Source organism: Zalophus californianus, chromosome 1 (assembly GCF_009762305.2).
Source record: "Zalophus californianus isolate mZalCal1 chromosome 1, mZalCal1.pri.v2, whole genome shotgun sequence".
NCBI classification, from domain to species: Eukaryota; Metazoa; Chordata; class Mammalia; order Carnivora; family Otariidae; genus Zalophus; species Zalophus californianus.
Genome location: NC_045595.1, coordinates 16,304,784 through 16,867,660, shown reverse-complemented (window position 1 = coordinate 16,867,660; position 562,877 = coordinate 16,304,784). Strand labels below are relative to the sequence as shown.

Genomic DNA, 562,877 nt, shown 5'->3' with positions numbered 1-562,877 from the left:
CAGAAGCTCATCTGTTTCATAAAGCGCTGAACAAACTCTTACCATGTGACAGCCACCTTCTAGGAATCTACGCCAGAGGAATGAAGATCTATGTCCACAAAGACTTGTACATCACAGCAGTGTTATTTGTAACAGCCACAAACTGGAAACAATCTAAATATTCATCAATTAGTGAAAAAAACGGATGAAGAAAATGTGGCATATCCATGCAGTGGAATATTATTCAGGAACCATAAAGAAAGAACTGATACATGCTGCAGCCTAGATAAACCTCAAAAACATTCTAAAGAAGCCAGACACAAAAGACCACATTTTATATAATTCCATTTATAGGAAATGTCCAGAATAGGCAAATCTATAGAGACAGAATGCATTTGCCTGAGGATGAGGGTGAGAGTGGGGATTAACTGCACACGGGCATGAGGGAATTTGCAAAATGATGAAAATATTCTAAGATGGGACAGTGGTCATGGCTGCACAATTCCATTTACCAAAAATCTTTGAGCACTTAAAATGGGTGAATGTTAAGGTGCATCATGCAAATTATGCCTCAGAAAAACTATTAAAAAATCGGCAATGCAAACTGGAGGAAGAGTAGAGAAGCACGATTAGGCAACCTTTGCATCTGATATACCCAAGTGTCCTCAGGTTTAAGTAACATAGTTCTTACACCTCCTCTATGTGCCCAGTGATGGGTACACGACAAAAGACACTATCTACCAGGTTAAGACAGGTAAACAGGCCGTTCCCTGGTGGGATACAGTGAGGACATGCATACAGATGGGGCACCAGGCTGACCAGAGATGCTTTTCCTGCAGGAGTAACATCTACACTGACACCCGGAAGGACCATTTCAGAGAGGCCAAGTGGGGACAAATGCCAGGTCACAGTGGCCTTCTATGCCATGCTACAGAGTTTGGGTTTTTATTCTGAACTGCAAAGCTCGGAAAAGAGAACAGGGAACCGGAGCTCAGCTCCGTTAGAGACAAAAACATCTGTGTACCACTAGAGATGAAACTGGGAACAGCAAGTCTGGGCTAATCACTGTGAGAACAGTTTTCAGTTGTACAATGTTACGTCATCATGAGCAGGAGTAGAGAATAGTAGTGTTCACCTTTGGGGTGAAGAGGAGTGGGCTCTGCTGTTGGTTGTGAAGGGAGAGGAATCCATGGAACCACAACAAAAGGATATGGGAAGCCAAGCAGGTGTGTCTAGCTGAATAAAGCTCACAGTCCACTCTCCATGCATGGGCTCTTTGGTTCTGAGCAAGAGGGTGTAGGTTACAAGGAAAGAGCTGTTCTTACTTTAGAGGCAAGTGACCCTTCTCCCACAGCACAAAGCCCACAGATAATCTGGCTTCCTCTGCTTTGGCACAAAGGGGCTTGCTTCTATAATGCAAGGTCTGTCACAGTACCGGGCAGTGGCCCCGCACACACCGGGCACGAGGCTGGATGGACCAGACACTGCTCCTGTCCAGCGAGCTGGACTGAGTGTGGAAATCTGGTCTCAATTCTTGACAACACTACCAGTTAGCTGATGAATCAAGTCAGCTGGCCCTTCTGAGGCTGTTTCCTTGTACTAACATGAACCATGCTAACTACCCGGTGGGGAGTCCTGAGAGGCCCTGGTGAGAATCAACAGTGTTTATGTGTGAAACATGTGCTGGTGGATGTTATGTGGGAGAGACATACCCTTCCAAAGACTTGAAAAATAAAGCTGTCATTCAGGTAAAATCATCACCCGGTGGATAAGACTGACCATAGCTGACTTTGGAAAAGTGTGAATGAAGAGTTTCCTGACATCCCAAACCACAGTAACCAGGGTGTAATCTCAGGAAGGCAGCTCTGGAATGTGGCTGTATTTGGAGAAGTAGAAACTAAACACAAGAGTCGGGTTCTCTCACATTTTGAGGAGCAGACAAACCACCATGGGAATTTGCCTGCACTGGAGTGCCTGCGCTGCACCCCAGCCATAGGTCCCCAAGGAGGGATCTATGAATGAATGTGTGTGGTTTAAGAATTTTCTAGTGACTTTCATGTGCACCGAAGTTAAGCACCTCTGGCCCAGAGTTTTAGAAAGGAGCTGGACGTTTTGTTTCTAGACGGTCAACAGGCCAGCCGCATTCCATCAGGGAACTGGTGTTCTACGCACTGAGTGAAGAAAAGGGGAAATCTAGGAGGAGTGATTTGGAAAGCAGCAAGTACGTAACATGCGTGTTTTTCACCCGAACCCGTTCTTATAAAATACACACACGTCTCTCCAAAGACTGCTTTTGCTATTCATCTGGCTCCTCTCTTATTTTCACAGGAATATTTTACTTTGTCCAATGTATTTTTTCACTGGAAGGCAATAAAAAGAAAAAATAAAACAAGAAAGGATAAGAAGATATTAGGAGTGTACTCTTTATTTCTCTTTGGTTTCTTAACACAAAAGACATGCGTTCTATAAATAAAAGGAAGATTTGCTGGGGGACAATGACTTGGGGGGGTGGGAAGAGCAGATTTTCTACCTACTCCCAGCTCTGTAGCCGAGTCAAAAGGCTGGTCTTCAGCTCCCATCCTGGCTTTGATCTCAGGTGAAACCCGGAAGACAAGGCTGTGTGTGTTATCTGGGAAGGGGAATGGCCTAGGACAGCAGTCCTGTGCTCAGAGCTGGTCCACTGAGCACATCTCCCCCACCCGCTGGTTATACCCTTTTCACAGTATCCTTGGGTGAGAACTCTCCTTTTCACAGGGCTCCTGGAAAGGCCTGAACACCAAAGAGCCAGCCCAGCCATTTGCAAACTCCCCCTCAGACTGAGGCGCTGACTGTTGAAGAGTGTGATAATGTTGGTGTTGGCTCGCTTGTGCTGAGCCCACCCAGATCAAAACACTGGCCTCAGGTGCAGCGGTGTTAACTTCCACACCAGGAGGTGGGAGCGGACTTAGGAAGTTACTACGAGAGCAGCAGATCGTGAGGGAAATGATCTATCAGCCTCAATGGCAAAATCTGTGCCACCGTCCTGAGGACCCGCGAGGCCCACTTGTTAGCCCACTGACTGATCCTTAACCCCTCCACGACCTGGGCTGGCCAGGACTGTTTCTAGTTCACAGAAGGGCTTATAACAAGACAGGCATGGACACACTTCTCTCCAACAGGAAACACAGACCCCACTGCCTTCCGAGTCTACCTCTGTAGGCAAACCGAGAGGGAGTGAGAAATGCTGGGGCTCCACTATAAGCCCAGGCTCAACTGTATCAGACTGTTGAGTCTTTTAAAATAAAACATAATTTTCAAGTGCTTGTAGCAGAGGCCCAGCTCCTAAGTGGCAGCTAACAAAGGTACTTCCCTCTGGATACATGGCGATTGCACACACTCGTAAACCTTGTGGTACTGGGGTGGGAAAGACATCTCAGGCTCCACACTGTGCCTTTCTGAACACGCTTCCAGGACACCCCAGGCAGGCAGCAAGGGACAGGAGACCAGTCAGGTGGAGAAGGGGGCCCTAAGACCCAGTCTTGCATGAAAGGAACTGTATCCTCTTTGAGTCTGTACTGGAAGCATTTTAGAAAACCAGATTTTGGCAGCAGCAGTTGAAGGACAGCCCCACTGCCCAGTGCACTGGTAACAGAAGTGTCCTCCTGTTCGGGTCCTGCTGTGCAACATTGAGGTCCCGTACAGGGAGGAGGAAGGAGCATGGAGTCTCTTCAAGAGGTCATTTGCTAATATCAGAGGAAGAAATATAAAATCTGTTCTTTGCAGCAGCAAGAGATTCTTTCGGCCTCTAGTTCTCTGCCATAAAGTCAGCTTTGCTCGAATGTAAAGGCCCACCTTGCTGGTCGTTCTACTGAGGGCTGGAGGGAGGCCAGGCCCCTGGAATTGGCGAGGGGATGGAGAAGCAGTGGACTGGCAGGGTAGACGAGGTTACTGGACCAAGCCAGCCATGGCTGGTGGAAGGACCATGTCCCTGGTTAGGTTCTAGAGGTACCAACGGTCAATGTACCCTAGAAGCATCACAATGAAGAAAACGATCCAAGAATGACAGATGGGCGAGAATCTGGCCGGACCTGCTGTTTCCTTGCTGGTCAGGTGAGGAATGAAAGTGGGGGGTAGGGAATTTGAGTGAGCGCCATGGTGGCCGTGGGAGGTAACCACAGGGGCACCCGGAGCCTCCGGTGACCGACTGGGAACTCCCACCTGGAAGAGTGGCCAGCCGTAATTCAGCCCACTCGCTAAGCCTACGGTTAAAAAAAGTCCTCTGATGGCGGGTGTGAATACAAACCCCGTGAGCACCTTGCTAGAGGACCAGTCAAGAGCGCACTGATCCCGGACACGCGAGGGCTCAGAGGCGACCCCGAGTGCCGTGCGAGGCCTCAGGACCCTGGGACCCGAATGTGAGAGTGGACGTCACCTTTCTCATGGTGGGCGGTTTTCCACTGAAACACGTATTTACCTTTAGTGTCTTTGAACATTTTCTTCTCCCAAAGAATGTTCACTTAAAAAAAAGGTACTTTTCTTTCCAGTTTCTTTCAAGTGTTTCTTTGTTTCAATTTCCTTCGGATTCTTTCAAGTATCTTTCTTCTTTTCCTTCTTCTTCTTCTTCTTCTTCTGTTACTCCTCAACAAGATGAAAAGACCTCACTGAAATCCCAAAACTCGACACAGGAAGAGCTTCTGTTCTCCCTGGTTACCCAGCAATGAGGACCAAGTCCTCTGTGCCCTCGGATGGAAGAGGGAGGTGCTCGTGTGCAAGCAGCACGGTGCTGTGATGGCACCACCACAGGCAACGAGGACACCCCGAGCGCGTCCTTCCTCCCCCAGCCGCACCCCGGCTGCCAACAGGCTGGGTGGGTCACTGCAGCCACCCCACTGCATATTGGCCACACCATGGCTGGAGAGCAGCAGGCGAGGAGGAGCGTCAGATGGCAGACCTTCTGCAAGTGGCAGGTGGGAGCTGGGCTTGGATGGAGCCTGTGTACGTGTGGACCAGCAAAGCAGTCCTGTGTCACCAGCTGCGGAACACAGCGGGGCTCTGCCCCACGCGGTACACCTTGGTGACCTAGGCTTGAAGGTCCCGAGCGCAGCGCGGTGAGGGAGGATGTAAGCACCTGGAAAAGCTGTACCTCCAGCGAGCTCACATTCACCCCATCTTCTGGTCTCCCACCTCTCCCAAGATGGCCTGTCCCTGGAAGGGAGTGCCTATATTTGTACCAGATCCCTACCCCACCACATCCCCCGCTCTGCCTTAGATGGTGAGGAGAGGGATGCAGCCCACACCAACCCCGCCCTCATGACATGCCATGGGGGCCATAAACGTCCAGCGGTCTGTCTCTGGGTCATACATCTCCACTGAGCTGAGGTTTGACTGTCCGTCATAGCCCCCCACGGCGTAGAGGCGCCCACAGCTGGCCACCAGGGAAACCCGGCTCCGGCGTGTGTGCATGGGGACGATCAGGCACCACTGGTCGGCCACGGAGCTGTACATCTCCGCGATGCTGAGGAAGCCAGAGCCGTCGTAGCCCCCACAGACGAACATCTTGCTTCCCAGGGAGGCGGCTCCGTGCCGACAGCGCTTGTTGAGCATGCCGGCGGCTGGGTGCCAGGTGGCCGTGTGGTGGTTGTAGTGCTCCACCTGCAGCAGGGAGAGAGGCACGGGTCCAGCAGTCGGAGCCAAAGCTCGGGCCACACGGGGGCTCGCGGCCACAGTGGCCCACGCGAGTCAGACTCCAGCGAGAGGCCCGCTTTCCGCAGCGGCACACCTGCTCTCGGGCTGATTGAGGGACCCCGCCTACTCTGACCCCTCCTGTTCTTCGTCCCAGGAGACAAAGGCGTTGCCCGAGGATGCACTGCTATAGTGGCAGAGGCGCGAGGAGAGCAGGATCTCCTGAAATCTGTCCAGAGTGCTGCACTGACTGACGCCACGGATCTACCACTAGATGGCGGTTGAGGTTTTTGTTTTTGTTTTTTTTAAAGAATAAATGCAATTTCCAACAAATTATCCAGAATACAACTATTGGCAAATCTGCACCGTCTATAGCTGAGCTTACTCTGGGCAGGGATTTTGCCAGCTCTCATGCAGCGTTCAGCGGAGAACTGAGCAGGGTGGGGTGAGGGTGGCATGGCCATACCTACCCCTCCTCTGTGCCCCCTGGCTCCAGTCTCAGAAGAATCTCCGAGCATGTGGCAGATGGCCTGAAACCTCTTTAGATGACGCGTTGCCCAGTTATGGCAAGGCTGAAGTTTCTTCCAAAGAACTGCCTTTCAAAATTATTCTCAAAGGTGGGGGGGGGGGGCGCCTGAGTGGCTCAGTTGGTTAAGTGTCTGACTGTTGATTTCGGCTTAGGTCATGATCTTAGGGTTGTGAGACTGAGCCTTGTGTTGGGCTCCACACTCAGTGGGGTGTCTGCTTCTCTCCTTCTCCCTCTCCCCCTGCCCCTCACCCCACTTGTGCTCTCTCTCTCCAAAATAAATACATCTTTCTTTAACAACAAAATTATTCTCCAAGATGAAGGGAGTGAGTGCCCTTAGCCCCGGGGGAGCCCAGACTCACGCTGCTGAAGATCTGCAGACCATCGTGGCCACCTGACACATATATCCTGCCCTCAAACACCGTCACCCCAGCAGCACTGCGACTTGAGCTCATCGGGGTCACCACTGTCCACCTGCAGGAAAGAGCCAGAGGAGGGAGCCATGAGATGCAGAGCTGCCGTCCTCCCAGGACAGCTCAGGAGGGGCGGGGCAAACTGTGCAGTGTTCCTTCTCATCCTGGACAATCTCCCCACCTCTGTAGGCACTCAAAATTAGCATGTCCTAAATAAGGCCCCTCTCTCTTACAGACGTGCTCCTACCCGGTCCTGTGGATGGGACCACCGGCCATCTAGTTGTCCTACTCAGATTCAGTGTTTTTATGGCCTCTCTTTTCCCTCATCTTCAACATTCCTGTGGTCACCAAGTCCGCCTGGCCTGCCTTCTAGTCACTGCCTGCTCCAATCCCACTACCGCTGGCCTAGCTTGGGCCTCCCCCCGGGACAGCCTGCCGCAGCCTCTGCACAGGTCACCTGGCTTTCAGACCCTGCCCATCCCGACCCCGTGCAGCACACCCCTCAGGGGGCTCTTCACCGTTTCCTCCAAGGCAGAGTCCGAGTTCCCTATGCAGTTCTTTATCTCTCAGGCCTCATCTCTTTCCACTTTCACCTCCTGCCGTGTGCCACCCACACTGGCTCCTCACGAGCACTTTCCTTCTTCTGGGCCTCTCCTCGTGCTGTCTCCCTGCCTACGATGCACATCTCCCACTATCTGTGATGGGTCACCTCTCAGAAGTCATCCCTGCCACCCTGCCTCTCCCCGCCAGCCGTGGTAAAGATGAAGGTGCTCCCCACCCTGCACCCAAGAGCTCCAGACAGACGCCCCCAGGGTAGGAAAATCACGATGTACCCGTGGCCCCAGCGGACCGGCTGCTCCTTAAGCATCTCAGACACCCAGCTTGATACACAGTCAGTTGGTTAAGTGAATGGAATGTGGGCTGAAAAGCATTCTGATGAATCCATTCAATGAACTGGCTTATGAGAAGATTCAAATACTGAAATGAAAAAGTTGGGCTAACCTTGCCAGCTGTTTTCCAAAGAGTATTCCACAAAATAAGATGGTGACAGGCATTATATCACCGGAGAATTTTTCAGTCTTTAAAATGTTACTATGTTTGATGGAAATTAAGAACTCTGGCAGTACGGACATCAATGTCTTCCAAGCTTACCCGACCACGTAACATTTCTTGCCCCTCTAAATCACATCCTACCCAAATCATACCTCTCTTAACTTTGGAAAGTGTTGTTCATTTATTTCTCATCCCTTTCCACCTGCATATCCATTAAAGCGGACTGATTTAACAAAGAGGTACAGAGCATTAAATAAACATCTCAAACTACCTAGGTAGACTACTATTTATTTTTAAAATTTATTCAATCCTTCATCCATTGAACCAAAAGTTACTAAATACCTATTACACGCAAGGTACGAAAGGGGCTGAAACGGTGAGTAAGATGCTCTCTATCCTTGAGAAGCTTAAATAAAACACTGCCGTTCTCATTCTCATACTGTCTGTTTAACCAGTTCCAGTTTTCCCAGGGGAGCTGGAGTCCTTACTTGTCTGTCTCGGGTGAGTAGGTCTCCACAGAGCTGAGAGAAGAGTTGCCATCATAGCCCCCACAGACGTAGATCTGTCCATCCAGCACGACCGTCCCCATGGCGCTAAAAAAGACAGAGCTGTCATGCAGACGGGCCTCAGACCTCCTAGGCCAGCCTTGCACGCTCCCTAGGAGATCCACCTGACCACGCTGCCTCTTTCTAGAGCAGACCCAAGCCCCACGTGTGAGACTAAGTGTAAAAGTGAGGAGAAAGCAGCTGCCCTTCAGTGCCCCCTGCCGGGCTTCCCTTGGGGGGGGACCCCTCTCCGCCCTGGCTGTGTCTGAAATGCTCACCTTCCACCTGGCTGTGCTCAAGGTGTCATTATGTCAGAGTTCTCTCTCTCCTGCTCACAAAGCCGTCCTGCACCCCGCAGCAAGAATCAGTCCCTCCCGGCCCCACGCTGCCAGAGCAGCTTCTTTACCCCAGTGCTCGTCGCCGTCGTCGTGGTCACTCATTCACCCCTCGGATCCCATGCGGCACTCAGGAGGAGGCGTGCCGTCCTGGGCCCTAGATCCACAGTGCCGAGCGAGCCGAAGCTCTTGCCCACGGGGGCTTGTTCTGGCGCCTGGGGGTGTTGGGAAGCCACCTGTCACCTCGTAACAAGTGGGGACCTCCCGGAAGACAGGGGTCTTCCCCCATGTGACTCTGACCATGCTTCGTGTCGTGCTTTGTACGGATCTGTTGTGTTAGCCTGATTTCCCTCTTTAATTCACTGTGAAGTTTGACAGATGTCTTTTCATGACAGATGTGGCTCGAGGGCCCCTACTTTGCTCTGTGGGTGACGCTATGTTCCCGCTGTGCACTGATGGAGGTCCTCTGCGCTTGCCATTTGCCCCCCTCACCCCACCCACCAAGGAAGCAGCACCATCTTCATGGCACAGATGAGCAGCTGAGGCTGGGGAGGTTGGGTCCTTCTCCGGGCTGCCCAAGAGGCAGGCCTTGGATTTAAATGAGACGAGCCCACTCCCATGCTGCCCACCGTGCCCCCCTCTCCTCAGATCAAAGACCCCACGGTCTGGCGTAATCATATAATCTGTTCTATACCACGCCTCATGAGAAATTAAAAATGCCTGCCAAGTCTGCCCAATTCACTGTTCTCAAATCTGGTGCTGAAGATTCAAAATGAATCTGGGTGGCTGACAAACAGGAAAATAAAATACACCAGGCTTACTGCCACCTTTCAAATGTACACAGCAAACCAAACTGATCTGCGCAATGTCCCTTTGAGGGACACCATAACAGATCCCCTCAACTGGCCCAGAAGAGGAAAAGGACTCTGGCCTCAGGCAAGGACTGTGGGAAGACCACAAATTCACCAGACACTGTCACTATCCTTCCAGAACTGGACAGAAGTAACAACACAGGGGTTCAACAACAATACGAGCCAGAAGAGATGCCACAAAACTGAGTGAGGTTAACTATCAACCAAGCGGTAAAGGCCAGGGTGAAGAGGGGAGGGGCCTGGCATGGAACACGGCAGGCGAGGGGAAGGATGATGGCAGGAAGGAGTTTGTCACCACAGGCATGACAGAGAGCCATGTGGGACAGCAGGAGAGAAGTGACTCAGAACATTGTTCGGCAGCCTATAATTTCAAAGGGATGAAATGGAGCTGGGTCCATGCTACTAATAACAGGGCATTAACCACAGTGAGGGAAGGGGGTGCCCAGAGGACTTTCCTCCCAGACAACACTCCAAACTCTGTGACATCAAAGCAAGGAAGTTGCCCAGAGCAGACACCCCAGGAAGAACAACGGGTTGCAGTGAAAGCAAAAAGGGCACTCATGGCTGGAGAAATGGAGTAATGAGTCATCCGAGGCCACAGAAGGCTGCAAGGCGCCCAAGGAGCAGAAAAGGGAAGCTCTGAGGTAGGGAGAGGGGGAGGAAGGAACCACAGACCGTTAGCTCAGGGAAGAGCAGATCATGTATACAAATTTTTTTCTTCCCAAACGAACCTACTGTGACCCTTTGTGAATCTGGTCTTATTGGTACATACAAAGGCAGACTCCTCCCGGCCCGAGGCCACACGCTAACACTGCAGAACGTGGTACGTGTGCCTCCTGGCCTGACACTTCTTCTTGCTCGCCACACAGGCAGTCGCTTGATCTTACACACAGAAAACCCAGAGCAGGGCCAGACAAAGGGGCCTATCAGGCAAACGCTTGGGCCACAGAATTTACAAAGCAGAAAGGCCCTCGAAGAGCATCTGCCCCAGTGGTTTTCAAACTGCCCCTTTCAAAAACAACTCATGTAACTTTTCCCCTAAAGTTGGGCATCTGTCAAGGAAGCTCAATTCGTGAGAGAGAAATGCAGAACTGTTTTGGTTATAGGGGTACGGACCACTTCCTCTCCTCTGTCAGCCCCGGAAGAGAAAGCTGAGCGCCACTTGAAACTGGTGATCCAGGGTGGCCCTACTGAGGGCAGAAGAAGAGAAAACCCTGTCCAGTGACCCCCCCCACCCACCGCTCCAGAGCCCAGCCGTGCACATGCTCCACATGTCTGACGGAAGGGAAGAGGCCGCCTGCCCCTTCGGCACTGAGAAGGCTGAATGGAGGTGTCATTCAGATGCCCTCTAACTCTTCTTCAGGAAATCTGAGCAGGCAAGGGATGGAGGAGACTAGTATCTGAGTGTATTAAGAGACATAAACTTGGTCCACCTATGTGCTCACACCTGGCAGGGGGAGGGGGGGTGACTGAAGTGAAGCATGTTGCTATGGCTCACATACTCCCAGGGTGGCAGAAGCACGTGTGTGGCAGAGATCCGGGGGGTGGGGTGGGGGTGGGGAAGAGAGTATAAAGGACAACACTTCTCATGTCCTTTCATCACTAATAAAGTTAAATCCTCCTTATTCTTCAAGTTTCAACTTTAATCCCACCTCTTCCCTGAAATCTTCCAGACGTTTCCATCCAGTTTCTTTCCCTTCTAGAATCTTCCATAACATACATTTTCCATTCTTATCTGATACTTAAATAACAATACAACTTCCACATGTCCATGTCTCATCTCCCTAAGCTCCTCAAAGGACAAGGCAAGGACTTTACTTTTGAGCAGACGGGGCTGAGCTCCCGGGAGTGGCAGTGGCTGGCCTGGCTGCAGGAAATTCCCAGGCTGGCTTGTGTTTTATATTATTATGTGCCCCTGCCTGTCTAGCATGGCGCTCCCCAGATGCTCAGTGTGTATGCTCAGGCTGCACAAGTGGCTTCCAGAATACCTTCTCTTGCTATTCATGCTCCGCACTCTGGTCCACGTGTCCGTCTCTGGGTTGTAGACCTCCACAGTGCTCAGCCGTAGCTGGCCGTCATACCCCCCAATGGCATAGAGAAGCCCGTTCACCACAGCCACACCGACGCGGCTGCGGGCTGTTGTCATGGGATGGCACTTCTCCCAGCGATTGGCGATGGGGTCGAACACTTCCACCACATTCAGGGAATCACCTGCATAAAAATTTGCTACTCAAATTAAAACAAATGAGACCATGTGTTTAGATCACAGCTGTTGGGCATTGATTACATGGAATGTTCGACTTGACTCTATCAGTTCTTCCCACAGAAATACTCAAGCCAGATGGGCCCACTAAGACGTTTCAGCCGTGCTAACCTCAAACTGAATTCTTCAAGGAAAATCAGATCAGACAGGAGGCATTCACTTTCTAGAGGGCAGTTTTAAACTGCAATGAGGTATGCCACCTGCTTAAGGCCAAAGCCGAAGGGAGATGGACACACTGTTTCCCCAGTGCAGGAGGCATGCCCACAAGGAAGGGCATGGGTCCCCCCGCCGACTTTCACTTACTAGTGTGTGACCCTGGGCAAGGTGCTTTGTATCCCCATCTTCTGTTCTCACATGTGACATGGAGATAATCTCTATGGCAGAGTTATCGTCAGGATTAAATGACAGAATAGGCAAAGCACCTAGCATAGTTCTAGAACACACTAAGTGCTCAATAAATAGTAGTTATAGTAGCCAGGAATGATGATTCCAACCCTACCATTTACAACAGGGTTTTTTTTTTTTTAGATCAAATAAAATAATCCCCCCTCCCTGTTTTATTCTATTGTGGGGCACTTCGCACCTACCACACTTCAGTGTTTACTAGCTGAGGACACCCCCTTTCCAGGACACATGGTTAACAAGTATATGGTAAACCGACTGGTAAACTGACCCATCTCTCATTAAGCTTCAGTTAAAAATGAAACTGCCCAGGACTGCCCACCACCTGCCCCCCTCCATGAGCCTGGACTGACCCAGAGAAAAGGGCGGCCTTCACGTGGGAGGTGACTCCGCCCTTTGCCACTATGCCACCAAGATTCAGGAGGCCACATTGCCCTCCCCATGAAATCTCCACTGCCCTGCAGTGGTGCCTGGGTGGGCAGGAGGGCAGAGGGCCTCATGAGCCTGCCTGAAAACTTGGCTGGGTAAGAGCTGCCGAGAACATGCTGACTCCAAAGCATGTGTGCACCGCGTGGGAGGCAGCAGGTGGAGAGAAAGCGGTATTATGGATAGTGGTGACCGTGTATTTGGAGAATTTTCCTTCTTATGGTGACAGACATAGAGTCTAACCCCAGAGATCCATATGACCAAATGTGATTAGCCTGGTAACAGCTGGGTCCTGGACTGCATTCTACCCAGGGATGGTATTTAGCTCTGGTATTCTGACTTGATGGTATTCATACCTGACATGCTTTCACTGCATAGCATAATAGCTGTATCAAATCAAGAGGGACCAGGGTGTGACACACAAAGGAGGGGACCAGAGGACCAGACTAGGTTGTTTGGTGCCTTTTTATCCACAAAGTCCCAGACAGCGCCCTGCAAAGGGGAGCTGCAAGATACCTGCTGAGTTGAGGCCCCCCACGGCATAGATAAGGCCCGTGATGGACGTGCAGCAGCGAGGCCGAGTTCTGAAAGCCGGCAGGTGGGGCCGGCGCTCCGGCATGAGGTGATAGTCCTTTGCTTCGTCTACCAGGTCCCTGGAAGAAGGTGTCGCATGTTAGGACAGGAGGTATTTCTCCACGTGGTCTACATTTGTATTTCCGAGTCTGGTTGCCCCACCCCCAACTGGAAGGGAAACATGGGAGGAGAAGCCTTCTGGAAGGTTTGGTCTTGAACCCAAGTGAGTCCAGGGGGGAACCACACACAGCTACTGAAACATGCTCAGAATCAGAGGGGCAGATGAGCAGAGCCCACCTCAGCGAGAGTAATCAGAATGAGTACCTTCTAATAGGCACACACGTAGCAGGAGGAGAACAGGGTGGTGGTACAACAGCTGGTGTTAGGGAGGTTCGACAAGCAGCCTGCACCCTGTCACCACTGAGACCCAGCTCTTCCTTCCTATCCGTCTGGCCCACACCCTGCAATGCACCATTCCTCACCCAGACTGTGGCAGCAGAAGCTGACTGCTGCTGACGGATGGCCCTGCCTCCAGTCCTGCCTCTCCAGTCCTCCAATCCACCCTCCACACTACAGCCCAAGCTGTCTAAGAACCTTTGATAGCTACCCATTGCCTACAGAATGAAGTTCAAACTCCAAAAGCCCCCTTGAGACTGCTTGTCACGGGGTCCCCCTACCTGCAGCCACACCTCCACCCCCTCCTGCCACACACCTTCATACGGCTCACACACAGCCACTGACTTCCTCTGACCCTGCTGTGAATATGGCAAGCTGTGTGGAGGAAGGTGAACATTTTCCTTTGCTATTCTACTTTTATAATGATCCTCCTATATGGCTACCGCCTTCTGAGCTGTTTTGGGAGCTCCGCTGTGCCACGTCATCACCGATTTACCCTGGGTAAAAGTTTTCCATGCTGGTAAACATGTCCCCCCTTGCCCATCACTGTGGACGGGCCCAAACCCACCTGAGGCCAGTGCACTGACTAATGTTTACTGGAGAGGACAAGGAGCCCCAGGGAGTCACCACTAAGTCAGCTCCTGGAGATGCTAGGAAATCCTCAGGGAGTGTAGGGGAGGAAGCCCCTTCTGCCTCAATGCTCCCTCATGGCACATTTCTTTGCCCAAGGGGTCAGACTCGGGCTCTTTCAGGCTCTAGACACAAGGCAGATCAATCCGCGTGCCGTGAATTAGGACTGACCACTCCAAATCCTTCTACCCCTGAGCTGGAACACAAACAGCCTAAGTGGCCAAGTTCTCTTCTCTGCCTGCTCCCCCACCCCGCCCCCCACAGCATCCTGTGCAGGCTGGCCCTCGCTCACCTGCATTTGTGGCAGGAACGCACCAGGTCATCCTGCTGCACGCGGTCTGACAGGAACTGGGGCCGGCAGAGGGGCAGGCGGATATTGGACAACAGCTCGGGCAGGCAGGGCCCCCTCTGCTCCCGGTCATATCTGACCCAGGCCAACGCAGCTTCAAAGACCTGCCATGGCAGAGAGTGCAAGCCGTGTAGTTACTCCTCGCTCCCAGGGGCCACGTCCCCAGGCCCTCCAGTCTCGATGCCTCCACTCCCTATACTGAGGCAGTCCCTCAGGCCCATACATCTTTCCTCCTACTTGTCTCCTGAAGTCACTGTCTTCTGCTTCCCCAAGCCGCCCCATTTGGCCCAGCCTCTTGAAAGGCAAGCCTCAGTGACTGTAACAGCTTCCTGGCTTTCATCACATCCTCCTAGTGAAAAGCTGCACATGGTTCCTTACTCCTTTGTGCATCTCCCCACACTGTTCGCTTGTCTTCCCTCCTCGACCCCTCCACCCTCTGTTCTCACAGGCTGGCCAGTTCTCTGTGCACACTGTCCCTTTCACCTCGAAGGCCCCTCATATCCTCCTCTTCATCTAAACCCACCCCCACTTTCCTTAAGGCCTGGTTCCAGATTGATGTTCTCTGGAGCTTTCCCTAAAGGCTCCAGCCACGAGGGTACTTCCCTTTAAAACCTGGGATCCAATGTATAACCGGTAAACGAGCTGCCCCAGGTCATATTCATTAGTGGGAGAGCTTGGGACACGGCTTGCTCTTGGGACGGGGCTCTTCCCTGCACCTACAGCGCCCGCACGGCCACACTCAGGGCCCCCTTTACTACTGCTCTTCGGACATTAGGGAAATGAGCCGAGTTGGGACTAACCTCCCAACAGCTTGCCTCCTAGAGCCTGGGGTTCCTCCTGCAGAAGCAGAGCTTCACGGCAGGCCAGGACTCCACACTGCAAGCATCCCAAGCTGCTCTGCCTGGGGCCTTGGACAGGTTTCCCAGCGACTGGACCAGTGGAGGCCTTGCCGCAGAGGAGCTCCCGGCGTCTGCAGGGCCAGGTCCGAGCGTCTCACCCCGGCACCGGAGCCCTTCACTGTCCAGCCCTGGCCACCCTCTACTCCAAGTAATGTCTCCTCACGGTCCTCTTCATGTGTCTGTGCCACACCTCTGCTGATCAAAGGGATCGCCCTTTGCTCCTCCCTGACTGCTAACACCCTGCACTCTCATTTATTCACGCTCTTCTTGGCCACCCCTGGGAAGAGGTCTTCTTTGTCCTTCGAGGACCCTAGTCATTCAAAGGCTTCGCCTCTTCCATCAGTTTCAGTCTGCCGGTGCTAACCACCACCTCCAGTCCTTTCCCCTCAGTAACTGATGCCAACGGGCCTTTGACGCTGCTCCCTCTCTCCCAACCTCGCGCTCAGGGCCCCTCTGGCCCGCCTGCTCCCTGCCGTCTCACCCAGCATGGGCTCCGCGGATTCTGAGGTGGGTGCCCTCAGCGCCCATGCTGTGCACCTTCCTCCCTTAATCACGCCCACCTTGAAAAGTCTCTACCCTGGTGAGGTCCAGCTCTGTAAGTTCACCCCCACCTGCACTCTGCACCTGTGCCAGCATATGCAGCTGACAGAGCTGGCTGGTCCTTTCTTCTTTTTAGTAATTTCTACACCCAACATGGGGCTCAGACTCACAACCCCAAGATCGAGTCACATGCTCCTCCGACTGAGCCAGCCAGGCATCCCCTGGTGGGTCCATTCCAACTTTGTGGTCGGTAATCTCATCAGGCCCTGCTTCCCACCAAGCCCCTCTTCGTTTCCCTGGTATCATCCATTTCCTCTCCCGCTCCCAGAGGCCTGGCTCACGACTTTTCATCTCTCCTCACATTTCTCACCCTCCTCCCGATCCTCATTCTCAGGTAAGAAAATAGACACATGGCAGAAGAGAACGTCAGTAGAATCTGCCAGCATGTCCCTTCCCACCCTGCGCCTCCCCGTGCCCCTGGCTGCGGGGGTTCTCCCTCCTGTGGGGACGGACACGAGTGGCTGGTGCTCCCAGCAGGGACACCCCGTGCCCTCAAGCCGGCCTCTCACTTCCTCCAGGACGTCATGTCAGCAGCCATTCTCCCCTTCCTCCTGCATCACTGACTCTTCCCTCTCTTCTGGAAAATTCCCACCAGTAGTCAAATGTACTGCCATTTTTCTCACCTTAAAAAACAAACCAGCCAACCCCTTCCAACTTCATATTCCTCCCCAGTGATTGCCCCAGTGCTCTGCTCTCCTTTAGAATAAGACTCTTTGAAAGCGTTATCTATGCTAATTTCCAGTTCGAGGCAGCATTACTTCTAATAGTAAATACTGGAAATTGCCTGACATCTAAGAATAAGGGGTGCAATGTTGATAAAATCCACTGAATGTAAGACACTGAAATGGATACAAAGTTCTCATGAAACATGCACATAGTGTAATGAAACAAACCCATAATAAACAAGCTGCACACACATGGTCTTCATGGAAAAAAAAAAAGAAAACAAAGATTAAAAAGAACAGGAGCCCCCGAGTCCCATGCAGACGGCTACTGTGCTCTACAGACCTGCTCCTCTGACTTTACATTCAGCTCATCCCGAGACACCAGCTCGAGCACATCTTCCAAGGGCAGGGCCAGGAATTCTTCCGACATGGACACCTCCACAAAGTGCTGGTGGATGAAGCTGTTGGCTGCGTCGTACAGCACAGCGCACATCATGGTCTCAGCAAACTGGCGGACACCCAGGCAATTTTTGGGGTGGAGACTTTTGGCATAAGAAAAGATGAAAAGAAAAAATGTAGAGGAAGAATGGTATGTTTGGTCATTCTCAGAGCTACAGAATGGAGAAAACCCTGCTTTGCTCTCAGCTTGGCTGCAAACTCCGTGCATGATCCCAGGTGTGCTGCTCAGGACTCAATTGTGAAGGTTTAAAATGAAGACACTGCCTGTTGGACCTAGTGTTCACTGTGTCTAGATGGGATGAGTTCTCTGGCAAGTCTGGGAAGCAGCTCTGAGGACAGAAGAATAGGAGAACACATACTGTTTGCTTTCCTTCAGCCGTTGACATTCTTGGTCAAATATCTACCTGTTCCCCACACGGGCACTGAAGTTGTAGAATGAGAGTTTAAACCATGCGGAGAGATGACTTCTCTAACACCAGGACCCTTACGCTTCATCTTCTGTAAACAGGAAGAAGTGCGGTTAGACTCTATGGTCTAACTGGACCCCCAGGAACACCAGCGGTAGCTACCACTCACTCAGCACCATCAGCGCGTCCGGTACTTTGCCAGCGAGAATCTTTTCAACAGCACTGCAGAGTAGTCATTACTTCCGTTTTTAGATGGAAAACTGAGGCTCAGAGAAACTAAGACACGTGCTCCCAGCCCTCTACAAGCCAAGTGGTGGTGTGGAGACTGAACCCCGTGTGCGTTTCCATGACCTGGAAGCAGACCTGCCCTCCTTGGGGCCGTCTGGGTAAATCCGGGCCCTGCGTCATACCAGGTGACATGGGAGGGTTCCTCAAGTGTCCGTAACAGCCTCACTTGGAAAAAGGTGAGGACAAGAGCTAGCCAGCTCCTACAGCTGTGGCCACGATTAAGCAAGAATGTGGCAAAAGCACTCAGCATGGTGCCTGGCGTGAAGTCAGCTGCTGTCTTAATTTTCATCGTGGTCGTTTTTCTTACTACTATTGCATGTGACAAAATCTCAAATGCACCCAACGTGGTTCTGAAATCTTGGTGACAGCAAGAGATTCTGGGGTTGGGGCTTTTCTGCTTTTCTTATTTTGACTTTGTGACTGATAATCTGTGGAGGGAGAAGGTGTTTATCAGATGGAAATTGCCCAGGTTTTCTTTATTAGACTGCTTGCTTTCCTTCCCTGCCATGTTGTTTAAAGTTATAGGCAGAGTTATACTCGCTAGCCAACAATCACCACTGTCCCCCAGCAGCAGACCTGAAGGGCAGAGTCTCTCAGGAGCCTGCCTTTGGGATAATCTAAATTCCACAAGCTGTTGCTTCCCTTCCAGCCTGAAGAGGCTCTGTCCATGGCTTTGGAAATCTCTGTGCATTTCCACAAAGGCCAGGGAAGCATGAGCACTGACTAACACTTAGGCAAGGCCGCATGGCCAGTCAGGAACACAGCGCTCAAGGTCAGAATGTCGGCTCAGTCATCAAATACCACCTTTCTCCTGGAGCACTTACAGGGACTGAATGAGATTTGTTTATAGGCCTTTACACACATATGGCAGATATGAGGCTCAACCTTCCCTGGGCCTCTATACCATGTGATTCACTGATTCCAACTGCAACGACATCAACTCAAGATGCCACGGACTGGGAAATGGATAGAGTCCAAAGACGTGGGAAAGGATGGTCAATATACTGCCTGGAGCACATTCCCATCTGCTGGCTCTCAGGTAAGGACTCCTGTACCTTGCCTTTGGCTGTCTTTGACTGGCATGGCATAATAAGGAGAGCAAAACACACCTTCAACTGAACTGGGCTTCTGCGTCGAAGAGGATGGGATGTGGGAAGCCTGCTTGTGAGGCAGCTGGTGGGGAAGGAGGAGGGAGGTCTACCATGCAGGAGAGGGCACCGTTCAGCAGATGAGCCAGAGGAAGATAAGAGGGAAGATGAACCCAAAGGGCAGAGGTAGACCCATATCTTCCATTAGCCACCTCACAACTGGCAACCACCTTCTTGACTTTGTCAGCAGGGAGGCCACAATAAGATGTAATGCTTTATCAGACGCAGGAGGCAGTGACCTGAAGTCAGTCAGTCACTGGCTTGGTTCACTGATTTATCTGATGTTCTGATTCAATTCTGAGAAAAGAGTTTTGGAAAATACATAGCTCCAGTGCTCACCTAAAAACAAGGAGGCCCATACATCTGAAGGCTTGGAAAGGGGCCACAAGAAAAATATCAACCCCAACCTCATGGAAAACTCTGAGAGCTTTACAGCTTCTCTGTGCTGAAAAGACAGAAGTCCTGTCTTTTCCACTAACGCTCAGAATGGTTTCTCTCAAGTCATTAGTAATCACAGCTTGACAACAAAGGGCCCACGTGCTTGTCTTTGAATACAGGCACATGGGAAGGGGGCAGGAGGGACCCCCTAACACACTCCGCAGCCAGGCTCAGGGAGAACCACTCCAAGGAAGAGAGGCAGTGATGGTAACTACTGGAAAGAAAACAGAAAGCAGGTCAAGCCTCTGGGGCCTGTGGGAAGGAATAAAGACAGGAATAAGGTGTGAAGTGAGGCTCAGAAGGGATCTTGCAGGGCTGAAAGGGAGAATGTCAAGGACAGACTCATAATGTCAGGCTTTGTGCTTAAGTGCGTCTTCCCAAAATATCACTGATGCATGTAAAAACTCCACTGGTCTAAAAATCACTTTTCTAAGCATCTTTTGCGTGACACTCCTTTGTAAGAGGCTAGGTCCAGTATTGAGAGTGATGACCTCAAAAGCCCCTAGGTGGAGCTGTTGTCCCCTTGTGAGAGTGGCCAACTTAATCCTTTCCAGAATGCCTACTTAATCATTCTGAGCTCTGTGGAGACAGAGATAAACCAAGTCTGGCCTGTATCCTTAAGCAGCTCACAAGTGAGTAGGATAGCCAGTGTGTGCCTCACATCCCCCCGCATGCATCCCTCCAGCCTGACCCAGAAGGCATCCCAGCAGAGGGTCAAGCCAGGCTCTGGGGCTACATTGTCCTTATGTGGTCTCATCTGTAAAACCTGAAATAGGACCTACGATGAAACCACTCACCCTGCACCCAGCAGCGTGCCCTGCGTGCTAAGCATCATTACCATGGTTATTAAGACTAGCTGCACACACAGCAGTGCTCAGTGATGTCCATGAGCACCACGGGGGCAGGATGGGGACAGCAGGTGGGGTCCACAGAGCTGCTGAATGAGTTGGATTTGTGGAGCCGGAATGGGAGAGGGAGAGGTCAGCTCTAAGAGGAAATGAGGTTCAGGAGGGCAGATCTGAGACAGAGAGAATGCTGGTCTTCAGGCCAGGGACCTTGTGATCGCAGTAGCTCAGATGGAGACCAGGTCTCGTAGAGCACCACAGACGCTGTGTGGAGCCCAGCACTAACGTGCACCCCCAAGTCTCTAGTGCTTAAGAGGCAGCTTTGATCTTATGGCTAAGAGCTCCCCTTCTTGAGGGGGAGAAAGAGCCTTCTTATCAGCTCGGTCATCAAAGGGGCATTGCTGAACGCTGGACCTAGGTAGGGATATACTCCATGGTCCGTACCCTAAGAGAGCACACAGTGATTGCTTCCAGGGGACTGAGGGGGGACACAGAGTTCCAGGAGGTGAAATTTGGGTGGGCCCCTAAAGAGTGGAAGGAAAAAGAAGTCAAGACATTCAAGGAGGGGAAAGGATCTACACAAAGATGGAGACAGGTTATGGAACAGAGAGGCAGTATGGAATCCGTCGGTTTGGTGGTAACAGTCAGCTAAGTTAGCACTGGTCAAACTGGGGGACCAGAAGAGGTGCGTGTCAGGCCAGGAGAGAGCACAGGCAGAGGTCTGTAAATCTGTTCCTCAAAGGTTCACCCCAAAGAACTGGGCACCACTCGACAGCGATTTGAAGAGTCAGCTCCCTGGCTCACTCCCTTCATAAAATTCTGTATGCCCAGACTGAGCGAATCGGCAGGGGGTTCCAGGAACGACCTGGGCGCGCTCCCCGCCATGGCCGAGTCCATGGCCTCACCGTTCTCGAAGGAATGTGCAGCAGGCGTCCTTGATGCTCTGCAGCTGCAGGAAGCTCGCCCCCATCAGCAACGACTGCACGTTCTGCTGGTCAATGGCAAGGTGGCCGTTGTAGGCAAAGTTGATCAGAGCCTCCAGGGCGCTAGAGAAAGGAGAGAAAAGATCCGCTTCAGAGACTCTGGCCCTCACTGAGCTGACATGCCTACCTGGGGAATGCGTGGGCCCTGCTCTAAAACCCATTTAGCCCATGCCCTTCGAGAATCTGCATGACAGGAATAATGACTTCACCAGAGTTGAAGAGTCATTCTACTTCGTAAGCTGTCTTTATTGCCCAAATAATCTTATTACAGAAAATTTTAAAAAGAGAAAGCAAGTACCCACAATCTCACTACTAAATGAGTCAAAAGTGGTTACTTTTTTGGGTTCATTTTTAGTCCCTATTCGCCTGCATGCGTAAATGGATACGGAGATAATCACATAATACTTACTGAGTCCTTTCCCATGTTGCTACACTGTCTTCATGTTTATCATTTTTAGTGGCTGCTATATAGTATTTCAACAGGCAAGCATGCCATAATTTATTTCCTTTATTGGTAGGCCTCATAGCTAATAACATCTTATTGCCATCATAAATAGCGTTTTTATTATTTCTTTGGGATACATTTCCAGAATGAGATGCCGACAAATTTTTCTGCCTTTCAATTCCCACTGGGAAAGAACTCCAAGTTCTGTCTCAGGGCTGCATGTGGTCTGGCCCCTCTCCGGCTCTCTGACCTCATCACCTTCCACTCTTAGCCCTCATTCTGTCCCAACATGCCGAACACACCCTCACCGCAGGGCCTTTTTGTACTGTCGGCTCCGCTTGGATGGCTCTGTCACCAGACGGCTCACTCCCTCACTTCGATTAAGGTCTCAGCTCAAATGTCACCTCATCACAGAGGCCTTCCCTGATCACCCTGGAATGACACAGACCCCCCACCATCGCTCACTTTACTGTTCTCGCCTCGCTTTCACTTGCCAACCCTATCATGCAAGTGTGTGGTTATGGTCATGGCCAGATCCCCACAGCTAGAAAGTTGGCACAAGAGGCGCTGTTTTCTTAGTGCTACAGCTCAGTGCCTCCAGCAGCACACATGACAGGTGCTGTCTACCTCTGTTAAATGAAGCACTTTGACTGTGCATGGCAATGGGCACAGCTCCTTCAGAGATACAGACCTCAGAGAAGAGAGTGTACAAGTGCCCTTGCAGACCCACTTCTGTGTCTTTCAAGTAGCTGGCCTGAGATTTCTGCCTTGCAGTGGGTATATAAATCCTCTCCACGTGCTGGGGCAGATCACTCTCAATCATCCAGAGGGTACTACGGTTTCCTGGCTCCTTTACCCCTCGTTTCCACCACTCTAAGATTAAGAAGGTAGGCAACAAATGACAGGTTACTGGGTGAGGTTGCCAACTCACTGCTTTGTTTACTGTTTCCCCTCCAACAAGAACGTCATTGCCCCGAGTCACCCTGTGTGTCTCATTTGCTACTGCATTCCCAGCCCTCAGAACAGTGCCACACACATAGCAGGGGCACAGTGGACCCTTGGATACAGCCTAGGTTATAAACATGCAGCCTCAGTTCACAGACTTGTAGCAAAATCAAACAAAGAATCTTTCACATAAACATCCTTCTCCCTTTCAAGGCCCAAAAAGGCACACTATGGAATATGTTTATACAAAGTCTTCATATAGTCATTAGGAAGGTATTTCCACGAAGAGGGTCCAGTAGTAAGTGACTTTACATGTCAGGACAACGTTAAGGAAATGCCTGAATGACATGATTTCAGCAGTTATGGTACTGCCTCCTGCGCCTAAAATTCATCTAGGGCAGAATTTTGCAGCCTCGGCAGGACTGACATTTGAGACCAGTAACTGCTAGGGAGGGCTGTCCTGGACACTGAAAGGCATTTAGATGGGATAACTTTTGGGCTTACCCTCTTTGGGCTTCAATTTTCTCAACCATCCAATAACCATGATTTTGCCCATCTTCTGAATCTGTGTTGTCTCATGTAGTAGCTACCAGCCACACATGGCTATTTAAAATTATGTTAAAATTAATTAAAATTAAGTAAAATGTAGAATTCAGTTCCTTAATCCCACCAGTTAAAATTCAAGTGCTCAGTAGCTACATATGGCTAGTGGCTACCTTTCTGGAGAGTACAAACACAACATTCCCATCAGTGCAGAAGTTCGAACGGATGACTCTGTTCTAGACTGTCAGGGAGAGTACGGAATGAAGACACTTATTGGGAAAACTATTTTGCCGGCTATAATGGTTAGCACAGAAAAGTGCAGAGGATACCATTTTACCACCTTTGTACCCAGTCCTCATAAAAAAATAGCTTGGACGCTGGTCCCTATTAAATGTGTTACTTTAATAGTGCTGTGTCCCGCCACGGGCCTGCCAACAGCACCATGCATGGGGCTGAAGCTGCGCCTGGAAACCTGCAGACTGAGAGACCCAGTGGAGGAATTGAGTACCTGGGGTCCATTCCTTGCATTACAATCTCATCCTGCTTGCACTCCATCATGTCATTTGTAAACATAGCGTGGAAGTACGGGATTGAAGCTGCTAAGACGATCCGGTGGGCACTGAATTTGTGGTCCCCAATCTGTGGGCAAAGTGAGATACAAAGAGAGATACTGAGGAAGGCAAATACAAAACCCAACCGGCCCCTTCCCCGGCTTAAGCTTCTGCCCGTTGAAATGGTACTGGAGGCATCCCGGTACATGACAGATTTTATCATGGAGACCCCGAGAGCTTCAATTCCACATACTCCGCTGCAGTGGAAGAGCGCAAACAACACAGTTTCATGAGGCATTAAAATGGTTAAAAAAAAATGGAAGCCCGAATGCTTCCAGCGGTAGTTTTTACTTCTACGGCAGTCGCACTGCCCTGTTCCCGACTCCCCGCCAACTCAGAGACCTGACTCTCTAACACATTATCCTGATCCCAGTTTTACTGAAGGCAGATGGAGGAGACAAACTGTCCAAGAACCCTAGAGCTCCTGACAGGAGGCTCCTCAAGAAGAGTAGATACACATACAGGAAGAGATGAGGAGAAACAAAACCAGACTTGAATAGGAGAACACGTGGGGATGAAGGACAGAGCAGGCATGGTGGGCATGTGTGCTGGGGGGCCTGGGGGCAACAACCGGGCTATGGTAGGCCTTGTGGAGCCCAGAGCTCCTCTTAGGAAAATGACCCCGGCAGCAAGTAGCTCAAGAGACTGGTACTGTGTACTGCTAGTGCTCTGCATGGCCCACAGGGCTCAGGTCACACAGGGACGGAGGCAGACTCTCTCCAACTTGTATCGAACCCTCCTGACAGACACATCCTTAGCCTGGGGAGTCCTATAACGTGCTTTCCAACTATCTGCCAAAAGGATAGTCCTTTTAACAAGCTTTGCCATTTATAGCTTCTAGCCACATAAACATTTCCACTTAAGAACTTCCTAGGCTTCAGAAAGAACAAAACAGTCTCCCCCCACCCTGCAAGTTCCACATTAGTGAAATGCCAGAGCATCTCACTACCTGATGCTCTTCTTGGTCACATTTACTCAAGGATTCTAGTTCAGGTTCTGTCACTAAGGCCTCTTTTTCACCACTTCAGGTTTATTGTCTGTAAGCTGTCCTTCAAGATCATAGAATCTTCCAAATACCAAAGGATCAATGAGGATCGACTCAGATTCTAGGAGTTCCTCACATAATCCATGTGTGGCTCTTCTACTGGTGTTGGGGACATTAAATGGCTGTGTGCTTTGGAGGTTTTCATAATTGAAAAAAAAATCACAGTAAAACATGGAACTATTTCTTAAGTTGTTTTACAAAGTTTTTAAAACCAGCAGTTCCTGGTTCCCCCATTCCTGCTCTCAGGGGCCGCCTCTTTCTTCTGGTATTTATCTCCATTCCTTTTCTTTTTTTAAAAGATTTATTTATTTATTTTAGAGAGAAGTGAGCATGTGTGAGCGGGGGTGGGGGGGGAGGGAGGAAGGAAGGCAAAGGGGCAGAGGGAGAGGGAAAGAATCCTCGAGCAGACTCCCTGCTGATTGCAGAGCCTGATCCCATGACCCTGAGATCATGATTTGAGCCAAAATCAAGAGTTTGGATGCTTAACCAACTGGCCACTCACATATCCCTATCTCCACCTTTCTAAGCAATGTGCCTATAATAGTTCTTGAATTTTCACTTTTAGTTATTACTCGTGGTAGCACATCTCCAAACAACCCCCAATGATCCCTGCCTCCTGGCATTCACCCCCTTGCACAGTCCTCTCCCACACTGTCTCAGGGTTGGTCTGTGTGGCTGACAGAATACAACAGAAGTGATGGTGTTACTTGAATGTATGTCACATTCACGGCTGGGTCATAAAAGGTACTGCACACTCCTTTTACTGTCTCTCCCAGATCACTCACTCTTGGGAGAGCCAGATAACAACATATCCCGAGGAGAGGTGTATGAAAAGGAACCGAGGCTTCTTCCTACCACTATCTGAATGAGCCTGGAAGAGGGCCCTCAGCTCCAGTCAAGCCTTCAGATGAACGCAGCTCAAGGTGGCACTGGACTGCAACCTCATGACAGATCTCGAAGCGACTTTTTTAAGATTTTATTTATTTATTTGACAGAGAGAGACACAACAAGAGAGGGAACACAAGCAGGGGGAGTGGCAGAGGGAGAAGCAGACTTCCCGCGGAGCAGGGAGCCTAATGCGGGGCTCGATCCCAGGACCCTGGGATCATGACCTGAGCCGAAGGCAGACGCGTAATGACTGAGCCACCCAGGCGCCCTCTCTAAGCTACTTCTGCATTCCGAAGCTGTGAGATAATAAATATTTATTATTTTGAGTCACTAAGTTTTGGGGTAATTTGTTAGACAGCAAAAGATAACTATTATATTACCTACTTAATTCCTGTGATGGAAGATCAGGATTTTGTTCTGACACTCTCTTCACATACAACTCCACTTACTTTCTCCATCCTTCCATTATAATTATGTCCACTCTCGGTTAAATTAAGAGTTGCATTATTAGGTCTATGTGAATATTACATGTAGCCAAGCCATGATGTATGCTATGATTACATTTCCTTTCTTGTGTAATTCCCCCCCCCCCCCCGGAGATAACAATAAAGTGTAAAACTCCTTTTAATATGTTCAGTCAGGTACCCTAGCAGTATGTTCCTGCTTGTTCTGGAGGCATCCCTACTGGAATTTTGTCCTTGTAGGAATCTCACTTCACCTACATTGGAATCCATTTCCCAATGTCCATTTAGTCTTCTTCCCGATTTATTCCCTTGTTCTGATGAAAAGCATCTTCTAGCAGAGTTGCCTAAGAAAGGGTATCCTATAAACTTTTTACTCACAGCACTCTGACACCAAATGTGTGGGTTTTATTTTTCCCCTCACACAAACCAATTTTCCAACTCGCCAGAAACCAACTGGTATCCTGTAATATAATTCAAATCTGGCATGAACTGCCTAGGGTCAGTGCAGGTTAAGGGCTCAGTCCCACAAGACTGCCCCTGCTTCTGATGCCAACTGCAAGTCTGGGCCACTTGTGCTTCTCAGCAATTGGCTATAAAGTCAGGGAGGGGTGAGGGTAGGAGGTGTGAGTGTTCCCCACAACTCCCTCCTCAGGTGTGATAATTTGCTAAAATGGCTCACTGAACTCAGGGAAAAGTTTGCTTACTGTTACTGGTTTATCACAAAGGATACAAAAGAACAACAGCCAGCTGAAGAGGTACATAGCATAAGGTCTAGAAGGGTCCTGAGCACAGAGCTTCTGTCCCTGTGGAACTGGGGTATACCACCTTCCCCACACGTGCCTATGTTCACCAACCTGGAAGCTCCCCAGCAGTCAAAGGGTCAAGTTGGAACTGAAAAGTTCAACCCCCTAATCACATGGTTGCCCCATCTGGCAACCAGGCCCATGTTGAAAGCTATCCAGGGGTCCAGAGTCATCTTATTAGCATAAACTCGGGTGTGGTTGAAAGAGGTTTCTTATGAATAACAAAGGACACTCCTCTCAGGAAATTCCAAGGTTTTAGAAGCTCTTGTGTCAGGAACTGGGAACAAAGACTAAATATTATAATAAAAGATGCTCTTATCACCCCTACCACTCAGGAAATTTCAAGGGTTTTAGAAGCTCTGTGCCAGGAACAAGGGAAAAAGATCAAATACATATTTTTTTTTTAAAGATTTTATTTATTTATTGGAGAGGGAGAGGGAGAGAGAGCACAAGCAGGGGGAGGGGCAGAGGCAGACGGAGAGGCAGACTCCCTGCTGAGCTGGAAGCCCGACACAGGGCTCAATCCCACAACCCTGGGACTGTGACCTGAGCTAAAGGCAGGAGTTTCACTGATTAAGCCACCCAGGTGCCCTCCAAATACACATTCTCATTATATCACACCATCATAGGGCATATGCGCAGTATGTCTGAATATGTCTTTGTTAGCCTTCAACTTGGGTGATAGTTTAGCTGCCTATAAAATTCTAAGTTGGGAATATTTTTTTCTATCAGAATTCTGAAGGTATTGCTCCATTGTCTTCTACTTTGTTGCTTCTGAGAAATTTAATGCCCTTCTGAACACTAACCCTTAGTATATGACTATTCACTCTAGAAGCTTTTAGTGCTTTCTCTTTATCCTCAGAGTTCTGAATTCTCACAGGGTTATACCTTGGTGTTGGTGTCCTTTCATGCATCATGCTGTCTCAATCTACAGACTTTATTTCTGTTCTGGGACTACCTTTCCATCCTATTTCTTTGATAATTTCCTCCTCTCTATTGTCTATTTTTTCTCTTCTGAAATTTCCATGAGTCAGGTGTTAGGCCTCTTAGAATGATCTTGCATTTTTTCACCTGTTCCCCATTTCCCACCTCTTTCATTTGGTCTATCTCCTGGGAATCTTCTTAAAACTTTATCTTTCAAAATTTCTGTGTTGTAGCTTTTTATAAGGCTATGGTATTTCAATTTCCAAGAGGTATTGTTTTTTGAAGGTCCCCCACCACATTTTTTTTTTTAAGATTTTATTTATTTATTTGAGAGAGAGAGAATGAGAGAGAGAGCATGAGAGGGAAGAGGGTCAGAGGGAGAAGCAGGCTCCCCGCCGAGCAGGGAGCCCGATGTGGGACTTGATCCCGGAACTCCAGGATCATGACCTGAGCCAAAGGCAGTCACCTAACCAACTGAGCCACCCAGGCACCCCACCACCACACTTTTTATTGAAAGAATCGTATTCATCTTTCATGAATGCTGTATTTTCTCTAACCTCTCTCAAGATATTATAGTTAATTTTTTTCTTTTTCTCCTCCTCCTCCCTGCTTTTACTATTTCCTCTGAGTTCTTTTTTCCCTCATTGCTTTGGTCTCTGTCTTTTATGCTAGAGGCTTGCTTTAAATGTTTTGTGAGGGGCGCCTGGGTGGTTCAGTCGCTTAAGCGTCTGCCTTGGGCTTGGGTCATGATCTCAGGCTCCTGGGATCGAGCCCCGCATCGGGCTCTCTGCTCAGCAGGGAGTCTGCTCTCCCTCTCCTGCTCCTGCTTGTGTTCTCTCTCTGTCAAATAAATAAATAAAATCTTTAAAAAAAATAAAAATAAATGCCTTATGACACTTGGCTATCTGCTTATATTTTTAGATCTAAAGTTTTATGTGGGGGTGGCTAGGCTCATCAACTGGTGGACTTCACATCAGGGTGATCAAGCAAGAACCTGCCATTTTATTGAGGACTGCTAAAGGTAGTATCTTTAGGACATTTTCTCTGAGGCAAACTTTATCAGAGACAGATCTTCCAATCTCTTGCATGGGAGTGTCTGCCTGTAGGTATTCTGGAAACTGGGTGAGAGAGGGGGATAATCCTACCATTCACTATTTAGACCTTTGTCTTAAAGCCCTTATTTTCAGTTTTGCTCCATATTCCATCCCCTCTTCTATGTTTGGTATGCCCCTGGTTCAATGTGGAAGACTAAAACTCCTGTCTCCTGGGAAAGTGGGGGAGGAGCTGTAGGCAACTAATTGCTTTTCACACAGACTTTCAACTAATCTTCCTGTTTTCAGTATTTTGCTTCTCCAATTTTGGAGCTATTCCAGGGTTCTGCATTACAAATCCTCTCTCTTCTTTATTTCTCCCCCAGCAGGCACTTTCAGTTCCTCTGGCTCTCTAAGTTCATCACACTTCAGACTTTCTGGCTGCAACATTCCATTGATCTCCCATTTGCTAATATCTCTTCTCCCTCTTACTATCATTTTAATGGTATTACAGCCGGGCACAAGGGTTCAATTAGTTGTGTTAAATTGCCATGCATTTATTTTTCATCTGGAAAGTAAACAGAAGACAAAAGAACAAACTGTAAGTGCATAAACTAGGTGACCTGGTTTCCCCAAAAAGCTCAGCTAAAAAGACAGGCCTATCTTGGGATATGCTAGCCAGATTACAACTGGATTCTGTGTTCTGTTAAAAGGAAGGACAAATCTGTCTTTATCTACAAGAGGGAGACCAAGATGGGAAAAGGTCTGGAAGCTACATCTTATGAGGAATGGTTAAGGATAGCTCATTTGTAAAACATAATTTTGGGGGGGGGACACAGTAGCTGTCCTCAAACCCTAGAAGGGCCATTACATGGACAAGGGCAGATCTAGAAGTGACGGGGGGCAGACTTTAGTTTTATTATAAGGAATAAGAGCCTATCATCACCTAAGAATGGTTAGGGGAGTCCTTCACCAGTTCCAAAATTTTAAGGGAACTTCCAATTCTACAATCGTAGGATACCACATTTTTGTGAAAAGCTTTAAAAAACCCAAATACTCTCATTTATAATCTGTTTAAAAAGTCACTTAAAAAAAGAGATGTTCATTTATTGAGTTCCTTTTTGCTAAGTACCTTTTACACATTCTTTTCCCATTTTAGTCCTCATGGCAACCTTCTATATTAAGTAGCTGCTGCGAATTTCATTTTGTAGAAGAGGAAACCAAGATTAAAAGTTAGTAACTTGCCTTTTATGTAAAAGAGAAGGCATTCTGCTTAAGCTGTTTACTAGTGGACCTTGAGAGGGACCCAGTAAATAACACACCTCCTCCCAGCTTAAGTTCTCAGCCAAGTGGGAAATTTTTAATAATAAAAAACCTACACATGATAAACATTATACAGAATTAAACACACACAGACACACCAGTGAATAAAAGTAAAGCTGGGGAAATCTGAGTAAGAGTGGCGGATTAAATCAAGATCAATATCCTAGTTGTGATGCTGTACTACAGTTTTGTAAGCTATTACCATAGGGGAAACTGGGCAAAGGGTACAAAGGATCTCACTGCTACTATTTCAAATAACTATATGCGAATCTACAATTATCTCAAAATTAAAAGTTCACTTAAAAAAAGGGACAGAGGCCCCTGGGTGGCTCAGTTGGTTGAGTACCTGACTCTTGGTTTCGGCCCAGGCCGGGATTTCAGGGTTATGAGATTAAGCCCCATAATCAGCGCAAGACTCTGCTTGAGATTCTCTCTCTCTCTCTCTCCTTCTGCCCCTCCCACTTGTGTGCTCTCTAAAAAAATAAATCTTTAAAAACATAAATACAAAGCAAATGGGTAATAAAAACATTCTTTTATTACTGATAAGTCTAACACTGTAAATTAAGGCCTACATAGGAGGACAAGCGTGTTCCCTATTTTGACATCTTGAATTACACAGACCCACGCAAAGGCCACTTTCTCCACTGATCTGCAATTATACTGTTACCTCAAATCTCCCCACTTCTCCATTCCTAAGGTGGCAAAGAAATGTGAAACTGTGCAACAGAATTTACAAAAAAATAATCAGCAACATATAACTGGTTGGTCAGAAAGGCAATACTATTTGGCATACATCCCTACCTTTAATCACATTTTGCTATGCCCACTTTCAGACAATACTTGTTTAAAAGTATTACCAATAGGGGCGCCTGGGGGGCTCAGTCAGTTAAGCGGCTGCCTTGGGCTCAGGTCATGATCCCAGCCCCATGTCGGGCTCCCTGCTTAGCGGGCACCCTGGTTCTCCCTCTTGCTCTGCCTCCGTATGTGCTCTCTCTCTCTCTAATAAATAATTTTTTTTTTAAGTATTACCAATAGAATGGAATCAGACTGTAAATTTAAAGTACCGGAAAGAGTCAGGTTCCTCTTTTAAAAAAAAAGGGGCAGGGGGCGGCGCCTGGGTGTCTCATTCATTAAGCGTCTGCCTTTGGCTCAGGTCATAATCCCAGGGTCCTGGGATCCAGCCCCGCATTGAGCTCCCTGCTTCTCCCTCTCCCACTCCCCCTGCTTGTGCTCCCTCTCTCGCTGTGTCTCTCTGTGTCAAATAAATAAATAAAATCTTAAAAAAAAAAAAGTCAGGTTCCAAGTCCAAGCTAGGGCAGAAGGAAAGAAGTCAATCTGTGGTGTAATGAAACACTCTGAGCTAAAAGAGTTAAACTCATGACCACATATGGAAGCTGCCTGGGCTGGATCAGTATATCAGGTCTCTGTGCACACAGCACACACCTAGCGCCTGTGCTCACACTACCACTTAACAAGCATGTGTATCGGCACCAGCCACATAACCAATGTGGGATGATATGCAATGACTAGCATCTACAAAGTAAATTAGGGGCAATCACAGGACTTCCTGGGTACATAAACACCTCCAAAATTGCTTCTAAGGAAAAAAAAATCAATTCCAACTGAGAGCCCAAACAACTTCCACTTAAAACTGCAGCAAAGACTCAGCACTCGTGCCACTTGGCTTCTACAAAGAGTGGATGCAGAACCTCTTTTTAAGCAGGGCTCTGCACAATAGGATCTGGAGAGGAGACTGAAGCATTCCTGCTCACCTATAGGATTCCTCCATATATTTTTTAAATTATGAAGCCCCTGTAGCTTAATGCCTCTTAACAGCTTTGTTTGGAAAATTAAGAGCTAATGGAGTTATACAAAGGGGAGGAAGATAAGGTTTTAAAGTCAATGGGTGGCTTAAATCTGCATGTGCTGCAACTCCTCTATACTTGGTTTTAAAAATCATGGAACACACTATTCCTCCAATGAATGTTAAAAATCAAAGTGGCATCCAGGATGTAAGGAAAGATATGAAAAGGAAAGTAATGTGATGTGAAGCTGGAAAAGTAGATACGGTATTCAGGAATTCTACATTTTACTTTAAGATTATTAGGAAACCAGGCAAAAGTACTAAGGAAGGGTCTCTAAAGCGATGGGGTCACTCTCTGCAGGGAGAACATTAACTGGGAGTTGCCATTCACTTAGATCAGAAATGACAGAAAGGGGCTGTTGGGGGTAGAAGATCGAGTCAAGTTTTCGACAAGATGCCACCGACTGCCTGGGAGGCATCCAAACAGAGATACTGTGTAGGAAGTGGATAGGTACGTCTGGAACACAGAGAAATGGAGTCTAGGCTCAAATGACACTTTTGGGAGTCATCAGTGTAGAGACAAGAAGAGGTCACTGAGGGAGAGAGCTCAGAGCCCGAAGAGGGTGTAAGACAGCCTTGAGGAACTCTAACATTTAAAGCTCATCTAGAAGAAGATGCTTCTGCAATGCAACAGAAGGAAAGGACAGAAAGGAAGAGCAAATGAGAAGAGAAGCAAGGATGCCTGGAGGAAGGGAAGAGCGTGGGAGCCGTGGCGGTGAACACGGAAGCTAGAAGGTCCACATGAGCAAGCACCAGCAAGGTCACCTTTTACAGGCCTCCTTCCTCCTTGGCTTCCCAACTTATGAGATCATTCCTATTCCTCTGACTTCTCAAGAGTTTTTGAGAAGATCACACATGAAGGAGTATGAAAATGGTTGATATGAATGTCATTTGACCAAATCACCACAGTCACCCCAAATTTCTGAAGTTCCAGTGGAAAAAAAGTATGGTCCTGTGCAGACCACGCTGATGTTGCTGCCAATCCTGGGTCTTGTTTGGAGGGATGGATCTGTGATTTGTCCCAGCTTGGCCACCAATGGGATAGGACTCAAGGACACATTTACAAACCTGAGGTGCTCCACAATGGTACACAGACGAATAAATAACCGGATGGATGGGCTCTAGAGAAGACTGAAGCTACTTAGCTTTTTCTGAGTGGGGCCTCCTAACTGCAATGTTGGGCTTATTAAATTAAGTGATATATAATACACGTGAAAATACCCTAGCACAGTGTCAGGCACTTAGCAGAGATTTAACAAAAGTTATTGTTTTGCATCCAGCTGAGAGCCACAGCCCTATTTAGTCTCCTATGAGACTAAGATATAAATAACTGAAATCCTCACGAGTTCAGATTCACAGAGATTAAAACTCTGAGTTTCAGAGCCAGCTCTACTACAGATATAAGGGAGCTGCCCAATTACTATGCTTTGTTTCCAGGTTGGACTGGATTTCCAGGTAGGATTACTACTTATGGTGGTATAGCACGGAATATAGTAAAAAAAAATTTAAGATTCTCAAGAGAAGCACTATAAATACTGGTAAACGGTACTGTGATCAACCATGCTATCAGACAATACTAGAAAGCACAGCATTAAACGTCAAAACATGTGCCCATCTCTTTTATCTGCTCATCCCAGGGGAGACAGACAGCACAAGCCATACGGTACATACATATTGCGCCAGCTTCCAGGCCAGCTGTTCTTTCTGTAATAATCCAGGCAAATCTCTTCCCTCCACCCCTGAACCTCAGTTTCTTCATCTGTAAATAAGGGGCTCTAACTGGATCAGGTTTCTCGACAGTTAGTCATTGTATTAATAACAGTAGTCTAACACGAATTCAGTAAAGCTTTTCTTTTTGATCATGATGGCATCTACATACATATGAAAAGTAATTATACACACATCTTAAAGGCATCATTTCTCTGGCCAACAGACTGCAGCACGTGTGGATATGAGGGCCCTTAGCAATAACTCTACAGAAGCCCTGGGGCACAGAAACCTCTGTAGGTTCTCCAAGGCTCCTCCTGGTTAGTAGAGTTTGAGACTATAAGCAAAAGGAACCAGAAATCCCGAGCACCTCATCATCCACCTAAGTTTTGACTTGCCTTAACACACACATACACGCGTGTGCGCACGCATGCACACACACCTAGCTTCCACGTTCTTCCTTGGAAAGACTGGGAAATTTTCCATTCACAGCCCTGCTTTGGTGGTATCTTTAGATCAACAGGGATAGTATAGCATGACACCACAAATTCTGTACCCTATCAACAGGCAGGTGGGGCTCAAGATTCAACCAGCTGCTTATTCAAGCAGGAAAAGCAGCAGGGCAAAATCTGAGTTGGGAGTAATCTGAGACAGGTGTTCCCAAAGAAAGCAAAAGATATGCCCAGAACAGATTTCCCTTTGATGGAAAACAATTTGATACTATTGCTCCTACCTTCAAGCATCTCACAATGAACATAGATAAAACACTAAGTGAACAGTTAAGTGCCCAGCCTGTACAGACAGATTACCCGTGGGGTAAGTGGGATATAAGACTAAGCTTCCAGGCAGTCACAAGAGATGCTGAAAGTGCATAATGGTAATCCATAATTTTACTGAGACACAAATTTGAATCACAAAGGCTATGAAGCTGGTGTGAGAATGTGTCTATGAAATGGAGATGTAGTACGGATGGATTAATCTCTAAAATTCCTTTAGCCTAGAAAATCAATAATTATAAATCTTTTAAGACAGACAGCATACCATTGTAGATAAGAATAAGTACTCTGGGGGCACCTGGGTGGCTCAATCGGTTAAGCGTCTGCCTTTGGCTCAGGTCATGATCTCGGGGTTCTGAGATGGAGACCAGCATCAAGCTCCCTGCTGAGTAGGGAGCCTGTTCTCCCTCTGCCTACCACTTCCCCTGCTTATGTTCTCTCTCTCTCTCTGTCAAATAAATAAATAAAATCTTACCAAAAAAAAAAAAAAAAAAAGAACAAGTACGGCTGGAGCTAGATGCCCTGGGTTCAAATCTAGATTCTGCTGTTTGCTAGCTGTGTGACTATGGGCCAGTTATTCAACCTCTCCGAGCCTCAATTCACACATCTGCAAAATGGGGTTAAACAGTACCTCTCTCATGGGGTTATTGTGAGGATTAAGTTAGCTAACATCCATAAGGCATTTAAAACAGTGCACAGCACATATTGAGTGCAATATAACTGCTTGTTAAATAAATAAAATGTTCTCAAATTTAAAATTTTATGAAGTTATTTTTAAGACCTTTAGAGAAGGGGTCAGCAAATACAGTCTATGGGCCCAAATACGGCTTGCCTCTGTTTTTGTGTGGCCCATGAGCTAAGTGTAGTTTTCACATTTTTATATATATTTTTGGGGGGGGAAAAGTCAAAAGACGACTGATAGACTAATACTTCATGACATGTAAAAATCAAATGAAATCCAAATTTTGGTGTCCACATACAAAATTTTATTGGAACACAGACATGTCCATACCATGGCAACTCTAAGTAGCTCTGACAGTGATCAATGGCCTGCAAAGCCAAAAATATTTACCACCTGCTGACCTCTGCTCTAGAGTCACAGGGAACATATTATGAAGAGGGATGTGAATACATTCTCTATCAGAATGTATTCAGAAGATGCTGATCACTTATTTAAGACCCCCTCAACCCACTTCACACCTGATCTGCTGGTATTCACGACTCCTCCTGCTGAACTAGTATGAACTGTCGGCACTTTGTGGAATCCACCACCGAGATAAACAGTGTCTTCTACAAAATGCTCCTTTTATTTATTTTTATTTTTTATTTTTTAAAGATTTTATTTATTCATTTGACAGAGAGAGAGAGAACAAGTAGGCAGAGAGGCAGGCAGAGGGAGAGGGAGGAGCAGGCTCCCTGCTGGGGCTCGATTCCAGGACCCCGGGACCATGACCTGAGCCGAAGGCAGCAGCTTAACCAACTGAGCCACCCAGGTGCCCCAAAATGCTCCTTTTAAAAAGGAAATGAGCTAAGCCTGAAATAGAGGCATTCACACTCGAGCCATTAATGGCCTGTATGGGCCCTGCCCACCGCCAATGTGTCTTTTTTTTAAACTTCAGTTTCTTAACCATAGTTACACAATTATTCTCTCTTTCTGCCCCCCCCCCCCGACCCCTACACCCACGGAGTTTCACTGCTAATTAGGCTCAGCAATAAAGCAGCCTTGTCCATCCGAAATGTCAGAGGTAGACTGCATGGAGATGCCTGAAAGCACCTGCTTTCCTACCTCAGGTATCAACCAACACCTTATTCAGCAAGCGCCAAGCACAAAGCCAGCTCAAGCCAGCACTCCACCCCCCAAAGAAAATCTTACTCAGATGTTAGACGAGTAGGGCTATCCCATGCTAGAGATGTCAAGCCACAGTCACACGCACTACATTTTTCTGTTCTTACCCACTCCGGTGGACTTCAGACTCCCTGAGGGGAATAAGGGTCTTATACATCCCTTATATAGCTCAGTAAATAGTCACTGAAATTAAAATACCAACTCTACCCTCAATTCAGCCCAGAAAGTCAACAATTCCCTGTGAAAATAAATTCACCCTGAAGAAGAATGGCAGTTTCACTGAAGGTTACAGTCAGAATGGACAGCAGCTCTCTTGGTTAAATTTAGAAAAGCATATTGAAGATTAAGCAGGGGGCCTTATGATTTCCTACCCATGTCCTTCAAATTTTTCTTACATACATAAATAGGTACAGTAAATCTTCAAATAACCGTAACACTTGAGGGCTACTACCATGACATTCTATCACTTACCATTAACTAGATATAGCTCTCTAAATTGCTATATAATATAAAGCTATTAACTATATATTAACAATGCATAGTGCATTAACTATCAATTATCTATAATGTAATGATGATGATCCATTACTGAACTATTTTAGGTTACTTGAAGGTTAACAGAAAACACTTGTGGTTCAATACATGCCACTAAAAACCTCCCAAAAATGCGACTAGCTATAGACTCCATCTCATGTCAGCTCTGTCTAGTGCTCCTTACCTTCTTCTGGGATCTTCTATCTTCATTCCAACCACACTACATAACACACGACCTAAAAGCCCTACCAATAAGACCCTTCCTCATGACTTTTGAAATGAGAAAGAAGGACAATCCCCCCAGAATAGCAAGGAACCATCAGATGCTCCACCACCACCATGTATGAAAAACCAGTCTGCAGTGGGAGGAGGGTGTTGACCATGGAGGGAAAGTGTCTTAGCAGCATTTCAGTCCCTGGCCCATCATCAACACTGTCTTTTCTCCAGTTTGATTACATGAACCAATAAATGGTTGGTCTTGCTGAAGGTAGTTCTGCTATTAAGAGCCAGAGTTCTGAGCACCGTGGTCCAGAGAAAGCCCTGGGGGAAATCAGAAAAGAGGGACCTTCCTTCCTGGCTTTAGTAGATAGGCTACATCTAAAGGTGGCTTTAGGGGCGCCTGGGTGGCTCAGTCGGTTGGGCGGCTGCCTTCAGCTCAGGTCATGATCCCAGAATCCTGGGATCGAGGCCCACATCGGGCTCCCCGCTCAGTGGAGAGCCTGCTTCTCCCTCTCCCTCTGCCTGCCTCTCTGCCTACTTGTGCGCTCTCTCTGTCAAATAAATAAATAAAATCTTAAAAAAAAAAAAGGTGGCTTTAGCTCTGAATGGGCTCTTGTGGTGCCTCAAGGCCCCCATTCTGCTCACCAGTCAGGTCTTAAAGGATTATAACACAGGAAACAGTGAAGAGGTCATTTCTCCCCAAACTGATGGGCAGATTTGATGCAACTCCTATCAAAACCACAGCAAGGTTATTTTTATAGATACAGTCAAGATTCTTCGGGCAAAGGAACTAAAATAGCTGAAATAATTTTGAGTAATAAAGTACAAATGGCCAATAAGCACATGAAAAGATGTTTAATATCATTAGTCATCAGGGAAATGCAAATCAAAACTACAGTAAGATACTACTTTACACAGACCCTAGCTATTAGCAAAAAAAACAAACCAAAACAACAACAAAAAAACCCAGAAAAAAACAAGTGTTGGTGAAGATGGGGAGAAACTAGAAGCTTTGTGCATTGCTTGCACTGCCGGTGGGAATAAAAAATTGTGCAGCCACTGCAGAAAAGTTTGGAGGTTCCTCAAAAAGTTAAACATAGGTAATATGACACAGCAATTCTGCTCCTAGGTATATACCCAAAAGAATTGAAAGCAGAGTCTTGAAGAGATATTTGTGTGTTCACATGTTCACAGCAGCATTATTCACAGTAGCTAAAAGGTGAAAACAACCCAGGTGCCCATCAAAAGATGAATGGATATACAAAATGTGATATATGCATACAGTAGAATACTATGTAGCCTTAAAAAGAAATGAAATCAAGAGAATGAGAAGATAAGCCACAGACGGGGAGGAAATATTTGCAAAAGACATATCTGATAAAGGGCTGTTACTTAAAACATACAAAGAACTCTTAAAACCTAATAAGAAGACAAGTGAATTTTGTTTTTTTAAAAAAGATTTTATTTATTTGACAGAGAGAGACACAGCGAGAGAGGGAACACAAGCAGGGCCAGTGGGAGAGGGAGAAGCAGGCTTCCTGCCGAGCAGGGAGCCCGATGTGGGGCTCGATCCCAGGACCCTGGGATCATGACCTGAGCTGAAGGCAGACGCTTAACGACTGAGCCACCCAGGTGCCCCGACAAGTGAATTTTAAAAATGGGCAAAAAACTAATAGATAATCTCAGCAAAGAAGATACACAAATGGTAAATAAGTATATGAAAAAATGTTCCATACCATGTCATGGGGAAATGCAAATTAAAACAAGATATCTCCATGCATCTATTAGAATGGCCAAAATCCAAAACACTGACAACACCAAATGCTGACAAAGTTGTGGAGTCAGGAACTCTCACTGATTGCTGGTTGGGAATGCAAAATGGTACAGCCACTCTGGAAAACAGTTTGGCATTTTCTTACAAAAGTAAACATAATCTTACCATACAACCTAGCAATCACACTCCCTGAGATTTTCCCAAAGGAGTTAAAAACCTATGTCCACACAAAAACCTGCACATGAATGTTTATAGCAGCTCTATCCATAACTGCCAAAAGTTAAAAGCAACCAAGATGCCCTTCAGGACTTGAATGGGTAAATAAGCTGTGGTCCATCCAGACAATGGAATATTATTCAGCACAAAAAGAAATGAGCTATCAAGCCATGAAAAGACATGGAGGAACCTTAAATGTATATTACTAAGTGAAAGAGGCCAATCTGAAAAGGCTACATACTGCATGATTCCAACATTCAGGAAAAGGCAAACTATGGAGACAACGAAAGGATCGGTGGTTGCCAGGGGTTGTAGGGAGGGAAGGATGAATAGGTGGAGCACAGATGAGTTTTAAGGCAGTGGAACTATTTTGTATGATACAATAATAGTGCTTACATGTCACCATACATGCCAAAAACCACAGAACATATGACACTAAGAGTGAACCCTAATGTAAACTATAAGCTTCAGGTGATAATGATGTGTTCATGTGAGTTTGATTATAACAAATGTACCACTCTGGTGCAGGCACTGATAGTGGTGTTAAGGGGATTATGGGAAATCTCTGCATCTTCTGCTCAATTTTACTGTAAACCTAAAACTACTCTAAAACATAAAGGCTTTTTTTCTTTTAATTTCAGGAAATTCCACCCCCAACGTGGGGGTGAGTTTGATTATAACAAATGTACCACTCTGGTGCAGGCACTGATAGTGGTGTTAAGGGGATTATGGGAAATCTCTGCATCTTCTGCTCAATTTTACTGTAAACCTAAAACTACTCTAAAACATAAAGGCTTTTTTTCTTTTAATTTCAGGAAATTCCACCCCCAACGTGGGGCTCGAACTCACGACCCCAAGATCAAGAGTCACATGCTCTACCAACTGAGCCAGCCTGGCGCCCTAAGCCTTTTTTTTTTTTTCTTTTCAAAAGGAATGAAATTCTAATACATACTACAATGTGGATGAACCTTGAAAACATTATAGTAAGTGAAATCAACCAGACACAAAAGACCAATACTGTATATGATTCTTCTTATAGGAAAGGTCTAGAATAGGCAAAATCAGAGATAGGAAGGAGGCTACAAGGGGCCAGGGGAGGGGGCAATGGAGAATTATTGCTCAATGGTTATAGGGTTCTGCTTTGGGTGATGGAAAAGTTTTGTAATAGATTTTGTGGGTGATGGTTACACAACACTGTAAATGCATTTAATTCAGCCAGGGAGACTAAAGGACTCCATAAAAATCTGCTTTTTGCTCCTTTTCCTGCTTCTATTCCTTTTTTTTTTTTCCCCTGCTTCTATTCTTGCTAGTACCCGCACCCCCACCCCACTTTACACAATGCCTCATAATGGAAATAGTGTATGTCCTCCATGTAATTAAAGGACAAGGAATTAACGATTTTTTTAGAATAGATAATATTTAAGGAAGGACCAGGTGAGAATGACCAGAAGCCATCATATGCGCATTTCAGACCACCTTGCCTCTGGATATCTAGATGCCCCGGCCGTATGGCTGCAAGGAACAGCACTTGGGCCGTCATCCTTGTTCCAAACAGTTCCTGGATGCCTGAGGGGACACATACACCAGACCACCTTCTTCAATAAAAACTCCCAGACCCAAAACAAAGACGAGTCTCCCAGACACTCTATTTGTACCTGCACTCTCTCTATACCTGCAATAAATTCCGCTTTTACCTCCTGCTGGCCTGTGTGTGATCTCCATTCATCCTCTGGGTCCCCGGGCCCAGCTTGCTGGCATCATAATGACAACTGAATTATACACTTAAAAATGGTTTAAAAGGAAAATAATAATAATAATAATAATAATTTAAATAGTGTAATGGAAAAATAAAGTGGGAGGAATCGGTCTCCCCATTTCAAGATTTACATATAGCCAGAATAAGCAAAACTGCATGGTACTGGTACAGGGATAGGGACCTCAACCAAAGGAACACAACCAAGAGTCCAGAAGGAACCCCACACAAGTATAGCCAACTGATTTTTGACAAAGGTGCAAAAGCATCTGTACCTCAAATGGAGGAAAGGGAAGTCTTTTCAGCAAATAGGGTTGTAGCAACTGCATATCGACAGGTAAAACAAAAGAACTTCAACTTATACCTCAGTTTATATAAACATTAACTCAATATGGATCACAGATTTTTTAAATGTAAAACTTTAAAAATATAGAGTTTTTAAGGGCACCTGGGTGGCTCAGTAGGTTGAGCATCCAACTCTTGGTTTTGGCTCAAGTCATGATCTCAGGGTTGTGGAATCAGGCCCTGCCTCAGGCTCAAGCCTCAGTGTGGAGTCTGCTGGACGATTCTCTCCCTCTGTCCCTCCCCCGACCCATGCAGGTACGCACACTCTCTCTCTCATAATAAATAAATCTTGAAAAAAAAAATATAGAACTTTTAGAAGAAAACATAGGAGAAAATCTTCAAGTTCAGGGCTTGGTAAAGAGTTCTCAGATACGAGACCAAAACTACAATCCATAAAGAAAAGATTTGATTAATTAGACTAAATCACAATTTAAAACTTTTGCTTGGTGAAAGACCCTGTTAAGGAAATTAAAAGACAATTCACAGACTGGGAGAAATATTTGCAAACTTGCAATATAAATAATTAAATTTTATTTTCAAATTAAATACTGGCCTGGTTTCCTTGGGCTTCAACTTTGTCTGCTGTGAAATGGGGAGAATTATACTGACCTTAAGAAAATCTTTATTTCAGGGGCACCTGGGTGGTTCAGTTGGTTAAGCGACTGCCTTCGGCTCAGGTCATGATCCTGGAGTCCCGGGATCGAGTCCCGCATCCGGCTCCCTGCTCAGCAGGGAGTCTGCTTCTCCCTCTGACGCTCCTCCCTCTCATGCTCTCTCTCTATCATTCTCTCTCTCCCTCTCTCTCAATAAATAAAAATCTTAAAAAAAAAAAGAAAACCTTTATTTCAAAAGAAAATCCTTTTTTCAAGATTAAATGATACAAAAGAAATGAAAAGGTATTTTAAATTAAAAAGACACTCAGCAGGATCTCAAGACCTCAGATCCTGGATCTTGTCCTTTCTCTTCAGGAATCTAAGGACAGGGGATCAGCAAAGAGTATGTTTTCTGTATGGTAGGAACAGGCTTCCCCAGAACCGAATAAGCAAGCAGCAGATTCCCAGATTCATCACCATGGTAGACCAGGCTAGTGTAGAAATCCTCCCAGTACACACTCTGAGAGATGTGTGATGGAATAAAAACGGAAGTATTATTTGCAAATTATACTTGTAAATTTGCACTATTACTTGCAAATAATACTATTTAATAATAGGACTTGATACTATTTAGTACTATATTTTTGACATATTTGCCAAATATGAGTCCATCTAACAAAGGACTCCTATCTATAATATACAAAGAACTCTGAAAACTCAATAGTAAACAAACAAAAACAATCCAATGAGAAAATGGGCAAAAGACATGAAAAGACATTTCATCAAAAAGGATATACAGATGGCAAATAACACACACGGGATGTTCAACAACACTACCCAAGAGGGAAATCCAACTTAAAATCATAATTAGAGGGCACCTGGGTGGCTCAGTCGTTAAGCGTCTGCCTTCGGCTCGGGTCATGATCCCGGAGTCCTGGGATCGAGCCCCACATCGGGCTCCCTGCTCCGCGGGAAGCCTGCTTCTCCCTCTCCCATTCCCCCTGCTTATGTTCCTGCTCTCGCTCTCTCTCTCTCTGTCAAATAAATAAATAAAATCTTAAAAAAAAAAAGTCTAAAATCACAATTAGATATCACTATACATTTAACAAAATGGCTACAATAAAAAAGCAGTGGTGATAGCAATTGCTGGTGAGGATGCAGAACATTATGTTAGTCAGGGTTCTCCAGAGAAACAGAAGTCGTGTGGGTGTGTGGGTGTGGGTGTGCGTATGTGTGTGTGTGTGCACATATGGAGAGGGAGTGAGAGAAAGAAGGAGGGAAGGAGGGAGTGGAAGGGAGATTGATTTTAAGGAATAGGCTCACACAATTATGGGGGCTGGCAAGTCTGAAATCTATAGGGTGGGCTGACAGGATGGAGATTCAGATAAGATTTGATGTTGTATTCTAGAGCCTGAAATCTGCAGGGCAGGCCCCCCAGGTGGGAAAATCAGACAGGGTGTCTATGTTAGAATCTCGAAGAAGTGTTTCTTCTTCAGGAAACCTCAATTTTTGCGGGTAAGGCCTTCAACAATTATACGAGGCCTACCACATTATGGAAGGTAATCTACTTTATTCAAAGTATACTAATTTAAACGTTAACCACATCTAAAAAATACCTTCACAAGCAACATCTAGACTGGTGTTTGACCAAGCAACTGGGCACCATTGCCTAGTCAACTTGATCCATAAACTTAACCATAATCACTGTATTCATACATGCTGGTAGGAATGTAAAATGGTACAGCCACTGTGAAAACCAGTTTGGCAATGTTTGCTAAAACTAAAAATCAGAGGTGCCTGGGTGATGCAGCTGGTTAAGTCTCCGACTCTTGGTTTCAGCTCAGGTCACGATCTCATGGTCATGGGCTCCAGACCCATGTCGGGCTCTGTGCTCAGGGTGGAGTCTGCCTGAGATTCTCTCTCTCCCTCTCCCTCGGTCCCTCCCACTCGTGCTCTCTCTCTCTCAAATAAATAAATAAAATCTTAAAAACAAAAACAAAAACAACTAAAAATCAAATTACTGGATGACCCAGCAATTGTGCTCTTGGGCAACTGTGATCTTGGGCAGAGAAATGAAAACCTATCTGCATGCAAAATCCAATAAATGAATGTTCATAGCAGTCTTATTTGTAGCCCCAGACTGGAAGGAACCTAAATGTCTTTCAATGAGTAAATGGTTAAACAAAATCCATACCCTGGCATACTACTTGGATATATTAAGGAAAAAACTATCAATACATTTAACAACTTGGATGGCTCTCAAAGGCATTCTGCTGAGTAGAGAAAGCCAATCTCGAAAGGTCACATACTTTATGATTCCATTTATATAGCATTCTTGAGAGATGGAGAACAAATTGATGGCTGCCAGAGACGAGGGATGGAGGGTGGAAGGGGGATGGGTGTGACTATAATGGGGTAGCACAAGGGAAATCTTCGTGGTTATGGCATAGTTCTATACTGTGGAGATCATTCTGAATGTGGAGGTCACGGGTAACCTTGACAAGTGCAAATGGTGGTGGCCTGACGTAACTAACTTACCTATCTTACTAAAACATGCGTCCCACCAAGGGAGCAATCTTTGTATGTTTCCTGGAATAGTCTAGCAAAGAACATGCAGTATTTGTTGAATGACTCAAATTTCTGAATGAATCAATCCAAAATATAATTGTCATGTTAGTCCCCATTTTGTTGGGCTCCCCACTGCTTACAAGTCAGATCCAAATCCTAAACCAGCTTCCATCTACCCCAACCAGTTTTATCCCCCATCATGCCTTTTTTCTTGGTTGTTGGTAATTCCCCTAAATCACCTTATTTCCTCTACTTGGATCCTCATCCAGGAAAATCCAGCTCAAACGCTCCATCTTCTGAGGGGCTTCCCAGACTCCCAGGCAGTCTGCTCTCCGTCCTGTAGCACCTGGTATAAGCCTCCAGCATACACTGTAGCATATATTTTATTGTTCCTAATGAATGTCTCCCCCTCCAGGATGTATGTTTTCCCCACAGAAAGGAAAGCCTACGCCCTAGCACTTAACACAGTGCCTCATTGCCAAGGGTACTTAATGAATCCTAGAGCCCATTTCATCTAAGAGATAGCTCTTAGTCTTTCATCTGAGATACAAACGCGTAACAAAACTTCTGATGTTTCATCTCTTCTTTTTAACCTTTATCTTCTGGCTCAGGACTGACAGAGCTGGTGGGCGGAAGACACTGAAGCATCAAGAGGGTTACTATCTAATCTTATCTGGAAATTCAGTTAGCTGAAGTAGGGGGCTCAAGAAAAAGATGGTAAGGTTTAGGGACGACTTGAGGAGGACTTGGCGTCTGGGCTGACAGTGCATTCCCCACAGCAGAAGAAATAAACAAGCCACAATATGGTTGCCTTGTTCAGGTGCATTTCCATCAAGGTGGCATATAAGGAAAGAGGAGCGTCCTTTCATCCGAATGCTGGATGGCCTGCCCACAGCCCACAATATGGGCAAAGGGAAGCTAGTTCAGTCCCCCACCAAAAGCAGAAATGATTAGTCTCACAGACCCATGGGGTCGAGAAGCAGACAGCAAGTATAATAAAACACAGTGGGTTCAGTCTGGAGTTTTGATGGCATTTTAAAGCACACTGTGTGGAACCCTCTATTGATGGAGCTTTAGATCTCTCTGCTTTAGGGGGCCCCACTGAGTAAGTGACTCCGGAAGGGGGTGAGGGAGGAAGTGGCTGACCAGCTAGGACTAAAAAAAGAAGTGGGCCATGGTCTCATACAGAGCGAGTGACGAGCCAGGTAAAACATTCAGGCCTGTCCCACCCCTCCCAAGCCCTTCCCCTGCCTCCCACCCATGTCCAGCAAGGTAGAATGTGAAAAGGGAGGGAGACAGGAGGGCAGAGTCCATAGAAACCACTGAACAGCTAACTGTCCTAGCAGCATGTGATTTACAGATGTTCCTTACCAGTCCAGACTCCACACTACAAGAATTCAAGTTCAGGGGCGCCTGAGGGGCTCAGTCGTTAAGCGTCTGCCTTCAGCTCAGGTCATGGCCCCAGGGTCCTGGGATCGAGCCCCGCACTGGGCTCCCTGTTCAGCAGAAGCCTGCTTCTCCCTCCCCCACTCCTCCTGCTTGTGTTCCCTCTCTCTCTGTGTCTCTCTCTGTCAAATAAATAAATAAAATCTTAAAAAAAAAAAAGAATTCAAGTTCAGTCTACACTCACCCACCTCCCCAATCACACCTTCCACCTCAATCTCTTACTTGTTCAAGAAACATCCTGTGTGTGCACTTTCATGCCTGAGCCCTTGAACTGGCTCTCCCCAGCCTGGAATGCCTCCTCCCACAGTGTCTATTTGTCAAAGTCCTATTCATCCTCCAAGGCACCAATCAGACACCATCCTCTGCACAAAACCATCACAAATCCTGTGAACTGGAAATAACTGCCATTCCTTTGGTGTTCCCTTAGGCCTCCGGTAATAGCTGTGCAGTTACAGAACGTGTCAAACCCTGCCCATCTCATAATTAATTACGGGCATCCCTCTCCCTCATCGATTGATCTTTAAATGCCAAAGACAGGGGCCGATGCCCACTCCACAGCAGGGTGCCTCATGCACCTAGCAAAGCTCCATGCAGTTATGCACTTCATTAACAGGCTGACTGAAGAAGCATCTCAAACATAATACCAGGGGCCCTTTCGGGTTATACAGCCAACACTTTTGAGCACCTGAAACATGCCAAGAACTGTGCTGGATAATGGATGCCTCACAGGCCACAGGAGCTCGACATCTGGACAGGAAAAGTGATCACGCAGGCACATCTACACTGTGTTCAGTACAGTAAGGGGAGTAGGGGCAAAGTGTGAAAGCAATGCTTCTCAAATCTTTGTGTGCACAGGGTGGAAGAGTCACCAGATTCTGGTTCGGTAGGTCTGATGTGAGGCCAGAGAGTCTGCATTCCAAACAGGCTCTCAGGCGACACGGATGCAAGGACAATACTAAGTAACGAGGGGTTAAGGTCCAAAGGAAGAGGGAAAGATTGAGTGCACCTGAAAGGATATGAGAAGATTCCCAGGAGATAGGATTTCACACCAGCCCCCCCATAAGAGGGCAGGGCCAAAGAAAGATGGCTCGGGTCTGTGCTTCCCAGAAACAGACAGGCATGTGGTGTGTGACCACAAGACAATGCTGAACAGACACAATGCAAAGTGCCTCAGGAGAACAGAGGAAGGAGTGTCTGGCCACTTCTTTCCCCCTGAGAAAAAAAGTAGATGTGAAAGGAGCCTTGGAACACAGGTAAGATTGCTGGCACAGGGGCGCCTGGGTGGCTCAGTCGTTAAGCGTCTGCGTTCGGCTCAGGTCATGATCCCAGGGTCCTGGGATCGAGCCCCGCATCGGGCTCTCTGCTCGGCAGGAAGCCTGCTTCTCCCTCTCCCACTCCCCCTGCTTGTGTTCCCTCTCTCGCTGTCTCTCTGTCAAATAAAGAAATCTTAAAAAAAAAAAAAAAGAAAAGAAAAGATCGCTGGCACAGGTGAGCGATGCTCCAAGTCAGAGCAATGCTAGAGCCACGGCTCAGAAGTTGGAGACGACAGGTCATGAAGGCACAGCCAGCAGGAGGAGCCTGCGGGAACTAGGGAAGAACGGAGAGGGGGCTCGGTCTGGAAGATCCTGAATATCAAGAACACGGCCCGCGGTCCTAGAAAAGTCAACCAGGAGTGGCGGTCAGCACCAACAGGACATGCTTAAGCTTCTCTCTTACGTCTCACAGATGCAGTGACGCAGTGACGGATTTCTGTGAGCAGCTTAGAATAATCAGAGATGCGGTTAAATCAGCAGCCTTTCCTTTAATCCTTCAGAAAACCAGCCCCCACCTGCTGCTCTGGCACTCCAGCCACCTACCACCCCGCGGCTCTCCCCAGACGTCCTGACCACTTAAAGGGGCAGCCTATGGGCAGGGGAAACATGACAAGCTATCCCGAACATGAGTAGGAGCACCTTTTAAACCACCAAGAGTTGAGCAGCCCTGGTCTATTTCCTGCTCCCCTGGCAAGTCTCTCACCTCTGATTTTCTCTGTGGTACAAATAGAAGTGACTTCAAGAACAAGCCAGAACTGGTCTCTCTAGCTCTGGCCATTAGCACCATGTCTCCTGTGAAGAGTCCAGGTGAAACTCTGTGTTCTCTTCACGAACACCAGAAAATGCACCCTACCTTTCTTATGTTATGCCTCAAGCACCCTGCTCTGATTTTTCACTCATAAACAAATAAATGAGTAATGACTGTCTAGCTTCATTCGTTCATTCACTTATTAAATTCAACAAGTATTCACTGAGCCACGTGAGGAACTGTGCTGGGCCTAGTGGTCTACCTCTCCAACCTCACATCCTTCCACTTTTCTCCCAGGTCACTTGGCTCCTATCACACCAGCTGCCTGATGCTTCCCAAAACACCAAGTATGCTCCTGCCTCAGGGTTCTGTGCTCACTATTACCTCCACCTACAACACTTTCCCTCAGATATGCTCATGGGTCGTTCCCTCATTTCATTCAGATCTCTACTGAGAGAGGCTGGTGCTGCTCCCTCTAACAAAAATAACACTCTCAGTCTCCTTATCCTGCTTTATTTTTCTTCATGGCACTAATCATCACTGGACATTTTATCCGTATTTGTTTATTGTCTGCCACTCTATCCCCCACCACAATGGAAGCTCACGCTCAGAGGCGTTGCCTACCCTGCTCACAGCCATGTGCCCAGCATGTGGAACAGTGCTTGGCACATGGAAGGTGCTGACCTATCTGCTGAGTACCCTGGGGAATGAGAATGAAATGGGAAGCCATTCAGAGCCGGAGAACTACAGGATCGGACCAGAGCCTGGGGAAAAACAGTCCGGTAGCTGCACGAGGACCATCCCCTAAAGTGTCTGTAAGAATTCTCTCAATACGCTACTTAAGAAATCCTGGGTTAGGGGGCGCCTGGGTGGCTCAGTCGTTAAGCGTCTGCCTTCGGCTCAGGTCATGATCCCAGGGTCCTGGGATCGAGTCCCACATCGGGCTCCCTGCTCCGTGGGAAGCCTGCTTCTCCCTCTCCCACTCCCCCTGCTTGTGTTCCTGCTCTCACTGTCTCTCCCTGTCAAATAAATAAATAAAATCTTAAAAAAAAAATTAAAAAAAAAAAAGAAATCCTGGGTTAGGGAAAAGATGAAGAGGATCTGAATTGGAACACTGGTTTACTAAGGGCCTGTTATATAGACATGTCAATTCAGTCACAGCCCCTGCTCTCATGGAGTTATGATACTCTAAATAATTGTGTCATTGTCATTGTGATTAATGCCACAAACACACAGAAAAGACACAGGATGAGCCAAAGCCGATTCCAGAGTTTCAATCCTGACTACATGGATGGTGTGCCATCCATACACAAATTGAACAAAAGCAGCCATGGCTTAGGAGGGAAAGAGCCTTCATTCGAGACATAAATTAGCATGAGGATCAACAGGACAAATGAAATGCAGGTCTAGTATTTAGGAGCAAAATAAGCAAAACAAACATAGATTTGAAAGCCATTTGTAATTTATAGAGTATGCCAACAAACCTTTACTTGGAAGACATGTCAGCAGTGTTTTGCTGGTCCTCAGGATAGCTCTGTCAAGGTTATGGGACACTTAAGACTTTACAAATCAGCACAGGAAAAATAAGCTTACGACATGTGTGCATGTGTGCATCACTTAAATATGTATCTCTTAGAAATCGATTCCTTTTAAGTGACCGTTGAAGTGTGGCTACAGGGCTGAGCTGATAAAATCTGGCTCTCAAGAGCTGAGGCAGCACACTACAAAAGCGAAAGAACAGGAACGATTACTCCTTAGCATCCCATGTTTCTCATCAGTGGGTTTGGACACAGAGCCAGCTTCTGTTTTTAGGGTCTCTGCAATGACAGCACTATAAGAAATCTCACTTGCCCATCTTGAGATTAGCTTTTTAAAAAATTGTGGTAACACATACATAACATAAAATTTACCATTTTAACCATTTTCCAGCATATAGTTCAGTGGCATCAAGTACATTCACACTGTTGTGCAACCATCCCCACCATCTGTCTCCAGAACTTTTTCATCTTCACAAACCAAAACTCTGTCCCCATTAAACACTAACTCTCCATTCCCTCCTCCTCCCAGTCCCTGAGCAACCACCATTCTACTTTCTTTGTGTACTCTGGTTACTTCTTTTGAGTGGAATCATAGAGTGTCTGTCCCTTTATGACTGGCTTATTTCACTCAGCATAAAGTCTTTAAGGTTCGTCCATGTTGTAGCAGGTGTCAGAATTTCTTTCTTTTTTTTTTTCAATCAAGTGGGCTCCACACCCAACATGTGGTTTGAACTCATGATCCTGAGATCAAGGCCGGTGCCCCTCTACTCACTGAGCCAGCGAGGCACCTCAAATTTCATTTTTAAGGCTGCATAATATTCCACTGTATGCATTTCAACAAAATGGGAGTACATTTTGTTTATCCAGTCAACTGTCGGTAGTCGGTACAGCTTGGGTTACTTCTACCTTTTGGCTATTGTGAGTAATTCTGCTATGAATATATACAAATACCTATTCTTGAGCTCATTTTTTGAAAAGCATTTTTGTGTTCTGATCAGATATGCAGCACACTGCCCAGACATACTGGTCCATATGTGAACTCTCTACTTTGCCTGCCAGAAGCCCCAACTCTGGCCCTTACCTTCACGGCCCTGAACACAGCCGGTCAGGTCCACTGGAACACAGGAGCCAACACGGTCTCCTCTGGCCTGCCATTCTGCAAGCAGCTAAGCATCCTCAGCTTCAACTGAGACAGAAAGGGAGCATGGTGTCTTTAGTTAATGCTTTGGAAACAGTCTGCTTCAAGCTCCAGCAGAGCTACAAGACTTTTAAAGATGAGATGCAAAATTTAGCAGTAACTTCTCCTATGTCAGTTATTCATAGTCACCAACCAGGATAGTCCCATGATCACCTGCAGTGAGCTGGAAAAAGTTCTTCACTTCTGGTTCATCTGTACTCTTTAACAAGAGATGCTTCCAACTGCTAGATATTGTGCTGGAATGACAGAAGCGTATGCTGGGGCCATAAAGCAAGTGTAACCTACTTCAAAAGCCTTAAACTTGACAGAGGCCATATCACTATACAACAGGGGTCTGCCAGCCAGAGCCAACGGGTTTGGCCTACACCTGTTTTTGTAGATCAAGTTTTAATGGGACAAAGCCATACCCATTCATGTATGTGTTATGCATGGCTGCTTTGGTGCCACAACATCAGAGCTGAGCAGTTGCACCTGAAACTGTATGACCCACAAATCCTAAAATATTTACTACCTGGCTCTTTACAGAAAATGCTTGCCAACTCCTGGTTCACACATCTTGGTACATTCTCTTCTCCCCAGCTGGAAACGAGTGCTGATGTGGTCAGCTGTTCATGTGGAAGAGGCCTTCCTAAACTGTGGGGAAACTGGCTGGCTCTATACCAAAGAGGCCAACAGGAATGCCAACACTCAACAAATCAAAAGTAGGACAGGAGATGCCAGGCTTGCAATGTAGAAGGGGCTAGGAACATACCTTTAGAAAAATGTGATCTCATTTTCCATCAACCAGCCTCTAAGTTGAACCAGGTGTGGCCAAGGGGCAAACAATGGAGTCTCATGTACAAAACAATAAAGGAACCGCCTGCCGTGAGAAACATCCCTGAATACAGGCTTCTTAAATTCACGCAGAAACCTCAGGGTGAACCCCATGAATGCTGCTTGGGTGGTAACTGATTTTCCAGGATGCCTCCAACTCCCTTTCCCTACCCACACATCAGGCAGCAGCAAGCTCTCTCATCTTCTGATTGGTGTCCAAATGTAACAGCATGACCCACAACATAACTTGAGAAAGAGCAAAACTGACTTTTCGATGAATATGAATTCATATCCTAAGTGCTCCTGTCAAGGAGCACATTCTTCTTCTCGGTTCTAACTGTTCACAAAAAGACGCAAGGCTGCAAATGAACACAAATGCCTGGGAAGAGTCAGTAGAAAACACCAGGGAATGAACACTACTCAGAAGCACAAGTTTTCCAATGCGGTGCCATTTCAAAATCAAGAGAGTCCAGAATTCAATTGTGCAAAAGACTAGCCAATTAAGTCTGCATCTCTCTTCTCTCCTGAAATAGAGCAATGGTGTTGCACCTGGACATACACATCGCTGTCCTCCATGCTCGAAAATGACACTGCAGATGGCTTGTGTTCCCTGCTCTGCTTCATAAAATCAGCAGGGCAGGTGAGTAATCGGACAGAGGATGCAAAAGCATTCCTTCCACCAACAAACAGCTATGCTGGATCCCAGATAATACAGCTTTGTGCCTTGGGCAATCCCTTAATATCTCTAAGCCTCAGGGTTTTTTAATCTTTTAAAATGAATGGCTTTGATAGAGGACCTCTGTGGCTCCTTTTCACAGGAGTCTCCCAGCTCTCTAATTATACCTGTGTAACTCACTACACCACACAGAACATAAAAAGGGCATGCACCAACAAGTCCTTACTTCACTTCCTGATATCCTTTTCCACATACTCTTTCATCACCAAACCAGTGTGAGAGCAAATGAGGCAAGATTCTAGACTCAAATGTGTGGCTCTTAAAGCCAGTTTCAATGCGAACTGTGTACCTGGATTTAGTGGGTCAAAAGGAAATATTCTAACACTGTGCCTTTTACACATGGAAAAGACATTTCCTTCTGGAGGATAAATTCTCAGATCTGGGTTCAAAATCTTAGCAGGGGCCTTGGGAAAATGCTAGAAGACCGATGCCAGCAAATCAATGAAGTTCATTAGTAGTTGCAAAACAGAGAGAGAGAGAGAGAGAGTAGGAAGCTCCTCTGCTAAGCTTATGGGTCAGTGAATAATACGCAGGTTTGGTGACCCCATTCTTCTCTCACAAATAAAGAAAAAGGAGAATGTGAGGTGAGGGGAGAATAGAAAAATGTCAAAGTGGTGGGTCTAGATCTTATAAATAACAAACTGTGGTGAACACTTATTGAATCTGGGGAGCCTGCCTAACTTGCTGGACCCCGTGAATCTGATAGATGCGGCCTGAGCACTGGGCAACTGGTAGCCCAGAGGAAAGGAAAGGAAACCGGCTGATGGGAAGAGGGGATGAGAACCACAAAGGATGCAAACCTCTCTGCCCAGACCAAGCCGGATGCTATAGGTTGCCAAGAAGTCTTGCACTGCTATCCTCCTAACTTTTAAGATAAAATGATTTGTCATGTAGACGGACCATGGGCTTTTTCTGATAGGAAAACAATACTCAGCTGGATTCATTAACCCATGAGCCAGAGACAGGCCTTAGGAATTGCTCTTAAGACTGAACACAAAATTTTGCATGTATGTTAAGTATGTGCATTTTTCTGGGGAGAGGGTTCATTTTCAGTTTTTAAAAAAAGGTTCAAGTCAACATAGACATAGAATGTGATTTTTAAAATCCAGTATTATTACCCTTTCTGTTCTGCCTCTTCTTAATTATCCAACAGGTGCCCAAGGAATTTAAATTTCAAATATTTCCAAAAACAAAATTAAGTAAGGTTTGAGAGTTGGCAGTGAATTTTGAGAATGCGTCATACCTGCTAATGCTAACTTTCACACACTCCCTAAAGCTTGGGAAGACAGAAAAGACGGATCAGTTGTTGAGTACAACTGACCGGAGATAGATTAATTCACATGGTAGCAGATGGAATCAGTTCCGTCACTCCCAGTGCTAGAAGAGGCCACAGGAGAGCATGAAAGAACATTTGAGCAGGAGAACAGAGACCAGGATTCCGGTCTCTAGTCCTAGCTCCACCGAACTCCATCTGTGACTTTGAACGAGTCCCTTCCTCTGGGCTTGGGTTCTCATCTGTAAAATGCAGTTTACTGAAGCAGAGCAGTGGTCTGCAAACTCTTTTAAGACAATGAACATTATGTTTAGATAAAATCATCCAGAATTCATCAGAAGCTAAAACAAATTCAAAATGGCAGGTTGAACATACCCATTTATTTCTTCTCTCTCTAGAAACCCCATCGTTATTATTCATAAAATTGTCATTACTCATAAATACCTGCTGCGACTGAGCATTTACTACATGACTGTTTTAAGTGTATTAACTAATGGAATCCCTAACACTCTTATTAGGGAGGCGATGATGCCCATTTTACAGGTGAAGGAACTGAGTCCCCAGCGTTTAAGGAACTTGCCCAAGTTTCCACAGCTAGTAAGTGGCAGAGCCAGGATTCCAACCCAGGCAGTCTGGCTTGAGTCTATGCTATACCACCTCTCAGACTGACAATTAAGGAACAGCAAAGCTCCCAAGGAAAAAGAAGCAGAAACAAAGAGAGCAGATCAAAAATATCACCAAACTTTGGAAGATGAGTAGTGACTGACTTTGATGCAGAACACTGAGTGCTGCACATGACAAGCCACTTCGGAGTCCCTTCCAAACCTCAACTGTTGGAGACTCAGGTTTCCTCTGAAGGTGTGAGCATAAGGGAGGCTGAAGTCAGGCAGTACTAGTACTACCCCAGCAAAAGACTGGAGGTTTATCATCTGGAGTAGCATTACTGGGGAATTTGTCAGAAATGTAAATTCTCAGGCCCATGCCAGACGTACTGAATAAAAAATTCTGGAGTGAGGTCCAACAACCAATGTGCGAACAGGCCACCAGGTGATTCTAATACTTGGTAAAGACTGAGAAGCACTGCCCTAGCCCACTAGTCAATAAATCCATCCCACACCAAAAAGCTTCCAACTGACCTTTCAGTACCTATTTATTTGGAAGACAGTCCGGAAACATCAGAAGTTTCAGGAAAGACTCTATCCTGAGAGAAAGAGAGAGAGAGAGAGAGACCAAAACAGATTTCACAAGAGCAGCTCTAGTGAAAGGGGGTGAAATGAAGGAGAGCCTGGTTTGTTTGGCCTCTCCCTGGCCCCCACCATCACACTGCCGTGAGCTACTCCTCCGGCTGTACAGAAGAGTTAGAAAACCAATGAAGCAAACGCTCTCTAGGTCCTGCCCAGCTCCACCTGTCCCTTTATACTAGTCCTTATGTCCCAGATGCTTAAAACACAGCAATTTAGACAGACACTCTCAGCTGCAACTACCTCTGATAATTTTCTTGTCCCTTTGAATGAACAAAAAGCAGTGTAATGGGGAAAAAAAATCACACAAGCATTCCTATGCTAAAGGGTTGTTATATTCCGTATTTGCATTAAATGCAGAGGCAAAACACACTGCTTCACTCTATGTAGCAAATGTCTGTAACCATCCCCCTCTAACATACCCTTTTTGCTTCCCTGTCTCACAAGCTTTCGCTGGCTCACCCTTACAGCCTAAATCTTAACCCCCAAATTCTCCCCTATTACTGCTTTTCACCAGTCTCTACTCACTCCAAGTGTTACTGCCACAGCCAGATCATTCTTCTGCTTACAAACCTTTAGGAGCCGCGACATCTTCTACCACGTTATCACCATGGACAAAAATCTCTCATTTATATTTACTTCCTCTGCCTCCTTTAGTCCAGCTCATTTTTCTCAAACCCCTTGGTTCCCCGCTAAAGATCCTTTTCCCTCTCACACCACTTCACTCCTCTCCTAGAAAACCAACTTCCTTTGGAGAATGAAAAACTTAAGGCAGGCATCATGCAAAGAATACTACAAATTTTCTCACTGAATCCTCACACTAATACTGAGAATTAGAAATCATCCCGGTTTTTAAATTTGGAAACCTGAAGCTTAGAGAGATTAAGAAACTTGCCCAAGGTTATCACTAGGATTTTAATCCAAATCCTTCCATCTCCACACTCTTAAGCATTCTACTCTCCTGTCTCCAGAGGTCTGACTCAAATACGGGAAAAAGAAAAGTTTCCTTAATTCTGTAGAAAACAAGCAGGGTGAAAAGATCGCTGCATGTGTATATATATTTCATGTGGTCCTCCACAGATGCTGAGAGCCTTCCAGCCAAAGCCCAACAGGGAACACAGTTCACAGCAGCACCTTCCCACGTGGAGGGCTCCAGAGGACTCAGGAGTGAGGCCAAGGAGCAGCACAGCATGCCTCTCCAGATGCAAAGCACGGGAGGAAGCCTGGCTCTTGGGCCCAGGATGCCAGTAGGGAACAGGTGGTTAAGGAATCCCTCCCCCCCACCCCCCGACGCAGACCCAATCCATCCTCCGAGACCTTTGTGGAGGTAGTGGTGGTGGTGCACCTTCCAGTGGGGGGCAGAGTAAATGCCCACCTCAAAAGATGTCCAGATCCGATTTTAAAAGCTCTTAAGAAACAAGGAGTAATCTAACAATCAAGGGCAAGCAATGACTCCGAAGGAGAAGCCTGCGCCTTACAACGGCACAGCTAACTTCGAGGGGCACAAAGAAATGTCTACGGTGACAAGAGAGGGTGCTTCACTGGTGCCCATCAGAATGTAGAGGCGGCCACCGCCCCCTCCTCTCCAGAGGGGTTGCAAGTCCATTTTCTCCCGTCTGTGTGACAGAAAAGGGAGGCGGGCACCCCAATGTCTCCCACCCCGAGGGCCTCAGCCGCGCTCCTCTCAGCCTGTCCTTCTAAGGGCTGAGAAGCTGTCCCTGTCCGTCTCCCCACTCAGCCCCAATTCCTCTCTCCCACTCCGCAACTCTCTGTCCCCTACTCGATCTCCCTCCAACCCCCTTGCCCCACCGCTCTGTCCGCTAGACCTCTCTTCCCCTACCCCCGCCCCTCTTTCCTCCCCACTCGGCTCCTTATCCCTCAGTTCCACGCTGCCCAGCCCTCGGTACCTTCAGCGTCACGTCGCACAGTTTGCCTTGCCGCCGGATCTCCTCCATGACGCCGTAGCCGCGACTAGGCAACTCGGACACGGAGAAGTGCACCAGGTCCTCCAGCTCCTCCGCGCCGTCCTCCACCATCTTCCCCGGCCGCCGCGACTGCGCAGGCCTGGCCGGCCGGCTCGATATTAAACGGGGCGTGGCTAGGGCCCGCGCCGTCCGCCGCCCGGAGCGCGGGGCTGGAAGCACGCGGGCCTGCGCGGCTGCCGTAGTCTCAGGAGGCTCTGCGCCGGAAGCCCCGCTGCCCCGTTTCCGGGTGCGAGCCTAGCTTTCGTTCCCTCGCTGTCCAGACCGTGCTTTCGCGCCTGCAGCTGCCGCAGTCTTTCTAGATTAACCGGTCCCATCTCCCGTCTTCCCGATTCGGCCCTGGCCTTAATCGTATCTCGACCCAGGCCGCGGACTTCATTTCCGCCACTACCCCGATACTTCCGGGATCTGCGGAAACGGCCCGTTGCCATGGCGGCTGTGTACACAGTTCTGCAGCGGCGAGTGCGGGCCTGCAGTCACTGCACAGGCAGCGGGAGGGCGGCGGGAGGGCCAGTGCCTCCGGGGCGGAGAACAGGGGCCACGCGCCGCCAGGGTGGGGAGAAGCAAGGCTCGAGAGGTGCGGGCAGCGACTGGGATCCGAACACCGCTCCACCCGGGAGTCCCCCGGCTTAGCTCTCTGATCTGTGAAACCCGAGCGGAGGAGAGGGCGCGGCATCGTTGGGGGCCCTTTCCGGCTGGCTGCGACTTAGGGTCTCTGAATCAAACGTTCCCTGGCCGCACGAGGGCTCTGCGTCGCTGCCTAGGTTGAGAGGGCGCGAAGTGGGGGCCCAGAGGTCTGGACAGTTTTCGAACTGGAGGGGGCTTCAGGATCGCCAGGTCGACCCGCTCGCTTTACAGATGAGGAAAACGCTCCACAGAGGGACAGGAATGGTCCCAAGGCCAACTGCCTCCCACAATCCACGCAGGGGTCCGGTATGTTGGGTGAGGAAAAGGGAGAAAGCCAGTTCTGCCTGGAATCGAGGCCTGGTGCGTTTGGACCCTGTTTTGGGGTTCAGATGCTGCCGCCGCTCTTGATAACTATGAGAGTTCCGTATGAGAGCGCCTGGTCTGGGCAGGAGCGCTGGAAGCTAGGGACTCGTCCCAGCAGACGCTCCCTCTCCTTTTATCTAGCCTTCAGGGGTGCTTCAGCAGTTCTTTTCATTTCCACCCTTAAAATAAATAAGGAAATCACGTGCCTTTCAGAGAGGTCTCCTGGTGACCACTCAGAGGTTCACTTATTTACACCAGAACTAAGGGCGGTGCCCATGAGAGAGGAGAATTCCCCACACGGTAGTGACGGGGAAAAAACACTACTAAGAAAGAGGGCATGATGAGGGGCTGAATATGGCTTCTTGCAAATGGTGCCTGGAAACTAGGTGTCCTCCTGGAAGGGCTGTGGGCTCAGGGATTGGAGGTGGTGTGGGAGGGGAGTGACATATGCCCCTTGGGACTCTCTCAGTAGTGACGGAAGATGGACCCACATGTGGAGATTCAGCTGTCCTCTGACTTCCAGCCATGACCATCACTACCAACCACCATTTCTTGAGTTCCTGCTCTGTGCTGGGCACTGTTCTGGACACTGAGGGGGGATTCAAAAGAGATAAAGCACAGTTCTGTCCCTCAAGCAACTTGTAATTTAATTTGGGAGCGGAAACCCACTCAAATGATGCGGCGTAAGAATGGTAACAAGCGTTATTTCAGTAAGTGCAAGATGGCATGGGGTCTCTAAATATCTGGGTGTTGAGTGCCTGCTGAATAGCGCCTTACAAGAGGAGTTAAAGAGAGAAGGCTTGCGGGGGGGGGGGGGGGGCGGGGTGCAGGGGGAGAGGGAGGCCTGGCTGGCTCAGTCCTTTGAGCATGCGACTCTTGATCTTGGGGTTGGGAGTTTAAGCCCCATGTTGGGTGTAGAGATTACTTTAAAAAATAAAATCTTAAATTAAAAAAAAAATAGAGAAGGCTTGCCTTAGGTGGGTATAGCTCCTGGCATACTTGGAGCGGTGGATGTGAGTATGGGGCGGACCTTGGGAAGATAGGGGGACTGCATGCGCATGTGCATGTTGGCAAGTTGCAGGCCCCAGTCTGAGGGGAGGGCATGCTTTGGCTTTCCTATGCTGTTCTTGTGCTGGGTGGGTGGGGGCTTCCAGGAGGGAGGTCTGAGCACCTGCCACCTGGGCTGGTTCCATTCAGAGGGCACCCAGGGCAGGAGGCTGAGCCCTCAGACTGGTGTGAGCAATGGTTCCCAGAGCTTTAGAGATTGAGGGTAAGTTTGCTTGTGTCAAAACACACCTTCCTCCACTCTCAACTTCCCAATAGCCTAGATCAAAGTGAACTTGAAGTTGAGATTTTTCTCTTCAGTTTCCTCAATTTGGGATCCATGTTAGAGCCATTTGTGGCTTTGTATCTCTTGAGCTCAATTTTGCAGACAAAACTTTTAGGACCGAAATTGGATAAGCCATTACCCCGATCACCTTTCAGATCCATTTTCTAAAAATTAAAAGGTCTGAATTGTCCCCTGGTGGCTGGGAAAAGACTTCCATGAAATAATTACTTGAGGAATGTAGCAAGTGGACACAGGTCTGCAGTAGGCAAATATGAAAGTGACATGTTTGCTTATTTGATTTGACATCTGAAGGCCTTGTAACAGGTTAGAGTTTCATTTGTTGACATCATTGAAATTGTAAACAAAGGGCAGGGCCCATCTATTTATTTTGCTTCTGTAGCAATACTTAATGCCATTGATGACAGTTAATATAATTGTAATAGGAAATCATTGCAAGTTGTATTTAGAAATGTAGAGAGACATTAATATTTTCAAAATCTGTAATCTTTTTTATCAGGTAACATTCAATGAACCTCTCTTAGATAATACATGTAAAAGGTTAATATTCTTTATTTAATGTGCTTTTTTAAAAAAAGTGAAATAATTAGGGGCACCTGGGTGACTCGGCTGGGCGTCTGCCTTCGGTTCAGGTCAGGATCTTGGGGTCCTGGGATCAAGCCCCACGTCAGGCTCTCTGCTGGGTGGGGAGTCTGCTTCTCCCTCTCGCTCTTCCCTCAGTGCTCTCTCTCAAATAAATAAATGAAAGTCTTTAAAAAAAAAAAGTGAAATAATTAACTGTAATTCAGAGAAGAAATCCCTGTCATGCATGACTTTTTCTTTACAGTAAAGGTCTTAACAATTAGTTTTTAAAAGATAATAAGCATCGTATCAGTTTATTTGTTAGAGTTCTTCACAATTGCTCAAGCAAGCTATTTTTTCCTTAACCACCATGCTGTTGCTATTTGCCAATTTGAATATGAAATTGAATCAGCTCCCTATGTGTCTCATGTTTCCCTAACTCCTCATAAATTGAACAAATTCCTTTGCTGGTTGTTTTTTTGTGTTTTTGTTTGTTTGTTTGTTTTGTTTTTCAAAAATACCTAGAAGATTTCTTTGGCTTCAACTCCTCTTTCCTGCCCCATGAAGGTACAGGTAATTTTAGTGGCAAATGCCTCGTTTCTTATTGAACTGGTTTAACCCTGAGAGGGAGGTCAGAAGAGAAGCATACCATGCAGCACACATCCAGACCCTTGGGCCTTGTCTCTATTCCAAGTGTGTTTTGTACATTTGGAGCATGAACTCTATAAATGAGTTTTTAACATTCTTTATATGCATAGTTCCATAAAAGTGAAATTATCGAAATGTGAAAGCCCAGTGTTAGGAGTACACGACCATAGACTACTTGATGATATTGTTCCCATTATTTGAAAAAGAAAGAAAGAAAAAATATTCAATCAATATTAGGAAACCTTATATGTAAAATTAGAAACGTTTCCTCTTTGAACAACTTAAAATTGTATCATGTTAATTTCCCTAATAGTTTCAAACAATGAAGTTTAATATATTTTCATAGACTTTCGTCTTGTTTTCTAGTATTAACTAGGTTTAATGTAATTGATGATGATTAGAGATTGATTTTTCCTTAGCTTTCCTTAGAGCTCTTGACATTTTCTCTCAATATTTAATCCTTTGTCATCAGTATATAAGAGGCACGTGAAGAGCTAAGTTTTAAGTTCCCCTCAAAGCAATAAAAATAGCACAATCATTCCTTCTGCTTAAAAGCCCTCTTTGGTTCTCTATGTCAGTGCTGGAACCAAAATTTTCTGTCTAATTAGTATTAAATATTTTTACATAGTCATTCTCAGGAGAGGACCTCGTGTGGTTTCGCCAATGAGACTGATATCCAATGAAATAGGAGATTTATTAGTTATCGTTTGGTTGTGTAATTCAATTTTTAAAAAAATTTAAAGATTTTATTTATTTGGGAAAGAGAGAGAGCATGCGAGTGGGGGGAGGAGCAGAGGGAGAGGAAAAGAATTCCAAGCAAACTCCTTGCTGAGGATGGAGCCCGACACAGGGCTGGATCTCACAACCCTGAGATCATGACCTGAGCCAAAACCAAGAGTTGGACCCTTAACCAACTGAGCCACCCAGGTGCCCTTGATTTTTAAAAATTTTTATAAAATACTTCAGTTAGACAGGATCTAAGAGATTAATTAACTCTCCCCTCAATGCAACAGTCCCTTTGGTAGCATCCCTGCTAGGTGGCATCTTGAATTTGCTTGAGTTTTTAACATTATAGGACAGCTCTACATAGTAGGAAGGCCACTTACCCAAATCTCCCTTCCTAATCCTTACATCTGTAAGCTTACATCCTATTCCATGAAGCTACCCCAAGCATTTATTTTAACATTTTGTTACACATGGTAGTTATTCATGATAGTATATTAAAGAAATACAAATTTAAGTATGTCTACCTGAAAGAAAATATAGTTAGGTTTGAGAGAGGAAGAGGAAGTAGAGGACTGTCTACTTTTTCTCTCAATGGACTGCCAGAGAAGAAAGAATATTTGATGCATGGGCTAGATTAAATATACTTCTAGGGAATCATTTTTCTGGTGTGTCAAATGGAGGTAGAGGAGGAGGTGCTGCATCTGAAGTAATGTATGTTGGTGAAGAAAAGAAAATTAATTTAAATGCATTTCCTAAGTATTTTAGAGGAAAATATAATGAATGAGGCAAAGCACAAGTGGACTCCGTTACAGAACATTTTTAGGAAACATATCTAAGATTAGGCCCCTCAAGGGAGCATTCTTTTTGCCTTGTATATCTGTCTCTTAGGGGACCATTGGTGGAAAATGATGAGTCAGCCCCTGTACTTGTTGAGCCGTGTCCTGTGGGTAAAGCCCTGACATGCTAGGGGTAAAAAGGAAGACTGGCTCTCAGTGGAATAGGAAAACACAGACTCCGTGTCACTCTGTTCTGATCTCCTTCATGAATGACACCTCCCCACTAATTGTCATCTGATGACAACTACTGAAAGCTGCACTATTTTCTTCTTTTTAGCTAGAATGGGCACTAGGAAAAAAGTTCATGCATTTGTCCGTGTCAAACCCACCGATGACTTTGCTCACGAAATGATCAAATATGGAGATGACAATAAAGTAAGTGCAACGTGCTTGCCCTCACCGGCCTGGTGCTCTCTGTCCCCCCTTGCTACAGCGTGACCCTGTTTCTAAATAGCCTTTAAGGACCGAGACAGAATTGACGAAAGTTCAGATGGACTCCAGAGTCCAACAAGTCCAAACCCCTCCCCCTGAATCGCTTTCGATGAGGAAACTCTCGAAACTCCCATTTTTAATTATATTTTTGGTTAATACATTTAACCTCCAGCCTTGTATCTGATACAGAAAAGCTGATGTTTGTCCACACCCATAAAACTTTCTGGTGATCAGGTCTGTTACATAATCTCCCCAGGGGTCCAGGTAGAATGTCTTAACTTGATAACTGTTAAACTTACCAAACCAGTGGGAAGAACTCCCCGAGAGAACTGGAAAGGTTTATCCATCCCCATGCCTTTACCACTGTCCTCACAGTCTTTCTGAAGCCCATGACAGGCTTGGGACAGGTTGAGAGAGTCCTGTGTTTTCACTCAGCAAACAACTGTGAATCCACTGTGGGTGGCACTGAGACGTTCCTTAAGGGAAGAATTCAAGAGCAAACTCCCCAAGCTTTGCAAGTTTTGGCAGTCAGAAAAGAGCTCAAATGGGGCATGGTTTCAACAAACATAGAAGCGCAGATCATTTAATGTATGAATGCACCAAGCCCCTCTTGATCTTACTTTTTCTGCATGTGGCTGTGTCTTGGCTCCTGGATTAGGGCAGCCAGGATAAAAATCCAGTAAGAGGCTCTTTACATCAGAAGTCCCCATAGTGAAGATTGGAATCTACCATTGACCTAACACAACAGGTTCCTAACCCAGCTGCTGCCATAGTGTTTTGCTGTGGAGGGATGTAAAAATCTAACTTTTTTTTTTTTTTTGGAAATCTGTGCATCTAAAAATATGCTGATTACAAATGGGTAGGCACCCATGATTTGCTGTAATACCAGTGAGGAACGATGAGAAGTCAAGAGGAGCCTTTTCTGTGGCTATTCATCATTACTCACAATGGCCCATAGCATGTAAGAGATGTGGCTCAAGCCCAGGCCTCTGTCAGGAAGCCCACTGTTTTCCCTGGCCTAATCCAAGGCCTTACTGTGCTTAGTGAATGTGTCTAAAGCTTATTTAATAGAAACATAATAAATATGCTTGACCCCATATCATAGATGGGGGAACCAAGACAAACAGCACCCTGTAACCTAGGGTAACAAATTCTGAAACTAGTAAGTGCTCCAGTTTCCTGATCCTTCCACCTGAAGAGTTGTGTGGCCTCCCTGCAGGAGCTTCCTTCTCCCATCCCAAAGAATTCATTGGAATATTGGCCCATTGGTGGGAGTCCCTGTTCTTCCTAAAGTTCACTTCCTCTATTTTCTCCAGGTCAGGCCTCAGCTAGTAGTGAGTTTTTCATACCAGTTTTCTAAACACTAACTCTCTCTCTTCCTAGAGCATTGATATTCACTTAAAAAAGGATCTTCAGAGAGGAGTTGTCAATAACAAGCAGACAGACTGGTCGTTCAAGCTGGATGGAGTTCTCCACAATGCCTCCCAGGACTTGGTTTATGAGACAGTTGCAAAGGACGTGGTTGCTCAAGCCCTCAATGGATACAATGGTAATTTAGTTAATTGTCAGTTGTTTTACATAAGAACCCTCAGAACCCTTCAAAAGAGTTGCATTTTATGGTGAATGAAAGAAAAGATAACCTCTCATGCTAACTTCTGTTTGCTTATTTGTCTGTCTCTGCATTCTTACGGTGGAAAACCGATTATTTGCTTGGTGATATTGTGGGCATGACTTGATCCAAAGTTCTGGGATCCTACCTTCATAGGAAGATTCAATGGCTGTCACTCTAGGTCCTGGGGATGAACTATTATCCTGTTTCACATATCTCAGAAATTAGCTTGGAAGATAATGTCCTTATGAATTTGACTGAGTCCAAATACTTTTCTCTTGGCTACCTGCTAGGAGCTACTTCCGTTCATTCTACCAGCAAAATCAGTCTACTCTTCCTATTCTAGTATAGGGTTGTTTACATATAGCATGAAAAAATGGAGTGGAGTTTGATTGTCTTAACAAATTAAAAGCAGCTTTATTGGGAAAGTTTTAGAAACTAGTTCAGTCTAAGATTGCTTGAAAATCTTAAGATTTGAAAATCTGAGCCTTCGGCTCAGGTCATGATCCTGGAGTCCCGGGATCGAGTCCCACATTGGGCTTCCTGCTCAGCAGGGAGTCGGCTTCTCCCTCTGACCCTCTTCCCTCTCGTGCTTTCTATCTCTCATTCTCTCTCTCTGTCAAATAAATAAATAAAAATCTTAAAAAAAAGTACCCAACATATTAAAAAAAATAATAAATAAAAGTCTGTTTAGTGTTGACACCCACACATTGTAATGTATCCTGCTTGTGATACATAGGCGTGGTCCTCATTGACCCTGAGGGGATGTGGCCTTGAAGAGGTAGAAGACGAGGAACTAAGAAGGCCTGGGAGGTTAAGAGTCTTGGGCCCTGGGTGCTGTGGAATCACATATGGGCCCCAAGGGCCAGCTGCCGTGACTCCTTCCTGCACACTTGTGTTAGTAGACACTGTTTCTGACCTCAGCTCACTTCCTGAATTAGAGCCCCTTGTGTAAAATCTACCAATCCCGGGAACTAGAGCATTGGTGTGGTGAAGGCAAACACTGATTTTCACGGCCCAGCGTTGCCCTGAAGCAGCGTTTGGGATGGGTCTGGCTCAGGCTGGCCAAGCCAGGAGGAAGGGCGGATGGGAACCAGAGCTCAAGAGCCTGGTGGTGATGGTAGACCTCATAGACGTGACAGGTGCAAATGAAGTCTTCCTGGAGAGGGTGGTGGGACCAGATCAGGACCTGTCATGGCGGTGTTTCTCAAAGTGACATGGGACCAACTAGCCGCCCTGTTTGATCCTGTGGGAACTTGCAGTCTACAGAGAATTCTCACCATTAACAGGAAATGCCCTTTCCACGCCCATTTCTTCCTGGGGATTTTGAAAGCTCTTCTTGCCTCTTGCCTGGCCAGCTCCAGGGAAACCTACGCCTGAGCCTGGCAGTTCATGGCTTTGCTAAAGAAGGACTGTTCAACCAGTGGTGCCGGATTCTGAATGTCTTAATTTTTCACTTCAGGGCACCTGGGTGGCTCTGTCGTTAAGCGTCTGCCTTCAGCTCAGGTCATGATCCCAGGGTCCTGGGATCGGGCTCCTTGCTCAGCAGGGAGTCTGCTTCTCCCTCTGCCCCTCCCCCCTGCTTGTGTTCCTGCTCTCTCTCTGACAAATAAAATAAAATCTTTAAAAAAAGAAGGGCTGGAGTTCAGTGTTTCTGTCTTCCTCCTCACTTGTCTAGGAAAATTCCCAGTTTCTCTGTTCCCTGATATTCCCTGCTCTGCTCAGAAGCCCGAGGGTGAGATCCTCTCTTGGCACAGGGATCAAATAGAGCACTACATGGGCCAGATTCAGAGCGGCGGTCTGTGTTTAGACCATTTATGTCCCTGTTTCCCTGCCCACCCATCACCCGCCCCCCCCCCAAGGCAGGAATTCCTCATGTCCACAGCTGCTCTGATGGCCACCTCCACACCAGGATCCAGACTGGCACCAGGCATGCTGGGGGATAAGAGAGCTATCCTCGGAGCTCTTTTCCTGGACATCACCAAGACGTGTTTCCAAATATTTGCAGGTACCATCATGTGTTACGGGCAGACAGGAGCCGGCAAGACATACACCATGACAGGGGCAACTGAGAATTACAAGCACCGGGGGATCCTTCCTCGTGCCCTACAGCAGGTAGAGAGTGGGCCCACAGGTGGGGTGCCTCACAGTTCCCCGCCCCTTACCACAGCTGCTGCTGACCCCAGGCCTGCTACCGGATACAGGATATACGTTGAGGGGGTGGGGGTACAGAGGCCTCAGGAAACTGGGAGTTTGGGTTGCAGAGTCTGACCCAAGCCCGTGCAGAGCCAGTTTCATTTGTGAGGACGTGCCAACTGGCTTCTTGCTGCTGTGCTGGTCGGTGATCCTGTAATTGAGGATTTGGAGGTCCTAATCATTATGTTCCTTCCTCGTTTTAATGAGGGGGGTATGGACTCTTAGAGAGCTTCCTTACTGGCCTGCTCTGGCTTCTTCCACCACCACAGCCCCAGAAAGAGCAAAGGGAAAAAGCAGGCACAACATGAGCGTTCAGGACTGAGTCAGCCCTGGAGGGTCTGGGAACTCTGACTGAAGATAGGACAGAGGGCCCTTCCTTCGGAGTTCTGTGAGGATCCTCTGTTGGGAGGTAGGAGGTAAAGGGCTTTTACCCCAAAAGCGTCTTGAGGTTTTATAGCCCTGTCCTGTAAGAAATGGAGAGGACCCTCTAGTGTATAAACCACCCATGCTCTAACTGGTGAAGCAATCTCCTTCATGCCCCGCTGTCAAAAGCTTTAGGAGCTCAGCATCTTCGACTTCAGTAGTGGAGTCCAGCACTGCCTGGTAGAAATAAAATGGAAGCCACACATGCAATTTTGAGTTTTCTAGTAACCACAGTTTGAAAAGTAAAACAGGCGAAGTTGATTTTAATGATATATTTTATGTCAGTATATGCAAAATATAATGTCCGCATATAGTCAGTAGGAAAATTCTTGAGATATTTTGCATTATTTTTGTCACACCAAGTCTTTGCAGTGTGTATTTTACACTTACGGGCCATTTCAAAATTTAGACACTAAATACTCATCAGGAAAACTTGATCTGTGTTGAGATTTCATAAAATTTACAGTTGGAAAAGTAGATTTATAAACCCAAGTTGTTCCAAACATACTGAAAAGTTTACCAGTAACTGAACTTAGGACTGCTTTGAAATTTAAATTCAAATTAATTACAATTTTAAAAAAATTTTCAAATTCCGCCCCTCATATTTGTGTCAGCCACATTTCAAGTGCTCAGCAGCCCCCTGTGGCTAGTGTCTACCATGTTGGACAGCACCCACCTAGACTGTTAGAGCAAGGTGGGGAAAGTGCTCAGCAGCCCCCTGTGGCTAGTGTCTACCATGTTGGACAGCACCCACCTAGACTGTTAGAGCAAGGTGGGGAAAGTGCTCAGCAGCCCCCTGTGGCTAGTGTCTACCATGTTGGACAGCACCCACCTAGACTGTTAGAGCAAGGTGGGGATCTCAGGGATCATCCAGCCCAACCCCCACCGCCCATTTGACAATTAAGAAAGTTAAGGTCAAGAGAGGGGAAAAGACCAGTCCAAAGTCACCTGCCCATAAGTACCAGGGAGGGTATTAGGAGCTGGGAAGGCTGAGTTTGGGCTTGGCTTCTCTCTGTAACTGAGTGATCATAGACAAATACTTTCACTGCATGGAGCTTTCCACAGGTGGGCATTGCCCCTGCCTTGCTTCAATCACAGAGGAGTTGTGAGAATGGAATTAAATAATGGCTGTGAAAGAGGCATCTATATGGTGAGACCCCATAAAATAAGGGATCTTCACTCCAGAGTCTTTTCCATTTATCATGTCATGGAGCTGTTCAATCTGTTAAGTCAGGCCTCAGAAAACTACATGATAATAATTATCACTCAGTGGACTAATAATTGTGATTGTTGATGATGATGACCATCATGCCAGCTAGACTGTAAATTCTTTTAGGACAAATATTTTAAAGATTTTATTTATTCATTTGAGACACAGAGAGAGAGAGAGAGAGAGAGCATGAGCAGGGGGAGAAGCAGAGGGAGAGGGAGAAGCAGGCTCCCCGCTGAGCCAGGAGCCCGATGCGGGGCTTGATCCCAGGACTCTGGGATCATGACCTGAGCTGAAGGCAGACGCTTAACCATATGAGCCACCCAGGCGCCCCAGGACAAATATTTTTTTACTGTACTTCTTGATATTCCCCGCTGAGGTCAGAACCCTCCTAACACTGGCTGGTCATTGGAGTTTTCTCTTCGTGACTACGTCCAATCCCTCATCCAGGTTTTTAGGATGATCGCAGAACGCCCCACACATGCCATCACTGTGCGTGTTTCCTACCTGGAAATCTACAACGAGAGTCTCTTTGATCTCCTGTCCACTCTGCCCTATGTCGGACCGTCAGTCACACCAATGACCATTGTGGAAAACCCTCAAGGGGTCTTCGTTAAGGGCTTGTCAGTCCACCTTACAAGTCAGGAGGAGGATGCCTTCAGCCTCCTTTTTGAGGTGAGATGACCAAGTCTAAGGGACCTTTCCTTCCTTCCTTCTCTCCTTCCACCCTTCCTCCCTCCTTCCTCCCTTTCTTCCCTTTTTTCTTTTCCTCCCTCCCTCCCTAGTTTTTTTACTTACTTTGATAATCAGAATGAATATTTATATATGCTCATTAGCAAGTTCAGATAGTAAAGAAAAAAATACAGGAACAAAAAAAGAATTCACTCATCTGTTTCCTACATACAGCAACAATAATGTATGTTTTGGCTAATTTCCGTCTTTTTTTCCCATGCAATTTTTTCTTAACATAGTTGAAATTGTCCTTTTTTTTCAGTCAACATGAAATCATGGGCATTTGCAGTATAGAAAAAAATAAGGATTAGCATCCTTAGTATATAAGAGCTCTTACAAAACTGTAAATTCCCCAGTGTATGCTATTCTTTTAAAAGTCATATAGGTTGGAGCTCTTTTTTTTTTTTTAAGATTTTATTTATTTATTTGTTTATTTATTTATTTATTTGAGAGATAGCGAGCATGAAGGGGAGGAGGGGCAGAGGGAGAGGGAGAAGCAGGGCTCTCCGCTGAGCAGGGAGCTGGATGTGGGGCTCGATCCCAGGACCCTGGGATCATGACCTGAGCTGAAAGCAGATGCTTAACCGACTGAGCCACCCAGGCGCCCCTAGGTTAGAACTCTTAAACATTGTTGCTGAAATGTGAAATGGTGCAGCCATTTTGGCAGTTTCCTAAAAAGTTAAACACTAATTTTATCATCAGATCTAGCAATTCTATTCCCAGGTATCTTCCCAAGAGAAACGAAAGCATGTGTTCACACAAAGACTTGTAGGCAAATGTTGTAGCAGCATTATTCATAATAGCCAAAGACTGGAAATAACCAAAATATCCATCACATGGTGAATGGATCAACAAAATGTGGTACATCCATATGATGGAGAACTATTCAGCAATAAAAAGAAATGGACTACTGTTATATGCTACAAGATGGATGAGTCTCAAAAAAATGCTCAGTAAAAGAAACACAAAAGATCCATACTGTATGATTCCACTCATTTGAAATGTCCCAATAGACACCATCTTTAGAGATAGAAAGCAGATTAGCGGTTGCCCAGAGGAAAGAGTGGGAAATGGTTGCACATGGGCCCAGGGAACTTTTTGGAGTTACACAACATTTCTAAAACAGGATTGTGGTGATGGTTGCATAACTCTGTAAATTTGCTAAAAAACAATCACTGCATCGTATGCTTAAAACAGAGAATTTTATGCTATTTAAATTATGTGTCCATAAAACTTTTTTTTAAAAGTCACCTAGGTGTCCTCAGGGGTGCTTTACACCTGGAGCCCTTGCATCTACAGGGAAGAGAGCGTCCCAGGAGGCAGCTGTAGGGCATTCTTGTCTTCTTGTTGCTCCTAACATTTCACCGTGACTAATGATGTTTGCTGGAGGATTTTGGTGGCTTCAGGTTAAAGAAGGTCCAAGTTTGGGAAGAGTTTTTTTTTTTTTTTATCATGAATAAGTATTTATTCATACCCTTAGTAATAACCACCCTCCTGACCTGTGATCATTTCATTGGTCTTTGTAGCTTTATCACCCATGTTTCCTCCAACAGCAAGTGTAGTTTAATTTTTTTGAAATTTTTTATATGAAAGGAATCACGCAGGATGAATTCTGTCTGATTACTTTTCCCTTTTATCTACTTTTTATGTGAAATGCATCTGCATTCTTGCTGTATATTTTTCATTGTCATTATCATTGTATTACATTGGGTGAATATACTACAAGCTAGTTATCCACTCTTCTACTAATGGACGTTTGGGTTTTCCTAATTCGGGGGATATTTCAGACAATGCCACTGGGACCATTCTTGTATATCTGTTGGTGCACGTAGCATGAATTTTTCTAGGACTGCCAATATGGGTCATTGAGTATGTGTGTCTTAAGTTTTCTTAGGCAGTGCCAACTCTTTTCCATAATGGTACACTCCCACAGCAGGTTATCAGAATCCTGAGTGTTCTGACCTTAAAATTTTGACCAATCTGGCTGGTGTGTGGTGTTTCCCACCGTGGTCTTCCCTTTTCATCTTTCATTACTAATGAAATTAAGGACCTTTTCATGTGTTTATTGACCATGTGGATTTCCCTTTTCCTGTCTTTTGGTTTTTTGTTTGTTTGTTTTTACAGATGTCCTTTCTTCTTTCTCTTACTGATCTGCATGAATTCTTTATATACTCGGAAAACTAATTCTTTTTCAATTATACGTATTGCAAATATCTTATGTTTCCTGTGGCTTCTTTTTTTCTTTCTCTTTTTTTGTGTTATTTAATGAAAAAAATTCCTGATTTTAGGTTAAGTGAATTGTGTGTGAATTTTTTGTTTGGCTTTTTGTGTAAAGAGCATATAAAAGGATTTTCTTTAAAAAATATCCAGGGGTAGAGGGGCACCTGGGTGGCTCAGTTGGCTAAGTGTCTGCCTTCAGCTCAGGTCATGATCCCAGGGTCCTGGGATCGAGTCCTGCATGGGGCCCCCTGCTCAGTGGGGAGCCTGCTTCTCCCTCTCCCTCTGCTCCTCCCCGGCACTTGTGCACTTCTCTCTTTACTCTCTCTCTCTCTTTCTCAAATAAATAAATAAAATCTTTTTTTTTAAAGATTTTATTTATTTATTTGCCAGAGAGGGAGGGAGGGAGAGAGAGAGAGCACAAGCATGGGGAGCAGAGGCTGAGAGAGAAGCAGGCTCTCTCCCGGGCAGGGAGCCTGATGCGGGACTCGATCTCAAGACCCTGGGATTATGACCTGAGCCGAAGGCAGACGATTAACGGACTGAGCCACCCAGGCGCCCCAAACAAATAAAATTAAAAAAAAAAAATCCAGGGGTAGAATTCACCAGTGAAGTCATCTGATCCTGGACTTTTATTTGTTGGGAGGTTTTTGATTACTGAATCAGTCTCCCTAATAGTAATTGGTCTGTTCATATTTTCTGTTTCATCATAACTCAGTCTTGGTGGTGCGACAGTCTTTGTCTTTTAACTGAAGCATTTCATTCCACTTGCACTTAATGTAAATTACGCCTATAGCTGGTTTACATCTGTCGTGTTACTGTGTGGTTTCTCTTTGTTCCATTTGTTCTACATTTATTTTTCTTAACCTGTTTTGCCCTCTTTTATTTATTTATTTAAAGATTTTATTTATTTGAGACAGAGAGAGAGAGCGAGCACGAGTGGAGGGGAAGGGGCAGAAGGAGAGGGAGAAGCAGGCCCCCCCCACTGAGCAGGGAGCCCCATGTGGGGCTCGATCCCAGGACCCCGGGATCATGACCAGACGCCTAACCGACTGAGCCACCCAGGCGCCCCTGCCCTCTTTTTAATTGAATATTTAATTTTTTATTGTCCTGTTGCCCTCTTTACTAATTTAGAGGTTATATGTTCACTCATATTTATATTCCCTCGCTCTCTCAGTTTATCCTAGAAATAACAACTTGCACATTTAGTTAATACACATACATGCACACCCAAATGAGCATATCTGCCTGGTAAAATCTGAATAATCTCTGTGGGTTATACCTGTGTCAGCTTCTTTTTTTTTAAAATTTTTTATTGTTACGTTAATCACCATACATTACATCATTAGTTTTTGATGTAGTGTTCCATGATTCATTGTCTGCACATAACACCCAGTGCTCCACGCAGAACGTGCCCTCTTTAATACCCATCACTGGGCTAACCCATCCCCCCACCCCCCTCCCCTCTAGAACCCTCAGTTTGTTTTTCAGAGTCCATCATCTCTCATGGTTCCGTGTCAGCTTCTTGACTTTGATACTGTGCTGTGGTTTTGCAAGCTCTTATCACGGGGAGAGGCTGAGTGAAGGGTACAGAGGACTTGCCTGTCCATTTCTTTGAAACTTCCTGTGGTGGATCAAAATAAAATGTCATTTTATCATAATGTTATGTCTTACTATAACATTACCATTTTATTCATGTTATAATTACTTTAAAATCACACCTTTCAAAATCTAAAGTTCATAAAAACCTCCCCCTCCTCCTGGATTCTGTAAGAACCTTAGGATCATCGCCTTGTCTTTTACGTTTTTGTTTTTTGACTCTGCAGGGGCATCATTATTAACATCTTATATAGTCTGCATTCTTTCACAGTTACCCTCATATTACCACTTTCATTGCTTTTCCTTTCTTTTCTCCATAACCTTCCCCTGGAGAATGTTTTCCTTCTTTCTGTTCTACATCCTTTACGGTGAGCATGCTGGTGACAAAGAGTTTCTTGTTTTTTGAAATGTCCTTATTTTATCCTCAATCTCGAAAGATATTTTTGCTGGGCGTAATATTCTATTTTGGCATTTTTTCCACTTCTACCATATTAAAGACATCATTGCAAAGTTATGGTTTCCATCATTAGTAGTGAGAAGTCAACTGTCAGTCTATTCAGCAGTCTTTTCAAAGTATGTTAGTCTGGGCTCTCTGAGAAGCAGATGCCAAGATGGGATTAAATGTGCATAGGTTTTATGAGAGGAGAGGTTCCCGTGTCAAGGAAGCAGGAAGGGAACTGGGTAAGGCTGGACAGCTGTCAGGCCACGATGCAAGTCCTACCTCAGGTGAAGGGAGGGAAGGTCAGGTGGAGTTTCCTAGACTGCCATGCCGCGTAAGGAAGGCTCGGGGGCAGTTAGCAAAGGACTCTTCACGGAGGGAAGCGCACTTCTCAGGTCATCAGAGGTTGTCTAGTGGAAGCCAGAAAGACAAGGGCAGAGGGCACTTCACAAAGGGGACTGAAGGATGAAGGTGACGTGACCCCTTACGCTCTTGGTGAATGTCACTGAATTTGTAGGACAGGCGACAGTGAGAAGCTGTTGGAGATATGGCCATGGGGGTCAGCCAGGGGGTCAGCCAGGTCTGCTCCGCAGCTCAGGGCTTCCCCTCCCCTCCCCTGGGGGCCCTGTCATCACTGCTTTGGGACTTGTTCAGAGCATTTCTCTGGGGCCTTTAAGGGGACTGTGGAGTCCCTCCCACAAGGATCTTTTCCTCCTAAGAACAGCCATTTCCACCACATCTTTAAGTGTATTCTGGTCATAGGTCCCAATCCTGTGAATTAGAAACAAGGGCCTGCTGTGCCTTTAAAAATACAAATTAATTCATTTCTCATAATTTTTAAAAGTAATTTTTCAAAATGTTTTCTATGTTCCCCCTCCTCTTCAGGGAGAGACCAATAGGATTATCGCCTCCCACACAATGAACAAAAACTCATCCCGGTCACACTGCATTTTCACCATCTACGTGGAGGTGAGTGCGAGCTCCTTAAATAGCCTGGGAGGGGCGGCCGAGTCTCGCGGGCCCCGGCTCTGTCAGAAGCTTCTCCCTGTGACGTCTCACCTCTGTTTGGATGTTTCATAGGCCCATTCACGGACTTTATCAGACGAAAAGTACATCACTTCCAAAATTAACTTGGTGGATCTAGCGGGCTCGGAAAGGCTGGGGAAGTCTGGGGTAAGTGGGTAGCGGGAGGTTCCTTCCCAACAAACCACAGCCCTGTTTCCGGCATAGCGGCTGTGCACATAGGCCGTCCCTCAGGGGGCATTTGTGAGCCCAGTCCTCAGCTAGGCACACTAGAGCACGTGGGCTTGACCACGTGTTGCTGGGGGGACGGAATTAGTAGAGGTGTTGCTAGGGGGACGGAATTAGTAGAGGTGAACCAGCAGCAACATAGTTGCAGTTCCCACCTAATGGCATTTTTGTAAACATTGAATGAGATGATGGCCCCTAAATTCTTAGCAAGGTGTTCGGCTGTCAGTAAGTGCTCAGTAAATGCTTTGTGCTAGTGTTAGCATTTCTGTGTATGAGGGTGAGTGTTCACATGAGTCTTTCATCTCAGATATTCATATGAACGTGAATAGCAGCAGAAGTATTCACAGGAGTATGCAGTGAGCATTTCTATGTGCCTTTTTTTTTAAAAAAGATTTTATTTATTTTAGAGGTAGAGAAAGAAGGAGAGAGAGAGCTTGTGCGCAGGGAGGGGAGGAGCAGAGGGAGAGGGACAAGCAGACTCCACGCTGAGCACAGAGCCCGACACCAGGCTCAATCCCACGACCCTGAGATCATGACCTGAGCCGAAATCAAGAGTCAGACACTTAACTGACTGAGCCACCCAGGTGCCCCTCCTATGTGCATTTGTATAAGCGTTTTTATGTGTATGATAGCCTCAGGATGATTTCCTCAAGTATCTACACAAATACTCCTGTGCATATTCATGCTGGTGTGACTGTTGAGTGAGTATTCATATGAATATTCACGTAAGTATTCATATTCACGTGAACGCTGCCATGAATGTTTGCATGAGCATTCCTGGGAGTATTAGTATTCGCCTGAGATGGGATACAATCCCAGGACACTGAGAGGAGAGCTGGCTCGGGGAAGGAGGCTCTGCCCTGGCCACCCACCTGCAGCATTCTCCGCGGGGCAGCCTCCCTATTTGGTGTGAAGTGGACTTGACCTTTGCTTTGTAGTCAGAGGGCCGTGTGCTGAAGGAAGCCACCTACATCAACAAGTCGCTATCATTCCTGGAGCAGGCCATCATTGCCCTCGGGGATCAGAAGCGGGACCACATCCCCTTCCGGCAGTGCAAGCTCACCCACGCCCTGAAGGACTCATTAGGTGAGGGTGCAGTTGGTATCCGGGGAGGAGGGACAGGCCCTGCCTAGCTGCTGCTGGCGATCATGGACTTGCTCCCTTCCGCTGGCCTGCACTTCCCTGCAGCCTTTTCTCAGTGACCCTAGACACAGACACAGCATGTGGGGTACCCTCTCATGTCACCCACGGTGTGCACTGCTGTTCCCTCAGAACCTTGGCTGGAGCTTTTGCCTCTGCTGGGAATACCTTCTCCTTTCCCCTCCCTAAACCTGGCAGAATCCTTCATGGCCTTGTGTCTCCAGGCTTTCGTGTTGGGCCTGATGGCACAGTCACGGGTGTGTGATTATTCATGGAGTGCCGCCGGTAGCAAAGCCCTGGCCCACAGCCCTCTCCCCTGCCCCTCCCTGCCCCATTGCCATCTCTCCTCTGCTGTCTCCCCTCCCTTTTAGGTACATCCAGTGGCCTCTCCCCTTCCGTTCCCTCCTCCAGCCTCATACATGCTTGGATGTGTCCCTTGTGACCCTGCCTGTGTCAGCTCGGGTGGCCCTAACAAAACACCACAGACCTCGGGGGCTTACACAATAGACATTTATCTCTTAAGGCTCTGAAGGCTGCAAGTCCCAGATCAAGGTTCAGCATGGATGGTTTCTGGTGAGGACTCTCTTTCTGGCTTGTAGACGCCTGCTTTCTTGCCGTGCCTTCACATGGTCAAGAGAAAGAAAGAAACGAGAGAGGGACCAGAAAGGGAGACAGAGTTCTGGTATCTCTCTCTCTTATAGGGGCACTAATCCCATTATGGGGGCTCCGCCCTCAGCACCTCATCTAAACCTGATTACCTCCCATAAACCCCATCTCCAGGTGCGATCACATTGGGGGATAGGACTTCAACATAGGAGTTTTGACAGGACACAAACACTCAATCCATAACAGACCCCCACCGGCCTTAAAGGACTCTCTTGGCAGAAAACCCACATGGTTCATGGCCCTTCTGTGTCCTGCTTTCTGCAGGGGGAAATTGCAATATGGTCCTCTTGACGAACATCTATGGAGAAGCTGCCCAGTTAGAAGAGACGGTACGTAAAGACAGCCCATGCGGCCTAGTTGGAATCCTTCTCACGGGTTCCAGGGCTGGGTAGGGCTGGCTCTGGGCTGGCTAAGCTGGCATACTTAGCCATAGACGTTGTCAAGAGGGAAGGGATCCAAGGGATGAATCAGCCAAAATTGCTGTGGGAGACCCAGGCAGGATCCACATACCAAGTACCAAGAGGCAGAGGCTGTATTGAGGAGGAGACAAGGCAAGAAACAGGCGCAGTGTGGGGGCCTGTGTGAGAGAGTTTCGCAGGGGGCAAGGACCATGCTGCCTGGGGTGCTGCTCCTGTGAATTGGGATCTAGGACAGTGGATTTCTTGTTCTTCATAATTATACACTTAAAAATCTTAGAAGTACCATGTGGTTATAAGGCCTGTGTGAGCTGACAGGTGATAAGCATGTGCTGTGTGTAGGGTGGTGGGGGGTAGAGGTGAGTTATCTGTGGCCCGAGGCCTCAGAGTTCCTTGCTATGGCCCTCAGGAACGTGAGAGGCCCAGATGAAGGAGCCCGTCAGAGGAAGCGGGACTTTTCCTGAAACTGGGGTGAGGAGGGTGGGCACTGAGCCGGCTGGGGTTAAAGGATGGGTGGTACAGAAAGCAGAGATGCTCCTGGCAGAGGGGACTGTGGGCCGGAAGGTGTGGGCCTTGCAAGGAATATCTGGCCACTGCAGGGGAGGGCCTGGGAAGGAGAGGGGGAGAAAAAATGGTAGAGGCCTCGTGGGCGCAGGTGGCCAGGCTGACGCCTTGGGTATTCTGCCAGTTGCTGGGGTGTCATGGGATTTGAGTAGGGGAGGGCTGTGGCCTGAGTTGTGATGCAGGGAGATTAACCAGGCTGCAGGACCCTGGTGACCTGGGAGGGGACAAGCTTATGAGAATCAGAGGCAGTCATATGAGCCCTAATGGCTGAGGCGGTGACATAGGTGAGCTCACACAGCTGGGCCCCTCGGTGGGGGCTCCCTTCTTCCTCTGAAGGGCCACTCACCATAAATAAGGCAGATTTGGAAAGCTCTCCATAGGCATTTTGTTTTGTCAAGTGTGGGTATTTATGGCAGGCTTCAGTCATCTGGAGAATCCACTTGGGCGAAACAGGTCCTTTCGAGGCACACTGCAGGGCCTCCCAGTTTCTTGCATTAGGAACCAGCCCTGCGCGTCCAGAGAGGGTGCCCTGGGACTCGGGAGGCCGGGAGGGAGCTCCTGCTGACGTGCAGGCAGCATCCCCGGAGGAAGTCTTCAGGATCCTCCCAGTCTCATAGCTTGACAAAGCACGGGTGAACCCCAAGAGGACCCATATGAAAATTGGGCCTCCTGACTGCCTTGTTGAGAAATGCCCTCCAGGACAGTGGAAGGCCCCTCTCTCTCCTTATCCCCACCCCTGAGATGGTCACTGCAGGAAGCAGCTCTCCTGGTACCTGCCATCCCCAGAGCTTTGTGACCCAGGGCGGCGCCCACAGAGCCCAGAGCTGCTGTTCGAGGGGCCTCAAGGGTTTGGGACAAAGGCCGATTGGGGTGTGGAAGCTAATGGTTCTCTTTTTCAAAGGCTTTAAAACGTTCACACAGTTCCTGTCAAGGATCATGTTGCTTTATTCAGTGGCACTGCTTGTGATATGTGTGGGAGTAGATGCAGCGAGGGAGTCCTGGCTGAACTTGCTGCTGTGCTCGGAGCAGGAGAGCCTGATTCTGGCCCACACAGAAGCCGCTCCAGCAGCGGTGACAGGGGACTCCTCCTGAGGGCTCGCTGTGGGCCAGTTCTGTAGAGAACACATTACATACCTCTTCACTAAGCCTCCCAGGCTCTGGGAGGCAGCTCTCCCCAACTTTACAGAGAAGTTCCAAAACCTGTCTGAGGTTGCGCGGTTGGTCAGCGGCAGAGTTCTTAACCACTAGACCAGACTGCTTGAAGGAAGAGCCCTTTCAGGCCTTCTTCTGGGTCACTCCTGGGTGACCACCCCCCCGCCCCCCTTGCCGCCCAAGCCCCTCTGTTTCAGGGCCCTGAGTCAGCCGGCATGGTGTGAGGTTGGGATCTCAGGGCCCGCCTTGTGCTATCACTGGCTGTTCCCCCCTGCCAGGGAGCAGCCCTCTGCCTCGCACGCAACAGCAATGCAGTGGGGCATGGTGTCGGGGCTCTTTCTCAAGGGCCTGCTTATGTGGCTGCCTCATGGCCTCCAGCCATAATTACCCCTGCCTGGCTGCCCCTGCGGAGGGACTTGGGTGGAACCCCGAAGAAGGAGACCCCCTGCGTCACTTTGGAATATGTCTGTGTGCAGAGATTCATCTTTCCTGGTGGACTCCTTTGATCTGCTTTGCAAATATCTCCACTCACAAGCAATTGGCCAGAGACATTGAGGTCTGTCTGATCTGTTTTTCAGCTTTCTTCCCTGCGGTTTGCCAGCCGGATGAAGCTGGTCACCACAGAGCCTGCCATCAACGAAAAGTATGATGCTGAGGTACTAAGGGGCTTGTGGGCAGGTGTGTCACTGTGGAGAAGGTGTGTGGGTGTGCTGCCTGGGTCACACAAGCCTGACTTCCCTTCCTGCCTCAACTAAAGATACCCATGCAATCTTGGGTCAGTCCTTTTACACGCTGGGACAGGCCAGAGTCTTCAGAGTCACTGGAGACACCCCAGGGGTGCTGACACAGGTGAAAGGCTCAGGTTACCACCCAGTTCATATGCGAGGCTTCAGGGCCTCTGACTACCCGGGGCTTCTATATGAGAGTTCCTTTGAGCTATTTCAGAGTTAAGTAAGTGTGGACCGACTGTTAGACTCATCTGGTTATGTCACTACAAAACCTCTTTCCTCCCAGCCTGTATGATCCCTCTAAGCAAGCACAGCTGACCAACCAGAAGGCATGCTCAGCATCACCATTAACCAGGGAAATGCAGGTTGAAAGCTTAGTGGAATTCCACCCTCACACTAGCCAAAACTAGAATTGTTTCAATCATGGAGAATGACGGTGAGGATGTGCAGAGACAGGAGCGCTTGTCTGTTTCTGGCCAGTGTCATCCATATAGCTGCTTTGGAGAGCATTTTGGCAACAGCTGGCAAAATCAAAACTCATTTACCAATAATTTGGCTTTCCTTTGGGATGCTTGTAGAATCATGGTTACCAGAGACCGGAGCATATGCGTGCCCTAAGCTCATGACAAAGCAGTTAATTAAACCTTCCAGATTCTAAATCCTGACGGAAAATAACGGTCTCTGTGGTTTTTTGGAGCTAACCCATGGCTTGGAGGCTGAGGAGGGGAGTGGCTTAGAGCCGTGGGCTCTCAAACATGTGCAGGTATCTGAACCCCAGGCAGGCTTCTGGAATAGCTCACTGGACCCATTCTCAGAGTTCTGATTCCATTGGTGGAGGGGTGAGGCTTAGGGATTCACATTTCTAGTAAGTCCCCCGCTGCTGTTCTGGGGCCACACTTGAGAACCACTGGCACAGCAGTCAAGAGCTGTGGCCCCCACATCAGGCTGTCCTGGTGCGGCCACTTGCTCTTTCCTTCCATCAGCTGCCTAACCTCTGCGAGATGCTTCTCCGTTCTAAGCCTCAGGGTCTTTGATTATAAATTGGAGAAGTAGCAGAATCCACTCTCAAAGAGACGTTGTGAAGAATAAGATAATAGGGAGAAACCCCTTAACACAGTGCTGTCATGGAGTAAATGCTCAGTAAATATTTTAGCTAGTCCTCTACTCACTCACTCGTACAGGTCAGCAGTGTCCCTTTCTGGGTGGATAGTCTAGAAGCATTCTTTGCATATGTGTGTGAACAACCTTGGAGCAGAACAGAGCTCATGCTGCTCATTGTATAGTGAGAAGCTGGGGCTGTGATCAGTAGCCTTTAATAAACAGGAGAGTAGCTAAGTGAGTCACGGAGGGAGGGAGCTGGGGCTCGAGCTGCAAGCATAGATAATCTCAAGTGGGATTGCAGCGGGCAAAACGATAGCCTCTTTCATTTCCACCGAATCTAAAAATGTGCAAAGCAAAGCTGAATATCGTTAATGGATAGATGCAAGTGCAGTGAAAGAAAAAAGCATGGGGGGGGGGGGGGGAGAGACCAAACCGAGGCTGAGGAGGGGAGTGGCTTAGAGCCATGGGCTCTCAAACATGTGCAGGTATCTGAACCCCAGGCAGGCAGGGGTTGGGGTGTCAGGGGGGATAGAGTGAGGTTCATAGGGGCTTCATTTTTATCTGCCATGTTTTATCTCTTAAAATGAAAAACAAAAAAACTGAAGCCAATAGGGCAGCATGCTGTTCAAGTCAGGTTTTGGGGTGGTCTTCCCAGGTTTCATGGCATTATTTACTATGCTTTTCTGTAGCTTGGAGGTTTTATTTATTTTCGTCCGGTGTTCTCTGAGCTCGGGACCCCCGCATCGCCGCGTACAAACCTGGCTGGGTTGTAGGCGTTGTGCGGGAACTTCTATGCCCTTCCATGTAATTTTCTGAAATTGGCATTGTTGGTCCTGGCCAACCAAGTCTCCATGACATCCAACGTGACCGTGTCTATAATCTTTATGATCAGCATTTATGAGCATGAGCTCTTGAGAGAGACCTGAGAAATTACTTTGGTGGCCCCCTTCCCTGGACTACAGCCAGTCTGCCTGTGTTATTTCTAGTGCCATTCTCAGTATCGATGCCTGTTTTCAAGGCGGTGGGGGAGCTTCCACAGAATTTCCTTGGCGGTGGGGCTGGTTGTAAGGCGGGAGACTGGATTCCTGATCTGCCTCTGCCACAGTTGTCTCTGAGCCTCGGAGTTTTCACCCTTGAACTAGGGGTTGGACTGATGAACTCCAGTGACCCTCCCGCTCTGGGAGTCTGTGATTCTGTGAGGGGGTGTAAAAGTTGCGAGCCTCGGGCATAAACAAGCAACAGAGAGACACTTGGTATTCTGCTCTGCTGAGAGAAGAGAGGGCCTGCAGGCCGCAGGGAGCGGGAGGTCAATGAGGGAAGCTTCCTGGGCAGAAAGCCACTCCTAGCTTGGCGTGCTACTTAAACAGAACTTTCTGAATTATCCTCATTACGTTTATGCTGAAAACCCCTGACCATCAGGAAACTTATGTGAGTCTGTGCTGATTCCATCCAGAAAATGTCCCTGATCTTTAAAGGAGTTGGTCAGGTGTTGTGTTCTACCTGGGGTACCAAAAAAAAAAAAAGGAGTCAGTCAGCGAGGAGGTGCTGCCAGGTCCTGTTCTGTGGGGACTGCTGCTCTAGCCCTGTGTTTCTGAGCAGCTTCTCCAATCAGTATAGGGGGGCCAGGTGGAGGCCACTAAGTCTGCCAGGCATTAGGGGGAGCAGCTCCTATGCTCTCAGGTTGCGACGTGGAAGCTGGTTACCCTGGGAGCCTATGGCCCATTTCCCCACATCACCTGACTGGCCCAGAGATCTAAGCCCGGCTCCCTGTGCCACACTGGACAGTTATCCCGCCGGGGACCCTCAACGGTGCAACCAGACTTTCCCTAACTGGGCATGATGTCTCTTCCAGAGTGGAGATCCCTCAGCTGAGAGGGGCTGGCCACCAAGCCTCTCCCATTGACCTCATAGGAAGTCTACCTGAAAGAGACCATCTTGGGGCTTCCCAGAGGGGCAGAGCCAGGATTTGGACCCTGGCCATGTGCTTTGAGTCCCAGGCTTTGTGCCCTGAATTGCCACAGAGCCACCAGGATGCCAGGGTTCTGTCACCCCTTGCTGCAGACTGGTCACAGCTTTGGTCACCAGTCCCAGGATCCAGTTGTCAGGAGCTCCCTCCAGTGGCCATTTTTTGACAACTGAAGCCCTCTTAACAGTGAAGATTCTCAGCTTAAAATCCCTTGTGGCTCTCATCTGAAAGACTCTAGGGCAGTATCTATCAACTGTAAAATGACTCAGCAATTCTGTTTCTAGAAATATCATTTATCCGTTACTTGAAATCTACAGAGCACTTACCATGTACCAGACACTTTTGAAGCACTTGGAGTGTTGGTATACAAATAAACACACATGTCTGTTCTCAAAGAGCTGATGGTCTGCTGGGGGTGGGAGAGAGAGAGATAATAAATATAAGAAATAAGGGAGTCTAGGGGTGCCTGACTGGCTCAGTTGGGAGAGCATGTGATTCTTGATCTTCGGGTTGTGAGTTCGAGCCCCATGTTGGGTATAGAGATTACTTAAAGAAATAAGCTATAAAAAAAAAAAAAGTGAGTCTAGATCTTGCTATTTGCAACAACACGGGTGGACCTGGAGGACATTACGCCAAGTGAAATAAACCAGACATAGAAAGAAAAATATGGCATGATCTCACTTATATGTAAACCTAAAAGGTCAGATTAATAGAAGCAGGGAGTAGAGCAGTGGTTACAAAGAGTAGGGGCAGGGACTGAGGAGAGGGGAGATGTTGGTCAAAGGGCACAAATTCTCATTTATGGAATGGATAAGTCCTGGGGATCTAATGTGTAGCATGGTGACCATAGTTAATAGTATTGTATTGTGGGCGCCTGGGTGGCTCAGTCGGTTAAGCGACTGCCTTCGGCTCAGGTCATGATCCTGGAGTCCCGGGATTGAGTCCCGCATCGGGCTCCCTGCTCAGCAGGGAGTCTGCTTCTCCCTCTGACCCTTCCCGCTCTCATGTGCTCTTTCTCTCTCTCACTCTCGCTCTCTCAAATAAATAAATAAATAAAATCTTTAAAAAAAAAATAGTATTGTATTGTATACTGGAAATTTGCTAAGAGAGTAGACCTCAGAAGCTCTTACCACCAGTCACTAGGTGAGGAGATAGATATGTTAATTAACTCGACTGTAGTAATCACTTCAATCACTTCATGTTGTACACCTTAAATATTCATACCTCCAGAGATATCATGGGTTCAGTTCCAGACAACTATAATATACTGACTGTCACAATTAAGTGAGTTAAATGAATTTTGTGGTTTCCCAGTGCCTATAAAAGTTATGTTTACACTGTTCTGTAGTCTATTAAGTGTGCAGTAGCATTGTGTCCAAAAAAAAAATGTACATACCTTAATTTAAAAAATGCTCTTTCGATGGGGCACTTGGGTGGCTCAGTCAGTTGAGCATCCAACTCTTGCTCTCAGCTCCGGTCTTGATCTCAGGAGCATGAGTTCAAACCCCATGTTGGGCTCCATGCTGGGCGGGGAGCCTATGCAAAAAAATAATAATAATAATGATAAGTAAATAATTGTTAAAAAAATACTTTATTGCTAAAAAATGCTAATCATCATCTGAGCTTTCAGCAAGTCGTAATCACTGATCACAGATCACATAACAAATATAGTAAAAATGAAAAGGTTTGAAATATTATGAGAATCACCAAAATGTGATACAGACATGAGGTGAGCAAATGCTGTTGGAAAAATAGACTTGCCTGACATGGGGTTGCCACAAACCTTCAATTTATAAAAAAAAAATGCAGTATCTGGGAAGTTCAGTAAAGCAAAATGCAATGAAATCAGGTATGCCTGCATACAGTTCTCTTTAAAGATTTCTTTAAATGTAAAAAAAAAAAAGAGAGAGAGAGATATAGGTAAGTTCTAGCGCTCCACCATCCAGTACAGTAGCTGCTACTTGCTTGGGGCTACTTACATTAGTTAAATCAAATTAAAAGTTCACTTCCTGGGTCACACTAGTGACATTCAAGTGTTCAGTAGCTACATGTAGCTCACGGCACAGATACAGACCATTTCCATCATTACAGAAAGTTCTGTTAAACAGCACTGCTCTAGGGTATGTTGGTGATAGGTGCTATGAAAAAAAATTAGAGCAAGATTTGCAAAAAAGAGTGGTGTGGGGGTGGGGAGGGGATTGCAGTTTTCCGTGGGGTGATTGACGTATGCCTAATTTAGAAGCTTTTGAACAAAGGCTTGAAGGAGGTGTGGGGGTGAGCCAGGGCAATACTTGGGGGAAGAGTGTCCTTGGGCAGAGGGGACAGGCAAGGCAGAGGCGGAAGTGTGCCAATTTGGTAGGACTGGAAGGAACTGGGAGGGGGGCAACAGTAGGGAAGAAGTAATGGGGGCAGGTCACAAAGAGCCTGCATGATCCTACAAAAACCTAGAAAGACACAAAGATAGAAGGACAAAAATGCTGTGCAGCGTTGTTTGTAGTGGCAAAAATATTAGAGGTGATGTACCTGATCGTCAGCAGGGAACCGTGACATATCTGTGCAGTGGTTGGGAAGGATGAGGGTAGAAGGTACGGCTGTACTTGGAAAGCATCCTGGCGGCAGTGGGCTGCACTGAGAGGGCCATCACCCTGGTAGACTGGAAATCTGAAGCTCCCAGGAGTTGGGGTGTGAGGATGCCCTGTGGGTGCCTATACTCACTCTGTTCTGTCTCCGCTGCTGTAAAAGCAGAGGCCAGGGGACTGCTGAGGCCCCCGAAGACCTTAAACTCACCACAGTTGGGGAAAAGTCACCAGCGGGGAGGGAATTGTCCAGATGCTGACATCAACACCCCATGGGTTTACAGGAGGGGCCGAGATGTCCAGGCATAGGTTAGGGAATTGTGGGCTTGATGTGGAAGAGGCAGGGTGGCCTCTGTGACTGTCCTCCCTGCCCCTCCCCAAACTGTTTCCTGGCAGCGAATGGTCAAGAACCTGGAGAAGGAGCTGGTGCTGCTCAAGCAGGAGCTGGCCATCCATGACAGCCTGGTAAGGGGCTAGAGGCAGGGGTCTGGAGTGGGGGCTGGCCGGACTGCTAGAGGGGCTGGGGTCAGGGTACTGGGTGGACAGGAGCCAGATGGGTGGGAGGGCCAACTAGGCAGGGAGACTTGGCCGGGGGGGTGGGGTGCTGGGGAACAGGAATGCCTGAAGGGCAGGGATCCTGGAAGAGCAGGAGGATGTGGGCATGGGTGTCAGATATCAGGGAGCGGAGTCAGACGGTTGACAGGAGAACGAGGGGCAGGGGGCCAGGTCCCAGGCAGCTAGGGCAGGGGCAGACAGCATGATGGTCAGGGTCAGGGGAAGTGGGGCAGATTGGGCAGTGGGGGAGGGGGCGGCAGCAGAGGGCCCTGAGGGCAGAGGGTGGGAACGGGAGACCCCTGGTGGCTTGCCTGGGCCTGCTCACGGTCCAGGGGGGCTCTTAAGGCAGAGGCAGCCACCCCCCTCCCATGGCCCTCATGCTACAGAGTCTGCTGAGACTCAGCCAGCAGAGTCCCCTTGCTTGGAGTGGCAAGCCCGTGTCAGGCGGCTCTCGAGACCCAGTTGTCCCTCTGTGACCCGAGCACCTGGCCAGGACCCAGTGGTCCTGCCCTGTGTCCAGCCTCCCCTGATTGGTTCTCAGAATGACCCCTGCGGCCCCTGTTGGGCTCAGATGTTTGGAGCTTGTTGACATGTTCTTCATCCTCCTCCAAGGCCAACCGTACCCTTGTGAACTATGATCCCATGGATGAAATCCAGATTGCTGAGATCAACTCCCAGGTGCGGAGGTACCTGGAGGGGACGCTGGACGAGATCGACGTAAGGAGCCTCTCCTCGGGACCATGGCCTTCCTATCCTGGGCTTCCACCCTTGGGCTGGGCTGGCCTTGGAACCTCACACCAAGTGGGTGCAGGGGGTATGGGGTGGGTGGTGCTGGACCCCTGGCCTCGGGCCCTACAGCCTACCGAGGCCTCAGCATCCATGTTGAGGGTTACAAGGATGGGTGTGCCCCTCAGAGTGGCCAGCGGCCTTGAACAGATTTGACCACACGGGGGGGGGGGGGGGGGGGGGGGGTCCATCACCCCAGGCACAGGTGCGGTCCCTGGAGCCGGGCTGCCCTGGATCCCAGCTCAGCTCAGTTGTCTCCTTGCTGAGTGACTTCAGCAAAACGCTCAATCTCGTGTACTTGGAGTGAGGAGGGAAACCAAAGTGGAACTAACTGAGCTGCAGCAGCTCAGGTGCTCAGCTGTGCTGGGCGGAGTGAGGTCATTCAAGGATGATGGTCATGTGGGCTGACAGGGCAGACATTCAGGGCCTGTGTTGGAGTAGGCCAAGGAGGAGGAGACTGCAGCCACACAGGGAAGGGTCCTCAGAGGGAAGGATGCATTCTGCTTTTACAGTGCAGGCCAGCAAACCCCTCATCAGGGAGCTACATGGCAGATCACCACCCCCCGCCCCGCCGGCCTGTTACTGTGGCAGCTATAACTGGCAAGCCTGGGACAACAGGGGCGGCTCCTCTGGCCTTGGAGCAGGGTTAGTCCCAGAATGACCCTCCGTCAAGGATAATGCTTGTGGTCTGTAGGGCCAAGAGGGAAGCCATTGGCCTTCCTCTAGCCACAGATGTGTATGTGCCACACAGAAAGTTCATAACAGAACCTTGTAGAAACAGGAGAGAGCTGAAGACCATAAATGTTATTAAAATTTTTTTCTTAGTATGTTCAAGAACTAGAGTCATTTTAATTTTATGGAGACCTTCACTTAGAAAAGGTAATTTTTAAAGATTCATTTATTTGAGAGAGAGAGCGTGAGCATGCAAGTGTGGCAAAGGGAGAGGGAGAAAGAGAATCTCAAGCAGACTCCCTGCTGAGCATGGAGCCTGATACGGGGCTGGATCTCACGACCCTGAGATCACAACTTGAGCCGAAACAAAGAGTCAGCTGCTTAACTGATTGCACCACTCAGGAGCTCCAGGGGAGGTCAGTTTTATAACCTCAGTAAATACTTAGTTTGAAAACTATGAATCAATTGTTTCTCTGTTCTTTTTTTTTTTTTTTTTAAGATTTTATTTATTCATTTGAGAGAGAGAGACAGAGCCAAGCAGGGGGAGAAGCAGAGGGAGAGGGAGAAGCAGACTCCCCGCTGAGCTGGGAGCCCGACACAGGGCTTGATCCCAGGACCTGGAAATCATGACCTGAGTTGAAGGCAGATGCCCAATTACTGAGCCACCCAGGCGCCCCTGTTTCTCTGTTCTTGAGATTTCTGATGTTCCATTAAGACAGATAATCAAAGGGTTAGCCAAAGAGTCCTGGTTTCTCTACTAACCATAGACACACCCTCAGTCCTTTGCTGCCTTGCTGCCTTCCCTCCAGATCATCAACCTCAGACAGATCCAGGAGGTGTTCAACCAGTTCCGGGTGGTGCTGAGGTAAGGGACCCCCCCACCCACCCACCTGACTCCTACATCAGGCTGCCATTTTTGTTTCCCACAGTCAAGGTGTGGCCTCTAAGCACACTGCTGTGTTTCTCATGGGTGAGAAGCCAGCTCAGAGTCCTTGGGCTGTGCCCAGGCCCCTGAGCTCTCAGATCCTCCAGCCCTCCCTATCCCCTGGGGGGAAGCAGGGAGGAGAGCCCTCCAATCAAGGACAGCTCAGAGAGGAAGTGGTTCCTGGTGGGTGTTTCCCGAGTTCATTAATTAGACGGGAGGTCCTTCTGGAGTACCAGCCCTGAGCGTGGCCAGAGCAGGGCATCGTGAAGACTCCCTGTGTCCAACGCCCACTTCAGGAGTCATTTGCAGTTTATTTGGGTGCAGACACACCTGTAGACTGAGCAGCTCATGCTGGGTAGTAGCACAGACATGGGTCACATGATTCCCAAGGGCCTTTTAAAGATAGAACCTAGGTGGGAAAGCATGGTCCTGAGGCAGGCTTACAGTCCTTGTTAAAGTTTTGGAGCAGAAGTTCCTGGCACACAAGGGTGGCCACTGCGGATTTTAGGGCTGGACAGTGGGTGTGTGCACTGAGGAATCGGGGTGTGGAATGGGCTTGTTTTCTAGCCTGGTTCATGATGAGGGTATGGTTCCATCCCAAGGGGCCACACCCAAATGACTTCTAATTCCCATACTTGGTTCTTGCTCTGGAAGTTTCAGCCTAGCGCCAAGGTGCGAGGTGTTCTCTCATTCTCTCTCAAGCCAACAGGAACAGGAAGTGGAGGCCACTTTGCGCAGGAAATACACCCTCATAGACAAGAATGACTTTGCCGCCATCTCTGCAGTCCAGAAGGTATGCATGGTTGCTTCTTGTTGACAGTATTCATGTCAGATTTTTTCCATCCCCAGACCTTTCCAGGAAGAGCAGGTGTTCCGCATTAGAGCAGATCTGGGGTTGCAACAGATAAAGATAGCACCAGGATGAGTGGGACCCAGGCAAGAGTAAACTGTATATGAATTCAAAATGATCTACAATATTGGGGACATGACCATAAACATGACCATAAACAAGACCAATTCCTGGAGTTAGGTTGGAAACAGGCCTTAAGATCCTCAAGGAGACACCAGACCATTGAGTGGATTTGATGTGGAACGTGTACATTGGTAGGGTGGTCAGAGATAGTGCTGTTGGAGACGGCCTGAAGCCAGCAGCCTAGGCCTGCTCTCTTGGCATGTGGGGTGAACATGCCCACCTGAGTACATGTATACTTGGGTCCCCCACAGGCCAAAACCCTTAATCTAACCCTCGGCCCTGTGGCTGGCCTCTATCCAGGCAGGGCTTGTGGACGTTGATGGCCACCTAGTGGGTGAGCCTGATGGACAAGGCTTCGGACTCGGGGTCACCCCTTACTCTACCAAACCTGGGAAGAAATCCAAGTCCAAGAAGATGTTCAAAGAACAGCTCGGGTGAGGAACCTTCCTGTTGCTTTACCTGCTCGGCACCTGGCCCTCCGTGGCTGGTGAAAGAGAGGACACAAGCTAGTGTCTTCGCTACTGGGTGGTCCCAGTTGCTCATATTGCTGCCAATACTATAGCAACACCTGTGGAGCCCAGGCTGTGCTGGCTGCCTCTTGTCCACACAGCAACCCCAAGAGGTAGGAGTTCATGTCTCCATTTTACTGATGTAGATACCGAAGCTCGGAGAGGCGAAATCACTTCCAAGGTCACACCACTGAGGAGTGATAGAGTAGAAGAGAGAAGCCCCACCCCCAGTACTACATGCGGAAACCACCCCTAACCGGAGTCCTTTTGTGACCCAGCTCCCTGCTACTCATGTCACCTAAAAACCCCAGTTCGCCATCCAGACAAGAATCATTTGTGTGTGCCAGGTGGGAGGAGTGTCTAGGCTCACTTCATGAGATGCCGTCCCTGGAAGATGCTGGTAGTGGTGGACGTGAACACAGGCTCTAGGAGGCTCCTCTCGCTGAAGGGGTCACCTCATGGGAGGCATGACAGCCTCTCTGTGCTTCCGTTTCCTTCTCCCTAAATTGGGAATCCTAATAGTAGCTTCAAAGTCAGGGGGTTGTTGGGAAGATAAATGGGTGAAGGCAGTCCCTGTACCTAGAAAGTAGGCAATGCGAATGTGGTGTTGCTGTTATTACCATCTGCTAAAGGACACAGGCCAGAGCTGACTGTAGAAAACTGTTCCATGCGGAACAGGAGTCGGGTAGCAGGGGTTGCCGAGGCCCCTGGCCTCCTCCTGATGGCTCAGGCTGGCTCAGATGTGCCTCTCTGAGGAGGAAGACCCTGGGTGCCATCACTTGGAGAGCGAGGGCAGCTACTTTCCTGGGGGTGGGTGTGGGCACTAGTGGAGGCGAGAGAGCAGGTCATGGACTGGTCAGGGCAGCAGGGCAGACATGTCTTGCTTTACCTTTGGTCCGCAGACAGACTTACCCTGGGTGGGAGCTCTACCACCCCTTCCCCAGGAGGCCTGTGTGATCAAGACCTCAGCAGCCCAGATGCTCCAGAAGCCTGTGGCCCGCCCCACAGGTCCAGCCGCTTTCAGACCTGGAGCCTGCCTAGTTTTCCCAGGTGTCTCCTGGCTGGGATGGGACTTCTGATGTCTGAGGGTTTGGAAATGTCACTCCCTTAAGTACCAGAGACACCTTACTGCCCATGACTGAGCCCTGGGGCCTCCCTGCCTTCTCCTTCCAGCTCTTTAGCAAGAAAGGAAGGTGCCGGCAGCCCTGTGAGTGGCAAGGATTTGGAGGTCTCTACCTCCAAGACCCAGCTGACCCCGTCCTCCAAGGAGGGGGATGTCAAAGAGCTGCCTCTGCGGGACCGGGAGACCTCCAGCATTGAGCCTCTTCCCTCAGACTCCCCGAAGGAGGAATCACGCCCACCCAGGTAACACCTCATGCAAGTTCACCAGATCATTCAAAACCAGACTGTGATCCTCAGCATGTCAAGAGCACCTGCAGATAGATGAGAAATAAAATAGGGGATAATAGGCAAAGACTAGGAGCACAGTCCAGAAAGAAGCAACATGATGGCTTATCCACAGGTGAAATGGTCACACCTCGGGAGTCCTCCAATATACGCAGTTATTCATGGAATCATTTTAGGCCCTTCAAATAGCAGTTATTTAAATAATTACATTTACATTAAAAAAAATAACTAATGCGTTCAAAAGGCCCCAAATTCTCAAGGTATGAGACCCCTTCCTCTAGATACGCAGTTCCTCTCCCTGGTGAGCCAGTAACTGAGTGCCCAGTAATGTATCCTGTGGAAATAGAGATGTGGACAGAGATTTATGCAAATGGATATTCATTGCATCATTCGTTTAAAAAGCCAAAAACGATTTTGGGAAACACCTTCAGTAGCTAACATTACGGAAAAGGTACTAAGTGAATTATCATCTCTGCCCTTGGGATGTACAAGGATGTGCATGAAGAACTTTTTCCCCAGCAGGTGAACATTCCCAAGAACTCTGAGAAGTTGAAAGTACTGTACAGCAAACACCCACTTGATTCTACATTTAACACATTACTGACTTCATCATGCACCTGTCTTTCTCTCCATCCCTCGTATTTTTTGGATGCATTTCTTTTTTTTTTTTAACTTTTTAAAATTTTTTTATTATTTTTTAAAGGTTTTATTTATTTTTCTGAGAGAGAACTCGAGAGAGAGAGCACACACACAAGCGGCGGGGAGGGGCAGAGGCAGAGGGAGAAGCAGACTCCCCGCTGAGCAAGGAGCCTGATATGGGACTCGATCCCGGGGCCCTGGGATCATGACCTGAGCTGAAGGTGATGCTTACCCGACTGAGCCACCCCGGCGCCCCTAACTTTTTTTTTTTTTTTAAGATTCATTGATTTGAGAGAGAGAGAGAGTGAGTGAGTGAGCAGGGGAAGGGACAGAGAGAGAGAATCCTGAAGCAGATTCCCTGCTGAGCAGGGAGCCCGACGTGGGGCTCGATCCTGGGACCCCAAGATCACGACCTGAGCCAAAACCAAGAGCCGGCCATTCAACTGACTGAGCCCCCCAGGCACCTCTTGATGCGTTTCAAAGGAAGTTGCAGACAGTCCACATCCCCTGGCCCCCAGCACTTCACCTTACATCTCATTAACCAGAGTTCTCAGAGTGCTTTAGAGCATGAAGGAATGCCTCTGTGAAAAACGTAAGATGTAAAATTATATCTATTGCATGACCTCAAACATTAAAAAATGTATCAAAGAAATCCCTGAAGGAGATACACCAAGGTGTAGTTGCCAGTAGGTAGTGCCTGGTTTTTTGCTTTGTTTTCTGTTCCCTACACTTTTCCTTGCTGTCCTCACTTTCTGCTGTGGTCACGTGCCCTTGTGTGCGGGGAGAGACAGAGACCGGGGCGTGGTTCCTGCACAGGGTGCCTGGGAGTTCTGGCCTCCGGCCCACAGAAGCCCCCCTTCCTCCCCCGGGAAGAGAGGCGAGGTGCTGGGCTCTGGCTCCCCTTCCCCTCCCCTTCTGTCTTCAGGCCCAGTACCCCACCCCCCAAACCTGTGGCCTTTGAGGACTTTAAGAACGAGCGGGGCAGTGAGATCAACCGCATCTTCAAAGAGAACAAATCCATCTTGAATGAGCGGAGGAAAAGGGCCAGTGAGACCACACAGCGCATCAATGCCATCAAGCGGGAGATGGACGTGACCAAGGAGGCACTAAATTTTCAGAAGTCACTCCGGGAGAAGCAAGGTGAATGTGGTGGGAAGGTGGCCGGGGGCTGTGGGAGTTGAGTCATCCTGCTCTAAACGGGGCTGTCTTGGGCACAGGAGGACTGAAGTGGGTGGGGGCCGGCAGAGCATGTGGAAGTGTGGTCTTCACGCCTGGGTCATCATGTGGCTCTCGTCAGCCCCAGGGAGCCTTAGGCTCCTTCCCTGTCAGTCAGCCTTCGCCTGTGGGTCTCCCATTATTTTGTTATCTCAGACCTAAGTGCTGGGCCTTCTCCCTGATATGTGCTGCTCCCAGTGGAGAAGCAGGCCTTTGGTTTTATAGGGGCTTCCCCAGGGAGATGGGCAGCTGGTGACCCCCACAAGGGCCCTAGGTCCTTGTGTGGTCTCCTCACTACCCAGGGTAGTCTGATTGGCGTGGGGTTGCCGGTTAAGACAAAAGAAACTGAGGAGGGAAAGAGAATATGGGTACCAGAGGGCCTAGGGAGTCATTGTCACTGAGATCATTCCTCATGCCAAACCCTCAACACGGCCTGGGAATGTCTAGTCTCCTAAGGCAGGTGGTGTGGGGGGGGGGGCGTCCTCAGGCTCAGAGAACAGGGACCTCAGTGTGAGGAGGGTGCTCACTGGTTACCCTGACCCTGGTGCCCTTGTCCCAATGGTGGACAGCGCTCAGCCCTGCCCTGAGGTGCCCTCACACCTTGAGTGTGCAGAGGATGCGTCGGGGAGGGCTGATCAAACACGGACTCCTAGGCCCTGACTGTTGGTTCTAACTCAGGAGATCTGGAGCAAGGCCCAGAACCTGCATTTTAATGAGTAACCACCCCGACTCTGGGGCCAAGGTTCAGAAGCCACATTCTTGTTCACGTTCCTAGTTCCATTGTCCTTCTAACAGGGCACATTGGAGGTTACTGGGCTTTCCCTGACTAACTCACAGCCCTGTTCCAGGCAGGCTTCCCGGGTGACAATCCGTCAGGGCATCTCCAGATGTCATTTGTTTTATTTCTGCAGGCTAGGTGCATCATCTCACAGTGAGATGTGCACCTTACTCATTTACATCTCAGGGCAACTCCAAATTTGTGAGGCCACTTTGCTCATACTCTACACACCAACCGTGACACACTATTCCAGAGGGCTAAGCCTCCTTGGGTCTGGGCATGGGGGAGGGCTGGTCATGGTGGCTCCAGATATGCCCCAACCCAGAACCTCCAGGGTGAAGATCTTACAGGACCAAGGACTTCCTTGTCCCTTCTGCCCACACCTTCTTCGACTGTGCAACTTCTTATTACCTATTTACATATCTTAAGTAATATATATTCATGCTATGCTGACATATCATTTATGCCTAAACATACCTGAAAACAGATATTTTTAAGGAATGAGATGAAGATTCAACAAACAATATTTTAAAATAGTTAAAATTTGGGGGCGCCTGGCTGGCTCAGTCGTAAGAGCATGTGACTTGATCCCAGGGTCGTGAGTTCGAGCCCCATGCTGGGTGTAGAGATTACTCAAATAAATAAAAACTTAAAATGAAATAAAATATTTAAAATTTTATCTATCAGTATAAAAACTTTTTTTAAAGATTTTGAGAGAGAGTGAGAGCGAGCACAAGTGGGGGGCAGAGGGAGAGGGAGAAGCAGGCTCCCCGCTAAGCAGGGAGCCTGATGTGGGGATCAATCCCAGGACTCTGGGATCATGGTCTGAGCCGAAGGCAGACGCTTAACTGACTGAGCCACCCAGGTGCCCCAAAACACACATTTTTGCTCTTTCCCCCCAACATGAGTTGTTTTCCCATTGGTTGTTAAAATACTAAATAAAATACTTTTATTTTGAGGGAATAGATCAAGTAAATTTGTTTTTTGATTCATTTTGATTGATAGCCACTTATTGGCCCAGCAAGGTCAGCAAATTTGGCATGTTAATTAGTGTTTTGTGAAAGAAAAATGAAAAATCATTTTAGGTTCAACTCTTTGAAGTTTTTTCTTTGGCAATAATCCAAGAACCCCCCAGTGGGACACAAGGTGTTTACGGTCCCTCCCCATGTCATCAGAATACTGTAAAGACTTTACTCTGTACAGAACTTGTGTCTGTCACAGTGACCACACTGGGGACTGCCCACAGCACACAGACCAGGCCTCTCTGCACTGAAGGGGAGGGACCTGGGGGGGGCCACTCTGTACCCTCCCTCTCTAGACTTCCTGAATTGGGACCAATTCAAGATTCCTAGTTGCCTCTCCATAAATGGTGTGACAGTGTACCTTAATTTCCCCCACTGAATATCAGTGGAAGGACACCTGGAGACTGCCTTATGCACCCCCCTCCTCACTCTCCAGGGTTCCCCGGGGTGGAAGCCCCACGGCCCTGGTGCAGTTGACATGATGCCTGTGGTGAGCTTTCTAGGTCCCGTGGGCAGTGGCTGGCTGAGTGAATGGCTCCACAGACCATGTCATTTTGTCTCAACTCAGCATCCCTCATCTGACAGACCTTAAAAGTTCATGCCAAGACCATGAGTTGACAGATAGCACAACTGACCCCTCTCCTCCTGGAGCCTCTGACAGCCTCTTGACATAATACAGATTTACACGCTCTGTTCTTAATAACCTTGCCCAGGTGCCTTGTGGTACTAGCCCGTGGGGGCAGTTCATGTATATGACTCACAAAAAAGGTAGACATTCACTTAATTGAGGTGACTCCTGAGCTATCTTTGGCCAATAAGGTTTAAGATCAAAATAAGTGTGAAGCATGCGCCATCTCTACCCTCTCCCCTGCTCAGCCCTCCTGTTCTTAAAGTTGCCCGTGTGGCCCCCTCTGAGTTGAACTCCCTCTTCCGGTGAGACGTGGCCTGGTGGCCTGGCCTCCTTGTGCTTTGCCCACACCGGCCCCACAGCCCAGCCCTTCCTCTGGTGTCTGGTCTTCGTGTTTTGCCAGCACTTTGTTCCCTCTTTCCAGAATTCCTCCCTCTCCACGCCCCAAGTGCACAGCTCGTTCTCTGACCTCCTCTGTCCCTGCAGGCGAGTACGAGAACAAGGGGCTGATGATCATTGACGAGGAGGAATTCCTGCTGATCCTGAAGCTCAAAGACCTCAAGAAGCAGTACCGGGCTGAGTATCAGGACCTGCGTGACCTCAGGGCTGAGGTCCAGTACTGCCAGCACTTGGTGGATCAGTGTCGCCACCGCCTGCTCACGGGTGTGCCATTTGGGAAGGTCGGCCGGCCGCCTAATCTCCCGGGAGTCAGAGGGCAAGGCCACCACCCGGGTTCTTGAAGCGGCTTCAGAGCTTCTCTCTGACAGCTGGGGCTGGACAGGGGCTTCCGAAGTGTTTCCAGGACTCTGAGAGCTGGAGAGGGAGACAGGAAAGGGTGATACCCTAGAGCAGGAAGCGAAGAAGAGGGTGAGCCTGTGACAGGCACACACTCAGGCTTTACCTGCTTCCTCAGGGCCTTCCCAACACCTCACAGTGCTGTCTTCCTGCCTCCTTGCAGAATTTGATATCTGGTACAACGAGTCCTTCTTCATCCCCGAGGACATGCAAGTGTCACTGAAGCCAGCTAGTGGCATCCGGCCAGGCATGGTGCCTATCAGCAGGCTCGTGGCTCTGGTGAGTGGCACAGGGGCCGGCGTGGGGACAGTGGATGAGCACAGTGTGGTGGGCAGTACCCTTTATCCTCTGTTTTCTCCGCAAACATGGCTGTGTATGGGCTGCTCCCAGCCTCTCCCATGGCTGGCCCAGGCAGATGGACAGGTCCAGGTCTCTCCCTAGTTATGGAGGATGGGGACACAGAAAACATCACTTGCTGCTGCCACCTTTCCGGGGTGGCTCATCCTGCCCAGGTGGCAGCTACAGGATATCTGGCAAATATGCGACCAGGGGGTGTGAGCTGCCCTGCGTGGGGATTTATAGACCCTACAAGGGGCTGCCCTGATGCCCCCCCCCGCCCCGCCCCAGGCCCTGTCAGGGTAGTTCCTAACAATGGCAGGCTGAAGGGACTGTGCTGAGTTGAGCCTCCCCTAGGGAGAAGATGACCAGGACAAGTTCAGCCAGCTGCAGCAGATGATGCTGCCGGAGGGCCCTGACTCCATCTCCTTCTACAATGCCAAAGTCAAGACAGAACAGAAGGTAACTGGGGGAGGAGGGGGGTCATGTCTCCAGGAAGGTGGGGCCTCAGGGACCACATTATTAGGACACCCAAAATCACACTCCCCACTTTGGAGAGGCAAAGAAGGAATATGCCAGCCAAGGGAAATACAGAGTCACCCAGAGTCAGTGGGTATCTTCTGCCAACTCTACAGAGTCCTAGATTGGGTTACATCCAGCAGGGGTCCCACAGACCTGGAGATGGTTATTGGGAGCTAAGCTGGCTCATGTGTGGTTCACAGCCCAGGGCAGGGTCTGGGAATCTCCTGAGACTACTGCCTGTTGGGGACCGCCTCTCCAGTGGGGGCCACCACAAATAGGAGGCAGGGGACAGAGGATCACATGCAGCTGAGGCAAAGCTAGACAGGGTGTTGGCCACAGGCTGGGCCTGCACTCTCCTCCCTAAGCAGGTTGGGCCAGAGCAGAGGGGCTTGCTCTGCTGAGGCTCAGTCTGGAGCCAGAACACAGAGGGCCCGTGGTGTGCCCATAGGCTATTCTTTTTATTTTATTTTTTTTTTAAGATTTTATTTATTTATTTGAGAGAGAGAGCATGAGCGGGGGTGGAGGGGGAGGGACAGAGAGAGAGGGAGAAGCAGACTCCCCACTGAGCAGGGAGCCCAGCAGGGCTCTATCCCAGGACCCTGGGATCATGACCTGAGCCTAAGGCAGATGCTTAACCAACTGAGCCACCCAGGCGCCCCCAACAGACCGTTCTTATACAGCAGGTAGCAGGTGCACATGGGGAGATTGCCAAAGAGAGCACATCATTTAAAAAATATAAATACAAAATGTAAATATAAATACAAATACCCAGTCCCCCATCCTCTCTGACACGGAACCCCTGTCACTTGTTTCTTGTGTTCCCATTGCGCATTGTGCTGTATCTTGCCTTTCCCACTAAATAGTGTATTCTGAAGATCATTCCATTTCTTTTTTTTCTTAAAGCTGTATACTAGTACTCCATTGTGAGGATGTATCAAAATGTACTTAATCCGTCTCGTATTGAGGAACATTTGGGCGGTTCCATTTGTTTACAATACCAATATTGTGATAACCTTGTACAAGTGCAAATTCACATATAAGTGAATATATGTGAAAGTTTTGTAGAAGTGAATTTTTTGGTCACAAGGACATATGTACTTTTTTTTAAGATTTTATTTATTTTTTGACAGAGAGAGACACAGTGAGAGAGGGAACACAAGCAGGGGGAGTGGGAGAGGGAGAAGCAGGCTTCCCACGGAGCAGGGAGCCCGATGCGGGGCTCGATCCCAGGACCCTGGGATCATGACCTGAGCCGAAGGCAGACACTTAACGCCTGAGCCACCCAGGCGCCCCGGACATGTGTACTTTTAATGGATGGTGCCAAATCACCTGCTTAGAGCTGGACCCGTCTGTACCTCCACAGCTTCACCACAAGATATATTATCCTGCTTTTTGGTTTTTTCCAATCTGAAAGGAGAAAATGGCCTCTCAGGGGAGCTTTAATTTGTATTTCTGTTATTATAAATGAAGTTGAGCTTCTCATATGTTTAAGTGCCATTTTAATTTCTTTTCCTGTAAATTGCCTATCTGTATTTTTGCCTATTTTTCTATCGTTTTTTGGTCTTTATTCTTATTAATTTGTAGGAAGTCTTGATATACTGGGAAGATTGGCTCTTTATGATATGAGCTGCAAATATTTTCCTGTTTGTCATTTCTCTTTTGTGTTTACCTCTGGTTTGTTGTAGTTATTCTGTTGGGTTTTTTTAAGATTTTATTTTTTTTGAGAGAAAGAGAGAGCATGCATGAGCGGGGGGAGGGGCAGAGGGAGAGGGAGAAGCAGACTCCTTGCTGAGCAGGGAGCCCAACGCAGGGCTGTATGTCTGTCTTTATGCCAGTACTATAATGTCTTGGTTACTGTAGATTTGTAGTTAGTTTTGAAATTGCAAAGTATGAATTCTCCATCTTTGTTCTTTTTTTTCCAAGATTGTTTTGACTATTCTGGGTTCCTTGTATTTCCATACAAATTTTCAGACCAGCTTGTCAGTTTATGCAAAGAAGCCAGCTGGGACCGGGGTTGTGTTGAATTTATAGATTACTTTGGGGAATATTGCCATCCTAACAATATTAAGTCTTCAAATCCATGAACATAGGCTATCTTTCTATTTGCTTAAGTCTTCAATTTCCTTCAGTGCAGTTTTGTACTTTTCAGAGTTTAAGTTTTGAACTTAAAAAATTGTTTTATTCCCAAGTATTTTATTATTTTTGATGCTATTATGAATGGAGTTGTATTTTAAATTTCATTCTTGGATTGTTCATTGTATTTCTATAGAAATACAGTTGGTTTTTGTATAATGATGTGGTATTCCATCACCTTGCTAAACTCATTTATTTATTTATTTATTTATTTTTTTTTGCTGAACTCATTTATTAATTCTAATAGTTTTTTAGTGGATTCCTTAGGACTTTATGCATATAAGATCATGTCATCTACAAATACAAATAGTTTTACTTCTTCCTCTCCGATCCAATGCCTTTTATATCTTTTTCTTGCCTAATTTGCCTGGCTAGAACCTCTGGTACAAAGTTGAAATAAGAGGTGAAAGTCGCCATCTTTGTCTTGTTTCTGACCTTAGGGGGAAGGTATTCATTCTTTCACTCTTAAGTATGATGTTAGCTGTGGGGTTTCCTAGAAAAGAAGAGTCTTAGAGCAGCACTTCTCACTCTGCCGTGCACATGACTCACCAGGCTCTTAGAAGACAGAGTCTGACGCAGCAGCCCTGGGGTGGAGCCTGAGATTCTGCTTTTCTGATAAGCTCCTAGATGATGCCTATGTGGCTAGTCCAGGGAACACCCTCTGAGCAACACACTTTGAAGTTCATTATTAGGGGGCACCTGGCTGGCTCAGAAGAGCATGCAACTCTTGATCTCGGGGTTGTGAGTTTGAGCCCTGCATGAGGTGTAGAGATTACTTAAATAAATAAAATTTTAAAAAATGAAGTTCCTTTTTAGAACCTTTCTTTTATCAGGGTGAAAAAATTCTCTTCTGTACCTAGTTCATTGAGTATTTTTATCAGAAAGGGATATTGGAGCCTTATCTTTTTGAATACTGTCTTTTTATTTTTATTCCCTCTTCTAGGATTCTGATTAGATGCACATTAGACTTTCTCATTATGTCCTCTGTATCTCTTAAAATCAGTCATTTCTTCCAGCTCCTCATCTCTATACTGTAATTTGGGTAATTTCTTTACATTCCTGTTTCAGTTTTTTAATGCCCTCTTCAGCTATGTCTAATCAGCCATATCTAAAAATTCTATTTGGTTCTTCTTCAAATTTACTTGGTCATTTTTTATAAACTCTTATTTCATTCTTTTTTTAAAAAATAACTTTGAGATAGGGGCGCCCGGGTGGCTCAGTCATTAAGCGTCTGCCTTCGGCTTAGGTCATGATCCCAGGGTCCTGGGATCGAACCCATATTGGGCTCCCTGCTCGGCGGGAAGTCTGCTTCTCCCTCTCTCTCTCACTGTGTTCTCTCTCTGTCAAATAAATAAATAAAATATTAAAAAAATAACTTTGAGATATAATTTATATACCATACAATTCACCCATTTAAAGTGTACAACTCAGTGGTTTTTCATATATCCACAGTTAAATGCAACCATAACCACAGTGAATTTTAGAACATTTTATTCTCTGGATTTTTACTCCTAAATATTTCAGTGTTTATTTTTTAAGAACGAGTACATTCTCTTACATAATCATGATATAGTACTTGAAATCAGGAAAATTAACAATGATGCAACTATATTATTTAATCCGAAGTCCATATTTAGCTTTTGCAGTTGTCCTAATGATGTCCTTTATGATTATTCTCCCTTCCCACCCTGTCCAGGGTCCAGTCTAGAATCATGCATTACATTTAGTTGCCATGTCTCCTTTAATCTAGAACAATTCCTCAGTCTTTCTTTGTGTATGATTTTTATATTTCTGAAGAGTCCAGGCCAATTTTTTTGGTTGGATGTCCCCAGTTTAGGTTTGTGTGATATCGTCTTGTGATTTAAATTCGAGTTATGCATTTTGGGCAGGAATACCACAGAAATGATGTTACATTCTTCATGGTACATCATATCAGGAGGTGCCTTAGTCAGTTTGGGATGCTATAACAACATACCATAGGCTGGGATCTTAAACAATAGACATTTCTTTCTCATGGTTCTAGAGGCTGAGAAGTCCAAGATCAAGGTGCTGGCAGATTTGCTTCTTGGTGAAGGCCTTGTTCCTGGCTCGTAAACAGCCATCTTCTTGCTGTGTGCTCACATGGCTTTCCTAGGCATGTGTTCTTCCTTTCTTTATAAGGACACTAAACCATCATGAGGAGCTCCACCCTCATGGCTTCATCTAAATCTTATTACCTCCCCAAAATTTCCCACCTCTTAATACCATTACAGTGGGGATTAAGGCTTCAACAATTGTGTTTTGAGGGAATAGAAACAGTCTGTAACAGGAGGCACAAGATGTTGCTTTGTCCTATTATTGGTGAGGTTAATTTTGATCAGTTGGTTAAAGTCACTGTGTATATTGAATAAGAGGACCACAAGGTCTTTTAGTGATAAAATTTTATTCCTTATTGTAAATTGTTGTAAACTTGTTTTGACTGGCATAAATTATTTCAAGATCATAGAAAAGGTGAACCAAAGTGATTTGCGTGGTTGCCACCATGAATCTCTCTTGATATTCCAGACAGACCTTGTGTTTTCTTTCATTACTTTCAAAGTCTCAGATAAACATTTAAATTCTAAATCATTCAACAGAGGAATCCTGCATTTCTGTAGTCAGTGTTATATTCTCCCACCCTCCCTGAGTCTCTAGGAGAACTCTCTGCATTGGACATTTCTTCTGTTTAAGACATGCCAATGCACGCGCTTTATATGCAGATGTTGCACTTGAGCCATTCCATCTTATATTTATTTAAACCTTTTCACATGTATTTTTACACACAAAATAGGATCAGATTTTTCAAGGTCAAAACGTTTTCCATTTTGCTGAATTTCTCTCATGGTAGCTTTTATTCGTGTGTGTGTTTAAATCATAAGTTCACATTTGATTGACCTGCAGCTGTCGGAGTCCCGAGTCCATAAGTGCATTCTCTCCCCCCGACAGTGTTTGCACTGCTTTTGCAGTTAGCCATGGGGCATTGCCAACGCAGGACCATTTTAACCTCCTCCAAAAATTCCAAAGTGAGGGGCACCTGGCTGGCTTAGTTGGTAGAGCACGAAACTCTTGATCTTGGGGTCATGAGTTCGAGCCCCATGTGTGGTGTAGTTTACTTAAAAAAAAAAATTACAACTTGAGAAGGGATTAATATCCAGAATATATAGAGAACTTTTAAAACTCAAAAATGGGCAAAGAATAGACATTTCTCAAAAGAAAACATATAGATGGACAGTACACACATGAAAAGATGCTCAAGGTCACAAATCGTTAGGGAAAGGCAAATCGAAACTACAAGATAACCACCTCATACCCATTAGGATGGCAACTATCTGAAAGCCAGAGAATAACAAGTGTTGGTAAGGACGTGGAGACATTGGAGCCCTGGTGTGTGTGCTGTGGGTGGGAATGTAAAATGGTACAGCCATTAAGTGAAACACGCCAGTCACCAAAAGGCAAACACTATAGGATTCCACTCACGTGAGGTATTTGGAGTCGCCAAAATCAGAGACAGGAAAGAGAATGGCAGTTCCAAGGGCTGGGGGAGGGAGGGAATGGGGAGTTAGTGCTTAATGGTTATGGAGTTTCAGCGTTGCAAGATGAAAAGAGTCAGGGGGATGGATGCTGGTGATGGTTGCACATTAGGAATGTATTTAATACCACTGAGCTGTACACTTAAAATGGCTCCGATGGTAAATTTTATGTAGTGTGTATTTTACCACAATAAAAACACTTGGGGGGGGGCGCAAAAGAATTCCAGTTTAATGTAGGAGCTTCAGTTCCAGTCCCCCACGCTGTGGGGGTTCTGGATTCATACCCACATTTCCAGTTGGGTTTCCCATTCGTTTGCTTAACTGCCCAGTGTTTCTATTTCCACGCCTGCTTTCTGAGAGCCCAGCAGTGCATTAATAGGGAAGAATTTGTGAACATTTAGTTGGTTTGGGGAGGGAGGGCCCTCCAGAGTACATGTGTGCCCACGCCTCTGCAGATAGAAACCTCTTCTTTTCTTTTTGAACCTAATTCTTGACAGAAACTTTCAAGTGGGCCCTTGGAACATACATGTTTCCTTTTAAACCTGCCTGCCACACCATTTTTTGGGGTGCCTGGATGGCTCAGTCGGTTAAGCATCTGCCTTCAGCTCAGGTCATGATCCCAGGGTCCTGGGATCGAGCCCTGCATCGGGCTCCCTGCTCAGTGGAGAGTCTGCTTCCCCCTCTCCCTCTGCCCCTCCCCCACCCCTGCTCATTCTTTCTCTTCTCTCTCTCAAATAAATAATATCTTTTTTAAAAAATATGCCTACCACACCATTTTAAAACAGTTTTACACACTTTCTTTTTTTTTTTTAAGTTTTTTTTTTTTTTTTGACAGAGAGAGACACAGCGAGAGAGGGAACACAAGCAGGGGAAGTGGGAGAGGGAGAAGCAGACTCCCCGCGGAGCAGGGAGCCCGACGCGGGCCTCGATCCCAGGACCCCGGGACCATGACCTGCGCCGAAGGCAGACACTTAATGACTGAGCCACCCAGGCGCCCCAGTTTTACACACTTTCTTTAGGACAAAAGAATGAAAGGGGATGAATGGAACCTATTTCTCACAGAATTGGGACTGGTCAGAGGGCATCCTTGTTCCCAAACTGTGATGTTTGCAGGAAGAATGATGGGGTGGCTGTAAATGGCATGGCTTCTGAGCCTTAGGTCCATACCTCCTAATCAATGCCTGTTTTCTCCTCTTTTCTGTGTCCAGCGCAATTACTTGAAAACCATGATGGGCCTCCAGCAGGGACACAGGAAATAGAGACTGCTCGCCAATACTTTAAGGGACAAGACTCCCAGGAGCCCCCGGCTGCTCCGTGTGGGCTGCTAAACCACCTGCCCGGAGCTCCAGACGCTCTGCTCCGAGGCTGGGGCCCAGCGCAGAGAACTCACGAGGGCTTGCCTGCCTCCCAACGCGAACATCCTTCACAGGACACCCTTGCTCACCTTCACAGACACTTTTGGTTTCAGTTCACTGCCTTATACGCAGGGACAGGATAAACTAACTTTCTAGTCTGGACTTTTGATGCTCACTCAAGAACTTGCTTTTATTTCCCGTCCAGGAGGATGTCTTCCCTGTGTACACGTGGGGTCAGAACTGAGTCTCCAGTGAGAAGGTGAAAAAGTAGCGCAGCCACCCTCCTCCTGGCACGGCTTTGTCCCACTGGCCGGCCCCTTTCCTTCCCTGGATAGACATCCTGGGGGTGAGCTGCGTCTGAGGAGCCCCACTTCCCACAGCTCCTTCAGGTCATAGGCTCATCAGGTGCTCCTGAGCCAGTGAAGGCAGGAGGCCCTCCTTCCTCAGCTACCAGAAGACGAATGGGTTTAGGTGGAAATGGCTGAAGGGCAGATTTTTTTTATCTCACAATAAGAAGAGGCTTAAAATGAGAGCAGTGTTACCATGACATTAGCAGGAAGAGCCCCACCGTAGGAGGCTCTCTGGCAAGGAGGTTACAGAACATGAACCGGATGGAAGGTTGAACTGGATGGCATTGGTCCAAAGACCCCGTGATTCTGACTTCAGCCCCTCAGTGAGCAGATGGATGGGGGTTTGTGGAAGACAGAAAGTAGAAAGGCATCCTTAGGGTCTCTGCCCTCTTCCTGTTCAGCCCCTTTCTCTTTCACTGACTGATACACAATGATCCTAAAAGAGCTTTCAGAGACTTCTACTACACCAAGGCTTCGCAGAGCAACTTTGAAGTACCCCAACTTCATCCCCCTGGGTGACACACACGGGGACTGTCCCTGACCATCACTAATGGTGTGCACACAGCCATGTTGATCAGTCCTGTTTCCTTTGATTGTGGCCAAATAGACAAGTCTGCCCAGGCTGTGCCTACCCTCCCAGCTAATGGAGGCCTTAGGCAGAGAGTTCTGATTCTTTCCCTTTCTTGGCTGCCCCTACTCTTACCAGGACTTATTGGGGGTTCCCGGGTCTTTGGGGCATCTCAGGAAAGAGGACATAGCAAACAGGTCACATCATCTTGTTGGGGCCACAGGAAGCATTTGTCTGTGGCATCACCAACCCCCTTTCCTTCATTCCAGCAGGGCCACAGGCCGGAATGGCATGGCCCTGCTGGACATCGCTCCCTAGGATTCCTAGATGGCCAGTCTCGGGCCTGCTGGCCAGGGCGAGCTGGGCTTCTGTCACGGCAGTTGGGCACGTTTGTCTTTAGCTCATTCATTACTACACAGGCCTCTTTGGCACATGTGAAACAGGTAGTGGTCAGCGCGGGCAGAGCCACAGGAATAAGCCAGGATGGTGCTCGGTAGATCACCCTTCGCACAAACTCCTCACAGGAGCAGATGCTTCCAACATGACAGGGAGCTAGGGGGCATCATGTCCACTCAGATGGGCCTGTTGTTCTAGAAACTAGTTCCAAAATCACCCCTGAGGGGACTTCCAGTTCCATCGTGTGACAGATAAGATAACCTGACAACTCTTGATACAAACAGAAATGCTGGCTCAGGTAGAAATTTTTATTTTTTATTATTTTTTAAAGATTTTATTTATTGGGTGCCTCCTTCCCTGCTCAGTGGGAAGCCTGCTTCTCCCTCTCCCACTCCCTCTGCTTGTGCTCTCTCTCTGTCAAATAAATAAATGAAATCATAAAATCTTAAAAAAAAAGAATGCTTAAAAAAAAAAAGATTTTATGTATTTATTTGAGAGAGAGAGCGCACAAGCATGGGGAGGGAGAAGCAGGCTCAGGGAGCCTGATGTGGGGCTCGATCCCAGGACACTGGGATTGTGACCTGAGCCGAAGGCAGATGCTTAAACGACTGAGCCACCCAGGCGCCTCTAGAAATTCTTTTAAATGCAAAGCTAAATTTGCAGGAAAGAAAGGGAACTGCCAGGCGCTGGAGAATTGAAAACCCAGAGTGGTCAGCATGTGACCTGGCTGTGGCCGCGGGGGATAGGAAGGTGTGTGAGCGTGTTGGTGCCCGTGAGTGTTAATGTCCACATAAGTGTGAAAAATAAGACCTCAGCCCATGCTCCCTAGGAAGTTGGAAGTGGGACCCTCTGCATAAAGCTGGCACTTTGAAGGCTTCATCCTTGAAGAGGTAAGCTAGAAAAAGTTTCCCTGCTTTTGGGGGAAAAGTTCCCAGGGATCAGGGGAACAGGTCCTATGAGAATTTGCAACCATGCACAGGTTTGGGATTCAGATTTACATGGTGTGGTCCAGGAACCACTAGGCTGAGGAATTAGCCTAAAAATTAGCCCAAGGCTGAAACACCTAGTAGGATCAAAAAAAAAAAAAAAAAAAAAAAAAAATCTGCACCTGCCCTTTACTGAGCCATACAGCATTCCCACAAAACCCTAGTAAACAGGAGCTCCAAAGATTAAACACACATGCGTGCCCATGTGGAAACAAGCTATCATAGTGGAGGCACAATGAGAGCATGATCAGATAAATTATTGAATAAAGATTATACAACATATATGTATGTTTTAAATAAGGACAAAAGTAGGAATATGATAAAGGCCATCCAAATAGATCACAGATTTTTATTTTTTTTTTAAAGATTTTATTTGAGAGAGAAAGCAAGAGCGAGAGAGAGCACAGAAGGAGAGGGAGAAGCAGACTCCCCACTGAGCAGGGAGACTGATGTGGGGCTTGATCCCAGGACCTGAGATCATGACCTGAGCAGAAGGCAGACGCTTAACCGACTGAGCCACTCAGGCACCCTGATCACAGATTTTTTAAAAAAGCAGAACTTCTAGGAATGAAAATATGTTCTAAAAGTTAAAATGACAGACTAGAAACAGCAAAAGAGAGAATCGATGACCTGGATGTTGGATCTGAAGAAGCTGCCTGGAATAGAGCATAGAGGGATGGCAAGACAGAAAACTGAAAGTGTGGCTAAGAGACATGGCGGGCAGAATGAGAAGCGCCAGGACACATGTAATCACAGATCCAGAGGCAGCCCCAGGGAGATCTTGTGCGCTCGTCCAGTCTCCTGGCTTTAAGTGTCTGTTCATATGCCAATTCTCAATCTTACACATCTAGCCTAGACTGCTCTCCTGAACTCCAAACCTGTAATAGCCACAGCTAACTTGGCATCTCCATTTGAATGTCTATTAAGACATCTACAAATCAGGGGCACCTGGGTGGCTCAGTTAAGTCTTTGCCTTCGGCTCTGGTCATGATCTCAGGGTCCTGGGATTGAGCCCTACATTGGGCTCCCTGCTCATTGGGGAGTCTGCTTCTCCCTCTGACTCTCCTCCCTGCTTGTGCTCACTCTCATTCTCTCTCTCTCTGTGTGTGTCTCAAAATCTTAAAAAAAAATGACATCTACAAATCAGCATGTTTAAAACTAAATAAAACTTAATTGTCCTCCAAATATGCCCCTCCCACAGTCTCCCTTATCTCCCTTATCCCCTTATTTAGCTCAGGCTAAATCCTTAGTTTAATACTAAACTCCTTTTTTCTTCTCACACCCCATTATCAGATCTGTCCAATTCAGTGGACTTCACCTTCCTACTGCATTAAAAATCTGACCACTCCTCCCCACTTCTATTGCCCTGATTCTGATCCAAGCCACTGTTCCGTCTTGTCTGGATATTGCAGCAACTTCCTGTGTCCGCGTTTCCTCCCCTGCTTTTCTATAGTCCATTTCCAGAGCAGCTGGTTGGTTGATCTTTTTGAGATGTAAGTTTGACCACATCACACATCTTTGCGTTCTTCAAATGGTTCCTGTTTTCTCAGAGTGAAACCCAATTCCTTAAAACAGCTCAAAGGCCCTACGTGATCTTGCCTCTTGTGACTTGACTCTTTTCTGCCCCCTTGCTCACTCTGTTCCAGCCATGTGGGCCTCCCCCCTGTTCCTTAGACATGCCAAGCAGCTCCTGCCTCAGGACCTTCATACCGGCTGTTTCTTCTGCCTGAAATCTTCTCCCAGATGTCCTCATAGCTCACTCTGACTTCCTTCAAGTCTATTCTGCTACTTCTGTAGCAGACACCGTCAGGCCTTCATCATAGACCATTGCCCTTGCCATTCCTGCTAGTGGGTTTTCCTACTGAAAGCATCTGCGACTTTCTACACAAAAGCTTTCTCAACTGTAGGGACTTACTTGCTGCAAAGGGGGCCCAAATGCCAGGGAGTTAACACATTGAGGAGCAACCCTCAACCAATGAGTTGGATGAGTATCCTAACCTCTCCCTTGGATGGGACTTCTCTGAGGCATGTTCACTACTTCCTGGGACTTCCCAATAAAAGTACAAATTCACACACAGATGAACCAAAGGAACAAAAGATGGTTGCTATATTTAGTGGAATTATCAGTGAAATAACACCACAAAATATTTAAAGTAGTTAATGATACAATTTTTAATGATAGAGTATAATGAAAAGGATAAGATTGGACCAATACAGCACCCAAGGTTTCTTTCTGAAGTTTGGAGATTCAACATAGGACAAAGAACTCAGAGTAGTCCTCCCTGTCCTCCATGATCTTTAATCTGGAGGGTTCAGACACCTCTATTACTGTTTCCTCTGGCATCGAATGGAGATTCCAATCCACTTGCCCCCCTACCAGCTGGCCCTGGGGAGTCTCACTTTGGACATAACTCTTGATAATGGGCTGCATTTTTCTGAGGCAATACAATATAGTGGTAGAGCACAGGCTTTGGGCCAAGACCTATGAGTTTAAATTGGGACTCCATATCTTGGGCAAGTTGTCCAATTTCCCAGCCTTTGTTTATGTGTAAAACCAATGATTAATGACCCTGGGGCCGTGTATGTCTAGTGCACAGCAGGGCCTCAACCAACTGAAACAGCCAGGACATTAACAATAACAATAATAAGTGCCCAGCATTATGTCTTATAGATGGTAAACACACACACACACACCTCAGTGTTAGGCTCCCTTTCCACTCCCCAAAATGGATTTTGAATTTGAAAAGGCAGCATTCAGACTGGCATTATCTTTCTCTAATTAATCCTGACTGTGATGGCTTTTAAAGACCACAAGCTGAAGTACAGAGAAGTAGCTGCTAAAAATACACCCAGTGTCATCCTGGGCGGTGTTACTGGAGGTCAAGTGTCTTGGTCAGGGAAGTCGTAGTCCCACTGTATACCCCAGCTGCCAGGCTGCGTTGGAACTTCATGTTGGGGGCTGGAGGCAGCGTTTTCGCTGGACAGACTCCCCAGGGGAGGGTGACCAGCATCATGAGAGGCTCTGAAAAAACTGTCAAGCAAGGAATAGTCCCAGAAATTAGAGACATTTAATCTGAGAAGTGAAGGCCAAGGCGGGGTGGGGTGGGGTGGGGCAGTGGTGGTGGCAGATTTTCTGTCATTTCAGGAGGAAAAAACAGGACGAGTTTTCCAAACCTGGAAAATTGTTGCAAATTGGGCCCCCAGTCCCTGGAGGACACATGCATTGTCCTGGCAGCCCCAGTTAAGGTCCATGTGAAAGAAATCCTCAAACCAGGAAGTGAGGACTTGGAGGCTTCTTGGTTCCCTCTAAATCTAAATTCTGTGATTCTATAAAAGCAGCTGTGGAGTTATTTAATGTATCAATTGAAAATCACATCATATACGTAGGCACACTTATATTTGAATAAAGACTAAAATGTCAAAAGGTCTATGGTGGTTTCTGGATGAAACGAGGATTTTTTTTCCCCCTTTAGAATTTTTAATTTATTAAATATTGTTTTTATTAACAAAAATATCAAATTTAGAAAATATTTTAATAAGAAAAACAGTCTTTCTAATGAGCAGCTCAGCTTTACAACAATAAAGGGAGAGGCACTCCATTTGCAGAAATGTATCCACAAACCCTGGAAGGAAAACAGGGGTCTTACATGTAGGGAAGGGGTTTACCTCGAGGCTGGCCATGATTGTGTGATTGTGGCTTGTTAAGAAATGGACTTCCAAAAAATAAAAAAAAAAAAGAAAAATGGATTTCTGAACGCAGGTGGGATTTTTCTGTTACAAGTCCCTTGAAGAAGAATCTGCTCTGTCCAGAAAAGTTGTAAAAAGCATTATGAGGCTGGGGTTTTGCGTGTGTGGAGTAGACAACTGCTATTCTTACACTTGGGGATGATGTGCTATGGGGCTGTGCCCTGGCCTTCTGCAGAAGGTGTGAAGGCTGAAGGAGGGACCTGGAAGGCTCCCAGAGAGGCTGAGAGGGTGGAGAACACAGCCACATATGTGGTCAGGTATATGAGAAAGAAACACAGGATCTGGGAACTCCCAAGTCCAGATGCTGCCACTCAGAATCCAGACCTTGGGTGCTCTTCCTTCTCTGAGTCTCAATCTCTGCATCTGTAAAATGGACACAGCAGATATCACTGCCCTCTCCCGCTGCAAGGATGCTAAAAGGATTGCAGGAGATAATGTCTATGAAGACCTTACAATGTCTAAAGCCTTCCATAAATATCTGTTATTATTCCTGTTCCCTCTGAATGGCAGGAAGCTATATTAAGTAAGAATCCCTTCTGTTGGGGTGAGAGCCTCAGAAAGGAGTGGGAGTTTTGACACCTAGTAAGAGCATTAAAAAGTCCCAGAGCTATAGAAAAATGTGGTGTGGTGGTGGTGGTGGTGGTGTCCAAATCTAAGAAAGATTTTGGACATGAAATGTGAGTTTATTCAAACCGGACAAGAAACCAGGATCTCATGAAGCACGGATGGCTGACTGGATATTAGTGAGAGGAACATCTAATGGTATTTAGGTGTTTCCATTCCTTTAAGTCTTTTCATCTAAATTCTGTTACCATCTGTTTGAATATTCTAATATTAGTCAAGATGTATAATTAGCTCCTGTAACAAGCCTCGTGGTCTTCTGCCAATGCCACTTTCTTGAAAAGCTCCAGAGGCAGAAGATGGATTACGAGCTCTTCCCTTGATGGTTGGCAATCCTGCGATCCTGGGGGCCTGGGATTCTAGGTCAATCCCACACACACACACAATAAATAAAGCAAACCAAGAATCCAAGGGCAAAAAAAAATGCAGATTATTACCTCAAACATTATTTTAAGATTGGACTCTAAACTGAAAAAGAAAAAAAAACATGCTATGTACATGCAAAAAAAATTAGCCAATAAAGAAAAAGAGAAGTGCATTTTTTTGAGTTTGTCACAGCTGTTCTTATCCCTGGCTGCATATTATAATCACCTAGGGTGCTTTTATAAAATCCTGAGGCCTAGGCCACATCCTAGACCGATTACATCAGAGCCTCTGGGATCTGGGCATCAGTATTCTTTAAAAGCTTCCCAGTGACTCCAATGTGTAGACTGAGTTGAGACCGCCCTGATAAGAGACATGGACATTTATTTTTCACTTTTGGTATGCTCTTATTTACCTAATATGGTGATGAATTGTTGATTAATCTTAATTAGCTATTATTTAATATCATATATTGTCTTAGAAACAAGCACAGAAACTTCTCTGCTGATTAACTTTCAATTCACAAACTTCCATAGATTCTGATTACAAAAAGCCGAGTACTCAAAGGTAATACCTTGGCACTTGTATGTTTCATATGCTGAACAGGTGATTCTGATTTGCAGTCAAGATTGAGAGACATTGGGGCGCCTGGGTGGCTCAGTCGTTAAGCGTCTGTCTTCAACTCAGGTCATGAAACTGAGGTCCTGGGATCGAGCCCCACATCGGGCTCCCTGCTCGGCGGGAAGCCTGCTTCTCCCTCTCCCACTCCCCCTGCTTGTGTTCCCTCTCTCGCTGTGTCTCTCTCTGTCAAATAAATAAATAAATAAATCTTAAAAAAAAAAAAAGATTGAGAGACATTGTTGCAGGTGCTCCATAAACATTTAAATAGATGGGTGTGGTTGAATGGAAGGGTGTATGAATGGGTGGGTGGTTGGATGGGGATGGAGAAGGGATTTTCAACCTTGGCACTATTGACATTTTAGGCCAGATAATTATTTTTTGGGAGTGATCCTGTGTGTTGTAGGATGTTTAGCAGCATCTCTGGCCTTTACTCACAAGATGCCAGAAGCATCCCCCAGTTATACAGCCAAAAATGTCTCCAGACATTTCCAAATGTTCTCTGGGGACAGAATCACCTGGGTTAAGAACCACTGGAGTAGATGAATGGATGGGTGGATAGATGGAAGTATGGACAGATGGCTGGGTAGGAGGATGGATTATATTCTCCTTGAACTAGCTGTAACATGTTAGTGGTGTCCTCGTTAATTAATGAATTAAAAAAATCTTTGGCACATGTTCATTTTATATCTGTATGATAATCATGATTATAACTTCTTTGAAAAATTCTCCTCTAACAACAGATAAATGGGCATTCTTCTTCAGTGTTGGAGAGAGAATCAATTGGCTCATGTTTTCTGGAGGACTATTAGGCAGTGTATCTCCAGAGCCTTAAAATATACATATTGGTACATACAGCATGTTTACATTAGTACCTACATTTTGTATAAAAATTTGGCAATACCCTAAAACTTAATTGCGTCTACCAGAGTTATACCACAAACACATTTTTCTCGAATGCAAATGTTATTTTATTTTAAAATAATTATATAATTTATTATTATAATTACATGTTATATAATATATAATTGTATATTATAATGCATATTATATAAGATATAATACATAACATGAAATTATATATTATATAATTTAATTGTATAATTATTTTAATTATATAATAATTATAACTATTTTATTTTAGTAGCCAAGTTTTAAAAATTTAACATTTTCATACTTACGGGCACCATAATTTCCAAGCACCTTTGGCTGCTCAACTGCTATGTGTACTTCCGAGATACTAAAAAGACAGTGACTTTGTTCAAAAAGGAACAACAGACACAGACGGAGTCACTTGCCCCCCCAACAGCAAACCAAGACTGAATTGCAGTTTCAGCCACTCCCAGAATGTGACCTTTAACCAGTCCATCTGGGATTACCTGGTCAGCACCAGTGAGGCCATCTGCATGAGAGGACCAACCCCCCCAAAGAAACCTCGTCTGAGACAATCCACTCTTTGTTATAAACTTCCTTTCCAGCCCCTCTGTCAACAAAAGCCTTCCATTTTGCATAGCTCCTTGGAGTTCCTTTCTACTAGCTGAATGCACTGCTGCCTGATTCATGAATCAATGAATAAAGCCAATGAGATACTCAAATTTACTCAGCCGAATTTTTTTTTTAAAGATTTTGTTTATTTAATTGACAGAGAGAGAGAGCGCGAGAGAGCATGAGAGGGAACACAAACAGGGGCAGTGGGAGAGGGAGAAGCAGGCTTCCCTCTAAGCAGGGAGCCCAATATAGGACTCATCCCAGGACCCTGGGGGACCATGACCGGAGCCGAAGACAGATACTTAATGACTGAGCCACCCAGACGCCCCCGAATTTTGTGTTTTTTTCACAGCTTTCAGCAAAGGTGAGTGGAGGAGCCAGATTTATTTGCAATGGTTCTGCAGGAAAGGGTTCAGCTGACAGTGATGTCACCAAGTTTCTAAAGTTTCCTTCCTCTGCAATAGTATTTGGGTAAAGATTTATCTCCTCTATAATTCCTGCACTTGAGGTTAGGGTGAGGATACAATGTCCTTGAAGCAAACACAGAAACTTCAGAGTTCTGCGTTACTTGGAGAAGTCCCGTACTGAATATTAGGTGCAACATTGCTACTTCTGCTTACGTTTTTTTTATTTCTAATAGTTGCCTATTATACCATCCTTTGACCTTGGACCTCGAACTGTGGCTGTGGAGCAGTGTAAGTCGTTTTTAAGGGAAGAAGATTGTCCTTGAGTATCCATGTGGTAGTCAGCTTCCATTGCACACACACCAATTTTAGCATCTTCCCTGGAGTGGGCATTTGGAGAATCTCTACAGCAGGTTTCAGAGGAGACATACTAGCGCTCTCAAGGTTATTTCTATTGAGTGTAGACTCTCCAAAAGACTGCCTGAAAAGCTATTTATCAAGTAGAGCTAAATTTATTAAACTTATTGCATTAAGAATGCCAACTTGAGAAAGTCGTAATAATTTCTCAGAAGGGGAAATTCAGAGGAGGATATTTATAGGGTGTTAGGGCCTAAAGTGGGTGATTTTAAGGAGGGTCTTGCAAGGCAAGAAACTGAGATTAGGCAGAGTTTATAACAATTTTGGATTGGTAGGCACAGCAAGGCAACAATCTTTTTTTTTTTAATTTAAATTCCAGTTAATTAACATACAGTGTAATATATTAGTTTTAGGTGTAGAATTTAGTGATTCAGCACTTCCATACAACACCCGGTAGGGCAACAATCTTTAAGCAAGTGTTGATGAGTAAAATGCTAGTTTCAGTAAGTAATCTCATTTTGTTAGTTCATAGTTTTCTGGGATCAACTATTTGTTGGAGCAAATAGCTATTTTGCTTGTTCCCAATATTATTTAATATAAGGACAGGAAAGTATGCCTGGTATTTTTTAACCCAGAGACAGGAAATTAAGTTGGTTTTAGTTCTCTTTATCAGGCTCCTGCAAACTACTTTTGTTGTAAGCAACCACTGGTTGCTAGTAAGTCCTATGCTGGTATTGTTATTAAAAAAATAGTGACAAGTCTCCTTGTACTTAGCACCTAATGGCCGCTATTTCATGATGAAGATGACAGGGAAGAATCCGTTTCCTTGCCTTTTCCAGATTCTACAGGGTGCCTACATTCCTTGGCTTATGGCCCTGTTAACCGTAAAAATGAAACTGCCAGTTATTTTACTGGCAAAAATGAATTTAAGAAAAGCAGAAAATTTCAATCTGGCTCAGGGAGGCTGTCGGCAAAACCCTAGGCACCTCCTGCAGAACAAAGGAGGGGAACCCTCTTTTATCCATTGAGGAAAGAGGGAAGCTGGGAAAGCTGTTAGAAACAGAAAGTCCACTGGACTAAAGTAGGAGTCCAAAGTAAAGTGGCTTCTTGTTGGTTGGGCTGTGACATTCTCTCATTGGCTGGACTGTGCCACTCTCTCATTGGCTGGGCTGTTGCCAAGAGAGGAGGAAAGCCCTTCTTCCCCTGCTGGGGTAGTTAAGCAGTAGCTCTAGCTCTAGTAGTAGGTACTTGCAAGGTGCATCTCTTCCTGTTGGGTCTGCAATTGACAACGAGTGACTCGCATGAAAGCTCCCCCTGCTGGCCTCCCGACTCCATTCTAAAGGAAGTTTACACTTCATTCATTTCACAGACCCCCTTCCTTCCATCTCCAAAGCCATCTCTCTGAAAATTCTTCCATTGTCATGTCTCCCTCTAACTATTCTTTTCATCTTCCACTTTTAAGGACTTGTTATTACATTGTCCCCATCTGGATAATCTAGGATAATTTATTTAAAACCAGCCGAGGGGGGCGCCTCGGTGGCTCAGTGGATTAAGCGTCTGCCTTCAGCTCAGGTCATGATCCCAGGGTCCTGGGATTGAGCCCCGCATCAGGCTCCCTGCTCTGCCGGAAGCCTGCTTCTCCCTCTCCCACTCCCCCTGCTTGTGTTCCCTCTCTCGCTGTGTCTCTCTCTGTCAAATAAATAAGTAAAATCTTTAAAAAAAAATAAAATAAAAATAAACCAGCCAAGGGGTGCCTAGGTGGCTCTGCTGGAAGCCTGCTTCTCCCTCTCCCTCTACCCCTGCTTGTGTTCCCTCTCTGTCTCGCTGTCAAATAAATAAATAAAATCTTTAAAAAATAAATAAAACCAGCCAATTAGCAAACTTGGTTCTTTTTTTTTTTAAAGATTTTATTTATTCATTCATGAGAGACAGAGGGATAGAGAGAGAGAGAAGCAGAGGGAGAAGCAGGCTCCCAAGGAGCAGGGAGCCCGATGCGGGACTCAGTCCCAGGACCCTGGGATTATGACCTGAGCCGAAGGCAGACACTTAACCATCTGAGCCACCCAGGCGCCCAGCAAACTTGGTTCTATCTGCAACCTTAATTCACCTTTGCCATGTAATCTAACATCTACATAGGTTCCACGGATTAGGATTTAGGATACAGACATCTTTGGACAGAGGGGCATTATTCTACCTAGCACAGTTATCACGTGAAGGAGGAGCTTCGCTGACTAGATGGACTTGCTGATGTCCAGGGCTACCGTGTGTTCACTGGCAACAAGGTCAGGGAAGTCAGCAGTGATTATGAAGTAGACATTTTGCTATTAGGGTAAAGCCAACCTCAAATATCAGATTTTGGTAGGATGCCAAGGCTGAGGCTGAATTTCAGTACATTCCTAACACCCTTTGACCCAGCAATTCACTTCTAGAAATTTATCCTACCAGGTTACTCATACAACTGTGCAAATTTATACAAACAAGAATATTTGCTGCCACATGATTTCCAGGAGAGAGAAGCTATAGACAACTAAGTGTCTGTCCATAATGGAAAGGTTCGTGAAAAATAGCACACTTTTGTTCTGGAATACTTTGCAACTTACATAAAATGAGGTAAAATTACAGTTGCCGACTAAGAGGATGTTCATGATGTGTTGTAGTTTTTTTTTTTTTTTTTAAAGAGCAAGCTGTGGAATAAAAGGCATAGTATGAAACCATTTTACCTTTTATAAAAGTGTGTCCATATGTGCACAAATGTGAATGAACATGCAGAGAAAAAGGCCTGGAAGGATATACACCTGTTAGCAATATAAACTACGGTGTTGTCTAGATTTTTAGGATGAACATGCATCACTTTTGTTTATCCCTTGACATAGAAATTCTAATTCTAGGAATTTACTAAGGAAAATATCATGGCGATGAACAGAGATTTATCTGCAAAGATATGTACCATTGTTTAAGAGTGAACAACTGTTAGCACCCAAAATGAAGAGGGGATTGATCAAATGAGTTGTACGTTTATACTCTGGAAGAGTACACATTAAAAATAAGGTAAACAGGGATGCCTTTGGCTCAGTCGTTGGGCATCTGCCTTTGGCTCAGGTCATGATCCCAGGGTCCTGGGTTGAGCCCCATATCAGGCTCCCTGTTTGGCGGGAGGCCTGCTTCTCCCTCTTCCACTCCCCTTGCTTGTGTTCCCTCTCTTGCTGTGTCTCTGTCAAATAAATAAAATCTTTAAAAAAATAAAAATAAGGTAAACAAATATGCTATTGAATGAAAATATTATAAAACATATAATGTGTTTCATTTCAAATACACATGCACATACAAATAAAAATATTATGCGAATATCATCAGTAGGTATTTCTGTATGGTGGGGTAATGGGTGACTTTTACTTTCTTATGATTTTTTGGAAGAGAGGGAAAAGAAGAAAAGAAGTCCGAGGTGAGACTCTACTTCTACACTTTTCTCAGGGTTGAACTTGAGAGGACAACGTGCATTAAGGACCCAAGAGTTCTGGGTTTGGGTGAGAAATCCCACAGTGGGCAGCTGGTCCTGGGTTCTCTAGAGCGGCTATTTAGAAAGCCTGAGCAGCACCCAGTAGTCATGCTGGAAGCCTGGTGGTGACTGGGCTTTGCAGGCAGGGGCTAACAGTAGGAGAGGGAGAGCAGGCACAAATCCCACAGGCCCAAACACCAAAGTCTCCGGAGTGGAGCAGAAAAGTACCTCCTCCTAGGCTTTCCCTGGGGGCTGAGCTTACAACAGGGCAGCATCAGGACAATTTTAGGCTATCATTACGTGGCTGGTAGGAGTATCCAAAGGTCATAACCAGTCTCAGACTAAGACTCCATTGTAAGAATCAGAATTTTTCTGATGATTCCTATGCTTTTTTATGAGGTCAATGTATCAATTGTCTTCTGTTCAATTATGAAATGAGGAAGGCAACGCTGAACACTAAATCACAACTGCCACTTGAAGTTGATGGACTAGGAAGCAACTCAGAGACCCTGTGATTTTTTTTTTTTTTTTTACTTAGACCATCCAGCCCCTGAACACACAGGCCAGAGGTGAAAGTTCTAGCTTAGAGCCTCCTTGCACCGCGTGGCCTCTTTGTGCCCAGTCTGTCTCCAGAGCCAGAATGTCAGCTGCTCTGGCCTGTTCCAATTCTGCTCTTTGAGCTCTACCTGCTGCGCAATGCTGGACGCTTGTCTGACCCACTGCCTGCAGGCTGGACCTCTTTCTCTCTAGTGGATTCTGGGGGGCTCTATTCCATTCCCTCTTCAGAGCTGATGCACCCACCCCTCCACTGCTGGACATGATATTAGCTGACAGTTCCTAGCTACACTCCTCACCAGAAACTGGCCTCAGCTATAGGGAACGGCCTTGTGCTGGCTATTCCCCCTTCCAGGCTGATGGCCAACGGCTGGTAGATGTGGAGAATTTAAAAGCCTGCTCCTCAGCTCACAATTTGAGTCAACTCTGAGGGACTTCCCCAGCTCCAGATCTGCTTGTAGGATTATCTGAGGCCCCATCTGCAACCTCACTGGGAGTCAGCTTCTCCCTTTGCCCAGTTCAGCCTCCCTTATATTCTTAAAGTTTTGTCTACTGAGTATGTTCTCTAGCAAACTGGCTGTACAAGTTTGCTGAACAAATGCTCTGGAGCTCAGAGTCTGTCAAGGGAAGCCAAGCTAAGATGGCTTCCTACTGGGAGTCAGGCCCGCGTTAGCTGTAGAATCACAGGAAACAAGCAAACCCATCAGAGGGTAGAGAGGTCTGTGTTCAGCCCGGCCTGTGTCCATCACTAATAGTGTGATCTTGGGAGTGTTCCTTGACCTTTTGGGTTCCCAATTAGTACATGAGGAAAGAAGACAGGCCGGCTCTGCTAGTCATGGAGGTGATGGAAAATCCAATCCTACCATATATACATATACATAATATAGACTAATATAGTATGTACATATGTATGTATTCACATGCAAATATCCCCTAGCTCTGGGCACAGAGAGGGCCTTGGAGCAGTAACACCTTCAAAGGCAGTGTACCAGATCTAATACCAAGTACCAAGATCTTGGCTTCTAAATACCATTCACCATGAAAAAACCAGAATTCCTTGGCTGTGACAAGAAAAGTTATGAGATGAGCTTGGAATAATTTATGCCAGACAAGGAAGTGCTGAAAGAATGATATGGTTTTTATCAAAGGGACATAGAAGACAGTCAAAGAGGCTTTCACTAGTTAAATCTGAGACAATTTGAGATTAATTTTTAAAAATGACCTCCTAATATGACCTGCAAATTTAACACAATTACTATCAAAATCCAGCAGGATTTTGTTTTTGTTTTTCTGCAAAAATTGACAAGCCGATCCTAAAATTTATATGGAAATGCAAAGAAGCCAGGATAGCCAAAACAATCTGCAAAAAGAACAAAGTTGGAGGACACACACTTCCCAATCTAAAACTTAGTATAAGGGAGTGATTCGCAAACTTTTCTGTAAAGGGCTAGACAGTAAGTATGTTAGGCTTTGTGGATTGTAACTCTCTGTCACAACTATCAACTCCATTTTTAGTATATTCAGTGTTATGCAATCATCCCCACAATCTAATTTTAGAACATTTTGTCACCCCTTAAAAAAACCTTGTACCTATTAGCAGTCACTCTTCATTTCCTCATGCCACCTTCCCAGCCATAGACAACCACCAATCTATATTCTGTCTACAGATTTGCCTGTTTGGGACATTTCAAATAAATGGGATCACACAATATATGAGTGGCTTCTTTCACTTAGCATTATGTCTTCAAGGTTAATCTATGTTGTAGCATGTGTCAGCATTCCATTCCTTTTTATAGCTGAATTATAGTCCATTGTATGGACATACCACAATTGTTTAATCCACTCATCAGCTGATGGATATCTGGGTTATTTACATTTTGGGGCTATTATGAATAGTGCTGTTATGAACCAAGTACAAGTTTTTGTGTAGACATACGTTTTCATTTCTTTTAGGTGTATACCTGGGAGTGGAATTGCTGGGTCATATTGTAGCTCTGTGTTTAACCTTTTGAGTAGACTTTTTCAAAGTGGCTGTACCATTTTATCTTCCCCCAGCAGTGTTGAAGGGTTCCAATTTCTCCACATGTTCAACAACACTTGTTATTATCTGTCTTTTTTATTATAGCCATCCCAGTGGGTGTGAAGTGCTATCTCATTGTGGTTTTGATTTACATCTCAATGACTAATGATGTTGAGCATCTTTTCATGTGCTTATTGCCATTTGTATGTATTTGGAGAAATATCTATCTCATCCTTTTCCATTTTTAATGGCTAATTTAATGTTTTATTATTAAGAGTTCTTTATACAGTCTGATACATGTTCCTTGTCAGATACATAATTTGCAAATATTTTCTCCCATATGTGGGCTCCCTTTCTTCATGGTGTCCTTTAAAGTACAAAAGTTTTTGATTTTGATGAAGTCCAATTCACCTGCTTTTTCTTTTGTTACTTGTGCTTTTGTTATCATATCTAAGAAACCATTGCCACATCCATAGTCATGAAGATTTACCCCTATGCTGTCTTCTAAGAGTTTTATAGTTTTTGTTCTTTTGAGTTGATTTTGTGAGGAGGTAGACCAGATTCATTCTTTTGCATGTAGATATGTGACTGTCCCATTATCAACTGCCAGAGTTAACAGTCTATATCCTTCTTTTTGTTGGTATAGTTAACAAGGTTTTGTGATTTTTTTTAATCAAAATTGTTAAAGCTAAATTTAGTCAAGCTAAGTTTCAACATGATATCATAAATTTCCCACCAATCGTACAAAATATCCCCTTGGGTCAGTTCTAAATTAGGCTCATGCAACAAAACGCACATTTCATTTGAAAGCTTTTGTGCAGGTGTGCCCAAGCTGTCAAATCCAATTTAATAGGACCAAATACCTAATAGTTGAAGACTTAGTTTTTCATCAGGCTGTCTCTAGAGAGGTTCCAAGCAAATAAAATAGTGAAATCCCATGAAACCTTTTTTCTTTATTTTATACCAGCCAAGAACGATTGGTACGAAGTAATTTGGAATAGTGTCAAGGGGGATTCAATTCATTACCACACTGATTCTGAGGGGGAGCAGGGAGGAGTGGTACCTTGACCTCTGACAATGAACCACAGGGTTGATAGGAGGGTGGGAGGTAGTTCTGACATAGGTGACTATGGGAAAGGTGTAGAGGGAAGATGGACTTATAAAGGCATGCTGGGATGGATGAGTGGCTGAGAGAGGGCTCAGATCCTTGGCTGAAGATATATGAAGATGTTAAGAAAAATTACTTGGGAAAAAGGCAAAAAGATAGTTGACATGTACTTTCAACGTCATTAGGGAATTAAGGGGGATGATGGTTTCATCCAAGAGTTATTCAATTACCTATCTTAAAGGAATGTGCCTTTGTTATTTACTATCAATTACTCTAAAGTTATATGCTAAATATTATCCAGTGGAAAAGATAACCCCAAAGGTTACAGTTTGATTGCTCTGCTCGACACGAACCAGTTTTACCTCTTACCCAACATTTTAATACTAACGTTCCTTTTTTTCTTCCAATATTCCTTTATAAATGTCTGTGAATACCCATTTTCTCAACATGCTCTTTGAACCAGCTTTAACATCTTAATAGCTCCCTTATATCTGTATAAGTCATGTTTTCAATTTTTTTAAACATTTTTAAAAAAAGATTTTTATTTATTTATTTGACAGAGAGAGAGAGAGAGAGCACAAGCAGGGGGAGTGGCAGGCAGAGGGAGAAGCAGGCTCCCACTGAGCAGGCAGCCCCATGCGGGACTCTATCCCAGGACCCTGGGATCATGACCTGAGCCAAAGGCAGTTGCTTAACTGACTGAGCCACCGAGGTGTCCTGCTGTTTTCAGTTTTGAAATCCTTTGCCATGATTCAGCTGTGATGACCCACTGACCAAGAGTTGTTAAGTGTCCTCTGAGGAAAGAAAAATCAGCCCTCACTGCAACAAGGAGCTCAACTCTAGATTGCCATTGGAGTCCTCATTCTTCATGGATTTGTAAAAAATTAAATGAAAAAGCTGTGAAAAATGTATTCCAACCGAGTGGGAGGCTCTTTCCTGATGGCTGTAATATTACACCATAGTACGAACTATGTACTTTGGGGGCCAGGCATGCCAGGTAAGCCAGACATTCTCACATGTGCATGTGTTTAAGAATGATTTTAGTCAATACTGCATCTCAGCCCCTGCCTGGGCTACCTGCTGCCGCATTGTTGAAAGTCCATGTTAAGACATTCAGATGCTCCTAACTTAGCACATAAAGCTGACTACTGCTTTGGTTCTCTGTAGGAAATGAGAGACCAACCCTCTTGGCTTCAAGTATGGTCTAAAGTTATTAACAAACTCACTGGGGCTAACGTTCACTGCCTGGAAATGTTAACTGTTTAGAAGTGCTTCCTGGTTAGCTTGAGAGCTTCCCAAAGGCAGAGATGATCTCATTTATCTCCATATCCTCTATTTCTACCCACAGGAGTTGGCAGATAGAAAGCATTCAATAGATTGCTGTGAGAGAACACTTTTTTGGAAAAGTTCTACTGGCCTATGTTCCCTCTCTCACTGTCTCTCTGTCAAGTAAATAAATAAAATCTTAAAAAAAAATAAAGATTTATTTATTTGAAAGAGAGAGAGAAAGAGAGAGCATGAGCAGGGGAGGGGGAGGAGCAGAGGGAGAGGGAGAAGCAGACTCCCCGCTGAGCAGGGAGCCTGATGTGGGGCTCAATCCCAGTACCCTGAGATCATGACCTGAGCTGAAGGCAGACGCTTAACCAACTGAGCCACCCAGACATCCCTAGGTTGTGCTTTTATTGCCTAAGTGAAGGTCACAAGGTCACTATACCTGGCAAACCAAAAAATAAAAATAAAAGATGTTCACAGAGAGAAGCAGAAATCTACTAATTTATTGCTCCAAGCTTGGGATTAATTTTGACTTGCTTGGGTTTCTCATGGTTGGGGCGAAATAGCTTGGGTTAGATAAAACAATAAAAAAAAAAAAGGTAACATTTGTGTAACTCAATAGAAATTACTTTTTCAGTAAGATCTGAGCACAATTTATCAGACAAACCAATTTCTCAATTAAAAAAAGAAGTGTAGGACGTTACTGTACTTCCTTAGAGTATACATATCATTTTTCTTTCTGAGACACAAATAGTTGTGAGTACTGTATAGGGAGGCAGAAATTAGAGTATCAGAGGGATAAAATGACACAAAATTGTTTCTACCATATGAGGCACTTGGGTGAATTATGTTCAGTCATATGCTAGGGTTACATGATGTGAACTAAACAGACCAAAGCTGTGCATATTACAATAGTGTTCAAAGGTAGCATTTATAGTATATGTGCTGCCGAAGCGAGCACCAAAGGTAGCATTTATAAATACTAAACATATCTCTAATTTCAAAAACAGTTCACATTTATTTGGGATGGACAACAGTACATTTACAGTTTGGCCCAAAGCTATCTTAACTCCCTTGACTTCTGTCAAATTATAAAATGGAGAGATCTAAACAATCTGGACATCTGTCAGAATATCACATTGGTCCACCATATTGATGACATCATGCTAATTGAACAAAATAGGCAATAAATGGATAGCACTGGAAAGTCCTTGGTGAGACTCATGTGCTACAATGGCTGGGAGATGAATCTTATGAAGATTCAGGGGTCCATCACATTCAGTAAAATTTTTAGGAGTCTAGTAGTCTGGGGTATCACCTCCAGAATGAAAGACAAATTGCATCCTGTACCTCCTATCACCAAGAAGAAAGCACGATATATCCTTGCCAATATTTGGTATGGTCAGTCTCTTTAACTTCAGCTATTCTAAGTTGTGTAGTAGTTTCTTGCTCCATTTTTAATTTGCATAATTCATTTGCATGACATTGAACATCTTTTCATGTTCTTACCTACCATTTGGATATCTTCTTTGATGAAGTGCCCGTTAAATCTTTTAATGATTAAAATTGTGTTGTTTTCTTACTGTTGATTTTTGAGAGTTCTTTACATATTCTGGATTCAAGTCCTTTATCATATATATGCCTTGCAAAGATTTTCTCCTAGTTTATGTTTTGTCTTTTCATTTCCTTATTTTTTAAAGGTTTATTTATTTGTGGGGCACCTGGGTGGCTCAGTCATTAAGCGTCTGCCCTCGGCTCAGGTTATGATCCCAGGGTCCTGGGATCAAGCGCCGCATTGGGCTCCCTGCTCAGTGGAGAGCCTGCTTCTCCCTCTCCCCCTCCCCCTGCTTATGTTCCCTCTCTCTCTCTCTCTGTCAAGTAAATAAAATCTTTTTTTTTAAAGATTTTATTTATTTATTTGAGAGAGAGAGAATGAGAGATAGAGAGCACGAGAGGGAAGAGGGTTAGAGGGAGAAGCAGACTCCCCGCTGAGCAGGGAGCCTGATGCGGGACTCGATCCCGGGACTCCAGGATCATGACCTGAGCTGAAGGCAGTTGCTTAACCAACTGAGCCACCCAGGCGCCCTCAAGTAAATAAAATCTTTAAAAAAAAAAAGATTTGAGAGAGAAAGAGAGAGTATGAGCGGGGAAGGGGGAGGAGCAGAGGGAGAGGGAGAAGCAGACTCCCCGCTGAGCACAGAGCCTGATGTGGCGCTTGATCCCAGTACCCTGAGATCATGACCTGAGCTGAAGGCAGACGCTTAACCAACTGAGCCACCCAGGCATCCCTGGGTTGTGCTTTTATTGCCTAAGTGACGGTCACAAGGGTTTCTTCCATTTTCTTTTAAAAGTTTTATAATTAAGGTTTCACATTTAGGTCTATGATTCACTTAGAGTTAATTGCTGTATGTGGTGTGAGATATGGATCCAAGCTTGTTTATTTTTTTGCATATGGAAGTCCAGTTGTTCAAGTACCACTTGTTAAAAAGTGTATTCTCTCTCCACTAAATTGCCTTTATGCCTTCATTAAAAATAGTTGTCCATACATGTGTAGGTTTGTTTTGGGACTCTCTTCTATTCCTTTGATACATATGTTCCTAGCTTTATGTTAAAACCAAACTGTTTTGATGACTGTAGCTTTATAATAACTATTGTGATTATATAGTATTCACCTTCCAACATTGTTTTTTTTCTTTTTCTGAGTTATTTTGGCTGTTCTGTTTCTTTGAATTTCCATGTGAATTTTAGAATCAGTAAGTCAATGTTTTCAAAAAAGCTTGCTGGGATTTTGATTGGTATTGCACTGAATCTATAGATAAGTTTGGGGAGAATTGACATCTTAACAATATTGAGTCTTTTTTTTAAAAAGATTTATTTATTTATTTTTTGAGAGAGTGAGAATGAGAGAGAGAGAGAGAGAGAGTACATGAGAGGGGGAGGATTAGAGGGAGAAGCAGGCTCCTCGCTGAGCAGGGAGTCCAACGCGGGACTCGATCCCCGGACTCCAGGATCATGACCTGGGCCGAAGGCAGTCGCTTAACCAACTGAGCCACCCAGGCGCCCAATATTGAGTCTTTTAACCATAAAGGAGGTCTATCTTTCCATTTATAAGGTTTTAATTTTTCTCAGCAGTATTTTATAGTTTTCAGTATACAGATCTTTCATATCCTTTGTAAGTGTATCCCTAAGTACTTCCTATTATTAATGATATTGTTTTTTTAAATTTCAATATCCAATTATTCATTGCTAGTATATAAAAATATAATTGACTTTTTTTCCTGTGGCTTCTTCTATAAAAAGATTTATTACAATATAATTCACACACAAAAATCACCCATTTAAAGAATGTAATTCAATGGACTTTAGTATATCCACAGACCATCGCAATCTGAGAACATTTATTTGTCACCCCCCAAAAGCCTCATGTCTATTACCAGTCACTCCCCATTTCTTCACTCCACCTCTGTCAGCCATAGGCAACCACTACTCTATGTTCTGTCTCTATGAATTTGCCTATTTGCACATTTCACATGAATATGATCATATAATATGTAGCCTTTTGCAGTGGGATTCCCTCACTTAAAACAATGATTTTAAGGCTCATCTATGTTGTGGCATATTATCAGACTTCATTCCTTTTTTACTTCCAAATATTATTCCCATTGTATGGATATCACATATTTTGTTTATCCATTCATCAATTAATGTACTTATTTGAGATGTTTCTACCTTTAGTTATTATAAGTAATGCTTCTATGAATATTCATGTGCAAGTTTTGTGTAGATGCATGTTTTTAATACTCGAGTGGAATTGCTGGGTAATATATTAACTCTATGTTTAATATTTTGAGGAACTGCCCAGACTATTTTCCAAGGGCTTCACAATTTTATATTCCTACTGGCAATGTATGAGTTCCAATTTCTCCACATCCTTGTCAACACTTATTGTAGTCTGCCTTTTTAATTCTAGCCATCCTGGTGGATGTAAATCAGTATTTCATTAATGCGTTTGCCTAATGAGTAATGATGTTGGGCATTTTCTTCATATGCCTATTAGGGATTTGTATATCTTCTTTGGGGAAATGTCTACTCAGATCCTTTGCCCATTTTATTTTTAATAATTAATTAATTAATTAATTTTTGCACAGAAGAGATTACTCGAAGTCTATTTAATTTCTAGGGGCGCCTGGCTGGCTCAGTCAGCATATCATATCTGGATCATACCACTCTGGATCTTGTCGTTGTGAGCTCAAGTTCCATGTTGGGTGTGGTGATTACTTAAAAATAAAAAAAAAAATCTTTTAAAAAAAGTTTATTTAGTTTCTAAAATTAATATTTGATACATTACAGTTACAAAGTTAAAACCATGGTTCTTCCTGTGCTTTTAAATTCTGCATATACATTTTCTTATTCTCTTAGCAATTTTTTTATTGATGTATAGGTGACACACAATGTTACATTAGTTTCAAGTATGCAACACAGCAATTTGACAACTCTATATGTTATGTCATGCTCACCACAAATGTAGGTACCATCTGTCACCATACAACTTCTTTGCATATTTTTAAAAACGGGGTTACTGATCTTTTTCTTATTATTATTAATTTACTCTCCTAATCTCTGTCTTTTAATTACTATATTTAGAGAATTTATATTTAATGTAATCACTGAAATGCTGGAGCTTAAATCTGCCATTTTCTTTTTTGTTTATTCCTTCTCTTTTCCATTTCTCTTTTTCTTTTTCTTGCCTTTCTGTGAGTTAGTTGATTTTTTTTAAGAATTCCATTTTGGTGGGGCACCTGGGTGGCTCAGTTGGTTAAGGTGTCTTCAGCTCAGGTCATGATCCCAGGGTCCTGGGATCATGTCCGGCATTAGGCTCCTTGCTCAGCGGGGAGCCTGCTTCTCCCTCTGCCTCTGCCTGCCACTCTGCCTACTTGTGCTCTGTCACTCTGACAAATAAATAAATACAATCTTAAAAATTTTTTTTTAAAAAGCATTCGACTCTTGATCTCAGATTGGGTCTTGATCTCAGGGTTGTGAGTTCAAGCCCTGCATTAAAAAAAAAAAAAAAGAATTCCATTTTGATTTAACTATAGTGTTTTTGGTGTGTCTCTTTGTATAGATTTTTTTGGTGTTGCTCTAAATATTACATTATACATACATTATTTATCACACTTTACTGGTTTTAATATTTTACTAAGTTCAAATGAAGTATAAAAACCTTACTTCCCTTTAAGTCATTTTACCCTCCCCTATTTATAATTGTCTTAAATGTTTCTCCCACATACACTGAGAACCACATCAGACAATATTATATTTTTTGCTTCAACTGTCAAACATAATTTTAAAAACTTGAGAGAAGGAAGGTATTTGCCAACAATTTCATGACTGCAATTGTGCTTTAATTCTTCCTGATATTGTTTTCATCTTTTATCATCTTCCTTATATTTTAAGAACATTCTTTAGCAATTTTTAGAGTAGGTTTAGTGGTGACAAATTCTTAGTTCTTCTAAGTTTTCTGTAGCTTCCCTTCATTCTTGAAGGATGATTTCACTAGATGTAGAATTTGGGGTTGACAGTTCTTTTCCTTGAGTACTTGGAAAACAGGCCACTTTCTTTTGACCTCCATGGTTTCTCATGAGAAATCTGATGTCATTAAAAAAAAAAAGTTCCCCTATATAAGTGTTATTTCTCTGTCAATGTTTTCAAGATTTTTTGTCTTTAGTTTTAAGAAGTTTATTTTTAAAAAGATTTTATTTATTTATTTGGGGGAGAGAGAGCGTGAGTGAGCATGAGTGGGGGGAGGGGCAAAGGGAGAGGGAGAAACAGACTCCCCGCTGAGCAGGGAACCTGATTTGGGGCTCAATCCCAGGACCCTGGGATCACAACCTGAGCCAAAGGCAGATGCTTAACTGACTGAGCCACCCAGGCACCTCAGATTTAAGAAGTTTAAGTATGATGTACCTTGGGGTGATATCTTTGGATCTGACCTGTTTATGATTTGTCCAGCTTCTTGAAACTATAGGTTTATGTATTTTGACAAATTTGGAAAATTTCAGTCATCATTTCTTTGAATACTTTTTCTGCCCCACCCTCTTTCGCTTCTTTTGGGACTCTGATTTCACAAATGTGTATCTTTTGTTATAGTTCCACTGGTTCCTGAGGACCAGTTCATTTTTTTTTTTTTTTCAGTTTCTTTTCTCTTTGTGGTTTAGATTGGGTATCTTTGTCTTATCTTCAAGTTCCTTTCCTCTGTCTTCTCCATTCAGATGTTGAGCTCACCCACTGAATTGAACATTTCCATTTAGTTCTACTTTATATTCTATTTCTTTGCTGAGACTTTTTTTTTTTTAAGATTTTATTTATTTGACAGAGAGAGACACAGCGAGAGAGGGAACACAAGCAGGGGGAGTGGGAGAGGGAGAAGCAGGCTTCCCGTGGAGTAGGGAGCCTGGTGCAGGGCTCGATCCCAGGACCCTGGGATCATGACTTGAGCCGAAGGGAGCCGCTCGACTAACTGAGCCACCCAGGTGCCCCTCTTTGCTGAGAATTTTCAAATGTATTTGTTTTAAATGGATTCATAAATGTTTGATGAAGCAGTTTTATGATGGTTGTTTTAAAATCCTTGTCAGATAATTCAGGCATCTGATTCATTTTGGTGTCAGTATTTTTAAAATTATATTTTGTCATTCAAGTTGAAATTTTCCTGGTTCTTGGTATGATGAGTGATTTTTTTTTTTTAACTGTATCCTGGACAGGGGCGCCTGGGTGGCTGAGTCAGTTAAGTGTCTGACTCTTGATTTCAGCTCAGGTTATGATCTCGGGGTCCTGAGATCAAAGCGCTGCATCAGGCTCCATGCTCAGTGCAGAGTCTGCTTGTCCTTCTTCCTCCCCCTGCTTGCTCTCGTGCTCTCTCTCTCAAATAAATAAAATCCTTAAAAAAATAAATTGTATCCTGGACATTTAGAGACATGAGACTCTGGATCTTATATAAATCTATTTTAGCAGGTTCTTTCTGACACCATCCTAGAGAGGAATGGGGAACCCACCTCCTTTCTGCCAGATGAGGGTGAAATTCCGGACTTCCCATTTGACCTTCTTGGCATCTCAGAGGGAAGTGATACCTTGGTGCCTTGTTCCTTTGTATGGAAATTGGATATCTTGCCTCCCACTATGCCTGACACCACCTTGGTTGGGAAGGTGGGGGTGACTTGTTAGGTCCTGCAATATTGTGATAGGGGAGGCCTCATTATTGCTGGGTGTTGCTGAAAGTTCCATCTTCACACTCAGCCTCCTCTGATACTGAAAGGTAAAGGGAAGGGTACCTTTATACAGTTGGTGGGGAGAAGTCCAGAATCCCCATGTAGCCTCCATTGATAATATAAAGGGGCCTCAATACTACCAAGCAGGGATGAAAAACCCTAAGTTCCCACTCAGTCTTCTCTGATACCACCCACATTACAGCTGGGACAGAGTGGAACTCTAGGCTCCCCATTCCCAAGGTATTGCTGACAGGAGTAAAGAGAGACCATAGTTTTGTTCCATGTTTGGTAGGGTAGGAAAGTATTGTCTTTTTCTTTCTTGGTAGGTTGCACATTTCTTGGGCCATTAGCTAGAGAAGCAGCTTGGGGAGCATTTTTGTGTATTCCTGTTGGCCTTTCTCAGTTGCCAGCTACTCTAGCACCCAGTCTAGGGTATAGGAGACAAAAAGAGAAAACCCAGGTATCTCATCACTGTGTCATTTTGTGATCCCAAGGTCCCAAGCCACTAAGATTCCAGAGTCATTTTGGTTTATGTATAATGTCTAGGTTTTTGTTTATTTTTTTTAGCTGCTGTTTGTAAAGGAACAGGATGTGTGTTTATTCCCTCTTTATCCAGAATCAGAAGTCAATGTTGTCTTTCTTTCTAGGTACAACATATATTTCCCTGTTTCTTAAAACTCTACTTTTCAAGTTTTCTTAATATAGGGTGCACTTATTTCTCATTGTTTATAACTTTTGTTGCCATTATGGATGGGATTCTCTTTTTCTTTCTTACATTTTAAAATTGGCTAATACTGTTAATTTTTATGAAGAAAAGAGTTAATACAGTTAATACTCTTGTGAAGACAAGAGTTAATGGTTGCCTGTCTTTGGGAAGCCTAGAACCCTGTCAACCCTTGGCTAACCCCTGAGAATATGGCCTTCAGAATGCTCTTTATGTTTCTGATGACATTCTGTATGCTCAGGGCAATGGATGATGCTGTACCAGTTTATTAGGATTGTTTTGCACAAGCATGACAATTGATGATGTGCCTCATTTCGCTGTTGGGGTCCTGAGTTTTAGTTACCACGGATGGTCATATAGCCAGAACAGTTGCCTATATGCCCCCAACCTTTGATAAAAGCTTCAAACCCTTGGACCAGAGTGAACTTCTTTTGGCAGACATTTCACACTGTCCTTCCAGTTTGCTGCTAGAAAGACTGTATCTTGTGTGGTCCCACGAGGGGAATGACTTGGAAGCCTATGTGTGATTTCTCTGGACTTTACCCAATGTATACTTTTGTTCTGTTGCTCTTACTCTGTATCTTTTGCTGTAATAAGCCTTGGCTGTGAGTATAACCCGCTAGTAAGTCTTTTTTTTTTTAATTTTTAAAATTTATTTTATTTTTTTATAGATTTATTTATTTGACAGAGACACAGTGAGAGAGGGAACACAAACAGGGGGAGTGGGAGAAGCAGGCTTCTGGCGGAACAGGGAGCCGGATGCGGGGCTTGATCACAGGACCCTGGGATCATGACCTGAGCTGAAGGCAGACGCTTAATGACTGAGCCACCCAGGCGCCCCAAACCTGCTAGTAAGTCTTGTGAATCATTCTAGTAAACCACCTAACTTGAGAATGATCATGGGACTCCTAAACTTTAAAAAATTAGACTAATTTCATATACAACCACATTGATAGTAAATTTTTATGAGAGCTACTAGTTTACCAGTTGATTTTTTTTTTTTAATTTATTTGAGAGAGAGAGAATGAGAGATAGAGAGCACGAGAGGGAAGAGGGTCAGAGGGAGAAGCAGACTCCCTACTGAGCAGGGAGCCCGACGCGGGACTCAGTCCCGGGACTCCAGGATCATGACCTGAGCCGAAGGCAGTCGCTTAACCAACCGAGCCACCCAGGCACCCTACCAGTTGATTTTCTTAAGTGGTCTAGATCACATTGTCTGCAGAAAATGTGTAGTATTTTTCTCTTCTTCTTTATAGGCTTTAATTAATCTTAGGCCCTTTATATGAGTCTATCAGTATACTTATGTTTCTTTTTTTTTAAGATTTTTAAATTTATTCATTTGACAGAGACAGAGCGAGTAAGAGCACGAGCAGGGGGTAGGGTCAGAGGGAGAGGGAGAAGCCGACTCCACACTGAGCAGGGCACCCGACACGGGGCCTGATTCCAGGACCCCGGGAACATGACCTGAGCCAAAGGTAGATGCTTAACCAACTGAGCCATCCAGCCCCTTATGTTTCTAGTTTTTAAAAAAATATTTGGGGGGGAGGGGCAGAGGGAGAGGGAGAGAGAGAACCTCAAGCAGACTCCCTGCTGAGTGGGGAATCCGACACAGGGCTCGATCTCACAACCCTGAGATCGTGACCTGAGCCGAAATCAAGAGTTGGATGCTTAACCAACTGAGCCACCCAGGCACCCATTATGTTTCTAGTTTTTTTTTTTTTTAAAGATTTTATTTATTTGAAAGAGAGACAGTGAGAGACAGCATGAGAGGGGAGAAGGTCAGAGGGAGAAGCAGACCCCCCACCGAGCCGGGAGTCCGACACAGGACTCGATCCCGGGATTCCAGGATCATGACTGGAGCTGAAGGCAGTCGCTCAACCAACTGAGCCATCCAGGTGCTCTATGTTTCTAGTTTTAATGGGAAAGTTCTCAATGTTCTACATTAACTATAATGTTTTTATACTTTTCCAGTAAACATTTTCATATTAAATTTTCTTCTGCTTCTAGTTGATTGACTGAAGGTACTTATCAGTAATGAATGTTAAACTTCATTAATATTTTTTTGTTTATTGAGATAATCATATAATTTTTTCTTTAATGAAGCAGTCTGCATCTCTTTTAGGTATAGATATTCGATTATCCTTTTTTTTTTTAAAGATTTATATATTTGAGAGAGAGAGAGAAAGAGTGTGTTTGTGTGTGTTGTGGGTGTGTGTGAGAGCAGGGGGAGGGGCAGAGGGAGAGGGAGAGGGAGAGAGAGAATCTCAAGCATACTCCTGGCTGAGTATGGAGCCCAGTGTGGGGCTTGATCTCACAACCCTGAGATCATGACCGGAGCCGAAATCAAGATTCGGATGCTAAACCGACTGAGCCACCCAACTGCCCCAGCCCTTTATTTCTTCTGTGGTTATTCTTGCTTTCTGATTTTTCTTGACTCAAGTTTGGGAATTTTCATTTTTCCAAGAATATCATCCATTGTCTACTTTTTATTTCGTTAAAAATTTTTTTAAATGAAATAACCAAGAACTGGTAATACTAAGCCTGATTTTTCAAAAAAGATTTTTATATGGACATACTAAATTTAAATAATAATTGTTAATATTAATAATGTTGTGGTCATTGTCACTTAACATTAAACAAGTATCTGCTTAATCTATGCTTCCTCTTATACCCCGGCTTTCCCTCTTTGATTAGGAAGTATATATTGCACAGAACTCTTAGAGGTACTACATTAAATGTGATTCTTATACACTTGGTTGCAATATTTCTAACATAGTCTGTCAATACATTTGGTACCCATCTGTGCAGATATCTCTAGGCTTTGCTTTTTAGCTATCATGTGTGACCCGGTTTGGGTAGATATTTTGCCCGAATGGTAACAACAGTTTCCCTTCCAAAGTGCTCTTCCAAAACTTTGCCACTCCCCCATTAAGAGGTGGAGTTATGCTCCTTCCCCTTGAACTTGGGTGGGCCTTGTGATTGCTTCAACTAACAGAGTACAGTGGAAGTAAATGCTATGTGACTTCTAAGGCTAGGTCATAAAAGGTAAGGCAGTTTTCACTTGGCTCTTCTTAGGAGGCTCACTGTTAGAAACGGCCACTATACTAATGAAAAAGCTAAGGCCACATGAAGAGGTCTAACAGGAAGAACTAAGGACCTTAGTCCTCAGCCCTGGCTGAGCTGCCAGCCAACAGTCTGTTACCAACTTGCCAGCAACATGTGTGAGCCACCTTGGAAACTAATCTGCTAGCTCTCAGTAGAGCTGTCCCAGCTGATCCGATGTGGAACAGAGACTAACCCTCCCTGAGTCCTGACCAGATTGAAAATTTGTGAGCACAATCAATGACTATTTTTGTTTTATTTTTTTAAGATATTATTTATTTGAGAGGAGAGACAGTGAGCATGAGCAGGGGTGGGGGAAGGGCAGAGGGAGAGGGAGAAGCAGACTCCCCACTGAGCAAGGAGCCTGACGCAGGGCTCAAACACAGGACCCTGGGATCATGACCTGAGCCAAAGGCAGCCCCTTAACTGACTGAGCCACCCAGGCACCCCACTATTTTTGTTTTAAATCACTGTTTTGTTATACAGCAATTGACAACTGATAAAAAGATAAATCCAAAAAGTAGTTGAGAGTGGGAAGCATACTGCTTCTGAATTTCTGTCCATTCATCTAAAAGCTTTCTTTTCATGGCTTCCACGAGACCACACTCTCCTGTTTGTTTTCAACTTCACCTTTGTCCCTTTGCTGGCTTATCATTCTTTATGACCTGTAAATACTAATGTTCCCAAATGCTTAATCCTGGGCCCTGTCCTTGTATCTACCCTTTTCTCTAGCTGTATTTTCTCCCGGGACCCTGGGATCATGACCTGAGCCGAAGGCAGACGCTTAACGACTGAGCCACCCAGGAGCCCCAGAATCACTTTTTAAAAAGAGTTACTTATTTTGAGAGAGAGGGAGAGAGAGGGTGTGCGCCTGTGTGGGGGGGAGGGGCGGAGCAGAGGCAGAAGGAGAGAGAATCTCGAGCAGACTCCCTGCTGAGCACAGACACCAGTGCGGGGCTCCATCTCACAATCCTGAGGTCATGACCTGAGCTGGAATCAAGAGCTGGACGCTTAATCAACTGAGCCACCCAGATGCCCCTCAAGCAGAATTATTAATCCCACATCCCCAGACCTCTTTGTCCCCCAGTCTCCATTAGTCTCCACCAATCACCCAGTTGCTGAGGTAAAAAATTTAGAATTTATCTTTGATTGCTTTCTTTCTCTCACTCCCTGCATTCAAGCCATCAGCAATATTAAGACTGGTGTGTAATCATCTGCATCTCTCACAGCTCAGATATACTTATACAAGCACTTACATAAATATGCATATATATGGCTTTTGGCTTTACTGAAATAGACTCCAAACACATATTACTCTGGAACTTACTTTTTTCAGTTGACATCCCCATATCAGTAAATACAGATTCAACTGTTTTTTTCTCCCAATTTCTTTTTTTTTATAAAGATTTTTATTTTTATTTATTTGAGAGAGAGAGAATGAGAGATAGAGAGCACGAGAGGGAAGAGGGTCAGAGGGAGAAGCAGACTCCCTGCTGAGCAGGGAGCCCGATGTGGGACTCGATCCCGGGACTCCAGGATCATGACCCGAGCCGAAGGCAGTCGCTTAACCAACTGAGCCACCCAGGCGCCCCTTTTTCTCCCAATTTCTTAATGGATTTCTAGATACATACAAACACCTGTAGTTTATATATATATACACAGGACCACAATATTTTCAATATTTACTGGGGTATGGTGGTTATTTTCCCTTTTTCTTTTCTTTCTTTTTTTTTTTTTAATGATTTTATTTATTTGAGAGAGCACGCATGAGTGGGGGGGAGAGGCAGAGGGAGAGGTAGAGGGTGAGAAGCAGACTCCCCACTGAGTGCTGATCCTGACATGGGGCTCAATCCCAGGACGCTGAGATCATGACCTGAACCAATGTTAGATAGATCCTTGACCGACTGAGCCACCCAGGCACCCCAGCTTTTTCTTTTTTTCTGTCACTTCCTCCTTCCTTCATTTCTCCCCACTCTTAAATCAAGATAACTCAACTAAACAGCATATATCCACTCGTATCTTTCCCCATACTCATAAAATCAAACAAATATATGCATGTATATATAAGTTTAGGTGTCTTGCTTTTCCCATTCAACAAACCCCAAAACCTCATGGAAACTCCTCCAGAATTATCTAGTATAGTGAAAATTCATTCTTTTAAATGACAGTGTAATAGTTCTTAGTATGGATATTGTAAAATGTATTCCTCCATTCCCTTATTTATGAGCATTCTCTTTATTTCCCCCAACACAAGTAATGATATAATTAATATCTTTGTACATTTTTTTTTTTTAAGATTTTATTGATTTATTTGACAGAGACAGACAGCGAGAGCAGGAACACAAGAAGGGGGAGTGGGAGAGGGAGAGCAGGCTTCCCGCTGAGCAGGGAGCCCGATGTGGGACTCGATCCCAGGACTCTGGGATCATGACCTGAGCTGAAGGCAGCCGCTTAATGACTGAGCCACCCAGGCGCCCTGTACATTTATTCTTTGTACTAGTACTTTTATTTCTATAAACTAGAATTTCTGATAGAATTTGCTGGTCAAAGGATACATACAAGCTTTTATTAAACAGTAAATAGATACATTTATTAATCAAGCAGAGGGTAGACAAAATAACAGTAAAACAAGTATCTGTGGACTTACCACCTAGTTTAAGAAATAGAGCTTTAGTGATTCTCTGAAGCCTCCTTGGTGCTCCAATGATTCCTTTTCCCCCTTTAGAAAAAAAAAAAAATCCTGAATTTTTTTTACTTTTCCTTATCATGCTTAATTCCCTGCATAATCTGTTCTTTAATTTTGACTTGTAAAACTTCATATAAATGAAAACAAAATTATATATTCTTTTATGTCCTTTTTTTGCCTGGTCATATTCCTGAGATTTAACTATTTTGATGGGTAGAGCTGAAAAGTTCATTCATGTTCAATGCTGTTTAATCATTCATTATATAAATGCACTGTGTTGTACGGACATTTGCCAATACTGCTATGGACGTTTCTGAACATGGCCTTTTTGGTGTACACATGCAAGTTTCTGTAGTTTGCATATCTAAGATATATGCAATTGGTTGTGGGGTATGCCCATATTTAACTTTACAAGGTAATGCTAAATTGTTTTCTAAAGCCATTATACCAATTAACATTCCCACTAACACTGCACTATGCCTGATTTCCCTGAAGCATCTTTTCGAATGTTTCTTAGCTATTAATTTTTCCTCTTTTGTGGTATTTGCCAGTTTAAAAAATTGGGTTGCCTTTTTCTGATTTGCATGAATTCTTTGTATATCCTAGATCAGTGGTGTCCAAAAGAAATAAAATGCAAGTCACAGATGTAATTTAAAATGTTCTAGTAGCCACAGTTAAAAAAGTGATAAGAAACAGGAAAAATTAATTTAATTTTATTTTTTAAAGATTTACTTATTTTAGAAAGTGGGGAAGGGGCAGAGGGAGAGATTGCTGAAGCAATCTCCCCACTGACTGGGGAGCCTGACGTGGGGCTCTATCCCAGGACCCTGAAGATCATCACCAGAATTGAAATCAATAGTCTGCCACTTAACTGACTAAGCCATCCAGGTATCCCTGGGCAAAATTAATTTTAATAGTTTTTTTACTTAATAATACAATCTACTTACCAAAATATTATCATTCCAAGATGTTAATACATACAAAAATTTTTTTTGTACTAACTTTTTGAAATCTGGAATCTATTTCATACTTACAGCACATCTTAATTTGGCCTACCTACATTTTAAGTACTCAAGAGCCACACGTAGTTAGTACCTACTGTACTGGGGTATAGCTCTAGATACTTTTGTTGTTCTTATAGGTGTTGCAGACCTTTCCTTCTAGTTTATGATTTTTCCTTTCACATTTTGTCTTTTGAGGACAAAGTTTCAAGGGAGCTGAATTTTGACTTCTTTGGTTTGTACTCTGAATTTTAAGAACATTTTTTCTATCACATGGGCATGTCCCAAAGATATTGTATTATTCTATATTTTATTCTAAATCTTTTCATGTTTTGCCTTTTATATTGAAGTCTTCAATCCATCTGGAACTGACTTTTGGGTTAAATATGAAATAAGGATCCATTTTTACTTTCTCTTCAGATGGATAGTCAGTAAGATAACCTAGCTCTAATAGTCTGGTGTTGATGTTGTTTTTGTAAATGGTATGTTTTATTTGCTTGTGCTTTCCATTTGCTGGATTATAGAAATGCAGTTGATTTTTTTATCTGAAAAACTTGAAGAATTGTCATTAGTTCTAAGTATTATTCTGTAAATTATTTTGCGTTTTCTAAGTAGACAATCATACCACCTGTAAATAACCACTGTCCTTTTCATTCCTTACATGTTTTATTTCTTTTTAAAAAAAGATTTTATTATTTGAGAGAGAGAGAGGGAGAGGGAGGAGCAGAGGGAGAGGGAGATAATCTCCAGCAGACTCTGACTCTGAACTGAGTGCAGAGCCCTATGCGGGATTGATCCCATGACCCTGAGGTCATGACCTGAGCAAACCAAGAGTTGGAGGTTTAACCAACTGAGCCACCCAGGAGCCCCTTACATATTTTATTTCTTTTATTGTTTTATTTTGCTGGCTAGGACTCAAATACAATGTTGAATAGAAATGGTGACAGCAAACATTCTGTTTTATTTTCAATTTCAAAAGAAATGCTTTCTTCCACAATTACGAATAATGTTTGCTCTAGGTCTTTATCAGGTTAAGGAAGTTTTCTTCTATTCCTGATTTGTTAAAGGTTTTTTTGTTCCTCTTTCTTTTCTTTTTTTAAAATTAAGAATGGGGGCACCTTGGTGGCTCAGTTGGTTAAGCATCTGCCTTTGGCTCAGGTCATGATCCCAGGGTCCTGGGATCAAGTCCTGCATCAAGGGTCCTTGCTCAGTGGGCCTGACAAGCCTGCTTCTCCCTCTGCCTGCTGAAATCCCCCTGCTTGTGCTCTTCTCTCTCTCAAATAAATATATAAAATCTTTTAAATAAAATAAAATTAAGAATGCTTACTGAATTTTAACAAATATTTTTGCCTGCATCTAAAAAAAATAAATAGGGCACCTGGGTGGCTCAGTCGTTAAGCGTCTGCCTTCAGCTCAGGTCATGATCCCAGGGTCCTGGGATCGAGCCCCACATCGGGCTCCCTGCTCCGCGGGAAGCCTGCTTCTCCCTCTCCCACTCCCCCTGCTTGTGTTCCTGCTCTCGCTATCTCTCTCTCTCTCAAATAAATAAAATCTTAATAAATAAATAAATAAATAAATAAATAAATAAATAAAAGTATTTGGATGTACCATCTTTATTAGCTTTCAAATGTGGCTCTAACAAAGTATTACAACCTTAGAAGCTTAAGACAGCCCCACACATTTATTTTTTTTACAGTTCTGCACACCAGAAGTCCAGTATGGGTCTAACTGAATTAAAAACAGTGTTGGCAGGCTACATCCATTCTCGAGGTTCTGGGAGAAAATCTAGTTCCTGCTCATTTGGGTTATTGGCAGAATTCAGTTCCCAGAGGTTGTAGGGCCACAGTCCCTGTTTTCCTGCTCCCTGTAAAATGAGCGAGGGTCATTCTCATCTTGCAGAGGCTGCCACATTTCTTGGCTCATGGCCCTTTTCCTCCATTTTCAGAGCCAGCAACAGGCAGGTTGAGTGCTTGTCCTTTTCATCTCTCTGACCAACACTTTTGCCTTCCTCTTCCATTTTTAAGGATTTGTGATTAGATTGGGACCAGATAATCCAAGATAACCTCTCCATCCCAAGGTCTGGCACTCGATCACATCAAAGTCCCTATTGCCACACAAAGAAACATAGTCACAGGTTCCAGGGATTAGGAAGCGGACATCTCTGGGGAGCTATTCTGCCTACCACACCATCATAATTTGTTAATATGTGAATTACTTTAACAAGTTTGCATAACTGAACACTAACTTTCACTCCTGAAATAAATTCAACTTGATCCTGATTTTTATCTTTTTAACAAATTGCTGGATTTGCTTTAATGTTTTGTTCACGATTATTCCATCTTTGTTCAAGAATGAGAATAGCTTGGGCGCCTGGGTGGCTCAGTCGTTAAGTGTCTGCCTTTGGCTCAGGTCATGAGCCCAGGGTCCTGGGATCGAGCCCCACATCGGGCTCCCTGCTCCGCGGGGAGCCTGCTTCTCCCTCTCCCACTCCCCCTGCTTATGTTCCTGCTCTCACTGTCTCTCTCTGTCAAATAAATAAATAAAATCTTTAAAAAAAAAAAAAAGAATGAGAATAGCTTGTAACTTCTCCTTTCTTGTCCTATCTTTGCCTGTCTGGGTCTGCCCGTCCATCTATTCATCCATCCCTTCCTTTCTTTTTGAGAGAAAATTGACTACTGACTCATTTTTAATGGTTTTAGGACCAGATAGGTTTTCCATTTCTCACTGAGTCAGTTTTGCCAGTTTTTTTTTTTTTTTAAGATTTTATTTACTTATTTGACAGAGAGAGACACAGCGAGAGAGGGAACACAAGCAGGGGGAGTGGAAGAGGGAGAAGCAGGCCTCCCGTGAGCAGGGAGCCTGATGAGGGGCTCGATCCCAGGTGACCTGAGCTGAAAGCAGATGCTTAACGACTGAGTCACCCAGGCGCCCCAGTGATTTCTTTCTAAAAAAATTTTTTTTCTAATGCAATATATGTTAAGAAAAAAAAAAGAAGAAGAAGATAGCAGGAGGGGAAGAATGAAGGGGAGTAAGTTGGAGGGGGAGAAGAACCATGAGAGATGATGGACTCTGAAAAACAAACTGAGGGTTCTAGAGGGGAGGGAGGTGGGGGGATGGGTTAGCCTGGTGATGGGTATTAAAGAGGGCACATTCCGTGTGGAGCACTGGGTGTTATGCACAAACAATGAATCATGGAACACTACATCAAAAACTAATGATGTAATGTATGGTGATTAACATAACAATAAAAAATAAAAAAAAATGCACCCTTAAAAAATTTTTTTTTTAGATTTTATTCTTTTATTTGACAGAGAGAAAGAGAACGAGCCAAAAAGCACAAGCTGGGGGAATGGCAGAGGGAGAGGGAGAAGGAGAAGCAGGCTCTCCGCCAAGCAGGGAGCCCGATGTGGGGCTCAATCCCAGGATCCTGGGATCATACCTGAGCTGAGGGCAGACATTGAACCAACTGAGCCACCCAGGTGCCCCGCCCCCTTAGTTAGTGATTTCTAACTTAATTTCAAATTTGTCAGAGAACATGGCTTATGCAACACCAATCATATGAATTTGTTGAGAATTACTACATGGACTTACATGTATGTGGTCAATTTTCATAAACATTCCACACATGCATATTAGGATATGAGTGTTCTGTTGAGTGCAACAGTTTATATATATCTATAAATTCAATCTTTTTAATTATGTTGTTTATATCTTCTGATTCTTGTCTATAAGATCTATCCATTATTTTGAGGTGTGTTAAAATCTCCACTATACTGGGATATTCATTTTTCTTGTAGTTCTGTCGAATTTTGCTTTTTGTATCTTAAGGACATGTAATATGCAGGCATATTTAGAAGTCTTAAGTCCTGGGGTGCTTGGTGGCTCAGTCGGTTAAGCACCTACCCTCAGCTCAGGTCATGATCCTGGAGTCCTGGGATCGAGCCCCACGTCCGGCTCCCTGATCAGCGTGGAGCCTGCTTCTCCCTCTGCCTCCCCCTGCTCCTCTCTCTCTCTCAAATAAATAAAATCTTTAAAAAAAAAAAAGGAATTCTGAAGTCCTAGTGAACTTCATTTAGTAATTTTCATTTATTCTTAGTCTGATGTTGTCAGCTTTCTACTGATATATTAGCCTGACATGTTTTTCCATTCTTTTACATTTTTCTATGTTCTTGGTTTTAAGAATGTCTCAAAAATAGCATATGGTTGGATTTTGTTTCCTTGTCTATTTTACATTCTTTTTTTTAAAACTGGAGACTTTATTCAATTTACATTTACTGTAGTTATTGAAATATTTGCATTTATTTTTTACCATATTATTTGTGATTTCAATTTGTTTCACTATTGCTTTTTTTTCTATTTCCATATGATGCTTTTTTTGTAATTTTGTTCTCTTTCCTCTATTAACTTAGAAATTGGAACTCTTAGTAGTTACTTGAGATACCTTGAGTACTTAAAAGAATAAAGCTTAATCCATATTTTTACCCTCTTCCCAAACAATACAAGGACTTTGGAAAACTTCAACTCCAATCATCACTCCACCCTTCTCACTTCCAAATTTTGATTTTGTTCTCCTGGATATTAGTTCTATCTTGCCTTACTTTATTAACCACACAAATTATGTATTATTACTTTGTTACGTTTTTAGTTTTAAGCACTTATTTACCAATTTCTTTGCTCATTGTTCCTTCTTGTATCAGCGAGTATCTTCTGTTGGTGGTAAACTCCAGATTTTTTTTGTCTGAAAATGTCTTTAATCAGATAGCCAGATTCAAATCCTGGCTCTCCCTTTCCTTAGTCATGTGACCCTAGATAAGTACCTTAACCTCTGGGATCTTTGGTTTACTAATTTGTAAAACTGAGTTTCATCCTTTGCTGGGACAGACAAGGCTGGGAAGGAAGATGCAATGAACAGCTCCTGAGATGAATTCTTTGAAAGGGTGTCAAGATCCAAAACACAACAAAACAAACACTATAATCACTTCCCTTCGTGTCTGATACTCTCGTAGGGAAGACAAAATTAACACACATTGAAAAGGAATTAATAATATTCCTGTGTACTTGAGGGTTAAGTGTATGGTTCTTTCAAGTCAGCACTTTCAAGCCCAATGAAATGGTTGGCTCCTAGGAGCTTATGAAGGAGTCTTAACAGAAGACAGTGCTTACCTGGATGCCAATAGCTTATCAGCTGCTCAATAATCTAGTCTGGACAGGAAAATAAAATGTGAACACTTTAGAGTTTCTAAAAGAAAAAGAGTAAAAAAAAAAGTAAGGCTTTCAAAAGAGTAGCAAATTAAGTATTCATTAAACACCTGGCATATACAGAGCCAAACACTATAAAATATTAAAGACAATAATGCTTCTGCCTTCAGTGAACTTTTAAGAGTTGGGAAGGGCGCCTGGGTGGCTCAGATGGTTAAGCATCTGCCTTCGGCTCAGGTCATGATCCCAGGGTCCTGGGATCGAGTCCCGCATCGGGTTTCCTGCTCCTTGGGAGCCTGCTTCTCCCTCTGCTTGCTTCTCTCTCTCTCTCATGAATAAATAAATAAAATCTTAAAAAAAAAAAAAGAGTTGGGAAGATAGACTTATGTAATGAAAATCAGTTAACAAAGAAATACAGAAGAGAAAAAGACAACTACAGAGTACAATGCTACTATATAGGAAGGTGCTAACTTGATACAAATAATGTATGTGATAGGGTTCAATATAGGTTGCGTATTGCTTTCTAGATTCCTCTTGTGTTGAGATCTGCAGATTGAACATGATTAAAAATCAATTGTAATTATACTTTTTTTCTCTAAGGAATTCCAGAGCCAATGAGTGTGATAGATTTGTGCAGAACAGTTAAAATAACCATCATTCTAAATTATGCTACCATTCTTTTGTACATTGATTAAATCTAAAATAACTTTCAAGTATGTTGAGCCTTAAATTTGTAAGGTAGCTAATTTTTTAGTGCATGGCTATTAGTTTACATGTACTAGGTACTTTCTCAGTCGTACTGGGTGGCTCAGTCGAATAAGCGCCTGCCTTCAGCTCAGGTCATGATCCCAGGGTCCTGGGATTGAGTGCCACATCTGGCTCCTTGCTTATCGGGGAGCCTGCTTCTCCCTCTGCCTGCCGCTTCCCCTGCTTGTGCGCTTGCTCTAACAAATAAAAATCTTAAAATTTTTTTTTTTTTTTTTACAAATAGTAATTTGGAGACTGTGCTTAAGAGATCAATTGTCCAACTTGGGCCAAAAGGCTCTCCTAAGGCAAGAGATGTCTAAGTCAACTTTGTTTCGGGATCACTAAAGGCTACCCTAGGGTCCCCTGGGATGGGGTGGTCTGGTCAACAGGAAGCAGTAATGGCAGGAGCAATTATAAAGATTTTTATGGTTTTCAGCACTCCATGAATGAATACCTCTTAGGTTTCGCCTTAAGACTTTTTGACATTTTTCCTTCAAACACATTTGCAGAAGGCTTTATGTAACAAACTAGGAGACAGTCAATATCTAATAATGCTAAAGACAAAATTATTCCACAGCTTTGATCAAGAGGCCAGGCCCAAGAATATGTTCTGAGGATGCATTCTCTTGAATTTAAAATACATGCCCAGTGGGGCGCCTGGGTGGCTCAGTTGGTTAAGCGGCTGCCGTCAGCTTAGGTCATGATCCTGGAGTCCCGGGATCAAGCCCCACATCTGGCTCCCTGCTCAGCAGGGAGTCTACTTCTCCCTCTGACCCTCCCCCCTCTTGTTCTCTCTTTCTCTCTCTCAAATAAATGAATAAAATCTTTTAAAAAAAATATGTGCACAAAAACCCCTGGTACAATAACAGATGAGGGCATTTAACAGTATTCAGTATTCTAGTAATCTTGCATGAAAAGTAACCAAGCCCAGTGACACATACTGGAAAGTGGCAGGGCTGGTATACGATGCAAAGCAGAGTTAGCTCTTAACCACTGCACTAAAATAAAATGTCTGATTAACTGTTGACATTTACTGGAAGTTTAGAGCTTTACAAATATTCTCTCCTTTGATCCTTGCAACAGTGACAGGACCTATCCACATTAACATTCTCATCTCACAATGAGAAAAAAAGCACAGAGAAATTATGTAACATTCTGTAAAGAAGTGGTCATGAGAGACTTGAACTTAGGGAATCAGATGGGCGCTATACCTGGATCCTATGTCTAAAGGCAACAGAAAAAAAATTCTAAAATAATCCCCAAGTGAAAAATGGTGATAAAAAGATAGTAGACACTGCCGGCCTATGCATATGCGCATCCACACATACTTTCAGGATATAAAAAAGAGCCAGTAAAGGATGTCTGTTCACTTAGATCACATTTCAGTAATTAGGACACAACTGTCTTGATTTAGGCTGCTGTAACAGAATACCATATAGACTGGGTGGCTATAAACAGCCGAAATTTAGTTCTGACAGTTCTGGCGGCTGGAAATCCCGGAGCAGGGTGCAGGCATGGCTGAGATCTGGTGGGAGAACTCTTCTTGGCTGTAGCCTGCCCTTTTCTTCTGCTATCTTCCCTCACAAGGCAGACAGGGAAGAGAGCTCAATGGGGGGTCTCTTTTATAAGGACACTAATCCCATTCAGGAGGGCTCCACCCTTACGATTTAATCACCCTAAGGCCCCACCTCCTAAAACCTGGGAGGTTAGGATTTTTAACATATAAACTAGGTGGGTCGAGGCACACAGTCAGTCCACAACACATACTTCCATGCCACTGTTTGCTGGTAGAATCCTATTTAAAATTATAGTAACCCCCCCCAAAGCTGGTCGATCCTATGAACTCCCAATTTCAAAATGATCAATTATCATAACTCTTCAACGTCCTGAGCGTTTAGCTAAAGGCTTTATGCATTGTTTCTCCTTCCAAAAATAACTAAAAACGTAGCCCTTTCAAGCTGTCCTATTTACTCTCACCTCGTCATTTTCGCAGGAAAGTGATCGACAGCCTTCGACAAGGACGTCTGCTCCGAGGCCTTAAGAACCCCGCGGAAGACCGGCGCTGTGGCGTTGCAGAGTTGGGGTGGGGGCAGAAGACCCAGAGGGAGGCGGGAAGGAGGAGGGGGCATCCCGGGAGCTCGGCCTCCGGGCGAATCCCGGGCCTGGCTCCGTTTCCGTAGCTGCTGAGGGGTGAGATGAAGAGGCAAGGGGGAGAGAAAGCGAGGAGGAGAAATAAAGAGAAGGGCGAGAGGCTCGGGAGGCGCGGCGACCGCGGTACCTCAGACCTCGGAGGCCCGGGGGAGGGGCCCTCGGCGCCGCCGCCGCGGACTCCTCTGCTCCGGGCGGTCAGGTCTTCCCTGGCGGCGGGGTAGGAAGGGTAGAGTGCCGGCGGGCTCGGGCCGTTCCCCCGACGTCGCCAGCCAACAGCCTGGGACTAGGCCGGGTCACGCCTCAGCCCCCAGCCGCCTTGGTGGACCCGAGGGAGGGGTCGCGGCGGCGCCGCCACTCGGGGTCCGGTGCTTATTGTTCCGGGAAGCCGCGGGCAGGATCGGGCCGGCCGACCCGCCCCCGCCTGGGGTCGCAGGGCAGCTGCGGGAGCGCCGACTGGCGGCGGACGCGCGGCCGGTGCGTGTCCCTTTAAGGGGCCGGGCCTGGGAGGCGAAGGGGCTGGCGGGGTGCGCGTCGCTCCCCGTGTGAGTGTGTGGGGGAGAGAGCGGCGGGCGGGCGCCGGAGGGAGGGAGGGAACGAGCGAGCAAGCGACGCGGGCCGCCCCTGCCGCCGCCGCCGCGGTCGGACCAGCGGCCTCCTCCCCTCCCCTCCCGCGCGTCGCCTTGCCGCGGGGAGGGGGCTCGCGTCGCCGCCTCCAGCCGCTCCCGATGAAGCAGCTGCCGCCGCAGCCGCCTCCGAAGATGGGGGATTTCTACGACCCCGAGCACCCGACCCCTGAGTAAGTATCTGCTCCGCTGCCCCCCGCGGCCGCCCTCGGCCAGAACCCCGAGGGCGGCGCGTCCTGACGGGCGGCGGCGCGGGCCGGCTCGAGGAGTAACGGGCCCGCGGTGGACTCGCGCGGGCGGCGTGGGGAGCAGGCCCGCGCCGCCGCCGCCGCCGCCGCCTCGCCCGGGCCGCGGCGGGTCGGCGGTTGGGCCCGGCGTTGGCGCGGCTGCTCGCGTCGCAGCGGCGGTTGGGCCGGGCCGGTGGGGGAGGGGCGGCCGCGGACACGGCCTCTGCCGCCGCCGCGTCCGCACCGACCCGGCCGCTGGAGGCTCGGCGGTCTCTTCCGGCTCCCCGCGGTCCGCGCAGGCCGCGCCGCAGGCGAAGGGGCGGAGGCGGAGGAGCTGCCGGTGTCGGGAGTCAGCGAGAGGGCACCGGCGAGGGTAGGCCGCGAATCCCCGGGCTCGGGTGGAAGCCCGGCCCGTCGCCCGGCCTGTCGCCCGGCCTCCCGGCGACCGCGGCTCGGACCGGAAGGGCCTAGCGTGCCTCTCTCGGCCCGGGGCCGCGGAGGGTCCGCTCTGCCCTCTCGGGTTTGATTTTTTTCTCCTGGAACTCGATCTTGGCCTCGTAGTGCTTCCGGCTTCAGATTCTGCACCTTTGGCACTTCGGTTTTGTAATGGTGGCGAGGTTTGTGTGGCCCCGATGTTGAGGTGACACCGGGTTTGTTTTTCCGCCTGAAAATGAAATCCTCCGGAGAGGCAAACGTTCTCCTCCAGATTGTGGGATTTGCACACTTTCGGACACAACTTCCTTGGTAACAGGACCCTTGTACCCTAAATGGATGACTTTCTACTTCTCGTAAAGACTTACTTAAAAACCAAGGATCGTTTGAGGATTCTCTAAAGAGACAGCATTCTAGAAAACTGAAATCGAGTTTTGCCCGAAAGTATTTTTTCAGCCTTGGACTTTTTTTTTTTTTTTTTTCTGTGGAGGGCTGTATCTGCTACTGTATCTGATTGATACCTCCGAGAGCTTCCACTCCAGAGCCTGGATTCACTTCTTTCCCTACGCCCTCACAAGACTATTGTTTTAACATGCTATCTGAAACTCCATTTGCTGGTGTTGGTTGAAGTCTAGACCTACGAATGAATATACGACTCATTTCCAAACTTAACCGTTGGTAGGGATTTCAGATGAAACTGTCACTTTATGAGCGGAAGGATTCCAGGAGATTTGTTCTTTTGACACATTTTACCTTAGCTCTGCTATCGCTTTTTTTTTTTCTTTGAACCCTTTGCCAAAGCTTTTCAACTTGGTCCGTAATGTCTGGATCTTCCTTGATAGTTCTTAGATTCATTTGCAACACAGAAGCATTATGTTGGGATATTGATGGTTGTTTCTGCACACAGAGAAATAATTACACTACCTTTCTAGATAAACCCAACTCTTATTTTTGATAGTAAGTTGTCTCAGCATGGCTTTATCCTTTCATGGGTTCTTTGCTTTTAGGTTAACATTACCTTGATTAGATTGTTTTAATTTACTGCACAATCATCAGTCCAGTTACAAAGGTCATGTTGTATAGGCTTTTGGTGTGAGACTTGGAGAACCTCAAACCGTTCTGTATCATGATCCAATAAACACTTATTGAACAGTTGTCCTGTACAAAATAACATGCTAGCCCCCTGATTGGACTAAGTGCCTGCTTACCGTTCTTTTTACCAGGCTGTGTGGTGAAGTCCAGAACCCTTAAGGATCACATCCTTACACTTCTTGGGGAAAACATAATTTTTCGTAATGTGGGAAAATGAACTCAGAAGTGCATCTTTGATGGACATGAGTAGGGAGGAATCAAGAATGTTTATTTTTTGACACAAGGTCTTGGAGTTATTTCCTCTGCTTTTATGTCGCCACTGCTTTGCATTTTTAAGTTCCAAGGTGTGTGTGTGTAGGTATTAACCTGCATGGAGTATAAAAATAATTATAAAATGTTTTCTGTTATAATACTGTAAGAACTAGAAGGGATCTTAGTAGGCATCCTGAACAACACCTGTTTTTCAGATGGAAAAACTGAAACCTAGAGAAATGAAGTGACAGGAGATCCTCTGAGGTAGTATGTAGAAGCTAGTTAGTCATTATGCCACTGGAGGGGGAAAAGCAGTACAGTGTAGGGTTAAAGAACTTGGATTTCAGAGTCAGACATCCCTGGGTTTGAACACTAGTTGAACCTTGGACAAGTGTCTTCATCTCTCTAAGCTTGGGTTTTCTCATCTTCAAAGTAGGAATTGTGATGGTAGCAACCTCATAGGGCTTTGGGGAGGATTGGATGAGAATAATGTATGAAAAGCCCTTGGCACAGAGTGTGGCGTGTATAAATGCTTCTAGCTGGGATCATCAGGGAATACTTAAGAGGTAGGATTTTAAGTCAAGCTTGGAAAGATTAGGTGGGCTTGAGGGGGTAACGTTCCCCGGGGGAAGGAATGACTGAGTGCCCCTTTTAGACTTCGGGTAGTTTGAAATGGTTCTTAGACACATGAAGAAATTGAGGCACGAAACATAAATTCAGTTTGATTGAAGTAACTGTTGGAACCTGATGTTCTGTGTTTGTCTTGTACTCACTCTTTAATCAGTTACAGCTGTGAGACCTGGCTTTTCTTCCCGTGGCATATAGGATTGTGTTTCAGGTGAAAATGGCTGTAATCGCCTGAGTATCTGTGCATTAGGTGTCTGCTGTTGGGGCCAGGTGTTGAGGACACTGCAAATTAGATCCAGTTAAAGTCTTTAAGGAACTCTTCTAATGAGAGAGGCAAGTACTTAACAGCCATGGAAGTGCTGTTCTTTGAACATGTGCATGTCTATTTTGTGCCAAACATAGGCGCACTAGAGGTGAGTGGTGTACAAAACAAAATTTGCCCTTGTGGGCACCCCTCCTAGGGATGGGTAGTAATGAATAATACAGAATATTCAAAGGTAAGTGCTTTGAAAAATGGAGCAGGGTAAGGGGGAATCCAGAATTTCGGGGAAAGGTGATTTTTTTTTTTAAGATGTGATAATTTAAAATGAGGTAGACTGGGTGTACCTGCTTGAGAATGATGTTTAGGCAAATACTTAAAAGGGAGGGAGAGCCATGTTAATATCTGGGGTGAAAGCATTCCAAATGGAATAATTCCAAGGTGCCAAAGCAGAAGTAGTGAATTCTGCCTGGTATGGCTAAAACAGAATAAACAAAAAAGAGCAATAAATAGTAACTTGGGTCAGGGTGGGATGCAGATTCATAGTGCTTTGTAGAGTCATTATAAGGACTTTGCCCAGAGTCTTCAACAGAGGAGTTACATGGTCTGCTTTCAGCTTCAGAAGGATCACCCCCTTTGCAGGGGAGAACAGAAGCAGCAGGGAGACTTGTAATGAAGTTAGCAATCTGGAAGAGAGCTGCTGATGACTTGTAAAGGTGGTAACCAGGAGATGGTGAGAAATGATTGGATTCTGGATATACATTGAAGAATAAACCAATATGATTCATTGATAGATCAGATGTGGCATGTGAGAGAGGAGCCAAGGATGATTCCAAGGTTTTTCATCTGAGTAGTTAGAAAGATGGAGTTGCCATCAACCATGAGAGTAGGTATGACTGTGACAAGAGCAAGTTTGGGAAATAGATTAGGAGTTCAGTTTTAGACATGGTTAAGTTTGAGATGCCTGTTAGACATTCAGGTTGAATTGATAACCAGGTCAGTCTCCTGGAGTTCAGGGGAAAGGTCTGGACTGGAGATACATTTTGTGGTCATCAGCTTAGTATTAGAACCACAACACTGGACGACATTACCAAGGGAACATGTGAAGAAAGAGACAAGGACCCGGGAGTGGTCCCTTTAAATTGCAGTATTAAGAGGCTTTTATTATATAGGGTCTTAAGATGGATGGCACCTTTAAACTTAGGGGGAAAAATTACCTCTTCACTAACCTCTGACTAGAAGTTAGCATTTCTTTTAATTGCCAGTATAAAGAGCAAACTACAGTACTACCAACAGTACTTGTGATTTTACTACTAGTACAAGTCAAATATTTTTTATGATATGCTGTGGTTGTAGGTATCTCAAAATGTTTATCATTACGTCAAAACATTGATGTAAGGTAATGTAAACATTACATTATGTATATCATTACATCTCTGCATTATAGTAGAGATCTACCACTACATTGTTAAGAAGCATGTGTATTACTGTGTCACACATTTGGGGTTTTTGTTCTCAACATAATTGGTCTCATTTGTAATCCTTGTATTTTATTTTATGCATTTAAAAATATTAAGCTGAGAAGAAATCCACAGGTTTCGTTAGACTACCAAAATTTTTTTGTCCAAAGCACACAAAAAAAGTTAAACTCTGGGCTTTGGAGCTAGCTTTTAGAATCTCACCTCTTTTTTACTTAATAGCTTTATGAAACTGAGCAGGTTTCATAATTACTCTGTGCTTTGGTGTCATTATTTGTAAAGTGGGGATCATAATAGTATTTTCTGCAAAGGGTTTTATGAGGATTTAAGAATTAGGACAGTGTTAGCTCTTTTATTGTAGGTATTGGATAGAAAGAAGAGTACAGGGCATCATGATAAGAAAAGCATGGTGAATTTGGCCACAATAAAGTTTATTAACTGGGAAAAAATATTTCTACATGTTCTAAAAAATATAAAGGAGTGAGATTAGTGAAGTTCTCACAGAATTCTCGTAATTCATCTTAGTTACGGTGGGAATGGAGATGCCATAGGAAGCCAACTAAGAGAAGATACTGCTGGGAGGGTTTCCTGGTGAGACAGCCTGATGAACTATCCTAGTATTTAGAAGAAAGTATACCTCTCCAGTATTCATGTTCCTCTTTGCTCTTTTCTAGATTTCAGGCTGACCATTCTTAAACTGACACATTATGTCTTTAGAAAGGTATCAAGCAACTGTTGATACAGTTGTGTTTTACTAAGAAATACAAACTGCCAAGACATACTTTATATCCATCAGTCCATCATGCTTTCCTAGTTTCCTCAGTGGAACTTTGATATTCCCAAATTTTTTCTGCCACTTTTCACTGTACTGACTGATTTAATCTGTTCCCTTTTAAAAAATTGAAATGTATTATAATTTACTCTTTGACAGATAACAATTTTTCTTGACTTGATAACTGGTGGTGGTCCGTGAGTCTTGTCAGTTTTTGCAGAGAAGCTAGAATAGTCATATGCTGGATGGCAAAGAATGACTAGCCTGGGTTACAGAATCCAAAGTTGACCAGCTCCGTTTCTGTTAATTCTTCCAGAGTAGTGTAGAGTACCTTATTTTGTCATGCACTAAGAGCTATTATTATAAGGCTCTGAGAGACCATTCATATTAGAAACTGAACCATTACATCTGGAGTCACCAAACATCAGGTTTAGAATCCTTCCTTCCTTTGAGAGAGATCCAGGGCATAGGGGTAGGATGGGAGGGGGGCGGGAGCCAGAGTGGGACTGGGGAGGCATTTTATTTTGAAAAAATATCAAATTTGCAGAGAAGTTGCAGGAATAGCATAATGAATTTCCACATACTGTTTATCTGCATTAACCAGTAATTGAAATTTTGTCACATTTGGTTTATCTTTCTGTATAAAAGAATATACATGTTTTTATTTTTGGCTGAATCAGGTTGCAGACCTCACGATCCTTCACCCCTAAATATTTCATAGTATTACCTAAGAAAAAAACATTCTCTTGGATAACCAATAACCAGGCAATTTAATATTTGTAATGATACTGTTAACTCTTAGACTGTTCATATTTAAATTTTGCCAGTTGTCTCAACAGTGTCCTCTCTTTTCAGTCTAGGGTTACACATTGCATTTATTTATTTATTTAATTTATTTATTAAAGATTTTATTTGAGAGAGAGAGAGAATGAGAGAGAGCACGAGAGGGAAGAGGGTCAGATGGAGAAGCCGACTCCCTGCTGAGCAGGGAGCCCGATGTGGGACTCGATCCCGGGACTCCAGGATCATGACCTGAGCCGAAGGCAGTCGCTTAACCAACTGAGCCACCCAGGCGCCCACACATTGCATTTAATTGTGATGTCTCTTAGTCCTCTTTAATCTCTGAGGATAGAGCTTTAAAATTCAAGCTTTGGAGGTACTTTACTGTTGTCTTTGGATTTACCGTAATTGTGATATTTTAAGAACAATAACAGTGTCTGCTAGTACGTTTTAAATGGTTTCTTTTTTTAATTACCAGAACAATAAATGCTTATTGCAGAAGGGTAAGATAACACAGATATTAATAGAGGAAAAAGTAAAAATCCACCCTTAACATCTCTTCATTGCTCCATCTCTCCAAATCCCACATCCAAGAGGGTAGCTACTACTAACAATTTAGTGTATACCTTTCCAGATCTTTTCCCTTTTTTTTTTTTAATATAAGCAGAGTCCTACTACATATATCATTCTACCTTTTTTTTACATACTGTATCCTCTGCATATTTACATTAACATATAAGATGTACTCATTTTTAACAGGCAGTATTGAGTTGCTTTATTACGGTGTCTGGTTGTAATGTTAAGCAGTTTAAAAAGGCCTTAGGACATACTGTGCTGTGTGGAAGGCGTCTCCTTGCAAATATGTTTCCCCACTGGGTGAGTATATCTGGTAATTTTATGATAGCGTTTCAATGATTTTGTTTAGACTTTGACTTCTATACTTTTTTTTTTCTTTTTAAAAATATATTGTATATATATTTATTTCTATTCGCCCTGTCTGGTGCTGATGGATTAAGTTTTTTTTTTGTTCTGTTTTGTTTGTTTTTTTAAAGATTTTCTTTTTAAGTAATTTCTGCGCCTAACGTGGGGCTTGAGCTTATAACCCAGAGATCAAGAGTCACATGCTCCATCGACTGAGCCAGCAGATACCCCGGATTAAGTAGTTTTTATTCCTGCCCTACTTTGATTAGTTGCTTGGTTATTTTAAAAAGAAAACTCAAGGCATTTAAGTACAGTTTTTTGAAAATAGTTGGTTTGAAGCTGGCCAACTGAAAATTCAATAGGTTTGTTGTTTTTCATAATGGGGTCTATATTTGGAAGTCTACTTTCATGGATTCAAATGAGAGGCAGATTACCTTGTATAATTTTTGGTTATCGTATGCTAGTGAAATGTTGTATTTGAGTCCCTTAGGTTTGGGATTCAAGTATAATGTGTTTTAGTTTGATAGTCTTTTTTTTTTTTTAAATCAAACTAGTGTCTTTTCCAGCTAAGCAAATACATTGGTCATTGAGATGGAAGTTTAAAGTTGGTATAAATTTTTATAGATGCTTTTTATTTTAGAGTGCTTTTTCTGTCAGATGCTAACATCTCACAAGTGAAAATATCCTTGGGATCGTGTGGGTGTTGATAGGAGTGTGATCATGCTGGCAGGCTGCTGGGAGGTCTGTTTACTGGGAGCACCGCTTGTGGGCTTGCAAGAACCTGGAGCAAGTGGTGGTTTCTGACTATAGCTCTTCCCGCTGTCCGCTTCCTGCCATATGCAGTTAGATCCTCTCTTGGGGGAGGGTTGGTTGTATAGTAATCACCAATATTTGTCTCATGATTAGCTCTTTGTGGAGACCTATGGGCTAACTTGTACTTTGAGTCTTTTGTCTGATATTTGGCCTCTTAGTGAAGAGTTTTTACTGTAGTAGGCAGATGCTGCCAAGGTGAAAATTTTTATGAATTTTGTATGACTGTAAAGTAGAGCTACCATTATTTTTCATAAAGTACATAGATGGCTGCAGACCCTTTCTATGGAAATCCACTAATTCTAGTTTGGAGCACATACAGACTTTCTAAAATTACTTGGGTAAAAACATACCTCGGGGCGCTTGGGTGGCTCAGTCAGTTAAGCATCTGCCTTGGGCTGGGGTCATGATCCCAGGGTCCTGGGATCGAGCCCCACATCGGGCTCCCTGCTCGGCGGGAAGCCTGCTTCTCCCTCTCCCACTTCCCTTGCTTGTGTTCCTGCTCTCGCTCTTTCTCTGTCAAATAAATAAAATCTTAAAACAAAAACATACCTCTTCCATTATTTTATCAATTCTAGACCGGAGTATCTCTGTGAACTCTAAATCATAAGCTACACGTTTTACGATACTGCTTCTGTGCTGAAAATTATCTGTAGTAAAGAGATGAATTTTGTTGAGGTATGATAAAACATTCTGTTAGAAGTAGGTGACAGTATACCACTGAAGTTTTCCCGAAGAGAACCTTAATAGGTATGCTCTTTAGCTTAAGTTTACCATGTCCATTAGAAAATTGTTTATTGTAATTATTCAGGAAACCACTTACTGCAATCATGAAAAGTATGATGTAGTTTTTCTGGCCGATTAATAGCAGTTTGTATAAGAAAATAATGTTAATAGCTGAATATTAACACATTGAAACAGTGGTAGTTAAATATAAAACCAATGTTTCCTCAGTTATATTGCTTGTGTTCATTAGACAGTGAGACTACCAAGAAATACTTGATATCCATCTATCTTTGACTACCCTTATTAGAGAAGGTAATAATAGTGTTAGAAGATAAAAAATTGGGGCAAGAGTTGGAGCCTGGCATTTTTTTCAGTTGTGCATATGATAGCTGCAAAATTTGTTAGCTGTGTGCTTTTTGTGAAATGTACCTGTTGCTTAAGTACTTTTATTTCCATCATTACTGTTTTTCCACATTAATATTTTAAAAGATATATTTGCATGTGTGTTTTTATAATTCTCCAACTTTTAAGCTCCTTTAGGTGGTTACTAATAATGAAGCATCAAGAAAGGCTAACCATTTCATTGGAGCCTGTCTATATAAGCATTCATCCATTCTGTTGCATCATATAGACTTGTTTGGTTCTGTCTATTGCTAGGACCTACAGGATTTTGTCCCATGTACTAGCAAATCCAAGGAACATGACAAATATGTTATAGAGACTTACTCTTTTAGATGGAGGAATCCCAGTAACTAGCAGTTGGGTACATAAGTAGTATGTGCTTAGTAAATGTTTGAGTTGACCTGATTCTTCATAACTGTCATTCTAATTTTCTGATAGAGTGAATAGCAGCATTAATAATTACTGGCATCTGTCCTAAGACATTCTTAAATAACTATTGCATTAGGACAGAGAAAGTCAGGGAATTGAGTGGTATGAGTTGGGCTATGGAATGTGATTGGTGCTGAGAGAAGTTTTTATTCTTCTATTGGTCCTTGTGGAGACAAACTGATGAAAATTGGAGATCTCATGATGGTGGTCTGAGAGAGAACATGAGTGCTTCCTAAGGTAGGATAGCCTATTGTGTTTTGTGCTAGACCAGTTCCCCCCCCCCAAGCCTTTTTAGTTGTTGTTTTGTATTTGTGTTTTTTCCAGGATGCATAATCTATTTAAATTATAGCCCTTTACCCTTGCTTAGTTGTCTTTCTGTTCAAATCCTTCAATCAATAGTCTCATTTATCTCTTTATGATTAGGGGCCAAAAGGAAGTGAGGCAACTACAGTTGCAGTGATAAATCAAGGGATGTTTTGGGGTATACCATAAGGCTGTGACACTGAAAAATGGTAGAAAACTTGATAACTCTGTAATTGAGGCTTTTGTTCTCTAGGATGGCTAATGCTCTTTATATCTAGAAAACTGAAAAATTATATGCTAAGCCTTAAACTTTATGAAGCAATTATAAAGTTATAAAGTTTTTTTTCATTATAATCGAACCTTTTATTTTTAATTTTTTTTAAGATTTTATTTATTTATTTGACAGAGAGAGAGAGCGAAAGCAGGAACACAGGCAGGGAGAGTGGGAGAAGGAGAAGCAGCCTTCTCGCGGAGCAGGGAGCCCGATGTGGGGCTTGATCCCAGGACCCTGGGATCATGACCTGAGCTGAAGGCAGACGCTTAACGACTGAGCCACCCAGGCGCCCCTAATTGCACCTTTTAAAACCTGACTGATGTTAAGAAAAACTAGCTGAATTGAACTTTTGATGAATTCCTACCTTGTGATAAGGATACAGCAGTAAGTACAGTGAGCTATAGCAGGGACACCTAACCCAGACTGGTGGAAGAGGGGTGGGTAGTCAGGGAGGGCTGCCCAGAGGATGTATACTTGGCCTGAAAGAATGGGAATTAAGCAAAAAGGATGGATGGAGGGTGCTCAAGGGCCATACTGAAGGATAGGGTACATAGGGAAAATTGTCCCTATGTCCGTTTCCAGTTAGACTCCTCTGCATTTTCCCCAGTGTAAATTGCTGAGCAGCATAAGCAGTACTCATGGAGGGAGGCTTTATTACCTTACCTAATGACTTCTCATTACTGTGGCTTCCCACTTTTTTTCCCCTTAACTTGTTACCATGGTTTACCATGGCTGTGATTTTAAAGGGCATGGAAGATAGTACCTCTGATTTTATGAATTAAGGTAGGAAAAGAAGGCCCAAAGAAGTTCAAGCTATGCTCACTAGCTAGTGACTCCACCACAGCTTGAGCAAGGGTCTTTTCATTTACCAATTTGTCAAAGACTGCCTTTTTTTTAAGGGTGGGTTGGGGGGGGTGCCTGGGTGGCTCAGTCGTTAAGCGTCTGCCTTCAGCTCAGGTCATGATCCCAGGGTCCTGGGATTGAGCCCCACATCAGTCTCCCTGCTCAGCAGGAAGCCTGCTTCTCCCTCTCCCACTCCCCCTGCTTGTGTTCCCTCTCTCACTGTCTCTCTCTCTCTGTCAAATAAATAAATAAAATCTTAAAAAAAAAAAAAGTGGGTGGGGAGGCAGGGGGAGAGGGAGAATCTCAAGCAGGCTCCATGCCCAGCTTGGAGCCCAAGGAGGGGCTCTGTCCCATGGCCCTGAGATCGTGACCTGAGCCAAAATCAAGAGTCAGTTGCTTAACCAACTGAGCCACCCGGCTGCCCCAAGACTAACTTTTTAATGATACTAAGGAATAACATAGTAGCGGCCATTTATAATCAACTGGTTTCCTGTATTCTGAGTTAACTTGTTTTCCTAGGGATCTTCTGGATTAGTCTTGAGGTGCTTATAATAGTTCAATTTGGAGGGTGTGGGGGATTTACTCCTTGAGTTATTTCTTTTCTTTGACTTTGCATATATGTATACTAGAGGATTAGATGGCTGAACATCATTGCAGCAGAAGGTACACTGGATATGTGGACCATCCAGATCTGCTCCTTTGGCCAAGTGCCTTAAATAGTCTGAAATCTTCATTGGAAATGAGCTTCTAGGAACTTGTACTAAAGTGAAACTCCAGCCTTGGTTTGTTGTCATTCCATATATTAAGGAAAACCAGGAGAAGTACATGGGTAGATAACTTGCCTTTTGTTAAGAGGGCTAATGTGTATTTTTGCCTTTCTTCATGTCCTGCATAAAACCTCACTGCTGCTTGTGCTCTTTTTGTTTTACTAGTTCCTGCTCTGTCCACGTGATGAGGTAGTTCTAATTCAAGGGTTCTCTTAGGACTTTAACTCATGGTTTTTGGACAAATGGACAGAGCTCACAGGTAGTAATAATAAACATATTTGTGAGAGCATAAGATGCCAGAGACATCATTCCTCGATGCTGATCAGAGTAGTTATAGATTAATAGGAGAGGCTATGTAATCATGGTTACTTTGAAATAAACTTGTACCTAACTTGCTTGGATGTCTGTGGATACTTTTTCTATTTGAATTGTTTGGGAAATGAGACCATATTGCTCTAACTTAACTTGTTCTAAGTTGAACATCAAGACCCTAACTTAATGATTCCCTGGTTCAGAAATTTGCATTATTCAAGGTTAATTTAAAAACCAATGCTTGGGGGTACCTAGGTGGCTCATTTGCTTGAGGGTCTGACTCTTGATTTCAGCACAGGTCATAATCTCAGGGTTGTGATATCGAGCCCTATGTGGGGGGCTCGCTCTGGGCGTGGAGCCTGCTTAAAATTCTCCCTCTCCTTCTATGTCTGCCCCCCCCCAAAAAAAAACAACAAACACACACAAAAAAAACAGTGCTTAAGTCATGGAGATGATGGGGCTCCTGCGTGGCTCAGTCGGTTAAGCGGCTGCCTTCGGCTCAGGTCATGATCCCAGGGTCCTGGGATCGAGCCCCATGTCCGGCTCCCTGCTCAGCAGAGAGCCTGCTTCTCCCTCTCCCTCTGCCTGCCACTCTGCCTACTTGTGCTCTCTATCTCTCTGTCAAATAAATAAATAAAATCTTTAAAAAAAAAAAGTCATGGAGATGAAAGGTAAAAAAAATAAAAATAAAACAGGGGTTAGTAAAGTATGGCCCACAGGCCAAATCTGGTTGACCACCTGTGCTGTACCTATGAGCTAAGAGTGGTTTTTACATTTTTAATGGTGGGGGATAAAATAAAAAAAATACTTTGTGCTGTATGAAAATTATATGAAATTCAAATTTCACTACTCATAAGCGAAGTTTTATTGGAACACAGCCACATACACCCACAAACCAAACAAAATAAAAGCCAGTGCTTATTTTTATGGTATTATACAAGGGGAAAGAAGATATAAAAGATTGGTGAATGCTTAAATTGAGCCTGGATAATACTTCAAAATTTCCTGGTTAGTAAATTTTCTAATCTTTTGTATTCATCAAAAGAAAGTTTGGGGCACCTGAGTGGCTCAGTCAGTTAAGCGTCTGCCTTAGGCTCGGGTCATGATCCTGCAGTCCTGGGATCGAGTCCTGCATTGGGCTCCCTGCTCAGCGGGGTGTCTGCTTCTTCTCCATCTGCCTGTCCGCCCTGCTTGTGCTTTTTCTCTCTCCCTCAAATAAAATCTTAAAAAAAAAAAAAAAAAAGTTTGAAGAGCGTAATTAGCATTGTTTTGTTTCCGTGAAGTTTCAGGTTAGTTATGGCTTAAGCCTAGGTTTATTTATTTCTTTATTTTTTTAAAGATTTTATTTATTTGACAGAGAGAGTGATAGCGAGAGCAGGAACACAAGCAGGGGGAGTGGGAGAGGGAGAAGCAGGCTTCCCCCTGAGCAGGGAGACCGATGCGGGGCTTGATTCCAGGACCCTGGGATCGTGACCTGAGTTGAAGGCAGACGATTAACGACTGAGCCACCCAGGCGCCCCAAGCCTAGTTTTAAACTAAATTTTTTTTGAGCCCATCAATGAATATCGAATTTTGATTTTTGTAATAGGTACAGTCTAGAACAGGGGTTGGCAAATTGGCCAGTGGGCCAGATCCAGCCTGCCTGGATGTTTCAATATAGCCTATGAATTAAGAATGATTTTATATCTTTTAAATGGTTAAAAAAAACTGAAAGAATGGTATTTTGTGACATGTGAAAATGATCTGACAATGAAGTTTTTGTGTCAGTAAATAGTTATTGGAGCACAGCCATGCTCATTCATTTATTGTATATGGCCACTTTCCCACAAAAATGTCAGAGTTGAGTAGTTCTGACAGAGACTCATGGCCTGTGAAGCCTGAAATATTTACTTTCTAGGTCTTTATAGAAAATTTGCCTACGCTTGCTCTAGCACTGGTGAAAAATATATTGAGTGTCTAATTTGCAAGATTGCTTATGTACAGTTTTAAAATACGTTAAATTTTCAGGAAGGCATGGCCCGTCCTAGTTTCATGCTTTTTAGAGTGGCTTGGTAAGAAGTTCACTGTACTGCAATGTGGCATTAGTGATGAATCTCACAGTTATGTTAGAATAATTACTTCTATTTTATTATAAACTTTTAAGAAAGGAGCTTAAGCTTTCAGGCTGCTTTTCTCTATTAGTCAGAAGGTAGAATTTAATGTAAGGAATTGGTTGAAAGGGCTGCTGGAGAACTGAGAAAATGAAAAGGGGACACTGAAGGTAACAGCAACAGAAAGGCAGGAAGTAGCTGCCTATCCTAGGGCTGGAGGGAAAAGGGAAGAGGGTGTGGTTCTCAGAACCCAGAAGCTTGGAGTAGGTAGGGCCCCCTGGAGCTGAGACCTCTGAGGAAGGGTTACCTGACAACTGGTGCTGGCGTCTGAAGGGTTGTAGTCAAGCTAGTCTGGGATTGTGAAAAAAAGGTAGAAACTGGAATCAAAGCCAGGATGAAATGTATTAGTGGGTCAGTACGTGTAGGAACTGTGACCAACAGGAAGGAGCACATTCCCTCTTATTCTTCCAGTCTTTCAGTCTTCCTCTAGCACATGCTATTTGTGCCAGAGGAAAAATGTAGTTTACAGGGTCCTGATCATACTGTCACAAACAAGCGTGTAAAAGTGTCAAATAAATAAAATAAAAAGAAAGTGTGCTAGGAGCTAAAAGAAAGTATCTTAATAAAGGAGAGGTGGTCTAAACATATCAGAACATTTCTCCAAGGGGCGCCTGGGTGGCTCAGATGGTTAAGCATCTGCCTTCGGCTCAGGTCATGATCTCCAGGTCCTGGGAATTGAGCCCCACATCAGGCTCCCTGATCAGAGGGGAGCCTGCTTCTACCTCTGCCTCTCCCCACTGCTCCTGCTCGCTCTCGCTCTCTCTCTCTCTCTCTCTCTCTCTCTATATATATATATATATCTATCTCTATCTCTATCTCTCTGTCTCAAATGAATCAATAAAATCTTTAAAAAAAAAAGATTTCTCCAAGCTCCAGGTAAGAAATGATTCTAGTGTATTGGAATCTGGGAAGGTAAAAAAGAAATCCAAAGGGAAGATTTTTGGATGAGCGTTGTGAAGCATCTGGAGTTTTCTTTTTTTTAGGTCATGATGTCTATTCCCCACACGTTGCATTCTTTTTTTTTTAAACAGATTTTTTTTTTTTTTTTTTTTTTGAGAGAAAGAGTGGAGAGAGAGCATGAGTAGGGGGGAGGAGCGGAGGGAGAGGGAGAAGCAAATTCCTTGCTGAACAGGGAGCCTGAGAAGGGACTCAGTCCTGGAACTCCCGGGATCCTGAGCCGAGCCGAAGGCAGATGCTTAACCAACTGAGCCACCCAGGTGCCCCACACATTGCATTCTTTTGGAGGAATTGTTTTAAGGTGAAATCCTGGCTTTTGTTTACCTTGGTCTGTTGGGTACAATAGGAGGAAAAGACTGAAGAATGAAGACTATCTGAACTTTGTTAGATAGCAGTAAAACCCCCGATATATGAAAAGTGGGGACTTTCTCTATATGTTTCAATTTTGGATTGTCTGCTACCCAACAGGAGAAAAATAAATCCAGTTATCAATTATTTAGGAAATAAGGGGTTCCAAATAGTATAAAGCCAATTTGTACATCTTCTAGTTAGTGTTTCTCAAACTATTAGTCTGTCATGGATTGGTATATTTTATTTTAAGATTTTATTTATTTGCCAGAGAGAGAGAGAGAGTGAGAGCACAAGCAGGGGGAGCAGCAGGCAGAGGGAGAAGCAGGCCTCCCGTTGAGCAGGAAGCCCGATGTGGGACTCGATCCCAGGATCCTGGGATCATGACCTGAGCCGAAGGCAGACGCTTAACTGACTAAGCCACCCAGGCGCCCCTGAAGTGAAAAATTAAGACATTCAGAATCCAGCACCACTGGTTGAACAGTTATGTATCTTCATTGTGGTGGTGGTTACATGAATCTATGTATGGAATAATTGTGCATAGAACTGTATGCACACACACATGAATATGAATGCAGATTGAGAAGAATGGTGAAAAGTGAATTAGGTCTAGTCTGGGTAACAGTAATGTACCAATGTGAATTTCCTGGTTTTGATATTGGACTCCAGCTACATAAGATGTTACCAAGGGAGGGGGCTGGGTGAAGTGTACAGAGACTCTTTGTACTATTTTTGCAACTTCCTGTCAATCTGTAGTTATTTCAAAATAAAAAGCTTAAAAAAGTATAAGCCTACTGATCACTGGTCAAGGTAAAATTGCTATAAAAGTTTGCAGACTCTAGTCTCAATTTCTGTACTTATGGATGTGTAACAAACTTAGCCAGTTGACACTGGCGAAAAGACTACAGTTAAGTGTTAACTCCCCTTTCCTTCTGCAGCTACTTTGTATTTTTACCATTCTCTTCAATCTCTTTCATCTTCTACTTCTACTTCTCTACTCATTTGTTCAAAATTATTTACTGTGCACCTTTTTAGTGCCAAGACCTGGGGATATAAAAATGAGCAAGGTCCTTACTATTTATGCTTATTTTCTAAAAGTGGAGACTTTAAAATTGAAGGAAGTATAATTAATATGCAATATCTTACTGGTTTCAGGTGTATTTCATAGTGATTCATATTTTTATACATTATGAGTAAAGACTGTTGCTAATGAAAGAATCTTACAAATATGTAATTCAAATTGCTAAAGGTTCCCATTTATTGAGTACTAACTATATGCCAGGCACTATATGGAGGATTTTAAATAGATATTCTCCTTTGATCCTCTCTTTGAAGTAAATATAGTACTACTATTTCAGTTTTATAAACTCTTTGGCCACCATTTTTCTTAGTAAGTGTTAAAAAGTACTGGAGTTGGTATTCAAATTCGGGTTGACTGACTTTCAGGGTTTTGCTTTAACCTCTTAAACTGTAATGCCTCCCCATCAACACATAATGGAGGAGAAAAGGAATTGGGACATACCTTCTGGTAGGAAGGCACTAGAAAGGCCCTAGAGTGGAAAACTTATGCTGAACTGTATAGGTCTTTTTTTTTTTTTTTTTAAGATTTTATTTATTTGAGAGAGAGTGAGCAAGCAGGAGGAGGAGCAGAGGGGGAGGAAGAGGGACAAGCCGACTCTGTGCTGACCATGGAGCCCAATGCGGGTTTCCATCACAGGACCCTGAAATTATGACCTGAGCCAAAACCAAGAGTCAGATGCTCAATGGACTGAGCTGCTCAGGCATTACTTCGTCTTTTTCATCATACTCGTTAATGGTGTTTACAGTTGTCCATTTTGGTTTTCCTTGCTCTCATCAGTATAGATGTAGATATGAAAACCAGCTGCCTACTTTGACTTTTGTATATGATATTAGCTACTGCCTACTAAAAAAGAAAAGAAAAAAAGATACTGGCTAGTGTTGTTAATTCCAGGTCCAAGTCCTTCTGTCATTTTACCCTTGGTTGTTTCTATGAGGTGTACATCTACCTTGTCAGTTGGTAATATTTCTCTCATAGAGAATAAGATTTGACCTCTTCTAGTGAGCTTTTGATGGCACTTAACATCTCTCTGTGATTAGTGGAATATTTTTAAGTGGCTAGGGACTTGGTGGCTAGGGCTGTGGACCAACTGCATTTTCTTAAATTCTTGTGTAGTATAACTTGACATTTGAGACCTAAAACCCCCATGGGATAGAAGTTGTGATACAGTTGTTTTATAGATGAACCAAACCAACTTTATATTCTACATTATTTTATAAATCTTATGTATCTGGAATTTGGTATCTAGAAGTAGAAATTGTAATCAGATTTCTAATTTGCCAAATGATGTACAAAATACTCTATTGTTTTTTAATGTTTACCTTGAGAACTCAAAAAGATTTTTCTCAGGAGATGGAAATACAGCACTGTGGTGACTTATCCTAAAGATTGGCAAATGGGTGGAAAAGAGATTTAAATATTCAGAATATTAATATTTTCCTTTGAGTTAAATGGTTTTATATCTACTGTTGCCAAATTTTTGCTTTTTTAAAATTTTTTCTCAACTGCGAGTCTTTGCAAATTAAATGACCCCTAAAATAGAACTATGTGTTGATGCTATTTATCAAAAGTTAATTTATAGAAAATATTTTCCATCATAGCATAATGTTCACTGTGGTTACATATTTATGACATATATTTTATTGTTGGGTAATGAAATTCTATGCAACCATAGAAATAAAGTCTGAATCAGATGGGTAAATCCTGGATTATTTCTGCTTGGGTAAAGGGATTAATGCTCAGCCACAACCAGGTGAATGGGTCCTGATTGTGGGTAGGTGGATGATTGGATGGTAACAGGAATATATAAGTTTTGCCAGCACATTTTTTTTTTTTTTTTTAAGCATATGTGCTGGTGAAGTGAGTACTTGCTAGTATGCTTCTAACCATCCACCCTTACTTGGTACATGTGGACGCATGGTCCCTTGAGGTTTACTTATTTGGGGATTAGTTATCCTCTCTTGTATTACAATTAAACATTAACATTTTTTTATTATAGAAAATTTCAAAACATTCATACGAGAGAGAATATATAGTACAATGAATACTCCGCCTGCCCCTGCCCAGTATACTCACCCAGCTTCAATAGTTACTAACACTTCGCCATTTAGGTTTCATTTATCCCCATTTTTTGTTGTTGTTGTTGTTGTTACTGGAATATTTTGAAGCACCCCAGATATTCTTTCATGCTTTTATATTTCTAAGAGATAAAGGCTTTTTATTTTTACTTTTTTTTTAAGATTTAATTTATTTGAGAGAGAGAGAGAGAGAATGTGAGTGAGTGTGAGAGAGAATCTGAGGCAGACTCTGCTCTGAGTGCAGAGCCTGACGTGGGGCTTGATCACACAACTGCAAGATCATGACCTAAGCTGAAACCAAGAGTCGGGTGGTTCAGTTGGTTGGGCACCTGACTCTTGATTTCAGCTCAGGTCATGATCTTAGGGTCTTGGGATCGAGTCCCACATTGGGCTCCCTGCTTAGTGGGGAGCCTGCTTCTCCCTCTCCCTCTGCCTGTCCCCTCACTAGTGCTTGTGTGTATGCTCTCCTCTCTCTCAAGTAAATAAAATCTTAAAAAAAAAAAATAACCACAATAGCATTATCATGCCTCGTGCAATGGCAGTAATTCTTTACTGTTACTTAATTTCATTTTTTTTTAAGTTAGGATCTAAATCATGTGATTACCAGATTTCAAATCTCTTAGTCTATAATAGTACCCTTATTACATTTATTGGCCCTGTGCATCCTTATGGTGTCCTTTAACATGTTTTTCTGTTACCCATATTTCTTGGAGACTGGTAGTTACATTAGACTCCAACTCCAGCTTTTTATTGATTACCTATTGCATCATGTCAGGGGATACATATCAGGTTGTCTTATTTTAGTGATAGCAAAATTAACCAGTGGATTATGGTGTAGTCATTCTGATCCATCTGTTACAAAGTTCCCCATCAACCTTTCACCTACTGATTTTAGTTACCATTGATGATTGTTGAATTTATTAGAATCCTACTGATTGTGCTGAAATACAGTTCATATGAGAAAGGAAAAATACTGAGTTCTTTTCCTTTGTCAGTTTTCAGATGAGTGGATGTCTATTGGCAATCTAACCTCCAAAGGTGATCAATGGGGACTTATTTTTTTTATGAGTTTATCTTTATATGTTTGTTGTACTTTGATACATCGCACTCTTTTTGTTCTTAGTGTTGCTTAAATTGCCTCATTTTTGTCCAGTAGAAATCTTTTCAGATTGGTTTCTATGACCTTTTACATGATCATGGTAATCTTTGATAAATTCCTTGGCCCTAGCTCATTTATACACTTTTTTACCTCAGTCCTGGAGTCAACCATTTCTTCTGTGAGCCTTGGTTCCTTTTAGTGAAAATGGTATTTAGAGACCATAATCTAAATACTAGTCATGCTACTTACGGCTACTGGGTTGTCAATGCTTAGGCCTTTTCATTGGACAGTTAAGATACATGTATTTTTTAGGAAAAAAAAAACTTTACAGTTCATACGGATTTTTCTTCCTTTTTTTTTTTAAAGATTTTTATTTATTTATTTGACAGAGAGAGATACAGTGAGAGAGGGAACACAAGCAGGGGGACTGGGAGAGGGAGAAGCAGGCTCCCTGCTGAGCAGGGAGCCCAATGCGGGGCTCCATCCTGGGACCCTGGGATCATGAACTGAAGGCAGATGCTTAACGACAGCCACCCAGGTGCCCCACATACAGATTTTTCCAATTCATATTGAAGAGTTTTTATTTTAAAACTTATATTACTTTTACGTTGAAAATCTTAGTTCCTAATGACATTAATGGAATAATTTGCTTTATTTATATATGACAGGGTTTTTTTTTAAGATTTTTTTTTAAAGATTTTATTTATTTATTTGAGAGAGAATGGGAGATAGCACGAGAGGGAAGAGGGTCAGAGGGAGAAGCAGACTCCCTGCTGAGCAGGGAGCCCGATGTGGGACTCGATCCCGGGACTCCAGGATCATGACCTGAGCCCAAGGCAGTGGCTTAACCAACTGAGCCACCCAGGTGCCCTAAGATTTTTTTTTTTTTTTTTTTTTTTTATCTATTTGACAGAGAGAGAGATAGTGAGAGCAGGAACACAGCAGGGGGAGTGGTAGACGGAGAGGCAGGCTTCCTGCCAAGCAGGGAGCCCAATGTGGGACTGGATCCCAGGACCCCGGGATCATGACTTGAGCCGAAGGCAGATGCTTAACAACCTAGCCACCCAGGTGCCCCACATACAGATCTTTCCAATTCATATTGAAGAGTTTTTATTTTAAAACTTATATTACTTTTATGTTGAAAGTCTTAGTTCCTAATGACATTAATGGAATAACTTATTTGCTTTATCTATTTATAGATGACAGGTTTTTTTTAAGATTTTTTTTTTTAATTTATCTATTTGACAGAGATAGAGATAGTGAGAGCAGGAATACAGCAGAGGGAGTGGGAGACGGAGAAGCAGGCTTCTTGCCGAGCAGGGAGCCCAATGTGGGACTGGATCCCAGGACTCTGGGATCATGACCTGAGCCGAAGGCAGATGCTCTAACGACTGAGCCACCCAGGCGCCCCTGTATATGACAGTTTTGATAAGACTACTAACAGCTTAAGATTTGTTTTTTTACCCTCAGGATGTATTTCAGTAAGGTGTTTGTAGTCAGAATAGTTTAGTTTAGCTTTTCTTTGTGTTTATGCCAATCACCAATTTGGTATAGTTTTTTATAGTTTGAGTTTCTAGAAATTATTATTTTTTTTACTTTCTCATTTTAAAAAAAATGCAAGGTTTTACATGTTTCCAAAGTTACTGCAATAAAAGAATGTTCAAAGAGGAATAACTTTCATCCCTGTTTTCCTTTCACCATTTACTTTAATACGTAATCATTATGTTTAATTATTGTTGAGTCTTCCATTTTCCATTTTGAAAATAGAAGCATACAAAACATACTGTTTTGTGTCTTGCTGTTTCATTTAACAATATATTCTGGAGATCATACCAGAGCAGTATACAGAGCTCTTCATCATTGCTTTGTCTGCTATATACTGCTTCACTGAATGGATGTACCAGAGTTATTCAGCCACTCTTGGTGAACGTTTAGGCTAGTTCCAGTCTTTTGCTCTCACATGGATAACCTTTGCATTTTATTTTAACCTTCATTTTCTATGCATGAAATGGTGAGAGACGGTGTAATCAGTGCATTGTAATCCACAATGATCTTACTTTAGCATTGGGGCTTTGCCTTGTAAGAGTAAGTGTTTCAGCACTTGTTTGTTTTGAGGCATGGGTATCTTTGTCATACTTGTGCCTGTGTTAGTTGACTACCTTTCTCTTTCACACCTCGAACATTAATTTGCTATTTTTGGGAAAATGCTTAAACTTGACAACAATCAGAAAATAAATGATGGCTGTTTTATTGTGTTTAAACTGTTGTTCCTGAAGAAGACTGAGTTTCTCTCTCTCTTTTTTTTAAACTGAGTTTCATTCCTCTTCAGTGTGTTTTGATTTTGGTGTGGAGGTAATTTATTCTAGGAACTTTCCGAGTTGCTGTATTCATTGTTTTATCAAAATAAAATCCAGCCCATGTAGATTTTTTTATAGTTATAACAAAAAAACTTGCTTGGGGCGCCTGGGTGGCTCAGTCGTTGAGCGTCTGCCTTCGGCTCGGGTCATGATCCCAGGGTCCTGCAATCCAGCCCCACATCGGGCTCCCTGCTCAGCGGGAAGGCTGCTTCTCCCTCTCCCCCTGCTTGTGTTCCCTCTCTCGCTCTGTCTGTCTCTGTCAAATAAATAAATAAAATCTTAAAAAAAAAAAAAGAAAAAACTTGCTTGTGAAACATGAAAGAATAAAATTATTTTCAGAATCATTTTTAATATTAACACCAAAGAAAGCAGGTATTTATGGAAGAGAAAGATCCTGAATTATTATCTTTGTGTATAAAAAGAGAAACGTGTTCTATCTCATGTGTGTAGGTTTAATCACATCACGTTTTACTTTTTTTTTTTAAGATTTATTTATTTGAGAGAGAGAATGAGACAGAGACCATGAGAGGGGGGAGGGTCAGAGGGAGAAGCAGACTCCCCACTGAACAGGGAGCCCAATACGGGACTTGATCCCGGGACTCCAGGATCATGACCTGAGCCGAAGGCAGTCACCTAACCAACTGAGCCACCCAGGCGCCCACATGTTTTACTTTCATTGTTTTAACTTTGAAGGTGGGTTTTAAAGAGCTAATTTGCATCAGAGTCTATAACCACATGAAGGAACTGACCATCTATTTTCATGTTTCTGTTTAATGTGGTTAAGCAAAAGTAGGACTAGAAGGCTGGCATAAGTATTCAGTCTGGTAAAATACAGGGTAGGTACAGCTTTTTAATACTTTATATCCTACAGTCTGTCTGTAGGTAGCCATCTCCCTAGACTCTTGGAAGTCCACATTGCTTTCAGTAGAGTATTTCCTCATAGAAGAATCTAGTTTGAAGTTTGTGGGGGAAAAAAACTCACAAACCTAGTGATTTCTTGCATACAGTTTGGGAGTTTCTTTAGACACAAGATCATCAGGACTGTTAGTCTTTATTTCATGATACAGCCCCCCTTCTGTTGCTAGGCAGAAAATTTATTAGTACACTGAATCAGAATATGTTTCTCTGAAACTTTTTGCCCTTTGCTCCCAGTTCTGTGTAATAGCTAATAAATACTTGATTTAAAGAGCAAGGGCTCTGCAGTTAAAAAGCCTGCATACTTGGCTCTGTCACTTTGCTAGCCATGACTTTAGGTTTCTTCATTTGCAAAATGGGAATACCCTTCATAGGTTTGAGGATTGCAGATGAACTAGATGAATGTAAGACATTTAACCTAGTATCCCCCAAATAGAAAATATTCTGTTAGCTGCTGTTAGTGGTGATGGTGGTCTAGTAATGGGGGCTATAAGACAATAGTACAATGTAATGTGACCAGCTCACTAAGAACTTACCCTCAACTCTTTCTGTTGTGATTCATTGGCTGGTACTAAAACTGAATTTCAGCATTTACACATTTCTGTCTTTTGAAGGTTATTTGGTAATGGGTATCCCCTTCCCACATCTACCCAATGAGGAAAATAAAACAGGTAATTTAAAAGATTTAACTCCCAATAGTAAATAAAAATAGTGAAACTCATTTGTATATAATAGGCCCTAAAATGTTCAAATTAGATAACCACACATCCTAATTTATGGGTTTTAGAAAAAGCAGATTGCTTGAAGGGGAGAACATAATTCACTTTATGCAGGTGTTCATGCAAACCGATTTGGAAGACAAATTTAGAAACATTTCAGGTAAATATGTAATTTTTAACATTTGGGATGATATTTTTTACCTTTCCTCACTGATTGTGGAACTCCACAAGGACACATTTGAGATCATCTGTGTTTGTTTACAAAGTGATTGCTTGTTTAAAGAAAATAAATTATTACCTTTACTCACTATCATATGTAGACACTATATGAAAATAAAGTTTCAACTCTTGGGGTATGTTATTGAATGGTTAATGGGTATGACACTGGGGGAGAGAGCTGTTATTTTGACCTATATATATCAGAGATAGTGTTTGGGTCAAATTATTTCCTCTGAGAATATTCTTGCCTGTATTTTTAATAACATTTCATTAATTTTTTTTTTCTGGATTTAATCTGTATATATGAGCCTCTCTCAGGAGCTCTCTGTATGTTTGAGATACTATGCTAGTTGAAGATGTGGACTTAAAGCAAGTGAGAAATAGTGCTTCTGTTTTTCAGGTCCATTGGTACTGCGTCAGGTTAGTGTATTCATCCCAAAGTGCTTTGCCTAAAGTTTCCAGGCCTTTCATAAAAAGCAGGGTGGTATTCATGGCTTTATTGTCTATATAAATCACATATATTTCTCATGGATGTTTAATTCACTTGTTCTCTTGGGTCCTATGTTTTGGATGAGAGAGTATGGCAGATGTTATAAATTAATTTATGGCCTGTATGGCTTGTTTTTTCCTACAGGTCACTTTTTAGGTGTTTCCTTCTTTTCCTTTGAGAATTGCTTGAAATGAGAAAGTTAAAACATGGTACTATTGTTAAGGAATTTTTTTAATTCAAAAAGTAATGAGAATTTATGCCAGGAATGGGAATGGTCAACCCATGGAGATTACACAATAAGGGCAAGATAATTGCCTTTGTCTCTTTGTTATTTAAACCTTAGTTGGGAAGGCAGAAACAGTAAATAGAAGTCAAGGTTGTATGTGATTGTCACTCTGCAAAGTACATGGTGTAGGGGTTGAGGTTAGTAGTAGTGTCTGGAATGGTAAGGAAAGGGATGGCAATAGGCAGTACAGTGCTGAGTACATACTAGGTAATTGCCAAGTAAATGAAAGTGAGACCGAAGTGGCTGAGGCGATTAAGATGGGTTTGGGGTGGGGGGTGATATATGTGTATGGAGGCTGGGAGAGAGGGAGGAGGATGGTAAATGAAGAGCAGTATGAAAAATTACTTGAAGTCAAGACTGATTTATGTTTGAATTTGGAGGAGACCATCTTAACCATTGAAATTCCTTCTGGGGATTAGTGTAAAGCAAGCTTAAGCTAGATAGGAAAGTGGGAATGATGTCAGATATTGAGTACTTCCTCTGTTCTGAGTAGTGTTCTTGGCATTTAAATGCCACTGTCAGGGCGCCTGGGTGGCTCAGTCAGTTAAACGCCTGCCTTTGACTCAGGTCATGATCCCAGGTCCTGGGATTGAGTCCCTTTGGGCTCCCTGCTCAGCTGGAAGTCTGTTCCTCCCTCTCCCTCTGCCCACCCCCACTTGTGCTCTCTCATGCACATGCTCTCTCCCAAATAAATAAAATCTTTTAAAAAATAAAATAAAATAAATGCTGCTGTCAACAAGATAGACCAAGCAAGCACCTGCCCCAAAGGAGCTTATTTCTAGTGGAAGGGAACAGGCACTAGATTAAAAGAAAAGAGGGACGCCTGCGTGGCTCAGTCGATTAAGCAGCTGCCTTCAGCTCAGGTCATGATCCCAGGGTCCTGGGATCAAGTTCCACATTGGGCTTCTTGCTCAGTGGGGAGCCTGCTTCTCCCTCTGCCTGCTCTGCCTGCCGCTCCCCCTGCTTGTGCTCTCTTCTCTGACAAATAAAATCTTTAAAAAGAAAAAAAAAATCCCATATTGATAAATGCTAGGAATAAAATAAGGAATAAAATGAGATAGAGTGATGGGGGAATCTTGGAGATAATATTTGAGCTGTCATCCTGTTATTGAGAGGGAGCAATCTGTTGAAGATCTAGGGGAGTGGTATTCTAAGAAGGCACCTTCAGGTGAAAAGGCCAGAAATTAGTTTGGAATGTTTGAGGTACAGAAAGAGGGCTTATATGGCTAGAACCTAGGGAATGAGGAAGGATTGTGAAAAGAGTTAAGGTCAGAAAGAGAGAGTAAGCAGGTATGTGCCATGATCTGATTTATGCTTTTAAAAGAACATCTGGCTGTTACGTAAATTTATGATGTGTGTAAGAATCATTATAATTGGTGTGTACACGTGTGGAATAATCATCATTAGCTCCATTTTGACCGTGTTACATTTGAGATACATGTGAGATATTCAAATAGAGATGTCCAGTGAGCACTTGGGTAAATAAATGCAGAGTGGTTGGATTTGGAGATGGGGGAGTCACCAGTCTATAGATGATACTGAAAGTCATGAATCTAGATGAGATGAGATAAGAGGGAGAAGAGTAGATGGAAAAGAAGGAAGGCCAAGGAGGGATCAAGTTTTGGGGTACTCCAACTTGAAGACGTCTGGCAGGGTAGGAAGAGCCAGCAAATAAGATTAGGGAAGGATTAGCCAGTGAGGGTAGGAGGAAAACAGGAGAATGTGGTCTCCAAAAAGAAACTGACCATTGGCTTTTAAGATGTTGGTCCTTAGTGAGAACCCCACCTATACCCCTGCTTTTTTTTTAAGGTAAGGTATCTCTAAAGCTGTTTGACTAATGAGAATGAAGAAAAAGAGAAACAGACACTGATGATAGAGGAAAGGAAAGAAATAGGAAATGGGAGTCTTTGAGAAGGCAGAAGGCAAGGGGATGGGGCACTGAGTAAAGTAATGAGATCATCAATTGAGAGTGGTCAGGGTGATGGTAGTGATGGAGATTTGGGGTAGGGGGGTGTGTGAAACAGGCATCTACGAGAATAAGAAAGGGAATGGAGTGGCACAAGTCATAGAGTGTGTAAATGGTAGAGACAGGCAGGATTTCAACCTAGGAGTCATCAAAGTTTGATCTTTTTGCTCTGTTACATTGCCATCCTAATAAAGTATTAAATACTAAAGAAGGTGTGCTTTCATGAAGGACAATCAGGAAAGTGAGATGAGGTTGAACCGAAAAAAGGAAAATTAAAAAGAAAGCCCCTCATTAGCCTTCTCATATATGGCAATTATTACTTATTACCTTGTATTGTGGTTATTTGGTATACCTCTGTGCCATATTATTTCAAGTAAAGGATGAAATTCTGTGAACTTGACATCTTGCCCTAACAGTAACACTGCCTTCAGAAGGATACATCCTTAAATAATTGTTGAACAAATAGTCTTGTGATTGATGTGTGTTCTAATATTTGTAGTTAATAGTGTTTCCTTTCTAAAATAAGTCATTGGGCAATCCATCAGTGTGGTTGTGTGCTGTTGAAAAACATGTTGTGATGTAGTCTCCACATTTGCCTTAAGCTTACCTAACTCATGGTAGTTAGGACATCTCTTTCCTACAAAAACCTTGGCCTACAGAAGGATTAACACAGTTTGTTGAGAAGAGGTTTACAAATGTGTATGACCATAGGTCAAGCTTTGAACTAGGTAGATCTGATCTTTTGTAATAAAAGTTTTTTTTTTAATAAAAGTTTTATTTATGAAGACTTTCTCCCTGATGTATTACTTTTCCGTATCATTGAATATCTGAGGCATTTAAAGTTTTAAATGTATGACACTCTAAGTACCTAAAAGTGTTAAAACATGCATGACTTCAGTGCATTCATTTTGACTTCTTTTTCCACAACAGATGTTTTTGTTTGTACTTGTTGGGGAGCAGGTCACAGACGTAGAAACCTAAAATGGAAACAAATGGGGGGGGGAGGAGAAGGACTAAAGCTATGAAATTCCATTTCTTTCCTAATGGTGTAGATAATCACTTAAGTACTTGAGAAGGTCTCTCTGCCAGTATTTCTCCATGACCCTTCCTTGAGACTGGGTACACACAGCAAGTTACCTTTCTTCCAGACAGCTTAGAGTACTACTTGAGTGTACCGCTGGGCAAGGATATGTTACAAGCAATGTTGGGAAACACTCTTCAGGTTGTCATTGGTGGCTTCCTTCCTTTTGTTATAACAGTTCTCTTGTCTTATCTCTTGAGTTTTCAGTTCTTCACAATACCCTGTGTCCAAAACATCAGTCTAGTATAGAGTCTAGTTTTTATGTAGCTTATTCCCATCACTGCCTTCCATAATACGATTTTGGAAAATTTAGAGGTAGTGTTTCTCTAGCTGAGGCTCTAGGATCTCTGAGTCCACATAGCCTTTTTCTTAACAAATTCTTAAGGGGTGGAGATTTTGTGAGGGTATTTAAAAGTTTTTCATGTTTGGGACGCCTGGGTGGCTCAGTCGGTTAAGCGTCTGCCTTCGGCTCAGGTCATGATCTCAGGGTCCTGGGATCGAGTCCCACATCGGGCTCCTTGCTGAGCAAGGAGCCTGCTTCTCCCTCTGCCTGCCTCTGTCTGTCTCTCTCTCTCATAAATAAATAAAAATCTTTAAAAAAAATAAAAATAAAAGTTTTTGATGTTTGATTATCTTAGGTTGAAAAAACAATTTTTAGCTTTGAAATAATTTCAGACTTACTGAATGGTCAAAAATAATACAGAGATTTCCCTATATACCTACTTCACCCCAGTGTGAACATTTTACTATTTATCATTCTTTCTATACACACACACACACACACACACACACACACACACACACACACATGCACACATTACTTTTTTTTCCTGAAATGTTTGATAGTTATAGTCATGATGCCTTTTATCCCCGTATCTTCCAATGTGTATTTTCTAAAAACAAAGGTATCCTCTTATATAATCACTGTAGTTACCAATTTTGAGAAATTAACATTGATACAATACTACTTTCTAACCCACACACCTTAAAAATTTTGACCAGTTTGAAGTTCTAAAATTTGTTTCACTTGAAAACTACCATTTGTCGGTGGTAATTTTCAAGTAAAATAAATTTTAATATACTAATTTTAGATTCCTAAGTCAGTGTTCTTAAATTGAGATCTAGCCTTTGATATCTGACAATTTTTTGTCTCTTTAAAAAAGGCCCATGTATCACTTAAATGTGAGGAACACTGATCTTGAGCATTTGAGGAATATATGAGTTTTAGTAAGAAATCTTTAAAGATTCATTTCCACCTCATCTTTAAAGTCTTAATAAAATCAAGATAAAGTAATAAATGCTGCTTCTGATTTGTGTTCAGGAGATTCAGTAAACTGAAGGCCTGGAATGAGACCTTCTAGGACCTCACTTTTAGCTTTATATCTAGGACAGGAATTCTGTCTCATTTGAGGTAAGTTCTCATCCAGGTTCTTCTTAAACATTTCTGATGACAAGGAAACTTCAGTGTCCCATACAGTGACACATTCCAGTTGCAGATGCCTCACATCTGATTTTTATAAATCAGTAAGAAAGACCAACAACTCAGTTGATTGGCAAAGGACCTGAAAAAGACTTCCCAACAAAAAGAAAATGCCAATGACTTATAAATATGAAAAGCTATTACGATGGTAGAACTAAAAATGAAGCTACGTGTATATATATATTGATATATAATATCTAAGGCTTTAAATGGAGAAAAACAAGGTATGAAAAGTATGTTTTCTTTTGTGTATGTGTTTTCTCCTTAAAAAGAGATACATATGCTCGTATATGCACACAATTTCTGGAAGGATGTACAGAACTTAATAGTAGTTGCCACTAGAGAAAAAGACCTAATTTGAGTTGTGTATCCCTATATTATGAATTTTCCCCGAGTGCATGTATTTTTCAAATAAAATTTAAAATGTTCAGACTTAAAATCTGTCATTCTATACTTCTGTTGGTCACAGGTCCAACTTCTGGAGTTGTGCAAAATAAGATTATTTTATCTTCTTAGTTTTCTGATATTTCAAAATAAATCACTATGGTCTTGTAAGTGGTCTTTTTTTCCAGTGTAAATAAAAATACTTCTGTTTGGGACTCCTGGGTGGCTCAGTCAGTTGAGTGTCTGCTTTCGGTTCGGGTCATGATCCCGGGGTCCTGGGGTCCTGGGATCGATCTAGTCCTGAGACAGGCTTCTTGCTCAGTGGGGAGCCTGCTCCTCCCTCTGCTTGCAGCTCCCCCTGCTTGTGCTCTCTCTCTGTCTCTGACAAATAAATAAAATCTTAAAAAAAAATACTTCTGTTTAATTTTATCATTTCTTGTGTGACTTGGTATCCAGAATAGATTCCCTTACTATCTGTTTATATTTGTGAATATCCTTGATAGGGCCAAATCTCTGATACCAGGCTTCCCTTTGGAAACTTTAGTTTTTTGTTTTTTTAAAGATTTTATTTATCTGACAGAGAGAGACACAGCGAGAGGGGGAAATACAAGCAGGGGGAGTGGGAGAGGGAGAAGCAGGCTTCCGGCTGAGCAGGGAGCCCGATGTGGGGCTCGATCCCAGGACCCCGGGATCATGACCTGAGCCGAATGCAGATGCTTAACGACTGAGCCACCCAGGTGCCCTTGGAAACTTTAGTTTTTACTAGTGTCCTAACCAGAGAGATCAGGTAGTCAGTTGATTGATTTTAATAATCATGTCTTTCTTTGGTTCTTTGTACTTGCTATGCCTGTATCTCTTGATTCATTTTCCACATGTGCCCTGTGACCTAGTGGAGATTTATCACCATGCTGACATGGATTAATCGACATTCTTTAAATACAGTTCTTCAGCAAGCTGTAGATATTTATACTGTACATTTTTGATAGACAGCTGGCTTCAGTCTTCCTGTTTTTTCTTCTGTATTAGCTTTTCAAAAGAAGAAATAAGGCCATTCTAGCACGATCTTATGCTAGAGAATTAAATGGCTGTTTTTGCATGCCTCATTATTTTTTATGGCAGGGATACTGGGGACTCTGTCTTCCTAGCTCTGGCTTCCATAGCCTTGTTCCGTCAACCTTCAACATTATTTTATACTATTTACCAAAACAAGTGTTCTTTTATTAAAAAACATTTGTGACCGATTCTTGCTATTAATTGTGGCCTTACAATTTTGTTTCTTCAAAAAAGGCAATCTGCTTCCAAAAATGGCAGTCTGCTTCCATGGCCACAGCTGGGTGTTGTCATTTCCTGGAAATGTACCCCAACTCTGGTGCTCTGACCATAATTTCCAGTTCTTTCACCTTACCCTTCTACCTCTCTTTCTGGTTTCCAGCAGATTTATGCTTTGAAGCTTGTAGTGTCTTGCCCCTACCCTGTTCTTTCAGTTTATCAGCTTTTATTTATTTTTTTAAAAGATTTTATTTATTTGAGAGAGAATGAGAGATATCACGAGAGGGAAGAGGGTCAGAGGGAGAAGCAGACTCCCTGCTGAGCAGGGAGCCCGATGTGGGACTCGATCCCGGGACTCCAGGATCATGACCTGAGCCGAAGGCAGTCGATTAACCAACTGAGCCACCCAGGCATCCTATCAGCTTCTTTTAGATTTCACTCTCTTCTGTTATCTGTGGATTACTAGGTCAGTCATTTACGTATTCTTGGGAATGCCTTCAGTTCTCATCTCCTTGCCTTCTACCTCTCTTGTCCCACCCAACTTACTGGAGTAACTTACCAGTTGTTTCCTTCAGTTGCTTCTAGATAGTTTAATGCTTCCAGCAAAAGTAGAATAAGTGTACTGACAAGCTGTATTATAAATTAGTAATGTCCAACTTTGGGCAGCAACATTGAGGATTATAGTCCGCTTCCATTTCTGTTCCTTACACTTGAATTTTGTTTAAGTATTCTGCCCTGTTCCTTCTCTCAATGTTCAAATGAGGATGTGAGAGAGAAGTAGAAGCCAAAAGGTTGTTTGCTTTGTTTTAAAATTTAACCATGTCTTCACTCATCTATATCCCCTTCTTTCAAGATCATTCCCTTTAACAATGGACTCTGAAAAACAAACTGAGGGTTCTAGAGGGGAGGGGGGTAGGGGGATGGGTTAGCCTGGTGATGGGTATTAAAGAGGGCACGTTCTGTGTGGAGCACTGGGTGTTATGCACAAACAATGAATCGTGGAACACTACATCCAAAACTAATGATGTCATGTATGGTGATTAACATAAAAAATTTAAAAAAAAGATCATTCCCTTTAATCTGTTGTAGTGATTCCATATTTTTTCTGTGATCTAAACACCTTGTTTGCTCACCTGCTCTATTTATGATGAGGGAGGGAAGGAAGATACAGAATGGCTTGTATGCTATGACTGCTATACTTAAAAAGGAAGATCTGTGTTTATCCCTCTCCTCCCCACCACCACCATGTACACAGAAGAAGCATTGGAAGGCTGTTTACACCAAGGTGTTAATAGCAGTTGTTTCTGGTTGTTGGATTGTGGACTTTTCCTTTTGCTTGTTTGTAATTTGATCGTTCTCTATTAACATGACATGCCTTTACAATGAGAAAATTTTATATTGTCCCCCATATTTTCTGTACATATGTCTATATTCTTATTATAAACATTTTATTATCACATTCTGGGAAATGTCTTGCTATGTCTGTCAAGCAGTTCTCTGATTTCTGAAGTGGACCATTATTTTCTCCCCACCTCTGAATCCCACATTTATAATGTTTCATCAGCTTTTTGATCATGTGATGACCTTGATTATAGTTTGTCAGGATTATCCTGTTCATTTGATTGTCCAAAGTAGAACTGCTGAGGCTTAGGAAAGAGTTCTGGTCACCCCAGTATTTCCAGCACTTCTGTATGGATATAGATGGGTACCATGCATATAAGCATGAATGTTCTTAAATGTACACTGGAAAGGAGAGTACAAATATGAATGACATTCTAAATGCTTGGATGTGTACAGGTACCTTTTATATTCTTGAAAAAATTCCACGTGGTACTAATTTAAATCAAATTTAGTATGTCATAGGTTGCAAGACACAACTATCTTATGAACCATTAAGAAAGGAAAAAATGCTGCCAAACTATGATGTTATTAATGGTGTGATACAGAGGTGTTATATGTGGGGAAAAATGTACATCACAGAATTAGTGAAATACAGTTGTTCTAAGTTTGCATCTGTGAAGTTTTTAGTGGTTTTGGAGCAGAAAAAAGTGTTTAACCTTGACCTTGATTCACATCTCATCCATATATTGCCAACTTTCCCCCCCGCTTCATTACTTGGTTTTTGTATGGCTACGTAGACGTTGGTGAATGGACTGAATTATGATGGTCAGGCCTACATTTAGAGACAGGGTTTTTGTACGTTTCTTTTAAGCGGCATTTAAAACAGATTATTATATTCCAGTCTTGCCATATAGCCCATAGAGTGGTCTGCTTAAAATACTAATCTGGCTATCATAACCTAACGCCCTTTTGCAGCTTCCCTTTCCCCAGTATGCCTTGGTGCACTGGTATACACCAGAGTTTTGGCTTTTGATTCCTCAGTCTCAGGACACAGTGTGGTTGGCTTTGTTAGGCCATAACTATGCGCTCAGAGAGCCACATGGCGTGATGTGGAACAGAGTGTATACCTTGTACTCAGCAAAGGGACTGTTGAATGGACACCACAAAGGACTGAGAACACCTAATTCCTAAGATAAAATATATTTCTCCTCATGAGAATCTGGCCTTTGGACCTGGCTACTGCCCCCTACTTCACCTAATTATTGGCTTCTTTCTGCCTTCATACTCAGGTAATGTTGAACTGTTTATAGTTTTCTTGCACATGTTGTTCTATGTTTTAATCTCTGTGCCTTTGTGGAGAGTCTTCCTCCACAAAGGAGAGGAGAGGATCTCCCCATAGGTATATTCTTCAGAAACTACTCTTCTTTTAGGAAGGATTCTTTGCTTTCCTATCTTTCTACTAAACTGAGTTATCTCCCTCTTTGCTGTTACACTGTGCATATTTCTATCCTTGTATGTATTTTATTATGTTGGAATTAACTTTTGTAACAAAAGTATATTTTGTATTTACAGGACACTGTAAGCTTCTTAAGGGCAGGGATTCTGCTTTATTCACCTTTTATTTCACAGTACAGGGTGCTATATTCAGTAAATATTTGCTATACTAAATGTAATTGAAACTTTGAAGGAGTGGACAGCCCGTAATTGAATACCATGTCGAATAGGTTGTAGGTATCCTAGGTTTTAATAAAAAGCAACTTTGGTTTCAATTGGTTTTAAGTATTTATGATTTCTGTTTATTCTTTTGCATGCTTTCTTGGCTGGATGACAATAGAGAAGAAGAAAATGAGGTAAGTATAATTTAACTAGTTATTCAGTAGTTATTGGATTAAAAACTCAAAATCGATGGGGCGCCTGGGTGGCTCAGTTGGTTAAGTATCTGACTCTTGATTTTGGCTCAGGTCATGATCTCAGGGCTGTGAGGTCGAGCCCCGTGTTGGGCTCCGAGCTCGGCATGGACCCTGCTTAAGATTCTCTCTCCCTCTCCCTGCTTTCGCATGTGCGTTCTCACTCTCTCAAACAAAAAAACAAAAAACCCCCACAATAACTCAAAATTTAGCTATTTTTCTTTTAAGCTTTTATTTTTTAAGTAATCTCTACACTCAATGTGGGGCTCAAATTCAACAACCCTGAGACCAAGAGTTGCACACTCCACCGACTGCGCCAGCCAGGCACCCCAGCTATCATTTTGAATGTGAAATGAAGTAATAGTTTTTGCTGAATTTTTGGATCTGTAGTAACTCATTCCAGTGAGGAACGTTTTATATCTCAAGAAAATGGTTTTTAAACTTTGGAGCTTCAAAAGCTTTAGGCAAGGTAGAGGAAACTGGCAGCTCTGGAGACAGTATTTTACTTGTTTTTATGTATTGAGCTACCATGGAAGATTTCATTTGACAGGTGGATTCTGTTTCTTAAAAGTATTTGAAGACCACTGTTCTGTGATAATGTGTGAGAACACATTTACTTTCCCACTTGAATTGTTACTGTATAATGTTGAAAACTGATTTCAGATTTTACCTTATTGAAGGGGAAAACTGTTCTCTTAAACAGCCAAAGTTGATTAAAGAACATCAATTAGAAAAATGTTGCAGATGGCCAGTGTACCATCTTTAATTTAGGCTTGAGTGTGTTGCTGTGGATTTTTCTGATGTTCTGTCTACCACCTAGGTTATGCCTTTAACTTCTAAAGCCCACTATTTCCTTTGGTGGTTTGGCAAATGATGGAGGGAAAAATCTTCTTAAATGTATACTTTGTGGTTCATACTCATACAGTAGGGTTGGACTGTAAATTAGCATGGCCTGAGTATGTGGGGCCCAGGCAGAAACAGTGGTAGTGTGCTAGGATGGAGTAATTTACAGGAAGGCAGGAAAGTCTGGTCCTCATTTGCTGACCTCATCTATAAAATAAGATGGGAGACTGCTCTATACCAGTGGTTTTCAAATCTGGAAAGTCCATTGGAATTGCCTCAAATGCTTATTTCCCAAAACCAAAAAAAAACATACATTCTTGCCTTCCCTTAGATCTAGTGAATTTCTATTCCTTAGAGTTTTGTTGCAGATCCATATTTTACCAAGCACCTAAGTGATGCTATGTGATGCCAGGATGACTTCTGCTGTTTCTTCTCAGAACAGAGGAACAAACTATTCTCCTCATTGAGTTGCTAGCCATTGCTCTCTAGCTACTTGTCTTTTTGTGTTGTATCTTGAAGTATATAGGATTTTTTTTTTCTTGTTAATTCTGCCTGGAAAAAAAATTATAAAAATGGATAAATTCTTTGTGTAACAGACAAGAATAGAAAAATATGGGTAATTGTTCAAACTGGGAGTGGGTACTTAAGGGATTTATTATACTGTCCTCTATACTTTTGAGTATGTTTGAAATTTTCTATAATAAAGAAGCGCTTATCTAGCTTAGTGAAATTCATACTGTCCTTAAAAAGGACTTTTCATTTTCCTGACATTTTAAACTGTAATGCTGGTCATTTGAAAGTAACTTTATTGTTGTAGTAACTGCATGTTTGTTCATTTGTAGGCAAAGATTGAAAATGTGCAGAAAACAGGTTTCATCAAAGGACCAATGTTCAAAGGTGTTGCTTCTAGTCGATTTTTACCCAAAGGCACCAAGACAAAAGTTAATTTGGAGGAACAGGGACGACAGAAGGTGTCTTTCAGCTTCAGCCTTACAAAGAAAACTTTGCAGAACAGGTTTCTGACTGCACTTGGCAATGAAAAGCAAAATGATACTCCAAACTCCCCAGCTGGACCTCTTCAAGTAGACTTGACCTCTAAAATTAAAATGGACATTGGAGATACCTTATCTACTACAGAAGAATCTTCCCCACCAAAATCAAGGGTAGAACTGGGCAAAATTCATTTTAAGAAACATCTGCTTCATGTGACATCCAGGCCCCTGCTGACGACTGCTACAGCAGTGGCCTCTCCACCTCCTCCCATAGTACCGTTACCAGCAGTCATACCAGAGTCAACAACTGTAGACTCGCCACCCTCATCTCCCCCTCCACCACCGCCACCTCCCCAGGCCACAGCACCCTCACCACCAGCACCAGTAACAGAGCCAGTGGCCTTGCCACACACACCAGTCCCAGTTCTGATGACAGCACCAGTAGATGTAGCAGTTAGAGCACTGAAGGAACCACCAGTTACAACTGTACCAGAATCTTCAGAAGTGGACACTAAGCAGGATGCTGCTGTATCTAATAGTTCAGAAGAACACATAACTCAACATTTGAATGAGCAAGTAGATATTCCCTCACAGAAAGAAGATTCCCATATTGGGAAGGAAGAAGAAATTCCAGATAGTTCTAAGAGTAATCTGGGCTCCAAAAAAACAGGTTCTAAGAAGAAATCCTCACAATCTGAAGGCACCTTTCTTGCTTCAGAATCTGATGAAGATTCTGTACGGACTTCCTCAAGTCAAAGATCACATGATTTAAAATTTTCAACAAGCATTGAAAAGGAAAGAGATTCAAAAAAGAACTTAGCACCTTTAAAAAGTGAGGATTTAGGGAAATCTTCACGATCTAAAACAGAGAGAGATGATAAATATTTTAGCTACTCAAAACTTGAAAGAGATACTCGGTATATATCTTCTCGATGTAGATCAGAGAGAGAGCGAAGGCGGAGCAGATCTCGTTCTAGATCTGACAGAAGCTCTAGAACTAGTTTATCCTATTCCCGGTCGGAACGATCCCATTATTATGACTCTGATCGTCGCTACCATCGGAGTTCCCCTTATCGAGAGAGGGCACGCTATTCTCGCCCATATACAGATAACAGAGCTCGAGAGAGCTCTGACTCAGAAGAGGAGTATAAGAAGACTTACTCAAGGCGCACCTCCTCTCATTCCTTCTCTTACAGAGACCTAAGGACATCATCATCCTATTCTAAATCCGATCGGGACTGCAAAACTGAGTCCTCTTACTTAGAGATGGAGAAGAGAGGAAAGTATTCTTCAAAACTAGAAAGAGAATCCAAAAGGACTTCAGAAAATGAAGCAGTGAAAAGATGTTGTTCTCCCCCTAATGAACTGGGATTCCGACGGGGGTCATCCTATTCCAAGCATGATAACAGTGCTTCCCGTTATAAATCTGCCCTTTCAAAATCTGTATCCAAGTCTGATAAATTTAAAAATTCTTTCTGTTGTACAGAATTAAATGAGGAAATCAAACCGTCTCATTCTTTTAACTTACAGGCTCCTTGTTCAAAAGGTAGTGAATTAAGAATGATTAGTAAAATTCCTGAAAGAGAAAAGACTGGGTCTCCATCTCCATCAAGTCGATTAAATGATTCACCTACTTTTAAAAAGCTAGATGAATCACTTATTTTTAAATCTGAATTTATAGGACATGATAGTATTAAGGAATTAGACTCTTTATCTAAAGTGAAGAATGATCAATTAAGAAGTTATTGTCCCATAGAATTAAATATAAATGGATCTCCTGGAGCAGAATCTGATTTGGCAACATTTTGCACTTCTAAAACTGACACTCTTTTGATGTCTTCTGATGATAGTGTGACTGGATCGGAGGTATCCCCTTTGGTCAAAGCATGGAAGCTTCCATCAAATGGATTTCAGAATATTAATAGATGTAAAGAGAAAGACTCAGATGATACTTGCATGCTGCATAGTAAGTCAGGAAGCCCATTTAGAGAAGCAGAACCTCCGGTGTCGCCACACCAAGATAAACTCATGTCTTTGCCAGTTATGACTATAGATTATTCTAAAACTGTAATTAAAGAACCAGTTGATATGACAGTTTCTTGCTGTAAAACCAAAGATTCAGATATATACTGTACTTCAAATGACAGCCTTTCTTTGCATCATTCTGAAGCTGAAAAGATTGAGCCTTCAGTTACGAAGATTTCTTCAAATAGCTTTATGAATGTGCATTTGAAATCAAAAACAGTTATATGTGATAATAGAAATCTGACAGATCACTCAAAATTTGCATGTGAAGAATATAAGCAGAGTGTTGGTAGCACTAGCTCAGCTTCTGTTAATCATCTTGATGATTTATATCAGCCTATAGAGAGTTCAGGCATTGCTTCCTCTCTTCCAAGTCTTCCACCAGGAATAAAAGTGGACAGTTTAACTCTCTTCCAGTGTGGAGAGAACACATCTCCAGTTTTGGATGCTGTGCTGAAGAGTAAAAGCACAGAGTTTTTAAAGCATGCAGAGAAAGAAACAATAGTAGAAGTAGGTAGCGGCCTGCCTGATTCAGGAAGGGGATTTGCTTCTTGGGAAAATAGGCATAATAATGGGTTACCTGGGAAATGTGTGCAAGAGGCTCAAGAAGAAGGGAATTCCATATTGCCTGATAGAAGAGGAAGAGCAGAAATCTCTTTAGATGAAGAAGGAGGAAGAGGACATGCGCATACTTCTGATGACTCAGAAGTTGTATTTTCTTCTTGTGACTTGAATTTAACCATGGAAGACAGTGATGGTGTAACATACACCTTAAAATGTGACAGTAGTGGGCATGCCTCAGAGATTGTATCTACTGTCCATGAAGATTATTCTGGTTCTTCTGAAAGTTCAAGTGATGAAAGTGACTCTGAAGATACAGATTCTGATGATAGCAGTATTCCAAGAAACCGTCTTCAGTCTGTTGTGGTAGTGCCAAAGAATTCTACTTTGCCCATGGAAGAAATGAGTCCTTGTTCTTCTCGGAGCAGTCAGAGTTACAGACACTATTCTGACCACTGGGAAGATGAGAGATTGGAGTCAAGGAGACATTCATATGAGGAAAAATTTGAGAGTGTAGCAAGCAAACCCTGTTCTCAAACCGAGAAGTTCTTCCATCATAAAGGGACAGAGAAGAATCTGGAAATTTCTTTCACACAGCCCAGCAGAAAACAAATAGATAACCACCTGTCTGAAATTGCTCATCCTCAGAGTGATGGGGTTGATAGTACAAGTCATACAGATGTGAAATCTGACTTTCTAGGTCATCCAAATTCTGAGGAAACCACAAAAGCCAAAATAGCTTCTAGGCAGCAAGAAGAGCTGCCAGTTTATTCTTCTGATGATTTTGAAGATGTCCCAAATAAGTCTCGGCAACAGATCACTTTCCCTAACAGGCCAGATAGTAGACTGGGAAAAACAGAGTTGAGTTTTTCTTCCTCTTGTGAGATCTCCCGAGTGGATGGTTTCCGCTCATCAGAAGAGCTCCGAAACCTAGGGTGGGAATTCTCTCAACAAGAAAAGCCTACCACCACATATCAGCAGCCTGACAGCAGCTATGGAGCCTGTGGTGGACACAAGTATCAGCAAAGTGCAGAACATTATGGTGGGGCACGTAATTACTGGCAAGGCAACGGCTACTGGGATCCAAGATCAGCAGGTAGACCTCCTGGAACTGGGGTTGTATATGATCGAATTCAAGGGCAGGTACCAGATTCCTTAACAGATGACCGTGAAGAGGAGGAGAATTGGGATCAACGTGGAGGATCTCATTTTTCAAGCCAGTCCAGTAAGTTTTTTCTGTCCCTTCAGAAGGACAAGGGGTCAGTGCAAGCACATGAAATAAGCAGCAATTCCATTAAGGACTCTTTAGCTGTGAATGAAAAGAAAGATCTTTCAAAAAACTTAGAAAAAAATGATATGAAAGATAGAGGGCCTCCTAAAAAAAGGAGACAGGAATTGGAGAGTGATTCTGAAAGTGATGGTGAACTTCAGGACAGAAAGAAAGTTCGAGTGGCGGTAGAGCGGGGGGAAACAGCAATGCCCCCAGGCTCAGCACTGGTTGGGCCTTCTTGTGTCATGGAGGACTTCAGGGACCCACAGCGATGGAAGGAATATGCCAAGCAAGGGAAGATGCCCTGTTACTTTGATCTGATTGAAGAAAATGTTTATTTAACAGAAAGGTAAGCTTGCTTAATACTTGTCCAACAAATTTTAACCTCTTTTTGTTAAAAAAATGAGCTTTCAACAGTTCAGAATATGTGAGGTCAATCATATGAAATATAGTAAAATTGAAAAAGTATTTAGATTTGATGTCATAGGGTCCTTCCCTCAGTATCCCTTTTCTCACACCCCACCCCCGGAAGGGGATGTCTAAATTATTTTTTATTTGGGGGGGGGGGGTCTCATTATCTCTTTGGTTCTGAAAGTATGATTTAGGCCAGCCCTATTTTTCTTAAATTCCTTTTACATATTTAACTGTGATGAAAAATGAAACAAAATCTCAGCAAAATAGTCTGCTCTTAGAGAAGAAAAAAGTAGTGCTGGATTTTTTTTCCTTTTCAAAAATGCTCAGAATGAAGTGTCTTTGAAAGATACTTTATAAAGCTGGAACTAGACTAGAACTGTTTTCTGCCTGGTTTTTTAGTCTATTGCTAATAGATTAAATTTGGCAATAGCATAACCACTATTTTAGAATTAAATGGTGAAATGGTTTACTACAGATCCCTAACATGAAATAGGTATAATGAGAATAGGAGTAGTGAAAACATATTCCTCCAGAGCAGAGCTTCACAGCCTCCTTTCTTACACCCTTCCTCAACTGTCTTCTTGTTTTCCCAATAAAAATGTGTGTTGAATGTGCCTTTTTAAAAAAATCTGTAGTCTTCCAGCTTTTCACCTTCTCCTTTTGGAAATTTCTCCTCTATTTAAGAATCTACCTAGCCATCATCCCTTTAAGTGTTAAACATTTTTTTTTAATAATGAAATTTTTTTCACGGTGGTTAAGGTAAAGTTAAAATTAGGTCTCATGAGAAGTTTTTCATATTTAAACAAAAAAACTGTTTTGGGGTGCCTGGGTTCAGTTGGTTGAGCATCCGACTCTTGGTTTTGACTCAGGTCATGATCTCAGGGTTGTGAGATCGAGCCCCATGTCAGGCCCCATGATGGGCGTGGAGTCTGTTTGAGATTCTCTCTCTCTCCCTCTGCCCCTCCCTCTGCACACGTGTTCTCGCTCTCTCTCTCTCTGAATAAATCTTTAAAAAATAAAATAAAAATCTTTTTATGATATAGAGAGCCTCTTAGAGTTATATTCATTTACATCTAGTAAATTAGGTTTGATTTTAAAATACTGAATATTTTAGGGTGCCTGGGTGGCTCAGTTGGTTAAGCGACTGCCTTCGGCTCAGGTCATGATCCTGGAGTCCCGGGATCGAGTCCCACATCGGGTTCCCTGCCTGGCGGGGAGTCGGCTTCTCCCTCTGACCCTCTTCCCATTCGTGCTCTCTCTCTCTCATTCTCTCTCTCTCTCAAATAAATAAAATCTTTAAAAAAAATAAAATAAAATACTGAATATTTTAAGTAGTAGTTTTTAGGAATTGGGTGAGTACATTGATGAAATCTCCAGGGTCTTTGTAAAAGACTAGAAGTAAAACTGATCAACCCAGTCCTCTGGAATTTACTCCGCAGTGAGATCCAGGTACATATAAGACCATACATAGAGATCTGGTTGGTGGGAACATTGGAGAGCCTTTTTGGAGTGGGAAGCATTTATATATATTCAACATTTTTTTTTTTAAGATTTTATTTATTTTTTGACAGAGAGAGTGAGAGAGGGAACACAAGCAGGGGGAGTGGAAGAGGGAGAAGCAGGCTTCCCACGGAGCAGGGAGCCCGATTCGAGGCTCGATTCCAGGACTCTGGGATCATGACCTGAGCGGAAGGCAGACACTTACATGACTGAGCCACCCAGGCGCCCCCTATATTCAACATTTTTAAAGTGCCTGTTGTTGTATGCTGGGCCTTTAGGGGCCACCAGGAACACAGATTATTATAAAATGGTGTTGAGTATAGTGAAAAAATTTTATGTTTAATGAAAATAGGGTTACCTGAATCTTTGCCCATTAGTCCTTACAGAGCAATACAAAATCAGGCTACTGCTAATTTTTCAAAATTACAGTTCTTAAAGTACTTGTGAATAGATACTTGGTTTATCTTTAGTTCTGTTTCTTCAAGCTAAGAATAATTATACACTCATTAATGAATGATACCTTGAATTGATCCAGATGAGTCATTCTTGATACTCAAACTTAGTTGAAGCTATCAGGACACTCTTCAGGTACTTTATAAATTGGGACTCTAATAGAACATATGTTGACGATGAAAGCAGATTAGTTAGGAGATTAAGACAGCCACATAGAGCAGCTGTGCTCTTCACTGTCTGATAGTTGGAGGGTCAGACTGTCCTAATCTTTTTTTTTTAAATTTTTTCAGTTAACATATAGTATATTATTTGTTTCAGGGGTACATGTCTGTGATTCATCAGTCTTTTTTTTTTTAAGATTTTATTTATTTATTTGAGAGAGAGAGAATGAGAGAGAGCACGAGAGGGAAGAGGGTCAGAGGGAGAAGCAGACTCCCCGCTGAGCAGGGAGCCCGATGTGGGACTCGATCCCGGGACTCCAGGATCATGACCTGAGCCGAAGGCAGACGCTCAACCAACTGAGCCACCCAGGCGCCCTGTGATTCATCAGTCTTAACACAATTCACAGCGCTCACCGTAGTACATACCCTCCCCAGTGTCCATCAGGCAGCCAACCCATCCCTCCCACCCCCCTCCACTCCAGCAACCCTCAGTTTGTTTCCTGAGATTAAGAGTCTCTTATGGTTTGTCTCCCTCTCTGGTTTCATCTTGTTTCATTTTTCCCTCCCTTCCCCTATGATCCTATCTTGTTTCTCAAATTCCTCATATCCGTGAGATCATATGATACTTGTCTTTCTCTGGTTGACTTATTTCAGACTGCCCTGATCTCAAGATCTTCTTCAACCATCTTAGACTTTTTTTTTCTTTTTCTTTTTGACAAGGGTCAGAAAGAGTTCATAAAGGCCAGGAAATAATCATATTTTCACTTTTTCTTTGCATACTCTGGCATAAGTATTTATGAACCCAATTTTGAACCATTTCTCTTTTACCCCCAAATCAGTTAGTCTGTGTTGAGAAAGTTTAGTCCTCTGATTATTCTGTAATATCTGATTATTCTGTAAATTATACTTCATTCTTTTTTTAATCATTCAATTTTCTTTTAAATAAGATTTTTAGAATTGTGGTGTTACTGAAAGATTCTCTAAAAGATTGAGTTAAACTCTTAATTAAAAGTCTTATTTTTTAGGGGTGCCTCGGTGGCTCAGTCTGTTAATTGTCTGACTCTTGATATCGGCTCACATCATGATCTCAGGGTTGTGAGATCGAGCCCTGCGTCGAGCTCTGAGCTGGGCATGGAGCCTGCTTAAGATTCTCTCCCTCTCCTGCTTCTCCCCCATTGCTTGTGTGTGCATGTGCTTGCTCGCTCGCTCTCTCTAAAAGAAAAAAAAAACCTCTTACTTTTTAATTTATTTTTTTAGCAACTTCTTTCATTCCTCAGTCTCTATTTATATTTTATAAATTAAATAAATACATCTTTTCTTCCTCAGCCATTATTTGCTCATCCAGGAGGACTGATTCTTAAACTTCACTTTAATCAGCTATGTCACTTTTTGATTCTCACAAGTTTTCCTTATTTTCTTCTGAGACAAATATGACAGTTAACACTTGAAACTGCTCAGAATTTGAGGCTTAGCTGAAATGGACTAGGAAATGAGGGCTGAGTCCAAAATGATAGACTTGAACTTACCCTTTCTTCCCATTTGCCAGGGCTAAAGATCGCCTCTCATTCTCTTTGCAACATAACTCTTAGTGTTTTCAGTCTCACAGATGCTAGTGAGGAGATGTTGAATGTTTTGAATGTTTGACTTTTTTGAATGTTTGACTTAACCAGAATCATTAAATGTGAAACTAAGGAGATTTTGCACATATTTGATTGTGTATGTTGTATCATTGCTGGGAGATTTCTTAAACCAATTCTTATGAAATTTTACTTAATAGAAAGAAGAATAAATCCCATCGAGATATTAAGCGAATGCAGTGTGAGTGTACACCTCTTTCTAAAGATGAAAGAGCTCAAGGTGAAATAGCATGTGGAGAAGATTGTCTTAATCGTCTCCTCATGATTGAATGGTAAGTAAATTAAAATGCTCTGATTTTGTTCAATCATTCTATTAAATGTCTCAAAATAGTAGAAAGAATTAGTAATGAGTCAGATTTAACCTTTCTTCTTCTACCTCTTGTCGAGTATTGATAAGCAATGAAATCTCCAACGTATAATAGTGTTTATAAGGAGATAAATTTCCCTTGTGTTGTACATTATAGTATACATCATCAGTGCTCTGTAAAGTAGCTCTAATACTAACAGTAACCTTTTATCTCTTATAACGTTCACGTCCTGAGAGGTAAGTGTTGGTATTTTTTAGCTTTTACTATAAAATGAGATAAAACCCTAGCATTTCAAAAGTGCATAAAGTTAAATGTCTTCCAAACCCCAATCCCTCTATTTCTGATCTTTCCAGGTACTTTTTATGCCTATACCAACATTCATAGATATTTCCACATTTTATGTATAGAAATGAAATCTTTACCATGTGTACTTTTTTGAATTTTACCCCCTCACCCCAGCCCAAACATACATGAACACACAAATATGTTTTGGAGACCTGTTCAGAGCTACACATACAGACCTACCTAAATCTTCCCTAGGCTGCTTTATATGTCTATTTATAGTTAACTCATAATTATTCATCTTCTATTGTGAGGCATTTGCTTCTATATTTTTCTTATAAACCATAAGCATCTTTACATTAAAAATGTGATTAATTTTTTTTTACCACTTGATGAAAAATTGTATCATTTTTAACATGGAGAGAATATGAAGGTGATTTATAGTATAGATACCTTGTTTTTAGTGTTAATAAAGTATTTTCTTTCAAACTCAGTTTTTGGTTTTGCTCATGTTGTAATGTTATGCGCATAAAACCATACCTCAGAAAAATAAAGAGAAAGCACATTGGTATTCCTTTATCTAAACTAAAAGTAGAGATGACAAGAAGAGGAGAGACAAGAGTTAGCACTATTCTCCAAACTTGACATTGTTGCTGTGGCCTTTGTGTTTTTCTGACTTTTCTTTCCAACCTTGCTAAAGAGATAGGAAGTATAAGATACCTTTCCTCATGTGTTTCCCACAGTCAAACTTAGAGTAGTTATCAGGATCAGGTTCAGATTTAAGCTGGTGTTCAGAGCTCTTCATGGATCAACAACCTGGCCTTCCATCTTCCAGCAGCCCGTTTTTCTTACTGCTCATCTTCTGCTGTTTTGTTCTCCATTCCTCAAGTGGGCCTTGTTTCCTGTTTCTGCACCCAGGCAGGCACCCTTGTATCTCTTGGTTGTTGTTGTTATTTGTTTGTTTTTATCCACATCCTGTGTGTCATTAGAGATTCTGCTTTGAAGAATTAATTTTCTCTTCTGATTTCAGTTCTTCTCGGTGTCCAAATGGGGATTATTGTTCCAATAGACGGTTTCAGAGAAAACAGCACGCAGATGTGGAAGTCATACTCACAGAAAAGAAAGGCTGGGGCTTGAGAGCTGCCAAAGACCTTCCTTCGTAAGTTATGTTTTAATCCTCTTTCACTTCATTTTTGTGTTGTTGAAGTTGGTTAGCTACTTTGTAGGAAAATAATGCGCCTGTTACACTGAGTTTAATAATGATTACTGGGGGCACCTGGGTGGCTCAGTTGGTTAAGCATCTGCCTTCGGCTCAGGTCATGATTCTGGGGTCCTGGGATGGAGCCCCCTGTTGGGCTGCTTGCTCAGTGGGGAGCCTGCTTCTCCCTCTGCCTGCAGTGTCCCCAGCTTGTGCTTGCTCGCTCGCTCGCTCTCTGACAAGTAAATAAATAAAAATTTTTTAAAAAAGAAAGTATTTTAAATATTTACAACTGTTTCCTAAAGCTTTTTAGCTTTTCTAAGCTTCTCACAAAGAACCCTATTTTGGTAAAATACACTACGACTGAATATTTCCAGGTTTCCCACATTTTCCTACTTGTATAACTTCCATATGCTCATGGTAGTGTCAGTTTCATGTTTTAGTTCCAAACTATTTAGATGTTCACTGGTAGAGCATTCCCATTGAACAGGACATATTGTCACATATGCACAGGATGAGGACTTTGGAGCTAATCTGCTAGTTAGCGTTAAATATCATGACATTCTCTGTATATATTATACCTATTTCTTCTCTACTGACGATGCTGAATAAGCAAGGAAAGACCAGTCACGGGTGGAGGGTAACTGAAGACGCCAAGGAGAGAGATTAATCATAATTATTGTTAAATACTAGAGAAAACTCACAGAGAATGCAGTGAGAGAAAAGGTCTATTTGACCTTTAACATCAGCAGAGACCTTTGAGTAAAGGCAGTAGAAGGGCTGCTATATTTAAATTGCCATCTTTTCTCTTAGAACATAAAGCATCTAATATTTCAGTGCCTTCTGATTTCTTCAGTGCTGTTTCTTGGCTGTAAATCACTGTTTTCATGATAATAAACCAGACTTGAGTGTTTGTTTTAATATCTAGTTAGATCAGGGATACATATTTTGGTAGTATGTATAAATGTAAAAGTGTCTTAGAATCAACATTTTTTAAAAAGTATTAGGAAGGAGAAAACCTCAGTTAGATGCTAGGTACTTTACATATATTTTAATTATATCTTGTATAATATCAAATTTATCCACTTTGCAATATTTCGTTAAATCCATTATTTTTTATGTGGATGCATGTTTTCCATATACCTCCTAGGCAGGAAGTGCTATTGTTTCCCTTTTGTTTTGCCAGGAACACCTTTGTCCTAGAATATTGTGGAGAAGTACTTGATCATAAAGAGTTTAAAGCCCGGGTAAAGGAGTATGCACGAAACAAAAACATCCACTACTATTTCATGGCTCTGAAGAATGATGAGGTGAGCAACATGAATGTGTTTGCTTTGAAACAGATCTGGAAATTATTGAGTTTGAAAGGGTCATTGATATGGACAGATCTTTAAAAGACATTAAGTGACAAAAAAGAGGGGCAGAATAGTATATATAGTTTCTGTTTACAAAAAGTGGGAGAGGGAGATATTTACATATATATGTAAATGTAAACATACATGCTTCATATTACAACTCTTAAAAATTACTGATACCCCCAAAGAGTATTTTTGATGTGGGTTATATTTGTCAATACTTACATAAAAATTAAAGCTGAGAAATTGAAAAATATTTATTAAACCACTGAAAAGTAATAAGCCCATTTTATGTTGACATTAGTGTTTTTATGACAATCAAACATTTTCAAATAGTTTTTGTTTTAAACAGGAGTGCCATTGTTTTACATTTTTATACATTTTTAATGTCTGGTGTAATAAAATTTAGCTAGATTCTCATATCTGTCACTGTATTCAGTCCTGGAAAATATAATTCTAGGTCCTACCCCAGGACCTGCTGAATCTAACTCTGGGGGTGGGTCCAGCAGGAGTTTTAATGAGTTCTCCAGGGAATACAGATATACACTCTAGTTTGAGAGCTACTGCACTGTGGTATAACGTGCACTTTAAAATGGAGTTTTATACTCATGAAGTGAGTTTGGAATATAAGAGGATGTAAGAAGTAACTAAAAGTAAATGGAAGAGCCGTTGATAGATATGGAGATAATTTTGCTTATAAGTAAGATGTTTATAAGTTAGCAGATCTCCCAGAGAAAGCAGTTGGATATTTGTCACTTGGATGTGTCTGTACATGAAAGAGGGAGGAGGGGTTGGGAATGCAGGTCATACATTTGCCTAATGCCTTTCCTTTGCAAAATATACATGTATTTTAAGGTCTCATTTCTAATTCTTAAAATGATCCTTTTCCCTAGATAATAGATGCCACTCAGAAAGGAAACTGCTCTCGTTTCATGAATCACAGCTGTGAGCCAAACTGTGAAACTCAAAAAGTAAGTTGAGGTAGATTTAGAGTTTGGGATATTTGTTCCAAGATTGCTGTTCTCAATTTTAGATTCTATATCAAGTACATCAAGGGTACCTGTGGATTTTATTTTTTTAATCATTTTAATTGTTTTTTCCTACTCTATTGTTAAAAATCTTACTTTGAAATAAGTTTAGATTTATAAAATAGTGCAGAAACAATACAGAGTTCCATATACTTTACCTGCCTTCCCAGATGCTCACATTGTACATAACCATTATACAATTACTCAATCCAAGAAATACTGTTAACTGTTAACTAAAGTCTTTATTCAGATTTTGCCATCTGTCATTTTTCTGGACTAGGATCCAATCTAGGAACTCCCATTGCATTTAACTGTCACCTCTCTTTGCCCATAAATTTTAGCTATTATTTCAAAGGTACCAAAATATAAAACTGAAATTTTATTTTGATGAAGTCCATCATGTACTATTATATTCAGATTTTTATCAGCTCTTATCCAGGTGCCAAATTTGGCTGTTTTAATAACAGAAGGGGCTGAATAGCCACAGATGAGAGGGATTACATGTGATGTACATGTGGTTATACTGCTTCTCAACGAGGCTAGGCTCTGGGTCTTGCTTATCTCTGTGTCCCTGTGCCTGGTACATAGCTGACACTTTGTAAATTCATTTTTTGAATTTGAGAAAACATTTTGAGATAATGATTTTAGTACTCTCTGATTTGTGTTTTGAGCTTAGATGAAACAATATATATATATGTTAGAACATTGGTTCTTTTTTAGGCTAAGAAGGCTATGGACCCACTCCATAGAGAAGTAATAACAATGTTTCCCTCTCATATTAAAATAGTGTTTTAAACTCCTGGGTATTTTTTGTCCTTTGATCTGTGTACTAATAGACCTTAGATATGGCTCTTCTAAGAGTAGGAGAACCCAGTCCATAATCATTTAACCTAAGTTCTGGTTCAGTTTTGCCTGCAGCTGGTGGCCATATGTCTAACTGTGAGACTCCAATTGTACTGTGTCCCTTCATCCCCTAAAGTCTGGGTTTTTTCATCAGTAACATGTTAACATGGTCTGGACAGGAGCTCGACAGTTGACTTACATCTTACATGTTCTGGAGCTACAAGTTCTAACCCCTGTCTGTTTACTCCCATTTTAATTCTTGAGTTTCATGCAGCTGTTCTCATGCTTTCCTTTCCTTTCACTACACTCATATGACATATGACTACCACTTCATGAAATTAAACATTTGGCATCATTGTTGACATGGTTCCTTGCTCCATCTTATCTTAGAATACATTTACTTTTTTTTTTTTTAGAATACATTTACTTATAAGGCAATACCAATTTGCCTATAGTCAATGACACCAAGCATTCCCTATTTGTCTATTTTTAGTACAAGTGAATATTTACTGTGTGGAAATGTATATTAGACAAGTTAAAGTAGCAGTTTTATTAGAGACAAATTCTAGATGATACCCAATCTGGTGGTATTAAATTAAGAGTAACACTTAAATATGTTAGTTTATTTAAAGAAAAAAGTTCCTGTCACCCTGTTACACCCTCCCCCACCCCCCCTTCGTCTCACCTCAGTTCGTTTCCCAGCGTCTATAGTTTCTCATGGTTCATCTCTCTCTCTGATTTCTTCATGTGCACTGGGTGTTATATGTAACTAATGAATCATTGAACACTACATCAAAATCTAATGATGTACTGGGGCGTCTCGGTGGCTCAGATGGTTAAGCGTCTGCCTTCGGCTCAGGTCATGATCCCAGGGTCCTGGGATCGAGCCCCACATCGGGCTCCCTCTCCTTCTCCTGCTCCCTCTGCTTGTGCTCTCTCGCTCTCTCTGTCAAATAAATAAATAAAATCTTTAAAAAAAAAAAAAACTAATGATGTACTATACAGTGGCTAACTGAACATAATAAAAAAAAGAAAGAAAAAAGTTCCCTATTATTTGGAAAAGCTTTTATTGTCTAAAGGCACATACATAATTAAAGCAGATGATCTTTAAAGAAAAACACAGATTAATTAGTTACTAATTTCTTTTCTTTTAAAAACAATATCTCAGTGGACTGTGAACGGACAGCTGAGGGTCGGGTTTTTTACCACCAAACTGGTTCCTTCAGGCTCAGAGTTAACATTTGACTATCAGTTCCAAAGATATGGGTGAGTATTGTTTTTATTCTGTTTTGCTGCTTCTGATGGGGAAATGGACTATTCAGATATAGAGATAAAAACTTTGAGGTGAATTTTAAAAAGTTATATGTACCACCAGGTCTTTACTCTTTCAGAAAGTTTTGTGTGTTTTTCCTACTGTATGACACTTGCAGCCATTAAGGGATTTGTACAGGAACTACATAATCTTCCTCTGAATTTCATGCTGTCTTATTTATATAATTGTTTTGTATGTAATTAGAAAAAACCTTTTTATTATGGAAATATTTACTGTGTGTGTGTGCGCATGTAAAGAGAATAGTATAGGGGCGCCTGGGTGGCTCAGTCATTAAGTGTCTGCCTTTGGCTCAGGTCATGATCCCAGGGTTCTGGGATCGAGCCCCACGTCGGGCTCCCCGCTCAGCAGGAAGCCTGCTTCTCCCTCTCCCACTCCCCCTGTTTGTGTTCCCTTTCTCGCTGTGTCTCTCTCTCTGTCAAATAAATAAATAAATAAATCTTTAAAAAAAAAAAAGAATAGTATAATAAGTCCCTGTGTATCCATCATTTATCAGTTAGTTACCAGCTCATGGCTGATCTTTTCTGATCTGTACCACATTGTACTGTGAAAGATAATTTTCTTGTTCTCTCTAACCAAACTAATAACTGATGCAATGAATACCCCTAGCATCTATATTGTGGTTTCATAGGACCCCACTAAAAGGAACAGGGTTCCTTGGAGAAGTGTCTGATGTCAAGTTAAGACAGAAATTGAACAAGGTGATCTTGGATTATTTTTTTGTGTCAGAAAACCAGTTATAAAAGATGAGAGTCATGTCAAAGGGACTTGGAGATAGCTTGAATAGGCTCTCATAATAGAGAGTTCTTATTAACACTGAAGCATCAATGAGGATAATAACTACAGTGGTTTGAAACCTATTATGTAAAACCCATGAGATTTAATGATACTTTAAAAATAAAACTGCATTAGTTGTAATAGAAGGGAACTGATTCATGATTTTTATTTTTTTCATGTTGCTATTTTTTATTGTGGAAAATGTCACATAACATAAAATTCACCTTTTTAACCATTTTTAAAGTATGCAGTTTAGTGGCATTTAGTACAGTCACATTTTGTACAACTATCACCACTATCTAGTTCCAGAACATTTTCATCACCCCAAAAGCAGACCCCATATGTATTAAGCAGTCATGCCTCATTTCCCCCTTTTCTTTGCCCTGGCAAACACTAAGCTACTTTCTATATTGATGGATTTTTCTGGATGTTTCACATAAATGGAATCATACAAATGTGGTCCTTTGTGACTTCATTTAGAAAACATTCAGTGTGGGGCGCCTGGGTGGCTCAGTTGGTTAAGCAACTGCCTTCGGCTCAGGTCATGATCCTGGAGTCCCGGGATCGAGTCCCACATCGGGCTCCCCGCTCATCAGGGAGTCTGCTTCTCCCTCTGACCCTCCTCTCTCTCATTCTCTCTCTCAAATAAATAAATAAAATCCAAAAAAAAAAAAAACACATTCAGTGTTTTCAAGGTTCATTCATGTTGTAGCATGTACCAGTATTTCATTCCTTTTTTATGGCTAACTAATATTCCACCGCACGTATATACCATATTTTGTTTATCCATTCATCTGTCAATGGGCATTTGGGTTGTTTCCACTTTTTTGCTGTTGTGGGTAATGCTGCAGTGAACATTGGTGAATAATCAATTCATGATTTTTAAAAAGGTAAAGTTAAAAAAGGAAAAAAAAAAGTCAAGCATTTATCCTGTCTTTCCCAAGTGAATTCTACTTTAGGTTAAACCCAGTAGTTGATGAGAGGAAGTTCTTTTGGAGATCATTTCAGCTAATAAATGAAGTAGTAATGGTATCACCCTTTTGCAGCACCTCGTGAACTAATGGATCTAGGCAGTCAGTGGTGTAGCAGTCAGGGGATGAGTGCAGACCACGTTGTATGTAGAGCTCCATATTTTTTCGTCTTATGTTTGCACTGTCCTCTTTGAAGGAAGGGGTACTAGAAATCAAGTGCTGTTTGTGATGTCCTGCTCTATTTATGGACTAATTTATTAATATTTATTATATATATTAATAATTTATTTTTATAAATAAACTAAATCTACCAGTTTACTTTGGTACAGTTTTTCATGCTTTTCTCAGGTCACAGAATAAATGAATGGCCATGATGGTTTGTACCCAGGCTTGTAGACTTAGGTCTGTGTTCTTTCCACCACTTTTCCTTGACTCCATGGTTATATTTACTTATTACTATGTTTCTTATTAGTATCTCATCCTTATGTGGTAACTTTTAATAATCATGTGCTTCCTTTTAAGTATCTTGGACATAATTGAATTTTATATCTGTGTATATGTATTTCTAACAATACATTTTGTTCTGTGTGCCAGTTAAATATTTACATATAAGAGATGTTGAACTAATTAAGCAGTTTTGTTCTCAGCTCAAATAATACGATCTTTTATTTTTATACATTAGTAGGTACTCATAAAATGAAGAAATTACTCATTAACTTCTTGGCTGATTTTAATAAAGGAAGATTGGAAAAATTTTTTAAGAGCAGTTTTCAGGCATTTCTTTTAAATAGTGTCAGGTTTATTGGAGTCTCTTAATTACTTGTTTTAGGCTGAATTGACTTCTCTTTCGTATGTGATTGTTATATTGTTGACATTTTTGTATGGTTTACTTTCACATAACTGACATCTTTTCTATGCTCTTTAAATAGAAAAGAAGCTCAGAAATGTTTCTGTGGGTCGGCTAATTGCCGAGGTTACCTGGGAGGAGAGAACAGAGTCAGTATCAGAGCAGCAGGAGGAAAAATGAAGAAGGAGCGATCCCGTAAGAAGGATTCAGTAAGTGTTTTATCCTTTCTTTCAGCTTTTATTACCATATATGTTTTAAGGAGGGAGGTCGCTTTTCTGATTGAAATTTGGAAAGTCAAACTACAACCAGAGAAAGGATCAGATGAGATAATCAGGAAAAGAAGTATGGTTGCTATTTTTATTTCAGGTTCATAGAGATTAGAATTAGGTACTAAGAACTATTGAAGTCATCTTGTAAACACATGGGCTAATAGTTTTTTTGGAGCCTGTAAAACTCCTAATCCTAAGTACAAATAAAATGTTTATCTACTAGCTTACTTAGCATAGTAATTGATAGCCTTTTTTCTTCCCCAGCTCACCCCAGTTACTACTGGAGGAAAGAGCTATCTTGTTAATAAAGGGACTCTTACCTGGGACAAGGACTTTGTGTTGTTTTTTAAAATCCCCCCTCCCTTTTTCTGAGGATTCCTTCACCAGAACAGTATTTTTCAGCCTCAGAACCACTTGGCAGGGCCCATATGTGAAAATGCACATTTCCGGGTCCATCCCCAGACCTATGAATCTTAGTGGAGGGCTAGGAGCAGGGACTAGGGGACCGAGGGGATTAGTCAGCAAATTCCCCTATGATTCTTTAGCAGTTAGCTCATGCCTGGGCTTTTTAGGAACCAATACAGTAAGAATTATAAATGGCTGCATAAATTAAGTATAAATTACTGTTTAGATGAGGAGATAGAAGACGTATTGGGGCAAGGGGATAAAAATGTAATGGTTAAAAGGTGATGTCAGTAAGCCCAAATTAATTGGAGAGAATTAATTATGGAACATCTGAATTCTGTAAGAAGATAGAGATAGCAAAAAGCATTGGAAAGGGCAATTGAAAAATTAAAAGTCCATTTAAAAAGTGCCAAAAAGGAAAATTTCAACAAATACCCATGTTTTCAGACCACCCAAGATGAACACATGTTCTTTAGAGTATTGTGGGTGCTTCAGCTGTCTTCTTGGAAAGCATATATACCGTAATGGTCTGCCAGGCACTCTGCTAAGCACTTGACACGTTAACTCATGTAATTCTCACAATAAGCCCTGAGATTGGGTACAAGGATTTTTCCTTTTTTACAGATGAGAACACTAAGGCATCACCCAGTAGGTAATGGAAATGAACTAGTTCTTTGCTCTTTTCTTTATTTTTAAAGATTTTATTTATTTATTTGACAGAGAGAGAGAGACAGCTAGAAAGGGAACACAAGCAGGGAGAGTGGGAGAGGGAGAAGCAGGCTTCCTGCTGAGCAGGGAGCCCGATGTGGGGCTCAATCCCAGGACCCTGGGATCATGACCTGAGCCAAAGGCAGACGCTTAATGACTGAGCCACCCAGGCGGCCCTTGTCTTTGCTCTTAACCATTATGTTGCACTGCAAGTTGTAGAGATCATTCCATTCTCTCCCAACTCAGACAGTTGTGGTCCTAACAGCCAGTGTTTCTGTGTGCCAGAAAATAAATTTTAAAACTTATTAAGCTGTTTTGTATAGAGTTTTAGAAATGGTGTAATATGTTTATTTCTGCAATTTGTTTTTTTACTCTTATTTTAAAATTTGATCCACATTGATAAATATGTAAACATATTTTAACTGCTATAAAGTTTTTCATATAAGCTTATATATAGTCTTACTAATGAACACTAATGTTTTTAAGCTTTTGCTATTAATGTCACAGTATCTGTACATGTCTCTTCTGCACGTTTTTTTTTTTTTTTTTAAGATTTTTTATTTATTTATTTGAGAGAGAGAGAATGAGAGATAGAGAGCATGAGAGGGAAGAGGGTCAGAGGGAGAAGCAGACTCCCTGCTGAGCAGGGAGCCCGATGTGGGACTCGATCCCGGGACTCCAGGATCATGACCTGAGCCGAAGGCAGTCGCTTAACCAACTGAGCCACCCAGGCGCCCCTGCACATGTTTCTTTTAAGGTGTATCCAGGGAAGTGGGGTCACTGGGTCATAGCCTGTTAGCCTTCTTGACTTGACTGTTGCAGGAAATTTTTCTCTAAGCTCCATTAAGATTGCTTTTATTTTTAACTCTCATTTTCCTGTAATGGATAGTTTATCAGAACAGCCACAAAATAGTCATTAAACATGTTGACCTATGCTAAAATCTCCATAAAAACTTCCCTTTGGCTCTCTCCTGTTCTCAAAACTTACAGAATAAGCATTTTTTAAAAAAAACTATTATTGGTGGGGAGTATCCTTGTAATATGGTTTCTTAGGCAGTGTTATACCTCCATCATACCATTATCAGATGGCTTTCTATCTGATGAGATGCAAGAACAATCCCAAGGCACCAAAGTATAGGCATTCCTTTGTTTGCTTTTGTTTATTCTGATAATGGTGTGTTGGTATCAGTATAGGCTTTGGCATTATAGACTGAATTAGGTGTAACATGAATCCAGTCATCATGGGTTGCTCCAGGTATGAATTTGAAGTTATTCTGGAATTAGAATGCTTTGGATAAAACTTTGCCCAGATAGAGGAATGACCCAGAATGATTCTAGGTTCCTAGGAGGGTTATTTGCCCTGACTGTAATGAAGAGTTGAATTCTAGTTTAGTTTTACTTGGATTGTCTCCTACTGAAATTCCCTTCTGCATGCCTAGATTCTGAATTCTAGTCAACTATAGTTGAGAGTCTTGGGAATTCTTTGGGTAGAGGATGCCATGGAGAGGACAAGATAGCACAGGTTAAAATGTAGTTTTGCATATTTTAACTATTAAGAAGAATATGTTAATAGTACTATAGCCTGTACCCCCCCATATCAGCCTTTGATTGGTAAACATTTTTTTATTTCTTGCTCTTATGATTGCGTCTATATATAGTCTTCTCCCTAACAAAGCTATAAGTTCCTCCAATCGAAGGTGGTTGTCTTTTTTGGGGATGCCACAAACCAGGTAATGTTTTACCTGATGTAATTACTAGGTAACTAAATACTTAGCTGATGGAGGTATATTAAGTCCCTAATACCTGATGATATTTGTAGTTTATAAAGTACAAACAGGAAATAGTCTGAAACTTCTCTTAGTTTCCTTTGAGTTTGTGAAACTAATGGTAACTAATTTACACAGTAAAGTAGGTGAAAAGGTACCTACTTGTTTTCAACACAGAACAAGTATTAATATCCAGAATATATAGAGAACTCCTACTGATTAATAAGAAAATAGCCAATACAAAAGAAAAATAAACAGACAACATCCAGACACTTCACTAATCCAAATAGCCAATAAATACAGAAAGATGTTCAACCTCATTAGTAATCAGGGGAGTGTCAATTAAAACTATGAGATGTCATTTACGGGCTTATCAGATTGGTAAAAAGTCTGATGACTCATAAAAACAGGATCTCCTACACTGCTGGTGGGGATATAAATGGGTACAATCACTTTTTTTACTTTCTTTGTCAGAGAGAGAGAGAGAGAGAGAGGGAGGGAGCACACAAGCAGGGAGAGTGGTAGGCAGAGGGAGAAGCAGGCTCCCCATTGAGCAAGGAGCCTGATGTGGACTCCATCCCAGGGCTCATCACTTGAGCCCAAGGCAGACGCTTAACTGACTGAGCCACCCAGGTGTCCCTGGGTACAATCACTTTTGAAAACACTTTGGAATTATTTACTGAAAGTGAATGGGTGTGTATCTGGAGTCACAGCAGCATTGCTTATATTAGAAAAAGTAGAAACAACTCAAATATCCATTAACACTAATAGAGACAAATTATAATGTAATCCTAGACTGAAAAATTAGTCATGAAAGTGTAGGACTATGGCTGCATGCAACAGTGTGGAGGACTAAAATGTAAGGATGAATGAAACACAAACATGACACAAGTTTTGTCCAGAAAGAGAAAAAAAATAGACAAAATTAAATTATAATATTTTATACACAGATGGTAAACCTATTTTAAAAATCAGAGAATGATTTTCTAAAAAAGGAGATGTTATGTCAAGAGCAAAGAGGAGGTATTATAACAAGGGGAGGGCACATGGAGCACTTCAGGGATGCTGGCAATGTTGTCATCCCCCGGCCATCTTTTCACCTGCATGGTGGTTGCATGGATATTGCACACCTGTTTATTAACTTCTTTACGAATTCTTTATATACTTTTCTTTATACTGTATTTCATCAGAAAGTATTAAAAATACCGCTTAGAGCCATTAAAGATAGTTCATGGCCAAAGTACTAAAATACTAAAAAAGAGTAAATAGGGACACCTGCGTGGCTCAGTCCCTTAAGCGTCTGCCTTTGGCTCAGGTCATGATCCCAGGGTGCTGGGATCAAGTCCCACATCGGGCTCCTTGCTCAGGGGGGAACCTCATTCTCCCTCTCCTTCTGCCTGCCACTTCCCCTGCTCGTGCTCTCTTTCTGACAAATAAAAAAATCTTTAAAAAGAAAAGTAAATAATTTCTTGGACTGATTAAGTACTTAACAGAATAAATGTTTAATTGCTATAGAATTTTGCATATATGTATAAATGTTCACTTACCAATAATTTATTAAAATATACCTTAATCATTTCTTACATTTATTTTGATTTTTTAGTTACTTCAGATCCTTTCTAGAAGGTGGTGACCCATAAATTAAAAATAAATACTTATAGTAAATGTAAATTAATGAAAGCAATCAGTTGGTCTCCTGGGTCCCTTCCTCCCAGATATCCTAAGAGTTATTAATCCCCCAGTTCACAATTGATTGTCCACTTGAGTACCCAGAATCATGGAAGCTGTATCATACACGGAATTGGCATGATAACTTTTATGTATGTCAGTGCAGCCATTAAGCTTATAATTGTAGTAGGAATGTTCAGCGGTTGTTCACCTTCTGTATTTTGTTTGCAAAATTTTGTTATTTTTACCTCAGTTTCTACATTTTTACTGTTTATTGCCTTAAGAGAAGAATGCTGCTGTTTTTATTTACCAGTGGAGCTTTATATACTGTAGTATTCAATAAATGTTTATTAAATGAAAAAGAACTCATTTTTATCTCTTAAATGTTTAGAGTTAGAGAATCCTTTCCTGCCTAATTATGAAAAGAAAACCCCACCTCTCTCTTTTTTTAAAAAGATTTATTTTTGCGGGGGGGGGGGGGGACAGGGACAAGCAGACTCTGCCCTGAGTGCAGAGCCCCATGTGGGGCTCAATCTCATGACCTAAGATCATGACCTAAGCTGAAATCAAGAGTCAGAGGCTGTTAAGCTACCCAGGCGCCCCAGAAAACCCCATCTCTTAGCCCAGTAGTATTTGCATCTCAAAACTCTGTCCAAAGTGAGGCTGTTGCATTTGGGGGGAAAGTGGAATTTTAAAGCCCTTGGTCTTTCCTATTCTAATCCTCTAGAATTTGAGACACAGGAAGTTTTACATTTAGGATATGCAGGGATAAAACATCTTTAAGGAACTTGTCTTGGATTAATATTTAACCATAGTTGGTTTTTCTGTGTATGTCCTTACTCTCTTCAAAACATAAGAAATGAGGGGTGCCTGGGTGGCTTCGGCTCAGGTGGTGATCCCAGGGTCTTGGGATTGAGCCCCATGTCAGGCTCCCTGCTTGGCGGGAAGCCTGCTTCTCCCTCTCCCACTCCCCCTGCTTGTGTTCCCTCTCTCGCTAACTCTCTGTCAAATAAATAAAATCTTTAAAAAAACAGAAATGATACTAGAAATGAAAAAGAAATGAGCCTTAAGTGTACATTTTAGAAGGAAAAAATGAGTTTACATTTCTTCAGCTTCTTGCAGGTAGCATTTCATGTTTTCTTATTTTTGTTCCTTAGAGTTATGTGAGTTTTGTGGTATAATATAAAATAAAAATGTTCAGTGCCTTGCCCAAAATTATATTGAGATGATAAAAAGTTAAGTAACAAAAAATTTCCTTAAGATTCTTGTCTTTCAGATTTGCTTTCTTCTAATTTATTATCAGCCCGTTCTAGACTTTTATCATTTCAGGCCGTGTTGGTTTAATGCGGTCTTTATATCTCTTCTGCGTTGGTTACTGTCTTGTGGAGATTTTATTCTGTTATTGCCACACTAATTATTCTCAAATTCCATTTTGATCAGATTATTCCCCTTTTTTGGATTCAGTAATAGAGCTCTCTTGCTCAGTCACATCAAATACAGGTTCTTTTACGTATCACCTTCAAGATATTCTGATCTAACACCAGCCTTCCTTTTGGTGAGGTTTTGCTCACTTCCTTTTTTTTTGTTTTGTTTTTTTAAAGATTTTATTTATTTATTTGAGAAAGAGAGAAAGCGAGCACATGATGGGGGGAGGGTCAGAGGGAGAAGCAGACTCCCTGCTGAGCAGGGAGCCCAATGTGGGACTGATCCTGGGACTCCAGAATCATGACCTGAGCCGAAGGCAAACGCTTAACCAGCTGAGCCACCCAGGCACCCCTTTTTCTCACTTCCTCACCACACCTTATCCGCTCCAGCCAGGCCACACTAGGCACTATCATAATTCTCCATTTCCCTGTGTTTGAGATTTTCCCTCTGCTTCGCTCCTTTATCTTACCTCTTGCTAACCCTGCTTCTGGTGACTCTCATTCTAACCACTCCCTTCCTTTGTAGTTTTTTTTTTTTTTTTTTTTTTTTAACATTTTACAGTTAATGCTTCATTGTTTGTTTTCATATGAATTAATTTTATCTCCCCAATAGTAAGTTCTGTAAGGCATCTTTATATATTTTCTAACACAGCTGGAAAACAACCATTGGTGGGCTTTTTGTTGTTGTTTCCCCATTATTTAAATGTACTATTTGAGGGCTGCTTGGGTGGCTCAGTCGGTTAAGCGTCTGCCTTCGGCTCAGGTCATGATCCCAGGGTTCTGGGATCGAGCCCCACTTTGAGCTCCCTGCTCCGCGGGAAGCCTGCTTCTCCCTCTCCCACTCCCCCTGCTTGTGTTCCCTCTCTTGCTGTGTCTCTGTCAAATAAATAAATAAAATCTAAAACAAACAAACAAATAAATGTAATATTTGAAACATCCAGAGAATAGATGTATGTTATAAGGCATAATTATAGAAGAACCACTTGTGAGCACCTCTCTCCTTCCTGCTCCCTGCTTAGCCCCTAGAGGATACCACTGTTTTGAATTTTGTGTCTTACCTCCATGCCTTTTTAAAATCAATTTTTTAGACATGCATCTCTGAAAATTTTGTTTTTGAGGTTTATAAAAACAGTCATACAGCATGTAATCTTCTGGAACTTTTTTCATGTGACATTATGTTTCTAAGATTGATGAATCTTGTTGCATTTGGCTGCACTTGATTCATTTTACTGTGCTATAATAATCCATTTTATGAAAATGCTAATTTATACAACCTGGCCACAGAAATTTGTTAGTAGTTTTTTGCTGTTATAATGGTCATTCAGTGAGCTTGGTATAATTCTGTGAATACGTACGTCTAGAAGTTTCTCTAGGATTTATTCTTAGGTGTGCAATCCTAGGCATAGGGGATACAAATATTTTATTTTTGAAGCCAGTGCTTTATTTTTTCTGGCATACTTTTCACCTAACATTAATTTGTTCTTTGTCTCCTTTAAGGGCAGATTTCTGTTTGTTTTCGTTCATTGCAGTGACTTTAGCACCTAGGATTATACTTGACATATAATAAATACTTGGTAAATATTTGATGAGTGAATGAAATGCTTTTCAAATCGATCATACCAATTTCTACTTTCATCAACAGTATATAAAATTCCTTTTGATCCACATCTTTGCCTAGACTTGATATTATCAGACTTAATTTTTCCCCCAGAGTAATCTAGTAAATATGACATGATTTCTCACTGTGGGTCTAATTGTGTTTTCCTTATTACTGGCAAGGTTGAGCATCTTTTTAGGTTGTTTGATTCTTAGATTAGTGGTGCATTTGTTTTTATAACCAGATACTTTTCTTTGCTATGGCAGGTGGATGGAGAGCTAGAAGCTCTGATGGAGAATGGTGAGGGTCTCTCTGATAAAAACCAGGTGCTCAGCTTATCCCGGCTAATGGTTAGAATTGAAACTTTGGAGCAGAAACTCACCTGTCTTGAGCTTATACAGGTGAGTTCCTTGATATTGGTTTATTTTTTATTTCTGAATTTGAGGTGGGGCATCTAAACTATAATCTAGAATGATGACAGGAGAAGGGATAACTCTGAGAAGAGTTACTCTTATTTTTAAAATGGCTTGTGAATTCTGTATGACTTTGAAAATTTGTAGTCTTAAAAATGGCTTAAGAGTTCAGCATCATTTAGTTTTTTAATAGATCTTGTTTGCATTCTCTCTCTCTAGTCAAAGAACATGGTGGGATTTTTTTTTGTAACAATTCATGACATTTGATACAGCCCCCCCCCCCCCCATGATTATTAGTATGCCAAGGCCATTTTTACCACAGGATTTTGAAGCAAGGAATTTTAACGGCAATCTCATTTCCTCCAGTTTATTGAGTATGCCACAAGAAGTTGAACAGTAAAAAATGGATGATTTAAAAGAAAACTAAGAGAAAAAAGCCTTTTGAACAAGCATCTGAAAAGAAGAGAGAAATGAAAATGATTTAGACTATTATAGTTTTAGGTTTTTCAATAAAAATGGTGAATGTAATTTGCTTCTTAGTCCTTCAGAATTGAATTTCATTGTAAATGACATATTGATATTTATATGTTTTTCTGTAAAGTCTGTTTATATAAATTCCAAGTTGACTGGATGCAATTTAGGTATCAAAAAAGATTACAATCTCTTACTTTAAAACATTTATTATTTGTACACTTTTAGTTGCATTAATCACAATAGTTTTTAGGTGTCTTGTGAATATAAGCAAACTTTTTATTCCTCTTTGTGGACCCTTCTTAATGTTCTGTCTGATATTGCCCACCCCACCCCACCCCACCCATCTCCACCCCAATACCCTGCATCCTGCTTCCCTTCCCTCATGGAAGAACACACATTCACAGTCTTGCCTGAAGTCTTTTCTGGAACGTCACGGGCTGTCTTTGTTATGGATCTGGATGGCAGAACTAGGTGATGGCCGGGAAAGTAACCAGAAACTTCAGGAAGAGGTCAGTTCACATTCAACTTGCTTATTTCTTAAAACCGCTATATAGATTGCTTAGGTTGAATGATAATATCAGTGATAATGAATTTAGCATTATATTTACCACTGGTATTAAATAAATATTATCATCTCAGTATCATTCCTGTAACTATAACCTTTTACACATAAACCTTGCTAGTAGTGAGTTTGCCCCCTGGTTTTTCCTAGAGTATCCCTATAATTGATACTGCATAGTTGGGAGTTGCAAGAGCAAGATATCATATCATAGTTAAGGGAAAGATCCAGTTTGTTGCTAAAGCCATAGTTTCAAACAGATAGGAAACCATGTGAAACTTAAATTCTGGGGCTCTAAAAAAGTAAAGAGCCAAATTCTAGAATGGCAAGAGTAAGAATATTTTGAGGAGTCAATAAGTGTTTTAAAGATCTAAATAAATGTTCCTTGGCAGTGTCATTAGTGGAGATATGATACTTAAACCTTCCGAAGAAATAGTATTTTTAACCTAGTTTAAATGTAGTTCTATTTAATCATGGTCTCTAATATAATACCAAGGTCATTTAATAATGCACTTTAAAAACAAAAACAGGAATGAGCAAATAAGTGGTTGTCTTGCCTCTATTCTTCTCCCAGGAGATTTGGCAATAAATAGAAGTTGAGGAAGACTTGGAATTTCTTCCTCCCTTCCTCCCTTCGTCCCACCACCCCTTTCCTTTTTGTAAAGATCTAGTTGACTTTAGTAAATGATTCTATGATTAATGATTAAATGAATTCAGCATCCCATCTAGAAAGTAGAGGGGAACAACTTACCTTGGGATTTCTGTAGAACTACGTTGGGGAGTACTTTGGAATAAATGCTTGGATTTCAGAGTGGAGGGGATGGTTATCTCTGAAGAGAGTCTTTCTTTCTTAGTTATCAGAGGCTAAAAGAGGTAAGCAATAGCTACATATGTTGTTGCATAGTTCCCAAGCCTATATCGCAGTCACTTGGAAAACTTTTCAGAAAAACATAGCCAGGATGAGGTCCGCTAGTATATATATTTTAAAAAATCTACACAGGTTTGAGAACTACTGGTAGAGGATATTAATCGGTCCTGTTTGATATTGTGAGTAGTTACCTGCTCCACATTTTATTCTTGCTGGTCAGTCTTTAAAAACTTTTCCTTCCTTTCTAGAGGAAAATAATATTATGACATTTAATCCTTCTATAGTTAGACTTCAGTCTTAATAAGACAGTAAAGAAAACCCACAGCTGTTTCAGAAATGATCTGAGTCGCAAAGCGATGTGATTTTTTTTTTTATTGTGTTTGATCAGATTATAAAGACTTTGGAACACTTACCCATTCCTACTAAAAATATGTTGGAGGAAAGCAAAGTACTTCCAATTATTCAACGCTGGTCTCAGACCAAAACTGTCATTCCTCAGTTGAGTGAAGGAGATGGGTATTCAAGTGAGAATACGTCACGGGCTCACACACCACTCAACACACCTGATCCTTCTGCCAAGCTGAGCACAGAAGCTGACACAGACACCCCCAAGAAGCTCATGTTTCGCAGACTTAAAATTATAAGTGAAAATAGCATGGACAGTGCTATCTCTGATGCTACCAGTGAGCTGGAAGGCAAGGATGGCAAAGAGGACCTTGACCAGTTAGAAAACGTCCCTATAGAAGAAGAGGAAGAGTTACAGTCACAACAGCTACTCACACAACAGCTACCTGAATCTAAAGTTGAGAGTGAAATCACTATGGAAGCCAGTAAGCTACCCACATCTGAACCAGAGGCTGACCCTGAAATAGAGCCCAAAGAGGGCAATGGCACAAAACTGGAAGAAACCATTGCTGAGGAAACCCCGTCCCAAGATGAAGAGGAGGGTGTGTCTGATGTGGAGAGTGAGAGGAGCCAGGAACAGCCAGATAAAACAGTAGATATAAGTGATTTGGCCACCAAGCTCCTGGATAGTTGGAAAGACCTAAAGGTAAGAAAACATTTTTGTTTATTTTAACCTGAATTACTCAGGTCTAGAGTTCCACAAATCTTAAGTTGAATTGCCTACTTCTTAAGCTATACATGTATTTGAAAAATGGAATACCATGTCTCTTACTGACAGCTGGTTATAAATGTCTCAAACATCTTTTAAACCTTAGCGAGATATACAACAGCCAAACTAATATACACATGTCCCTTTTCTTCATTTAGAAAAGCATATCGCAGCAGCGAATTCAGTTATTCAAGTGCTCTTTACATTAAAAACAAAACCAGAAATCCTTTGAGTAACAAAGATATTCTATGTTTGAAAATTCTTTGTAAGAGTCTAGGTAAGAAAAAAAAAATGAATGTTTAAATTGATTGGAAATTAATGTATTGAATTAACTAGAAATTAAAAAATTAATTGGAAAACCAAGGTGATTTAGCAACTTCTCCTCAAAAATGATTGAACGTAAATTTCTGTTCCAGTAAAACAACTTTATATGGAGCTAGTTGGTATTCAGTTCCTTTATTGTTTCTGAAATAGGCCTGCCTTTAAATTCCTAGTTCTTTGGACAAAAGATGTTATCTAGAGGAAAAATAGAGAGGTCTGGAACTCTTATACTTAATACATACATAATCTCTTGTTAAAGAATTTAGCAAGATGTGTAGGGTTTGCTTTGTAGAAAACCCAGTCTGGGTCTTGCATAAACACAGAAGTGAGTAACAGGATGAGCCTAGGAGAGAGGTGTTACATTTTGATTGTAAGGGATCTGGAACTGGGATTCAGGTCTTGAGGACCCTGTGGGAACAGGTTACTTGCTAGCTTCTATTTTTCTGTTCCTCTCTTCTGCCAGAAGTGAAGCAACCAGATAAACCAGCAGTACAGGTTTATTTGCAGCGAGATGGACATATGAATCCTCTGTCCCCAATTATGACTACAAAGCTCACCCACTAGATCCTGCGATTTGACCCATACAGAATTGGCCTTACACTGAGCAAAATGAGTAGTTGGTTGGTTGTGCACTGTGCTTACTTTTGGCATTTGTAATTTGCTGTGTTGAGACCCTTCTTTAAGTATTGTGTGGTTTCAGCTCTCATTGACCTATTTGAACTCCTGCTCATGCTACTCTTTCACCACTTACAGTTTATCATTAACTCAACCTTATTAAACCTTATGAAATCCTTCCTTTTTATAAACTTTAGTAAAAGGAAGGATTCACAGTAAATCTGGACATGATATGACATGTGAACTGCAGGAACCAAAATTGCAGTTAAATTGAAAGAGATGCTGGGACGGTCACTTGGGTGGACCTTTATTTAAGGCCTGCTTTGTGAGGGCACAGAGTCTGGAAGAAGTCCCTCTTGTGTTCCTAGACTGCTAGTAGAGCCTCTGGCAAGACTGGCTTTGTAAGGAAGGTGGGAATGGAAACATACATGAGTGGGCATAGAAAAGGCCTTACAGAGATGGTTTTATAGAGCAAGAGTGGGGGGGCAGACCCAGTAGTTCACTTTTGCCTGCTAAGTCTCTGGTTGACGTAATTTTTAAAAACGAGACATAATCATCATTTCTTAAAAACCTGTCTCTTAAAATCTAGAAAAAGTAAATGCTTCTGTTTCTCTATATGGTAATTTTTTATTGTCATGGTAGTGGTATGAATTTACTCTCTGGGATATCCTTAACTCAGTTAGCTATAACTGGTCATTTAAACTCACACTCTAGACATTTTTGAGTCCTACAAAATTATTTCTTCCCCTGCTTGTTGTCCTCCCTCCTATCTGAAAGATCAAAGCAGTTGCATAGTACTATGTGGCTTGATGATCCTCTTGACTTGAGGTTTAAAATTTTATTCATACTTAAAATATATCCTTCTTAACCTTCGTACTTTGGATTTCTCTTGATTCTTACCATCAAGGAAGCCATTAAATAAGATTTTCCTTCTTCAGACTTCTAGTTTGCTCTGGAATCATTACCCATCTAGAATTGCAATACTGAAAGAGGTTGTCACTTGACTGAACTGTGATGTTTTGTTACACATTGGTCCTGGGGCTCTTAATTCATCTATCATTCTAATTAACATTTACCATGGTTCTAATTCCAAAACTCTGATTGTGGTTGTCCTTAAATAAAATATTTTAGCTAGCATCTAACCAGAACATTGAAATCAGAAACCCATAAAATGAACATATCTTAGATAAATACATGGACTTGATGTGATTACTATATACCCATACTATCCCGGCATTGAAAGAGTTAACTACTTCTGTCTGACTTCCACCTATGTGTTCAAGTAGACGTTGGCAGAAAAGAAAATGTCTTACTCAACCAACTTTTGTTAAGCACCTGTTGCCAAGCACTGTGTTAGTTGCTGATGTTAATTCCAAGATCATACTAAAAAGCATTGATCTAAGATTGTGGTTAGCCACTCCAAGCTTCCCTGACCTTCTGGGGCCACTGTAACATTGTTGGACATGTGTTCCACTTGGCCTTCTACACACTGGATGGAGTGAAGAGCTGAAAGAGGTTGCTTCAGATCCTTAATCTTGATTTTGCTGTGAAGGCAGACCATAGGGATCATCAGTAAATGAGAGAGGGTGGGAGGGAAGGGAATGAAGCTTCATGAATTACTCTTTGTCCTCCCAGATCTGATGATGATCCCCCTTGTAACTTGAACCATTTCCATCTAGCTTCTCAGGGCAGCAAGGAGCTTGTTAACATCACCAGCTGACCATGTGTCTCCTTTTCTCAACTCCATTTTCAACTTCGTGCTGAAGAAAAACAAGAACCTAGCGTGCATTCTGTGAAGAAACAGGAAGATGGTTGGGAAGTTGGATGATGCATGAAAAATATAATAGGTGAAAAGAGGACAGAGGTGGTTAACTCACTGGCGCCGGCGTTATTTTGGTGCGTCCATTGCCGACAATGGATGTCGTTCTGGGAAAATCCCGACTCCTGGCGAGAAAGGATTAAGTGAGCTACTTTTTCTATACCTCTATACACAGGACTGCTGCCTTGGCTTCACAGGGCATACACATTTTGACTCCTAAAGTAGACCTCAACAAGAAACATCACCTAACACATTGCTACACATAACATGGATTCATTTTCACATGCAAATTTACCAGGCTACATTTTCAGCAGGGACATGTGCATATATTTCTGTTTGCGAAAGGAATTATTGTACATCACCCCTCATGCTGAAAATCTACCCTAGACTTCACAGGGCAAAACAGCTGTTTGTAAATGGTGATTAATTATAATTTGGCTGGAAAAGTCTTCATTCATTTGGATCATGAGAAGAAGAGGTAAGGTTCCCATAAAATTTGGCAGTTTTCGTTTCAGTTAAATGCCCAGTAGATGATGATGGCTAGTGATTCCAGAGCCTCTCTTGTAAATACTTAGATTACAGGATGTGCATCTCTCCTTATAAAGAGATCTGGGTAGTTATAGTTACACCTGGATTAGGTGATTTAGAGGCAACATTCTGTATATGTGATAAGTTGGACTATTTTTTTTTTAAATTTATTTGACAGCACAAGCAGGCAGAGGGAGAGGGAGAAGCAGGCTCCCTGCTGAGCAGAGAGCCTGAGCTGAGCAGAGAACCTGAAGCGAGGCTTGATCTCAGGACCCTGGGATCATGACCTGAGCTGAAGGTAGATGCCACTCAGGCGCCCCAAGTTGGACTATTCTTGATGATACTTTTTTAAAAAAAGAATTAGCATGAGAGAGAGCGAGAGGTCACGAGCAGGGGGCAGGGGTTGAGGGAGAATCAGACTCCCTGCTGAGCAGGGAGCCTGATGCGGGACTTGATCCCAGGACCCTGGGATCATGACCTGAGCCAAAGGCAGATGCTTAACCAACTGAGCCACCCAGGCGCCCTTATGATATTCTTATTCTTATTTTATTCATGTTTATCTCAAGACATCATCTTTAATTCAACAAACATATTATTTGTCTGGAAAATTAAGCATTAAACTCTTTGTAGAAAGTTTAAATAAAATACAGAGTTACCCAGCTGAAAAGTTTTGAGTCACTACTTGGAATTTTGGTCTGTAACAGATATTGTATGTGGAATCTGCTTTGCAACATTTCAAAATGAAATTATGTGTCCTGGATTTCTGTAATAAATTTCAGAATCCTTCATTGAGATTATTCTCTATCCATAAGGATCAATATTATCCTTTTCTTTAAAATTCAGAATTGCCCCTAAAGAACACAGTCTTGGATACTACTGCATTGAAATTTTTTTTATAAGTATCAGACTTGGTAAAAGACAAACCTGGTCTAAAACTTACTAGTAGTCCCTTTTGTTATTACCAGATAAATCCTTTCATCTAAATCAGGGGTTGGCCACATCTGCCCCACTGCTTGTTTTTATAAAATTTTTTGGGAACAGAGCCATACTCATTCATTTACATATTATCTATGGCTGCTTTTGCACTGTGGGAGTTGAGTAGTTGCTTCAGACTGGATGGCCAACAAAGCCTGATATATTTACTGTCTTGTCCTTTACAGAAAAAGTTTGCCAGTAAGTGATCTAAATGGTAAAGTTCAGAGCCTGGCTGTTTGAAACATTCTGATTTTTTTTTTTTAAGATTTTATTTATTTATTTGACAGAGAGTGAGAGAGCACACAAGAAGGGGGAGTGGCAGGCTCCCCGCTGAGCAGGGGCTCCATCCCAGGACCCTGGAATCATGACCTGAGCCAAAGGCAGATGCTTAACTCACTGAGCCACCCAGGTGCCCTGAAACATTCTCATTTTAAGTGAAGTCATTTTGACACTTTATTCTTTTAGATGAGCTCTTAATTCTGTTTCTCCAAAGACATAATGATCATGTTTCTATAGCTCATGAAGTTAAAAAAAAAAGTCTTGACTCTGTTTAGGAAAAGTTAACTTTAAATGATTTGGATGTAAGACTGAGAAATGGGAGAGGGTATATATGATAGAACTACTGGCCCAAGAGACCTTTAAGGAATATTGTTTTTCCCGCAGGACCATGATCACGTTAGTTGGAAACTTAAGGGACTTTTCGAGTATAGATAAGTTGGTGTAATATAGTCTTATGTGTAACCATAATAAAAATATATAGATCTTCCTTGTTAATATTGTTAACTTTTACTTCTGATGTAATTTCAGACTTACAGGAAAACTACAAGAATACTATTCGGTGTATTCTTCATGTGATACATTCTAGGGACAAATGCAGAAAAAAGTCAGCTGAAAATTCCTCTTATCCCTTCACCCAGATTCCCCAGTGTTAACATTTTACTTAGTCATTTTCTCTTTTTCTTTTAACTTTTAAGGAATAAGTTACAGATATGATGCCCATTGCCCCTAGATATTTTAGTGTATATTTTGTAAAAACAAGGACATTCTTCTGTATGATTGCAATATATTTATCAAAACCAGCAAAATACAGTGACTTAATACTATTATCTGACCAGCAGATCTCATTCAGGTTTTTGCCAGTTCTATATATAATGTCCTCAATGGCCAAAAAAAGAAAAACAAACAATTCTGATCCAGAATCTGAGTTAAAGTGTTACATTGAGTTGTATCTCTTTAGTAGCCTTTAATCTGGAATAGTTCCTCAGTCTTTCTTTGCCTTTTATAAACTTCAAATTTTTAAAATACTTTTGAATTTTTTAGAATATTCCTCAGTTTGGGTTTGTCTGAAGTTTTCCTTTGGATTCAGGTCATACATTTTGTCAGGAATATTAAATAGTGTCCACATGATGTTGATTTGTCCTATTATTGGCATGTCAGCTTTGATCACTTGGTTAAGGTGGTGTCTCCCAGGTTTTTCCAGTGTAAAATTACTGTTTTCTCCTTATAATTAAAAAGTATCATAGAGGAGCACCTTTGGAAGTATGTAAATATTCTGTTTTTTATCAAATTTATTCATTAGTTTCAACATCTGGTGAATTTGCCTTAATCGCTTACAGCTGTGATGGTTGCCAAGTGGTGATTTTTCTAACCCATCATTCCTTTCACTTCTGTATGTTTTGGTTGACCTTCTTGTAAGCAAGAGCTTTCCATGCTGTCCCATGTAGTTCTGTATTCATTGATTAATATGAGTTTAGACTCTTGGAGTTTTGGTTTTTTGTTTGTGTGTGTGTGTGTGTGTGTGTGTGTGTGGTTTTTATTTTTTTTGCTATTTTAATTTTCTATTAAACATTCTTCCAAAAGCATTATTTTACCCTGTATTCTTACTGAATTACAAGAAACCACAGTAGCATTAGAAAAACTAGGAAGAAAGATAAATATGGATAATTAAACTAAACTTATACGAAGAAGGAAAATTATAACAAAGGACTGAGAGCTTTACACATTTAATTAAATGTGAGATAATTTGAAAAGTGTATCTCAGAGCAAACTTTATTTGTTCAGTTAATTTGGGGGGCGGGCTTGAACTCACAACCCTGAGATCAAGACCTCAGCTAAGATCAAGAGTTGGATGCTTAACCAGGTGAGCTGCCCAGGTGTCCCTGTTCATTTATTTTTAACAACAAAACTACACTGATTTTTCAAGAAGGAAATCCATTTTAAAAATATTTTTATTTTAAAAATAGGCCTGCATTCAGCTATGGATTTTTTTCCCCAAACTCCAATCAGATTTATTTTGATTTGGGAAGAAAATACTATCTGATGGCATGAAATGCAAAATTTAGAAGTTTTCTTTTTTTTTTTAAATTTAAAAAAAAAATCTAAAAAAAATTTTAGATTTTTTAAATTTATTTGACAGCGAGCACAGGTAGGCAGAGGGGCAGGCAGAGGGAAAGGGAGAAGCAGGCTTTCTGCTGAGCAGGGAGCCCCATGCGGGGCTCGATCCCAGGATTCTGGGATCATGACCCGAGCCGAAGGCAGTCGCCTAACCGACTGAGCCACCCAGGCGCCTCTAGGAGTTTTCTTTTAAACATCTTAATACAGGGGCACCTGGGTGGTTCTCCCTCTCCCACTCCCCCTGCTTGTGTTCCCTCTCTCGCTGTGTCTCTCTTGTCAAATAAATAAATAAAATCTTAAAAAAAAAAACCCCAAACTTTTAAATGGTTCCTCATTACACTGTTCTAATGAAATCCGTTTTTCTTATGAGGCTTGCATACCATGGCGTAGTCTGGTCCTTATTCATTTATGCTGTATCACCTCCAGCTGTTCTGGCCCACCAGTGGGTCTGTGCTACTAATGTTCATACACACACAAACATTCACTCAGGTGTGAAAAACACTGTCTTTTGTTTAGATGTCTCTTCTCGTTAAAGTTTCATCCTTTCCCCAGGAAAGCCATTCCCATTCCTCTAAGAGTATTCTGCCCTTTCTGTATGCTCTCATAACATCCTTTCCAGCCATAGCACATAACGTTTCATACTTGTACAGAGTGTGAGGGCAGAGAACACTTCTGTCTTGGTCACTCAAGTCTCCCCAGGGTACTGAGAGAGCCAGGTATGTCCTTTGGCACTTCATAAATCTTTGAAGATGTGAAGAAGGTCCATCTTTTTCCATGGTATCATGCTGCTTATTGAATCTGTGGTATGTGTATTTTATTTGATAGGTGATCAGAAAACATTTGAATGAGTGTCATATAATCTTTACAAACCTATGAAGTCAGTAGTGGTGTTTTTATCCCCTGTAAATGGAAACAAACAGGCCTGTGAGGTTGTGACTTAGCTTTTAAGTGACAGAGCTGAAAATTGACTCCGGTCTTCTGATTTAAATCCCATATTCTTACCATTTCTTTTTCTATTCCAGTTAATAGTGGATATATCCTTGCTAGGCAGTTCACATAATTATGTATCTTCGGTGAATACTTCAGATTTCTCTTAATCTGCTTCTGATTTAGAAACTGTAGTAAGTCCAAATTCATTCTGAAATCATAGAAACTACCATTTTAGTGTTTTATTCAAGTATTGTTTTTTCCCTTAATCCTGCAGAGATTTTCAACCTGTGATCTATGATTGAAATCATATGCAAAACTGGGGTTTTGTGGGGCAAGGGTTCATAAATATGAGCAGCTTCTCAAACAGGAATGTGTATATGTGTGAGTTGGGAAAGGAATGAACTGTGGTCCAAAAAGTATTTTCTAGATGATTTGGACACCAGGGGGGTTCCTACTCTTAACTGCAGTGCTGGGTTGACAACCTACTCTTTTTTTAATTTTTTTTTAAGTTTTTAATTTTAACTCCAGTATTGTTAACATACAGTGTTACATTAGTTTCAGGTGTACAATATGGTGACTCAGCACTTCCATACTCAGGGCTCATCATGATAAATATACTCTTCAATCCCCATGACCTGTTTCACCCAATCTCCTCCCTATTTCCCTTCTGATATCCATCAGTTTGTCCTCTATAGTTAAGAGTCTGTTTCTTGGTTTGTTTGTTTCTCTCTTTCCCTCTTTTTTTTTCTCCTTTGCTCATTTGTTTTGTTTCTTAAATTCCACGTATGAGTGAAATCATATGGTATTTATCTTCTCTGACTAGCTTATTTTGCTTAGCATTATACTCTCTAGCTCTATCCATGTTGTTGCAAATGGCAAGATTTCATTTTTTTAATGGCTGAATGACGTTCTTTTATATATATATATATATTATCTTCTTTATCCATTCATCTATTGTTGGACACTTGGGCTGCTTCCATAATTCGGCTATTGTAAATAATGCTACAATAAACATAGGGGTGATGAATCCCTTTGAACTAGTGTTTTTGTATTCTTTGGGTAATACCCAACAGTGCAATTGCTGGATTCTAGGGTAGTTTCATTTTTAACTTTCTGAGGAACGTCCAAGCTTTCTTCACAGTAGCTGTTAACAGTTTGCATTCTTACCAACAGTGCAGGAGTGTTCCTATTTTCCCATATCCTCACCAACACTCATTTCTTTCTTTCTTTTTTTTTTTTCTTTTAAAGATTTTATTTATTTGAGAGAGAGAGCATGAGTGGGAGGGAGAGGGAGAAGCAGACTCCCTGCTGAGCAAAGAACCCCACGTAGGGCTCAATCCTAGTACCCTGAGATCATGACCTGAGCCGAAGGCAGACCCTTAACCAACTGAGCCACCAAGGCGCTCCACCAACACTCATTTCTTGTGTTTTTGATTTTAGCCATTCTGACAGGTGTGAGGTGATATCTCATTGTGGTTTTGATTTGCATTTCCTTAATGATGAGTGATGTCTTTGGAGAAATACCTGTTCATGTATTCTGCCCATTTTTAAACTTTTTTTTAAAAGATTTTATTTATCTGACACACAGAGAGAGCACAAGTAGGCAGAGCGGCAGGCAGAGGGAGAGGGAGAAGCAGCCTCCCCGCTGAGCAGAGAGCCTGACATGGGGCTTGATCCCAGGACCCTGAGCCAACGGCATTTGCTTAACCGGCTGAGCCACCCATTTAAAAATGCCCCTGCCTATTTTTAAACTTGATTATTTGTTTTTGTGGTGTTGAGTTGTGTAAGTCCTTTTTTTTTTTTAAGTTTTTTTTTATTTATTTGACAGAGACAGCAAGAGAGGGAACACAAGCGGGGGAGTGGGAGAGGGAGAAGCAGGCTTCCCCCTGAGCAGGGAGCCCGACACGGGGCTGGATCCCAGGACCCTGGGATCATGACCCGAGCCAAAGGCAGACGCTTAATGACTGAGCCACCCAGGCGCACCGAGTTGTATAACTTCTTAATATATTTTGGATACTAACCCTTTAATGGATATGTCATTTGCAAATATCTTCTTCCATTCTGTAGGTTGCCTTTTACTCTTGTTGATTGTTTCCTTCACTGTGCAGAAGCTTTTTATTTTGATGAAGCCCCAGTAGTTTATTTTTGCTTTTGTTTCCCTTGCCTCAGGAGACATATTTAGAAAAGTACAGCTATGGCTGGTGTCAGAGAAATTACTGCCTGTGTTCTCTTCTAGAATTTTTATGGTTTCAGGTCTCACATTTAGGTCCTTAATCCATTTGGAATTTATCTTTGTGTATGGTGTAAGCCAGTGGTCCAAGTTTGAATATTTTGCATTTAGCTGTCCAGTTCTCTTGATACCATTTGCTGAAGAGGCTTTTTCCCATTGTGTATTCATTCCTCCCTTGTCAAAGATTAATCGACATATAAACATGGGTTTATTTCTGGGATTTCTGTCTGTTTCATTGATCTATGTGCCTATTTTTGTGCCAATACCATACTTTTTTGATTACTACAGCCTTGTAATGTAACTTGAAATCTGGAATTGTGATACCTCCAGCTTTGTTGTTGTTGTTGTTGTTTTTTCCCCAAGATTGTTTTGGCTATTCGGGGTCTTCTCTGGTTCCATACAAATTTTAGGATTGTTTGTTCTAGTTCTTTGAAAAATGTTGGTGGTGTTTTGATAAGGATTGCATTAAATCTATAGATTGCTTTTGGTAGTATGGACATTTTAACAGTATTCTTCCAGTCCACGAGCATGAAATATCTACTTGTTTGTGTTGTCTTCAATATCTCTCATTGATGTTTTACAGTTTTCAGAGTACAGGCCTTTTACCTCCTTGGTTATTAAATTTATTCCTGGGTGTTATCTTTGGTACGATTATAAATGGGATTGCTTGCTTAATTTCTCTTTCTGTTGCTTCATTATTGGTATATAAAAATGCCATGGATTTCTGTACGTTGATTTTGTGTCCTGCAACCTTACCAAATTAATTTATCATTCTAGTAGTTTTTCGGTGGAGTCTTCTGAGTTTTCTATATTATAGTACCATGTCATCTATAAATAGTGAAGGTTTTATATCTTCCTTACCAATTTGGATGCATTTTATTCCTTACTCTTGTCAGATTGTTGTGGCTAGGACTTCCAGTGCTATGTTAAATAATGACCACCTACTCTTAACTGCAGCGTTGGATTGACCAGTGCAACATACTAACTTCAGTGCAATCACTTGGAGAGCTGTGGTGATTTTTAAGTTTTAGTTAGAAAAATTACTTGAAAGGTGTAAGGAAAAATCTTAGATTTGGAATTAATTTGCCTAGAAAACAGAACTCTGAAATTGAGAAACATTTAATCATCATGACTTTGATTATTCTTCAGTGATTATCAGCATGAAAACACTTATTTTTCTTTTCTTTTTTTTTAAGATTTTTTAAAATTTATTTGACAGACACAGCGAGAGAGGGAACACAAGCAGGGGGAGTGGGAGAGGGAGAAGCAGGCTTCCTGCCAAGCAGGGAGCCCGATGTGGGGCTCGATCCCAGGACCCTGAGACCATGACCTGAGCTGAAGGCAGACACTTAAAGACTGAGCCACCCAGCTGCCCTGAAAACACTATTTTTCTACACACATATTTACTATTGGGCTAGAGAGGCCTTGAAAGCAGGGACTGGTGTCCACTGTTCACTTTGTGCTTTAGTACTTAGCGTATGTAAATCCAGCACATTTAGGTGTGCGTTGAATAAAACTGAGCATTGTTAAGATAGAGTCTTTGAATTAGAGTCAAGCTGGGTAAGGCTGGAGAAGAAGGAGGGGCCGGGGGGACAAGTTTAAAGTGAACGGCAGTGTCCTAGGAGGGCTTTTAAGGTATGGCACTTGCTGAAGAGCAGCATTTAGAAGTTGTTTTGACAATGTCCAGTTCCTTAGGCCTCTCTGCCGGAGACCTCACAACCCTCAGGTGGTGGTCTTTACCATGAATACAGCCATAATGCCCAAAAAGTCTTCTGGTACTTTGTTGAGGCCTTCTTCTGAGGCACATTATCTTTTTCTCTTCTTTTCATTTTAATTTTTAAATAGGCCATTCCTGTACATGATACAAAGTTCAGTATGCACACAAGTGAAATGTTTTGCTCCTACTCCTGCCCCCCTGTCTTGTTCCCTGAAGGCAGCCAGCACAACCGACTTCTTGTGTATCCTTCCAGAGATAATTTGTGCATAGTGGATGCATGTATTTGGTCTTTTTTATAAAACTGGGAGCACTATTTAGCTCCTTACTTTTTATTTAACACATTATGAAGCTTGTTTTACACCAAGTTTTAAAGAATTTAGTTTTCATACTGGTGTGATATTTTATTGTAAAGATATGCCATCATCAGTCTCCTGTTAGTCATATTAATCAGTCCCCTATTTTGATAGCCACTGTGATTGATTCCTTTCTTTAGCTTAGCATGGAACTTTTATGTAAGTCATTTCAAACACATTCGCATATACCTGTTTGGAATATACATGTTGGATAAATTACTAAAAGTAGTATATCTGAGTCCTGGTCTGTGTTATCTGTAATTAATAGGTCTTGCCAAAATTGATCTTTATAGTTATACCAATTTCACTCTCATCAGTAATGTATATGCATAAGGGTGCCTATTTCACTACACCCTGGCCAACACAAATATTGTCTAACTTTATCTTGGTTGGACTGATAGGCAAAAATAGACTATTATTGTAGTTTTAATTTGCATGTCTCTTATGCATGAAGTATTGAGTATCTTTACATTTGTATTTCCTATTTTAAGAACTGTGACCATATGTTTTACCCATTTGAGTGGCTGAAAACTGAAATTCAATCTTACTATCTTCCATTTCATGAGAGCCCAGTTGTCTGAAGTTAGAAGAGTATCTTCAGGGGTTTAAAAAAATAAATAAAATTATTCTCTGCTTTTTCTTCAATCTCCCTTCTTCTGCCCCTCTCATGTGTGTGATTTTATGAAATCTCCAGACATTTATGCTCTCCTCTAAATTTTCTTTGTAGTCAGATCTCAAGACCTCTGTGACCTAATGGAGATCCCTCTACTCCCACCATTCGTAATACAGTTTGTGAGGTAAAACCGCAGACTCTTATGCTCTACAAGGACATGATGATAGGAGTTAACAATTCTTCCTTCTGTAAAAGAAGCTAAATCCTGCTTATAGAGCCCTTACCACTGAAGGTGTTTATTCCCAGGAGCTAGGGTACATAGCAGTATTTGTCCAGTAATTTTTTTTCTTTGATTAGGTCTTGGGGTGGTGTAAGGCCATAGACATTGCAGTTATATGTTGTATGTTCATTTTTTTATTTTGTTAATTGAGAAAATGGATTTTTAATCTTTATTTTTAATTTATTTGAGAGAGCTTGCACAAGCTGGGGGAGGGGCAGAGGGGGAGACAGAATCCCAAGCAGACTGCCTGCTGAGCACGGAGCCCGATGCAGGGCTCGATCCCACAACTCCAAGATCTCGACCTGAGCCAAAACCAAGAGTCCTTAACTGACTGAGCCACCCAGGCGCCCCAATTTTTAATCTTTAAACTAGTGTATAGAATTTTGAATTAGGTTCCATGACGTGGTCATATCTTACCCAAAGTTGTTGTATGTTTCTCTAAGTTCTTACCTCTTTTTCTAGATTTTCAGCATGGGGTAAATCCAGATAAATATTTGGTATGTTTGCTTTTGACACTACAACTTCACAAAGGCCTAAAAATCCTGGGATGTGGTGGGGTTTTTTGAAATCATTTTCAAACATTCAATTACCTTGGAAAAGCTTCTTTCTCACATGTAATTAAATAGGTAAGTCCACATTCACGTATACATACAGATACACAAATATAGGGTGTTCTCAGTATCTTAATCTTCAGTTTCAAGATTGCTTAGAGAAGCAAACATTATGCAAAAAACATTTAATTGATGAGCTGAACACTAAAAAATTGTCATCTAAACATCCCATCTCTGTTAACATTAGCATCTGTCTTTGTCTAAAGGGTTGTTGTCTTTCTTAGCTAAAGTCTCACCGTTATAAAAATTGGGCAATGCAGTACAAATACAATGTAGACCTGTTACAAAATAAAAATGCATTGATTTCATAAAGTCAATGAAAATGATATTAAAGAAGTTGGAAAGAAAATATACAAGGGTATGAGTATACTAGAAGCATTTTCAAAAAGAGTACTGAAAGGATTCTGAGAGACTGGGGAATAGTGTTGCATCATGTTATTAGTCCATTATTTGGAAAAAGTATACCAAAAAACATCAGTGGTAGTCTTGACTTCTTGGGGAAGAATTAGTGACATTTTTTCTAACTTACTGATTTGAGGATTACAAAGAAATTTTAGTGCATTGGTGAATTTGCACAATCTGTGAACAAGGATAAATGGAATCCTGTAATGGCCTTTTGTATTTGGTTTTTACTTAGCGTAACGTTTTCAGGATTCGTCTGTGTTGTAGCATTGATCAGTACTTAATTCCATTTTATAGCTGAATAATATTCCCTTGTATGGATATTTTTTAACCCATTTTATCCATTTATCAGCTGATGGACATTGTGTTGTTTCTACTTTTTTGACTGTTAGGAATACAGTTACTATGAATTTTTATGTACAAACTTGTGTGTGAATACTGGCTTTCATTTCTCTTGGGTATGTATCTAGGAGTGGGGTTTTTGAGTCATGGTAACTCCATATTTAACTTTTGAGGAACTGCCAGACATTTTTCCATGATAGCTGTTCGATTTTACATTCCTACCAGTAGTGTGTAAAGTTTTCAATTTTCTGCATCCTCACTATTTCACTTAGCATAATATCCTCAGGGTTCATCCATGTTGTCACAAATGGCAAGATTTCTTTTTTTCTCATGACTAAATAGTGTCGCATCATGTAATTGTACACTGCATCTTCTCCATTCGTCTGTTAACGGACACTTAGGTTGTTTCCATATCTTGGCTAGTGTGAGTGATGCTGCCGTGAGTATGGGAGTGCAGCTCTCTTGGAGATCCCATTTTCTTTCTTTTTTTTTGGAGATCCCCTTTTCATTCTCTTTGGATATATGCTCAGAAGTGGGATGGCTGGGAAGTATTTATTAAAAAATAGAAAACGTACTGTGTGAATTAAGTGTAAAGACCTTCAACCCTTAAATTTTATTTTCTTTCAAGTCAGCCTATTTTTCTTTATGTACTTTCTCTCTTGGCAATCTCCTAAGTACCATAATCATATTAAGTTATCATCTTTTGAGATTTTCCCAAAATGTGGATCTCTTTCCTTAGCCTGTTTCCTAAATTTCAGATCTGTATTTCAGCTTCCTGTTGACTCTTCCACTTGCCTTTCAGATGCAAGTTCATAGTCTTCTCTTACAAGCTGGTTCATCATTCTCTGATGTACATTTTTATTAATAGCATCATTTTCTTAGTAATCCATATTCAAAACATCCATCTCCTTTTTTAAATTAAAAAATTGCTTGGGGTGCCTGGGTGGCTCAGTCAGTTGGGCATCAGACTCTTGATTTCAGCTTAAGTCATGGTCTCCGGGTGGGGTGGTGGGGTCGAGCCCCCATGTTGGGCTTCAAGCTCAATGCAGAGTCCGCTTGTCCCTCTCCCTCTGCCCTTCCCCTACTCCCCGCCGCCCCCCCGCCCACGCTTGGGTGTGTGAGCCTGTCAGCGCACGTAAGCCCACACGCCCTCTCAAATAAAATCTTTTAAAAAAAATTGCTATTGCTAATTGTAGCAGTCACTCTAAAGGTGCAGTTTCTAGATAACTAAGATTTTCTGTTAGGGACAGTATTGTTGAAAGATAACTTTTTTCAAAGTTATGACAGATTTGAATGACATCTTTAGATCTTTTGCAGGTGTTATTTTTAAGTAGCCACCACTTCCTGGTTATTTGCTCAAAGATAGAGCTTGGATAATTGATCTGTATTGAATGCCCAGTTGTTGAATTTATATACAAATATGTATATGTCTGTGTCATATTCTAAATGCTAAGTAATTGATTTACATTAACTTTCCACTGTTTTTCCATTGTTCTCTCAGGAATTGTTTAGTTGTTTGTTTTTTTTAAGTATCTAGTATGGTACTTTTTACACTGTAGATAATTTATGAAATGTGTGACACAGAATTGAGAATCTTGAATTTTAGACCCTCCACAGTCTTGGTTTTCAACATTCTCTTCTGGTAGATAAAATCTTGAGACCCTATAAATCTAATATTTTATTCTTTTTTGTTTGGCAGATCATGTAATTATCATTTGGGAATAAATTTTTCTTTAAAATGTTCAAGACAGGGCGCCTGGGTGGCTCAGTTGGTTGGGCGACTGCCTTCGGCTCAGATCATGATCCTGGAGTCCTGGGATCAAGTCCCGCATCGGGCTCCCGGCTCGGCAGGGAGCCTGCTTCTCCCTCTGACCTTCTCCCCTCTCATGCTGTTTCTCTCTCTCTCTCTCTCTCTCTCTCTCTCAGATGAATAAATAATCTTTTAAAAAAATGTTCAAGACATTGAATCATTTTCTAGCTTACAGCGTTGCTGTCTATTGAAGTCTGATGCCATTTCAATTCCTTTGTAGGTGCTCTGACTCCATCTGGTGACTCATGTCTTTAAGTTCTAAAAAATTTTCTTTTTTAAAAAAAACTTTTATACTTCTTCAGTCTTCTCTCTCCTTGCTTTTTGGCATACCTGCTATTAGATGTAAGTCATCTATCACCTATCCTCTAATTTTATTTTATTTTTAATTTTTTTATTGTATGTTAATCACCATACATTACATCATTAGTTTTTGATGTAGTGTTCCATGATTCATTGTTTGTGCATAACTCCCAGTGCTCCACGCAGAACGTGCCCTCCTTAATACCCATCACCAGGCTAACCCATCCCCCACCCCCACCCCCTCTAGAACCCTCACTTTGTTTCTCAGAGTCCATCGTCTCTCATGGTTCGTCTCCCCCTGCGATTTACCCCCCTTCATTCTTCCCCTCCTGCTATCTTCTTCTTTTTTTTTTCTTAACATATATTGCATTATTTGTTTCAGAGGTATAGATCTGTGATTCAACAGTCTTGCACAATTCACAGTGCTCACCATAGCACATACCCTCCCCAATGTCTATCACCCAGCCACCCCATCCCTCCCACCCCCCACCACTCCAGCAACCCTCAGTTTGTTTCCTGAGATTAAGAATTCCTCATATTAGTGAGGTCATAGGATACATGTCTTTCTCTGATTGACTTATTTCACTCAGCATAACACTGTCCAGTTCCTTCCACGTCGTTGCAAATGGCAAGATCTCATTCCTTTTGATGGCTGCATAATATTCCATTGTGTATATATACCACCTCTTTATCCATTCATCTGTCGATGGACATCTTGGCTCTTTCCACAGTTTGGCTATTGTGGACTCTAATTTTATTTTTTGATCTCCCATTTTCTTTCTTGACTTTTTGTTCTGCTTTCTGGGTGACCTTCAGCTCTTTTTTCTATCCTAGTTCTTCCTAGTTCTTATTCTTATTTTTGCTGTCTTTTTTTTTTTTTTTTTTTTAAGATTTCACTTATTCACCTGACAGAGAGACAGGGGGAACACAAGCAGGGGGAGTGGGAGAGGGAGAAGCAGGCTTCCCGCTGAGCAGGGAGCCTGAGGTGGGACTCCATCCCAGGACCCTGGGACCATGACCCGAGCCGAAGGCAGATGCCCAACAACTGAGCTACCCAGGCGCTCCTTTGCTGTCTTTTATTTAAAGCGCATCTTATTTCATGGATACAGTATTTTTTTTCTTTGTGAATCATCCAATGAAAGAACATGAAAGAGAATGCATAGAATAAAAGAAATTTAAGTATACATGTACATTCAGTATTCATTTCCTGGAAAGAAAAGATAATATGGATGGGTCTATACTTTCTTGTTCTTTCATTGTCATTTTATAGGACTTCAGGATAGAGTTGTAATAAACACATGTGTTCAGTCTACCATATTTTTATTTTCGGCCTCTTTTTTTCTATGTACAACTCCTAGTCATCCTTCAATATAATTCAAATGTTTATTTCCTTCAGAATGCTTTTTCCAGTCCTCTCTCCTAAGGCCAGTTTTAGTATAAGATAGTGTATGTCTACTTTCTCTTTTCCTTGAGTGTTCAAGAGGTAGTAGAGGTGGCTAAAAGTGTATGCTTTGGACAGAGACAAACCTAGGCTTAGATCCTGGATCCAATCTATAGCTCACTGTGGCACCGTATGACCCTAGTATAGTTATTTAACCTCTCTGAGCCTGTTTTCTATGTACTGTAGATAGAGCAAAGGTACTTTTCATGGCAGCGTAAGAGTATATGAGAATGCAGTTAAAAGACATGGCACACAGTAAGAATTGTCAGCCACATTGTTAGCCTGTGAACCTCTTGCTGGCGGCTACTATGTATCTCCAGTGTCCTTTAAAAATAGGAGACCCTTGATATGTGCTTTTAACACCTAATTTCTACCTAAATACTTGTTATATAAATGAGCATACCAGATTTCCACAAATAGCCATCAAAGAACTTGTTCTTTGTGTCTACAAATTAAAAACAACTCCACACATATTTATATACTTTTATAAAGGGATGCTGGATGCATTGCTTGTGCATGAACTTATCAGTGATTTAGTGTTTATGAAACAATTTCTGAAGATTGATTTTGAGCCTTTGAAGAGGAATGATTAATTGCCCAAGGGTGGGCAGTTCTAAGCATTGATAAGAGTTCAAAATGTTGCGGAGGCACACTTACTAATCTGACCCTGGAAATACAACTCCACAAACATGTTCGTGGTTATATGTGAGGCCTGTAAACAGCATTCTTACCAGGGATGAAAGAGAATGAAGGTATAGATTTAGTGAGTTTTAAAAAATGAGCTGTGTAATACTTTGAAGTTTTTTAGCACTGTGGTGATTTCTGTAAATTATGAGTAGTATTTCACTTACTGGTCCATTCAACAAGTAGTTGAGTGTTGTCTATGTGCCAGGCATTTTCTTTTTGCTAGAGATACAGCAAAGAGTAAGACAATCTTGGCCCTTAAGAATTATAGCTACAAGGGACACCTGGGTGGCTCAGTCAGTTGAGTGTCTGCCTTCGGCTCTGGTCATGATCCCAGAGTCCTGGGATCGAGTCCCACATTGGGTTCCTTGCTTGGCAGGGAGCCTGCTTCTCCCTCTGCTTCTGCCTCTGCTTCTGCCACTCCTCCTGCTCGTGCGCTCACTTGCTCTCTCTCTCTGATGAATAAATAAATAAAATCTTTTTTAAAAAACCACTTAAAAAAATAAGAATTATAGCTTTGAGTGCATGCGAGTGTGTGTTAATTAGGAGCAGCACCTAGATACTAAAGAAGTAAAACAGGGTGTTAGGTAAAGAATATTGGGGGGAGTGGGCAACCAGATTCTTTTAGGCCTCTCTCAGGGCAGGGATAATCCCAAAACCCAGGCCTCCTGACTCACAATTGAGTGTTCTTTCATAACATGCCAGTCTCTTGAGTAGAATTTTTAACAGAGGAAAATGATTTTACATGGAGTGTTAATGTGAGTGAAGCCAACTCAGATAAACATTTTTCTGCAATGGCCTGCAGGTGTATGACGTTATTCCAGTGTTCCATATCATGTAAGCTAACCTTATTGCTATTTATCCACAAGATAGAATAATTTTAAAAAATATAGTAATCTTCATATGACTGCTTCCTTCTCAGATTGCATTACTGTGGAACTTTGGAAAAATTCAGGGCCTCGAAGTAGATAATCTGAGTTTCCAGTTTAAATTTTATATACAGCTTTTTTTTCCTAAGATTTTATTTATTTATTTGACAGAGAGAGAGACAGCGAGAGAGGGAACACAAGCAGGGGGAGTAGGAGAGGGAGAAGCAGGCTTCCCGCCGAGCAGGGAGCCCGATGCGGGGCTCGATCCCAGGATCACCTGAGCCGAAGGCAGACGCTTAACGACTGAGCCACCCAGGTGCCCCAAAATTTTATATACAGCTTTAACTATATGAAGAGGAGGATCAAGTTAGTAGCTCCTTAGCGCTTGGGTGCATGTTGATGGAATTTGTTCCCCATAGTATTAGGTACAGAATAAAAGTCAATAGCTCTTGGTCACAAGTCAGTAATAATCATCCCTTTTGTGAATATCGGAATACGTTTTCTACTTAGCATTTGCTCTAAATTTTTTTTTTTTTTTTTTAGACAGGGGGTGAGGGAAGAGGTAGAGGGAGAGAGAGAATCTCAGGCTCTGGCAGGCTCCATGATCCCACGACCCTGAGATCATGACCTGAGCTGAAATCAGGAGTTGGATGCTTAACCAACTGAGCCACCCAATAGCCCCCAGTTGCTCTAAACTTTTGATAGAGTTAATATATTTTTGAGAAACATTTCCTCTGGTACGTTAATTGCCACCATAGAATGGGTCCCAGCTTGAGGTGTGTGTGATAAATTACTATAAATGCTTGTAATGAACACTTGTAATGCCCAAGACCTTAGGCAAAAGAAACTAAACAGGTAAAAATTACATAATCCTTAGTTGACACAGACCCGCATATCTGTATGTTCTAAGCAGACTTTATGATGAACATTTACCTTTTGGAGTGCCTAGATTTACAGAGTACCAAATGCAACAGTCATTTCCAAGCCTATTAATTTTTAAAATTAATAGAATACCTGTTTTTTCTTACAGTGTGAGTAGGTGCTGATAAGTGGCATTCTTACTTTTTCCCCAAGTTTGGTAACCCCGTGGGGGGTGGACAGAGGAGTCAGAGCTAGGAATGTCAGCTTTGTCCTTACTGTATAAATACAGTACCCTGTATACTGTGTAAATACTGTAAAATACAATACCCCGATTCACTATTACCCACAGTTAGACACTGACAGCTTGACAACTCCAGACATTTCCTCGGAGGAGCCACCCCCAAGTGGCTTTGAGCTGAGGACAGGCATACACAGTTTGTTCTCTCAAATTCTCCCTTGTGAGGAGGAATGAGTGAAGGCTGCTAAGAGAAGATAGTAGTTCAGTGGTTCCCAACCTTCTACAGGTAGGCAACAGAATCATGTGGAGAGCTTAAAAAAAAAAAAAAAAAAAATACAGATGCGTGGGACTCATGCCCGGAATTTTAGATTTTATTTGTCTGGCATAGTATTTCTATGAAAGTGTCCTGGAGTGGTCTAATTGTGTAGCCAGAGTTGACAATCACAGCTCTAGTGGAAGTCCTACATATGAAAGAGGGGCTGGGGGAATAGAGGATGCCACCTACATTTATGCTTACGTTCCTCAAGTGGTACTCCTTCCCAGATAATGCCTACTGTTAACCATATCCTGGGTCATATAGTACAGAAGATAAAATTGCTGTGGAGTCATGCTGTCCGATAGCATCATAACCTTGGTCAGTTGCTAAGATTTTTAAGTAGATTTTCTCATTTGTAAAATGGAGATAATAGTACTTAACCTCATAGAGATGTTTTGAAGCTCAAAAAAGGTAATGCATTTGAAATGCTTAATATGATAACCTGACACACAGGATAAATACACATCTAATGACAGTCATCAGCTTTATTAGGTAATTTATCAGCATGCATGAAGTGTTGAAGGATTTTTTTCTAAAAAATCTACATTCATATAGATTGCCCAGTATCTGTTTGGTCTGTATTTATCATCTTTAATTGCAACTGAATATTAAATCTTGACCCTTCCCCAGTTGTATGGCATGCGGATTATCTCTTACTTTCCGCAAATACTGCTAGAACCAATAATCATGTGGAAAGAGGAGTTCTTTGATTTTCTTGGAGTACAATTGCTAAAAAAAATGAAATTACCAAATCATATAGGTATGGTCAATATTACGAGATTACTCTAAATGGAGAGTAGCATGTGATATTCCATTGAGAATGTGTGGATTTACCATTTGCCCACTTACCAAGGTGACTGGATAAGGAAATGTTGAGCTACTTGATGACTGAAACAGCAAGGGATTGTCAGGGGACAACATGTTCTAAGCCTTAGATTCCTACATCAAGAAAAGGTATTCAGGGCTTATGTATGTAACTATGTAAACATAGTTTACATTTGTCAAGAACAATTTTGGTACACTATTAGATGCTGTTTCAAGAGCAACAATGATCTAATGTTTATCTTTTCTTTTTAAAATAATATGAAAGGAAATACTACATTTGGCCATTAGCCAAGTTAGTTTTTCATTTATAGAAAAATAAGAACAAAGGGCATTATCTTCACACATACAGTTTTTCTGAGGTGTTTTTATATAGCTAAGTAATTACTAACGCTTCTTCCCTTAAGAGGGATGGCAAGTGAGAGGTTAGAATTGTTCTTATGAGAGTGTTCTGATGAATACTCTCAGTAAAGGAACTATAGATGACTTCATTTTATATGCAGAAAGCATATGGAAAGAAGATTATCAGGAAGTATCTTCCTTCCAGAAATATAATTAGTTTGCTACTTGGCTAATGAGATCATATAAGCCTATTGGTAGATGTTTAAAAAACAAAATGAAACAAATATACATAATAAATGTGTGTGTGTGTGTGTGTGTGTGTGTGTGTATGTAGCTTATATGCTACACATTTTTGCTTGTTTTTAAGGGACCAGCATCTATTCTTATTTAAAGCTAGATGTAAATCAGATTTTGGAGAATAATTAAATACCAGCCCATTCCTATTTCTTTGTCACCATGTGAAATCAGTCAGTTTAAACACAATCACTTCCACTCCATACTAATAACCCTTCTCTTGGTTTATTTTTACAGGAGGTATATCGAATTCCAAAGAAAAGTCAAACTGAAAAGGAGAACACAAGTAGGTATTCAGAGGTACTCTGTGTGTATGGCTTTACAAATACTCTTTTGGAAATATGCAGAGGTAAATGATAAGAACTTCAGCTATTTTGTTTTTGAAACCGGACAGTATGTAATTAGGTAAATGAAATATTTGGTGTAAAAGTTTGGAAACTTGCCTTTTGATTCTTTCTTAGTGAATTTTTGTCAAAGGAGATGTCCCTTTATACTGCCTATGTTGTTGCTTTCCTTGAAGTCATGGCTTTTAGAAGCTTTTCTTCCATTTATTCCTCTAGAGCAGGCATTGTTAAACCTGTATTCCTAAGTATCTGTGTAAGTCTTTACCTGTAGATGTTTATATGCAAAATCCTTTATTTACATGAATTTTTCTGGAGAAAATTCAAAACTTTCATCAGATTCTCAGGAAGCCAGTGATCCCTTACAAGGTTAAGAATCATTATTTCAGGGGTGCCTGACTGGCTAGGTCAGTAGAACGTGTGACTCTTGATCTCAGGGTTGTAGGTTTGAGCCCCACGTTGGGTTACTTAAAAATTACTTAAAAATCTTGGGGGGAAAAATCATTATTACAGAAAAGATAATAGGGAGGCCATGGTAGTCTGGTTTCTGGATTTTACCACTTGGTTTTTTTCCAATATGCTTCTTTAAAGATGAAAGCAATAGATGAGTTATCGTGGCTATTGTCAATCTCTTGAGCCCTCCAGTATTGACCCAACATAAATAGAGGGAAGGAGCCAGTGTGATATTTTTGGCGTTTTTCCTTTTTGTTTTCTTTTGTTTTGTTTTTGGTCTTTTTCTATATTTTTGGCATGAAGAGCTTTTATAATCTTAAGTCTTATTGGTTAAATAATCTTATAGGTTAAAGCCCTGTGAGGTGTACTTTGCATCATTGTTGGGGTTTTATTTTTGTTTTGAATATTTTTAACTCTATTGGTTTAGTTTCTTCATAGCCAAACATCCTACTTACGGCTACAGAGAATTTCTCCCATAAGAAAGAAGGCAGGGTTGAGTAGTGCTGGTTGGCAAAACCAGTGGCACTGTAACCTTGGCCAGGTGAGCCTAGCTTCTCTGGGTTCAGTGAGTTGAAATCATTAACAAGATGGGCAATACTTAAATATCTATGAGGGTTTCCCCCCAATATCTTGCCAATATCTAGTCTGATGTGCCCTCTGAGAGATGCCTTCTGAAAATTGTCTATAATGGATGACTGTAATCTTTTCAGGAAGCCACCTTTTTGTGTGCCAGCTTTAGTCTCTCCTTCACATACGTGCCCCCCCCCATCAGTCTCAGGCTTTTTATAAGAAATACGTATAATTAAAGCCTGGCTTCTGTGTTACCCCTCAATGTCAAGCAATTAAAGAGCCTAACACTTTTAAAATTCCTATGAACTGTAAAATATTTTGGGAAATATGTAGTCTAGCTTTACTTTCATTTTATAATATAATATAATATAAAATCAGCCAGAATAAATGGAACAGCTTCTCTACCTCATATATTCTAAGATGCAGAGTCATAATATGAACTGTTAGTATGATTCCTTTTCTTACTTTACCAGGATATAATGAAGAAATAGCTACATTTTAAGGAAGTTAACACCAGCACAAGGAACCTTATTTTAAGAAGGAAATAGGGTGGTCATGGGCAGACCCAGATGAAACTAGATAGTAGTACTTCCCAAAAGAATGATGTGTTCTACTACCCTGTGAGCTGGAACAATTGTTTTAATTGTATAGCATTTTCTACCAACGTGTGGTAGAGATGAGTTCAGTTCTCACTGGCAAGTGCTCATACATGGCTATCGATTAACCGTTTTTGCAAATAAATGGAGTTTTGGGCCCACCAGCAGGAGAACTACAAGAACGGCATATGTAAACCTAACCCTGCCACTAGGGAAGAAAACAAGTAATAGCATGTTTTTCTGAGATGAGAAAAAGAAAAAGCCGTTAGTGTTTATTGTGAGTCTGCTCTGTGCTATGAGAGATATAAGAAATTCTCTTAAGAAGAGAGCAATCTGATTAATCAGGGTAGCCGTGCTAACAAAGCAGCAGCATGTAGTACCAGTTAATTTATATTGAAATATTCAGTGGTGGGATTTAGGCTTCTTAGGGGGGTGAGAAAGTAGGAAGTGAGGTCAGTGAAAAGTAATACCTTGCACAGCTTTTGGGAGCAGTGACAGTGGAGTTGGGTGAGGACCATTCTAGGTAAAGAAACTGAGTAGAAAATGTTAATAGTATTATCTTTCAGTAGGAAAATGGCATTCTTTTTTTGAAGATGTAGCTCTCTGGTTTTGATAACTTCCTGAGTTATTACCTATCATCATCTGTGTTTGTAATGTTTTCCTTTTGAAATGGTAGTTGTTAAAAATTTGTCTAATTCCACCCCCTCCTTTTTTTTTAATTGAAGAGACTTTTTCCCTTTGAGGTTTTTATGTTTAGCATGCCAGACTGCTCTTCTGTAAACTGTAAATGTGCAGAACTACAGAGGCAGTTGAAGGCTTTTACATTTTGAACTGCAAGCAGACTTCCCTGTTAAAGGTAATGGGAATATTTTGCATGAGTGTGTTCTACAGAACTTGTTAGAAATGTTGAAGGCTTGGACTCAGTTTGGTTGGGGAAGGTGGAAAAGAGAATTCATGGCAGAGACTTTCAGGAAGTAGAGTGCACACACACACACACACACACCACACCACCTTGTGTCTCATCCGAATTCTGGATGGGCCTGTGAGGGAAGAGTCCATAGACCCATTTGTTGGATAGAAATTGTATTATACAGTTGACATGCTATCATGATGGAGAAGAGTCTGCCAAGTAAATTTTTAAAAACGCTTTTCCCTTAGTAACTGAACGAGGAAGGGATGCTGTTGGCTTCAGAGATCAAACAGCTGCCCCAAAGACTCCTAACAGGTCAAGAGAGAGAGACCCAGACAAGCAAACTCAAAATAAAGAGAAAAGGAAACGAAGGGGCTCTCTCTCACCACCTTCTTCTGCCTATGAGCGGGGAACAAAAAGGCCAGATGACAGGTAAGTGGCCTGTGTGAGTTACTCTCTTTTCTGAGCCAGTCAAAAAGTTCCCAAGTCAGTACTTCTGATTTTGGGCACCAAGGGGTTTTGGAGTAAGTATATTCTCTTAATGAGTGAGTATAAAACTTGACTGGTAAATATTGAGTTAGAGTCTCTTTTGACAGTGAAGACTAGGTTTCTACTTGATAACATTTAACTGCTATTAGAGGAGCCAAAGATTTGTTCCTTAAAGGGAAGTGGAAATTGGTGGGAGATAACTCTTCAAAGATAATGGTAAATTTTCTAAAGCCAGAACTGTGTTTTCTAGTGAATCTTGTGCCATACCAGTCAAAATGCTGATTGATCCCTGTGTCAGAGGCTGTCTTTGTCATGCTTGTAGAAAAACAAGCCACATGATGACCCACTGGGTGCTAGAAAACATTTATTCCAGAGAAGCTTTTTTAAAATTAAATTTATTTTTGGGGGTGCCTGGGTGGCTCAGTCGGTTAAGCATGTGCTTTCAGCTCAGGTCATGGTTCCGGGGTCCTGGGATCCTGGGATCGAGTCCCTAACCCTGCTCAGCAGGGAGTCTGCTTCTCCCTCTTCCTCTGCCCCTCCCCCACCCATGTGCTCCCTCTCTCTCTCTCAAATAAATAATCTTTTAAAAATAAAATTTATTTTTTGAAAAAATGATATATTGCATTCATATAATGCAGTTGCCAGAATTTTTAATTTGGGATTGTCAGGGTTTGTAATAGTAAATTCATCATGATTTTAATTTGCATTACCCTAATTGCTAAATAGATTGAACATTTTGTCATGTATTTATTGGCCATTCCTGTTTCCTCTTCTGTGAAGTGTCTTTTTATAGGTACTATTCGTTTAGTATTTATCATTTTGAGTTTAGGATTTATTTTTTAGAGATTCTTTATATTCTAAATATTCTGCCTTGGTAATAATTTTTCGAGTATTTTTTTCCCAGTTTGTGGCTTGTATTTTGACTCTTTTGTGTCTTTTGATATATAGAATTTATTAATTATGGTGTAATTGAATATGTCACATGTATATTTCCTTCATGGTTAGTGCTGTGTTTTAAGAAATTCTTCCCTAGGGCGCCTGGGTGGCTCAGATGGTTAAGTGTCTGCTTTCGGCTCAGGTCATGATCCCAGGGTCCTGGGATCGAGTCCCGCATCGGGCTCCCTGCTCCTTGGGAGCCTGCTTCTCTCTCTGCCTCTCTCTCTCTCTCTCTCTCTCTCTCTCTCTCTGTCTCTCATGAATAAATAAACAAAATCTTAAAAAAAAAAAAAAAAGAAATTCTTCCCTATCCTTGAGGTGATGATGCTCTTTTCTTGTGCTTAATTTATTGGGAATTAATTTTTGTATATGTTGTGAGGTAGGAATATGGTTTCATTTTTTTCTAAGTGAATACCCAGTTGTCTCTGCACCATTCACTTGAAAGCCCATCCTTTCTCCTTGATCTGTAGCACTGTCTCTAATAAGTTTTTATATGTGGGAGGATCTGTTTTGGGGCTAATAATGTGACTGTAGCTTATATTAAGTCTTGATAGCAAGTAGAGCAAACCCCTACTTGATCTTCTGGGGTGTCATCTCTTTTCTGAGACTTGTTCTTCTTAGAATCTGCTTGTCACATTTCTCCTACTTCCTCCACACCCCCACCCCCCACCAAGATGATTCTGAGGAGACTTGACATCTTTATAATTTAGAGTATTCCTGTTCCTATATTCAAATTGAGTATTCAGATATGCTCTGTCTAGTTAGGTCTTTAATATTTTAAATATTAAGTTTTTCATTAATCTCCTTAATTGTTTATAGTTTCTTCCAGAAAAACTTAGGTATCTTGGTATATTCATTTCTGAGAACCTTAATTTCTGGTTATATCTTCAGTTTGTTGCTGGTGTGTAGATGCGCAATTGACTTTTGTATATTGATCTCATTTGGTGACCATATAGAACTCTCACTGATATTTCAGAAGTATAGGGGGTTTTGCCTTTTTTTTTTTGTCTTTGTCAACAGGCCCCATCATGTAAATTTTTGTTTTTCCTTTCTAGTCCTTTTTCTTTGCTCTTGCTATTTTGCTAGCAGTACCTGATTCAGTACAAGTCACAGAATAGCAGTGTTTTTTTATTTTGGTAATTGACTTCTAGTCTTTTCTTTTTTCCACTTTTTTGGGCTTATTATATATTTTTTAAAAATTTTAATTGGAATAATTGGGATTTTTATCTCATTAATTTTCAGTATTTTTCTCTTCAAAGTAAAGTATTTAAGGATTTAAATTTCTCCATAAGTACTATTTGAACTACTCTTTTGATAGTGCAGTTTTATCATAACCTAGTTCTAGATACTATTATGGTTTGCAGTGTGTTTAAATTTCTTTTTGTTAAATTTCAGATATAATTGCCATTAATCGCTTTGTATTATACCAGTTCTTAGAATTTTATTGAGACTTGGCTTTAGAGTCTATTTCATTTGATGTTAATAGAAGTATGCTATTTCCTGTTGGTAGGATTTTACTGACTTTTCTGTGTCTGATAGATTAATAGCTTTATGGCAGATTGATTTGTTTTTTTTTTTTTTTTAATTCTTTGTGTCATTTAACCGGTATGTTTCACTTAAATAAAATCTAAAGCTAATCAGTATCTTGAACAACATTACTACTTGAGGATACTCTGATCATTCAGCCTTCCCAATTTATATTCTGTTTTTGTCCAGCATTATAATTTCTTGTTGCTTCTTCTTCCCATCAGTTTGGTTTTTTTTTAAGATTTTATTTATTTGATAGAGACATAGAGAGGGAGAAGCAGGCTTCCCGCTAAGCAGGGAGCCTGATGTGGGGCTCGATCCCAGAACCCTGGGACCATGACCTGAGCCAAAGGCAGACGCTTAATGACTGAGCCACCCAGGCGCCCCTTCCCATCAGTTATTGTCAATTTTATATATGTACACAAACTGACTTACTAATTTGTTTACATTTATCAGTTTCTTTGTTCTCCTTTCTCCTCAGACCTAAATCCTTTAAAAGATTTTGTTTAGTGACTTTTTGTTCATCGTATTTTTCAGTTTTTGTCTAAAGAATCTTCTTTGTTTGCATTGCTCACCCTGTTTTAAAAATCAGCTTTATTTAGTCAGTAGATATAAATTTCTTATAGAAATATTTAATTATAAGTACATAATTCAGTGTGTTTTGTCAAATGCATGCAGTTAAGTAACCACTGACGGTCATCATATAGACATTTCTGTCATCTCAGAAAATTCTCTTGAGCTCTTTGTGAGTGGTCCCCTTCTTCTACCCCTAGTTACTGGCAGCCAGCCACTGCTTTCTGACCCTCTGTTTTTGTCTTTTCCAGAATGTCATGTATATATGGTGTCATACTCTAGATAGTATTTGATGTGTCTTTCACCTAGCAGATTGCATTTGAGATCCATTTATGTTATGTGTCTCAGTAGTTCCTTTTTATTAATGAGTGGTAGTCCATTGGGTAGGTATTACCAGAGTTTGTTTATAAAATCGTTAGTTGATAGGCATTTGGATTGTTTCCAGATGGCTGTTGTGAATATTACAAGTGTAAGACTTGTGTATGTATGTCTTTATGTGAACATGGACTCTCATTTTTAAAGGAAGTTTTGCTGAGTTAAAAGTTTTTCTCAACACTTGGAAGCTGTTATTCTTTAGTCTTCTGGCTTCCCCTACTTCTCTTGTGAAACTTCTTGGTCTGATTGTTCTTTAAGTAGTCTGGCTTTTCTCTTGGTCTGCTTTTAAGATGCTCTCTTTGTATTTGGTGTACCGAAGTATCACTACCCTGTGTTTATATGAGGATTTCTTTTTCTTTTCTCTGGTTGAAATTCATTGGGCTTTTTGAATTTGAAGATTGTTTTCTATGTAACTAATTCTCTTCAGATCTCATCTCTTAACCATAACATGGATCTTAGGGACATTGAATTGAATGTTGGATTATTTCTTGGTTCATGACACTTAACCATTTCTGTACATCAACTTCTCCATATATTATAATGCTTTTGTGCTGTGATCTTAACCATCATGTAAATCTAGCTAAGCCATTTCTTTCTATACTATCCCCTGCCTTTACTACTTGAGATGACACCATCTTGCATCCTGTGTTTATTATACCCTGGCTTTCCTTGTTTAAAATACCATTTTATGTCCTCTAATATATAGTTTAAAATAATACATTAGTTTTTAACTTTATGAAAAGGCTGCTCTTTTGTGTTTAATTTGAGTCTGCTTTGTTTTCAACTTGATATTGTATTGCTAGAATTTATCCACGGTTGTATGTGTCAGTTTATTCATTTTCATTGCTGTGTGTAACATTTTGTTACAGAGTTTTTTCTATTATGTATAGTGCTATTACCTAATTTTGATGTACATGATGTACATGTGCAACAGGGTCTCCTGGGTATGTGAGTAGAATTGTTGAATTGTCAGGTATGTGCATGCTCAATTTTATATGATAATTGAGTTTTAATTTCTACTCTTTTTCCTTTCTGGATGTTTCGTGGGGTTCTTTTTCATATCTACCTGATAGTTTTTTATGGTCCCATTCCTTAGTAATATTTTTAATAGCCTCTTATTTCATTAAACATATTAAATGTCTCTTATAGTCTGTATTGGATAATTCCAGTGCCAGTAGTTTTTGTGGGTTTCTTCCTCTCATTTGTTTATATAGATGTATGTATAAATATTTTTATAATTTTATTTTCTAATGAACTCATCATGTTCCTTAGAATTTGATCTGTGGGAATTCACTGAAGCCTGGATTTAAGGGGCTTTCTTCTATAACTACTTGCATTTGTTTCTGCCAGGCAGCTAAGGGTACTACCATCCCATTAACACTTTAAAGGAAATTTTCAGTTTCGAGTTTTTTAGACCATATGTTTTTTGTTGTTTGGATAAATGTTATGTCCTTGTCCGTGAAGCTGTTGTTAGAGGTTTCTTTGCAATGAAACCTCTTGAAATTAGTTGTTGTTTTTAAATTTTTGCCAAGAGAACTTTCTCAAAAGTTTGATTCACTCCATAGAACTTCACAACAGACTCTTTTAAGCCCTCAGTTCTCTTCTTGTGAATGTTAGAGCTGATGGTTTCCAGGAGGCCTTGTCAAAACCATCATAGGGCATTAGGCTTAGCAGTAAAATATTATATTTGGTATTGCACAGAGAAGAGGAGGTGAATATAACTGTGTGCATTCTCATCCTTCACTTAACTGCCGTCTGTTGAATTTATCGTAAATATTTGTGGTCAGACAGACGTCAAATTCTTTAGCTTTTATTAGCGTATTTTAATTTCAGAATTTGTAGACTGTATAGAGGACTATACAACTATAAAGAAGAATCTGTTTAGAATATTATATATATCTTTAATTTGAAGTTCAAGAATCTGAGAATAAAGTTATTATTTTTTTCTAAATGTTTTCTTGGGATTCTCTTCTATCAGCAGGATTCCTTAAGTAATTTTGACCGATTTTTAACCAATGCCAAATTGGAGTTGGTGTGATTAATGGTTTAGTATTGAGTGACATAACCTTTATTAATGCTTTGATTATGTCCTTGATTTAGGGAAAACCGTTTGTGATGCTCTTACATTTTCTTTCTAGATATGATACACCAACTTCTAAAAAGAAAGTACGAATTAAAGACCGCAATAAACTTTCTACAGAGGAGCGTCGGAAGTTGTTCGAGCAAGAGGTGGCTCAGCGGGAGGCTCAGAAACAACAGCAGCAGATGCAGACCCTGGGAATGACGTCTCCACTGCCGTATGACTCTCTTGGTTACAATGCCCCTCATCACCCCTTCGCCGGCTACCCACCAGGTTATCCCATGCAGGCCTATGTGGATCCCAGCAACCCTAATGCTGGAAAGGTGCTCCTTCCCACACCCAGCATGGACCCCGTGTGTTCTCCTTCCCCTTACGATCATTCTCAGCCCTTGGTGGGACATTCTACAGAACCCCTTGCTGCCCCTGCACCCGTGCCAGTGGTGCCCCATGTGGCAGCCCCTGTGGAAGTTTCCAGTTCACAATATGTGGCCCAAAGTGATGGTGTGGTACACCAAGACTCAAGCGTCACCGTCTTGCCAGTGCCAGCCCCAGGCCCAGTCCAAGGACAGAATTATGGTGTTTGGGATTCAAATCAACAGTCAGTCAGTGTCCAGCAGCAATATTCTCCTGCACAGTCTCAAGCAACCATATATTATCAAGGACAGACTTGTCCAACTGTCTATGGTGTGACATCACCCTATTCACAGACAACTCCACCAATTGTACAGGTAACTAATTTTGGAACCGCTCTTGTGTGTCTTGATGTTTATGGGATGTTAAATCTGATGTGAAACTGAAGTCCTGCCATTGATTACTTTTATATCAATCAATTGTATTAGCTATTTACTGTTGTGTAACAAATTACACCAGAACTTAGCAGCTTAAGACAACTAGTAATTATTATCTCATTGTTGTGGGTCAGGAATTCAAAAGTAGCTTGTCTGGATGGATGGTTCAAGCTCAGGGTCTTTATGAAATTACGGTAGTTAGGCAGAGGATGGAAGATTCACTTTCAAGCTCACTCACATGATTGTTAACTCTGTTTTCTATCTTCACGTGGACCTCTCAGTAGGGCTTCTTACAATGTTCCAGCTGACTTCCCCAAAGCAAGTGATCAGAGAGAGGCTTTTGGATGCTTCTCTCTTTTTTGCTTATAGGCAGTGAATAATATACAGTGTATTCTTTCATATCCCTACAATGGGAGAACTCTTTGTCATGGTAATTGAGTCAGGAGATGGCTTGCCCTTTTCTTCTTAGACCCACCCAGTGTGTATATTATTTTTTTATCCCCTACATGTTTATCATCATGAAGTTTGTCAAGAGTGTCTCTGATGCACTGAGCCTGAGGGTATCACTGTGGTAGGAAATAGTAAAGCTGAGTGTACTGATTTTATATTTCAAGGTGTATTTTTGTGCTTTTGAATCAGGTTTCTTTTCTGTAGAATACAGCAGTACATTTTAAGCTTAAAAAAACAAAAAGAAGAATGTATAAAGCATCCTCACCACATTCGTACATCTCTCACATCACTCTTTAAAGGTGAATTATTGTGGATGGGGGAGACTCGGAGGGATACTTCCTGCACACATTACTTAGCACTAACTGGTAATATTATTTCTGTTAGTATTTTTGTGATGAAGCTGCATCAAGATTTAGTTTGTAAGGCCATGACAAAGTATCCAGTTTTAATTCCTGAAATTTTAACTGTGTTAACTACTTTCATTTTGTATTCTCTCTCTCTCTTTGAAGACTTGAAACTATCCTATTGTTTCTACTTAACATGATTCTTAACCATTTCCCCAAATTACTCTGTATTTTTATATATGTGTGTGAATATACATACGGGTACACATTTTAATGGCTATATTATTTCCCATTGGTTATCAAATCATTGCTTATCCATTTTCCTGGGGATAGTCATTTAAAAGTTCTTTTTGTAATTATAAATAGCACTGCACTGAACATTCTTAGGTTTTTTTTTTTTTTTCCTTTCATGTTTGGCTTAAAATGACTGTTACAGTGCTAAATAAGGCTAGTAAGAATATGGGTGTTGGGGTGCGTGGCTGGCTCAGTCTGTAGAGCATGCGACTCTTGATCTCAGGGTTGTGAGTGCAAGCCCCATGTTGGGTGTAGAAGTTATTTAAAAATAAATTTTTTTTTTTTTTAAGATTCATTTATTTGAGAGAGATAGTGAGAGCATGGGCAGGGGGTGGGGAGAGGGAGAAGCAGGCTCCCCACTGAGCAGGGACCTCCACCCAGGGTTTGATCCCAGGACCCCGGAATCATGACCTGAGGCGAAGGCAGACGCTTAACCTACTGAGCCACCCAGGCGCCCCTTATAAATAAAAATCTTAAAAAAAAAAAGAAAGAAAGAAAATCGGTGTTATTCGCCATCGGGTGTCGATTTTTTTAAGTATTGTTTTTCTTTTTGTATGTTTAATTTTGCCTCCTACAGAATGTTTTAAGTGTCTTTTTTTTTTTTTTTTAAGATTTTATTTATTTGACAGAGAGAGACACAGCGAGAGAGGGAACACAAGCAGGGGGAGTGGGAGAGGGAGAAGCAGGCTTCCCACGGAGCAGGGAGCCCGACGTGGGGCTCGATCCCAGGACCCTGGGACCATGACCTGAGCCGAAGGCAAATGCTTAATGACTGAGCCACACAGGCGCCCCTGTTTTAAGTGTCTTAAAGAAATTTCTTAGATTCTAACTTCTCCTGCTGTCTTGCCATATTCTTTCTAGGACCAAGCCATTCATTTGAGTTTTTCCCTGAGGATGTATATCAGATATAAGAAATATGGTCTACTTCTGTCCCATTTCTATTCCTGAAGCATGTCCTTAACCTAGGTTTTAGAGCATAAGCAAAAGCCGTGGAGGACACTTATTATAAGACTCCCCAGGAGAGAGGTGACCTCCTGGTCATTTGGCCATTCTTATAAAATGGAGTCTATTTTTTCCATCCCACTGAGCAAAAGGTTTAGTCTCAGCCTTAAGACTCAAGCATCACAATTTTGCTTGCTTACAGTTTTCCATTCTGTTCCTACCAAGAGTCATTTGTTGGCTCCCTAATCTGTTTTGTGTGTGCCAGAGTGGAGATAAATGGATTTGGATGGTTCAGACTGTCCTCTCCTTCTCTGTGAGATTAGTTATCAGAGAGAATGCTGGGCTGTGGGTGATGAGAAACATAGAACATGTTATGAGTGGCTATGTGTTTCGAGTCCCTGTCCATCATTTAATGTATGTCTTGGAGAGAAGTGCTTAGGTTTATATTCTTCAGTTTTAGTTTATTATTTATGAAATGAGCTGAATGCCTCAGAGTGGTTGAGGTTTGTATGAGATAATGGATACTAATAATGATAGATTTAAAACACCATGTACCTTGAAGGTTTAATTATAGTTATTATTCAGTTACCTTAATGATACTGAGAGAGTATTAACATTAGTGGGGTGTGAAATGGGGTCATCTCTCTGGTGTCTGGTCTAAAGATCTAACCTCCAGGAGGAGGCCTTGAGATTTGTGTTTGAGCGTAGTATTGACTGTACCAACATGAGCTACTGAGAGTTTGCAAGATATGATAACTTTGACAGTGAAGGTAGTATGTGATATAATACAAATTTGTGTGTGTACGTATGCAGTATCTTTGACGTTTGGAGCAGATGTGCAATCAGAGGTGACTTTCATTTTTTGCCATAATTGCTTATTAAACATAAAAGCCCAATTTCAACTGAGGCCACATGATTTATAGTGGTTCTGTGACATTACTAAGTGACCTATTCTTACAAAGTCATACTAAATCACATCTCAAAAAATGCAGTGGTAAGGACTATAATTTTTCACATTATGAAGTGAAGTGACTCAGATATCAAGTAATAGTGATTTTTTTCCCCTCTCTAGAAGTAGGGGCAGAATAATTATGTTTTCCCTTTTATAACATTTTAGACCTTCTTGGGTTTCTCTTGTAATTTCCATGGAAAGTCCTATTTTAAAGATATTTGTAGACTGGATTTTATGTTTCAGAAATTAGCTTTTGTGTAATTTCACGTCTCTTGAAGGGGAGAGCCAGTCTCCTACAGATTTCCCCCCAGCAGATAGAGAAACTTGATAGGCATATGCTATTTATGTCTCACAAGTGTGTACATCTTTCATATGAACCTCAGTGGAACTGCAAACCCATTTTCCCTTTTCATTGCTATTTTTAGTTTTGGCATTGGTATGTGATTGTCAGCTGGTTTGGACAGATTCTATAGAACCCTGAAGAATGTTCATTTTCCTCTTTCTTTTTGACAGTTTGGGCTTTAAACACTGTACCTCTAAATGATTATTGCTATCTTGGGTGACTTTTTTTTTTTTTTTAAGTCTAGCAAGGCTGATACCGTTCAGATATTTTTGGCATTTCGTTTGGAAGTTATTTCCAGCATATGTTACATTCTTTCCTGATGATAAATTATTATCCTTTAAATATATGTTTGCATTTTAGAAACAGGTGAAATTTGTCTGGAGCCTCATCTGGTAAATACAGGGAATGATCAAGCTAGATAAAGCCATTTCAGTTCAGAAGTCACTGCGCAGCCAGCATTTGGAGTCAGTCTTCATGCTAAAGAAACCATAGCTTTACTTCACATTAATCAGGTCCTTTAAAGTGTCTCCATTGATGAGCCTTACTTATTAACTCTCATCTTGTTAGACAAATTCTCTAGGAGCAAAGAATTACTGAAGGTCAAAGGAATTTTTAACCTCCAAAATACTAGCATTTTTCTGTTGTAGATTTGGGTGCTTAAGCTCTTGATCACTCTGGAGATAACATGTTTATCAGTTTACTGCCTTCTTCAACCTCCCAGAAACTTTTTTTTTTTTAAGATTTATTTATTTATTTGAGAGAGAGAGCGTGCGCTTGCACGTGTGTGTGCATGAGTGTGGGGAGGGGTAAGGGGAGAGAATTCTGAGCAAACTCCCACTGAGCACAGAGCCCAGTGCAGGGCTTGGTCTCACCACCCATGAGATCATGACCTGAGCCAAAACCAAGAGTCAGACCCTTAACCTACTGAGCTGCCCAGGCGTCCCCCAGAAACTGTTTTTACTCAGAATCAGATTTACCAGCACATATATATTAACCCCCTGTATGCACAGTAACTTGCCTCTTGTATCCACTCTTCAGGATGCTTCCTACTGGGCATCAGGGCCCTTGGAAGTTCACTTGCCAGATAAATTGGTGATGATAGACTAGAACCCAGGTAGATATGTTTTGTTTTATGGCTTATTTTTAGCAAAGTTGAAATTAAACTTAAAGAATTACACGTGCTTTTGAGATTATACTTTCACATTTCTTGAACAGTGTTCGATCATCTTTTTTGCTGATATCCTTTTGTACTGAACTCTGATTGTATTGTGTGGGTATGCATCAGCGATGAAAAGTCTTTTTGGGGGGCTCCTGGGTGGCTCAGTCATTGGGCGTCTGCCTTTGGCTCAGGTCATTATCCCGGGGTCCTGGGATCGAGCCCCACATCAGGCTCCCTGCTCAGTGGGAGGCCTGCTTCTCCCACTCTCACTCCCCCTGCTTGTGTTCCCTCTCTTGCTGTGTCTCTCTCTGTCAAATAAATAAATAAAATCTTAAAAAAAAATGTTGTATTCTTTTTCTCTTTTTCTCGGTGCCCTCTCAGTCAGTACTTACTCATCCAGAAATCTTGTTAGCTCCATTGGCTTATTCAGACTCCTTGGTTATTTACTGGTATCATTTGGAATGGTTATATTTTATATTTTGGGTACTTATCAATATATGCCTCTGAAATCATTTTATGTGGTAGAGTCTCAGTTTGAGGATCAAAATCTGTCTTTAAGTACAGGATACCTGTTCATTTCCTTGGGTAGTCATTACCCCTTAAGACAACAGGGTTATTTTTTAGGGTTATCACCTCTTCTTTTTTTTTTTTTTTTAAGATTTATTTATTTGACAGAGAGAGAGGAGAGCACAAGTAGGCAGAGTGGCAGGCAGATGGAGAGGGAGAAGCAGGCTCTCCGCTGAGCAGGGAGCCGGATGTGGGGCTTGATCCCAAGATCCCAGGATCATGACCTGAGCCGAAGGCAGCCGCTTAACCGACTGAGCCACCCAGGTGCCCCTGTTGTCACCTCTTCTTTAAGCAGTTTTTCTTTCGATGAGAACTAATTCCGGAGTAGGTGTAAGTTGCAGCCATGGCACTTTCTTAGGTAACTCCAGGTGTGGGAGATACCAACCTTTGACGGTGGTTGGGACTAAATGAGACAATGTATATGAAAGGGCTTTCTAAGCTTCATAAAGCATGGTATGAATCCGTGCGTGGTAAGAATTTTGGATGGAATGAATTCTGCCGTCTTCCTTGGAAGGAGCTGTATTATCGAAGACTACAGAAAGCTAAAAGACAAGTTTAAAAATTTGATCACCATCTTATTTCCTCTGCTATAAATCCCTCACTGTCTTTGACATTTTCTGGTCAGAACAACCTGGTAGTTTTTAGTTGGTGGTATAAAGGCTCTCTGCAAAGAGCCCTGGGTAGCGGTCTCTTGGATATCCTAAGTGCCGCACTCCAGTACTGTGGCCTCGGACAGCTCCTAGGAGCCCCCTACCCCTGCCACTGTCCCCCAGTTGTTTTTTTTTTTCTGGGTTTCTTTTTTTTAATGATAAAACCAAGGTAAGTAAATGACTAGAGAATTTAAAAAAAAAAAAACTTCTGTTTGCAACGAAAGAGTTTTACACATTTGTATCCAAATATTCTTTACTAAAAGTTTTTAAAAATTAATGGATTCCAGTAAGATGATGCCAACTTTGAAATTAATTACTGCTGTATTAGAGCTAGAAACATCTAAATTGTGGATTTCTTCATTTTATCTTTTAGAGTTATGCCCAGCCAAGTCTTCAGTATATCCAGGGACAACAGATTTTCACAGCTCACCCGCAAGGAGTGGTGGTCCAGCCAGCTGCGGCCGTGACGACAATAGTCGCCCCAGGGCAGCCTCAGCCCTTACAGCCAGTAAGAAATATTTCAGTTGATAAAATGCTCATTGGCTGCGTACCTCATCTTTAGAAGGTTTACTTTTGTTTTTTTGTTTTTGTTTTACTCTGTTTTTTGTTTTTAACTTTTGTAGTCCCCAGTTTGACTCAAGTGCTTGTGTCCCTGAGGAAGCATTACTCAACCATTTTTTTAAAAATTCTGTAGAATTAACGGCAGTGTTGATAGATACATATTTTGCTTCTGGTATCCCTTTTATTTGTAATTTTAACTGACCTTATATTTTTATACTTTGCTATGAATTTCTAACGTAACAGTTTTCTTGAGTAGCTGTTTTTATTTTATGGAGCACTAGAATATGATACTACACTAGACACCATGGACTAGGGGTAAAAAAATGAGTGATATACTTCACTATACTTGTTATACAATATGGTATTCTGCCACATATGGAGAAGGATATGGTGAAATCTTGATGAAGTTGGAAATAGGAGGCTGGCATTGGAAGCAATTGAGCAGCCAAACAGAATAACTTACCCATTAGCACTTTGGAATTCTGATAGTCGGAGAAGCCTCCTGCAGCATCATCTGAGTGATAGTGGCTTTTGACAGGTAGGAGAGTGAGTGGGGATGGAGTATAAAGACAGCGCGTGAAGACAGTTGGGGGCTAAGACTGTTTGCACTTCCAGCAGGTATTTGAGGGCTTGCTATGAGTTGGGCCCTTCTGGGAACTCTGAATACAAACCTAAGCTTGCATTCCTATCCTTAGAAGCTGACATTCCACTAAGAGAGTTGAGGATCACAGTGAATAATCCTAAAAGTAGAGATGAGTGTCACAAAAGGTGCAGATAGTTTGAGGAGGGAAAGAATCATTCCCAAGTGTGGGAAGGATTAGTATTGTGGTAAGTTCTGAATGATTTGAAGTATTCCTTTTTTTTTTTTTTTGGAATTGGAAGTATTAAGTGACACAGAAGCTTAGGGAAAAGGGGTCACTTTATAGGCTAGAGGACTACAGGAATGAAGCAGAACTGAGCAGGACACCAAAAAATACCAGCTACCTCAAATAGGGATTAGTGGTATACACAAAGCAGTGATGCTCAAAGACCTAGGTTTGCTTAAAAGTGGGGCATTTTGGGGCACCCAGGTGGCTCAGTCGTTAAGCGTCTGCCTTTGGCTCGGGTCATGATCCCAGGGTCCCGGGATCGAGCCCCGCATTGGGCTCCCTGCTCAGCGGGAAGCCTGCTTCTCCCTCTCCCACTCCCCCTGCTTGTGTTCCCTCCCTCGCTGTGTCTCTCTCTGTCAAATAAATAAATAAAATCTTAAAAAAAAAAAAAGTCACATTTTATCTGAGCCTGGGATCTCGGGTTCCTCTTTGCCCAAGCAAAGGTAAAGCTGGAAGAATGATTCTATGTTAACTGGCTTACATAGAATGAAAAATTAAGGGCATATATTCTTATAGCAACTTACTATGAGTCTGCTAGAGCTACTATAACAAAATGCCACAAACCGAGTGGCTTAAACAACAGAAATTTATTTTCTTACCGTTCTAGAGGCTAGAGGTCTGTAAGATCAGACGTTGGCAGGCTTCGTGTCTCCCGGGCCTCTCCTTGCTTTGCAGACAGCTGTCTTCTCACTGGGTCTTCCCCTGGCCTTTTCTCTGCCCACATTCCCTGATGTCCCTTCCTCTTATGAGCGTACCAGTCCTGTTGGATTAGGGTGTTATTCTTATGACCTCATTTAACTTTAATTCCCTCTTTAAAGGTGCTCTCTCCAAATAGTCACATTGGGAGTTAGGTCTCCAGCATATGAATTTGGGGGAAACAATTCAGTCCCTAATAGTAATTGTGAAATTTTTATGTTTTTCAAAATGTGACATTACATTTTTTTAATATAAATATGAAGTTTCAAACATACAGAAAAATCGATAATGGATAAATGTTAACATTCTGTCATACTTGCTTTTCAGATTTTTTCTTTAAAAAAAAAAAGAGAGAGAGAGAGAGTGCTATATAAAGCTAATTCAGCTCATCAGTATCCTGAAGTTGGTATATGCCATTTAGCATTGGTTTTATTAAGGTTGCAAGATACTGCTCTATATATTGAGCTGCTGAATATTTTCAAATGTGATCTCTTGGATGGTGAACTTGGAGCCAACTGTCAGTTTTCTCATAGATCCCTAAAGCTATTCATATATGCCGTCTCTGATCATTTCCCAGATTGGCCCTTGCTTTATCTTTTTTTTTAAAAGAAGAGGTGGATGTATGTTTTTACATATTGCTTAAGTAGGCTACGTTGTCCTTTTCAGATAGATCAGAAGAGATGTCACTGATCAAGAATTTATTGCTTAAGTAGGCTATGTTGTCCTTTTCAGCTAGATTAGAAGAGATGTCACTGATCAAGAATTTGTGTGTTTCTTTTTAGCCTGAAATGGTAGTGACAAATAATCTTCTGGATCTGCCACCCCCTTCTCCTCCCAAACCAAAAACCATTGTCTTACCTCCCAACTGGAAGACAGCCCGAGATCCAGAAGGGAAGATTTATTACTACCATGTGATCACAAGGTAAGAAGGGATTTTGGGGGGGCTCGTGGGTGGCTCAGTTGGTTAAGCAACTGCCTTTGGCTCAGATCATGATCCCGGGGTCCTGGGATTGAGTCCCACATCGGACTTCCCCTGTTCTACAGGGAGCCTGCTTCTCTCTCTGCCTCTGCCTGCCACTCACCCTGCTTGTGCTCTCTCTCTCTCTCTGTCAAATAAATAAATAAAATCTTAAAAAAAAAAAAAAAAGGGCTGTTGGGCATCCCAGATCAGCTTTCATTTGTTCAAAGGAGCTGCCATCATAAGCGGAGGTTTATGGATATTGGCTTGATGTCATTTTCTGTTCATTGTGCTTGAGGGCTGCTAGATTTCCAGAATCACATCTTAAATGTTATGTCATACCTTAGACTTTAGTCCTTTTTAGATAGATATATTTTGGTGTATTTTTAATCTGCAAGACTCTTGGAGAAAACTAATGTTAAAAAGGTAATGACTTCATCTAACATTGTGTAGGTACCAGGGGTCATGAGCAAACCTTTTCTGTAAAAGGCCAGATATAATGAATATTTTAGGCTTTGCCGGTCAGTCTCTGTCACAACTACTCAATTCTGCCATTGTTGTGCAAATAGCCCATAGACCATATATAAGTGAATGGTCATGTCTGTGTCCAAAAAACTTCATTTACAAAATAGGAGGCCAGATTTGGTCCGTGAGCCATAGTTTGATGACCCCTACTGTATGTAAAAAGCCCAATTTATCTTTTACCTAGAAGTTTAAAAAATGCATACATCTTTTAGATAGCTTTATGTGAATATATGTGCTTTCTGTGTGTTTGTGTGTGTGTGTGTGTATACACTCATTGGTATATAATCTTCAGTGAGTTGTTGGGATACATGTTTTATAATCTTTTTACCAATCTGTATAGAACTTTATCAGTTGTAGATATATAGAACTACATTATTTTTAGTGCATGCTTATACTTTGTTTCAGGGGTCAGCAAATTATGCCCATATGCCACTTGTATTTGCCAATAAAGTTTTTGGGGGAACACAGCCACCCCCGTTTATTTAGGAGTTATTTATGGCTGCTTTCACACTATAATGGCAGAATAGAGTAGTTGTGACAGAGACCATATGGCCCACAAAGTCAAAGATATTTACTCTTTGATCATTTATAGAAAAAAAGTTTGCCAACTCCTGCTCTCTTGTATGGCTGTACAAAAATAACCCACCCTCATTGTTGGATTTTCACTGTTTTATATATAACTCCCAACCCTGGACATCCTTACAGACACTAATCTTACTACCTTCTTTGGGTTGATTTCTAGAGGTGGAATTGTTGGTTAAAAGAGATTGACATTTTAAATTGATAATTATTGTCAGCTTACCATTAAAAAAAAATTGTACCAATGTAGCCTCCCACAAAAAGTATACAATAGTGCCTTTTTCTTCATGTAGTCTCTTCTAATCTTGTAAATCTAATAGGTGAGAAATCTTACTTTCATTTTTAATTATTGTTGAAATGGACCATCTTCAGTAAATTATTAGCCACTTGTATCTTTTGTGAATTGCTTGTTTGGGACATCTACCCATTTTCTGTCATTATTGTTAGATCTTTTTATCAAGAGTATTGCAGATGTCTTTGGAATGTCTTACGAGTTTAAAAATTTCATACAGTCAAATATTTTCCTTTATGCTTTATCAAGTGTCTGTGATGTTGCGGACTAAAGATGCTGCGGTAGGAGAGCAGAAGACCGCAGTGGCAGGACTGGCCAGCCAGATCGGCTGCTAGTTCTCTGAGGCTTTTGACATTTTAAGTGATTTTCCTTATAGCATTCCCTGTGGCAGCTGACTTCAGACTCCTGAACAGGTTTTCTTACTTCCAGTTGTTATCTCACAGATCTAGCTTAAAAAAAAAAATCTATGCTTGCATATTTTCAAAGCAACTAATAAACATGCAGTGAGTTAACATGGTAGAACCCTTCTTCTTGCAGTCAAGAATATTTTGAGCCGAGGGCACAAGTTTTTAACCTGAAGTCTTTTCCATGCTATCAGTCCTTAAAGCAAAGGGGCACAACCACATACGAGAAGGCTCCTAAAGCAAGGAACAATTTTCTCACATGGCCAAGGATTGTGAGGAGTGTGTTGTGATTCATTTTATTTTGCTCCAAGTACATGCTAGGTACAGTCACTATTGGTCTCTTCACCTGCAGAGGGGAGGCAGAGGCAAGCACTGACTCCATGTACTTCTTAGGGTTTGCTGAATCCTCTTCCAGAACATTAAGAGCCAGGTGAGAAATAGGATGTTTGGTTTTACTGCTCCTTTGACACCCAGTAAACATTGCCACCTCATTGGCTAGAGAAATACAGTGGGCTAGATGATATATGTCTCTGGGATAGAATCGTGCTGCTGGGAAGATAGCAAAAGAATGTCTCTATCTTAAGAAGCTGACTTATTCTATGCCTCATTATATATGTTGTATTTTATGTGTATATGAGCAGAGATGCCTGTGCCAGAGTTCTCTGCTTTCTGGCCATGACAGCATGGCTGTTCTTACCTTCTTCTAGGCAGACTCAGTGGGATCCTCCTACTTGGGAAAGCCCAGGAGATGATGCCAGCCTAGAGCATGAAGCGGAGATGGACCTGGGAACCCCGACATATGATGAAAACCCCATGAAGGTGAGTGGCTTACACGTGTTTTCTGATTGTTTGGGAGTCTGTGTCCCGTTGTTTTGCAGGGCCAGTAGTATGTGGTCTTGTGATTCTATTTTCCTTACTCTGGAGAATTAACACATGTAATAAATACTGGACAGGACTAGGAAATCCAAACAGTACAGAAGTATGGTATGTAGAGCAAAAAATAAAAGCCCTCACTTTCTTTTCAGCTGCTCTCCTATCGTCTTCCCTCTGTGGAGATAAATACTGTTAACTAGTGCAGGAATTCTCAACTGAGAGCAGTTTTGCTCCCCAGAGGACATTTGATAATAATATTTAGAGACATTTTTGGTTGTTACAACTGAGGGGATGCTACTGGCTTCTAATGGGTAGGGGCCAGGGAAGTCATGAAGTATCTTACCGTGCACAGGATGGCCTCCCACAACAAAGAACTGTCCCAAAATGTCAATAGTGCCAAAGTTGTGAAACCTTTCTTTGGCATATGTTCTTCTAGACCTTTCTGGAAAACATGCACACAGGTGTTTTTCTTTTTCTTTCTTTCTTTTTTCCATTTTAAACACACAAATACAGTCATGGTATTTATACTTCATCATCACCTCCTTTAATATATCCTAGCTCTGTGGGCGCCTGGCCGGCTCAGTCAGTGGAGCACGTGACTCTCGATCTTGGGGTTGTGAATGTGAGCCCCACATTGGGTGTAGAGATTACTTAAAATCTTAAAAATATCTCTCTTAGCTCTTTCCTTGTAGATCTGCTGCATTCTCCTTGATGCTCTGTTTCTTTTTCAGTGTGTTTTAGCTCATTAACTGAAATCTTATATAGATGGTATAGTTCAGTGTCCTGCCATTTGGGATTGATGGGTCTGGGAAAACGTTAACTGTTTACATAAAACCTCACCAAAGGAGTATTCCACACCCCCCCACCTTTTTTTTTTTTTTTTTAGAGTTGGGACAGAAATATTTTACTATGCAGATACTATTTTAGAACAAAGAAGGCAAAAAGCCTATTCCTCATCTCTCCCTCTGACAAAACAGTAAATAGGATTAGAGATCAAGTAAATTAAATACGCAGTGACTGAATTATAACCATTTTTATCCCTATTTGTAACAGGACTCACTGTCTCCTAGGGTGAGGTGTCTTGAGTGAAATCAAAGACCATATTTCTGTGTCCTAAAATCTGAATAGTATTTTTTTATTTTTTATTTTTTTAAAAAGATTTTATTTATTTATTTGACAGGGGGAGACATAGCGAGAGAGGGAACACAAGCAGGGGGAGTGGGAGAGGGAGAAGCAGGCTTCCTGCTGAGCAGGGAGCCCAATGTGGGGCTCGATCCCAGGACCCTGGGATCATGACCTGAGCTGAAGGCAGACGCTTAAAAGACTGAGCCACCCAGGCGCCCCATATATATATATATAGTTTTTTTAAACAAGAGGAGTTTGGGACTTAACTAGTTAAGTCATTGGAGAGGTAGGGAGAGGGAAGAGGGCAGAAAGGAAGGAGCTGGAGTGAGAGAATAAAGTGAAAACAACATACCTTCTTTCACATTTTATTCATTTTGGGAGAAATGTTTTTCTTCCTTCATATATTTGGCATTTGCCAAAAAAAGTATGCACTTAAGTTAAATCCATGTGGTACTTGCTAAATTTCAAATGAATCATTTGAGTCACTTCATCACTGTAGCTATGGTGTTGTCACATTTTCTTGAATCATTTAGGAATATGCCCAGAATTGTCAGGCAACTGCCATTTAAAGTATCCAGAAGCTTACAGACAAAAAACCACAGTAGCTCCCTCTTTCCAGACTTCTGTAGCTATGTTAGTTATATCTTTTGAAAAATAGAAGGTTTGAGAAGAGATCTCTGGTACATACAGAAATACAGCTGAGCTCTGAGACCAGGTTTATCAAGCATGTCAAGAGACATTACCTTTTGCACCTTGACTGTTAATCATGATTCAGTCTTTTGGTCTGTAGAATACTGCTTGATTGGTTGTAGGAGTAGTGTAAGGCAGAAGCTTGCAGTATACATATTACTCAAAGTGAGTATATTTACCAGGGTGTATCTTATAACATACAGAGAAAGTAAGTAACATGTTTTAGTCAAGGCTGTGGGTTCTCAGTTCCTGCCCTCGATTAGTTATACTAGATACATACACTGAATTCCAGAAAAGCTGCTGTGCTCTAAATTCACATGATACAGTGACAACTGTGGAAAAATATGTGGGTGTATAATTAGGTTTTAGTGGAAAACTATTCTAATCTATAAACATACTGGAGCATCAGTTCAAAGTTAGGATTAGAATTAATACTGTTGTTGTGATTAATAGATGGCAAAGTAACAGACTGTTAGTTTGGTTGATCAGATTTGAAAGCTGGGAGAGAATAGTCCACAGGTGGACTGTGTACGGATGCACGTATCCCTTTCATGAATTGTAAATATGAAGCTCTTACTGCATGCCTATGTTGTGAAAGCCTGTGTGAAATTTGAAGGGCCAGACCTCAGCCAGGAAATTGGTGAGAGTATGGTGGATATAACTTGACTATGATTAAGGAACTTCAGAAGGAAAAAAATAGCTTTCTATGGCTACAGAGAAGTGTTTTCTCCTCGGATCTCTACTTAGGGGTTTAAACCAACTAAAAATTACAATTTTTGTTTTAATTGTGTAGTGAGATAATGAGATGACCTCCAAGATGAAATTCCACTTGGGAATGACCAAAATGGTGGAATTTTCCCTGTCTAATAATGGAAGGGTGTTCCTTGATGCTCTTCTTAAAATGTCAGCGATAAGGGGCGCCTGGGTGGCTCAGTTGGTTGAGTGTCTGGCTCTTGATTTCAGCTAGGTCATGATCTCAGGGTTGTGAGATTGAGCCCTGCGTAAGCACTGGGCATGGAGCCTGCTTAAGATTCTTTCTCCCTGTCCCTCTGCCCCTCCCTCCTCTAAATAAATAAATAAGTGAGTAAATAAATAAAATATCAGCGATGAGAGGGAAGATTTTCTGTTTTCAAATAACGGTACCACATCACTCATGAGCTTAAATTTAAATTAGTGGTCTAATGTAAGAGACTGCAAAGAACTCTGTATTTTTAATACTTTTTTTGAAGCCTGGTAATAGGCTTCTGAAAGAATAATATATTTTAACTATATACTGTTATTTTCTGTTTAATACGTGAGCATGTATTTTATCCCTCAAGGTGTGTTTCATTTGTTACAGAAGGACAGACCAGGAAAGTTAAGATATCAGCATATTTGCAGAGGTGCCTTGGTGGCTCAGTTGGTTAAGTGTCTGCCTTTGGATCAGGTCATGATCCCAGGGTCCTGGGATCGAGCCCCGCATTGGGCTCCCTGCTGAGCAGGAAGCCTGCTTTGGCCTCTCCCTCTGCCTGCTGCTTCCCCTGGTTGTACTCTCTCTCTGTCAAATAAATAAATAAAATATTAAAAAAAAAGAAATCTGCACATTTACATTTATAGCAGAGAGGTGTTTGACTGAAGGACTGTACTGTATACTTGTAAGAGTACTAGGATTTTCTCCAACGCGTATAGTGTAGCCTTTCTCTAGCCTTTCTTAAAGGCTAGCCTCCTGACATTTGTTTCAATTATATCATTAAATTATTTCAGGAATGTTAAGCAACAGACAACAAGGAGTCCATTCAGGGGTCTGCAAAAGCAAATATAAATCCAGTGCGTAACTCAAAAATAACTCTCATATATCGCTATGCTTCTGTGTGTCAGGATAAAGGGATGGTGCATGTGTAAGGATGAGAAGGAGTGGGAAATTAGAAAGAGGAAACACTCCTCCTACCTCTTAATTGCCTAAGAGGGGTTACAGAGTGAGACTTTTTTTTTTTTTTCAAGATTTTATTTATTTGTCAGAGCACAAGCAGGGAGAGCAGCAGGCAGAGGGAGAAGCAGGCTCTCCACAGAGCAGGGAGCCCTACGTTGGACTCAAACCCAGGACCCTGGGATCATGACCTGAGCCAAAGGCAGACACTTAACCAACTCAGCCACCCAGGCATCCCCAGAGTGAGATGTCTAATGGAGATTCAAAGATGTCTGCTTTCAGAGAAAATAGGAGAGAAACTTTTCTATTCTTCTTTGCTATAGTACAAATACATACATAACTCTCTCTTGGAATTCAAATCATGATGAGTGTGCACAAAGTAATTAGGCTGCCAAATAAAGTTCTTCTTGTGAACAAATAGTGATAGGTTAGAGGTATCTTCTCTCCCACATGGAATCAGAGTCAGACCAAAACAGGGCTTTTATAACTTCAGTTCCTTGAGTGCATTTGACTGTTAGTGAAATAGGTGTACCATTTCTACCTGAGCAGAAGATAAAAATCAATTTGAACAGGTTTTACACCTAATGTTCAATTTTATGTAAATGACACCTTTGGTAACCAGCTTGAAACATTCTAGCCATGTAATTCAGAAGAAAGGAAAACAAATTGTCTTTCTACGGCCATTTACTTTTGCCTAAATTTTTTCTCCCTATTCTTGCACATAAAATACTTTGTTTGCAGCATCTTTAATATTACACCTTTGTATTTGCAAATGCTCTTTCAGTTGTGAATAACAAAAATGCAGCTCAAACCAGCATGAACAGAAAAAGAGACATATTGGCCTGTATACTTGGGAGTCAAAGATTATTACAATCTTTGGTTCTGCTTCCCTGAATAAACATGGCAAGCGTCAAATCTGGAAATTCTTTTAAGGAGAACAGCCCAATAATAGTTGGGAGTCATGTGTAAAAAGCACTGTGTGCTGTGGGTGAGGGTAAAGGGTGATAGTGGTGTGACCTGAGCCCCCACCACTCAAATAGCTTACCTCGTCATGGGGTGATCACTGAGAGTCCTGTGTTAACTGTCTTTGATTTTCAGTTAGTGATTCACATATAGAATCAGTCAGATTAGTTTCTGGATCACTAGGAGCTGAGTCACCCTCAGCTCTTATGAAGTAAGAGTTCAGTGATCTTTGAGTATGAATAATGAGCAAGACTTTGGCATTGTTTTGGTCCATTATCCTGGAGGGTAGAAGAGAATACTTGTGAAATCCACTCAAGTGCTGTGTACCCGTGGAAGCTGGGAGAAGGCTGACAAGCACCTGTAGCAGAAGGCTGCCCCATCCATATGGGTAATTTCTGAGTGGGCAGTGATGGGGTGAACTGCCTGACTTCAGGAACATTTACATTACTTGGTGAAGGGCACTTTTGGCCATGTAGGAGAGCTGTTCTTCAGAGATTTTTCAAAATCTCACAGAGAAGAAATAAACTATATATGAAATTTTCACAGGTTAAATATTTAAGGTTTTATACAGATTCTGGCTTTAGGTTCTTTACCTATCAAGAACAAAAGAAGGAGGTTTATTCAACTTATCTATGACATAGAGGTACTTAATAAAATAGTGATTGAATGAATCTGTCAGGAGAGTAGCTGAGTGGCTCCTTGATTTCTACAATGTTTATGTCTCAAGGCTTCTGTCACAACCCTAAAATTTGGAACGGGGCTACAGATAGAGGAATCTGTAAGCACCAGTGCAGAACATTTCAGATTCTTACAAGTGGTTTTATAACATACCTTTTCATTACCCATGACTCTGACAGTCTCTGCCTTTTAATTGGTGTGTTTAATCAATGGACATTTTAGTATATATGTCAGTAAGGTTGGGTTTAAGATCTACCCCCTTATTATTTTCTAATATTTCATCTGTCTTCTATGGGGGGGGGGGTTGTTCTTTCTTTTGGACTAATTTATATTTTCCCTAAAATATTTCATTGGCTTTTCTATTGGCTTATTAATCATTCCTCTTTGTTTTACTTCTTAGTAGTTGCTCTAAGGAGTGGTTATCAGAGTATAGTGTGGGGGACCTTCGGGATTTTAAGACCCTTTCAAGGGAACCATGAGGTCAAAACTATTTTCACAGTAATACTAAAATATCATATGCCCTTGCCACTCTCATCCATTCACAAGTATACCATGGATTTTTCCAAAGGGTACATGAAACGATTGAATACAGGAGGAAATGAGAATCCAGCTGTCTTCTGTTAAGCCTGACATTAAAGAGATTTCCAAAATGTAAAACTGTGCCACTCTTACCTATTTCTTTAGTTTTGGAAAAGAAAGTTCATCTTTTCACAAAAAAATTATATTCACATATGATGGGTTTGTTAATGCTGTTTCAAAATAAATGAATATTTCTGTTTGAATTTATTATTTTTTTAAGATTTTCTTTGAGAGAGTGTGCACACAAGCTGGGGGGTTGGGAAGAGGGAGAAGCAGACTCCCCACTGAGCGGGGAGCCAGGTGTGGGGCTCCATCCCAGGACCCTTGGATCATAACCCGAGCTGAAGGCAGATGCTTAACCAACTAAGCCACCCAGGCGGCCCTGAATTTAATTTCTCATATGGTAAATTTGGATAGATAGAACCCATATGAACAGAAGCTCTCTGGGGTCCTCAATATTTGAAGAGCAGAAAGGAATCCTGAGACCTAAAAGTTTGAGAACCACTGCTCTATAGCTTACAATATGAATATTTATCTTATTATAGTGTCCTGTTGTATCAAATACCATTTTATCGATAATTCTAAAAACCTACTTACATTTTGCTCCCTCCTGTCCATTGTTCTGTTGTTGACATCCTTTTTATTTATTCTTTCATATGCTATGAACCCCCGAATTCATTATTATTTTTTGCTTTAAGCAGTTTGTTACATTAAAGAAATTTTTTTAAACTTGGGAGCAGTCTTTTATTTACCCAATATTTGCCATTTTTCGTACTCTTTATTCTTTCACGTAGATTTGAGCTTTTTCTGGAATCCTTTCCCTTCAGACTGAAGAATTTCCTTTAATATTTCCAGTATTTCAGGTCTAATGGTGATGAATTCTCTCAGTTTTTGTCTGTCTGAAAAAGGTCCTTGTCTTTCCTCTTTTCTTTTTTTTAATAGACTGTTTTAGAGCAGTTTTAGGTTCACGTCAAAATTGAGCGGAAAGTACAGAGTTTCTATATAATACCCCCTGTCACCACACATGCATAGCTTTCCCCCACTATCAGCAACCTGCCAGAGTGGTCCATTTATTACAGTGAACCTACATTGACATGTCACTGTCACCCAAAGTCTGTAGTTTGCATTAGGATTCTTGATGTTGTACACTCTGTGGGTTTGATAAATGTGTAATGGTATGTATCCACCGTATCAAACAGAATAGTTCACTGCCCTAAATATCTTCTGTGCATCCCTCCCTCCTTTGCCACCTCCCTCATCCTTATTCCTGACAACCACTGATCTTTTCACTGTCTCTCTAGTTTTGCTTTTTATAGAATGTTCATATAGTTGGACTCATATAGTATGTCACCTTTTCAGATTGATTTCTTCCACTTAGCATTATACATTTAAGGTTCCTTCATATCTTTTCATGACTTGCTAGCTCATTTCTTTTTAGCACTGAATAATATCCCATTGTCTGGATTGACCACAGTTTATATATTTGTCCTCTAGCTACTGAAGGACATCTTGGTTGCTTCCAAGTTTGTGTGTGTTTTTTATGGACATAAATTTTTCATTCATTTGGGTAAATACCCAGAATCACAGGTATGGATCATATGATAAGAGTATGTTTAGTTTTGTAAGAAACTGCCAGACTACCTTTATTTTTGAAGGATATTTTCACTGGATAGAGAATTCTAAGTTGATACTTTATTTCCCCCTTTCACCACTTTAAAAGATGTTATTCCATTTTTTCCTTACTTATAGTTGTTTCTAATAAGAAGACTAGACTTTGTACCCCCAAATATGTCTTTCCTCCTTTCTGTCTGCATGGAGAAAAACCCTAATCTTATAATTGGTTTTTAAAAGAATTTGATTGTGCTGTACCGTGGTGTTGTCTTCTTTGTGTTTAACCTGTGGTTTTTTGAGCTTTTTGGATCTGTGGATTGATACTTTTCATCAAATATGGAAATAGATTTTTTTATTTCAGTTACATTTTTCAGCTCTAAAGTTTCAGTTTGGTTATTTTTAATACTATCAGTTTCTTTGCTATTTATGTTTTCCTTTATATCCTTGAATGTTTATAATGTTCAGCTTCCCTTTTATTTCTGGACATGTTTCTAGTGATTGATTTTTCTTGTGGTTATCAGATTAAAATCTTCCTGCTTCATGTGCATCCAGTAATTTTCATTTGAACACTGGACATTGTGATTGTTATGTCATTGAGTTTCAGAGTTTTATTTTCCATTAAAGACTGACGGGTTTTGTTTTCAATTTTTGTCAGGTTGGGTCAAGAGTAGTCTTTTCTTTTGGAATGACTACTTTCCAAGATATGGTCTTTCTGGGGTCTCTGCTGAATGCCTTGGGTTAACACCAAGGTCTCTTCACTCCAACTGGTAGAAGCTCAGATGTTTCCCAGCCTTGTGTGAGCTCTGGAAATTGTTAGTTTATAGCTCATCTCAGACACTTTGAACTCCAGTCTTATCTCCTCAGCTCGCTGAGACTAGCATGCTATGCTGTGCTTAGGTGTTGCTCCCTGCTGTGGGGTCTGGTACACGTGGAAAGCCAGGATACTCAGGGCATACCTCCTTTCTTCCCTTGTTTCTGGGATTGTAATCCAGTGCTGCTTAATGTTCAGTGTATGGCAACTTGTTTCCTGTATTTTGTCTGGTGTTTTCATTGTTTACAGTGAGAGGGATAGTGTGTTAACAGTTAACTTGTCATGGCCAGGAGCACAAGTCTGTGGAGGGCTTTAAAAAAACAAAACAAAAACTTTATTGAGGGTATAACATACCTAACATAAAATGTAGTTGTTTTATGTTTACAGTTCAGTGATTTAATAAATTTACCAAGTTATGCAACCATTACTATAATCTGTTCTTACAACATTTTTATGCCCCCCAATAAGATTTTTCATATCCCTTTATAGTTAGTCCCCTTACCTGTCCCAGCCCAACCACAATTTATTTCATTCTTGATAGATTCACCTTTTCTGGACATTTCATATAAGTGGAATTGTATAACGTGTGGTCTTTTGTGACTGGTTTCTTACATAGTGTAATGTTCTCACAGTTCATCCTTGTTACCACATGTATCCAGATTTCATTTTTATGGCTGAATAATATTCCCTCACATAGATGTACCACATTTTGTTTATCCATTCACCAGTTGATAGACCTTTGTGTTGTGAGTCTTTGGACATGCATTTTCAGTCCTCTTAGGTGGATACTTAGGAGTGGAATTGCTCTGTCAGAGGATTAATTTGTGTTTAGCTTTTAAGAAACTATCAAACCATTTTTCTAAAGTAGCTGTATCAGGGGCACCTGAGTGGCTCAGTGGGTTATGCATCTGCCTTCAGCTTGGGTCATGATCTCACGGTCCTGAGATTGAGGCCTGCGTCTGCTTCTCCCTCTCCTTCTCCCTGCCTCACTCGTGCTCTCTCTTTCTCTCAAATAAATAAAATCTTAAAAAAAAAAAAGTAGCTGTATCATTGTACATTTCTACCCCAGCAGTGTGTGAAGGTTCTGTAGGAGAGTTTCTATAGAAACAGGTATCCAAGGGGAAAATCCCACAAGTGTTATGTGCTTCCAGCAAAAAACTCTCTGGACATTCACTCTGTATCTTAGCTTCTTAGCCTTTTATCTCTGATTTGTCAGCTTTACCATTTCTTGTATTTCTGTGAGAAAGATCTAAACAAAAGGCATCTATCTGTCCTTTGTTATTAACCGTTTGAACTGGGTATAACAGATGAAAGAACAAATGAGTTTTGATCTTCCAACCAAACTTGCCCTGAAGCACAAGTCAAAGGCTTGAGGTGTCAGTCTTTGGATCCCTTTCCAGACCATAGTTCTAACATCAATATCTACTCTGACTTGGATAACTAGGGACTTACCTGGATCCAACCTTCCTAACCAGTTTATACCTGTACTCACCTCACTAGCATCTCAAAAGACAGGAGAAGGATGCCTGTGGGTTATGTTTTTATTCCTTCTGTCCAACTTTGTTTCATCTTTAGGGCTTTTGGGTAGGTTTTAATCCCCTTGGAGATACAGATTGTACCGTTGTATATTTTCATTAACTTATAGGCCTTGTGTGAGGTATTAGGGATAGAAAGAGAAATAAAACTGGATACTAGTCTTCAGGAAGTTCATTCTAAAGAAAGAGCACATCAGGGCACCTGGGTGACTCAGTTGGTTGAGTGTCCCGAGTCTGGATTTTGGCTCAGGTCATGATCTTAGGATTGTGAGCTCGAGTCCCGCATCAGGCTCTGCACTGGGCATGGAGCCCGCTTAAGATTCTCTCTCTCTCTTAAAAAAAAAAAAAAGAAAAGATAGAAAGAAATAGCCACATCTGTACACCAAGAACACAGTGGGATAATTGTTATATTAGAAGTATGTACAGGGGCACCTGGGTGGCTCAGTTGGTTAAGCATCTGCCTTTGGCTCAGGTCATGATCCCAGTGTCCTGGGATCGAGCCCCGCACATACTTCTCCCTTTGCTGCTCCTCCTGCTTGTGTTCTCTCTCTCACTCACTCCCTCCAAAGTAAATAAATAAAATCTTTAAAAGGAAAAAAAAAGTATGTACAAAATGCTATGGGAGCACAGTGATTAATGGTCTGAGAAGATGCATCAGTGATATGTCACAGAAAACATGATTTTACCTATAGTCAAGGTGGGCAGGAAAGAGCATTCTAGGTAGATAAAGCAGTTTTTGCAAAGGCATAAAGTCAGGATAAGACAGAGTGTATATAGGAAATATAATTTGGCACAGTGAGAGTTTGGTGCATATGGGATAGTGAGCAAGAAAAAATATGGAAATGTAGGTCAATTTTAAATTGTCTTAAGATCTTGGTGTCCTACTAATGTGATTACTGTATGATAGGTACTTGGAGCCAGTGAATGCTTTTAAAGCAGGGGAATCAGTCAGCTGTGTTTCCCTTGAGCAAAACAGGCTCATTTGAAAAGGTGAGATTGGTAGCAGGAAAATCAGATTGGAGAGTATTATAATAGCTTAGGCAAAGTGAGGAACTAAGAGTGGAGATGTTGGGGATTCATGCAAAGACATTTGAGAGGCATTGTGGTCAAGGCTTTGCAAACAAGTGGGTATGGAAGAGGCAAGGATGGCCCAAGGATGGCTTGGGGAGATAAAATCCCTTTATTCAGTCTAGGGGGTGAAGGAAAGATCAGGAAGAGGTTTGGAAATAAGTTCAGTGTGGCATTTGAGCTTCTTACCGGATCCAGGATAAGAATGGCTGGTAGATGGTTTGAGTCATCAGTAAATTGGTGTTTTTTTGAAACATTAGCGGGGATATGGTACGCACACGGGGAAGGTGTGTAATGGGCAGAGAATTCTTTGAGGAGTGCTATGTGATGCTGGATGGGTGGTTTTGAAAGCTTTTGTTGGTGAGACTAAGCATCTGTGAGAGCCCTCCTTCTCTGTTTTCCTCCAGTGCTGTTCCCTCCTCTTGATCATCTTGTGCTCTCTTCCATCATCCATCATGTGGTGAGTGTAAAGTCAAGCCTTCCCTTTGAGGAGTCCAGATGCGACTCATTCCTGACTGCTTGCAGGACTGAGAGACAGCAGTTTTCACTGCTGCTTTCTGGCTTTTAATGAACATTCAGACATAAGTGCAGTAGATATTCTAAGCGTAACCATGTTGTGTGAAAAGAGCAGTTGTGGAGTGTTTGTTGGGTTGAGGGAGATGGAAGATGATGGGATTAGAGCCTAGGAGTCTTCTCAGGTGATGCTCCTGTCTTCGGCATTGGGGTAATTTGCAAAAGGATTCCATATGAAATCACTTCCCAGCAATGGAGAGGGATCCAGGAAATCACATTTGAGAGAGGATTGTGAAAAACCAGAGCCCAGATCTCTGCAGAGCAGATGGTTAAGTTGCCCAATAAGCACAGCCTGGTTGATAGCTGGGGGACCAGAGAGAAACTCCCAGGACTGTACTACACTCAAGGCCAAATGGAACGAGTAGGAGGCCTTCCTGGTTCTTAGTGATGTCTTTAGGACCTTAGTTCCAGGTGTATCAGCTCCACTTTTCTCTGAGGGAAGTAGATGGAGACTGTTGTAATCTAGTCTGGGCTTTTGAAACACTATTTCTAGAAACCGCCTTGGCGATCTTTTTGTTCCTGTCCAGTCCTTCCTTCTCCAGTCCCCACCTTTTTGTTTTTTCTTGACAGAATGAAGTGTGGTGCCTTATTTAGAACCAAACCCTGAAATAAGTACTTTTGTTCTTTCTACTGCCAAAGGTGGTCGTAACTCCAAAACAGAATATACTGAGCTTTTATTACTTTCAAGGCTCCTGCTTACTTCATCTTTTAATTGATGTACACAGGCTCATGCATTGCAGAATTTAGGTTGAATCATGTGTAGTGTTTCTGATAACCTCAACTTTTTCTTCTGGATTCATGCAGCCCTGAAAGATAAAGTTCCTCCTTGAATAATGTTTTACATTTCATGCTCCAAAGGATATTTAATTAAATTCAGGGAGAGAAAAGCATTAGGGCGGTATATCCTGCTCTCTTTGTCAGGACTCCTTCCAGCCAGCCTGCACTCCTGAGTTCCAAGGCACATGGGCTTTGTGACATGGTCATTTCCACCTGTATAACAGAGGATGGAGTTTGCGTTTGTTGTGTTAAACAGCCAGTATATGGTTACCAGAGCCATCCAATAAGCTTAAAGTCATTCCCTTTCTAAGCCAAAAGACTTGAAACCTCACCTTGGGTAATGTGAAGGTACTTAGGCCTTCTCTGTTATATTCATATCTGGTCATATTCTAGCCAGATTCCCTGGAATCCAGACATGCCCCAGATTAAGGCTGACAGCAGGGTGAGCTGTTAAAGGCAGTAAACTCTGGCTATCTACCAGGCCCTCTGCCCACATTTCATTGTGTGCTCTCATCTGGCCACTGTTCACATAGTTTCCCGCCAGGATCCTCCATTGGCTGATAATGCCCCGTATGAGCCAGTGGATGGAAAAGGCAACCTGATTATTGCTGAGGCCCTGGGCACACATTGCTTTTTTGCCTGTCCAAGTGCTTTCCCCCTCTCTGATGGGTTCGTGGAATCTCAGCGAGACCACGTGCATGACAGGTAGATGTTCTCTACCCCATCATACAGCTTGTTATATTTTTAGGACCATTGGTCTGGGCTAATGGCCTTTTCTGGTGCTAAAGGATTTTTAATTGGCAGTAGGCATTTGAGAAGGTTAATAACATTGGTTTTAAAAGTTTACATATTGTAGAGATGCTAACATTTTAAATGGGACTTTTCTGGAGTTGGGGAGGTTTTTCATGTCAGTGTTCATCAAGTGTTATCCTTGGCTCTGACTGGCTCCAGGTATTGCTTGGCATTGGGCCTGAGTAAGTGTTAACCAGTTTCTGAAATCATTTCTCATGCCATTTGCAGACCACAGACCAAGAGGGGTACATGAATTTCAGTACTCCCTAGAGTACTCCATTTGGTTTATGATTTCCATGAAGTAAGTCTGGGCACCCTTCATTTGAACATTTCCTTTTTCAGTCCCAATTGCTCAGCACTCAGAACAACCACAAAAGCTAGACAGAGCTCAGTGGACTGTGCTCTGTAACTGTGTTTTTAAAGCCCTCCCAACGTCACCAAGTCAGAGATTAAATTAGGAAGCTATTAAATATGCACTAGATTTATTTAGCTTTCTGAACACATAACCCCACTCAGAGGGAAGAGGAAATTCCTCTTTACACAGTACCCTCAATGAGAGCTTGGCCTCTTCTGTAGGATCAGGAGCCTTGACATGGTTGTCATACCTCCAGGGGCTTATCTGTAGCCATTGCTGTCGCTCCTCATTTCTGAGATCTATAAGAGAACAGCTGAGGGTGTGTTGAAGTTGCCTTGGCTTATTCAGACCATTCTTGATCCCTTGCTACCTGAGGTCTTACTGTGAAGTACAGCCGCACACTCTCCTACTGGAAAATATAACCACAAAATCCCAAAGCCAAACATTAGAAAATAGAGTTACAGTGTGCTTTTTGGTCTTGTTTTCTGAAAACAGGTCGAATCTGTATGTTCTTTCTGCTCTTTGCCCTCCCCCCTCCTGCTCCCACAGCCGCAGAAAGTAGAAAAATGGAAAATATGTAAAGCTTTTATAACAAATCAGAGAAAGCAGATTTGTAGCAGCCCAAAGCCAAGGGAGTGCCACCTTTCTCTGGAGCCAGTCCAGAGCAAAGGGAGTTGAACAGCTCCTTCATCACCAATGCCTTCAGACTGTTTATGGAAATGGAAGAATCAGCACTGGGGGCTGGGAGGGGAGTCGAAAAACTCTCTGCTCTCAGCGGCTAGCAGAAACAAGAAGTACCTATAATAGCAACTGTGGTTTCTACATTCATCTGAAATCTTGCAGAAGGGAATGCTCATAAATCTTTTCTGTGGAAAAGTACATTTGCTAGTGAGGCGCTTGATTGTTGGTGGTGGGCAAAGGCATGGGGAGATGGCCTTGCATGGCAGGTGCTCTGAATGCCAGGCCTGCCAGCCCCCCTTACCTCTCGGCAGTGTCTGGTTAAGGGGAACTTGGCAGCCTCCTCTAGCACAGCGGGAAAGGAGTGTTTCTAGGTTTGTCATCATCTTACCAGCTTGGGACAGAGTATCTTCTGTGTCTTAGCATCTATTTGTCTGTTCACTGACTTGGATGACCCTCGCCCCCTCCATCCCTCCTCCCCCAGGACTGCCATATGTCTTTAGTCTTTACATTCCTGAGCTGGAGATACCACCCTCCAGGGAGCCACTGCTGCATGCTGAGACTGTTCCGTGCAGTCCAGCCACTTCTACCTTTGGAGGAATGATGAGTACATGGGGGAGTGGAGAGGCCTGCATGAGGACCGTGGTGTGGTCTGACCTTCCCGCTGTGTGGTGAAAGGTCTTCAGAACAGAGCATTTTAAGCCTTTGTCCTGGAATCCTAGGATGTCAGAGCTGGGAGAAAGTGGGACTCACTGAGACCAGGCCTCACTTGACAGTGTGGGTACTGAAGCCCAGAACAGGGACCTGAGTGGCCCATCACACAGCATGTTCCTGTGCAGAGAAGGTGACTCTGAAACAACTGGAAATGTTTAGCAACATCGAGGATGTAACTTTAACTTAGGGCGGAGAATGTGGTTTATAGGAAGGAGGCCACAGCCAGATGACGGGATTGAAATGTGAGGTTTAAGACTGGCAACAGTAGCCAAGCTGACTCCAAGCCATGCCCACTTAGGATTCTAAATGGATCCTAATACTATGAGTCAGGTGTCCCAACTGGGAGAAAGAAAGGAGGGTTCTGGAACAGCAGGATATCACTGACCTGACCTCTCATGCCAGCACTGTTGTGTTTTCTTTTGCATTTCTAGACCTCAAAAAAGCCTAAGACAGCAGAAGCAGACACCTCCAGTGAGCTGGCTAAGAAGAGCAAAGAAGTATTCAGAAAAGAGGTAAGGTTTGGTGGGTGTGGGCCCTAAGTTCCATAGACTTAAGCCTGAGCCCTTTCCTTGTCCTAAGTGTTAGGCTGCCCTGCCTTTGAGTGTTCCCTTGCTTCTGTGGTGTGACTGTATAGTTGTCATGTGAGGGGGCCCATTGGAACGGTCCTTTGCAGGTGGGTGATAAGCACTTTCATATCTGTTATTTCATCCCTGTAACCGCTCTGGAAGTAGGCAAGGCAGGAACTGTCATTCTTACGCAGGTGGAGGACCTCTTAAGGTTCAGAGATGGTAAGTTCTAGACAGAAGACCTGAACTCAGGCCCTCTGGCTCAAAGTCCAGTTCTATTTCTGCGACGTTTCCTTTGGTGGCTGCCTCATCCTCACGGGATTGGGAGAAAGTAGCTCCTTTTCATGCTGCTGGAAGTGTGTGTTTCCAGCTGTCAGGACACCAGCCTTGTCTGCCGCAGAGCATCTAGATTCTAAACTCCAGTCTTGATTCACCAGCTGTTGGAGGAAACAGGCCTGTAAATAAGTTATGGCGGCTGTGTGCAGAGCATGCCATCTTAGGGCTGGAGGCCACTCTTCGGGGTGTCAGGAACGGCTGTTGAGTCGGGCGTAGGAATGGACCAGGTAGATCAGGAGGGATGTAACTTCAGGCAGTAGAATGTACAGTAGCAAAAAAAGTCCTCATCCCTTCGAGGGGACTGTAAGTAGTCCATGGGCCATAGTGCAGGGTATGTGAGGGGTGTTGGAAGATGAGGCTGAACAGTGTTGCTTCTTCCTCTAGGGCCTGTGTGTGTGGGAGGTGCAGGGTGCCATTGCAGGGCTTGAAGCCGGGAAGAAGGAATTCCCTGACTGTATTTGGGGCAGTGGATTGAAGTGAGAGAGTATGGAGTCCAGACCATAGAAAAACTGAATAAAAGCCCTTTCCAGGGCTAGAACTTAGTTTCTTGTTCTCGCCGCGTGGGATTTTTGGTGTCTCAGCCAGCCCGCAGCTGTTTGTTCAGTGCCTGCCTTGTCCTCTGAATGTCGGAAGCCTCCTGGAGTTTCAGGGATGGGGAGACCCCGTTCACGGTGCTCCCTGACAAGATGGTGATCGTTGGCCTCTTTGCTTCCTTTGTACCCTGGGATCTTAGCACCACAGATCCTTTCAGAGGCCCTGTGTGGGATCTCTTTTGAGAGCCACCGGTAGGACAGACATTGCAGAGACCACTCAGGAGGACACTGGACGTCGTGTGTGGGAAAGGGTCCCGCCCTGGGGCTTCTCCCACCAGCTAGCATACCATGCCTTCGTGTGGGTCAAGTGACGTGTAACATAGAATTTAAGTGACCTTCCGTAACAAAACGCCTGTGATCCTGGGGTTGCTGAGCCTCCTAGGAGCACTGGAACGCGCTCTCTGCGTGGCTTCCAAGGCTCTAGTCTCTTCAGGCCAAGGACATGAGGTTTGTCAGCTGAAACGGGGGGCTGCCATGAGATCAGCAGTCGAGTCCTGCGCCCGGGTCTCCTCCTCCTGCTCTGAGTCAGCTGGCTCGTCTATCCAAGGCAGCTCTTTCCCTCTCGGGGCGGACCTAGGGTCCTTTCCCCTTCTATCCCACTGGCCTAGTAGCATTCTTCTGTCCAAACCAGCCAGCCTGAGCGGTGGAAAGGGAAGGACCGGCTTTCTCATTATTTCCCCAGTGCAACCCCTTGCCCTCTCTGGACTTTTGCGCAGCATGTGCTCTTTCTCCTGCCTGCAGATGTCCCAGTTCATTGTCCAGTGCCTGAACCCTTACCGGAAACCTGACTGCAAAGTGGGAAGAATCACCACAACTGAAGACTTCAAACACCTAGCTCGCAAGGTATCCCCTCTGTTCTGACGACGTTCTGGGCAAACCGTGTACCTTTCATCATAGAAAGTGGGTTTTCCTTGCCAGATGCCTGGGCTGGGGACCCAGGAAGAGGGAGGGAAGGTTAGGGAAGGGAGGGCATCCTCCTTGAGGGTAGGGTTGGTGGTCCTGCCACAGACTCTCGCGGGGCTTAGCCTCCCCTTTCTGCTGATCCCAGCACCAGCCTGCCCCAGCCTCTCTCTTTATTCAATCCCAGTCTTGGTGAGAAGGGCCCTGAGGCACCAGGCTGGCCTTACCCCCTGAAATCCTTCCCACTCTGGTCTCTCTTCCTGTGTCCTGGACAGCTGACTCACGGCGTGATGAATAAGGAGCTGAAGTACTGTAAGAACCCTGAGGATCTGGAGTGCAATGAGAATGTGAAACACAAAACCAAGGAGTACATTAAGAAGTACATGCAGAAGTTTGGGGCCGTTTACAAACCCAAAGAGGACACTGAATTAGAGTGACTTGTGGGGCCAGGGTGGGAGGACAGGTGAGCAGGTGGGACAGACTCGGGAGAAGAAACCCTGCAGGCCCGCTGCCCCCCCCCCCCCGTCAGGGCTGTGCTACTGGTGACACGTCGCCCTGGGGAATGGGGAGCTCAGACCTGCAGATTTCAGCTGAAAGCCACGAAAATGAGCTCCATCTACAAGCGATCTTTGGTCCTGAGCTGTTGGGGTGTGGTGTGGTTGGAGGCCCATCAGAGGCAAGGGCTTAGGGAAGGACCCCACTAAGATCCTGGCCAGGCCTAGCCCCACTCCCAAATCTGGGTCTCCTCCTTGGCGGTGCTGTCAGCGCACAGACCCATGCGCATCCCCACCCATGACCCCTCACCCTGACGATCTGTATTATATTTTAATGTATATGTGAATATATTGAAAATAATTTTGTTTTTTCCTGGTTTTGTTTGTTTTTCGTTTTGCTTTTAGCCTCTACGTGCTAGATCACAGGAAGACTTTGTAAGGATGGTTTTAAGTTCTGCAAGGTTTAATTTGTTATCATGTAAATATTCCAAAGCAGGCTGCCTTGTGGTTTCGGCCAGCCTTGTGCTATGTTGATAAGATTGATTTACTGCTTAAAATCACTTTACTTTATCCAATTTTTACTGAACTTTTTATGTAAAAAATAAAATCGATTAAAGAACTTGGAATGTGTGTTCCCTAAAAGCTAGTCAAGCATATTTGTATATAGTGGTGTCACTGGAGAGAGAAAGGAGAGATGGTGGCCATAGATGCGTGAAGTCCAGAGTTAATCCTTGAGCTTGGAGTTCAGTCACAGGCCTTGTTCCTGACAGGTCCCACTGGGACTGACACTTGTGGCCTTGGGATCTTATGCCTGTGTTCAGGGTGGAGTCAACTTGTACTACATGTATTCCAGAGCAAAAGAGGTGGGCCTGAGGGCCTCAGAGGGTCTGGGCTTCTTTACTTTGGTTCATAGGTCAGGCAGGAGAAAGGCACGAGTCTTCCCCTTTATACCTCCTGGCTGAGGAGAGGAAGGCATTGACCCTCTTCCCTCCAGAACTTGAGTTCCCCAAGCTCACTGGAATGCTCTTTTGATGGGTGGGTTCCCCGACCTCCCCCACCATGCAGCCTGACCCTGGGCTTGGACACTAGAGGACCCCTATAAAGGGGTACAGTGCATAGGCTGTGATGAGACTGGACATCTCCTGGAGGAGGCAGGGCTCAGTGGCCCGACCCACCTCCCCTACCACCCTTTGAAGGGTAAGTTGTCTGGGCTGTGAGGAGGACTGTAGGCTGCCAGCCAGTCTGGAACTGTCTTTGCAAAGAGACTGGTCCCATGTCTTCCTCACCAGGGCTGTTTTGCTCCCTGCAGCAATGCCCTTGGGGGAGGGGCCGCGGCCCACTGAGTCTTGGGCAGGGAGGATGGTGGATAGAGCATTCGCCTGCTGGGTGCTGGGCCAGGCACTTGGAGCTTGGGTTGTGCGTGTTTGATCCTTACAACCCTAGGGACACGAGTTGGCACTGTTCAGATGAGGAAATTCTGCCTCAGGCTCAGGAACTCATATCCTCATTGTTAAAAGAGGATAAGAACACCTATTTTCAAGTCCTAATCATTAGACGTGCTATTTAATAATGTAGCCAAAGTGTTTTCCCATGCTACTGCAGCCTTCAAAACTATTTAAAGCACATTACATCAAATGGATGGACTCTAATTCAACCCTCTTAACATTTGAGAGTTATTAACAGAATATATCTCACTTAATGTGCACATTAAAAGGGAGTGGCTCTCGGGTGGGTTTGGGGTGCAGGGGTACGGCCCCATGCTCTGCTGCTGGCAACCAAGTCAAACTCACAGTTTGACCTGAGGCTCCAGTTTCAGATGTTCCAAGGAAATTTAGGTGGCCTTCCATTAAAGGGTGGTGACCAGGGAGCTGTAGAGTTTCAGATAGGACACCTCTGAAAAGAGATTCTATTCTCTTAGCTCCCTACGGAGTTTTTTTTCGAAAACTTTCCCCGTTCCACACACCCCTTGACACCTTCAGACTCTGATCCCTTAGTTGTGACGAGGGGTGCCAGCCGATCCAGAAGCTGTTGGGTGCCACTCGGCACAGGCTTCCACATTCGGGGCCAGTCCAGTGCTCGAGAGCCCTGGGGCCGGCTCCCCGCCCACGGAGGTACGAGCTCGCTCCCAAGCGTGCCGGGCTGATTTCAGCTGACTGCACGCTGAGCCTCTCCTGGGTCATGGCCCAATGGTCATCTCCGGATGGAGGGAGCCATAAACCTGCCCTTCCTTAAGGACAAGATTTCCAGGGTTAAGCAGCCCCATGAGATGGTTTCTGAGGAGCAGCAGGCTGATGTTCGGCCCTCCCAGAGCAGCCGATACCAGTCACGTGTCAGCAAGAGGTCAGGGACCGACCTGAGGCCTCTCTGGGCCACCGCTGAATCCCACGACTCTGGAGTTTGGGTGGCCATGTTGCTCCAGGGGCCCCGACCCTCGTGGGCGCCAGGATGGGGGCCGTTGCTCCTTCCCAGGCGGGGGCCTGTCTGCTGTAGCAACCGCTTCAGAAGGCAGTAACCAGCCTGCCTTCCTCTCCTTCGGGTGGGCAGATACGTGGGCGGGGCGGGGGGGGGGGCGCGCAGGTGTCTTGGTGGCAGCTGTTCTGCCCGCAGCTGCCCCTTGGGTGGGTGGGACGACCCGCTTGCCCTTGGCTTGTATGGAAGTCGCAGAAGCAGCTATGGAAGCATGGCTGGAACTCCCTCCTGAGACTGGTAAGAACGGGCTTTGTAAGGAGAGTCTTTCTTCCTTTTTCTCATCTAGAGCTGACCTGCTTCCCAGGACGTCTGCCTCCAGCCTCCCCTTGATGCTGGTCACAGCAGAAGTCACAAAAATGGCCTCCATCCCAAGGCCCCTCAGTGCCAGTCTGAGAGTGGAAGGGGCGGGGGGAGCCTACTGAATGTGCCATCCTGTTACTGGCCTCCAGCTAAGGAAGCTGAAGTTCGGAGAGGCAAACTAGCTCCCTCCCACGCGCAGCCAGTGAATGGCGGACACAGGATGCGAAGGCCAGCCGTGCCTCTGGCGCGGGCCCGTCTCCTAGGCTCACGCGCTCCTCCCGCACCCCAGGGACCCTCTCTGCCTCACAGACACCCCACTGTCCCACAGGCCCAAGGAGTCAGAGGCGGCACAGTAGTCCCAAGTGGCCTTTAATAGGAGATACAAAAGTAGAAAAACCAGTTGAGGCTAAATAAGGGGAGGTGGAGCGGGGAGGAGGAGGGCAGGGCCACTCCTTGCTGCTCAGTCCCCCCCACGTCCTGGTCCCTGTCCTGGAGGAAGGTAGGGCGAGGGTAGGTGAGCGGCGGCTGGATCTTCTGTGTTCCCTCCGAACGGAGCAGGCGGAGGCCACCGATGCCGGAAAGCTCACGAAAGGGAAAGCGTATTTGCGTGCGGGACAGGGGAAGGCACCAAAGCAGGTTCCCCGAGAGGCCGGGCTGTGGTGGCCTCACTCACACCACAGAGCAGCCCTCAGCTGGGGGGCCCAGAACCCGGACCACATCGTCACGGCCCAGGGAAGCCAGGGCGTCCTCCAGCACCCTGAGGGTGGCACCACTGCCTTCTTTGACAGCCCAGTCCCGCAGCAGGGCGGAGGCTGGCCCCTGGCCCCGGGCCATGATCTCCACAGCGTCAGCCTGGTAGCCCAGGCGGCCTGCCAGGCCCTGCCAGCCCTCGTCAGGTTGGCCTGACGCTTCCAGGAGCCGCTCCACCTCCTCTTGCTGCTGCCGAGGGAGATGAAGGTAGAGCCGGCAGCCAGGTTCAGGATGTGGCCCTGGGGTGGGAGACGTGAGGGGCACAAGAGGGTCAGATGGGCTGGGGGGTATGGCAGAGCTGGGTCTGAAAGTCTTCAGATTGGGGAAGGACGCTCACCCTGGCTGGGGGCACAGGGCTCCTGGCCGCTGGGATTGTCCCGGAAGGCAGTGCTGTCCCCATGCCTCTGGTCCCTGTCGAGGGCCCCCAGCTCTGCGGTCCGAGCTTTGGCCAGCTGCTGTCTTTGTTTACGTGAGCGCCAGCTGTGGGGAGCAGGGGGGACCCGCCAACCTGTTCCAGCCCACGCTGACAAGACAGGGGGCTGGCTGCGAGTCCAGCTGGGGAGGGGCGTGCCACAGGGCAGTGCCCGGGAGTACCTACCACTTGAAGGCCACGTAGGCGAGCAGACCAAGGACCACGGTGGCCAGGAGGGCACAGTAGACGGGGATAATGCTGCCTGAGGCCCCTGGAGGCTCAGGGGGAAATGGGGAGGAGGTATTGGGGGCCAGAGCTCCCCCTACCCATACCCCTTCCCTGTCCCTGTCCGGCACCCTCTGCGTCTTGTCTGTGGAGGAAAGGACAAACAGGGTCGAGGACAAGGAACCAAAGCCAGGCCCTAACTAGTGGTCACTTAGACTTCGCTGCCAAAAAGGTTTGAACCAACAGTCGCTACACTTCATAGAATCAAAAATTCATACCACGGCATCGAGACTGGCGTCCTTACCCACCCTCAACTCCCACAGCCTCCTCTCTGCTCACCGCTCTTGGACACCTAGCCCTTCCTGGGGGTACCCGCCTCCCGGGTGTCCCGAAGTCTGCTCTTGCTGTTATGACCTTCTCCAGCTGGCAGGCATCGCCTACTCTGGGAAGGCTTCCTCGATCTCTCCCAAGTCTCTCCCTTTTCTGGCTCCTGCTGAACCTCCCCTGTCTACTGGGGCATTACCCTGTGTGTCCTGTCTCTCCCACCACGTCTGGAACCCCACAGGGGCCTCTGCACACGAGACCTTGTAAAGTTTTGCAAAATAAAGCTGAGCTAGAAGGCAAGTGAACGCTGCTGCTCGCTTCTGCCTGGAGGCCAATTAACTCCACAATCCGGCGCGCAGGCAGGGCCGAGGGAACGGGGAACTCCAGAGCTGTGTGACCTACCCACCTACCCAGTGCCCCAAATCTGGATCCAAAGGCACTTACCCACATGGACCATGCCTTCCCTGTGGCTGGAGTTGTGAAGCATGGCTCTGCCGGCTAGCAGTGCTCCCAGGGACTGCATCTCTTGGAGAAGGGGTTGGAGTGTCATGGCAACACTCAGGCCAGGGAGCTGGGAAACTTCTCCGCTACATGTGGCAAGATGGGGGGTTTTCTTCAGGCCAGATGTCGGGAGTCCCTTGGTATATTCTGTCCCCCTCTCCTGGCTCCATCCTGATTCACTCCAGGGCTGGTTACCCCCCTGCAACTTCCCCACTCACCAACCTGGACCAGTTTCCTCCTGTGTTAGATGGGGTGGCTTTGACAGAGCTAGTCCCCACAGGCCAAAGCTGGAGGAGCCAGGGTGCAGGCCAGGATGGAGGGGAGCAGGCTGGGAACCTTAGCAACCCCTGGCCTGAGTCCAGGGATGGCAAGGGAGCGCCACAGAGACTCCCATCCCCACCTCAGTCAGAGCCAGGCCGGAGACTTGCTGGGTGGGGGGAGCTCCCCCAGACTTCTCTGCATGAGCCCGGGGAACCCAACACCCTAAGCCCCGAAGGCGAGGCTTCCTGTGACGATAGTCCCACTCCTGCCTCCAGGGTCAGTGTGCAGCCCTCACCTCCTGCCCAGAAACTGGACAGGAGGGTTCTGGGGTGGGTTCGGCAAGCGCAGAAGAGTATCCGGGCCCAGAGGCCCCCTGGTCCTTTCTCACCTGGGAGCTCAGATGGCCTGGAGGCCAGAAAGCTAAGGGACAGGGCCCGTCTGGACCTACAGGGTTGATCCCGCTGGGACCCACTTCCTAAGGCCTGGGTAAGAGAAGCCTCATCTGGGCCGCGAATGGATCTTGCCCGGAAAAGGCACGCAAAGCTGGGGGCAGGCCCTCCAACTCTCCAACATCCACCACCACATCCGGCCTGGTCTCCAAACTCACTTCCCTGCCCAGTCAGCAATTGGGTCTGGGACAGAGACTGCAGGGGCCCTTGTACATTTGTGTCACTTACCACATAAGGGGCCCTTCCCAGATCCCGGTTGGCAGGTGGGCCTGTGACCAGCGCGCCTAGCCACGCCAGGCCTGTGTCTGCCCGACCCACCCCAGGGCTACTGCGGGGCTGGAGCCTCTACCCGCCCCCCGCATCCCCACTCCCGCCCCCCCCACACACACCCGTCTCCGGGCACAAAACACGCCCATGCATGCCAATACGGACGCCGGCACCACGACGGCCGAAACCCGCAGGATGGCGGGCCTCGAGGTGGGGGACAGAAAAGCAGCCCTCGGCTCTCTCAGTCCAGGAAGACCCGGAGCTCTGTCCCCAACCCCCTTCTGACCTGCGGTGGCCGCCCCTCCGCGGCTCCCAGGATCCAGTCCTGGCTGGCCGGACTCGGGCCTCTGTGCAGCCAAGCTCCCGTGGGCCAGCCGGGAAGGCTGCGTGCAGTCCCCGGGGAGGCCAACTCCGGCGAGGCGCGGGGGCTGGGCGGGACGGGCGGTCCCGGGAGTCAGCCAGAGCGCCCACGGAGGAGCGGCCTAGGCCGGAGCGCGGGGGCGCGCGGGGGCGCGGCCGTCGGCGGCCCCGCCCCGCGCAGGGACGCGCACACGTGCGGCGGTGTCGCGAGGACGCGCTGAGGCCGGGAGAAGCACCCGCCGGGGAGGATCGGCAGGCGGGGTCCCCCGGGACAGGGGCGGCGCGGCTGGGGAAACAGGCCACGCGGAGGGGGCGAGACGCCCTGGAGGGCTCCTGGGCCAGGGGAACGCGAGCCCAGGACGGTGGCCTGGGCAGGCGGAGACCGCCGCGCGCACGTATACTCGGAGGCGAAGCGGATACAAAACTAGGCCAGGTTTATTGCCGAGAGTGGTAGAGCGGGGGGCCGCCTTTAGAGATTAAGGCCACAGCCCGGCCCCCGTGCTCCGACGGGACGCGGGGCTTGGGAGCCTGAGCTCCCTCCAGCCCCATACTGTGCAAAAAGTGCGGTACGGCCGCTAAGGCCAGTGCCAGACTCCGGGCGGCCCCTCTGCCGGCGAGGGGCGGGACTTCCTGGAGTGAACCGCCCACCAATCCCTGAGCTGGGCGGGGGTGGGGTCCCGCCCACCCCCGGAGCCGGGCCGACGGCCGCGGCGTGCTCTCCTCCTCCGGATTCCCGCCGACTCCTGGGCGGGGCCTCCAAGGGCGGAGGCCGCTGGGGGAGGAGCCTGCGCGGTGGGGCGGGGCGGGGCGGGGCGGCTGTCAGCGCGCCTCTCCTGGGTTGTACTCTGTCTCCCCGGAGGACACCTGTGAGATGCGCCTGGAGGACCGCCACAGCTTCCGCGCGAACTGGCTGCTGCGCGCCTGGGGCGGGGGGGAGGTGGGGGGAGAAGTGGGATTGGGGAGAGGTGGACCAGAACCGTCGCCCCCCCCCCCCCGATCGAGGCCCGCCCTGCCCTTACCCTCACCTCAGAGGGCTGCCCCGCGCCCACCACGATAAGCTTGCCGTCCTCCAGGCCCACGAGCACGTGGCTGCGCTCCTTGGTCACAGCCACGCTACGGATGGGCACCTTCATGGGTAGGGGAGGCGCAGCCGGAAGCAGCCTGCAGGGAGGGAGGGATATACCTGAACTCTCAGCGGCAAGGGAGCTTTGTGTCTTCGTTCTCCCGTGTACCCTACCCTCTCTGTCGCATTTGAAGGGATGGCTCAACTGAAACCCTAATACATAAAGGGACCTTCCACAAGTGTGTAGCTAAGGGAGGCCCAGGGCAAGATCAACCCCCAGGGGCGGGGGGGGGGTGGGGGTGGAGACACAGAAGACAGGCCCTGAAGAATGTGCCCATGGACATGTAAAGGGGCTATGGGTAGGCCCACCGTTGTGGGGTGGGGGGGAGACGCAGGGGGTGCTGGGAGGCTAGCACCTTTTAGTATCCTCTGCCAATGACTGTCACCCTGCAGGTCTATGAACTCATGAAGAGCAGAACTCACTTGTTCAGGTGGAGGATGTGCAGGGCACACTGGGCGGTGCCCAGCAGAACAAAGTCCTCCGTCACCGCCAGGGCTGTGGGCTGCTCTACCAGGGGCACTGAAGCCCGTAACTTCCCATTCACGGAGTACAGGTGCAAAGAGTAGGTGACCTGGGAGAAGCAAGAGGTGTCAGCAAGAACAGAATCCCAACTACCCCGTTCTTGGCTGAGCACCCCTTTTCCATACCTGAGCCCCCACACGCTCCCACGCCGAGCTCTGTACCACAATCTGGCCCTCAGACCCCAGCGCCAGATGGGACACAGGTCCGGGTAATGTGGCCCCTGGGGGCTGTAGTGCTGCCACAAATTGGCCACGGCGTACGGTGTGGATGATCACAGTTCCATCCTGCAGGAAGGCAGCGTAGGGTTCTGGGCACGGGTCTCTAATCTCCAGGGGCATTGCCTAGCAAACTTGGCCTCCCCTGGGCACAGGCACCCACACATACGTCAGATCCAGATACAGCCATGTCGAGTTCAGTGCTGATGGCCACACAGCTCACTGCAGCCTCATGCCCGTATAGCACCTGCACAGGCTTTGATGCCAGTCCCACCGAGAGACCACCCTGTGGGTAGTCAGGGCTGGCTCAGGACTGGGGACACCTCACTACCCTGGCCAGAGCGCTGGAGGGTGGTGGAGCCCCAGCCTTGCTCACAGTGGCAGAAATAAGGGGTGGATGGGCTGCAGGCGTGGACTACGGGGGCCCCATGGGGCTGCCCACCCAGCACACCTCCTGCAGGAGCCGCCACACCATGCACGTGGTGTCCCGGGAGCCCGAGATGAGGTAGATGCCACAGGTGTCCAGTGCCAGGCAAGTCACTACATCTGCACGGGGAGGGGAGGGTGCAAGCGGAATGCAGCGGTCACCCCCTCCCTGGCCCGCTACCCAGACCCGCACCACCCCAGCTCCCAGGCTGCACATACCAAGGTGGCGGTTGAGCTGTTTCAGCAGCTTGCCCCGCGGTAGTGCGGTCACTCGCAGGCTGCCATCCCAATGGCCACCACTGAACAGCAGCTTTCCGTCGGGGGCCACTGCCAGGGCCTGTCCACTCACGCCACGGTCCGGCACCCACGGGCCGCTCAGCAGTCGTTGCATCCTGACCCGGTGTTGGGTGGGGGGGGACAGGTGAGGCCAGGCCAACACAGAAGACCCGGGCCCTCAGAGGCCTCGGCCAGACCCTGCCGCTGGCCCACACCCTGACTGGGTGGGGCGACAACTCGGGGGTGCAGGGTATTTAGAGCCCACCCCTGCCCACCTCCCTCTGTCCTACTTGGGGTTGCCCATGGTGGCGTCTTTGCTGAAGCTGAAGTAGTTGTTTATGTTCCGGTCGTAGGGCAGCCAGCTGTGGATACCCAACAGCCCACTGGCACTCACGGTCACCTGTGGGCCAGAGGGGCCAGGGGTGGGTGTGGGGCGGAAGCCCGAGCAGGGGCGGAGCTGAGCCGGGCGCTGCGCGGTGCACTTACCAAGAGGTCTGAGGTGCCCTGGATGGTGAAGGAGTGGGACTGCCGGTGGGGGACCAGGGCCAGCACCAGGGGCACGCCATCACTGATGACCTGCAGAGCAGAGCTCAGCTGCGGACCGCACTCCCCGGCCTGCCGCCTGGGGCGCCGTTCTCTCCTCTCCTCCCAGCCCCCAGTGCTCACAGACTAGGGGTCACAGAGGCAGAGGTCCCTCTGCGACACAGTCGGGAGAGCTCAGTGTGCCTTCAGGAGGGCGTCCCCGAAAGTGAGGGAGTGAGAAGCTGGGATGCAAGGCCACTCTCTCCGTCTCGACCTTGGTCTCGACCTTGGTCCTCCCACCCTCGGACTTCACGTCCCCCCGGCCTGCTGGCAGGACAGGAGGGGTCACTAAAAAGGTCAGGCCTGGGGGACCCTCTCAGGGGAACAGGAACATGAGGGAAATTATCCAAGGCTACACTGCCTGCCTTCCTTAGGGTCTCCCTAAGTTTTCAGAGATGGTTAGGGGGGGTCAACAACTTGTCCTGGCCTCGGCAAAGACGGTACCCCAGCCCCGCTCCCGTTACCTCTTTTTCAAAGATGTCTAACATCAGTGACCTTGATTTAAGTCTTTCGTCTGCCCCAAGAGGTTGGTAAGGACAGTGAAGTTAAACCCATTTCACAGAGCAGGAACATGAAGCCCTGCCTCCACTCACCTCCGCAAAGAAGGCCTTGAGCTGGTCCAGGTGCTGGAAGATGCTAGGTGAGTTAGTGTCCAGGCGCGCGAGGCGCTGGGCTGCTTCCTCGGCGGAGAGCCGAGCTGGATGTGGCTCCTGTGGACAAGCGGCTGGTCAGCACCACGGCCTGGGCATCCCTGACCCGTGATCCTCCGAGCTGGTCTTACCTTCAGCAGCTGACAGGGGGTCTGCCCAAAATTACTGATAATGCCCTCCAGAGCCTTCCGTTCCCGCTCGTCCACCACGTGGTCCAGGTCCACGGCCCCTGGGCAAGGCAGGCAGAGCAGTCAGGACTTGCCCCGTGCCCTCTGCACTCTGCCCTCCTCCGCAGGACTCCACACGGGAGTCCAGGGCACCGCCCACCTTCATAGGTGCAGTAATAGAAGACGTTGAGCGCCTCCTCCGCAGCCGGTCCCCGCTGCTTGTAGCCAAAGATGAGGTCAATCCACTCGTGCAGGTGGGCAGACACATACTCGGACTCCTGCGGGTGGGGAGGTGCCAGTCAGTCCAGGGACGGCTGGCCCCCCCACCCCCACCCCGCCGCCCCCAACCCTGCCCCTCAACCCTGGCCGTCTCTCTGTCCATGTTCAGCCCTCACCAGAGCCTGGCGGTGCTGCTGGATGAAGTCCTCCGGGGAGCTGGCCCACGGCGGCAGCACCACGTCGTCCACCTTCTCGTTGGTCAGCTGGAGGCAGCCCAGGTCGAAGCCTGGCCCGGAGGACGGGGTGAGCGGTCTCGCTGTAGCTTCACCCACGTCGCTGGCCAGGCCCGGCCTGTGCGCTCCGCCCCCAGGGCCCCCCAGCCCCACTCCAGCTCCTACCGTTCTGGTTCTCCAGGAAGTCGGGGAAGTAGAAGAACTCCGGGATAAGCTCCTTCACATCGGCAGGGCTCTCCAGGCGGGCCTGCCAGGCTGCCGCCACGGAGTGGAACTGCCGGTCGGAGCAGTCAAAGCTGGGGGAGGGGCACAGGCTGCAGTGAGCGGGGCGGGGAACGGGGACGAGGAAGGAGAGCTGCAGCTGGGGGCTGGAAGGGGGCTGGAAGGGAGCCGAAGGGCCCGGGACACCCGGAGGATCTTGCCTCTTCCCCTCATCTGCAGCAACCCACCCTCAGCCCTGCCATCTGCCAGCTCCCCCCGCCCCCCCGCCCGGGGCCGCACCGGCCACTCTGCAGCTGGACGTGCAGGGAGGTGAAGGGTTCCACGCGGATGAGGTAGTGCATCACGCCTGCTGCGTTGGAATAGTGGGTGCCATAGTGGAACTTGTCGATGGTGCCCGCTGGGTCCTCAAAGCTCTCGTACCTGGAGCCGCCGTTGGAGGGGAGTCAGCAAAAGCCCTGCCCTCGCCCATCCCAACCCCCGAGCCTGGCCTCGCCCACACACTCACTTCTCCCTCACGAGCTGGGCATGCTTGGGGTTCACCACACCGATGGGCTTGGACAGGTCCCGGAAGACGGCCGGGTTGCTGAGGTCCAAAGTTGGGGACACGTAGTCCTGCAGGACCCAGGGGAACTGGCCGCCCACCCAGGGAAGGAGCTGCATGAGGGTCCTGATGGCCTACCTGCCCAGCCTGCCCTGCCCTCACCCTCAGGAAGATGGGCAGAGCCCGCAGGGGGGTGGGGGTGGGGGGCACTGCACCACTTGGAGGGACCCCAGGGAAGCAGACCAGAACAGGATTCCCTTCAGGGGGAAGGGGGGTAGCATTGGGGGTGGGGGGGTGGAGGCAGGTAGGGGCAGGGAACGGAGGCCAGGTGTCAGGCAGCACCCACCCGGGCCAGGCTTAGGACTTGGCCCACCATCGGCGCCCAGACTGGGCTGAACCAGGGCCAGCAGAGCAGAGGGGCAGGGGTGGAGGTAAGGAGTGGACCCTCACCACAGGGTACTGAGACAGGTCGTTGTAGGTCCGCCCCGCAATGGTGTTGAGTTGCATCAAGTACTCAAAGTTGGAGATCTCACGCTGAACCCATTTCTGGGGGGCAGGGGCAGGCAAGAGGTGAGTCAGCTGGGCTGCCCAGCACTCCTGCCAACCACAGGGCCCTGGCCTTGCCCGCCCCCCATACTCGAGTTCTCTCACCTGGGTGAGGCCAGAGGCACGCAGCATCTCCTGGGGGGAGCGGCTGCTTAGGTAGCCTTGGCTGGGGGGTCGGAGGCGCAGGAGCAACGAGTACGCCTGGTTCCGCACCTGGGTATGGGGCGGGATGGGGCAGGGCTGGGGCCTGGGGGCCTGGTAAGGAGACGAGGCTACGGTCCCGCCCACCTTGCACGGGAAGTTGAGGAAGTAGTTGGCCTGATCAATGAAGAAGAGCTCGAGCGCTGAGCGGCGCAGGTTGAAGCGGCGCAGGTGGACCTCGCGCAGCTGGGCGAGTGGGCGCCGGAAGTCGTGGCCAATGCCTGTGCCGACGGACATTGGGTGCAGCAGTCACTCACCCCGGCCCCACCAGACCCCAGCCACCCCCTGCCGTCCTTCTAAGCAGCCAGAGGAGGACGCACCCTCCTCCGTTTCCATGCGCTCGACGCTGCCATCGTAGAAGTACACGTGCTGGGTGGTGATCTCCAGCAGCCCCGGGATCACAGCCACCACCGTGACGAGCTGGCACTCCGCGGAAAGCACCAGCTTCTCATGCTGCTCGTCCAGTTCCGCCGCCTGCATCCTGGGGGCCGGCACCCACTTCAGGCTCAAGGCTCTGGGACCCCCTTCCGGATAAGCCCAAGGACCACACTCTCCAAGCACATCAAGTCGCAGGGTACAGACTCTCGTGCTTCACAGAGGAGAGGGAGGGACTGCCCAGGCTCCAGTGCCCACAGACCCCCGGTCCCCAACCCCAAACCTGGGCCTCTGAACGTCTTGCCACGACACCAACTCCTACTCCTGGCTTCCCCTGTTCAGCCCCTGCCCACTCCCTTGGGCCCCCATGCTTGGTCTGATTTGTGTTTCTCGGTCCTGCCCTAGGGTGCCTCGTCATGAAAGAGCCACGGCCGATTCTGCTGGACAGCTCTGCCCACCTGCCCACCTGACTCTGGACAGTCCCTTCAGGGTGTTCAGCCCCGTAAGCGAAGAGGAAGTGGCTCAGGAGTCAGTCTCACAGGAGGCATGCGCGCACTGGAGTAGAGCCCTGTTCCCCACTCCTGGTCCGCGCTCTGGCAGCCCCACTCACGCTTTCTCCAGCGCAGCCAGCTCATCTTCGCCCAGCTGGTCTTCCTGCAGCTCCTCTGGTAGGGTACTGACTTTGGCCTCCTTGGTCACTGCCAGAGGCAGCGAGGCCTCCTCCGCAGGGGTCAGGGGGGCCTCACCTGCAGTGGGCCCCGGGGCGTTCAGCCAGAGCTGGGCAGGGCAGGGCCTAGGGGGTTGGGCAGACCCCGCTCCGGACACCCTCTCTCACCCAGGTTGTCACGCAGGGCGCTCGCTTCCAGGTGAGGGTTGAAGTGGTGGTTGGGCACTAGCTTCAGACGCATGCGCGAATATGTCTCGGCACTGGACAGCTTCCAGCGCGGAACAGGTGGGTCCCTGCGGATACGTCCGGGACGGTGGGCATGAGTGGGCACGGGAGTCTGCAGAAGCCCCCATTCCTCCCTGGCCTCGCTCCACACCCTGTGTGGTGGTCCAGGTCCCTCCAGCCCTCCCAGGCCCCGCCCCCACCGGGCTCCGCCCGAGCCCCGCCCACCTCAGGGCCCAGGCCCCACAGGGGCTGGAGAGCTGACGCCACAGCGCCCCCCAGTGCAGCAGGGCGGTGGAATGCTGCGCCGCCTGCTGCTTCAGGGCCGCCGCGTAGCGCAGCCCCTCCAGGCGCCCCCGCCTCTGCGCAGGTTCCAGCACCAGGTCCTGCGGGGGTGAGGGAATGGGTCAGTCCCGCCGGCGGCTTGCCATCCCACCAGCCGCCGTCTGGGCGCAGGGGTGGGGCAGCTCCCCACCCTGGCCCCGGGCTGCACACCTGGAAGGCCCGCCGGCTGTGTGCCCGCTCCCGCTGGCGCCGCTGTCCACTACTCATAAGCGTGTCGTAGCAGGCATTCCAGAAGCCCGACATGAGGTCGTGGCTCTTTGCGTAGGTGTCCATCTCGAACTGCGACATGGTCGGCTGCACCTGGAGGATTGGGCAGGGAGAGGAGATCAGCGCTGGACGCGGGCCCCGGGGCCCCCATTTCTCCTCCCGCGCCCGCACCTCCAGGCACCTGCTTGTCTATGAAGTGGCGCCATTCAGGTGTGGCACAGAAGGCCTGGAAGTCCTCGAAGAAGGTGGGGCTGCCGTTGGTGGGCGGCAGGGAAGGCAGTCCCCACTGGAGGCCCAGCGGCCCATAGGCACGGTCAAGCAGGGTGCGCACCAGGGGCACCAGCCACGAGCAGCGTTCCGCGGCTGCAGCGGCTGCGTTTGGGGGCTCCCTGTCCTCGGAGGTGGTTTTTGGTGGGGAAGTGTTCAGCGCGCGCGCCAGCGCCGACTCCAGCTTGGAGAGCACATAGCAGGCCTCCTCCCGCCGCATGGTTACTGTGGTCTGCAGCAGCGAGTGCAGTTTCACGTAGGCCTGGGCGTGCAGCTGGGGGCGGGAGGGGGTGTGGGTGGCGTCCAGCCACTCCGCAGACTCCCCACACCTTCCCCTGCTGGACCCCAACCCACCCCGGGCTCACCTGTGGGTCCTCCAGCAGGATGTAGCCAAGCACAAGGCGCAGGCCAATCTGGGCCATCTCGCGGAGATCCGCTGTGCCGTTGGCCAGGTGAGGCCAGGCTCCCAGGCGGTCAAGCAGACTGCACACCCCTTCAAAGAGCTGCAGCGCCACATAACCCCGGCAGCCATCATCAGAGGAGGCCAGCAGCCCATGGGGAAGGAGCAAGGTAAGGTTTAGTCTGCGGGCCAAGTGGGGTTTGCACACACAGACACCATTCTGCTGCACCCATGAGCGCGCCCATGCACTTGCCCACCTCCCGGACCAGACGCCCCCGGGCTCACAGGGACACGCAGACTCCTGCGGCTCCCAGGCCCCGGAGCTACCGCACCTTCTCACTCCACAGCTCCTGGTTACCGTGGCCCTCCGCACACAAGAAGTCCTGCAGCAGGCGCAGAAGCCAGAGCGCCTGCTGGGTGAGGCTGGCCAGGACCCCGACAGGGGCCTCTTTGATGTCGGTCAGGGCTGACTCCAGCATCATCTCCAGGAGGCTGGGGATGGACGAGGGACTCGGGGGTCTGTCCGACTGCCTTCTTCACCCTCAGGCTTCCCGGAGGCCCCTCGCCCTCCCGAGTGGCCTCCTCACCTGCGCTTGATGCAGTCTGGCGGGCGCACAAGTGTGGCTGAGGCCCCCAACTGGGTGAGCACCGAGAAGACCTGGCCGCGCTCCCGCCAGGCGGCTTCATCGCTGCCTTCCACGCCGCGCCATGTCACCGAGAACAGCACGTTGGTGAGCAGGTTGCACAGTTCCTCCTCAGAGGTTTGCTGTGGGCACAGGTGGGGGTGGGGGCGGGGCAGGGAGGGAGGGAATTGCAGACTCTCCTGCTATCCCCACTGAGCACCCCTTGCCGACCACTACCGGGTGTCCCTAACCAGGAGGGACAGCATTCAGCCAACAGACAGCCTGGGGCCTGGAAGAATGGTGTAGGGGCCTTAGCCACCACCTAAATTCCAGGGAGGATCCTGAGGTTTTAGTGACTCCTCAGGGGTTCACAAAATTACTCCACAGTTCTCACAGGCCCCAAGAACTGTCCTGGAATTCTCTGGAAGAATGCCACAGTATAAGCAGAAACCCATCCCCAAACCCGGAAACACAAGGCAGATCCCTTGGAGCGACGCTGCCCGTGGGCCCTGTAAAGTTTCTGCCCCACAGGATCTCTTGAGGACTCCCCAAAGCCTGGCTGGTGCCCCCACTCTGGCTTGGCATCGTTTGTCCTATTCCGGGCCCCCACCGGGAACACAACTGCAGATGAGCGCTCCAAGGGGGCAGCACCAGGGCCGACCGGTGCCTACAGCCCCGACGTCAGGGAGGACCCCACCTTTGGAAAGCTTATACCGCCTGCCCGGTGTCCCAGAGCGGGCCCGCCTCACCTGAGGGTTGCTGGTATTTGAGGTATCGTCCCCACTGACGGCGGGCTCCGGGAGGCTGCCGTCCTCCAGCACGTTGGAGAGACTGGAGCTGTGGCGGCCGTGGGCCACAGGGAAGGGCCGGGGCCCATCCAGCGGGGAAGGGGTGCCGGGCTGGCTGGCCGGAGTAAGAGTCCCGCTGCCGCTGCCACCGCCGGCCGTGTTACACGAACCCACGCTGGCCCGTTCCAGGCCCAGGTCAAAGGGTGTACAAAATGGGGAGAGAGCATGGTAAAAGGCATCAGGGTCGGGGCTGGGAGTCTCCGAGGGCAGGAAGACGTCCGAAGTCTCAGGTGACTCGGTGGGCGGCTGGCCTAAGGCTGGCTCTGGGGAGGTGGGTGGCTCTGGGGAGAAGGGCAGGGGACTGCCGGCTGGGGCCGCCTCCAGGACGTACAGCCGGGTCAGCACGTCCTGCCAGCCAGCCTGTCGGGCCAGTAGCCGCACTATGTCTGGCTGTCCGTAGATGAGGTGAAAGAGCTGCCGGGCCAGGGCACAGCAGGTGAGGGACGCGTCCGGCGGTCTGCCCCCGGACTCCCACCCTAGGGCCTCTGCAGGGGAGGCCTCCTCACGGGCAGGTAGAGCGAAGCCCCCAGGGTAGAAGCCCCCACCTCCACAAGCTGTCACCCTGCCCCCCATACTCACCTGGCGACAAATGTCCAGGCGGATGCTGAGGTCAGCCTGGAGGGACAGCTGCACCACGGCCAACAGATCTGAGAGATTCAGGCAATCTGGGAGGATAGCCAGAGAGGCCCTGAGGGACTGACCGCAGGAGGGGGACCTCGCTTCCCCGCTGGCCCAGCCTGGGCCCCTGTGCCAACGCCTCCCCCTATCCACCTGCCCCGTTTCCTGGCCCCGTCTCACCCAGGTGGAAGGGTGGTACCTGCCCCCAGGAATAGCTTGTAGAGGCCCTGGCAGAGCTGGGGGGAAGCAGCGCCCTCCGGCAGGCAGGCAACGAGCCCCTGGAGACTATACTCTCGCAGCCGGAGGTGCTGACGGCTCCGCTCAGGTAAGCGCTCGTTCTGCTGCAGTTTGCGCAGGATCTGGAGGGTCGGGGGCGGGGAGGTCATAGAGGGTTTGTCATCATGGGGAAGGAGTGACTGGAGGGGGGAAGGCACCATGCAGGACTGTAGCTCCAAGAGGGGCCCGCTCCACCTCCCCGGCCCTTAGGCAGGGGCCACGGCAAATGGGATGCCAGGGGCAGGCTGGGTGTACCTTGCAGACTCGGTCGGGCACCTGGGGCAGTGCCCTGGGCCGCACCAGCAGAGCCAGCAGCACCTCAAGGTTCCCCTGCTCCACCAGGAAGATGGCGAGAGACTCCTGTGCTGGTGAACCCTGCAGCAGTGCCAGCAGCAGGTCCAGCACACCTGCCACCTGGGGGATCCAAAGTCTCCTCTGGGTCGGCTGCTCCCCTCGACACGGTCCACACCCCCCGCCTCACGCAGGCCCCACCCTCACCAGCCTCCAGCCTACCTGGCCATCATCAGCTGCCGCCGCCAGAAAGCTAAGCACCACCTGCATGTCCTCGGTGGCCGAGTTCCGAGCCAGGAACTCCCGCACCAGGCCGAGCAGTGAAGTCTGCACTGTGCGCACGTCGTCGGCCGCTAGGGGGTGCTCCCGCGGAGGGCTGGGCCGGTCCCCATAGGCGCAGCGGCCCGGGGCCCGGAGGACACAGGGGAACGGAGGGGAGACAGCAGGGAGAGCGGGCAGGTGAGCTGGGGGACCGAACCTCATCCCCAAGGCCAGAGGCAGCTGTGTCAGCCCCATGGCCCATCTGCCCCCACCGGCCTCACCTGTAATGGGTGCGCAGCGCATCCAGGATGAACTGAACCCCGTACTTTTTCCGCAGCTTCTGTCTGTGCTCCCGGACTATGCTAGACATGTACTGGATGTGGCCTGAATGGGCATCATCAGAGGACTCAGGGCCAGGTCCCTGCCAGATCCCCCCAGGGCAGATATGGCCTCTCAGATCGCCCAGAGCGGGGTTCTAACTTCTCAGAACCTCTACCCCCACCCCGCCTGGTGGCGTCCCCCCATCCAAGTCCCCACACCTACCAAGGCGCACAGCAAAGTCACTAGGGCTCCAGAGGTGGAAGCTGAAGAGCACATGCTGGTAGAGCAGGTACAGGAGGGGCCCGCTGCCCTCGGCTGCTACCTGCTCCATCAGCAGCTGGGCAGACATGAGCACGTTCATGTCCATGGCCCAGCTGGGGACCTGGAGTAGAAGGAGCCAGGGTGAGGGGGCAGGGCCTGGCTGGGTGCCTCCGAGCCTCCCAGTACCTACGCTGCCCTGCACAGGCGGACGGACACAAGAATCCTGCCGGCTCAAAGCCCTTTTGTGGCCCCCCACTGCCTCCGAGGTGCAAGCTCCCAGCCTGCTGGGCGGGTCCCCTGCCCCAGTGGGGGCTGGGACTTCAGCCAAACCCTGCCAAGCATGGCAAGGCCCCGCTCAGATGCCATCCCCTCTTCCAGGAGGCTCTCCCCGACAACGTCAGGTTCTCCTCCTTAGCTCCCGGACAACATCAGGTTCCCCTCCTTAGCCCCCTGATGCAGTCCCCTCAGCCAGACAGGGCAAGGTCCCTGCCACCTGCCCCACCTTGCGCAGGAGGGCTCCGATGATGGCCGGCCCCTGGCACTGCACCAGGCTCTCCTGGTTCCCCGCATGGCCCTCCAGGAAGTTCCGCAGCATCAGCAGGAAGGCAGCCACGGCGTTCCTCTCCATGCGCACCTCTACCGGCCACCACAAAGGGGACAGATGTGTGTCAAGGGCCTGCCAGTGGCACAGGCCCCAGGCCCTCCAGCCTCCTTATCGTGCCACGATTCCCTCGCCGCCCTAAGCCAGGCGCCGGGGCCACTTTACCTGAGGACTTGCCCAGTGGGAGAAGCAGGCCCTGGGTATTGTGGCCAGAGGTCAGCTCGGGCCCCACGAGGTCATGTGTCTCAGCTGGACCTGCCTCGGCCTCTTGGGGCTGTGAGGCCACTCGCTCCAGCAGGGGCAGCAGGGCAGCCATGCCTCCCACACAAGTCACCACATCCTAGGGGAAGGGCTGGCTGTGGGAGGGCAGCTCCCGGCCATTTCCTGCCCCACTCCGCCCCGGCCGACCTTCCAGTCTGGGAAGCTGGGTCCAGGGGAGTCTGGATCTCTTGAACAGGCCTCCCCAGTGACCTCGCAGGGCCCGGGGGGGGGGGGGCGGCTTGCCAGCCCGCCCCACACATGCACGTGCCCGCGCTCCCGATCGCACATGCACCTTCACATCCCAGGTCTCCACCCTGTGGCCCGTCAGGCGGCCATCCAGCCCGTGGCCGGGGGACAGGTCCAGGCAGATGTTGTTCCTGCAGGCCTGGGGGCAGGGGGTGAGCAGGCAGCCAGGGTCAGTTAGAAGAGGAGGTGGCACACGGAGTGTGGGGGGCAGGGGAAGGTAGCAGCGCCGAGCCCACTGCCCCATGCCCAATACCTGAGGTGAGTAATGGAGGAGCAGCTTGGTGCTAAGCTCGTGCAGCTCACCCTCGGGCTTGAAGGGTGCCATCTCCTTGGGCCCTGCGGGGTGGGCAGGGGGCTTCAGACCTGGCTGGGCCTCTGGCCAAACCCCATCCAGAGCCTGCCTCTTCTCTGCCTGATCAGAGGATGTACACCCCAGGGACGCCTTCTCCCTCTTGGACCCCTAGTTTCTAGCCCTGGGCCCTTTAGGAGCCCCCACCCCCCAGGTCTGGGCTGGGGCTGGGGCAGGGCCCAGTGGGTGGTGCTGCATACCCAAGGTGAACAGGGTTCGCAGGGCCGCCGCAGGCAGCGCTTCGTGAAAGATGGCCACGGCCCCCAGCTCACCCTCCAGGGACGTGGGGCTGCCCCACCGGGTGTCCTGTGTGCCTGCAAGGGTGGAGCTGATGCTGCCCTCCTGCAGGGGGGCCACCAGCCCGGACCCCCAGCCAAGCCCTGCGGTGGCCGGGACCGACTGCGAGCGGGAAAGGGAGGGGTGAGTGGGAGCCAGGGCAGCAGGGACTGGTGGCGTAGGCAGCCCCGTGGTGGTGGTCGTTGTGCGGTGCCCAGCAGAGCCGATGCAGCAGGAGGAGAAAGGCTGCGGGGCCAGGGTTGGGGAAGTGGTCAGATCACAGCAAAGTCCGGGTCTCCACCTGCAGCTAGATCCTCACAGGGACCCCCACGGCCACACAGACCCCAGAGGTTAAAGTCTGAGGCCTACATTGGCGGCGGGGAGGACACTCCAGGCTTCACCCTGTCCAAGATGCCCCAGCTACCCCAGGCCTCCCCAAACCCTGCCTGGCACACCTCACTGAGGGAGGGGCAGCGAAGGGGTGCCGTCTTGACCAGCTGGCCGTCTTTGTAGACATGGACCAGGTTTTGGCTGAAGGGCCGGCGCCCAGGCACATGGACGATGGCCACGCAGTGCTAGAATAGAAGCCACGACATCAGACTGGGGGCTGGCACTTGGTGCCTCCTCCAGCCCCCTGGGCCACATGAGGAGAGAGGCTCACCCAGGCGGAGTCGGCAAAGGACACTTCCGGCAAGCTCATGGTCAAGTACTCCTTCCGGGTGCACACGGCCACCACCAGCGTCCCAGCTGCCGTGAAGAAGGCCTCGAACCCTGAGCCGCTGCTGGCGAAGAAGCTGGGGGCAGGCCAAGCCAGTTACATCGGCTGCTTCCCCGCTCAGCCCTAGCACTGGGCCCTGCTCCCTGGCAGTCACCCACCTGTACAGCTGCTTCCGCTGGAGGGGCCGGGAGGGGGCCGGGCTGGGGGCCGCAGCCGTGGGGTGCAGACAGAGCCAGGCGTGGAAGGTGAAGCCGGGTCCCGGCCAGCGCTGCACGGGGGGTACCATGATCCCCGCCATGCTGGGCGTGAGGTCAAAGTAGTGTAGGGCTCGCGCGGGGCCCTGGCACCGGGCCATGCCCGACAACGCACGGAGGACGGCCCCAGCGTGTCTGGCCTTCTGGGCCTCAGTCCCGGCGTGCCCCGAGTCCAGCGCCGGTGGGGGGCGCAGCAGGCAACGCAGCTCCGAGGGCCTTAGGGACACTCGGCCCAAGGCTTGCAGCAGCGCCAACAGCTGCTCCTGGCAGTGGGTCCCCAAGGCGCTCCCCGTGCTGAGCGTGTGCAGCAGGTGGCCCACCAGCCCCGCCTGCACACACGTGCGCCGGCTGGCCGGGCAGCTGTCGCAGAGCCGCCGGAGGCGCTGGGCGAGGAAGAGGCGCAGCTCCGCCGTGGGCAGGGCCGGGAGCCACTGCACCAGCAGCAGCACGGGCTGCTCGTTGACGACCGGTGGCGGTGGACATCTGCCGTGGTCGCCCTCCACAGCCTGTGGGTGGAGAGAACGTGACGGGTCCCGGGCAGCTAGCAGGGGATGGGCCACGCCGCCGACCGTGGAACCGCCGCGTCTCAGCGGGACAGCAACGCGAGCTACCCCATCCCGTTCACACACGTCGTGGTTCGGGCGCAGGAAAGTCGGAGGCGTGAGCACACGCACTACCATTTACGACAGGCCTCCAGCGCCGTTAACACCCTGGGCCTTGGCTTTGGGTCCGGGTTGGCCTCAACCCCGACTGCAATGTTCCCAGGATGATCTGGGGGTCTGGCTCCCATGCCCCGGATCTTCAGCCCAGGGACACCTGTGGTCGGACATCCCGGGGCCACGGGTCACACTACGTACTGCCCACAGCCAACAGAGCCCCCAAGGTGGAGAGCTCACCCTCCGTGGTAACCCTGACTCAGTCCTGACCACCCCTGGGACCCTGAGCCTACGCCCCCGGCCCTCACCATGTTGAGCAGCTCCTGCAGCAGCCGGTGGGTGGGGGGGCCGTGGCTCTGCAGAACCTCGTGCAGGTGAGGGTAGCCGATGCGCTCCTTAAACACCTCCTGTGCAGGGTTGCGTGGGGAAGAAGGGAGCACGTATGTGGGCCCCGGGGCAAACCCACACCCCATGGAAACTCCGGAGGAAGGAGCATCTTTCCAGGTTCCCCCACCTGGCTCTGCCGCTGGGTCGCAGTGCTAGCGAGGGCAAGGGGCTGCGGATGGATGCGGGGGTAAGGGTCCCCCTCGGAAGGCTATAGATGGCGGTCGGCCCACAAATAGCATCCTCCCCCGTCCAGCCCCGACCCAGAAGATCCAGCTGCCAGCACTGAGCTGCACCCCACAGGGCAAGATCCCCGCCTCCTCAGCTCCCTTGCTCTAACAGCCACCAACCAGACCAGTTCTGGGGACATGCGGTCAGCTTAACCCCCACCCCACACCCCTACAGTAGCCAGACTGCAGCGTCCTCACCTTGGCCGAGGGGGAGCCGCTCATGATGCAGGTCAGCACTCGGACCACGTGCACTGCGATGGCATCTGTGTCCTGGTCCAGGACCTTGGGGTGGGGAGGGGCAGTCAGAAGCAGCAGGTTGCTAGCATGTGACAGCCCACAGCCCCCCTGTTCCTGCTGTAGGGCCAGGAGCAGGTGCCCCAAGGCGCGTAGCTGAGCCAGCTGGAAGCCTTGGGAGTGGGGTGCCAGGCCTTCTACTCCTTGCCTGAACTACTGTGACCCTCACCCTGACCCTAGGACCCTCTCTGGGTAGCTTGGCCAGACCCACTTTGACAAAGAGGCCAGGGAAGAAACCAAGACCAGGAAGGGCCTCCCTGGGACGGATCAACAGGGGACCCTCTCGCCATACCCCCTTTGTCCCCCACTGCCTGGGAGGCCTACAGGCCTCAGTCCCCACCCATCCCCACCCAAGCTAGACACACATGTGCAAGGCAAGTGCTCCATCACCCATGATGATTGACAAGGGGTTGGGAAATTTAGGGACAAGCAATCACAGGAGGTTAGAACCGGAAGAACCTCTGAGACCTTTGAGTCCTACCTTCCCCCTTGCCCCTAGATCCAGGCGGAGACACTGAGGTTCACCCTGGCTGAACCCGGCAGCTGGAAACATGCTGCTCATTTGTAGGCTGCTCACTTGGCTTTGGGTCTGGGTTGGCCTCAACCCCAGAGGATTGAAGAAGGGTCAGGAGGGCTTAGAGAATTCGTCCACAGCCGCCAGATTGCTAGACTGTATTTTGGCTCCATGGGGCCTGACTCCCCAAGTGACCTCGCACAACCTTCTTCCCCCTCCCCAGGCCTCGGTTTCCTATTTATAAAAACCAGGGGTCTCAGCTGCCTTGTCTGCTTTGTAGAATAATAGATATGCAGGCTCCCAGAAAACAGGTAAGAGTAACAGCCACAGGGGGCTGCCTCATGAAGACAAAGCCGGGGGCCTCTAGGGCTTGGGGCCCAGGTTTTAAGCTCCCAGAGAGAGGGTTCTCCACGCAGAGCCCCTAGCTGACAGCGTACTGCCTCTTCCAGCTCCCATGCAGGGTGAGGCAGGGAGCCCATCATAAGGGGATGAGGAATTCCCAGTGACCTGCTTAAGGTCGCGACGAGGATCCATGGGAAGAAGTGGGCCCATGTCGGGGAACCTCCTTTTCTGTGAGTGACGACAGCCATGTCCCTTAGTATCTGGGCTTCAGTTTCCCCTCTGGGCGTAGGTGGTTGAGTTTCGAAGGTTCCTTCCAGGTTGGCAAAGCCAAACCCTAGCTCCCAATACTAATACTAGGTAGGGTACGGATCACTCCTGCCCATTCCCTAGGATAAGCGTCCGGAAGGTGGGTGAAACAGCATGGGGGCTGGGCCGCAGCAGGCCTTACACATATCTGCTCGTCCCCCTGCTCAGGCGGGAAGGGCTCAACGGCGGAGCCGCAGGGGGTGGGTGCCCAAGGAGGTGAGTGCCTGAGCAGGTCAGCCCCAAGGTGGTACCTTCTGGACATCGGGCTCGGTCAGTAACCGGGTAGCCAGGTCACTGTCCCCCTCAGGGGGCGCCCGGGCCTGCAGGTACAGCTGTGGGGAAGGGGGAGGGCACAAGGTGGAGGAGGCAGAAGAGAAAGAGGAGGAAGATGGGGGGGGCGGTTAGAGCAGGGCCAGGGCAGCTTCCAGGACTCTGCCCCCAAGGGAAGGCTCTGTGTGCCCTGAGACCCAGGCAGAGAGCCCCACTAGGCACTAAGGAAGGCAGGGATCCAAGAGCCGCCCATGCCCTGCTCAGAACAGAGCCGGGGCGGGGGGCAGGTAAGTGGGCAGGAGTGGGTACTGTATCTAAAACAGCAGGGCCCTCCTCCTGCCCCTGGACTTGGGGCTGGGGAAAGAGGGACAAGGGGCCGGGGCAGCTCCTGTCCTTCTGCAACATCCCCCTCCTATGGGGTGCGGAGCCATCCCGAGCCTTAGGCTGCCCCGCTCGCCACAAACACCCAGCCCGGTCCAGCCCAGGCTTGCTCAGCAGCAGTGCAGTCCCCACAAGTGGTTCCCCAGCCTCGGGGTCCCAGGCCGCCCACCCGCAGCTGGGCCCTGCCCACCTTGCTGTTCTGGATGAGGCGAGTAAGGTGTTCAAAGCAATTGTTGCTGAGGAAGGTGGCCTGCAGCACCGGCCGGTCCTCACACGCCAGCATCCTGGGGATGGCGTCTGTGGAGGGGTCTCGGGTCAGCCCTGCTCCACCCCGTCGGCGACTTCTGCGCTCAGCCTCACACCTTCTTCCTACGCTGCCCAGTCCTGCCTTCCATCATCGCTCAGACCTTCCCCTGCTGGAGCCACCTCCCCAAGAGCCTGGGAGCCCATACCCACCGAGCATGCTGACCCGTAGGGTGACAAGGGCCTCTTCAGGGCCTGGGCTTGGACCCGCCGGCCAGTCGGCATTAAGGATGTGGAAGTAGCCCTCAAGCAGGGTGCGGAGCTCTGGCCCACGAGGGGGCGTGCGGCTGGCATGCAGGACATGTACGGCCCCCACGAGCGCCTCCAGCGTCAGCGGCACTAGGCGGGGGTCCTGGGCCGGCCCATGGTCCCAGCCCCGTACCACACCCAACAGGCCCTGCACGGAGCCAGCGCTCACGGCCATCTGCCCGTTCTCCTGCAGGTGTGGGCAGAGATGGCAGTGGTCAAGGGGCTCGACCAGCAGAGACCCTGAGGTGGCCGCCCTCTGGTCCACAGGCTCCTCCTGGCTTACCTTCCCTCCTGCAAGGACGGCACCAAAGAGGTGGACGAGACACAGCAACAGCATGGGAGGGAGGCCATCAGCATCCCGCAGGCTCTCTGGGTGGGGTAGGCGGGCAGGACAGGAGGACGTCACCAAGCTTGCAGGGGACGACCCAAGAGGGAGGAGCCCTGGGGTGGGCGGGAGAGGGCTGGGACGTCCCACGTGAGGGAAAAGACCCAGTTCTGTCCTTGGGGTTCTGAAATGTCACGGCTCCCTGCCAGGGGGCGTCTAGGGAAGACACGGCCCTTCGCTGGGGAGCTTGGAGGGGATGTGGTCCTGCCCTGAGAGCCTAGCCAGTCCCCCAGATCCTTAATCCCCAAAGTGGGGACCCCAGGGTAAGCACGCACACACACCCCACCCCACTTCCCCATGGCAACCCAGGGTTTAGCTTCTCAGATACAAATCTGGTCCCGCTACCCTGTGACGGTTGGAGCTTCCTGTGACCTGCTCCGGGGACCTCGCTGTATCTTCCATACAGATGGCCCTCACCCCCACCCATGCCCCCGCTGGGGACTTCCAGGGGCTTTCACGGTCTCCTATGTGGGAGGCCCACCTGGCCCCACTCCAGCAAAGCTGGACAGGATGCCAGGCCACAGAGTGAAACTCAGAGAGCAGAGGGACCAGCCCTGGGTCACAGGAGTGGTGTGTACGGCGGGGGGTGGGGAGGGGCAGGGGGTGTCTCCCCTCTTGGAGCTGTTGCCTCTGCTCCACACCCCAGGCCTGCAGCAACATAGGGCACCCCAGAGACACTCGGACACCTTTTGTGCTAACAGGCCCACCACCTCACCAAGCCTGGCCTGCCCCCCATTCCAGGGCCATCTTGCCCTGTCCCATCTAATGTCCTGGACAGCTTCCCTCTGATGAGAGGAAAACAGGGGACCCGAGAGAAGAGGGTCCCCAGGGGCCACAGATGTCCTGGGGCTCAGCTCCTCCAGGACCGTGGGAGCAAGAAGCAGAGATGGTGCAGACGTTGTCTAAAGGAAGGGTGGCGCCTACAGGCGTCACCTACAGGCGTAAAGGGACTGGACCAGGGAGTTTGAAGATGGTCCAGATCAGAGTGAGAGCCAAGTGGCTTTTCGGACCAAGGAGGTGGGAGGGAAGAGGGAAAGAAATTGCTCTCCCCCACCTTACGGGAGGCCTTCACTCCAGCCCTGAAAAGAAATTACTCATTTTGCCCAGACCTGCCCTTTCTCTCCTCTCTGCCCCTAAACTCCCTCGCCTCTGGAAGCCCCCTTGGTTTCCCATGGTGCTCCCAGCCCTGCTGGCAGACACCACAAAGGGTGCCCCATCCCTCAGGCCTCCAGGATGGGGAACTGCAGGAAGGGGCTCAGGTTTGGGGGTGGGGCCCAGTGGGGCCTAAGGGGCAGGGGCGGGGCCTGACCTCGGAAGAAGGCGCTGAATTCACAGGGCAAAGCAGCTGGTGGGAACTTGTATTTGCTCTTCTCCTTGGAACTGATGACTTCCCTGGGGGTGGGGGTAGGGAATGGGTAGGGAAGAGGCAGGGGCCCCGGGTGAGGCCAGGCGCTCCACCCCTCCCACCTACACCTGGGCCCCCTCCCACGTCCACCCCCCTCCCATCCTCTCCCCAGCCTCCTCCAGGTCCTCCATGGTGGGCTGGCTCTCACCCACTGTGCTGGCGCCTCCAGGTCTGGTAGGGGTCAAAGAGGCCCTCGCAGAGGAGCAGGGCGTGCAGGGCCACGTTTTCCAGCAGCAGCCCACGGCCCTCCTGCGATGCTGGGGCTCCTTTCAGCTGCAGGCATGGGGAGAGGGCGGAGGGTTAGCTGGGCCCCGGCTACCGCCTACCACTGCCCCTCCCCCCCGCCAGTCTAGAGCCCACCTCACCTCTGCCATCAACCGGGTCAGCAAGGCCAGCACCCGGGGCGCCAGCACCTGGCCCCAGCCCGCCTCTATGTTCTCCAGGTTCCTGGGAGGGGATGGGGAGAGAGGTCCCAGGAATACACCTGCCCCGCCTCCAGCCCGCAGTCCTGAGCTGCCCACCCGCCTTCAGAGGGTGACGGGGACCCACCTGCAGAGAATGATGAAGAGCTTGAGCAGCAGCAAGGCTTGCTCCAGGTCCCCCTCGTCCAGCTGCTCGGCCAGGACATGCAGTGCGTCCAGCGGCAGCAGCGGTACCTCCGCGCCTGCCTCCTCCGGCCTGCAGGGAGGGGCGTTGCTAGGGCACTGAGGACCCTTGGTCTCCCTGCCCCGTCCCCGCCCTCCCGATAGATCCAGCCTCACCTGCGTGGCTCCAGAAATGACAGTGAGATGCTTTTCTCGAAGGCACCCACGAAGGCCTTCAGCCACTGCTGCAGGTAGCCCAGGTCCTTCTGCAGGGGGAGGAAGTGGGGGGGCAGGCCGGGTGCCGTGGACAGGGATCGGAGGCAGGGCAGTGCGGGTGGACAGAGTGAGGGATGGGTAGGGCAGGAGGGAGGACAGGAAGTTTGAAGGTCAGCGTCAGAGGGCTGCCCTGCATATTGACCACTCTCCCAGGGCCTCCTGTCTGCTTTTCCCAGTCTCCCAGTCTCTGCTCCCACCTCCCTAACCCTTGGGGACTCGGGCAAGCCTGACACGGCCAGGGGAGGGGATTAAGTGTGCACACTCCGGGATGTGACTATGGGCCACACTGGTGCTGGGGCTGAAGGTCTTCCACCCACCAGCCACCCCTGATCCAAAGCCTTGGGCTGGCCTCAGCCTTGCACCTTCACCCAGCTTAGCAGCCACCACCTCCAGAAAACCTTCCCTGACTGTGGATCCCATGCCGCACGAGCACTATGGACCAGGCGGACCCATGCACACGCACAGGCAGAATGCCCTACCTCACCCTGGGACCTAATGCCCACCCTGGCTGGTTACCTGGACCCCAGGCCCCAAAGCTGGTTCCATGGGCAAGAGGGGCAGAGGCTGAGCCCGAGTCTGGGCGCCCGCCGCCAGGGAAACTTTGGTGTGAACGGGAAACGTCCCCTCCCGCCCCACCAGGGGCAGGAAGCGCAGAGTCACGGTGGGGGAGGGGGGCCGCTTCCTCCCGGCAGACCGCAGGGATGTGGGCCCCCCCCCCCCCCGCCGGGGCACCCAGGGCCCTGCAAGAGAAGCTGTGAGGGACCTGGCCCAGCACCGGGGGAGGGGCCTGGAGTGCAGAGGGGTGGGGTCACACTGCCCTGGGTGTGGCCTGCCCTTTTTCTGGCATGAGGTCAGGACTTGGAGTCTAGAGACAGGTTCTGATCCCTGCTGCTATAGGGCCCTTCCTTCAAGGCACCCACAGCTACCTGACCTGGGTCCAACACCTCAGGCCTAGGGAATGAAGTGGATATGGAGGACTCAGTCATACCTTTGCCCTGCCCCCCTCCCCTGTGTCCTGGCCTCCCTGCTGCGCCCTACTGGTCTCTACTCCAGGGACACAGCTGAGTAGGTCCTAGCCTAGCCCCAGTCTCCTCTGGCCTCTAAGCCCCTCCCAGACACAGAGTGGGTGGTGGCCTGGAGCTCCTCTCCCACCCTGCCCTCCTTTCCTAGGTGCTGGCCTCATCCGCTGCTCCTCATGAACCAGTTGAGGCCAGAAGGCACATTTCTTTCCCAGGGGCAGGGGGTAGGGCAGGGACCAGACTGGAGAAGGCTGAAGGGGCAAGGGACACATCATAGGTGCTGCGTCCCTGCGGCCACGGACCTCAACTCAACGACTTCCAGAACTACCTTGAGTGGATGGCTCATTTCTGCTCCCTGTAGGCTCCTGACCACAGGGTAGGGACTGAATGGGCCCCAGGGAAGGAAGGGGTCAGACCCCAGCAGACCGGGCCAGGTCCACGAGAAACCGAGGCAGAGCAGCCCTCACCCTGTGGTTGGGCACCTTCCTTGTGCATTTGTCACAGATCTGAGGCCTAGGCAATGGAGGGAGGGGCTGGGGCCACCGAGGTGCGGGCCCACGCTGCCGCTGGGACTTTCTGTCCTCAGTTAGTTACCTCTGGTGCTCTCTCCACCCTCTGGCCCTGGCCGCCTCCCTGCTCACCTCTGTCCACGGCCCTCCTCAAGGACCCCATAGTGCCCAACCCTGAAACACCAGAGCAGGCCAGGGCTCCTAGACCATTTCTTGGGAACATTTCCCATTGCATATGGGGAAAAGGGGGGCTCCAGAGAGGATGCCTCATCCACTACAACCCCTTCAGCTACTCCTCTGAGGATGCTGAAGGCCAGATCTTTGTTTTAGGCCTGGGCCACTCGTGGTTGCTGGCCAGCCAGTCCGAGCTGACCATGTAGCCCCTGGCTCAGTGACCCCACAGATCCTGGTCTACCTTCAAAACTGGCCCACACCATCCCCCCACTCTTCTACCCCCAAACCACCCCCAGTCAAGCCACAGACATCTCTCACCTAAAATGTGGGTCCCTTTTGCCCACTGCCATTCTGCTGAGCACCTGAAAGCCCAAATTTGACCATGTCCCCCCCACCCTGGCCTGAGGATGAGGGCTCAACTGAGCCTGGCATTCCAGGTCCCCAGTCCAATCACAGCTGCTTCTCCAGCGTCTCCGCCCCTCTCCATCTGAGTCACATCCTCTGGTCCCGGCCTCTGTCCACCCTATGCCCCACTGCCGTCTGTGTCTTGGGCTTCTGGTACTTAAGCAGGAGCCTGCCAGGCTGGGCTGGGTTCAGGGCTGTGGCAGTCAAGGTAGACTTCCCGGCTCTGGGAGAGCATGAGGGGTCTCTAAAGCATAGTACTAGGGGGCGCCTGGGTGGCTCAGTTGGTTAAGCGACTGCCTTCGGCTCGGGTCATGATCCTGGAGTCCCGGGACCGAGTCCCGCATCAGGCTCCCTGCTCGGCAGGGAGTCTGCTTCTCCCTCTGACCCTCCCCCCTCTCATGTGCTCTCTCTTTTCATTCTCTCTCTCTCAAATAAATAAAATCTTTAAAAATAAGTAAATAAAATAAATAAAGCACAGTGCTAGGGAGGGATAGGGGTATCTGCCTGTCCCGCCTCTGACCTGGGCCCCACGGCTTCCGGCTGCAGTGCTGGGGGGTGTGGGAGTCCCTGCAGGGGTCGAGACAGTGGTGGCAATGCTGAATGCCAAGGGGTCTAGAGCTGGGAGAGGCGGCTGTGGTGCCTGGGCTTCCCACACTCCTCGACTAGCTCCTCCCTCCCTTCCCAGCTCCAAGCAGGAATGTTGGGCAGGGCCAGCCCAGTCCCTAACTTGAAGGGGCCAGGGCCCCATGACGGCAGGTCAGGAGCAGCCACGCTCCTCCTCAGGCCCTGGGGCTCAGTTGTAAGTGGTGCCAAGGCCCTGTGGGCCAGGGAGCAAGCTGTGGGGAGGGGGAGGTCAGTGATCCTGGGAGGAGGGGGCACTCATGATCACGTCTGCAGGGGCCCCCAGTTTATGCCCGACCAGCCCTGAGGGCACTCAGTACTGGGGGTGGGGGGCTCCCAAGGGCTAGTTAGGCCCAAATAGTCCCCGGGTGGGCACGGAACTGCCACTTCGGCAGGAGGTACCCCAGGGGGGCCGAGGGCAGGCGGCTGTGGCATGGATGGGTGGGTGGGGGTGCTGTCTGCTGGGGGACAGGGACGACTGAGCTGCTGGACATCGTGCTGCCCCTCTACCTGCTTGCCCTGCCCCAGGCCTGAGACCAGCCCTGGCTTGCCCCGAGGGGACACCCAGACTTTGCTTCAAATCCCGACCCCACCCCATCACCTCCTCTCGGCAGTTCATAATGGTGCAATACACAGAAATTCCTCAACTACCACCTGGCATCCCATGTGCCTCCAGTCACCCACCCCAGCACAAGCTCTAGGTCAGGTCTCCAGCCTCCCCTCATGTCTCAGCCCTCCTTCCACTCCGGATGGCCCAGCCGAAGGGCACTCCTCGCTGTCCCCACACCCACAGGTCTGCAAACGCTTTGCCCTCCGTGCTTCCTCTGCCTGAATGCTCCCCAGAGCCAGCACCTTTTGGAGACCCAGCCCTGTCTGGTACTTCAGAGGAAAGGGCTGCCAAGCCCAATCGGTGGTTGAGGGCACGGGTTCTGGAGTCCAGCCCTGGTTCTCAGACTCAGTAGCTTGTTACTTACCGTTAATCTCTTTGCGCTTCAGCTGCCCCTTGAAATCCATCCCTCCACACCTGCTTCACAGGTAAAGCTTCTCCAAACCACACCCCGCCCCCCAGCATGAGAGAAGGTGAGTGGGATCTCCATCCCCAAATCCAAGGGTTCTGCTTTCCCAAGCCCCTAGCATCCTAGGGCAACACTAATGTTCTCCCCACCCACTCCCATGAGTGACCAATGAGTAGCAGACCTTGGTTCACTGGCAGAACTAAGGTCTCAGGGGGTGGCTGTTCCAGGCAGGTGGAAAGGTGTGGGTGGTCCCCAGGTTAGAGCTAGGAGCAGGGTAAGGGGAGAAGAGGGTAGCTCCAAGGTGGGTGACCCCACCTAGTCAGAATTGTCTGGGTCGTAGTGAGCACCCCATTTCCAGGGACAGGCAAGCAGAAATGGGACAGGGTGGGGTGGGGTCTGATCAGGAGAACTTCTTTCAGGCCTGGGGAATCTCCCCACTCAGCATCAGGAGGGGGATGGCAATGTCAAGCCAAAGGTGGCTTCTGGCTATACCAGGGTGCCTGGCGGTCAGACTTGGGAGGACCTCAGGTCAAAGAAGGAAGCAGGAAGATGGGGACTTTGCCAGAGGCAGGGGCAACTGAGTCACAGTGGTGCAAGTGCCCAGGTGGTTGGGCCAGTGTCTCCCCCTTACCTGGGGACAGGGTCTTGCAAGGGGTGGACCTTCTGGTCTCCATAATGCCCCCCAGGGCTTAACCTTCCCCTTGTCCTGGTACTATGGAAACTAAGAATTCCTTTCCAGGGTCCCCATAGTAACCGACCCTGTTTCCATGGGGACCCCACACTTCCACATCAGCTCCCCAGTTGCCATAACAACTCCAGGGATTACCAGCCCCTCCCCCCAAGCCTGGGCTCTGTGCTAGTCTCCCCATCACCTCAGTCCTGCCCCCTTCAGTTGCCTTGGTAATAAACGCAGGGAAGAGGAAACCCTGGTTGCCCCTCTGAGGTGCAGGCACTAAGGAGGCTATTCTACCTTCCTTTTTTCCCATTTCAAGAGGGTAAACTGAGGCATAGGGAGGCATATGACCCAGCTAAGGTCCCAGAGGGAGCAGAGGGCCTGTCCAGGTTTCCATGAGGCAACAGAGCTCATCAGTCAGGGTGAGGGACCAGGGAGGGGTGGGCAGAGCAAGGTCAACTCCAGCTCTGACCTTGAACCCCCTGACCAGGGTTCACAATGAGGGTGAACCCTGAGTCCTCGATGGCAGAACTGAAGAGTTCAGCCTGGGCTGCCCACCTGGAACCTGAATGTCTGTCCTGTCCTGACCTTTGTGGCCCTGAGTGCCCCAGGGGTCAGGCCCCCCAGCGCTCCCTTTCACTGGGGGGCTGTTGAGCAACACTTCGCTCCAGTCCAAAGAGGGGCTGCTCATTTGCATGTTACTTTGCGTAACTTTTACGTGCTGCCCGTGCTGCCCAGCGGACCAGCCGGCTGGGTGCCGCTCCCAGTTCTCCTATCCTCGCCCCCCCCACCCCCCCGGCCCCCCCCAACCCACCCCCCGGCCCCTCCCCGGGGAAGCCCAGCCCATTGCCCAGGCCCCGCCCCCACCCCGACAACTGGCCTCTCCAGGAGCTTGCTCCTGGGCTTCCTAGCCCTTCTGCCCACAAGGCCCGAACTCAGGCTCCTGTGGCTCGACCGGTCACTGCTGTGGGGTCTGCGTCCTGCAGCCAGCCACTCAGCTGATGCCCAAGGGGCCTCTTGAAATGTGGCGTGTGGGGAAACTGCCAAGCGGCAAGCACAGTGAGGGTGAAAATGGGGACTGGCCTGAGCTGAGGTCCAGCTTGGTCAGGGGGACAGGAGACAACAGACTCCTCAAACGGGAGAGAGAAGGCTCCACGCTAGAGGAAACAGCTTGTGCCATCCCAGGGTGCAGACCCACCCCAGGCCTCCGGCCCACAGGACTAGACCTCTCCCGGGCAATGGAACACAGGAGGAAGACTGGGTTGGAGCTCTGATGGACTCTACCCCAAACGTGTCCCATGACCTTGGTATGACCCCGCCTTGATTTCCCCACCAGGGCCCCGAGGGCCTCAGACTAAGTCATGTCCAGGGGCAGTCTGGCCCTCCTTCCTCCCTCCGAAGCCACCTGCAGCCACCTTCCCCACTTGTGGCTCCCAGCTGAGCAGGGCCCACAGAGGGAGGGGGGCAGGCGGGTCTGAACCTGGGGTCTGTGAGGAGAAAGGAAGGGCAGAAAGGGGGTGCTCCCTTGGGCGGGCCTAGACCCACAACTGGGAAAACAGGTTTGCCAGCTGATGTCAGCTCTCTCAGCTGAGGGGAGGGGCGCGGTTGTTGGGAGAAACTTCTGGCTGGGTGGCTGGCCAACTCAGGGGTCTCTTGACACCCTCTATCAGTTCAACCTCTTCCCTTATCTTCCTCCCTCCCCCAAGCACACCCACACAATAGGTCCCTAGCAGGACTCAAAGTAGCATAGCCACCACTCCCTGGGAGCCCAGCATGGAGGGGTGGGGACCTGTTCCGGGAGCAGGAGCGGGACCAAGTGGGCAGGAAGGCAGTGCTGGGAGGTTGGCTGAAGCTTCCGGTTCATACTCACATCCTGGATTTGTTTGCCAGGCCCTAGGCTGCCCCTTGACTGCCCAGGCTTCTGGGGCTCCAATCAGCCGGCCCATGCCCCAGACCTGCCCTGGTGAGGTGAGGAGCTGGATGGGGAGAGGGAACTCAGCCGAAATGAGTGCTAACCCCCTGCTGAGGGAATGGGGGGCTGGCCACTTGCAGAGTTCAGCTGGAGGGGGCAGGAGGAGGCAACCATGCTCCGCTGGAGGTCCAGTCCTGGGAGACAGCCTTCCCCCAGCAGCACTGACGTTAACATCCCTCGGACTCACTACCTGGTTCAAGCCCCCCTTCACCTAGTCACAGGGGAAAAAATTGAGGACTGAGAATCCGCCCAGAGCCATTTGGGCGATCAGAGGCAGGAGGGCCAGGGGCGGGTTTCCTTCTGGATCTTTTCCCTTCACAAGGACCCCAACCCTTGGAGATGTAGACAGAGAGGCCTGAGCGAGGGCACCCAGTGGGGCCAGGGAAGCAGGAGTTTTCTCTGGCCCAGACAAGCCAGACGGGCTACCCCTCTGCAGAGTCTAGGCCACCCTGAGGTCAGGGCTGCGCCGAGTTTACAGATAGAGAAGTAGAGGCTCAGAGGTGTAAAGAGCTTGCCTTGGGTCACACCGAAGGGGGACTCTACACACGATGCCTCCTACCAGGGGCCTGGACCTCTCACCACCGAAGTGGACTCAAGAAGCTGCAGTCCTTATGGCCTGGATTCCAGGTCCCTAGGGCCCCAGACCCAGCCTGCAGTCCTAGGAGACAGCCGGCCAGCCTCTTCACAGAGGGCCAGCTGATCTGGTCATGAACTTCCCCCTAGTGACGAGATCAGGGGCACACAATAGTCCATTGTGCCCAGGGTACACCTGAGCCAGGAGCATGATGCCAGGCAGGTGCAGGGAGGGACGCCAAAGCGAGGTGAAGAGGAGGGGGCCCTCCCTGCTGTGAAAGCAGAAGGACCCTGGGACCCCTCCCTGCTGTGAAAGCAGAAGGAAAGTGGGAGCCTATGTGCGTGAGACACAGAGTTTGGGGGACACGAGGTTCTCAGCTCTGACAGGACACCTGGGTCAGTCACTCCCTTCACCTTCTGAGGCCACAGGAGGTAGTCTCTGAGACAGGACAGGGAGCTCAGGAGGAAAGGGCTCCAACCCCTTCAAACATCCCTCCTACCTCACCTCCCCTATTCCCTCCCTCTGCATCCAAGGCAAATCTTTTCTTCTGGCTGGACCCCCAGGTCTACCCAGGGGTGGGGTAGGGGCCTCCTCGGCTCAGGGTCAGGGAGGACCTCATCACTGCCAGCGCACTGATGCGGAGTAGTCCGAGTTGACTCAAATTGGACCAAAGTAGGGACGCCACCTACCTCTCCCCGCCCCCCGCCTGCCGACACCCCCCCCCCCGCCCCGAGCCCCCTCAGACCCTTCGGCCATGACCATCCAATAGGACCGCGCCCACAGGAGTGTCAAGCCCAAATGCAGACTAAGCCTTCCTGCCCCTCCCAACCCAACAAGGTCTCTCATTTATTTGCCGAGCCTCAGTTTCTCCACCTGTAAAAGGGGGAGGTGTCCGGCCGCCTCAATCCGGGCCCCTCTCCTCATCAGGCGCGACCGAGGTTGCGCGGTCCCCACCCGAGAGGCTCTCTGAGGTGCACGCCCGCGGGGGTCATCCCCCAGGTAGAAGGCCAGAGGCACCGGCGGGCCGGGGGCGGCGCACACGTGTGTGCGGGGCCCGAGTCCGCCCTGCGCGCGCGCGCATCTACGCGGCCCCGGGAACGCGGGGCGCAGGTGCAGCGGGCGCGGGGCGCGCGGAGCTGGGGGCACAGCGGGAGCGGCGCGGGGCGGGCTCACCTGAGCGTAGTAGAGCAGCCACAGCTCGTACAGCCGCTCCGAGGCGGCCATGTCCCGGCCCGGCTCCGGCCCTGCTGCGCGCCACCTGCCGCCGCCGCCTCCTCCGCGCCGCCCGCCGGTTGCCCTCGGCCAGGCCCATGGGCGGAGGGCGTCACTCCGGGGCGGAGCGGCGCGGTACTACTCGGGGAAGTAGTGCTGGCCCCCGCCGCGCTGAGCCACCCAAGTCTGCACGCTCCTCCTCCTCGCGGCCGGCCGCCGCCCGGCTTCCTGCACTTAGCTGCCGCTACCACCGCCCCGCCTCTCCTGGGACCGTGCAAAGGGCGGGGAGCCCGGAGGGAGGAGGAGCTTGAGGTCAGGGCGGCCCGGGAGGGCGCCCCGCAGTCCCGCCCTCAGCAGTCCGCGCCCGCGACGGTGCCTCGGGAAGGGCCGGTCCGAGCCTCCCGGACGAGGGTCGGGGTCAGGTATTCCAGGCTTGCCCGCCGCACAGTGCGCCTGCCTGGAATTGCCACCCTTCGTGCAAGAATGGGGTCTCCGGGTCGGGGGGCAGGGGCTCCGGGCCGCGTTCAGATGGCCAGAGTCCTTCAACAAATGGTAACGACAAGCAGCGGCCACCTGTAGAGTTTACCACGTGCCTGGTGCTGTTCTAAGCGTTTTAATGCAGAGACCGACTGCCACGTTTTTGCTCTTACTGTTTGTGGAGCAGGAGGGGGGACATCAGAGAGCAGTGCCCTTCGTCTGCCCTGCAGATCCCTGGGAGATTTAGGCAATCCTCACGGGTCCCCTCTTCCAAGAAGCCTCCCAGATTCTCCAGTAGAGGCATCCTCCACTCTAGGGCCCAGCATTTGTCTTCACATCTTTTGTTTTCTTTAACCTCAAGAGGCTAAAGGCAAGAGGATGTCTCGTGCCTCAGTTTTACAGATGGAGAAATTGAAGCCCAGATGGGCCAAATGAGAATCACGTGGGTAGCCGGGGACAGCGCGCGCGGGGATGGAGGCCTGACTGACTCTTTGCTGGCCCACTGCCACCATCACCCCCTGGATCTCTCCCTGCCCCCCCCAACCAGCCTGCCTGGGAGGTGAGGGCCCCCCCACCCCCGCCCCGGTGTTGGGCAGGGGTCAGGCCCTGTGTTGGAGTTGGGGAGAAGTTTGTGGAGCCCAGAAAGGTGCTGTAAGTTAGAGGAACTGGAGTCTGGAGTCCCTCAGACCTTGGCCAAGAGAAAACAGACTCTTTCCCCATTCCCATCCTTTTCCATCCTCCTGACTTTTTCTTGGGCAGCCTCTCCACTCTGGCCTTTTTTCCTGCCCTGTCCATCCTACCTCTGAGCTGACATTTCCTGAGCACCTACTACCTGGTACTACCTGTGATCCTGGTACAGGTTCTGGTAAGTCACCCCTCCGGATGCAGGGGAACAGGGCACCGAAAGGCCCCGGCTAGTGAGGTCAGGAGGGTCGTTTTGGAGGGGCTGGACAGAGGTCTTATGGCACAGGGGCCTCTGAAGGGAAGTGGGAGGAGTGGGCATCCACCTGCTACCAGCCTGGGAAGGGAGGCCCCAGGCAGGAAACAGCTTTGCTGAGAGACGAGTCATGGTATGTGTTGGCGGGGAGGGAGGCCTCTGTGTGGCTTTGGGGATCCTGACATCCTGTCAGAAGGTCTTAACTTCAGCCAGAGTGGTCTCCTGGTTGTTGGGGCATGCTGGTTAACACAGGAAAGAAGACCCTGGCAGCCCCTGCCGGCGAGCAGTGCACCTCTTTGCCGCCTGTTGCAGTCAAGGCCAAATCAACTCTCAGTAGTTCTCTGGAACTAAGCTCAGGGGGTTCCTGGGGCCCACTGGGCCCGGGTTGGGGGTTTGTTCTTCTCCAGGTTAGGTAGTCTGACCCTGAGTACTTTGCTGCTTCAGGGGGCTTGGAGGTGGGAGGGGCTCGTCCATGAGCCTGGAGGACATGGCCATCCAGCCAAGCCCTGCACCGCACAGCTTTATCTGAGCTGAGAGTGGACACAGAGGGCCTAGGGGCCCATGAACCAGTGCATCCAGGGAGTCACTGGTACCTGTAGAGGAAGAACGGCAGATCTTGTATTGAACTGGGATCGGAGTGTAGGGTCAGGGAAGACTTCTTGAAAGCATTCAGGCCTTGAAGAATCAGGACAAGGGGACAAGGCTGGGCCAAGCGCTTTCCAAGCGGCCCGCAGGGAACGAGCTGTGGCTGGCGCTTGCTGAGGCAAAAGCAGAGCGATCCACGCGCTCTATCCTCCTTCACTCAGGTCTGATTCCACTCGCAGCTTTCTCACTGATTGGCATTGGACGAATCGAGCCTTACGGCCTTTTTCTTTGCCACGCCCTCCCCACCAGGCGAGGCGAGTTGCTGGGAGAGGTAGGGCGGGCCCTCTAGCAACTCAGTATTGATTGGCTTTCACGACTTCCTGTTCTCCCGTTCTCGTCCCTGGATTGGCCGCCAGAGAGTCATCTACTCCCTGGGCCTGCGCGATGCAGGACGAGAGAAGAGGAGGGTGGGCAAGATGGCGGGTACTGCGGCTGGTGTGGGCCGGCTAGAGGAAGAGGCGTTGCGGCGAAAGGAACGGCTGAAAGCCCTACGGGAAAAAACCGGGCGCAAGGTGAGGAATGCAGAGTGAGGACTGTGACTGAGGTAGCCAGTGTTCGGAAACAGAACAGGGACGAGAGAACAGGGGACTACTAGGAAAAGGCAGGTGCTGAGGGCGCGCATGCGCGCGCGGGTGGCGCTTGCGCGAGGAGTCGGAGCCCGCCCCCCCAGCGTGCTTGCTGGCGGGCTGGGAAACTTTCGGCGCCGGTGCCGTCGCCGCGCACGCGCGGGGCGGGGTGGGCAGTGGTTAGCGCCTTACGCGGTTTTTGGCTACCGTCGGGTGTTTCGCCTATGAGCGCCCTGAATCACCCCCTTTCCCCAGGACCCAGCCGGCCTTCCAACCTGGTGAAATTCAGTGCATCTGGCAGACCCTCCCCTGTCCTCCAGCGCGCCTTCGGCAGGGCAGTACGGGACGTGCTCTGAGCGCCCAGCTGGAATCGTTGACTACGAAACTCCGAAAGAAAGACCCATTTCTAGGTCAGGGTGCACCTCAGGGAAAGAGCAGGGCACTTAGTTCTTCCCAGGCTACTTCTCTGGGGATGGACCTCCGAGTCCTCTATTAGTTACCAAACTTGGAAGCATCTTCCTTGCTTTTGTTTGACACCAAAATGGTCCAATTCCATTTCCACCTCTGATCTGTCCGAGTAGTCAAGAGGAAGGAGAACTCCGAAGTTCAGTACCTGTGTGCAAACCCTGGCCCTGTCACTTGGGGCCGTGGGACTTGGGACAAATTGCTTCATCTCCTTGAGCCTGTTTCTTCATGTCTGCAGTGGAGGATAACAATCTATATTAATTCTCACTGGGTTATTTTGAGATCTGACAGGGTCATCTGTGAAAGGGCACTAGAGACCACAGAGGGTGGAGCTTGTCATTTCTGCTCTTGTTGGATGAGCAAAAACTATTAATTCTACAAAATATAAAGGATAGTAAATATCTAGACCTTCGGTGAATGGGGGAAAACAGGGACTCAACTTTCCACCTTTAAAGAGTCAGGCTGGTCAATCTGGCCCGTTTCCTTTCTGCATGGCCATCCTGTGGGAAAGTGAAAGGGGAAGTAATAGAGAGTGAAAACTAGCCAGATTGGCTTCTGCTTTTGTTGGCAACTTGTTGGCCCTGTTAGATGGTTCTGCTCAAAAACTGCCTGGCCTAGGGAAGCTCAAGCCTCAGTTTTTCAGTGGCTGGCCAACCTGTGCTCTTGGCTTAGATTTGGGGCCCAGATTACTGGGACTGGTCTTGAGGTCAGAATACAAAGGACAACATAGCATCCTCAAGGCTCATTGCCCTGGGAAGGATGCCCAGGCCATCAGGAGAACTGGCCTTTAATGAGGGATTCTTTTAATGGGCTGAAAATATGGCGTGATTGTTGTTTTTTTTTTCTTTATTGTGGCAGAATATATCTAACATAAAGTCTACCTTTTGAAATACGTTCATAATGTTACATAACTATACCACTGTGTCCAGAGCTTTTTCATCATCCCAGATGTAAATTCTGTACCCATTAAACAGTAACTCCCCATTCCCCTCCCACCCTCGCCCCTGACAACCACCATTCTATTTGACTACTTTTAGGTATGTTATATAAGTAGAATCATACAGTATTTGACTTTTTTTGACTGAGTTATTTCACTCAGCGTAACATTTTTAAGGTTTATCGATGTTGTAGCATATGTGAAATTGCATTCCTTTTTAAAGCTGGATAATACTCCTTTGTACTATACCACATTTTATCTTTTCATTTTAGGTTGCTTCTAACTTTTTGGCTGTTGTGAGTAATGAATGTATAAATACCTGTTTGAGTCTCTGTTTTCAGTTCTTTTGGGTATGAACCCAGAAGTGGAATTTTTGGATTATATAGCAATTCTGCGTTTAACCTTTGAAGGAACTGCCATGCTGTTTTCCACAGTAGCCGCATTATTGTACGTTTCCAGCCGCAGTGGACGTGGATGCCAGTTTTTCCACATCCTTGTCAACACTTGTTATTTTCTGTTTTGTTGATCATAGCCATCCTATCGGGTGTGAAATGGTATCACATTGTAGTTTTGATGTGCATTTCCATAGTGATTAGTGAGTGATGTTGAGCATCTTCTCATATGCCTATGGCTATTTGTACATCTTTTTTGGAGAAATGTCTGTTCAGGTCCTTTGCCTATTTTTTTTTTTTTTTAAGATTTATCTATTTGGGGGAGGGAGAGAGTTCACACTCATGTGCACGCACACATACAAGTGGGGGAGGGGCAGGGGGAGAGAATATTCAAGCAGACTCCCTGCTGAGCATGGAGCCACAATCCATGAGATCATGATCTGAGCCAAAACCAGGAGTCCGTCGCTTAACCGACTGACCCACCCAGGCGCCCCTTTGCCCATTTTTTAATTGACTTTTGTTGTTGTTGAGTTGTAGGAGTTCTTAATATATTCTGAATATTAACCCCCTATCAGATACGGGATTTGCAAATATTTTCTCCCAATTCCAAGGTTGTCTTTTCACTTTCCCAGTAATGTCCTTTGAAGCACAAAGTTCTTAATTTTGATAAAGTCCAATTTATTTTTTCTTTTGTTCATCCTGCTTTTGGTATCATACCTAATGAACCATTATCAAACCTTGGATCCTGAAGATTTTTTCCCCATGTTTTCTTCCAGGAGAGTTTTATATTCTTAGCTCTTATTTTTAGGTCTTTGATCCATTCTGAGTTAATTTTTATGTAGGGTATAATGTAGATGTCTAATACAGTCTTTTGCATGCAAATATCCAGCTTTCCCAGTACCATTTGTTGAAATGACTGTCCTTTCCGTATTGAATGGTCTTCCCTGTTGAATGGTCCTTTCCCTATTGAATGGTCCTTTCCCTATTGAACTGTTGAAAATCATTTAACCATATCTGTGAGAGTTTATTTCGGGACTATTCTGTTCTGTTCTATTGGTTTATATGTCTGTCATTATGCCACTGCCATACTGTTTTGATTACTATAGCTTGTAGTAAGTTATGAAATCAGTAAGTGTGAATCCGCTGACTTAGTTCTCTTTCAAGATTGTTTTGGCTTTTTGGGATCCCTTGAGATTCCGTATGAATTTTAGAATGGATTTTTCTGTTTGTGCAAAAAACACCATTGAGATTTTGATACAGATTGTACTGAATCTGTAAATAATTTTGGGGAGTGTTGCCATCCTAACACTATTAAATCGCCCAATCCATGAGCATAGGATGTCTTTCCATTTTTTAAGTCGTTAATTTTTATTTAAGTCTTTAATTTTTTTCAGTAGTGTTCTCTAGTTTTCATTGTACAAGTCTTCAGCTCCTTGGTTAAATGTATCCTAAGTATTTTATTCTTTTTGGTGCTGTTGTAAATGAGATTGTTTTCTTAATTTCCTGTCCAGGTCGTACATTGCTAGTATATATAGAAATGCAATTGATATTTGTCTGTTGATTTACAAAATCGACGTCCTGGAACTTTGCTGAATTTGTTAGTTATTCTAACAGTTTTTTGCATGGACTCTAAACATTTCTGCATATAAAATCGTATCATCTGTGAACAGAGACAATTTTACTTCTATTCCAATTTGGATGTCTTTTGTTTCTTTTTCTTGCCTAATTGTTCTGGCTAGAACTTTGAGTATCATGTTGGATAGAAGTTGTGAAAGCAGTCATCCTTCTTTTGTTCCTTATCATGGAAAAGCTTTCAGTCTTTCACCAGTGAGTGTGACATTCACTGTGGGATTTTCAAATATGGCCTTTATCATGTTGAGGAAGTTTCCTTCTCTTTCTAGTTTGTTGAGTGTTTTTATCATATCACTCTAATATCAAAGAGAGTTGAATTTTGTCAAATGCTTTTTCTTCATCAATCGAGATGATCATGTGATTCCCCCCCCCATCCTATTATTGTATTGCGTTAATTGGTTTTTGTGTGTTGAACCGTTTTTGCATTGCAGGAGTAAATTCCCCCTGGTCCTTGGTCCTTGCTGGATTCAGTTTGTTAGTATTTTGTTGAGGATTTTTGCATCTGTGGTCATGGGGGATATGAGTTTGTACTTTTCTTGTAGTGTGTGTGGCTTTGGAATCAGGGTAATTCTGAACTCATAAAATGAGTTAGGAAGTATTCCCTCCTCTTCAATTTTTTGGAAGAGTTTGAAAAGAATTGGTATTATTTCTTCTTTAAATGTTTGGTAGAATTAACCAGTAAAACTCTCTGGCTCTGGGCTTTTTTTTTGTTGGGAGGGCTTCGATTACTTAGTCAGTTTCCTTACCATTTATAGATGTGTATTTAAATTTTTTATTTCTTCATGAGTCAGTTTAGGTACGTTGTGTGTTTCTAGGAATTTGCCCATTTCATGTAGATTTTCCAATTTGTTGGTATATTGATTGCTAATTTAATTGGGTTTAATCTTCACATTTCTGGCTTCAGAAAGCTCTTGGCTGTAAACTCATTTCTAAAAAATGTGCAGTCGGAAATCACATGGCTTCTGTCTTGGAAATGAGAGTTCACTGGCCTTTGGAGTTTCCTTTCATTCTTCTTTTTTTTTTTAAAGATTTTATTTATTTATTTGAGATAGAGAGAATGAGAGATAGAGAGCACGAGAGGGAAGAGGGTCAGAGGGAGAAGCAGACTCCCTACTGAGCAGGGAGCCCGATGCGGGACTCGATCCCGGGACTCCAGGATCATGACCTGAGCCGAAGGCAGTCGCTTAACCAACTGAGCCACCCAGGCGCCCTCCTTTCGTTCTTCTTAAGGAAGAGTTATTGTGAAGCCACGTTCTTGCTCCATTGGAAGCCTTTTTCTTTCCGGGTGCATCTTTCCTATCCAGGAGCTCCTGATTTTTCTACTTTCTTTAGTCCATTTCTTGCAAAGGGGAAGTTAGAATTTTTTGTTGACTCTTCAGTTTCCAGGCTGTGGTGTCAGTGGGTGGATCAGTGGCAGGTGATGAAGTGTTGTTTGGCTTGGTTCAAAATGGGTTATTGGAGCTGGTAATTCATTCCTTCAGTCGACGTGTACTGGGTACGTCCTTTGTGCCAGTCATTAGGCACTAGAGGTATAGCAGAGAACAAAGCAGATGGAAGTCTCTGCCCCAGGCAGCTTGCAGTTAGCTGGAGAGACAGTCAGGCAACACACGTAGTGTTAGAGAAGGTGCAAGAAAAGGAAGGAAGGAGAGTGAGATGGGGAGTGCATCGTGCTCCTGTTTTCTCTGTAGCACGTAACGGTTTAATTTTCTTTATTCAGGACAACAGTGTTTTGGAAATGATGCCAGCTGCCTGCTTTATCTTATCTAGGTCTTGATGGCAACCCTGAGAACGAAGGAGGAGGCTTAATTTATAGGTGGAAGCACTGAGGCTAGTAAATATGAGGGGGTTTGCCTAAGGTCACATGGCTCGGAGGTATCCCAAGTGAGTGTTAGGTTAGGAGAGGCCATGGGAACAGGTGGTGACTCTCGTTATGTACTGACTTGGACTGGTTGCCCAGATGCAAGGTAGGGGAGAAACTGGATCAACCAGTTGTATACTTTCTACTACCTTTTGGTTTTGTGAGTTACGCGCTCAAAAACAAAACAGAACAAAAAACAACGGTGGAAAAAGAGTATAGGCCCCAAGTCAGTCTGCCCTGATGTGCATGTCTTAATCCCCTCTGGATCCTGATTCTGGTCCTCCTTTCCCCTGATGAGGATGCCCTTATTTGCCACCATTTTGTTTGGTTTTGTTTTTTTAATGATGAAATACATATAACATAAAATTTTCCATTTAAGCATTTATCAGTAGCATTAGTATGTTTACAATGTTGTGCAACCATCACCAGTATTTCCAAAACTTTTTCATCACCTCAAACAGAAACTCTACCCCCATCAAGCAGCGACTGCCTGTTAATCTTACCCCAGGCCCCTGCAGCCTCTAGTCTACTTTCTGTCTCCAGGAGTTTGCCCATTCCAAGTACCTCATGTAAGTGGAATCTTACAATATTTGTCCTTTTGTGTTTGGCTTACTTCACTTGGCATAAGCATAAGTTTTCAGGGTTCGTTCACGTTCTAGCGTGTAAGAGAATTTCATTCCTTTTTAAGGCTGAAATAATACGTACGTATTATACCATACGCAGTGGATGTTCTGTTGATGGACACCTGTTGGCTATTGTGACTAATGCTGTCATTGGCATGGGCTGGTGTACTTATTGGCTTACAAGTGTAATTTGAGTCCGTGTTTTCAGTTCTTTTGGATATGTATAGGAAGAATGGAATTGCTGGGTCGTATAGCAATTCTATCTTTAACTTTTGGAGGAACCACCAAACAGTTTGCCACAGCGGCTGTACATTTTCCACTACCACCAGCAGTGCACGAGCGTTCCAGTTCCCCTACAGCCTTGCCCAACACTTATTTTTCTTTTATGGGATGGGGGCACCTGGGTGGCTCAGTTGGTTAAGCGTCCAACTCTTGATTTCAGCTCAGGTCTTGATCTCAGTGTTGTGAATTCAAACCCTGGTGTTGGGCTCCATGCTGGGCATGGAGCCTGCTTTTAAAAAAGAAAAAAATTACAGGATGTGGGGGGGCGGTGATCTGGCTGCAACATCTGTCACCCCATTGATTGGCAGGGCTGATGGGCTCTTCTGGCTGGCTAGGCTGGCATCTCCTTCCTCCCTCACTGCTTCACGTGCCATCCCTCCCAAAACCGCGTGCTTGGTGGAAGAAGATGACCTTTTCCGATAGAGGAGGACCATTCTTCCGTCAAGGGTGTACGAGTTAGCTGTGCTTCCCTGCTGGAACCTCCAGACAAGCTCTCAAGGTCCATTTGTAGGAGAATGTAGGGTAGGTAGTCAAGCTTCTAAGATTCCAGACACATCCAAATGAGGTGCTGCATGTGGCAGTCTGCCTTTCTTTCTTTTTTTTTTTTTAAAGATTTTATTTATTTGAGGGAGAGAGAATGAGAGATAGAGAGCACGAGAGTTAAGAGGGTCAGAGGGAGAAGCAGACTCCCTGCTGAGCAGGGAGCCCAATGCGGGACTCGATCCCGGGACTCCAGGATCATGACCTGAGCTGAAGGCAGTCGCTTAACCAACTGAGCCACCCAGGCATCCGGCAGTCTGCCTTTCTTTAAAAAAAAAAAAGAAAATTATAGCTATCCTAGTAGGTGTGAAGTGGTATCTCAGTGGGGTTTTGATTTGCATTTCCCTGATGATAAGTGCTGTTGAGCATCTAATCATGTGCTTATTTGCCATTCGTATATGTTTTTTGGAGAAATATTTATTCACATCCTTTGCCCATTTTTCCATCGGGTCGTTTGTCTTTCTGTTGTTGAGTTGTAGTTGAATTCTTTATATATTCTGGATATTAAACTGTTACTAAATAGGGGACTTCCGGGTATTTTTTTTTTCCCCATTCTGTGGGCTGTCTTTCCATTCTCTTGGTAGTGTCCTTTGATCCCCAAAGGTTTTTTTTAATTTTGGAGAAGCCCAAGTTACCTGTTTTTTCTCATAAGAGTGCTTTTTGCGTCGTATTTAATCTCTGTAGTTCCTGAGTGATGTTTCTGTTAGGGTCAGTGCCTGAGAGAAAGACAGTCAAAGGTCTCAAGTTCGAGTTACTTTTCCAGCCCGGTCATTTCTTGGGAGACCGATGAGTGGGGAGGCTGGAGAGGAAGTAAGGCCGGCCTGCTATGGGCAGATACCCCTCGGATGGAAGGGGCTCCCCACTTTTAGCTCTGTCGTCTGATGTGAAGATGAGACCCCTGCAGGATGGACTCCAGGGTCCAGCACTTTCTCAGCCCGCCCCTGCCACTGGGGTGTCCCTGTCTGCCCCAGGGGGACGGCCCCTCCCTCGCTGATGCCTACCACGCACATGGTTTTGCTGGAGACATGAAGATCTCATGCTCGGGGTTGATTTCCCTCATGGTGTTAGCTTCCTCTCCTCCCCGCACCCGACTCTGAACTCAGTTTAGTGATCGTCTGGAGGAGCCAATCCTGACATTGTGACAAATGGGGAGACAAGATCCGGGCTGTAGGGTTTCCACACTTGATTCCGCAGTGACATTCGGTTGTAGCTGTGTGGCTGGCAGTTTTACAGGGTACTTCCATGCCGGCCCACCTGACTGATTGTGAGGGCGTAAGCCATGAGGTTCCCAGGTGCTGGGATGCCCAAGGTCAAGGAGCATAAGTGACTTCTGGATTCCTGCACGCTTAGCCCCCTGGAGGAGGGGGAGTCTCTGCAGGGTGCAGCATGCCTGGAGGTGAGCCAGCCCCATGATAGGTGGGAAGAGCACATAGGCTGTTAGACTGTCCTGCTGGCCGTCATTTCCTGGGAAAGCCGGGCTAGGCCTGGGACGCTTCATGAGAAGGCAGAGTGGAATTTGGGCCGCACCGTGGAGGATGGGACCGGGAAGCGCATATTGAAGTAGCTGGAAAGGAGTATTCCAGGGGAGCAGCTCGGAGGCGGGAACATTCGGTGAGCACAGAGGGGACAGTCAGGGAGGCTCCAGAGGGTTTGACAGCAAGCAGTTGGCAGTGATTGGGGTAGGGGTGAGATCTGAAAGTGCTGCTGGGTGCTTGGTGGCCAAGTTCTGCAGGAGCCTGGCCTTGCAGCGGGGAGGGCAGCCACCCATACATCTGTGTTGTATTTGAACCTCATTTCTTGATGCTCATCCAGAACTTCCAAGCTGCGTGAGTAGGGGAACCATCCCAGGCTGTGTAGACGAAGCTCTGGGGCCTCTCTCTACAGTCCTGCCCAGTAGGGCAGTGTGGGGCCACTTCATCCTGTTCTGACCTCTTTCTCGGCAGCCAGAGGAGGCTCCTAAAGGTTGTTAACTTGGCACAAACACTTGCCCTTGGCTGTGGGCTTTCGCCAGCATCTAGCCTGGATTGGGCTGTTTCTTTGCGCTCTGGAAGGACAGGGCGGGTGGTTGTCCCCAGCCCCTCCGGGGTTGCGCCTGAGCTCTGGAGCAGGTTCTGGCTGTGAGCTTGCAGGCTGTGCAGCAGTTCCTGTTTCTCACCTGCCTCTCAGGACCAGGGCAGTGCTGTGCAGTTCTGCATAGAATCCGTGCTGCCCAGTACCACGGCTAGGAGCCACGTATGGCTCTTGAGCCCTTGAAAAATGTGACCAACGTGATGTTTTACTTAATTCCATTTTAATTACTTTATATTTAAACAGCCACACTTGACTTAGGGTTGCCTCATTGGACAGTGCGTCTCTGGAGACCTTGCTCCCTCCTGCCTAGCTTGTAAGAGACTCTGTCTCTGCCTGAACTCTCATTTCTTGAGAGCTGTTAAGGAGAGGGTAGGTGGAAACCCAGACGACCACAAGCTCAGCCTTGGGGAGCCTAGGGCCTCGAAGCTAGAGCAGAGGGCTTCGAAGTAGTCAGTCTTCATGGCCAGTGACTCTGGCAGGTGCTTATTTCTGGCCTTCTGTGTGTGCATCCGGTGGAGCTAAATGCTGACAGTTATGATCTATACACTCGAGAAATGGGCAGTCTGGAGAGCGGGGGCAGTGCCAGGGTGGAGGGGAGCTCATCGATAGTCTCGGAACTTGGGTGCACTGGGGAGAGGCTTGGCCACTGTGGGCTGAGGGTGGAAGGGGGTGCTGGAGGGAAGGGCTGACAACTGTTTGGGGGGCAGAGAGGAAGGGGCAGTGAGGTGTGGGGAGGTGGGGGTGGAAAGGCGCCCAGTGTTCTGGGTGCGGAGTCAGACTGGTCCATGTCCTGCTCATCCCTCAGGAAGTTGCCTCTGACCTGGCCACATGCAGCTATGTCCCCATGCCCAGCAGCCTGATGTCCAAGTCAGCGGAGGGTCACTGCCCCTGTGTTGACAGCCTCTTACAGGTCAGCCCTCCTGACATTTACATGGCATTTTGTGATGGGATCTCATGATTTGCTCAATCCAGAAGCAGCGCTTTGAGGTGGGTTTAAAACAGTTTATCCCTGTTTAATAGACCAGGAAGCCTGGGCTGAGGGGACCTCTCGTGGCTGTGCTTTGGGATGTTGCCGACCCAAGATGGTCCCTTAAGCCCTGGGCCCTGTATCCCTCTCCACTTGTCATGCCCAGGTGCTTGGGAAGAAGCAGCCCCCAGGACAGGGTCTTCTTCCCGTGTCCCACACAGAAACTGCCATCAGGCTGCCTGGTGGGAGCTGGGTGGCATAGTGGAGAGCATGGGCTTTAGAGCCAGATGGATCTGGTTTAAGTCTCAGCTCCATTCATCCCATCGGTGGGACCCCGAGTAGGTCTTTAAAACTCTATACCTCCCTAGCCTTGTCTGTAAAATCAAGACATGGCTTCTGACCTCATCAGTAGCTGGAAGAATAGGGAAAGATGTCTGTGATGGCTAGTTCAAGGTCTTGCCCATGGGCCTTCTATAAACGTAGACATGTGTCTTGTCTCGCCCACCCTGTTGAAGTGAGGAAGTCTGGGTGGTCCTCCAGCCCTCCCTACTGGGTGACAGTGGGTGGAGCTGACCCTGTTTCCAAGGGGAAAAAAGAGGACATCTTGCTGGTCACCCGGCTTTCCTCAGCCTAGCCCTGCTTCCTTGAAGGTGGATTCACTTGTAGTGCAAAGTGTTAGATTAACAAAAAAGTGGATTTGCAGAGCCTCAGCCGAGGTGGGGTATGTGTTCCCCATTCTTCCCAAGGACTGACCTCTTCCCGAGCTCTGCTCAGACCCTGAGGTCTGGGAGCCAGTGAGAGAGAACCTCGTGGATGGGAAGTTTGGGACTCCCAAACATAGACGCCTGTTGAGGAACCAGTGTTGCAACTTCTCATTGAGTCATCCCTTTGGAGGGCCTCAACTTGTTCATGTGTGAAATGAAGATGTTGGATCAGTCCGAGGTTCTCAGACCTACCTGTGTGTCAGGATCACCTGGGGCGACAATGTACATTCTTTTCTCTGGCTCCACCCCAGATCTCCTGTTGGGATCTTGGTAGGGAGCCTGGAAATCATGCATTTTTAAAGATACGCAGATGATTCATTTTTCTGCAAGTCTCTAATCACTTCCTTGACATTTCTCCCTTGACAAAAGGAAGTAAAACATCTCTCCTTTCCCTGGAGCATTCGGTGCTCATCCTCACTGTGGGAACTCTGCAACCAGCCATCAAACAAGTATTTATTGAGCATCTGTTCTGTGCCAGGCCTGGAGATCCAGATTGTGAATCAGACCGCCTCTCTGCCTCGAGGGTCTTCCATGGGAGGGGCAGGTAGACAGTGTATACCTGTGAACAGGGAAGAGAGTGTCAGGAACTTGTGAGTGCTGGGGTGGGTGTGTGCATGTGTTGAAGGAGGGCCGGCGCAACTGCCCTAAGACGGGAAGGCCGCTCTGAGTGGGAGGTTGGAGATGGGGGTGGTTGCAGGGGAGGGATGGGATGCCAGATCTAGGGAGAAGCATCCTAAGCTGAGCGGAGAACTAGCTTGGCTTGTTTGAGGGAGAGAAGGAACCCCTTCATGGCAGGTGTCAAGTGAAGGGTTGGGGGGTAGGGTGGGGATGGGGGTAGCATGGCCCTGGCAGGCTGGGGCCACAGGGCAAGACCTCCTCACTCCAGAGGGGCTGGGGAGCCATTGGAGGCCTGAGTGCTGGTTCCTGCCCTCAGTGTGTGTGGAGGCGGGAGGCTGCTGGATTGGTTCAGCTGTGAGGCATCGGCACTCAGGGTTACAGGACGTCTCGGCAGGTGGGCTCGGGGGCAGGCGGGGCCCACTCCTGAGATGAGAGGTGCAGGGAGAGTGGTTTTTGAAGGGGAACCAGGAGTCTGGTGTGGGCCACGTTGGGCCTATCCGGCAGGCGTCGGGACTGCAAGCAGAAGTTTGTGTGGGTAGGATCTGAAGCCCTGGGGCCAGATGAGGTCCCCTGGGGACAGGGTTTAGACAGCAGACAGGGGGACCGCGGGGACAGACGGCGCCCAGGGCCTCACTCTGCAGTATGCAGGAGGAAGGGGAAGAGGAATCTTGGGGCGGGGGGCAGCGGGGCTGAGAGAAGCCGGGTGAGGACTGGAGTGGGTTTGGGGCGGCGAGCTGGGTCCAACTTTGCAGGCAGCGTGTGCGGAGGGGAAGGTGCCACTGGGGTCCCAGCCACAGCTGCACTATGAAGTGGGCCTTCGCACTGCTTTGAGGCCTCAGCAGCCCTCACTTGTGAGGCTCAGTGATCTTAGGAGAGGCAGCACTAGGCCGCGGCGGTGCTTTTGTGGTTTTGCTCTGTGGGCTGGCCCAGCGTGGCAGTGCTCCCTCCGTGTGTTGGAGTGCTCCCCCGCTGTGTTGCAGGGCTCCCTCCGTGTTGGAGTGCTCCCGGGCTGTGTTGCAGGGCTCCTTCCCTGTGTTGGAGTGCTCCCCCACTGTGTTGCAGGGCCCCTTCCCTGTGTTGGAGTGCTCCCCCGCTGTATTACAGGGCTCCCCGCTGTGTTGCAGGGCTCCCTCCCTGTGTTGGAGTGCTCCCAGGCTGTGTTGGATTCATCTCTGCCCCCTTCCCTGCAGGTGGGCTGTTCCCACATGAGCTGAATCCTGCCCCTGAGGCAGGCCAGCGGCTTCACTCACCGTTCCCGGCACTGGGGACTGCTGCACGGGTGGCTTTTGCCACCGGGCTCCGCTGACTCTGGGACCAGCAGGTAGATGAGGCTCTTCGTGCTCCTGAGCCTTACGAGTCTTCGGCCAGAAGTGGCCACAGTAACCCCTGCCTCCCAGGACGAAGATGAAGGGCGATGGTGCGCGCAGGAAGTTGAGAAGCGAGAAGTACGCATGTGCATTTATTCTTCCTGCTGTTCTTTCATTTTACCTCTGGGGAGAGCCCCTTTATTTTACAGATGTGATAGCGGAGACCTAGCCAGTATCCCGCAGGGCCCACCCCCTTGGTCCCCTCCCCGGAGCTGGGCGCTTGGGGAGCCCCACACCTCCTGGCTGAGTCCCAGGGCGCTGTCCCTGTGGCGCTGGCTGCCCCTGGAGCTGTGCAGGGAGGGCCCTGCAGTGGGTTGCAGTGAAGGGAAAAGGGCCTTCCCTTCAGCTGGTCTCCTCTCCTGGGGAGAACCTACCCGCCTGGGCTAGGGGTGGGCCTCTCTCTCAGTTTCCCTCAGAGGGCAGGGCTTCTCGAGGCAGATGCATGCTCTTCTGGATCTTTCACTATTTAGCTTGCCTATGATGGCCGAGGCAGCTGCCTGAAGCACCTCTGGACAGGAGGCCATGAGGGAATGTCTTTTCTTGCTCTGCTCCTGACATGCTGTCGGGGCCTCATCTTCTCCTTTGAGTGACTCCTGTGACAAGACCTAACAAGCTGTTTGCAAGGCCTCACTGATCAGGGACAGGGAATTGGAAAGCAAAGGAATCTTGAAATTCAAGCTGGTTTTTAATCTGTTAGCTTTTGCGACAGAAGAATTTTTGTGACCTTGATGGCGAATCTCTCTGTTGTTATCGCCTGTTTCCTAGAGCCAGGAGGGCAGGAGGGACCCTGCTTCCCTCCAAGTAGCTGTCTTCTCGGTGTGCTTTGGGGTCCTGAGGTCTTCCCCTCTTTGAGGACTGACTTCTTACTGTCCTTGAGACAGAATTCGTCCTCTCTTTAGATTTTAGTAATTTTGGTTTCTACATGGGCTTAAATTCTGTTTTTAACAACTCTGTTGTGGCATAAAGAAAACTTCCCTTTTCAATTGAGGTATACTGTACATAGAGACAAGTAGACACATCAGCCCGGTGATTTTTACTAAGCAAACCCACAATGTCATCAGTCATTCAGATCAAGGAACGCAGCAGTATCCCCCCCCCCCCTCCCTGCCCAGGTGCTCGTGCCCCAGGAGTAATCACTTGGGACTTCTAACACCAGAGGTTGGCTTTTCTTTCAAACCTTAGATGAATGGAATCATACACTACGTACTCTTCTGGGATCTGGCTTCTTTTATTCATTATTGTGTCTGTGAGCCATTGGATGTGGCCATCAGTTCATTCTTCCTGCTGTCCGGTATTCCATTGTGTGAGCATACCACATTAGATCCATCCTACTCTACATTTTCAGGCTGGAGCCATAATTTTCTATTTCTGGTCTTGTCCACGTGTTGGTGAACACGTGTACGTCTGTCTGCTGGGTATATCCCTAGGAGGAGAATTGCTAGGTCATAGGGGAGACACTGCCATACAGCTCTCCCAGTGGCTGTACCGGTCCACACTCCCACCGGCAGTGAGTGAGAGTTCCTCTCCAGCGCTCCGGCCCTCGTTGGTCTTTTCCAAGTTGGCCCGCTGGTGGAGGTGTTAGCGGTTATCCCTTTGTGCTTTAAATTTGCATTCCCTTCCTAACTGATGCTGTTGAGTGTCTTTTCATATGTTTATGTGAAGTACCTGCTCAAGCCTTTTTGCCTCCTGTCCATTTTTGTTGGGTTGCCTGACACTTTTTCCTGTTAATTTCTAGGTGTTCTTTGAGACCTGGGTAAGTGCTTTGTTCCGTATATGTATTGCATTTTCTCCCCTTCTGGGCCTTGACTCTTCACGCTTTTAATTGCATTCTTTGGTGAACAAAAGAAGTTCTTTATTTTTATGTAATCCAGTTCATCAGGGTTTTTTTTTTTTTTCTTGAATATCTTCTGTGGTCTGCTTAGGGAAATAGTTGCATACTCCTAGGTCATGATGACATTCTTTTATGTTATATTCTAGAAGTTGTTTTTTTTAAACATTTTTTAATTTAAATTCAATTAATTAACATAAAATGTATTATTAGTTTCAGAGGTAGAGATCAGTGATTCATTAGTTTTATATAATACCCAGTGCTCATTACATCATTTGCCCTCCTTAATGTCCATCACCCAGTTACCCCATCCCCCCACCTCCCTCCCCTCCAGCAACCCTCAGTTTGTTTCCTATGATTAAGAGCCTCTTATGGGTTGTCTCCCTCTCTGCTTTCGTGTTTTATTTTTCCTATTCTAGAAGTTTTATTGTCTTTTCACCTTTAGATTTCTAGTCCATCTGGAATTTTTTTTTTTTAAGATTTTGTTTATTTATTTATTAGAGAGAGAGAGAGAGAGACAGAGCACAAGCAGGGGGAGCTGGAGAGGGAGAAGCAGGCACCCCGCTGAGCAGGGAGCCCAACTGGGACCTCCATCCCAGGACCCTGGGATCATGACCTGAACCCAAGGCAGACGCTTAACCAGCTGAGCCACCCAGGCGCCCCCAGTCCATCCGGAAGTTATCTTTGCGTGGTGTGAGGTAGGCATCAAGATCCCCCCAATGTGGGTATCAGTGACTCAGCACTATTATTTGGCACTTGTTTTTTAGAAAGAAGACTGTTTTCTTGTGAATGTTTGGCACGCAGCATCCTTGATAATACTGCTGACCTCCCACAACATCTTGATAATCATTGTAGTTATTATAAAAGTAGTAAGAGTAGTGTAGTGGCTTTCTTTTTTTCCTCCTTTTCGGGGGATGTTACTCAGTCCAGCACGGTAGACGGGCAGCTCCTTGTAGGCAGGGATAACTCTTAAACTTACCTAACAAAGCATTCAGACATTTCCGAGTGCCCGTGGCAGTGGCCCCATACGGGGTATTCTGTGTCCTGGGACCCTGAGCCCCCCTACACTTTGTGCGCCAGCAGAGGACTTACCGCGGACTTGCAGGGAAGGCAGGGACCCGCCCCGCCAGTTCCTCTAGAGCCTCTTGGCTCTGCCGTCCAGGCCCTGGACCAACTGACCAGGGGTGTTCTGACTAGAAATCCGAGTTGTCTCAAACAATTGCTTCTAGGTCACTTGTTTCAGCCTTGAGCTCTATGTTGTAAATGGACCGCTGTAGACATCTGGACCAGGATGTGGTTGATCTGTAGTACTAAGTATTATAATGCAGTTTCGAAATGCAGTTCATGTTCTTGTTTCAGGGGAAAATGTGACCCATGTTTCACCTCAGGATAGCGGGGAACACTTCCCCAACCCACACCCACACGTTTCCCCACATGTCCCTCACATGTTCCCCACACGCCCCCAAAGCCACCTCCAACGCAAGTATGGATACACATACCTGCCCACTCTCCAATCCCCACACACCACACAGCCACTCCCACTATACACCCAGCCCCCAGCACCCTCCACCCACACCTACACATGCACACACAACCCCCCATACTCACAACCCCACCATACCCTCAGCAACCCCCCCCCCCCCCCCCCCCACACACACCCGAAGCAGCTGGGAGGGACTTGGCATTTTTGCGCCATTGCAGAGTTTCAGGAGACCCCACTGGAGAGCTCCATGTGGCTGGGTCCTGTCTGGCCCTGCTTCCTCCGGTGCTCTTCCCTTAACCCCAGGTGCCCTGGCTTTTCCCTGGGTTTGTTTTGGAGGGAAGCAACAGCTTGTACTCTTGAAAGAATTCCAAGAGGAAAAACGGTCACTGTGGTAACGACGCCCTGTGGGGAGTAAAATCCACACTCCAGAGCTGTTTTGAGTCAGGCTTCTAAAGAGCTGCTCTGTCTAGAGAAAATGTGAGTGGCTGGAGCAGAAGACATTTGCCCTTTCAAGGACAACCCCTCCCTTCTGCCTCCACACTGTGTTCTGGGTGGGGTACCACTAGATTTCTTGCAGGGTCACTGAATCCTAAAGAAAGTGCACCTGTGTTTGCTACCTGGGTGAGGAAGCCATCAGATGAGAACAGAACTTTCCTGCCCTGAGTCCAGGAGCCCGGGACTGGTCAGGAGTGGGAGAGCGCGCTGGGCTCTCTGGGGCAAGGAGTAGCTTACTGAGTGAGCCCTTTGAGCCCTTCTTATGCATCCTGTTGAGTGCCTGCTCTGTCCCAGGGCCTGTGGACTGAGGTCAGCAAGGGCGGACTGGGGCTCATTGGGGAGACTGTGGACCCGCGTACCACCTACGGTAATTATAATACAGTGCACTGCTGTATGCTGGGGAGGGGTATCCTAGAACTGTGAGCATCCTGGGGATGGAGGGCTAGCGGGCGCACTTGTACACAGTAGTACACAGTACACTGCGCAGAGGAGGGAGCTTCTGAACCCGCCGTGAATGCACTGACCCCACTTTATCTCCTTGGTTAGCTTATGGGGCATGTCCCCACTCGGGCTCTGTGCCCCAGGCTGCACAGCTCTTAAGATGGAGCCCGATGGGGTGGGGGTTCTGAGTTTGCCTGAGGAGGGACTGAGTGCAGGGCATGGAAGGTGATAGCTCTTTGGAGGCGTGGCAGGGGCAGAGCAGGCAGGTGGGGAGGTAGTCCGAATTTGGGAAGCCCACCTGTGGAAGCCCCCTGCCTCCTCCAGGGCCCTCACATCCTGTGGCTAGCCTTTTCTGACTTGGACTCACATTTTCTGCACGCATGTAGGATCTGCCCTTCGAAACTGGTCCACCCAAGGGCATGGGCCAGGTCGTCCCCTGGGTGACGCTGGTGGCCGCTCTGGGTGAACTCAGGGAAGGGAAGAGGCATTCGTGTGGGAATCTGCTCTGTGACCCTTTTTGCAGTGGGGTGGGGGGAGTGAGCATGGCTTGGGGGGTGGATGTCATGGGCCTCACGCAGAGGGTGCCGGCCTCATGCTAGGCTCCCCTGTCATCACCGTCATCACCATGGTTGGTGCCTGCCCACTGAGGACCTCCTCTGTGCGGGCCACCGCACAGGGCTCCTCACACCACTTCCACTCTCATTTAGCAGCTCTGTGCAGGAGAGTGCAGCCCCAAGAAGCTTGCTGTCACCCAGGTCCACCCCACGGCACAGCCCAGCATGCTGGTCACCCAAGTCCACCACACGACACTGGTCAGCGCCAGGCTGCTTCCTTGTGCGCTTCTGCCTTCTCAGCCCCTCAGCCCCTCAGCCCAGCACAGGGTTTAAAAAAGGGACGCCTGGGTGGCTCAGTTGGTTAAGCGGCTGCCTTCGGCCCGGGTCATGATCCCAGGGTCCTGGGATCGAGTCCCACATCGGGCTCCTTGCTCAGCAGGGAGCCTGCTTCTTCCTCTCTCTCCCTCAGCTTGTGCTCTCTCTGTCAAATAAATAAAATCTTTAAAAAATAAATAAAAATAAAAAAGTACACTTGGCTTCTCGAAATATGTGTAGGTGAGGATTAAAAGACCTTGTTTAAGCAGTATTTCCTCCCACCAGTAGATGTGCCAGTTCTGACTTGTAGTTTAAGTTTGGTTCCAGTTAGGATTTTATCACTTGTGGATCACACCAGAGAGGAGACAACTGTCTTGCCTTTACTTCTCCCCAGACTGTGACACTCTGAGAAGCAGCTGATTGGAGGTTAAAATAGTTTCCAGTCTCCTAGAAGCCTCAGCGTACATTGTTGCTCTGTGAATCTCTGGCTTGCTTGGGAATTGATGCCCAAAGAATTTGCTTTTCCAGCCTGGGTGCCCATGTGGGGGCTCAACTCCATGTTGGGATGGAGGGATGGGGAGATGGACCCCAGGCCATGTGAGTTCCTGGCTTACGTCAGCGGTTGGCCTTTGTGATGGACTTTGCGGGGATGCTGGGGCCAAATAACAGAACAATTTACACCCTGCGCCCAGCTTCTCCATTTGCAAAGTGGGCATCAGAACCTGTGCTCTGCTTGCATCCTAGGGTCTCCCTGTGGATCCGATGAGCTGTGGGACCTAAGATGGCTTTGAGCCCTGAAAGCACTTGCACATACTTTGTTCTTAGGTTATTGCCATAAAAGGTCATGTGTAGCCAGGGTGCTTAGTTGCAAGCAACAGAAATCTGTTCTGGCTGGCTGGTTGTTGGTTTGTTGGTTGATTGGTTTAAAAAAAGAGAGCCAGGGGTGCCTGGGTGGCTCAGTGGTTAAGCATCCAACTCTTGATTTCGGCTTGGGTCATGATCTCAGGGTTGTGAGATGGAACCCCGCGTCGGGCTCTTTACTGGGCATGGAGCCTGCTTAAGATTCTCTTCCTCTCCATCCCTCTCCTCCCCTTCTCTCTAAAAAAAAAAAAGAGAGAGCGCCAACCTTGCAGGTCCGCAGCCTGAAAGAAACCCAGCATTTCTCAGAAGTGGCTCAGTGAGGAAGCCCTCCTGCCTCCAGGTCCGAGACCCTGCAGCGGGCTTCTGGAGTCCGTCATGCTGCAGCTGCTACCAGAGAGCGGTCCCTGCCGCTGGCCCCCCGTCCTGCCCCACTGGGAAAGCGAGTGTGGGGCACTTTCAGCCTCCGTACTTGCAGCTGGCTCTTCCTTCCCCAAGCCTCAGTCAGAGCTCCCCAAGTAAGGGAGGGGTGCAAGCACCAGGCGGCCCGTAGAATGCTGGGCACTCGGGTTCCATCTCCTTCCTCCAGGGCTGTGGGTGACACCCTTGAAGTCAGGAGACCTGGGGTCTAGCGCTAGCTCTTGCCCTTCTTGCCCTGCACACTTTCCCTGGACGTCCTGCTGCCCTCGATGTTTCTGTTGTGTGAGCGCTTTCTCCGTCTTTCTTCCCACCCTGCCTGCTCTGTGTCCAGAGTCCTCCCTGGTCGCTACAGGAGCCCTCAGGCAGCTTGGCATGGCCTCGACTAGATCCCTTCCTCCCCTGGGTCGACCTCTGTAAGAGGAGGGACGTGGTCCCACTCACAGCCTCCTCAGTTGGACAGTGTGGTAGAAGCGTGACCTGGGGGCAGGCAGGCTCTGGGAACATTCAGACTTCAGGTCTTAGCCTGGAAGATTCCGATTTGGTAGGTTCTATTTATAACACGTTCCATGGGCCACTGGATCTAGTTCATCCCGTACCAGATGTTATCTGAGGCCTTTGCAGCCCTGACAGTTTGTGGGGTTTTTTTTCTTTTCTCATTTGGTAAGAATGGACGTGGTCACACTTCTCCGGCTCTTGTGCAGAACGCACGCCCAAACCTTATTTGCGAGAGTTTTGGAAGCATGATGCAATCAGAAAACCTTGGCTTAAGTGCTGACCTATCTCTTATCAGCTGTGGGCCATTGAGTACGTCCCTTAGTTGTTCTGAACGACGTTGGACATTGGCGGCTGGGACGACAGTACGGGACCCTAGGGAAGCCGGGCGGGGGTGGGTGGGGGCAGAGGCCCCGTGTGCATGAGAGGGAAGGGTGCGCGGCTTTGTGAGCACCACACGGCACTGTGCAGGGGGACGGGGCTGTCCCTCCGCCCAGACTCACAGGCAGCTGCCGTCCGCCATCTGCTGTCCTGGGGCTGAGAAAGTAGCTCTCTTGACCCATATCTGACTCGTTTCTCAGCGGCTTCAAACCTTGCCCTTCCCTTTCTGGTCCTTTCCTCATGCTCTCTATAAATAACACTCTAGTCCCGCTCTTGCCCCCTCCCTGCCTGTCCTCTGGATTTTGCCGGCTTCTCAGAGCTCTGGGTAAAGTCGGTAGCCCCTGGGGCAAGCCTTTCCCCTGCGGGCTCCTCCTTCCCTCTCTGCGGACGCAGGGCTCGGGCTCCATATACCTGCTCCTCCCAGGTACTCTAGCCCCCTGCCCTGCCCGTTCTGCCCTCCCCGGACAGCCCACACTTCTTCCGGGTGAGTTAGGTTTCGTCTTGTCAGCTCTTAGTCACTGGGCATTCCCCCAGCACCCTGGAAGCCAGGGCGCTCACTTGGTCATGGCTTTGTCACCTTTCTGTCCGCCCAATGACAATATTTGAATGAAGAAATGAAGCAACTGGACAGGCACGTGGATTTGGGAGTTGGCTGAGCTGAGATTATTCTCAGGGAGAAGCCGACTTGCCTTTTCTTAAAAGTCTGTAGTCTGCAGCCAGACCCAGCAAGATGAACTTAACTGGGTACGAAGTCTATCCAGACCGTGAAGTTTCCAAAATCAGTTGGTCAGGCACGGACTGGGGGCAGTTTGACACCTGCCCACATGGCAAAGAGCTGCACACCTTGTTGATCACAGGCTTTGAGCAAGCCAGTGGCGTCACGTGGAAAACAGGAGCCCTGATGTGGTCCTGTTGTTGGCGGCTGTCAGGGAACGGTTCGGGGACCCGGCACTGCTCTGAATGGGCACATGGGCCTGGTGAGGGGGGGAGGGAGAAGGGTGTGATTTTCAGGGCCACCCACTGGGGTTTTCAGTCCCTTGCTTGCTCTTTCCCTTGGATCCAAGGATGGTGAACACACTATAGATAGGTTCCCTCTTCCCTCTGGGGCTCAGGCGGAGAATCCCGTCCACCATCCAGAGTTCACGTGCAGAGGACGGATCTGGTGGGGGTCAAGACACCAACCGCATGTCCTCGGGACCAGAGACTCTAGGTGGCTGTACCGTTCCCCAGAACTGGCCAGCTGGGTCCCCCGTGCGGTTTCCTGACTCCAGCTGTCCACGTTGAGGCCACGGGAAGGGGGTTCCAGGCCAGCCCCCAAGTGCCACACGGGGCTGATTCCTACTAGGGCAGGGGGGTTTCTAAGCTTCAGGGGCCTTACTGTTGGCCTTTGTGACTTGCTTGCCCTTGCTGCAGCTGTGAGCTTTACCGCGGTGAGGAAGTCCTGGTGGTTGTGAGTTCTGCTTTGTGGCAGAGAGGCACTCTCCCCCTCGGAAAAACGGGAAATGGTGGGGCAGGGTGAGAGGGTGGGGAGGTAACCTCATTGTTCACCATCAGTTCGTTTCTTAACGGAAATTTTTGTCCTGAACGGGGGAGCTGTCTGGTCTGGTTGGAGGGCACTTGACCTCCATTGTAGCTGCTGGTTTGGCTGCTGGGCCCAGTCCCGGGCTGCAGACGGACGCTGGTGTTTGCAGGCCTCAGTTTCCCCTCCCCCTGCCCCACAGCGTGCTGGTCCTTTGGGTTTCGTGTGTTTTTAAGCTCAAGAACGGTCACTAAACATTGACTGGGCTGTGTCGGGCCTGGGGGGCCAGCTGTGGCTTCCTGCTTTCCCGTTGAGCCAGGTAAAGGTCAGGAGAGTCTGTTTAGGGTGTGAGTAGTCAAGACTGAGCCACAGGCAACTGGGTTCCTCTAGCTGCTTTTGTTTTTAGATCATTTTGTTATTAAATCATTTTGACAGCAGAACGAAAGGAAATGGAAAAAGTACTACCCACAGTCGTGTGAGCCCGTGAAGTCTTGGGCCACGTACGTGTCATGTTAGCATGGTTTGGCTCATGGCTGTGTGCGTGGGCTCGGCACCTCTCACGGTCCTGGGTGTTCTGTGTTGTGGTGCTGTTCCTGTGACCACACAGGCCAGGTGCATGAGCACGTCGGACTCCCCTTGCAGTTCCAGTTCTCCGTTAAGAGAAATACAGCTGTGAGCACTGCTCCATGCATTGCTCTTTTATCTCCTTGTGCTTTGCTGGGTTTGAAGCTCCTGGCCCAGAAATGGCCATATCTGGGGCTCCTGATGTCTGTCTGAAATGACACCAGGAGGAGATGCGAGGCGGTGGGATGCTGACGCTGACGTGCCGTTCGACACTGTGTGTTTGAGGTGGGCGTGGGAGCATGGCCAGAGCAGAGGGCTGACTTCAAGGGGGGAGGAGCCTAGGCTTGACACCCACCCTGTCCTTTGACCCTGGCAGCCCAAGCTGTGTGACGCTGGGTAGGCTACTTACTTGCACTAGATTTCCATTTTTCTAATCTGTGAAAGAAAGCAGTGCTGACCTTACTCGATTTTTTTTTTTTTTTTTTTTTTTTTTTTTGAGGGAGAGAGTGAGCGAGCACGGGGGTGGGGGGGCAGAGGGAGAGGGAGAAGCAAGCTTCCCGCCGAGCAGGGAGCCTGATGCGGGGCTCGATCCCAGGACCCTGGGATCGTGACCTGAGCCGAAGGCAGACGCTTGATCTACTGAGCCACGCAGGCGCCCCTAGATTTTTATGATGATTAGTTAAGTAATGATTACTTCAATTAATTGGATAATTAATTGCCTGGCATACTGTTATGAGCACTATTATAGGAAATACAGCAGAGCAGGGATGAATAACAGTGGGGGCCAGCCCTCTTCAGAGCTCCCCTTCTGTTGGGAAGTCTTCTGATTTGATGGGCCTAGTTAGATTGGATCCTTACCACACCCCTAAGAAGTGGACGCGGTTGAGATTTTAGCCCTCGGTCTACAGGAAAGAAGCAGGGGTGCAGGTGCTCGGCGGGGGGCGGGGGACAGAACAGACAACTCAGTGGTGAGCACGCAGATGGAGATGGTAGAAAGGACTGCGTGTGCGGCAGCAGGGAACTGGGTGGGCTTCTGTTGGCTGGGTTCCCAAACCAGGGGGAAGGCTAAGGGCTCTGACATGCACAGGCCTGAGTCAGGTGCCACTGAGCCTCAGTCCTCACGTCCAGGAGGCCTAGTGATGCCTGATGTATGCAGTTGTAGGGAGGAGAGGCTTGTCTGTAAGGGCAAGAAGTAGCACGTGTGTCCTGCCTCCCCTGGGTTGCTCCTTCTCTCCTTTGCGGGTGCCAGGTGCTAGGGGACAGCGACGGACAGGCCCCTCAGAGCCTCCAGTCAAGGAGGGAAGACAGATGACAAACAAAATCTCACCCAGGTAAAATCGAACGTCTGGGACAGTTCTCAATGGAGGGCCTGCCCGGGAAGAAAGCGCTTCTGCTGAACGTGGGTGTAACCTTCAGGCCACAGGGCCTCGAAGGGGCTGAAGCTCACCCGCCATCTGTCCGTCTCCATGCCTTGTGGTGGCGTGTGCGGAATGAAGGATTCTGTGGGGAAGCCTTGCGCCCTCGGTGCCCGTGCTTCCTTGTCCCTCATCCCCTGGGGAATCGGACAGGTCATTCTTAATTTGAGTTTCAGTTTCTAAAAATTGCATGTTTGTCATCTACAGAAACTTGGCAAAAAATAAAGAAGCACTGTGAGAAAAGGAGGATGCCTTCCATTCCCAGGCCACTACCTTTTACCGTGTTGTGGGGGAGCAGTTTCTCTGCGGATCGCACCGGCCCTAACCTATCCTTGGCTTCCTGGCCCGGGTCCTGGGCCCTGGGTCCTGGGCCCCTCTTAGGTCTGTTTTGGTTCCTAGAACTCAGCTGGCTCTCCACTTTCTTGTTTGTTTGTTTGTGGGGAGCAGGCGGAGCAAGGGGTGGGGGGTGAAAATAGAGGGACCAGCTGGTTCCCCAGCGTTGTGCGGCGAGAGGCGGGGTTCAGGTCAGGCCCGTTGCCGTCGGATAGCAGGACCCCAGGGTGCCAGCAGGTTCTCGCCCACCATGGGTGTCGGTGTCAGCAGGGTGTCTACCCTGCACCCAAAGGTGGACCCAGGTTCTCTACCTTCAGTGTCCCCGCTGAAGTAGTGCCGGCCCCGCTCCACAGGGGGGGGATCAGAGAGGTCCTGTGGTTTGGCCTGGGCGCCAGCTCTGGTAAGCTGGACGGGTGCGGTCTGTGCCAGGCCAGGCCTGCTCCTGGCTGTTTTCGGCCCACAGTGTCCCCTACAGGGAGGGCCCTGTGGGAGCTTGGAGCCTTGCTGGCAGCCCAGAGGAACCGGTCCAGGCCGACTGTGTGTGAGGGAAAGGGGGGGGCACTGGTCTTTGCCCTGCCCTCAGCATGACCTTTCAGGGACTTCTTTCCTGCTGTGGATGGTGAGGGACCACGGGGGCCCTGCCAAGCCTCTTCACTTCCCCCCAACTCCTTGAGGTGCAGGACAGGTGGCACTTCCTTTGGAGAGCCTCCCCAGATACCCACCCCCGCGTGCTGCCTAAAGAACTCCCCCCACCCCACCCCCACACCCCTGCCATGTTGTTGACACCTTCCCTTTCCTCCTCCGGGGCATTACCCCCTTGAGAATCTGAAGAGCTGTGGATTCGTAGTCCAGAGAAATGAGCCTTTTCACACCTGGCCTGTTGTGTGTGTCTGACGGTTGACCTCTGGGATTCCGTCCATGGGCTCAGGCTAAAATTGCCCCCCCCACCCCGGGTCTGTGAACACTAGGTGCCCTCCGTTCTGTTCTTTTTCCTCCTCAGGACCTACTGTGGCGTCCCTAGCACAGGGAGCCAGTCAATATTTGTGAACCAATAATCTGCTGGAGGGGTTATCTGCCGCCTCCTTTGAACACAGCCTGGGCCCCAGCTGTGCTTGTGGCAGGACCAGCAGCAGGCTTGGCTTGGGCACCCCCCCTCCTCCTCTGCCCCATGCAGGGCGTCAGCCTCCATCCTGGGGCCAGGCCAGGTGATGGGGCCTTGGTGGTGGGGCTGGCCCTGCCTCTGCAGAGGAGCCGGCCCTCTTCTCTGCTGCTGGGGACACCTCACTGGACCCCTGGCCTGTGCCTGCACCGGCCTCCGTCAGACTCCAGACCTCCTCCTGAGCCCGGTCCACCTGAGAGCTGCTGGGCCCTTGCTTCCAGTCCCCTGAACACTGCCACCTTTGTGGCTCCCAGTGCCTTCTTCTCCCTGAGTCCTGGTCAGAACCTGGAGTCGGCCATCTGACTCCTCCCTGTCCCTCAGAGCCTTCAGGCACCCCTTGTTCTGTCGCAGCACCAATGGCCTAGTTCCAGGCCCTTATCTCCAGCTTCCGTACTGTTCCCTGGCACTTTGTCCTCTCTGCTCACAAGCCTTTGGGAACGCCTGTCCCGGCAGGAGAGCAGTGACTCTCAGCCCTTGGATGTTGGTCCCCACCCTCCCTGATCGATGCTCCAAGTCCAATTCTCGGTGCCGCGCTGAATGTGGAATCAGAAGTTCAGTCCCCCTGCACAGATGGTCAGACACATCTTCTGATGTCTCCGTGAAGCAGACTTTGTGGCACTGCTTGTCTGCTCTCAGGATTGATGAAAATGAAAGCTTATCATGACCTGTTAGATGCAGGCAGTCTGGGCCTGCAGCCCTGTGGTTTCTCCGCAGCCCTGCCCTTCCTGCCCTGGCCCCATTCTCCCTGCCCTTCAGGGGCTGCGGCCTTGTCCACCCGGGCTGCAGGCTCTTCTCCTTCCTCCCTGGCCATTCTGCTCTTGTAGCAGTGCCGTGATATAGGTGACAGTGTCTGTTTTCGTAGAAGAGGAAACTGAGGCCAGACAGGTCAAGTAACTTGCCCAAGGTCACACAGCAGGCTGAAATGGAGCTGGGCTTTGCCAGGCAGGGTCCGGCCCAGAGCCTGTGAGCTCCACCAGTGTACCAGCTGTAGGTGGGGTCAGTCTCGTGGGTACAGACGAGTAAGGCAGGTACCTGCCCTCGAGGGACTCCCCACCTGCTGAGCAGAGTGGACATATAGGCCAGGTAGTCCCCACAGCAAACTGAGTGCTGGGGACCCCCGAGTTGGGGGCCCTGCCAGGATCATTGCCTGGGAGACTCAGAACCTCCCTCCCACCCTTTCCCCTCACCCTGGGCACTTGAGGACTGCAGTGTGTGTGCCCAGGTGTGGTGGCATTAAGCCCCGGGCTTACCACTGCATCTTCAGGGTGAGTCAGACGCTGGGTGCCTGCCCTGCCCCCTAAGTGCCCTCAGAGCACAGCGCCTGTCCTAGCCGCACCCGACAGGAAGTCCCTGCCCCCGATGGGGGGGCTGCTCTGGTTCTGAGGATGGGCAACAGGGTGAGACTGTGAAACCTGCCAGGTTTGTCCTTGGCAGCATCAGCCCCTTCCTGTCCCGCCTCACCCCCTTCCTGTGCCTGTCTCGCCTTGACTTTTCCCCACCCTGGGCCCACAGCAACCGGAAAGGCTCAAGCTGGGGCCAGCTTCTCCTCTTCTCAGGGGACTAGGTTTGGGGCCTTATTCTTTCTTGATTGTTGACCAGAAGGGCCATTTCCATGAACAGCTCACCGGGCATCCCCAGAGCTAATGAGGCATGTTTGCCTGGGCATTGGAAAGGGTTTTTGTACCTGTGAGTTTCTGTCGGGTCTCCAGCTGCTTCAGTTATGGGCTAATGGTAGGGGGAACCTAGATCAGAGATTGGAGTGTCTCTCTGTGAACCCTTTCCTGCTTCCTTCTTTCTCTTCTGGAAGGAAGAACCCTAGGCAGCAGCTCCTCTTCCTTGTCCCCTCAGCTCAGGAGCTCCTCCTTCAGCACTGCTGTGTCCCCGATGGCACTTCCCGACCCTCATTTACTCTTAACCAGCAGCGGGCTGGGACAGGTCTATGCTGGGAGTGGACCGTCGCACCTGGCTTCCGGTCTCCCCATCTCCCACGACTCCCCTTCCAGGCTGCCACAATGCCCTTTGAGAGTGTCGGCCTTGGCTCGGCTAAGCCCGCCCACAGCCCTGGAGGAAGGCCTTGTCAGCCCCCTCCAACCTTGACCTCCCCCAGTCCTGGCTGAGCCAGCCTTGTGGGATGGCCCCGCAGGTCTGGACAGTGCCCTTACTCTGTTCTCATGGCTTTGTATCAGGCAATTACCATTTGTTTAGCTGTTTGGTAACCTCCTGTTGGACATTCAGAGCTGAGTTTAAGGGTTACCTCCTTCTCTGACAACACCTGTCCCTTGCCAATTCCCCAGGTGTACAAAACATGGAACAAAGTCTTCCTAACCACACATGGCACAGTTATATTTTCTGAGTCTGTTCCTTTAAGTAGATTTGAGATCCTTGAGGGTAATGTTCTTGTTTCCTTTATCTTTGTGCCCAGGGCGGACCCAGCGCACAAAGGGGAGCGGAGTTACGAGGGATGAGGGACCCAGTCTGCCTGGATGGGGAGGGGAGCAGGAGGAGAGGCAGTAACTTCCCTTCTCCCCCCACCTTCTGCATTTCTGATGGTTGACTGAGTTTCTCATGGGGCTCAGGCAGCAAATATGGATTGATGTGCTCCCCCCATTCCCTGCAGGGGTACTCAGCTAATGAGCGCTTCTTCTGGAAAGGGACTGAAGAGCAAACACATTGTTGAAGACACCAAGTCTGGAATGTCCCAGAATTGATGAACCTCCGGCTGGTGTAATATTTTATTATTTTTTTAAGTAAGCTCTGTGCCCAACGTGGGGCTTGAACTCATGACCCCGAGATTAAGAGTTGCATGCTCTGCTGACTGAGCCAGTCAGGTGCCCCTCCAGCTGGTCTAAGAGAGGAAGAGAAAAGACAGAGGTTGTCAGTGTCAATGGATATCATTACAGATCCTACAGACGTTAAAGGGATAATAAGAGAATGTTATAAGCGGTTTTATGCCAATACGTTCAGGAACTTAGGTGAAATGGATACTCCTTGAAAGATACGAATTAATGAGACTGAGGACGAAATAGAAAACCTATAGAGCCCCATACCTAAAATCTCACAAAGAAAACTTTGGGCCGAGATGGCTTCGCTGAAGTCTTATCATAGATTTAAGGAAGAAGTAATACCAATCTTGCACAACCCTTACTTTATTTGCAAAAATTTGGTTTCTGGCAAAAGGATTTCAAACAGTATGAAACAGCTCGGTTGGTCTCTGTTTTGGGCAGGGCTGTTCTGAGGCCCCTTAAGTCTTGCATCAAGACCCTTTCCCCCTGTGTAGGCTGTGGGAGGCATTTCCAGGAAGAGGCAAGAGGACCCTTGTCCAGGATGTGGCTTTCCTCTGCCCTCCGCCACCACTGTTTCCAGGAGTTTGGCTCTTCTGGAGTTGGTGGAGAGAGTAGTTAAATTGGCAAACAGTTGGTGAAGTTTGTCTAGTCCAGGCCAGGAGGGGCTCCAGGAGATGCCCCACACTTGAGGAAGACATGATGGACTTGAGGGAGGCCTGGATATGAACAGGAATGACCATATGCCTGGGCCCAGAGGAGTGATCTGCCTATTGTCTGGGAACCTCAGAAGGCTGCCTGGAGGAGGTGGCCTTTGAGCCGACCTCCAGAATTGGCCAGAGAGTGGGTTTTCTTCAGGGTTGTGAGAATGGGCATATCAGGATTTGAGAGGGAGAGGCTGTGGTGTCAAGGTATTCTGGACGGGGGCGAGTGTGAATGGGCTGTAGGGCGGGTGTTGGGGCCTCATGAGGCTGCCGCTTCAGGAGAATTGCTGTTGTCCCAAGCCTCTGGGGAGCCAGCGAGAGCTTTGAGCAGAGGAGCGGTGTGATATGACCAGCACCTGGGATGTGGATGGTAAAGTGGAGGGAGACTTAGGGGAGGTGGAAGAGGAAAAGGAGGCAAGTGCAGCAGGAAGCTGTGTTCTCCGGGGCAGAGGGGCAGCCAACTGGCAGGCTGGCAGGCAAGCACGGCAAGGCGGAGGAACAGCTGTGGGCTGGGTTGTGGTGGGCACTGGTGGAGGTGGCAAGGGAGAGGGCAAGGACCAGAGAACAGGGACTGGGAAGGAGGGAGAAAGGTGGGAAATTTGGGGAAGGGTGTGTGTGGGGGGAGGGGTTAAGCAGTGAGTCAGATTTAACTGTCTCAGGGTGGGTGGGGTGTCTCCAGGTTGCCAGGGATGCTGTGCCCCTCGGGCCCTGTCTGCCCTCCAAGAGTGTGCACCAGGGCCTGGACCTGGACTCAGGCTGGCTGCAGCCAGTCAGAACCAGGGCTGAACGTTGGGAGAGCTGGGGAGAGGTGGCTGGGGTCAGAACTGTTTTTAGAAACTGAGTGCCACTCTTCATACACTATCTCTTATCTCTCTCCTCGGTGAGAACACAGGGCAGGGGTCAGAAAGACTTTGATCCACATCTGCAGTCACCATGGACCGGCTCTGTGGCCTCGGGCAAATCTTTTCCCTTTCCCTGATGGCCGTTTGCCAGGCTCCCTGTGGGTTGGACTGAGGACCTTCCATTCTGGGGGCCCTTTGAGGCCCTTAGGCTGGGGTGGGCCATGAGGGTGGTCTCCACCTCCTGCCGCCATCCCGGGTAATGAGTATCCTGCCTTGGGACCGAGGCCAGGATCACCCAGAAGCTGTTTCCCTGCTCAGGAATGCTCACTGTCCTGAGTTGCTGTTGAGCGTGAAGACTGGAGCGCATCTCGTCCTTGTATTTCTGTGGCCTGTGTATGTGTTACCTTGCTCCTGCCCCACACGCATCTCTTCATCGTTCCTGAGCACCTGCTCTTCACACAGCAGCCCAGGCCGGGATCATCCTTAACCTCACGCTGTGGGCAGAGTTAATGGTGTCACAGAGATAGTTGCGTGTTTTCTCATTTATTAATGAATAACCAGCCTGTGCCAAGGCACTCGAGTGTCTCTGGGACTCCAGGATGGCGGTGGTGGCGGTGTCTGCCGAGAAGGGGCTCGGTGTTTGCAAAGGATTGGTTCCCAGAGGCCGGTCCTTCCCCACCCTCCTCTGCCAGCAGGTCCAGGTTAACAGAGCCCCGTGGAAAGGTGCCTTCCTGGGGGGTTTGCCCACCAGCCCACGTTGGGGAGAGCTGAGCCTTTCTCTGCCCTTCCACCTCTGTCCTTACTTACCAAGGGGAGGCAGGCCATCTGGGAGCCTGCTGACGGGCAGTTGGGAAGGAGCTTTTTTTTTTTTTTTTTTTTTTTTTTTTTTTTTTTTTGACTGTTCAGGCTCATGGCTTGCTTAATCCACTGGCATTTCGTCAGGGAAAGGGGAGCATGTTTCCGTTGGGCCTCTGTGGAAGGTCCTACCCAGGCTCCTGCAGCTCTGGAGGCCATACCGAGAACCCTAGCTTGTTTCTCATTTCAGAGTTTGTACTCTGTCCTCCCTTCCCTCTTTGGACATCACCAGGCGAAAGCCTCTCTGCCCCAGGGCTTGCTTGCCCAGCGAGGTGGCCAGGCCCTTAGGAAAGGTCCTTCTGCCAACAGGTCCCCCAGGCTTTCCTCTGGCTCCTCGTGCCTTACTTAGGACCTTGGTCAGAGCCCTCTGAGACCGGCCCCACCTGCCTTGACAACTTGACCAGCATTCACCTTCACCAGGCCTGCTACTCCAACCACCTGGGTGTTCTGCAGACCACACCCACCTTTGCTCAGACTGCGCCCCCGCTCCGGGAAGGCCTTTCCTACTCCTGTAACCCCCACATTCTCTCCATCCCTCCTCACCCCACAGAACCATGTTGACCTCTCTCACGTGGCTGCCGTCACTCGTTCCTGCTGCTTCGTCCCTGGGACTAGGCTGCTCTGGGCTGAAAGAGCAAGGGCTTACCTTGATCCGCTCACATCATAAAAGCATTTTGCTGCACCAGACGCCTCTAGGCTGGTTTGGGGGGGGAGTCTCCTTCCCTGTAAGTATGAGGCCAAGGAATGGTGGGGTCTGGTTGTTCTCAGGTGTCCATGATGATCACTGTTAGGAAGGGATTCATAAAGCAAACGCCACTCTCCGGAGGCAGCTGTCAGTGGTATAAACAAACTTGGAGGAGAGTTAGCGCATGGAACTGTCGTACTTAAAATTTATATGTCAGCTCTAGCTTTTTCCTTTTGTAAACTTTTTATTTAAATTCAATTTAGGTAACATATACTGTGTTATTAGTAGCAGGGGTAGAATTTAGTGGTTCATCAGTTGCACATAATCCCCGGTGCTCATTTCATCACGTGCCCTCCTTCATGCCCGTCACCCAATGACCCCATCCCCCCACCCCCCTCCCCTCCAGCAACCGTCAGTTTGTTTCCTAGAGTTAAGAGTCTCTTACGGTTTGTCTCTCTCTCTGATTTCATCTTATTTTATTTCTTCTTTCCCTTCCCCTACATTCATCTGTTTTGTTTCTTAAATTGCCCATAGGTGAAATCATACGGTATTTGTCTTTCTCTGATTGACTTATTTCTCTTAGCATAATACCCTAGTTCCATCCATGTCGTTGCAAATGGCAAGATTTTTTTTAGTTGTTTCTTCTTTTTTTTTTTTTTGTAATCTCTACCCCCAACATGGGGCTCGAACTCACCACCCTGAGATCAAGAGTCGTATGCTCCTCTAACCGAGCCCGCCAGGCACCCCTGTAGCTCTTTCTTACGTCGTAGTGGCCTCCCTGTAGCAGCGCCTTACTGATGTCTCAGAATGCTGCCCCAGCCCGATGGTCAAAGGCACGTTGCTGCCAGTAACAAAGTGCACAGTGACACCCTCAGAGGGCTGGTCCTGGCAGGTACGGAGACCCTGGAGTGCCTCAGCATATGCATCGAGAACATGGTCCTGCATGTGAGCACATACATGGGCACACACCCTGCATGTCTGTCTGTCCCCAGGGCCCGTCGGATCTTACAGAGTCAGGGAGAGAGCCCAGGAAGACACTTGCTTCTGCAGCTGGAAGCAGCATGGTGGTGTCCTCTGTTGCGGCCCCTGGTGTCCCTGGAGAGCGAGTATGTTGTGTCAGGTTTGAAACTTACAAAGAGATGGGGGGCAGGAGGAAGACAAAGCAGATTTAGAAGTTTTTCCCATAGAAACTTCAAACTAGTTCGCCTTCTCTCCATCCCCTGAGTATATGGCAGGAGTCTTATTCTCAGCCTGGTTCTAGTTTGAGTTATGCTACTCCTTAAGGTAAGGAAGTAGGTGTTCCTAGAGAGGCCCCTGGCCTGGAAGCGGGGGTCAGGAGGCCCGAGCTTTTGCCCCACCCTGGTCGCTGGTGACTGCCCTTCCCAGCTGAGTGGCTGGCTCCATCCAGACCCATTGAGGGGTCACCGACCACCTGCATTTCTCACCACTCAAACCTTCTAGCTCCTCCTGCTGGTGTTCTCTGGGGGTCACCATGAGCCTGGCCCGGGCTGGGGTCACCGGCTGTTAGGTTTTGTGGGCATCGTGGCGGGGGAGTTGAAGGCTGGGCAGTGAGGCTCCGGTGTTGTGCACCCCTTGGAGGCTGCAACACCAAGCTGCTCCTTGCCAGGGTGAGAGGCTCCTGAGGTGTCCCATTCTTCCCCAGTTCCCTGGGCATCAAGGACTGGAAGTAGGAGCATCCATCTGAGCAAGTGGTTTTCTCCCTTCCTCTGCAGGACAAGGAAGACGGGGAGCCCAAGACCAAGCAGCTCAGAGAAGGGGACGAGGAAGGCGAGAAGCACAGGTGAGGCCCGTGTGCGGCTCTGTGTCGCCCCGCCTTGGTGTTGACAGTCTCTACCCCGTGCCCCCACCACCACCCCGTGGCTGCCTTGTGCAGGCCTGAGAAGCTCACCCTTCTCCCCAGCCGGAGCTTTCTTTGCTCCCTTTCCCCCACTGGCCAGCCACCTTTTACTCAGCCACCCGCAGTTTCTTCCCGACCCTCATGAAGGCTTATCCCTCTTCTCCAAACCACTTGCGTGGCATGGGTCCACAGCACCTGCAAAATCAGGTCCAAACCGTGCCTGGCATGTTCACTCTGTGTGGGCCATCTGGCCTCGTCCAGCCCCTTCCGGTTCCCCGTAAGCCCCGTGGCCCTTCGGAGTCTCCTGATGGCGTCTTCTGTGTGTGCTGCTCCCTCGGCCTGGATTCCTTGTCTTCTCCTCTCCACCTTTCACAGCTCGGTCCTCACGTGGAGCTCAGCTCGGAGCCTCCGCTGCTGCCTGCCTGTCTGTGCTCCCCGGCCTCTCTCAGGAGGCTGTGAAGAGTGTTTCTCTTTGCCAGATCCTGTCATCTGGTTGAGTCCACTTCAGTTGTCCGAACACGGTGCTCTTCCCTGTGACTGCGGGCACACAGTCTCCCCTCGCCCCTTCTCGAGGGCTGGCACCTCCACACAGCGTGGGTGCTGCCTTGCATCAAAAATACCTGGGAAACGTTTGCAAATCCAAAGTGTGGGGTGGGCAGGCACTGTGTGGATGATCTTCGTGAGCTGGGGAGAACCTTCCTGTCCGCCCAGTGCTTCCACACCAGCCTTCCGGAGTCTCGTGCCCTCCCTCCCACGCCCAGCCTTGAACTCAGGCCACAAGGGCCGCGGGGCAACTGTGCTTGGGATCAGACTTGGTTTCTGAATGGACAGGTCACCTTGATGTCCTCCGTCCTGAGCAGTTTCCTTCAGGCCCAGGGCTTGAAGGCGTCTGCTCACGTGGGGTAGTGGATCTTGATGTCTGAAGTAAACTTCCTTGGGCGGGCTGTGCTTTGAGGGGGTCAGCAGAAGGTGGAGGACCCTCCCTGGAGAAGGAAGCAGGACTTCCTGATGCCACTTTACTTTACCAGTGTGCGTGGAACCTCCCCGGGTGCGGGCCCCTCATCGGCAGCTGATCTCACAGGAGGTGGGGCTTTTTCAAGTCTACAGGGTATGTGTGTGTGTGCGCCTGCATGACAGTTTACAGAGTGGGTTCACACCGTCCCCACAGGCAGCCCTGTAGGGTCCTTGCCACCTCACCTATTACCAGAAATGGGAACGGCTCTGTGCGCAGTGGTGGTGCTGGGACCCCCGCCACCCTAGTGCTGGGCTCTCTGCTTTCTTGTTGGGTCTGGCCCCCTCCACCAGCCCCTCAGGGGGCCCTCACCGGTGACAGAGATGAAGGCCAGGTCCTTGCTCTTTTGCCAAGCGACCCCACTTGTGTGGTTTGGGGGTGCATGCCTGCACAGTTTCCCCTGTTCTGTGGGACCTGCTGGGGGGACTTTCAGTTTTCTTTTGGCTTGTTCTTACTTAGGTTCTCGGTTGATCACTGGCTAGAGCCTTGAGTCCAGGTTTCTGGGCTGTTTTCGCTTTGCTGGGAGGTCCCTGCTCTCATCCCCCTCCTCCTCGATGAGAAAGAGAAGGGATGTTGGTGAGTAAATGGGTGGGTCATACGCTAGAACACTTGATTGTTGAGCCGTGGGATTGAATCTCAAACATGGTGTCAGTGGAGGAAAGAGCAGGTTACAGAAGTGAGAACAGGGCAGGATCATTTATATATATATTTCGGAAACCCACACGATGACAGAGGTGTTACTCGCTTCCCAAGCCCCGGCTCAGTTGGTTGTCTGATTTGGCCTGGGAGGCGGCAGAGGACAAAACACAGTCCCTGCCCTCACGGGGCGGACGCTCTCTGGAGGCAGACAGACTGGACAGAAAAGCAGGTGTGTGGGAAGAGGGCATTGAAGTGGAAGCTACAGACATGGGACCACGCTCTCCGCCATGCACCCACTCCCGCCCTCAGATTAGCTGCTGGGAAGCTGGGAGGAAACAGGATTAGGGAAAGCCTGTCACCGGCCACAATATAGGATTTCTAGAACAAAAACGGGGGAGTGGGGAGGAGCAAACCTGTCTCAAAAACGGCAGAGTGTTGCTTTTGTTGACTCTGGAGGAAGTGAGCACAAGTGTCTGTTATTCTCTGAATGTTTATGTGCCTGAGAGATTTCATCACAAAAACTGTGTGAAAAAGAAAGGGGTGCAGGGCCCCAGGTTCCTACACCAGAGCTCTGGGTAAAAAAGCCCCCATTCACCTTCTAGGCCTTAATGAGTCATTTGTGGCGAAGCCCGAGACCCCCTCTGAAATCCCCTGCTGAGCCCGCCTGGCTGGACCCGTGGGGGGCGGTGGGGGAGGTCGGAGGGCCTGCTCACAGCAACCCAGGGACCAAACACGTGGGACACTGAATTGAGTTCTGCTTCAGCTCACCCTGTTCTTCCACTCTTCTGACCCCGGCTCCGTTAAGGCCGGGTGTGTGGGGGCCGGTCTGGGCTGGGAATCAAGAGCTTTGCTTTTGTGGTGGTCCCTGTGGTGCTCAGTCACCACCTTGGTTGTCAGGAAACCCCGCCTTCGCTGGGCATGGAGTTGTGCAGGAATTTGTAGCCCCCCCAGGAAAAGGGGACTCTCTTACCTTGAACAGGCTTAGAGCGAAGGTGCTGCCTGGATTATTCGGGAAGGCAGGGCAGAGCCTCAGTCCCTGTACCAAGTGACCAGACCCTTGTGGGTTTAACCCCAGACTGCAGGGTCTAGGCCTTGGGTGTGGGCTTTCCAGGAAGAGCCTGAGGCAGCAGACTCTGTGTCTGTCATAGCAGAGAGGGGACCTTTCTCCTCATCGATACCCCAGGTCTGGAAGGGAGCTCCCAGCAGGATGTTTATGGCTTGGGAGCAGGCTCTGTGGAGCCCCTAGGCCACAGCCCCTGCCATGGCCCCCTTTGCCATGGGGGGAAAGGGGAAACCTTCCAGCTCCATTGAGGTGGGGGACGGGCAGGGATGACCTCTGAGGCCAGTTACCACTGAGCATCTTCGCTTCCTTGGCTCCCGGGAGGTAAGAACAGTCTGCTTTGGTCCAGGTCAGCCCACACTGAGCCCAGGTGCCAGGTGGGCACCGCTGTGGGCACCAGCCCTTCTGAAGTGTCCTGAGAGGAATGCAGGGCCCACTCCAGGCTGCCTTCAGCCAGGGGCAGCAGGACAAGGCCTCGTGGAGAACATTCCTCTTGAGTTGGATCTGGAATCTTAGTGGGTAGGATTTGGGCAGAGAAGGCCCAGAGGTGTGAACCAGCAGGATGAAAGGGAGATTGGGGTAACCTCTTGTTGGGGAGGCATGGACAGACACCCTCTGATCCACAGCTTGGAAAGCCCAGCCCGGGCTTTGTACGGGTCACTGGAGCAGGGAGGGAGATTTAATGTGGTGGCCCCGTCGGCGCTGCACAAGCTTGTGGGGCGGCCCAGCCTGTGGGCTGTGTCTTCGGTTGGTGATGAACTTCCCAGAAGTTCATCATGCACTTTTGTTAACACGGACAGGACTGAGCAAAATAAAAGTTGAGACAGTTCTTTGTGCAACAGCGGGCCCCAAAATTGTAGAAACCAGGCAGATGGAGAAAGCTCGGGACTTGGAAGCAGCTCCGGGTGTGAGGCCAGGCCTGCCTGTTATTAGCCTTCTGGCCCTGACAAGTCACATTGCCTCAGTGGGCCTCACCCGAGTATCTTCGACTAAAGAGGGGAAGAAAGAGCAGCTTGCTTCCCTGATGAGCACAGCAAATACCATCACTTTTTATCTGGCGAATGCTGGGCTCTGGGCAGAAAGAAGACACTTCTAGGCCCTCCTGAGAGAGCTGAAGGACTCCAGACACACGTGGAGAAGGCAGAACTCTCACACAGGCTGTGCTCACTTTGCACATTGGGGAAACAGCAAGGTCAGTGGATGAGAGAAGAAGTACCTGTGGCCAAAAAAATGAATCGTTAGGATCCTTTGTGGGACCTCCCCTCCTTGATAGAGTTCATCCTCAGCAAAGTCATTGAGGAACGTGGTTTTGCAGATGCAGTGTGGGGCCAGGGCAGGTGGCTGAGGAAATGGGAAAACCCAGCAGGATCGGAGGCAGGCACCCTGGGACCTCACCAGCCATGCTGGAGAATCACCCATCTTCCTCTCTCCCCGTGCTCCTGCTCATTTGCCTTAAGGACACGTCTCAGAATCTTAGCCTGTTCCTTGCCTTTCCTTATAAACTTTAGACTTGGCTTGTTAATATCTATAAAAAAGCTTGTTAGGATTTTGATTGGAATTGCATGGAATCTGTAGATCCAAATTCCTTCTTAAAATTTGTATGACTCTCTCGAGGATAGATCCTGCCCTGTCCCCATACAGCCACATCCCCACTGGGGTGGGGAGTCAGTGTCCCTTGAAGGTGGACCAGCCCAAGCCAGACCCTGTGGGAAGGAAAGACATGTTTGCCTTCCCAGAGGGGGCCCTGCTTGTCATCTGGGCTGGATCTGCCCTCTTCCAGCCACCCCTCCCTACAGCTAACTTTGAGGGGCGTCGGAGACTTTTCTCTAACACAGCCCCTGCTTATGGCCTTGGTAAGATGCAGCCCGGCAGCCATGGAAAGCTGGCCCACAGAGAGGGGCATTTCTGTCAGCTGCTTTTGTGTTTTTTTAAGGCCTCAGTCACTTCCTCCTGATGGCAGGTCAGCTGATACATGCGCCACGGAGGGGTGTCTGGGGGTGGGTTTGCGGCTGACAGCCACGGCCACCCTGGCAGAGGGGAGGAGAGGGGAGATGCTGCACACCCTAGCGGGCAGGGGGCAGGGGAGCGTGTCTTGTTAAGTGCTTGAACAAGCAAGCCTCAAACCCTCAGCCCCCACAACCACCACCCCCCTCCTGCTCTGGATCAAGGTGTGCACCCAGCTGGGGCAGTCACCACACAGGGACAGCGGCTCACTCTGGAGTGGGTGCCACAGACTGCTGCCACAGAAATTGGGCCACGAGCCCTCATCCTTCAGGATGAAAAACCAGTTCTCCAACTCCGTGTGGAGAGAGGTCCCAGCCCAGCTGAGGCCCTGCCCAGGCCTGGCCCAGTGCCCAAACCCCAGAGGTTGGCAAATGCTAGGCCTTCTCTCGTCTTCGACTTGGGTCCCTGGGACGGTGTCTGTGTCTGGCGTGTGCTTGCACATCCATGACGTCAGCTTGATCCCACTGTCGTGGTGACCACAGGGCGGCTGTCACCCGCTCCTCCTGAGTCACCTCACTGCGCTCCGGGCCCAGGGCTCTCCCATCCGTGGCAGTGGGATGGACTGTGGCTCCATGGCTCGTGCTGAGACGGCCTGCAGTTGCCCTGTTTCTCCTGACCCCGCTGCTCAAGGGTAGGCCCTGGGTCGCGTGAGAACGCATCAGGAGAGGACGAGAGGACTGGTTTAAGAAGGCAGCGTTCACCATGCAAGCGGGCCAGGCACTTCCCTTCTGTGCAGGGGAAAGCGCGCAGGATGGCTGGGTCCTCTCTGCCTGGAAGGAAGTCCTGATCTTGTAGGTCATGATCGTCAGTGCTTCCAAAGCCCTTCTCATGAAATCCCCTTCCCTGTTCTGGGAGTAGGTGTGATCCGACCACAAGGTGAAGAAACCGCACTTCATGCAGGTGAAGCAACTTGTCCACGATTTCCCAACTGAGAGGAAGGGGACCAGCCCTGGGAGTCCCTCCCCAGTCCCTCTGCCTGCAGGCTGCCAAGGCAGGCCCCGCTTGGTTCTCTTCTGCCGCCTTCACCCTTAGTGCCGCTCCCAAATGCGGAGGCGCCAGGGCCTTTGGCTGTGTGCCCTCTTGGCTGGGGCCGGTGGGGTGGGCATCAGGGAGGCCGGGCAGCTGTGTGGTGAAAAGGGAAGGTTTCTCTGGCAGCCTGCAGCGGGGGCTGGTGGTTTACACCATCCACTTCCCCAGTGTGGCCTGTGGGACAGGTGGGGCCCAGGAGGATGGGAGGCAGTGGGCTGTGCAGGCTCCTTGTCTCTGCACCCCGATCTGTGCCCCGGACGGCCAGTGTGGCCAGTTCAGGTCTCATCTTGTGTGCCCTTTGGGATTCAGCTCAGCTGTCCAAACTTTTGCGCCCCTCCTCTTTTAAAACTTAAATTGATAGTTAAAGTACTTATAGATTTTTTTCAGTTGTGGAAAATTTAGAAAATACAGCCTCACGTGTCTGAGCATATCCTGCTGTTTATGACCTTTTTCACACCCATGTCCTGATCATCTTTTGATAAATAACACTTCTACAAAATTCTCAATGGTTGCCTAATATTTCTTTGGGAATACTATCTGTCGTTTCTTTTTCAGCCGTTGATTTTTGGTACATTAGCTGTTGCTAGTACTTCCACGTGCCTGTCAGGTGTGCATTTTCAGGTAGGATGGATGCAGAGCCCAGCCTGGAAGTCTAGGGAACGTGGGCTGGGCCCTGCAGAGTCTAGGGTGGCAGTGGGTACAGACCACATGAGCCAGATGTGAGGGCAGCTAGGGCTGGGCAGGGGTCTGACTTGACTCACGCTTGGCCCTGGGCATGGCCTTGACCAGCTGCTGGCTGTTCTGAACCATCAGGGGCTGGGCACCTGGTGATCTTGACGGGCCTTGGGGCTGACGCAGTTGGGTGAACTTGGGTGGGGCTTCCATGTGGGTCTCACCCCCGGCCAGGTCTGGCGCTTCTGGCCTCCCTGTTTTTAAGGCAAGGCCTGACTGCCTTTCTATTCCAGATTTCTAAAGCCCCTTCTTCATCTAACGCCTGTGACCCACTGCGATATCAGGGGCTGAGGGAGGGTCCTGGAGGCTGGGGAGCTGGGAGGATGGGATCTGAGGAGGGAGGAGTTGTTTCAAGAATGGTGCTGTAAGCCAGACTCCTAGAGTAGGAGGATGAAGGAATGCCCAGCATGATTTTTTCCCTCAAGGCACACCAAGGGCCCAGAGCATGGCTGATGCACCTGCAGCCCTTGGCGGGACTCCTGGGCATGCTGTCAGATAGCCTTTACTCTTCGACATGACTGCAGGTCCCTAAGGGGCTTGGTGGTGGGGACTGGGGTCCGCCTCAAGGCCAGAGACCTGGGTTGGGATTCAGGCTTTGGCTTTTCCCTAACTCTGAGGCTCTTGGGCACATCCATGAGTCTCTCTGTGACTATTTTCCACATCTGGAAACTGTCAGTAGCCGCCTTACATTGGAGGGCAGTCCTCAGAGGCAGCATATGGAGCGTGTTCCTATTGAGAGGGAAGCATTAACCCATTCATCTCGGCCTGCGCTTTGGGGTGGGGGCAGGACATCAAGGTCCAGAGGATGCGGGAGCTCCCACCCCTTTTCCTGAAGCCCTCGGAGGAGGCGTTGGCCAGGGGTTGCTTGGGAGGCTTTGTCCATGGGATGTGGCCCTGTCCAGCACGTGGTCTGTTCTTGTGCCGAATTTTCTCTGTCTGTAGGACAGGAGACCTGGGGTGGGTAGGAGGGGAGGGAGCCTTGATTGCCCTATATCTGTGCCTGTCCCCATAGTGTGGCCAGCGTGGCCCTTTGGGAGGACAGCTGGAGTACAGTACCTTCTGCCCATGAGTGGGGAAGCCACTGGGCTCTTCCAAAGTTTCATTTGCTATTAAGCCAACCATCAAGTATCCCGAGTTAAACTGTTGAGCAACCACCAAACAAAAACATCGCCATAGCCCATCTGTTTCCTGTGTCCGTGTTCCATACCGACCTTGTACTCGACTTCTAGTGAAGTTTCCAGGTGTTCTGATGGCACTGTCCTGAGCTGGACCATTCCTCACTCCCATCGTGGTCATTGTCTGGACGGGTACTCATCCTCTGCAGGGGTGCTCGCAGCCTCCTCTGGGGGACTCCGCCAGAAGAGAGCCCAGAAGTGTCTGCTGGGGGCTGTTACAGATGATGCTACCAGAAGCATTTTTGTGTGCAACATTTGGTTCTGTTTGACCCTGTTTTGGTACTATGTCTATGGTGTAATTTCCTCAGATCAGGCTTATCAGGTCATGCGGTTTGAGCGCCCTAATCTGTCTTGAAGGAGGTGACCACCAGCCTCGGGAGCATTTGTGAGCACCATTTGGGACAGTTGCCTGTCGCCTTGTTTTCACGGGCCTGTCTGGCCTCTGGCAGCCACAAACGAGGCCTTGTTAACATTGGAGACATGGGGGTGAGTGTGCATGTGCAGAGCCCAAAGCGCACAGCAGGTTGTTGGGGGTGTGTGCGTGTCCCTGGAAGAGCCCCATGACTCTGTACCCCGGATGTGCAGGCTGAAAGCCGTCTGTGGTCAGAGCTGCTGTCTTCAGCCAGGGCTGGCCTCCAGGACCTCCCAGGCCTATCCTGGGCTTGGCCTGCCCTGTGCTCAGTTACTTGGAGGAGAGCTTCAAGACTCCCCTTTCTCTGGTCCTGGAGAAGCCTGTGTTGGCAGGGGGTACTGAGGTAGCTGGGTGGGGTGGGCCGTGTTCTTAGGGCACAGGCCAGGTGGGACTGCCTCGTTCTGGCCTCTCTCCAGGGGCCCAGGGCAGGGGCTGAGTGCGAAGGGGTGAGATGAGGGCCTCACGTCCCCGAGGGTAAGGCTGGGAGCACGGATGAGGGTGAAGTAGGCCAGGGCTAGGAGCCCTCCATGAGCATCAGGCTTTCTCAGAGGCCCGTTTGCCAGCGAAGGGGTTGGACCAGATCATCTGGAAACTTCCTTTCCCTTGGACATTCTAGAACTCTACTCCTGGGTAAGTTTCATATTTTACAGAGAATACCAACTTTCTCCTCCCCCTTCCCCTGAGGGGCACCTGTGGAAGGTGATTTCCCGGGATCTCCCTGGCCAGCCCATACCCGGGGTCCCCGCAGCTGGCCTTGAGGGAGACCTCACAGCGGTCACCAAACCTGCTCAGGCACTTGCTCGGTCTCCTCAGATACCCGGGGAGGGAGTGGAGGAGAGGAGATGGAAAAACACGTTTCTGCAGTTTAAGGAGACTCAGTAGGATGTAAACGTGGGCATCACTCTGCTGCTTTGCTTCAGAGACAACAGAAGGCCCTTAGGAGCTGGCTGGCCTGCCCTGGCCATATTCCTGCCCTTTGTGAATCTCCTGGGCACAAATTCTTTGCTTCCGGGGTTGTCTCCCCAAGCACTGAAAGGCCCAGAGAGCCCCAGGTCGCCTGCCACGCACCCCCCCCTGAATTCCTCTGTGGAGTGGGGACAAGTTGTGAGTTGGCAGCGGAGTGCTGGGGCTGGCTCTCTCTAGGAGCTTGTGGGGCAGGGTCTGTGGGACGGCCATGAAGGGGCCACATGCGTGGGGTGTGAGGGCTGCTGCGGAGAGGGCACGTGCGTGGGGTGTGAGGGCTGCTGCGGAGAGGGCAGAGGGCCGTGTAGGGCCAAGGGGAGGCCCAGGAGAGGAGCCGTCAGCTGTATCTTGGGGTGGGTGGCAACCTTTGGGCTGCCCACAGTGCCATCTTGTTGAGCTAGCTCTTGAAGCCCAAGGGGCAGGAAAGTGTGTAGCAGACCGGACTGGCAGTGACCCAGGGGACATTTGATTGGAAAGCAGGCTGTGGGGACCAATGAGGAATGAGGTCAGGACTGTGAAGAGGCTGAGTCTTGTTTAGGGGACAGTGGATCAGAGGGTGAAAGTGGGGGTAACCAGGTAGCCTCTGTGGCTGCCCACATGGAGGGGACTGGGGGTGGCCCAGGGCATTTGCGCCTGGCTGGCTCAGTTGGTAGAGCATCGGACTCTCGATCTCAGGGTCATGAGTTCAAGCCCCACGTAGGACATGGAGCCTCCTTAAAAAAAGGGGGGGGTGGATAACATATCATTTCTTGTGTAGCAGGCGCCCTGATGCTGCATTTTAAATCCCAGAAGTCATTATGAGTATTTTGTACAGTCAGTATTCTTTTAGATTTCCCTTTATATTTACTCTGATGCATTTCATTCCTTCTGCAATTCAGTGCTCCCATCTGAGATCATTTTTCTTCAGTCAGAAGCACTCCCCTTAGTATTTCTTGACAGATTCCCTGATGACCAGTTTCACCAATTTTGCTTTTTCTGGCCAAGGTTTTCTTTGAAGGCTATTTTTTTTTTTAAAGATTTATTTATTTATTTGAGAGAGAGAGCACGAGTGCTGGGGATGGGAGGTTGGCAGAGGGAGAGAGAGAGAGAGAGAATCCCAAGCAGACTCCCCACTGAGCATAGAGCCCGATGCGGGGCTCGGTCTCACAACCCTGAGATCATGACCTGAGCCGAAATCAAGAGTCAGACGCTTATCTGACTGAGCCACCCAGGCAGCCCTCTGTGAAGGCTATTTTGTCTAGATTTATCATTCTGGTGTGACATTCTAATTACTTTTGGCATTGCCCATGTATCAACCCATTGTCTTATGGTTTCCATTGTTTCTGTCGAGAAGTCAGCTGTCTGTTTTAGGTTTTCCTTTGAAGGCCAGGTGTCTTTATCTAATTTAAGAATTTCTCTTTGTGTTTGGTGTTGAGTAGTTTGATAATGATTTGCCCAAGTGTGCTCTTCTTTGGAGCTTCTAGTGTTTCTTTAATCTGTGTGTGTCTTGGCTTGATGTTTTCCACTTATTTTGTGAAACTTTCCCAGTTATTATCTCTTTAAATATTGCTCCTGGGGCTCTCATTACATGTTATGTTAGCTCTTTCCACCATGTCCCATGGGTCTCTCATGTTCTTTTTTGTATTTCCCAACTTTTTTCCCTCTGTGCCTCGGTCTGGATATTTTCTGACTTAAGTTGCGGTTCACTAATCCCCCCTTTAGTTGTTCTAAACTGCTGTTGAACCCATTTATTGAGCTCTTAACTTTGGTTATATTTTCAGTTGTAGAATTCCCATTTAATTAATTTTTAGTTTGAGATTCTCTGCTGCAATTCTCCATTGTGTGATACACCTTCCTGAACTTTCATTAATTTCAGTTGTTTTATATTTCATTTCTAATCATTTTAATATTTGGATCTCCTTTAAGTGTATTTCTGTCATTTTTTTTTTTCCTCATGGCTTTGGTAGAATCCTGGATATTGTGTATGAAAAGTCCTAGGGATAATTTGGCTTCTGAATCATTTATTTTCTTCTGGAGAAAATGTATTCCAGCTTCTGGCAAGCGGTTAGGCTATGGGTGCCCTCACCCACCCTCTCAGGACTGAGGAAGAGGCTTCCTTCCTCGAACTGATGCAAACTTCTGTCTCTTCAGCCCCATGGGTTGGCAGGAAGCTCTGCTTCGGGTCTCCGCTTTTCAACCTCCGCGTGTAAGTAGATGCTTTAAGGGAGAAGAGGCGCCCAAGGTTGGACTCACCTGTCACACTGCCCCTCCCTCCATGATCGCAGCCCCTCCGATCCTGGTTGCCTTGGTACTTCTCCAAGGCTAACAAATAGATTTTTTTAAAAATACATCTGTTGTCAGGTTTTTAAGCTGTTTGCAGAAGCAGGGGGTTAAACCTTGGTCCTGTGTTGGAAAGACCAGGCCCCCGAGCAGAACCCAGTGCCCCCGTGACCTGCCCCCGAGACTCTTGCCCTTTGGCGGTGGTAGCTGTGGGGGAGGGCCAGTTAATTCGGCCTTAGGGAGAGGCAGTCTCTTCATTAGGTCTCACAGAGTGAAGCAGGGAGGGCTCGGACCTAGCTTGACACAGCTGGCAGACCCTCCTTGTTCAGAGATGTGGAAACTGAGGCCCAGGATGGGCCAGTCCCACAGTGACCGGGACCCAGGTGTTCGCGACTGCTGGGCCCATGCTCAGCTCCAGGGGGAGCAGGGGACAGTGGGCAGCAGGGCAGCTGTGGGGGCTGGGGTGCTGGGTGGCCAGCCCCTCTGGCCAGTGTTGCTATTGCGCTGGCCTCTGCCCGGCCCCCTGCCATGGCCTCGCCATTCCAGCGTCTTCTGAAGCCTGGGCAGCAAGGGGCCTGAGGATGCGGGCACTCACTGCTGTCGCCACGAGCCCTGGGTCCAGTTCCCAGCGGCCTCCCCTCTCTCCTGCCCGTTGCTCACACAGCCCTGGAGCTGGTTTCTGAGAGTCCTAGGGTTCTTCTGTTCCTCACTAATCCCTGTAGTTTTTCTGTCCACACGCAGTTTCTCTTCCGCTTTCCTCCCCACCCTGTTGGGAAGGAAAATCATGCTCTGCTTTCCCTCCCGGTGCCTCAGTGGCATTTACCAGCAGGCCCGAGGGAGGCATTAGTGGGTAGAGGACGGGGGGGGGTGGCCCTGCTCCTTGGAGGAAGCCTGTGGGAGTGGATGGCCGGCTTCCCGCATGTGGGCCTTGCCCGCACTGCCCCTCGGGGCCCTAGCAGAGAGCGGGGCTGCTGGAGCTGGTGAATTCGAGGACGACTGGCCTCAGAGAGCTCCCGGATTCAGACCACTGTCACTTGGTAGGTGTGTGGCCACGGACCACCCGCTGTCTCAGCCCTAGAAAAGCGGGCTGCCCAGGGGCTGGGGACTTCGGCAGCGTTTTTGCCCGGCAGAGACAGGATTCTGTGGGAGACGAACTGTGGGAGCCCTCCCGCTGGGAAGATGTGCCCTATCCTGGAGTCCCGGGATTTCTGAGAGGCCAGCAGTCCTAGAGGGGCTCCGAAGAGGTAGGGAAGGAGGACCCACATCCAGGCTCCCCTGGCTGGCGGATCAGGGGCCACTTCTCCCCCAAGGGTGAAATGGTCTGTCCACTGTCTCTGGCCTTTAGTAAGCAGCAACCCCCCCCCCCCGGAACTGTCACTCTGCCACCCTGTGGGGTTAGCCAGGGCCCCTCCTCCTGTGGGCAGGCTTTTGGGTGTGGGGGTCGGGGTTGATGAGCTGCTGACCCCGGGAGGGCCCAGCAAGTGCTTGGTATGCCCAGCCCTGCCCGAGGAGACTGGCCAGGCCCACTGTGTGATCCTGGTCGCCCATGGCTCCTGTCCCTTCGCAGAGCTCTTGGGGTCTGCCGGTAGCACTTTAAAGAGCTCTTGCAGCCGCGGGGCTGGGCCGTTCCCCCGGCTGTCCCGGGGGCCCGGCTTGTCCAGCGTTGCGCGCTGTCGTGCCCGTCCTTGACCCTTGCTGGCTGCTCCTGGCACACGCACAGCCTTGCCACCAAGAGTTGAGGTCTGCCCTGGCGGCGCCGGGCTGCAAAGGCTCTGAGGAGGCGGCGGCACTTGGAGAACCAGTGGGTGATCACCGGTTTTCTCCTTTAGGAGAAACTCAGCCCGGGAGCTCTGGCCCTGACTCCAGGTCGGACGCTGTGGCCACTGCTGTGGGGCCGAGGACAGTGGTGCAGTCCCTCCGACCCTCAGGTCCCCTGACTGTCAGATGGAGCTCCTCCGGGGGACATGGCCAGGGAATGTTCCCGGGGCCTCCCTGGCCCCAGCTCTGGGCGAGAACCGACGGCACAGTTGGGGCCGTGGCAGAGCCGCCCGCCCAGCTGCCACCTGGCAGGTGACGGGGCTCGGCGACGGGGGCCAGTCCCAGTGACTCTTCAGTTCCTGCGCTTGCCCTTTCCCCAGGCTGTCTCCAGAGAGAGCAGAGGGAAGTGGAGAAGCCACACCCCAGCTCGCGCGGCTTCCTCACCGGCCGACCTGCCAGTGTGTGAAGTGAACGAGGCCCTCTGCTCCATCTCTGCCTGTTCTCTGCTCTCCTAGGGAGCTCAGGCTGCGGAACTACGTCCCCGAGGATGAGGACCTGAAGAGGAGGAGGGTGCCCCAGGCCAAGCCAGTTGCCGGTAGGTGGGCTGCCTCGCTCCACCTCTGCTCGGAGGCACCGACGGATGCCTCCACCTCGGCAGGGGTCGCGCTCTCTTGGAGAGTAACCAGCCGCGCCAGGGCTGGAAGGTGGGCTTCTAGGACCCCCGGGCACCATCTCACAGCCATGCGGCAGTAACCCGTGTTGAGCGACTGCAGAGAGGCGGTCAGGGCACCCGAGGGCCTGCTAGGGGCCTGCGAGGGAAGGGGCCGCAGCCCCCTGGAGGACCTCTCTGGGCTGAGGAGTGGAAGTGGCCCTGGGACGCTGGGACAGCAAGGGCCGGGGGAAGGGTAGGGAGGGTCCTGGGGTCCGAGTGAGACCCTGAAGAGGAGTGGAGCGTTCAGGCACTCAGCGAGCCGTGGGCAGGCCGACGCCCGCCGGACGCAGAGGACGGGAGCGGCGTTCCTGCCGGGGCGAGCAGCCGCGAGCTCCTAGAGCTGCTCCACACTGGAGACGCAGAGCACTTCTTATCCCGGAGACCCCTGGCCCTGTTTGTAGCCTTCATTTTTGTGATCATTTCTGAATTCTACAAATTCTAAATGAATAGTCATTTATCTTGAAAATAGTAAAGTGTTACCCCTTCAGCCACACTCCAGTCTGCTTCCCCATGTTCTTTGCCCCGAGATTCACATGCTTTCCAAGTGGTTTGCTTCATGGTGTGGGCCACACTGTGGTGGGGACGGTGAGGCAGGCCAGGGGAGAGGGGTGGGGAGTGGTCCCGGGCCATGAGGCAGCACATGGCAACAGTGACGGGGGTCACAGGAAGCTCCTGGAGGAGCTTAGCGCCTCCCCAAAGTGACTGTCCCCTGCTCTTGGGAGCACATATCTGAGTGGGATGGGAAGAAGAGCCACCTGTGTCCCGGCCAGTCCATGGCCCAGAGGACATCCTCAGAGCCTAGGAGCCCCTGTAGAGTATGGGAAAGCCGGTCCTCGTGGTTCTTCACAAAACCGTACCGTGGCAGTACCCGGGCGGTGCTCCCATTTCCCAGGGGAGTGTAGCAGCTGTGCGTCTGGCTGGAGGTCTGGGCTCCGTCTGTTCTAGCGGTCTGCCTCCTGCAGGCTCTCCTTCGCCCCAGGATTGTTTCATCCCGGGAAACCCAGGCCCTTCCTCCTGGGCAGCCTTTGCAGAGTCTCCGCCTCTGGAAGTTGGGAGCCCGGGAGAGGGGCCAAGAAAGCCCAGGGTCTCCGCGGGGACCCGCCCGCTCCCTCTCCCCCTCCCCCGGGCACCCCAGGGAGAGCGGGGCTCCTTTCCGACAGGCCTGTGTTGTTGTCTTGCACCCTCTAGTGGAAGAGAAGGTGAAGGAGCAGCTGGAGGCTGCCAAGCCCGAGCCCATCATCGAGGAAGTGGTGAGCACCCTTAGTGCCCCGGGGTGGCCCACTGGGGGCCCTTCTCTCCTCCCCCCACACCCCCTCCTCCCTCCCTCCCTCCCATTCTTCTGCTTTCTACCCCTGTGCCCTTGAGCTGGGCCCCTCAAGCCCTGACATGCGTCTCCTCCCTCCCCAGGACCTGGCCAACCTCGCGCCCCGGAAGCCTGACTGGTGAGCGCTGCCACGTAGGACTAGCGTGGACTGAGCGGCCACTCGTGGTGCCGGGCACGGCCCTCAGGCTGAGCCTGTCCCGCCCTCACAGCAGGGAGACGGACAGTGTGGACGCGCAGCTACATGAGATAATTACCGTTCACAGTACATCCTGACAGGACATAGAAGGACAGCGAGAGGGAAGCCTGTGTGTGTGTGGTGGGGGGTGACGCCTGGAGGGCAAGGAGGGGCTCGGGGAGAGCGAGGAGCAGCCGTCTCCTCCAGAAGGCCCTTCTGCAAGGGCGAGGCTCCGGCCCACCTCGGCTGCATTTGAGCAAGGCCAGCCTTGGCCCTCAGGGAGCCACAGGATGGAGGCAAGGTGATGGGAAGGGGGGATGTTGATTCCTGTCCCGGTTCTGCCACCAACTGGCCTGTTCTGCTTTGGCCTCAGTTTCGTGTTCTGTGAAGTGGGGCTAATCTTCCCTCCCCGGTGCCTTATGACCAGGCTGATACAGAGGGTGAGAGAGGGCCATATGGCCTGGGGCTGGCGTTGTCCTTGACCTCGGGCCAGAGGCGTGGGCCGCATTTCCTCTCACCTGCGATCCTGTGGCAGGCTCCTGTGGCAGGCACCGCACCACTGAAGGTGTTCTTATTTGTTGAAACAAAAGCATGGGGCGTACACCCTAGGAATCCCTGAATAGGGGGAGTAGGCTGTGTGTGCGCTTTGGAAGCGCCTGGTGGCGAGGGGGAGCGGGACCCACAGCGGAACCAGACCGAGAGGGCAACTCTGAGAAACCATCCACCCTGCGCACCTTGACTCAGTCCCACGTTGGTGGATCTGCGGCACCAGTCGCTGCCTCAGCAGGACGGGGCAGGGTGGCTGATGCTGGGTGTGGGAGGGTGCAGAGAGGGAGAGAGGACCGTCTTGGTCTCCTCCCCAGGGTGGTGGTCTCAGGCAGCTGAATGTGATTCCTGATGCCAGAGGGGCTTTGGGAGGGGAGGGTCCCAAGTCCACACCAAGCCAGGCTTTAGCTTCTGGCCTCCTCGTACCTGCCCGCCACAGGGACCTCAAGAGAGACGTAGCCAAGAAGCTGGAGAAGCTAGAAAAGCGGACCCAGAGGGCCATCGCCGAGTTGATCCGTAAGTACAGGGCCTAGCAAGGTGGGGTCCCTGCCCTCTGGGTGGTGGCCCAAGCACAGGGCCCCTCCCCACTCCTTCTGTCTGCCATCCATCCAGGTGAGAGGCTGAAAGGCCAGGAGGACAGCCTGGCCTCTGCAGTGGACGCCACCACCGAGCAAGAGGCCTGTGACTCCGACTGAGGCACGCCGTATCCCAGGCCTGGCCTGTGGGCGGGTAGCCTTGGGTAGGGATGGGGGTCGGGCTTGCTGTTACCTCCAGTTTGGCTTCAAAGAGCCACATTGCCTCATCAGTCCAAAACCCTTGCCATGGGGTGAGATCAGCTTCTTGTTTCCTAATGGTGCCCACCAGACCGAGGGGCAGAGCCAATAGCAACCCTGTGGGTTTGCTATGTCTCTACATATGTGTGTATTTGGAACTTCCTTTTATCTCTAGAAATAGAAGCAAGCAGACCCACGTGTGTGGCAGAAACCTATTAAATATTTTCTCGGTCCTTGGGGCGCTGTGGGTTTGGGCCCCAAGGCAGGAGTAAGCCCTGTGTGGGGCCAGGCATGTTGAGGCTGGAGGGGTGCAGAAGGCCCAGGCCTGACCTTTTGAGGCCAGGTCCTGGTCCAGTTAGGCGGTCATGTCAAAACCTGTGGGTGACAGAGAGTCTGGGAGGCTTCTGCAAGCCCTCCCACGGGCCCGGACCTTGCAGGAGTGTCCGGTCAGCCTGGAGAGTCTCCCAGCCTGGTCCTCTGTGGATCCCCTCACAATGTGAGAGAGAGAAGGGAGAGGCTGGGCGTGAGGAGGGGGTGAGCTGTGCCCTGGCAAGCCTCCATCCCGGGCCACTCCAGATCCAAGGCTCCTGGCACTGTTGTGTCCCCCTCTCACAACCCCCGGTGGCCCCTGTCCCTACGTCACAGTCAGAGCTAGACCGTGGCTTCCCTGGGACAGGGCCCCTGCATTGGGGAGGGTGGCTCCTATAGACTAGGGTATTATAGCCTGGGTTTGGGGTGTGGTCTTGGGCCCTGGGTCCCCAGGGTCCTGGCATTAGGACCATGAGCCGCCTCTGTGGGGCTGACTCTCCAGAGTGACTGACCGGCCACAGCTCTGACTCCAGGTCCCTGTGGCCGACTAGAATTTCATCTCCAAAGTGGTAACGCACTTGAGTTGCCTTCAGGGTCTCGCCTCGAGTCTCCCCCCCCCCCCCCCCCCCCCGTGTCATCCCAGTGCGCCCTTCCCTCTGTGCTGAGTTGGAGGAACACATTGGCCTGACTCTGGTGGACGGTGCGGAGGACCCGGGCCAGAGGGCTGGGGCGAGTACGTGCGACACCAGCACGCTCATACGATACAGCAAGTGCTTTCAGCTGGAAGTACGCAGCTACCCTGAGAAGGTGACTGGTGTAGGAAGGGAGCAGGCGTGACTGGGGGCCGAAGCGGTAGGTGGCTGGCTGAGCAGCGGTCAGGCCCAGGACTCTGGTTCCCACGGGAGCAGGGGTCACACATGCCCACGGGCGACAAGGCTGGAGCCAGACTCCCTCTGCATCGCGGCGTCTGGGACTGGCCTTCCCTTCCTGGGAATAAAGGACGAGAAGGGGCCCCCCGCCTTGGGACTGCCGTAGGAAGCAGGGTGCTTGTCCGTGGCAGTGTAGGCCCCCGGCGACATTCCTACTCCTCACCAGCGCTGGGACTAGCTTGTGGCCGGCCCCACAGAATGGGAGCCCCGAGAGCTGAGGAAAGGTTTGCTTCCTGCGTTGACAGCTCCGTGTGCCTACAGAAAACCACCGTGCAGGGAGAGAGCAAAACCAACAGCGTCACTCACGATGGGCATGCAAACAAAAGTTAGAAAATACGTGAGGAGATCCATGCCTTGAAGAAGGGCTACCACCCCACCAGGTGGAAGAGTTGAAAGCCAAGGAAACTGAAACCATGACATCCTACCAGGCTTTAAAATGAGACTTTGTTTTCTCACCAGAGAAGTAAAAGAGGCACTGAACCCCAAAACTCAGGAACGGGGATTAGGTATGAGGAAGACCTGGTTAGTAATCTTGGAAACAATGTTTATTAAAATAAGCAACACACACAGAACATAAGCAGCTCCCTTGAGGAGCTAAATACTAAGTGTCAAAGAAGGGATTGATCAATTGGAAGTTAAAGCTGAAGCCCCAAAAGACGACAGAGAGAGAGGGTAGGTTGCAAAGGTGACAGACTGCCAGGTGTCCTTCAGCGGATGGGAGATCAGGAAAAGAAAACTGGAGAAAGAAGGAATGGCTGACCACTTCTGTCTGTGGTATCATGGGACCACAGCAGCCTGAACTGATCCTCCCTTGGCAAATAGCTAAAAATACTAGGTAAATAAATAGTTACAACAAATACTTTTTAAATGCCTCACTGACCAGGCAAGAAAGTAAAGAACACTCAAGCAAAAAGGTAGGAGAAGCAGAATGCTGAAGCCTGACCTTTGACTTGAAGGTATTTGACAAACGAGGTAATACTGAGCGTTGGTTTTTGGGGTCCTTGGTGCCTGGGGCTAAGATAACCCAGTACCCGTGCGTGATGAGGGGCCTGGTACGAGAGCCCTCCAGAAGGCTGGGGCTGCAAAGGTCAGGGCCCTCTGTGAACTAATAATAGAGCTGCTCCCTTGGCATCGCAGAGAAAAACTGAACCTTGCCACTGACTGGAGTGAAGGAAGGTCTCCCTTGAGAACTGAGCCGGCCTCCATATGGGTTTGCACATGAGAAACCTCAAGCCAGGAGTATAAGTGGTCCCAGAAAGGGGTGGTCTCAGATGCTTGATAGAAATGCAGATCCTAGGGGTGCCTGGGTGGCTCAGTTGGTTAAGCGACTGCCTTCAGCTCAGGTCATGATCCCCGGGTCCTGGGATCAAGCCCCACATCGGGCTCCCTGCTCAGCGGGCAACCTGCTTCTTCCTCTGCCTCTGCCCCTCCCCCTGCGTGTGCTCTCCTGCTCTCTCTCTGTCAAATAAAGAAAATCTTAAAAAAAAAAAAAATGCAGATCCTACCTGAATGAACCTCGATTCATCACGGTCCTCGATGAAGCCCCATTGATAAAGTTCCAAGAAAAGTGAGCAGCTTCTGGGAAAGGTCACTAGATCTACGAGGCAGCAAGGCACCGAGAGCAAAGGACATTGGCAGGGACATGGTAGGCTTGCAAAGGATTCATACATTAGGATTACCAGGCACATGATTTAAATGTTGAAAAATGATGTAAGAACTAAAAGGCTTGAAAATAGGAATCGATTTGCCAAAAAAACCAAAGTGATGTTCTGGAAATAAAAACTATCACAGCAGTTAGAGGCCCTGGATCTGTGAATTAGAGCTAAAGAAACAGTTCATGAATGGGAAGCTAGGCCCGAAGAGGTTCTCCAGAATGCCGCCCAGCAAGGTAAACAGACCGATAACCTAAAAGAAGAAGCTTAGAGATACAGAGGATAGAGTGAGAAGAGCCAACATAACATGATTGGAGTTCCAGGAGGGAAAAAAGGCAGAAATGAAGCGGACCTAATATATGTATATTTTTTTAATGGTTGGGAGCAACTCTTCAGAATCACCAATCCACAGATGCAAGGAGGTCAGCAAATCTCAAGCAAGGCAACAAAAAGAAATCAACACTCAGATGTTCCATCTCTTGGTATGGATGGTGATTAGTTAGGTATATGCAGTTTTTGACTGTTCATTGACCCCCACACATCTGACTTGTGCACTTTTTGTATGTTTATTACACCTCAATAAGCAAGTTCACTTTAAACTTTTTCATATCTTGCCTTAATCGTCAATTACTGTATTCACATTCCATACAAAACTCAGTGGCTTGAAACAGACCTTTAATATCAGACTGTTTTCTGTGAGTCAGGGATGCAGGCGTGGCTTACCCAGGCAGTTCTAGTTTGGGGTCTCTGAGATTGCAGTTAAGATGTCCCCCAGGGCTGCAGTCATCTGAAGGCTTGGCTGGGGCTGGAAGATATGCTTCTGGGATGCCTTACACCCCCGGGAAGGCTCATGGAAGCATGGCGTGTGCACAGTCCTTGCCACATGGCTCTCTCCATAAGGCTTGCGTGAGTGTGTGTCTGTGCACTGTGGCAACTGGCTTTCCCCAGAATGAGCCATCCAAGACAGAAAGCAGGGGGAAGCTTTAGAGACTTACGACCCGGGCTTGGAAGTGATATTCTGCCACGTTATATTGTTAGAAGCAAGTCACAACATCCAGGCTACGTTCAAAGGAGAATTAGGTTCTACCTCTGGAAGGGAGGTCTAAGAATTTGTGGGTGTTATTTTAAAACCACCGCATACCTAGACAATTAAGTGCAATAAGTTGGCAGAAAAAAGAGCAAGAAAAGATGTTAAAATTAGAAAAGATACATTACCTTTTAAGGAGCAAGACAGCAGATGTCTCAGCCACAGCCAGTGTTATCGGGCACGATCCCTTCTGGTACCAGCGTTAACTAGACGAGAGGAAATTGTCAACTTAAAATTCTATACCCAGAGAATATATCTTACAAGATATTTTTAGACAAGCAAACTCAGAGATTTTGTCACCAGCAGACTCACATGAAAAGAAAGTCTCTTTGGGGATAATGAAAATATTCTACAGTGGATTGTGGTGGTGGTTGCACAAATCTATGAATATGCCAAAAGCTTGTTGAATTGTACACTTGCGGTGGGCAAAGTGTATGAGATGTATGTTATATCTCAATAAAGCTGTTTAAAAAACATGAAATAAGCCTTCTCCTTTAAAAAAAGAAAAAGCTCTATGTCTTAAGATTGGAATGAGACATGATTCCAGATGGAGAATCTGAGATATAAGTAGGAATGAAGAGAAAGAAAGTGAAATCTAAATAGGTATTGACCTTATGAAATGAAAATGTTCTATGGAGTAGAAGTAAGACTAGGGTTACTAAAGTATGTAACAATAGTAGTAGTTACACGTTCTTGCCCCAGGTGAGACGTGGTCAGGATTATAGCCCCCTACGAAGCTCAGCTCACTCGGGAAGAGAGAAAAGACTCAGTCTAGACTCTAGACTCTGCTCCACAGGCAGGCGGACATTTCTAGGGTAGCCCTAACAGAATAGAAACAGTGTACCACTTCCAAAGCAGTTAAAAAAAATAAAGTGAATGAAAAAAAAATTACCCAAAAGAAGGTAGAGAAAAAGAGAAAAGGTAAGGCAAGTAAATGAATCCAAATACATCATTAATTACAATCAGCGTATTAAACCACCTTTTTTAAAAACTCAAGTCTAATGCTATTTTTAAAAAGCCTAAACTCAAAGATCACAAGTAAAGGGATTAGAGAAGCTCTACGAAGAGGTGCCTGGGTGGCTCAGTCAGTTAAGCGTCTGCCTTCGGCTCACGTCATGATCCCAGGGTCCTGGGATTGAGTCCCATGTCGGGCTCCCTGCTCAGCGGGGAGCCTGCTTCTCCCTCTGCCTCTACTGTTTCCCCTGCTTGTGCTCTCTCTGAAATAAATAAAATCTGAAGAAAAAAGAAAAGCCCTGTGAAGCTCAGAACCCACAAAGGAAGCCGAAGTGGCTGGGGTAACGTCAGACGGGGAGACTTTGGGCTGGAAGTGTGATTAGCTACGCAGTGTGCCCCGCAGCCCCGGGGTGCCCCCTGCCACACATGGAAGTGCTAAGTGGTGCGACCATTTTGGAGAATTGGACCACATGCACACACCGTGACCAGCAATTCCACCAATAGTGCCCAAGGGAACCGTTGCACAGGTATACCAGGGACCAGGACCAGGACCGGGGTGCTTTTAGGAGCGTTGTTCCTTAACAGCACAGGTGCATGCATTGCTTGTGCACACATGCGCGCACACTAAAACATGTAAGGGAAGAAAGGGAGTATGAGCCATTTGTGTGATGTTCCAAACGGGCAGAGTGGAACAGGGTACTCTCTTAAGGGTCGGCACATGGATGGTAGAGTCGGTGCAGACAAGCAAGGTGATGGCCCTCAGCATCAGGCTTGCTTGCAGTCAGCTCAGGGAAGGGGCCTTTTGAGGTACTGATAATGTTCTTTAAAAGCTTGGCTTGACTGGCGGGAATACCTTTTATTCTCTGTCCATTCATTTTATACACTTTTTTTGGTATATATGCTATATCTCACGTGCATACTTTTTTTTTTTTTAAGATTTTATTTATTTGACAGAGTGCCCAAGCAGGGGGAGCGGCAGAGGGAGAAGCAGGCTCCCCACAGAGCAGGGAGCCTGATGCAGAACTTGAAGCGGGGTTCGATCCCAGGACCCTGGGATCATGACCTGAGCCACCCAGGCGCCCCTCACACGCATATATCTTTAAGGAGAGAAATCTCCAGCATTCACAACCTAAACTACTCGGGAAGTATGAACTGGGATTTTTTTAAATGGCCACATCTGCAGTTTCACTAGAGTGGTCCGGGTTAGAACAGTGAGGGTGAAGAGAAAAACCATTCGAGCTACGTGGGAAAAATACCAACAGCCGATGAATGAATGAGTTCATTTTCATCAGTAGTAAATACTCCAAGACAGGTTTTTTCCCCGAGTGCTGAGGAAACAGAAATGTCAATCTGCTTACTTATCATCCATCATCAGGGCCAGACATTTTTGGGCTTCTGATACCAAGTGTTGACTACGCACAGATCTTTGCTGGAGGAACTAGTAGGGAAAGCTCCCGAGCAAGAGGAGCTGTGGTGGGAGCCCGGAGAGGGGTGGGAGAATCAGGGCTACATTTGGCAGACCCTCAACAAACAGGATCTCAGACCAGGAGGGCTTTATTCTTGTATGAAGTCCATGGCCATATAGTGGCTCCAAGGACACAGATCCCTTTTGTCTCCCCAGCTGCTGTCCTTAGCTCCCCTAGGAGCCTACGCACCCCCAGGTGGGAGCTCTCGGCAGGAGGGGGAAGGGCAAGGGGCAAGCCAGCTGAGGGAACCGTGGCTTCCAGCCCAGTCAGTCCCCCAGGATCACCTTCACATCTGATCAGCCATGACTGTCACATCCAGCCCTCCCTGCAGACGTGTGGGGAGTAAGGGTATTTTAAGCTGGGCACATTGCCACTGTGATTGAAATTGAGGTTCCACCAGAAAGGAAGGAGGGTAGAAAGAGTCCTGGGAAGGCAGCCAGCAGGATGCAGGAAGAAGTGGTGAGCAAAGAAACTGGTAAACATTGCAAAAATCAATAATTGACTAACCTCTAACAAGACTGACAAGGACACAAGTTACGAATATTAGGAATGCAGTAAGGCAGACCTGGCGGCCCCACCGGCCTCGGAAGGACAATAAGGGGATACTGTAGATATCCACATCAATTTGAAAAGATGAAATGGTCCAGTTCCTTGAAAAGCACTACTTTCCTTGAACTACCACAATTCACCCAAGATGAAATAGATAACTTGCATAGCCATGACTACTAAGGATATTGAATTCGTGATTTTATATTAAAGTCATCTCCACACCCAACGTGGGGCTGGAACTCACGACCCCGAGATGAAGAGTCATGCTCTACTGAGTCAGCCAAGCGCCCCCTGAATTCATGATTTTAAGCCCCCTGTGATCAAGGTGGGGATGTTGGTGGAGAGAGAGACACACAGATCAATGGAAAAGAGTAGGGAACTCAAGTTGCCCCAAACAAGTACAGCCAACTCATTTTTGACAAAGGTGCAGAACGAGCTCACGGGAGGCAGGATAGGCTTCAGCAGATGGTGAGTGATTGGATATCCATAGGTCAAAAAAAGAACCCCAACCTAAAGTCCAGCCAGACAATATACAAAAATTAAGGTGTAAATGTAAAGTGTAAAACTATAAAAACTTTTAGGAGAAAATCTTCCGGACCTAGAACTTGGTGACGAGTTCTTGAACACAAGACCCAGAAGCACATCCATAAAGAAAAAAATACATTTGACTTAACCAAAATGGAAAGCTTTTGCTCCAACAAAAATTCTATTAAGAAAATGAAAAGCTACAGACTAAGTTGCAAACCCCATATCTGATAAAGGACTCAAATCTAGAATATATAAAGAACTTTCACAACAGAAGGAAGGAGAGAGGGAGGGAGGGAGGAAGGAAGGAAGGACGGACAGACGGAAGGACCCAGTTGGAAAATGGGCAACAGAAACATTTCACTGAACAGGGTATATAAATGGCAAACACATGAGAGATGTTCAGCATCACTGGCCGTTACGGAAATGCAAATAAAGACCATGATAAGACATCATTACACACCTATTAGGACAGCTTAAATAAAAAATAGCGATAATACCAAATGCTGGTAAGGATGTAGAGAAGCTGAATCTCTCGTACATTGTTGGTGGGACTGTCAATGATACAGTTATTCTGGAAAATAGTTTGGCAGTTTCTTAAGAAACTAGCATACGCTTATCGAATAACCCAGCAACCACACTCCTGGGCATTTATTACGGAGAAATAAAGACTGCACAAATGTTCATAACCGCTTTCTTTATGATCACTAAAGGCTAGGAAAAAACAATGTCACATGTGTTATTGCTCATTGAATGCTAGATAATTTGCATTTCTTGTCCAGGATACGTCAGTTAAAAGAGCCCCCATCTCTAGTTTAATGGAGGTTTCCAAGTCATCATCAGATGAAGACCATGGTCTTCATGTAATTTCCCATCCTTCATTTTGGAATTAAAATATTACACAAAAATGGGTGAAATAAGTATGGTAATAAATTTCTGACATACGGGAAACAGTGTACGAGGGCATTCCTTCACTTGGTCCTGTACTTTGGGGAATAATGGAGTGGAAAATTAAGTTTTTATTCTGTGAAGAAACAGACCAACCATGAAGTGCCCTTCAATAGGTGCCCTGTTAAACCACTGCTTCCATACCATGGAATACTACTCTGATAAAAAGGAACAGAACTGTTGATTAAAGCGGTTAGCTTGGGTGAAGCTCAGGGGCATTACACTGAGTGAAGCAGACACGTACATAACTTTATATATAAAGATCACGTGCTGTACAATTCCCTATCTGTAACATCCTTGAAATGACAAAATCCTAGACCCGGGGAACAGATCCGTGGGTGCAGGGGCTAGGAATGGTAGGGGCAAGTGTGACTATGTATAAAAGGGTAGCTGAGGGAGCTCTTTGAGGGGATAGAATAGTTCTTGGTTGCACCAGTGATGACACAAATCTGTGTATGTGATAAATGGGGAGGGGCTGCGCACACATTGCGCCGACGTCAGGTTCCTGGTTTTGATATTCTGCCATTTGGGAAGGGGCAGCCGTTGGGGGAGGCTGGGTGAGTGGGACACAGGATTGCTCTGTATTGCCTTTTTAACTGCCTCTGAATCTATATTTATTTCAAAATAAAAAGTTTTGAGGTGTTTTCAGCAGTGAACAAAGAATGGTAAAACATGGTAATAAATTGGGTATTTATTAAAAAGTATTTTAAAAATAAGACACGGTAAGTTTCCTAGAGTCTTGTGACATATCAGATTTTCAGCGTTGGTCACAGCAAGTCTTGGCCAGGGTTGGAGGGGCAGGGTGTGGGCTCTCAGGCCCCAGCAGCCCCCTTGTCACAGGGCTGAGGGAATGAGCAAGGGCCAGTGCCCACCTCTGTGGATGGAGGAAGCCTTCGTGTGCCCATTGCTCCCCAGCTCACCAGGCACTTCTCCAGGACAGCCCCAACTGACCTCCCAACACTTCAGGTCCCTCCTGCTTGAAATCCTTGGGGTCATCTCTGGAGAGGTGTCAGGCCTGGGTTGTTCAGCAACAGCCCTTCCCCAGCCGAGGACAGAGGACAGGGCCTGCTGGCCCAGACACCAAGGCGTGGTGCCTCTGGGGAAAGGGGGCAGCAAGAGGCCCAGGAGGAAGTTGTACCTGGGTTCGCGGAGATAGGCCCCCAGAGGCTGGTACAGGGCCTGTACCACAGTGAGGAACAGCAGGCTTGGGGTCAGAGAGAATGCACAGCCCCTAAAGTTACAAGCCCAGCAGGCTGCAGTCGAGAGTGTGAAGGCACCCAGTTTGGGCAAGTCTGGTCCCCTGGAGTCTGCCTATCCTCCCAGCCAAGTCCCCTGCTGGGGTGCATGCTTCTGCTCACCACCGTTGGGGCTCTAGTGTGAGATGCCTGCTCACCTTCATTCAGGGGCCCCTCTGTGGAGCTCTGAGCCATGTCCAGGGTTAGCTGCAAGCTTGCCCACCGCTATAAGAGCTGGGGATTCAGATCTGCTCCCTGAGTACCTACCTTGTGCTGGGCACCGTGCTAGGGGCTGATGATGCAGCTGTGAATCCGATGCTCTCCTGCCCTTCCGGAGCTGACCTCCCGGTGGTGGGAGGTGAGCCCCTCCCTCAGACCAGCCTGGAAGACCTCGCTTCCCCTAGAGCCGTCTGGCTGGGCATTACAGTGGGGCATCGTGAGTGCTGGGACCTGGGGCCTCAAGGGCCCTGCGAGGCCACCCAGTCTGGAGACTGCAGGGACAAGGCTCCGGCAGCCTCATTTCCCCACTTCTTCCCATGGCCGCTGGGGGGCAGCAGAAGACACCGACCTGGGGCCCCTGGAAGGGAGTGTGGGTCGGCGCAGCCGTTTTCCCGCCGCTCAAGTGGGTATTCCGTAATGCGCATCACCCCACCAGAGAAAGTGGCCTGTCCTTCCCCGTGGGGCCTGTGTCATTGAGGCGGCTGATATGAGAGATGATCCCGAGTGGTGCTCCGTCAGCGTGGAACCCAGAACAGTGGGGGCCGTGTCCTAGGAGAGCTGAGGCACCTCCTGCCCCCTCCCCCCCGCCGCCTCACTCAGGTTCCAGGCACCAGGCCCTCCACTCTGGGGGCAGCACCGGCCCTGTCAGGTCACAGGCAGCCTCAGCCCTCCTGTGGGAGGGTCTGCACCTGTGGGAGGCATCTGTGGACAGAATGCCCAGGGATGTGGACCCCCTGTCGTCTGCCTGGGAAGGGATGTCTCCTGGTTGGTCAGGGCCCCTTAGCCCCTAAGCCAGACCTCACGTGACATCCTCAGAGCCTGTCCTGAGCATCTCTTGTTTGGAGCCAAGCTCCCAAGATGCCTGTTGTCCCAGGAGCCATCCAGGGGGCATAGGGGGCCTCACCCCCTTGCTGGGCCTGGACGGGCATCCGTGGGCATTCCGCATGAGTGCGTGTGCCGGGTCCTAAGGCTGCTTCCCTCCCTGGCTCAGGCCTGGCCTCGGGGCCTCTGGCGGCCGTGGGCTGGGCAGGGGTGGCTAAGCAGAGTTTCCCGGCCAGCCTGCCCCTTCTCTATGTATTTACTGGTTTTCCCTAAATGTTCCCATTACTCAGGCCTCTGGTCGGCACTGAGACAGAAATAAATCCCGCAAGGCAGCCCAGCCAGAAGCCGGGAATCCAATTCCCCATCAAAGGCCGGAAGAGGCGCCTGTGCAGATCACGCCAGACCACAGTGGCCCACACACCCCACATGGCCACGAATACGGCCATGCACACCCCCACACGCACACACGTGTGCACGCAAGCACTCTCACACACACACCCCCGCACGCACAGTGCCTCCCACCCACCCCTGCGCGTGCAGGCCCCCACGTGTCCCCCATGCACTCAGCTGTGCCTCGTGCACACACTTGCGATCACAAGTACGCACCCCCCAGTGCAGACTCAGTTGATGCCCACGCTCCCTGACAGCTCGGCTTACACGCAGTTGTGACCACACACTCTGGGGTCACAAACTCAGTCATCCTCAAGGCGCTGGTAGGCGAGACGAGCGGTGAGGGGGCGGGCGGATGGGCAGCCCCCGTGAGCTCTGGAGGAGAGTAGCCTCATGGGAACATGCGCCAGGGCTGCCAGGGCTTCTGAATTTTTAAAGAGAAACTGGAAAGCTGAATTTTTATGTGAAATATCCTGATTTTTAAATGTTGGCTCAAGATGTTGAAAATACTGTGAGGGCCAAACCAAACACGTCCCCGGGCCAAATTCCACCCACAGGCGGCGTTCTCAGACCACAGGTCCACATAGACACACACACACACACACACACACACACACACACACACAAATAGACACACGTATACAGACACACATGCAAACACATACAAACAGGCACACTGATACACAATACAGTCACACAAGTAGACACGTGCAAATGGACATCCATGTCCATATACACACAGACACAGGTACATATACGGTAGAACCACTGACTGACGCAGTACAGATGGACACAACACATATATGAACAGACACACATAAATATACATACATAAGTACAAATAAATACACAGATGCCAATATGCATACACTAATACAAATAGACACACCTAGCAGCCCCACACGCGTCCCTCTGTCTCACTGATGTGGGTGAGCTTGGTGGGGGTGCAGAGGCTGCCCGTGTGGCCTCTGAGCAGTTCACATCAAGGCCGTCCCCTGACTGATACATGCTGGGGAGAGGGTTCCCAGGACAGGGTCTCCAACCTTGGGCTGCCGGGAGAGCAGAGCCCAGGGGCGTGTGAGGAGCAGGGGAAAGGCCTCGGGAGCTGAAGAGTTCGCAGCCACAGGCCCTGGAGCTCTGGGAAGGGAGCTTGGGGTGGCCACAAGCCCGCCCTCCCCTGCCCTGACCCCCATCCTCCCAGCCGGGCCTTGTCCCCTCCTCTTCCCCATTGGGAAGCAAAGCCAGCAGGACCCCATGAGGGCTGCTCATCTGCAGAGCTCCCCGACCAGTGTTTCCGTCTGAGAACTGTGATTGGAAGGAAGCCTTTAGGGGAATTCAAATCTCTCTATCTGCCCTAAAACTGCGGGGGGGGGGGGGGGGGGGGCTAAACAGTAGGCGCATAATTAATGCAGCCGCCTTCCTTCCCCTCACCCGCACATTCTGGAAAGCTGAGGCCAAAATGAAAGGCTGGAATCTGGTCTTCTGCCTCTTCTGCCTCCCAGACCCTGGCCCCTCTCCTCATCCCCAGCCCTTGGACAGGGAGGAGCGCAGAATCCATGCCCACCACCTCTCGGCCCCCACAGCCTGCATGACTGTGACACTGAAGAAGGAGGGAACCTGTCACTGGGGATGTCCTGGCCTGGTGTCCTAGGGGCCTTACACTAGGGAGCAGGCTGCTGTGTGCTGAGCCCGCACAGGCCCTGAACAGGGCCCTGAGCTCAGAGGAGAAGCTGAGGCTCAGAGAGGGAAGGCAGCTTGCCCAGGATCACACAGCACACCCGGGAGCCAGCCAGGGTCCAGGGCCCTGCCTGGCTCTGGAGTCCCCTCCTCTGCCCAAGAGGAGGCTCTTCTGCCCCAGCCGGGGCTTGTTGCCGTTGGCCATGGGAACCTCAGGCTGGGATCATTCTGGAACTGGCTGAGGAGGCATGAGGGACAAGCAGCTGGGCCCACCCCAGCCTGTGTGCCAGAGCTGCGCAGCCAGCCCCACGGCTCCTGACCGACCCCTCTGACGGACCCCACCCCCCGACCCTGGCCAGACCTCTTCTAACAGCCAAGGCAGAGCCCGGACCCTCTCAGGCCACCGGGCAGGGTCATGGCCCCTCACACACCATCAGAGCAGGGCTCTGTCCCCCTTAAGACCCCTTAGGGCAGGGTCATGTCCCTTCTGAACTTCCAGAGAACTCAGTACCCTTTCCCCTGTGTCTGTGCTGTTCCCTCCCACCCTGCCCCAGGGTGAGGGCAGAAGGGTGAGGCTGTCACAGCCTGCCCACTCTGGGTGGGCGTGGGGGGCCCGGCTCCATCTTTGTTCTCAACAGGCTTGCAGGTTGAGATGGGCAGAGCCATCTGATGCCCCTTGCCCCCTGGAGGCCCCATTCTGAGCTGGGATCTATGGTCTCACCCAGGCTTGGGGCCTGGCCTTGGGTTCCAGGGGCCCCCAGCCAGGGGTAACGTTCCTTCCAAGGGCCTTCAGAGGTTCCTCTCCCAGTCGGAGCTGAGGGAAGACCAGCCAGAGAGGGCAGGGCCTGTTCACATGCCCAAGACAGGTGGGAGCTGAGGCCCGCCTTACTGGCCCCACTTGGGGTTCAGGGCAGCCCATGAGGTGCCAGACACCCTGGCCAAGGAAGCTGAGGAGCTGGGGTCTCTCGGTGCCCTCCTCCCTGCCCGTCCGCGCCCAGCTCGGCTGGTGTTTACGTGTTCCCTGCGGCTTGGCTGGGCTGGGAGGCCTTGAAGGGAGAAGTGACCACCTGGCTCCAGCCCCTGCTCAAGGCAAACAGGGTCCTGACTGCCTGCCAGGCCCATTGAGGGCTCCCACTTCCTCTGCCAACACCTGGATGGCCCAGGCGCTGCTCAGGGGCCTCTCTGAGTGGGAAGGCCAGCCCTGTCCTAGGGGTACCCAGTCTGAGTGTTTCAGGGGGAGTGGGCCTCGTGGACTCTACTTCAGAAGCCTGCTGAGGAGAAGTCTGGGTTGGAAGATGGGGCCCTGGGGCCCAGCCAGCTAGCGGCCTCAGGGACTGCCTGTGGGGTGGGTGGATGAGGTTCCCAGAGGTCCCGTAGCTCTGAGCCCTGGGAGGGGATGGGGGTCTGTTCTGCTTGGGTCTCCTTCTCCCAGCCAGTGCCTCATGCAGGGTACTTCCTGCCTGCTACCTCCTCCACAAGGTTACCTCTCCCCTGAGGCCTGAGTAACCTCCTCTGGCCTCTCCAATGAAGCAGGGACTCTTCTAAATGTGTCTCAGACCTTGGTTGCTCTCCCTGTACAGTTTCCAATAGCTCCCAGCATTCACAGGAGTCCTCGATGCTTAAGCTGGCTCAGTGGCCCTTCAGGTCCTGGCCCACGTTTCTCACAGGGTTCCAAGCACATCACACCACGTGGAGCCCCATGGGTGCACCGGGCCTTTGAGCAACTGTTTGCCCTACCTGCCATCTGGAAAGGAAGGCGGGGCTGGGCCTGAGGCTGCTCAGAGTACGTCTATGCCACCCACTGACTATGACACCTCACCCAGTCCCCAGTGGGGTGGGGGTGCTGTTTGAGATGGGGGGCGCTTTCCAGATGCTGCGTCCACGGAGAAGAACAAGTTTGCGCTGGAGATGAGGAAAGGCAGGGCCAGGCAGGGGCACTAGCTTGTATAGGCTCGGGGGCAAGGCCGTCCTCGGACTTGAGAACGAAGCTTGTTCTGGTCAGAGCTTGGGGTGGGGATGCAGTTGGGTCAATTCTCAGTGTCAGGCCAGGAGGGCCTGTGCCATTCTAGGGCCCAAGACTGAGGTGGGCAGGGGTGAGGGGTGCAAGTAATGTGGCTAAAGTGGCAGGTGGGTGTGGGCTAGGGATGCTTAGTGACGGGCTCAGATCCACGGTGGGTGGATGTGCTGAGTCCTGCAGGCCCTCACCCCAGCTGGACCTGTGGGATGACCCCAGGCTCCCCCACAGTTCCTGAGCCCCAGCGCGGACCTCAGCCCACGTCTCACTTGATGGCCTCGGCACGCTCCCTTGCCCTCTCAGTCTGGTGGCCAGAGGCGTGTCAAATCCAGGGTGGGGGCTGGAGATCCTGTGTGGAGAGCTCCCTGAGTGCTCCAGGCCCCAAGGGACACAGCATGGCCACCAGACAGGCAGGAAGGGGCCTGGAGCAGGGCCAGGGACCCAGGGATCTGCGGTTGGCCCTTGGTGAACAGTGACGGGGCAACAGGTGAAGAGTTGGCAGAGAGGAGCCGGGGTCCCCCCCACCCACCCCGGGGCCTCAGCAGAGGCATTGGAGGCAGCAGCTGGTGGCGGGGAGAGGCTGTGGCCCAGCTCCTGCATGGCTCCGCCGGGCCCCCGTGTGACCCCAGCAAACTCGGGCCGCTCTTGGCTTCTCCCAGGTCTTTCCTGCTGGACTGTGCCCAGCCCCCGGGGACTGGCCCCTGGCCCCTGGAGCCCTTCCAGAGGTGAAACCCAAGAAAGGCTCCATGGCTCCCGGCCCTCGCCTCCCCTCCTGAGCCCCAGCTCAGACCATAGGAAGCTACACACTGCTTCCCTTTCCCTTTTCTTTTTCTTTCTTTCTTTCTTTCTTTTTTTCCTCTTTTGTCTTCCCAGCCCCGCCCTGAGTGGGCAACCGTCCAACCAGCCGTCTCTTGGTCCGTCTGTCAGCCCTTATGCCCACGGGTCCAACCCTGGCTCGGGTCCCGGATCACATGACAGTCTCCCACTCCTCCTGCAGCAGAGCGGGCGGCCGCTCGGGCGCCGAGGCCTCCTCGTCCAGCCCTGAGCAGGAGCCATTGAGGAACCCGTCATCCTTGGGAGCAGCCACGGCAGGTGGTGTGGCCTGGAGGGCCGGGGCCCCCGGCCTGCTGTGGCCGGGCAGCGGGGGGTGGCCGTTGGTGGTGGCGGGCAGCAGGCGGGGGCTGAGCGGCAGGCCGAGTCCCGTGCGGGGGCCTACGTTGGTCACGCTCGTGTGAGACACCATTGGGCCGTAGCTGTAACTGCTGCTCCCACTGCGGGCCTTCCGCTTAAAGTCCAGGGCCAGTGTCCAGCGGCTCCAGGATTTCTTGATCTCGGCCTGCACCTGCGATGGCCCGTGGGAGGGCGGGGCGTCAGGTAGGCCTCTCTGCCCTCCGCCACATGGTCCCCCCCCCAGCCCCAGCCGTGCCCTCATCCCTGCTCCTGAGCAGAACCGGAGGCGTGGGATGTTACTGGAAAATTCCAAGGCCAAGTAAAATCCCGTCATCCTCAGAACGTGGTGCCTGGCTGCAGGCAACCGACACACCCGGAGTCTACCAGGCTCAAATGGCCCCAGGGGTGGCTGAGTCGTTCACTCTGGATTACGGAGCCTTCAGCCGTGGGGCAGGGAAGACAAGGGCTCTGCCAGAGACTGAGGAGCCCGCAAATCCTAGCACATCCTGAGCCTGAATCATCTGGAAAGACTCTCTGCCCTCAGAATATCCTCAGGGATGTTCTTGGAGGAACAGAGGAACCGGACAGGAGAATGGAGGAACAGGACTCGGGGAACCCTGGCACTTCCGCGCCCCCCTGCCTTGCCCCAGCACTGCCCACCCCGCTTACCTCACCATTGCAGAAACAGTATATGATGGCGACAAAAAATCCCTGCGGGGAGAGGCACTGGGCGTCAGGGCCCAGAGGCCACACCTGCCGCTCCCGCCCTGCCCTCCCTCCCCCCGCCCCCCACCCCCGCCAGGCCTCGGCCAGGCCCGCGCACCTGGAAGGAGTTGAAGAGCATCTCGTAGTGCATCTGGACTTGCCAGAGCGTCCCTGAGACCTCGGTGTACGGCGTGGCCATGAAGACGATGTAGTGGACGCCGAAGAGCGGCATGAGCACCAGTGTGGATTTGAGCAGCTTCCTGGGCCAGCAGAGCAGGTGGCTCAGGGACAGGCCACTTCCCCTGGGGAGGCACCGAGCCACCCGCACCTGCCCGCCCCAAGCTCTTAGGCTCCAGGAGCCACGAAGGGACCTGCGGCTCTGGCCTGAGCGGAGGACGACCCAGTTAACCTGGGACAAAGTGTTCGTAAGGGCCCTCGGTGCTTGCACCCGCTGGTCCCCCTACTGGCCCTCACTTCCCCCTGGCTTTACGTCTTCATCCCACAGCCCATTCCTCAGGTTTCAGCGGGGCTGCTGTCCTCTCGAAGCCACCCACTGCCCACCTGTCCCTTGGACTCGCTACAGTCAGCTCTTTGAGGAGAGGTCTGGGTTTGCCCCCCTCCCCTGCAGACCCCAGCACTGAACGGCCCAGGTTGGCTCCGGGGCGGCCCCAGAGACCGGGGGAGAGCCCATGACTGCTGGGTGGGGCCAGCCAGGGAGCCGGGAGCTGGGTGCTTCCCTCGACACAGGCTCATGTCTTTGCTTTGGTACATGGTGCCGGGGTGTGATGACCCCGGCACTCCAAGGAACCCTGGGCCCGGTGGGCACAGCTCACCGGTACTGCTGCCGCGTGTCACACCGGCCAGCATTGGTCTCCCGCAGCTTGGTGGCGAGCACCCGGACGATGTTGATGAAGAGGATGAAGTTGAGCTGTGGGAGTGAGGGAGGGCTGCATCTCGAGTTGCACCCTAGCAGGGTGGGGGCGACGGCCCGGGGACCCACGGACCCGCCCAGGCTCTGCTCTGCCACTGCGTCTCCAAGTGGGCCCTTGTTTTCCCCGACTGGACTCAGGCCCGTGGCTCCAACCCTGGGGTCCAGGGAAGCCTCTGTAGTCCCTTGTCAGGGGCTGGTCACCGGCCCCCTTAGTGCACGCCCCCACCCAGCCCTGTTGCCACCCCTGCTCACCACAATAGAGGCCAGGATGGGCACCTGGATGATCCACTTCTTGTTCCCGGAGCTCAAGTCCCAGCACCTGGGGGAGGCCGAGGCATCAGCTCCCAGCCCCCTGTTCCCACCCTGAGCCTGGCCCCAGAACTGGGAGGGACAAAGGACAGGGGGGTGTTGGGTAGGGCCAGGCCTGAGGCACCCCCCTCAGACACTGCTTTTGAAGCAGCCTGACCCTGAGGGGGTGCCTGGCTCATGGCTGGACAGAAAACTGAAGCTGGGCCCACTCAGGGCCAGGCCACAGGAAGCGGTCCCCCCCATGCTTCACAGAGGAAAGGCGTGCCAGCGTTATTTCTGGCCTGTGGCCCGGCCCCGCGGCCCCCTTCTCTGCCTGGACCTACCCGGTGTTGGCCAGGGTGGCTCTCACACTGACCCACACGGCCACGAACACAGCGGGCAGACCTGTGGATGCAGAAGGGGCAGCATGTGAGGGTATGCAGGTGCTGCCCACGGTGTCTCTCCCCTCAGCCCATTCCTCTCATCCTCGATGACCCCCCAGCTGACCCCCACCCTGTTCCTGAGCCCCGTCCGCCTGGGCCCATGGGCTGCTTGGTGACAGAGCCACATGATGGTGTAGGCCATTCTGCTTCCCCCACGGCCTCCTCTCGGGGCTCCCACACTCAGGACCCGTCAGCCCTCCGCCCTCATCTTGGTTCTACATGTCCTACCCACACACGCAGGCCTGTTGGGGCTCACGGGAAAACAGGGCATCGCTAACTTCCCCACGCCCAGTCCAATCCCCCCTTCCCTTTAGGCTCTGGACTGGGATTTCCTGTGGGGGAGGGGCCAAGGGCCAGCATTTTTCTGCCCCAGCACCAACCCCCCCAACACACACACACCCAGTTTGAAAGGTCCTAGCCCCCGTGGATGAGGCTGGATGGAATGACAGTTGTTCCAGGCTGAGTAAAGGCCACAGGGGAACCTTGGTGTTCCCAGGCCTGAGTCAGCCCAGATGGCACATGATACCTCTGAGTGAGCTCTGCCTCTACCCTCCACCCCCTCACACTTCATTCTGGGTCAGGTGCACCCTTGGGAGGGGCAGGGTGCGACCCGGGTTTACGGTGGGAAAAAAGAGCTCTGACGTTCTTGTGTCACCAAGTTGTGTTGCTCCAGATCTGTGTGTCTCCTGCCCACCCCGAAACCGTCTAGCCCCAGAGTCCACAGGTCAGTCGCCGGGACCAGGTCTCCCCCAACTCTGGGGCTTGCCGTGGGTGAGGTCAAGGTCAGAGTGTGTACCAAGGGGCTGTGGCTGTTGACCTGAGAGCTTCTGGGTGCCGAGTGCAGGGAGGGCTTCAGCCACCGGGCCTACCCCTCTGCAGTCTGGCCAGTTGCCCCGGAGCCCAGCCAAGCTCTGGAGCTGCCAACAATAATGGACAATTATCGGTAACTCCATCCCGGAACCCGTGGGGGAGGAGTGCAGAGCCCCAGCAACCCATCCTGCAGAGGGGCTGCCGAAGCGCGGAGGATGCCGAGTGGGGGGCCTGGAGCTCTGGGTCATGGCTCCTGCAGGCCGGGTGGCAGTGGTGTGGACAGCCCCACGCAGTAAGGGGACTGGTAGGGAAACAGGGCTCACGGTGCAGGGAGTGTCCCAGACCTCAACTCCAGCCCTAGGGTGACCTCTGGCCCACCATCCCACTCTGATCCTGAGCTGAAATCTTGACCTGAAAATACTCCCTCCCTCTCCTGGGCTGAACCTCAATGGCAGGTGAATCTGCACCCAGGTGAGCCCCAGCCCCAGGCTGAGCCCAGGGGTGAACCCTGACCCCAGCCAAGCCCTGTCGCCTGAGCCTGGGATGGGGTCAGACTCAAAGAAGGGGGGTGGGCAAGCCACCCACTGGCTGCCCCACGTCCAGGATGGGAGAGGCCGTGCAGGTGCCTCACCCTTAGTGGCCCCTTTGACCCCGCCGCCTGTGGTGCCCCCCTTGTCTGCGCCTGGCTGCCCGCCGCGCCTGCATACCCCAGCCAAAGACCGTGAAGCCCCACAGGTACTTCTTCTCTGAGAAAAAGGCCATGAAGATGAGGCTATGCAGGTACAGCCCCTCCACCAGAATCCAGTAGTAGTTGGTGGCCAGGAAGTAAAGGAAGAAGGTCACAGCTACCCTGCAGCCGGCCTAGGAGAGTAGCTGGTGTTAGCCAGAAAGCAGGCCTGCATCTGGGGAAGTCGGGGATGGGCTGGGGGTGCCCATGAGATAGGACAAGTCTCTCTGGGCCGGCGGGGAGGAAGGGCCAGGCTCTCTGGTCAAGGGCGGAGCTGAGGAGCCGGGGGTCGGAGAGGGCACTCAGGACAGTGGCAGGGGCCAAGGTGAAGAGGTGGGGTGGTTGGGGCTACTGGGCTGAGGCAGGAGTGTTGAGGAAAGTGCCGGGAGGCGGGACAATCACAAAGCCCTTGGCCGTAGGTCCGGGGGGGCTGGGCGGAGGGGTGCGAGGGACACAGTGGGGTGGCCGTGAGCGGCCCGACGCCCGGGGTAGCAGGAGGCCGGCGGGGGCTGGGGGTGTTGGGGGGCGAGCTGGAGGGGGCGGGGCGGGGCGGCGGGGGTGCCAGGCGCGGACGGCCAGAGGGGGGCACTCACGTAGCCGGCGGCGGCGGCGGTGGGCGGCGGGGGTGCCTGGGCGATGGCGCGCAGCTCTTCCTCGGTGAGGCGCTCGGCCTCATCGAGCGTGGCGCCCGAGTAGAGCACCGCGTCCTTGACGAAGATGCTCACGGCGCGAAGCATGAAGGACAGGAATAGGTGCATGTGGATGTAGTTGCGCGTGCAGTGCAGCCGCCTGCGGGGCGCGCGACAACACCGTGGGTGGGGGCCCGGGGACACGCGGGGTGTGGGGGGGTTGGCCAGGAAACCATGATGTGCATGGGGCGGGGGCGGGGGGGAAGGGAGGGACGCCCCGCCCCCGCGGAGGGGGCTGCGGACACCCTACCTCGGCCCCGCCCCCGGCCCGGCCCCGCCCCTCGCCCCGCCCACCTGAAGTAGGCCAGGATGAGCACGGCCACGGTGAGGGAAGCCAGCGACACCGAGTAGCCCACGGTGTAGATCATGCCCAGGCGGTCAAACACCTCCTGTGCCGGAGGGGACACAGCGTCAGAGCCCTGGCACTCAGGTTAAGGGTCAGAGACCAGTTAAGGTTGCGGGAGGCGTCAGGCCTCGCTCAGGGGTGACCTTATCCAGATCAGGTTGGGGAGGGGGGAAAGCTCGCACCCGTTCACGCGTCTCATTGGTCAGGAACTTGACACACTCGCTGTAGTTGGCCCATGTCCGGTTGTGCCCAGGTACCAGTTCCCAGCTGCCATTGCGGTCACAGCGTCGGTAGGCGTGGCCTGCAGGACCACGGGGAGGGTCAGGGCAGGCAGAGAGGTCTGGAGCCCTGAGCTCCCCGTCCTGACACCCCTGTGGTCCCCACTCTACTCCACCTACTCCTTACCTTTATGATTGAAGTCATAAATGTAGTCAGGACAGGGCACGGCCACCACCTCACCTGGTGCCCCCAGCGGCCAGCAGAGGATGTGGTCCCACTCGGGCAGGCAGGGGCGCCCTGTGCCCACAGAGACAGACAGACAAGGTGGGGGACACCAGTCAAGTCCATGGTTAGTGACCCAGAAGAATGAACACACCTGTGGTCGCTGGCTCCCTCAGGGACAGGTGTGCCCCAGGACTGGAGAACTCAGGCCTGGAGCGGTCTGGAGAGAATGTATTGAGCCTTACTACCTACTGTGTCCTGCATAGCATTGAATCCCTGGCCTCACAGAATTCCCACAGCCCCTGTATGCGGGTATTGGCACTGGCACTATTTTCTAGATCGGCTGGTGGAGGCCAAGAGAGGCAAGTGATTTGCCGAGGTCATACAGCCTAGGCCCATGCCCTCCTCAGGTACTCAGCCCCTGGCCAGGCCTCTCTCTTTTTCCTCTGCTCTTGGTTCCACCTCCAGGTGTCCCTGGGGAAGGGCAAGTGCCCAGACTAACTCCCTTAGCTGAGAATGCCTTCCATGTGACCCTTGCCCAGGATCCATGGGTAGGAGGCAGGAGGTCTAGCTTCCAGTCCCTGCTGGACTCCCAAAGAGCTGCTGACCTCGTGCAGGTGTCCACCCTCTTTGTGTTCCAGTTTCTTCACTGGGTAGCTGGGATTGACCAGATCAGCCTGTGCTTTCACCACCATCCCAGACCACCCTAAGCACCTGCTATGAGACTCCAATGATCACTCATAGGAGGAGGTATAATCCCCCAAAGCCAAGTGCTAATTGTGGGATTCAAGACAGGGTGACATATCCTACTTTGGGGCTCCAGTCTCACAGCAGAGATACTAAGTGACCTGGGAAGGTCCCCAGCCTCTGAATCTTCTGCTTTCCACTCCCCCCCGCCCAGGTCCCTTCTTCCCCCCTGCAGGACTCCAACCACAGGACTCTCCAGCCGTCCTGGAAGGCTGCCTTGATAGCTGGACCCACCCCAGCTTGGTGAAAGGCTCTCTGTCCTGGGCACCATATTCCCAGCCCCGTCTGGCTAGGCCCACAATTCCCTCTGGTCCCTGGGGAGCCACAGGGTGACCACAGCCTCCCAGATGTGGCCCATCTGGAATCTGCTGCCCACCCAGCCGGTTCAAACCGGCCCTGTGGCTGCAGTCTGGGCTCTGCGTTTGTCTCTCCTTACCTTCCTGAGGGACAACACAGCCCTGCATCTCCCTCCCTCTCTTCTCTCCTCCCCTCCTCGTCCCACTGTCTCAGCCCTGCTGTTCCGTGGCCTTCTCCTCCCCTGCTCTGTGTCTATGGCCCACCACACTAACGTGTTTGGGTGCACCCTCCTCTGACACACTGAGTCCCAGTCCTGGTTTATGGCTCCTGGTCCCCTCTCTGTCTCTCCCTCTCTTTGTATCTCTCCCTGCCCCTCTGTCTCCCAGGTTCTCTGTCATCCCTCTCCATGGTAGGGGCCACAGCCCCGGGTCCACCCCTGGGGTAGTGCGGGGCAAGTTCTCTGCCCAAATCTCCTGGGGGTCTGGCCCCATCCAGCTGCCAGCCTCTTGCACATGATACCTCCTGGGCTCTGTGTCCTCCCAGCCCCTCCTCTGCTTTCCTGGGGAGGGGGCCACAGCCTCTTCCTTTCCAGAAGAGCTGAAGAGCATGAGCTCACAGAAAGGGGATAGAGCGGTGGGGTGGGTGGGTCCCTGCCCGTCTCGGATGGATGCCCAGAAGCACAGACATACCTCGGTGCCTGCTGCCAGTGGGCGCCTCGTTGTCCTCCTCAGACTCCGGGTAGAGCTTCCCAGATGCCTTCTCTTTCTTAGGCTTCCCTGATGTGGATGCAGATGCCCATGCTTTGTCTGATTCCATTATGTCAGCTGGAGAAATCAGGGCAGTTATGGCTGTCAACTGTGCTATGGCAGGAGACCCAGGGCACCCTCCTGCCTCCAAGGCACCCTCTTTGTACGGTGGGGGTTGATCCCTGCCCTGCTGACAGCCCAGGCTGTTGGGAGAGCTTGAGATAACAGGCCGGAGCAGAAGTAAGTGGAGAGCACGGAGACTGTCAACAGGAGGTCCAAATGGGAGCGAACACCATGCAGGGGTGGGGTCAGCGGGCTGAGTGGGCTGATATGGTAAGTGCGGGCAAAACATGGGCAGCGGCAATGTCCTCCGACCCAGGAGTTTGGAGTCAGAGCCCGTGCAGGAGGACAGGGCCCCGCCAGGGGGCGCAGGACAAAAGTGGACAAGTAGGGGTGATGTCAGCAAAGGCTCAACGGTGAAAATGAAGCCCGGCCAGGGCACGGTGCAGCTCACGAAGCTGGTGGTGTGGACCACATGAGCAAGAGTGTGCAGGTGTCAAGGGTGTTCAGGCAAGTCTACCTACCCGTCCCCTGCCCTCAGATACTTGAGTTAGGAATTCCCCAGAGTCCACAGAAGGACCCTGGAGGCTCTCTGAGTTGGGCTGGCCTTTTCGCCATTAGAGAGCTGTTTGAGGTCTCTCTGCCTCGCTGAAATGTCTCCCTCATTATATGACTCGTGTCCCTCAGTTACAGCCCGAGCAGGGCCCCCAGCCCTCCCAGGTCAGGGTTTGGGACAGCAATGCAAAGCTTGAGTGCAGACACCTCGGCGGGGCTGGAACGGCTGTGCCTCTTATCCTGCCTGATCCCGGGACATTAGTAGGGAGCAGGGCAGCAGGACGGGATGGAGCAGGAAGAGAGGGGCTCCATCAGGATGGGGCATGATGGGGGGCAGAAGGTGCCTCCGGGCTTCCACAACTGGGAAGAGCGCTGGGTTCAAGACCCAGAGGGCGGGGGCCCACCTGAGAGGGCGGAGGCCCACCAGACCCTGAGGTGACTGGGGCGGGGAACCAAAGAGCCACCAGCGGGGCCATTGTGGACAGGGCTGGGACTGCAGAGACCCTGTGAATGCCTGTGACTATGAGCAAAGTCCGTGTGCTACAGAGTGTGTCACTGCGTGCCCTTGGGTCCCCAGCAGTCTAGGGGAACCGGCTCCAGACAGGAAGCTGTTCTCCTCGGCAAGTCAGGCGGGGCCTGGGCCTCTTCCTGGTGATGAGATTTAATCAGACAGGCGGCAGAGGCCTGGATGGGTGCTAATGAGCTCCCATCTCTGCTTCCAGAAAGTGGACTCAGGAAAGAGACCAGCTGGAGATGGGGCAGGAGCTGGAAAGGCAGGGGCTCCTCCCACCTTGACCTTGGCAGGGGTCCCTGAAGATGCTGTGCTGGTGTGCAGAGGCCCTCCCGACCCCAGGTCAAACACCCTCTCTCGGACAGTGACCATGACTCAGAGTCATAGATACCCATCCCTACCCCTCTAGCCTTCTCCCCGTCCAGTCCCATGGACCCTTGATTCTACTGACCCTGGACACCTCAGCCTTGTCCTTGGACCAGGTGGCCTTCTTCAAAGATCTACTTATTCTTCTGGACCTGCCTTGGATACCTCCTCCTCCAGGAAGCTGTCCCAGTGCACCCCAGGCGGGTGCGGCACCCTACTCGGGGCTCCTGATCCTGTTGTGCCTTGCCAGATCTAAGCCTGCTGGGGATGATTCGGACTGTGGCTGCCTTCTTCCTGCCTGATCCCACCCTGGGAGGGAAGGCTCTGCATTTCAGCCTGCTGACTTTGATCACACCTCGCCCCCCTTTTAACCGGACGCCCCCTCTCCTGGTGCCACTTGGTTCTGCATCCTAGGCTCGCACCTTCACTGGGCCCCTCCCTCCCTCTCTTGACCTCGCCCCCAGGCCCTCCTCCTTTGGCCCCGCCCCACCCGGCTCCGCCCCCACCTGGCCTCTGCAGGACTTCTTTGAGCCGCTTCTGGCATTGGGCCTGGGCGCGGTGCAGCAGGAAGATCTGCTCCTCTTTGGTCATGACGTCATCTGCATCCACCTACCAAGTTGAACGTCAGACTGCAGGCCGGCCTTTCCACCGCACTGACAGGTCCCACAACCATCCCAACCTCCCTGACGGATTCCCCCACTTTCCAAAGGCTCTGCTAGAATTTGGGAACTCTGCCTTATGGAGCTCCCATTTTACAGATGGGAAGCTGCGGCTCCAAAGGGTAGAGCCAGAAGGATAAAAGAGGGAGGCGGGATGTCCCCTGCCTGTCCGCTAGTAACCCTGTAGGCTGCAGCCACTGATATTCTCTGTCCAGTCTGTTCCCCAAGGGTACATGGGAAAGGGATGGAATGTCCCAGGATGGATCCTCACAGGATCCTGTCTGCTGGGGACCTGGTGGGGAGAGCGGGTGCATAAGGAGCGGTGAACTCTGGGGAAATAAACCAGGCCTGGATTCTTTCAAGCCCTAGTGCCCTGGGGGACCTTGGGAGTCACCAGTTTCCATCCTGGCCCTCTCCGCAGTCACTGCTTTCCCCAGTGAATGGGGAGTGCCTCAGCCGCTCCCAGCCTTGCAGTCCCAAGAGCTAGAGGTCGGAGGAATCACTGGCAAGTGGTCTGGTTGGGTGGGCACTCCTGAGCCGGCTGTGAGCCAGAGTCACCCCATCCCACTGCTTATCTAGAAGCTCCTTCCCCCGCGAGGCAGAGGCAGACCCTGTGTTCTGACGGTGCCAACAACAGGCCTTTGCTCCTGCTGTTCCCTCTAGAATGTGCTTCCTTCTCTTCCTTCCAGCCTGCACACCCCGGGCCCACTGGGATACACGGGCGTCATTTTGAGGAAGAGAACAAGAACATCGTGGGCATCGCGAGGTGGGGGGGGGGTCTCACCCTGAACCTATGTTCCCCCGACTTAGAGTTCGAAGCGGGTCAGAGTAAAGGCAGCATCCTGCCCTGGGGACAGATCAGTGTGACCAAGCCTAGCCACTTCCATGAGTGGGACCCACAGAGGTTAATGCATCCCTCACATCCCCCTCCCCCTTTTAAGTCGGGCCGAGTCCCCTCAGACACCCGGGCCTGGGACATGTCTGTCCCCTTAGACCCCTCAGCCCCAGAGCAGGGCTGTGTCCCCTCAGGTTCCACAGGGCAGAGCCTGGCCCCCTCACACCCTCAACAGGCAGAGCTGCCGCCCCTCAGGCATCGCAGGGCCGGTCCCCTCCCCGGTGTGTGAGCGGAACCGTGCGGGGCGGACGGGGCGGACGGAGAGCCGGGGGCAGGCAGGGAAGGAAGGAGGAAGGCTGGGGAAGGGGCGGGCTGGCCGGGCGGGGCGGGTCAGGGAGCCCGGCGGCGAGGGTGAAGTTAATTGACCGCGTCTCTCAGTGGCAGCAGCGGGGGCTTCCAGGGCCAGGGAGTCTCCAACCGGCTCGGCTGGGCTCGGGATCCGCTGGTTTCACTTAGCGGAGGCCCGTGCGCGTGTGTGCGCGTGCGCGTGCACGGCGGCGCGTCCGGCCGGCTGGTGCGCTCGGGCGGGCCCCCAGTCTCTGTGCGTTCTCACGTGGGGACCGTGCGGCGTGCACATCTGGGACGTGAGCCTCAGGTGTCTGGGAACATGCGTGTGTACGTGGCTTTCTGGGCAAAGGTCCGCGTGCGTGCGCGCGTCTGCCAGTGTGTCATGCGGCTGTTCCTTAGCAGGCGTGTCTGTCGGGTGTCTGTGCTTCTGCGTGTCCCTGGAGACTGAGTTGGGCCCTGAAATCTCGGCCGGATCAGTGCCCATGGACCACCCCCCCCCCCCACCCCAGGAAGGGCTGGAGCAGATTCCCATGTGCTGGCTCCTCTCTCGGGGCTCTGCGCCCTCCTCCCCCAGCTACAGCGGACTGGGGCAGAAGTAGCCTGGCAGGATGGGGCTTGAGGGAGGACAGCTGGACCTGCCCTAATCCGAGGGGCTCCAAGATCAACCTGAAGCTCTCTTTGTGCCTCTGGCATTGCGGATCCAGGCTGCTGAGGAGTCTGGTCCCTACGTAGCTGCCCTGCTCCCTCGGACCCATTATCACGCCCCTTCACTACCATTTCCATCATTACAAGAGTACCTCCATCAGTAACCACCACCCACCATCACCACCACCAACCGTCATCACCTTGACCAACACCAAACACAACCATTACCATCCCCCATCACCGCCACCACCTGCACCAGCACCATTACCACCATGAGCACCAACTACCAGGAGTCTAACCACCACCACCACCATCAGCACCATCCCAACTGGCAGAACATCATTACCATCACCACCGCCAGGGCTATTCCCACCATGACTCACACCACTACCGCCAGTATTACCACCACCTGCATCACCACTATCACCATCACCACCGAAGGCAACATTAACCCCATCACTGCCATCACCATTATTGCCGCCAGCCCTATACCCACTGTCGGTACCGCCTCTGCTGTCGTCTTATCCTGACTCCCTCACCATGGCCCTGTCCCCACCCCTTCTTCTCTGCCCACCTCCATCTCTCTCAAGACAAGCAGATACTGCACCTTATTTTTTCCAGCTGATGGAAAGCTCCTGAGTGACTGAGGCTTCTACCAGTCCCCAAAGACTGGCATACCAGCCCTCCCCACAGACAGACTAGCCCACCGATGTGACTGAAGGCAGGCAGTCACAGGTTGAAAACGGCCCATTTGGCAGACTGACAGATGGACAGGTATGCTAGCTGGGTGATGACCAGGAACTAACATACGCTCTCTCGCAGGACTGAGGCATCGGCTCAGCCTCCACCTACTGCTGTTGGCTTTACCCTCTCTGTGGCCAAGAGGGGGCACCCCCTCTTCTCTGGAGTCCGGTTTCCATGGTGGGGCTGGGAGTGCCCAGGAGAAGGGAAGGGATATGCCTCCAGCACCCCAGGGCCCCCAAACTCTTCCATTCATCCACAGGGATGGTGGCCCCACCTCTGGCCTCCCTGAACTTGTAGGACCCATTTCTCTGTCCCCCAGTGATGGCACGCTGCAGCAAGAGGAATCCAAGCCTGAGTCCAGGAAGCACTTACCCAAGGAAAGGAGGGCAGTTCCGCACCAAATTCATTGCCACTTGCCTTCGAGGGCACCTCCCCTGCCTGCAACGGTCCCTGTTCTCCTCTCCCTCCCACTGCACCCTCTCCTCATCCAAGCACATTCTGCTGGCCAGCAAGGGAGCTTGAATTGCACCTCCACCAGTGACTGGCTCTCCGTCTAGGAAAGTTGCTTAACCCTTGCGATCAGGATGACCGTAGGGCTGTGGGTGAGGATTCAGTGAGAGCCTGGGCATGGGTGGGGGTGGGGCCGAGCTGGTGGCTCGAATAGCTCCCGTTAGCAGCAGCACATCATGGCCCTGCTACTCTGGCTCTGGGCACCCCTGCTTCTGCACACTGAGGGTGGCCCCAGGCTGCGGACCCAGAGTGGCAGGGGGAGATTGGGTAGATGACTAAGTCCAGGGGGCCACAGTGAGGGGTGGGGGGAGGAGGTGGGACTCCAGGAGGGCCGGGAGCAGGGAGTACAGGAGGGCCTACTGGGTGAAGTGTGCCTGATGAGCTTTGGGGGTGATCCAATCTGGGCTCACAGTGAGAGTCCGGGTCACTGCCAGGCCCCCTGGGCTTGGGGGGGGGGCAAGAGGGCCCTCCATCAGCCTCTGCCCTGACAGGCGGCCTTATGTCCTGGGGGTGAAGGGGGATGTGCCGGCAGCTGTGCTTCCCCTCCTGGCCTGGTGACTGTCTGCTGGTCCCTCTCCCCACCATGCCCCTCTTCCCCTTCCTTGGCAGAGTTCAGGTCTTTCTGGCCCAGCTCCTGGTGTGAAGGACTCAGGCTTGCCTTAGTTTACATCCAGAGAGCCTGCAGATCTTGGGTTTCAGGGGCAAGGGCTGAGGGACCCTTTTTTCAGGGTTTCAGGGGCAAGGGCTGGATCATGGCCCGGGGTCACCCACCACCAATGGGGCCACCCAGCCCTGGCACCAGGCGTCCCGAATCCCCACCTACATCCCTCCTATGGTCTTGGGTTAGGGCTCGGCTTCCGTGTCCCTCACGGTAGCACACTCCCCATGTTGAACCGCCCACCCCCCACAGAGCCTTCCCGTGTGCACACGCATGCATGATGTACAGTTTGTGAACGTACAGGGAGTGGGGTGATGCCCTGACCTCAGCCCCGAGCTGGGGGGGGGGGGGCGGAATAGGGACAGGGGCAGCCTGGGAGCAATGAGCTGGTGTCTTGGGGGCTCCAGGCAGGGTGCCGGTGAAGGCTGGGAGCCAGTCTGTTATTTACAAACATAGACGCTGCTGTCCCAGGGAGAGAGTAGTGTGTGGTCAAGAGGCCCGATGTGTTTCTCATTTCCTGAGTTCAGAAGCTCAGACGAGGAAGAGAAAAGCCATCTGCTCACTACCCCTCCCCTGGGGGGCAAGCAGCTCCTTCGACCTCAGACCTCAGCTCGCAGGGAAGCCCGACCGAGGATGGTGTCGGAGTTGGGGGTGGGAGCAGTGGTGGCAGTGGGGGTGGAGGTGAGGGCAGTGAGGAGGCAGCATCGAGGCTGGTGATGGTGATGGAGGTGTGACGGTGACAGTGGTGGTGGAGAGAGCCAGTTCCATGCCACTGACCAAAGGAGGGCCACTCCTCTCCGTTTCACTCCTAACTGCCAAATTCTACACATTTGCTGTCTGTGATCCCAGACATGCCTACATTCTCCTCCAGGCAAAACTAAGAAGGAAATATAAGGGTTGCCTCTTCAGTGGCTGACACCTCTGCCTTTGGGAAAGGGGCTTCTTCCATTGGATGCTGTTAGCCTCGAGATGCCCTCTTGGGTCCTCTCATCCATCCCTCTGCCCGGGTTCCACCTGGCCCCCTGGGGGAAGGCGGCTGTAGGCTTCCCGCTCACCTCTAGAGAAAGCAGACCTGCCTGGGGCCCATCCAGCCCCTCTGCCTGTTAGCACCAGCCACTGACCCTGGCGCTTTGTCCCCATCTCCTTGACCTTCCGCCACATCCCCATCTTACAAACAGGGACACTGAGGCTCAGAGTCACAGGTAAAAAGAAGCAGCAGCCCTGGAGGAAGGACGCAGCCCCGTGGGCCCCCTGGTGCGAGGCTCAATCCCAGTGGTCCAGAGTTCTTCTGAACCGTATCTGCATCTTCCGCGGCATCAAGCAGGCGCCTCCCAGCAGAGCCTCCGAGGCAGCCTGCACAAAGGGAATTCAGGGGTGGGGGCGGACAGAGAGGGGATCACGTGGCGATGGTGCAGGTGGTGGCATCTGGTGCCCAGCTCTAACAGGACAGAGGACAGTGGTGCCCTGGGGTTAGCAGCGAGGGGAGTTGTATCTCCAGAAAAGGCAGAGGGAGAAAACCTTGGCTCACAGGGGACCCCCCCCCCCTTGTGACCTCCTGGCCTTCCTGCATCTCTTTTCCAGGTTCTTGATGTTTCCCGTGCCAGCTGGCTAGGGACTGCTCCCCGCCCCTTGCTGCCCTCCGTCTGTCCGGCTGGCCCGAGCAGGCTGGGACGGGCTCCCTGCCGGGGACACTCCTGCCCCGCCACCGCTGACAAGTGCTGACTTTTCCTCCCCCTCTCCAGGCCTTCCTGAACAGGCTGCCTGTGTTCAGGGCTGGGAGAGGCTGGGGGGGGGGGGGGAGGCACCGTGACGCCTCTCATCCTGGCCAGCCTTCAGGGCAGGCGGTGGGATGGAGCCTGGGGTGGCGGAGTTGGCTGCTGGACCCGGTGGATCTTCACGGGCGGCCTCTACCTGGCCTGCAGGACTAAGGCCCGGAAGGGTAGTATGGCCTAACCTGACCGTATGCCTGGTCAGCAGAATAGGGTCCCACCAGGTCTCACCGCCGCACGAGGCTGGTCCCAGAGTTGGGGTTCTTTAGGGTTCGGAGGTGTCCGACGTCTTTGCGAATCTGAGCGAAACTCTGCACTCTCTCCCCGTCACACTGCATTTTGCAGACAACTTCTGGGGTCTGCAAAACCCTCACCCCACCCTTTCTTTTTCCTAGGGACTCTCTCTCTGAAAGAGCTGCCTTCCTGGTGTGGTGGCTGGACCAGGGAGTGTCCCCAGAAGGCCCACAACAGGAATCTGGGGGAGGCCGCTTGACGCCTCATTAAAACATTCCGAAGAAAACCCAAGTTCCCGGGAGGGCTCGGCCCCCCTCCTCCTGCTCTGTCCACAGGCCGTTCCCAGAGCTGGGGTGTGTGGGGGGTGTTTAAGGGCAGGTGATATAAAAAGCTTCAACAAATCAATACAAAAAAAGACAACCCATAGAAAGATGAGTAATGGCTCTGTGCAAAGGTCTTAGAAGAGGGACAATAGACCAATGTAAAGTCCAAAAGCTTACCGGTAATTGGCAAATTAAAATGGCAAGAGACACAATTTTTCACCTCTCAGAATGGCAAAGGTGAAAATCCTCATACTACCCTATGAGACAGAGGGTGTGGGGGAGAGACCCTCCTGGTCCCTACTGCTATTGTGAGTATTAATCGGCACAGGCTTTCTAGAGGGCAGTGTGGCCGTGTCTAATAAAATAAAAAAACGTAATGTGCTCAGACCCAGCACTGACAAAGTCTAGAAATACCCTACAGGGAAACGGTCACACAGGGGCACAAGACGGCATTTCCAGCAGCTTCCCTGCCACTGTCTGGAATCACACGCGCACACACACAAAAAGGATGCAGAAAAGATCTAAATGTACATTTCTAGGGACTGCTTAATGCATCCCAGATTTTGGAATACTATGCACCATTAAAGAAAATAGATCTATATTTACTGACAAGAAGATCTCCGAGACACACCTCTACGTAAAAAAAAAGTACATGGCCAGAGCCTTAGCTACAGACAGATACCATTCATTTTACAACACGCAGAAAACAACAGAACAAAACTGTCTGCTTTGTACGGACACAAAAAGAGATCTTTTGGAAATAGACAGAAAAAGGTCTGGGAGGATATCCCCCACCCAGACTTGTTAAAAATGGTTTTCTCTAGAGGAACACTGGGGCTTGGGAGTCATCAAGGATGAATTCTGTTTAATCTGTATTATAGGACTCTTTTATAAGAAAGAACATATTCAAGTATTAGTTCAATTAAACAAAAGAAAATAAAAGTAAAATAACAGAAGGATTTTATGAAAGAAAGAAACAAAGAAAGAAAGAAACAAAGGAACAAAGAAAGAAAAAAAGAAAAGGAAGAGAAATTTAAAAACCCACAGTGGGACATGTGGCTCTCTGATCAGCACGATCCGTCACCTTGCTTTGGAGGAAGAAGCTGGGTGCGAGAGTCTGAAGACCTGGGTTCAAGTCCCACCTCTACCACAGACTCACTGCCTGAACCCCAGGGCCCTTTCCCATAAAATGGGGGGGGGCGGTGAAAGGGCAGACTGAGAAAACATTTGTGATGGTTTCTAGCTCAGAATCGGAGGACAGTCATTGTTCAATACATGGTGGTCTTTAAAAGAGGGCCTGTGGCCACGCTGGTCCTGGAGCAGGGGAGGGATCGCCTATACTCCCAGCCCCCACAGTCCCTTCTGTGTCAGACCCCGAGGTCACATCTTTACGCTCAAGGCCTGCCCCCCCTGTTGACCTGCCACCTCTCGCACTGCGGCTTCTCCTTCACATGTGTGCGTGCTGAGGGCGTCCTTAGGATGAGGCACCCCCAAGGATAAGACCACCCCTTTGCCCCCTACTCACAATCTGTGGGCCCATCCCTTCCTCCAAAATTCACTCCACCTGACCCCTAGCTCACAGCTAGTATTCCCTGTAAGGACAAGATGGACCAGCTAGCTGAGTCTGGCCACAGCCGGTGTCCTCCCAGTGGAATGCGTTTTGGTCCCCGAACCCTGAGGTCCCTGGAGGTGTGAGCCTGCTCCTGGGGCTGGCTGGGCAGGCAGCACACAGGTTTGGTTACAGTGGTTATCGGCTGAGTTTGGTGGGCTTGGTGGGTGTCAGCACAGATCTGGGTGGGAATGGCAGCCCCTAGGTTCAAAAGAGGAAGCTGGCCAGCTGTCAGTCTCTCGCTGGCTCCAGCTGAGCCCAGGGGGCCTACAGGGTACTGGGTCATCCTTGGGCCACATCCTCTAGCCCTAAACCCAGTGCGCACACGGCTTGAGCATCCAGCCACTGATGTCGCAACAAGGTCTCAGGGCAGACCCAGCCATGGCATCCTTCCTCCTGCCCTGCCCTCAGACCTGAACCAGGGCTAAGCCAGGCAAATTCTCTGCACATGCCTCAGCTTCCCCAGAAATCAGTGTGGGACCCTGGGGACCCATTACCCCCTCCCCCTGGAGACACAGGGCTTGGCACTAGATTGGCATGCAATAAAAAATGGTCATATTGATTGTGTGCTTCAGATTACTTTAAAAATGGGAACAATAACAAACCCTTTTTAGAGAGTTGTTGGAAAAATTAAAGTAGTTAATACTCTAAAGTGCTTAGGACAGTGTCTGGCAAGTAGAAAGCGCTAAAAAAGCATTTATTAAATAAAAATAAGAGACAATAGACCTGGGTGCACATGTGCTCACAAATACACTCACACACCCACATATATGCACGACTACGCCCCTGCAAGTCATGTGCAGACCCACCGCTTCGGACACATGTGTTCACAGGTGACACGCGCTCACACGGACCTAGAGAACAGTCTGCCCAGAGGCCCAGCGAGCCCTGCTCTGGCACAGAGATGGCTCTCAGCACACTCACGCCCATCGTCCGGTCTACCCCAGGGATGTGCACACAGACTGCGGGCTGGCTGTGTGCACACCCTGGAGGGGACCCTGGAGAAGGGGAGCCTGGCCCAAGGGGAGGGTGGGGAAATGGCTCTGGGTCCTTGCATTGACCTCAGCACAAGTCTCTGAGCCTTGATTGCCCCATCTACAAGTCCTCATATGGGGTGAGGTCTCTGGCTTTGGGGAGCCAGAGTCGTGAGTGCCCGGGCACCAGGGAATGGGACATGCTGAGGCCCCGGAGGAGAAGAGAGCCTCACTCAGATCAGGAGATTCTTGGGCAAAGGTTTCTCGCTGTTTGTTTGTTTGTTTGTTTGTTGTTGTTGTTGTTTTACAGATAGGGAAACTGAGGTATGGAGGATCGCCCCAGGTCAGACGGGCCTGAGGCAGAGCTGGAGGCATCCCAGAGCTCCTGCCTTCCCCCCTCAGGTTCTGCCTGGGTAGGGAGCTGGTCAGGAGAAAGTGGCTGCCGGCCTGCCTGCTTGTTTCTCTAGAAGGCAGATGCCCCCACCTGGGAGGTACTGGCGAGGCAGCAGGGGCCTTGAAGTCGGACACACAGGCAGACAGCCTCCTCAGCAATGGGCTAGGCCCCCGGGACAGGGCTGCTGTGAGATCTGACTGACTCCCCAGGTCCTGGCCCCCAGTCTCTGGCCCGGGAGGAGGACGACGCTCCCGCTCCCCTCCGTGTCTGCAGCTCTTGGCCTCTGCCAGTCCCCTACTTTTCTCTGCTCTTCCTGGTCTGTCTGCTCCTTCTGCTCTGGGGAGTTCTCTTCTGCACCCCCTTTGTCTCCCTTCTCTATCTCTCTCTGGCCTTATCTCCCAACCTGCCTCTTCTGCTCCTCTGGTCCCCTCTTGGCTTCTGGTCTCAGGAGGGTACACATGGGGGTCCCTCACTCACCAGAGTCCCCCTCCAGCATGTTTCTCCTGGAGGAGTGTTCTGTGAGCTCGGTCTCCTTCAGGGGACCTCCATCCTTCCTCCGAGCCACACCACACCCGCCTCTCTGGGCAAGAGTGTCCGCGTGTGTACACGCGTGTGATTGTGAGAGCTGGAGGGGACCCTTAAATCCTACCCCCTGCCTGGGTGATGCTGACCTCAGACCCACAACCGTGTCCTGGATTGCAAACAAAACTTGCAGAAAACAGGAGGCCCAGGAGCAAAAGTCTGTGGGACCCTACATCAGGGCCAAAGCCCGGTCTACTGCTAGACCACACTGTCATCCCTGAAGGAGACACAACCAGAGCTGTGGTGCTCACGGTAGCAGAAGACAGAGGAACCCCAACCACAGATTTCCAGACCTGGGACCCCAAACCCAGGCTTCAGAAATAAGGGGACCATAGGCATCTGGAACCGAGTCCAGACACCCCAGAGACAGCAGGCACCCGGGATCTCGGGTCGGAGGGGACGCTCATCCAAAGTTCGGATTATTCAGGGAACCCAAGCCTCTGCGCCCTGGGCCCACCCCAGGGACTGCAGAGCAAGCCCGCAGCCTGTCCTGGAGTGCCGGCGAGGGACTTACCAGCGCGTATGCGGAGCTGAGCACCGGGCAGCAGAGCAGGAGCGCCAGGCCGGGCGCGATCCGGACGGCCCCCATCGCCACCGCCTAGGGCCCCGTCCCTCGGGGCAGCCGCCGCCGCCGGCCCTGGTGGTGGTGGTGGTGGGGTACAGAGCTGCGTCAGGCCGGGCTGCCCCGCCCACGCCCGGGCCTAGGGGACCCCGGAGGCCAGGCGGCCCGAGGCCCCGGGGCCCGGCGCGGGGCCCATGCGCCGAGGACTAGCGAGCGAGGGAGCGCAAAGGAGAAAGAGAGGGAGGGAGGAAGGGAGGCAGCCGGGGGCCGGGCGGGCGGCGGGCGGGCGCCGAGCGCTGCGGAGCTGCCCGTCTGCCTCGGAGCGGAGAAATCACATCCATATGGCCGGGCCCCCCGCCCCCGGCCCGCCCCCCGCACCCCCCCCCCCGCGCCGCCTTTTCTTTCTTTCTTTTTTTTTTTTTCTTTTGGGGAACTGGGAGCTGTGGCTTCGCCCCACGCCCAGTGGGGGAGGGGTCGGGGGAGGGGTTGGGGTCGCGGTCTGCGGGGGGCGAACCGGGCTGTTATTTTTAGCTCCGCGGCTAGCGCAAGGAGGGGGGGCGGGGCGGGGCGGGGGGCGCGTTTTGAGCCGCTCGGGGCGTGCAGCTTAGGGACGCGATCCCAACTTTGCAACGACACTGAGCCCTTCGGTGCTCCGGCCGCCAGCTCTCTGCCCCTCAGCCCCCTCGGATCCCCATCCTGCCCGCGGCCGCCTCCCGAGCCCTCTCCCCATCCTGGGCCGGAGCCCCGCCTGCGCCCGCGCCGCTGAAGCACGCCTGCGGCCGGGACGCTCTGCCCGTCGGCCTGTCTGTCAGTCCGTCTCTAGCTCCCCCAGCCTTGGCCTCCGTTCTTCCAGCAGCCCCGAGCTCCGTTTCGGTCACTCCCTCGCTCCCTCCCTCCCCTCCCCCTTCTCTCTCTCTACGAAAACATTTGCAAGTTTCCAAAAAAGCCACGGAGCCGAGCGGCGCGGGGCTGGCGGCTCCACCGGGCTCCGAGGAGGCGCCGCCGACTGACACCGAGACGGACCAGCCCGCCCGCCCCGGCCAGGCCCGGAGTCACCCCTACCCAACGCCGGCCCCCTTCCCCGGGCGCCCGCCCCCCCCCGACCCCGACTTACTCCGAGCGCGCCGCCGCGGCCCCCGCCTAGCCATGGATGTCGGGGACCCCCCGACAGCCTCCCCAGGACAGCGCCCCGTCCGCGGCCCCGGGGGAACTTCATGGGGCCCTCGGGATCCCCTCTGGCCGGCCTGGCCTCCAGCGCCCCCCGCCCGGCCGCCGCTCGGAGCCGCCGCCCGCCGCGCGCGTCCCTTGCCTCGGCGTCTGCCGCTCCCCCTCCCCCCGCCGCCGGGCGCCTCTTCCCTCCCCCCGCGCCCTCCCTGGGCCTCTCCCGCCCCCGCCCCCCCCCTCCCGCGCCGCCTCCGCCACGGGTGTGCGGAGCGGCCGAGCGGAGCCCGCTGCCCCTGCCCCGGGACGTTTCTCTAGAGGCCGCGCCCCGGGTCGCCAGCGGCGGGATGTGAGTGTGGAGGGGACGGAGCCAAGGGAGCTCTGACATCGGGGCCCGGGCACGTAGCCCGGGACGCTGCCGCCGCTCCATTCTCTTCTCCGGGAAGCACAGACGTTATTTTTTCTGATCGGCCTGCCGGGGCCGGTGAATAGGGGCTCTCAGCCGCGAAGCAAGACCTCTTCACGGGAGGTACCCCGCGCGCCCCCGACCGCGGCGCTGTGTGTGCGCCCGCGCTACTCCCGCTCGGGCTGGACCGGGGTCCCTGGGGAGGCTGCTGGGCCGCCAGCCCCGCGGCCTGGCTCCGCCGCCACCACCGTCCCGCCCCACCCTCGCCTGGACCCCCAGCCTCGGGAACTCCCGAGTGGGTAGGTCCGCGGTGCTCTAGACCCGCCCCCCGCCCCTGCCCGCGTCTCGGGGCTCACGTCCCTCTCCCACCCTCCCGAGTCTTTCCCCGGGGTCTCTCAGAGTCTTCGACCCTTCCAGACGCCGGCCCCGCCTCTCCAGCTCCGCCCCGGACTCCACCCCGGGCGGCTGCAGGCCGCAAGACCCGGGGCTCCGCCGGGACCCCCACTCCCGAGGCCCGCCTCCTTCTCCACCCCTTCACACCCCCAAACACTCCTGGCGGGCTCTGGTCCACTGGGGACCCTCAACTTGGGGGATGAGCGGGAGGAGTCTTTGGGGGCAGGGGCGGGGGGTGGCGGGGTTACGTGCTCCGGCCCGGGAGGGGACGCTGTAGCGCTAAGAGGAAGGGGTCTCAGACCCCAAAGCCTGCCACCTTTCAGTATCACGCAGAGAAGCTGAGATGCTGGGAAGGCCTGGGATGCCTGGAGCGGAGGGCTTTAAGGATGGTCAGGAGGAAGCTAATGTGACTATTGGGGCCCTTGGAGATATTATCTGGGCTAAGTGGCAGTCCCTGCTCACCCACTTACCGGTTGTGTATCCTGGGCAGGACGACTTCCTGCTGTCTGGGCCTCAGTTTCCTCATCTGTAAAACGGGGACTTGACCAGCTGATTCAAAGGGCACTTTTAACTTTACTGTTTTTAGTGCTGCAGAGGGTGAGTGTCCAGACCCATGGGCTCTGTGGGCTCCCCAGACTCAGCCTGTGGAAATTGAGCCCCAAACCAGCACCCCCCCACCATCTCAGGGATGGCCCCTACCGTCCACGTGAATGCGTCTGCAAGCCTAATTCCTAAGGTCACTGCCAGCTCTAGCCAGCTTTCCTGGCAGCCCACCCTTCTCCAGGCCCAGACCCACCCATCTACCATACTGGACCCACAGCTGTCTTCTTCCTTATGAGTCTGCGGCCACACCCTCCTCCGTGCCCCACTACTTTCAAATTTCTTGTCCTGATGATTAAGGACTGTGCTGTTTGAGGCAGTTTCCTCCAGAGGCGACTCTCCCCAAGAGGTACTGTCCACTAGACTCCTGGCCTGCTCCCCATGTTCACGCCCCTGCCCTTGCCTTTGGAGTTTACTCTGCTGGGATCACGCCTCTGTGCCTGGTGTCAAGAACATCCCTCCCTCCTTGTGACCCCATCTCCTCCACTACTGGGGGGAAGGCTGTGATTTGGGGGCTACCCCCTATGGTGTGTGGGTTACTTGGGAACAGGGACAGAGGCTCAGGTGCCCAGAGTGGGTGCCTAAAGAACATCTGTGGTTCTTCAGTGTTATATTTTGATGGTCTCAGTTCTATGTCTCTGTTTCTAAGCCATTCTACTCTGTTTTGCGGTTTTATGACTGATCACCTCTCCCCCCATGGGGATAGGAAAAGAACATTCACGGAGGGGTTGGGACCACTGGGGTACAACTGGGGACTGATGTAGGGAGTCCTCAGATCTGACACCAGAAAGCTTGAGATTGGGAAACAAACAATATTTGTACTGGGGAGGACCAGAGCGGGCTGTGGGTAGGGCTCCGGAGAGGGGTCCCATGGGCTATGGGCCCCTTAAGGGTGTTCCTCCAGCCATAAGGCCTGTGCCTCACCCCAGAGGGCCCTGTTGGTTATTCCACCACTGTTGGGTGAGGCTGATCCCCTAAGGCACCTTCCGGCCTCTGGTTAAAGTGCCACCGTGGGGGTTGGGTGTCACACATTAACTGGTAGCACCCCAGTGCCTGGCAGAGCCAGCCTGCCCTCTTCGCCAGGCAAGTCCCAGGGCCCCAGGGGTCAGTTTCAGGTCAGTTTCAGTGGCGTTTGAAAAGGCCTGGTTGGGGGGAGGGAGTCGGCTGTGGGGACTCCCTTCTCTGATGGGGACCTAGGAGGAAGAGCCAAGGAGATCACTGGAGCTCAGAGCTGGAGCAGGGTCTGGACTCTAGCCCAGTGGCCCTAAACTGGGCTCTGCTGCTGTGAGTAGGGCTCCGGCCAAGCTATACAGACCCTAGGGCCAGGGTGGGCACCAGACTCAAAAAACGAAAGACAGAGGCTCAGCTCTAAGCTCTGCAGCCTGGCCTCAGTCCCTCAGAAAACCCCTCGTCCCATTCTGGGGGCTCTCTGGGAAAATTGGCCTGCAAACCCTCAACAGTTCATCCTCCAACACCTTAGCCCCAAAGTCAGCTTGAATCCCCATCTCAACCCTAATCCCAGAAAGAGCTTTCCCTGCCATGTGGAGTCCTTATGCCAGTCTGACCTCTAACCCCTGGCTGAACCCTGACCCCAGGCTGAGCCTCCACCAAGCCTCAATCCCAGATCTTTCTCTGGTTCCAGGCCCTTCTGGAAGCTTTTCAAGGCAAGGGGCTGGTAGGGGAGGGGATGGCCAGGCCATAAGTGAACCGAGGTGCCACTTTTACAGCCGTTTCGGCTGCTCATAAACACCCCCCACCCGGATGAGTCACTGGAGGCTCCCACAGCCGCTTTTCGGGCAGCCCCCTCCCCTTGCAGCAGGAAACCTGGTTTTCTCACCTCTCAGGAAGGCAAAGGGAGGGAAGCTGGGGGCACGGGGGGCCGGGGGCCTCTGTCTGAGGCAGGGAGCACTCCAGGGGCGCCTGGAGGCGTGGGCTTCCTGTCACAGATCCCCTGCTACAGTAATACCAGAGCCACAGACATCTCCACGCAAGGATGCCTTGTCTGCCCCACAGCGTGACACAGGCGCTCAAACACACACACACACACACACACACACAATGGGGTACCCCGGCCTTGCCCCTCCCAGCTGTGCTCAGGTCCCAGGGTTGCCTTGAACCCCACTCACCTGGAGCCCACAAGGTCTTCCAAGTAGGGTCTGGACACTCAGTGCAGACTCAGGTTGACCCTGGAGAGGTCATGGATCCTCCTAGCGGCTCCAGTGGCTCAGGCCTAAGCAAGGATATTGCTGCTAGGGACAGGAAAAGGCTTGAGTGAGAGCTTTCACTTGAGAAGAAAAATTAATTATTTTTTACCAAGCCCCATACCGGCCCAGGACTTTGTCCCAGACCCCTGGTGGGGGAGCAGAGGCAGGTCCAAGGGTACCAGTGTTCGGTGCCCTGAGTGGGGCCCTCCCCCACTGCCATCGGTGTGCCTGCCAGGCGCCCAGGCCAGCTTGGCCCCTCCGGCGTGGGTGTGTCTCAGTGGTCCTCTCCTGGCCCCGCCAAGCCTGTCTTGAGCTAACAACTCTCCTTCTATCTGTTCCTGGGTCCCTGTCTGCCCCTCCTGGCCTTTTCCACATCTCAGAAATTTCATGCCCCCAGGAGGTATGAACACAGCCCCTGTGAGTGATTTCATTCAAGTTTGGGGCACCTGAAGACATCAGGTGGAGGCTGAAGGTAGTTCATACCCAGGTCACAGGCAGAAGAACTGAGACCTGAGAAGCCCTCGACTCTCAGTCCCAGGGACTGAGCGTTCCCCGGGCAGGGGACATGTGAGGACACTCATTCCAGTCTTTGTCATAACCCTGCAGCCCCATAACCACTCCGTATCTGACTCCTTGCCCACTGGAATGTGGGCTCTTGGCATGAAACCAGCCAGTGACACCCAGGCTCAGGGTCTGCGTATGCAGTTACAGGTAGGTCCCAGAGGCAGAGGGTTGTGGACAGGATGACCTGCTTTCCTCTGTTCTGTGGAATGGGCTGGGTCCAGACCCCGAGAGTGAGGATGCAGACGGATGGAGGGGAAGAGGCCCTGCCAGGTCCCGGCCCCTCACCGCAGCACCTGGAGACCCTGGCTGGAGGCTGTCCTTCTGCCTGAGCCCAGCCTGAGCTGGTTTGGGTCTGGAAGTCCCAGGCTCAGCCTGACGAGGTGTAATGATTCACGTGGCAGCCGCCGCTCAGCACATTCCAGCCGGAGCCCCCAGCGCCCGGCACGTGAGGCGGCTGGCCCCAAACCAACCCCCAGCAGCCGGGGCACGTTCCTAGGGCCCCCATCCCTGGGGGCGACCCTTCCCCAGGTCTTCCAGGCTCCTGGGGAGGGTACCATGCTTTACAGTTTCCAAGGTACTTTCTAGTACGTTCGCAGACTGGAAAGGGAGGCGGAGAGCTTGTCCATCCCTGGCCGCCGGGTGGGGCAGATGACGCTGCAGGCTGGGGGGGCCTGGAGTGAGGCTATGACAAACAAGCCTTTATGGGGTTCCTGCCCCACTCCTCATGCTGGGCTGCTCCCAGGTGTGCAGCTCCAACGGGGGCCCCTGGGTGGATAGGCCATTCTGTGACCAGCACCCGTGGGGAAGCAGATTTCAGCTTGACAGGTCAGTGGGCAACAGTGTCCAAGGGGAAGAAGCTTCTCTGCCCTCTGTCAAGCTTGTTACTCCCTGACCCGCCACTGGCGCAACCTCTCCCTCTTCTGAGCCCCCACATGCCCCCTTGCTCTTCCAGCTGTTTCTACCCTCACTGGCCAGGGGAGTGGGAGGCTGGGGCCTGTTCTGCCCTGATCTGCGGGGTCCTCTTCCTGCTCATGATCGTGGTTTCCTGATCTGTCATTAACAGATGGGCAGTTCAGGGTTTGAAGGGGCTCCGTCAAGGGCCCAGGCACTTGGGGCTTGGATGCAGACGTGTGAATCTGAAAACCTGAAGTCCTCTCTCCCCCCCACTCCCCCCGAGGGCCCCCAATGCAGGCCCAGCTGTGTTCCTGCAGTGAGCCCCAGCCCAGGGCTCTGAGGGGCGAGTCTGGCCCTCAGCTCCGGGGACAGGAAGTTGTATTTTGGTCCTGGGTCCTGGGGAAGGAGGCAGGGGGAGAATGGCAGCTCAGACCCAGTCGTGTTTACTCGGGCCCGGCCCCCTCTGAGCTCAACAGGCCTATTCATTGGGAGCCCCATAAACCCTTCGGGGCTCCCTGAGGTTCAGAGCGCCTGGACGCCAGGTCTGGCTGCCGCCCCCAGACCTGCTGGGATGGGGGTGGGGTGGGGATGGTCTTAGATGTGCCTCAGTTTCCTGACCTCTCCGTTGTCGGAGTATTGGTTGTTGCCCGTGAATGTTGACGAGCAGTTGAGAAAATCGAGGGGTGCTTCATGGCTGTGTCCCGTCACGCCAGGCTTCTGAAAGCAGGTCCTCAAATCCCACGGCCTTCAAGGCAAGCCTGAGACCCCGCACCTGGCCTTGGGGTGGGCATGGGTGCGCCTCCCGCTGCGGTGGAGGGAGTCCCTCGTCCTCTCCAGCACCCAGCATCCAGCTGTCTTCAGGCTTCCAACTCTGCTTAACCAGAGAGGGTCAGGTATCAGGACAGGAGGCAGCCGTGGTGTGTGTTCAGTGGGAAGAACCACGGCGAGGCTGTCTGAAGGCTACTCAGCTCCCGCGTGACCTTGGAACTGTCCCTTCTTCGCTCCAGGCTTACCCGCCCCCACCCCACCCCATCCCAGCCCGTGTTGGCTGGGGTTAGTGCGGACATGCTCCCAAAGTCCTTGGAGCCCTAGGGTTCCCATGCTGGGCAGCTGAGTGGGGAGCTGGTGGTGGGGAGGGGCAGGAGCAAGCCCTCCCAGCCCAGATGCTTCTCAACAGCGTCCCCACACTCCTGGGCAACCTGGCCAACCTCTTGGGACCCTGGTGGGGGGGGGCGAGAAACGGAGTCTCCTTTCCCAGACGCCTTCAGGGTGGGGTGTGACTTCCCGCTGCAGTGGTTGTAAAATCCCCTGAAGTGGTGGGTCCCTGGGGGTGGGGTGTCTGTGCCTCGGAATACCCCCTCCCAGGCGTGTTTGACACGTGTTTCCGCCTCTCCCAGCATGGGCTCCCGCTGCTGCTATTTATAACTTTTAAGAGCTCCTGCCGACTGCAAAGTTTTCTTAAACTCAAAATATCACCGAGGTCCTGGGCACGCGTTCCAGAGGCCGGCCGGGCCCTGCAGTTTGAAGGGACAGGGGGGCCAGGAAGGAAGAAGCAGAGGGAAGGGGGTTAGCTCAGACACTGGGTCTTGGCTGGGTGCTGTGGTGAGGAGACCCAGGGTCGGGGACCCCTAAGTCCTGGCCCTGGCCCTGCTTGGATTGGAGGGATGCTCTATGTGGGTGGTCCTTGGTCAGGCTGGGCCATTTGAGGACGGCTGGGCCATCTCTCTGGGCCTCAGTTTCCTCTCATGCCTCAGAGAACACTAGCCGCGTGAAGCAATGAGCTGGCAACGACACTGGGAACATCTCGGGCTGGGACCAGGGCTGTGTCTGTCCAGCTATCCAGCGCCCGGCACGGAGCCTGGCCCAGAGGCGCCGTGGACGTTGGCTGAACTGGCCAGAAAGGGGAAGCACTTGGGGAAGTTTATAAAACTGTGTGTGGGGAGCGATGTCCAGAGAGGGGCAATGGCGTGCCAGAGGTCACCAGGCTCATTCAGACCAAGTACCCAGGTCTTCCCAACACCCAGGTGTTGGCTGTGGAAGAGGCTGAAGAGCCCCGACTGGGGACTCGTAGGTAGCCACCTTGGAGGAGGTTCCAGAGATAACAGGAGAGTGGCTATGCATAAATTGGAGACCTCCCCAGAGCTGGAGGGGCCCCGGCAGCTGGTCGGGACCAGGGAGGGCTGTCTGAAGTCACATAGTTTGCTCGTATGCAGCCCCTGCCTGCCCTGGGCTGCCACTCCGTCTCCTCAGGAGCCAGTGAAAAGCTCAAACCCCAGCCCGGGGGTCAAGCTGGAGGTGACTGGAGCCCAACTCTCAAAGGGGAGACTGAGGTCTGGGAGGTGGGGCGGGGGGCTGCGGGGAGGGTGCATCCCAGTCCTGCAGCGCTGGCCAACCAGGCAGCCCCTGTGGGTGCTGTCCTCACAGGGGCGATGGGGGTGGGGAGACTGGCATGTCCTTTCTCTGGACCCCAAGGTCAGGCTCATGGATCCGGAGGTGGCCGAGGCTCTTGGCAACTGCAATCGATGATTGCTCTCTGTGGTCACTGACCCCAGATTGCTGCTGTGATTAGAGGACCAGAGGACAGGCTGGGGCGGGAGCGTGTGAGTGAGGGTGGGCTGCAGGAGGGGCCCGCTTATCCGCCACCCCCCCCCCCCCCGCCCCAGCCAGGCCCAGAACTCCTGAAGGCAAGGACCCTCTTCAGAGCCGCGGGGCTTGCTGTCCGGCCAGGCTCCCAGGGTCAGAGAAAGCCCCCAGCTCCTCCTTGCTTATCTGCAGCCTTGGATGAGCCCTGTGTTCCCGCAGAATTCCAGCTGATTGTTCCCTTGTTGACCCGGCTCTGAGCTCCAAGCTCCAGCAGACAAACCCTAGCCTTCTGCATGGCCCTGATAACTGGGGCTGGGAGCGAAGGTTGGTGCAAGTGCAGGACAGAGGAGACTCAGGCCCAAGCATGCCTCTGTGCTGGGGGGACTGTGTGCCTTCCAATCTGACTCAAGACCCCACTCCCTTGTGCAAGTGTGTACCTTGAGGTCTCTGGAGGGGAAGAGGCTCCAGGAGTCAGTGATGAGACGGGGGACAGATAACTAACCCCAGGACCAGCACCTCGTGATCTGCTATCGATGGGGCATGATGCTTTGAGGTCCGCTAACATTCCAACCATCTCTCTAAAGTAGCTTTGCCATTAGCCCCGGCTCCAAAACCTCAGGAGGTGTCCTGCAGCAGAGGGGCTCCGGTCTAGCTGCTGCAGAGAGCTGGGGGCCTGGCACTGCCCCTCTCCATGTGCTCTGGCCCCTGCACTTGGGCGTCCCGGGGCTGGTTTGAGTCTCTGAATCTGCCATGTTCTCCACTTCCCCCCCACCAGCCCTCAAGGCCACACTGATGGCAACTTGCCTGTCCCTCAGCCACCCCTCTTTCCCTTTGTCCTCACCCCTGCCTGCTCTGGGGTCCCGGATCTGGGAAAGGAATGGGTCCGGGAGACTTCCAGAGAGTCCTTTCCCACGAGAGTCGAGCTCTGACCCCCGTGCTTATCTGGCCAGAGTGTGCCAAGAATAACACAGATGCTAAGGCTTGCGAGCCCCAAACCTGGGGACGCTGACCTCCCCAGGCCCAGCTGCTGTGCTCTGGCCTCTCTTTTCCCTCTGCGAACAGGGTTGGGGGTGGAGGATGGCTCTCAAGGGGGCCGGGGAGGAGGCAGTGAAAAGGTCCCAAACACCTGGACACATATATTCACACTCATACTTACATGTACTCACGTGAGCTTCCGGACCTCCACAGACGGGCCTGCTATGGTTCCCTGATTTCTCTGGTCTCTCTTCCTCCCCAGTGCTCCTAATTTTTACCCTGAGCTCTTTCTGTACCAGTGAGCTTGGAAGTGTGATGTGCTAGGTGTGTGTGTATGCAAAGGCATGTGAATGTGTGTACATACTTGGGCAAAGGGCACGTGTGCACAAGTGTGTGGATGCGTGTGCACAGGCATGCATACGTGTGTATAAACATATGTGCAAAGGCATCTATACTGCATGAGGATTTATGTTGAAAGGTGTGTGCATGGGCATGTGGTTGCTCTCGGTGCAAGCACCCACAGGCAAGGCATGTGTGCGTGCGCGCGTGCGCGCCGCCCCCCACCCCACACACACTCATCAATGTGATTCCTGTTGGCCCCGGTGTTGGTGAAAAGAGACCAGGTGGTGAGGGGAGTGTCCAGGGCCCAGTGAGTGTCTCCGGACAGACACACAGCAGGAGCAGGTTAGCCTGACTCTGGTATTTCTGAGCATGTGTGTATGTGTGTGTGCGCATGCGTGCTGCTTTAGACAGGGTGGGCGGGCAGATATATAAATATCCACACAGGCAGGTACTGGAATTGACCCTAACTATTCCTGGCTGGGGGCTTGGGCCATTTTTAATGCAGTTCCACACCCTGGGCCACAGAGGGTGTTTGTGTGGCCACTGGAGGCAAGGACACAGCTGGTGCCGGGTGGAGTGGGGTGGGGACAGCCCTGGGTCTCATGGGGCCACCACAGCAAGGGGACAGGGAGGGAGGCCCTCCTGGGCACCATGGCCTCTTCTGCCATCACCACCATCACCCCCTTGTCACCCTCCTGCCCTCACCTCCACCACTGCCAACCCCGTCCCCTGCCCTGTCCGCATTCCAGCCACTGTCCCCTCTGCGGTGGCTGCCCAGGCCCACCTCTCTTCCTGCCTCCCGGTCTGGTGCACTTTGGGCTGCTGGAGGGCCAGGCTGAATCTGCCTTCTCCTTGGCTCAGAGCTGAGGGTCGTGCGTGCTCACACCTTGTCTGGGGCTCTGGGAGGTGGCATCCTGCCCTGGGGGCTCTTTTTGTCTCGGGCTGGCCTCACGACCCTCCCTCCCCGATCTCTGAATCTGTGCCCATCTCTGTCTCAGTGTCTCATCTCTGCTCGGTCGGGGTCCCGTCTCCAGTGTCCCCATGCAGGCCCGGGAAGGGGGGGCCATTCCTCCTCCAGCCGGTGGGGACCGTTTGCCTGAGACAGTTGGTCCATCCAGTCAAACAACCACCCAATTCAGACTCCTCGTCTGACTGACGGGGGTTTTTTTTTTTCCCCCTGCTAAATTTACTCTCATTTTTGACTGAATTGGCCATTCAACAGAGGTTGTGTCCACATGCCCCCACCCCGCCCCGTTCCAGCAGACGAACAGTCTCCCAGATGGCCGCCCACCCAGAACCAGGAGCCCCCGGACATGCTCACACACACATGTGCTCACAGCCTCGTGGGGCACACGTGAGCACACACCTCCACACACGTTCACACCACCTGCCATGGTGACAGGGTCCGTGCACCCTCAGACCTATTCTGGGGAAGCCTTGGGGAAATGGGCCCAGGCCAGAGCCCCTGCCCCACTGCCCGGGCCTGCCGCGACCCCTCTCCTCCGGGGCCAGCTTGGCCCCGGCCACCTTCCTCCACCCTTGGCCGGTCTCAGTGAGGCTTCTGGTCATCTCGGGCTGCCACTGAGCCTCTGTAAGCCTCAGTAGCAGCTCCCAGACCCTGATCCTAAAAGGGGACTCTTTTTTTTTCTTCCAAGGACAATAAATATTTGCTCTTTGGGAAACTGCTGGTGGGAGGGGACAGGGTTTGGCCCAGTGGCGGGAATGTCCAGGGTAGTTCAGGGAGGCCGCAGGCCACGCTGGGGGGGAGGGGCTGGGTGGCCCCTTGCCCCGTCCCCTCGGACCCCTTCCTCGGGCCCTGTTTTCTCCATTCTTTGGCTGAGCACATTGGCAGCCTCTTCCTGTCCCTCTCATCCAAGACCCCTTGACGCCCAAACTCACCCATTGAAAGCCGTTCTGCTCCCGTCACCCTCATCAGCCCCCATCCCTTCCCCACACACTCAGGATGCCTGGCCCCAACTTACAGTCTGACTCTGTGGACTAAATAAGGGGTTCAGTATTCCCGGACACATTTTCAGTCTACCTCCTCAGACCCTGCCGCGGAGGACAGGGCTGATGCCCCCAAGGCCGGGCCCCTGAGAGCAGAGCGTCCCCCTCAGACGGGGCCCCTGAAGTCAGGGCTACGCCCTCCTTCTGTAGAGGACCAAGCCTGGCCAACAGTGTCCCCCATCCTGTCCTCCCATGAGGCACTGGTCCCTGGAGGGTCCTGCCTGCCCACCCCACCCTCATGCTCAGTTGGGCTCCCAAATATAGCGGCCGTGGCCACAGCCGGCCAGGACACCACAGCCCCAAGCGTCAGTCCTGGGCAGGGATCAGAGGGGCAGGAGCTGATTATAGGTCCCAGGGCCAAACCCAGGGCTTGCCTGCCAGCCCGCTGGGTCCTGCCACCCCCACCCCAGAACCACAAGGTTGGAGCATCTGGTCCCCGTCAGCACAGTGGGCAGAGGGAGGGGCCTAGGGTTGTATTTGGCCTGCGGAGGACAGAGTTGTCTGTGTGTGGTGTGGGGGTGCTGAGGATGGGCCGGGGCTCCGGGGCAGTGACTGTCGCCTCGCCACACCCGTGGCCATTGTACAGATGGGGAAACGGAGGCCCAGAGGAGCCAGGACCAGCCTGGATCCCAAGAGTAATAAGGAGTCTCCTGCCTCCCCCTTGGCCGCTCCTTCCCATCTTTCAAGGCCTGGGGCTGTGCTCCGGGAAGCCGGCCACATCCTGCTGGTGGCACAGCAGCTCTGCTGGGAAGTCCTCCTTGGAGTCAGACTTTCACCCAAGGATCCGGGACCGCGGGATGGTGCAGAAATTCCTCTCCTCCTGGTCCTCGTGGCTGCCTCGTGCCACCTCTGGCCAGAGTGGTTGGGCAGCTCCTGCCCCACTTGGGGCCTCAATGCCCCCATCTGTGCAGCTGAGCGGGGGCTGGGGGCCCTGCATGGGGTCTGTGCTTCTGGGCACCCACCGTGTGGTGGTGGGTTCACATGTGTGTGGATATACATGCGTGCCCTGGTGGGTGAGCTGCCGCCCACGGGCCTGCCCGCGCCTGGACGGGGTCCCCAGGACCTGCTGCACAGCAACACTTGACCTACTTCTAAGGCTCTGGGTCTGGCCCAGGCCGCGTTCTCGACTCCTCCGGGAAGTGTGGGCCTGCATCCCAGCCCAGAGGCCTCGGGCCAGGAGGGGCGGTCTGGGGCGGGCCAGGGCAGCCTGTGGGGCCTGCGGCCAGGGGGACTAGAGCCCGACCCTCCTTCCCTGCCCCTGGCTCCTAGGCCCAAAGGATGGCCAGGCCTTAACCATCCCTCCCTCCCGTCACCCTCCACCACCCCCTCCACGTGGCCACCATATTTTGAGCTCCCCAAATTGGCTCCGACAGGATGAGGGACATTCCTCATGCCCCTCAGAGGAACACTACCAGGAAGGTCTGCCAAGCACTCACCCCCGCCTTTTGCCAAGATTTTACCCTCTCCCCTTCTCCCGCCCTTGTCTACCCAGAGCCATAGGCAGTGCCATTCTGGAAGGCCAGCAGCCCCTGTCCTGGGTCCTGGTCCTGGGTCCTGGGTCCTGGGTCCTGAGTCCTGGGTCTTGAGTCCTGGATCCGGACTCTGGGTTTAGGGTCCTGGTCCTCCACCCCTAGGCTCTTGGGTCTGGAGTCTGGATTTAAGGTCTGGGTTTGGCATCCTGGGTTTGAAAGTCTGGGTCCCCGGAGTGCGGTCAGGTTCCAGGCTCTAAGCTGGGGGTTCAGATCCTGAGACCGGAGTCTGGAGTCTGGGTTTGGAGTTCCAGGTTCCAGGTCTGGAGTCTGGGTTCTGGGCTGGGATCCTGGGTTCTGGGGTTTGGGTTTGGATCCAAAGGCTGGTTTCTATCCCTTTTACGCCCCCTGCTGGCTGCTCCTCATGGTCAAATCGCTGCCGAGGCCATGGAGTCACCTGGCCTTCTCAGGCTACTGAGAAGACCCTCAGCCAGGGGGTGGGAGTGACAGGCAGAGCAGGCCTGGGTTGAGGCGGCAGCAGCTGTTGGCTGCCCTGCTGTCCCGGGGCGCCCCTTGCAGTGACCCAGACTCTAGCCAGTCTGCTAGCAGCCCCCACCCCAATCTCCCCCGACCCCATGCCGTGGATAGTGTTTGGCAATGGGTCCCCGCCCCCTGTGAGAAATGGGTAAATTGAGATGTTTGGGACATTTGCTCATCCCACACTCATTAAGTGCCTACTGTGTACCAGGCTCTGCTGGAGACTCTGGGGATATATAGATGTGGGACGAAAACTCCTCCGCGCTGGCTGACGGACGCTCCTGGGGATGGGGAGTCAGGGCGAGAGACAAGGCAGAGCGAACAGATCCAGGGTCGTCTGAAGAGGCTTCTCAGAGGAGCTGACAGATCCCCGAGACCAGGGGCTGACCAGGAGCAAGCCACGGCCAGGGTCCCAGCCAAGGGTATGAGGGGAGGAAACAGCCTATGCAAAGGTATCAGGGCTGGACATTAACCTAGAAGGAGGCCAGTGGGGCCAAGTGTCTTCTGCCTCTATACACGCGCCCCTCAGAAGTCAGGGCCCACATCTTTCCCAGTGGCTGGGGAGATGGGGGGGCTCTGGAATGTGGGACTCGGGAGTCTGCGTCAGACTGGGTCACCACTCAGGCGCTGGAGTTGGAGGAACCAAAGGGGTGGTAGTATCCCCGACCCCTACCCCTGTCCCCAGGCTCTCCAGACCCCTCAGGCCCTGCCTGGATCTTGCCTGCTGGCTGTCATTCCCGAGGGGCACAGAGCTCAGGCTGGGACCTGGGGGAGAGAGGAGAGCCAAGCCTTAGTGTGGCCCACCTTTACCACCCACTGCCTGCCCCTCCCTCTTATAATGCCCCGCCCCCTGCTCAGCGGCCGGCCCACCTGCCCACCCCCTGCCTTGCTTCTGGCCTCAACAGCCTAGCCTGCTGGCTGTAGACGGGGCTGACCTCAGCAGAGCCCCTGCTGGGGGCTGGGGGTTAGTTCTAGCTTAAGAGCGCTCCCAGGAGCCCCAGCCCCAGCCTCTCCATCTGAGCCCTGGGGAGGGAGCGGAGAATGGCTCTGTGCCCCGTGTCCTCACTGCAGGACCACATCTGCCCCGTGCATGAGGGAAGGGGACCGATACTGCCCCCCCCCCCCCCGCAGCCACGCTCCCCCAGGCAGAGGAGGTGGTGCTGTGTGATTCTGACTGGCTGTGTGAGCCTGCCCACCCCGTAGCACAGACCTAGAGGCTGAGGCTCAGGAGGCCCACGTCACTCACCTGCCCCTGTTCAGGCTGGTGTTGGGTGGTTTCTGAGGCATGGCAGTTATGTGCGGATGAAAGAAATGAGATCAGAAGTCTGGGTGACCCTGAGTATGTCCTCTGTCCTGGGCCTCGGTTTCACCCATGATGAATGAAAGGGGGTTGGGTAATATCTTGGTTGTGCCTGTGGGTGGCCGGAGTCCCCATGAGGGCCACTGGGCCTGGGCAATGGGGCTGCCCAGAGGCCTCTCTCTGTGTGTCCCCCTCTGGCTGTGTTTTCTTGTGGTATTTCTGGCTCGTCTCTGTGGACCCTCCCCCCACCCCTTTTTTTCTCAATACTCTTGCCAAACATCTGGAAGGAAAGTGAAAAACTTGCCTCCCCCCCAGCACCGGATGTTGTCAGATTTCCAGATGTGGGGTGTTCTGCCCTCCAGATGGGGGGAGGAATGTCCTGTGTTTCAGCTAGGAGGGGGCAGGACCCCATCCCTCGACGACTGCTGTCTCCCTCTCCAGGAGGATGAGTGATAAGATCAGAGGGACCTGGCCTCAGCAGGAAGACAGTACGGGGACTCCAGGTAGAGTCCCCCTCCCCCCATAAATCCTGCCTTCAGGCTCTGGCCCCAGCCCCTCTCCACACCCAGGAATTCCCCCCAGGGCCTGGAGAGGGGGGGCATTGCCTCTGAAGTTTCTATCAAAGGCTCCAGGCACTTAAAAATAACAAGGAGCACCTCCTTCCCACCCCCCCCACCCCCCCCACCCCACCCCCGCCGCCCCGGCACAGACGCCCAGGAGAGGAAAGGAACCCAATGTGCTTGCAAGATGTCCTTACTCTCAGAAGTAAGGACGTTTGCCCAGAGGGGCCTCATGCCACCTCAGCCTTCCCACCTCCCTGACTTTCCCAAATAGTGGCCTGGCCAGGCTGCCCTCCGTCACTGCCATCTGCTGAGGGCTGGGCACTGGGGTGGGCACCAGGGGGCAAACCTCGCTCAGCTCCCTGAGGTTCCTCAGAGACACAGAACCTCCCCCAGCTCCCCCCCCCTGCCGCCCCGAAAAGGACCAGCAGAGGCAAGCGTGGGTCGGTGGGACACCGACAAGGAGCTTCCAGGGAGAGGGGGCTGCGGGGCCTGGAATGCGCCAAGCAGAGCAGGGGCAAGGGCACCCTGCAAACGGGGCAGGGGGTACGGGGCCCGGCGAGGGCCGGCCCCGAGCTGTGTGGGTAAAGTGGGCCACAGCCGGTGCAGGGAAGAAAGGAGTTAGGAAGTGGAGTGAAATGGAGGAGCTAGGGGCAGGGCCAGCCAGGTGCAGGTGAAGGGGGCTGTGGGGGCCGCTAGGCTGCCCGACTGGGCTGGGTGGCTGTGCCCTCGGGGGAGTGGGACCCATTCCATTGCCCCCGGCGGTGTTTCTGGGGCCCCTCAGGCTGGGGCTGCAGCTGCCTGCGAGCCATGACCAGACCCTCACACAAGATACATATAAACACCCAGCCACAAACACACGGAGACGGCACTCACAGACACATGCACAGAGACACACACAGACACGTGCGTACGTGTAAACACCCAGACGCAGACCCGCCGAGCCGACACACAGGCAGGCACGGGCCGTCCCCCCCAGACACACAGATGAAGCACACAAGGACCCCCCCCCCCCACCCCCCCCCGATAAACACCACCCCCCCTCCCCGCCACACCCCCCCCCCCCCCCCCCCCCCCCCCCGCCACAAAACACAGACCCAGACACGTGGGAATTCGGAATTCGATGCGCAGCCGGGAAGTTTAACTCAGGAGGTGCCCTTAGGTAATCACAGTCCTGCCCCACCACGGCACACGCTTGGTCCGGCCTTCTGGTCCTGTTCAATTTATCACCTGCTGAGGGGTGCTGTGCCTATGGGTGCGTGTGCATTGGAGGGTGAGTGTGCGTTGAGCAGTGGCCTCGGTCCTCTGCTCCCCCTCCCCCTCCCTCTCCCCAACAGGTGATTGGGAGGAATGAGAGTCCTCCCTCTCCCCCACCCATTCCTGAGCCTGAACAATGCCCTCCCCAGGCCCCAAAATAGCCCCTGAGCTTAGCCAATGTCCTTTTATGGCCCTGTCCCTATTGTGCACTGTGGGGGTGGGGCTGGGGTCAGGAGGTGTCCGGACGGGATAAAGGCCAGGCCCCGGAGCCTCACCTACCCTGCTCTCTGCTTCCCTCTCTCCGTGTCCCTCTCCGTGCTTACAGCTTCCATGGCCCCCAAAAAGCCAGACCCCAAGAAGGACGACAAGGCAGCCTCCAAGACAGCTCCCGCTCCGGCGCCTGCACCTGCGCCTCGACCTGAGCCCGAGCGCCCCAAGGAACCTGAGTTTGATGCCTCCAAAATCAAGGTGGGTGTGGGGGCTGGGTTTCGGCAGGAAAGACAGGGCAGGCCCCCCCCTTGTTCCACTGTGGGGTGTCACGTCCATGCCAAGCCCCCCAGGGTGACCGGGGTGGGGGGCATGGGGAAGTGAGGCCCCTGCCCAGGCTGGGTCACACTCACCCCTACCAGGGTGGCCGAGCCCCAGAGCTGGTTGGACCTCAGCTTTTAGGTGGGGAAACTGAGGCACAGGCTGAGTAGTTCACTCAGGAAATTGGTCTTGGGGCTGTGACCAGTGGACCCAGAGCCCGTCCCCAGTTAAGAAGTCTTTCTCCGAGCCTAAACTTGGAGGAAGAGCCGTGACTCCCGTGACATTTGCAGAGTGGCACGCACCGTGTGTCCTGCCTGCTCCCTGTTCTTGGCTGGCCACCGGTCACCGCTGTCCGGGCTGCTGGCTGAGGGGCCCTGTGGAGTCCTCCCAGCTCCTCACGGCTCCTGCCTGTCCAGCCAGACCTGAAGCCCAACTGCACAGACTATCTTTGTGATCCCTTCCGGGGGTGGGGGCTACCTTGTCCCTCAAGACATGGGCTCCAATCCCAAATTTGCTCCATCCTGTTCCCTGCTCTGGGGCGTGGCTTCCTCAGATGTGACATGGGACAAGAAGCCCTCCTTGCAGACTCCTGGGAACTGTTTGGGGAAAATGTGCCCTGGAGTTGGCTCTCTGAGCCCCCAACCACCCCCAGGGTCTAAGCTTGTGTCCCGCGGGCCCCCTGGTGGCCTGGTCCAGTCTCACCGGCTGACAGACTCCCCTGTGAGGGGAGGGCACAGTGAAGCCCGTCATGTGTCCCCCTGGCTCTCCCCATCGGGCTGGCCAGTGAAAGGCAGGAGGCTTTGCCAGGAGGCTCAGGAGTCTAACCTCAGCAGGCTTCCTGGTGGTGAGAGAGGTGTCAGGGGCCGGGAGCAACAAGTTGTTCTTCCAACACAGCGTTGAATCCGAGAGCCAGAAGGGACGAGCATGGCAAGGTGGCCGGGCAGGATATCCCTCTGCACCGGGATGTGCCCGGTTGGTGGGGCTCCCAGGGAGCGGCAGTGGGAGATGTGCCAGGCATGCCCTCTCTCCCAAGCTCCTTTCCCTCCTGCGACCTTGACCTTGGGGCGAGTGACTCCAGTGATAAAAATAGACCTGGTATCCAGTGAGGAGGGGGAAACCGGGTCCCAGGAGGCCTCCTGACCTCACGTGGCTCTCTGATGTGGCCTCAGTAGACACTCAATACCACCACCGTGTCCCCAGGCTGTGCTGGGGTGGGGGCTGCCCGGGGCTTGTGGGTGGGGTGTGTAAGACCCAGGTGTAGTCAGGGCCATGTGAGTGACAGCGCCCAGCCTTGAGGTCTCTGTGAAGGGTAAGCATATGTAAAACACCTGCAGACACACGTGTGTGAACACCCACAGGCATATCTTACACACATACACACACACGCGCGCGCGGGTGCGTGCACACGCACACATCCCTGTGGATGTGCTCTCATGCTGACAGAAACCCACGCTCACTCATGTGGACAGCCTTGCCCACCGAGCCCCAGGCCTGCTGGGGGGTGGCAAAGCCAGCCTGGTCAGATCTGCTGGCTTCAGACACATCCATCCAAGACCAAGGGCATCAGGTAAGGTGGGCTACCCTGGGCTGGGGACTCAGGGCACCAGGCCAGCCTTCTCGCCCTTCCCCAGATATGGCCCACCAGCCATCAGGGTCTGGGCACACGCGGACCCAAGGCCCTCAGCTTGCACAGACTGGGGGGGTGAGGAGGCAGGAAGGTGCCAAGGTAGGTGGCAGGTCATGGGGGCAGAAGCTGGGATGCTGGCAGGGGGAGACTGCCAGCCTCCTGGCAAAGCCTCCTGGCTTTCACTGGCCAGCCCGATGGGGGAGAGCCAGGGGGACACATGGGGCAGCCAAGAGGTTGAGGCCTGGGCTGTGCCCATGGAGCGTGCAGGTGGAGATCTGGCCCCACCCTCTGAGCCGGGCACTCAGAATCTTTGGGGTCTCCTTTCAGATCGAGTTTACACCGGAGCAGATTGAAGGTAAGTGAGGGTCTTGAGCCCAGGGGCTGCAGGGTTGGACCCAGGGCCCCCAGTCTGAGAGTCTGGCCAGTGTGGGGTGAGTGGGGCGGACTCTGTGAGTGTCCACAGTTCACACCCTCTCCTGGCAGAGTTCAAGGAAGCCTTCATGCTGTTTGACCGCACGCCCAAGTGTGAGATGAAGATCACGTACGGGCAGTGCGGGGACGTCCTGCGGGCGCTGGGCCAGAACCCTACACAGGCCGAGGTGCTCCGTGTCCTAGGGAGACCAAAGCAGGAAGGTTGGTATGCGTTCATGCATACAGAGGCAGGTCTCAGGCTGTGCTGACATGGTAACAAGCAGTGAGTTTGCAGAACCATCCCGCCCCATGCTCATTCGCCACCCAGCCTCAGTGGCCACCTCCTGGTCTCCGCCATGTCTCTTTGGCGTTCGGGGCCAGACTCCCTCGCCACTTTTGCCACAAGAGGGTTGCCAGGGTTGCCACTTTGCCCCAGGGAGGCATGGGACCCAGGCCCCCTCCACAGGTTGCACAGTCCCAGGGAAGCTCTCTGATTGGCCCCACTGCTCCTGAGCAATCCCCGGTGGTGGGGAGGGTGGGGTCTATAAGAAAACCAGCAGCAAACTGTCCCTGTGAACAGCAAATGATTACGTAAATGATGCATGTCTCGCTTGACTGTAGAGTGTCCCGTGATGGGGATGTGGTTTGTAAATGGCCAGCTGGTGTAGAGTGCTTTGGGACTGTGTGAGGGCAGTAGCTCTGCACTCTGCCGTCCGGGGGGGACGGCTGTGCCTGCCCTGCCCCTCAGAGAGGCCTTACCTCCCCAGAGCTCAACACCAAGATGATGGACTTCGACACCTTCCTGCCCATGCTCCAGCACATCTCCAAGAACAAGGACACGGGCACCTACGAGGACTTTGTGGAGGGGTTGCGGGTCTTCGACAAGGAGGGCAACGGCACGGTCATGGGCGCCGAGCTTCGCCACGTGCTGGCCACGCTAGGTGAGGGCCCCCTTCTCCTCACCCCCACTCCTCCTTTCGGGGAGGCATCCTGGGGAAAGCCCCTCTGTCACCCGCGGAGCCCGCATCTGATCTGTGAAATGGACAGAGTGACATGGTCCAGGGCCCTCCATGGCAGGTGACAGAGATGTGGGGAGTTTGGAAGTTTAGGTAGGGACAAAGAAAGTGTGTTGGTGCAGCTCACGGAAACGAAGGGGGATAAGGACAGCTCTGGGGACAGGGTCGGAGGCCGGGGGCAGTGTGGTGCATCCAGCATGACCGGTTCAGTCCTGGTGTTCATGGTCTCAAGGTCAGATTCCAGGGACACAGCAATGAAGTGGCCCAGTAGGTAAGGGGTCTGCTTCTTGGGCATCTTGACTCCATCATCTGGCTGACTGACCCCTTTCTCAAAGGAGATTTTCGTACAGAAATGTTTATTGAGCACCTACTATATCTGCTCAAAGCAACTTTTCCCTGCACCAGACATTAACTGAACTCCTACTGTGTGTTTGGCCCTGGGCTGGTCTCTGGGGTTTTGTGTGTGTGTGGCTGGGGGTAGGCGGTCCCCCCCCATTCCAGTGGGGGGACCAGTGTAGCACACAATACCCAGAGGCAGGAAAGTGGCAGACTTGTCTGGAGAACAGAGATGTTGTCTCCTTGTCTCCTCCACCATCATCCCCCAAGGCCCTCAGCTCCGCCCCATGGGCCCTTCCTCTAGCCTCAAAAGGCTGCCCCAAGGGACTGCTTCCAGGGACATGGGGGGCCTGGTTTCCTCTTGATGGAAGGGGTCCCCAGCAGCCTGCTGAAAAAAGGGGACAGTGTGTGCTGGGGACTTGAACATCAAGCCGGGACTGTTATGGACAGAGCCCAGGCTTGGAGGGTGCACCAGTCCTGCAACCCAGGTCTCCCCTGTTTTTGACTTGTCATTGATTCTCCTGGTCTCAGAAATGGGGGTGGTGGCCAAGGCCTTGTGAGTCGGGATGACTGTGCCAAAGTGAGGTGTGGGAGTACTAGGGAGGCATCCCACCATCCAGAGGGGCTCTGTGCCGCCCCCCCCCCCCGAATTCATACCCTTCCCACGGTGCTGACTCAGCCTCCCGGGCCAGGTGAGAGGCTGACAGAAGATGAGGTGGAGAAACTGATGGCGGGGCAGGAAGACTCCAATGGCTGCATCAACTATGAAGGTGCGCTAGCTTGGCAGGCTGGGGGCTGGGGTGGGGCACTGGGACCCTGGGCTCCTGCCCATGGCCACTGGGTGCTCAACCCCTGCCACTCGCTCTGCCCTTCTTTGCAGCTTTTGTGAAGCACATCATGGCCAGCTGAACCTCTCGTCCCAGGTGAGACCTCCACTCCTTTCCAAACCTGCTGCCACCTTTGCGGCCTCTGCCGACCTCAGCTGCTGTCGCCTCATGCCCCAGCTTCCAGATCCTGCATTGCTACCTCCCCATCTCCACCGAGCCCAGCTCTCAGTTGACGCCCCGCTCTCTCACCCCATCCCATCCACTGTAACCTGTGCCCACCTTTACTCTCAGGGAGAGCCCATGCTGGGGACAGCTCATCCCCCACTCATGGTGCTGACGCCAGCCACCTGGAGTTGCGGGGAGGAAGGGAGCGCATCGAGACTCCTACAGCAGCCCCCTCCACCGGCCCTGCAGACCTCTGGGTGCCTGTCATCTCCCCCTACAAGCTGTGCATCTCTGTCCTCACCCTATGGGCCTCATGAATAAATGGCATCTTTCCTTCCTTCCTTCCTTTCTTCCTTCCTTCCTTCCTCCCTCCCTCCCTCCCTTCCTCCCTTCCTTCCTTCCTTCCCTTCCCTCTCTCCTTCCTTCTTTCCCCTCTGTGGCCCTTTGGTTGTTTCTGTAAAATTTATGAGCCCCACATGGTGAGCCCTGGACAAAATGAGGGGAGTCATGCCGAAATCCTGCCTCTTTGCTCCCCCGCAAAACTATCCCAAACCCTCTGAGCCTGCCCACCAGGACCCTGGGGTAGGAGCAGGGCTGAGCTGGAAGAGGGCTGGGTGCCCCTCCCTTGCTCTTGTCCTCCCCTTCTCCCTTCAGGAGGTGGCACCACCAGCAATCAGGGATCCATGGGGCATTGGCCCAGGGCTGCCCATGTCATAGGTGGGGAAACTGAGGCCCAGAGCAGAGAATGGCCTTACCTGAGGCACCCTGGGAATGAATGGTAGGGCGGGAGCTAACTTTGTCCCCAGGCTCTCAGAATTGAAGGGGCCTTAGACTCCCGACTGGCTCAGATGGGGAAACTGAGGCACTGTGCCTGTGGTGTGGCTGTAGGCCAGAGGAAGAGGCTTTACTGGGGCAGTATCTGGGGTCCGCAGTGGGTTCCCTAGCCCCGGACTTCTCAACAGAAGATAAGTGTGCAGTCCCTGCAATGACAGAAGGAGGTACATACACCTCCTGCAAATCCCTGCCCCATTGCCCATACCCTGCTCAGGCGGTGGGGGGAGGCCCTCCTTCCCTCCCCTCGGAGCCCAGTGGGGAGAGTGAGAGGGGGCTTCCTGGAGAAGGTGACCCACCATGCAGAGAGGCTGTGGGCCCTAGGGACAGGGGGTGTGGGGGAGATCAAGGGCTCAGAATGGGGAGTGGGCCACACAGGGTAGGAATCAGCCTGCAGGCCAGGAGGACCCAGGTCAGGGCAGTTCCATCAGGGTGCATGCGAGCGCGTCTGCGTGGGAGGGGAGCCTGCGCGAGTGGGTTTGAAGACGAGCAGAGCTCGGGCTGCCTGTGGGCATTGGTGTGGTGTGGGGACCTGCCTGCGAGCATGTTGGGATCGTGAGTATGAGTGTGTGGGGGGCATGTGCCAGCAGCGTATGTGAGGCTGTATATGCGAGGGGTGTGAGCGTCTCTGCAGGAGTCTGTCTCATCTTCCTTTCATTGTCTCTGAGTCTCTGGAGCACCGCCTGAGTGCCAGCCTCTGTCCTATCCCTCGAACCCCAGAGTGGAGAAAACAGTCAAAACCTCTGCCCTCACGGAGCTCACAAAGACCTGACAAATCACCGCCCATAAAGTGTGTCAGCCAGTGATAAAGGCTGAGGAGGGACCCAAGTAGGGGAGAGGCCGGGCGGGCGCGTGTGTGTAAGAGCTGGGAGGGGCTGACATGTTAAATCAGGAGGCCAGTGATGACCGGAGAAGGTAATAGCCAGGCAAAAGACTTAAAAAGAGAGGAGATAATACCCAGAATATATAAAGGACTCCTGCAAGTCTACAGCAAAATAATAGACAACCCCATTCAAAAACGGGCAGAAGACTTGAATAGACATTGCTCCAAAGCAGATCTACAAATGGCCATTTAACGTGTGTAGATGTTCGACATCACTAGTTAGGGCAATGCAAATCCAAACCGCCGGGAGATCCCATTTCACACCCAGTTAGGAGGGCTCTTATTCAAGAAACAGGAAGTAACAAGGGTTGTGAGAATGTGGAGAAATCGGAGCCCGCGGGTGCTGTCGGTGGGAACGCAAAATGGTGCAGCCGCCAAAAATGGTGCGGAAAACGCTATGGAGGGTTGTCACAAAATTTTAAAACACGTTCCCATATGATCCAGCAATGCCATTTCTAAGTGCCTTCCCCAAAGAATTGAAAGCAGGGACAGAGAGATACTCATACCCCCATGTTGATAGAGCCCCAGGGTGGAAAAAGCCAAGTGCGCATCGACAGATGAATGGATAAACAAAATGTATTCTACACAACAGCCCAATCTTCAGCCCCAAAGAAGGAAGGACATTCTGACACTTGCTACAACATGGATGGACTTTGAGGATATTACGCCAAGTGAAATAGGCCAGACCCAGATGACACAGTGTGACTCCACTTAAAGGAGGTATACCTTGGGTCATTGAATTCATAGAGGCAGAAAGTAGAATGGTGGTGGTAGGGGGCTGGGGGGCAGGGGCGAGTGAGGAGCTGTTAAAGCGGAGAAATAAGCAAGAGACACTCCATCTCTCGATGGAGTGTCTTAGCTGCGCTTCCCCAGAAGCAGAGCTGAGACCGAGCTGGAATGCAAGTCGTCTCCCCAGGAGGTGACCCCGGGGAGCATGGGAGAGCCACTAGAAGGGAAGGAAGTCTCCACGGGGGCCGGGAGCAGAGAGCACTGTGGACAGGGGGGCCTGGCCCCTCTGGGCACCTCCAGGAGACTTGACCTGCTGAGGGGATGAGGAAATCAGACTCTCCAGCTACTCGGGTCTTCACCGGTTGGGGCAGGGCCTCCTAGGCAGGTTGGAACGTTTGTTCGTGTGGGGCACTTCAGCATCTGCTCTGGGCAGCTGCGTGGGCATCGAGGGAAGACATTCCTGCTGGGGGCACAAAGGCCGCTGAGATGGGGGCAGACAGCGCCATGGGGAGGTGGTGGGGCCTGAGTCACAGAGGTGACCGAGGGCCTGTGGCCACGGCAAGGGCTTTGGCATGTGCTGGGGGGAGACTCTTTATCAGCATCACTCTGGCCCCAGGTGGAAGGAGAGTAGACTGGGGGGGCACGAGCAGAAGCGGGGGGACGAGGCAGGAGGGTGCGGGGGAGAGAAGCAAATCTGTGCTTGGCCCAGTGGAGATGAGAAGCGGTCAGATTGCAAGTCCCTTTGAAACCAGTCTTAGCAACATCTTGGGCCGATTTTGAGGCTTTTGAGGCCTTCTGGTTCCTTTCCTTGTCTCCACACAGTCCACTCCAGCCCCAGATCCCCTTCGGGGTGGCAGGTGAGGGACTGTAGGGTCTGCTCGTTATGGTGCAGAGTCCGGCTGGCTGGTGGGGCAGGGAACAGAGGCACGTGTGGCCTTGCTGTGGCGGCCTCTGCTAGTCGGGGTGTCTCCTGTGGACGTGTGACCCTGCTGGACTCTGGCGAGCCTCCCTGGACAACTGGGCCTAGGGACCCCCCCCCAGGAAAGCAGGACCTCCCTTTGGTCCCAATCAGGGTGGGGAGCCTCGTGAGGGGCTGATAACCTTCTGGGCAGTCCCCCCACTTTCTGCCTGCCCCCTTCCCCGCTCCCCATTCCTGCCTGCCCCAGCCACTTCCTTCCTGGAATGGCTGAGCTCCCTGTCAAAAGTCTCCAGGGGCCACATGGGACTGGGAGGTCGCAGCCTTCTCGTTCTGGGGATGCCCACCCTGGGCTGGGGTCCTGCGGGCAGGGGGTTGCACCTGTCCTGTCATCTTCAGGCAAGAAGGGACCCTGCCTCCAAGTTCATGTATGTCCCGGATCCCTGGGGATATGAGCTCTCTCAGGGATGCTTGTCCCTGCTCTGGTTTTCAGGATGGTCCTGCAGTGCTCCCAGGCTCCCTTGGCTCCTGGAAGGGAGGCAGAATCCCACACATTCCCCCAAGACACTTTGCAGCCCAGACCGGCCAGTCGTCCTCTGCAGACTGCGGAGGAAGCGGGGGAAAGGCTGGAGGTGGCCGGTCGGGGTACGCGGGGGCTGTTGTGTCTGATGTGCTCGGGCTGGGGTGGGTTGGCCCCACTTGTTGGGGTTCTACTCCACTTGGAGTAGGTCTCTGTCCCAGGGGGGCTGTCATTCCTGGACTCAGGTCACTGGCTGTAGGTCCAGGTGTCAGAGTGGACGGGTGGGGGACCCCGAGGGTGCCACTCAGCTGCAGGGCTGAGCGTTTTCCTCACCCCGCATCCCTCGTCCCCCACCTCTGCTGGGTGGAATGCGTATTTCCGTGTGTCCCCGTGTATTTGCGTGGGCACGTGCCCACAGGCGGGCCTGTGTATCTGTGCCTGTGAGTGTATCTGTGGGTGTGTGTATGCCTGTATATTGTGTGTGCCGCTGGTCTGTGCATTTGCACAAGTGTGTGTGCCTCTGCGTGTGCACATGTCTGTGTCTGTTGGCATGTGTGTCTAAGCGTGTACGTGCTGGGGGGCTCTGCTGAGTCTGTGCCGGTGCCGAGCGGGTAGCCCTGCCAGCCGGGCTGTGGCCTCCCCACAGTTACATAAACACTGTCCCAGCTCCCCCCTCAAGCAGGGTGGTCTAGCCTGTGGCCCTGTGGCCGGTGGAAAGGGATTGGAGGGGGCAGAGGGTTGGTGCCCCTGTTAACCTGGTCCCCTCCATGCCTCGAGGGCCGGGGCCCGTGCTCTGTAGGGTGGGGTCCAATCTGGGGTCTCTCTATGCCTCCCTTCCCCCATCCCTGAGGCCTGATCTCTGAGGTCTTTCTAAGGTGGCAGGAATATTCACCTCTGGTTTCAGTCCTGGTCCAGGCTGATCCAGAGGGTCAGCGGGGCAGCCCAGGGAAACTGGCGGCCGGGGGTGGTGGTCAGCCTCAGGACCCCAGAACCAACTGTCCCTCCTCTGCTCCAACATCCCTGCTTGGCTGCTTCTGGCTCTCGGCAGCCTGCTACACCCTGCAGCTTCTCCCCAGACGCCAGCCTCGGTTCAAGGGGTCACCCCTGGGACATGGAGCAGATAGCACTTAACTGGGTGGCCGAGAAGGCCAGACACTCAGGCCGAGGAGGTAGAATGAAGTCAGCCAGGGTCTTGAAGACATCAAGTATTAGAGGAAGATCTTCCTAGGCCACGAGAAGAAAGGAAATCAGACTGCGGGTATGAGAAACTGGGTGCTAGGGCCCAAAGTGCTCCACAGCAGAGGGGCCGACAGAAAGCTGGTGACCATCTTAAGAGAACTCGGGGCTGGAGTAAAAGGGTCCAACCACGGACTGTATGAAGTCAGGAGCAGGGTGGGGTGGGCTGCAGAGGAGTTTCAGAGGAGAGGCAAAAGAAATCAGGCCGTGGGGGGTGTGAGTTGCCGCCCTCATGCCATGGAATTGGGTGCTTGGGGGCACCAGGCTGGAGCGCTGTGCTGTGCGTCCTGAGGCCCTGGGTGGTGGGGAGGGTTGAGGGGAGGGGGCCAGGACAGGCCTGCCTGGGCGCAGGGCCAGCCTCATGCCCAGGACTGCTGACCCGGTGGCCTCGGAGAATGCAGGAAAACCCCAGACCTTGAACCCGGTGACCGGGCACTGAAGTGGCTCCCTGAGGGTTCTCCCGGCCCCAGGCCCGCCCTCACCCAAGTTGGGGGGTTATTCGTTCCTGCTTTCCCAAAGCCACACAATCCTGGTTTGCCCTGACGCTGACAGAGCACGGCTGGAATGTGGAGTGTGTGTGAGCGTGCGTACACGAGGCTCCCCGGGGCCGGCTGCCCAACAGGCCCCCTCCGGTCTCAGCAGCCAGGGCCCAGGGCCCCTTGGACAGGGGAAGGCCTAGAAGGTCAGGGTTGGGAGGGCCCCTGCCTGCCCCCTTCCTCCCCCACCTTGCTGAAGACACCTCGAGGGCCACCATTTTCTTCCAACCTGTGTCCCCTTCTCTGGCCCGTGGGTCTGGGTACCTCATCTGTCCAGTGAGGTCTCGGTGAGAATGAGGGTGCCAGAGCCTTTCTAGAGGGTGGGGGCTTGGGGCGAGGCAGCTGGAAGATTCTGGAACTCCAGAGCTGGGGAGACGTGTCAGGTCTTGACCAACTTTCTGAATTTTTATACTTCGGGCCAGCTGAATATGAGCTGCCCTTTCCCCACACGGTTCCCATGCCCTGGCTCTGGAGACCACTGCCTTTCCTCCCCCAGCACCTCTTCCATCTCACTTGCCCTGTGGTCCCTTTTCTCCCTCCCACAGTAGGCTGGGAAGCCACATAAAGGTGCTCCAGAATGACATCCCCAGCTTTGGAGCTAACTGGAAGAGGTAGTGAGCACCTTGTCCCGAGGTGTGCAAACAGAGGGAAACCAGTTCCAGTCACGAATGCTGCAAAAGGGGTTCTGGCGCTGGTAGAGGTTGGAAGCATATGGGTGTCTCCAAGCCCCAGGGCCCAGCTTGTGACAATGTCCAAGAAAGTTTTCATGAGAGAAAAGGAAGGCCCATGTTGGTGGCCCATGGCCTTGCTGTGAAGCTCAATTTCTGCATCTTCAAGGCCTGTCTTTCTTCCAAGATCCCATGCGGCCTACTGTTTTTTTTTTTGTCCTGAGAATATCCTTTTGTTTACAAAACAATGGTGATGGTAGCTGGTGGCTGTTGTTTTCATGTCTTTAGTTGGCAAAATCAGACCTTAGAAGTCAAATTTTAAGTTTTGAGAAAATCTCACAGTTTGTTGCAATCAACATCTACCCAAATCCCTGCATAGAGACCCTTGAATGGGGCCCATCGTTTCCAGGCCCAAGGCTCATTTGAACTGACTCATTCATTCATTCATTCATTCATTCACGCATAGTGTAATTATCAGATGCCTGGGGAGACTGACAGGCCTGGCCCTGCCAGGTGGGATGCAAAGGGGAGTGGAGACCCTGCAGAGGGGCAGATGAGCCCCTGAGACAGGCGGGCACTGATGGAGATCGGGGCTGGGGGTGGGGATGATGCCTCCGCTCCCTCCATGGCAGTGTCTGGGATCCTGTGATTCCGAATGTCCCCGAACCCGTGGGTGCCTATACCTGTTTCCCCCTGCAGCTGGAGGTGGGAAGCCAGTGGTAGTAGCACGGGGGCAGGGTGGGGGCGGCCGAGGCAGGAAGGCACAAATACCCCATGGTTTCTAGCCCTGGGAAGAGAAACAGTGCTCAGGCCTGGGGGACAGATAAAGGGGGAACATGGGCACATCCCTCCGCATGGCCTGGTCTGAGCGAAGGGGCCCAGGGCTGGGAGCCCCCATGAGGGAGACATACCCACATCCACCAGCTCTGGGCCAACCGGCCCATGACCCCTCCTTCCTCTCTCAGGAGCTCAGGCTCTGTGCAGTCCATCCCCCAGATGGTGTCTTCCTGTAGTGAGGGGGTCCCTGGGGTAGGTCTGAAGAGTAGAGCTGGAGGTACGGGCAGGTCCTGGGGCCCCCAGGCTTGTGTGGACGGCGAGAACGCTCTGGGCCCACATCAGGAGTGACTCCTACCCTCTTGGGCACCTGAGGATCCAGCCCTCAAGCCCCCCACACAGGGCAGACGTGCCTGGCTGTAGGGCCGGCAGAGGCAAAATGATACCAAGAGTGGCCTCGAAACTCAGTCCTCAGCACCCCCAGGTTGCCTGCCCCACCTGGGCTCCTGTCTCAGCTTTCCCTGTGGGCAGAGTCCCTCCCCTAGGTGGGGACCCTGACCCCAGCAGGCTCTGGGAGTAGGGCCTGGGTCAGACCCTACCCCCTGGGTCAGATCAGTACACGATGATGGTGTATCTGCTGGGCTCCCAGTTCTTCCCCAGGTGCCACGACATTGTAGTGAGCCCACAAAGAAAATGTCCTCGCCAGGTCCTGCTCTGGCTTTGGTCCAGCTCCCAGGTCTCCTGGTCCTTGTGCCTTGGCCTGTGCTTTCAGACCTGCCTTGCCATCCCTGAGTGAGCGAGGAGGGACCCCTAATTCTGTTAATCCGGAGTGGGTACCTTTCCTGCCAGCCCCAGATTCTGACCTCAGAGTTGGATGGGAAGGGGCCTCAGACACCTGGGCCAACCTCTTTTCCAGGGCAAGTCTGATGAGCTGCTGTTTGCTTGAACACCCCCAGCAACAGGGAGTTCACCTCCTATTGAGGCACTTGGCCAGGTGGGTGGCTCTCTGATGTGGGGCAAAAATTTGTCCAGGGCCTCCCTGGTTCTCCAAAACTGGGTCCTTAGAACTGTTGCTCCCTGGCCTAGCTTCTAGGTGACTCTCTAGGCTGACCCCACCCCTGCCATCCTCTGGGTTGATCCCTTGATCCAGGGTGGGCCTTGCCCTCCGTCAGGCGGCTGACCCAGCCAGAGCTCTTGTTTGTTAAGGCCCGGAGCAGGGCAGAGACCCTGAGAACTGTCCTTGCACCTGCTCCCGGCCGGGGGACGGCAGGGCTGGCTCTGCATTGGAGAGGGGGCCTCTAAGGTCACCAGTGTGGAAGGTAGGGTTAAGAGAGTCAGGGAACACAGTGTTACAGAGGGTGACAGGGTGGTGGGGGGCACACAGGAGGATCCAAGTTTCGGGCTAGGTAAGTTCAGGTGCAGACTGTTGGGGGAGGTCCCTGCAGGTTGCCCTGGTGCTCTAGTTCTGAGCCTCAGTTTCTCTCCTGTGTTGGGCTGGAGGTGTGGAAGCCTCTGGTGTTCTGAGCCCTGGAGAGGCCCCTTCTGGACTCTGAGCTTCGGGCTGGGGGCGGTAGGGGGAGGCGACAGCTGCTTTGAAATGTGGAGAATAATAAAGCCAGGAATGTCTGAGCTCAGGGGAAAAAATAACCCCCGCCCACTGGGCCTCCCACCCTGCCTGGCGCAATGAATTAAGTACAGGGAGGCACGTTTCAAGTGGGGGCGCGGGCTGGGGGGAGTCTGGAAGGCCCCTAATGAGAAACAGGGTCCTGGGTGGGGCCACCGGGATCTGGGGGTTCGGGGCCACCTGATCTGAACCCTGGGCGTCCCCTCACTCCCTAAAAGCTTCCTGTCAATCTCCCTCTGTCCGCATGTGTGTCGGGGGAGGGGGCACCGTCCCATCCCGGTGCTGACCTCTGACCCTGGGCTGCACCCCAGGGCTGGGTCTAAAAGTCAGAAACGGGAGAAAGCGCAGCTGACCTGGACGGATGATCTCATTTTACTCTTCCTGAAGCTTTTCCTGGCTGGGACTGGGTGGGTGCCTCCTGAGTCCAGGATGATGGGGCCAACGCTGCCCCCTGCTGGACTGACCAAACGCGCAGTGGGGCCGGGCAGCCTCTGACCAGAAGCCCCGAGTCCCCAGTCCAGGCCACCTACCGCTGCTAGTCCCTGCAGGCCCTCCCCTTACTCTGCCAATCCCTCTGCCCAACGTAGCTTTACCCTTCCTTCCACCCCCTATATCCCTGGCCCCAGCTCAGCTTCCCCTACCTATCTCCCTGGGGCTTGGACGTCAGCATCTCCCGGTCCCGCTCTACCCTTCCAGTCCACCAGTCTGGGGGCACCTGGCTTTTTCACGGGTCACTTTCCCCCACCTCTGCTCTCTCCTTCCCCAGGGACCTTAATGTTCCCCCAACAAGGCCCACACTCTCCTATCTTCACTTATGCTGTCCCCTGGCTCTTATCTGGTGGATCCCCATTCATCTACCTGTGAAACAGCTTTCTAAAAGGCCACCCCTTCCCAGGGAGCCCAGGGAACAGTGGGGTAAGTGAGTACTGAGACCATCAGCGAAAAGGTGAATTCTCAGCAAGGGAGCTGGAGAGCTGTGGAGGGCAGGAAGGCTTGTTCTTGTGGCTCTTCCCAAGGAGCCTGCCTGGCCTCCCAGCTTCTGCTGGCTTGGAGCAAAGCTCCCACTTTATTTTTAAGAAGCCTGGCCCGGGACTTGGAGCTCCTTGAAATATTCTCCCTCCTGTCCCTTCTCCTCCCCACCCACTTTAATTAAAACCATTGTTTTGCAAGCACATGTTAATTAAAAAGCAAACATGTTTTGCTAAGTAATTTGGAAGCTCTGGTTATACAAACCAGAGTCATTCCAGTTAAAAAAAATCCCTCGCCCAGCTTGTCCCAGTGTCTGGGGAGCTGAGGACCCCCGTGGTTGCCATAGATGCATGTCCCTTTAGATGCAGAGCCACCTCCTGTGGAGGCCTACCCAGGACAGCGTGTCCTTTCTGTCTCACCAGTGGGGATGTGGAGGCAGCTCGGAGGCCTAGAGCTCTGGGCCAACCCTCTGCAAACGTGTGCTTTGGGCCCCAGGAGCAATAGCTGGTGAGGAAGGGTGGAGGGCTCATGTGCCCCGTCCTGCAAGGCAGGGTCCTTGTCTCAGAGCCATTGCCCAGCTGGGGGCGGGGGGGGGGGTGAGGGGAGGAGGCTGGGGGCATGACAGGGCCGCAAACCCAGCCAGGAAGGCTGGTGGGTGCTGGGTGGCCAGGGCCACTCCCTGAGGTCTCTAGCTCAGCTGGGACTACAGTACCCAAAGCTGAGACAGTTGATCCCTTAGGTGAGGGCCCAAGGCAAGGACCAGCCTGATGGGTCAGGGGAGCCTGGGATTCTCCGAGGCACCTCTTCTAGCCCCAGGTCCCCACTCTGTCTGGTGACAACCACAATGCCATGTCCCCACCCTGGCTCCTGGCCCTGGGAGTCCTGGGGCCTCCGAGGCCCTTCATACCCTGTGCAGTAACCTCAGGGCCCATTGCAGGGGGCTGGAGCACCTAAGGCGCCGGGGTTCAGCGCCCTCCAGCCCCTCCTGCTCCCCACCCTGGCCAGGGATGAGCCTCTCTCACCAAGTAGCCTCTCCAAGCCTTGCCACCACCTTGCAAACTGCCGGTTGGTTCTCCCAGCCGGGAGTCCTGCTAATAGGAAGTGTTTCTTATATGAATGTTGGGTGTGTGTCTCCCCACGTGGTCTCTGTGAGTCACTGTTAGCCGTGACCCTGGAGTGAAGAGGGCTCGCCTTCCCTCCCGAAGGAGGAGAGTGCCTGGGGCAGTGACCAGGAAGAGTATGTTTGCGTCTGGGCAGAGGGGAGGTGGGCGCAGGGCCCTGCCCCCGCACTCTGGGGCACGGCGGGCGGGCTCGGGGCTTCTGCACGCGAGCACAGGGACACACACGGGCTCAGGGGCGGGCAGCCGGGAGTCCCAGCTTTGGGCCACGGAGCCGGCCACCTCCCTCCTGTGCACTTGGTGGAATGCGTATGTGCTGGGATGTGTGTAACTTGTCACACGCGGCGCTTCCCCCACGGGAACACACACAGCCTCGCCAGCCACGGCACACGGTGACCCACAGCGACACACGCTGGCGGCCGGCTCCCGGGGCTCGGCCCTCCCTCGGCGACGCGCCAGCGACACACACACACACCGCCGCCTCTGCATTCACACCCACATTCCGGGAGGAGTCACGCTCCCGCCGCGCTGCCCCGAGCGGGCCCGCGGCGCTTCTGTTCTGTTCCCTTCCAGCGCCGGGACCGCAGCGGGCGGGCCGGGATGAGCTCACGCCGCCGCCCGCGGGCCTCCCAGCCTAACTCGCTCCAGATGCCGGGGCCGGGCCGGCAGCGCGGCCCTCGGGCGCCCCCTGCAGGAGGCGGCGGGCAGCTGGGGGCCGGGGGGCTGCGGGGCGCGCCGCGCGCCCGGAAGGGGAGGGCCGGAGACCCCCACAGCCGGCGTTTCCCCGCGGCCCGACCCGCCGCCGGCGTTCGGTGCTGGTGGGGGCGGCCGGAGGGGGGGTTGCCCCCCTTGTCCCCGCGTGCTTTCCGGGTCACCGGCCCACGCCCCCTCCTCTCTGGTCGGCTCCGCTTTCCCGTGCCGAGTTCCTCCCCCCGCCCCCCTCCCCCGGCTGCCCTTGCCCAAACTTCGGGGTGCGCCCCCCACCCTCCCGGGTTCCCCAGGGCGCCCGGACCCTCGGCCAGGTAGGTGCAGCGGCTCAAGCCTCCCGCCCGCGGCCCTGGCCAGGCCCTGCCCACTCTTGTTCCTCTCGGAACAAACACCCTAGTTTCTACTGGGGAGGCAGCAGGGGCCCGACCACCGCCTGGTTTTAATAAGGAGCTGGTATTTCCCCGAAATCGCGGGCCGGTGGCTGACCTCACGGGGATGACGGCTGGCGCCGGGCCAGGGGGCGGGAGCCGGTTCCTGGGTGAGCCCCTGACGCCTGGTCTTGCGGAGAAGTCGGGCGGAGAAGGAGAGGCTCCGAGCGCTTTCGAGTCCCTGCTCAGCTGCGGCTCACCCAAAACTCTGTCCATCTTCCTGTCTGCTGTCGCGTACCCTGGGCCAGTACTGCCCAAACCCCTGCCCAGGGTCCCGCTTTCCCCCTGCCTCCTTGTGTGACCTGGCAAAGTGCGCAACCCCTCACCAGGCATTTCCTCCGGCGTAGGATGGGGCTGTTGTGGGATTAGAGGGGACCAGCGACAAGTAATTTTCAGAGGGCAGGGGGAGGGGGCTTTCGGGAGCTGGGGGGCGGGGGGGCGGTCAGAGATCAGGCCTGAGATTCCTGGAGCAGGGTTGGGGAGGCAGGGGTAGGGCCTGGGGAATTGTCAGCCCGGGGTACATAGGGCCGGCTCAGGTGTCCCGGCAGAATGACAGTGCAGAGTGAAGGGTCAGCACAGGGGCCTGGGGAGGGTGTCAGGGAAGGCTTTCCACAGGAGAGGCAGCTGAGTTGAGGTGCAGGTAGACAGAGGGAGACATGGGGGGCCAGGATTTTTAGGCCCTGAGGGGGTGGGGTGGGTGGGGGACAGAATGGAGGAGAGTGGAGCTAAGGCATCTAGGTGGTGAGTGCAGCGTCTGCCCCAGGCCCTTTGCAGGGGAGGAGCCCTGGGAGCTGGTCCTGAGGGACAAACACTGAGAGAGCCCGAGGGGGGAACCCACGGTCCAGTGTGTGTGGGGGGGGGACAGAGACCAGGAGCCACCGAGGGAGCAGGGAGACAGAGAGGAGATTCAGCAGGCAGGTAGGCAGGCGGGCGGTGGGGGTGTCTGGTGGCTGGAACATTCTGTGTGTCTGCTCTGGGGCCTGCACTTTCCAGATGCTTGGGTCCGTCCTAAAATAACCGTGACTAATACTCATTGAGCCCAGCATGTGCCAGGCACTGCTCTAAACGCTTAGAGGTATCCACACATTCTCCCTTTCCTAGGATTCTGTGCTTTCATTCATTTAGCAGGTGGTTATCGGGTGCCTGCCATGTGCCAGACACGTTTCAGGTACTGGCAAGACACACTCCGCCTACATAAAGTTTACATATGGAAGGGAGGGACAGTAACTGTCTACGGGAGTAAAAGACAGAGTGCAGCGGAGAAAATCAAGAGGCTAAGACGGAAGACTGGGTGGGGGGTACAACTTTTGAGAGGGTGTCCTGGGAGAGCCTCACCCATGAGGTGACATTTGAGTACAGACCAAGTGTGACCCACCACCTCTTAGCTGAGATTGGTTCTTACAGAAGAGCATTTGCAATCAGTTCCGTGATTGGAAAACACTTTACTTTGATGGTATCCCCTTAAAAGAATTCCATTCTTCTCCTTCGTAAACCTGTTACCCAAAAAATAAAAACAAAAAACAGTCCTCGGTTGTTACACAGTTTGAATTTCATCTATAAATATATATATTTTTTTCATCTATCGATATTTTGCAGAAGCCTGTTTTCTCTGTTTCTACGTAAGTATGTGTATGATATTCTCGGTTGTGTCTCTTGGCCCACAACGCCTAAGATATTTAGTATCTGGCCCGTTATAGAAAAAGTTTGCCAGCCCTGGTTTAGACCCAGGAGGGGAGGAAATGAACTGTCTGGATGTCTGGGGGCAGAGGGAGCCGCCAGTGAGGCACATCAAGGAGATGAGTGTGGCTGGAGCCCTACTAGTGAGGAGGAGAGGGTTAAGAAAGGGTCAGAGGAGCCTGGGCCAATGGTGAAATGCCACTTCCTATGCATTTTTTAAAAAATGTGTGTCGCGGGGAAGCCTGGGTGGCTCAGTAGGTTAAGCGTGTGCCTTCCGCTCAGGTCATGATCCCAGCGTCCTGGGATCGAGTCCCACATCGGGCTCCTTGCTCAACGGGGAGCCTGCTTCTCCCTCTCCCTCTGCTGCTCCCCCTGCTTATGCTCTCTCTCGCTCTCACTCTGACAAATAAATAAAATTAAAAAAAGAAAGAAATCTTCTTAAAAAATGTGTGTCGCTATCATTAATGGAATATCTTGTTTTCTATTATATTTTCTAATGTGTTACTGCTGCAGGATAGCAAGTTATTGATTTTGAATGCTGGTCTTTCCCCCCAGCCCTCTTAGTCTATTTTCTTATAGTTTGATTAATTTTTCAGTCAGTTCATTTGGATTCGTTTTAGAAGGCAATTCTGTCTTCTGCAAATGATGCCCTTTGTATCTTCCCACCTATGTATAACTCGGTTTCTTCCTTTCTTTCCCTCCCTCCACATCCCTTCTCCTTGCCTCCCTATGCTCTCCTTACCTCCTCCCTTTCCTTCTTCCCTTCCCTCCTCTCCCCTCCCTTCCTTACTTTTCCCTTCTAGTTTCCTTCTTCCCCTGCTGTTTCTTCCTCCCCCTACTTTCCTACCTTCCCCTCATGAAACTGAGAATTTAAAATTTCAGAAGAGCCTCCATGAGCAGTATCTCCATCATATAGCTTTGATGGCTTCCCTGGGGTAGGGGCAGAAGGCTTTGTCCCCAAACTGGGCCTGGACGTGGATTTGGGGACCGGGAGGGTCATGCACAGACTCCAAAAGGGGAAGTCAAATGAATGCCTATAAATCAGAAGATGCTCTGTGGTAAGGAACAGAACACTGATGGCAAGTGTCTCTGAGGATAAAAAAGACAATGGATGGCTGTTCCTCAGGAGTTCAGAGGTCAGGTGGCTTCCGTGGGTACACCCAGGACCTGTATTTCACTGCTCTGTGCTATGCCATCCTCAGGATCAGAAAATGTGTCTTTCAACTTTGTTCTCTGTTTCAAGATTGTTTTGGCTATTTGGGGTTTGTGAGATTCCATATGAATTTTAGAATGGGTTTTTCTATTTCTGCAAAAAAAAGTCATTGAGATTTTGATAGGGATCGCACTGAATCTGCAGATTGCTTTGGATAATATTGTCATTTTAACAAGACCTCATTAAGTTCTCCTATCCATGAATATAGGATGTCTTTCTGTTTAAAGTCTTTAATTTCCTTAAGCAATATTTTTATAGTTTTCAAGGTATAGTTCTTTCACTTCCTTGCTTACATTTATTTAATTTATTTATCCCTAAGTATTTTATTCTTTTTGATGTTATTGGAAATGGGATTTTTTTTCATTTCCTTTTTGATTGTTCACTGTTAGTGTATGCACTAGATAATGCAATAGATGTTTGTGTGTTGATTTTGTATACTGCAACTTTTCTGAATTTGTTTATTATTGCTAACAGATTTTTCTTTTTTGTGAAATCTTTATGATTTTCTATATGTAGGATCATGTCATCTGTGAACAGAGATAATTTTACTTCCTTCTTGTGAATTGCGGGGGGGCTTTTTTTCTTACCTAATTGCCATGGCTAGGATTTTCAGTACTATGTTAAATAGTGATGAAAGTGGGCATCCTTGTCTTATTCCTGATCTTAGGGAAAAGCTTTTAGTCTTTCACCATTGAGTAGGAGGTTCACTCTGGGTTTTTCATATATGGTCTTTATCATACTGAGGAAGTTTCTCTCTATTCCTAGTTTCCTGAATGTTTTTCTCATGGAAATGTGTTACATTTCGTGAAATGCTTTCTTGCATGAGTTGAAATATAACACTGTCCCCTTAAGGAGAGTTTTTTATTATCCACCTCTTTTTCTGTGTATTTCTTATTTCTGTGCATGTCTTGCAATTTTGTCATTGAAAGGCGGACAACATGTAATATGTTGTAGCAAATCTGGACACTGGTTCCATGTCCCCCCGCCCCACCCCACCCCAGACTCATGGTGGTGGTATTTATTTGGTCATTTGTTTGTTTAGTGACTTGGGTACGATAATTCTGTAAAGTGTGCTTCCCTTTCATTTTGCAGCCTCTGATATTCCTGCTCAGATTCCCCCCCTCCCCTTATTTCCCTGGATCAGCATAAGCCACTCAATGGTAAATGGTGGTGAGTAATCTCCTTTGGTCAGTTTTATTTTCACTATTTACCACTGGATATGTGTGTGTCTCTTGGAGATGGCTTTCACAGCTTAGGGAATTTACTTTTCCCCTACATGTTCAGCCAGGGACTAGTAGCTTGGAAGTTCCTTATCCATTCACTCCTGAGACTGCAGTCTTGTGCACAAAGGTATGTGTACAGTGTTTTTGACTCTCTCTCTTTCACTCGTTTTCTGTGTTCAACTTCGAGCTAGTCTTCTGTTTCACTTTTAGCTGCCAGGATTATGGAACTATCAACTCTCTTAATTGCTCATCAAGATGATCTCCGTTTTTAAACAACTCCCCTAGGCAAGAATTTCTCTACCGTCTGTTCCAAATAAATTCAGTTACTTCAGGCAGAGCGGCAGGGCACACTCCTTTCAGCCTGCCTCTCCTCCTGGGCAGAATGTTTGTGCTGCTATACCAGAGCTGAGGATGGGGATGGCATCTTGCTTCTCCTGGAGTGAAACTGCTCTTCTCTGAGTGGGCACCGGGGAGAGGGATGCAATCCCATCGGTCTTCTCACTTGCCCTTCCCAAGGTGGAACGTCTGGTCTAACAGTGAGCTGGGATGGGGCAACTGGAGCCCCAGGATTCTCAGCCTGCAGTGCCTGGGGTAGAGCTTCTGCCCTATGAGCAGGAGCAAAGTGAGGGAAGGGAGCCCCAGTTCTCTTGGGCATGTCTGTTGGAACAGGGCTTCTGCCGATGGACTTGGCGGAATGAGAGACACCAGCTACTTGCTTCTTCTGAAGTGAAATCTTAGCTGGGGGAGAAGGAGATCCCATCATCATGGCCACTTGTCCAGAGTAGAGTTCCATAATATGGAGCTAAGGAGGGGGGATGGGAGGTGGTCATGGCTCAAATGCCACAGACTCTTGCTGTTCTTACCAAGTTTTGTAGATTTTCTCATATAAATATTTCTCGATGTTTTGTATACCCATAGGACAATTTCCAGAGACCTGAAATAGTTTTTCTTTTTAAAAAAAAATAATTTTCACCGGTTAAATAGCTTTTTCTTTAGGGAGGGAATCAACCAAGTTTCTCATGAAGACATTCTGGAAGTCCAAAATCAAAGTTGTTTTTTTTTTTAAGATTTTATTTATTTATTTGAGAGAGCACAAGAAAGAGTGAGTGCACAAGCAGGGGGGAGAGGCAGAGGGAGAGGGAGAAGCAGACTCTCCCCTGAGCAAGGAGCCAGACGTGGGGCTCTATCCTAGGACCCAGGGATCATGACCTGAGCCGAAGGCAGACGTTTAACCGACTGAGCCACCCAGACGTCCCCAAAATCAAAGTTTTAAAAATTTTTTGAAAAATTTGGCAATTTTCAAGATATTTTTCTTTTTTTCTCTTTTCTTTTCTTTTTTTTTAAAGTAGGCTCCATGCTGGGCTCTAATGCAGGGCTTGAACTCACAACCCTGAGATCAAGAGTCAGACACTTAACCAACTGAGCCACCCAGGTGCTCCTCGAGATATTTTTCTGTTATTGGCTTCTAATTTCTGTTATGATCTGAGGATGTATTTTGTATAGTTTCAGTTCTTTAAATTTATTACCATTTGTTTAAGGGATCATAATATGCTCTCTCTTGGTATATGTTCCACGTATGCTGGGAAGAAAAAGTGTATTCTGCTGTTGCTAGGATAGAGTATTCTATAAATGTCCATTAGATCTAATTAATGGATAGTGTTTTGCAGATCTTACATATTCTTACTAATTCTCTGTGTACTTGTTTTTATCAATTATTAAGAAAGACATATTGAAATTCCGAATTCTAATTTTGGCTAGATTGTCTTTTTCTCCCTGCTCTGTAAATTTTGAAGATCTGTTGTTAGGTGTATTTAGCTGCATACACATTTAGAATTTTGTTTATCATTCTGTAATTAATGTCTCTGTTTATCCCTGGTAATACCCTTTGTTCTGAGGCTGGCTTTGCCTGATGGTAATATAACTACTCCTTCTTTTAATTAGTGTTTGCATTGTATATCATACTCTGTTGCTCTCCCTATAACCTATCTATGTTTTTATATTTAAGGTGGGTATATAGTTGAGTTGTGCTTTAGAAAAAAAATCCAGTCTGACAATCTGTTTTAATTTATGTAATAGAAGCATTAATTCATTTAATAGAACACTTAGCTTTAATGCAAGTATTGATATTGTTGGATTAAAATCTACCATCATGCCAATTACTTTCTATTTGTACCATCTCTTTTTCTCTATTCCTGCTTTCTTTGAAATTAATGGAATGTTTTTTATGATTCTATTTTATCTTTGCTATTGTCTTATTGATAGTTATTTAACTTTTTGTTCCCCTGGCTTCCCTGGAGTTTACAGTGTATATCTTTAACTAATTGCCCTCCTCTTTCAAACAATAGTATCTGCTTTTTAATAGTGCAAGGGACCTTATATTGGTATCCTCTCTTCTTCTTTCTCATCCTCTGCTAGTTTTCTGTTGCTGTCTATCCTACGGTAAAGTCATTTTGGTGATAGCTAATGTTTTTTGAATCAGAAGTTATGTCAAGCTGCTTTATACAGTTCTCGTGCTGTGAAAAGTTAAAACAAGCAAGATATGCATTCCCACACAAATTTGCAGTGAATGTATTTTCTGAGCTTTCTGCTACAACTCCAGAAGTAGTTTTTGGACCTCTGTGTAAGCGCTGCAAAGGAAATTTACATATTTCAAAATCCAGTTAAGTGTAGTTGAGCAGCTTCCACCTAAACTTCAGTGAAATGATTAATTTGCAATCTAATGACATGACAAAGGCAAATATCAAGAGAAAAACCTTATATAGCTCAATAAATGCCTTCCAAGTGAAGAATATGCTCAAAGCTATATATTCACAGATTAATGTCAGCATTGGGCAGCACTTATCTACATGAAAAGACATTTTATTTTTTTTTAAAGATTTTATTTGTTTATTTGACAGAGAGAGACACAGTGAGAGAGGGAACACAAGCAGGGGGAGTGAGAGAGGGAAAGCAGGCTTCCCGCAGGGCAGGGAGCCCGATGTGGGACTCGATCCCAGGACCCTGGGATCATGACCTGACCTGAAGGCAGAGGCTTAATGACTGAGCCATCTAGGTGCCCCGAAAAGACATTAAAAAGATTAAATGCATAAAATACCATTATAGATCACCATTACAGAAAATTTGCAATTGATTTTGATGATGGAGAACACTAATTTTGAACCAATTAAGTAAAATGTTATTCTCCCCAAATTCTTCTCATTAGATTGGTATTACAAAATGTTATATCCAATTACTATTATTACTATATTTTCATGGAAAATTTTCCTTCCTTCTTTTTATAGAAGCCTACATAATATCCTTACTTGTACCTCAAAATCCTAAGATATTTGCTATTTGACCCTCTTTAGAAAACATTTATTGACCTCTGAACTAGAGCCTTCAAATATGTTCATCATAGCATGTATGTATGTATACTACGTAAAGAACTTTATTAGCCTTGTTTCAAACTTTATTCCCAGGCCTCTTCAGCTTAATTAGCTGCAGAGAATGAATTGTGTAAAAGCAAAAACTGAAAAGACCTGCAATGTCCAACAGGCTTGGGCTTAAAAATATTAGAGACCTAGATTTTTATCAGGTCCATGATCAAAATTTTAAAAAGCAGTCATAATTACAGAGTAGCAGCTCCCAGTAACTTCTTCAAGGTTTTTCTTCTTTAGAAGTTGACTCTATTCAGTTTGCTTCATTCTTGGAGGCTTCACCAAAAGTCTCCTCAAGATCTGGAACTTCATCATCATCCTCCTCTCCAGTAGCACGTGGTGCTTTTCCATCCACAGATTGTGTGGGCAGAGCTTCAGCCAGTCTCCTTAAATGAGTCACACTGTCTGCACCAAGTTGGTTTAAGATCCTGGGTAGCATTTCTGTCAGCTGCTTTGTCTCAGCATGGCCTGAATTGGTGAAAATATTTGCTGTCAGGGATGTCTACACTTTAGGGTTGTTAAAATAGATCACTGTTCCTTGGTTTGCAACATATCCACTTCTTCAATACCAGAGATATTGTTTACCCCTAACTTCTTTAAGGAGAACTGAAGTTTTTTATCATCTGCTGGAGCTGGTCTTTGAACCACCTTCTTTTGGTGAGCAGTTCCTTTCCCACCAATGCACACTTGTGCTTGCAGCTTGGTGAGTTTCTCCTGGTTCATGATAGTTCCGCTCTTGTTGGAGTGGAAATGGGGGGCAGGGTAGGCACTCAGGGCATTTCGGACATACCAGCTGAGATTGAGATTAGGTGTACACATGCAGGTGGGCGGGGGGACGGGCAAGATGGCAGCTAGAGCATGTTCATCCTAGTATTTAAAATTCCCTGTGTAATAGTTCTAAACCCCATGTCCTATCTGAATCTGGTTCTGTTGATTGGTTTGTCTCTTGACAGTGTGTTGTCAATTTCCTTTTCATTGTGTATCTCATCATTTTTGTTTGAAAGCTAGTCATTCTGCGTAGGTGAATAGAGACTTCCGTAAACAATATGTTCATGGGGCGCCTGGGTGGCTCAGTCAGTGAGGCGTCCAACTCTTGATTTCAGCTCAGGTCATGATCTTAGAGTCCTGGGATCGAGCCCTGCGTCGGGCTCCACGCTCAGTGCAGAGTCTGCTTGGGATTCTCTCTTTGCCTCTCCCCTACCTCCTCCGCCAGCTTGTACTCTCTCTCTCAAAGAAATAAATAAAATCTTTAAAACAAACAATATGTTCAGAAATGGGCAAGTCTTCTCTTTAGTAGAGAGTCTTGAGATAATCATGCCAAGTTTTTTTGTTGTGTGGTTACCCTCCTTATGTACCAGGCTTCGAATTCTTCCGTTATTTTTTTGCTTTGAATGATGGCTGACTAGTTGGATTTTTTTCTGTGTCTGTTCTACACTCAGCTGTCAGTCTTCTCTGTGCTTATGTGTCAAAGAGGATGCCTTTCCATGCTTTTACTCCTCCCCCCAGCAGTAAACTGCTGTTATTTGTTCCTGGACACTTGCTAGCCTGGTAGTGGAGGTGAAGGCATTCTTTGTTTTTCTGGCTCAGCCTCACTGTTAGGCGGGTCCTATCTTCTTGGCTCTCAGAGATGAGGTCTTCTCAGTGATCTTGATTCTCCCCCAGCATAGGAGATCTCCAAAGATCTGGCTCCCCCTTTAGGCGTAGGCGTCATTTTATGTTCTCTTTACCCAGCTATAGTAGGCTTTAACTTGTGCCCTGAAAATGACAGGTTTGTGCCCCTCACCCGGTCACATAAAGTGACAGTGGGGGTGGTGGCAGTGGCTGCTGCTGGCCTGGGTCTTGTATTGGCTGCCTGGTGGGATGGGGGACAGAGTTGAAGGATTCAGGCCACACATCATGCCTTTCTCACAGCAGCTCCGGCTCCCCTCCCTAATGCCTGTACTGTAAGCAAGGCTTTCTCTGGTCTCTTGCCCTGCCGCAAATCTTTCTCAGGAACACCTGATGGGAGTTTGTAGAGAAGGCCCTATGAGTGGGTGCAAGCTCACCTTGTGTCTGCAGCTCCTAGAAGTTCTAAAGTCTTACACTAGCCCATGCTTCACATTTGACAGTTCATTAAAAGATAACACAAAGACTGCCACAATAGATGTTATTGTGGAAATGAAGAATACAAAGATTGTGAAAAGGGCTGGTTATTTCTTATTGCACTGATGATTTTAAAGATAGAAAATGACAATCTGGAGATTTAACTTCTTGGATTAAAGCCTTCTCTGATTTCCCTAAAATAAGTTCATATACTGCAGAACTGTAGGGTGGATGCAGTTGAAATGAAAATAAGACGTAGTATCCAATCTTTTGGGTTGCTGAGTTTCAACATAAATTGAAGTAACAGCTTCATCAGAACTTTTAAAGAAAAGTTAGGGGATTGGTCAGGAAACAGACCCTGAAAATTCAAACGGGGGTACATTTGGATAGATTTAGGACACCCTCATCCTCAGCCAGATTGAACCTATCTTGCCAGTAGAAATAGTGCCTCCTCCCATTTGATAAGGCTGGTCCTCTTTACCTTAGAGACACTGTATTGACTTCATCTGAGGACATTATAAGTGCATGCCAACTCTTTACCTGTATCACCCCTGCCAGGTCTTCCCTGCGTCTAGACCTAGTAACTGGAGTAAGATCCCAGCATGCTCTTGGACAGGTACAAAGTATAACCAGGAGGAGAAGCCTTCCTTACAAAAAGAACTGCAAGAGTTTTCTCGTCTACATCGGAACAAACCAGAGGTGTATGATAGGATTGGATTCTAAGGACTCTTGCTTGACTGGGGAGGCCTGAACCCACATTTATCGGGAGTACACATACCAGAAATTCTGAATTCGGTTTCCTGGTTCAGACAGGTGGGCATGATTCTACATGTTGCAGCCTCTACATGCTGGTTGTTTGAAGCCTGAACTCAATGGTGGACCACACTAAAGGAAGTTGATATGCCAGAAATTCCTTGGTTTAACATAGAGAACGGAATGTAAAGAGAGAGTGGAGAATATTGGAAGGGATTCATGATGTATGACCTACTCCCTCACTTCTCCAACCTCCAAGAAGCCCCGAGAGAATAACCCCTTCACCAGGATGTTGAGACGTAAACTGCCAGGGGGAGCATCCCCATTCCTGAAAAACACTGTGACTGGCTGTCCCGTTTTGGCCAGGGAAAAGTGGGAAGTACTGCAATTCAGAAGCTGTGATTGTTGTTTTCTCCCTGACTCCAACGGGGAGGTTGAAGCCCAGAGAGGCAGAGGCCTAGCAGAAGCCTTTAGGCCACAAAGACAAAGGACACGCCACCAGGACGGATGCCGGGGACCAAGCGCTAAGAAGAATGGACTGACTTGCGGGTATCTTTGGTGCTGGCTAATTTTTTAAGGCGCCACTATCACTGAAATAGAACAGCAGCCTACTCCTTTGTCTGAACTATTTAATCTGTATAGTCCCCCACCCCAAAATCTCGGTCTGGTGGGTGAAGTCCTGAGCCGAGGAACCATTATGGAGAATTAAGGCTCCTCGGGTAATGCTCCGGCCGCCTGGCCTCAACAGCTCCAGCCCAGAGACCGCACCAGAAGGGGCAGGGGCATCAGGCGGTGTCCCCGGAACCGGGAGGTCCCTGTCAAGGGCAGTGCCTTCGGAAGCACCCCGGCCCCTGCGGCCTGGACGGGGTACGGCGGGACTCGGAGCGGAGAGAGGCCCCGGGTGAACCTGGGGGTGCGATGTTTCGCACTCAGGCCCGCCGCGCCAGGAGCCGCCGTTTCCGCCGCGCGCACGCCTGCGTGGACCGGTCCACCTGCCACCGTGAGACGCGCGGCGCCGGCGGGCCCATGGCGTCCCCACCTGGCGGCTCCCTGAGCCTCCTGCTCTGGCTCCTGCTCCTCCAGCCCCCGCTGGAGGCGGCGCAGGACGGGTCCGCGCCACGCCCACCCTCCCCGGCGCCCACCTCCCCGTCGTCGTCGTCGGGGGGCGGCCGCGAGGGCCCCGGCGCGAGCCTGGGGAGGGTTGAGGGACCGTCTGCGACCCCGGGGCCGCAAGAGGCTGCTGTATTCTCCCAGTTGGTGGAACTGATCCCAGGTGACGCCTGGTGTTGGGAGCCTCGTAGGGGGCTGAGGCCCGCGAGTGGGAGCCGGTGCTCCCCGGGGAGTCTCGGGGAGCCAGGGGTCCCCCCTCCCGTGCCCCGACGGCCTGAGGAATGCAGCCCCACTTGTGGAGTCTGAGCGGGACGCCATGTGGCCTTGGAGGTCTGCGGGTGCAGGGCCTGGGGACTCGGCAGCACTGCGCTGGAGTCTAAGAGGCCGAGGCCTTTACCCACCCTGTCCGAGGGGCACCTGGTGCTCTCCCGGGAAGCCCGGGCTCTGTTTCTTTGAGGTTCTTCCTCCCACGCTGTTCTCACCCCAGGGTGTGGCCAAGTAGTTGCGAAAATCTTGGGAGGAAAGGAGGCCGAAGAGGGGAAGTGGCCTTGGCAGGTGAGCGTGAGGATCAACGAGAAACACGTGTGCGGAGGCTCCCTCATCACACAGCAGTGGGTGCTGACTGCAGGCCACTGTATTTTAAGGTGAGGAGTGACAAGTAGAGACCGAGTTCTGAAGCCGGCCCTGCTCTCCTCAAATACCCATTAGGTTCTGTTGCCCTAGCAACTTGACAAAACCCAAACCCAGTCCAACCCAGGCAGGGCGCGCGTCCCCGAGAAACGGGCTGGGTTGGGCACTGGCCGTCTCCTTACTAGGAGTACTAATTTAGTGAACAAAACCAATCGTTTGGATGAGCATACCAATGTCGAGAGGCATTAAGGAGGGCTGTTGGGTGATAGGGCGGTAGAAAGAGTGGTGAGGGGCGTTGGGGCCAGGCTGGGAAGCATCTGCAATGTGTGGAAGAGGTCTCTATGAGGGGCATGTCCTCTCTCCCACAGCCAATTCCACTACAGTGTCAAGATGGGAGGTCGGAGTGTCTATAAAGAAATCACCAGTGTGGTGATCCCCGTCCGAAACATCATCATCCACCCCGAGCTCTCAGTAGTCGGAACCATTCAAAAGGACCTTGCCCTTCTCCAGCTCCTCCACCCTGTAAACTTCACTGTGACCATCCAGCCTGTATGCATCCCTCAGAAGACCTTCCGGGTGGAAGCTGGGACCACGTGCTGGGTGACCGGATGGGGCAGAAAAGAGGAATATGGTGAGACTGTGAGGCAGGTAGCATACCCAGGAAGAGGGAGGCAGCCCAACCCTGAAGTAGGCAAAAAGTCTATAGAGAGGGACAGGGAGGCAGACTGCCTGGAGGAGGGGGGGGGGGGCAGTTTAGCAGCAGCCAGAGTAATGGCTCCTGATTGGCTTGAGCCTGGAAATTGGTAGAGGTTTTTTGTTGCAGCACAAATATTTCATGGTAGTCATTTAAGGAAAGGCACGGGTCCCGGGGACCGGAGCTGCTCTCAGGAGAAGAGACACCTGGGTGAAGTCTCTTTCTGTAAATTTGTGAGGGACCATGACTGTCTGGTGTGGGGGTATTTTTAGGTTCCCTAGGGACGGAGCCAAAGGCTTTGGAGTTCTCTCCAGGGTGGATATCTGCTCAGCAGGTGATGAGTTGTTTGCCCGTCAGAGCTGTCCGTCTCCGAAAGTACTGGCCTTGCTTGTCAGGGAGCTTCCTGTGCTTTTAGGTGTAGGCAGAGCCAGGTCTCTGTTGCTGAGGCTGTAGGGCCTCCTATCTCTGGGAAGAGGCTGGGTTGGTAACTCTGGGGCACTACCCCTTCGAGAGTCCGTGATCCTGCTCAAAAGTAAAGACACTTTGCTGATGCACAGGATCCCTGTCGCTATTACTGTTGATACTCAGAGTAACAGATGCTTGATTATCATTTCTCGGGCTGGTGAGGCCTTGCCCTCTTCCCGTCCGGATTGGCTCTTCTTTATGCTCTCTCTCTCTCTCTCTTTTTTTTAAAGATTTTATTTATTTACTTATTTGAGAGAGAGCATGAGATAGAGAGAGAGAGCATGAGAGGGGGAGGGTTCGAGGGAGAAGCAGACTTATTGCCGAGCAGGGAGCCCGAGGCGGGAGTCGATCCCGGGACTCCAGGATCATGGCCTGAGCCGAAGGCAGTCGCTTAACCGACTGAGCCTTTTCTCCCCCTGTCTACTTTGGGCCTCCGTTTCCTCCGGTGCCAAATGGGGACAATACCCACTGCCCTGCTTTTTTCAAAGTGGATTCTAGGTGCTGAGGGTCTTACTGTCCGCCTGGGCACAACCACCCACTGCTGAGTTTCTTCCCGTGTAGGCGGCGACCCCATTACAGCTGTTCTCCATGCGGTCGACCAAGACATCATGCACCATGAAAGGTGTCATACGATGATTCAGAAAGCCATAACAACAAAGAAGAGTGTAGTACTGGAAGGGATGCTCTGTGGCTATAAAGAAGCTGGGAAGAATTCTTGTCAGGTAACTTCATGGACCCTTTTCCACCTCCACATTGAGGATGTCCCCCCCAGGCTTCCTCATTCCCAAGTGCCAGGGCCTGCGTGGTCTGCCACATCCTCCTTTCCCTCCTTAGTGAAGGAGATTCATGGGGAGAACCCCTCGTGGCTCCCCGGAGCTGGCCGGGCCTGCTCCTTGCTGCCTGGGGGCCCTGCCAAGGTGTGGGGAAGTTGGGGGCGGGTCGTCCTAATACACTACGTTCCTTGAATTGAGTTCCCCCTATGTGGCACTTCCTGTGTGAGCCAGTGGGAGCATTTACCCCCATGAGCTCTGTTAAGCCCCGTCATAAGCCTGCCACATAGACATCATACCTGTCACACAGACGAGCGTCCAAAGGTGCTAGCTCAGGGACCCCTGTGCGTGCCTGCAGGCCTCCTGGGCCCACCGTCTTCCTCCTGCTCCGAGTGCCTTCCGGAGGAGGCGGCGAGGGAGAGGTTAGGAGGGCTCTCTGTTTCTGTCTGAGCTGGCTGGTGGGGGCGGGGGCACCAGAGCAGGTCTGGGAGATGGGGTGTATATGGGATGTCTGGGAGTGGAGCGTCAAATATGGAGGGAGCTGGCTTTATGGGTTAGGAGTTCTAGAGAAACTTTAAACTAGATGTATGGATTTAGGGGACTCTCATGCAGAGGTGATATTCAAAGTGTTTAACAGCCACTCTGGTTTGGGAAATGACCAGTCATAATATCCTCCCAAGGATATTAAAGTTTTCCCATTAACTTTTCTTTCTTTTCCTTTCTTTCTTTCTTTTTCTTTCTTTCTTTCTTTCTTTCTTTCTTTCTTTCTTTCTTTCTTTCTTTCTTTCTTTCTTTCTTTCTTTCTTTCTTTCTTTCTTTCTTTCTTTCTTTCTTTCTTTCTCTTTCTTTCTTTCTTTCTTTCTTTTTCTTTCTTTCTTTTTCTTTCTTTCTTTCTCTTTCTTTCTTTCTTTCTTTCTTTCCTTCTTTCTTTCTTTCTTTCTTTTCTTTCTTTCTTTCTTTCTTTCTTTCTTTCTTTCTTTCTTTCTTTCTTTCTTTCTTTCTTTCTTTCTTTCTTTCTTTCTTTCTTTCTTTCCTTCCTTCCTCCCTTCCTTCTTTCTTTTCTTTTCTTTTCCTTCCTTCCTTCCTTCCTTCCTTCCTTCCTTCCTTCCTTCCTTCCTTCCTTCCTTCCTTCCTTCTTTCTTTCTTTCTTTCAGATTTTATTTTTAAGTATTCTCTATACCCAGTGTGCGGCTCAAACTTACAACCCCGAGATCAGGGTTGAGCCAGCCAGCTGTCCCTTCCCATTAACTTTTCAATTCTCAGTTCTCGTATTCACAGAAAAGTGGGCCTGGTAGGTCCCCCGGGAAGGTCCCCATGTGCCTGACTACCCAGTGCCTTATGCTGCAGTCAGCCTGCTCTGACATGGATGGCCTTCCATTTCTGCGTTTGTTTCTTTCTCTTTCTCCAGGGAGACTCTGGGGGTCCTCTGGTCTGTAAATTTAAGGACACATGGGTCCAGGTGGGAATCGTGAGCTGGGGCATTGGCTGTGGTCGTGGCGATGTGCCTGGAGTTTATACAGATATTGCTTGCTATGCTGAGTGGATAGTTGGAGTGATTAACCAGGCTGCCTCTTTGTGTCCAGTGGTGTTCCTCATCCCACTTCTGTGTCTGCTGCTGCCCCCGGGCTTCCTGGTGGCCCCGTGATCACCCCGGCCCACCCCCCTCCTGTTTCCGGGTCTCGCACTGGGCCTCTCCTCCGACCTCCCACTCCTACTCAAATGCCCTTTCCTCCAGTTCTGCTTGGCGTCCACTGAGCCTGTAGAGAGCCCCACAGGAGAAAGTGGCAGCGAGGCTGGAGCCCCGAAAGTGTCCCAGCCTGATGCCCCCAGTCACCTGCCTCGGCCACACCCACGACCTTGGCTGTGCCCTGCTTGCCCCGAAGGAGAGGGGTCAAGCATCCCAGCCCGAGAGCCAGCCGACCTGCCAGGTGGAGCCCGGTGCTTCCTTGCCATCTTGGAGAGCCTCTACCAGAGAAGACACCTCATGAGCAGTGAGGCAGCCTTGGACCTGGCTGTGGTCTCAGGCTGTCACCTGAGACTGGGTCGAAGCGGGCAGCTTGCAGATTGTGCAGAGAGAGGGAGGAGGCATCACCATGTCCCTGCTGAGCTGTGAGGCCTGGAGTTTCCACATCTGACTGGGCTGTCTGGGGCTGGGAGACATTTCCCCTGCCCCCAGCGCAGATCCAGCCGTGCGTGGCCAGCCTGTGGCACACAGGCCCTCCTGGGGCAGCCCCGTGATGGGGCCCCCTTCCTCAGTCCCTAGTGGCCCCATCCAGGCTCACCCCGAGGTGTGTGGAGGCAGTGATGGAGTGCAGAGATCTCAGGTGTCAATTGAATAAATGTTTGGATTGTCACTTGCGTGTTCTGTCTCTCTCCTGGTCTGGGGTGTGGGGACACTGAGGAGAAGTTATCTCACATTTAACTTAGGAATGTGTTCATGATGCTTTTTAAACTCTAGAGTGAGAGGGGAGGCGCTCATCTACTCTGATATGGGTCCGACAGATGGTCTTAGCGCTTGGGTCCTGCTGCTGTGCCCCTCACGGCCACCAGCATCTCCGCAGGGAGCTTCGTAGCTGAGTTTGCTGGCCATTGCATCCAGGGAGGAGGACGTGAGAGAGAGTGGAAGCAAGAGAGAGGTCAGGGCAGTGCCTGCAAACTGCAGCCCTTACTTTCTGCTTTGAGCACCACATTGCCTTGGCCTGGCTCTGAAGAACACCGGCCTGAGGCTCGGGGAGAGGACAGGTTGAGCGTTTACTGTTTCTGTGCTGGCTCGTTTCCTTCATTCTCGTGTGGTCCCGGATCAGCCGTCTGTCACGATGAGGAGCATTTACCCCACTGCTCCCAATTTCCTTCCCTGTTCTTGAAACTTTGAGGTTACTTTCTTTTAGCAGGGGATTAGTGCCTTTTGCATGAGAGAAGAAAGAGCCTGTGAATATTTAGGTGAATAAAGAAGTGGATTGGGGTCAGGATCCATAACTGTCGCCTCTGACACCTTCCATCCCTTTCCTTCTGGATAGATACCCAGTCAGAATAAAGACTATTTCCAAGTCCCATACATCTAAGTGTGGCACTAATTCGGGCCAATAAAATATAAACGGAAATGTTGGGTGTGAATTTGGGGAAATATCCTTAATGGAGGACAAGCCCTTCTTCAGATCTCTTTCTTCTCTCCTGGCTGGAATGTGTACATGGTGACCGGAGCTTGAGCACCCATCTTGGGACACAAGGAACATGCTAAGGGTACAGAGCAGGATTTTGGAAGGAACTCGGCTCCTTGGAATTTGTAGGGCTGCAATCATAGCTCTTCATGCAACAGAGGAAGAAACTCTTTTTAATTAAGCCATTGTCATCTTCTGTCTCAGTTACTTATAGGAAAACCTCATTCTAACCAATTCAGTGGGTATCATGTGGAGCTTTATTTCTGGATTGTTATATGAATATAAGTTTTTAAACTCATTTATTTAGACTAATTTTTTTTTTTTTAGGGAGGGGGCGAAGGGCAGAGGGAGAGGGAGAGAGAATCTTAAGCAGACGCCCTGCCGAGTGCAGAGCCCAATGCTGGGTTCCATCTCAGGACCCTGAGATCATAACCTGAGCTGAAATTGAGAGTCGGACACTTAACCAACTGAGCCACCCAGGTGCCCCTAGGCTAAATTCTTTTTAATTCCCACTTCACTATACACCACTGCTTCCTTTTCTATTCATTTTTAAAAATCGATAAGGTTAAAAGCTTATGTTGATGAACGACTGTTCTTTCTTAATGCATTTCTGTATTATTATTTTCTTTATTGAGGTGTAATTTATATATAGCAAAATGTACACATGGTGATATACAATTTTATGAGTTTTAACAGAGGTATACTCCATGCTACCATCTCCAAATCATGATCGAAAATATTTGCATATCCTGGATTACCAGGATATTCTCTTATGCCCCTTTCTAATCATCCCTTCCCAGAAGTAACCACTATTCTGATTATTATCAGCTTATTTGCATGTTATTGAACCTTATATATTTTTTTTTTAAGAGAGGGAGGTGGGAGGGGCAGAGTGAGAGGGAGAGAGAGAATCTTAAGCAGGCTCCACACCCAGCAGGGAGCCTGATGTGGGACTCGATCTTCCAACCCTGAGATCATGACCTGAGTCGAAGGCAGACGCTTAACTGACCGAGCCACCCAGGCGCCCCTAGTTCATTCGTTTTTATTGGTGAATAGTAATATTCTTACATGAATATTCCACAGTTGGTTTATTCTCCTGTTGGTGGACATTTGGGTTGTTTGCAGTTTGGGGCTATTATGAATGAAGCTGCTAATAAGCATTCTAGTACAAGACTTTTTTGTATCTATGTGCTTTCACTTCTTTTGGGAATAAATCTAGGAGCAGAACTGCTGGCTCATGAAATTGATGTATGGTTAATGTTATTAGAAATTTCCAAAGAGTTTTCCAAATTATTTGTATCATTTTACGCTATTCCCAGCAATAAAAGAGTTCCAGTTGATCCACATCCTCATCGGTCCTCAGACTTTTTTTTTGGGGGGGTCTGATTCTAATAGGTATGAAATGGTACTACATTGGGGTTTTTATTTGTTTCCCTATAACTAAAGATATTGAACACCTTTTTATGTGCTATTGGTCATATGCATATCTCTATGAAGTATGTTTTCAGTTCTTTTGCCCATCTTTAATTAGGATGCTTATTTTTTTATTGCTGACTTCTAAGAAGTCTTCTTATATTCTGAGTGGAATCCTAAGTCTGTGATTTTTTTCACTTTTTTCACTTTTAGCTGGAGGCTGTGAAGTTTTTTCTTCTACTTTTTCTCCTAGAAGCTTTATGATTTTAGCTTTTACGTTTAGGTCTATGGTCTATAAATTAATTTGGGAGCATGGTATGAGATATAGGGATCAAAGTATATTTTTCTGTATCTTTAATATTTATCCAGTTCCAGTACCATTGTTGAAAATATATTTATTTTCACATTGATTTGCACTGGTACTTCATCAGAAATTGACAGCATATATGTGGATCTTTTTATGGATTCTCTATTTAGTTCCTTATCTATTTGTATATATATCTTTATCTTTATATTCTTATGCCAACTTTACAGTGTCCTAGTTACTGTAGCTTTTATAATTAGTCTTGAAATTCAGTCATGTTACACCTCCCAATTTTTTCATGTTTTTCAAGGTGGAGTTTTATGTAGAAATTGACAGGTTGATTCTTTCTTTTTTTTTAAGATTTAAAAAAAAAAACTATTTGACAGAGAGAGACACAGCGAGAGAGGGAACACAAGCCGGGAGACAGAGGGAGAGGGAGAAGCAGGCTTCCCGCTGAGCAGGGAGCCCGATGCGGGGCTCGATCCCAGGACCCTGGGATCATGACCTGAGCCGAAGGCAGACGCTTAACGACTGAGCCACCCAGGCGCCCCTGACAGGTTGATTCTAAAATGTATACAGAAAAGCAGAGGATGTAGAGGACAACAGAAAGAACTCTTATGCTTTAAGACTTACCATAAAAGTGTAGTAATCAAGGCAGTTTGGTGTTGGCATAAGGGCAGACAAATAGATAGTGAAACAGGATAGAGAGTCCAGAAATAGATCCACACATATACAGCCAGTTGGTTTCAACAAAGGTGCCAAGACAATTCAATGTAGGAAAGGATAGTCTTTTAAATAAATGATACTGGAACAATGGGACATTCCTATGTAAAAACAAAACAAAACAAAAAAAACCCCAAATCTTTGCATTATATGTAAAAATTTACTTAAAAAGGATTCTAGAACTAAATGTAAAACCTACATCTAAGAAAACTTCTAGAAAAAGGCAGAAAAGTCTGTGTGACCCTTGAGTGGCAAAGATTCTTTATATAGGACACAAAAAGCATGAACTAGACAAGAAAATAAATGATTGGGTTTCATCAAAATGAAAATATTCTGCTCCTTAAAAGACACTGTTAAGAAAATGAAAATCAAAGCCACAGGCTGGAAGAAAATAGCAGAAATATCCACTCAGAGACTTATATATGAATGTGCATAGCATCTCTATTCATAATAGCCAGAATCTGGAAACAACTCAAGTGTCTGCTAACTGATAAATGATAATCAATGAAAATACTACTTGGCGATAAAAAAAAGGATAAACTGCTGGTAGACACAAGAACATGGATGGAAATTCAAAAACATTATGTTGAGTGAAAGAAACCAGACCCAAAGAGTACAGATTTCTGATTCCATTTATATGAAGACCAAATAGGCACAATAGGTGATCAGTGGTTGCTTATGATGAACGTGAAGAAGGCACAAAGGCATTTTCTGGGGTTTCAAAATGGTTTATACCTTGACTGAAGTGGTGGTTATGTGGATCTATATATTTATTAAAACAGTAGATTGTGCACTTAAGATCTATTTAACCGTATGCAAATTTTTCCTAGTTAAAAAGAAACAGGTTGCTCCGCGGTAGCAGCCTCTGAGCCCACCGCCACTGCCCCTGAGCAGAGGATGGCTGTGCCTCCCACGTATGCTGATCTTGGCAAATCTGCCAGGGATGTCTTCACCAAGGGTTATGGATTTGGCTTAATAAAACTTGACTTGAAAACAAAATCTGAGAATGGACTGGAATTTACAAGCTCAGGTTCAGCCAACACTGAGACCACCAAAGTGACGGGCAGTCTGGAAACCAAGTACAGATGGACCGAATATGGTCTGACGTTTACAGAGAAATGGAACACTGACAACACTCTAGGCACAGAGATCACTGTGGAAGATCAGCTTGCACACGGACTGAAGCTGACCTTTGATTCATCCTTCTCACCAAACACAGGGGGAAAAATGCTAAAATCAAGACAGGGTATAAGCGGGAGCACATCAACCTGGGCTGCAACGTGGATTTCGACATTGCAGGTCCTTCAGTCCGGGTGCTGTGGTGCTGGGATATGATGGCTGGCTGGCTGGCTACCAGATGAATTTTGAGACTGCAAAGTCTCAAGTGACCCAGAGCAACTTTGCAGTTGGCTACAAGACTGACGAATTCCAGCTCCACACTAATGTAAACGATGGGACAGAATTTGGTGGCTCCATTTATCAGAAGGTGAACAAGAAGTTAGAGACCACTGTCTATCTGGCCTGAACAGCAGGAAATAGTAACACTCACTTTGGAATAGCGGCCAAGTATCAGATCGACCCTGACGCCTGCTTCTCAGCTAAAGTGAACAACTCCAGCCTGATAGGTTTAGGATATACTCAGACCCTAAAGCCAGGTATCAAACCGACCCTATCAGCTCTGCTGGATGGCAAGAATGTCAATGCTGGTGGCCACAAGCTTGGTCTAGGACTGGAATTTTAGGCATAAATGAATACTGTACAGTCGTTTAATTTTAAACTATTTTGAGCCTAGCTACCTTCAGAATTTAGTGTACCTTTTTAATGTTGTATGTCTGGGATGCAAGTATTGCTAAGTATCATTTTAGACCTCCATGTTAAAGATGATTCAGCTTTAAGGTGTTACCCTTTCAGAGGTACAGAAGAAACGCAAGTCCACGAAAAGTCCTTTCAGCTGTAGACTTGGGGGGAGCTTGGTGGCCCCTCCAGGGAGTTCAGGTTTCTTTTTTATCTAGAAATGGCTGCAAATTATCAGCAAAAGCTGATAATTGATAGGCACTTTGTTAATTGGTATGGAGTACATAAATGAAATTATGACTTCCTGAGAATTGAACTGGGTTTCCTACCCGAAGGAAGGAGAGACTCACTGATGGTGTGTATAAACCCATCTGAAAGAGACTTTTTTAGACAGATTTTTCCTGACCTGTTTCCACCCCAGTCCATCACCTCTTTTACACCAAAAGTAGTCTGCAGGCTGTGGTAGCTATTTCTTTTGTGCCATTTTGGGTTAGAGAAGATGGATGTGATAAAGCCACTCATTCAGGACTTAATTCCCTCTCATGTTGTGGTTTTCTGCGCCTGTACCAGAGTATGAAATGGCCACCAGAGTATGAAATGGCCTCTAAAATAGCCTCTCTGTGACTGTAATCACATTGTGACAACACTCGGAATCTAAATTGGACTTGTTCTATTCTCGCCACTTGGTTTATTTTTTAGCCGTTTAATGGGTACATTTTAGAGTCTTCCATTTTGCGTGGAATTAGATCCTCCCCTTCAAATGCTGTAATTAACATCACTTAAAGTAAAACTTGAATAAAATATTGAAACCTCAAAAAAAAAAAAAAGAAACAGGTTAATGTGACATATTCTAGTTTGGCCCCAGTGTCCATTCTCTTCCTCTTGCATAGTACGTGTCTTATGCAATGACCTGATGTCTAGTGTTGTGCCAGCAAATACTTAACGAACAGCTCTGGAGGGGGAAAAAAGCCCAGATTTATGACATTCTTCAGATTTCCATAGTATAAATACTTTCACTATGGCTGATTCCTTCCTCTCCTTCCTTCCTTCCTTCCTCTCCTTCCTTCTTTCTTTCTTTCTTTTTTTTTAAAGATTTTGTTTATTTATTTGAGAGAGAGAATGCCAGAGAGAGTACACCAGACAGAGAGCCCAAGCTGGGGGGTAGGGGCAGAGGGGAAAGGAGAAGCGGACTCCCCACTGAGCAAGGAGTCTGATGAAATGCGGGGTTTCATCCCAGGACCCTGGGATCATGACCTGAGCCGAAGGCAGACGCTTAACTGCCTGAGCCGCCCAGGTGGCCCCACCATGGCTGATTTCAAGCTACCAATATGACATTACTGAATCTGGAGTTGGGAAGAGATGTATACCATTAGATAGAAGTTCTACCATACACCTGTAGTAGACCTCACCTCAAGAGCACAGGTAATTAGAAAATTCAGAAAAATAACTAGGAAGTAATGAATTTTGAGTATTTATTACCTTTGTTTTTAGTGTAATTTCTTTAATTACAGGTTTTATAATTTAAATTTTAATGACTGTGTTTAACAACCAGCTCATAAAATTCCTGACAATTAACAGTTGGCTTTCATGAGCTGGGACAAGCCAGCTCCAGCATCCACTGGGCTACCAGCAAATTTTGGGGCAGGGATTCATGTTCAAGTAACTTATTAAGAGTGTTATTTTCAGGAAAAACCTGTGTGGATGTGAGGGAAGCAGGCTAGGAAAAGGCAAGAAGTTTAATAAGAATGTGATTATAGGTGAAGTCTAGGCTAAGCAAGATCCTGGAGTCTACTTTATAGAATTCATCAGACTTAAGGCAAGGGAGCTGGGCTTTTGTGCCCTGTACCACTATGTCTTTGGCTACAGGCTGACTGGAGGAATGGAAGGTAGGAATACAATTCCTAGTCACCTTCTGTAATGTGGCTCCATGTAAGCCTCCTAAGAAGGATGCAGGTAGGAATTCCTAGTACCAATAGTTGGGAGATGGGTACACCAAACAGGTAAAATGGATCCCAGGTGATCTGGGTGGCTATGCACTTAAAAACTGCCTTTCTCAGCTTCCCTTGAAGCTTAGGGTGACCATGTATTTAAGTTATGTTCCATGAGATGTAAGTAGAAGTAGTGTGCTGTTTGGGGGGATGACCTTCAAAGGGACATGAGTGTGTTTTTTGGCTCTTTCCCCTTTCTAAAGGGGAAGATGAGAAAGATGGAGGTGCCATCTTGGATGCAGAGATGTGTGCCCATGTTAAGGGTGGCAGAACTGGACTTGGCTGCCTACATTTGGACTGTTAAGTAAGAGAGAAATAAACTTTTTTTTTTTTAACCACTGTACTTTGGGATATCTCTGTTACCACACTTTAGCCTTTACCTTAACAAATATAGTGAGTAAAACAACAAGTAATAACAAATATCTAAAATCATGACTGTGTAAAACAATGATAATTTCTAATTTGTAGGTTTTTCTTTTTTCTTTAAAAAATAGCAAGACAGGACTAGTCCTAACAGAATGAGAGAACATATCAAGAAGAATAAGGGCGTATCCACTACAGAAAAGATATAATTATTTGTACATGACTTGGTTGTTTCAATATAGAAAACCCCAAAGAATCGACAAATTATCAAAATTGATAAAATAATTTGATCAGATTGTTGAATAGAATAATGTAATTGCATTTCTGAAAGATGTGTGTGACTTTGTGAGAAAATTTATGAAATTTTATTGAAGGACATGAAGGAAAACCTAAATAGAGATACACCAAATTCATGAATAAGAAGGCTCAATAGCACGCAGGTGCCAATTCTCCCCAAAATGTTCCTTAGATTTAATGCGTATTTGAATAGAATTTTCAACAGTTTAAAAAAAATTGTCAAACTTATCCTAAAGTTTATATGGAGTACCAAGAAGAGCCAAAACCCTAATGAAGAAGAAGTCGAGATGGGAGAATGCATTCTATCACATACTGTTGCTCAAAAGCTCTAGTAATCAAGAATATGTCAACTATACTTTAATAAAAATAATGGGCCATTCAGTACACGGTGCTGGGATAAATGGTTAAATGGAAAATAAATGAACTGAATTCCTTTCTCCCTATAAACAAAAAAAATGTGGATAAAAGACATAACATCAAAAACAAAACTTTAAAACTTTTAGAAGAAAATACAGGATCATATCTTTAAGACCTCAGGATAGGGAAGGCTTTTTTTAAAAAGATTTTATTTATTTATTTGAGAGAGAGAGTGAGAGAGAGAGAGAGCATGAGGGGGGGAGGGTCAAAGGGAGACGCAGACTCCCCACTGAGTGGGGAGCCTGACGTGAGGCTCAACCCCGGGACTCCTGGATCATGACCTGAGCAGAAGGCAGATGCTCAACCGACTGAGCCACCCAGGTGCCCCTAGGGAAGGCTTCTTAAAAGCAGACACAAAAAAGCATAAATGATAAAGAGAAAGATTGCTCTTCTGACTACGTTAAAACTATGAACTTTTTTTTTTAAGATTATTTATTTATTTGACAGAGAGACAGTGAGAGAGGGAACATAAGCAGGGGGAGTGGGAGAGGGAGAAGCAGGCTTCCTGCTGAGCAGGGAGCTGGACGTGGGGCTCTATCCCAGGACCCTGGGATTATGACCTGAGCTGAAGGCAGACGTTTAATGACTGAGCCACCCAGGCGCCCCTAAAACTATGAACTTTTATTCATCAAAAGTTGTAATAAAGTGAAAAGACAAATCATGATTGCAAAATGGTATTTGGAGCAGGCATTACTAACAAAGGATTAGCATGCATTAAAAGAAAAAAAACCTCAATAAGAAGTACTTCAAAAGCAATCCAAATATAAAATTGGGCAGATGTTACAAACACTTTATAGAAAGACAGCACAAATGGCCAGGAAAGATATGAAAATATACTCCAGGGAAATGCAAATTAAAACCATACTAAGATATAATTTTATGCCCACCATATGAGAAAAAACAGAACTGTTGCGGTAAGTGTTGAGAAGATGGAGATTAATAGAAAGACTCATATACTGATGGTGGGAGTGTAGTTTGGTAAAATTAGTTTGAAAACTGGCATCATGAGTTAAGAAAAATAGATTTACACATGAATCATTGACATCCAAGGTCGTAACTCTTGCAGATGACACAGGTAATTCAAAAGACACACAATGAAGCAGGGTTACTCATTATCAAAAGTGAAAATACACCAAGAGTATACATAGGAACCCGGTTGTTCTACTTTTTTGGAAAATTAGAATTATTAAGAGCATTGTATGACAATGTAGGACTATGACCCTAGAGAGAAGGGTAACAAGTGAGATGAACCCTACAATTCTCCTGGCTTCCTAAGCGGAGGCCATTTTAACATGAAACAGGGAGAGAAACCCAAACAGAACACAATGATATCACTAAGTTAAGGAGACAGATTGGGGCTCAGGAAGGCTAGGCATCTGGAGTTTGCAGGTCAGAATCGTGTAGAGTGGGGGTTACCATGCTATGGTTTGGGGGCCAATTCCAGATACAGTCTGCTTTTGTATAGGACTAAGAATGATTTACACAGTTTTAAAGAGTTGCTTTTTAAAATGAATATATGGCAGAGTCTATGTGTGGCCTGCACAGCTTAAAATATTTACGGTCTGTCTTTTACAGGGCAAGTTGGCCAATCCCTGCTGTACAGGAATCCCTCTGTCAGTGGAGCTTGTGACTCTTGATCTTGGGATTGTGGGTTTGAGCCCCACGTTGGGTGTAGCGATTACTTAAAAATAAAAAATCTTAAAAAAAAAGAAAAGAAAAGATAAGAATGACTACAGACACAATGCAACTTAGAAAATAGTAGAGAGAAGATCATCCTCAAGTGAGTCAGGGTAGAATTCTACATCAAATGAAAATATCTTTCAAATATGAAATTGAAGTAAAGACTTATACAAACAAAAGCTGAGCGAATTCCTTCCTGGACTTGAAGAGATTCTGAAGTTCTTCAGGTTGAAGGAAAATGGTATCAGATGGAAATTGGTCTGTACAGACATGAGGTGGGCCAGAAATGGTAGTGTTGTTAGGAAATATTAAAGACTTCCCATTTTTAAATATCTTGTAATGTAGAATATGAAACTCTTTGAACTTTTTGTACCCATTCCATTAAAATTTATTGGTCTTTCACCTTGAATGGATCTTGTACCATACCTAATTTTGTAAAATCTTTGGAAAACTATGTCATGTAGATTTAGTTATGTAGTTACGTAGATTTTCCAAATGTTGACACGTTTCATTACACAATATAAAAAATCACATTTACTTATATCACTCCTGTTGTCACAAAAGTATTTAATTATTGGAAAGATGTAAAGTGTTGTCTACCTATCATGTCGTTGCCAGCACCACTATCAGTGGACTCATGGAGTGTCTGATTTAGCATCTTGGGATCCTACATAACATAGTACTACCTAGTACTGAAATGCATTAATCCCAGTAAGAATGAAGTGCTAGCCCTCTGGGGTGGAAAGAAATCGGTATCATCTTGCCACCAAATAGCTGGTTGGTTTCCTTCAGGGATGTAGCATTTCAGGGGGTTGGCGTTGACCTTGATGCTGACAGATTGGACATTCAGCAGGAGTAGCAGCTATACCGGCTTTGGTAAGAGGAAGCCCATGTTGCTTTATTGGGTGAATGAATAGCCTCCAATCCTGCCAACACAATACTCTGTTCCTGGACACACTGGGCAAGCATGGAGGTTGACAAGGACAAGTGTTAGCTGATCTCTAGTGGAGGAGTCATCCTATCCACTTGGTTGTTGAGTGGCCACACATTGGCGGGCACTGGTGCAGAAGAGAAAAGGCTACATACTTTTTTTTTTTTTAAGATTTTTATTCATTTATTTGGGAGAGAGAGAGCGTGTGTGTGCACAAGCTGGGGGAGAGGCAGAGTGAGAGGGAGAAGCAGACTCCCTGTGAGCAGGGAGCCCGAGGTGGGACTCAATCCCAGGACCCTGGGATCATGACCTGAGCTGAAGGCAGATGCTTAACCCACTGAACCACCCAGGCATCCCAAGGCTACACACTTTGTTTCTGCTGCCATAGGTCCATTCATGTGCTTCTTCCCCCAGATCATGGAGTTTTGCTCTTTCTAAGCCCCTGACCAACCAAACAACCCATTCATCACTGCTCAGGGGTCCATGTATATTCTTATTCAGGCCACTTCTCTTTTTATACCAAGTTGATGACCAGGTGTACTGTTTGAAGCTCTATGCACAGGATTTCTCCTCATCACTGCCTTTCAGGGCCACCCCTGAGTGAGGTTCTAGTGCAACAACAGTCTGTTTTCAACTGGCACTGAGATTTTAAGTCCAACTGTGAACTAGGCCTTGGTTTTTTCCTTTCATCAGCTGGTCATAGGATACTCCTTATAAGGCTATGGGTACGAAGTGAGGGAGAAACTTTAATTCAATACAAGCAGGAAATATGGAGGTCTAGGCCATTATTTTTGTGCAACTTACTTGTGTCTTGAAGACACAAGTCCTGTCATAATAATCCAGTTCCAAATGTCTCCTGTCCATTGAACGATGAATTACTTTGTCCAGCCGAGTTTATGGCTTGTTTAGTCTGGCTGAATATCTACTTTATGATAGGAGGCATGAGACTCTCAGTTACTTGATGTTCCTTGGTCTGGCAGTTAGTTTCCTTCCGGGGTGCAGTAGGGTGCTAGGAGTTGCTTTTCAAATTTGTCAGCTGCAGACAGTGTGGTCTTGCTCCAGTACTGCAGGAGTCTATGCTGTGACTCTATAATTAGGACATAGCAGAGACTCCTTCCAGCATTTTTATTTTACCACCGCAAACTCTAGCACCATGGGGTTTGCAGGGTCATGTAGCCCAAGGGATAGGCTGCTCATACCACAGCCTGACTTCGTTTCTTGATAGGAGGAACTGCAAGACATTGTGGCCACTTTTATGTATGTACTCCAGGATAATGTCCCTGCTCAAGCATTTTTAACTTACTCACATTCCTTTTGCCACGTAACGTAACATATTCGCAGGTTCCAGGGATGAGGATACGGACATCTTTGGGGAGCCAGTATTCTGTCTACTACAGGGTTGTTTCCAGAGGGTGGCTATTAAGAATAAAGCTACTAAAAACATTCGTACAGGGGTGTGTGTGTGTGTGTGTGTGTGTGTGTGTGTGTGTGTGTGTGTACATACAGCTTTATTTCTCTGGGGTCAATGCCCAGGAATGCAATGACTGGGTCGTATGGGAATTGCATATTTTGTTTTATAAGAAACTGCCAGTCTGTCTTCCGGAGTGGCTGTAGTGTTTTACTTTCCTACCACAACGTCTGAGTGATCCAGTACCTCTGCAGCCGCCTCAGTACTGGGTGTTGTACGACTGTTTATCTTCGCCAGTCTGTTCCGTGGGTCGTGAGATCTCACCGCGCTTTCCGTTTGCACTTGGCTCAGGGCTCTGTTCCCGCGGAGGGCCAGTGTCATCTCCAAGGCAGCGCTCGGTGCCGCCCGGGGCAGCGCGTTCGAGTCCGCCCGGCGGACCAGATCTCGGCGGCGAGCAGGCAACGGAGGAGGGGGGCGAGGCGCGCTGCACGCCCGGCCGCGGCGGTCGGTGCCCGGATGAAGAGCCTCCCCGACGGTCAGGCCCCCCCAGGGGGCGCGGCGGGACCCAGTTTCCCGCCCGCGCGAGCGCAGGGCCGCGGGCCGCCGCGAGAGGGCGCGGCGAGAGGCGCGGCGCGGGCGGGCCCATGGCGTCCCCACCCGGCGGCTCCCTGGGCCTCCTGCTCTGGCTCCTGCTCCTCCAGCCTCGGCTCCGTGAGGCGGAGGGGGGGTCCGCGGCGCCCCCACCGTCCCCGGCGCTCACCTCCCCGTCGTCGTCGGGGGGCGGCCGCGAGGGCCCCGGCGCGAGCGTGTGGAAGGCTGAGGGACCGTCTGCGCCCCCCGGGCCCCAAGAGGCTGCCTCATCCCCCCAAGTGGTGGCCGTCACCCCAGGGGCCTCTGGCTCCTACAGGGCTGGGGCCATGGCAAAGCCACTAACCACAGCAAAGCCGCTGTTCCCTGCAGGTGATGTTTCTGGGCCAGGCCCTGCCGGGGACAACTGGCCGGGGCCGCGGGGGCCGGGACCGTGCTCTGGGGGAGGGTCTCGTGGGGACATGGCTTTTCCCAGGGGAGGGGGGTTCGGAGTGACCCCAACCCTGCGCTTGAGCTCGGAGGGGACGTGTGGCCATTCTCTGAGGAGCCTTAGGGGATAGAGCGCCGCTCTGGGGGTGGGCTGGGCGGTCTGAGGGGACATGGGCCTTGCTTTGAGGGTTCTGAGACTTCTGAGCATTATCCGGCTCTGCGGGTGGTGCTGTCAGTGGCTTTCTTTCAGTCCCCTCCCTTCACTGACCTGCTGCAGGATGCGGCCAGAGGTCTATGAGGATAGTTGGGGGATTGCCGGCCGCAGAGCGGAAGTGGCCCTGGCAGGTGAGCCTGCAGATCAATGACAGACACATGTGTGGAGGCTCCCTCATTGCCAGTCGGTGGGTGCTGACCGCGGCCCACTGCATATTTGGGTGAGTGTCTGGGGCTCTGTGACCTGGAGCCCGTCCTAACCCCTTCCCCGAGCTTCCTCTTCCTCATCTGAGAAAGGGGGTCGTAGACTCTGCTCTGCACACTGCAGTCAGAGGAAGGTGATGGTAGGGCCCTTGGTAGCCTGAAAAGTCAAGACCCCAAATCAGGTTCAAAGCTCGTGCTGATTCGCCTTCAAGCCAAGTGGCAAGAAATGGGAGGGATGCCAGTTGAGAGGCAGTGTGTGGGCAAAGACTGGCGAGGGGGAATATTTAAGAAGAGTGGAGTGTAGTAGACCACTGTGGCTAGATCGGGGGGTCTCCAACTTTCGAGCCTGGATAAACCTGCAGAGCTTGTTAAAGCACAGATTGCCTGGCCCCCACCCCCAGCGTCTCTGATGCAGTAGATCAGGAGGGGGATCCGAGCATCTGCATCTCTAACGCGTTCCCAGGTGACGCTGACGCTCCTCCCCCGGGGAGCCAGCCTTGGAGCGCCGCTGGATGGATTGACCAGGGGTCCAGGGATGGGACGTGGTGATGGAGGGAGGGAAGCGGTTGATGGAGAGAGGCCCAGGCTGGGAAGGCCCAGAAGATGTGGAAGGGGAGTGTAGAGCCTCTAGGATCTCTCTGCAGCCATGTGGAGTACACGGCAAAGCTGGGAGACATCTTCATGAAGCATACCTCCAGAATGGCAGTCGAGATCCCCGTCCAAGACATCGTTATTCACCAACATTACAATCCTATTGGATTAATTGAGAATGACATTGCCCTTGTTCTGCTTGAGTTCCCTGTGAATTTTTCCTCCCACATCCAGCCCGTGTGCCTCCCTAAAAAGGCGTTCATGGTACAAGCTGGTACAGAGTGCTGGGTGACTGGATGGGGGAAGCTCAACGAAGCAGGTAAGACTGAAGCAAGACCTGAAGCTCAGGCCAGGCAAGAGGCTGCCTCGTGCCCTGTGGTTGGCTTGCAAGCTAGAAGGGGAGGCAAGGAGGCCATTTTCTAGCAAGCGGGGAAGGGAGGCGGGTGGAGAAGATGCTGGTAGGGAGTAATTTGATGGTGTTTCAGATTTCGATTAGAATTTCAGGACCTGGGGTCTCAGGTGACGAGCAAAGTGGGTTCTCTCTAGGGTGGATTTTAGCCGGTGGGGTGTTGGTGTTGATGTGTCTGCTCGTGGGAGCTGTCCCAAACTGCAAGTCCTTGCCTTGGTGGACGGGGAGCTTCCTGTGAATGAAAAGAGCCCAGAGAACTCCTCGTGGTGAGGCTGTTGGGCCTCCCATCCCCGGGGAGAGGTTGGATTTGGTACCTTTGGGACACTACTTGTCCAAGAGTTTATGATCCTGCTCAAAAGTAAAGTCCCTTCACTGATGCACAGGACAACTGTCACGATTACTAAGGATACTCAGAGTGACAGGGAGTCTGGTTTTGATTTCTCGGGGCTGGTAAGGCCTCAGCTCTTCCTGTCCTGATCTGTTCCTTCTCCGGTCTCGTTTTGATTCCTACCTCCTCCTTTCCCCACGTCAGCTTTGGGCTTCATCTCTTTCGGTGTCAAACGGGGACCACAGTCACTCCCCTAATGGGGTGTCTGTATGTGAACACACTGTATTGAGACCAAGAGTGGGTATGAGGGGCTCCTGTCCCGTTCCATTAGGCAGGTCCACCTACTCCTAAATTATCTCTACAGATCAGTCCAAAGAAGCTGCCGAAAGGCTACAGGAGGCTGAGCTAAACATTATCCGTTATGAGAAATGTAACACGATGCTCCAAACCCAGATGGAAACTAGTAGTGACATAGTCAAGGAAGGGACAGTCTGTGGTTACAATGCCCAAGGAAAGGATGCCTGCCAGGTGAGTTCATAGGCCCTTGGCCGTCTTGCCATTCTGTGGTCCCCTGACAGGCAGCGGGGCCCGTGTTATCCAGCAGCCCCTCCATTCACCCTTAATTCACGGCAAGGGGACTCAAGGGGACAAGCTGCCAAGGCTTGGCAGGGCTGGCCTGCCTGGATCCTTTAGCAGGAGGACCTGGTGCTGCCTGGAGGGGGTTGGGAGAGGAGGGGAGATTCAGGCGGAAAATACCAAAAATGCAAGTCACATGTTTCGTACCCCTTTCTATGTGACCGGCAGTGTGCTCAGGTAAAGACGTTCTTCATTATGATTAGCTCAGAGTATGGACATTTTCTTTGTTTATATTCCATTTTTTTGGTACATGATTTTTTTGCATACGTATATGAATTTTGTTTGCTGAATTTTCAACCCTTAAATCTGATATTCCCAGGAACCTAGGGCTGGTGGATGCCTGGCGGAGGGAGGGTCCTGGGGAAGCCCCACGTGTGCCTGTCTCCCCAAGCCTTGCAGCGCGATCCGCCAGTTCTGATGTTGATTCTCTTCCATTCCTGTGTTTACTTTTTTCCTCTTTCTCCAGGGAGACTCTGGGGGGCCCCTGGTCTGTGAATTTAATGAAACATGGGTCCAGGTGGGGATTGTGAGCTGGGGCATTGGCTGCGGTCGCAGAAATTATCCTGGAGTTTATACAGAAGTTAGTTTCTACAAGGACTGGGTCATTGATCACCTGAGTCAGGCTTGCTCTTGGGACTCAGCAGGCTCCTTCCCACTTCTGTGTCTGCTGCTGCCCCTGGGCATCCTGGTGGCCCCGTGATCACCCCGGCCCACCCCCCTCCTGTTTCCGGGTCTCGCACTGGGCCTCTCCTCCGATCTCCCACTCCTACTCAAATGCCCTTTCCTCCAATTCTGCTTGGCGTCCACTGAGCCTGTAGAAAGCCCCACAGGAGCTCTCCAGCGAGGCTGGAGCCCCGAAAATGTCCCAGCCTGATGCCCCCAGTCACCTGCCTCGGCCACACCCACGACCTTGGCTGTGCCCTGCTTGCCCCGAAGGAGAGGGGTCAAGCATCCCAGCCCGAGAGCCAGCCGACCTGCCAGGTGGAGCCCAGTGCTTCCTTGCCATCTTGGAGAGCCTCTACCAGAGAAGACACCTCATGAGCAGTGAGGCAGCCTTGGACCTGGCTGTGGTCTCAGGCTGTCACCTGAGACTGGGTCGAAGCGGGCAGCTTGCAGATTGTGCAGAGAGAGGGAGGAGGCATCACCATGTCCCTGCTGAGCTGTGAGGCCTGGAGTTTCCACATCTGACCGGGCTGTCTGGGGCTGGGAGACATTTCCCCTGCCCCCAGCGCAGATCCAGCCGTGCGTGGCCAGCCTGTGGCACACAGGCCCTCCTGGGGCAGCCCCGTGATGGGACCCCCTTCCTCAGTCCCTAGTGGCCCCATCCAGGCTCACCCGGAGGTGCGTGGAGGCAGTGATGGAGTGCGGAGATCGCAGAACTGAATAAATGTTTGGAGTGCATTCTTATTTATGTTGAAGCTCTGGTCTCCTGAAAGTTCTGGAGTGTTGCGTATACCATACTCTGTAGAGAACTAGTTTCCGGTGTAGCTTAAAAAAGCATTTCATGGTGTCCAGTAAACTCTAGAAGAGTCAGAGGTGGGGAGCTTGTCTACCTTGATGTAAATCTGATGGGTGGCCTTAGCCCGTGGGTCCTGTTGCCTGTCCTCCTGTTAGAGCCATCAACATCTCTGGCTGGAAGTGTTATAGTTGAGTTTGGCAGCCCCTGCAGTCAGGAGCAGGGGGGCGAGGGGACAGAGACTGGGGCATGTCCCACTCACACAGCCTCCTGTCTCTCCTTGCTGCCGTGTAACAGACATGCTTTGAGGAGACACCGTGGGCTGGGTGTCAGGCCGCCTTGAGCCCAAAGAGCTCCCACACGGGGAGGGGAGGTGGAAGGGCCTGGCTCTGTGTGTGTGTGTGTGTGTATGTGTGTGTATATAGTTTCTTTTTCCCAATCACCCGATCTAGTGTCCCACAGTCACCTGGTACTGGCTGCTGATCATCCCCCAGCCTCTCTCTCCCTTGCCTACCCATCCTTCCAAATGGTCAGTGCTAACACTCCCAGTTATCCAGGACCTCAGCGAGCAGTCTGGGATAGTCCCACCTGCTGTCTGAGGGAGGCCGGGGTGGGACACTGTGCTTTGCAAACCCCAGCTGGTTACAGCTAAACTCAGTAAATGCAAAGAGGGAATCCCACAACTGGCTAGCCAGGAGTCACAGTCCCGGTGGTAGGAACAGTCCCTGGCTCTGGGAAGTGCATGGTCCAGATGGGATGCCCTGTGGCATGCTGATATTAGCATGTGGTTCTTGCTGGGGGTGGAGACAGGAATTTAGTCCAGCAGCTTAGTTACCGAAGATCTGCCTCTGGCTACCAGAAAAGCTAGGCAGAGCCTCCCTGTGAGTGGGACGCCAACTGCCAGGAGAGTGGTAGCCACTTTTAGTCTTCTCAACCAATATTCGTGGAATACCCTTTGTGAGTTAGGCACTGGGCTGTGGCCGTGAATAAGACGTGGACCGCAGGTGGGAAGGGAGAGCCCGTGGGTAGGATGACTCTTACTCAGGTCAGGGGCGTGGTGGCTGGGCAGAGCCACCCTCTGAAAGATATAGATGACACGGGCAAAGAAGGAGGTTGAGGGGTGGGCAATGTGTTCTCCTAAAAATATTAGAATTTAAAAGGAAACAAAACAAAAAGTGCTGGGGGTTTCTGGTCATAAGAAGCAAGCGACATCTAGCAAGGAGTATTCCTAGGGCCCAGATTGCGGTCTTGAAATACAATTTCCCCCCAAAAGAAATCAGGGCCTCTTGGGAAAGCGCTCTGCAGAATGTCCGGGTGTGGAGCAGGGAATGTGTCAGAGGAGACGAAAACGTCATGTCGTACCGGCTGGCGAGGAAGCCATCCAAACGGCCAGGATCACATTAGAAGGACTCAGGAGCCAACAGGAAGTGGTACCCCGGGGGTCAGGCGGTATTGCCACGCCATGAGAAAGCACATCATTCTCCCAGCTCCTGAAAATACTGCCTCAGCTGCAGCCTTCCCAAAAGCTGCACTCGTCTGAGGGAAGGGATGCGCTCAGGATCCCACCCTTGGACAGGTGTCGCCCAGCCTACTTGCCTCACTTGGGGCCAACTTGGAAGGGCTTCTTGGAGGATCAGCTGAGACCTCAGTTGCAAATGCACTGTAGCTCAGCTTCTGCCATTGCCCAGTTCTGCCTCCCTTGCTCGCTTACCCACATATCTCCCGAGAGCACTCCTCTGCTGTCTGAGGGAGGCCGGGGTGGGACACTCTGCTTTGCACATACAGTTCCCGCTCAGGATCTGCTTCCGGGGAACCCCATCTGAGACACTTGGTCCAGCCAACATGGGACAATGTGAGTTTCAATGAGGGTTTCAGTTCCCTATTGCTGAGTAACCAATCACCCCAAACCCAGTTGCTAAAAGTAACATGTTTCTTTTCTTTCTTTCTTTTTTTTTTTTTTTTTTTTGGTTTTTATGTTCTGTGAAGTAGCCATGAGTACTGAATTAGCAAATACTGAACAATTGCTCCTCAGAGAAATACAGGAGTAGATTCCTGGGAGTCTTGCTGCACAACATTGTCACCGGGTGGTCAATATGTAGCTTTATTTTCTGTTTGTTTCTGGCTAAAGACACCTTATTTAATACACTCAGTTGATTCACTATTACTGAACTCAGGGCACACAGAAGTGTAATTTATACCCGTGCGAAGCTCACCTAACATGTCTTTTCTCTGCGACGCACATCACAGCTGGAGTCCTTAGCGACCCGAGACAGCCCCTAAGCAATATGCTTGGGAATCATTCTATTTATTTTATTTTTTTGCTTGGGGATCATTTTAAACAGCAAAATCAGCAGCAAAAAGAAAAAAAAAAGCACAAAAATGGAAAAATATGGCACATGGTAGACTGGGAACAAGTGTTTACGCTATGAGAGCTGAAACTGGAAGGCATGGCGTCATCTTGTTGACCTCAGCTGAGAATGGTGCTCGTGTTGTTTCTGATGAGGTATCTACTGTCACACTTCCCTGTGTTCCTCTTCACATTATTACTGGTTTGGAGCACCACTTGATTAGGTTGTGCTTCCGTCTAGCTTCATTTGTTTGGCATTCGTTGAGCTTCTGGGATCTCTGGGGTAATTGTTTTTTAATTAAATTTGGAAAAATGTTTGACCATTCTTTCTTTTTTAAATTTATTTTTATTTTTTTAAAAAGATTTTATTTATTTATTTGAGAGAGAGAGAATGAGAGACAGAGAGCACGAGAGGGAAGAGGGTCAGAGGGACAAGCAGACTCCCCGCCGAGCAGGGAGCCCGATGCAGGACTCGATCCTGGGACTCCAGGATCATGACCCGAGCCCAAGGCAGTCGCCTAACCAACTGAGCCACCCAGGCACCTGACCATTACTTCTTTAAATATTTTTGTCTCTCCCACGCAGCACCTCTCCCTTGTGGAAGTGCCACAAGCCCACGGTGTTATATTTTTTTATACTCCCTCTTCCCTCTGTGTTTCATTCTGGTAATTTTCTTTTCTTTTATTGTCATGTCTTTAAGTTCATCCATCTCTTCCTTCCGCCATGTTTAACATAATGTTAATCCCAGCAGTCACTGTCTTTTTTTCATCTCACACATGGTAGTTTATATATCTAGAAGTTTGATTTGGGTCTTTTTACATCTTCAATATCTGTACTTAACTTTTGAGTACATATGTATAGCTTACAGTTATAATCGCTGTTTTAATGTTCTTGCCAGTGATTTTAACACCTGTGTCAGTTCTTTGGATTGATTGGCTATTCTCCTCCTTATGCATTGTATCTTCATGCTCCTTGAGTGTTGGGTATTCTTTGACTGGATACCAGACACTGTGACTTTTACCTGGATGTTTGATATTTTCCTAGAAATTTTCTTGAGCTTTATTTGGAATGCAGTGAAATTACTTAGAAATGGATATTTTCATGGGCGCCTGGGTGGCTCAGTTGTTAAGCATCTGCCTTCGGCTCAGGTCATGGTCCCAAGGGTCCTGGGATCGAGCCCTGCATTGGGCTCCCTGTTCAGCAGGGAGCCTGCTTCTCCCTCTCCCACTCCCCCCTGCTTGTGTTCCTTCTCTCGCTGTATCTCTCTCTGTCAAGTAAATAAGTAAAATCTTAAAAAAAAAAAAAAAGAAATGGATATTTTCAGGGCTCACTTTAAAGATTTGTTAGACAGGACTGGAGCACTTCTCAGTCTAGTTCTTGCTGAAAAAAGAACTTTTTTTTTTAAGATTTTTATTTGAGACAGAGAGAGAGTGCATGCATGAGCAAGGGGGATGGACAGAGGCAGAAGCAGACTCCCCGCTGAGCAGGGAGCCCAAGGCTGGACTTGGTGGGACTTGGTCCTGGGACTCTGGGATCATGACCTGAGCCTAAGGCAGACGCTTAGTGGACTGAGCCTCCTAGGCGGCCCGCCTGAGACAAGACTTCTCTGAACATGCTACCCAGGGCTCTGTGAATCTTTGAGTTTTTCCAGTCTGGCTGCTGGAAACAGGCACTATTCCTGGGCCCCCCGGTGAACACCGGGCATTGTTAATTCTAATCCTTTCAAGTGGTTATCTCTCTAGCTTCTGGTAGTTCCCCCCCACCCCCTCACTGATCACTACACTGGGGAGTACTCAAGGGGGAGCCTCTGCAGATCTCCAGAGTTGTCCCCGCCCCCCAGTGTTCTTTGCATAGCTGCCTGGGGTGCCCCCCCCCCCACTTTTCAGCTTCACTTGATCACCTCAGGGAGCCTGTGACATTCTGCCAAGGTTCCCCTTCTCTGGACTGTGGCCTAGAAACTCTCTGAAGTCCACAAGCAGAGCCATGATAGGACTCATCCCATTTGGTTTCCATCTATCAGTGGTCCTGCCCTTTGTGGCCTGGTGTCCAGTGTCCTGAAAACTGTCGTTTCATATTTTTGCCCACCTTTGGTTGTTTAGGTGGGAAGGGCAATCCCTATTAGTCCATCTTGGCCGGAAGGACAAGTGAGCACATGCATTTAATAACATTCTTCTGTAATTAAAAGAAAAATATCTGTTATATCTTTAAGTTGCTTCCCTTTATTTATTCTGTATTTTTTCTTTTATTCATTCTTCCTAGAATGTTGTCTCTTATTAAGCTTTTCAGAGAACAAAATTCTGATTGTGTTCATCTTCTTCATAATTTTGTCTCTATTGACTTCTGCTGCAGTTTCTTGCTAGTCGTTTCTTTCTCCCAAGCCCTGTCTTGGGGATTACTCCATTGATTGTTTTCAACTTTCTGAGCTGCATTTTTATCTCTGATATGGTTGAAGCTTTACATTACTTTCTAGGACGACTATAGTTGCATCATGCGATATTTCGTATATAGTGCTTTCATTGGTAGTAATCTTTAAATTGTCATTTTTTACCTCATGATTTTCTTTTTTTTAATTTTTTATTTTATTTTTAAGTAAGCTCTACATCCATCGTAGGGTTTGAACTCACGACCCTGAGATCAAGAGTCCCATGCTCTACTCACTGAGCCAGCCAGGCGCCCCTCTCATGATTTCCTTTTTTTTTTTAAAGCTTTTATTTATTTAATCATTTAGAGAGCAGGTGAGTGGGGGAGGGGCAGAGGGAGAGAGAATCTCCAGTGGACTCTGCGCTGAGCATGGAGCCGTGGAGCCGACGCAGGGCTTGATCCCATGACACTGAGATCATGACCTGAGCCAAAATCAGGAGTCAGATGCTCAAACGACTGGGCCAACCAGGTGCCCCTAAGATTTCCTTTTTAATAGGAGGACCATCTTCTAGAGTTTTGTGTGTTTCAGAACTACGGGATTTTTTGTAGAAGTTGATTTTAGTATTATAGATGTGTGGCTCAAGAACAGAAGCTATAAAGTTGATTCCTTGAGTTTACTGGTCTTCCTTTGTGGCCTTCTTCTTGAATGTTTCTTAAGTGCTCAATAAGAATGAATGTTCTCTGCTGGTAGTTGTAAAATTCATCATATTGCTATTAGATCATCAGTGGTGAGGGGCCTGGGTGGTTCAGTCAGTTTGAGCATCTGCCTTCGGCTCAGGTCATGGTCCCAGGGTCCTGGGATTGAGCCCCGCATCGGGCTCCCTGTTTAGCGGGGAGTCTGCTTCTCCCTCTGCCTCTCTCTCTCTCTCTGTGTGTGTGTCTCTCATGAATAAATAAATAAAATCTTAAAAAAAAAGGTTATCACTGGTCATAGCCAAATATCCTGTAATTTTTGCTTAATTTTGCCTCTATAAGCTATTGGCTTCTTAAGAGGAATGTTTGAAAAACTCTGGTTTCCCATGAAGTTGGTCAACTGTTGTTTTACATATTAAGGGCTCCTCATTTTCTTCTTCTTCTTTTTTTTAAAGATTTTATTTATTTATTTGACAGAGAGAGACAGCAAGAGAGGGAGCACAAGCAGGGGAAGTGGGAGAGGGAGAAGCAGACTTCCCGCCGAGCAGGGGGCCCGATGCGGGGCTCGATCCAAGGACCCCGGGATCATGACCTAAGCCAAAGGCAGACGCTTAATGACTGAGCCACCCAGGCGACCCCTCATTGCATCTTCTTGATTATTTTTTTATTTTAACTGTATATAAATCTCTCTGTCCCTTATATAATATTTTAATTAATTAATTAATTAATTAATTTCTGAAAGAGCGCACCAGTAGGGGAACGGGCAGAAGGAGAGGGAGAGAGAGAATCTCAAGCCGACTCCGTCCTGAGTGTGGAGCCCATGTGGGGCTCTTACAACCCTGAGATCATGACCCGAGCTGAAATCAAGAGTCAGAGGCTTAGCTGACTGAGCCCCTCAGGTTCCCCCGTCTTGCGTAATCTTTGCCTTTGATTTTATGATCTGATAGAAACTTGCTATCCCACCTTCCTTTTGCATCAGATTTGTCTGGTATTTCCTTCCTATTCCTTTATTACCAATGTATCTGCCTCTTTATTTTAGTATCTGGTATGTTTCTGGACCTTATCTTTTTTACCAATGTGAAAGTTCTTGCTTGTCTGGTGTGTTCAGCCTGTTCACACTCAATTGCAAATGCTATCATATTAGGACTCGATACTGCCCTTTGGTTTTGTATTTTCTATTTATCATACTTCCTTTCTGTTTTTCACCTTCCATGGGGTAGAATGCATGTCCTTGTCCTTTCAAGGGCTCCAGCGATTAGATTACTCGGGCGTTTAACCCAGAAGATCTCTATTTTAGGGTCGATAAAAGCAACGACATCTTCAAGCGCCCGAGGAGCACTACCTGGATTGTTTCCGGGTCGTATAACCAGGAAGCGGGAATCCTGGAGGTGCAGCTGGCTGGGAATTGTGCCCGCGCACCGGGGTCCAGCCAACGTGAGCGCAGGGCCGCGGGACGCCGCGAGAGGGCGCCTTGAGTGGGCTGCAGTGCGGGCGGGCCCATGGCGTCCCCCGGCGGCCCCTTGGGCCTCCTGCTCAGGCTCCTGCTCCTCCAGCCCCGGCTCGGTGGGGTCGGGGGAGGGGGGGCGAGGCCGTGCTGGGCTGCTCACGGGGTGGGGAGTGGAAGGGGGAGGTTTGCTGGGGGTGCGGGGGGAAGGGGCAGGCGAAGGGGTGCGCTCGGGCCAGCTCCTGTCTCACTGATCTTCCCCAGGTGAGGGTTACAGTCCCAGCGCGGATTCTGCAATGACCCCAGCGAGCCCAAAGGCGCCGTCGCCACCAGGAACCCCCGAGTCCCCGCGGATGCCAATATCCACTGCAGCTACAGCACCTCTAACACTCACAGTGGAGTCCAGCCAGACCACTGTATTTGGAACGCTCTCTCGTCAGGGTACTGCTTCTGGACAGGTCTGGACAGGTCTGCCTGGGAGGCCAGAAGGGAAGCTGCTTGGCTGGGGAGCTACAAGGGTCAGACTCTGTCTTGAAGGGTTGGAGAGGAAACCTGGTTCTGCGGGCTGGTGGCCGGCCAGGGGCGCTGGGCGGGGAGCCAGACAGTAGCTTCACCTCCAGTCCCTTCTCTTCAGTGAGCCGACCAGGATGCGGCCAGAGGTCTATGAGGATAGCCAGTGGATTGCCCACCGCAGAGCGGAAGTGGCCCTGGCAGGTGAGCCTGCAGATCAATGACAGACACATATGCGGAGGCTCTCTCATTGCCAGTCGGTGGGTGCTGGCCGCTGCCCACTGCATAATTAGGTGAGTGTCAGGGGCTCTGTGACCTGGAGCCCGTTGGGTCCCCATCCCCGAGCTTCCCCTTCCTCCTCTGGAAAGGAGTCACGGCGCCCTAGGTTTTATTCAGTCTGGAGTGAGACCTGAGAATTCGCATGTCTACCAAGTTCCCTGGGGCTGCTTTGGTAGTCTCGGGACCTCACTTGGAGAACCACTGGCTGGAGTGGTTCGGGGCTTGGGGACTGTATGTGGTGTGCAAGCAGGCAAGGGCCTGATGCTGGCCGAGGAGACGGAACCAGGCTGGGAAGAAGCTGGAAACTGTGGAAAGGGGAGTGTAGACCCTCCGGGATCTCTGGGAAGGGCATGTCCTTTCCCACAGCCACGAGGAATATACAGTGAGGCTGGGAGACAAACTGGTACATTCTCATTCCGAAACAACGCTGCTGGTTCCGGTGGAAGACATCGTTTGCCATCACTTTTACGACAATAGAGCTTTGAGACATGACATCGCCCTCATTCTGCTGGCCTTCTCGGTTATTACTCCTCGTACATCCAGCCTGTGTGTCTCCCTGAAAGGTCTCTCCACGTGGAAAGTGGGACAAAATGCTGGGTGACTGGCTGGGGCCAACTGGCAGCAGGTGAGACTGGTAAGTGGGGAGCCGAAGGGGCAGCCTGGGGTGCTGGTGTTGGCCCACAGGCGGTCGCACCAGGGACAGGGAGGCTGAGGCTTTAACAGGGGGACAAGAGAGGATGAGAGGTATTGCCAGGGAGTAACCGAACCGCTAGGAATTGCTTAATGAGGGCCGCCTGGGGGGCTCAGTCGGTGAAGCATCTGATTCGGCTCAGGTCATGATCCCAGGGTCCGCGCTCAGTGGGGAGTCTGCTTCTCCCTCTCCCTTGACCCCTCTCCCTACTTGTGCGCACTCTCTCTCTCAAATAAAAGAAAATCATTAAAACAAGAATGGCTGTGAGAATGTTAGCACGTGGGGGCTTGGGGGCCAGGGATGGTGGGTTCTGTTCAGCATGGATTTCAGCTCCGGGGGGGATGAGCTGGCTGCCAGTCAGAGCTGCCCCTCCATGGAAGTCCCTGGTGGGGACATCCTCTCTTGTCCCCCTGTTAAAGCCTCAGCCTCCCTGTGCCTGGTGCAACCACCTGTGGGCCAACACCGGCACCCCAGGCTGCCCCTTCGGGTCCCCACTTACCAGTCCCACCTCCCCTTGGTGGGGAGGGAGCTGCTTGCGCCAGGGGGTGTGGGCTGAGCCAGAGCAACCCTCCTGGGGAGGCTGGAGGGCCTCCTATCTCGGGGAAGAGGCTGGACTGCAAGCTTTGGGGGCACTTCCTGTCTGAGAGTCTGTGATTCTGCTCGGCACAGGACACTTGTCACTTACTCTTGGGACTCAGAGTGATGCTTGCTTTTCTCTTCCGGTTCGTAAGGCCTGGGCTCTTTCTGTCCTGAGGGGTCCCTCCTTCTCCTGTCATGACCTTTCTTACTTCTTCCTCTCCCTCTCCCCTCACCCCCACAGCCTCCATTCCCTCCTGTCAATGGGACAGTATCCATTGCCCCGACGCCTCCGAGGGGGCAAGAGTGTGAGGGCACAGAGGGGGTTTGAGGGACTCCTGTGCTGTCCACTCACGCAGACCCCGACTTTGTCGCTCCAGCACCCGTGTCAGTTCGTCTTCAGGAGCCCGAGCAACTCATTCTTCGCTACAAGAAATGTAACAAGATGCTGCGGACATGGTTACGAACATTTCGCAACCGAGTGAAAAAAGGGATGGTCTGTGGCTATCGAGAAGGGAAGAGTCTCTGCAAGGTCAGTTCCTGGCTCCGTTGTGGCTTCTTCGGTAACAATGTCCCCCCCAGGCTTCCTCATTCCCAAGTGCCAGGGCCTGCGTGGTCTGCCACATCCTCCTTTCCCTCCTTAGTGAAGGAGATTCATGGGGAGAACCCCTCGTGGCTCCCCGGAGCTGGCCGGGCCTGCTCCTTGCTGCCTGGGGGCCCTGCCAAGGTGTGGGGAAGTTGGGGGTGGGTCGTCCTAATACTCTACGTTCCTTGAATTGAGTTCCCCCATGTGGCACTTCCTGTGTGAGCCAGTGGGAGCATTTACCCCCACGAGCTCTGTTAACCCCCGTCATAAGCCTGCCACATAGACATCATACCTGTCACACAGACGAGCGTCCAAAGGTGCTAGCTCAGGGACCCCTGTGCGTGCCTGCAGGCCTCCTGGGCCCACCGTCTTCCTCCTGCTCCGAGTGCCTTCCGGAGGAGGGGGCGTTTGAGCTGGGTCTCAGAGGATGAGTATTTGGATTTCTTGGAAAGAGAACAGCGCTGTAGGGAGAGGGAGCGGCACGGACAGCGGCTCCGAGGTCTGAGGGAACTTGTCACGTGTAGGGCCTGTCTTCCAGGTCTGGAGCAATGAGGTGGCCAGAGAAGAGGGCTGCAGTCGGAATCCGTGTGGCCTGGAGCGCTGGGCCGAGTTTCTCAACGCCATCCGGGCAGGACTGTAGGCTAGGTGTTTGTTTCCATCATCTAGGCGATGATGCGGGGTCCCGAGCAGGACCCGGGGCGATGAGGGGGTGAAGGGGGTGTGTCTGAGGTTGAGTCGTGAGTTCTTGGTGACTGCCTGCTGGGAGGGTGGGGGCGAGGGCGAAGTTGGGAGGGCTCTCTGTTTCTGTCTGAGCTGGCTGGTGGGGGCGGGGGTCCCAGAGCAGGTCTGGGAGAGGACAGGCAGGGTTCTGCATCAGATGGGGTGTATATGGGATGTCTGGGATAGTCTGGAGACAGGGAACTGATGTGTGTGTGGTGTTGGCTCTGCGGGTTTAAGGTCAGGGGGTATTTCAGGTTGGAGGTGAGGATTATGGGATCCTCCAATGCAGGGTTGATATTCAAAGTATTTCACATCCGTGGAGGCCCAGGACCGGCCAATCAGAACAGACATGAGCCTTAGAGCTGGAGTAGGGCTCTGGAGGCTGCGTACTGTGCCAGGGGTACCCCTTTGGTTGCTGGGTCATGGGAGGCTTGGAGAGGACCATGGGGGACAGGTCAGGGGCAATGGAGGAACAGGGGCATTCGAAGAGGATTTCAACACATTATTAACAGTACTGTTGCCCTGGGGCCTACTGGCTATATATCTTGTGTGCATCCATGAGCACATGCGAAGCAGGAGTATTTCTCAGAGGTTGTTCAAGTTTTCACTTAGTTTTCAACTCTCAAATATTCCCAGAAACCTAGGGCTGGTGGAGCCTTCAGGGGAGTCCTGGGGAAGCCCCACGTGTGCCTGTCTCCCCAACCCTCGCAGTGCGATCAACCAGTTCTGATGTTGATTCTCTTCCATTCCTGTGTTTGTTTCTTTCTCTTTTTCCAGGGAGACTCTGGGGGGCCCCTGGTCCGTGAACTTAATGAAACATGGGTCCAGGTGGGGATTGTGAGTTGGGGCATTGGCTGCGGTCGCAGAAATTATCCTGGAGTTTATACAGAAGTTAGTTTCTACAAGGACTGGGTCATTGATCACCTGAGTCAGGCTTGCTCTTGGGACTCAGCAGGCTCCTTCCCACTTCTGTGTCTGCTGCTGCCCCTGGGCATCCTGGTGGCCCCGTGATCACCCCGGCCCACCCCCCTCCTGTTTCCGGGTCTCGCACTGGGCCTCTCCTCCGACCTCCCACTCCTACTCAAATGCCCTTTCCTCCAATTCCGCTTGGCGTCCACTGAGCAAGGAACCCAATCCCAGGACCCTGGGATCACGACCTGAGCTGAAGGCAGATGCTTAACCGACTGAGCCACCCAGGCGCCCTGTCCCCTCCATTTTGTTAAACATTTGTGCTCCTACTGGGAAGAAGGCAAGTGAGATTTATTGTATTAGGCACTGGCTCTTTACCCTCTTTCTCTGGCTCAGTGTCCCAGCGTCTCTCTCTCTCTCTCTCTCTCTGGCTTGGTGAAATAGACATCACTGGTTCCACTCCCCAAGTTTTCAGTCCTGTAGGTCTGGGGCGGGCCTGAGAACTACATCTCTAGCAAGCTCTAGGTGATGGTGTTGCCGCTCTGGGCACCACTGCTCGGCATGAACACGAGTAGAGAAGGCATCCTCCTCTTGACCACCGTGACATGGAAGTGGCACACAGTACTTCCACTCACCTGTCAGTGGTGGGAACTCATTATGTGGACCCTAGAACTGGACGCCCCCTCCCTGCCACTAGACCAGAGAAGCAGGAATCTTGGTGGTCTGCTCCTGATTCTGCCACACCCAGCAGATGCAAAGACTGTATCCTGCAAAATTGCTCTGCGATGGCCTGGCATCCACCACCATCTCTTTCGGGTGCGACCATCTGATCGGTTGTCCGTGGAAGAAGAGGAATGCCTTTCCTCTCTCAGGACTTCCCCAAGACTCCTTATTCCAGTCTTAGATCCAGCGCCAATGTTAGTTTCCTGAAGACATCTTCCGGGATTCCCTCACCGTACTCTTCCTTTCTTGTGCTTCCCACATCTTTTCAGATTCTCAGATCAACATAACTTGCAAACCTTTCCCATGCACCAAGCCCAGGGGACCAAGGGTGTGTCAGAGGCTGGGCGACAAAGGTACCCTCAGAGGTCCAGAGACTGGGGGCACCGTCCCCAACTTAAAGCAATTGGGGGTGCTTTCACGGAGTTGGCCACCCTGGAGGCAATCTCAGATCCCGGGCTCCGAGGCCATCTTCAAGGAACAGGCACGAGGTTGTGGGTGCGGATGCAGGAGACGCGCCCATGGGTGCAGGGGGAATGTCCGGGGCGTTGTCCCGGGCTGGCGCGGCCGTCATGCGCCCGGAACTCCATCACGTGCTAGAGGCGCCCTTGCTCGCGGCAGGGTCGCCATCACCTGCCGGGGCTCGCGGCGCCGTGTTTGCCCCGTTAGGTGGCACCTCCTGGGCCTCATGGCCGCCTTGACGTTCAGCCGCAGCGCTGGGCCTCGAGCCTCGGGGCCCTGGGGCCTGAGCCGCTGCATCCTGCTGCTGCTGCTGCCGCTGCTGATCTCGGGTAGGGCGGCGCCTCCTCCGCCAGCGTGTGTCCCTCCGTCTGCCCCGTCTGCCACCTTCCCTGTACCCACCCCACCCCCGCTGCCCTCCCCTCTGCCTCCCATCCCCCCGTCAACGAACTTGAGCGCGTTTCTAGCTCTTTGGCCCGTGGGACTCTGTGCCCCCCCCTTGGTCCCCTGTCCTCCACTGTCACCCCCCAGGATGTCGCCAGACTCCTGCCGGCCCCGCTCTGGCCTCCTCCCTCAGGCGCCACGCGCCCTGCCGCCTCCTGGGGACCAGCAGTGCCGAGGACCCCCGCATCTTCTCCCGATTCGCGGCCACTTGCGCCCCAGTCCATGCCCGCGGACGTCGTGGCTGAGACCCTAGCCGCCCGTCGGGGCCTGGTCAGGTCTCCCGCTTCCCCTTCTCCCGCCGCCGCCGCAGGCCGCTGCGCATGCGCTGCGGGCAGGCCTCCCGTGGCCTCCCTGCGCTGAAACCCGGCTCCCACCGGCCCTCTTCATCCCCGGCGTCTGTTCCCCCTGGCGCCCCGCTCGCCGCTGCTTCATTCACCCCGAAGACGCAGGCCCCGGGTGCTGTCCCCCTTGACGGCCTCCAGCCCCCAGGGGCCCCTCCGAGCCCCAGGGCTCGACGCCGGCCGTCCCCCCCCCCCCCCCCGTTTCTTTAGCAATCAGAGACTTACCTCCTGTTCGAGGTCAGCGCGCTCACCCTGCTCTGCGCGGCAGGCCCTCCCCGCGCTGTGCTCCTCCGTCAAATTCTTGCCCATCTTCATCCTCTCCTCTTCACTGTAGTTTCTTCTCCCCGTCCCTTCCCCCTCAATGCCAGATTTCTCGAAGTAGCAGTTTCCACTTCATGCTTCCATCCAGGGCTTCCTCACTTCCCCCTGAATCCTTGGCCCATTCCTGCCCCGTCCCCGACCTTTCTACCACTTCCTCCGTTTTCATTTTTTCGAGGCCCTTGGCTTCTCAGGCCGTGCCTCCCGATTCGCCTCTGCCTCAGGGTAACTCTCCTGCTCCCCGCGTGCTTCCCAGGCCAGCCATGCTCTGTTCATGCCTGTTCCCTGCCGTGCTGTCTGGGTTCCCTTTTCACTTGCCCCGGGCACTGAGCTGCAATTCCTGTGATGGCGCCTCACAGAGCAACGGATCTGCAAGTGCAACCGCCTGCTGCATGACCTAGAAACATCTCAGCTCCCTGGGGTCCAAAGCGGAGCCTCTCATCTTCCTATAAACTGGGTTCTCTTACTCTGCTCTCTAAGGCGGTGGATAGTAGGCACTCCTCTCTAAAAGCAGAAACTGGGGGTCATCCTAGACGGAGCCATCTGCCTGCATCCGACATCCAGCTCACCAGGTCTATTCTCACTGCCGCCTCCTCATTTAGACCACCTCCTTTCTTGCTGGGTCCTGCAGAGGCTCTGGTGGGATCGGACTGCCTGCAGTCTTGTCACCTTCCTACTTACTCTTCACCCTCCAAGCCTGACTATGTCACCCTTCCACCGGCCTCCCTCCTCCCAGAGGGTCTCTTGGCTTCTCGGCCTGGCTTATGAGGCCCCTGGTGATTGACCCCGGACTCTTCCTCCATCATTTCTTGCCATCCTTGGCCTTGTCCTTTATTCTCTGGAGGCTCTGGCATACACCATGGTGTTTCTTTTGCAAGGAATGCCACTGTCACTTTTCTGTTTTTTTCCCTCTTTCCGTCTTTAACACCTGGCACAATAACCCCGCTTCTCAGGAGCCTCTTGTCCGCCATTTCTTCTGGGCTCTCCTGAAACCTGTGGCCCTGTGCTTGCACTGATCTCACACAGGTGGTTTTGTTTACTTCCGTCTCTGCCGCTGGACAGCGTGTTACCTGTTTGGTACACTCTGTCTTCCCGCCGGTCTTGGCTGGGAATGGAGGTGGGAGATGAGGGAATATTTGGTGAACTAACGAGTGAACCAATTCGTGATCTCTTGCTTCATCTCTGTTCCCCTTTTCTCCTCCAGGTTATAAAGAAAACACTTCCATACCAGGTGGGTAGGGTGAGCCGCTGCTTCAGAAAACCCTCAGCTGCTGGGAGGATGTGTTCTGAAGAGGGTCACAGAGATGGTGTTTCTGGGTCCGTAGGAAGCAGGAATTTAGTCTGAAGGGCCTGCTTGCTGAAGGGCCTTTTTCCTTAGACGTCAGGTATGGTGGGTTAGGTTGCTCACTGGTTCATGGGCTGCCAATGTCATAGGTCCTCCCTGATTGGTTATGAATTGTTTGGTTGATGAAATTAGTTATTCCTGCTGATGTCCGTGCCCTGCTGCTCTTCCCCCTTCTCACCCAACCTTTCTGGTATGTTCAATGTGTGTGTCTGCTTGTGTGTGTTCTTGTCAAAATACATATTGTGGTTTCGTGGGCATGTGCTTGTAACTTACATAAAGGGTGTATACTCTAGATCTCTTTCTGTCTCCTCCTCTTTTCACCAGTTCCATTAAAAAATTTTTTTTTAATTTGGAAATAATTTTAAACTTACAAAACACTGCAAAAAAAATACAGCTAGGTCAAGGAACACATATATAATTTTTTCAGAATCAGTTGAGGGTAATACACAGCCTGACTCCTGATCTCTAAATACCTAGGCATGCTTTTTTCTAAGACTCTTCCCTTAGATAACCACAGTGTCAACTGATCAACTTCACTTATCGCTTATAAACCACTTCTCAACTTCAAAAATGTACATTGATACAGTGCTTTTATGTACCGTCCATAATCTAATGTGGCCAGCTCTCTGCATTCCTACCAGCTGTTCGTAAAGGTGTAATATTGTTACAGACATACCAACCGTGGTACGATGCAGCTTTTATATCTTTTTGCCGATTTTTTATCTAACAGATAAAAAAATGGCTTCTTGATTTAATTGACATTTTTCTCATTGTGAATGGGTTTCAGCCTGTCTCAATATGCTTTTGGCCTCTTGAGTTTCTTCTTCTAATAAATTGCCTGTCCTCCTTTGCATATTATCTGTTCTTTTTTTTCTTGTTGATTTCCTAGAGCTCCTTGTATATTCCTAATAAAAGTCTTGTATTGATTTTTTTTTAATTTTTTTAAATTTTTTAAAAAAATATTTTATTTATTTAAGAGAGAGAATGAGATAGAGAGAGCATGAGAGGGGGGAGGGTCAGAGGGAGAAGCAGACTCCCCGCTGAGCAGGGAGCCCGATGCGGGACTCGATCCCGGGACTCCAGGATCATGACCTGAGCCGAAGGCAGACGCTTAACCAACTGAGCCACCCAGGCGCCCTTGTATTGATTTTCGACATTGCAAATATTGCCTTCCAATCTGTCATCTGCCAGTTAACTTTATTCCCAGGGTAAAAAAAGAAATCCTTAATTCTGATGTAATAAAATTAATCAATTTGATGTTTTTATGGTTTGTTTTGAGATTTTGTCTAGGGAGCCCTTTCTCACCCCATGTCATATGGCCTACTGTTAACTTTAGAGTTTCACTTTCCTATTTAGATCTCCAAGGGCTGCTAGGGAGGAATCCAGTTTTGTTTTTCTTAAATCTCTTATAGTGAGTCAGTTTTCCCAACACCATCTATTCAACATCCATCCTTCACCCACTGATGGTAGTGGCTTCTTTATTTACATTAAGTTCCTTTGTCCCCAGGACAATCTCAAGCTCTCTATTCTTTTCCATTGCTTCATTTGTCTGTCCTTGTCAATATCACACTGTTTTTGCTGTTATGGCTTTGATATGTGTCTTGATACCTGCTAGGACAAGTGTCCCTTTATGTTCTACTTTTTCAGAGACTGAGCTATTCATGGACTTTCGTTTTTCTACTTCAATTTTGGAGTAAGTTTATAAAGTTTCCTAAAATTCTAACTTGGAAAATGACTTTATCAATTAGTTTTGGGAAAAAGTACACCATGAAATGTTTAGTTGTTTATTTAAAAGCAAGGGATGTCTCTCCATTTATGCTGATCATTTTCAGTGTCCTTTATTAGGGCTTTATTTATTTTTTTCTTTATTAGAGTTTTAAATGTATCACCACAGCAATTTGGCATAGTGTTGGATAAGTTAATTTCTTGGTACTTATGATTTTTTGTTATTGAAGATAAGATATATTTTGAATATATTTTCTAGTTGATTGTGCTGGAGTAGAAAAGTAACTGATTTAAAAAGTAAGTTGTTGAAATATTATATACACACACAAAAGTACACAAATTTTAAGTGTCCAGCCTAGGAGATTATCACACAGTGAACCCACCTGTGTTACTTACTGTCTTGGTCAGAAAGTAGAGCTATGCCAGCCCCCAAATCTCCCTTATGCTCTCTCGTTTACTTCCCCTGCCTTCCTCCCACAAAGTACCATTATTCCTGGCTTCTGACCGTATAGAATCTTTTTGCCTGTTCCTTAATGTTATATGGTATTTGCTGGTAGGTTTGTGGTCTCTAACTTTTATAAAGTTAAGGATTTCCTTTCTGTTCCAAACTAAGTAAGAGGTGTTTTTGTTTCTGTTTTTTTTTTTTTAGTCATAAATATGTGTTGAATTTTTCAAATGTCTTTTTCTATGTCTTTTGAGAAGAGCATATGATCTTTAGAGAAAAAGAACCGTTTATGTGGCAAATACACTGAGGGCTTTTCCATTGTGGGACCACCCTTGCACTCCTGGGACAATCTCTACATGATCGTGGTGCGTTATTTTTTCAAAATACAATGTTGAGTAATATTCTATTTAGAAATTTTTGCATCTGTGTTCGTTCATACAGCCGTACCACTTGATTGTGCTGGGACTCCGTGCAGACAAAGACTATATAAGCTGTGAGTGGGGGACCTCTGTGGGCTCCATGCTGAGGCTCTTTCTTAAATGGCCTGTGTAATGGTTTCTGACACAGACGTCTGGAAGTTTTCTCAGCTACGAGTAATGTGGGGACAGAGGCCTTCTGCATCGAAGAGATGCAGCCAGCGTTATAGCCCTTCAGGAGCACGGCCTCGGGACTTAAGCCAGACACAAGAGAATGCACGGCTGGTCCCGGGGCTCCTCCTGGGCTTCTCCCTTGTTTTGGGGCTCCCTGCTAATTGCTCCCTGTTGTCTCAGTATCTCTCTCCCCTGTGATGTCTTTATGTCTCTGTCTTGAAGCCTTGCATCTCTGTCACTGTCATTTTTTGTCTAGCACAGTGCCTCTGGGCAGGCCCCTGTCCTTCTCCCACCCTGTCTTCCCATCTTTGAAATGGGGACAAGCCCCTGGTTTACAGCTTTGGGCACACTGTCCTGGGGTGGGGGGCGTCTTGGTCTTAGTTGTCCTCATCCTCCAGTATGTGGTCACTGTGTCTCTCTGGCACATTGTCCCTGAAGTTTGTGGCAGACCCTGGTGGTCAGAGGACTTGGACGTGACCCGCCATTGGCCCTGGGAGGTGAGCGTCCGGCTGGAGAATGAGCACATATGTGGAGGGGCCCTCATTGAACTCAACTGGGTGGTGACGGCTGCCCACTGCATCCAAGGGTGAGTGTGGCTCCTGTGTCCCCAGCGTGGAGACCCGGGGCTGCCGCGGGCCTAGCGCATCCCCCCCGTTTCCTCTGTGAAACAGTGTGGGAGTCAGGAGGTGAGGGGGAGGAGGAAGGGATGTCCAGAATGGGGAAGAGTCGTGCTCAGGGTCTCACAGGAGCCCCAAGCCACAAAGACTGTATCTTGAGCAGGGCAGCAGGGAAACCCAGCAGACAGCTCCTACACCTCACACCCCCCCCCCCGACCCCTCACACACACGAGAACATACACGTGTACCGACACCTGCGTGCTCGCGTACGCTGCACAGAGATGAGGCCACCTTGGATCGACTTGGACAGTGAATGGGGAGGTAGTCAGTCATACCTCTGACCCTGAGAGCCTCCAGGCTGGATTAGGAAGATGGAGTGAGCAGAGCAAATCATGCAGGGCTTCTGCCAAGGGAGAGGGTCTTCGGTGGAGGTAGGAGCATTGTGTTGTTGGCGAACCTGACATCTACTAGCCGGGGCTGTATGTCTCCTTGTAGCACCAAAGAATACTCAGTGATTCTTGGCACCTCCAAGCTGAAGCCCTTGCAGCCTGCCTTGATCCCTGTGAAGGACATCGTCATGCACCCCAAGTTCTGGGGCCGGACTTTCATCATGGGGGATGTTGCCCTTCTCCAGCTTCACAGCCCGGCCACCTTCAGCAAGTATGTGCAGCCCATCTGCCTCCCGGAGCCCAGCTACAACCTCAAGGTTGGGACCCAGTGCTGGGTGACTGGCTGGGGCCAGGTTAAACAGCGCTTCTCAGGTGAGCACGAGGTGATGGGTCGAGGGTGGGGTCCAGAACCACAGAGGGGGCACCGCCTTCCTTCTGGGGCCTTGCCTGCTGGAGCCCTTCATGGTGCCTCTCAGGAAGCTTGTGGCTGTTACCTCCGGGCCCTGGTTCTTTGGATGTGTTAGGACTCACCTCATGTGGAAACCATGCTCATGGTTTACACCACTGTGCTTGCTGTGGGCACCTCACCCAGGTCTAGCAGCACCTGGGCTGGGCATGATCTTTTGCCTCTTATGGCAGGCAGCTCAGAGTCAGGGAACCCTACATTTACTCGCCCACTCATTCATTCACCTGACAAGCCCCAAGCGTCTGCCGCACACCAAACCCTTCAAGTCAGTTAACACGTGTCTTACCTGCAGGGCACTCGTCACTGAGTGTGGGTGGGGGCCCAGGCTGACGAGGAAAGAGGCAAAGTCTTTGTCAGGTGACCTTGAGATCAAGCCGGGAGGGATCTGGGATGAGCTCTGGGCAGGGGTCTATCTGAGATGCCAGAGGCGGGGAGCGAGTGTAACCAGGTGACAGAGGGCACAACCAGAGGCCGGAGAGAAGCAGGACGTGGTTGGGGTCTCAGTGTGTGAGTGGTTGGGGTCTCAGTGTGTGAGTGGTTGGGGTCTCAGTGTGTGAGTGGTTGGGGTCTCAGTGTGTGAGTGGTTGGGGTCTCAGTGTGTGAGTGGTTGGGGTCTCAGTTTGTGAGTGGTTGGGGTCTCAGTTTGTGAGTGGTTGCACTGAAACTTGGATCGTGGTCCGCTTGGTTCGGAAGCCAAAGCTTCCCAGAGAAAAGGATCCGGAAAGAGAGCCTGAGAGGGTGAGGGGCTTGTCAGACACGGTCCCCACCGCAGGGGGACAGACGGGTGAAGGAGGGCATGGCGGTGAGAAGGGGCGTGGCTTGGCTGAGTCTCAGAAACGGAGGCGACGGGGCCCTGGCAAGAGGCCGGGGCTGAGTGGAGTGAGGAGTCCTTTCTCACCCCGCTGGGCTCCTCCACAGCGAACTCCACACTGACCGCAGAGCTGCAGGAGGCTGAGGTGTTTATCATGGACAACAAGAAGTGCGACCAGATTTACCGCAAGAAGTCCCCCATCCCCCACCTTGCCCCCCTCGTCCTGGGGGACATGGTCTGTGCCACCAATTATGGAGAAAACTTGTGCTCTGTGAGTCTCTGGGAGGTCCTGGCAGTTCTTCGGTTGGGAGCGACTCCCAGGGTGTAGGGGGGAATTTCCGGGGAGGCGTTTGCTTGGCTTCCCTCTTTGTCACCATCACCAGGTAGTGCTCTGCTCCCATCTTCCTTGCCCTGGGACTTTGATTTTGCCTGATATTCTGGGATGGGTCTACAGCTGAGGAGCTGAAGGAGGAGCTGAAGGATGTAGTGAGATCCTCAGGGAGTGAAAGAATCTTCCAAGAGAAGTCAGAGGGTGGGCATCCTGGGTCCTCTGGGGTCCTGGGTCCCAGTGGGGCCCAGAGCTTCCATTATTCTTCTCTCTTTACCTAGGGGGATTCTGGGGGCCCATTGGCTTGTGAAGTCGAGGGCAGATGGATTCTGGCTGGGGTGTTGTCCTGGGAAAAGGCCTGTGCCAAAGCAGAGAACCCAGGCGTGTACACCCGCGTCACCAAATACAGCAAGTGGATCAAGAAGCAAATAAGCAGTGGCCCTCTCTCAGGCCCCCAAACCTCCGCCTGGTTCCTACTCCTGTTCTGGCTGCTGCAGCCCCAGATGGGTCCTTGATCGCCGCTCTCTCTTCTTCTTCCTGCTTTGCCTCTGCTGGATGGGTCCAGATCAAGGTTAGACCAAGGTCATGTGTCTGTAGTCAACAGGAGTCAAGGTGGGGAAAGAGTGGCCCCTGGGAGATGGGGCTCTGCACTGGATCCCAGTGGGGAGGGATGTGGTGGATGACTAGGCCTTGGGTGACCGGGAGAAGGGAAGTGTGGCCTAGAAGGGCTCTGGAGTTGGGGACCAGGAGAGCAGGGATTAAATTTGTACAAATGTGAGCTGGCTCTGTTCTCTTTTCTGGGTGACCCTGGGGGGTTGAGGGTGGGTGGGAGGGCAGGGACTCCTGGAATGAATTCTGTCAGCAGGCTCCCCAGAGTGGAGGCTGATGGTTTTTACGATGTCACTAGTGCAGGGGCATAGGAAAAGGGCCTGAGCCCGAGGCCTCAGTTTCCTCATCTGTAAAGTGGGCCTGCTGCAAGGGAGCAGCTGAAACGTGCCTCATAGGCTGACTGTAGGAAGGACTCACCTAAAGTGCTCCAAATTTGGCTTTCTTTCTTTCTTTCTTTTTTTTTTTTATTTTTTTTTATTTTTTTTTTCTTTTCTTTTTTCTTTCTTTTTTTTTTTAATGGCACTAAAAACTGCTTACAGAAGTATTACATGTTCATCATCTATGTTTTTATCTTTAAAACTTTTTTTTAAATTATAGGCAATTCTGAATACATTCTTGTGATTTACTGAAAATATTCAGAAATACATGTAAAGATTCCGCCCCCCCCCAACCACCTCCCACCACCAGTGCTGCTCCCTTCCCCAGGAGTAATCTGTTGGCATCCTTAAATAAAATGTCTTTATGATTCTTAAAAAATAAGTGGGATTTTATATGTCTTGTTCATAATCCACATTTTTAAAAAAATTACACACGTTGACAAACTTTCTCCGTCAGTACTTAGAGCTAGTCATCATGTGACGTTACTGCACGTGTTCTGTGCGGCTGGGACATAGGCTCTGTAACCGGGACCAGGTTTTAGGCCGTTTCAGACTCGTCAGCCTGGCGGCAGGGCTGCGTGCATGTGGTGGGGCGGGGGGAGGGCACTCTGAAACATTTCTGCACCTCTCTTCCTGGGAGTGCGCTGAGGGCAGGACAGTCATCGAAGGACACACAAATTTAATAGTTTTGGATGAGTACGATCAAAGAGTATTCCTCCCCAAAGCTGAGCCAGTTTACATTCATACCTACAGCATGGAGAGTGAACGTTTCCCCTTCTGCTAAAGATGGATATTATCAATCTTCAAAAATGTGCCCAATCCAATGATAGAACGTTATTATATCATTGCTGTTTTAATTTGTATTTTCCTGATTGGAAAAGTATCTTTTCATGTGTTTATTGATGAAAAGATATGCCTTTTCTCTAGTAAATCCTCTCTTCATACGCTTTGCCTATTTTTAAGATTGGGTTGCTTTTCTTTTTCTTAGGAAAGTTTTTATCTTTTCTGAACACTAAGCCTTTGTCAATTATTTTACAAACATTTCTTTATCTTTTAGAAATATGTGGAATGGGGGGAATGATGGAAGTTTTCCATACAGACCTTTAAAATTTAAATTTATCATGGAGTCAAGGGGTGCCTGGGTGGCTCAGTAGGTTAAGTGTCTGCCTTTGGCTCAGGTCATGATCCGGAGATCCTGGGATCGAGCCCCGGCATCGGCTCCTTGCCCGGTAGGAAGCCTGCTGCTCCCTTTGTCTCTCCCTCCCCCTGCGTGTGCTCTCCCTCTCTCAAATAAATAAATCTTTTTTTCTTAAATAAAATTATTATGGAATCAAATCAGTCAGTCTTTACTTACTTTATGGGTTTTGTGTCTAGCTGAAGGTGGTCTTCTTCATCTCCAGATTATAAAAGCTATCTTCCCGTATTTCTTTTTATTTCAGTACATTTATTTTTTATGCATAACTCTGTAATCCGTTTGAAATTTCTTTTTATGTGTGGTGTGAGGTGGGGATCCAACTCTATTTCCAACTGGAGGGCCAATCCCATTGATACTATTTCTTGTAGCGCCTGTCTTTTTCCTGCTGATTTGAATATCTGCATTTATAATAAGGAAATCTTAACATATCCATGTGTATGTTTTTGAAACCTCTGTTGTTTTCCCACTGATCTGTTTGTCCCTGGGTCAGTGCTGTACTGTTTCAAACAGCTTTAGGTTACGTTTTGTTAAATGGTAGCCAAAGGTCTCTTTAAAAAAAAAAAAAAGAGCCTAATCTACAGAGTTTATCTTCCATGTAAACTTTACAATCAGTTTGTCAGTTTTCATTAAAGAGACTATTGGTATTTGAATTGAAATTAGATACGCAGACTAATTTTACATTGTTGAATTCCTAACCAGGGGTATGGTATATGTCTCCATTCATTCGGCTCTTCTATTCATGGATGTCTGGAAAAATATTGAGTTTATTTCTAAGTATTTTGCAAATTTTGGTTATATTCATTGTGGATGATATCTCCTCCCATTATATTTTTTTTTCTAATTTTATATGTTAGGTATTTTAAAGCTGCTGATTTAAAAAAAAAAAACAGTGATCTTGATTCCTGGTCATCTTGCAAAACTGACTTATTTAATTCAGCAGTTTCTCAGTGGATTCTTTTGGCTTATTTTTGGCTAATCAAATTCCCTAAAATGGTGAGAGTTACGTCGTATCCTTTTTGAAAATCCTACCATTTATTTCTTTTGTTATCTCATTGCCTGTGACTGCTAACACAGTGTAAAATAGTGGCAGTAATGGTGGGGGTCCATGTGCTGACCCTGACCTCAGCCTTCATGTGCTTCACAGATATTTCCTGGGAGACTTCACTGTGCCGGGCACTGTTTTGGGCCTTGGTGACACAGTAATGAACTATTAAGATAGATTATATGGTTTTTCTTATTTAATTTGTTCACATAATGAAATTCATTACTAGATCTTAGTACATTTCTTAGATAAATCCCATAATACACTGTAGATTCTATTTGCTGGCATTTTGTTTAGAATTTCTGCCCTAAAGTTGGATTGGTCTCCACTTTTCCTCTCTGCCCCACCATTTGTTAAGTTTGGTGTCATTGCTGTGGTAGCCTCTTAAACCATGTTGAGAAGCTTTCTAGTATTTTCCTGTGCCCTAGAGCAATTTATACAATGCCAGCATTATCTGTTCCTGAGGTTTGGTAGATTGTGCACATAAAACTCACTGGGTCTGATGGCTTTTTTTTTTTTAAGGGACAGACAAATCTTTGACTATTTAAAAAATATCTTGTATAGTTATTGGCCTAGTTGGGTTTCCCACCTCTTTTTGCAGTAATTTTAGTGTAGAAAATTACTTTACTTTAGCTTAGATTCTTACATTTCAAACTGATGGATAAAATTTGAACCTATGGCCTCTTTCCCGTTTCTAATATTATTTATATATGTATTCTTTCCCCTTTCTTAATTATTAAAGATTAGAATTGCCAGATTTTTGTCTATTTCATAGGTGTTTTAAAAAATTCATCTGGTAGGGATGCCTGGGTGGCTCAGTCGGTTAAGGGTCTAACTTGTGATTTCGGCTCAGGTCATGATCTCAGGGTCGTGGGATCAAGCCCGGTGTTGGGTCCATGCTCAGTGGGGAGTCTGCTTGAGATTCTCTCTCCCTCTGCTGCTCTCTCTCTCAAATAAATAAATAAAATCTTTAAAAAAATCCATCTGGTATACCTTATTGTTTAGCTTTATGGTTTCCATCCTTCCCTCATATTACCCCAGGTCCTGGTCTGTAGCCCTGCCACTCTGCCATGCTGCTCATGTTCTTCAGGGTGAAGCTGTCACACTCCCAGCTCCCAGGAGTCTGACCGAGTTAGCCTAGTCCAGTGCCCCGGACAGCTGGCTCCAGTTGGGTTACCCAGCCAGCATAAGGCATGGTTAGAGGAGAGACATGCACACTCTTTCTCTGAATGTGGGTGAGAAAGCAGAAGGATGTGGGCTGTTGGCAGCCATTTTTTAGAAATTTTTAATTAAATTCCAGTTAGTTCACATACAGTGTGAGATTAGTTTCAGGTGTACAATACAGTGATTCAACATTTCTGTACATCACCCAGTGCAGCTGGTATCCATTTCTCAACAAAGGGACCAACTCAGGAGGAAGCTGCTACCACTGAAGAGATGACACAAGTTTTAAGCCTAATTTGAGTGGAAGTTTCTCTTATTTGGAGACTCCTAAATGGTACAAACTAACTTTTGGTTTTGGTAATCAGATCTTCTTTTCTGTTCATTTCACTAAAGCTCTTTTAGTTTTAGTAATTCTAACCTACTTTTGGGGGGACTTATTTTACTGTCCTTTTTCTAACTTCTTGAGTCATATGCTGAATCAGTTATTACAGACTTCTTTGGTTTCTAATATTTTCACTTAATTCTATAAAATTTCCTCTGGGTCTTACTTTGGCCATATTGTGCAGGAGTTGATATGTACTGAACTCATTATCATTCATTATCATTCAATTCATTGTTTCTAATTTTGTGGTATGTTTCTTATTTAACCCAAGAGTTCCATAGAAGGGTGTTATTTAATCTCCTGATGGATAGTTTGGGGAGGATGGGGACTTCTTCCCCCCCTCATTAGAAATTATATCACAGTGTGGATTTAATTATTTTTATGTTTTGCACTTTATTGAGGTTTCATTTGTGCCCAGTATCTGGTCAGTTTCAGTGAATATTTCATGTGTGTTTGAAATGAAAGCATTGTGTGTTTTGAAACAAAGTTCTAGCCATAACTGACTGAACCAGGTTTGCTGACTGTATTATTCAAATCCTTTCAACACTTCAAATATTTTATGTCTATATAATCCATCGATTTCTGAGAGGTTTACCATGAGAATTAAGACTTCTTGCAGTTCTAGCAATTCTTGCTTTATGTTTCAAGTCTATTTTGGTAGGAGTGCAAAGTATATGCTTACTACCCATATTGGTGGGTTATACCCTAGCAGTATAAAATTTATCTTTGTCCCAATTGATATTATTTGTTTTTTCAAAGATCCAGATCATAGAGTTCATTCATAATTCTGCTGTTCTAATTGATTAGGGTATAATTTTATATTTTGTACATGTTTCCAAAAGATTTTCCTTGGCTTTATTTTTTTATTTTTTAAAAATTTATTTATTTATTTGAGAGAGGGAGAGAGAGTGAACAGGAACGGGGGAGGGGCAGAGGGAGAGGGAGAAGCAGGCTCCCAGCTAAGCTGGGAGCCCGACACGGGCTTCGATCTTAGGACCCCGAGATCATGACCCGAGCCCCAGGCACACGCTTAATGACTGAGCCACCCAGGCACCCAACTTGGCTTTATTGTATACCTTTTACGGTTTCCTGATTTGAGCATTTAATTTGTTTTCATTCTTTGTTATTCAATAATAAATGCCTTTAAGGTTGTGGATTTGCCTTGAACACACCCAGTAAGTGTTTAATGCATTACTCTAATTATTAATATTTCCTGAAGAGTTTATAGAATGTTATTTCTACAAAATAAGTTAAAGTGTATTTTTAAAAATTTCAGATAAGTTGCGCACTCTTCCGTTATTAAATCCCTGTGTCATTGCATCGTGGTACAAAACCGTGGCCCAAACTGTTCAGCTTTTAGGGCGGTTATCACGGTGCTGTTGGTAATCTAGTGTGTGGATGGTTTTTATAGCTACTTCATCCCCCAAAGACAGTCGGAGAAGGCCGTCCCCTAAAGTGAGGTGTTTCAGTCTCTCGCAGATCACTGATTGACTTTGCTTTATAGGTTGGATGTTATGTGATCGGTGTTCAGAACTTTATGATGTTGCATAGTCCTTCTAATTTTTATCTTTTCCCAGCATGAAATAGCTTTTTCTGTGTAAAGCTTTGGTCCTGAATCACATCTCTAGAGAGCAACACTGACACTTCTATTTTCACTTGCATATACTTACTATATTTTTGCCTTTTTACTTTTGACTGCTTCCTGTCACTCTGTTTTAGGTGGCTCACCGATAAGTAGCATGTGAGTGGCCTTTTCTTCTACCCAATGTAAGAATCTTTGACTTTTAAAAAGTAGAGGGTTTTTGTATTCACATCGGTGGTGATGATGGATATGCTTGGTTTTTATTGAATTTTCTTATTTTGTTTCATTGATTGATCCCCTTAGAGTATTATTTTCCACCAAGGCCGGAGAGTAGAGAGGGTTTTTCTTCCCTGGATTTCCTTCCCTTCCCTTCCCTTCCCTTCTTTTCTTTTTCCTTTTTCACTCTCCCTCTTTCTCCCCCTTTTCCCCTACGGGAAATCTGATTGTAGGGATAATCATTTCCTTGATTTTCTGCCATGGATCTCTAGACATAGTTTGTTTTGCCTGTTTTTGAATTTCATGCGGCATGTACTTTTCTGTGTCTGACTTCTTTCTTCTATGTTTGTTTGTTTCTGAGATTGGCCACATCGCTACGTGTAGCAGTCCACTCACTGCTGGTGAGTATTCTGAGCCTCCACATTTGAGGGCTGAGCCCTTTGGGGGCTGTTGGGTAGCTTCCAGTTGGGGTTCTAACCAGCAGTACTGCCATGAACCGTCTCTCATACCTTTCCTGCTGCATCTGTGCATGACCGTGTCTAGGGCACGCAAGCAGGTTGTGGGGTAGGCACATACTCTGCTTTACTAAGTGATCCCGAAGTTCCCCGCCATGGTGGCCTGGTTCATCCACCGCCCCGCCAGTAGTGTGTCAGCAACCTCATTACCCTGCGTCCTCGGCAATGCTGGTGATGGGGTGGGCAGGAGTGAGCAGTCCTAATGGACAGTGTGAGGAGCATGGGGTCCCTGGGGAGGGGACTTCAGTGAGGTGCTGGGGAGCGGTCCCAAGAAGGCATTTCTTCTGCTGGCTCATGAAGACCCAGGCCTGCAAGCTGCTTCCTCTCAGAAAGTCACGTTCCCAGGCCCAGAACACCTGGCCTTCCTCTACCCAGGAGCCAAGCCTGTGGGAGAAAGGAAAACTCTAGTTCTGGCTCAGGCCCCCCCGCAGCAGGAATGAGCCATGATCCTCTTCCAGTGCCTCAGTTCCTACACCTTCGGGGTGCCCTCAGAAGGGTTTCATGAAGGAGACTGGACCGGGCACCGGGGTCTACAGGGGGGCTGTAGTAGACTCAGGATTGGGTACACAGGGGCGCCATCAAAGCCAAGCCAGAGCCCAGGAGGCATTGTCGTGGGCCAGATACCGGGTGCTGTCACAGGCTCAGGGGTAGGCACCAGGAGAATCATTCCAGGGAGGGGCCTGGTGGCAGCATCCCACAGTGACCCTGGTGGGCCCTCGCCATGACCACACTGTCTCCTTCTCGGGATCCTGCTTCTGCCGCAGCTGGGTGAGCCCCCGACCCTGGGGCAATGGCCCAATCCCCGCTTCCGTGAATAAACAAACCATGAGTTCTAGAATTCTCACACAGGGGAGACACCCTGCCCCACCCCACCCCCACGTCCCTTTATGAGGACCAGTGCAGGCTGGGCACCTGCTAGCCATGGCGTGTGGGCCAGGAGATCTTCAGAGCCTCACATCTCCATTTTCCTCTGCCAGAGTTGGGACCCCACTGTATTTTGAAGGTAGGGCCTTAGGGACATGGGAGAGAGGCAGGAGGGGTCTGTTTGCCTGGGTGCTGTCCTCATGCCTAAATTTCTCTGTATCCTGAGGGGCACATCGTCACCAGCCTGCATGGTGTGCCAGCCTAGGGACCCAGCTGGTGTCACAGCCGTTCTAGTTTGCAGGGTGGCCATGACCACGAGGGAAGAGCCTTGTTAGAAACTGGGGAATAGTGGCGCCTGGGTGGCTCAGTCGGTTAAGTGTCTGCCTTCGCCTTGGGTCATGATCCCAGGGTCCTGGGATCGAGTCTTGCATCGGGCTCCCTACTCAGCGGGGAGCCTGCTTCTCCCTCTCACTCCGCCCCTGCTCCCCCTGCTTGGGCTCTTTCTCTCACAAATAAATAAAAAAAAAATCTTAAAAAAAAGAAAAGAAATTGGGGAACAAGCTAACAACCATGGACCAGATGAGCTTGTTTGGGAAGCGCGATCTAAGAAGACCAGGACTTGGGATGACAACGTGAGGCGTGAGTGACCACTTAACGCTACCGACTTAAGGTCTCAACGCCCCTGTGAGCTGGGCTTTACAGTGTCCCCATTTCACGAGAGGAAACCAAGGCCCAGGGGACTTAAGTGACTTGTGGAGCCAGGATTCAACACCAGTTTTCAGTAGATTCTCCGTGGTGAAACATTTGGGCCACCGTGTGACAGAAGCCCTTTGGCTCCCCGCACTAAGCAACCACACGTGATCTGGTGGTGGCAGCCCTGGCTCAGGTCACCTGCCCGCTGACCGTCCTCCCACTTGGCAGGACACATGCTCGCATGGTGTCTGTGAGTAGGGACATGCTCCCCAACTCAGGGACCTCACCTTTCCTTTTCCCCTCACTGCGCGACTCCCCTTCCCAGACCAGTGCCTTGTAGAGCGAGCGAGCGAGCGAGCGAGTGAGTGTTCTCCCACTCCGGGCTGCCGCTAGACATCGGGGACATTTTAGGATGGTGAGGATGGGCACTGCTCCACAGAGCTGACTGAGGTGCCTATGATGATGTGGGGGTGGGGGTGGCAGGCTGTGACCTTACAAAGACAGAGGTCAATGAGCTACAACAGGTCTTCCTGTCACCACAGGTGAGTGTGGGCCATGACATCGAGGTGCGGCTTGTAAGTGGGTGTGCGTGACTTCCAGGCTCCAAGAAGGGGTAGAGGTTATCTGCAATGGAGTCTGTTTGAGCCCCTGAGTGTCCCCTGTGTGTGGGATGGTGAGGCTGGGCCTCTGGCGAGGTTGATCTGCAACACCTCCTGCCCCCAACCAATCCATCATGGCTCCCCCCCAGATATGGGGGGGCCTGGCATCTCCAGGCTGAATCCTGCCATTCCTGCGTGAGGTTTCGAGGAAGGAGGTTGGAGTTGGTGTTGTTTTGGATGTGAGTTCTGAGGAGGGCAGTTCTCTGAGCCTGGGGAACCCACGCTGGGTGTGGAGCGCAGAGGCGAAGCCCACATTTGCCCCCCAGGACTGTCACTTTTTAGGTGCTGAAGGTCATTCTACAGAGCCCTGGTTCTGCAGGGCCCACAGCTTTGTGAGAAAGGAAAGGGCAAGCCTCTGGAACTCCTCTTTCCTCCCGGAATGGGACAGTGTCCATGGGGCAGGCTGTAATCTGAAACAACAAGGTAGCCACGACCCCACCACAGCACATGAGAGGAGCTGGAAATGTGACTCCCCCTGGGGGGAGGTGGAACATAGGACGGCAAACCATCGGACAGGGACACGAGCAAGAAAGGAGCAGCAAGAGAACAAGGCAAGACAAAAGTCCATGGAGATGTGGGGACTCATGAGGGTGCCCGTGGACCCTGTGGAAGGCCCTGGTTGAGGGTGAGGGTGTCCAGCCACAAAGTCTGTGGCAAGGGAGCCGGCCATCTACATGTCATTATACCAGGAGCCCTGGGACGTGGTAGAATGGTTTGGGGGGAATTTCCATGAGGCAGGGCCCGCTAAGTGCTTCTGCTAATGTATATGGACCACCATAGATTATTAGCCTTGCTCTGTTTATTAATGAACCCCTCCACCAGCATCATGGACCCTCCCCCAGGCAAGGACAAGTCTTGGTTACTGCTGCTGAGTCCCTGATGCTCTGCTTGGCATGCACACGGAGGGAAACAGACTTTCTGGGACCACGCCAGCTTCTGACGGGTGTAAACACTTGTCTAGCTTTGCCTCTGTGAGGATCCATGACTGCGTGTTAACAGCTTGTTGGCCAGCCCAAACTTGACAGAAGGCCATATACATAAAAAAAACTTTTTATTTGTCTTTCATCTTGGTCCCCAACCTTTGCTGTAGAATTTCTCCCTTTCCTGTCCTCAACAATGTTCAGTTAATAAATACCAGTCCAAGATAGGCCAGTTCAAAGCCTCAGTCTCAAAACCAGTTCCGTGTAGCTCCTTCTGCTCCCACTCCTGTTGTTGGGGACAGGGAGGGGCAAGGAGGGGACCGACAAGCATCTCTACTCACTTCCTCATATGGTCACAGAGAGCACACCCCTTGGCGGGGCTGTGAAGGCGGGTGCTGGAATTGTGCAATGCAACATCACTGCACAACTACAAGCCATCCTGCTCACTTGTGCCCCATCACCTACCCCCTGACCGGCAACTCACTCCTCGGATGAGTCTCCTCCTTTGCTACTCTAACCATCTGCCCCTGTAAACAAGCACACAGAGATGAATCCTGGGGTGGTGGTTCCCAACAAGCCATGGAGGGGCTGGCTGGTCCCCCTCGTTTGGCGGATTGCTTTATCAGGTGGGGCACTTGTTGCCTCTGGACCTTTGGTTGTCATTTTTAGGGCTGTATGAAACGCCCTCGCCCACCTGTGCAATGGCTGGAATGTGGCCCTCTCTGCCTCGATGGTCTGCTGTGTATGGTGCTGGGAGGGCCGCTTGAGAACCTGCTCGGGGCTGGCACAGTCCCCTTTCTACCTTTTTCCTTAGAACGCTGGTTCCAGACCTGCGGTCACACCAACATCGCCTGCAAGATGGTGAAGGGGAAGCTGGTGGAGGTAGGCAAGTGGCCATGGCAGGTGAGCATCCTGTTTCTGGGCGTGTACATCTGTAGCGGCTCCCTCATCCACCATCAGTGGGTCCTCACGGCTGCGCACTGCTTGCAGAGGTCAGTCAGGGCACCCAGCCAGTCCCGGGGGCTTTGCTTTCTGGCCTGGGGGGCCCCCCGGTAAATCTGGGGACCTGGGACTAGGGACCTGGCTGGGTTACCCTGTGCTCAGTCTGTGTCTCTCCAACGACTTATGGTCTCACTGTTGGCAACCTGCCTCCTACCCATGGCCTTGCAGATCCAAGGACCCCAAAATGTACTCCGTGAGGGTGGGAGTCCAGAGCCTCTCAGACAACGGCACCCAGCTCCTGCTTACCCGCATCGTGATTCACGAGGATTTCCACAACCTCATATCCCAGGATATTGCCCTCCTGAAGCTCAGAGACCCCATCTCCTGGTCCCCGCTCATCCAGCCTGTCTGCCTACCCAACAACAGATTCAAGCTTTCTGTCGGAACCATGTGCTGGGTGATCGGGTGGGGACATAAAAGCACTGGAGGTGGGTGAAGGCAGGCAGAGGTCCCAAGACACCGACCTCTTCAGAACACAACTTCAGCATGGGGTCATTTGTTTATTCCCATCTTTTTTAAAAAAATAATTAATTAATTTATCTACTTGAGAGAGAATGAGCGGGGGCTGGGGCGGGGAGAGAGACAAAGGGAGAGAGAATCCCAAGCAAACTCCATGCCCAGCCCGGAGCCCAACATGGGGCTTGATCCCACAACCCTCGAGATCATGACCTGAGCCAAAATCAAGAGTTAGATGCCCAACCGACTGAGCCACCCAGGCGCCTCTCATTTGTTCATTCCTTGATTCACTTGTTCCCTCCATCAACAAACATTCCTGAGCGCTCACACATGCTGCACACTATCCTGACCTCTGTTGCTAGGAAGATACACACAGTGCTCTCGTGTAAAAGATACACATGGCTTGCATGAACCTCCGTTGCCAAAGTGAAGTTAAATCTAGTGCCAAGCCCTCACCTTGCAGCATGGCAGGCAATCGATCTTTGGCTATCAATGGGGTTCTCTGTCTGCAAGTGGCACATGGGCCACGGTCTCAGGAAGCAGTAAGGCATTGGGCTGCATTCATGCATATTTGTTACCTCCAGGCACCAATAATTCCTGAAGATCTGGCCTCTGTGGGTGCCACCCTCGAGTCCTAGAATCTAAGAGTGTTTGTGGGATCTTGCCTTCCAGGGGGTGGCACACTTTGGGCTCTGGGGTCTTGACATCTTGCCAGGTAGCCATGGAGCAGTCAGTGCTCAGCCCCCACCCTCATGAAACCTGAATTATTGAAGGAGTCTCTCCTTGTCCTCATTCAGTGCCTAGATGTTGCTCAGGGGGATACTCTTGCTTCAGTCATTTTAATGAGCTTAGGTTTTTTTTCTTTTTCTCCAAAAATGTCAGGCTGCGGTGATGGGGTCTTTACAAAGTGCCATCCCAGGAAATGGCCCTGCCTCCCACCCTAGTAAATCTGGACAACTTCAAGATGGAGGCATGCCAAATGGTTGAAGGGATGACGAGGCAGGATCTCTCTCTCTCTCAGTCTCTTCAGGAACCCCAAAGACCCCATACAGTCTTCAGGAGGTGGCTGTCAAGATCATAAACAGTGAAACCTGCCATCAGCAGTACCAGTTCCTCTTCTTGAAGGACCAGAAGAAGTTCATTGGGCACGACATGCTGTGTGTCAGCTCAGAATGGGGCATGGACTCTTGTCAGGTGCGGGGTGTGTGGCCCAGGGCAGGGAGAGGGCTTTCAGGGGACATGTCTTCCTTTTCACAGGGCACTGTGTGACCTTATGAAAATCTCCTTTCCTTGGCCTTCAGTTTCCAAGTCTGTAAAATAGGGCAGAAAATATTCTTTGCACTTGTCCACAATAATGGTAATAATGGCAATGCATCTTAGGTCTTTTTTTTTAATTTTTTAAAAAAGATTTTATTTATTTATTTTTGAGAGAGAGAGCAAGGTATGTGCATGCACAGGGGGCGGGGGTGGGGCAGAGGGAGAGACTCTCAAGCAGACTCCCTGCTGAGCATGGAGCCCAACGCAGGGCTCCGTCCCATGACCCTGAGATCATGACCTGAGCCGAAATCAAAAGTCAGACGCTCAACAGACCTAGCCACCCAGGCGCCCCAGTGTTCAGTTTTCTCTTATCACAAACTGCTAGATAGTCTCACACACATCTCCCTATTTATATGTTCCAGAATTTCTCGACAGGATGTGTCTTGCAAGGAACTGGTGGGTCACAGGCTGTGCATACCTTCATCTTTAATAGTTATTGCCAAATTGTTTTCCGAAGTTTTGTGTGAATCCATATTCTTATAGCAGTGTTTGAGAATTCTGTTCCATACTGTTGCCAACATTTTTGGTACTGGCAGACTATAACATGTTTTCCATTCTGTTAGATGAGAAACAGAACAATCGTATGGCAATGTGGTTGCTGTGTTCATGTCCCCAGTTACTAGTGCAGTTATGCCTCTTTTCACATGCTCGCTCTCCATTCGTGATTCTTCTTCTATGAATCACTTTTTCAGATATTTTGCACATTTTCTATTGTTTGCCTTTTTCTTTTTATTATATTTTTATATTTTGGATATTGGTTCTGTGAATGGTGTGAGATAGAGAGAGGACTATTTTTATTTACTTCCACATGTGGACTGTCATTTGTCCCAACGGCATCCATTGCAAAAACCGATTCCTAGATGTAAAATATGACATCATATACATAAAATGTGGAGGTGGTGGGCGTATAAAAATGTAGTGTTTGGAATATGTTCAAACTTAAGTGATGTTAACTTAAAATAAATTGCTATATATATAGGATGTTATGAACCTCAATGGTAACCACAAGTCAAAAGCCTACAATAGTACCCATCCCCCCCCACACAGAAAGGAACCCAAACAAAACACTAAATAAAGTCATCAAATCGCAAGAGAAGAGAACAAGAGAGGAAGACAGGAACAAAGAAGAACAATAAAAACAACCAGATAACGATTAACAAAATGGCAGTAAATATATAAGTATCAGTAATTACTTTAAATGTAAATGGACTAAATGCTCCAATTGACTGAATGGATTAAAAAAAGCAAGACCCATTTATATGCTACCTATAAGAGGCTCACTTCAGAACTAAAGATACATACAAACTGAAAGTGAAGGGATAGAAAAAGATATTCCATGCGATTTGAAGCAAAAAGAAAAAAAAAGCTGGAGTAGCAATACTCATATTAGGCAAAAGAGATTAAAAAAACCTTAATGTAATAAAGAAGGGCGTTACATAATGATAAAGGGATCAATCTAACAAGAGGATATAACAACTGTAAATTCTATGCACCCAATACAGGAGCACCTAATTATGTAAAGCAAATATCAACAGACATGAAAGGAGAAATTCATGGTGATACAATAATATTAGGGTACTTTAGCACACCACTTACTCAATGAATAGATTTTCCAGACAAAAAATCAGTAAGGAAACAGTGCCTTTGAACAATCCACTAGATCAGATATGCTGAATGTTTTATATATACATATATTATATATATGTGTGTGTACACACACACACACACACACACACACACACACACACACACAACATTCCATCCAAAAAACAGTAGAATACACATTGTTTTCAAGTGCACAAGTGCACATGGAACATTCTCCAGGATAGATTACATGTTAGGCCACAAAAACAAGTTTCACTGAATTTAAGAAGATTGAAATCCTATCAAGCATCTTTTCTGACCACAACAGTATGAAACTAGAAATCAGTTACAAGAAAAAAACCTGGAAAAAATAGAAATGTAGAGGCTGAACAACACACTCCCAAATAAGCAATGGGTCAATGAAGAAATCAAAGAGGAAATTAAAAAATACCTTGAGACAAATGAAAATGGAAATACAACGGTTCAAAATCTTTGAGATGCAGCAAAAGCAGTTCTTTTTAAAAATTTTTTGTTGTTTTTAGTTTTAATTCCAGTCTAGGTAAGACACAGTGTTATATTAGTTTTAGGTGTACAATATAGTGATTCAATAATTTTATGCATCCTTATGCAGTGCTCATCATGGTAAGTGGACTATTAATCCCCATCACCGATTTCACCCATCCCCCACCCACCTCCCCTCTGATATGCTTTATTTTAAATGAGTACCCTCAGTTAAAGTTACTATTTTTTTTTCAACAAGAACATTTTTTACTTGAAGCATATTTCATAATACATGGTTCTAAGAGATGTGTAGAAAACATTCCATCCAAGGAAAATAGAATACATATTTTCCTCAAGTATACATAGAAGAATCCCCTGATTAAATCACAAAAAAGAGACATGATAAATATTACAAATTTGAGACTGAAAACATACCAAGGATATATTCTAAGCACAATGAAACAAAACTAAAGATCAATAATAAAACAAAACTGGAAAATCTACAATGTAAATATTAAATATTTAATATGTAAATATTAAACAACACACTACTGCACAAGCAGTGGGCCAAATAAGAAATAATATGGCAAGTCAAAATATGTCTCAAAACAAAAGAAAAAGAAAACACTATTCTAAAACCTATGGGATGCAGCAAAAGCAGATGTTAGAGTAAAATTTATGCTATAAATGCTTGTATTAAGAAAAAAGTTCAAATAAACAACTTAAGATTACACCACAAGGAGCTAGAAAAAGAAGAGACTTAGCTGAAATTTAGTAGAGGAAGGAAATAACAAAGAAAAATCAGAAAGAAATAAAAATAGAGACCAGAATAAACAATAATATAACATCAAAAGTAATGACCAGTTTAAAAAAAAAAAATCAGCAATGCTTTGACTAAAAAGAAGCAAGTTTATAATGATGCAGGCCTACCTCAAGAAACAAAATCTCAGACAATCTAACCTGACATCTGAAGGAACAAGAAAAAGAAGAAAAAAGCCCAAAGTTAGTAGAAGGAAATAATAAATATTGGACTGATATAAATAAAATAGAGACTAAAAAAAACAATAGAAAAGATCAACGAAACTAAGGGCTGGTTCTTTGAAAAGATAAAATTGATAAAGCTTTAGCCAGATTCATCAAGGAAGTGAGAGAGGGCTCAAATAAACCAAATCAGAAACGAAAGAGAAGTTCAACTAACATCACAGAAATACAAAGAATTATAAGAGCCGACTGTGAAAAATAATACACTAAAAAATTGGACAACCTAGAAGAAATAGATAAATTACTAAAAACATAATTTTCCAAGAATTAATCAGGAAGAAATAGAAATTTGGAACTGGCCGATTACTAGTAATGAAAAGTGAATCAGTAATCAAAAAACTCCCAACAGACGGAAGCCCAGGACCAGATGGCTTCATAGGTGAATTCTACCAAACATTCAAAGAAGAGTTAATACCTATTCTTCTCAAACTATTCCAAAAAAATTGAAGAGGAAAGAATGGTTCCAAATTTATTCTATGAGGCCAGCATTACCCTGATACTAAAACCAGACAAACACACTACATGAAAAAATTATAGACCAATACCCCTAATGAACATAGAAGCAAAAATCCTCAACAGAATATTAACAAACTGAATTCAACAATAGATTACAAGGATCATTCACCATGATCAAGTGGGATTTGTTCCAGGATGCAAAGATGGTTCAATGTCTGCAAATCAATCAACATGATACAGCACATTAACAAAAGGATAAAAATCATATGATCATCTCATTAGATGTAGAAAAAGCATTTAACAAAATTCAACATCTATTCATAGTAAAAAACTCTCAGCAAAGTGTGTATAGAGGGACGATACCACAACATAATAGAGGCCATATATGACAATCTTGCAGCACAGAATACCCACTGCAATCAGACAAACAAAAGAAATAAAAGGCATCCAAATTGTTAAGGAAGAAGCAAAACTGTCACTATTTGCAGATGACATGATAGTATATATAGAAAACCCTAAAGACTCCATCAAAAAAACTAACAGAACTAATAAAGGAATTCAGTAAAGTTGCAGGATACAAAATGAATATACAGAAATCTGTTGCATTTCTATTCACTAATAATGAAGTAGCAGAAAGAAATGAAGGAAACAACTCCATTTACAATTGCATCAAAAAGAATAAAATGCCTAGGAATAGATTTAACCAAGGAGGTGAAAGAAATTGTACTCTGGAATCTATAAGACAATGATGAACGAAATTGAGGACAACACAAATAAATGGAAAGATATACCATGCTCATGGTTTGGAAGAATTAATCATTAAAATGTCCATACTACCTATTGCAATCTATAGTTTCAGTTCAATCCCTATCAAAATACCAGCAGTAATTTTGACAGAACTAGAAAAAAAATCCTAAAATTTGTATAAAACCACAAAAGACCCAGAATAGAAAAAGCAATTTTGAGAAAGAAGAACAAAGCTGGAGGTGTCACAGTCTCAGATTTCAAGCTATACTACAAAGCTAGAGTAATCAAAATAGTATGGTACTGGCACAAAAATAGACCCAGATCAGTGGAACAGAATAGAGAGCCCCCAGACAAACCCATGCTTACGTGGTTAATTAACCGATGACAAAGGTTAATTAAGGAGGCAAGAATATACCATGAGGAAAAGACTATCTCTTCAATAGGTAGTGTTGGGAAAAACCAAATAGCTACATGCAAAAGAGTGAAACTCGACCATTTTCTTACACCATACACAAAAATAAACTCAAAATGGATTAAAGGCCTAAATGTAAGACCCCAAACCATAAAACTCCTAAAAGAAAACATAGGCAGTAAACTCTTGCCCATCAGTCTTAGCAATATGTTTTTGAATCTGTCTCCTCAGGCAAGGCCAACAAGAGCAAAACAAAAATGAAAACAATCCAATTGGGACTACATCAAACTAAAAAGCTTCTGCACAGCAAAGGAAACCATCAACAAAATGAAAAGGCAACTTACGGAATGGGAGATGGTGTTTGCAAATGATATTTTTGCTAATGGGTTAATATCCAAAATATGTAAAGAACCCATACAATTCAACATCAGAAAAACACCCCAAACAAACAAAAAACCCAAACAATCTGATTAAAAAATGAACAGAGGACCCGAAAAGACATTTCTTCCAAAGAAGACCTACAGATGGCCAACAGACACATGAAAAGATGCTCATCACTCATCATCAGGGAAATGCAAATCAAAACCACAATGAGATATCACCACACCTGTCAGAATGGCTAAAATTAACAACACAAGAAACAGCAGGACTCGGTGAGGATGCGGAGAAAGGGGAACCCTCTTGCACTGTTGGTGGGAATGCAAACCAGTGCTGCCACTGTGGAAAACAGTGTGGAATTTCCTCGAAAAGTTTAAAAGTAGAACCACCTTATGATCCAATAATTCCACTGCTGGGCATTTACCTGAAGAAAATGAAAACACTAATTTGAAAAGATATATGCATCCCTACATTTATTGCATTATTTACAACAGCCCAGATATGGAAGCCGCTAAGTGTCCATTGATAGATGAGTGGATAGAGAAGACCTCCAATGTATTTTTGGACTTTTTTCTTTTCTAATAAAGATGTTTAAGGCTACAAATTTCCCTCTAAATACTGCTTTAGCCTAATGCCACATATCTTAATATGTAGCATTTTTACTGTTATCCAGTTCTAAATATTTTCTATAATTCTCATTCTTATTTCATTTTGACCCATGACTTATTTAGAAGTGTTTTTTTTTTTTTTATTTCCAAATACATGTGTGCTTGTTTGTTTTGTTAATCATTTCTGACCCAGTTGTCGCGTGGTCATAAAATTGGCTCTATGGCAATACCAGTGATATGGAATATGTTGCAACTTGCCTGATACCAGTGATATGGAATATGTTGCAACTTGCCTAGTGGCCTGGTATGTAGTTTTTAATATTTATTTCATTGTTTTCTATTTCTCTTAATTTTTCTTCCTCTTCCCTTGGCTTGATTTGGTTTTCTTTTTCTGTCTTCTTGAGCAAAAAGATTTACTCTTTCTAGTTTTGTCTTTAAAGCATTTAAAACCATGAAATCATCTTTTAAACGTGGTTTCATCTCTTAAATTTTGTACTGTTGCGATTCCCTTATGACTACCTTATTTTAAAAATTATATAGTGTGATTTGAAAGGCAATGCATGCATCTCCTTAAAAAAGTAGTACATAAATGAAAAAGTTGGAAAATGAAACTTTCTTATAATCAAACTACCTAGAAATTTCTGCTCTAAGTTGTTTAGTTTCTATCCTTAACACTTCTTTCTATACATATATGAAACTCTAAAAAAGGTTTAGGTTTTTTTCTAGTTTTTATCTTTAATGAAAGACTGTACTATAATTTTATTCTCCAAATTTTTTACTTTCACTCGAAATAGATCTTGAACTATCTTGGACTGTCTATATAAATACATTCCATCCTCCTTGAATACTGAACAAGTCTCTCATATTGTTATGTCGTAATCTATTTACCCATTCTCCTATTGATAGACATCTGAACTCATTTCAGTATTTTTCTACCATGCCAGAGTAAAAATCTTTGTTCATAGATCTTTGCACATTTGTTCAAATATTTCTCTAATAAGTTTTTAGAAGTGTAATTACAAGATCAGTTGTATGCACATTTAAAATTTTTGAAAGATATTGACAAATTAGTCTTCTCAAATATTTGATCCGTTTATATCAATACCAACAGTATACGGGTGTCCCTTTCTCTGCGTCATCCCCAACATTAGGCATTATTTTCATTTTAACTTTTGTTCCTCTGGTAGACTAAAACTTTTATTTCTGCTTTAATTTCATGAAATCGGGCAATTTTGTAAATTGCTTATACAACAGGCTATTAGGAAGTTTCAACAAAATCATCAAAATACACTGTGTATCAGGATTCAAAGGTAGTTGTGTGACCGACATTCCACAATGTGTGTGTATCACAGGGTCAAGAGCTTAAGGGAAGGAATGGGGAAAACAGACCAGGCTTCCTCCTTCCCAGGCCTTCTGTTTGCCAAAAGCCCTAGACAGCAGTGGGGAGAACTTTTACTTTAAAGCAAACCTGGCATTGTGATTGCTGTGTGGGAATGGATATTCTGATTTCTGAACTGAGATACGTTTCTGTGACCGTGTCATCATAGCAACTACGATGACGTTAACCACAGTGAGCAAAGACTTCTGGTTCTGCTCAAGCTCTTCCCCAGGGTCAGGGAAAGAACTCGACTTCCAAATAAATTGTAAAAGAACAAAGGGAGTCCAGACTAAGATGCTTGAGGTGTTCAGTGGACCATTTACACTCTTCTCTGTCCTTTGCTCACGATTTTCTATTAAACCACTTTTGTTTTTATTGATTTATAAAATCTCTGGATATTATACGCTGTAGTAATTATTGGTAAAGGAACATCATGTCTTTTTCAACTTAAAATGGTTTATAAATATATATACTTTTTATATAAACACACACACATATGGAGAGGGAATATAAAACAAATATGGTAAAACATTAACAATTAGTAGATCTGGGTAAAAATATTATACTTGCAACTTCTTTGTGAGTCTCAAATTATTTCAAAATAAAAAGTTATTTAAAACTTTGGGAACTGGAAGTTTTAACCCTTCATAAAATGCTTTACAATATTTTACCCTATTTGTCTGTCATTTGCCTTTTTTCAGTGTGGACTTTTCTCCATAGAATTATTTAAAAATTTATCATTATTTCCCTTGGTGAAGTGGTTTTTGTGCTGTGCTTAGAAGTACCTTTCCCACCCTAAGATTATAAACATATTCACTCATGCATGTTCTTAATTCTTTTCTTTAAATATTGCAATATTTTGATTTTGCAATAAATTTTGATTCATCTGGAAGGTTGAGAGAAGCAATCTGTTTTATTTTATAGCCAGTTTTGTAAATAATCTCTTATTGAATACTTAGGTTTTTTTTTTTTTTTTTTTTTTGGCAATGAATTAGAAATGTCCCCTTTAGGGGCTGCCTGGCAGACTCAGTTGGTGGAGTGTGTGCCTCTTGATCTTGGGGTTGTGAGTTCGAGCCCCACACTGGGTATAGAGCCTACTTAAAAACAAAATCTTAAAAAAAAAAAAGCCCCCTTTATTATATTCTACATTCCCATCTAATTTTGGTCTGTCTCTGACTCTTACAGTCTCATTCCTCTGCCAACACCACTCTTCTTAAATTATTGTAGCTATTTAATTCCTTCTTTTTGTTTGTTTGTTTGTGGTCAGGCAAGTCCTCCTTCATTATTCTCCTTTTAAAGAATTTGCCTGGCTGTTCTCCATGTGCATTCCAACTGAACAATCTCAGGAGAATGTCAAAAAGAAAATCATGTGGCGATTTTGGTGGAAGTTAATAGAGTAACTTAGGGAAAATAGGGAAAATTTTGTTCTATTTCTTTCTGTCTAGAGCAAGGAGTTTACAGTTTCCTCCACAAAGTTGCTGCACGTTGTTGCTTTAAGAATATGCCTACGTGATTTATATCTCTGTTGTGAGCAGTGTGTTTTCTTTCATTTTATTTTCTGCTGGAACTATATATTTGGTTTGTGTATGTGTGTGTGTGTGTGTAACAAGCATCCTTTCTGGATCTAGTTAATTCTCTTTAATTTTGCAGGTCCAGAGACCTATCATCTGCAAACAGTGATCAATTTAACTCCTTCTTTTCAGTGTGTATGCTTCTGACTTTTCTTGTCTACTGCAGTGCAAGAACTATATTCCAGAACAATTGCTCTGTCTTCTGAGAGACACTGTGTCATTTTGTTTTAAGTGTGTCTCTTGTGAAACGGCATAAAGTTGGATGCTGTTTTTGTTAGCATATCTGGGAGAATATTCTTTAATCCATTTACCAAGAAGAATGTTTTTTTTCGTCCCCCCTCCTTATGTTTTGGGTTGATTTTTATTTTTTCCACTCTACTTTTCTGCTGTAATGGTTTAGAAGTTGTCACGTCTCAATTTCAGGTTGCGACTGGTCACCTTATATTTTCCACACACATATTTAGACCTGAATTAACAAATAGAGTTAATCAGCGTCTACAACTTCCTCCACAGCGGGACAACACCTTCCTTCATTTTCACCTTCTTCATTTCCTTCCCCCAGACTCAACCTCTTGTTGAAAATATCTTGTTGACAAGAGCGAGCTGAACTCTTTTATTAGATCTAAGAGTTTTTAGTTGACTCTCTCGGGGTCTGCAGGCCTACACTCCTAGGAGCTGTAATTAGTAACGATTTTGACTTTTTGGTGCTCACGATGTTTGTTTTTTTCAGTCCCCTGGGCACGTCTCCAAATGGAATTTGTAGCTGGGCCTTTTCTTGTTGCTGGCCTTCATCATGAAGCATGGTGCTCATCTGGCGTATCGTCTACCAGGGAGAGAGCCGTTCCAGCCTGTTCTGCTATAGCATTTTATTTCAGGAGTGAATGCCTTGCTTCATAAAATGTGTTTTCTGCAGCTCTCAAGATCCTCCCTGCTTTGATCAAATGTGCCGAGTCAGCCCCGAGAACAGACTCCTCAAGTCTGCCCAGCTTGTGCGCCAGGATCGTCTTTCCCTGCTCACCGTGTCCTTCTGTTTCATTCATCTGTCAGATTCAGATTTACAATATCTTTTTTTTTAGAACATGTTTAATTTGTTTATTCATCCAACAGACGGCCTGTGCTGGGCCCTGGGCCAGGCACAGGGCCCTGTGGGTGCAGGGCCCAGGAAAGGTACCGGCCTGGGAAGGAAGCATCCTGCGAGAAACATCAGGGCAGCATGACCCACCTGGCCTTTGCATTTTGTTTTCTTTCTCCAGTGAGTCTGGCCTCCTTTTTAAGGAACGCTGAGGAAGGCGCTCCCTGTATCAAGATACAGAATCAAAGACTATGCTTCACTTGAAAAATGTCAGCCCAAGTTCTGGAACATTTGAAACAATATAAATGATGTGCTCCTTGAATGCTGGACAGAAGTTGCCTATGAAACTATGTGGGTCTGTTTTCCTTTAAGGGGTACCGGTTGTGGGCAAAATTTTAAGTTGTTTTGCCCATGATTATTGGACTTATGTGATTTGCATTTTCTTAGAAATTACTCATTTCATCCAGAATTTAAATCCACAAAGAGGAGGTTACAAACATTCTTCGGATTCTGAAGAAGTGTATTTTCCCAGGATGCAGTTCTCACCTCTTTTCTACTCACACCATGAAGTATTTGCGTTTTCCTTCCCTTTCTGTTTTTCTTGGCAAGATTTACAAGGTGCTTACCTATTCTGTTGTTGTTTTTTTTAAGAACTAGCTATTGATTTCATTTCTCAAGGCTATGATTTTCTGCTTTCTAAAGGAGGGATTATCTCTTTTTTGTCTTTATTAATTCCTTTTCAAGTGTCTTGAGCTGAATGTGTGGTAATACATAACTGAGGACAATAGTGAATAACTTATTTTCATTCTCTCTTGTTTGACGAAAATATTTAGACCGGGACTCTTATGTGCAATTCAGGCCCATATCCCATGGGCTTGGCCATATGTGGTATTCTTCTCTCTCTACACATAGATTTTAATTCTGTTTTTACTTTAACATTTTTAAATGTTAATTACTTTTCCTTTGATAGGGTAGTTCACATTCTGTCAGGGGCTCTGGTTCTATTTCACTGTGGCAAGAGAATGTCCACATTTGAGATCTTTCTCTCTCCCCACCATTCTCTCTGGGTTCTCTCTTCCTATGGGCCCTGGAGTCCAGTTAGTCTTCTCTCTCAGGTAAGGGTCCTCACGTCATCATCATTAGCCTGATTATCACTGTCTTGATTTTCCCCTTCATCTTCCATATTCTCGCCCTGCAAAGGCACCTACTCAAATCTGTTTATTACATATCTTTAAAGATATACCTGTATCTTTCAAAAATGCATAGGGTCGCTGTATGTGTATTTTCACGTGCATAAATGATATCATGCCACTTATTCCCTCCTGTATTTGTTTGTTGAGAAGTCTCAATTTGTTAGAGAATCCACATTAAATGGCTACTCTTTCAAGTCCCTGCCTGCCCCCTCCCCACACGCCCTATGTCAAAGTTCTTCCCTCCCTCAAACATCATTTTGGGCAGTCACTTTTAGTTATTACATGCCCTGTCTGATTACAAGTCTAGATTTAAACAGCAGTTTGATTTACTTTGCCAAGCCCTACCACATCTCCCTCCTTTGGTGCTCCTGGGAGGGGGTGGGGGTCCCCACCTCGCCAAACTGTCAGGGATCTGGTGACTGGGGTGTACACTCTGGAGTCTCCCTTAACTCTCTTTCTACCTAACTTTCTTTTCACTTCCATTTGCATGATCAGTGCTTCTCCATCCCCTCGCTTTCAGTCTGCATGTGTCTTTAAATCTGAAAGTAGCCTTCTGTAGGCAGGGTATAGATAATTCTTGCTTTTTTAATCTGTTCCGTCACCGTATGTCTTTTGATTGGAGCATTTAGTCCATTTACATTCAAAGTCATTATTGATAGTTATGTACTCATTGCCATGTTGTTACTTGTTTTATGGTTGTTTTTGTAGTTCTCCGCTGTTCCTTTCTTCTCTTGCTCTCTCACAGTTTGCTGGCTTTCTTTGGTGATATACTTGGATCCTTTCTCTCTATTTTTTGCATATCTATTATCAGTTTTTTTTATCTGTGGTTACCATTAGATTTGTATATAACATCTTCTGCATATAGCACTATTAAGCTGGTGGTCACTTAAGTTTGGACCCATTCTTTACTCCTCTCCCCTCTACCCAACACTTTAGGTATATGGTGTCATACTTTACATCCTTTTATTTTGTGAGTCCCTGGATTAATTTTAAAGATATAGTTATTTTTACTGCTTTTGTGCTTCCTCCTTTTCTTACTCCTGCTTATGGTCTTTCCTTTCCACCAAGGTGTCACCTTTAACATTTCTTGTAGGGCAGGTTTAGTGGTAATGAATTCCTTCTTTTGTTTGTTTGGGACACTCTTTATCTCTTCTTTTATTCTGAGTGGTAGCCTTGCTGGATAGAGTATTCTTGGTTGTAGATTTTTTCCTTTCAGCACTTAGAATATATCATGCCACTTTATTCTGGCCTGCAAAGTTTCTGCTGCAAAATCAGCTGATAGTTTTATGGGGTTTCCTTTGTGTGTAACTGTTTTTTTTTCCTCTTGCTGCTTTAAAAATTTTTCTCTTTTTCACTACTTTTTGCCATTTAATTACTATGTGTCTTAGTGTGGACTTCCTTGGGTTGATTTTATTGGGGGCTTTTTGTGCCTCCTGGATCTGGGTTTCTCTTTCCTTCCCCAGATTAGGGAGATTTTTAGCTATGATTTCTTCAAATACATTTTCTGTCCCCCCTTTTCTCTCTTCCCCTTCTCAGATCCCTATAATGTGAATGTTATTACATTTAATGGTGTCACTGAGTTCCCTTAATCTATTTTAATTTATTATTATTACCTTTCACTCCCCTGTTCAGCTTGATTGCTTTCCATTACTCTGTCCTCCAGGTCACTGATCCATTCTTCTGCTTCCTCTAATATACTATTAATTCCATCTAGTGTATTTTTAATTTCAGTTATTGAGTTCTTTATCTCTGATTGATTCTTTTTTATGTTTTCTATCTCTTTGTTGAGGGACTCACTGGGGTCCTCCACTCTTTTCTCAAGTCCGGTGAGTATCTTTATGACCATTCCTTTATTATTATTTTTTAAAGATTTATTGATTTATTTTGAGAGAGACAGAGAGCACGTGCATGGGGCAGGGCGGAGAGGGGTGAGGCAGAAGGAAAGAAATCTCAAGCAGACTCCCCACTGCCCTGCTGAGCACAGAGACTGACACGGGGCTCCATCCCATGACCCTGAGATCATGACTGGAGCTGAAATCAAAAGTTGGTACTCAACCAACTGAGTCACCCAGGTACTCCATTATGATCATTACTTTAAATTCTCTATCAGACATATTATCTCCATTTTGCTTAGCTCTCTTGCTGTGATTTTGTCCTGTTCTTTCACTTGGGACATATTCCTCTGTCTCCTCATTTTGTCTAATTCTCTGTGTCTGTTTCTATGTGTTAGGAAAGTCAGCTACATCTCCTTCTATTCCAAGTAGGAGACTTATGAAGAAGAGGTTTTGTAGTGCCCTGCAGTACAATGTTCCCTGTTCACCAGAACCTGGCACTTCCGGGGTGTCTCCTATGTGTGTTGCGTGCACCCTACTATTGTGGCCGAGCCATGTTTGCCTCCAGTCCAGTCATCTACAATGGTTCTCTTTGCCTGTTGTGGGCAGGATTTGGTACCTATGTTGTTACTAGGTCTGTCTGGGGTTGCCATGGACTTGAGTTGGGTCAGACCAGGTATTTGCAAGAACGGTGGTAGCACTGAACTGCAGGGTGCTCTTTTTAGGTGTTGTCCCCTGAAAACTTTCACTGGTGGGTGGGACTTGCAGTCAGACCAGATGTCTGCAGTGGGATTGGTGTGTGTGGTTATCTTCCCCTCTCTCCAGGGCAAGAGTCACTTGGGATTGGTGCTGGCCCCTGTTGAGGCTGCTTGCACCCTGCCAGGCTTGTGGCACTGCTTTGGATGATCTCCTCCCAAAGGTGTGTTGGAGGAGGTGCATCTTCAGGAGAACGTGGTGCAGGATGCACAGCGCCAGCCAGGTCTGTGCTGGTCCACTACAGGAGGATGACCTGCAGCTGCCTGGGAAAACTCCTGCTGAGGCCAGCTGGGATGGAGGGGGTACATCCATAGGAGAATGTGGGGGTGAGATGCACTGTTAGCAAACTAGGTGGGGACTGTTCTCAAGGGGCTGGTTCCTGCAGGTGTCCATGTATCTAGACTGGGAGGGTAGGGGTGGGAAATGCACCCGCTGACCTTTTGTTTCTGGAGAAGTCTCCCAAAGATCCCTGCCCCTCTAGCACACACTCTGAGATTAGTAAATAAATCTCCTTCTCATATACCCTAGGTGTTTTTTAAATTGCTGCTTCTATGCTGTATCTCAAGGGCTGTTTGTTATGCTGTCTTTTTAAGAGCAGGGGCTCAATTTCCTGTCACCCTCTGGCTGTCTCAGAGCTGAGCCACTGATTTTTTAAAGTTCCAGGTGTTAAGCTCCACTGATTATAAGGACTCACAAAGTTAGGCCTCTCTGGTTTTCAAAGCCAAATGAAATGGGCATTTGTCTCTGCATAGGGCATCCCCTGTGGCTGGGGTGGGGGTCTGCTCCTCTCTCCTCCCTGCACCTGTGGCATCCCACCCTCCCACAGACAGTATTACAGGTCAGTTTGGCCCCTGACTGGGTTTCTATCCTTCCTACCCTCTTCAGTGTGGCTCCTTCTCTACATTTAGCTGTGGTGAGTCTGCTCTACCAGTCTTTGAGTTATTTTCTGGTTTATTTACTCTGATGTGGGTGATATCTAGGTGTATCCATGGGACGAGGTGAGCCCAGGATCCTCCTACTCTTCCATCTTCCCCAGAAGTCTCTCAACTCTCTTTCTCTGCTTGTTAATGTTCAGAGTGTCCTTACATATATTAAATATTGACTTCTAGTTACTTTTAGACAGAGTAAATGCCCTATCTTAATTCATCACCTATCTTCAATGAGATTCGGTGTCCTTCACTGACTAGTCATAGCTTTGATGTAATTAAGCCCAACACATCTCTCCTCTTTAAGTTTGTGGGCTTTGAGTCTTATTTTAAGACATATGCTTCATCTCAAGTCAAAGTCATAGTCCTACGTGTTTCTAATGAGCTTTATCGTTTTAACTTTTCACATTGACAGTTTTAATTCCTCTGGAGTGTTGTTAGGTAAGATCCAACTTCATTTTTCTTCATCGGTTTCCCCTCATTAAAACAGAGATCCCCTTTCCCAGAGCTTTCTGGAGAATGTGCTACAACTTCTCACGTGCAGGCATCAGGTTAGCTCTCCGATGCATGACTGGTCTATTTTCCTATTTTTATGCCAGTGCCACAGTTTCTGTAATTACAGCTTTGACATATATCTAACTCTCCAGTAGGTCATATCTGCCCCCAGCCTGACTCTCCCACTTGCTCTTCTTTCTCAGACCTGTCATAGAATTCATGGACTCTTATCCTTCAATATCAATTTTAGAATCAGACTGTCAAGGTCCTGAAAAAAAAATCCATCTGGCATTTTATTTGGAATTGCTTGAACTTTAGAGATTAATGTAAGGAGGACTGACCCTTTTAATCTTTTAAAATAGTTTTTACTCTCTATTGAAGAGACAAAAGCATATTTATAAAACATATATGGAGAATAAAGAATAACACAACCAACATCCATACACTCCCTCCCAAGCCTATGAAATAGTGCTGCATTACCAGAAACTCTGAACCTTCCACGTGTGATAATCCCTGAGTTTCAAGATGAGCAGTTTCTAATTATGCTCTTGTTTTTTTCTGCTGGCTGGCATTTGCTCATGGTATCTCAACTTCCCTGTGTGTGGGGTGATGTTTTAAAGAGTGAGGAAATGTTCTTGGGTGTTCTCTATGAGAATCCTCTGGGTACATGACTAACCCAGGACCACTTTGAATGGCATCCTTGGCTTGGGTTTTTGGAACCACCCACATAGTGTGAATTCCAATCACAAGTTCACATGAGGGCAGGTGCTCCCAGTTTCTCCTCCCTCAGAGGGCGTGGTCTTTTTTGGAGGTGTAACTTTTTGCAGGAGGTTTTGTCTTAGGCTCTCCTCCTTGTGCAGGCCCTGGGTTTTGCCTTTTATCTCCCACATCGATGAAGGACACTGTGAAAATGGAAGGTCAGTTTTGCCAAGTTTGACAAATAGGCTTGTGACCAAAGCCATGTGGGCTTTGCTGACCTCCCGGGGTTTTGGACTCTGAGGAGTCTTTATTTTCTTGCCGGCTCATCTGTGTATTTAAAATGAGAAGTTTTTAACCTCACACGTATTTAGTTATCTACAGCAAGGTCAGGCAGTGTATCTGGTCGTCCATAGTGCAGAAAGCCAAATGCTGAGCATTGGCATTTTTATGTTGTTTTCAGTTGCCTCACCTAAGAACCAAAATATCTCTTTACCTTCATGTAAGTCTTCATTTAATTCTTAGGTATAGTTTTATTATTTTTTTCCTTAAGTGTCTCATGCACTCTTCATTAGATTATGTTCTTTAAATCTTGGTTTGAATTACATTAAATATATATAGATATGTATATAAATATAGAGAAAGCTGTTTTTCTGATTTATAAAGCTTGTCAACAATTACAGCTTCCTTATAGAGGAAGCTTAAAAAAAGTCTTAAACCTACCTTCAGCAGGCATAACAACTATGACTTTTTGATGCGTGCTGTTATAAACATTATTCTTATACACGCACCTGCTTTGCACAAAAAAAGGGGGCTGGGTTGCATTTCAGATAGTCACTCTGAAAGCAGTAGTGTAGGAAAGAAGGTGGTCAAGGGTGGCACCTTGGAGGCCCACCGGGATTTAAGGGAGGACAGAGGTGGGGACCGGGGGGTTCTGGTCAGAGAGTTAGCAGGAGAATGAAGAGAGAGGCCAGTGTGATCCTGAGCTGGGGCCCAAGGGCAGAACTTCCAAGTCACGGAGCAGGTTTCTAGCCATGCCTCATTTTCAGGGGCAGCATAAGCCTAAGGCAGCTCTTGCTAAGGATCTGGCTCAAGAAGGTGTGAATTTCTGCAGAGCCTGCAGTGAGGCCCTCCCTCCGCCTCCCTCATGCCTCCCCTCCTCCCCTCCACAGGATAACTCTGGCAGCTCCCTCGTCTGCCAGGTGAACAACTCCTGGATTCAGATGGGGGTGGTGAGCTGGAGCCGGAGCTGCAACCAGCACCGCTTCCCAGGCATCTACACCAGCACCTCCCACTTCACCCACTGGATCAAGAGGCAGATCACGGACATGAGGTTCATCAGTAGGGCTGGCCCTGCCTTCCTGAGCCCAGTCACCCTCACTGGCTACATTCTGCTGGTGTCCTTGGGCTCCCTGTGGCTCCTGTGAGCGGTGTTTCTGGGGCAGGCACTCCCAGAGGCCGCTGCTTCCTCCCTGTCTGCCCTCAGGAGCCGTGCAGACCCAGGGAGCGCATGACATCAGGACAGAGCACCCTTGGGGGAGGGTCCCAGAGCCACTGGTTTTTTAAGTTGTTCAATGAAGATGCTCTTGAGTTTTACGCCACAGAAGTCACCTTTCTTCTTGACCGTGGCCAGAACCCTTCAGAGCCTACCCAGCTCCGGGAGGCCTGTCTGTCCTCTCAAGGGGAGCCCTCCCTGAGGGGCTTCCCTGTACCACTGCTTACCACATTTCCCGCTCTGGGCTGCAGTTTCCTCTTCTGCCAAATACCAGGTGGGACTCTGTGACCTCTAGTCCCTGCTTAATCATCTCAGCACCCCAGCAACCCTGGTCCCCATGGCCCTCCCTTGGGTCTCTGACCAGCCGCTCCCTCAGGCCTTCCTAAGAGAATTTGTTCTCTTCCCAAGAAACTCAATGACCGGACTTACATTTATGGACTTCGTTCCAGAACCCGTGAACCTCTCCCAACCCTTCAGATCCCCCTAAGGGTCTACAGAATCTGATCAGTTCCTCTTCCTTCCCTGGCAGATGTGGATGATGATGGGGGGAGAAAAAGGGGCCAAGGCAGAGTGTTTGCTGGCATGAATTGTGGGAGGTGACGACCCCCTGAGCTTCCAAGCTGCCTCAGCAACCTCCAACAGACTCAGGAGGGCAAGGCCAGGCTAGCCCAGGGGAGCCAGAGCCCTGCCTTCAGAGTGGAGGTGGCCTGGGGGCGGCTCAGACCTGGGGGGGCCTCCGGTTCAGAGCCCTTGTCCTTCGGGTGCCACAAAGGTAGTGGGTATGATTTGCTGTCTTTGAAGAGATTGGAGCACTGAATGGCCAGCCTGAGTGTTTCCCAAGACCGCAGGTCCCGGGCAAAGTTAGAGTGTTCTGACTTTATTTCACGTTCACCTAGAATTTCCCAACAGCTTTGAACCAAAGCTGCTCATAGGATCTCCCACACTCCTTATTAAATGTGTTATCTGTCTACGTCAACTGAGCCATCAAAATATTCCCCCAATTCCAACATACCTTAAAGTGGACTTCTGCTCCCAGAAGGGTCGGCTGGCTACTGCCATCACTCTTCATCTGTGACTAGGAACCTCACCAACACAGTCTTTCCTAAGCAGATGGATCTGTCAGAGAAGAGCATTTGCTGAATGGCGGTGGGGGCGGGGGAGGGGCGGGGGTGCTGCTTACAATTATGCAATCTTGTTGGGTCAATTTCAGTGCCCTGGGGCAAAGCCCCACTGTAGTTACCAGGCTGGGGGTTGTGGGGGGGGGGAACCCGCAATTCCACTTGGGAATCCTGGAGGCCAGCCCCAGGGGTTGGGTCCCATCTCACCACGGGAAGGATGAAAGCAGGCCCCCAGCCCCAGGGCAGGGGGCTGCAGGAGCGAGGCGGTACAGGAACTGGCTGCGCTAGCCTGAGGGTCCCCAGGAAGTGCCTGGCCACGCGCAGGGAGCGAGACCAAGGGGCCAAGGAGGCAGAGGCGTGGTGGTGCCGGCAGAAGGGAGGCCAAGTCGGTGGGGGCGCCGGTGGGCTGCCACGGGGAGCGCCACCGCGGGCCACTGGGGGGCGCCCGCATTCCCCACACAGCGGACGCCGGCGCGGGCGGCCGATGGGGGGCGCCGTCGCCAGAGGAGCATCGCCGCGCCGTAGCTGCTACTCCGGAATGGAGCCCCGGTGCAGGACGCCGGCCCGCAGGCAGGCCCCCCGGGGCCCCGGGGCGGCTGCCCTTCCACTGCTGCTGCTGCTGCTGCTGCTGCTGCTGCTGCTGCTGCTGGTGTCGCCGAGGCCGGCGGGTGAGCCCCGCCGCGCCCCCCTACCCCCACGCCCTCGCCGGGCCTCGTCTGACCCCCTCGCCGGGCCTGGTCTGACCCTCTCTGCGTCCTTCCGCAGGCTGCCTGGCGAGCCAAGCGCCAGGGACACCGTCTGCGCCTGCTTCCGTCGACCCTGGCGTGCCCTGTGCCCCCAGTGTCACCTGTCCCTCAGACGAGCCTCGCCGCCCTCACCAGGCCCCCACTGACCCGTCGCAGCGCGCGACCCTCCAGACCCAGACCGTGTCTGTTTCTGACGGTGACATCAGCTTTCTCAGTGAGTACGATGGACTCCCTGGGGGAGGAGGGTGCGGGAGCAACCCCTGCCGACGGAGGCGGTCGGAGGAGGAAGGGGCAGGGGGAGTGAGAAGAGAGGTTCCTTTTACAAGGGTTTACCGAGCATCTGCTGTGGGCCAGGCCTCCCGACCCGGTGAGGTGGGAAGGAAGGAGAGTCCGAGGAGCCTGCGGTGGGCTGCATGTTCCCGCCGCCCTGAACTAACTGACCCAGGCTCCCAGCCAACGACTTAGGAGATCCCCAGCACAGCTTTCAGGGAGCCTCCCCGTGGGCGTCTTGGGGGCACCCCTATGCGACCTTCTCATGTCGAACGAAGACCTCCAGAATTACTTCTTATCCCGGAACTCAGTGCACACAATTAAGCGGCCCCCGAAAGCCTCCCACACAGGACCTAGTGCGTGTAGACACCCCCTCTCCTATGTTAGGCTTGACGCACGCTGGTGCTGGCCCATGCACGCTGATCGCCCAGTCCCCTACCCACCCCCTGGAAAACACTGGGGGGTGGGCTGCTGTGAGGTTGGATATGTGCATCTTCAGTTTGAGAACTTTTCCAACGTGACTGCACCCACAGACACTCCCACTAGCCAGGAGTGAGCAGTCTGGGCGGGGAACCCTCACCAATACTTGGGGTCAGGGCCACTGAATTTTGCCTGGCAGGTGGTGTGGAGCAGAGCCTGGCTCTGCAGCGTCTGCCCTCCCCCGAGGACTCCTGGGGCTCAGTAGCTTCGGTGTTGGCCCGCTGCTGGGGTGTCGTCCTCGGGATGTATCTGTTCACGCCCATGGCCCATTTTTCTCTTGGGTGGTCTCACTGAATCACAGGATGGTTCCCAGAGGAGGGAGAGGGGTCCGCCTTGGCCGAAGTAGGGGCGGCCAGATGGAAACACGGATGAGTTTCTGAAGGATCTGGTCAGAGCTCGGGGGGCCACTGCTGTACCAGGCTGGTGGCTGGGGCCCCGGGGCTGGGGGAGCAGGGGGAGGGATACCTGGGGAGCACTGAGGCCCTTTGGAGGCTGCAGACCTCAGTCTTCATGTGGAAAAAGAGAAATCCCAGTGGGAAAAGAGAATCGCCGCATGCGTGCGGGCCACGGCTGGAGAGGCAGGAGGTGGGGCTGAAGGGGAGGGGAGAGAAGGCGCCTTGGGATGGGGCTGCAGGGTCCCATCATGCATCAAGCTCTCACCTTCCTCCTCAGCCTGCGGCTCCTCGCATGAGCAGGACCCCACCCTCAGGGACCCAGACGCCATGGCTCGGCGGTGGCCATGGATGGTCAGCGTGCAGGCCAACGGCACGCATGTCTGCGCAGGCACCCTCATTTCCTCCCGGTGGGTGCTGACGGCGGCCCACTGCCTGATCCAGTGAGTCGCGGCCTAGGTGGGTGGGTGGAAAGGTGTCCGGAGCCACGGGGCCTGGTCATCCTGCCCGCTGGTCCTTCAGCAGCAAGCTGTGCCCTCTGCAGGGCGCTGTGGTCCCAGCCCCACCCTGGCTTCGGCTCTCCTCAGGTGGAGGCTGAGTCCTGCTGATTCCTCCCCGGAGGGAGGGCTGGGCGCTTTCTCCCTTCCCTGGCTCCCCAGTCCGCAGCAGTCATGCTACAGATAGGCCATGGGGGCTCGGAAGCCGCTGGCCAGGCCTCCCTCCTCCTGGCCACAGTAAGGAGGCCCTAATTCTCCCATCCCACACCCTTTGCTTCACTTACTCATTCCTTCCTTCCTTCCACCCGCAGCCTTTGACCCTCCTTTGAAGCCAGGCCCTGGCCTGGGCCCTAGGGGTAGAGAGGGGACAGACGCATCGCTTCCCTTGGGTTGCTGGGGAAGATAGATGGGAAGACAGGTGCTCACAGGGGAGTCCGGGCAGCGTGGGGACCGGAGAGAGGGCATGCCCATGTGCTGGGGCCAGGGCGGTGGCCCGAGGGCTGCATCTGTGGAAAAGCCTGCTCCAAGCCTAAGGGCCGACCCGGAGACCTGAGGGCCATGCTGGGAAAGGAGCCTGGAGGGCGAGGCCGTGGCTGATTGATTGTGCCCGGCCTCTGCCACTTCCAGGGCCTGGCACGCGGTGCCAGACAGAGTCCAGAGTCTGGAACCAGAGGAGACGGGGTCCATGTCCCAGCTCTGCCATTTCCCAGCTGTGCAGCCTTGAGCTGTTGGCTGGGCTTCTCCGAGCCTCGGGTTTGCTCTCCGTGAAGTACAGGGTCGTTGTAAGGGCGGGACCACACAGGGTGTGTGCAGGTCCCCCGTTCACATCTTCTGGGAGAGAGGGGCTCGGGATGGGGGCGGGGGGGGGGCTTGAAGTAGGTGGGTGGCCTCCCGGGATTGACTTGGGGTGCAGTGGTGGGGTGGAGGCTGGGGTGGGGTGCCTGGAGCTGATGACAGACTCCCCTCGTTGTTCCCCTAGGCATAACTTTACCTATTCCGTGCGGGTGGGGAGCCCAAGGATTGACCAGGTATCTCCGACTACCTCTGACGTCCCGGCGTACCAGGTTATCTTGAACAAACGGTACCGGCCCCATCGGTACTGGTCCTGGGTGGGCCGGGCCCATGACATTGCCCTCCTCAAGCTCGTGTGGCCACTCAAGTACAACAAGTATGTCTGGCCCATCTGCCTGCCCGGCTTGGACTACGAGGTGAAGGACGGCTCCCTCTGCACTGTAACAGGCTGGGGACTCCCCAGGTTTGACGGTGAGTCCGAGCCTCCCCAGACCGGGTGGGGGGGTGCGTGGGGGAGAGGACCCGGGTGCAGGCCGGGGTCTCCGTGGACAGCTGTTTCTGAGACGTCTTCCTGGCGGGCTCTCGTCTCCTTCCCCTTGGACGTCTGGGCAGTGAGTGCATTGTGGCCATTCAGGCCTGCGGGGTCCCAGATTGCCCATGAGCCCTGAGCCCCAGGCCAGGACCTATAAACAGGACTTCCTTGAAGGCAGAGGGGCACCGAGTAATAGCTTGCTGTGTGCATGCAATCCCAGGACGTCCAGGATTTGAAGCAGAGCATCTTGCAGTGGGAGGAGCAGGGTTGTGTGACTGTAAAAAGTTCCCCCCCCAAAAGCCCCATGGTTGGCTAAGGGCAGTCTGTACCCCGAGTTTGGGAGCCCCCTGCCCCCAGTGGACCTCAAGCCCTTTACCATCCTCAGGGATGGAGCAAGGCCCAAAGAGCAGGAGTGTCGTCCTAGGCCTATCCAGGGAGCATTTCCTTGTGAGTTTTAGGAAGGCCCGGTCCATTCAGGGAGCCCCTCTTTTTCACAAGACAGGTGTTCTTCCCTTTGACTTCACGGAGTCATCTTGCCTAAAAGCAGCCCGCAGCGGCTCTAGCCCGGGGGTGTGGGTGGCTGTTTGTCTTTCCTGTCATGGCCCGTCTGGGGAGTGGCTGGGGATGGTTGGAAGACTGTCCCCCGGGGGGCTCCAGCTAGAGACAGAGTCACCCTGGAGAGAGAGAGGAAGGGAGAGGAGGAAGGAGGGAAGGACCTAGTGCTTGGGGCCCGCAGAGGGGGAGTCTGGGCTAGCTAGGGTGGAAGAGGCCTTTGGGGAAGGCTTGAGCGAAGGACAGATTTGGACCTGAGAGGGGCTGGGCAGGCCTTCGAGATGGAAGGGCAGAGGCCAAGCTGCTGAGGTAGGAACAGACCCCGTGGGCTGGACTCTGTTAGGGGTGAGACCAGGCCCAGCGAGGCCAGGCTGAGGGCAGCCTGCTCCAAAATCTTTAGGAGGGGCTCCTCAGAGGCTGGGGCAGTGGGCCAGGAGCAGCGAGGACAGCCACCGGGCTGGCGGCAGTGAGGGCGCCAAGCCTGAACTGTGGGGGGGGGACCTGTCCCTGCAGGCGTGTGGCCCCAGTTCCGGACCATTCAGGAGAAGGGAGTCACCGTCCTGAGCAGCAAGGAATGTGACAAGTTATACCACAAGATCTCCAAAGTCCCCTCTCTGGTTCGGGTGGTGGACTCCCGGATGGTCTGTGCAGAGGACTTGGACAGGGAGAACTTCTGCTACGTGAGCACCTTCCTTCTTGCTCCCTCACCTCCAGGGCTGCCTGGAGAGGTGCCGGGGCGCAGGGCAGCCCGGCTCAGAGGGGAGGGGAGGGCGGAGGGAGAGATGGGAGAGGAAGATCGGAGAGGAGAGGGAAGGGGGGGTTGGTGGGAAGAAGGGGGGTGGGGCCTGGCATGAGCGAGGGGAGGTGAACCCCTCTGAGGGAGGTCTCCTGGGTCTGGACCTCGAGGGCACCTCTCAGCTTGGTGGCCGCTCCCTGGGTTGCGGGGGGTGCTGTGGGACCGAGGTGGTGTGAACCGGGGCACGTCTCCCTCTGGCCACCCCTGGCCCCCCTGACCCTTTTTGTTCCACACCCCGCCCCACAGGAGATAAGTGGTGAGCCCTTGGCCTGTTCTGTGGACACCACGTGGTACCTGGTGGGACTGGTGAGCTGGGGCCCGGGCTGCCGGAAGAGCGAGGCCCCGCCCATCTACCTGCAGGTCACCTCCTACCAGCGCTGGATCTGGGAACGCATCAGTGGGCAGGCCCTGCCAGCCCCATCCCGGGCCCTGCTCCTGGTGCTACCACTGCCCCTCAGCCTCCTTGCTGCCCTCTGACAGCCTCGTGCTGTCCCCCCGGGGGGCCATCCTCACCCTCTGGGCCCAGAATGCTGCAGGTGTAGCTCTCCCCACCCGGCAGGGCAGGGCAGAGATGAGGTGCTCAATTAAACGCTTCTCTTCCCCAAGCTGCCTCCTTCCTGGGCCTGCCTGAGTGGGAGGTGAGCCAGCCAGATGGGGGTGGGAGGGGGGACTCCAGACTGTTCTCTCCTGAAAGGTGCAGAGCCGCTGGGTTTGCCTCCATCTATAGGTTTGGGGTGGCTCCCGCAGAAAGTGGAGGGAGTGTGTAGGGATGATACTGGGGTCTAGAATGTACTATCCAGGCTGAAGCTGGGCTGCTGGGACGCAGTGTGAGGCTGGGGTATAGGTGTGGCTCTGTCTGGGACGGGGAGGGGAGCGTGTTTGCTGTGATTCTTTAGTGGGAGTCAGGCTCTCCTGACCAGTGGCTGGAGCACACCTTGTCACTGCCCTGAAGCCCTGTAGTGCACTTTGACCTTCCAGCCCCACACCCTGCCTAGAGCCTGGGGCAGGTGCCCACTGGGCTCAGATGTTACCCGTTGGCGGCCGTGCCTGTCCCTGAAAGACCAGTAGAGGCCCCAGGTCAGAGGCCAGGGGGCAGGGCAGATGCAGCCCAGGCATGGACTTCCCCCGGGGCTTTATCAGCTGCTTCTCTGTTGGACCTCAGGATGTCCCTGCCCCTCTGGGCTTCGGTTGCCTGGGCCACACAGGAAGACTCTGGCCTGTATGCATCGTATGACCTTGGCCGCAACCTTAACCTTGGGCGGGAGAAACCGCAGGCCGGACCGTGAGGGCAGAGTCAGGGTTCTGACTCTGAGCCCACCGCAGGGCCTCTGCAGTTTCTCTGCGCCCTCACGGCACCCGTGTCTGCCCGGATCGCTCTCCTTGTATCATAGTCATCCAGCTCTGGGGCAGGATCCAGACTGGACCCCTCTTGTGTCCCCAGCGTGGGGCTCAGGCCATGGAAGACCTACTGCAGGCCACAAAGTGGAGGGGGGCGGGCAGGGGGGCCGGCTTCCTCCCGGGGTCTCGATGCCCAGCTGGCTGCCACCTCGCCCTCCAGCTCATCCCAGTTCAGGCTGGGAGAACAGTCAGGGGAGGGAGCTTCTGCTTGGCCGGCGCCCCTGTCATGGCGGCGTCACCCTCCACGTATATGCTCCGGGGACAGGGCATCCTGAGGGGTCGTCTGAGCGGAAGGCACTCAGCTTTATTTACACATCCTGGCAGGCCACGGGGCAGCTCCCCCAGCTCAGGAACCCTGGCGTTTCCAGGCCCAGGTGTGCGCGCCTCGGTGGGGGTTTGCCACCCTCCTGAAATGCCTCTGCCGTCAGTCCCCGGGTGGTGTTTGGGCCTTCCCCCTCCGGTCAGCAGTGACTCTCTGAGGTGATAGAAGGTTGAGGTGGTAGAAGAGGAGGCTGTGTGCGGCTCTGCTCATCGGGCGGAAGGCTGCTTGCTGCCTCAGCGCCCGAGTGCCCTGTGCTGTGAACCCCCGGGGCCCTGACGGCCCCCCACCACCTGGAAAGGACCTCCGGCGGCAGCCCGATGCTCCCCTTGGCTTCTCCAGGGCTCCCTGGATCCCTGAGATGGGGCCCCACTACCGGCTTTCTTCCCTTCTCCCTTTGGCTTGCTGGCCTCAGCCTTCTGCACCCTTGACTCAGCCCTGCAGCTCCCAGCCCCGAACCCCCAGGCCTCGCGCGCGGTCTGGCAGCCTCAGCTCCAGGGCAGTGGCCTGGCCCATGGTATCTGCTGGGCCGGAGTCCCCCTGCCTCCAGGCGGGCGCTCTATTCACCTCCCCGGCCAGGACCCCTGCTGGGCCTGGGGGAGCTCCCTGGCCGCCAGGGCTGCTACCTAGAGAAGTCTGAGAGCCTCATGCTGCCACAGCCTCCTCTAGTGACCCTCTTCTTCCTCGTGGCCGGCCTGGGTGTGGCCTCATACCCCAGCCCCTGCAGTTTGGCCATCTCCTTCCAAGAGGCAAGCCGCGTCCCATCATGCCCTGTAGAGCCACTGCTGTTCCTGGCAGAAGGGACAGAAGTGTGTCTGGGTGGGCGCGGGGCCACTCCACTCCAGGTCTGCAGAGGGACAGTGGCCCGAGACCACCTTTGCTGAGCAGCCATGTGGGTGAGGTGAAAGGAGCGGGGCCCAGGCTGGGAGGTGGGACGCCAGGTGCAGTCCTGGTGATGGGCTGTCAGGATGGGGCCTCAGCAGCCCCCCTCGGAGCCAAGAAAAGGGTGTTCTGCAACCTCTGTGGTCCATGGATGAGCTGGGAGTCTAAGATGCCTGGACCCTGGCCAGGACTTGAGCCCCAGGGCTAGCCAGCCCCAGCTGCCTCCTCCAGGAAGCCCTCCTCATTTTTCCCCTTTCTTCTTCTTGGCCTCATTCTTCTCATCCTCCTCTACCTTGATGGCCACTGTGTCCACACTGTCTTTCTTCTTCTTCTTCTTCTTCTTATCCTCTGTGGGGTGGAGGAGAGGTGGGTGGTAGGAGTGAGGCCGGGGGTCCCAGGGCCCACATCAGAGCCCCCCACACCCAGCCCTTTGCTTCTTCCTTTCCAAACCTCTCCCACCTGCAGAAGAGCTCCTTGTGTTACGGGCCTCACTCGGGCCCGTTTCTGCGCTCTGGTCTCTAGGGACCAGAACCTAAACACCAGGGGAGGGGAGGAGCAGGGCCACTCTGGGTGGCAGGACTGAGGGGGGGAGGGGGCTGCCCCCCCCAGCCTGCTCACCTCCAGGGATCTCCGTGAGCTCGTTGAGTGGGGGGACCGTCTCCAGTTTGTCCGTGTACATCTTGGCTGCCTTCCGCTGCAGGTAGCGGGCTTCAATCTCCTTCCGGGTCCGGGGCACGCGGCAGTTGAAGACGCAGCACAGAGTGATGACTGTAGGGGGGACAGAGCAGGCTTGGCCAAGGCTGGAGATCAGACACCCCAGGAATGATCCCCACATTTCAGACCTGCCCTCACCCGCCTACATGTGTCTCACCCAGGAGTCTCTGGCAAGGAGGCTCTGCGTTTGGATGAGACCCCTGTGGGCTCTGGGATTCTTTCCAAGCTCTCTCTCCTGAGCGGAGCCGACTTTGGGCAGGCACACAGGGGCCCACTCTCAGAAGGGCCTGGCGCTGGGTGTTATGTGCTGCAATCGCTGTTCTTAACAATTTCTGAACAAGGGGGGGTCTCAGGTCCGTAAGTCCTGCCGCTGGTCTCGCTTTCTGACTAGATCGAGGCCCCTGGAGGGCAGGGCAGAGACCTGCACTGGTGACTCCAGCTGTAACCGCCCCGGGGCTGTCCTGTGTTCCCACCCAGGCCTCTCGGCTCCTAGTGCTTCCTCCCCAGGCTCCTAGGAGGACCTCCGACACCCGAGGACGTGGCCGTGTCCTCCTCAACCTCACTGAGGACAAGCCTGGGCTTCTCCTGGCCACGAGGGCCCACCAGAGGGCACAGACCCTGCCCTGGGGCGTTCACCCCAGACAGTTATCCCAGGGGCGGTTTTCTGCTGAAGGCAGCTGTGCCCACGCGAGCTGGGCCAGGGAATGGAGCTGGCCTGTCTAGTGATTGGCAGGACAGGGCAGGGCTGCCGGGACTTGGCTGGACTGAGTTTATTTTTCTAAGGCTCCACAGTCTGACCACCTTGGTCCCGGCCTCAGGGGAGGGGACGGGGCTGCTTCCTATTATAAATCGGATGACAAGACATAACTTCCTGGCAGACTCCTGGGGGCAGGATGGCCAAGCAGGACAAGCCAGGCCTATTTTAGGGAAGATGGATCAGACCAATGTAGCCGGGGCTGGAGCACCCTTGGGGGTCAACTTGTGCAACCCCTTCAGCCAAATCTTGTGGCCCCACTAAGTCTCACCCAGGTTCACAGAATGAAGAAAAAAAAAAATAAATGAATGAATGCGTGAGATGGTCTCAAAGCCTTTGTTCCTGAGGACAGAACTGGACTCCCGAATGGATGGATGGGGGAGCTGCCAGCAATCAGGAGCTCTGGGGGGCTGCAGGAGACCCTAGCAGCAGGTCTGACTGTACAGCGCTGTCCAGGGGCAAACAGCAAGCTTTTCTTATCCAAAGAGCTGGGTTCTAGTCTTCTCCAGGCGCCGGTGTGTATGCCTGACGGGCCCCCATCCCGCTGGCTTGGGTCACCTCTTCCAGCCACCCGCCGGGCACGTCCTCTCACGATGCTTACTCAGGCTCACCACAGAGGCAGGTCTCAGGCCCCACAGGGCCTGGGCTTTGAAGGGAGCTCAGCTATTGGCACCTGGAGCAGGGCTCAGACGCTGCCTCTCACTCCAGGCCTGCCCCACCCAGCCTGGCCGGGTCACTTCTCGTCAAAAGAAGGGAAAAAAACAATGTGTGTTGGATGGAGTTCCAGGGCCCAGGCAGGGGCTTGGAATGTGAGTCCCCAGGCTGGAGGGACCTCCAGAGGGGCCTCCATCCAAGCCCAGGCCCTCTGCACAAGGTTCTGGGGTGACACGCCCCAGACAGCAACGCCACCGAGGCCCAGGCTGACTGGGAGGTAGGAAAGACTGTGCCATCCCTACTCCTAGGGCCCTGCACGGAAGGTAACGAGTGGTGACCAGCGGCTCAGAGGCCTTTGGGACTCTCCCTTACTCTTCTCTAGAAAATAAGAGCTGGTCTGTGTGCTTTATGTCCAAGCGCCTCTTTGGGTCTGACACTGCAACCTTCTGGTGTGGCCCTAGGCACCCCCCCAGGCCCCATCTGGGGCCGAGCAGAGCCCGGAGAGGCCAGTGTGTGTTTAGAGGCCCCTTGGCGTCCTCACTCCTGCTCCCTGGAGTGCCCCAGAGTGGCTCCCTGGACCCACACCCTACACTGCTCTTGCAGGCAGATGCCTCCCTGAACCCTGCCTCTTGGTGCTGGGGTGCGGGGTGGTGGTGGTGGGGGCAGGCGGGTCCACGATCTCCTCCTTGGACACCTAGGCTGGGGCTACAGCCACAACCAGCTATCCTCAGGGCCTCCGCCCAGAGGCCTCACTAGTTCTTGCCTTGGCCAGGAATGAAATGCAGCCTCTTGCTCAGATCCTGCTTCCACTCCAGCCATGAAGAAATGGTGATGGTGGGGTGTGGATATTTTCCCCCAAGGAGGGCCTCCCTGGTGTCAGGAGAAGCACATGCCCATCAGATGTCCTTGTCTCCCTTGGAGTCCTTACATGTGGGTGGGCCTTCCGCTGGGGTGCTGCCCTCCAGGGGACCTCATCCAGGGACAGCTCCAGCTGGAAGTTAAATGCCATTTTCGCTGCCCCGACCTGGGGCGCATGCAGTGAAAATCCTGTAGGGGTTATCTGAGCCCTTGTGCGGGGGCCATTTCCTCCCACCTCTGCCTACACCGTCCCATCTGCCTTTTCCAGCTGCCCACCTGGCAAAACTGCACGCATCCTCTCACTGATGTGCGGCTAAGAGGACCCTCCTCTAAGAAGCTTGTGCGGGCAGAGTGGGTCTTCTTTCCCTTCCTCGCCTGCGTCTCCCCGTATCCTTTGGTGTGTGGGAAACTTCGTCAGACTCTACATTGCACCCTGGCAGCCTCCCCCATCCATTGGCACTTCTCTGCCCCCCTTTCCCCAACTGCAGACCCCTGATCTGGAAGGGCTGAAGGAGCATGCCAAACCCATTTCTGTTGTGAGTTTGCATCCAGCAACTCCCAGTCCCAGGAGAGGAAGGGGTCTCCTGCTTTTAACTGAGGGGGGTGTGAGTCATTCCAGGGGAACGAGAGTTGACAAGGCACGGTTTGCAGCCTGGGAGCCACATCTGCCGGGCGTCTGGGGAGCCTCTAGGCTGAGCTGCGGCCAAGGATGGCCTTGCTGGGGCCTCTGGGTGTGGGCCCTTTAAGCGGGCCAAACTGCAGGAAAAGCATCAGGAGGCCAGCGATAGGGAAAAATGACACGTCCTCATCCTGGTTCAGTGGAGTCCCCTGTAATTATCGTAATTGCCATGTGGCTGTGTCCCAGTTGGGCAGAATACTTCAGGTCACCACCAGCCTGTCAGCCCTCCACAGGGACTTTGTGTAGATCAGGAGGTGCCAGAAACCACAGTGGGCCTCCTGCGGGCGGCTGGCCTGCTTGCACTGCCCGGAATTATTGCTCTGAGCCCCTGGGGGTGGTGCTGGCGGGGGTGGGGGGAGGGCAGGGGGTGCTGTGCTCCTGCAGCTGCGTTGGGGTGGGGAGGGCAGGGAGCAGCTACTCACTGATGGACAACACGAAGAGCGAGAAGATGCCCACCACGTGCCAGAGGCGCATGTCCCAGAACACCACCGTCTCCTTGGTCAGCGGGGGCGGCTTGGGCTTGGGCGGGGCCGTGCTGGGCTGCAGGTCGGGAGAGAGGGAAGTGAAGCCAGGCAGAGGCCAGAGGCTGGGGCTGGGCCGAGAGAGGCCCAGGTTTCAGCAAGGACTCAGCCCGAGCGTTCCAGAATCTCCTAGAATCAAGCGTCTTATCGTCACAGCCAACGCCCTGGACCCTGGGAGGTTCCAGGTTTAGAGCAAGGGAAGAAAGCAGAGCCCCAGAACCGTGGAGCCTGGGGATGCTCGGGGACACCAAGGCCTGAAGGGGCAAAGGTGGATGGCTTGTCCCAATCAGGGCAGCCTGCTAGTCTCCCCTCCTGCTCCAGTCCTGGGCCCCGCAGGCTGATGGGGTCTCAGGACCAAGGCCAGAGACAAGGGGAGGCTGGTACTCTCCTTGGGGGACTTTGCTCCCAAGCATCCTCAGCGTGGGGTGGGGTGTGGAGCTGGACTCAGGGCCTGCGGCTCTGCTGCCTGGCCAGGACCCCCACCAGGTGACCTCAACAGTTGCCTATCCTGCCAGAGTCACCTCTTCTGAGCAGAGGCTAGGCCAGAGTCCTCCCAGGACAGGACCGGATAAATAGTTTGCAATGCGGCAGCGACACCTAGAGGCCAAACGTTGTAAGCACGACTGGAACAAGCCTGAGCTGAGCACAGTTGGCCACCTCCCACCTTCCCAGTGGACGCCACCTTGCCCTGGGAGTCTAGGGGACATGGCCCTACCCTGGGGGACTGAGGGAACAAGGCCCTGCCCTGGTGGGTCTGAGAGGGATAGGACCCTGTCTCTGTCACCAAGTTTGGCTGAGGGATGGGAGGGTGGTGGTTAATGCTCAGAGGGAGAGGACCCTGGGGCATCTGTGGAATTCACTGTCTCCTGATTAACTGAATAAGGACAGACCTGCAGTCTCTTCTGGCTCTCTTGGAAGGAAAGGCAACTCACACCTCAACCATCCATCCAGTCTTTCCCCTGGTCCATGAGCGTGGACTGGGAACCTACCACAAGTCAGGTGCTTCTTCATCTCAAGAACACTGCCCTTCAGCATGTCCCAGGTAATCTGTGTGCTTGGGATTGGCACATGATCCCCAGCTCTTTTATCTTCACCAGGGTAAACTGGGGTGGGCGGCTTCTTACCTCTAGGCCTCAATTTCTCGGTCTGTAAATTGAGTGGGGTTGTTCCAGGGCTCTCTGGGAAGCTCTCTCTACGTAATCAGAGTGGTAACATTGACAAGAAGATACCCTTCCTCAGCATCATCCCAGGGGCCTGGATCCATTTGCGGGGTCAGACACATGTATGTGGGGTCAAGGTACATGTGTGTGGGGTCAGGCACCTCTGTGGGTTCAGGGCACATGTGTGTGGAGTTGGGGCACATATTTGTGGGTACAGAGCACACGTGTGGTTGGAGGGTGCCTGTGTGGTCAGACATATGTCTGTAGAGTCAGGGCCAGGGTCTGGGCAGTGGCGGGGTTCCCGATCTTAAGGCTCAATGTTTTTGGTCCGGCTGGGCTGTATGGCTGGAAGACTCTGAGGTCCAGAGGAGGGAATCTCAGATTTTGAGCCCGGGCAGCTGAGTGCCCACTTCTGACACCTTCTCTTTCTAGCCTTGTTTCAGGGGGAATTGAGCTTATACTCTCACCCTGACAGGGATCTTGGGTAGAGGGTAACAGGTAAGAGTCGGGCATCTCTGGGGTGGGCACTGCTGGAGGTCTAAACTCTAAAGCTTGGGAGCCCCGGCCTCCATCAGCTGGAGACTGATGCCTGTAGGGGCTGTCGTGGGTGGTGCTGTGGACTCCAGCCCTACCCATCTTCCTAGTGCTTCCCTGGATCCCCTGGGCTCAGCCAGGCCCTTGCTCAGGCTGTAGGCAGATGGCAGGCAGATGGACTCCAAATGCAATTTCCCTGGATGAGCAGGGAGAAGATGTGTTCCTGGGGGCTGAAGGGAAGAGTCCTTGGCTCAGAACTGACATGACTCCCACCCTCAGCCTTCTCCTGTGCCCAGGCCAGCTCAGTTTCTGCACCCGAGGCCTCGGGGCAGCCAATAAGGGGCTCATGTACACTTTGTGGGGCTCAAGCTAGCCTGGCTCCCCTTACAGGGACACTGGAGCTGACATCTGACTCCAGCCCAGCCTTTTGATCACACCCCCTGGTCAGCAGCACAGACAGGCTTAGTATCGGGGTGCAGCGCTCTGTCTTGTTTCCCTCGGACCCTCAGGTTCAGGGCTGTGTCCTCTTCGGTCCTCAGGATAAGACTCTGTCCTCCCTCTCCCATCCCTGTCCCCTGGCACCTGCCCCTGAGGGCTCTCCTGGGCGCCTTGCTGTCCCTTGCTCTTCTGCCTCTCTGCTCTCTCCTCTCTGCCCCTGCCTGCACAGGCTCTGAACCCTGCTCCTCCCTAGCCCTGCCTCTCGGGCCTTCTCCCTCTGGCCTCTGGCTCTGGTTCTGGTCTGCTTCTTTGGCTCGCCTTCACAGCTCAGCAGGAATGGGGAACAGGGGACAGGGAAGCTGCAACGGCCCCCACTCTTCTCCTCCCAGCCCTTCCCGTCCCCAGCCACGCTCCTGGCCAGCCACCCCAGCCACGCTCCTTACCTCTTGCTGGGCTATCTCAGCAGCTCCCCCAGCATTCCCAGCTACATGCCCCCTTCCAATTTACCCTCCTCCTTCCACACCAAGACTCATCCACGACTCTTCCCCTGCTCAGATACCTTGGCTGGCTCTCCAACATCACCAGGACCAAGTAAGATCCCCCGAGCCCTGGGTCCTGCCCTGCCTGCACCTCCCCTCCAGGGCCAAGTGCCCCACAGGGAGCTGAAGTCAACACATGGCTGCTCTATAAAGGGTCTCCTGACCCCACCCTCCAGCTTGGCAAACCCTCACCTCCTTCCCAAGGCTGGGTCTCCCCCATCAGGCAGGGGAGCCTGAAGGATCTCTGGAAGCAGAAGCTTTTTCTTCCAGCAGACCCTAAGACCAGGGACTAGATCTCCCCTATTAGACTGGAGGTCACTGAAACCAAGGACTATACCTCCCCCACCCCTCCCTGGCCCCCATTAGACCAAAGGTAAGGGCTGAGCAAAGCTGTATCCCCAGACTGGGAATCCTTACAATCAGGGTGAGTCTCCCCCACCAGACAGTTGATCCTGAAATCTGGGGCTGTGCCCTCCCATCAGACCAGGGAACCTAAGGTTGGGGGCTGAGTCTCCCCCACAGCCTGGAAGCCTGGGGCAGGGCCGTGTCACCCCAGGAATCCAGGTCTGCTGGGGCAGTTGGAAGGGGAAAAGCCAGCTCGCAGTCAGAAAGGCGTCCCCTAAGCCTCCGGCCGGCCGGCCACAACCTCCCCGACCCCTCCGCGCCGCTCCGCCTCACCTCCACCAGCTGCCCGGCGACCCTGGCGAGGCAGAGTCCCAGGGCGGCGCCGCCCAGCGCCCAGAGGGGCCCAGCCATCTCCGCGCCCGCAGCTCCGCGCCCGCGGCCGCAGGTGGGGGGACCCTGCCGCGCGGGGCCGGGCGCGGGTGGCCCGGTGACTGCCCCGCCAGCTGGCGCTCGAGGTGGCGATCTGGTCGCAGGCCGCGAGTGGGCATCATTTATTCATCGTCGGTGTCGGGTTCCAGGGCCGCCCGCCCCCACCTCCCGGCGGGTGGAGGGCCCGCCCCCTTGCCGGGGGATCAGAGTCCCGATCCCCCTTCCCCCAACCCGACAGCCGGGCCGAGGGGTGGGAGTGGGTGGGAGGGGGAAGACGGGCTGGGGGCCGGTCCTTGCACAACAGGTCCCACCCCCCACCCGCACCCCCGCCCCACTCGGGCCTCAGTTTCTCCATCTGGGGCAAGGGGAGGGGCTAGCATCTGCTGATCTAGGAGGCCCTTCCCAGTCTGACGTTCTGAATTTGAAAAACCCTACTGGACCCAGGCTTGTGGCGGTAGTTGCGGGGGGGAGGGGGTTGGCAGGCAGGTTGCCATAGGGACAGGCGCTCAGGGATGTCCTGGGCTTTCTGGGCTGGCTTCCTGCCCAGAAACGGCTCTGGTCACTCTGGACACCAGAGCTAGAGTGGGGGATGGGGACCAGGGGATGGTATGGTCAGAGTCTCTAGTTGTGGGTACTATGGGAGGTTCCTGAAGAAGCCAACATCTGCTGCCCCACGGGACAGGGAAGGCTCCACCTGGAAAGCCTGGAGGACCATTTTCTGACTCTGGCTGACCCTGAGCCTCTGCCCCAGTCTGAGCCCCAATTGTCACTCCAGTCTGAGCCATGATCCTGACCTCACACTGAACCTGGCCCACATGTACTCTGGTCCTCACCCGGGGATGAGCCTTGACAACCCAGGGCTGGAGGGAGGGAGGATCTGAGGAGCTGTGGAGACCAGGAAGGCTCTGGAGGAGGAGGAGGGAGGTCTGGGGTGGGGAGACTACTCTGGTCCATCCTTCCTCCCTCCCTCCTTTCCTTCTTTCCTTCCTTCCTTCCTTCCTTCCTTCCTTCCTTCCTTCCTTCCTTCCTCCCCCCTCCCTTCCGTTGTTATTTATCTCCTGCCTGCTGAGTGCTGGAGAAGCAGCCTAACTGTTGGACCCCTTCATTCTTCATCACCATAGACAGTGGAGCAGGCTGAGGTGCTTTGGGCATTGGGCCCAACCTCAGAACTAGGGACCCCGTAGATTCAGAGCCCGGAGATGCAGCAGAGGGGCAAGGACCAAAGCGAGCAACAGCAGAGACCAGAAGGCCAGCTGTGGACACTCACAGGGGACAGGTGTGGGAGAACACAAGGCAGGCAGAAAAACAGAAGAGCCACTGGCAAAGGACCGCTGGCCCAAGGGATCCTCGCCAGTAGGTGGCCAAGTCTGGGGGCTGGGTGGGCTGGGCCACCCCAGGCTCCCCAGGCTTGTCCTAGCCAGGCAAACAGGAATTCTACTAAAGCTCAAGTCCCTTGCTGAAGCTCCCACTGGTATAGGCCATCTGTTATAGGCCAGGCTTGAGAAAGCCACACTGACCAGCCAGGGAGGTCACCCTTGGGACACAGGGTCAGAGAGGGCTTGGCTGGAGTGCGCTGAGGTTAGTGGGCCTGACAGTGGCCTTGGGCAAGCCATCACTCCTCTCTGCTTTGAATTCCTCATCTGTGGACTGGAAAGGACAAGGCTCTCATTAAGGGGCTCATGGGAGGATTATATGAAACTAAGGAATATGGGAGAGCTGAGCATAGGATGGCTCAGCCAAGGAGAGGTGGGGAGACATTGTTTCCTGTGTAAAGTTCAGTCTTTCCATCCAAGAAGTAGGGCAAGCTCAGTGAAGAAATCTGAAAAGGAATACAGTCACGTGTGTCCCTGTCGCCCCCTGAGATGGTCATTTTTCCGCATGGGTTCCATTTTCTTTGCAGGCTCTTGAACATAGTTGAGATCTCGCTGTATGCTATACCTTTTTACCCAGGGCTTTTACCCAACACGAGAATCCTAGATCCCCATGTCTCCCAAAGGCTCTGTCAAATACTCTCACACAGGCTTTGAAGTCAAACTGACCTAAAAGAACAGGGTGTCCTGAAACAGGACGGTTTTAAGCTTTTATAACCTCAGAGGTATAAAGCTACAGATTTATAAGAAACGCAGTTTGGAAGTTTATTTATTTATCATTTTTTTAAATGTCCTTTTTTTTAATGCCCTGTAGAGATGGCAGAAGACTGAAAAAATTGAAGTTATTATCCAAAGTTCACAAAACTAAAGTAGCATGAAGAAAATTTAAGTAATGACATTTTCAAACTACGTTTCTTATAGATTTGTAGCTTTATACTTTATAACTTCTAAAATTATTAAAGCTTAAAACTAAGACTCCTGGGCCATGATCATCTTGACAGCTGTGAGACCTCCGTGGGCTACTTAACCTCTCTGAGCTTCATTCCCTCATCTGTAAAATGGGCATAACAACAGTATCATGGCACCTGAACATCACCAGCCTTCAGGCAGTGCTAGTTGTTCTGACTGTTGTGGTTATTGTGGATTTTGTGCAGTGTGATATTACAGGGTAGTAAAACCCAACGGCCCTCGTTCAATGCCCTATTGTCAAACATTTGCATTTTCCCCAATTCTCCAAAATGTGAAATACCACAGTGAGAGAAACACCCTGAAAGCTAAAGTCTTTTCCATCTTCGAAGGCTCTTCTTCCTCTCCTCTTTGTACTTATGAGGAATTGAGGCCAGAGAGGGGTTGTGCCCTGCGTTAGGTCACACAGGAACTGAGGCCTCAAACTCGGTCTGTGGCCCCTAACGCAGGGTTCTGCCCCCTGTCCAGTACTATTTCTATTTCTTATGAGGTCCCCAGATACCCCTGCACCCTATCCTACCAGTAGGGCCCATCAAGTCTGGGGTGGCAATGCTCTAGACCCTCAGACTCCTCAGATTCCCCAGCCGGGCTCCCCTGGAAGACAGTGTCCCCCCTCCATACATGGTGGCATGAATGCTGGCCTGCGGAACCCTGTTTGTCCTTTGTGTGCTATTTTTAGCTCCTGTGGGTTTCCGGTAGGGACCCAGACCAGTCTCCTGGGCCTCTGGGTTGGAAGCCATGGGCAGAGTCAGCTGATAGTGGCCAGAGGAAACTGCAACAGTTCTTTCATGGAGCCAGAAATGCCAGGGCTCAGGGCTCAGCTCTGGTGAAGCAGAGGGTTGGGAGTGGGTATCTTCCCAGTCGCAGAGCTAGGCTGGGATCCGGGACATGTTGGACCTAGCCAGGGCTGGAGGTGGCGCGGGGTGGGGCGGGGAACTGGGCTGCCTAGGCCTGTGACACAGTGGCTGGGGCCTGCTGGGAGCTGGCCATATCTGACCTTGTTGGCCCCAGACCTGGCCCAGAATAGCTCTGGGGCTGGGCTGGGCTGGGCCTGGTGAGACCTCTGTGTACAGAAGCATGTGCTTGTGTCCCAGGGCACTCATGTACACAGGAGTGCAGGCATACTCTGCACTTGCCTCTCTGTGGGTCTGAGTGTGAGTTTTAGTGTGTGTTCTGTGGAGCAGTAAGTCTGTGTCCATGGGGATGGGCACATGGTCTGCATGGGCCCATGCACAGGGCTGCCTCCTGAGATGTGCTACATGGGAGTCCTGCCAGTGTGTTCAATAGTAGATGGGTGTGTGTGCACACCACACATCCCCGTGGCTGTGGAATCTTACTTGTGTGCAGGGGATGTGGGAGTGGTGTGTGTGGGTGTGTGCAGATCTGTGGTGGGACTGGGCAGGGCCCCTTGGCTATGTTGCAGGGGACCAAGGGCAGGGGGAGGCTGTCTTTTGGGCACTACTTGGGGCATTACAAATGACTTGGCCCTATCCGAGAGAGAGAGAGAGAGAGGCTTGGCAGGTTTTGCCCCATTTCGCAGATGATAATACCGGGCTTGGCAATGCTGGTGAGGTCACCCAGCCTGGGGGTGGGCGGTGGTGAAAGGAAGACCAGCCCCCAGCCTTCCTATTCCCCTAGATGTGGCTGAACAGGAAGTCTGCGCCGTGGGGAGGAAGCGGAGGGGGCCTGTCCCTTCCTGCTCAAGCCCAGCTCCTCCCTCAGCTACAGGTACAGATGAGGACACCGAGACCCAAAGAGGGGAAGGACTGGCCCAGAGAAGCCAAACAGAAAATCAGCTTCCTCCTGCTTTGGACTCTGTCCTGCCTGCCTTGCTTGTCACACGTGGTGAGAACACACGCTCCTGGAGAGTCTTGCTCTCTCTACATGTGGCCGTGGCCATTCTCCAGCCCTTGACCCTTCCTCCCAAGCCCCAGAAACCCCTTGCCTGGCCACCCCCATGTGCCAGGGGACCCACAGACCCACCAAGACCCCGCTCCTCTGGGAAGGAACCCCTTGAACCATCATGTGCCCCCTCCACTGGGGATCTCTCTTCAGCTTGGCAGGATGGGGTATGACTCCCAACCCCTCAGACTTGAGTAGGGGGTTGGTGGGCCACCCTTTCTGCTCTTCCACTGCCTGTACCAGGCCTGTTGGCCTCAGTGTTGTCAGCCATGAAAGGGGCAATGACTCCTGTCATCCCTTGGAACCCGTGTCCCAGGGGAAGTGATGTGGGGGGACTGGCGTGTCCACTGGAGGGGGACCAGGCGGCAGACAGCAGGCTCCTTTGTTCCAGGCTGAACCACTGTCCTCCCCCTCCTGGGATTAGGCTTCCATCACCCTTTCCAAGGTCGCAGGTCCTAGCGCAAACAAGCGCTGGCTTCTCGCTCTACTGGGCCGTGGAGACCCAGGAGTGGGGGCAGGGGGACTTCCCCAAGGTCACACAGAAAGGAGTAGCGGCTGGCCGTACACATCTGGGCCAAGGGGCCGCGGGGCAGCCTCGGTTTTCCCCACTCTCGGCTTCAAGTTTCTTGTGATTCGGTAAGGGTGGAGATCACAGGGCTGCACCCAGGCCCCAGAGCGCCAGGGGCGAGTGCACCGGAGGGCCCTGCCAGGACCAAAAAAGCCAGGCTGCTTCCTGGAAACCGCCTGCTGTCCTGGGAGCCTTTCCCCGGGAAACCAGGCTAGCCTGGGCCTGCGTGAGTGAGTGTGTGTGTGAGCAAGCCGGCGAATGAGTGAGGGAGTGTGTGTGTGTGTGTGTGTGTGTGTGTGTGTGTGTTTTTCAGGGCACGGAGGACTCAGTCCCCCTCATCTCACTCCCGCTGGGTGCCAGGAGCGTTCGGACCCCGGAGAACTCCGGGGAAAGGCCTTAAGAGTAGACCTCTGGCGGGGGGGCGGACCGACGCCGCGTCCCACCTCCGGCCGGCCGGGTCCGTCGGCGCCCGCCCCAACTTCTACGAGCAACTCCTGGAGGCGGGGCGGGGCGGGGGGGCGTGGCGGGCGCCCGGGGGCGTGGCGGGGGCGTGGCGGGCGCCGGCGCGGAGCAGTGTGCGGGCGGCGGGGAGCGAGCGGCCGCGGCGACACTCCAGGCTCCCGGCACCCGCACCGCACAGGTAAGGGCGGGGCGGAGGTCGCGCGTCTGTGGGCGGGCTCCTGTGCTCCGCGTTCCCCTCACTCCAGGTGGGACCTTCGCCTAGCGCCCCCTTGGGCCGGCCGGTCGCCGTCCCTCCACGACTCCACGGTCCCAGGCGGCACTCACACGGGGGCCGTCTGAGTTTGTCCCAAGGCGCCCTCCGTGCCAGCGGGCTCCGACCTCCTCGTCCTCCCTGCCCCGTGGTCACCCTGCTCAGGTTTAGGGGCAGCGCAGGGACAGCCTCCGCACCCTCGCCTGGGGTGCGAGGGCCGCCCCCTGGACCTCACCCAGCCTGGGAGACTGCCAGGAGGAGGTGGCGCCTGCAGTGAGACCGGCATGGGCAAATGCCTGGTGGCCGGAACAGGATCCCATGTTTGGGAAACTCTGGGGACTGCGTGTGCGGGGGCAGGGAGGGGCAGGGGAGCTGTGAGAGACTGGGAGTGGGGGGTGGGGGGAGATGTCTAGGACAAGAAGCTGGGAGCTATGGAGGGCCAGAGAAGGGGTGCGGGGCGAGAGGCCAAAGTGGAGACTGAGGGGTCACCTGTGGCAGTTGGGCAGGCCCTCTCTGCCCTACCACTGCACTTGCTGGTTGTTTTAGGGCACCCTGGGGCAGCCCAGGAAAAAGTCTCCGTGGCAAGCAAAACTTCCTTGCCTGTCCAGACCAGGAAATACCAGAATGGGTGCCATGACAGGGTGTGGCCCAGGGGCCTGAGGGGCCTGAGGGGCCTGAGGGGCCTTGGAGAGGGTAGGGGAGGCCTCAGTGACCCCGCCTGAGAGCAGTCTGGCGCAGCCAGAGGCGAGGAATGCAGGGGAGAGAGAGGTCTGGCTGCTGGTTAGATCTACACGGGGACGGGCAGCTGACTCACCTGGGCACGCCAAGACTAGCCAGTTCTGTCCTCACCCCGCCCCACAGGGAGCACCAAGGCTGCCTGAGGAGGTAGGAGGCTGGGCCCTGCTGGGAATTTGCTATTTACCCTGAGGCAAGTTGCCTAGCCTTTCTTAACCACCTCACTCAGGTGAGCCTGGTGGGACAGGGAGCCAGAGGCGTGGGTCTGAGTCCTGCACGTGCTCTACAGATAGTGTCTTGACCCTCCGGTTCCTTCCTAGGCCTCAGTTTCTCCTTATGTACCTTATGTGCAACCTACCACTAAACCTGGGTAGAGGGCGAGGGTAAGGAGGCCATGCCCTTGACCAGAGCCGGGTGGATTGGGGGTATGCCAGGTTTGAGCAGGCATTATTCCTGCTGGGTCCCTGGCATGTTATGGCTTAGAACTTCCCCTCACCCCCAAACACACTCATGCCTGGTCTGCTCCCTGCTCTCAAGCCTTTGGTTGCCTCCAGGACGAAGCCCCAAGCTCATCTGCAGCCTTCCTGCAGCCTTCCTCCCCTGCCCACAACCTCACCAGCCATGCTTAACTTCTGGCCTTTTCTCTGGGCAGTGTGCCTCAGTTTCCTAGGGGTAGACATCCCTTTGGGGCCACAGATCTGGAAGGGTCCTAGAGCCGTGTCTGCCAGTCTGGGTCTGTAAGACACATCCTGAGGGGCCCGGGCTGCTTTGAGCGGGGAGGGAGGCTGAGGACCAGGTCTCCACACCCAGAGCAGCTCCCCCCACCAGTTGGTCCTTTCTAGGGAAGGCTTAGATAGTTTGAAAGCTCTGATCTAATCAGACCCCCATTTCATAGAGGCGGTGACAGAGGCATAGAGAGGAGCAGGGCTCTGGCTAAGCTGGAGCATGACCAGGACTGAGCAGTGGGTAGGGGGTCAGCAGGGAGTCCTGTGGGAGCAGCTGAGGTGTGGACCACGGGTGCAGGCAGGTAGGTAGGGGGAGCCCTGCGGGGGGGAGAGGGGGTAGTCTGAGGTGGAGAGGGACAGAGAGGCTCCATGTCCCGGGTGCGGGGTGGCTGGGGTGGGTCCTAGGTCAGTGTGAGTGTGGGGGATACTTGGTATTCAGGACCTCCCAGCCTTGAGCTGTTGACTGCAGGTCCGCACTCGCCCTGATCTGGTTCCTAGTCCGCACCTCCTGTGCTGGCTGCACCCTCTTCCTCTTTAGCCCGTGTCCTCATCTCTCAGTTCAGACCCCGACTGACGGGCTGCCAACTGAGGATGGAAAAGTCATCCCCCAAAGGGCTTTTCCATTCTGTCCGTTTCTGGAGATAATGGGGGAGGGTCAGGCGGACCACACTTGCTGTACCCTGGCCCCTTGGCTGGGCTCTCCTGGTCTGCCTGAGCTGACCTGGAGCGACCTGCCCCAGGTCGGGGAGCGGGGTGCGGGGGTTCCCGGGGCTGCTGCAGGGGCCCGCAGAGAGAGCAGGCCACGTCTGGGTGTCTAGCTGCTTCCCCTTCCTGCCTGTCCCTCCCAAGGCCTCGCCCTCCTGAAGCCATAGCAGCAGGAAAGGTGGGGCAGGAATGCCTGGGCCTGGGCCCTTGGCCAGAGTTCTGAGGCACCGGTCCCACTGCCCCAAAGTCTGTTCCCTGGGAGCTGTAGATTTTGCCAGGGGCCTGGAATGCCCTCTGGTGCCCCTGGGGCTGGGCTGGGAGGGATGAGACCCCTTCCTCTTCACCCTTTTGGGTCTGTCTGTGTTGCCTACCCATTCCAGCAGCTTCGATTATATCTCCCACCCCGCCCCACTCGGCTAACTGCAGAGCCTCAGGGCGTCAGAGCCAGGGAGGGGCAGTGCGAGGGTCTAGGGCTAAAACCCCTCCAACTCTCAACCTTGAGACATCTGGTCAGGTCACTGGGGCGGATGAACTTTGGTGAGGGCACCCAGCTCTGGTGGGAGAGGGTTGTGTCTGCTTGGAGGCTGGGGTGGAGGGGTGGGGGGGTTGGAGCCCAGGCTGCTTGCTGCCCCTCCCTCTCATCAGAAAGCCACATTCCCAGGGGATCCCCTGCCTGCTTGGTGGGTACCTCACTCCAGGGTGGGAAGGTCAAAGACTCAAGCCCACCTGCCCACCTCTACAGCCCTTCCCTCTTTCCTCTGAGCACAGTAGGGTTGGTGGGCTTGGGGGGTACGGAGGATCTAGCTGTCACCCACACTGACCTCACCCTCCCACTGCTCAGCTCCCTCTACAGCTGTCATCACGCCCGTCGCATCTGCAAGTCTGGCTTTGGGTCCTACCACTCCCTTGCCCTGAGATCCTCCATGGCTCCTCCCATGGCCATTTAGATCACTCTTGGTGGGCCACCCTCAGAGCCTGGGCCCTCATGCCCGTGATCCTTTGCTCTCATGGTGTCCCCCCCTGCATGCTTTGTCCTCCTCTCTGCCTCTTTATTTCTTGCCTATCCATGATGGCTCCAGCAGGAGAGCACCTCCCTATTCCCCCAGACCTCTCCTTGCTTACACAGCCCTTTGGATGACGGGGGGTCCTGAGCCATGGCCTTGAGAAAAAGGCTGGGTTTCTCTGACAGTATGTCCTCATTTCCAGAGACTCGGTGGAGAGGGAGTGAGGTCAGAGCACCATCAGATATTACTCTGAGCCCTTGGGAGCCATGGTGGATGTGTGAGCAGGGGAATGAGCCCAGGCCAGAACTGGGCTCGAAGAGCATCTGCCTTTTTGGCTAAAAAGGGATGCTTCCCTGGGCAGTTCTGAGGTCTCTCTCCCACTCGGTCAGGTCCCCTCAGCTGGGCCCAGGGGCAGAGCAGGGCAGGCGTCAGCGGCTAGTCCAGAAATTCCCCTTTGAGGCTGCTCGGGCTGATTGCTCACACCTGTTGTGGGCAGTCTCGGGCACTCGGACGGAAGGCATGGCCCTGACCCAGCCCTCGCTGGTGCCCTACTCCGGCCTGTGCCCCGTTCACAGCTCCTGAGGGCGGTGCTCTGGCCATGTGCAGCCCGGAGGAGGAGGCCCTGCTGCGGCTGGAGGAGGTCTTCTCGGCTACCCTCGCCCGCGTCAACAGCCTTGTCCTCCTGCCCCTGCTCGAAACCAGTGAGTCTCGGCTTGGCGGTGGCAAGGGTGGGGGACACAGGAAGCATCCTGGGGATCCGAGTCCTACCTTGTTAGACCTCCTGAGGCACAGCTTTCTGCGTCTCAAACAGGAGTGGGGACACTTGGTATCGACATCTTCCGATGAGACTGGGGCTCTGGCTCCAGCCGCTGGCTGCTCCCTTCTCCGAGGCGCCCCAGGGGTCGGGCCGTGAACCTCTAGTCTAGACCCAGCTGTGCACAGAGTCAAAATCCCACCTCTTCCAGGGTGTGGGCCTGATTCTCTGCCTGGATTCGCATCCTGCTCTCACCCTGGCCACTTGTGAAGTGACCTTGGTCAGGTGCCTTCCACTTGGGGGCTCTGTCTGAGCATCTGTGGGTGCCAGGGCACCACGGGATCCTACGGACCCCATATCCCAGACCTGAGAAAGCCCAGACACTCAGGGCAGCTAGTGTACTTGGTGGCCCTGGGTCATGAGTGCTGACCCTGTTTCGTGGGGGGGGTGGATATGTGCTCCACTGACTCCTCAAGGGTGCTGCCCCGCGCTCCAGCCTGCCCGTCCCTGCTGAGCTCAAGGGGCCACGTCGGCTTCCTGGCCTGTCCCAGGGGCCCCGAAGAGGCAGGACCCCGGCTGCAGCTCCTGGGCTGTGGGGCGCCGCCCCCCCTCACATTGCGGTTATGCCCCCCGCCCCAGCCCCGGAGCCCTCGGACCCCCAGGGCAGAGAGTGCCTCCGGCTCTTGCAGCGGCTGCACTGGAGCTCCCAGCGGCTCTGGGAGGTGACGGAGGAGAGCTTGCACTCGCTGCGGGAGAGGCTGTGCCACCAGGACACCGTGGGTCTGGAGTCCCTGATGTTGCTGCAGCACGCGGAGCGCGTCCTGCAGGCCCACGTGGAGTAAGACAACGAGGAAGGCTGGGGCTAGGCCTGGGCATCAGCGTGCTCGCCGCTGGGCACCAGGGCTCACCTGGGTCAGGCTTAGGCCAAGGTTTGGGTTTAGGCTGCGGTGGGGCTCACCTGGGGTCGGCCTCAGGCGCTTGGGCCTCAGCCCGGCACCGGCTCAGACACCCCAGACCTGAGCGTTGGGGCCTCCCAGGGGAGAAAGACTGAGTTGGAATTGTCTGGTTGGGGCGGGGCTGCAGCCACTCAGCGAGCGGGATTCGGGGACCCCGGCAGCGCAGGGGTCTGGGTGTGAAGCCGTGAGCTGGGCCTGCATGCTGTCTTCGGTGCTGTCTGCAGGTACATCGAGTCCTACAGTAGCTGTGTGGTGGTGCAGGCCTTTCAGAAGGCAGCAAAGAAGAGGAGGTGAGCCCAGGATGCTGCAGGGGCCCTCTGCGCAGGCGGGGGGTGCCCCGGCGGGAAGGTCACGGAAGTCCCAGCCCCAGAGCAGAGTGTCACAGCCCATGACTCATCCTGAGCGCTCCTGGGTCTAACAATTCCACACTGCTCCGCACCGGAAGAGAGGGAGGGAAGGCTGTGGGGGCCGTGAGCACAAACCAGATATCCACTGGCCAAGCTTGACCCCGGGAAGGGGAAGGGGGGGCCGTCCTGTTCAGGGTGGGTGGTTATTGCCATTGACTCTCCAATAGGGTGGCTGTATTTCTCTGCTAGGAGAGCAGTTTGGGGTCTGGGACTGCTCCTGGGATCTGGGGGCTTAGCTGGGGCGTGGAGGGTGGGGTGGATGGCGGTGGGTTCGGGAATGGAGGAGGGGAGTGAAGGCGGTGTGTGGCCCTCCCTCCGCCCAGGGAGTTCTGGCGGGGCCAGCGGAAGGCCCTGTGGCAGCTCCTGCCCGGCGTGAGCCCCGAGGCCTCAGTGGGCACGGTGCTGGCCCAGGCCCTCCACCAGCCACTGGCCCATCACGTGCAGCAGTATGTGCTCCTCCTGCTGAGCTTCGGGGACACTGCTGCGGAGGTAAGTAGCAGGGACGTCGGGGGGCCGGCGGCCACTCACTGGGCCTGTGGCTTGCAGGGAAGCCGAAGGAGGAGAGAAATAGGGCCCCGGCTCCGGGGACTCCGCTTACTCAGGGACCCCGGTTTGAGAAGGACCTGGTCGCACTTTGGGGACAGGGCCGTGTTCTGTGGGGGGGGGGGGGGTCGACAGGGCCTGTCCTTGCCCTGGCCTGTCTGAGGTACGTGGCTGTGCCTTAGTGGGGCCGGCGGAGACCCAGGAGCAGATGAAGAGTCGTGTTACTGGGTGTGAGGACACGTGGCCCAGGCCCAGCGGCCCTCTGGAAGCACCCTCCCCCTGGCCTTTGGCTGAAGGAAGGGCCGGCAGGGAGAAAGGGACAAACTTCAGTTTCGATCCAGACCTTCGGAGCAGCTCGGGCCCGGCCAGGGCTGGGGCAAGCATCACAGGTTGGGGGGGAGGTTCTGACAAGCTCTCCGCCCCCCCCCCCCACCAGCTGCCCTGTGTCCCCACAGCCTCACCGCACTCGGGAGCTGGTGGTGCACGCAGCCACCCTCTTTGTGAACCTGCAGTCCTTCCTGAGGCAGGCACTGGACCAGGCCCTGGCCACGCAGGCTCTCTGGCACTCCCTGAGCAGCCGGCTGAGAGTGAGTTGGAGGCCTGCCGGGCGGGGAGGGAAGGGGCCTGCCGGACTCTCCGTGCGTCCGCTTCCCCGTCTGGAAGTGGGAGCAGTGGCCGAAGCAGGTGGCTGGGAGGGCCGTCTGCCCAGCCCCCCTCAGACACTCGTGGAGCACCTTCCCGGCCATGCCGTGAACTGGCTCTGGGGAAGAGCGGTCAGAATTGACCCTCTGTCCTGGGATGCCACCAAACGATCACATCCTCACATCACTGCCTCGCTGGGGGAGAAAGCCCCCTGTGCCCTGGGAGGGTGTGACAGGCCTGGGGCGCAGTGTAGATAATCAGGTGAACAGGCAAGGGGACAAGACTCGCCAGCGAGAGGTGGGGACTGCAGAGCCCCAGTGAGTGTTGTCGGGGGCTCTGGGCAGGGGGCCGGTGGGCATCAAAGCAAAGCTTCAAGACAAGTTGAGCTGCCCCTCCAGACCTTGGACCCCAGTGTCCATCGCTGAGCTGGGGGCCTCCAGGAGACGCTCAGACTGGGGGGGGGGGGGGGGGGGGGGCGGAGCTGGTGCTCCCGGCAGAGGCGCGGGTACAGCCACCAGGCCGGGGGTGCCTGAGCCCATGCCTCCCTGCTCTGCTCCCCAGGATGGGCTCTGCACCCCTGAGCGCCGACTCCTGCAGGACAGCCAGGATGTGCCTGTGACGGTCACCCCACTGCGGGCGGAGCGCGTGCTGCTCTTTGACGATGCCCTTGTCCTGCTGCAGGTCGGGGTGGGGCTGACCAGAGGTCGTGGGGCTGCAGTGGGGGCCTGGGGTCTGGCTGAGAAGGCAGTGGGAGGGGGACAGCTGGGAGCAAGAACTCAGGGCTTGTGGGGAGGGGACAGGGCTTGAGAGGCAGGCAGCGCCAGGGTGGCGGCAGCAGGTGGACTCATCCCTGCAGGAGGAGTGCACGGTGGGGCAAGGCCGCTCCAGGTGCGTCCCAGCCCCAGCCCCGGCCAGCCGGCATCCCTGCTAAACATACCTCGGTTTCTTCATCTGGAAAATGGGATGCTTGGGAGTGAGTTTGTCCTTCTGCGGATGCCGGGCAACTCTTCAGTTGTCTTCCTCACATAGGAGAGGAGCCGCAGATGGGAGGTCCTGGGTGGCCGTGGGCGGCTGAGGAGGGCCGGAGGGACAGGGTACACACGAGGCTTCTAGGGAGGAGCACCACTTGGAAGCAGTACCTGGGCTCTGGACATCAGCGAAGTTAGCGGGGAGCCAGGCCGGGGGTTTGGGATTGTTCCCTGGTCCGTAACCCCGACTGTGCCTCGGTCCCCCCGGACCCAGACTGCCCCTGTGGTAGCTGCAGCACTGTCCTCTCTGTCCACTCAGAATGTCAGTCTGGGACTCCCCTGCAGACAGGGAGGCTGAGGCCTGGCAGGGAGGCTACTTGCCCAAACCCCCGTGTCTCCTGAAACCTGGCTTTGGGGTTCTGATTCAGTTTGAGTTCCCCTCCACTCCCGACTTCACGTTCTGCACACCAGGTACACTGATGAGATGCTGTCGCTTAAATGCGCTGCACCCTTTCCTGCCTCTGGGCCTTTGCATGTCCTGTGCCAGGCCCACCCTTGTCCTTGCCTGTATCTGCCACCCTCCTCCTGCCCTTCGGGCCTGGGCCTGGCACCCCCTCCTCCTCCTGGGGCAGCGAGGCAGTGACTGGCCTGCCCAGGCCAGGCAGGAGGTCGCTCCACAAAATCTTCTAGAGGAAGGGGCATTCATCAGCTCTCAGAGCAGGGACGGCCTTCCAGGTAGAAGGAGCAGCGTGAGCAAGGGGTCAGATTGAGGGGGGTTGGGGGCAGGCTTGAGAAGGTGTGAGTGTGGCAGGGCCGTGGCGCCTTGGTGTGGCGGGCACCAGGAGTGGGGACCTGTGAGCCGGGAGTGGTCTGCGTGGCCTCAGGGGTCCGGCTCAGCAGCGAGGTTTCCATCCCCCAGGCGGTAGGAGCCTAAGGTTTCCAGCGGGGGCCGATGGTGTTCGGCTGCAGCCATGATGGAGCAGGATGTGGGGGGCGGGGGAGGCTGCTCCCGGGTTCCCGGCCAGCCCTCAGATGGGAAGGGGGAAAGATGGGCCGTCCTGGAGACGGGGAGCAGGCTCAGTGCTGGGCATGTTGGGCTGAGCGGCCAGGGGACACCCAGTGGTGTGGCAGCAGGTTGGTGCCTGGAGCAAGCCTGGGCCAGAGCAGTAGGGGAGCGTCTGGGCTGGGCCCTAGGTGACCCCGGTGCCCCATCTTCTTCCAGGGTCACAGTGTCCACACCTTTGATCTGAAGCTGGTGTGGGTGGATCCTGGGCAGGACAGGTGAGCAGCCCCCTCCAAAGGCACCCCGGGCCTTCTCTCCCTCTGCCCTCATGAAATTGCCCGCCCCCCAGGGCTGGGTGGGGCCTCCCGAAAACCCTCCTGGACAGAGCTGGGGCCTACTCGTCACCTCCCTCTGTCTAGGTGCACGTTTCACCTCCTCACACCTGAGGAAGAGCTCTCCTTTTGCTCCAAGGCCCCCCAGGACCGGGTGAGTGTGGGCGAGCTGGGAATTGGGTGTTGGGGTGAGAGGAGGGCCGGGGGAGGGCACAGGTATACCACCCTGGAGGCTCCATGGGAGTGGCCAGGCCTCTGGGGTCACGGTCAGAGAGCGAGGCGCAGTGGCCAGCCTGGGGTGAGGCATCAGAATGCCACAGAGCACAGGGCGTTTTTCCCTATGAAACCAGGGTCGGGGCCTGTGTGGGTCCCGGTGGTTCTGTCTGGCCCCTCTGGGCAGGCCCTGAACCTGCACAGGGATCTCAGGATGCAGGTGGCCCCTCTGGATGCAGGGCCCTAGGGAGCAGCATGGGGCAGTTGGAGGCTCTGCCAAGTGCCAGAACAGGGCTGGGGCGGTGGAGGGACTGTCTGGAGCTACCCCACAAGGCTTCCCAGAGGGGCCACTGGTATAGCAGTGACCTCTCCTGTGTCTCCTCTGTCCGCACCAGATGGTCTGGCAGTGGAAAGTGACTCAGGCTGTGTGCCAGGCCCTGCGTGGGAAGAAGGACTTCCCTGTGCTGGGGGCGGACCTGGAGCCTTCTGAGCCCCCCACCTGCCGCTGCGTGGCATACACCTTCCGCGCCGAGGGCCGGCTCTGCCAGGCCACCTACGAGGGCGAGTGGTGTCGGGGCAGGCCCCATGGCAGGCGAGTGACTGGGGTTCCGGGCCCAGCAAGGCGGGGCTCCTCCTGGGGATCTGAGGGGCAGACAGGACCTAATCACCTCCGGGCACCAACCAAAGGCCGTTCCTTCCCGCATCAGTCGGTCAACTCTGTCTCCCAGTCTGTCTTAAGCCCCGTCGGACAGGACCTGGCCCATTGTAGGTCTGTGCCGTGTAGAGCCTTGATGATGGTCATGAGCCCAGAGCACGTGGGAGAGACTTCAGGTCTGCAGTTGCTGTTCTTGGGAGGACAGAAGGATAATTCTCATGTCCACGCAGCACTAGCTGGTAGTGGAAATGGTTCGCAGACCTCCTATCTCCGCCAGTCTTTACAAGAACACTCTGGGGGCGTGTTCTCGCCCATTCTGTAGGTGCAGAAATTGAGGCCAGAGACTGGCATGACTTGCCCAAGGCCTCAGGGCAGGTTCTGGGTCTGCGTGACCCCGCAAGCAGGGGGGCTTTGGAAGAACATGTGACTCCTCCCCCCACCCCACCCCATGCTATACAGCTGGGAAGGCCAAGGCCCAGAAAGCAGAAGGGCCTTGCCGAGGTGATGCTCACAAGCACGTTAGTTTCCGAGACCTTGGCTACTTCCAGAAAGGGCTTGAGGAAAAAATGAACAAGAAAACCCCAGAAAAAAACGATGCCGCGTCCGAAGAGGGGAGAAGGATGCTAGAAACCACTGACTAGCACTTGACTTAAGCTTGAAGTTTAGCTCGGAGCTTCCTGTGTGTCAAGGGAAAAAGGGAACCTGGATGTTTCCAGAGCTCTCCCCGTGGAGTGTGGGGAGTGTGCTGGAGGCTGCTGGGGCGGTTGTGCCTGGAGTCCATCGAGAAGGGCTGAGAGCCCCTGTGGGTCAGAGAAGAGGGCTGGCTGGGGGCAGCGAGTCCAGTCCAAGGGGAAAGTAGGCCTCTGAGAGAGTCCACCGTGGAGGTCAGCCGGGGGGGGCCTGTGTGTGTTGAAGGATGGGTCTGGCGGGCCTGATATGTGGACCGTGGATCTTGACTGTCTTCCAGGGGCACCCTGAAGTGGCCCGATGGCCGGAATCACGTGGGGAACTTTTGCCAGGGCCTGGAGCACGGGTAAGGCTGGGGCTGCTGTGGGAGCGGGTGGTGGGCAGGCGAGTGGCTTTCGCCCCTGCCACCGTCACCAGCCTGGCCCCATCCTCGGTTCCCAAACCTTAAGCAGGAACTTGAGGCCATTTGGTCCAGCTCCCCTTAGTGCACAAAACGGAAAGCCCAGAGGAGGGGGCGGGCCGTGGACGGAGTGGTCAGGGCCCCAAGGTGCTCCCACGGTGCATGAGGGGCAGGGCGGGGATGGCGTCCTGAGAGTGGCCCTTGGGAAGAGAAGACGCCTGAGCACCTGGGAGATTGTCCCCATTGTCTGAGAGGGCCCCTCAGAGGCAGGGACACCGGGGTGGCATGGAGGGGTGTCGTGGGGTGTCTTGGGTCAAGGCGATGGCCCGGGTGCTGACTGTCCTCCCCCACACGCACACCGGCAGCTTCGGCATCCGCCTGGTGCCTCAGGGCCCCGAGGACAGATTTGACTGTTACAAGTGCCACTGGCGGGAAGGCAGCATGTGTGGCTACGGCATCTGTGAGTAAGTGCCCGGCGGCCCGGTGGCAGGGCGGGCGTGTGGGGTGGCCACGTCCCCCGGGCTTCACCTCGGGGGGGCCGGGCCAGCTGTCGGTGGCCCTCTGCAGGTACGGCACTGATGAGGTGTACAAGGGCTACTTCCGGGCGGGCCTGCGGCACGGATTTGGGGTCCTCGCGAGCGCCCCACGGGCCCTGCAGCCCTGCAAGTACACGGGCCACTGGGAGAGGGGCCAGCGGAGCGGATACGGTGTCGAGGAGGACGGTGCCAGGTGAGCGCAGGCTCAGGGCTCGAGCCCCATCACAGACCAGGGTGCCTCAGGGCGCGGGGCCCGTCGTCAGTGGGTCCAGTCCATCTGTCCTCCCAGAGTCCCCCCGAAGCCCCTCACTTCCTGTCTGCAGGCTTGGTTGAGGCTGAGGTTCAGAATGAGGGGGCCCTGAGCCCCCTGACCGAGGAGCCTCCCCACTCCACTCTGGCCCCTCCTTGCTCTGTCCGGGAGGAGTTTCTGACCCCCCCCCAGGGCTCTCAGCCTGGCATTCGAGACTTCACCCCTGCCGTGCCGCCCCTGCACCCCTCCAGCCTTCTAGACCACTGGGTGCCCCCTTGTACCCGTTGTGTCGGTTGTAGGCTCCTACCTCCATGGCTTTGCACTCCATCTGCCCTTCCTGCCACCTCCCCCAGGAAGCCTGCCAGGATACGCTTCTGCAGGCAGGCTCCCTCCCTCCTCCACCCTCTCTTCCTCTTGGAGGTCCTCACCTCTCTCTCCCGCGTGTGAGTTGAGTGGGTTCAGGTGATATCATTGCCCCTTACCTGCTCTCCACCCACCCCAACCGTGCCAGCAAAGCACACAGAAGTGCCCGGGAATGATTCTGATCCCGCTCTGGCTCCTCTCCAGGGGCGAGCGCTATATTGGCATGTGGCAGGCCGACCAGCGCCATGGCCCAGGGGTCATGGTCACCCAGGCCGGTGTCTGCTACCAGGGGACCTTCCAGGCGGACAAGATGGTGGTGAGTGGGGTGACCCCTGTGTGTCCTGAGCTACCCTCTCCCTGTCCTGGGGCTGAATTCTGGAGGGCCCCCCTCCCCCCGCCGCCCTGCTCTCAGGGCCCCGATGCTGAGCAGAGGCTGGGCAGGAAGTGGATGGGGCAGGAAGCTGGGTTCCTAGGTGGTAGAGGGAGCCAGAACCTCAGCAGGAATGCCGTTCTGCCAGCCACCGACCCTGGCCTTGGCCCTCCCCCCCTCAGTTTCCCCATCAGCAACTCAGGTTCACTACTTACTGACTGTAAACATTCAGGGAAATTAGCAAGAACGAAGTGCATGGTAACGACGATGCCTGCAGCCTCTGCGATGGACATTTATAGACCCCTGACTGGAGGCCTGGCTCTGGGCTCAGCCTCCTGGCACGATCTCAGGGCATCCTCCCAGTAACCCTGCGGATCATGTCACTGTCCCCAGTGTATGAATGACATACTGAGGCTCAGAGAGGTCAGAGGACCTGCCTGGTGTCACATTCTATTGAGTGGCAGGGCTGAGACTCACCCCAGGTCCCCTGAGCCTAGGCACACCAGCACCTGCCTCCTGCCTCACCCACACCCAGCCAGATGCTTCGGCGCATAGTAGGACTCTGGCCTGGGGACTATGATTGTTATTACGGCTTGTACATTGGCTTATGCTCCACTTTGTTCTGAAAAGGACTGAAGGAGGAAGAAAAGAGCAGACACAGAATAAATTCAAGTAGGACACAAATTCTATCCCATTGGGCCCTGAGCTTCCTGGCAGCCAGTGTAACAAGGGGGCGTGGTCAGCTCTGCTGTCACCAAGGATCAGTGACAGGGAAGGGGGGATGGCTGAAGAGAAGCTCAGCACTTCTTCTTTTTTTTTTTTTTTTAAGATTTTATTTATTTGACAGAGAGGGAGACACAGCGAGAGAGGGAACACAAGCAGGGGGAGCGGGAGAGGGAGAAGCAGGCTTCCCGCGGAGCAGGGAGCCCGATGCGGGGCTCGATCCCAGGACCCCAGGATCATGACCTGAGCCGAAGGCAGTCGCCTAACCACCTGAGCCACCCAGGCGCTCCAAGCTCAGCACCTCTTGAGCCATAGGTGGGGAAGGAAGGGCCCCCCAGGAGGCTTCCTGAGAGAGGCTGCTGGAGAGAAGGAGCCAGGTCCCAGGATGTGCTTCAGGGTAACCCAGGGATGAGGTACATGGGGCTGGTGCTCAGTGCTCAGCAGGCCAAGGGCTGGCATCCCACCTCGGCACAGTGCTGGGAGGTGTGACAGGGCTCAGGACTGTTCTGCCCTGGGTTGGTGCCTACCTCCTGTCTTCCTGCCGTCCCCTCCCCCCCCCCCCCAGTCTCCTGGCCCTTCCCCTGCTTCTACTCTGGCTTCCTTCCCTAGGGCCCCGGGATCCTCCTCTCTGAAGACGACTCCTTGTATGAGGGCACCTTCACCAGGGACCTGACCCTTGTGGGGAAGGTGAGGCCCACCGAGACCCACTCCACTCCCGCCGAGGCCTCGGGTGGAGCCTATAACCTCCCGGCTTGGACCCAGGACTGAGGGTGTGGGCAGTGGGTGGGGAAGGTAGGGGAGGGCCTCTCCCAGGGCTAGCATACCTCACGCCTTTCCTAGGCCCCTTCCTACTTCTGGGCTTAACCGCCCCCCTCCCCCTGCCAATTCCCTCAGCAGTGGTTCTCTTGCTCTGACCTGAGAGTCCCTTCCCCTTCCCCTCCCAGTCTCCCACCTCTGAGTTGAGCCCCTGGGCCGTTGGCACAGCTCTGGGTCGGGGGCTCCTGCAGGTGGGGAGGATGATGAGCCCCTCGAATGGATGGTGGGAAGGCAACCTGTTAGTCCCTAGCCTCTGTGACCCAGGATGGACAGGCACGAGGCCTGTCCTGATTGGGGGAAGGGCGGCTGGACAGACAGACAGGCGTCCCTGCTTCCCTTCCCTGGTTTGCAGGGCAAGGTCACCTTCCCCAATGGCTTCACCCTGGAGGGCTCTTTTGGCAGCGGGGCAGGGAAAGGACTGCATACCCAGGGTGTGCTGGACACAGCTGCCTTCCCACCAGATCCAAGCAGCACCCGTAAGAGGTGAGAGCCTGGCTGGCCGCCTGGCCTGTGCATTCTGGAGTGAGTGGGTGAGTGTGTGTGTGTGTGTGTGTGTGTGGTTTCCACCCCAGGGATGCAGGCCTCATCAGGGGAGCTTTTCTGTATTTCCTCTTAGCTCTTTGGAGAGTTCAGAGAGCTCAGGTCACACGCCCTCAAGTCAGGGACTCTTAGGATCAAGGGCCACGGCATAACTTCACACACCAAAAAACCAGAGAAAAATATTATGCGGAGGCTTTGCTTAGACCCTGCTTTTTTTTTCTGGGAAGGGTGCACGACAGTTTGTAAAAACAACACAAATAAACAAGAATAAAATGGAGAATAAAAGTCTGAGTTGAACTTAAAGGAAAGGAAGGGACCAATAAGTCCTATGATGGTTATGACCGAGCATGAACCTGGCTCTGAGTTCCCTGGCAGCCAGGGTGAAGAAGGAAACTTGCAAAGTGGACTCATTGTCACTATCACGGGGTCTTTGAGAAGGGGATTGACTTCTTCCCCATGGGGACGGTGTTCTTCCTTGGAAAACTGTAGTTCAAGTGGTGACTTTTACCATGTCTGTTGAGGTGCGGGTGGTAGTTCTACTGGTCCCAGGCGGCATTTCAGTTGGGGGAAGGGAGTAGAGTTGATTACTAGAGCCTTCATGCTTGCATGCTTCTCCCTGACAGCAGGAGCTGCGAGTAGACAGCAAACCCCAGAGGTGTGGCCAAGCCTGGGTGGGGTGCAGGTGTAGGAAAATCTGTGAACGTGGCGTGGGAGGTTGGGGCTCCCTTAGGCACACACGTGGCCAGACCCCCAGGCCTGCTGGCCACGACTGGATCAAGCTCAGGAAGGAGCCAGGTGCGGTGGGAGGATCCTGGACTCTGGGCCCTGTTCTCTCTTAGGCCAGGAACCTGCTGTCTGGACTTGGCCTCTAGCTCTCCAGATCTTTCTGTCTCCTTTCCAGGGCTCTGTGTGTCCCTTTCTTCTCCACTGTGGAATAGATTCTCTCTCTCCTTCTCTCTGCCTCTCCTTTCTTCTGGAGCCTTGGAGGTCAGCGCCCCCCAGTCCAGCCACCCTTCCTGGGCCCTGACTCGGGGCCAGGAGGGACGTCCCCTTCTCTCCAAGGGCCTGGACTGGGCCCTGCCCACCACAGCCGCATCCCTACCTCCCACCACTACACCCCCGCCCCCCCCCCCCCCGCCTCTATCGCAGGCAGCTAGGTGTGGGCATCTTCCCCGTGGAGAGCCACTGGCAGGGTGTCTATGGCCCCTTCCGGGACTTCGTTAGTGCTGGCTGCCCTGGGGACGAGCAGGAGGCCCTGCTGGGCTTCCACGTGCAGAACTCGAGGGAGCTGCGCAAGTCCCAGGAGTACCTGTGCTGCGAGAGGTAGGTGCAGACACGTACACACGTGTGTGTGTGTGTGTGTGTGCGCGCGCGTGTGCACGGGGGCACCCGTGGGGGCATCCAGAGGGCCAGGGCGGGGGTTCGTGGGGCTCCGAGTGGGCTGGGGAGGAAGGCTTCCTGGAGGGGGTGGGCCGGGGCCCAGGCGTGGGTGAGAGACGCGTGTGCCTGGTCCTCCAGGACCCAGCCCGAGCCCTGTGCGGACAGAATGGAAGGCATCCTAGATGAGCTACTGCTGCACCGGGAGCCCAGGGCCCTGCGGGAGTGCCTCAGGAAGGTGAGGGCCCTAGGGTAGGCAGTGTGCACGGAGGGGGGCCTTCTCACTGCCCCCGGTGCTGACCCCTTCTGCTCAGAGGGCCTCAGTGCTCCCATCTGTGAAATGGGAGCAGCCTTGGGAGCCTCGCTGGGGCGTGCTGTGCTCCACCTCCTGGCCCCGAACTCCTCTCTGTTGCCTTTGCACCTGCCAGGCTCTGAGCAACTCGCTGCACCCCCTGGGAAAGCTACTCCGGACCCTGATGCTGACCTTCCAGGCCACGTACGCAGGCATCGGGGCCAACAAGCACCTGCAGGCACTGGCCCAGGAAGAGGTGAAGCAGCACGCCCGGGAACTCTGGGCTGCCTACAGGTGAGTGGGGTGGCACATGCAGCACGCAGCAGCCCTGTCTATGACAGCAGGCAGGTAGGGCTCTGTCCTTTCCCGATGTCAGGTGCTCTGCCTAGCGCCCTGGGTGGGAATGGTGCCTCCAGGCTGAGAAAGAACCAGAGAGTGGGTCAGTCAATGTCCCGCTGGTGAGCAAAGGGGTTCGAAGGTAGGAGATTATAGCAAGGATTGCCTGTAGCCAGAGTCCAAGCCTTGACCAGGCCCTGGGCTGACCCCTGACCCCAGGGGAGCTCTCAGCCTCCGCTGGCTGGGCCTGACTCTGGATTCAGACCCCATCTCCAGTCCTGGCCGAGCCGAGACCCCATCTAACGTTACAAATGAGGGCCCCAGATGCTGCAGTTCTAGTACTCTCGGGCTGAGGTCCTGTGCTCCCAGCTTCCTAACTACAGAGGTCTGGGAGGCTGGGCTCCTCACGCTCCATGGCTCTGGAGGGTGGAGCCTGCCGCCCTGGTCTTCGGTGACTTGGGTTCTCGGGGAAGTGGCAACTACGCAGTCTGTCTTACCGGTTTGCAGGGGTCTGCTGCAGGTGGCCTTACAGCGCAAGGGCCAAGCTCCAGAAGAGGACGAGGATACGGAGACAAGGTGACCGCTCCCGTGGGGTCTGCAGGGTCCCCCCCCGGGAGGCAGCCAGGCTCAGGACCACCTTCACTCCTGGAGCCTCCCTTGGGGGATAGGGGTACTTCCGGGGAAGTGTTGGGGGCTCATGCTACTGACCAAGCCTTGTTTGTTGACCATTTGAAGATCAGAATGACCCATGACCTCTTCCTTGGGTCACCTGGGCAGGGGCGCCGCCACAAGGTGCATCTTCGTTGTAAAGGTGCCATCCCGGTCTCCTCTCTCAGGTGTGCAGAGGGTGAGCCTCTCTCAGGACCTGGCAGGGGCTGAGCCTGAGGCCACACAGAGCGGGAGTTAAAGTGCATCCTTAAATCTGTCTCCTTCCGTCCCCCAAGACCAAACCTTACAGTTTGCCTTCAGATTTCAGGCCCAGAGATCGTGATCAGGGAGGCCTGTCTCCACATTGCAGGAGACGTGGGAGATAGGGTTAGATGTTAGGTAGAACTTTCCCCCTGGAGTCCTAGGAAGCCCAGGAAACGAGGAGGCAGCACTGGACCAGCCTGTCATGGCGGCTGAGTGCTTTGCCGCAAGTCCCTTGTCTGTCTGGGGCCCTGGTTTTGCTTTCAATCACATGGGGATCCAGTCCTGCCCCAGCGGCCATAGTGGTTCTCAGCGTCTAACAAGAGGATCAGGGGGCCACGGATTTCAACCGAGGGAGTGAATGACTGAGAACAGGCTTTGGAAGCGTTTTCTAGAGGATGGAGGAGGCAGGGACGCTTTTTGCTGTGGGACAAGGAGCTCTATGGGCTCTTTGAGGGGCAGCCCAAGCAGGGATCCCTCCCCCTGGGCCCCTACCCTGCTCGCCCCCCAACCTGTCCTGGCTGCTGTCACTCAGGGACCTGCAGGTGCATGGCCTGGTGCTGCCCCTCATGCTGCCCAGCTTCTACTCGGAGCTCTTCACTCTCTACCTCCTGCTTCACGAGACGGAGGACAGTCTCTACAGCCAGGGCATTGCCAACCTGAGCCTCTTCCCTGACACCAAGCTGCTCGAGTTCCTGGACGTGCAGAAGTAAGCCTTCCCTCCTTGCCGTGTTTGCCAGGGCCCGTGTGCACAGAGGGTACACACGGAGTTCAGTGGTCGTTAGTAGAAAAGGGGATGGTGTTCATTGGCTCACGAACGCACAGAGTTCTAGGATTATGCTGGTGTTGCTAGCTTCAGGCCTGGTTGGATCTAGGTACTTAACTGCGTGGTAAGGGAAGCAACTTCTTCTCTTTCTCTCTTGATGTATCTCTGGCTCCCATTTATGGTGCCAAACACGGTACCAGCCACTCAAAGTTTATACTCTACCAGCTCCATCCCCCACTGTGCTCCAGGTTGCTGGTGTCCCCTTTCTAACAGCTCTGGCTGAAGTCCCTCACTGGCTTGGCTTGGGTGGTGAGCCTGCCCCTAGATGTTGGCTGTGGCCCACATTGGCCAGTCTACCTCAGCATCTACTACTGGGGCTGGGGAGAGGTGTCCTGCTCCCAGCAACTGGACTGAGAGTGGGGGAGGGGAAGTCCTCAAGGGGAAACTGAGGACTGTTCTGGGAGCAGGTCCCTTTTACCCTCAGTTGCTAAAACATCCTTTCTCCTCAGTGCCCCTTCTGATCCACTGATGCTCCACGTCACCACCTGCCCGATGGAGGGCATGGGTGCTCTCTCCGCCCCACACCCGGTCTCCCTTGCCACACAGCCATCATGCTTCCCGCCCCCCGCTCTGAAACCCTGTTTCCCCTTCCATTGTGAATGTCTCCTGCAACTGACTAGTCACCAGCCCAGAGACCTGGGTGCCAACAGCTTCCCAAGTGTCCCCTCCTCCCCATCCCCTCCTGCTGCCTCTGTGCTGCCTCCTCCATGCTGGCCTCCCTGCTCCATTGTCTCCCCAGGTCCCTGCCCTGTGCCGCATTGCATGGCACCCACATCCTTCCCCGTTCACCAGCCTGCCCCAGCTCACCAAGCCTCCAGAACAGTCTCTTCCGCTGTCATTCTCTGGCCCAACCCCCGGGACTTTGCTCACAGGGTCCCTTGGCCTGCAGCGCTGCCCCTCACCCCTATCCAAGTTTTGGGGCACTGCCTTCTCCAGGACTCTTCCCAGCCTCCCCTTGCCCTGTGGACCATCGTGGACCCTGAGGCCATCTCCTAAGCTCAGCCCTGCTGGGGGACACGGTGTACAGGGAATTTGCCCTCTGACCTCAGACCCTGCCCCCTCTTCCTGGTAAAGGTTCTGTGTCACACTTGTTTCATTTCAGGCACCTGTGGCCCCTCAAGGACCTCACGCTGACAACCAATCAGGTGAGAAGGTGGGTCCGTTACCTGCCCCAGCTAGGGGGAGACCTGAGCCTTGAGCGGGGCCCCCAGAGTCTGTTCAGCCTTCTGAGCAGCCCTCCGCCTCCCTGCTACAGAGGGGCCCGGGCAGCACTGGCCAACAGGTGCGGGGGGAGACACTGGCTTTCTGGGTTGTTCTGATCTCCCGTGTGGGTGAGGGGGCCGTTGCTGGCCCACCGTGAGCAGGTGCAGGTGCAGACCCAGGCTCCACCCCTCTTCTTGGCTATGCAGCTGCGGGCGGGAGCCTCAATTTCCCCCCTGGATGAGAGTAGTCACTGCTGCGGTGTTGGTGCCCCCTCATGGGAGTGTTGGGAGGGGGCGGTGGGCCGCTCCACACAAGGTGGTGGCTCTCAAGGTGTACGTGCTGGGCCAGCAGCACCTGGGAAGCCTTTAGAAAAGCAGATTCTTGGCCCCCGCCCCCCACCCCAGACATAATGAGTCAAACTCAGAGAGCAGACCTGGACTCTGTTTCAACAAGTCCTTGGGTTGGAGTGCCGCTGACGTGGGCACCCACCCCCTGTGGTACCCAGTGGCCGTTGGGATCGTTATCTTCCTGCCCAACCTCCCGGAGACCATTATCCCACTTTACAGTTGAGTAAACTGAGGCTCATGGTGGAGCTGTGACTTGCCCTGGGTCACTCTGGGCGGGGCTGTCCTGGAGCCAGTGATGGGGAATGGTGGGTGGCAAGAGCTCTGGCCCTGGGAGCGAGGGGGTAACAGGGCTGGGGGGACCGTGGCCTCATCCATCTGCCCCCCCACGCAGAGGCTCTCCCTGGTCAGGGACAAGTGCTTCCTGTCAGCCACTGAGTGTCTGCAGAAGATCATGTGAGTCCACGCCCTGGGCAGGGTGGTTGGCGGGGGGCAGGAGTGTGGGGGCCCCTGGTTGGGGCTGAACCCGAGGGCCTTGATCTGGAGCCCGCCGCCCTGCTGCAGCACCACGGTGGACCCCAGGGAGAAGCTGGAGGTGCTGGAGAGGACATACGGGGAAATTGAGGCCACCGTATCACGTGTGCTGGGCCGGGAGCACAAGCTGCCCATGGACGACCTGCTGCCGCTGCTCATCTACGTGGTGTCACGTGCCCGGTGAGCCCCAGCCGGGCCGGGGGTTGTGGGGTGGGCTGTGGGAGGACCCCACCTCCCATCCTGCCCTGACCCCCAGCCCAGACCCGCTCGGAGGTCTTTGAACATTGGGGTTTATGGACACAGCTTTTCTTGGTACGGAGCGGGGTTCTGAGGCCAGAGAAGCCCCACCTAGGGTCCCGTGGGGGCCAGGAGCAGAGCAGGGACCACAGCCCAGGTGTCCAGCCACCCAGGCCAGGGCTCCTTCCCCGGCTCCTTGGTGCCTGTCTCCGATGGGCCCCCTTCTCCCTCTCACTGTGGGGATGGGCGTTCACCAGAATCCAGCACCTGGGAGCTGAGATCCACCTGATCCGCGACATGATGGACCCCATCCACGCAGGAGGCCTATGTGACTTCCTGCTCACGGCCCTGGAGGTGAGCGATAGAGGTGGTGGATGGAGGCAAAAACACCCTGGCCAGTGGTGCAGATGCCTTCCCTGCCCTGGACCCCAAATTCACTGCTTGTATGTGCTCCTGTGGGCGGAGCCCCACAGAGTCCCTGGCCCTGCCCTTGCTAAAGGGGCTGGAGAAGGGCCCCCTACTTCACCCCAGCCCGGGGGTCCCTGGGGCCCCCACATGTTCCAGGCTGCATCCCTGGGCATAACAGGAGAGGGGAGGCCCCCCCTTCCTTGCAGACTATAGCTGAGGCTGAGTTGGAGGTGGGTCGGGGTGGTCCCAGGCTGGGGAGACGGGTGCCCCCCGGATATTGGTGTGTCTTTGCATGGGGCCGGGGGGCTGCCCCTCAGCCTCGCCTCTTTCCCGCCAGTCCTGTTACGAGCACATCCAGAAGGAAGACATGAGGTTGCACCGCTTTCCTGGCCGCTGGGACTCCAGGGAGCCCTGGTAGCTCGGCTGCCCGGGGCCCGCTGCAGAGTGGAGAGGGGCTGCCACGGATTTCCCCGGGGAGCAAGCATGGCCCGGCCTGGCCCTCGCCGCCCGCAGAGCAGACGACAGGCTGGGGCCGTGGAGGTGGCTCTCGGAGGAGATGAGCAGTTAGTGTCTCCCAGGGAGACGAGGCTGCCGAGGCTGCCACCCTGAGCGCTGCCCACTGTGACCCTGGAGCTGGGGGCTTCCCCTCCCCCCTCCCCCCCTCCCCCCCCGCCACTCGGTCAGTCTCGGACCATCTCCTTGACCTGCCTTGGCTCACGGGCTTTTTGCTTCCTGACCCTGCCCGGGCCTCAGCGTTGCTGTCTGTATCCCAGTGGCCTAGATGGTCCGTGATGGACCTTCCACCCATCTTGCTGGATTCTGGAGTCCTTCTGTAAGTCTGCCATTAGTCGGCTAGGGTGAAATCCTCACATCATCGCCGGTGGTGTTCCCTGTTTCTCCACTCTCGGTCAGAGGCTCTAAGTGGCTAGTGACCGCTCTGTGTGTTGGAACTATTGTCCACAAGCGGCCTCTTGGGGACCTGCCTCTCTTCCCCCCTCCAGGGCTGAGCTGGCCTCTCAGGGAGGCAAGGCTGAGCAGACTCCAGGGCCACCTGACCTGCTGGATGGCCTTGGGCCAGGCCCTTCCCCTTGGTGGTATGCGATCGAGCAGGGGCTTGGAGGTCTCTGCCGGCCCATGTAGCTGTGGGGTACATGTCGGCACCGGAACAAGCTGCGGGGCGGGGTGGGGACACTCGCCTCGTTTGCCACAGCTCCTGCGGGCCCCAAGTGCCTGCAAACCACAGGCCTGCAGCCCACGGGCCTGGGCACAGGAGGACAGCAGGGGCACGGGGCCGTGCAGGGCTGGCGGGAGGCCAGGGGGAGCTCAGGTGCCTTTGGGTGGGGAGGACTTTTGTGTCCATGGTGGTTCTAGTGTGGGACCGAAAGACACAGGAGCAAGGCCTGGGGTGGCTTCATCCCTGCCTGGCCTCAGTCTCTCCTCCCCGCATCGAGGGGCTTGGACCAGGTGACCTGGAGGGGCTCCCCCTGTCCTAATGGGAGATGTGTGACAGTAGGCAGGGTGACCATGTTTTGAAGGGCCCAGGGGCGAAGCATGGGGAGCGGGTGGATTTATGCAGGGATGTGGCCCCAGAGGGTAAGCTGGGCCCCGGCACCATGGCCATCCTGCCACCATGCCTGGGGTTGTAAGCGAGTCAGGTCACCATTCTTGGCTGTGCTTTCCATAACCGAAGCACTGGCCTCGAGGCCTGTGAGGGAGGGGCTGAGGGAGGCTCTGAGAAAGCCCAGTCTCACCTGAGCCCAAGGCTGAATCCCCACCGGGAGCCTCAGGGTGGGGGGCTGCTGGTGGCCGGGGGGGCACCCACAGACCCTCAGATGACATAGGGCCGTGGGGCAGGGGTGAAGCTTTCTGGGGCTGGTTGCACCAAACATGGCAGTGTGAATGAAGTCTTGGGCTCTGGTTTTGCCCGAAACCCCCGTGGTGTCCCCCAGGAAGGTCCCTGGAAGGGGGCGGGACTGATGAAGAGTGGGGGTACCCAGATGTCATGGGCGTTCATGCCTCCCCAGGGCTCTGACGGCCCACCGGTACTTCAGTCCTCTTCAGTGGTCATCAGCGAGTTCTTGTCCCTTGACAAGTGCAGATGGACTTGTCTTAAGGTGGCCCTGAGTTGGCGCGACGCTCTAGCCCCACTCCTTCGGGATCTGTGAGCTCTCCCTGGAGTTCACATTCACCAGGATGCCCCCACCCACCGTCGCTGGGCCTTGTCCACCACCAGCTGAGCTGGAGCCTCAGGACAGGGTCTCGGGAGACCCCGAGGGCAGCTGGGTCTGTTAGCAGAACCTGACAGCAAAACCAGAGACAGTGAGGACATTGACACGGAGGTCAGCGTTCATCTGCAGAAGCGACACCTGGAACCATGCTGCCACCTGCCGCGTGGGTGCCTCAGGGAGGCCGATGGAGATGGGTCACCTGTAGGGACCCCAGCAATGACCTCTCCCACCTGCTGCAAGAGCCCCTTGGCTGCAGTGAGAATATGCTAGCATCTACGTGGGAGGTCAGGCTGGCCACGGGGGACTCCAGCACCTTGGTGAGCTGGCCAGCGTCAAAAGCGGCCCGGTGGGGCCTGGCTTGGGTCCCATCTGCCCTCTGTCCCCATCTGGTCCCCATCTTGTTTTCTGAGATGAGGATTCTCCTTTCAACAATGATGGTGACAAAGCGGTAAAATTCATTATAACTGAACCTCATGATCACCTGGGCCAGAGAGGCGAGAGGCCGGGGGTGGAGGGTTCCTCTTCATCGACAGCCGCAGGCGGTTTTCTGACCGACAGCAAAGGGCCACACCAGCCCTGTCCTCGGGGGCCTGGATTTGGGGCTGAGAAAGAGACACAGATTAAATGGCCTCTGTGTGAGCAGATGTACCCGAGTCACATAGCCCAACCACCCCCTTCCCACTGCAGCCCGGGCCCTGTCTGCAGCCTCTCATGCAACCTCAGTCCCTGCTTCCCCCTGCGCCCCCTACTTCTGCCCCCACCCCTCCTCGTTCTGTGCCCTAGATGTGCCCTCCTCCAGCCCACTGGGTCCCAGGCTGCTCCATCATCACAGGCCTAGCTCCCATGAAGCCCTTGTGTCCCAAGGAAGGAGCCTCCCAGCTCCTCTCTGGGGCCCGTTCCCTGTCCCCGTCATGTTCCTGGGGCATGAGAGGTGGGTGCTTGCCCCCTGGCCCTGTCCTCCAGGTACAGTGCTCACTGTCTTTCCCTGGGCTGGCACCGATGACGGTGGGCACTGAGACCGGAAACAGGTTGACTCAGGAAAGGTCAGATGGGGAAGGGCCGCAGGCTCTAGAGCAGGTCTGCGTTCAAGCCTGGCCAGGGCAGTGTCTGTGAATACAGAAGCCCTTGAGGTGTAACCAGCACAGGCAGGGGCCCACCATGGAACAGAGGCCTGGCCAGGCTCAGGCCAGGCGCAGACAGGAGGTTGATGCCAAAGCCCCAGAGAAAGGGAAGAAAGGACAGACGCCCTCTCTGTCCCCGGGGCTCAGGTTGACCTCACCTGGCAGCAATGTGGCTGGTCCAGCAGGTGTCTCCACGCACTAATCTGTTGCAGGGTTGAGTTCCCACTGCAGGAAATGCCAAGGGGTGGCCAGGTTATAGCTGTTGGATGGTTGTGTTTGGTGGAGATGGTGTCCTCCTGAAGGGGAGCAGGGCACAGAGGGCCCCCATAAAGTCCCCTGTAGGGACTGTCTCCCTCACTCAGTCAGCGAGCCTCACGCTCTTGGATGCCAGCCCTCTTCCCTGTATGGGGTACCGTCTGGACCATGGAACAGGTGAGGAGGGCTGGCTCTCCTCCCAGAAAGGTGCCAATGGAAGAAGAGGAAGCCGGAGAAGCCAAGTCTATGGCTACTCCAGAGTGGGAGCTGGGGGGCGACTAGAGGGCCCCAAGTTCTGACCAGGCCTCTATTCAGATCACCCCTGGGGGTGCTAGGAGCCAGGGCACAGCCCAAACAAATCCCTTGGCCACTGCAGCCTGGGAGAAGGCGGCGGCGGGGGGCGGGCGGGGGGGCAGAGGGCAGCGAGAGGGCTCAGGGCTGCTGGAGAAGCTCCAGCTATGCTGTGAGTAAATGCTCCCTGAGCGGGGTTCCCGAGGGAGAGCCACCTGGCCTCATTTGGCAGCTCCCCCAGAGGGAGGCTGGGCACCGGGGAAGAGGTAAGTTCAGGGTCCGGGTCAAGGTCAATGTTAGGGATTAAGGTTAAGGGCAGAAGCAGGGTCAGTGTCGAATTAGGGTTAGGGGTTAGGATTGGAGTGAGGGCAAGGGTTCAGAAGGAGTGAGGGTCAACGTTGGAGTGAGGGTTAAAGTCGGGTTCTGGTCAGTTCAGGGTCCTGGTCCAGGTTGGGACTTTACTGGTTGGCCTTGTCCAGGGTTGTGCAGACATGAGCTCTGGCTTTCGTTACTCTTGTTGTGGGCAGGAGCCAGGGGTGGGGGCCGGGCAGCCAGGGCCTCGGTCTCCCCAGGATTGTGGCCCAGTCCTTCCCCTCCCTGGGTCCTGTTTGCTGTCCGTAAGAACAGTCGCTGTGCAAGACCACTGTTCTGCCATCCAGGGAAGGAGGGGAAAAGCAGGCAAGAGGTACAGCTGGCACCCTGGGACCCTGGTGCTGTGGCGGTCCCCCTGTCTCGACCCCTTCCAGGTGTGGAGCTGGGTGCGCGTGGAGGGAAGGGCTTGGTTTTACTGCAGAATGGGGCTCAAACAACTAAGTACATCATTCATGACTCACCTGAGGCTGGGGGCTACGTCCTGGCCCCCTCCACATCCTGTTGCGATTTGAAACACTCATTCATTCCACGAGGCAGGGCAGGGGGAGAGTGTGGCAGGGACTCCAAACCCATGGGAGTAAGACCTGCTGGCCCCCTGTGTTGGGAAGGGTCCGGTGTCTGGGGACGCCTTGGGTGAAGGCTGCTGGTGGCTGGGGACAGATGAGTCCTGCCCTGGCTTTGCCCTGAGACAGTGACACCTTCCCTTGCTCTGCTGGCAGGACAGACGGGCTGCTGACCCCACAGGGGGGCGGCCTGGAGCTGGGGCGGCTGTTTCCAGTGCATGGGGGGCTCTGTGTCTGTGTGGGAAAGGGGTGAGGACCTTCGAGAAGGGGCTAGCAGTCCTGCTACCTCCTATGCAGTCTTTGAACTGTCACTCTCAGGTCCGCCTTCAGAGGCAAGTGCTCTCCCCCTGCCCCCCCTTAACTGTTGCGGTCCTTGTGAGAAGTGCGGGGAAGGGGGAGACCCACCTAAAAGGAGTGACCTCAGTCTCAGGGAGCCACTGCGTCATACAAAGGGCTGCTGGTCATGCGGCCACACCAGGCTCAGTTTCAGAAACCAAAAGAACGTGAGAGAAACCAGGTACAGACCATCAGTTGGTACACCCTCTGTAAATGGTGCAGACCAGCAGTTGCAGGTTGCCTCTGGACTGTCCCAGACCCCAGCACAGGACCCTATTAATCACTAATTCATGCATTTCATTCAGGTTTGGCCAAGGGTCCGTACCAGGCTGCAGGCATCCCCAGGGATAAGCAGAGGTGACAACAGATGAGTGGAGAGGAGCTGTGTACTCACCCAGTGAACCTTGCCAATGCCTCCGAGGAAAGGTGACCTCGGTGACCAGGGGGCTGTTTGCGTCCCCTGGGTCCCATCCTGCATGGGGTCCTGCTCACTGCTGGAGAAAGAGTCCAGAAGACACTCGCCGTCTGTGTGCTCGGGGCAGGATGGGAGGGCTGTGTCTTGGCAGATGGCACCGTGGGATTGGACCTTGAGGAATGAAGTTGCCGGATGGAGGGATGGCCTGCCCAGCAAGACAGAAAGGCAGGGACAAGGGCTGGGAAGTGGAGAAGGGCCTGGCTTCCCCAGAATGTGGAGGATTGGGAAAAAGTCAAGGAGAGGTCAGGTAAACCCAAAGCGAGAAAGGCTTGCAAAACCAGTGGGGGACTTTCCCCACATTTCCCGATTTTCAGCCTCCCACGATGTCGTTCTCTGTTCCGGTGATGGTTGTCAAACACCCACCAGTTTTCTCCCTCTTGCCATCAAGACATGGAGGCAACAGCCCCTCCCCTTCAACCTTGGCCTTTGACAATGCAATGGCATGGCCGGGCCACTGGCCTTCTGAGGCTGGGTTCCAAAAGCTCCCATGCCCTCTGCGTGTTCTCCTGGACACTTGTGCTGGGAGCATTTCACCACTGCGTGAGAAGTCGGCCACCCCGAGCAGCCATGTGGGGAGACCACGTGGGGGCACCAGATTGAGAGAGAGAGAGAGAGAGAGAGAGATGGATGCCTGGCAGACCCAGCTCATGTGGGATCCAGTTACTTGGGTCTCCCTGCCCAGACCCTGAGCATGTGAACGAGAACACTTTTGGGGTGACTGCAGCCTTGGCCACCGTCTGACTGGAACCTTAGGAGATGCCCCCCTACCCCAAACAACAGCTGCCTAGCCAAGCCAGTCAAGCCCAGATTCGGGAGCAAACCACATAACTGCTCGTGTTTCAAGCCACTGTTTGGGGGTGTCTTTTGGATGCAGTAGCAGATACATAGAACCATCCTTTCTCCATTATCTACTACCCACCTTTCATTACAAACACTTAAATGCTTCCTTTTTAAAACCGGAATTTATTACGATGGGAAGCGTCATATCCCCATTGTATGTGGAAGTCCATCGTTGATGGCAATAAATGGAAGACAATTGTAGACAGCAACACAGGAAACAGAACTACGTGATCAGTTTCTGCGTAGGGACAGCCCCCGGCGTGGGGCTGAGTCTGGCTGGTGGCTTCCCAGCACTCACAGAACCCGTTCCCGAGCCCCCTTCTAAGCCTTGCCACCCGCTGAGATGCACCCCTTTTGGGTTCCTGCCCCATGGGGCCCATCTTCCAAGCCTCTTAAGGTTCACTATTTTTAGCCTCTTTCCCTTCTTCCTCCAGCCCTAGGGAGAGGGGCTGCTTTCTGAAATTCTTTGAGAATTCTTGCTTTGCCTTTTCAGTTCTTCAGTTGCTGGGTGTGGTAAGCAGCATCATTGTTGCCCCAAAATAGCCATGACCTAATCCCCAGAGCCTGTGAATTAGTCACCTTACTGGCCAAAGGGACTCTGTAGATGTGATTAAGGATCTTGCAATAAGCAGATTATCCTGGATTACCTGGGTGGCCCCAATCTAATCACAAGTGTCCTTGAAAGTGGAAGACAGCAGAACATCAGAGGACGGAACACCTAGAAGCTGCAAGAGGCGAAGAAATGGATTCTGCCCTAGAGAGCTTCCAGGAAGGAGCACCGCCCAATGAGAGCTATGTCAGATTTCTAACCTCCAGAACTGAAAGATAATGAATTTATGTTTTTAGCCACTAAATTTGTGATAATTTGCTATAGCAGCAATAGAAAGCACACAATATAACAGGCGGTCATCCTCCCCGGCCCTGAGGACACACACTCCCGTTCCCTCAAGTCCCGCCTGCTCCCTGTCACTCCAGATGGTGGGCAGACCCCCCCCCCCCCCGTCCCGCCTTCTTCTGGCTTCTCTGTTAAGCCAAAGTTAAAACAGTGGACAACCTAACCACCTGTACCACCTATCAGAACATGGGCTAGAAAACCGATTCAGAAGTGGAGGGTAAAATGAAGTCCTCATGCATGTAAATAAATAATAGATTTGGTGTTGGTGAACAGAATATCCAAGATAGCCCTAAAGTTTCAGGAATTAATGACTGAGGCTGTGCTCCTGATGTACTAGACAATATAGAAAAAAGCCTCTGTTGATTGAGAAAAGAACTATAAATTTAGCTTTGAACCACTATCTCTATAAAAAAAAGTGATTTATTTTCATGCATCTGTTACTCATCTATTTGAAAGCTGGGAAGTAAATCTCTGCAGTGTTTATTGACTCTAGGATCTTCTACTTTTCAGGGTGTTCTTATCAGGCCTGGGAGGAATAATAATGTAGCGCCTGGGGGCAAAGAGGCAGCCTCGTAGCTTGGCACTGACGGCCAAGATAGAAAGGATCTCCATGGCCATGTTGACCTTCCCCTTGGTGCTGTGATCGACAGGGAGGGAGGTGACCCAGGCACTGCAGGAGACCAGCATGCTTGAACTTGGCTTCATGAAGCCCCAGTGATGCTCCCCAGGGCCAAGGATCCCAGGTATCCTTGGACATAGGAGAAGGCAGTGACAGAGCCCTCACTGCATCCAGTGATGATGTGTGTAGATGCAGAGTGTGTGTTCATTTCAATGAAAGGAGGAAGAGGTCCCAACCAGATTCTACAGATAGTGACTTGGATCAAGGCACAGATGGGAATGACAGTTAGGTGCTCCTGATAACAATCCTGCTTCATCCTCCTCCTTGGCACAGTTGTCTTGAAAGCGAAAAACCGGTGATGATTTTAGCCAAAACAGGGGAAGTCGCCACAGCGAACACAAATGCAAACGTCATTTGTTGAAGTCGGTAGGTGCCTTTGTTGGGAGGAGGGCCAATGAAGAAGAAGGAAGAGGGGAAGCACAGGAAAAAGGAGGTGAGCAGGATATAGCTGAGAGTTGGCTGTTGGCCTTGACAAAGGGAATGTCTTGGTGCTTCACAGAGATCCCGAGGACCACAGCCAGGGGACCGAGAAGCATACATTTGTGCAGGCTGGACCCATCCCAGTGGGTCTTGATAAGTCAGGAAGGTCGGTTTCTTTGGGAGAGAGTGATCTTGATTTGGGTTTGAGTACTAATGATATGGTATGAAATTTGTCCCTGATTTTCGTTGAAGTGATCAGTGGTACCACCTCGCCTCTGGAAGATACTCAGGGCAGCCTCAGCTCACGGCCTGGCTGGTCTGGATGATGGATTCTCCCCAGACTTCCTCCTTGCATGCTAAGGGGGAGGCTGCAGTTGCTACAGCATTCTGCCAAACCCGGATTCTTCCCTTGGGCCAAGAGGAGCAGTCAATACAGAAACTAAAGGAGAAAGCTTTCTAAGTAGAAATCTCTGACCATTTGATGGGATTTGTTCCACTGGTTGGATCTAGGACCCTGGAGAACGGGGCTGTGGTCAATACTGCAGATTGGCTTCTTCCTGTGGCTTGAAGTCCTGCTCATAGTTGGCGTAGTTGTTGTATTAATCAAACTAAATGAATTTGGCTAGCGTGTCAGTCAGATGAATCCGGTCAAGAATGAATTCTTCTAAATCCTGTGTAAGAGTCTTTCCAGAAAACTATACCATCTTTCTCCTTTGTTTTACTTTCCTCAGTTTTTTTTTTTTAAAGATTTTATTTATTTATTTGACAGAGAGACAGCAAGAGAGGGAACACAAGCAGGGGGAGTGGGGGAGGGAGAAACAGGCTTCCCGCCGAGCAGGGAGCCCGATGTGGGACTCGATCCCAGGATCCTGGGATCATGACCTGAGCCAAAGGCAGACATGTAACGACTGAGCCACCCAGGTGCCCTGACTTTCCTCAGTTTTGTCGTCTGCCTTCTTCGTATCCTTCCCTCTTCTTGTCTCGAGTTCTGTCTACGTGGACTCAGGAGCTGTCCTGCAAGATAGCCTTCTGGGGCTTGTAGGATCTGAATGGGGCCGCTATTGTGACCACGGGCATGGACCACCCATCACTAAAGCCTCTCAAGGTATAAGTGTATAGTTACGTTTATTATTAACTACAGGCAGAGGAGCTTCAGAGCACAGGTGGAAAGGTTGTGGTAAGTTTCCAGAAGCACCATACCCTTGTAACGCCCTTCACTTTGGAGGCCAAAAGGAAACACTGGGACAATTATGAAATCCTGAAAACTTCCTGGTCAGGAAGTGGTCTTGTAAAAGGGGGAGGCATCCGAAGCTTAGCAACTGACATCAGCCTGTTTTATGTTGACTGACTTAGACCAGCTGAGCTAGCTGTCTGCTAAAAGGGAGAGGAAGTAAGCCTTGAGTGACATCAGCCCTGCTTTGAATGGGGTGTTATTTAAGACTTTGTCATCAAGCAGTGTGCTTGTGCTATAGGCAAACGCTCC

The 562,877-nt window shown here is 49.2% G+C and overlaps 16 protein-coding genes, 1 long non-coding RNA gene and 1 pseudogene across 49 annotated transcripts; 12 read left to right on the top strand and 6 right to left on the bottom strand.

The window, feature by feature from the left end:
• Positions 1 to 2,386: 2,386 nt before the first annotated feature.
• On the bottom strand, positions 2,387 to 56,759 carry KLHL18 (kelch like family member 18). Of its 2 annotated transcripts, none has more exons than XM_027583198.2 (10): positions 56,586 to 56,759; positions 23,597 to 23,727; positions 21,078 to 21,218; positions 16,931 to 17,129; positions 14,367 to 14,527; positions 12,992 to 13,128; positions 11,373 to 11,610; positions 8,121 to 8,225; positions 6,529 to 6,640; positions 2,387 to 5,610 (listed from the first exon to the last, which is right to left on the bottom strand). In XM_027583198.2, exons 1-10 carry the CDS (start codon positions 56,712 to 56,714, stop codon positions 5,224 to 5,226), a joined length of 1,740 nt encoding a protein of 579 aa, XP_027438999.1. In that variant the 5' UTR covers positions 56,715 to 56,759; the 3' UTR covers positions 2,387 to 5,223. The 2 variants fall into 2 exon arrangements, with proteins under 2 accessions (XP_027438999.1, XP_027439000.1); XM_027583199.2 differs by having other exon boundaries at positions 11,373 to 11,595.
• Positions 56,760 to 57,081: 322 nt separating this feature from the next.
• On the top strand, positions 57,082 to 104,709 carry KIF9 (kinesin family member 9). 12 transcript variants are annotated; one of them, XM_027583190.2, is made up of 22 exons: positions 57,087 to 57,593; positions 58,120 to 58,342; positions 62,047 to 62,144; positions 63,585 to 63,750; positions 65,819 to 65,925; positions 68,090 to 68,314; positions 73,512 to 73,595; positions 73,707 to 73,799; positions 74,816 to 74,963; positions 75,948 to 76,012; positions 78,394 to 78,471; positions 84,583 to 84,651; positions 85,354 to 85,458; positions 87,009 to 87,064; positions 87,827 to 87,917; positions 88,398 to 88,531; positions 89,780 to 89,971; positions 91,578 to 91,792; positions 94,782 to 94,958; positions 95,254 to 95,369; positions 95,784 to 95,888; positions 102,838 to 104,709. In XM_027583190.2, the coding sequence occupies exons 2-22, from the start codon at positions 58,324 to 58,326 to the stop codon at positions 102,886 to 102,888; spliced, it is 2,394 nt and encodes a 797-aa protein (XP_027438991.1). In that variant the 5' UTR covers positions 57,087 to 57,593; positions 58,120 to 58,323; the 3' UTR covers positions 102,889 to 104,709. The 12 variants fall into 12 exon arrangements, 11 of the variants coding, with proteins under 11 accessions (XP_035582832.1, XP_027438998.1, XP_027438996.1 ...); XM_027583193.2 differs by having other exon boundaries at positions 58,120 to 58,360; positions 62,051 to 62,144; XM_027583191.2 differs by having other exon boundaries at positions 58,120 to 58,360; positions 62,024 to 62,144.
• A 33,005-nt stretch (positions 104,710 to 137,714) lies between these two features.
• Positions 137,715 to 144,167, bottom strand: LOC113916614. Its single transcript, XR_003517989.1, has 3 exons — positions 144,032 to 144,167; positions 141,272 to 141,347; positions 137,715 to 138,212 (listed from the first exon to the last, which is right to left on the bottom strand). It is a non-coding gene; the product is annotated as an uncharacterized LOC113916614 (long non-coding RNA).
• Positions 144,168 to 144,785: 618 nt separating this feature from the next.
• SETD2 (SET domain containing 2, histone lysine methyltransferase) lies at positions 144,786 to 270,284 on the top strand. Of its 4 annotated transcripts, XM_027583187.2 has the most exons (21): positions 144,786 to 145,001; positions 178,586 to 178,601; positions 180,344 to 184,698; positions 188,655 to 188,786; positions 190,135 to 190,263; positions 191,489 to 191,612; positions 192,551 to 192,628; positions 194,697 to 194,794; positions 197,536 to 197,662; positions 205,557 to 205,691; positions 206,567 to 206,686; positions 207,993 to 208,655; positions 231,063 to 231,111; positions 233,944 to 234,127; positions 239,734 to 240,403; positions 246,538 to 246,672; positions 249,073 to 249,212; positions 251,756 to 251,867; positions 267,208 to 267,288; positions 269,013 to 269,114; positions 269,447 to 270,284. In XM_027583187.2, the coding sequence occupies exons 1-21, from the start codon at positions 144,931 to 144,933 to the stop codon at positions 269,606 to 269,608; spliced, it is 7,683 nt and encodes a 2,560-aa protein (XP_027438988.1). In that variant the 5' UTR covers positions 144,786 to 144,930; the 3' UTR covers positions 269,609 to 270,284. The 4 variants fall into 4 exon arrangements, 1 of the variants encoding a protein (XP_027438988.1); XR_003517985.2 differs by lacking the exons at positions 233,944 to 234,127; positions 251,756 to 251,867; positions 267,208 to 267,288; positions 269,013 to 269,114; positions 269,447 to 270,284 and having other exon boundaries at positions 249,073 to 249,130; XR_003517986.2 differs by lacking the exons at positions 239,734 to 240,403; positions 246,538 to 246,672; positions 249,073 to 249,212; ... (2 more) ...; positions 269,013 to 269,114; positions 269,447 to 270,284 and adding an exon at positions 211,334 to 211,616 and having other exon boundaries at positions 233,944 to 234,030.
• A 2,511-nt stretch (positions 270,285 to 272,795) lies between these two features.
• Positions 272,796 to 276,107, bottom strand: LOC113917848 (death domain-containing membrane protein NRADD-like). The gene is made up of 5 exons (XM_027585890.2): positions 275,910 to 276,107; positions 274,590 to 274,732; positions 273,783 to 273,966; positions 273,522 to 273,664; positions 272,796 to 273,423 (listed from the first exon to the last, which is right to left on the bottom strand). The coding sequence occupies exons 2-5, from the start codon at positions 274,693 to 274,695 to the stop codon at positions 273,104 to 273,106; spliced, it is 753 nt and encodes a 250-aa protein (XP_027441691.1). The 5' UTR covers positions 274,696 to 274,732; positions 275,910 to 276,107; the 3' UTR covers positions 272,796 to 273,103.
• A 136-nt stretch (positions 276,108 to 276,243) lies between these two features.
• Positions 276,244 to 305,557, bottom strand: NBEAL2 (neurobeachin like 2). Of its 10 annotated transcripts, none has more exons than XM_027585888.2 (54): positions 305,310 to 305,557; positions 297,075 to 297,163; positions 296,863 to 296,991; positions 296,462 to 296,586; positions 296,218 to 296,300; positions 294,807 to 294,892; positions 294,428 to 294,710; positions 294,162 to 294,268; positions 293,572 to 293,652; positions 292,063 to 292,146; positions 291,559 to 291,657; positions 290,499 to 291,100; positions 290,284 to 290,416; positions 290,078 to 290,197; positions 289,547 to 289,868; positions 289,251 to 289,333; positions 289,044 to 289,136; positions 288,656 to 288,830; positions 288,392 to 288,525; positions 287,851 to 288,010; positions 287,589 to 287,691; positions 287,269 to 287,422; positions 287,011 to 287,169; positions 286,679 to 286,838; positions 286,441 to 286,526; positions 285,763 to 286,275; positions 284,978 to 285,156; positions 284,723 to 284,882; positions 284,356 to 284,493; positions 283,905 to 284,264; positions 283,667 to 283,816; positions 283,400 to 283,557; positions 283,118 to 283,242; positions 282,893 to 283,028; positions 282,228 to 282,388; positions 281,995 to 282,128; positions 281,812 to 281,841; positions 281,611 to 281,706; positions 281,125 to 281,249; positions 280,899 to 281,039; positions 280,563 to 280,693; positions 280,341 to 280,450; positions 280,106 to 280,223; positions 279,910 to 280,007; positions 279,722 to 279,838; positions 279,033 to 279,122; positions 278,837 to 278,946; positions 278,490 to 278,662; positions 278,296 to 278,390; positions 278,014 to 278,130; positions 277,755 to 277,913; positions 277,530 to 277,678; positions 277,009 to 277,144; positions 276,244 to 276,904 (listed from the first exon to the last, which is right to left on the bottom strand). In XM_027585888.2, exons 1-54 carry the CDS (start codon positions 305,446 to 305,448, stop codon positions 276,803 to 276,805), a joined length of 8,100 nt encoding a protein of 2,699 aa, XP_027441689.1. In that variant the 5' UTR covers positions 305,449 to 305,557; the 3' UTR covers positions 276,244 to 276,802. The 10 variants fall into 10 exon arrangements, with proteins under 10 accessions (XP_027441689.1, XP_027441682.1, XP_027441683.1 ...); XM_027585881.2 differs by adding an exon at positions 296,679 to 296,760 and having other exon boundaries at positions 281,812 to 282,128; positions 305,310 to 305,484; XM_027585882.2 differs by lacking the exon at positions 305,310 to 305,557 and adding exons at positions 296,679 to 296,760; positions 297,690 to 297,763 and having other exon boundaries at positions 281,812 to 282,128.
• A 2,235-nt stretch (positions 305,558 to 307,792) lies between these two features.
• CCDC12 (coiled-coil domain containing 12) lies at positions 307,793 to 361,915 on the top strand. Its single transcript, XM_027585283.2, has 7 exons — positions 307,793 to 307,919; positions 340,345 to 340,412; positions 354,028 to 354,107; positions 355,413 to 355,474; positions 355,632 to 355,666; positions 356,709 to 356,785; positions 356,882 to 361,915. The coding sequence occupies exons 1-7, from the start codon at positions 307,824 to 307,826 to the stop codon at positions 356,962 to 356,964; spliced, it is 501 nt and encodes a 166-aa protein (XP_027441084.1). The 5' UTR covers positions 307,793 to 307,823; the 3' UTR covers positions 356,965 to 361,915.
• Positions 361,916 to 368,227: 6,312 nt separating this feature from the next.
• PTH1R (parathyroid hormone 1 receptor) lies at positions 368,228 to 393,818 on the bottom strand. 3 transcript variants are annotated; one of them, XM_027587598.2, is made up of 15 exons: positions 383,571 to 383,646; positions 383,094 to 383,156; positions 382,157 to 382,259; positions 380,102 to 380,236; positions 378,333 to 378,443; positions 378,110 to 378,228; positions 377,876 to 377,970; positions 377,486 to 377,681; positions 376,873 to 377,026; positions 375,257 to 375,317; positions 374,877 to 374,943; positions 374,527 to 374,621; positions 373,812 to 373,953; positions 373,658 to 373,699; positions 368,228 to 373,160 (listed from the first exon to the last, which is right to left on the bottom strand). In XM_027587598.2, the coding sequence occupies exons 3-15, from the start codon at positions 382,239 to 382,241 to the stop codon at positions 372,786 to 372,788; spliced, it is 1,677 nt and encodes a 558-aa protein (XP_027443399.1). In that variant the 5' UTR covers positions 382,242 to 382,259; positions 383,094 to 383,156; positions 383,571 to 383,646; the 3' UTR covers positions 368,228 to 372,785. The 3 variants fall into 3 exon arrangements, with proteins under 3 accessions (XP_027443399.1, XP_027443400.1, XP_027443398.1); XM_027587597.1 differs by lacking the exons at positions 383,094 to 383,156; positions 383,571 to 383,646 and adding exons at positions 392,449 to 392,571; positions 393,611 to 393,818 and having other exon boundaries at positions 372,678 to 373,160; XM_027587599.2 differs by lacking the exon at positions 383,094 to 383,156 and having other exon boundaries at positions 382,157 to 382,249; positions 383,571 to 383,670.
• Positions 393,819 to 409,992: 16,174 nt separating this feature from the next.
• MYL3 (myosin light chain 3) lies at positions 409,993 to 414,999 on the top strand. Of its 3 annotated transcripts, XM_027585829.2 has the most exons (7): positions 410,012 to 410,216; positions 412,231 to 412,258; positions 412,387 to 412,536; positions 413,082 to 413,255; positions 414,359 to 414,436; positions 414,547 to 414,589; positions 414,785 to 414,999. In XM_027585829.2, the coding sequence occupies exons 1-6, from the start codon at positions 410,079 to 410,081 to the stop codon at positions 414,573 to 414,575; spliced, it is 597 nt and encodes a 198-aa protein (XP_027441630.1). In that variant the 5' UTR covers positions 410,012 to 410,078; the 3' UTR covers positions 414,576 to 414,589; positions 414,785 to 414,999. The 3 variants fall into 3 exon arrangements, with proteins under 3 accessions (XP_027441631.1, XP_027441629.1, XP_027441630.1); XM_027585828.2 differs by having other exon boundaries at positions 410,010 to 410,216; positions 414,359 to 414,589; XM_027585830.2 differs by lacking the exon at positions 412,387 to 412,536 and having other exon boundaries at positions 409,993 to 410,216; positions 414,359 to 414,589.
• A 22,881-nt stretch (positions 415,000 to 437,880) lies between these two features.
• Positions 437,881 to 442,973, top strand: LOC113916075 (putative serine protease 42). Its single transcript, XM_027581940.2, has 5 exons — positions 437,881 to 438,235; positions 438,560 to 438,716; positions 439,071 to 439,333; positions 440,423 to 440,583; positions 442,367 to 442,973. The coding sequence occupies exons 1-5, from the start codon at positions 437,881 to 437,883 to the stop codon at positions 442,742 to 442,744; spliced, it is 1,314 nt and encodes a 437-aa protein (XP_027437741.1). The 3' UTR covers positions 442,745 to 442,973.
• A 4,129-nt stretch (positions 442,974 to 447,102) lies between these two features.
• On the top strand, positions 447,103 to 447,970 carry LOC113918203 (annotated as a pseudogene).
• A 7,781-nt stretch (positions 447,971 to 455,751) lies between these two features.
• LOC113916076 (serine protease 44) lies at positions 455,752 to 459,476 on the top strand. The gene is made up of 5 exons (XM_027581941.2): positions 455,752 to 456,067; positions 456,402 to 456,558; positions 457,186 to 457,451; positions 458,234 to 458,397; positions 458,972 to 459,476. The coding sequence occupies exons 1-5, from the start codon at positions 455,752 to 455,754 to the stop codon at positions 459,203 to 459,205; spliced, it is 1,137 nt and encodes a 378-aa protein (XP_027437742.2). The 3' UTR covers positions 459,206 to 459,476.
• Positions 459,477 to 466,861: 7,385 nt separating this feature from the next.
• Positions 466,862 to 471,213, top strand: LOC118356857 (serine protease 44-like). Its single transcript, XM_035726886.1, is given in 6 exon segments — positions 466,862 to 466,925; positions 467,441 to 467,609; positions 467,962 to 468,116; positions 468,119 to 468,229; positions 469,243 to 469,394; positions 470,946 to 471,213. Coding segments are annotated over 6 exon segments (885 nt in total). The 3' UTR covers positions 471,180 to 471,213.
• A 1,261-nt stretch (positions 471,214 to 472,474) lies between these two features.
• LOC113918370 (serine protease 45) lies at positions 472,475 to 480,867 on the top strand. The gene is made up of 6 exons (XM_027586785.2): positions 472,475 to 472,588; positions 474,564 to 474,590; positions 477,903 to 478,050; positions 478,577 to 478,842; positions 479,855 to 480,018; positions 480,357 to 480,867. The coding sequence occupies exons 1-6, from the start codon at positions 472,486 to 472,488 to the stop codon at positions 480,588 to 480,590; spliced, it is 942 nt and encodes a 313-aa protein (XP_027442586.2). The 5' UTR covers positions 472,475 to 472,485; the 3' UTR covers positions 480,591 to 480,867.
• Positions 480,868 to 488,024: 7,157 nt separating this feature from the next.
• LOC113917647 (putative serine protease 46) lies at positions 488,025 to 510,316 on the top strand. Its single transcript, XM_027585546.1, has 5 exons — positions 488,025 to 488,160; positions 491,108 to 491,285; positions 491,464 to 491,723; positions 492,773 to 492,945; positions 509,887 to 510,316. The coding sequence occupies exons 1-5, from the start codon at positions 488,079 to 488,081 to the stop codon at positions 510,139 to 510,141; spliced, it is 948 nt and encodes a 315-aa protein (XP_027441347.1). The 5' UTR covers positions 488,025 to 488,078; the 3' UTR covers positions 510,142 to 510,316.
• Positions 510,317 to 511,716: 1,400 nt separating this feature from the next.
• PRSS50 (serine protease 50) lies at positions 511,717 to 516,989 on the top strand. Its single transcript, XM_027585545.2, has 6 exons — positions 511,717 to 511,995; positions 512,093 to 512,287; positions 513,496 to 513,658; positions 514,692 to 514,975; positions 516,102 to 516,268; positions 516,631 to 516,989. Exons 1-6 carry the CDS (start codon positions 511,812 to 511,814, stop codon positions 516,859 to 516,861), a joined length of 1,224 nt encoding a protein of 407 aa, XP_027441346.2. The 5' UTR covers positions 511,717 to 511,811; the 3' UTR covers positions 516,862 to 516,989.
• A 1,074-nt stretch (positions 516,990 to 518,063) lies between these two features.
• Positions 518,064 to 526,934, bottom strand: TMIE (transmembrane inner ear). Its single transcript, XM_027585606.1, has 4 exons — positions 526,513 to 526,934; positions 523,065 to 523,182; positions 519,602 to 519,751; positions 518,064 to 519,331 (listed from the first exon to the last, which is right to left on the bottom strand). Exons 1-4 carry the CDS (start codon positions 526,588 to 526,590, stop codon positions 519,225 to 519,227), a joined length of 453 nt encoding a protein of 150 aa, XP_027441407.1. The 5' UTR covers positions 526,591 to 526,934; the 3' UTR covers positions 518,064 to 519,224.
• A 5,041-nt stretch (positions 526,935 to 531,975) lies between these two features.
• ALS2CL (ALS2 C-terminal like) lies at positions 531,976 to 562,008 on the top strand. 5 transcript variants are annotated; one of them, XR_003518295.2, is made up of 27 exons: positions 531,976 to 532,054; positions 535,871 to 535,996; positions 536,689 to 536,887; positions 537,230 to 537,295; positions 537,736 to 537,901; positions 538,411 to 538,542; positions 539,159 to 539,278; positions 540,788 to 540,846; positions 540,988 to 541,054; positions 541,509 to 541,705; positions 542,736 to 542,801; positions 543,221 to 543,319; positions 543,423 to 543,584; positions 544,209 to 544,320; positions 545,707 to 545,784; positions 546,266 to 546,396; positions 547,603 to 547,776; positions 547,972 to 548,068; positions 548,259 to 548,416; positions 548,966 to 549,034; positions 549,903 to 550,076; positions 551,296 to 551,338; positions 552,135 to 552,196; positions 552,305 to 552,454; positions 552,769 to 552,865; positions 553,257 to 555,464; positions 558,391 to 562,008. XR_003518295.2 is itself a non-coding variant. In XM_027585495.1 (26 exons), the coding sequence occupies exons 2-26, from the start codon at positions 535,894 to 535,896 to the stop codon at positions 553,335 to 553,337; spliced, it is 2,823 nt and encodes a 940-aa protein (XP_027441296.1). In that variant the 5' UTR covers positions 531,976 to 532,054; positions 535,871 to 535,893; the 3' UTR covers positions 553,338 to 555,851. The 5 variants fall into 5 exon arrangements, 2 of the variants coding, with proteins under 2 accessions (XP_027441296.1, XP_027441295.1); XR_003518296.2 differs by having other exon boundaries at positions 553,257 to 553,751; positions 558,391 to 561,225; XR_003518298.1 differs by lacking the exon at positions 558,391 to 562,008 and having other exon boundaries at positions 551,296 to 551,346; positions 553,257 to 555,853.
• The last annotated feature ends 869 nt before the right edge of the window (positions 562,009 to 562,877 follow it).

Coding starts and splice junctions, on each gene's coding strand:
- LOC113916075 (XM_027581940.2), top strand. CDS start 437,881: ATGTTTCGCACTCAGGCCCGCCGCGCCAGGAGCCGCCGTTTCCGCCGC. Junction 438,717..439,070: donor GCAGGCCACTGTATTTTAAG/GTGAGGAGTGAC, acceptor TCTCTCCCACAG/CCAATTCCACTACAGTGTCA. Junction 440,584..442,366: donor CTGGGAAGAATTCTTGTCAG/GTAACTTCATGG, acceptor CCTTTCCTCCAG/TTCTGCTTGGCGTCCACTGA.
- NBEAL2 (XM_027585880.2), bottom strand. CDS start 305,448: ATGGGCCTGGCCGAGGGCAACCGGCGGGCGGCGCGGAGGAGGCGGCGG. Junction 296,992..297,074: donor TCATTTCTGGAGCCACGCAG/GTGAGGCTGGAT, acceptor CCCTCCCTGCAG/GCCGGAGGAGGCAGGCGCGG. Junction 277,145..277,529: donor CACATCCTCCACCTGAACAA/GTGAGTTCTGCT, acceptor CCCTCCCTGCAG/GCTGCTTCCGGCTGCGCCTC.
- KLHL18 (XM_027583198.2), bottom strand. CDS start 56,714: ATGGTGGAGGACGGCGCGGAGGAGCTGGAGGACCTGGTGCACTTCTCC. Junction 17,130..21,077: donor TGCACATTCCTTCGAGAACG/GTGAGGCCATGG, acceptor TTATGCCAAAAG/TCTCCACCCCAAAAATTGCC. Junction 11,611..12,991: donor GGGGGGCCTCAACTCAGCAG/GTATCTTGCAGC, acceptor TAATTTGAGTAG/CAAATTTTTATGCAGGTGAT.
- LOC113916076 (XM_027581941.2), top strand. CDS start 455,752: ATGGCGTCCCCACCCGGCGGCTCCCTGGGCCTCCTGCTCTGGCTCCTG. Junction 456,068..456,401: donor AAAGCCGCTGTTCCCTGCAG/GTGATGTTTCTG, acceptor GACCTGCTGCAG/GATGCGGCCAGAGGTCTATG. Junction 456,559..457,185: donor GCGGCCCACTGCATATTTGG/GTGAGTGTCTGG, acceptor ATCTCTCTGCAG/CCATGTGGAGTACACGGCAA.
- LOC113917647 (XM_027585546.1), top strand. CDS start 488,079: ATGGCGTGTGGGCCAGGAGATCTTCAGAGCCTCACATCTCCATTTTCC. Junction 491,724..492,772: donor GGGACATAAAAGCACTGGAG/GTGGGTGAAGGC, acceptor TCTCTCTCTCAG/TCTCTTCAGGAACCCCAAAG. Junction 492,946..509,886: donor GGGGCATGGACTCTTGTCAG/GTGCGGGGTGTG, acceptor TCCCCTCCACAG/GATAACTCTGGCAGCTCCCT.
- PTH1R (XM_027587597.1), bottom strand. CDS start 392,523: ATGGGGGCCGTCCGGATCGCGCCCGGCCTGGCGCTCCTGCTCTGCTGC. Junction 377,971..378,109: donor CCAATGAGACGCGTGAACGG/GTGCGAGCTTTC, acceptor CCTCCGGCACAG/GAGGTGTTTGACCGCCTGGG. Junction 377,682..377,875: donor CTCATCCTGGCCTACTTCAG/GTGGGCGGGGCG, acceptor CGCGCCCCGCAG/GCGGCTGCACTGCACGCGCA.
- ALS2CL (XM_027585494.1), top strand. CDS start 535,894: ATGTGCAGCCCGGAGGAGGAGGCCCTGCTGCGGCTGGAGGAGGTCTTC. Junction 542,802..543,220: donor TGCCAGGGCCTGGAGCACGG/GTAAGGCTGGGG, acceptor GCACACCGGCAG/CTTCGGCATCCGCCTGGTGC. Junction 547,777..547,971: donor GAGTACCTGTGCTGCGAGAG/GTAGGTGCAGAC, acceptor CTGGTCCTCCAG/GACCCAGCCCGAGCCCTGTG.
- TMIE (XM_027585606.1), bottom strand. CDS start 526,590: ATGGCTGGGCCCCTCTGGGCGCTGGGCGGCGCCGCCCTGGGACTCTGC. Junction 523,183..526,512: donor TCGCCGGGCAGCTGGTGGAG/GTGAGGCGGAGC, acceptor CCCGACCTGCAG/CCCAGCACGGCCCCGCCCAA. Junction 519,332..519,601: donor GCTCACGGAGATCCCTGGAG/GTGAGCAGGCTG, acceptor TCCACCCCACAG/AGGATAAGAAGAAGAAGAAG.
- PRSS50 (XM_027585545.2), top strand. CDS start 511,812: ATGGGGGGCGCCGTCGCCAGAGGAGCATCGCCGCGCCGTAGCTGCTAC. Junction 511,996..512,092: donor GGTGTCGCCGAGGCCGGCGG/GTGAGCCCCGCC, acceptor GTCCTTCCGCAG/GCTGCCTGGCGAGCCAAGCG. Junction 512,288..513,495: donor CGGTGACATCAGCTTTCTCA/GTGAGTACGATG, acceptor CTTCCTCCTCAG/CCTGCGGCTCCTCGCATGAG.
- SETD2 (XM_027583187.2), top strand. CDS start 144,931: ATGAAGCAGCTGCCGCCGCAGCCGCCTCCGAAGATGGGGGATTTCTAC. Junction 188,787..190,134: donor CGTCTCCTCATGATTGAATG/GTAAGTAAATTA, acceptor TTCTGATTTCAG/TTCTTCTCGGTGTCCAAATG. Junction 190,264..191,488: donor GCTGCCAAAGACCTTCCTTC/GTAAGTTATGTT, acceptor TTGTTTTGCCAG/GAACACCTTTGTCCTAGAAT.
- LOC113918370 (XM_027586785.2), top strand. CDS start 472,486: ATGGCCGCCTTGACGTTCAGCCGCAGCGCTGGGCCTCGAGCCTCGGGG. Junction 474,591..477,902: donor AGAAAACACTTCCATACCAG/GTGGGTAGGGTG, acceptor TTGTCCCTGAAG/TTTGTGGCAGACCCTGGTGG. Junction 480,019..480,356: donor ATGGAGAAAACTTGTGCTCT/GTGAGTCTCTGG, acceptor CTCTTTACCTAG/GGGGATTCTGGGGGCCCATT.
- MYL3 (XM_027585828.2), top strand. CDS start 410,079: ATGGCCCCCAAAAAGCCAGACCCCAAGAAGGACGACAAGGCAGCCTCC. Junction 410,217..412,230: donor TTGATGCCTCCAAAATCAAG/GTGGGTGTGGGG, acceptor GTCTCCTTTCAG/ATCGAGTTTACACCGGAGCA. Junction 413,256..414,358: donor CCACGTGCTGGCCACGCTAG/GTGAGGGCCCCC, acceptor CTCCCGGGCCAG/GTGAGAGGCTGACAGAAGAT.
- KIF9 (XM_027583189.2), top strand. CDS start 58,324: ATGATGCGGCGTAAGAATGGTAACAAGCGTTATTTCA. Junction 78,472..84,582: donor ACGAAAAGTATGATGCTGAG/GTACTAAGGGGC, acceptor GTTTCCTGGCAG/CGAATGGTCAAGAACCTGGA. Junction 95,889..102,837: donor AAGTCAAGACAGAACAGAAG/GTAACTGGGGGA, acceptor TTCTGTGTCCAG/CGCAATTACTTGAAAACCAT.
- CCDC12 (XM_027585283.2), top strand. CDS start 307,824: ATGGCGGGTACTGCGGCTGGTGTGGGCCGGCTAGAGGAAGAGGCGTTG. Junction 307,920..340,344: donor GGGAAAAAACCGGGCGCAAG/GTGAGGAATGCA, acceptor CTTCCTCTGCAG/GACAAGGAAGACGGGGAGCC. Junction 355,667..356,708: donor GCGCCCCGGAAGCCTGACTG/GTGAGCGCTGCC, acceptor TGCCCGCCACAG/GGACCTCAAGAGAGACGTAG.
- LOC113917848 (XM_027585890.2), bottom strand. CDS start 274,695: ATGACACTCCAACCCCTTCTCCAAGAGATGCAGTCCCTGGGAGCACTG. Junction 273,665..273,782: donor GCCTACGTGGCCTTCAAGTG/GTAGGTACTCCC, acceptor TGCTCCCCACAG/CTGGCGCTCACGTAAACAAA. Junction 273,424..273,521: donor GCCCTGTGCCCCCAGCCAGG/GTGAGCGTCCTT, acceptor CTCCCACCCCAG/GGCCACATCCTGAACCTGGC.